At 41.4% G+C, this 488,664-nt stretch overlaps 11 protein-coding genes across 20 annotated transcripts; 7 read left to right on the top strand and 4 right to left on the bottom strand.

The window, feature by feature from the left end:
• Nucleotides 1-5,478: 5,478 nt before the first annotated feature.
• Nucleotides 5,479-122,122, top strand: b4galnt4a (beta-1,4-N-acetyl-galactosaminyl transferase 4a). Its single transcript, XM_028408597.1, has 20 exons — nucleotides 5,479-6,142; nucleotides 43,642-43,754; nucleotides 68,936-69,034; nucleotides 79,506-79,601; nucleotides 80,440-80,530; nucleotides 81,703-81,803; nucleotides 91,378-91,445; nucleotides 102,376-102,454; nucleotides 112,318-112,384; nucleotides 114,457-114,621; nucleotides 114,890-114,999; nucleotides 115,443-115,543; nucleotides 115,765-115,838; nucleotides 115,928-117,470; nucleotides 117,873-118,252; nucleotides 118,347-118,500; nucleotides 118,588-118,660; nucleotides 119,366-119,519; nucleotides 119,668-119,794; nucleotides 120,065-122,122. The coding sequence occupies exons 1-20, from the start codon at nucleotides 6,001-6,003 to the stop codon at nucleotides 120,177-120,179; spliced, it is 3,852 nt and encodes a 1,283-aa protein (XP_028264398.1). The 5' UTR covers nucleotides 5,479-6,000; the 3' UTR covers nucleotides 120,180-122,122.
• A 2,122-nt stretch (nucleotides 122,123-124,244) lies between these two features.
• abtb2b (ankyrin repeat and BTB (POZ) domain containing 2b) lies at nucleotides 124,245-160,700 on the top strand. The gene is made up of 17 exons (XM_028407674.1): nucleotides 124,245-125,622; nucleotides 146,860-147,009; nucleotides 149,419-149,629; nucleotides 154,671-154,823; nucleotides 155,320-155,485; nucleotides 155,666-155,755; nucleotides 155,917-156,018; nucleotides 156,263-156,359; nucleotides 156,898-157,033; nucleotides 157,462-157,739; nucleotides 157,834-158,012; nucleotides 158,095-158,200; nucleotides 158,447-158,549; nucleotides 158,647-158,734; nucleotides 158,836-158,904; nucleotides 159,275-159,388; nucleotides 159,474-160,700. Exons 1-17 carry the CDS (start codon nucleotides 124,731-124,733, stop codon nucleotides 159,705-159,707), a joined length of 3,168 nt encoding a protein of 1,055 aa, XP_028263475.1. The 5' UTR covers nucleotides 124,245-124,730; the 3' UTR covers nucleotides 159,708-160,700.
• Nucleotides 160,701-163,085: 2,385 nt separating this feature from the next.
• On the bottom strand, nucleotides 163,086-304,187 carry brsk2a (BR serine/threonine kinase 2a). The gene is made up of 20 exons (XM_028407675.1): nucleotides 304,128-304,187; nucleotides 303,886-303,986; nucleotides 218,390-218,484; nucleotides 204,845-204,930; nucleotides 201,945-202,085; nucleotides 192,393-192,509; nucleotides 188,879-188,912; nucleotides 188,698-188,766; nucleotides 186,506-186,652; nucleotides 181,958-181,989; nucleotides 180,147-180,311; nucleotides 178,904-179,001; nucleotides 177,804-177,954; nucleotides 172,095-172,155; nucleotides 170,056-170,263; nucleotides 169,903-169,951; nucleotides 168,922-169,045; nucleotides 167,676-167,856; nucleotides 166,678-166,767; nucleotides 163,086-163,108 (listed from the first exon to the last, which is right to left on the bottom strand). Exons 2-20 carry the CDS (start codon nucleotides 303,977-303,979, stop codon nucleotides 163,086-163,088), a joined length of 1,965 nt encoding a protein of 654 aa, XP_028263476.1. The 5' UTR covers nucleotides 303,980-303,986; nucleotides 304,128-304,187.
• Nucleotides 304,188-316,063: 11,876 nt separating this feature from the next.
• ldha (lactate dehydrogenase A4) lies at nucleotides 316,064-321,669 on the top strand. Of its 2 annotated transcripts, none has more exons than XM_028407483.1 (8): nucleotides 316,064-316,199; nucleotides 317,981-318,106; nucleotides 318,241-318,358; nucleotides 318,440-318,613; nucleotides 318,700-318,873; nucleotides 319,008-319,125; nucleotides 320,010-320,133; nucleotides 320,247-321,669. In XM_028407483.1, exons 2-8 carry the CDS (start codon nucleotides 317,981-317,983, stop codon nucleotides 320,409-320,411), a joined length of 999 nt encoding a protein of 332 aa, XP_028263284.1. In that variant the 5' UTR covers nucleotides 316,064-316,199; the 3' UTR covers nucleotides 320,412-321,669. The 2 variants fall into 2 exon arrangements, with proteins under 2 accessions (XP_028263284.1, XP_028263285.1); XM_028407484.1 differs by having other exon boundaries at nucleotides 316,135-316,166.
• A 474-nt stretch (nucleotides 321,670-322,143) lies between these two features.
• On the bottom strand, nucleotides 322,144-328,454 carry tsg101a (tumor susceptibility 101a). The gene is made up of 10 exons (XM_028407482.1): nucleotides 328,076-328,454; nucleotides 327,316-327,403; nucleotides 327,169-327,234; nucleotides 326,925-327,088; nucleotides 326,479-326,605; nucleotides 326,149-326,206; nucleotides 325,813-325,907; nucleotides 323,726-323,928; nucleotides 323,389-323,628; nucleotides 322,144-323,308 (listed from the first exon to the last, which is right to left on the bottom strand). Exons 1-10 carry the CDS (start codon nucleotides 328,115-328,117, stop codon nucleotides 323,219-323,221), a joined length of 1,173 nt encoding a protein of 390 aa, XP_028263283.1. The 5' UTR covers nucleotides 328,118-328,454; the 3' UTR covers nucleotides 322,144-323,218.
• Nucleotides 328,455-329,307: 853 nt separating this feature from the next.
• On the top strand, nucleotides 329,308-336,966 carry LOC114437825 (uncharacterized). Its single transcript, XM_028408756.1, has 7 exons — nucleotides 329,308-329,312; nucleotides 329,478-329,672; nucleotides 329,775-329,916; nucleotides 330,128-330,194; nucleotides 330,382-330,526; nucleotides 333,111-333,203; nucleotides 336,947-336,966. The coding sequence occupies exons 1-7, from the start codon at nucleotides 329,308-329,310 to the stop codon at nucleotides 336,948-336,950; spliced, it is 651 nt and encodes a 216-aa protein (XP_028264557.1). The 3' UTR covers nucleotides 336,951-336,966.
• A 4,581-nt stretch (nucleotides 336,967-341,547) lies between these two features.
• On the top strand, nucleotides 341,548-342,519 carry phlda2 (pleckstrin homology-like domain, family A, member 2). The gene is made up of 2 exons (XM_028408152.1): nucleotides 341,548-342,126; nucleotides 342,251-342,519. The coding sequence occupies exon 1, from the start codon at nucleotides 341,673-341,675 to the stop codon at nucleotides 342,087-342,089; it is 417 nt and encodes a 138-aa protein (XP_028263953.1). The 5' UTR covers nucleotides 341,548-341,672; the 3' UTR covers nucleotides 342,090-342,126; nucleotides 342,251-342,519.
• An 11,511-nt stretch (nucleotides 342,520-354,030) lies between these two features.
• On the bottom strand, nucleotides 354,031-390,394 carry osbpl5 (oxysterol binding protein-like 5). Of its 2 annotated transcripts, XM_028407780.1 has the most exons (23): nucleotides 390,224-390,394; nucleotides 380,960-381,021; nucleotides 366,385-366,540; nucleotides 366,089-366,162; nucleotides 365,143-365,223; nucleotides 364,848-364,949; nucleotides 364,441-364,644; nucleotides 363,834-363,918; nucleotides 363,586-363,748; nucleotides 360,250-360,463; nucleotides 359,871-360,055; nucleotides 359,691-359,772; nucleotides 359,157-359,255; nucleotides 358,836-358,932; nucleotides 358,586-358,684; nucleotides 357,750-357,847; nucleotides 357,563-357,652; nucleotides 357,012-357,148; nucleotides 356,629-356,808; nucleotides 356,420-356,549; nucleotides 356,140-356,254; nucleotides 355,943-356,045; nucleotides 354,031-355,680 (listed from the first exon to the last, which is right to left on the bottom strand). In XM_028407780.1, the coding sequence occupies exons 3-23, from the start codon at nucleotides 366,518-366,520 to the stop codon at nucleotides 355,545-355,547; spliced, it is 2,610 nt and encodes an 869-aa protein (XP_028263581.1). In that variant the 5' UTR covers nucleotides 366,521-366,540; nucleotides 380,960-381,021; nucleotides 390,224-390,394; the 3' UTR covers nucleotides 354,031-355,544. The 2 variants fall into 2 exon arrangements, with proteins under 2 accessions (XP_028263581.1, XP_028263582.1); XM_028407781.1 differs by lacking the exons at nucleotides 380,960-381,021; nucleotides 390,224-390,394 and adding an exon at nucleotides 367,660-367,792.
• A 1,237-nt stretch (nucleotides 390,395-391,631) lies between these two features.
• On the bottom strand, nucleotides 391,632-430,209 carry LOC114437149 (receptor-type tyrosine-protein phosphatase beta). Of its 6 annotated transcripts, XM_028407625.1 has the most exons (53): nucleotides 429,876-430,209; nucleotides 419,623-419,644; nucleotides 419,328-419,498; nucleotides 418,975-419,223; nucleotides 418,426-418,686; nucleotides 417,840-418,100; nucleotides 416,914-417,174; nucleotides 416,332-416,592; nucleotides 415,773-416,033; nucleotides 413,464-413,724; nucleotides 412,903-413,163; nucleotides 410,594-410,854; nucleotides 410,023-410,283; nucleotides 409,462-409,722; nucleotides 408,880-409,140; nucleotides 408,319-408,579; nucleotides 407,737-407,997; nucleotides 406,581-406,841; nucleotides 406,020-406,280; nucleotides 405,449-405,709; nucleotides 404,888-405,148; nucleotides 404,306-404,566; nucleotides 403,821-404,081; nucleotides 403,260-403,520; nucleotides 402,678-402,938; nucleotides 402,017-402,265; nucleotides 401,679-401,924; nucleotides 401,276-401,527; nucleotides 400,881-401,153; nucleotides 400,467-400,736; nucleotides 400,082-400,345; nucleotides 399,515-399,772; nucleotides 399,170-399,421; nucleotides 398,777-399,043; nucleotides 398,409-398,669; nucleotides 397,750-398,007; nucleotides 397,232-397,507; nucleotides 396,867-397,133; nucleotides 396,479-396,742; nucleotides 396,185-396,331; nucleotides 395,746-395,938; nucleotides 395,327-395,445; nucleotides 395,129-395,216; nucleotides 395,009-395,053; nucleotides 394,900-394,908; nucleotides 394,710-394,797; nucleotides 394,449-394,539; nucleotides 394,172-394,248; nucleotides 393,874-394,008; nucleotides 393,685-393,801; nucleotides 393,252-393,412; nucleotides 393,019-393,154; nucleotides 391,632-392,933 (listed from the first exon to the last, which is right to left on the bottom strand). In XM_028407625.1, exons 1-53 carry the CDS (start codon nucleotides 429,939-429,941, stop codon nucleotides 392,778-392,780), a joined length of 11,208 nt encoding a protein of 3,735 aa, XP_028263426.1. In that variant the 5' UTR covers nucleotides 429,942-430,209; the 3' UTR covers nucleotides 391,632-392,777. The 6 variants fall into 6 exon arrangements, with proteins under 6 accessions (XP_028263426.1, XP_028263427.1, XP_028263430.1 ...); XM_028407626.1 differs by lacking the exon at nucleotides 405,449-405,709; XM_028407629.1 differs by lacking the exons at nucleotides 406,020-406,280; nucleotides 406,581-406,841; nucleotides 407,737-407,997.
• A 7,343-nt stretch (nucleotides 430,210-437,552) lies between these two features.
• On the top strand, nucleotides 437,553-449,302 carry ptpn5 (protein tyrosine phosphatase non-receptor type 5). The gene is made up of 14 exons (XM_028407789.1): nucleotides 437,553-437,866; nucleotides 440,899-441,007; nucleotides 441,932-442,208; nucleotides 443,163-443,285; nucleotides 443,404-443,499; nucleotides 443,583-443,839; nucleotides 443,928-444,120; nucleotides 444,540-444,624; nucleotides 444,813-444,892; nucleotides 444,984-445,121; nucleotides 445,195-445,305; nucleotides 446,159-446,319; nucleotides 446,552-446,665; nucleotides 447,370-449,302. The coding sequence occupies exons 3-14, from the start codon at nucleotides 441,939-441,941 to the stop codon at nucleotides 447,461-447,463; spliced, it is 1,722 nt and encodes a 573-aa protein (XP_028263590.1). The 5' UTR covers nucleotides 437,553-437,866; nucleotides 440,899-441,007; nucleotides 441,932-441,938; the 3' UTR covers nucleotides 447,464-449,302.
• A 1,693-nt stretch (nucleotides 449,303-450,995) lies between these two features.
• dusp8a (dual specificity phosphatase 8a) lies at nucleotides 450,996-488,267 on the top strand. 3 transcript variants are annotated; one of them, XM_028407786.1, is made up of 7 exons: nucleotides 450,996-451,355; nucleotides 456,850-457,241; nucleotides 465,177-465,315; nucleotides 483,451-483,617; nucleotides 483,763-483,922; nucleotides 484,181-484,304; nucleotides 484,670-488,267. In XM_028407786.1, exons 2-7 carry the CDS (start codon nucleotides 457,005-457,007, stop codon nucleotides 485,904-485,906), a joined length of 2,064 nt encoding a protein of 687 aa, XP_028263587.1. In that variant the 5' UTR covers nucleotides 450,996-451,355; nucleotides 456,850-457,004; the 3' UTR covers nucleotides 485,907-488,267. The 3 variants fall into 3 exon arrangements, with proteins under 3 accessions (XP_028263587.1, XP_028263588.1, XP_028263589.1); XM_028407787.1 differs by lacking the exon at nucleotides 450,996-451,355 and adding an exon at nucleotides 451,499-451,602; XM_028407788.1 differs by lacking the exons at nucleotides 450,996-451,355; nucleotides 456,850-457,241; nucleotides 465,177-465,315 and adding an exon at nucleotides 477,985-478,702.
• The last annotated feature ends 397 nt before the right edge of the window (nucleotides 488,268-488,664 follow it).

Below are 488,664 nucleotides of genomic sequence, written 5' to 3'. Positions count from 1 at the left end.
AACAGGATTGAAACAAGCTCATCAGTAATGCAAGAGTCTTTTATTACAAGTGTGGACTACTTGTCATGGATATGGTCTTTGAGGTGACAGCAGGGAGCACTTAAGTGTGATTGTTTGGTTAGAGAGGGTGAGGGAGATTGAAAGAAGAGGAGATAGACACAGAGGGCCCTGTTGGCATTACTTCCCTCTAATCCTCTTTGCACCACACCTGGCTGGCATATTAATGGTGGAGAAATGACCTAGATTTCCTTCTAAGCACATTCATACTCGCAGCACAAAACAAAACGGATTTTATTATCTGTGACTGCTCCTGTATTCTGTCACAACTGAATCTGAGAAGGTATAGATGTTTACTATTGATGAAAGACAAACATGAATGTTTCCACTGTTTGAGCCTCTTTAGTGGTTACAAAGTGAACCAAATACCTGCTGTTAGATAGAGATGATGTCTTCAAAAGAAATCATCTCTCACTTCATAACAAAGAGGAAACATGTTTACAGTTAATGTTATGCTGCCAGTAGAGTTATTTTTACTTTTTCTGGTGTTCCTTAACCTAGTCACATGGCAACACAGCTCACTTGGTGATTCACTCTGGGAGAGCATGACAACATCTCTGTAGAAAGAGAGATTTTAGAAGATCTGTGGCAATATGGTGGATTTCTGAGGGTGTTTGGCACTATTTAATGCTTTGTTGTTACAGTTGGAGAAAGTGCTGCTGCTACTGGAGAATATTTTTTTATACTTTATATTTCCCTTTAGCAGATTTCAGAAGGAAATACAACAGTCATTGACGGTTTTGTTTACTTTCACTTTTTAGTTACAACACACTGTTCACTGAGAATGTCATCATCATACTGTGTAAGAATATTGTTTTCTGTATTATAAGAGCAATCAAATATTACAGGTCAGTCATTCAGATCCTAAAATCACTCACAGGCATTAAACCAGCATTCTGGTGTTATTGTTTAAATTATATTGTGCTTATGTACTCTTCCTTAATGCAGGACTTTTACTTGTGATAATATTATCACATGAATACTGAATGCCTCTTCCACCACTGCTTGTTGGTGAACATGGTAACAGCTGTGTATGTGATGCTCCTTATGAGCTGCACATCTCTGGAGATAAGTAATTTTAAAATCTGTCTAAGAGACAGCTGCAGATGAGCGCATATGTCTGTGTTTGGTACGTGTGTGTGTGTGTGTGTGTGTGTGTGTGTGTGTGTGTGTGTGTGTGTGTGTGTGTGTGTGTGTGTGTGTGTGTGTGTGTGTGGGATGCTGGGCAGGAGGTGAAATTAGAAATGATTTCAACTTTTCAGACTATCTTTAACTTTGCATTTGTATGTGTCTGTTTTTGTTGTTGTTGTTGGAATATTCAATATGGAGATGTGATCCCAGATAGTACAGATAAAGTAATATTCTACAATAAGATGTACAAACAAATTACTTATCTTCTATCAGATTATTCTCTTTTCTTCTCACCCCTTTGCTTGACCTCTCCCCATCATCTGTTCCCTCCTTACTCGTCTGTAAACATGGAAGAATGTTTTTCCCCAGATGGAATTTCAATAGGGCACAGTGGAGCAGAAAGAAATGCCACTCTGCACCTGTTTGGAGGAGGAAGAGGGCAGCCACAGCTGATCCAGTGGGATGCAGGAGGCAAAACCTCTTAATCCCTTTGACATTTTAGCTCAGACTTCTCATCAAAGCCTGTGCGCTGCTGTGCTGCCCAGGCAAGAGGAAGCCTGGAGGAGAGTGAGGAGGGGTGCTTCTGAAAGACAGAAGAACAGACAGAGACACAAGCAGATGTTGGACGAGTGCAGAATATTTTTCAAAATCTGTGTATGTGAGGATTGAAACTCTGGCAGCCTCGATAAAGTGGCCAGATTGTCATCTCCCACGTGCCTCTGCTCAAAATGCAAACATCATCACACTGTGAAGATGACACTGCACACTGAGTCCCTGGGCTGTGCTCAGTGATATCATAACTTCAGTGGCACACTGTCTGAGCCAGCTGGGCGTTCACTCCTCCCTGTGGGCATATTCCAGCATACAGGAGCTCTGCTACCGCTATCAGCCCTCCACCTTGAACTCCCCGTCCAACCATATCGTTCCACTGCACACCGTCTCCTCCTGGATTCATCCGACCATAAGACCCGTGGAGAGAGCCAAATGTTTTTGTAGGAATGAAAACACAGTGAAAACAGCATGTTTGATTTAAACCTGGAAAACTGTTTCAGAAAACCCATCTTACATTTATACTTTGCTTCAGCTGCCATGTAGTGTACAGATCTCTTTACAGTCAGCAGGAAGTGCTCCACAGCAGCTATGGCATCATTATCACTGTCAAATTTTGAATTTTGCCACTGTCCCTATGCGTGTATACAGCTTCCTGACTTTCTGTTTGTCTTGTACCTGTAGCTGAAGAATTGTGGGCTTTCTAATAGTGCAACCCTTTTGTAAGAGAACACTCTATTTACAAACCCAGAAAACAGAGTCTATCATCTGACTTGGAAACACTCCATCTCTCAGTATCCACCTCAAAAATGGAAATTTTGTCATGTCCATCTGTCATCTTGAATGTAGTCATTTGGAGTTGGTTGTGGATAACTGCATGGACACATAACCAGCTTTTTGTATGACACTATCTAGTCTGTTCATGATCTTTCCATGTTATGTCATAGATCTTGTTAGTATTCTCCACTGTGGTAATAGTGGCTTGTCTTCCAAGACAGGCTCTCTCTGCCTAGTTTGAATTCAGCAGCCTGCTCATTACTGAACCCTCCACTAGTGTTGGACGATAAACCTTTGAGAAGAAAAATCAATCAAATTTTCTCATGAATAATTTTACCTGAATATTAATACAACAAATGTTATTGACTTCAAACTTTCTGGATAATCACTCAAAGAGTGCATAACTCCACTCGTTCTTCAGTTCAAACATGTATCGATCACTTCTCATATCCACCTGTACTGTTAAAAATGTGCAAGTCCCCCATTGTTCATCAATGGATGAAACAGAATTTACAGAGTTACACAGACAGATTATAAGGCACAGTGACTAAAAAAAGAGACGTGTTTTTGTCTTCACTCTGACCAAAACAAGTCCAATGATCAAATATAAAAAGGAACAGAACTGGGACCTCAAAAGGCCCATGATAATGTCCTGCAGCCAAGCGAGAGAGGGAAAAAGCAGTACATGAAACAACTGGAATACACACTTTGGATGACTTTCAAAGGCAGTCTGTGTGTGTGTGTGATGAAATACCTTCAGTTTTCATTGCAACAGCCCAAGCAAGGTGAAAGTTTTTGTTTCAGCGTAAATGATGTTTGCTGAGGTCGTTCTCTAAGCGCTCATTTCAATGCGGCACAGATGAATACCTAAGCATTTCATTTACTCTCAGTGTTTGCTGTGAAGATTACATTATTAATCCATGGAGACAGAGGATTATGGTTTGTGGTCCAACCGATTCAGAACGCACAGCTGGGACAAACTAAATTGAGGTCATATTCTTATATATATATATATATATATATATATATATATATATATATATATATACACTATAGCAGCAGTTGGACGTATTTAACTAGGGATCATCCACATGTTTGATGTCTTTGTTCAACCACTACAAATGTTTGTGTATATATATTTATATACACAATATATATATATATATATATATATATATATATATATATATATATATATATATATATATATATATATATATATATATATATATATATATATGCTGTTTTGTACTTAATTTTAACCTTTAAAAACAAACAAACAAAAACACTCCCTGCCACAACAGACCATCTCTGAGAAAAGAGGATGTATGATGAGAAAAACTGTAGCTCACGTTTGAATTAATTTAAACACAGGCAACTTTGCTTCACCACTACATGCTATATTTGTGCACTTCCTATTTTTGACCAGAGGGCGGCAGTCAAGCGCGCCTCCTGAGCGGCCTGCTGCGTGTCACAGGCACCACACACGCAGCTCACACGCAAAGGCAGCATATTGCCTGAATAATTTGCATTGAATGTGTGTGGACAGCTGCAATTCATCTTTTAAATGAAATTCATAAAATATCGAGTATAATTTTGTCTCTTTTATCTTTAAATAGGCTGCAGGTGATTTTTTTTCAGGCGGTGTAATTTCCTCCGCCCCTGACACTGTTTGACAACGTGTGGAAAGACGTTTTATGAAAGATGTTTTATTTTGGCAAACGGATTCAATTCATCTGTGATTTCAGGTGACATTCAGTCCAGCTTTATGAATTTAAATCACATTACTAAATACTGTGCAAATTCACCTAGAAATAGGCTATCATTTAAATAAATTAACTATTTGGATTTGCAAAGTTGCTGAGTAATTTAATGTAGTTATTTCATCAGCAGCTAAATAATCAGCGCCCATCTAATTAACATGGGGTCTTGGATTCTGGGGAAAATGGTAGAATAGAAAAGCTGAACAAGTTTCAGTGTGCGTTCAGCTATTGGATGATGGATCACACTAGTGCCAAGCAACGGTGAGGGCAGACGTAATTATCCCGCCTCCCCTGACCCCTTTGCAGGCTTGTAATTGGATCCCACGCTTGCCACTCCTCGTCCACCCAGGTTAGGTTGCTCTGCACCGTTAAGATGCTCAATTGATGGGCGTACTGAGCTGTAGAGAGAAGGGAGATACCCTTACGTGTTTCATTGTAGCAAAACAAAACCATGTTCTCTCCCGGTTATATCACAGCTTCTTGCTGCTTTCTCCGCGGCGCCTCTCCTGGAGCTCAGCTGCTGTTTTTTCTCTCTTTGCGCTCGTTGACTTGCAGGTTTGACGATGCTGTTGCGGCGTTTTAATGTGGGGAAAAAAGCTCATGAGAGAATAACAACAGAAGACAGTGCATGGCTGCTAGCGCCACATATCAGTGTTTATTAGTTTAATCTGGATGAGGGTGTTTGCTTGTGATATTTCTCGCACGCGTGGTGGACTCGAGCAGCGCAGGTACTTTGGGAGAAATGGTTAAAATACACCTGCCGTGAAGACAACGGAGCAACCGGAGCACATGGACATCTGTCCCTTGGACAGTCTACCTGGTAACGCCACCATGGAGCATTCACAGTATTTAATCTTCACCGTTTAGTATTTACTCGTCGCGGGGCTTCGATCCCACCCGGGTATGAGGATGACAGCTGATCGCCCCTCCTCTCCGGGGACTTAAATAAATACGCGCTCCATCTGAATCCACTGCCCTCGATTTGAAGCCAGAGTCTCCGTTTCAGCTGTGTTTAACAATAGATGGAGCGCAGAGGGCTGTGACATTTGGCGTGCAGCCACCCTAACCTCTCCCTGCTAGGGTTACCTCTACAGTTCCGTCTCCGGCGTCACGTTTCACTGGCGGCCCCCCCTTTACTTTCAGATTAGGACAGGATTAAATCATCCATCTGTAGAAATGCTGCGTCCGATCACCTCTCCACATGGAGGCTAGGTTTCTCCACTTGCTCTTTGATACTTTGCGTTAAACCCATGGCCGGGGATGATCCTTGAGTAGCCGATAAAATAATCAGCGTGGCGGTGTCAGCAAGGGCTCGAGCTTCAGGGGATTTGTGTAGATTATCGCTGGACTGCTATTTTGTTCAGTCGGTCACACTCTTAAGAGAACTTAGCGGCTTTTGATCTGCAGCCTTTCCCCAGGCGAGTATGAACTCCAGCAGTGAAGCTTTTTTTTTAAAGGGAAGCATTGAAAAGCAATGACTGCCATAGAAGTGTTTGGACGCAGATCTGAGGACACAACGAGTTTGGCGCTGCTGTCACCCCGTGGATCAGGGGGAACGAGACGCGCTTTCTGGCTGTAGTTAACACTCCCCGTTTACGCGCAGGCTGCCTGGGATGCCGTCGCTGTGACTGGGAGAGGTTTGTCCGCCAGCAGCACAGAAACGCAACGCACAGACAGCTTTTGACTATCTACCGGGCGGCAACCGGAGGATGTTTCAGCAAGGATGCTGCGCTTCCCCGTGAAGAAGATCCGGAAGCAGTTCAAGCTCCTGCTGCTGCTGGTACTGCTCACCTCCGCCGTGTGGTTCACCTACCTGCACATCAACCAGGGCAAGACCATCAAACTGCACTTCAACTACGGAAAAGGTAGAGACGCTGGTCTATTCATTCCATCTATTGCACTTAAATGGACTCTGAATCTTTTCAGACATTTACAATGACATTTCACAGCACTCTTTGTAAATGCCATAAACACTGCTGGAGGAATATAGAGCTATTGAATTGGCGTCCCTGGAGATTATCATGCAATAAAGAATCATAAACCCACCATAAAGTTACCACAGGAGGCATGAAAGCAAATATAAGCCCCACAAGAAAAAAACAACATGGTTGTCAGATACCATAAGTTATGATGAGGTCACACTACAGACCCATAAAGACTTTAAACATTTGAGTAATCCTCACTGACATGGATTTATGACAGATGTTTCCACGAAACAGAATACCACACTGACTTTGACATAGTGTCCTCGCTTGAGTGGTGTGATGGGTAGAAAGGATATAGGCTACCACAGATATACCACAAGAAGAAATAAAATAACACAGGGAGGCAGCATGTCTCATAAATTAACTATAGTTTTCCTCTCTAGGCTGAGTAGCACTGCTGTCTCAGTCCAGGTCGAAAGCCAGGCCACCACCTTCAGCATTAATAATCAAAGGGCTGTTTGTGAAGGTGGCTTCAGAGGGCAGGCATGTCTTGGAAAGACATTATGACAGAGGGCAGATTTCCACCTGCTGCTGGGACACATGGCTGCTGCTGCTTCTGACAAAGCATAAAAAAACGGTAATATAAAGTTGCTTGATCTAATACAACAGCACCAACTACAGATTTAACATTGGATGTAGTCCTGCAGCTGTCTCTGTAAGGTGATACCCACTGATTATGATGTCCTTGAAGAGCGTGCGCCCTGTCCACTCATGCACTCATGGTTGACTGACACATAGTCAGAGATCATTACATTGTCTGTGGTCTCAGCCATGGGGTTTTCCCAGCAACACACTAGATGTAGTAGTTGGGAGTTCAGAATCATATGGAAGGATGAACGCTGCCACTCTGGCTTGGTTCATTTGGCGACTGCAACTGACTAAAAAGTCCAATAGGATGTAAATTGCAAGCCCCATTTACGCTGAATTTATTGCATGGATGTTGTTTTGCATTGTATAATATTAATGTGTTTACTCAGACTGTTGTATCGACTTGGATACATTTAAATGAATGGCCACTCTCAGTCATTTGCTGTCATGATTTCAGCACGACTGTTGCACAAAAGCGTGACAAACAGTCCCCTTTGCTCAGAAATCCCAGGCCCCACTCCACTCGGATGTTTTTTGATTTTTACCTCGTTCTTCTTTTTGTGTAATTCCCCTTATAACCTGGCTTTTTGTGGCTCGTCTGCTGCAGCTGGCTTGTGAGGAAGGAAGCTGTTATGCTGTGCTGGTCTGTGTGCCTAATTGACTGTCTTCCATTTAGCAGGCATCTGAGCAGGTCAACTCACTTAACCTCTTATGAATAACATGTCCCCTCTCGCACTAAGGGTTTCTAAGTGAGATGTAGCCATTACTGAAAATGGGGTTCCATGAAGTGTGTAAATATTCATATCAGGCTGGCAGTGTTTTTCTTCTCTACATAAAAAATCTTTTTATTGATTTGTAGTAGCACTGAGGCAGAGCAGGTAGAAATAATGCAATATTATTTCTGGCCCGTTTCCTCTCTTATTTGAATATGAAATGACTTTGTTGTCAAATTTCCAATTCTGCTTGTCTCTATTTTGGAGGAAATTAGATTTATCTCGGTCACATCCTCTCCTTGACATCAGACAGATTGCTGGTGGTTCTTCATCCACCAGATAATGTCATACTGGCAGCAGACGTATGAGACTTATTTTGGCATAAAGTGGCCAACTGAGGCTGTGTCTGTCTAATTGTGGATAATGATGTGAGAAGTGTGCATCCTAATGGAGACACAAAAAGCAACACATGCTCACACATTATGGGTTGATTGCCAAAAGAAACTTGTGTTTGACTGCAGTAGGAAAAAGACAAAAGGCAAACAGAAGTGGTAGAGGTACTATCCAAACAGGTTGTATCCTGGGTCGGACCTTTGCTCATGTAGTGTCATTTCAGTCGCTGTTTGGTTAGGTGCCCAACTACCTGAATACATTTACAAAAATTATTTCAAAAGACTCTTGCAACAAGTTGTTCACTGTTTGCTTGAATGTGATGAGTTCTGCCAGGTGCTTCAGGTCCATGTTACATGTGATTCTGACCTGGAATTAGCCACAAGTTTTCAGTACTTTATTCTTTTCTGACCCTATGTGCAATCGTCTTTTCTGTGCTGTTAGGCAAAGTAATTATCTAACCTCAGTACCACCTCTGCTGGAAGATATACTTTGCATATCTTCATGTGACCACATGAGGTTGCATACATGCATACATTAAATTTGAATTGAAATGGAAAAATCTGATTCTAATTGATGAATTGCATGAGTAACCTGGGTTTACACTCTACACTGAATAGGCTGATGGATACGTCATTACTCGCAACTCATTGTTCACTCTGCGGTTTGCAGGCAGAGAAATCAATCACACATAAGTGTCATCAGGCCATTTTGGCTCTGAATTATCATTATTCAGAGCTGGGAAGCCAGACACAGCCATGTTAAAATGAGCCCATCATTTTCTGCCATTAAATTATTCAGTACAGGATGGAACTGTGTGATAGACTGGTGATGGACAGTCCACTCACCTTTTTATGATTTTATAGCAAGTAGAGTCAGAGCTTGAAGAGCAGCCTCTAATCCCAGACAGAGGAACAGAGGAACAGTAGAACAGTCAAGTCAAAACTTCAATGTTTGGGCAAAAAAAAACATAGATTTGGACTCAAAGAGTTTAAGTTACTTCCCTCCTGTCACAGTTTATGGTTGCAAAGAAATAAATCTGTAAGGCTTTTCCTCACATACATGAGCGTCTGTATCATTGACATGCCATGCATTTCTCTCTTGTTTATGAATTGGGAGTCGGAGTAATAATAAGCAGAATAACAGAATTTATGTTAATGTGTCACTGTTACTTATGGCATTTACTTATATTTTATTATAAGCAGAGGGAGCACCTTTGATGATAGGAAGCCAAAAATGTGTAATTAAATAGTTTTCTGATTGCTTTCTGGCCAGTCTGGCCTTATTTAATCAGAATTTCAATGAGGAAGTGTCTTGGCAGGCAGTCCTGCGCTGCATATTAGATGAGTGCCACATTTATGTGACCACCCAGTTGTACAGCAGCTCCCTGTTTTCCAGCATCAACAGGTCTACTGAGAAGGAGGAGGAGGAGGAGGAGGAGGAGGCTGGCTGCTGCATACAGGCCTCTATTGATTGGCAGTGATTACACACGTGGACACATACACATGTCCATACACTCAACCATCCCCCACACAAATACACAAATATGATATGGAAAAAAAAACATAATAAACACCCACCGTTCCTATCATCACAACTCAGAAGGGATAAGGAGGAAATGGGAGAGGGGAAGTCTCAGGGGCCTCAACAGATTGGCTGCTTGGTTGCCCATGGAGACAACATATGGGAGAGGAGTGTGTGTTAGAGCTGATTTTATCGAGAACAGGGCAGTCGTAGGTTTTCAGGAAACATGAACACTTTGAATATCCACCGAGAATCTAAATATAAAACAACTTGTGGATGCACAGTCATTGTACTAATGTCTCACGAGAGCAAGGCAAAACCAAGATTCACACACACACACAGTCACACTTGGATATAGTAGCAGTTTGGTATAAAGTTGGACTTGTTGTTGTATCTCGGCAGTAACACCCTCAGGCTTGCTTGCTGTCATAGTAACCATGCCCTTCGATGTCACTTTGCCTAATTTAAGCTCTTGTGGTTCTCACGGTTGGTCAGCTTAACCTCGGCCAGGCCCGCTCTTCTGGCAAAACGGTAACAGACACCGCCTTAGAGTGTGTGTGTGGGTGCACAGCATCTTTTTATGTCATCATTTATTCATGCAGCAATGAATATCATCAATTACCTTTTCAGATTTTGTAAATAATGCAGATACCCAGTGTTCCTACAGCTAGGATAATAGTTAATGGAAGAAGAAAGAACTGAACAAATGGATATAATTTTCATACATGCTTAGCATCCTAGTCTGCTTTAACAAAATTATTTGGGTGCTTAAAAAGTGGGGCCACCCAGCTGGGCAGTAAAATATTGCTTCCACTTAGGAGTCCTGGGTTTTTATATCACTCTGTTAATGAGAATAAAATTGAAAATCACTTTTCAACAAGAGAAATTTAAAAATGGTTGCGTTATGAAACTGTTTTGACTCTGGAGTCATACAGTCATATATATTCCTGGTAGTGGAGGAACCCATAATTCCATTTGGAGATGGAAGTTATTGCTGCAGAGACCTGGATGTTTGTGATCATAAAACTGAAAACATATAATCCGTGCATCACCCACATTAAAAATGAATAACTGTGAAATCTTATTTTATTTAGAATCAGCATTGTGTCATGAGTTGTGCACATGTGGCATGTGGTTTATTGCTATCTTGTGTCTTAGGATCCCTGTTGGGGACTGTCACAGGCTCAGCCATGAATCTGCCCCACAGCTTATCTGACCAACCCAGTAAATCTCTCTCTCTGGGTAATTCTGCAGTGAGGATGAACGATGTCCCTGTTACAACCCGCGCTGCATTCTCAGCGCAGGATGCTGTAGAAAATGCCTGGTGGCGGTGGAGACAACAGGAGGATTAAGTGTGAGGAAATAATACCTCACTCTCTTCTTATGTGTATGTGTTTCATTGTCTGCATTGTCAGATTTGTGCGGATTCTTCTCCTCTTGTCCTTCCTTTGGTAATTTAGCATTTTGTGTTTTCTGTCTAATGTTGAAGAGCAGTGCTGCTGGAGAGAATTTAAAACAGCTTTGGAATATTTCACACCCAGCATGTGTTACATTCACATACCCACGGTGCATTTCATGACTCTTAAGCATTGCATGTAAGAGTAACAGATGTGGGTATAGCACTGCAAAATAGCGAGAGACTGGGTTGGAAGGTCAGTAAAAAACACTGGAAAAACACAAGTCCAGAGTGTGTTAACCTCAGGGTTAATGAAATTTGTGTTGGGCTGCCTAACAAGCCACCATCAAGGTACCAGCTCTCCCCCATGCAGATGAGGGCTCTGGCCCTCTGCCATAGCTTTGCCGCAGGAGATTCGTCTGTGTATGTGTGCGAATGAAACAAGAGAGATTTTGTGCAAATGTGTATGTGTGATGTAGTTTGTTTTTTTTGCAAACGTGTGTTATTGAGAGCGCACACCTCCCTGCTCTCGCTGCCGTCTGCACTTTAGGCCCAGTGTTTAGCCGAGCAGAAGAGGAAGCAGCTGAATGATGGCACTGTCTGCCCGCTGGCACGCTTGCTATGAATGGAGGAGGTGGAGAGAGGGTGGTAGTGGGCGAGCACTCGAGGAGGAGCGACGGGGCAGAAGAAGGACGCCCTTCTCACACAACAGGTGGGACATGCAGCAGGATGCATGAGGAGAAGATGTGGCTGTGACTTGTTATAACCTCAACATTTCAGCAAGCACCCTGCACAGTCAGTGTCATCTGTTTGTACAGTACTGAGATTGTGGTACACATTAACTGCAGAAAGCTGTTGAGGTGTAGCTAGCTTATGCAGCAGGGGTGTCTAATAATGCAGCAATCACATTGTTAAACAGTGCCATTAAGATTTAATTAAGACCTATTTCCTCTGTGGAGACTCATAAAAACCCACACAATTTGGACAATTTACTAGGACACTGCTGGGAGACACACACAGAGGGGAGAGTGAATCAGAAAGTGGAGAAAGAGTTGGTGGTTTTAAGAAGTGAGAAACAGAAAGAGAGAGAGAAAAGAGTGAGAGTCAGAGAGACGGATGTCAGGTGGGAGTATCGACTGTAGACGATCATGATCCCTGTCATGATGGGATTTGTCAGTTTCCCCCGTGCCTGGGCTCGGATCCGCTCTTTACTCCCCACCTCTGCTGCAGGATTTCCTTTCATAGGGGTTTCTATGCTGTGCTGGGCTGTATCAGCTCTGGTGTTGCCTTACTGTAAGTGATCCAGACCTTGCAGGATTTCAATCAATCATCAAAGAGTGTGTGTCTGTGCACTCCCTGCTGCTCAGAATGAGCTTTCTGTAGTGGTGGTTAATGGAAAAGGTCACCTCTCCCCGAGGCTGTGCTGGCTTTGCGACAAAGACAGAGGAAGGATCATAGGAGAGGGATGGATAAACCTCAGAGATGGAGGTTGTTGGTTGCATTGTGACAAGCTGTGTGGAGTTTTTACAGCCCTGCTGAAAAGTTGTGAAAATGAAAACAGTTGGTAAGATAAGAGAGTAAATTGACCGAATCTTGCTTGTCCCTGTGTGTATGTTTCTCAGTAGTTTTCGCTCGTATTCCCCTTCGCCCCTGCTTTCTTTTGAAATCGCATTCTCACTGTTCATTGTACACTTATGAATATTTAGACTTTTGCAGAAGCAGACCTGGAGGTGGGATAGGAATTCATCTGTGAAAGCTTGCCGGGTAAAGTGAGGGGGAGAGTTTGAGGTTTTCTTCTCTTTGACATTTAAGGACTTTTACTAACATGTCTGGCTGCCATTAAGATAAAATGAAATCCTGTGCTTTGTATCTGGCAAAATATCTTAAAAGATATAGAAAACACCAAGAATGTGATGGTGTTGGTGATAAGACTCCCTAGTGCTCCACTGTTGGTCTGACAGAGCTCCCCTGCTGACAGCATCCAAATATGAAACTCTTGCAGTGTTTTTGTGTTGTGCTTAGTTGAGCTGAATGGTGTGTATTTCCTTCTTGGATTCTTTTCTTTTTATGTTGCAGTATTTTTGTTCCATTGTTCCATCATACCTCATCATCCAAGTTGTCTTTGACATCTGACTGTTACCATATTTATCCCATTTTTCTGCATGAAGTGTTGGAGTGTCAGAGGAGGCAGAAGAAGAGAGCGAGAGAGAGAGAGAGAGAGAGAGAGAGAGAAAAGGACAAGGGCTGCACTTTGTCATTCTTTTGTTTTGTATCTCAAAGGCCTGCTCTTCGGCTTGATTACCATGTGAGCTGCTTTGTGGAGGAGTGCGGCGTCGCTCTCTGAGGCCTGTCAAACACTGTTCCCTTTTTTTTTCTGTTGTGGCCAGTCATGAGGAAAGGTATTCAAGAGTAAAGTTTCCAGTTTGCTCTGGAGCTCTGTTTGTGTTTGCATAACTGTGCATACTTGCTTTGAGCATGGTCCAGGCAGCGTGCAGTGAATTTTAACATCTCTTCACTAATTTCATTCACTGTCACCAAATACAGTGTTCAGATACCCAAATTCTTTTTTTATCCGTTTCAGTCACACTAAAACAGTTGATTCAGCTGCATCAGCTGATCAAGCTGGAAATTGGTGTTTTCCTTATGTGAAACTACTCATTGGCTTGTATGTAGTAAGATCATTTTTCAGTTTTTGTGTCTTACAAACTGTCCAACCTGTTAAACTACAGCTTGTTTTTGGTGTCTTTTTAGGACAAGGGGTAGGCTAAATATGCAAGATCACTTATCTTAACTTTCAATGGATGAAAGTTAAGATGAGTCATAAAAATATCTGGTGATATAGCTGCAAGTCTGGGTGTCATGAAATAAATATTTGCCTGCCTCCCTCACCTGCAGGTTGAACCTCTACAAATTACCTGCCTGGGTTTGGGCCAGTCGGTATCATTTCTACCAGACCCTCAATGAGAAAATCACTTATCACTCTTAAATCTCAGCACTCAATCTCTTGGCCTTGTCTCCTGTACAGAATTTATCAGGTGGTTTTCCCTATCTGCCAGGACGATGACTGCGGCCAAGGGCAGTGCTATAAATTCCTTTCTCCTGGACAAAAAGTCAGACCAAGCCGATGCTGAAAGCTAAAGTCTGACTCAAGATCTCTCTATAAACTCTTCTAACAGCATAAACAACAAAAAGAAGTAGCAACATTTAAATAAAACCATGCTGTTAAGAAGCAAATGAACTGAAAATGATTACATTGCAGGACAACGGGTTGAGAAAACGTGTGTAAAACAGGGATGTGCTTGCTACTGTCTGCAGATCTCTGTGGTTGCTCCTTGGCTTCATTTACATGATGGCATGCAGAAGACATTCTTAAAAGCCCGTCTGACAGAGAGAGCATTGTACATCTAATGTTGCCGCACTTTCTTCCACCTCCTCCACCCTCTTCTCTTCCATTTACCTCCTGCTTTCTCTCTGCATTTTCTTCTTGCTCCCTGTGTCACTACTTTAAAATGGCTCCTCTCTCCCACTCTCTGTATTTACAACAACACCTAAGTTGTGGGCTAAATGCTAGCTTTTCATCTGGCTGCATTTGACACAGAGATTCACCTTCCTCTGAGTGATTCAACTCTATTATCTCCGTGTCAAATATGGTGCTGCTGCTGCTACCTGCTGCTGGGGGAAATAAGGTGTTTTTACATCTCTGGGGAGGACAAGAGAACTGTCAATGAGACAATAGGGAAAACACATTAGTTTTGTCATCATGTGATCATGTTCCAGAGGAAGAGAGAGAACAGCTAAGGCCTTGTTTAAATCCAGTGCTGATGGTAAGAGCAAGATATCTAATGTGCTGCATGTGGGTTTAAGCAGTAGATAGACCAATCTCTTTATAATGTACACATGCATATTTGCACGTTCAACACAAGATGGGTTCTTGTCTCTTACATGCAAGGTTGTAGTGACGGTTTTTGTTTGTAGCCATGCTGCTCATTAGGGCTGAACGATCTATCGTTTTAGACCGAAAATTGCGATCTCAGACAACGCGATTTTGAGATCGTCAAAGCCACGGTTTTTTGCACTGCTCCTAACTGAATCAGGTTTTGTTTTGTCAAATGCTATGGCTGAAAACGAAAAGAAAACGGAGGAACTGGTCCCTAAAACGAACTCCACCTTTATGTTCGGTACTGTTTCTGTCGGCAGCAGCAGCGCGTCTTCTAACCCTGTCTGTGTGTGTGCGTGCCACGTGTGTCGCAGTGGAAGGGCCGCGTGTATGCGAATGCGCCCACCTCTCTGAACATTAGCAGCTCGTTATATTCAGGTTCGCTGCTGTTGTGCCGTCAGCAGCTCTTCTACACCTGTGTGTGTGTGCAGTGGGAGGGCCGCGTGTGTACGAAGAGGAAGATGAAGAGGCTCCATATGAGGACTCTAGTAAACGGTGGACAGAGGAGACAGCAGCAGCTCCGTTTTTCCTTAGATATGTTTTCCATTTAAGTTTGATCATTTGTTCTAAGTCACATTGGACTTTAAGACTTCCTTAATTCTCAATACTGTATTTATTGTTTAACCTCAGGAGGCACACTTCAGTCTGTTTAAATGACTGTTGAATAATACTTTACAGAATTACATTAGTCTTCTTTTTATCCTATTTAAAAATAAAACTTTATTTTGTTCTGTAATTATTTAAATTTTTATGTTTATTGAAAACTAATACTGAGTGCACGTTATCAGAGTTTACTTTTAGATCTACTGATGATCTACTGATTTGAGAAGTGACAGAGTAGGCTACCTGAAGTCATTTACACAGAAACATGCAAAATAATGATCGTGATTTTATCATTAAAGAATCGTGATATAAAATTTTTGCCATATCGCCCACCCCTAGGTATGATGTAAGTTTCTGTGATCTTTGCAAATGCTCATGTGCACTAAAACGTGATTTGAAAAAAATCGTGGATGAAATTGAAATCGCAATATTTGCCAGAAAAATCGCAATTCAATTTATTCTTAAAATCGTTCAGCCCTACTGCTCATACTGACCCATATGGGGATGCAGCAGGTTCATGTCTTTGTATCAGGGTGGGTTGTAATCGAGTTGTGATTGCCAAATTGTATTTTAACTTCTTATAAAATCAGTTTTATTCAGCATTCAGTTTTTTTCTGATGACAAAATTACACACATGGGCCTTTATGGATGTAAAAATAACCTGCACACTTAGCTTGGCTGTCAGACCACATATTGACTGCAGCATTCAACATTAGCCATCACAAAAAGTACTATGTAACTCACATATTTTTCATGATTTAAAGTGCCCAGTTAATTAGTAACTACATCAGCTGTTACATTGTCTGCCAAGTAAATGTGCATAATTATATCAACAGAACAGTCAGAAATGGGAAAAAAGAGACTTTATCAGAGTTCTTTCTTTGTCAAAAGTACTGCTGACTGCATGCTGTGGGTTCAAACGGCGCCAACACAGTCAGTATCCATAGCAGCTGCAGTGAAACTTGATTTCCCAGCATGGAGTAGAGATTCTTATCAGGTTTAAAATTTTGCAATTTTGCAGCTTTATGAAGGTTTTTTTTATGCGATTGTGGCTGAAAGTAAGGAAAGGGAACAGATGACTTTATGTTTACATCAGTTTTTCCTACCTATGTACTTAGTTCATATGTGTGATGGAGAATAAGGAGCAGGTTTGACGTCTCTGACCAAAGGCAGCGTAATGCGAAGCAAACCTCGTCCTCAATCTCTATCTCACTCTCATTTTTGTTGAGTATTGAAAGGATGCTGATTGCTTTGCCTCTTCATTCTAATCTGTTTTCAGCTGACACCGTTGTCAGATGAAATGCACGTACACTCACATACACATATAGAATATGGATATTTGGAAGAGTAATTTGTTTCCCTTTGAGTGTCCTTTAGGCTTGTTGGTCCTCTGAATACAGAAAAAAATAAAACTCCTCCAATCAGCACGGCGTCCTTGCTGTTAAGCCCGTGTACAAATGGAGTCGTCACAGGCTGAAGTGGATTTTGCGGGTTACCTTGATCAGATTGCCATGCACTCATTCAGTGTGGCAGTGAAGGACTTTTTTTCAGCTAGTTGTAATTTTGTTGATGAATAGCACGATACTGCCTGACAGTGTCTCACTCCTTTGTTTAGACAATTTTTATTGTTAAAGATGCAATTCAAATAAAATACACTTGAATTGAATGGCTTCCTGTTGATGTTGAATCTCTTTGTGTCATGTAATTTACTTTGAAAGAAGGGAGAGTGGTGTGATGCAGTATAATTGAATGAAATGAGCATAGAATGTAGGATTACATTGATTTCTGGTTAAAGTAAAGACTGGTTGTGATGATGTTTGCAGGCTAGTAGAATTATTTTATAACATTATTTCAAATAATGTGATATAAATGAGGGACATGTGACTTTTGCATAAATGGTATTGATTACTGTGATCATTCTGGTCATCAAGGGTTACCAAAAGATCTATTGCTTGCTAAGAGCCACAATAGTGTGTCATGTCTGTCCAGTCATAAAGGTTCCTTTTAAATAAGGCCTCCTGACCTGTTCTATGTATTTTTATTTTCTAAAGAAAATGTGGAGGGCTTTGTAGACTGTTTGCTAAAAGGGGCTACCAAATGTTAGCCACTTTTTTGGTTCTAGAAGTGGAAAGTTGGAGGAGGGATTGACAAAACCATGTAGTTAAAAAAAGTTGAATCCATCCATCCATTGTCTGAACCTGCTTTGTCCTGTACTGGGGCCTAGAGCTAAGGCGTCTCGGTCAGTCTAACATAGAGTAGGGCCAATTTAGAGTATCTGATTAACCTTATATAAATCTTTAGTATGAGGGAGGAGACTCTCACAGGCATGGGGAGAAAGGACCCCAGCCAGATCCAGTGCTAACCACTCCACCACCGTGCTGCCCCAAGATGGAAAACCAGCATGTTGAAAAGTCAGGCATTGCTGCATACTACTAATGTGAGATAGAATTGTAGATAACTGTTATTTTACTGCAGCTTCTGCTAGTGCTGTTGTGCAAAGTAGCACTCTTGGATTGGTGAGGTTTGTCTGGTAGCATGCTTTACTTTCAGCAGAGTATGCCTCTGTGGTAGGTGCCATCACTTTGTGATGTCAGACTGCATCTCTGAAGCTGAGGTGGAGGTTTTTATTCTACGATTGAGTGATGCCCCGCTGCACTTTTTGGATGCAGTTGGAGGTTGGAAAATGTCGACTTCAGAGCTTTCTGGAACTCAGCATAAGTATCAGTTGCAGCTGTAAAGGTTGCTTGGCGACAGGAGTGGTTCGCTGTGACAGCTGTTGACGCAATTAGGAAGTTCTCTGTGGGCCATACGGTCTCACTGAACAACCCTGGTGTTGTCCTTTGAAAGATGGAGCTCCTGAATTGAGACACAGCTTTTGTCTGGGGGCTCCATTTCGTACACGCTGTCACAGCTCAAGCTCTGGGACATTACGAGTCTTTTTGTTCCTGGAATCTGTATCTAGTCAGTTTAACAGTGAAGTCTGTGTCTCTCTTTCTGTTTACCACAGCGTGTTTTTTCCCACTGTGCTGTTGTGGAATTGGAGTTTGGTTTTTCTGCAGGTGGTGTCCTTCCATCATTACAATGTGCCAAGACAGACAGCTCTCTGTTTGTCACTCTCACCCTTCACCCCTTTACTGTCTGTACTAGAGAGAGAAGGCTGCCTGTGTGTGATGTTTCTGGAGAATGTAGCACCTGTGTCCTGCTGCAGGCTTCTGTCCCTCTGGCTTGGATATTGTCCTTGCTGGTATACACGCACACACACACACAGATGCCCTCTGCTCTATTCATGGACTTTCCACTCATTCGTATGCTACAAAGGATTCCTGTTTTGCTGCCTTGAATCTATTCCTTCCGGGTTTGTGGAAGTCTGCACCTGTGTGGGGAGACACACACACACACACACACACACACACACACACACACACACACACACACACACACTTGTGGGCTGAATTTGCTTCCATGCCTCCTATTTAAGCTGTAGGAAACCTGAGTCTGGAAGCATTCACATTTGCCCTCTCAGTTTCAGCTGCAAGGAAAATAGGTGGGGTAGATGTGGAGGCAACATGACAAAGAGGAAGGAGAATGCAGACTGCAGCTGTAAAATGAGATTTGTTTAAAAAGGGGCTTGATGTGGACTGTGTGTATATTTTAAAAACCAATGGTGACACAGAACACTGAGACTTTGTTGCATTTCAATGCATTTTATTGATGAACATGCAAGAAAATGGGTTGCATGACTGTGCTGAAATCAAGTGTTTTAATGCCATGTGATGAGGTGTGTGTGTGTGTGTGTATAGGCCATTATATAAATGACTGTGAAACTACCTGAAGCCTGTCTCAGCCTTCCACATTTGCCTGTCAGCAGGTTGACTCACACAGTTACATGTGACTCAGCTAACTTTGACACTTTATAGCTATAGAGAAAGACACTAATACACCACACACACACACACACTGCACTCACATCTATGCGCACATAGCTCTAGCATCCTCAGAAGATGAATTAAGTGGACATTAGTTTAGAAAGTCGAGCTAAAAACATATGTTTGTACTGCACTGAGGATCTCTGGGAATCTGGCCTCATAACCTCATCCTGTTAGCTCAGACAAGCTTGCAGCCCTCAGCAAGCTTGATTCAGGTCAGAGCAGAATCCAACCTCTACCCACTGAGATTTAAATATCCTAACCATAATCCTTAATGTTAAACAAGGGATTGCACCATCCCTAAAAATAAATGCTTTCAAAGGATTTAATGGAAATTTGTTGTTAAGTTAAACTGTTTTGTATGAATGTATGCGGTTGTATTGTAAATGATGGCCTGGCAACTACATTTTGCACAAGAAATCACATATGACCAAGTATGTGAAAACAGACACCTCTAAACTGTACTGCAGGAAATTTACAAGCCTGTGTTGTATACTTGTTAATCCTGAAGCTAGAAGAAAACTGAAAGGCCGATACCCCCTGTTGCTTTCTGTTTGAAGATGTCTTGTGATGTCTTGCAGCCCAGGAGCTATAAGACAAAACTAAGCAAGAATACAGAGCAAGAAGGCAATCATTTCTTTTAGTCCAACTTGTGAACTAACTCGTTAAAGGAAGCATGTCAGTTTGTGATGTCCATGGCACTCCGGAAGTCATTCTGTGGAGCTAAATTTTTCCTCACCCTACTTCAAATTTTGTCTCCTCAGGTTGTCATCGCTGTCATTTCCTAAAATTACTCTCGGGAACATAAGTTTTCTGTTCTGTGCCAGCAGCATGTAGTGGAAAATGAGTATGACAGAAAGTGAAAACTGAGGAAGTACTGCAGGTCAGCATTAGGGATAGAACTCCCAAGCAGGAGTAGGACTCTTTCTCCATTCAGAGTGTTTACAGCCATTTAGACTTGGACCTGCCCAACTGATTAACAATGAGAGCCAGAGCCTGTTTAACCTGTCAGTCTCCCTGAATCTTGAACAGCTCTGGGAAAGGCATAGTGTAGTCTCTGCTTGTTGTCCCTCAGCTGACAACAAAGGCTGTGGAGTGACAGTGAGTACTCAGGGTGGATGTACTATTTCACCTCTAGAGAATGTGATGCAATAATCAGGATGTAAACCTGAGCTGTCTGACAAACCATCCCCTATCCAGGAAATATTCCACTGTTCCTTCTGTGCTCCCTTTCCTAAGGGGCTTAAGAGAGACTATCACTGCTCTCCTTTCCATTAGTTTGATGCCATCACAACATGTCAGTTTGATTTGGTTTTCAGTAGTCACAAAGGCAATCTTACGATACTACTATGGTGATATAGTATTTATGTAATGTAGCACATGTCTGGATGATGAGCACTAAAAGTAATGGATATGCAGCATGAGATTACAACCAAGAAGGAAGTACAGGCATCAGTGGACTGCAGAGGACCTGCAGACTTGGCATGGAACCTACAGCTCTGCATCCAGGAGCACAGAGAGTCTGAGGACAGTGTTCACGGAGGCAGGAACGACCCATGCTGATAGCAAAGTAAAGGGATGATGCAGGATTTTTTTTTGTCGCACAAATATATTTGTGGAATATGGCAAACATAGCATCTCTGTCACTGTTTGTATAGGCCTGAATGAACCTCAATGACATAGATCATTGTAGATTTTAAGGGCAGCAATTAAAGTCCATTGCAGGTTTGTTGGTTGTTGCAATTTGTTTCTTTTTTTATTTGATCATTATAATGTTCTGCCTCCTTAAACATTCAAGGAAATAATGACTGTGTATGGTACAATTTAAAGTGACATTTAGAGACTATATTATGCATGTTCTCTGTGCAGTAATTTCTTTCACGAAACAGCACAGCTAATTAATGACAATTAAGTTGTTTTCAGTGGTCGCTGTCCCATTGATTGGTGCTGAAAAGCCTTTTCTATTCATAAATCAACTTAATTAACTACATTATAACGTACCACACACCTTCATTATTTATATGCCCAACTTCGAATCAACATATGCTGCATGCAGAGGCGTCCTTCATCTGAGTCTTTTCAAATAGTCTGATCCAATAAGCCACTGCATGTGGACCTTTCACGTAAGGCTGATGGAATTGATGAAATGACACCAGCCAACTGGAAAATGTTAACATACCGGCCAACACTTCCAACAATTATATATATCCTATAACTGAAAGGAGCTCTGTCAGACCTTTAATATCCTGATGGAAACCGCACCAGCTGTATGTTTTCCACTTGATGAAAGAGAAAAGATCACAAAGTGAAATACTTTGCTCACATTTCACTGTGGACCACAAAGACAGCTGTCTGTGTTGACATTGGTGACATCCTCCCCACTTCACTGATGGATTTTGTCCTCTGTGGTTTTCTTGTCATGCTCCATAGTTTGACCACTGACTTGTGGCAGAAGGAAAAGTAAAGTACAGGTTCAAACTACATAATTGGCTCCTAGGTGACAGATTAATCCTCAGTGGCTGTTATTTGTGACAGTTTATCTAAAAAAACTCAAATGGGTTGACACATTAACTGGAAGAACAAGATAGTGTGACAAGCATGGATGCTGTATGGAAGTCTCACATTAATAAAAAAATCCCCCCCTCAGCTACTGCGCACACACCCTCCTCTCTCTTTCTCCCACTCCCTCTGGCACTTTCCTTTTAAAATGCGCTTCCTCTGCTGTTTCATCTCTTCCAGCATTCCCTGCAGTGTTTCTCCTTAAATGTCTCTGATTTGCTAATTGAGAGTTAGGCTGATTGGGGTGTCAGAGGGCTTCAGGGCCACACAAACACATGCAGCCTACAGTGCTTTGCGGATGCTGTATAAAGGCACACATTCAGTCAAGCAGTTACTAATGCCAGATTTCTCTTAAGGCCATCTGGGAGTTAATACATCAGGACATGTTTATATTGTATCCCACTTTAGAAACCATGTGATTAGACTAATGTGTATGCATGTAAGTATATACATTGTTTCCAGGGTTAAAGTCATTCTATTTAATGACCATGCCATCCTCAAAGATGCAAACAGCATCACCGAAGATGAGAATGTGTGGTTCACATATGACACTGTATGTCCACTCCACAAGCCCTCTGAAGGTGACCTGTGGTGGCAGTCACAAAGATGCTAGCCATAGATGCTTCAGGCCTACGAATGTGACATCTCACACAGGCTTAACAGATTAAGATCTGGGGAAATTGGTGGTAAGCTTTCCAGCAGCTCCTCTGTGGGTCTTTGTTGCACAGGTTTGCTTTAGGGGGACATCACACTTTCTCTGGTACACTGGTTATCTTTCTTTAAACCACTATTTTAAACATTTCATGCTTGAAACATAAACTTGAAACATAAACTTTGTTGCCAGTAGCCATCACGCATCACTCAGATCTGTAGTCTTTTAATTTTTCTTATAGTACTTATAGACCAGACTTGCTGACAGATGCCACTGTAATAAGATAATCAATATGAAGTGAGCGACATTCACAAGCAGATTTCATGTGAACAGCTGGGCAAAGAGGAGCAGAACTGTATGAGCGACACACCCCACACACTTCTTTTTATATAAAAAGCTACTCTTTACTTGCTTTTTCTGGTTTTCATAAACTCTGCTACGCTACTGTTGCTAAGACCTAGTCTTTGCTTCTTTCTTTTTTTTTTTTTTTCTTTTACCACCCCATCCAGCTTCCATTTATTACCAGACTTTTAGAGCACTAGCTGTTCTATTTCATTTTTCCAAAATAATATTTTCTCCCCTCCCAATACTCTCTGGAGCATCTCGCGGACAATATGGGGCTCAATGAATTCCCGGACTCATAATCCAATTTCATAATTCACTATTCCCCTTTCCTACCCGCTTGCCAAGCCGAGAGCAGCAGAAGCACAGAGGGATATGTGCACTGACGTGTGGACTGTCAGTGAGCGTGAGCAGAAGGGTTAGAGGTTTTGTATAGCCAGATGCTCTGAATGTAGAATAAACTGCAGCTTTTTTTTTCCTCAGGTGACATTTAGGCAATTTTTAGATTCCTTATCTGATCCTTGTAAAATTCTGATGTGACTCGTTCAAGGTCCCCACTTTTCTGAATATAAAAGCCACCGTCAACAGCACCGTCCTCTTAATTCCGCATACACCTGCTGCATTGAATGTCATGAGGGTTCTATTTACATTCACACAGATGGTTAATTCTTTGTAAAAGTCAGCCTGATTCCTACTAATTCTCTGCCCTATGGTGTATTTATTTGTGAATGACTTGTAATACCCCTTTTTATTTCTCTTCCTTGTGTTTGTTTGTGAGCATATGTGTTTGTAGGCGCCTCGGCTCTCCCAGCCTGCCTGACCCTCACTGCAGCCGTACGTAGCCGCGGCCTGTTTCTTGGCTCTGAACTCAAATGTCTTGGCATCCATTCATGGGTACACAAGCGTGATATTGAATCACACAAAGAGAGAAAGCTCTGATTTCCCCGCTGGGTTTACCCTCTGTGGCCCCTTGCTTTCACCCCTCCCCCCACGCACATTGGGTGGCACAGAGAAACAGCATGGCCAGAGGAAGGAAACACTGATGATGTAACCATGGACCAAGGGTAGCATGGTTAGACAGTGACGGAACTTTAATAGCTGAAGCCATGCTTTTATTTCATGTTGGAGCCATTATGTTTTTTAACCCAACTGTGATTTGATAAAAGTTGGATGATTCGTAATAAAGTCCTGTTTTAAAATCCTGTTTTAAGCTGCGTTGCTGGCAATGACTGAGCAGTCAATACATCTGCCATGAATACTGTCCCAGTATGTATTTATTAACAGGCTGGCTCATTGACTGGCACACAGTGGGGGAGGTGATTGACCAGCTTGTGTTTAATGCAGAGTCTGATTTAGGTTAATGATTCAGCAGTTACAAAAGCTGTGGTCTGTCATTTGTTTTTTGAAAAGGTAAAACACCCATTGTCTTTTTTTCTTTGTTCTGTACTTTCTATGCTCAGTGAAAAAAACTTGATGCAGCAGGTGGTTTGATACACTTTTCTGAGTAGGTATTCTTGAGAACTGTTAAGGAACACTTTAAAAACCTTTTCTTTGGGTAACCGGATGAAGTAATTTTCCATCCTCTGTCCTCGTGTATCATCAGGACCAACACATATGGCTTCAGGTTTCTTGTTTAGGGTGATGTCAATCTTTAGGACAACCCTGCATTGCAGTCCAACAGCTGTTGGTCACCCTAGAGTACAAGAGGCCTATTTAATAAATGTGCCTAAATATAGGACAACTGTAAGCCTTTGCCACTGTTTACAACCCATATTAATGTCAACCGGTTATTCAGGTTCAGGTTGATGTTATTGAGAGGCATGAAGTTTGAAATACTGGGGAAATACTTATACTGATAGATGATACTGATAGATGATAGATATATCAAACACTTAGTGAAATACTATACATATAATCTTAATATCCTTCGTTTATCTCTGAACTTAGCCTTGTTGCAATTTTTCCCCAAAAGGATATGTTTTGCCAGTGTTATTGTTTGCCTTCTGAGCTGGTTGTATTTTGTTATCTGCTTCTTTCAGGCCCTTTCAAAACATGTATTGTTGTTTAATGAGATGAGCAGCATGGTTGGTACCAGACATTAAAGTGATGGTACCTTTAGTAGTTAGACTTCGCTAACCTGAGGTCACATAGGCTATAATAAGATAGCATGCAAGTAAGCTACCTATCTTAAAAAGGATGTTACTGTAATATATCCACAAAATTTTTTTGCATTCCTTTGGCGATGTGCTGCTTAAACAGTCTCAACAATTAAAGCCTAATTTTCTGATGTTGTGATTAGATAAAGGCTGAGGTAGAGTTTGTCAAATATAAATCCTAGCACTGGAGCAGCAACAGTATTTTGTTCGCAAATGTTGAGAGGAGTGCATCGTGCGATTCTGCTGCTGCTCTGCTGGCTTGTCAAGTTGATTAGTAACCCCCATCATGAGAGGAAGGAGCTAACTGTCCTTGTGTCACACTCTACGTGCCAAGTTTTCTTTCATGCCATCAGGGAATCAATGGAGACTTGTTTCTGCATGTGGCACTTTTTTTCTTTCTTGGTTTTCTGCGGAGGTGGTGTGGAAATCGATGGCTTTTAACTCAGACGAACAGCAATTCAGATGGGAGCCAAGTGTTTAATGAAATTCTGCCCACCAGAGACACACTCAGCCAATTTGTCTGATGCAAAAGAATGTGTGATCTTTAAGACGTAGATCTCCCAGATATATATTTTTGAAGCATACCCACCAATTGCACCAAAGTGCATTTACTTAAAAAATGCTGAGGTGATAAGAATGGTGGTGACATTACAGCATGTTGAACTGCTGCCCATTTACTGTTGCCCCACAGTTCAGTGTAGGTGAGCAGTTGGTGCCAAGACAATTACTTAACCCTGACACTGGGTGGCAGGGAGGCAGAGAGTCAGGAGAGGCTACGGACTTAGTGGCTGTCTGTAATCTTGAAAGAAAAGCAGCGATCCAGCTCTAATGTGGGAATTGGAGACACCCTGGACTCCAAGCAAGACTCCTCTAAACTGCTGGGACCAAAACACACACACACAATGAAACACTGATAATATGATTACAGGAGTGCAGGGTCTTAAGTCTAGACTTGAGGCCTCAGGGGCTTGGATCTGTCTCTGTTTTCCTCTTTTCTTTCAAGCTTTATCACATATGCTGCTTCAAAACTTATTGTCATGAGGGCTGAGAGCAGTTCTTTATACTTTACTGAGAGGAGAGAGAAATGTCCCAGAGCCACCTATTCTTATTCACCTTTTATAAACCTTTTATAAACCTGTTCTCTGAGGCTATGTCTGACCTATTGTGGATAATCTTGAAGTATTCTGTTCACACAAGTCAGGTCACAGTGCACACTGGAGTGGCAAAAGAGAGGGAAATGCTCACTGTTTTCTTCTTCTACAGTTTTTTTAGACTACAGTTTTGAAGTTTTGAAGTTGCAGCATTAGTAGATGTACAGAGAGCACGTCTTCATCAGAAAAACTATGGACGTGGATACATTTTGTGAATGCAATGCATGGGCCCTGTAGTTGTGTGTGCATAGGTATTATTGCAGTTTTATATTTGCTAGGTTTCATTTCTTAGTTTTCTGATGACTAATTGCACCATGGAGCATCATCCAGCACCAGTTAAAGCCTGGCCACACATTAACAGGATGTAATTCACATTTCCTCTTGGGTTGTAAAACTTAACAAAATATCAGCATGTGTAACACTGTGAAAATAATGGAATACAACTTAAGCATGACTGCACACAACAGCAGCATTCTTGCGTACACATGTACACTCACACAGACGCAAATATACAAAGCTGACCCTTGTACACTTCCACATCAGTTTATGGAGATTGCCCGTGCTTTTCATGACTGAACAATAGGTCTGAGTGGCATCTTGAGAGTTGGAGCGGGTTTAGAACTAACCTCTCTGGGCTCTCTCCAAAGCTCCTTTTGTGTGTGTTTATGAATAGAAACATCGTTTTCCAAGATTGTCTGCCTGCCTGCCAGCCAACTGTGTACATGCTATCTGCATCTTTGCTTCCATGAAAGCAAGCATCAATCAGTATGTGTTTTCACTGTTTTTAGCAGATTTACATACATTTCTGTATGTCTTAAGGTATCTGGTTAATTCTCAATTTGTCTGTCTTTCCTTTGTTGTTCATAATTGTTCATAAATGCAACTTTGACCCTGAGCCGCGCTGATGTCACAGTGGAGACCACTAAGAGATGGACAAATGAGCCGCCTTTTTTCTTTGCCTCCTGTAATCAGCTGTTTCAATTGGCCGAGAAGACGCATCTGGCCAGTTGTTGTCTTCCAGCTGGCTGAAAAAATACAGAGGGGAATCAACAAATCATAGCAATCAAGACTTCACTGTAATTGGCTGTCTCAGGCTGCAATCTTGCAATAGGGCTCTCAGATAATAATAGTGCATCCCCTCTCCCTGATTGTCTAAAGACATTTTAGTAAGATGTTATCTTTTTTTTCCTTCTTTCGCAGTTTTATAGTGAAGGAAATGATAAAGAGGGGGTGATAGCCTTGCCAGAGGGTCAGTGGTGCATGAACAAAAAATTATCCAGAGAAATCACTTTTCTTGTGCACCTGATTTCAGATTTAAGAGTTACCTTAGTGCCTTTTATTTGTCTTTGACTTCCTGTGGGTTATATATGAATCCTGTCAGCCCGTTTGCATGCATCTCTGTCAGCTTGCGTGCGTGATCAGCAGTCCTCTTCATCTTCTGAGAGGTTGACCTGGTTTCCGGTGTCAAGCGCTTGCATGGTCAGGGTTGGTGAATGGGTGCTCCATTCATCCCAAGTAGTAAGTGTTTGACAGTATCGGTCCACCATTAGGCCCAGTGATGGATGCCTTGCGGAGCGGGAACAGATGGTTGGGGGCTGCTAAGGATGGAATTCATTCATCCGCAGATTTTCTAACAAAATGTGTTTCACATTTCATTTGTACAGTTATATGGAGTGAACATGATGGGAGAGGAAACAACTTTTGGAATTGCAATAACAATAACAGACTGAATTGGCAACCATATTGTGTCAATTTGATTTTCAATTTGAACGGGATTTTTGTCTGGTGTGTGTGCGCTTGTGTTTGCTTGTTTTTTCTCATTTCTACTGTATCATTGGTACGTGTTTGCATGCCCAGAGCGAGGACCCTGCAGTGTATGCATGTGTGTTTGTTATCCTCCTCAGTTGTTTGCCCCTGTTTGCACGGATGAATACAAATTGGGCAGAGTTCCTTATGGCTGGATATGCTTTAGTGAGTTAGATGTTGCCCCCTCACTCCCTGTTACTATGATCAGAAACACACATTACTCTGCTCCTGGCAGGATTTTGGTGTTACTCATGTTCCCTGACGCAGCCCCCTGTCATTTAATTTTATAAGTTATACTGTGATGCCCCTCTCCAGTGTTTTCTTGTGACCCTCTATACAGGCAGAAGTGTGAGCACTGCTGGCCTGTTGTCCTTTGCAATGACCATCATGTGCTCTGTTGTTCTCACTCCCAATGCCTCATTCCTCCTCTGAACCTCAGTTCAGCCTTTCACTCATTTTTTTTCTAGTTGGTGTTACATCCCTTTCCATTACTATCCTCTAGGTGATCATTGGTTGCCCTTTTGGCAACCCAGAAGCCATGTGCACCATTCTAAAGCCTGTTCCACTGCGCTTATCTCTGCTCCTGAGGAACAAAGGGTAAACCCTTGAGAAGTTTAAGTGAAGATACAAGAGAAAAAATGGCAAAGAATAGACACACATTTTTTATCTTTTGGTGATTAAATGTCAGCATCATGACATCTCTTCAGTTTATATATAGTATATATAAGGAACAACTTTAATTTTGCATTTTTTAATACAAAGCCCTGATCCTATACTTCCTTGTGCACAATTTAAGTACACTAAAGTCAATCTAGTCCATGCCTGACATTTGAATAGCTCTGCACTGTACCAACAAAATAATAAATGCCTGCATCCAAGCTGTCCTTCTACTGCAATCACACAAAATTCAGCAATTCAGTGCCTTCAGGCATGGTTTTAGATGTGTTCATTTGTGCTTCAGAGCGTAACTGTAAACTACAAAACAAAATCAGGAGAAATCTGATGTCTTTCAACTACATTTGAAATGTCATTTTCACAGTCACATACAAGCTTTTATCATTACCTTTTGTTTGAGTGAGAGTTTTGTTGTGATGCATCCTATTTAGCATTTGGATAGGAAGAAACCACAGAGCTCTAAAGTCCAGAAAAACTCATCTTTCTGTGCTGCCGTCACCAGAAATCACTCTTAATTTCTCTAAAATCATGTTTCCTCTCTCATCTTTTCCTGTCTGTGTTTGTTCATGGTAATACTTAAGGAAAAGATGCAAGTGAAGGAACTGGGATGCACCCACCCTGTCTTCTCAGTCTCTTTCTTCATGCAGTTACTTTCTCTCTTGGAATCCTTCTAACTTTCTCTTTGCTATGGACCTCAACACAACACATTTTCATCCTGCTGCTGTAGAGGAAAATAACTTCCTCTGCTCTTTTGCATCCCTCAGCATGTCCTTTTACCTGTGTCTCCAACTCCAACTGCTCTCCCTCTCCTCACACACACTGGTCCGGATTCCTGCTCTCCCCACTCATCCCCCAATCTCAGACTCACACCTTTGCCTCTGTGTGAGGTTGGACTGGGCTTATCTCTGCTCTGGCAAACATTCATTCGCCGTTGCCGTCCTCCTCTCCTTCGTCCAGTCCTTTTACCCCTCATCTGCTGTCCTTCTCACCTCTCGCCTTTCTCCTCTTCTTTCCAATTTCCTCTGCTCAAATGAGATGTTGTGTACCGAGGAGAGTGCGTACATTCCTTATCGCCAGCTCCTGTCTGGGTATTAGTTGGGGGAAATGGGCCTGTAATGAAACAGAGAGTACTGCTGTGCAAACACGTACCCGCCAGGTTTGCAGGTATTTCTGTGTGTGTGTGTAAATGTGTGTGTCTGCGCATGTACATTCTGACGAGTGGCTGATTAAGGTCATCCTCTTTCTCATCTCATTATTTTTGCCTCTGTCCTTCCTCTGTCTCCTACTGTCTCCTGCTATTTATCTTTGTTCCAGTCTCCCACTGTGTGTCCCACTGTCTCCATCTCACTTACTGTTTTTATAAAGAAGTCTACTCATACTGTACATTTGTAGGAATGCGAGTGTGCGTGCATGCATAGTCTTTCTTTCAGTTGCTGTCATTCTTGTCCACCCACACACTGTTGCCCTGCACCGTGGCTTGTGCATTCTTCTCTGCTGTTCCTCATGTTTAGCAACAATAGCAGAGCTACAGTGTGCGTGCACCCTCTTGTTTCCTATGCTTCTGTGACAGTCCTGTCTTCCGTCTTTGCATCCCTTGTTCAAAGAGGCTTTTGGTCATCCGCACAGCTCCCTCTCTCAAAATACACTGATTACTTTTCAGGAGTCTGCTGGAAATGGGCGGATGGTTTAATTGGATAGCAGTGAGCCTTAAAGACGGTGTAATGCTTATTAAAGTGTGTCAGATCAGTGAATGATTGGGAGTCTTGCTTGCAAACAGTCCTGCCCTACAACTTTGTACCATGATGAGAAGTAGCTGCAATTAAAATTGTACTAAAGTTGTCTTTAAATCTCTATTTCTACTATTGAAATGGGTTTTTGTAATGACTTCTAACACACAAAAAAAATTAGGGATCGGAAAAAAATGTGCAACAATAAGAACATCATCGGTGAGAGGTGCTGTCAGGTTAATACAAGGTCACCACTCGGGGGAGGACTTGTTTTGGCTCCACTGTAGGTGTGTACACAGACAGCAGGATGGTATGTTGCTACGGGTAACATTCATATATGCTTCTCAGCCTCCAGCTCATACTCGGGTCAATGCGGCTGCCCAAGGCGATGGTTTTCAACATTAAATCCTCCTACAGGGGGAATGACTGGTTGCCCAGGGAGATGGCTGTAAGGTTCTGTGGTGCACCATAGGGACAGTCGAGGCAGGTTCATATCTCTGGCCAACATTAGCTTCCCTCCTGTTTAGGTTAAACAGAACGAGGGGAAAAGCCACCCTTTGTACAGTGTTGTGTAGTTTCTGTGTTTACCAAGGTTTCGCTCAGGTATGCATCGCTTGGCTCTGCAGGTCTTGATAGTGTGAGGAGTTCAGGTATGGGTCATAACACATTGCACATCAGTAACAGGTGAATTCTCCTCTGCCTGCAAGTAGTATCCTTTTAAAAGGGAATGTTGAATATCTGAATGCATTCAGATACAACATAATCCTTAAATGCTGCATAGAATTTTGCTCCATGCTACATATTTTCCATCAATGATACATTTAATAAAAACATGTCTTAAAAGGTGTGTACTTGAAAGGTCCATCAACTGCAGCCATTCAAGCTCTTGAGTAGCTTCTTTTAAGTAACCCATGAGACCTCTGGAGCTAACGTTAAAAGGATAAAAAGCTCCTCTTGTTGGATGTGTGAGTAGGGTTTTTACTTCTCTCTCTCGCCTCGCCTTAAAGTACTTCATTATATATTAGTCCTGATGTGATTTATACATTTTTTTGTCCATAGTACATTATAAGCTCCTGTTCCATGTCTCCACTGAATAGCTTTCCACCCATTTGTTAAGAAATTAATTTTCTAGGGAGCATATTGTTTGTAGAATTCAAAGGTTTACAGATGCCAAAGTCGTGTGCTAACAAGTTTGTTTTAGACGAGCTGTTTATACTTTTCAGACTTCCTCATTTACACTGAGCATGTATAATGACTTACATATAACATAGCTATGATAAAGTGGTGACACAGCTTTTACAACTTCTCCTGTTCTGTTTCTTTCAGCTTTTCCAGCTCACAATATACTATATTTCTCTGGACATTGTTGATGTATTGTACAGAAGACACTTTGAAGCGGTCAGATTGATGGATAAGAGGCACCTATGGAAATATTATTAGATTTTCAAACAACCTAACAGTGGTGGGCCGTCAGGGGCCAGCAAGGCCTTCTCTGCTGGCCTAAGCATACTCAGAAAAAAACAAAATAAAACAAAACAACAAATGCTTCCTTGGTTGAGCTGCTTCCAATGATGTATGCTATGGCAGAGTTTTTATCCAATCATTTCAGCTAGCTTGTGTTGTCAGGTTCTGTGAAATCTGCCTAAGGCCTTCAGAATCACAGAGCAGGCTCCCGTGCGCTCTAAGTGAACAGACACAGTCAGTTGCAATAGCCAATGAGATCTCGAGTCAGCGACACTAAGTCCAGCTAGATGGTCTTAACGCTAAATTGGACATGAACGAGTCCTGTTGCCTGATAGGCACTTATGTTTGTGTTTTATGTTTCATTGCTGATTTAGATGAAATGTGTTCATGCAGATCTCATGTGAAATAAGCTGACCGCATGCCTCCAAAATCACAGATGACAAGTGTGCTGCGACACAATCACACATTAGTTTTTGATCTCACACCTCTCGTCATCATTAGAATGGTTTGTTCTTCATTATAACTTTATGTGGAAACACACAGGAGCTTGAGATATTCTCACAGCAGACGTGGACACTGTGTGATCTGGCTCTGCAAATCAGTGGAAAAACGCATTGATTGAAGCTCTGTCTGTGCTCAAACACTGAGCGAGCTGGGCATCTGTTCAATTAAATGCGTTAAAATGATTCCGTTTCACACGCTTCTCTCCCTAGTAATGCCATCTCCCTTGATAATACCTTAAAAATGAAAGCAGCATACTCCAAATACCAGCATGTTTTTGATCAAAGTTTGATGTCTGTTGTGTTTATAAATATACTGTAAGGATTTTTTTTTACATAAGGATGCTGTTTGGTACTCTAGATGTATTAGGGCTTTATGTCTGTGGAAAAACAAACAAAATCAATGTTTCTCTAATTCTTACAAGTATTCGTTATTCTTGGTGTGAATCTGCTGGAGACACGTCCAGTCTTTAGTCAGTCATTACAGTCACTTCTTTGGATGACAGACGTGTGATTATTGAGACACTGATAATCCATTTTCTACACTGCAGTGCTGTTATTTGGTCAGGACGGTGATGATGAGGAACAGCAGGTGATCCATAACCTGAAAATTTTTTTTTTAGGTGTTACTACTTTAAAGCTTGATTTTACTTCTGAATCTACAGTATGTCTGCCTGAACTACAACATACCTGAAGATCTTTATCAGCACTCCTCTGCTAGGAATACTGATGAAGACCCTCGGCACATGAAGGTTACAGAAAAACTAGCAAGTGGACAAGGACTCATGATTCTCATGCATGTCTTTTGTCTGAAACTACAAAGTCAGGGCTATGATCGATAAGGCACGTGCTCCTAACAGATGACACACACATCCCATGAATTTAAGGCGAGAATCAGAGAGATTTTAGTTTCCCTCTTCCTGCTGCATGTGCTTCATGCCAAGGCTGAACAGCACTCTGTCTTCTTGTTTTGTTCGTTTGCGGTTAATAGGCAGCATCCCTGAACCTGTTCTCTCACCTTTTCTTTTTTCTTTTTTTATTCTCAAACCATCTTTAGAGATGTCGATCACTGGATTGTGTTTTTGCCTTCATATTTGCAACGTGACCAGCCTCGCTGGAGGATACAAAAAGGAACACCCATGAATAATTTAGGCGAAGCAGGAATATACAAACGGGTAAACAGACGCAAGAAACAAAATGCAAACAATTGCAGCAGCTTGCATTAATTAATTGGCCTCCATTGTGCTTATTGCAGCTCTCTGTACTTGTGGACTTATTTAGGGTCAGCATGTTATGTAGGGAGTTTTGTAGGAGAATGAGTGAGTGAATGGACACAGAGCGAGTTGATGTGGGAGCAGAATTGTATTTTATTGCAGTTTATGTAATTCTTTTTACTTAGATGTGTTTTTCTCTTTCATCCTCTTTACCACAGCATATTAAATTTGCATTTTGCACCTCAAAATGTAATTGGACTGTTCATTAAGAAGACACTGACTAAGCAGTTTTTTTCTTTAGTACCAATAAGTGGATTTCTGTGTAATGAGGTTTATGTGCATTATTTTAAAAAGCCCTGCGAAAGTAAAGACTTCCTTGTAATCCATTGTATAAATTGAACTGTCACATGTAGCTAGTTCACAGCTGAAGTATTGTTCATAATAGTGAGTCATCACCAGTAACCAGAGGATGATGTGCTGAAGTGTCTGTCAGAGTGGAGGGCAGAGTAGGACGTGACAGACTGGCCCCATTTGAGGTTGTCACCGGGTCCCGAGAGTGACAACATCGGGCCCAGCTGGTTCAGCGGCCTGCTCGTATAAGATGCCGGATCATAAATAGCCAGGACTGCAGTGCAGGGTGGAGGTGGTTTGTCATCACGCCTGGCCCCAGCCGGGGCACTGACTCCCTGACGAGAAGGGAATTTATCACTGTACAGTGATAAGACAAGGCTATTATTGTTTCTGTCCTCCTCCCTCTTCTCTCCAGTCTCCCCTTCCTCCTTGTATGTAACACATCACCTCTTGCTTTTCTCCAGAGTTTTCCCCTCTCCCTCTTTCTTGCTTCCTATGTCCTCCTTTCCCGCCTCATGTCATCTTTTATCGTTATAACCACTCACTACTGCAACACAACTGAATGTTTTTTTCTTTTCTCTCTGTTATATCTGTCCTTCCTCCCTTTTCCACCCCTGCTCCTCTATCTCCTTTTCTCTCAGCACAAAGGTGATATAATCAGAAAAGTAATGACTCCTTGGGATGATGATAATTAGATACTCGGTAGAGGATAATGACCACACTGGGGTTCTACACGGAAACCATATTCAAGCATTAATTGCTGCCAACGCATCAGATGGTGGATGGCGGTGATTGAAAGGAAGAAGGGAAAGAAAAGAAAGAAATGAGACAAAGTGTGCAGGAAGAGTAAGTGAAAGTGAGACAGCAAAAAAAAAAAAATGAGGTTGAGTAGACAAAAGGAAAATGAAGACGGGTGAGTGTGGTAGACAAAAAGAGACAGAATAAGGTTATTTAGAGGTCATTCTCATCTTGTAGTTTTTGAGGTTTCTTAAACACAATTTGTCTTTCAGTGATGCGTAGCTCAACTATTTTTCACCTTTTATTTCTGACACCTTTTTCATCTCCTATTCGTGCTGTTCCCCCAAGAATGGTGTCTTTTTAAAAATGTATTTCTGGCTCATATGACTTGGTGCCATGAGACTTGAAGCCTCGGCTCTCAAGTTTATCTAGTGAGTGTTTTTTTTTTTTATTCGTTTTTCTTGGATGCAGACACCCCAGGCTCCTCTCTCATTGTCTCCCAGCGTAGCAGCTCAGCTGTCACAGCGGAGAAGATGGATGAATTATCACAGAAAAGGTCTCCTCCAAAGCTCCCACCTCATTTAGATGCACTGTTTGGCTCTGACTCTTGCTAACAGCATGCCACTGAGTTAGCCTAGCGCCAAGGCCCTTGTCTCCTCAGTTTCTTTGTTTACAAATGTATGCTAATGAGTGAGGGGGCTCAAGGAAGCGTGCGACCCCTCTGTGCTCACTCTAATTCCTTCCCCAGTGATACATCAGCTGTGACAGTTGTGGTTCTGCAGCAGCTCAGAGTTGCCTCCTTATCTCCTCCACTGTGATTTGAGCAGCCGCCTCTGGGTGTCACTGGAAAATGAGGGGGATTACATATTGGTGTGTGTGTACAGTATGTTCATTTGTATACTTATAGGGGCGTAATTAATACCTTGGAGACTGAGAACTTCTGGCACATTCAGCATTTATTTAATAAAAATGCATGCATGCTAATACAACGTACAGACACCTCTTCTGAACTCATGCTGTCTTCATTTGTTGCAGCAGTTGTGTGTGCATGTGTTTGTCTAATGCTAATGCTGTGCAGCTCACTGCAACATCGTCTTTCACTCCGACTCTCTTTGTGTCTCATTTTTGAGATCTTGTCACTAACCGTGATGGAAATGTTTCCTGTCTCTATGGCAACTCTGCATATGTCCTCAAGACAAGTCAGTGGAGTTCACAGAGGCCTTAGGCACTAAGCAGCAGGGGGAGATGGGCGGGGGCAGACAGATATTTAGAAGAAGCAGGAAAAATAGGCTAGCAGGTTGTGGAAGGATCAGGCTGCTTTGCACCACAGCCTGTGGCCAAATAGCAAGTGGATGGAAGACTGACGGTGTTACATCAGTTTACTGTTTGTCCAATATGACCTAAGTTGCAGACTCACCTGTCCCTAAACATCTATTTTAGATTCTGTTAACGATAAAAAAGAAAGATTTATCAGCTGGGATGTCAAACAATATATCTACTGGACACATATTTTATGACTGATTAATGCCATATAGGCCCTGTTCAACTGGCAGAAGTCGGAGGAATGTAGAAACCTGTAGTCAGCTATAGAAGTTTATAAAGCCTAGGTGTTACTACATAATGTTACTCTGCATTTTTTCACATTATACTAAGTAGTTCAATATGCATAGATGAAGATTTTCGTTTTATATTTTTACACATCTGACTGTAGACTGTAATGAAAATGAGCAACTTCTCACACACTGATTTTCTCTGTGAAAGCAACAGACCTCACACTGATCCCCGTTGTTGCAAATTGCCAAACCCTGCTCTGAAATGCAAATGTTTAATTGATTCTATTCATTAGATTTGCTTAACAACAGCACCCTCTAAGTTGCAGTGTATATGTGTGCCACATTTCATCAGTATGTTTTGTCGCCTGACATCACAATAAGGTCATTCCGTTTTCTCTCAAGTTGTCCTTCAATCTTCGAGCATTATATCTCTGATTTTGTGTTTGTCTCCATCCATTTTTTTTGTTATTTGAATTTTCCTAAGTGGCTTTAGCTCGCTATTATTAGAGTGAAAAACATTACAGCGGTTTAGAGGATAGAAGAGGAGATTGTGGGACCTCTTTGCCCCAGCATGCAATCACTGTTTTTTTTCTGCCCTACACACCCACAGGCCTACAATCACACACTTTCCTTCTTCGCTCTATTTTTTTTAATCTCTCATCTCATCAAGTTCTTTCTGTCTCCTTTGTTTTTTTCTTGCTCATTTCTGTCAATTCTTTTGTCTCTGTTTATCTTCAAAGCCTTGTTATGCCTCTTGTCTTAATGCACTCTCAGTATTTCTCAGAAGGCTGTGTTGTTAGAGCTGAACTAAAGGCCGGGGAGTGCAGCACTCAGAGCCAGGCCTATTCATCAGTGTCACAGCAGCCCTCCACTCTGCTTCATTACTGACTGGCTAATGGCACAGATCAGTGCAGTTTATTTGCTATAATTAGCTAGCTCCATTTGGCCAGCACAGCCTCGGTGAAGCCTGGTTCACTTATGCTGCCCCTTGCCAAGCCACCCTGTGTGCGGGTAGGCATGGGTGTTTGGCTGTTGGGCTTAAAAAGTCATTAGGAAACTACAGTCACAACAGTTTGACATCATCCATTGCTTCATGTCAACCACGTCTTTGCCTGACTGCAGAATGAAAAGCCAGGAGCTTTGTAAAAAAGATATCTAGGTAGTGTATGGAAAATGCATTGCTGATAGAAAGAGAGGAATGGAGATGGAGAGGGAATGAGTGACTAAATCAATCAGTAAATGGCTGATTGAATAATGAGTGAACATGTGAGCAAGTGGGAAATGTGAAGCTCTTTCTCTGTGGTTAGACGTCTGTCTTTTTTTCTCTTTTGTAATCTGTCTTTCTGCATCACGCTCAGGTTCCTCTCCCTAGATTTTCAATATAATCTCCGCCCTCTTAAACACTCACATTTCCCACTTTTGCACTCTGTCCCCCTCTCCCTGTCATTCTCCTTCTCTGTGTTCTTAAGAGCTGCAGCCTCTTGTTTCTCTTCCAATGCAGTTTTAATCTTCCTGCCCAAAAAGAGGAAGAGGAGGCAAAGGGGCTGCATTCAGTGTTCCCACAAGGCACTGGTGCAAGCTCAAGAGGAGTGCAGCCTACGTCACCAAGATGGAGTCATGGTGTTCTGCTCACTGAGTAGAGATCAGCCCTTCAATAATTTAGACAGATCATACTGTTGCTTACCCTCTAAAATGTTTGCTCCTATCTGTCCAGTGTTGTTTTGGATAATCCAGCTCACATCCTCATGCTAGAAAATCACAGTGTATACAAAAGGTGTTGAGCATGATTTGGTTTTCCTCTGAAAGAGTGGTTGTAGCACCTGAGGTTGTTGTTTCAGCATCTTAGAAACAGCTGTCCTCCTGGGATTTTGTGAAAGCAGGTAAAACAGCCTCAGCAGCCAGGAAGGTCACAAACATGCCCCTCTACAAGGTGCTAACAGACGCATTTAAATCCAGTTCATTAAACCTTGAGGCTCTAACACTAGAAGGCCACTCTGTGTTACATGAAAGCTGCAGTGGTCACATGGTCCAACATCTGTGATCAAACTGTGAGTATTCCTCAGACTAAGACATTTGTTGTGATATGCTCACAGCAAGGTTAAAATTTGAAGTAAACAGCATGAAGTCATCCATCACTTGCTGCAACCTAGCCATTAGTGTGTGGGAGTATTTTTTTTACACAAATTAGGTCCCTTGATACCAGTTGTTGAGCCTCATTTGAATGCCAGCATCTCGTAAAGCATTGTTGCTGACCAGTAACCCCTTTACACACAAATAATGTCAGTCAGATATTTTTGGGTTGTCAGAATGTTGACAGAAACATGACTGTGACCTCAGTGTGCTCCTGGGCTTGTACAATCTTGAATTAATAAAATGTCTTTGGGATGAATCTGAATAGTGAATTTTGCTGTGGTGTAGCCGCACATGAAAAAAATCTGCTGGCACTGCAAGATGCTATTGAATCAGCCTGACCAAACACTGGTAACAGGCTTTTATTTTAAGCTCACTTGTATTAGAGAAAGGCCTTTATTTATAAACCCCTGCTGTTTTAATAAGTGTAATACATTTTTGTGAGCAGTATTGTTTTGAAACAATGAGGTTATTGCAAGCTCAACACTTGTATCTTCTTTTCAAATTACCTCAAGAGAGCTCTTTAATATTACAATGTCCATGGACCCTTTCTTTACAGGGCTTTTATTGTAAAATATTTGCAGATATATCCAGAGAAAAAAAGTCCAGGCAGTAATTTTTACATGAGTAGTCCTAAACAATGGAGAGGTAAAATATTGTGGTTATACAGCTGAATTTTATGAAATGATGGGGGTACACAGAAATGTACATTATGACTGAATTGCCTTACACAGTGTGTGACAGACAGGCTCAGCCTTTATCTGTTTGTGGCATCTGACCTCTGGCCATTATCACAGGAGTCCTTGTGTTTATTAGGAAACATAATCTATCAGGTGGCTTCCAAACATGACTTTAGTACAAAGTAAAGATAATAAAAGTATTTTTTGATATGAAATACTAAAATGTCAATAACTTTGGTAAAGACATAAGATTTTGACCTCTTTTTGGATATTTTCATGTTGATCTGTGAGCATAATATTGTTAATTTTAGGTTTTTTGACAGTCCAGCACCAGCATTGAGCATTAAACGTGCTTGACTACACCTTTTGATATGAGACCATGTAGGAGCCGTTCTTGAGATTATGATAAATGAGTTATAATAATAAAAAACTATTGGCTGTGAACTGCTGTTTTTGGCTGTGTGCTGTAATTGCCTTTCTGTTTACTAGAGGGACTGTAGCATACAACAGAATAGATCCTGAGGAAGGGTTGTTAGTAGTTAATTTGTTACGCCTAGGCTTTTTTCATGTGTTGAAACTAAACTCATGCTACTGAACCAGCTCAGTTTTATTTATCTCTGCTTTTCTTGCCCTTTTTTCTTCTAATCGCCCTTCCTGTAGCTCCTTCTGCTCTCACATCTCTGATACTGTGATTAGCATTCTGCAGTATCACCATTCTGTCTATCACTTAACATACAGCGGAGCGCTTCCTCACAGTGAAACCCAGTGTTGTTGTCAGTCTTGTTTAAAGATCAAATGAGATACACAGACTATGTTCGCACGCACATGCGTGTATATCTATATATATAGATATAATATACATGCGCAGAAACACACTGAAACACACACACATATCTAAATTGGCACACATACAGCACTGATGATAGCTCTGACAGCTGCAGTTCGCTGAGAGCTATAGAGTTTAGAATATCATTAGTTTTAAAAGGGCAGCCAGGCAAGGTGAACTTGCTCACTTCTCACAAGCAAAACTTGTCTATCTACAGATTAAGCCCACATCAACCTTTGGATAAGACTCATGTTTACTGTGGTGTTAAATATACTCTGCCACACACCTAATGTGCAAAACGTTCTGGGGAGAAAAAAAAAAGACAAAAAAACAAAAAACATTATCACTATCTGTGTCCTCTGGAGGTTGAAGAAGTTGCTTTCCATCACCTTATCTGCAGAGTAAATGGTGCTGTGTTTTAGAACTGGGGGACATGAACTGATTAGGTAGAACATCAGAGAGGCAGCTTCTCGATGATTAGTATTCAGTGTAGTCTCCTGCTGGTGGCAGAACTCGTAGTCAATTGGCTTCCATTAACCTGCCAGTCGGCTGTTCATTACTTCATTACGGCCAGCATGGAGGCTTCAGGAAGTCCAGTCACAGTCCAGGCAGTGACTCATGACCAGGTTAAGAATTGGTATCAGGCAATGATCATATTATGGGAAAATATAAAAAGGTAGTTGTGAAAAACACAGCTTGGTTGTTTTTCACCACACAGCTGCATTTATTTCAGGTTATTTACATGGCTGCTGAGGCCTAGTGGATGTTACACACAGCATCATGGTATACATACACTGTCCTTTAGTGTATCCTGTTCTTTCAGGCCTGTTCAACACATTGTCTTCATCTATGACCAGTCAATGAAAGCAGCTCATGCTGGAGACTGTCATCCCCACTGTAGGATGGTGTGTTTGGCTGATTCACCACTATAGTACCATTTGATTTGTTCATCAAATCTCCACTTCCAGCCAGCAGGAAACATTAGTTATGACTCATTCTCACTGCAAGACTTCTATCTGAAAAACTACACACATACACACGTCCACACATTTATTCTTTTTTTAGGCACACACACAAACAGTTCAGTCATACATAAACTTCTCTTTTAGGGGTGTTAAGCCGTGCTGAGGGACATGTTTGCACCGAATAACCACAACCACACACAACCACTCACAAACTACCAGTGCCTGCAGTTCTCATTATCTACCCCTGTTGGGATTGTTGAAGAATTTATTAGAAGAATATATTAGCAGGGAACATTCAGAATTTCTAACATTTATCTGCATAAAAAGGACTCTGCAAAAGGACCACTAAAGATTTAAATGTAAGTGTAATGTTATAAATAGCAGGAAGTTATTTCAGCATTAAATTGTACTTCTGAGTTCACTGCATAGTTTGTGGAGACGCTTAGTGTGCTTAGAAGTCTCATTTTATCAGGAAAAAGGCTCAGTCAGAAGATGACTCCCTTAAGACTCCATAAGGCTCCAGAGACTTTAACAAGAAGATTTTTTGAAGGTGATTTTTTTTCCTCTTTGTACTGGTTGCCTGCTTTTATGACACCTGACTGATGTTTCCATTAAGAGATTCTGTCAAACTCCAATGCTGCTAATCTTTTGTCTTTTATAATTGGCCTGTGTCAGTGTGGGATTTGTACCGCTGGCTATTTTCAGCATGAAAGTTAGTTGGTTCTTTATTTTGGGGTTTAGAATGAGGTTTTTGTGTTGTGTTTGCTCATTAAAATTTAAGGTGATCACTTGCATAAATGATGCAATGCAAAAAGGAGTCTCACTTCGCTCTCTGGTGCATTTCCCACTCCTAACACACTCAGAATAAATGGTTAAAGAGAGATGTTCTGGCTGTTGACTCATTCAGTGACTCATGCAGTGTTTACTCAGAAGAAGAACAGGAATAAATGGGACAATGAAGCATAATTTGCCATTTATTTTCCATTGGGGTGATTTAACAAGAAGATATTTTTTGTTGCAGTATTGAGCATTTTCTATCATTTTTACTCCACAACACATACTGCTGAGGAAATGTATTTTTAGATTTACATTTTAAGATTGATTACAAAAATCATCCCGCTAGCTTTGACTCAACTCTCATCATCACTTCCAGTAGCTGGTATTATGGTTTATTCTTGTCTCTTTTTTTTGTTTTGTTACAGTAACCTTCTGTGCACAGTCTCAGGAACACAATGTACCCTGAGAAAAGAGTTTAGTGAGTGATTCGTTGTGAACATGGCAATTTTCTTCAGTGTTTCGTTTATCCTACAAAAGGAGATGATTTTTCAGATCAAAGCGTATTTTATTACAGTTGTCTGGAATCAGTGAAATTGCAGAGGGAATAACGTGAGACAGGCAAGATGATATTCAAACAAATGAGGAAAACAAATCATCTGCACAGATTATGTTTACTGCAGACAGTAGAAGAAGAAGAAGAAAAAAAAACTTTTGCATCACTTTAAATTTTGTTGTCGGTCTCTGTTTCTGTACATAATTGAACTGTGAGCATGTACAAGTACACTTCAATGTCTCTCTCCTTGACTGCGTCAATCTCAACACAACTCCTCCACCCCTCAACCACCCACATCCAATTCAGCCCACTCAGACTCATTGTTAAGGGGACATATTGGAAAACTATTAGCTCTCATTATGCTTTATAGCCACCCGCTCTCTCTGTTCTGTCTGTTAATCACATTCCAACCCCCGTGTGTGTGTGTGTGTGTGTGTGTTTAGATGCATGTACATGCACTTCAGCCATCCCGGTCAGGCTGACAGTAATGAACCACTTTCACTGTAATGCTTCAGGAGACCACAAAGCCCCCCTCCTCCCCTCCCTCTTTTTTTTATGGGGCAGTCAATGACACAGGCGCCACCTTTTATGGCAACCCATCCAAGCTGCAGCAATGTTGTGCATTCATGAACCCTGTCAGCCAAATGGGATGGAGTGCAGTGCAGTACAATAAAACGAGATTGGAGTGAATTGGGTATGGATTCACTTTTTTATATGAACTCCACATAGAGGTGAAAACCCATACAGAAACCCTTTTGAGTATCCATTTGGTCCTTGTAACTCCAAATAACTAGGCTGTCATAAAGTGCTGAATATCCTGTAACTGCTCCACATTGAATTGTGCATCAGTTTGTTCATCCATGGCAGTGTGTGTGTGTTGTGGTAATTTTGAACATATGCTCTGTGAGCACACGCTCACACAAATAATGAGTAGATTTAAGTTCCGGTTGTTCTCTCCCCGGCCAAGGCAACTGTCATCACTGTGCAGCAAAACTCCCATAATCCATCTGTGGCATGACAGCATCTTAACTTCGCTGCAAGAAAAGCTATTCTTTCTGTCTCTCCATTTGTCGATCTTTTCCTTTTTTTCAGTTTCCACTCCCCCTCTCTTCACATTTCCCCTCTGGACTGGTTTTTTATTCTTCCCTCTTGTCTCCTTTTCCTTTTTCCAATTACATTTTTTCCCGCTTAATCTCCTTTTCTCTGAAAACATTTATCTGGGTTTGATGGCAGTGGAAAAGGAGAGAAGGAAGAAAAATGAAATGATAGCTCAAAATTATTGTTGACTGTGATGAAAATGAAGATATTCATAATTACAATCATGCTATTGATGGTGATAATAGAGAATCAGGATGACAATGATGCCATTAATGATGATGATTAAAGTGGGGGACGACGACAATGAGGACGGTGATGGCCTGACACAGTGATAATTCGATTGCTGGCTTTATGAGCAGTTTCCATGTTTTTCACCTTGCCCCAGATGGAGAGAGACAGACGGAGGGCACGGACACCAGCCGAAAGAGGGACGCTCGTTCCTCAGCCGGACACCACAAGAGTGAGGACACCAGCGACAGCAGGGAGGACGAGGCAGCAGTGAGTCTTTCATTTATTCTGTCTTGCTCCAGTTCTGGTAAACAGCAACAAGATTGGTGGCTTGAATGTGTGGAGGAGCTCATCAGGCCTCAAACAGATCCTGAGCCTAATTATCAACACTTTGTGCACCTCTCTTCATAGTCCCTTACTGTCAAAATGCAGTTTTTGAGCATGAAACTAAATTATGTGCATAGACAATTATAAGTTTTGTAGAATTGTCTAGATTGAAAGCGGCAGCTTCTGTCATCAGATTTATTGTTTGGAAACTTTTTATTTTTGACACCCATCTTACAGCTTAGCCTCCTGACCCCACCCACTGCAGTGAATTTTAATAATGTTTCCATTTCTGGGAGGGCGCAGCTCAGATTACATTGTGAATACATTACGCAATCTAACCTCCTCTGTGAGCATTTATTTCTCTGATCGTTTTCACGCTGAGAGATGTGAAATTAGACAGTTATATTCAACAGCAGAATATAAGACAGAACTTGGAGAGCAGCCAGAGATCATTATCACTTGGTGCATGCAGCACTGAACCACTACGATGCTCTGACACTTGAACTCCTATGAAGTCTTTGATTTAGCTTTTGTTTATGTTTAAGTTCAGCGATTTTAGATATTTTTTGTTTATGTTAGATAATTGAGAATCCAGGATGATTGCTCCCACTAAGTGCAGAGATGACGAGCTCTTATTGTAGACAACATGAAGGGTATCATCAAGTCTCAGAGTGTGAGCCTAAATGATGATAAACTGCTGCCATTACTTGACACAGCAGTTTTCCAAATCTTTACCAAGCCCAGCAGGTGTATGTTAATGTTCTGCCTTAAATTAGCATTTTGTAATATTTGTTTAAAGAAAGTGTTATACTAAAATACTGAAATAAGTAATTAGAAATAGCCACAACTGATGCAGGTGCTGCCACACTCGGCACAAAACAAGTAAGGCCGAGTGGTGTTGCCAGGAAACCTGCTGCTCAGATGTGTCTGTAATATGTGATGCAAAGATTCAGTTCTCTGAACTCTTGCTGTGTTGTCTTATGAAGTCAAATGTAGGCTGATTTTCTGTCCAGGGAGCAGACAGTGGAGTGCAGGATGGAGTGCACACATCCCCAGCCACTTGCCATGCTTTCCCTTAAAAACCATTTACAACATGTCCCCCCCTCTACAGCACAACTTATGTTTTACAAATTAGATTCAGAATTTCATAGTAAATACAGTGTGAGTGTACACATTTAAGAAAACAGTTGTGAAAAGTACAGTAGTTCCAGTTTTACCCCTCAGTTCTCTGTAAAATTGAACCTTACTGTTGTCTGTCTGTTTTGAGTGAAGTGAAATGAGTATTTTTTCACCATCTGGCCTTAAGGCAGGCAATGCATGATTAATGTCCTCTTCCTCAACCTCGCTTGACCAGGTGTCCACCCCAGCACTTGCCACTCATGTTGACAGCCTGTCTACCTTGAAGTAGTATCTTGCCTGAGGCTCGGCTATCTGTTTAACTTGGGAAGAATGAGGAAAGTGAAGGCAGACAATCTGCAGTAATTAGATGTTCACTCATCTGAATTTATTAAATGTTGTAAGAGGCCTAAATTGCTGTGGACAGGTTCAGCTTAATCACATAGATGTTTTTTGATAGTAAAAAGCTGTTACTTGCTTGTGGGAGAGGATCCTTAAACTGTGAAGCTGCAGTGTGTAGAAAAAAAATCAAAAGAATCAGATGTGTAAGAATTTCAGTTTGAATCAAACATATTTTTTATTCCAACTTGCTTTCACTCCATCAGTAAAAGGCTTCTTGTTGGAGGGTATTTTAAGTCTGATTATAGTGTTTGGACATATTTCACTGTATCATATTTCTGGGTGTTTTGAGTAAAGACATAAAAAATGTCTGTACATAGGACTGACATGAAGAACAGATCACAGAAAACATGTTTCAAAAAAGTGTAGGGACACATCACTTTAACACCAGACATACAACATACAATATGCACACAGGAGCTGTGACTGTTAGAATTTAAGACTCAAACACACTTAAAGTTAAAATTCAAATTGTTACAAATACCGCTGTGCAGCTGTCGACTAGCTGAGGCGACCGACTGAGAGAGGGAGCCGATATATTTTATTCCGTAAAATGCATTCGTTTTCAAAAATCGATTTAAGTGAAGGCTTTAGGAAATGTGCTTGATAGAGATAAGAGTCATGAAGGAAAGCCAGCAGGGGTTTTTCAGTACAGCTCTCCTCTGAACTCTAAACCTGCCTGATGGTCTTAGGGCTTCTCTTCTGTAACAGTCAAATGGAAAGCGGCTCTCAGGATGACTCGGTCTCCAGTGCTGAAGCTCAAATATTCCGCTCTGGTTTAAGCATTTTGCTGAAGTCATTAAAATGTGTCGGGCAGTTTGTGGCATGCTCTTTATGGTATGTAATAGCACAGCTTGTTGTCTAAATGACAGTTTATACATTTGCTTAACTTCACCTAATGATCTTAAATGAATGGTGTTTATACTTCGATTGTAAACACGCTTTAAATCATCACAATTACAATGTAAGAGATAGAATTGGCCTGCTGCCCACTTCTTTGGATTTATGATCTGCACAGTGTAGGACTGAGCTCCATTTATAGTTATCTAAAACATGGCTGCATATGTAGCACTGTTGTACTGTGTGTGTGTGTGTGTGTGTGTGTGTGTGTGTTTGCATGTTTACATGGATCACAAGAGTTTTTTGTTCAGCTCTGTCACCTTACTTCTCTTCATCTATAATTTACCAGCTCTTTGTTCCTGCACTGCTTGACCTCTGAGTGCGTGTGTTTGATTCTCATTTCTGCTCGTTCCACAGCACAATTTCAAGGAAATCTAACACAACATAATTGACACAGTCGATGTGTGGCTGCTCCACTGATAACACTCCCTCACTTAGAAAATGTCAAGGCCAAAGGTCAGGGCTGTAGTCCACGTTTCCAGGCCTGACAGCCAAAGTTCACCACCAGGTGTTGGTGTGTCTTACACAGAGAAAGTGCTGTAATGTGGGTCAGGGGGACAGAATCCTGTCTCTCTCCTCTGTTAAGCTCTTCTAATGTTCTGTGTGGCACTAATGGCTCACTAAAGCTGCAATCTCAGAAATTCCAAACAATGAATCCAAAATGGCTTGAATAAAAACAAGCAGAAAAAAACCCTCAAGGCAGTTCACATTCAGGATTAATGGAGAGCCCAAAAGAAAAGGTGACCTTATTGCAACCAGGCAGAATGACTGTCTTCCTCACACACATGCAGATAAAGACATGAATCCTCTTTTTGAATTGTAAATGTATCTGTTTCTTTGTTATCAAACAGAGAAAATGACAGGCACAAACCTAAGTGGCATCCTTGGTGTGAGTAAAGGTGAGGAACAGACTGCTGGCTTCTAAGAAAAGCTAAGCAAGTGTGTCCTGCACCTGTGGTGTTTGTTGGTAGTAAGAGAAAGTGGTTGCAGCAGAGAGGCAACACACAGAGTGTTAATCTGAACACTTTAGACAGAAGTATATAAAAACTGGAGAGGGTAAAAAAAGGAAGGACATGGGCTGAAACAAGAGAAAATCAGAAGTGAAGAGAGGTGAGATGAGGTGCAGGAGCTTCTGTAGAGGAAGTAATTTTGTTCTTCTCTGCCTCCATGAAAAGCTGCAAGTGAGCAGCAAATGTTTGCCTCTGCAGCTTTCTTTCTTTTCCTGCAAATCACTAAAATTGCAGCTTAAATAGTTGACAGACTGTGTCAGGGTTTTGGCAATTACAGGAACTGGCTTAGGGTGTTTTTTTTTCATTTTTAAAAAATGTGGAGTATCTCTGTGGCCACCTGCCTCCTAAGATGAAACCTGCAATAATATTAAAAATGTATGTGTTTATGTGTGTGTCACCTCAATGGGACACTCCAGGTGGTTAGGACTTTTTTTTGAGACAGGCTGACACAGAGGTTATATAAAGCAAGGTGTGTTTGTCTTGATGTCATGCGGTGTGACTGTTATGTATATTGGTATGTGGGTGTATGCATTTTGCGCGCGCGCATGTTTTAATATGGATGAGATGTTCATTCTGTGCTGTCTATGCTGCTATTCCTGCTGGTGATTACTTTCATGGGACCACCCCTTAATCTCAGAGGAAGCAATGATGAAGTTAAAAGAAGAGAGCTGAAAAAGGGTGGAAAAGAAAAGAGACATGAGAAAGAGGGGCAGATTGGATGAAAACAGGAATCATTAATATTGACTAAAAGATAAATGAAGGAACGGTTGTGTCAGGTACTTTGCCAGTCAGGCACTGATGTTTGATGTGACGCTAAGACACTTAAATATATTGATGGAATAATGAAAGCTGTAAAGGTTCATGTTGTCAAGCCAGTTCTACACCTTTTTTAAAAAGCAGGCTGTGTCACAGTGGAGTCAACTTATTTCCACTTTAGTCATGTTTGTTTTATATGAACAGATCTGCTAAAGCACCACACACACTGCCAAATGGTCTCCAAAAAAGAAATACAGTAATAAAATAGATACAAGTTTTAGGTCAATAAATGAGAGGAAAACACTCTGACTGTTGTCACTTACAATGTCTTGAGGAGCAGTTGGTACCTCTAGCCTTCACCATTTTGCTGTGGCTGACTGCATAACTTCAGGCTGATTAAAAGACAGGCAGGAGGCGAAGTGTGAGTGGAGCAGCAGATTTTAAGTCTAATGAAAATGTATACAAAGGTAAATATGTACAAATATTTCAGAAATGAATGGCAGCATATATTTATTATTCCCAGCACACCGAGTTGCATACTAATTTTGTCTTTATCACCTGCTAGTTTTGGTCCTCCATACATACAAATAAAGTTCTATAACCTTGCCACAGCAGGTCCAGCATGAGGGAGTGTTTTTCTGCAAAATGTATTTATTTTTTTAATGTGAAAGTAGTTCGTTAAAAAACAAGCCTCAGAGAAAAAGCATAGTTCCTCCACAACACAATAAAGTTCAAACACCTGTCAGTTGGAAGTAAAGAAATAAACCAGTTGTACCTTTAGTTAACTGTATGTATAACAACTCCAGGTGACACGTAAGCTGTGGAGTCAAAATCACATTTCATCATCTCAACATAAAGTTACTGTAAGAACATTTTTGTCTAGTCACAAAAGATAAAAACTATCTTTCGGGAATATAAATCGGTCATCCTTCAGTGTCTATACAATCGTGTTACACACATCACACATGTGCACAAAAGCCAGGCCAGCAACTCTTCCCAGACATTAATAAGACCACGGGGCTATAAAAGGCCAGTTAGCCAAGGTAAAGGCTTCCAAATGAGGTCATAGAGAGGAGAGGAGAGGAGAGAGTGAGAGGATGAGTGTGAGGATGTTTTACAGGAGTGTTGAGAGAAAGGGCTGCACCATTGTCTTTCACCTGACGGAGATTTTAATCATAGTGGCAATTTTACAGCAGCCTATAAACTGCAGCCGCCTGGCCTCATTGTTAACCTCCAATTGCTTTCAGGGCTGTAAATATGGCTGCCTTACATTGCCCTGGCCTTGGCGATAGTTTATGGTAGATGGTATAGAGGTGCTGATAGCGGTGGGAGAGTTCCCTGAAAATGAGGAGCAGAGAGCATGGGCTGACTAGTAAATAAACACGTGGTCGCTCAGCAGCATACTCAACTGCACCGCACAGGCTGTTGGCAGTGATGACACAATGCTGTGTGCACACTCTGGGTATTGGTCGTCATGGCTTAATCTGTATATGAACCCTGAGCAGTGAGATATGACTAATCTTTCCAGGTACCTATTACATTTATAGCGTTTTAAATGCTGCTATGTTGAAAAGGATATGTGATGATTGATTGAGGGTGACTCAGTGACATCATCTCTGAGTTCTCTCCTGCCAGTTGATTGGATCTGCAGCCAGCCAAGTGGAAATGGAACTCCCATGAGGCATTTGGAACATCAGCTTGAACGCCCTTCCCCTGAATGTGTGAGCTCATGTTGACTTTGTTTACTTTTTTCCAGGTTGTTGTCTCCCTGTGGCTGGAAGAACTTTATTATAATTATCATTATTATTATAAAGTGAGGGGGAAGAACTGCTACATTATGACAGTCGAAGGATAGAGGAATGACAACAAACTCCTACGTGTTGTCATGCAAGAGAGGAAGAAAGCTGTGAAAGCTGTCGCTTTTAGATAATTGTGGGTCATCTCTTTCTGTCGCAGTATCAACAACTTGAACAAACTCAGAGTTTTGCCGTGTTTCTACGACTGTAACAAACTGCTGTGTAGACCAAACAATCCCACATTATGCTGAAACTCTAAACTGAATCAATTCAAGCATACAAGATGACACAGTTGGCTGTTATTGTACAAGTGGGTTATGCTGAGTTCAGACCAAGCATGAGCCTGACTGTTCACATCACATGTACAGTCTACTGTGCTGTTAAACAAGTGCTGTGCTTTTTGGGTATAATTGTGTAGTAGATCGTGAAATGACAACAGTTTATCTGCACTTCTGGCAGTGTAGCTCCTTTTCTGGAACACTTATTGTAAATCAGTGCTGTCTGAGTCTTTTCTTTGTTCCTTGTGATCAATGTGCTTCATAAGTGCTGGAAGAAGTTTAAAAATGTTGCTGCAAAATAGGCTACATTCTCTAAAATTCTTAGGCGTCCTGATTAACTACATTAAAGAGGTGTTACAACTTGGGGCTTAATTTAAGGTTTTGTCATCTTGCATAATGTTAATTGCATGGATGTTTGAATATATAAAATACAATCTGATGGGAAACTAACAGAAGATGTTTGTTTAGCCCTCAAAAAGTAAAGCATACTAAGAAAAGCTCACATTGCTCCATGTTCCATTCCTTGATCTGGGATCTCTCTAATAACTGATGGTAACAGTTGTCACAGCCAGAATTGGAACTGTGTTCAGGTTTATCCGGAGATCATTGTAATACTTTTTAAGTAGACCTGCTAATGCAGCAGCAGCAGTGCATGTCCTCCTGATAATTAGTGTATTCCCTTGATTCTGTTTTTTTTTATGACTAAATGACTCTGTTCAGCCGTACGCCCCTGCAACCTTACAAACTGTGAATTCATCTCTGTCATTCTTCAAGCTTGCGCGTGTTGACAGCTCCGTTATAGGGGGCTATTTGAGGATTTCGTCCAGAACTGTTTTTCCTCCGGGTGCTTCAGTGCTTTCACTCATTCTCACTATCACCTCTCAGGCATTTGTCAGCCTGGTGTTGGTTCTCAGACGCTGGAGATCCGAGCTGTGGAGACTACAAAAAATTCACAGGCAGGGCTCCAGCAGTGAGGGCCACACTGTCTTTATACTCTGCTACCACAACTAGCTGCCAACAGGCGAAAGCCTGTGTGTGCATGCAGTGCTCTGTACATGTACACAAACAGGCACGCTGTAGAAAAAACTTTCAAGTGAGCAATACCAGCAGCCTCATTACAACAATTTTCCTGTTTTAGGCCTTTTTTTACCATTTAGCTTTATTTCCTATCCCCATGTTGCAGGTTGAAGAATTACACAGCAGGATTCACCTCAGTACTTTCAGGCACTGTGTTGAAGATTCCTGCTTTTTCTACACTTGCTCTGCTTCCTACCAGCTGGCCGTGTTCCAGCAGTGGTCAATGCTAAGCCGTTACAGGCTGGCTGTTTGCTGTTACCACTCAGTTTCCTGCTGGGGCCATGCTGAGTGAAGGTCATTAGGTCAAAAGGGATGACACTGCTGTATATCTCTCTTTCTCTTTCTCAGCTCCACCCCTCTCCCTTTGTAGGGAGGCTTTCTAGGGGGTCATTATCATGTCCAGGTGAAGGGCTGCTGTTCTACTGAAGAAACTAGACCTTTATGCATATTCCAATCAATAGGCTTAACTCAATATATTTCCCTTCCTGCTAAACTTTAAGGGATGGATGGATCACCATCCTGTATGGTAACTATGCTGCAGACTTTTAACTCACAAGGGTGGTGTTCATGCCCCTTTTAGAACTGTGGCTGTCTTTCTGTGCTTTATAAACATAATTTATTTTCCCTTCTGGTGTTTTGCTTTTACTTGCCATCAGGTTTAGGCATTGAAACTACTTGGTTAGATTTAAGCGAAGATTTCTTCATTTGCTGGCTTCTGTTGTGAAGGCTTGAAATACTTAAACACATACTTAAAACAGAAGATTTTTTTGTATATATATATATATATATATATATATATATATATATATATATATATATATATATATATATATATATATATATATATGTACACACACCCACACACACACACACCTTGTTTGTGCACTTATCCCACAGTTTGTATCTGTCTTGAGTCCCAGAAGTCCTATAAAACTTAGCAGTTAGAGAATTAAGGCACCTGCCACAGTTAATAGAGCTGGCCCTGCTCCAGCTGACCTTGGATATGTAATAGTAAATAGTCAGTTGAATGTATGAGCGGGACGAACTATAATAAATAACCTTTTGTTTAAATTAGACTTTGACACAAAGACTGGACCTTGAATTAAGTTTAAAGCTGTTATTCATCATGGTTGGATGTTGCAGCATGTAAAAAAAGGATACCAGGCTATGGGAAGGATAGGAAGACAAATGTCTCCTCTTACTTCATTTTATGTCTGATTAACATGTCCCTTATGGTGAAGAAACAGAATTTTCCCTTTCTTCATACTTAGTGCTATATTGGCTTTTACTAGCACGGTTCTTATCATTCAAATCAAATTTTAAATGTGTTACTAGGCACATGGAAATGTGTGCATCATGCAACACCCAACCAGCATAAGCATTGTTAACACAGGCAGAATGCTTGAGAACAGAAGGAGCAGATGGTCAGAGGCTTTGAATGGGAAATCCATCAACTCCTGCAGGACAAACTTGTTTAAGCGCTTAAGTGCTTTTAGACGGCTGGATCACGGAGAATGGCCTGGCAAGGGAAGTCATCACTGTGTGCACTGGTGTGATGATCCCTGTGTTTCTGCCAGATCAAATAAGCAGGTGGTCCTCCTGTTGCCACTTGATAAAAGGGAAACAAAAACTGTGCACACCTCCATCTTCTTCTCTTTTAGAAAGACTGTCAAAGAAGCGGCTAACAATAGAACCAAGGCAGGGATAAGAGCCACACAGAGACACACTAAACAATAAAAGCAAAGCATTCTCTGTCTCCCTCCATCTTTCTTGCCAAATCTCTTTAGTGCTCTGAATGTACTTGACGAGAAGCAGATAAGAAGACAAGGCAGGGTGGCACCATGGATGGATGGACTGATGTGAGTAATTGAAAAATTCTGTGAGTGTGGGCATGTTGTAATTCTCTGGGTCTGAAGAAGAGGAGTTTCATTTGCATTCTCGTGGGAACATTCCTCGCTTTCATCAGTACTCCCTGTTTGCAAGAGTGAAAGTGAGTTAGAGCCCTATCTCAAAAGGAGTTGGAGGGGATTTCATGTTTTGCTTCACTTTTCAGCTTTTCCCTAAGGAGTTTTCCATAGGTGCCAGCCTCCATGTGTCTACTTTTTTTTGCTCTTATTTGCACTCTTTCATCTGAGACTGGCCTCAAAATGTTAACCACCAGTATGTGAGGAGAGGTGCCTAATTTCTTGATGTACCATGAAGCGCAGAACTACAGAGCATGCTGATGGCACATTTTACAGGTTACGATTCATGCAGGCTGGTCTGTCCTCTCATCTTTCTAACACATATTTTCTTACCCTCTGTAGTATGTGTTTCCAGTCCATAATGTATTGTCTCATGCGGTAAAACCGCCTGTAGACCTTACTCTCCATTGATCTCTGCTGTCCCCATGCTGTCCAGGAAGAAGTCCAGACACTTGGAGCCTTTTGATTGATCTCTTAGGATCTTTGCCTTGTCACACTCCTAGTTCTTTTCTTCTTTATTTGCCTTGTCATCGTTGCTCTGTCACCTCTGCATCCTCCTTTATGTACCAGACTTCACATCTTTCCCGTCATAAAAGAGGTTACATGGTAACATTTACTCCTCTATTTAGTATTTACAGGCAGTAAACACTGCACTATAATGTAGAGATAGGCAGGTTTATTGCTATATTTGTCACCGTTGTTGAATAATTTATAGCACAGCTGCAATCACATTTAATAGTATGTGATTATACACAAACAAATCCTTACAGTGTGTTGTTAAACATTTATCAAATATGTATGCATATGTATAAATGGCTCACAAAGTGTTTACAGTGAAGTCCTCTCCATGTTGACTTTAATTTTTGACCTTAGAATGGTAATTAGATTAGTGAATCCAGTTATAGGCTTTAGCAGGAGTTTTCAGTATTTATCCACTGATAGAGTGCAGTTTGCTCTGGTGTCATATTGTGGGAAGAAATATGTATAGATACATTGGTGCAGATTGTCATTAATGTCCTCAAAGGGTTGTCCTTTGTCGATTGTCCTTGTCTTTCCTGAGAAGTTGCTCTGCATGTGCGCGTGGGATTAATGTGTAGTCTCTGCTATGGACTGTGTGCTTCCGGTTGCACAGCATTTCTCAGCTTGACAGACATCAGAAAATAGATATTGGTTTGTGTGTATAGGTTTCTGATAAACTTCATTGTTCACAGTCTAAAAATGGGAGCTTGTTTTACCTGACATACTCGGATTTCTTACTCTCTGTGGCTCTCTGACAGTAAACTGAGTACATCTCAAGTATCTTACACGGATAGACAAACTTATGTCTGCAACTGCTTTGCATAGTGTAACACACACTTGTTCTCTCTGCTTTCCCTGTTTCATATGAAGGAACTACTTTCCGACTGCATGCAAACGTGACAGAATAATGTAAAGGAGCCTTTAGAATTATGAAGGGTGAGCACCTATTTAGCCTCTACTTCTCACCTTTATATCAGCTCCATTAGTGTCTGCTTACATTCACCATCCTATTTCCTCTGTATCTCATCTCATTCTGTGGGTTTGAGAGAAGCAGTATGTTCTGTGTTTGCATTAAAATGCCACCTTACATTGTTTCATTATAATATAATAATATAATGATGCTAAAACATTAGAGTTCACATGTGTCTGACCTTGCTTAGCTGTAAATGAGTCTTGTGCACTCATTCCACACACATTAGATGATATTGCGTATTAAAATTAAACATTGACCATATAGTGATGAGGGAATGGAAAGACTGTGATTATTCTCTTCATAATGTCCAAAACAGGGCATCCAAGTAGTCTATTAATCCAGCTACAGTAGTGGACAGGGCGAGCTCCTGGAGTGCTTTGTGCAGCTCTGCTGTTATTGTCAGGATATCAATTCCTCTGAACGTCCTCCTGGATTTATTCTGTCATTAAACAAGCCAACGCCTTGATTTTTTTCCCACTTGAGCCCGAAGAAGTTTACAGGTATATCGACACGCAAGTCAATTCTGCTGGCTGGGAGGCATGGATGAACCGTACTGGCCCTTTCAAAGTCTTGTGAGATGGCAGTTGCTGGAAGAAAACCAATTTTTATTGACTTTTTCAATTCACCTGACCAGACAGGAGCAACACTGTGTTAATTGCAACCAGTGAATCGATGGTGGTAGTTTGAGTGAGCGTCTCTTTATGTCTGCTGCACACTTGTTAAAAACTGAAAAACCAGACTAATTTCCCTGTCATGTAGCGAGAGGTAAAGGTTTGCTGGAGTATTGCCCTGTTTCCAAAACACGTTAGGTCATGAAAAAATGCAAATGCTCTGATCTGCAAATCATTTAACCCTTTAGTTAAGTGACAGTTATGTATAGACATATGTGCTCATTTGGTTGTTTACCACTGTGTTGCATCACCTTTTATTTTAACATGCTGCAAGTCTCCAAGGAGACCAGCTGCTGTTGTACTTTTAACATGTTTTCCCTTTGGACTTCTCAACAGTTTGACACCCTCTTATTCCTTGTTTTCAGTGAGTATTAGGATGTGCAGCGGTACAATGGAGCATGTTTAGACCACAGGACAGTCTCAGTTCATCTTAAAAACTCGGCCCAGAAAACATGGGGGCATTTCAGCATCTTATGTTTCTTTGTGTTTTCTTTGCAGAACAGTTTTATGAGGGTTAGACTATAGATGATTTGCACCTCATGCAATTGTTTACATTTTACACAGCTTCACAACAGTGTTTAGTAACAGTGTTGTAAGACAGGAAGTGACAGTTTAAGTTCAGACAGATGCAAATGCTCTATAATGCATCAGATGTACTTGTATTAAAGTATTTTTTAAGCATAAAAGATGTTGCTAGAAGTTTAATTTCTTTTTTCTCACCCTTCACTATGCGTCAACCTTGGATGAGGTCTGAGAGACTAGTAAGCCATCTGTGACAAACTGTGTAGCTTTTACCAAACATGAATTAGCCACCATTACAGACAGAATTCCACTGCTAACACTGGATAACCCAGCTGGCTTCATATTCGAGGAATAGATGACAACAAGCCAGTCAGTTAACAAAACTACACAAAATGAAATTTCCACATTGGTGGCAACTGTTGAATGGTCTCACCCACATCTTTTCAGCCATTATTTTTCTTTGCTGATCTTGACGGCAAAGTTAAGAGGATGCCTTGAACATTTTTGTCTGTTTCTTCCCTTTTCTTTTTAGGGCTTTTAACAAAGTAACGTCTAGATGACAAAATCAGGATGTATTGCTACAGTATATGTTGAAGGTTTTTGATATGTCTCTCCATCTTGATATTAAAAGCTGTTTGAATGCATCAAGTCAAGAGCATTCATCAGAAGAATGTTGCTGTGTTAATGCAACACAAATGCTTGATTCACAGGAGACGTTCATGGGAGGGTTGATGTTATTTGCAGAAAAAGCGGTAGAGAAAGCTCGCAATGAAAACAGTTTTGATAAATAAAAGCTACAGCTTCAAAGGTCAGCAAAGACCCTGCTGTCACAGATTGTGCTTGATTTTCCTCCAAAGCCACTGTGAGGAATCAGTAGCTGCTGCACAACACAAGCACATGAACAAAGAATTGCTGTTTGATTGGATCATTTTATGTGAAGTGCAGGATACAAAAGTTAATGTGTTGGCATTTACATGTGGAAAAAAACAGCAGAAAACTTGACTTAATTTGTTTTACTCCTGCAGAAATAAGTAACAGCAACTGTACAATAAACATGTTAAATGACCTGTTACAAGTTGCCCAGAAGAGCTATGTATAGGCAGTAAGGAAGAAGCAGTAACAGAAGACAAAGTGATGCGCCAGACAAACAGAGTTAGATCCTGATCAACCAATCACAAGTGATCTTCTTCCTCCTCCTCCTCCTCCTTCAGCATACGAACATTTGGCAAACGATCAAGAAGCAGACAGACACACAGCGGCAAAACATCACACTCACAATATATATATGATACACGAAGACACAATTACCTGCTTTGCTTACGAGGTATCATATAGAGTATGTATACGTATCTTTATGCAGTATCACAGGTGGTGGTGGTGGTATATGTTTTTACAGTATGTGTCATCTCTGATCTGACATGATACTTGCAGGCAGATGAAATTACAACCCACGCACCTGCTTGATATTGAAGTGGGCTTCAGAACAATGTGGGTGTGTTGTAAGAAGGAGGCAGGCACAGGAACGAGCTATAAATTACCTGTCCGCCTCCCTCCAGGTGTCCAGAGATTGGACATATGGACAGGTGGATGGATGGATGGACGGATAGAGAACACACTGCCAGCACTGAGGTCTGAACAAAACACACAGAACCTGAAAACAAACCAGCAGCTTGGGACTGTGGGTGTGTAGTTGTGGGAGAGAAATGGTGACAGTCTATGATGAAGATTCATTGTTCTTTTCTTGCTGCTATCTGTCTTCACTAACATGTGCAGACACTACTGAATACCCACGCCACAAGTCAGTGTCGAGTTTGCACTGTAGATACTAAAATAGAGCAAATTACAGAGAGGTTAGAGACGGAGAAAACATTAAAAATAGGGTATTTGTGATGGAAGGACATCAGGACATATTCAGAAAACCAAGTCTTCATGCAGTGGCATCTATCAAATTACACAAAGAAATAGGCCCATTTCCCCACTTTTCACAAACATCAGATGTGTTTGGTTCATTGACATTTTGAGGCCTGGTGGGAAGCTCCGGAACGCTCTGACCGCCGCCATGATGGCAGCGTCTCGTCCACCAAAACTCCAAATATGGACAAAGAGGGGGATCACGAGCGGAGTTTAGGGGGCGGGCTATTGTGGAAGCAGGAAACTCGCGCTGTGATACAGCAACCATCAGTCGCTCAAAGCGGCAACACCCATAATTATGCGGAATTTTAAGTCTCAATATAATTAAAATGAGTGGTAAAAAAAATACTTGCCCCCAATGGTTGCGGCGTTCTACAAGATAAACAGTATTATTTTAATAATGCTGGTCCATGTTTTTATTTGGAAATAAAAACAAAGAAGAATATAATAATATAATGATATCCTTGATTTCAGCTGGTGGAAATGTGGACTGCTTCCCAGAAAACACCAAGGTTCTTCAAATTCTGAATGGACCTAGTTCAAAATTTACCAGCCTATTTTCTTGGCTAACGTGGAGACGAGTCATGCTGAAGGATTTTACATTGACATGATTGTAAAACTGCATAGCTACATAAAAAGTAAAATAAGAAAATCTTAGTGAAACTGACAGCAAATGTTGTTGGATGATTTTTGGCTGCTGTGAAAATACAAAAGTTTACATCAGATGTGACATCGGTTCAGCAGTTTGCAGTGTGCTGTTGGGCCAAACAGAAGCAGCACATTGCTGTGATGTGGCTCCAAGGCTGTAGCACACTGACAGGGACATTAAACACAAAGCAGCAGGGGCAATTTTAATTACTTTTTGTCTGTCTTGTTGTCTTGGTGAAAAACGTAAATGAGGGATGTTTGCGACTGACTTTGCAACAGCAACAGTGAAGACGAAGTGAAAGCAGGTGGATGTGAGTTCTCTAAACAGCTGATAAAGAGTGCTGTGAGGACAGAGTTGAAGAGACATTAGTTTTGACACGGCTTATTAACCGGAGGCCTCCTCCTCAGAGCTGCTCATGTCTGTTCTGTCAGTTTGAGTTGGACCCATAGAGGACAGTGGCTTCAGGAAGTGAGATGGTTCCAGGTGCTAAGCAGATTATTAAAATGCTAGCATCACTCAGGTCACAGATGCCTGTCATCTGAAAGAGGCACACGTGTGCATTCATGGGATCCATAGGTGGATGCACAGATAGGTTCAGCTTTCTTTAAGATGAAAGAGTCTGAGTTTTTCCCCTGTGCCTAGGGGTGATGGCAAAATGTTAAAGGAAGGAGGAGACAGGACAGAGAGAGGATGAAAAGCTAGAAATGAAAGAGGAAAAATAGCAAATGTCATCCCCTGTTGCCAAAGGCTTTGCTGACACATCCCTGTGTTTATTTAGCCGAGGTGAAAATGGGAGTACATTGGGGCAGCACACTGCTCATCTCTCCCTGTCACCCATTTTACAGCAGGACAAATTAAAACTACTAAAACAAAGGTGTCAGTGGGAAGTCTTTAACCTTTAAACTTGTTCTTCATGACAGATTTTGTGGAACACTTCCTGGTGTGCAAAATAATATTTCAATTCCATCTAAATCTCCGGTTTCTTTCTGCACCCAAATGAAAAGCTTCTCTGGTGGATTGTTACTTACTCTGCTACTATTAATCTTACTTGGTTTTTGGCTTATCCAGGTTGTTAAGAAGACTTGAAATTGAGTGCTGGCAAATATAAAGAGCACTTAAAAAGCTTAGTGGCTCCATAGTCAGGAATATGTTTTTTTTGTTTTGTGAAGCTTTCATTTGGCTTTCTCTGGACTTGGAAGAAAAGTTATATCACATTAAAAATTAACAGTAAGAAGAGAGAGCTGAATAAAAAACTGGAATAAGGGTAGAGGGAAGAGAGTTAGAGACTGCTGGTCAGCAGAAATGTCAGTTGCAGAAGTTGGGCAGGCAGTGGGGAGTGTATATTATATATATATATATATGGTACTGTATGTGAAATCAGCCTCAGCACACATTAGGCACTCTGACTGTTTTGTTATCTTTAGATGTACAGTAACTTGTCCTCTGATGTGGACCCAAACATACACATGTAGGTTAAACAAGGGTTGAAACACACTAACAAACACACAGAATGTTTCTATAATAAAAAAATATACATTTATATTAAGCCTAATAAAAAGCACCTACAAGTATTTATTAATACAAAATGTAAAATTAAAAAACAACTTATCTTTGACAGGACTACTTAAAAAATAAAATTAATTTAAATAATTAAGTTAGAAACCATGAGTAGCCAATAAGCAAATAGTGATTTAAAAAGAGAAATGTGTATTTATTGCACTGATATATATTTTTACTTTTAACAAGTTCCGTTCCACATATTCACTCCACAGATAGAAGCACTCTTCAGAGAGAGGTTTTTTTTTTTTCAAATTTTCCCTTTCAAATAATAACCCTGTGTCTGTCTGAAGATTTTGCCGGAAGTAAATTATTTGTTACTTCTTATATTCTTTCTTTCTGGGAATTATGCAGCATACTTCCTCGTGTACTTAAATATTATGTACATATATGTACATAACTTTTGATCTTGACTTAAAGGCATGACTCTGTGAGTATGCCTACGCCCTTGTGACATTTCATCAACTGTATGGCTTGCGACTGTCAGATAACAAAGGGTGTAAGAGGCGAGCTGCTCAGAGAAACCTTGAACACTCTTTCAGACACTTTGTATGTGACTGTTCCTTCTTGCAAGAATAAAAGCACTAGAGTGATTAATAGTTGATTTTCCTAGCAGTGAACAATCAGATTTGTGTATGTATTTAATTGCTTTGGTCTCTGGTCTCTTTCCCAGCAAGAAATATATGGTATGCTTGTTGCCCATTGCAGAGAAGAAGCTGTGAAGGATAGTAGTCAGTTGACAACAGGTGAAGCTGCTCTTCAGTGTTGTGCACTTTTCATTCTGCTTCACACTGAGGGCTCAACCTTACCACTGGCACAGCTAACGCCTAACTAACCTTTAAACCTTTCTCACAGCATTTTACCAGGTCAAATGCAGGAGTAAGTTATGGCTCCATTTTTTAGATGCTGCTGTAGTGGTTACTGCTCACTGAGCTGATGATACTTAAATGCAACAAAGCAATGTTAGTTAGCCTGTTTGGTAGCTTTTGGATATAGCTCTGCATCTGCATTGCTAATGCAAAGTATGCGCTGACTAATAAACTGGTGAATCACTTTGTGTGAACTTGTTTGATGACAAGGACTGACTAACAATGTGTCATCACTTACCGGTGCCCTGTTCAGAGCGGAGTATATACCTGCACACCTCCTACATGAGCTATCACAGTGTTTATTCAATAAAGGCAAGATAAGAGGATGTAACTATTGATTGCAGGCATAGCTATAACCTCTCCACAATCTCCTTAATGGCACTTGGGGGTCCTCTTTCAGTCTTGCCTTAAGATACAATCACAGATAATAAAGATGCAACCACCTCGTAAGGGTCTTTCTGTTAGCTTATTGATCCAACAGAGTCCTCTGAAGCCAGTTTGTATTATAATGAAGGTTGTAGGTGCATGTTGGAAGCGCCATATGGAGCCCGGATTTGCATCTAATCAGTCCCTGACTGTGATGTTTTAAATGTGTGATGAATATAGGAGTGAGCTTTATTCTGCGTGACTGTCTGTTATCGTAATTTATTTCAATGTTAAAAAATGCTATTTAAATTTGTATGACTGTATGACTAATTAAGAAAACAAGCATTAAATCACTCATTTTCTCACATTACTGTAGATCTGTGTGTATAAAAGTGATGTGACTGTGTGTGTCTGCTTAGTTGTGGATTTGTATACATTTTTGATCGTGGTTGAAACACATTTGAATATGTTTTGTTCTAAGTGTGTGATCATAGAGCTGTGCATGTTGCGTGGTTGGACAGTTACCTCAGGTTACATCCTGAGTTTTAGGTCCAGGGAACTGTGGGTCGTAACAGGAGGAGGGGGCATTTTAACATCCTTATCCTTTGATGTTAGCAGATGAAATCTAGGTGCTGTGTGTAATAAATGCACAGTTCAGTGCACACATTTAAAGGCAATGAGGAGACCCTGTCAGTGTGATTGTGGTCACTGCATTTTAGGTGCAAGGCACCTCAGAAAGTTGGCCTGTTTAATCATTGTCAGATCAGTTTTGTACCACACACTGTACTCCCTCAGGTGTAGAACTACTGATGCACAATTGTAAGAAACACAGACAGGATATAAAATGAAACACACACAAACACAGCAGGCACAGAATAGATAATACCTCCTGTAATAAAGCTCATTGCAAAAGGCCTCATCCTTGTATTTACTCCTGGTCTGGATTACTGTAACAGAATTTTAATTGGATTGCTCAATTAAGTCCTGGAAAGAATCCTGGATTTCCAGATTTAAAAAAAAAAAAGAAACTTGGCAGCACCTCATCTACACCTATCCGCAGTACTGACTCCCTGTCAAGTTTCATGTGACATTTAAAGCTCTTCTCCCCTTCTACAAATGTCTTTATAACTTGGTTCCTTTGCTGTGATCTCCACAGATACACTCACCTTGCAGTGTGTGCTGCTCAGGGGGACAGTGGACCCCTCAGCATGCCTCACACCAGGCTACTCTAAAGGTTTTTCCTCCTGAACCTGTTCCTCAACACTTGCTTGATTAAACAGTGACTCATTTATGAAAAAAAATGAGCCTTTCTGCCCTGGCAAGAAAACGTTCAGGTGCTTTCTCTTAAGTGGCTGTAGTGGTGTCTCCTCTGTGGTGAGTAATGACAGGATTAGATGCTGAAACTGTAAGAATGTTTCTTGTTGGTGAATTTGCTACATACACATAAATACAAACACTGTTACTTTTGTTTGTTGTGTGTGTGTGTCCACCTCTTTTTCAGACTGCCTCAGTCTCTCTGAAGCAGCCTCTGTGTTGATTAGGTCAGATTGAGCAGCAAGAGGTCAGGGATGATTGGCAGTTGACTGTTTGCCCATTCTGTTTGCCAGCTGCACCGTGTCAGTAGTTATCAGCCTGAGCAGGAAAGCCAAACCATAAGAAAGTTTTATTCCTCTTCTTCCTCCAAACTAGACTATGATATAAAATGTATAGAGTTTTAAATTTTTTTAACAGACACAGAGCTTGGCATGACTCTTATCTCTCTTTGCCAACTACATCTGCTGCTGTCTGTCCCCTTCCAGCCATTTCTCCTTTTTCACTAATCTGACCCGTATCTTAATCAAGCTCTACTTTCATTGAATTTCAAATGATCAAAGGCACCTTTAACTGTCTTTTAACTTCGTATTTTTCCTGAGGCTACACAGAAGCACAACCCAAGATGGTTTTAATTATGCTGCAAACATTACAAGCTATCTGCGGAAGAGGGCTTAAACTTTCCCTGCTCTGTCTGCACCACTCAACCAAATGACAAATCCTGTTCTCAATCAGTCATTCACAATTTTTATAATTCTGATGCACAGTATCCAAAATGCACAGTATCCAAAAAGGAGCAGGCATGCAGACTTGTTGCCCCCTGCATTCAAAAATATTTGCAGACTAATTCTAAGTCAAGATGGCTAGTTAGAAACAGAATAAGCTCTCCTTTCAAAGGGCTGTAGCACTTTTTATGTATGTAGACCAATGCACACATACATTCCAAGCAGAACCCTACTTTAACCATTTTCAGAATAAAATCAGTACTCTGTAAGTGCCCATGCAGGATAATAATGGCTCTCTCCCTTTTTCTTACTCTCCCATCTGTCCATCTCTCCCTTTGCCTCCCTCTCTCCCTTCCTTCTTCTCCTTTGTGTCTTATTGTCTCCCTGCTGTACTCATCTCTGCACCATTAATCTTCCAACCAATGAATTGGAGCTCCTGACTCTATCACTCCTATTATCGACTGCAGCCGTCCCTTATTTATGTTCTATTTTTCTCCCTCTCTTTCTCACTCAGCCTTCCTACTGTTGTTCCATTTACTGGCATGCAATTTCTAATATGAATAATGCAAACAGGGAGACAAAAATAGCTGCGCCCTTTCATTCTCTTGGTTGGGATTTGTTCTGCAGTAGTTTAACTAAAAGTATTTGGGTTGATTTCTATTCAGCGATGCCAGCTACTTTGTAAAGAGTAATGAGGAATTTGGTTCGAAATGTATCGGAGCTCCCAAAGCAGCATTCTTACTGAAATAGACTAGAACGGCTGATTGTGAGATCTGGGTGCAGATTTATTCAACCTCGCAGCGCTCATGAGCACTGATCCAGGATCATGGAGGTGGTTCCCAGGACAATCCTGTTCATTAACTAACACCCAGAGCAGCTACACCAGCATATGGCAGTCTGCAGGCAAAAATTAAATTTCAGCTTCCAGCGGCGTTGATGTGCCAGTGTTACATGTAATGATATCAATGTGGCCAGTTTTTGCTTGGCAGCTTTCTCAAATTGACAAAACAACATGTAAATGAATCGAATGATCTTAGCTTTGTTGCCTTGTTTGCCTAACATACCTGTGGAGTAAGTACTTTGATTGTAGGCTCCATTTCTGTGATATTGTTCTGGTTTCATAGCAAGTACAGGAATACAATCATTTTACCAGGCTGAAGAACTCACAAAATGTGTTTGTACATCAAAGACCCATACATGACTTCTTCATTATGTCTCACTTCCACTTGCCGAACTGCCGAAAAGAAGAAACACTCACATAAGACCACGTTAAGAATACTATTTCAGGTTTGCCGTGACAAACTTTGTGTTGCCATGGTGAGTGTGTTAGTGGGTAATATGGGTCACACTGGAGGCTTTTTAGATAATCACCTTGAGTTTGTAGTGCTCCTTACCTTGATAGTTGTGCAGGGTTGCATAAACATGCTTTGAATCTCCACAAGGCTCGGTAATTTAGTAATTTTCTGCTATACCTCCCCTTATTAAGTTTGCATAAGCCTTAGTCCTCTATCATGTAAAGAAATCATAGTGAGCCACACAATAAACATCATCTTCCAGAGCATTTTGAAGATCACATTATAAGGGGGGTTATTCATAAGTTCACGACTTAAGGTAGAAAAAAAGCACTATAAATATACAGCATTTGTTGCTGCAGCATTATGCTGAGAGGAGGAGCACTTCCTTTGTCAGCTTCACAGGTTGAATCTTCGGAAGAGATCAGAGGACTGTGAGCCTCTTTCTGATGTGATGATGACCAGCCCTCCAGGATGGGGGTCATGCTGCCACGATTGAATTCAACAACCCTCTTAGAAGGGGAGCTCGGCCTTCTTCTGATAGCACTTCTCCTGGACTTTCTTGGATAATAAAACCTTGAGGCCAAGGTAGCAGCTGAGTGTCCATTTTCTCAAACAGGGCTGGCTTACAATTTTCAATTATCTGAAACAGAAACACTACAAAAAGTCATTGATATTGAGCTGTACTTGCACAGTAGCTGTAAAACATCTCATGTTCCTTATATGTACTAATGCTGTAAACAACAACAACAATTACCAGTATTAAAAAGCTCCCAGATTTTATTTTAGTATTATTACTTTTAAAGGATTAATGTGACGTTAGGACAAGTGTGCACATTACAGTGCGGTCTAAAGCATTTTGTGTGCGTGACAACTTACAGTTGTCCTTGTTATTATGAATTAAGCCTGCACCGGATAAGTGCGGTTTTATTATAATAAAACAGGTTGGTGTTCTTTTTCCCAACTGTATAACTGTGGTGCAGAGAATTTGGTAATAAAAATTCAGCTGCAGTCACATCACATACAGACCCACAGTGCCTGGAAGTGAGTAATACTTCACAGAGCTTTGTGGTACTGCTCTGAAAACAAACAGACAGCGGTCTGTTCAGTAAAGAGAGGTGGGAAAGGGATTCTGGCAGTCCACAGTCGCTTCAGACATGTAATGTGCCAGAGGGATTTCTGAGGACTAGACTGCCACAACACACTATGCACTACTATCAAACTTCACTGTCACACTTTTTCCTCTTTATTGCACCATTGGTCATATTTTTTTCTCTTTTATATCTGTCGCTGTTCATTTGTCTTGTTTTACATTGCTTATTCTCCTATCTGCCACTTCCCATCTCTCTTCCCTTTGTCTCTATTATTCAATGTATATCATTCGCTGCCTTTGCATTGCAACCAGTGGCAGCTTGTCACGCAGACTGGGAATGTTTGGTCAATGTTAGTGGAAGTGATAATGCTGAACAGAATGAATTACAGTGTTAAAACATGTTTTTTTTTTAGTGGCTCCTGGTCACTGATGATTTAGTGAAAAAACGGGGAGAAGTTATTATTTTCATAAAACTAATTATCTCGGCTGCAGTTAAAATGAATGAGAAATGGAGAATACTATAATTATGCCAATCTGTTTATTAACTTTTATATGAAAGTATGATTTATGGACTATGGGAGCCTTCTGATCTGCTCTCATTTGTTGGGGTTATCATGGCGGGTGGGAGTAGAATAAGAGACTTGTGAAATGAGCCCTTTCTGTGTGTGTGTGTGTGTGTGTGTGTGTGTGTGTCTCGCTCTCTCTCTGCCTGACACCCCCTCCTTGCTTTGGTGCTTGTTTTTGTTTAATAAAGCAGATTAATTAAGCTCATTGGTATTCTAGGACACTGCTTCCAGCTGTTTCCCAAAGCTGGGATCAGCGAGGTCATCCATTTGAACTGTTGTTGTGTGAAGGGAGTCTGGAAAGAAAGGGCCGGGAGGCTAACACCCACTGCAGAGATGTATTTGATGGGTGGGATGGATGGATTTCTGTGACAGAACCTCAGCCGATCGGACACTAAATCTATCACCCAGTCCTTCTGAGATTAACAACTCTGCGATGTGTGTTCATACCTGAAACAACTTAGTTTAGCTGTAATTAATTGCTGCTCGCCTTCAGTCTTAGGGTCTCTGATGCATTGCTGTCACAGCAGATGAATGTTCACCGTGTAACAGATCATTTATCATTCTATTTGAGTGTAAGTCAAAAAGGTAAATAGCTTTGTAAACATATGATAAATAGGCAGCCTCATCAGCGTGATAGATATTCCCTGTTTTGTCTTGATGCAATGTTTAATACATAATGCCATCTGACAGTGCCCACTTAGCATCAGCTTTAATTTTCAGTAAAACATGATAACACAGTTCTGGGGCCTGTGCCAGAAACATTGAGATCCGCTTATGAGTTAGAGATTGTAACTCTGAAATAATGAGTCTCGCAAAATGTTGCAAGTATTTGTAGAACACTGCAAGTAATGACAGTGTTGTTGAAGCGTAACGTCGATATACAGTGTAGAGGAAAAATAGATGCAGCAGATGAAGGACGTAGTGCAACCTCGGGTCAGTGAGTTAACTGTACCTTTTAGTATTGCATCGATAAGCAGACTTTAAGCTGAGGCAGCATTCTGGGGAAGTGGTGTCAGTGTGAATTACAGTCCAATCTCAAGTAGTATATAAAAGTTCATTCTTTCAGGGTAACATTTCTTAAACATTGTCTCAGTAAATTACAATCAGTAACCACAGCAAAGCCATTTACCTCCATTGACATTCATTATTCACTGTTCTAATAGATGGAAATTTCTCATCATGAACAAAAAGACAACAAAAGATGCTCACAGTAAGTGCACAATATCACAGAGACGGTGCAAGATCTAAATGTTAAAAGCCATACTGTTTTAATGACAAGAAAAATCCCTCAAACATGAAGAGCAAGATTTGAATGCAGAGGTAAAAAAGATCTCATATTTCAGACTATTTTTTAATTGCCCTGTGAAAAGATGTTTTACATTTAAGAAGACAATTTCTCCGATCTACACCGAGACTTTTTTTGGCTGCTTTGGTTGCTTTGGTTGCTTCGGTAAAGATGGAGCAGTGTAACATAGCTGTTTTCATCATGCCTTATTATTATGGTGTACTAATAACATGTATTCTCCTATAAAAGGAAAAAAAATATTTTTATGCTTTTCACCTAATGTGTCATTTTCCTGCAGGTATTGAGTTCTAGGTTCCCAGTGTTTCATCTGAGTTTTGTTTTTTGCTGACCGGCGAGTCCTGTCTCCTACCTTTTTATTCTTCTGCTGTCCTTTTTTTAGTGTGGAACTTCAGCTGATGCAATATGAATGCTGTGTCCTTCCTAGTGTTTGTGTGTGCGTGACAAAGCTGGTCTGTTTGTGAGTCTTTTGGTACTCACAAACATCAGGCGCTTTACGCTCCTCTGGTGGCAGACAGGAGGGGAGCCTGTTGTCACATTTTTTCATCATTACCTTCCCTGCCCTCCTTCATCTCTCTCCCTTGGAAGTTAAAAAAGTAATCAAAGGCTTGGCATATGACAGCTCTGTCTCTTTGCCTCTTCTACTCTAAAAATTTGTTTTTTTCCCCTCTCCTGAATCTTCTGCAAACACTGGTGCCTTCCCTCATTTCAGGGGTGCTGAAAACCTCTCCAGCTTCTCTCAGGGGAGGTGTGCCTCCTTTGACACCTCTGCTTAGAGGAGGATGCTTAGCCACTCATTTAACAGCTCTGCAACGTTGTTCCTCCTCTGGGAACCCCGCAGCAATGCTTTATCTCCTCATAGCTGGCCGAGAACTTGCTCTCTCTCTCTCTCTCTGCTCTATCCTCCTGCCCGTCACACCGCAGCATTAACATGAACATGCCCCCTAGCAGACCACAGAGAAAGAGCCCTGCAGTGCTCTGGCCAGAGTAGAGCGCTAAATCCCAGATCAGGGAGAGAGTTCAGACTCCCTGGAGAGCAGGTCTTGGCTGGAAGGGTAGATAGTTAGTGTGCTGGACATTAGGGCTTTGGCAAATCAAATGCTGGATTAGGAGTAAATGGCGAAGAGGACATTTCACTGGGTTTTAGAAGCCCTCTGGGGAAATAACCCTGTATTTCCTGCTTGTTGGCATATGCATGGCACTCTCAGCTGTGGCATGCACAGTGATATAAGTGTTGTTGCTTAATGCCTCCTTGAATTAGAAAAGGCTGCGGTTGGTGCTAATGATGTTACTTTCTCATATGTCAATTAAGGTGTCAAATTACTGCATTGATAGATGGATGGATTCATGGCTCTGTACGAAGATGGATGGATAACTTTAGCCTTTATACACTCAGACCTAAAACCACAAAACATCTGTCTTTTCCTTCCATCGATGGTGCTTAGTGGTGATAGATTTATAACAGAGCACTAAGCGTGTGTTTCTGCTGTTTCTTCTTAAGGATGACGAGCCAATTGCTGGAGGGACTGATGACAGGGACCATACCCACATCCGGAAGTTCCTCAGCCAACATCACAAGAAGTTGCCATGGAAGCCAGAGGTAATGAAGATTTTCTGCTCTCCTGTTTGTGCTTATTTTCTCAGGTATTCTTTAATTATTTCCCTTTAAATCCTTTCTTCAATCTTTCAGACAGAAGTATTACTTACTTTGCTATTTGTGCCTTCACAAGGCCACTCACACACAAACCGTCATCATATTTCATCAGTAATTAATCTATTTAATAATGTGGAAAAAAAAACTTCATTAATATCACTCTTGAGAAATAAAATGTGTCTGCAGATGTCTTACTCTCATTTTTCTTCAGCCTCAGTCTTCTTTTTAAAGAGCAAGTCAAAAGAGATCCAGTAATTTCTCTGGCATTATTATCAAAAGAACAAACTGTGTCTAATGGTTGTACCTCATGATAATAAATCAATTTAGTAGAAAGATAATATTACATAGCAGGTTATATTTAATGGCACCTGTGACTAAAGATTACCAGTCAATGTGATTCATCCATATTTGTCAGCTCACTCCCTGATGTGGTTTACACACCCGCTGTAACAAAAGGAGCAGCAGACAGGGCAATTAAGCAGTGGATTAGTGATAAGGAAAGCGGCTGTAGATTTGTAACCTGTTCAGCAGAGTTTAATTAAAGGTTTGCGTATGTATGTGTGTCTGTAAGCCTAATCTGGAAAATGTGATTTATTAGTCTTTCCCTATGTGGGGTAAAGTTTGAATTCTCACTGCTCCACTGCGGTGTGTGGGATGAGGGTACACTGTAGAGAACAGACACAATTTATACACTCACATATGAGGAGGATAATAGTGCAGAATAGTTCCCTGAGTTATTCACAGTTTGACTGCAGGGATGCTGTATTTTGTTTTACAGGATTCTTCTCATATGTCTTGCTGCTTCCACAAAGCATTATGCATGTAAGCTTTTGCACAAGGCAGCATTACAGCAGTGCTGAACACGGTAGGGGCTGTGATAATGTTACAGTACCTGCGGTTTACATTTTAGCAGACGCTCCTGAGTGAGTGGCTCTGGAGTTAGCACATCTCTGTCTTTATGGCTTTTCTCAGCAACACAATACATCAAATGCAAAATTATCCATCATACCGCTGCAGCATGAAAACCACTGACAGGGGGAGTGGATGATATCGATTATCTCATCACAGTGGCACCTGTCAAAATGTGGGACATACTTTGGCAAAAGCCAAAATGTGGTGACTAGATGACAGGACCAGAGCATCTCCTTTACAACAGTCCTTGTTGGGTGATATATTCCACACACATAAACATTGTTGCACTTCATTTTGGTAGTTGTTCTCCCTGATGATGGCAGAGATGCCCCAGATTCTCTAGATCTAATTCCTAGTGGGCATCTTTGGGATATTCTGAGAAAATAAAAAGGATATGCTTCTAATGTCTAAGACTTTAAGTTAACATTAAGTGATGACAGTTACTGTGCTGTACAAGTCAAGCTAGTAGTCACATGTGGATAATATCTGTTTTTAATTTAACATGGCCTAGAAACAGCTGTTGTCTCAATAAGGAGCCTGCATCTAAATGCGGATGATGCTTTTTAACATAATTTAAAAATACAGAGTCACATTGATATAAAACAGCCACCCTCGGACTGCAGCCAAACAAGCTATCTTGTTTGGACCATGTAGACTAATTGCACAAACACAAATTGATTTCAAAGCTGAATTGCAGCATGGCTCTTTATTATGCACATTGCATTCACTCTCTGCTTGGGGTTTCATCATTTTGCATGTGGAAACTGTGAAGACCACAAAACCAGTTTGCACTCAGAAACATGTTCATGACTTCATTGACCAAACATGTTTTCTTATTTATGGTGTGGATTGGAATAGCAAAGCAGCCTCAGAAGGGACATAAATGTTGCAACATCCACACCCACTACATTATACATTAGGCGTGACCGACGTCAGAGCTCACTTCAACAGGGCACCACTTCTTTGACTGATTTCCAGCCTGCGTGTAAAGCAACATGTCGTCTTAATTTCACTGAATATACTGCAGAAATACCCCATACTCTCTTATTTCTGACTTCTGCCATGTCAAGCCTAAGCCAATTTTGTCAGAAACCATGGAGTGCAGCCACTTTTCCTTTGCGTTCCTCACAAGCTATCTGTCCTAATTAACAGCATTAACTTGTTTTCTTGGTGCACAGCCAAAATGGTAGAGGTCTGAGGGGCCACTGAGCTGGCACTGTCAGAGGCGTAGACTCAGACTGGCAGAGGTAGAGCGTTGCCATATGCCAGCTGTCACAGCCTGGCAGAGGTCACACGGACAGTCAGAGTCTACATGCACAAATGCTTGGTTGCTGTGTGCAAGAAAAAAATTAGAGGAGGTTGACTTCATTTCTCCTAAACCTTGTACAGAGGAAAGTTTATTTTTTTAATACTGTGCTGTGAATATGGCCTGTATTGGTTACAACAGGTTGACCTCATTAAATACATGAAATCCCCAGCCAGGAAGCCGATCCAGAGGTGACAGCGGATTAGCAAAGATACATGTGTGCAATATGTACTATGTCTGTCAAGGACACCAGAACATCACTGAGATCAAGATACAGTTTATTAAAAAGTGGTACATATTTTTACAGGATGTGTCACTGTTTCTGTGAAATAGCCCTGAGCTACTGAAGCCTCTGTCATTGTGACATGCTTTGCTATGCTTTGATGTGGCAAGTAACATTTATGTACAAAACTAGCAAATTTATATTGTCACACAAACCACTGATTCACTTCTCCAGTAATCAGAAGATGTAGCTAGAAACTAACACAGTGTTGCAATAAAGACACAAGCCAATAACAAGCCTTACTGCACACAGCTGCGTTTTTGTAGGCTTGAAACAAGGTGAGCCCTTCTGGCAGGGTCACTCCTCTGTGAAAACAAAAGTACAGCAGTCTGTAAACCTGTGTTGTCTGTTGAGGTCATCATAACTGTAGTCCAAATTATTGTCCAGGTAACAGACATTGGAAAGCAAGCCAATGAAAGCTTTGACTTTCTGTTCACCCTGCTACATCTTTCTTATTCTGGCTCCTGGCATGTAGCTCAAAGGCTGGTTCTCCATGTTAAATGTGCATTAGAATAAACTATCTTTCTAATAGCAGCTATATTGATTCATGTAGTGGCACTACACGAAGTTACCATCCTGGTCAGGTTCATCATGCTGACTTAAAAAAACTTGTGTCTTCAGCCCATATTCTTCACATACAGATGGTCCCTTTAGTCATGCAGTAGCCAGACGTGGAGGGATTGACAGTCATTTGCAGCAAAGCTGACATGGATCTAGAGAGAATTTGAGTATATTAAAAATATGTTGTCAGGAGCCGAAAGTGATGGTAAGAGGGATTATAGTGACATTTAAATCATTGTAGACTTTGAAGGAAACTTTTCTACGTGCTACTGGTATATGTTGAAGTCACAGAGAGCACATATTTGACATGAATGGAATCCTAATCCCAGCTGTATTATTACACTGAAGGTGCTAAGCCTGGCTGGTCGTTTGGCACAAGAAGACAGCTGGAGGATGACTGACTGGCTCAAATGTCTAGCATTGTGAGTCTTTCTGGATATGAACGATGTAAGATGTGTGTACTTTTTGGTTAAGCACATTTGGACAGCCTATTATTTACCACTCAAGAGGCAAGTGAGGAAGATACTGTGGCACAACACAGGCACATGACTCATGTGGGAGCAGTCCTCACAGCTGTCTCCTCACACCGAAACACATGCACTGACAAGACTGGAGGAAGAATTAGATCTTTGTCTCGTCTCCGAGCCTCTCCTCATGCCACAGTAATGTGAGGTGAGGATGCAGGGAAAGACGTCTGATGTTCATGTCAGTCTTTCTCCTGTCTGTCCAGCCAAAGGCACAGCAAAAATGAGGCATAAATGTAATTTCTCTTACTGGCGTTTGACTGACAGCTTGTTGCGGTAGATGAAAAATATACTGCTCATCTCTCATCTTCTGTCTCATGTTCCTCAGTTTGACATATCCACTGCAAATGTATCCCTCCCCTTCATGTTACATCTTTGGCATACAGAAGATATGTAATTGTAGGACAGATGGCAGATTATACAAACCCTCATTACTGTAGTTGATGAGGCTGGAATCTAGATCATATGAACCTTGTCTTCCATTTTTTGCTGCTCTCTCTGTGTGAAATGAGTTCTCATTATCTCTGTACATAACGTTTTCTGTACCACTTGAAAAAGCCCTTACTGTACTTATCCCACTTTATTTCCTAATGCACAGAAGAAGATGAGATAGATTGCAACAGTCTAAATGTGCTTTATAAATAATGTTGTGTTGATATTACATTTTTATGATATTCATAAAAGTGCTGTTCACCGTTTCATTGAGCTCCTACATTTCAACACAACAGCTCAGTTAAACCGCAGTACAGTGCTAACATGTATCAACACTGAGCTTTAATGCCATCTCCCCTACAGTATATGCCCTCAGGGAGCAAGCGGAGTGGTATTGCATATACCACAGTATGCCTTTGCCAGGAACATCATGTCTCAGTTTTCTTACCCAACGGGGATTTACAGTGTCAGTTGGTGCGATATCTTGTCAGTGGGTGCACTGAGCAGCCATTTGTCAGTGCCTTGCTGCCAGCAGGATCGCAGGAGGCTGCGCCAGATTTTGAGAAAGGGAGATAGCCTCCTGGAGGAGAAAAAGAGAATCTCTGGTCGATAGTGTGACCAGATGGATGAGAGAGAGAAGATATTGGAGTAAAGTGGGGACACAAATATACTTAGACACAGAAATGTGGAGGGAAAGTGTAAGGAACAGTATTTGTCACTTGTTTTCTTTTCAGGACATCTCCCATTATTTGCCTGTGTAAAAGTGAAGGTAAACAACAACATGTCTTTCCTTAAAATGTGGATGTGGTGTAGCAGTCAAAGCGGTGTTTGCTCTGAAAACGTTCCCTGGACTCACTCCTCTCCCCTTTGATGAAAGGACAACAGAATGTGCAGCTATATGTGTTTGTTTTTTTAACATGAGGTCCTTTTCTCTGTCTAAATAGATTGAATTGATAGCTGAGAATTGTTGATTATACAGCTAGCAGCTAGTTGTATGGTAAAAATATGGCTTTGATCCACTCAGAGAACCACAGTCAGAGAGTAGCGTTCTGCCTATGTTCTGTAACATGTTTGAAATATCTGTGGCAATGTTACAGTGGCAGCCTGCTGGGACTGCTGTCACACATTAAGTCATGTAGAATATATATATTATCGGTGGTCATTGATGGCCATTCAGTACACATAATTAGAGTTTACAGCGGGTACTTCACATATTTAAACAATAGCAAGCTGTCAAGACCCAGAGGCAGCAGTTCACAAAAGCATCTGCAAAGTGGCTTCGGTGATTTATATATAATAGACTCATGAACTGAGAACACTCCAGTGATTCCAGTGACTCATCTTAGCTGGGTGGAGACAAACCACAATATTAAATTAAAAAATCTGAAATACTTGAGTGTTTTACATTGAAACATTAAGATTGGAACACACAGTTTGCTTTGACTAAAAAGACCAGATGTTCTAGTTTTAATGGCAACATTACAGTTAGAATCTCAGAGAGAATATTCAAAGCACATTGATGTTGTAGAAAAGATTTATAGACTTAAACACATTGAAAATAATTTCTACATCCTAGACAGTGTTTTCCACTTCTTTCTTTGTGAGAAGCTGAGAAGCAGATGGAAGAAAGGGAGAGTTTAGTAAATCAACACGTCTGAAGCACAGTGTTTATCCACATCAGCACAAGCTTCACTGTTACAACATGATTTTACAAATCTACAGTGACATAAAAATCTCTGCCTGCAGGTCCCGGCCATTAGCCCAGCAAATAGCCACTTTGGACAAATGACCTCTGCCTCAGCAAACCAAAACTACAAAACAAGTAACTCTTGACAGTATGTTCCCTCAGAGTAGACACAACAGTTGTACTTTAGAGACGGAGATAGTGTAGTCTTTACAAGCAGAGGAAAAGTTCCTTGTGTTTGGACTATACTACAAAGTGCCTCTGTTTTTTGAAATGAAGAGTGTTCTGTCTCTTCTTTAGCCAATTATTGGATGTTAGCTGACAAGCTGTTAAAAGAAAAAGGTTTGAAAAGGCACAAGCTTTGAATACGCAGTTCATGTTCCTAAATGATACACACACACACACACACACACACGCAAAAAAGCTTGCATAGCCTGTATCACTATACAAACTGAGAATGTGTGTGTAACTCCTAAACAAGAAACGGGACAGAGGGAGACAGCATAACGGAGTGACAGCCGACAGCTGAGCTCAGAGAAACTAAAGGAAGAGAGGAGAGAGGCTGACAGCGTTTGGCAGCACACAGGCAGAGACGGAGGGATGGAGAGGCAGAAAAAGAGAGAGGGGTCAGAGGGAAGAACAGATATTAGGGATAGGAGGACTGAAGGTTTGAGACATAGAGAGGACAGAAGCAACAATTATAGAAATTATATAAAATTATAGAAAAGTCAAGTGAAAAAACAGGAGTGAGGCAAGGACAGTTTAGCAGGAAAGGAAGGGGTTAACAGACAAGTGATTTTAAGTTAGAGAGGCTGAAGAAAAAAATAACTTCCTTTTTGCCTGACTCCATATCCAGCATGCTGTTAGGGCTAGAACTCTGGCATTGCTGTCACCCACAAAATAGAGCCAATTACACACAAGTGCCCCCCAGCAGAAAGCCGACTTTGCAGCCTGTGGGATGCACAGGGGTGTGTGTGAGTGAGTGTGTGTCTGAATAATTAGAGACTTTTAAAGCTGCCCGCTTATTGCTGTTTGACAAGAGGAGGGGGCCAGGCCGAAAAAAGGTTTGCTTTTAAAACCCACAGGAAATCTATTAAAAGCTTTACATAAGGCATATTTACACAGAGACTAGTCCCGTTTGCTAAATCCCTCTAACCTCACCCCCTCTCTCTCCTCTGCCACTCCCTTTTTTAGAAATCAGACATTCTCCTTCTTCTTTCCTGCTCTGATTTGAGTCTGTCAATGTCACAAATCACTGTCTTTTTCACTCTTTTAAGCTTGAATCAGTCATTGCTGTGGAAGATATATTTATAAAAAAAAAATGTTACTCTAAAACAGGGACCCGATTGCTTTTGGAATGACATGTTTGCAAAACAAATATGTCTCATGGTTAAATCATGAGCTGTAATTGCTGCACTGCTGTCAGCAAGCAGGGCACTTAGTTGACCGTACAGAGTCAGGAGGGAAATGAGAGGTACCACTTCGGGTCAGGCCATCTGTTAGAATGCCTGTGTGATACTGAGGGAGTACGACACCTCACTCAACACCTTCCTCCTTTTAAATGTGGATGTGGAGAAGCAGTCACAGGGGTTTGCCCTGAAAAAGGTCCCTGTCTCACCCCTGTAATCCCTCGCTGAAACAACAATAGGATGTGCAACTATGTGTTTTTATCATGAGGTCACACTCTCTCTAGATGATGGATTGATTTGACAGCTCTCACTTGTTGACTGTACAGCTAGCAGCTAGTCTACATTTTAACAAGTAAAATGTAGCCACAGTAGTGAAGCCAGATTTTGCTAAAATCCAAAGAAAGAACCTGTATTGTTCATTCAGCCAGCTTTCTGTACAAGTTCTGTGTGATGTCTGAAACATCTGTGGCAGCATCACAGTAGCAGCCTGCTAGGACTGCTGTCACACACTAAAGGATGCATATGTGTGTACAACATGTAGACGTGTGTTCATTTATCAAGTCAAGTCAAGTCAAGTCAGCTTTATTGTCAACTCTGCTATATGTGCTGAACATACAGAGAATTGAAATTGCGTTACTCTTCACTCCGCAACATATAACATGTAACTAAAAACTAAAGATAAATATAAAGTGTAAAAAATGTACCTACAATGAGGCACACACAAAATACAAGGCACATAATGAAGGCACAATGCAGTAAGAGTGCAAAAGATGTATAGTGCAAGTCAGTGCAGTTGGCATAATATAAACAGGAATGGTTTAACTTATAACAGCTTATTGAGACTGGTATGAGAGTGCAAAAGATGCAATGGTGCAAGTCAGTGCAGTTGGCATAATGTAACAGTCCAGGAATAGTTTAAGTTATAGCAGCTTATATGAGACTGGTGTGACATGACAGGGTAAAAAGTGACTGGTGCACAGAGTTCCTTTGGTAAAGTGGCTGGTACAAAGAGTTCCTATCTTGGGTGGTGGTAGGGGTGAGGGGATGGTGGTAGGGGTAGGGGGTGGGGGGTGGTGTCAGGGAAGTGGGAGAAAGTGGGGCACAGCAGGGAGAGAGTTCAGCTTCCTGACAGCCTGGTGGATGAAGCTGTCCCTCAGTGTGCTGGTCCTGGCCCGGAGGCTGCGCAGTCTCTTTCCTGATGGCAGCAGACTGAAGAAGCGGTGTGAAGGGTGGGTGGGGTCTCCTGTGATGCGGAGGGCCTTTCGGGTGAGACGGCTGTCGTAGAGGTCTTGGAGGGAGGGGAGAGGGACGCCGGTGATCCTCTCAGCTGCTCTCACTATGCGATGAAGCGTCTTCCTGCAGGTGGCGGTGCAGGCTCCGTACCACACAGTGATGCAGCTGGACAGGATGCTCTCAACAGCCCCTCTGTAGAAGGTGCACAGGATGGAGGGAGGGGCTCTGGCTCTTTTGAGCTTGCGGAGGAAGTAGAGGCGCTGCTGTGCCTTCTTGGTCAGGGATGCAGTGTTGTTAGTCCAGGAGAGGTCCTCAGTGATGTGCACACCCAGGAACTTGGTGCTGCTCACCTGCTCCACAGCAGCACCGTCGATGGTCAGAGGGGTGTGCTGACTCTGTGCTCTCCTGTAGTCCACAACCATCTCCTTTGTCTTCTCCACATTCAGGGAGAGGCTGTGGTCTCTGCACCACCCGGCCAGAAGGTGCACCTCATTCCTGTAGTATGTTTCATCTCCACCGGAGATGAGACCCACCACAGTTGTGTCGTCCGCAAACTTCACAAAGATGTTGGTGTTGTGTGTTGGCGTGCAGTCATGGGTCAGCAGAGTGAAGAGGAGGGGGCTCAGCACACATCCTTGGGGAGCCCCGGTGTTCATTGTGATGGTGCTGGATGTGTTTCTGCCGACCCGCACTGTCTGAGGTCTCCCGGTGAGGAAGTCCAGCAGCCAGTTGCACAGCAAGGAGTTCAGCCCCAGCTGGTCCAGTTTGTTGATGAGCTGCTGTGGGATGATGGTGTTGAATGCTGAGCTGAAGTCTATGAACAGCATTCGAACGTATGAGTCTTTATTTTCCAGGTGGGTGAGAGCTGTGTGGAGTGCTGTGGAAACAGCATCACTGGTTGACCGGTTGGGCCGATATGCAAACTGGAAGGGGTCCAGAGAGGAAGGAAGGGCCGTCTTGATGTGTTTCATGACTAACCGTTCAAAGCACTTCATGATGATGGGTGTGAGTGCTACTGGACGGTAGTCATTGAAGCAGGCGGGGGTGGACTTCTTCGGCACAGGGATGATCGTGGTGGCTTTGAAGCAGGTGGGGACAACAGCCTGGCTCAGTGAGATGTTGAAGATGTCTGTAAACACCTCAGCGAGCTCCTCAGCACAGTCTCTGAGCACACGGCCAGGTATGTTGTCAGGACCGGGAGCTTTGCGTGCGTTGATCTGGCTGAGAGATGTCTTCACGCTGGCTCGGGACAGGGAAAATACCTGGTCAGTGGGAGAGGATGTGATCTTTTGTGCAGGAGTGCTGTTGAGTGCTTCAAAGCGTCCGAAGAAGTCATTCAGCTGGTTCAGCAGAGAGGTGTCGCTGTCACAGGTCTGTGGTGGGGGCTTGTAGTCTGTGATGGTCTGTATCCCCCGCCACAGGCTCCAGTATATCATCCAGTATAAGAAGTTTGCAGGTCATTAAATGTGTGTGAGCCTCCTAAGGTTTAACTTTAAGCTGTGTATAACCATGCATCTAAATATGTTGTAAGCATGTGCATTTTAAGTGACGCAAAACACACAGTTCATGAGCAGAGAAAGTTTGACGTGAGCCATTTGAGAGCCATCTCTTCCTGGATGAGTGCAGACCTGTGTGTGTGTGTATGTGTGTGTGAAAACTGTACCCCAAGGCAGACTGGTTTCACCATCTGTCCTTGCTGTGTCCTGTGATTTCCCTGTGTAATTCAGACAAATGTCAGACTATGGGCAGGGAATGAGCTTTGACAAACTGCTCCAGACATTCTCAGTTCACACTCTCCCCTGATACTCCTGATGAACACTCTGTTGCCTTCTTCTGTTATTTAGGACAAAAATTCACGCTGCATTCACATGTTTCATCAAGAATTCATCTCTTTCCCTCTCCGTGGTGGTGAGACATCAGAACATTACAGTACAAAAATATCAGTGCAAATTGAACTCTTGTAGGCAGGATGGCAGCTTCAGGAGCTCAGCTACTGAGGCATATCTGCTGTTTAATATCAAAAATGTTGCTGTTGTAACTGTGTGTGCTAACATGTGTCCTCTGTGTCTGCAGTATAAGGGCCAGGCCAACCTTCATGTGTTTGAGGACTGGTGCGGCTCCTCTATAGCTCAACTCAGAAAGAACCTGCACTTCCCTCTCTACCCTCATGTGAGTACTGCGGTGGCTGGATTAAATGTATTGGCACTGAAGGTGTGTCATATTGACTGTTTGTTTACGTCTGTCAGTCTGATCTCATGAGGCACATAATGAGTTTACACCTGAGCCAGTTTACAGAGACAAGTGGCATGTCCTAAGAGCAGGATTAGAAAACAGCTAGACTTCCATTTGGCTGTTGAAGGTGTACATAGATTTTAATCACATGCACTTCAGTCCTGTCCTCCACAGCTCATGTGAGCTTTGGATCAGTCATTAGCTGTGTGGGTAACCAGCCACAGATACACCTCAGATATAACTCATTCTCAGGCTTTCCATTTGTAGCTGTCATTTTGCTGAAATGACACAGCAGCATTTCAGCAGCTGTTGACAGAAGTGTTCTGTACATGTGCAAATGAGAGTCTGTCAACTGCAGTAATTTTCAACCTGTGAACTGTGACTATAGTGAATCATCATTATCAATGAGCAAATCAGTTGCTTTTTCCGGCGGAGCATTCCTCATTGCTGACTGAAATGTCAGCTGTGGATCTCGTATGTTATTTGCTTGTTAAAAGCATATTAAGACAACACTGTGGTGGATAAACACTGCTGACTGTGTGCTGTTTGTGCACAGTTTACTTTTGCAGCAGAGTTCTTTTAAGTGGTACAAAAATAAGAAACAATTCCAATAAGACAACACTGCTCTGTTATTGCAGTGTGTTGTATGAGAAAATGCGTCAGTATTCATTATCTTCATTTACATTTTGACATTGTTGTGTAGCTGCATACTTTTGCTATTTAATTTTCAATAAGTGCTCCATGTGATCAGATTTCTTTCCATTTCTCACTGCAGACCAGAACCACAGTGAAGAAGCTGGCAGTGGCTCCGAAGTGGAAGAACTATGGCCTGAGAATATTTGGCTTCCTCCACCCTTACAGAGACGGTAACTGGCATGTTTTATTAGAGCTGGATCAGACACTGAGAGACTTGGAGCATACATCCTTGATATAAGTAGCCAGTTTCCAAAGCACTCTTAATGCATGTATTTCAGACCCACTAATATAGTGGATATTCACATTTTTATTAGGGCTGAAAACCAGAAATCTCACAGCTAAATCTCATTTCACTCCCCTCATGGGCTTAGCCCCGATGCCAGTTGCTATGGAAACTGATAAGCTTAAATGCCCAAGTGCCCTTACATGAAGTGCAAAATAGGAAGTTATTAATTGCACTACTGGTCATTTCAGCCTCTCGTGTAGATATTGCAGGTGGTATGGTTCTCTCCAGCTGATAGTTTAAAGGTCATGCCACCTTCATTGTGTGCTCTAACAAGGCCCCTCACCTTCATTCTGTCAGATAGAATTCTATAGTCTAAAATTTTGCCAAGTAGTTAAAAAAGTATCTATGTTAAGGAAGAGAAAATATTAAACATATTCTGTAATAGTGCATATTTGTATACAAAATGTATACAAATGTATGTATACAAAATGGATCTACAATATAGATAACACATCCTGATTTCCATAGATCAGAGAGGATTTGGCAAATTGTTCAACTTTGAGGGTGTTCCCAGTGCATTAATGCGTGGTGCGTGAAAACAATGGATACCACGATTCACCATGGTAATAGCTAAATAAAGGACAGAGCTTCCATTTTAATCCACTAAAGGGAGAAATATTAACGTGTGATGAATGAATTTATGAATTTATCTGTAAGGACACAGCAGCAGCAGCCTGTTTGAATGAGGAAAAAAGAGCTATTAAGCCAATAGTATTATATTTTATTCAGCGTCTATGTGTGTTCATGGTCCTCCAGACTTCATTTTCTAAATGGATAATAAAGTGTCAGAAAAAGTTTTGAAATATTTTTGTATGTGCTTGTTTGCTTTTCAGGCTGTGCTTAAAACTGTTAACATTTCCATTCACACAGTTGTTTAATAGGAATTAGAGATTCAGTTGCAGCAACACTTTTCATGTAAGCGTAACCAAATGTGTCATTTTTGACCGCCGCTGGCGGGCGTCTGGCCATCAGATGTTTGGTGCATTTTCTCAATCTAATCATATGAATCTGCTCCCACTAATACACACTTTGATCATGTTTCTTCTTCACCTCTAGGTGACTTCCAGTTCTCTGTATCATCTGATGATAACTCTGAGTTCTGGCTGAGTCCTGATGAGAGTCCTCTCAATGCCAGACTGCTGGTCTATGTAGGACAGGTAAGCAGGAGGCTGTGCTACAGTCTTTTATAATGTCTGGAGTCGCTCCCTTTAAAGTCAAAAGCATCCTTTATGGTTTGTGATGCTCAGCAAATCCATTAAATGTGATTTTCCGAGACTATATGACTTCTGTACCTGGTTCTAACTAACATTGCTTAGCACTAAGCTGCATAGAGAAAGAAAATGAGTCACTTGGGGTCTAAATAGTTTCAAACTTCTCAATGTCACGACGAATAGCAAAAACACCTTGTGTAATATATACCTCTGGGAAAGCTCTTACAGTACGATATATTCTGGGAAGCCAAACCCTTATCATTAGGCTACATGGTGTCTTTATTATCTGATAGGATATTCAGGCGAGGGGTGACTCATAGCTCTAAATGGCATCTCATGGATTCCCTTTCTCTCAAAAAGAGCTATGCAGTAATGACAGATCCGATATGGCAAATATTCTCCAAAATATGTAGCTAATGGGATTGTGAGGATTTTTGCTGCCATTGCTGTGACAGTCATGAGAAAAACAACAGTATTGTTTGAATTTGTAAGGCAACCTACTTAACTTTGCAACCTCCCAGTGTTGTGTGAATAGCTGCAATGTGCATGCAAACTAAGCAGGTATAGTTTGTTGTCTAAACCCAACACCTCCTACTGAAAATGCTTCCACCCCTCCTATGCACCCAAACCCAATGTATGCCATTTTGGGAATCATTTATGTGTGGGAACACATTGTGCTGTGATCTGGCATCAAAGCATCAATGGTTGCCGTTAGTAAGATCATCAGGTCCTGACCAGTCAGCAGCATCAGCCTTGCATTCTGCCAGACATCCCTCATACAGCAGGAGGAGGGACGATGAGCGATTTGACCTTGTTCGTCTTTAGTAATCACCTGCTCACCTCTTGTCACCATCATAACACGCAGGCTATCACTCACCTCCAACACACAGGCGACTTAAATCGTCCTGTAGAACATCCTGTGAAAAATTGTTTTCCTTTTCCATCTATCCTTGAAGTACCCTCTGCCCACAATTGAATAAAAGTCAAGCTGTGCTGCTATACTGCCTTCACTAATAAAGTTTTCTCACCGAAAGCTTTTGAAAAATTTAAGAAGAGAATGATGCATGAGGTTGCACAATGTTTGAACCTCTCCATATAAATGCTCTAAGCAAATGTCTGTAAAGAGCAAAGGTCCAGCTTTTGGTGCCATCTGTATTCCAACAGGATGTGAGGTGTCACCATGGTTCCATGGGAGCTGAGATTAATTAGCTGGCAGTGAATATTGATGTGACATTTAGCAGTGGAGAAATATCATCGAGGTAATGGCAGAGTAGCAGCGCTATGTATGGCCAGGGACCATTCATTCTGCCCACTGGCTGACAGACAGGCCTTGCTGCTTTAGAAGACAGATTATGTTTTACAGATAGAAATCTAAATCTCCACTTTCTCAGTATGCCACCGATCTGTCTGCATCAGTTTAGGGGGGAAAAAAGAGCTTTTTATAAATTCTAATAACTCAAAGCTGTTATTAAAACTGAGATAATTACAGGACAGTTATCTGGATTTTATTAGCAGAAATTAGGGGGCTGGCTGTCTGTCTATTAGAGTATTAAAACACATTTACTGTAGTCTCTTAGGACCTTATCACTAGGAGAATGACAGCAGTGCTTCACCATTTGAGTAACCAGTGTTTATGTAGCAATGCACCCTCCTGTGGTTTTGTGAAACAGGGCAAATAAAAAATGATTGGCAAGATTAGTTAATTTGTAAAAGATGCACAGAAAACATTTGCCACTTTTTGGCGAGGCGTTGCAGAGAAATTTGTCTCAAAAGGCACACCATTGATTAATCCCTACTATTGTTAAGCTCAGATGTTTGAAGTCAAAAAGATAGATCTACATTTTTGTGAGCAGGGTGTCAAATTTCACCCTTTTTGCATAATGTTTGTCAGATAAATTCATATCTTGGTCTTGCTGTAATTCTCGTACTATTCATGAACTGTCTTACTACTCAGAAACACATACAGTATTGTAAAGTGTTGTTACTTTGTCAGCTGGCGCAGCAGTGTCATCCTCAATAGCAGACTGGCTATAAATGGAATGTGCTGCGAGACATCTAACTGTGATATGATGAAAAGTAGGGAGCTGAAGCGTTTTCGTGGTGTTTCCATGGAGACCCCTGTCAGCATTTTATGGTCAGCTTTCAAATGACATACAGAATAGCTCTATGGGATACAGACTGATATATCTTCCGACAGGTCAAGTTAATAAGATCATCTGCGGAGGTGTGCTTTTGTGCCCGGCACGTATAAACAGAAATGTTAAGTTCTACAACTGATTTCTAAGCTGTTCCTTTTAAAGACACATATACGGCTGTTACGGCCCCAGGCCTTTTTAGTTATTTGGTGGGGTTTGTGTGTGTTTTCACCTCCGTTCCTTCTGGGAGGCTGCATTGCAGTATGCAGTTCACCCGTGTGCCTCTCGTTTCTGTACTTGCTGTATTACTATGTGACTTGTTGTACACAATAGTACTCGTCTAAACTAGCGTTGTGCTGAGGCATTAGTTTGGTTCAGGACTGTGAACAGACATGCTTGTTTATGTTAGCATAACACTAGCTGAGGCACACATTTTGTTAATTTCTGTTCATCCTATGCACCCTGTTGTTTTCCTTTATGTTAACTGCTTGCTTTTGTTATTGGGTTATTAATTGTTTTATTTTATTTTATCAATTACATACCTTGCCTAACATCTGGTTTTATGTTACGTCCCCTTCCCTAGCAGAGCTAGGTTGTAACACTGCACTGTCACAGAGCAGTGATGGTGAGGAAGACGTTCTGTTCAGGCTCCTGCATGTACCTGGTCAGTGGGCAAGAAGGATTCTAATAAGAGTGTTCTAATATGAACACTCTCCTTTCTCCTGCTGGGGCATTATCTGTACCCATATGAACTGACTTAATGTGAGTGAGTGTCATTCATTGTCCTGCCTTGGCATTAATCATATTTTTTGCTCCCAGCTAATCTGTAATGAGATTTTCCTTCAATCAGAGTGTCCAGACAGCTCCCGCAGAGCTTCCCACAGAACCAGACCGGGGCTTGTCTGAGATTGAGAAGTAGCAAAATGCACTAGTGTCTTCATGCATCGGTTTGTACAGGAACATGCCTGAAACAGTGTCAGTCTGGTTCCAAAAGTGAACACAAGAAGACAAAGACAGACACACAGGAAAGTGGGTCAGGGAGTGTGCAATCAATATGATAGACTGAAGGGTAGCTGCTCATTCTCAGACAATACTGTCGCTGTTTTACGATTTAACTAACTGCTGAAGCCTCACCTCATCATCAACAGCTTTTGATAATGAGATCAGATTATCAATACTGTTTCCTCAGTATGTAAAGAGCTGTTCCAGAGTGAAAACAAAAAAACCTACTTTGCCATATTGATTAGGAAAATGGATAGAAGAGGTCAGAAGGAGGAGCACTATCAATAATAAAATAAATTATGTTTGAGTTTGAGGCTGTTGTGAATGCAGGCTCACTGTGGCATTATCATGATTTACTGGGAAACTTAACCCGAGCAGAGCGATCATTAATATTGATTGAAGCAACTGTGGATTTCCTTCTACAACAAGTAAAAAAGACAAACCGCAGAGCCTTTACCTGCTTCCAACACCTGTCCAAAAATAATAAATGGCATTTTGGATTGAAAACCACAACAAGCATATAATGAATTTTTATTCCTTATAGAAGTTCCAATTTATACTTTCCCCCCTCCCATCCACTTAGCTGTATTAGACATCGACAAAGAAAGTGGAAGCTCCTAAGATTAAAATTCTAAACCTGCTTGAGATGAGCAATCCATCACAGTGCCTTTACTGTTGTTGTAGTTACAATAGTGTGTGCACAACATGCCATTCAAAGTACCCCTAACCACCCACTATTAATGTAACGTTGACAACAATAAAAACAGACATGTAAATAATTGTGATGGATCACTACACTCAAGCCCATGTGAAGTATCTGCAGGTTGACTGTATGCCAGACTGAAAGGAATGAAAATGGCTGACTGCCTTGAAGGAGGGAGAAACACCATTGCAAACACTGCATGTTGTGCAAATGGTCTCATGAATGCTGTAAGCATTGTGCTTGAATGCACCTGCTTAATGAGACCAGGGCAGCCAGAGGTCGCAATCAAAACAAAGACTGCTGTTGGCGATGGCTCACCATGTGTGCACCTGTTTTATTTTTTCATTAGGCTCATTATTATTGGACCGGTAACACCGCACACAGTTGTCTATACTAAGGTCAAAGATTTGCCCTATGTTATTTGAGTGTCTTGGGTAGACTTGCAGTGTGCTCAGGCCTGTCTGATGAGTTGGTGTTGGCCTTAGTGGGACAATAACAGGTCAGGTTTTCACCTTGCAGTAAATTGTGATCATCAGCTGCTTTATATTATCTTATGATGGTTGTACTTAGGCACATAGAAACTGACTGCAGCACCTGAGCAAACATCCTTATCATCGGGACATTTAATATTCCAATATTTTTGTTTTCTTACTCTTACTAAGTTTTGGGCTTGAACTTGTGAACTTATGCAATGGAGCTGAATGATTTATCAACATTACTCATGGTAAACAGACTTGTTCTTAGCAGGGCTGTTATAGCAGAAAAAAGCTCTAACTGATGAATTTGTTCAAGCTAGGAGCTCAACGAGGAACCAATGACATCAATGATGACTATGCCTCTTTTGAGTATAACAGTAAAAGCTCAAAAACCTTCACACCTAACTGGAATGCAGCCATAATTAATCTTATTAGTTACAACTCTGTTTTTCTGCCATGACATTTGTTGGCATGCCAAGCCATCTGCTATGTGTGTATAACGGACGAGTGATGAGGGATGAGTGCTCAAGCAGAGAGAGTGAGAGGGTCTGATGCATGAGCAAGCACAATATATGAACATACTGTTCATTTTTTTTGCATAACAGTGCATAAAAATCCCTTGTAGCCAGTATTTTGCATTGACAAATGCAAATGTTCTAAATAAATATATGATTCTATATTTTCAGATACTGTGTTTTATGTCTATGTCTGCATATGGTCTAATTTTTCGCCCAAAATCACTTTTACATGCTGAAATCTGACACTAATTCATTTTGAGTTAAGCAAGATGCTAGATCTACCTCCAAGTTTTCCCAAAATCTCAGGCTTTCTCTGAGTTTTCTCTCCGGATAAAAATGTATGAATGAAACCTGAACTTTTATGCAGACCCAACCGATCCTACTTTCCTCATGCTTGCTTGTATGTCCTCATGTAGCCTACTTGCACACATGCTGGATAGCCATGTAAACTGTGTGAGTGAAGGTGTGTTGTGTCTGTATTTTTAGTTGTTCAATTTGAAAAAAAAAGGCCCATTGAAGACTAGAAAAGCTACACTCTAAAGTCATATCACAGGTCAGCTGTTTCTGTATTATTTCTCTCTTATATGGGGAGTAAGAAGGACGTATGGCAGCTATAGAGTTGCTAGAAAGAGGAGTAGCCTAATGTCTCCACAGCTCCACTGCACATTCATATTTGTTTTATCTCCTGACCCTGTTTTGTGTTTCACTTTTCAGTCTTTCAGGGCCAGTGGCCATTTGAAATTAGTTTTCTCTAGGTATCAACATGTGTGGGTGAAGATCACAAAGAGATGCAGTGTCTGTTTGTTTGTGTGTGTGAGACAGGAAAGTTTGTGTGTGTCAGGGTTCTTTGAATGCCTTAAGTCTAATAGACTTGATCGCCAAGTTCACTTTTGTTTTTAAGAGGAGACTTCTGAACAAGAATTAAAATATGACATTATGTCACTGAGGGACTGAGTTTAAATCTGATAATTGTGTGGATTGCCCCTGGCTGCTTGCCTTCTGATTTACCTACCTGTATTTGTGAGTGTGGCTTATGTGTATGCTGCATGTACACCTCGGAATACAAGCTGCCAGTTTCAGAGTTTTTGTCCTTGTAACAGGAGTACCATTGTTCACATAGAGCTGATACTTTGTTTACATCCCTGAAAAGTGAAGCCACCACTTTACCTACAGATCTCACTGACTTTATTTGAAGCTGTGGCCCTTCTGTTCTTTTATCTCTGGACTTAAGTGGTGGACTCAGGTCTTGTTCGTGGTTGGTTAAATTGCTGGATAAAGAAAATTGACACTTTGCTTTCACAGACAGTTGGGTTGCCTGAAATCACTCGATTTGAACAATATGGATGTTATACTACAAACATATCAAACACCAGAGCCAAGGTATACTGTAAAAAACATATGGGGAAATATAACCTCTTGTTTCTGTATAAGCAGGTTATACCTTGTAAATTGTATATATATTTTTGTACATTTGCATTTGAAAATGAAATAATATTATTTGTTTTTCCTTGTACACCGGTGTTGATTTTTTTTTCCCCTTTGGGTCTGCTGTATAAAGCACGACTTGCTGAGGTGAATAGTTTTCTGTGCTGCTTCTGCTGTGTAATTGTTTTATCTGGTAAATAGCAGCTATTTCATTTAAATATATATACATGTAGGGACAGCAGCTAGAGATTTCTTCCAACAGTGTATTTCCAACAGTGGACTATTATTTTGTTTGTAAGTTTTAAATTCATACACTCAACAAAAATATAAACGCAACACTTTTGTTTTTGCTCCCATGTTTCATGAGATGGACTTGAAGATCTAAACTTCATTCCAGATACACAATATTACCATTCCTCTCAAACATTGTTCACAAATCTGTCTAAATGTGTGATAGTGAGCACTTCTGCTTTGCTGAGATAATCCATCCCACCTCACATGTGTGCCACATCAAGATGCTGATCTGACATCATGATTAGTGCACAGGTGTACCTTAAACTGCCCACAATAAAAGGCCACCCTGAAATGTGCATTTTGTTTCTGCTTTATTGGCGGTCTGGGGACTCAGAACCAGTCAGTATCTGGTGTGACCACCATTTGCCTCATGCAGTGCAACACATCTTCTTCGCATAGAGTTTATCAGATTGTCTATTGTGGCCTGTGGAATGTTGGTCCACTCCTCTTCAATGGCTGTGCGAAGTTGCTGGATATTAGTGGGAACTGGTGCACGCTGTCGTATACGCCGGTCAAGCACATCCCAAACATGTTCAATGGGTGACATGTCCGGTGAGTATGCTGGCCATGCAAGAACTGGGACATTTTCAGCTTCCAAGAATTGTGTACAGATCCTTGCAACATGGGGCTGTGCATTATCTTGCTGAAACATGTGATGTTCATGGATGTATGGCACAACAATGGGCCTCAGGATCTCATCACGGTATCTCTGTGCATTCAAAAGGCCATCAATAAAATGCACCTGTGTTCTTCGTCCATAACAGATGCCTGCCCATACCATGACCCCACCACCACCATGGGCCACTCGATCCACAACATTGACATCAGCAAAGCGCTCACCCACACGACGCCACACACGCTGTCTGCCATCTGCCCTGAACAATGTAAACCGAGATTCATCCGTGAAGAGAACACCTCTCCAACGTGCTAGACGCCATCGAATGTGAGCATTTGCCCACTCAAGTCTGTTACGGCGACGAGTCAGGTCAAGACCCCGATGAGGACGACGAGCATGCAGTTGAGCTTCCCTGAGACGGTTTCTGACAGTTTGTGCAGAAATTGTTTGGTTATGCAAACCAATTGTTTCAGCAGCTGTCTGAGTGGCTGGTCTCAGACGATCTCGGAGGTGAACCTGCTGGATGTGGAGGTCCTGGGCTGGTGTGGTTACTCGTGGTCTGCGGTTGTGAGGCCGGTTGGATGTACTGCCATATTCTCTGAAACGCCTTTGGAGACGGCTTATGGTGGAGAAATGAACATTCAATGCACGAGCAACAGATCTGGTTGACATTCCTGCTGTCAGCATGCCAATTGCACGCTCCCTCAATGCTTGTGGCATCTGTGGCATTTTGCTGTGAGACAAAACTGCACATTTCAGGGTGGCCTTTTATTGTGGGCAGTTTGAGGTACACCTGTGCACTAATCATGATGTCAGATCAGCATCTTGATGTGGCACACCTGTGAGGTGGGATGGATTATCTCAGCAAAGCAGAAGTGCTCACTATCACACATTTAGACAGATTTGTGAACAATGTTTGAGAGGAATGGTAATATTGTGTATCTGGAATGAAGTTTAGATCTTCAAGTCCATCTCATGAAACATGGGAGCAAAAACAAAAGTGTTGCGTTTATATTTTTGTTGAGTGTACTTGTGCAGAGCTTTGCAATTTTGTCTCTGCTTTGAAGAAGGTCAGAAGTTTCCGATGTTTCCAAGGTCATGAGTACCATTCCAAGAATAGACCCCAACAATGTGGACACCACCAATGGTCTGAGCCTTTATTGTAAAGCTGTTAAATGTGATGTTTTGGACACATTTCCCTGTGAGTCCTCTATGTACTGTATGTGTTTGAAAGTAGCCAGACATCTCCACCTTTTATTCTGGAAGAGGACCATTTGAGGATACTGTCGGTGGAAATGTACCACAGTCACATCATGCTGTGGGCCTCAGAGTAAAAGCACAGTAGCACACATTGTGTCCTCCTCCTCTCCAGCCAACAGCCTCACAGAGACTCTCAGAGGCTTTAGCACTGCCAGGGGCCTTGTTGGTTTTGGACAGAGATTACTGCTTAGTTTTGAGGTTTTCTTCCCATAGTGGCTTTCTTCTTGTGCCAGAAAACACATTCAGTTGTGCCTTTGAATACATTTGTGTATGTGTGTGTTGTAGGTGTACCTCCCTGTGAATACGTCACGGTACCCAGAATCAGCAGCTATTTGTTAGCTGAATGGCTGTCGTGATCTGCCACCAGCACGCGCCGCAGTGTTTTCTGACCAGCTTCAAACTCAGAAGTGTGGCCAGCACAAACAATTAAAGGCATGCCCACTGTGATCTTAGCTTTATTCTTTCATTATGGATCAGCAGCAGCAGGGGCCCTAATTAGTTGTGTTGGCTTGCTGAGAAAATGAATGGGCACTGACTCGACCATAGGGCCAAAACAGGAGCCTCAGGGGTCCAGATGAGCTGGCTTCTTAGAGTGAGTATTGGCAGGGAATCTGTCTTTCTCATTTTGTGTCTGTTTATAGTCATTAGTTCTCATCTGCTTGCTCACTTTGCCTATCAGAACTTGCCTTTTGATTGACTCTCCCCGTTGCTTCGGGGCATATTATCTTGTTTTCCCAATTACTCTTCATTTGCGTTGCTATCATAACCAGGGAGATGATCTGGATCTGGCAGCGTCCCCTTCAATCTCCCAGTCCGTTTTCTGAATTAAAAATGAGTTGATAAGGTCCACCTGCTAACTGGAACTATAATCCTACTTCTCTGCAGACAATGCAACTTCAAAATAATCTTAGCCAGTGCCTAATAATAAATAAGCTGGCCGTTTTTGGTTGATTTCTTTGATGATATAACAGACTGCGATTCACAATTCTTCATGCTGTTCTTATGCCCTGCTCTCAGACTTGTGCATTTCCTCTTTTTTCTCTTTCTCTCACACTCTCTCTGACCTGTGTCTCCTGTCTTGTGTGTTGCAGCTGGGCACAGAGTGGACCGCTCCAGGCGAGTTCAGCAAGTTCAGGTCCCAGTCCTCCAAGTCTGTGCAGTAAGTACCTGTGACAACCGCACACATTGCTTAACGGCACATTTATTCCACTCTCACACCAGCACAGAGACCAAAAAAAGGGCACAAATGCAGATCTCTGCTGGAACATCTCTTAGGACAGTTTTTGTGGTTGTTTCTGTTAAAGTGCCTCTTCAACTCCTAAGTAGCACTAAGTCTGCACCAGTCTGTGTCCATTCATGTCGTCCTGCAACCTCTGTTATAACAATGAAGCCATTGCAGATGGCTTCTATACAATAACAAGAGGAAATTGATCAAGTGTCCCCTGGACACCTAAATGATGCCTCTTGTTGTGCGTAAGTTTGCATGTATGTATGTATGAGCACCCCGTATGAAGAGTGCACTTGTCAGGTGTGTGAGTTGGGAGAATCATTACTGCTAAAAGGGCTCCCTCTCTAAATGTAAGATGAGAAGGTATTAACCTATTCAGTCCTCTCACATCTCACAACACATCTTTCTCCCTAATTGCTCAGGGCAGATGGCATAAAATGGACCCTTTAATGTGAGTGCGGATGTGCAGCAAGTCTGCCTCTAAAGTCATTGTTAAGTTTACATGATTATGTAAGAGAAGAGATACTAAAAATGGTACATCGGTTCCTTTGGGGTCCCAAATTTACTGATTGAATGAAGCTGTAGAGTGCTGGCTTAAATTATTCACGCACACACACACATACACACACATACACACAGTGGTTTTTGTCGTGAAGCTTCAGAATATTTTAGTTCCTAAATGGTACAAATTGGAAGATGAACAGCAGTGTAATGTAATCATATAAGTATTATACAATTATGCTAACAGTTGATAAATGATAATAATGACCAGTGCGGCTGTTCGGTGTAATCTGTGTCCATACAGTGTGATAACAAGGATTCAAATGCCTGAAGTGACAGGGTGATAAGGACTGTCCTTTAAATGTTCATGTATCAGCTTAGGCTAACAGCACGTAGTAGTGTTGAAGTTGTGTAGAGGACCTCTATGGCGACAGTCGGTGAAGGTGTTCAACTGACGCTTTGAAAAATTAACTACTCTGAGAGGCACTAATGTAAGGGAAGAGAGTGAATTTATAACGCAAGATAAATGTGTGCAGACTTAAGTACCAAGTTTAAAAGCATAGTTTTTGGTACATGTGGGTAATGTGCAGCACACATCCACAAAGCCATCAGAAGCCCAGATTCTTCAAATCCCATATGTCCTGATACACTAAAAAAACATTTTTACACAAACATTAATTCTGTTTTATGGACTGGACACGCTAAGATGATATGAATAAAACAGCAGCAATTAAGGCCCTTGTGTCTGGTTTAAAAGGTTGCACTTACCAAAGATTATATCCAACAGCCTACAAGGCTTCTCAGGTCATTTTGGATTAGAAGTTTCTTCACATGTTCCTAAATGCATTATATTCCTCATGCAGCAGTCTTGCATTTTCTCACCCATACTCTAAAGCCACTGTGTTCATCGGTCCCGGACACACAATATATATTGGGTGTGTGTCCACTCTGGACAGAAGAGACAGACCTCTCTAGGGACTCTACAGTGGAACATCAATAGGGTACAATGTAGCTAAACGCCCTCCTGTGGTTAGATAGGAATGTCACAGTGGTAGAAAAAATGGCAGGAATGCTTGTTGCTTTTGGGGAAACATAAACCTATCCTATACCAAGTACACATTTTGTTAATGTTCATGGCCTATGTGCTATATGCTCTTAATTAAACATTTTGGCAATGGTTGTTGTGTGTAGGTTGTTCCATAATTCATTAACTGAGAGGCTGTAAGGCAAGTTTTTTTTTTTTTTTTTTTTATCTCTTTGGTGCGAAGGATTAACTCTGTCTGGTTGGCAGAGCAGGCACACCAGCCTACAAGGGAGCACAGAGTGGTGACAAAAAACAAAAAACCAAAAGAAAAAAAAAAGTAGAAGAAGAATAGAGGGGGAGGATGCGGTTGAAAGTTTTTCAATTTTCTCCTTCCGTCTGACAAGTATGTTGCGCTCTCCCACAATAACAAGACAACACCGGAGAAACCGAGCGTGGAAGCAGAATATGACAGCAACATAAAAAAGGTTGTGCAGCAGAGAAATTTGGGTGTGACACCGCAAGTTTTGTGACCTGTTATTGTTACTCTGTGTGTGTGTGTGTGTGCTAATGTATTTTGAACATAGCTTGTGCACTCTGGCAATATAAAATGGCCCAAACAACCAGCCGTAGCTGTGTGGTTTCTACCTCACTGAGATCTGATGCAGCAGTACCTAATTTCCTTGCCTTGATGTGGAAGATGATTTTACTGTCACATCATAATTTTGTAGTACTAGAGATAAAACAGTAAAATTTTGAGGTTTTGGCCCAGTAATCTGTTATTTTTATAGATACACACTCTTGCTTTAGGCAAAGTGTGTCAAAGATGTTGTAGCATAAGATAATTAGGCAAAATCAAGTTTGATGTTTCTGTGCGTGGGTGTGCGTAAGAGGTCATATTTACACTTTTGCACTCAAGTGCAATACATTCCTCTGTGCTGTGTTTGCTAAATTTTACTGCGCCATTTGAAATTCCTCTCTGCATCTGATGACTTTATTGAAACACCCCAAAGCAAAGGCGTGGGCATGCCACACACACCTTTACACACTTCATTTGTTTACAGCAAGATATGCTTCCAATTGCATGCAGCAGGATTAATTGCCATGCATTCGTGAAAAGGTATTCTTCTAATTATATGGGATAGAATGGAAATGAGCGAATCAACAGTGCAGAATAGAACAAGATATCTTTTTTTAATGCATCAGAGGACGAGTGTAGCAGTAATAGCCCGTCATTAAAGTTGTAAATCACCTGGTTATTTTCAGAAAGTCGATAAAATCATCAAGTAGTTGAGTAGAATAAAGGGTCTCTAGGTGTGAAGTGTGAAGAAGGAAAACTGCTGTGAACATTATAACAATAATTGCACATGAGGCTATAGCTAGCCAATGTCAGCATGATGCTTTTATTCAGTTTGTTATTGGAGAAACAAGGCCCTAATCTTGTGAAATGAGACAAAGCTTATGTGAAAACAAGCATAAAAGAATGAAGCCTGTTGCAGAGCAGAACACGACCAAACGGAGAGCAGCCTTCAGAAATGTAATTGAACAGAGGAGAAAGTGAAACACAACAGACACTCCGACGTTAGCAAGGTTGTTTCCTTTATTTTCACACTCTGGACTGCGGTTATTTATATGTCTCGGTTCATTGGACCTGTACAGCAGATCGTAGTAGAGTTGAGTGAACAGTGACTAATGGCTGCTGCAGGGCTGAATCATATTGTCAGGGAATAAAACATATTGTTGTTGGGGGGTTCACTTTAAAACCGTACGCTTTCTTGTTGGAAGATATATATGCAATCGAATCAATGTCTTCTGAAACTAGAAAATTAGCATGCACTCACATATACAGCACATGTACACACATATATAAATAAAATCAAAACAGCCTCTGCTCGGCTGTTCCTCTGGGGGTATTCTGCATCTTGGATGGCTGCATCTTGCAGGTGCACCACTTTCCTCTCTGCTACATTTTTTCCCCATCAGCCACCACACATTCTCACCCACTGTTTCTGTGGTTGCTCATTCTGTCTCCCTTCCATCTGGAGTCATAATGGCAATTACACGTTAGGATTTTATTTAAAGGTGTAAAACTTGAAGAAGTAGGAATGCAACATGCTGTTGAAAGAGAGCAGAAATTCTTACTTTTATGGCCTTCCTGTTGTCGGGGGCTGTGAGAGTTTATTTTGTATAGGTGGCAATTTTTAATAGATGGGGTGAGCAAGGAAGTTGGACCAGTACACCTGTTAGAGGGATCTGGTAGTCAGCCTCACCACCTGGTTATCACCACCTGGAGGTAATGACTCACACTTGTAGTGTGTGCATGTGTATTTTGGGGGGAACAGTTTTGCCTGTATAGGAAAGCTGAAGTTTCCTGTTCAGAACTTGAGAATTCGGTGTCTCCACATGTCTTTACCAGCTTCTGTATTTCTGCTCACGCAAAACATTCCCCTCTTCTCTGTGGCTCCATCTCATTAGGACTGATCCATTTGAGGATTTACACAGGCTTTTAATCAAATAAAATACATTTTATATTCCTTTCCTTAATGTATTTTATTCATGCAACAATAGCCAGTACTGCAGCAGTCGTTGAATGCTTTTCAATCATGTCACAATTTTAGTCACTTTAGTCTTGTCTTCTTTTTCTTTTTTTCTTTTATTGAAAATGCAATTTCTTCTTCCTGCAGTAATACAGTTATAAACTTAATTTTCTCAGATAATTGATTTTTACAAAAAAAAAATGGAATTTATATGTAGAGCTTTTTTAACCACAGGTGGTGCCATTCTTTTGTTTTCAATTGGGTTGATTAATAAATAAATGTGTATTTTGAAGGCAACAAATTTAATGTAATAATGGCAAGGTGTAATCAACTTTTTTGTCTAAATTATAAATCATTTCATTCATTGATTCTGAAAATATTAACTTAGCCTGGAGAATGAAAATTTGTGCTTTTTTAGAAGCTTTAAAGCACTGAATCAAAGTAAGAAGCAACAAAAGCACCTTTTTTTAGATACCTCCTCAATCTGTTGTCTTGGCATTTAAAATGACACCTGTGATGGTGTCCTTTTTTTGGTCTGTCTTGCTCTTTGTCTCCACCTCTCCTCATATCTGTGAAGTGATAGTTTGGCAGTGCCTGCTAGGTGCTGTCACAACAGCATGATGAGTGACAGTGAAGTAGTCAGATGAGGAACCCAGATAACCCTGTCAACACTATCTTCTTTCTCTGAACAAGCTAACAGAGCCTCGGGCTGTATAGACAACACCGGGGAGATTGACATTTGCTAAAATTCCATAAACTCAACTGCTCTGAGTTGCATACTGAGCTAGTCCGACTCTGTGCTTGTTCTCAAGTATTTGGAGGCTTTTGAGGAGCTTAGACATGGATGTGATTGACAGTCAGTTGAAGATTAGAAAGAGTAGAAGTTTGAAAAACACTGGAAACTAATTAGCTCTGACTGAAGCTCATCAGCACAGCAGGAGTAAGGTCACTGCTTAAAAAATGCCATTAGATAAAAAGCAAGTCAATCTAACAATGTGTGTGTTTTTTCCCAAACTTAGGGGTGTAATGAATGAAATCTAAAATGGCTGCTGCAGACCTTTGACAGTGGTGTGGTGAGAGTGAAAGGTGGAAGCCAAGGTCATCTGTGATGCTGCATTTGGCATTTTGAAGGAGCAGCTTTCAGTTCACAAACTGCAGGAAATGACATTTACGCCTCAACCTGCAGAGCTTGTTGATGTGTGCTCTTACTTCCACACACACACAGAGGCACACGCTGTGCCTCTTGCAATCTTACTTTTGTACTACTTTTTCCCCTCTTTTTCATCTTCATGCCTTTTTTATTTTGACGCTTCGCACTGCAAATGTGCCCATTTGTCCTCTCTGCACATGACTTAACAAAGACTTTCCTGAGACAATGATAGTAGTTCAAAGCAGAGAGTTAACTGCGCCTTTCCCAGCAACAATAGGAGAAACCTAGTGGAGAATGACCAGTTATTTCACTATGGGATCTCTCAGTATCTATAATTGAATCACTTAAGCACTGCTGGCTATTAGCTGGCGAGGAGACTCAAGCAGTTAGAGAGAGGAAAGTATAGTGCTGTTTGCTCATGACCTCATAGGAATACAAATTTAGCACAGAAACAAGCTGAACGCTGCACCTGCTCTTTGCTGAGCTCTTGTGCTGTCTAATCCTGGTACGTATGGATTCCATTAAACATGTGTGAAAGCACATATCCCTGATTGTATTTGAGTGTGACTACCAGCTTTAATACTAGCCTCTCTTCTCTCTAGGAAATGGTTTGTTTCACAGCAGCTGAATTAAAATGAAACCGTTTGCCAGCTAGTTGCAATGACTTCTCTGTCCTGCTTTCTTCCCTCGGGCCTTCACTCCACCATCTGTTTCTATGAGTGATGGGAGCCTGCTGAGACACAAATCTACGTTTGAGTGTGTGTTCAAGTGTATAGTGGCTTATGTTTAATCAGAATGTCTTTGGGGTGTTGATGCACATTTCTCGAGCCATGAAAAACTGCAGTAGCGGACATCTGATTGGCAGTAATGCATGAAGGAGACCAAAGTGTAATACAGGGCCGGTTCTGGCCAAACGTGATTAGAGACAGTAATGATGACAGAGGGTCAGGTTAGTCTGTGGAAACACAGATATTACATTCTGAGCCGCTGGGAACCAGAATGTGAGTGAGTTATATCCACCACGTATTGGCATGTGAGTAGGGATCGGTAGCTGGGAGCACATACAGACACATCATGGTGTGCAGACAGTGTCAGTGTCCACACACTGTTGCCTGATCTGAGCAGAGAGGACTTATTTTTGGATTTTTATTGTGACTGCTTCCTGTGTACCATATCTTTCCCGTCTTTTCATTATGTAGCCCTGTTTCCCCCTCTCTTTTGGAAGCCTATAAATCCCCCTTGTGTTCCCTGCCTGAAGTCTTTGCTTGTGTTTCTCTCTTGTATATCTTCCTGTGTGTCTTCACTGCATGTTTTGTTTCATATGCTATAGGTAAAGCATGTTTCCTTGGTGTCTGCCTTCTGTGTGCTGCTGTCGGCGCTCCTTATTTATTTAAAACATAACAGTTAGGTGTTACAGCAGAGTCAGATTCAATACACATATTGTGGTGTCTTTGTCCAACAATGCTTGTAACTTTCTGGAAGTAACTGTCCCAATATTTCAATTTGGCCAGGTGTGCGTAGGTGAGACAGAAATCAGCGCTTAACCTCCTCCCACTCTCTTTTTGAGTGTGAAACTAAATGCAACACCAAAAAACCTTCTAGGAACACACACACAAATGAGCCACATGTCAACGTATGACACGCATTAGACTTTAAGTGCACAGTCAGTCAGATTTAGACAGTGTAGGTGGGTGTAAGGACCTTTTTTAGGCATGTGTGAGACTACGAGACTTTCAGACACAGATTTTATGTAACCAACTTGGCATTCCTTAAATAGGAGAAATCATATTGCCTATAAAGTGATGATTGTGATATTGTGATAATGTGATGACGATTATCTTCTCACTTCCTTGATCAATCTTATCCAAACATATCATGATTAATTAAAATAGGTATAAAAAGAGGAATGTGTCTGAAAACAAAATTATTCCAACTTTATGGGCAACAAAATGTGTTAGTGTGTCTGAAATTGAATTACTATTATTCTAAATATGACATTTCAGTTGTGATATGGTCCATATGTCAGATTCATTACAGGTTCTTTGTACTGAATGCAACACATCTACAATATGTATCTCAGTTTAGGTTTTGTGATGCAGATCTTTGATAAATAAAAACAGGATATATACCGGTATAGTATAGTGTTTTTCTGAATAAGAGCAAATGTGTAAATCTCAGGTATAATTTTTAAATAAATACTGCCATGATCAAAAGAGCATGTGTTTCTCTCCATCTCAGCATCACAAATACACACACACACACTCACACACACACTGAGAGTAGGGCATTGTGAGAAACTGCAAATTCTTCTTTTTTTTCATTAAAGCCAGTAGGGAGTATCAAAAAGGAAAAAAAAGTGTGAAGTGAAGAATAAGCACTGAAGATAGCAAAGCTATAACCCTATATTAGATAATTACATATGGGGGAATTGGATGTGGTAGAGGAAGAAGACTGTGTGAAAACCGACGGACATGATACAGAAGACGAGAGGGAGGAAGAGACGGGGAAAGAGCAGGGGATGAAGAGGAGAGGGACCAAGTGAAGGGAGAGGGGATGGAAGAAAGAGGATTTATCGAGGCTGCAGGGAAGAGCAGCATGATAGCTCTCTGATGGATTAGGAGGAATGCATGAGAAATGGAGTGAAGAGGGGAGAGAACACAGAGAGAAAAAAGTGAAGTTTGCAGGCCTCCTTGGGGCATCTCTAAACACTGGTATCATTAATGTACTTGAGAGAAGTGTACTCGCTGTGAACAGTCTTTTATTTAAAAGCCACCTGTGGGGATTAGAGAAGGTGAAATCAGGCAAGAGAGAGGGAAAGCAGAGGGGACAGGGTGACAGTCAGATAGCATGAATGAGAAATTGAGTTGGAAAAAGAGGGAAGATACTGGAAAAGTAGAATCAGGAAATTGCTGTTGCCGGTGGGCAGATAGGAAAGGAGTGTCATGATAGAAGAGAATGGTATTTACCAGAGGCAGGAAGTATACTGTGTTCATTTTACTTTGGCTCTGCTCACTGAAAACATGTCAGTAATACTGAGGAGTGTGTCAATCCATCTGTTGGACTGACAATTTTTTTCGAGTCCAACAGTTTTCCTTTGAGATGCTTATGAAAGGAGTTTATCAGCAGGGAAAAACATCTCTATACATTTCATACCGGATAAATATTTCATGCTTCAAACCGAGCAGACTTCAGGCATCTCTGAATATTGTTTGGCTCTGACAGTCCTTTCTTACGGTATCTAGCCCTTTGTCTGTCTCTATCTGTTCAGCCCAGTGAAGGGAAACTGGAAACAAAGACTCCAATTAGTCGGGCAATTAGACTCCTGTTTTGTGTCCTCTACTCCTCCTCTGAGTCACACACTAATAGCTATTCTTTGCGCTTCCATCTCTCATTTGCCCTTCACTTGCTCTTTCATGTTTTTTTTTCTCTTCTGGCATGAAGTTCTTTATGAAATCACATCTCAGTTATATTCACTGTAATGCATTTTTCCTCCAGGAAGGCATTTATAATTCCCTCTCTGTTTCTGCATTCATTTGCTATTTATCGCTCCTCCTTCATCTTTTTCTCCCGCCCGTCTCTTCATCTTCTTCAACCGAGGCTGCCTCATCATCCATCAAGTTTGGTGTGACCAGTCTGTTCACACACGGACCTACAGTATATAAACCTGTCACTTTGGTTACATAATTCTGCTTTTTTTTATTTTATATATATATATATTTATATATTCTGATTCAAATCGTTCTTCAGTCTTTCATTTTCCTGTACAACATCCATCTTCTTTGCACCAAACCTAAAAGAAAAACATAAAGAATTTGTGCAAAGTTTTCTTGTAAAAAGGAAATATCTATCAACAGAAAGCCGAAGGCAGCAAACAGTGAGTCCCACAGGACCAAACAAATATGTCACCAGTGGAAGGAAAAATGAAATTGCTACTGAATTGGCATACAAAATGACTTCAAATCACAAACACAAAATATGAAGATGTAGAGGAAATAGATAAACAAACAGAACCGTGTGTGGATAGAAGTTTCTGTTCAGCTTTCTTTCTTTGTTTATCCCTGTTTGTGAATGTGTTTCCTCTGTTTGCTGATATATTTGTGGTCTGCAGTGTGTTTGTGTATCTCTGGTCTTTCTTGGCTTCATATGACACAAAGGCAGGTTTCTATTGGCCGAGCTGCAGCTCTGTCACTCTTTCTGGCTTGTTGAGTGTGGTGTGTATACTGTATTTTGTTGTTTCTGTGAGCAACAAGGGGCTACAAGATATCAACAAATGTTGGACAACAGAATATGTTTAGCATGCATTCAGACAATTGTGTACACACATCTGTTCTATTTATTTGCAGTGGGTAGCCCTCTATGTCAGTGGACAGCCTGTGTGGCGGCAGACTGCACGCTCTCATCTCTGACATTAGATTATCAGATTAAGTCTGATTATAGGCTGAAATAGACAATGTAATGAAGGGTCAGGAAATTTACTGATATCCCTAAAACCATTAATCTACAGGGATTGGACCTCGGTAAATTAAATCAGTTTTCCCCAGGATGGTCAGAAAGAAAGTTTACTTTGGTGGAATGGAACACATTTTTCATATTTATCTGATCTTATCTAATGGCAGTTTGACTGTGTTTTGTCTGGGGTGAATGCAAAATACAATATTATTTGCTCTGTTTTTTTTAAACACAGAGTCCGGGGTTAGAAGCGGCATAATGTTTGAATCATTTGGAAAAAAGGGCAAGTGGGGATGCCAGGAGCTGAAAGTGGCACTTAGGTTTGCTGAGTGCCATTTCAGCAGCTGCACAGAGAGATATTCCCTATTCATGAGAGAGTGGCCTTAGCACACTGTCAGTGCTCTCCTGCACCTGCAATGATTTATTGGTTACAGAACGCTGGGCAGCCGGATGATGTGGCGACGTTTATGCACGGGGCAACACGTGACCACCCCCCCATTCAGCCTTTGTCCTTCCCTTTCAACTCGGTCAACCACATGAGGGATGAAAACACACACACAAAAAAAGAAGTGTGTCAACAAAACTTCTACTTTAATGTGTGTATTTAATGATGATTGGAACGTCATTAAATAATAGGGTTATCTAAGATTTTTACAAAAATAAACTATTGTCACATTGTGTGCGTGCAGGCTGGGTGTGTGTGTGGGTGTGTTTCATTGTTATAGGAAATAACATATACAGTAAAACTTTAAATAGTCCTTTACTCAGTCTAAGCAGCAGTTCCAGAGAAATACTGGAGCCTGGATAAGTGTAAAATGTTGATTTATGTGGAGAATCGATTTTCTTCCTCCCAGTCTCTGAAGCAGTGTTTTATTCAGGATCTGAGGCTTATAATATCATGGCTCACTGCAGTCTCTTTTGCCATCTCGCCTGAAGCACGGAGTTACATTAGAGGTTGATTAATCTGTTTATGCTCGGGTCCAATTGACATTTGGTTTATGGGTATTTTGAGTTTTTAAATGAAACAGTTTTCCTTACTGCTCTACAATCCGGTTTAACTGTCATCCTCATAGTTTTCAGTGGCCCATAGTTGCTCACAGTGTTGGTTTAAGTGTGAACACTTGATTAGGGCCCTAAGGTGGAAGGAGCAGAAGTGCCCCTAATTAAATGTCTGACGGTATGTTCTCTTTGTTTCCTCTCCAGTCTGATCTCATCCAGACGATACTACTTCGAGATCCTTCACAAGCAGGATGATAAGGGCTCAGATCACGTGGAGGTTGGGGTAAGCGTACCTGTATGTTGTCTCTCTGTCTACACTGCATCAGACTCACTTAACATCTTGCATCGATGTGTCATGGATGATCTCATCACAAGGTGACAGCTCTAAGTGCATCAGTTCACACCTGCATTACATTTTTATCTCTACATGCGTCCCAAGTGATCACTTGTCATCGGATCTCACTCCCCTTATCCGTATGCAAATAAACACATCATTTCCACGTCAAAGACCAAATGTAGCAAGAATGCTGCAAATTAAAAGGAGAACAATGCTAATTATTTATTGGTGTGTACAGACAAACCTAATCACTCATGATGTTTGGTAGACTATTTCAGAGTGAGACAGTCACCCTTGGCATTATTAAAGATGATCCCACTGGCATACAAATGTGCATACAACTGCTTTTTCGGGAGTAAGTCTGTTGACTTGGGAAACCTTCACGGTGGCTCAGGACATATTTACATGTTCACTACAAAATTTGGTGTCAAGGCATTTAAATCAAGGATAGCCCCCCCCCCCTGTATCTCAGCGCATCTTGTGTGGGTTCACACTCGATGCTTAGAGCTGTGCCAGGTGTGAAAAGGGCCTGAGTGGTGTCTGAAAAGGTGAGAAATGAAGGGTTGTGTTTACAAAGGAAAGCTGTCCTTTCCCTTCTTTACTCTACAGTGCTGCTCAAATGTTTGTGAACCCTTTAGAATGTTCTAATCTATAACAATGATGCAAAACATCGCTTCAATTTTCCATTGATTGACACACCTCTGATTAGCCTTCACATGTAATTTTGGATTGTTTTCCTGACCAAAAAAGTGTCAGCACCTGAAAATGATGTTTTGTGCCATATTTATGAAAAAACGAACAGCACTGTATATTACTCTGCACTCCCCCTGCTTTTCTAGTTTCAGAGCTGTGCCATGCAGTACATTACCTGCTTGCTGTTGCTCTGGCATAGGGAAGCAGCATATAGACTCATTTAAAATCTCCCCTGCTGTCCTCTTCCCATTTCTTTATCTGTCACGGCACACCTTCTTCATCATCACACATTCTCATCAGTTTTTTCTCTCAGTGTTACTTTGTTCTGTACTTCTCCAAGTCTCCTCTGCACCATTTCTCTCTCTCTCTCCCTCTCTCTCTCTCTGGTGGTGTTCTGCTCCTCAGGCAAACAGCAGAAATGAGTGGGGCTTAATTTCGAGATGAAGTTTCAAACGAGAGCCCACATACCTCGTGTGAGCCTTTACTTTGAGTGGGAGGGCAGATGATAAAAAGAGATCACTAGTGTGTGTGTGGAATGGATCTCCTAACAAGCCTGAGGTTATCATCATCCCAGTGACCATCACCATCAGCAGAGCAACTGCTGCTACTGCAGTTGCACAGAACTTTAGTGTCATTTTTACATCCTCAAGGTTATTTTTTTCCTTTCTCTCCTTACCTACAAACTCTGTTTTGTGCCTCAGGCTGCATTCCTCTTCTGCCTCCTGTTTATTCCAGGATATTTATGCACCTGCACTATTGTATTTGTATTTTTATTTACTTTCATCATTTCAGTTCCTTGCAGTTATTACTGCACATTCTAGTTTTGCTGCTCTTTGTAGTACAGGTTTCTCTATATTCAAGTCTCTCCAGGATTCCATCACTACATCATTTCTTAGATTGGCTTTGAGAATATATTACACAGTACTCTGAGAGCTGCAAGAAATGGGACGTATGTGTTGGAAACTTCAGACTAGTTTTAAATTCAGCAGCTATCTACCCATGACAAAACTTTCAAACAGACAGTATGACACGTTAGCTAATTATTGGCAGGTCCCACAAGTACATTAAAGTTGCTGTGGGATGTTGTGGGTCATTAATGTGGGTGTGTTGTGAATATGCTGCTAATGATGTACAAGTGTAACTCATAAATTACAACCTGTGACAGCTACATCCCAGTGGCAATACCTTTCCTTTTGAGAGCATTTTGGTGATATACAAGGCAATAAAACCTGCAAGGACACACTGTTGTCCTTGTGGCTGCACTACTGACTTCTTATCATTGATCGAGGAGCTGTGAGTCAATGCAAAGGGATTCTCTGAAATAATGAAGGACTGTATAGTTGGAACGATTTTACTTTTGGGCAGTACAGTATTAGTGTAAGGCATTATTGGTCAATTATAACCAAGAACTGAGATCACTAAAGTAGGAAGAAGGGAAGCGGTTGAGTCGAACTGTATGTATGCGTGCCATTCTTTAGACATATCGTCCTTGATTGTCAGAGAGCTTGCAGGTTCATTCTGACAACAGTTTTCCAAGCTTTTGAAGCAGGTTTAGCAGTGTGGAGGCTCTACAGTAGTTCAAGATCAGAAAATGATTTCTCAGTAGATTTCTCCAATCCAAGCTGCTGCTATACCTCAAAAATTCTGTATTGTGGGTGCAGACAGCAAATGTTTAGTCATAGGCAAACAGAGGAGGATGCCATTTGACCTAGGCCTTTGTGGAAAGAAGCCAAATCCCTGCCATCACTCTGTGGGTGGAGGAAGGCCTTTGCATCTGGCCTGCACTTCTCAAGCTGTCTTTGTTGGTATAAGTTTTTGGCCCCATGTGAATATCCAGATAAAGTCACACCTTCTGTTGTGCTCAGGGAGAATTAAGTGGATCGTGTTTTCCAGACTCTTCTCTCCGTTGGTATTAGTATTAGCTCCTGTTAGCTTAGCTTTCAGCCTACGTCTGTATTAATGTATTATATATTATTGATGCATTATCAACCAGTAAAGTTGATAGGGTCAGCAGATACTGAACAACACTAGCACTAATTCTCATGTCGTATTTTAAGCCATTTGATGGAAGTAACTATTTTTTGTCTCCACCACCTAGGAAGAGGAAATGCCTCTGTAGTTGCTTATATCCACATTTTTTTAATGTCTCACTGTCAGCTGGTGCCTTTTAACAGCAGAGAATGTAAGCCCCAGCAGTAAGGGTTAGGAGACAATGAAGTGCTGAATATAACATGTGTAGGAACATAATTATATAAAAAAGCTGATTAGAGTATCTTTAAAAGAGATTTATTATTTCAGTGGATCATATTTAATCTGGAAGAGAGGAGGAGGAAATAATTGCAGTGTGTGACAGAAGGTGTATACATGTATACTGTAGTCTGTTATCTGGCAGTCATTCAGACAAATGTTCATGTGATTATATCTAGCAGTGAATCAAGGTCATGTAGAAATCCATCTCCCTTTCTGTTTCTCACTCCCTTTATCTCTTTCTTCCCCTCAGCCAACTACCCACGAGGCCATCAAAGTGGGTTCGTACTAGTAGAAACAATTTAATGAAGCACATAAAAGTCATGCAGCAAATCAAGACTGCGTGTGTATGTGTGGTGTGCTGTCTTAGGAAGATCCCCGTATGTGATTTAACAGAGGAATACATTTCACACCTTGACAAAAATAGCAGATTTACCGTGACCAGCCCACAACAGTGTAAGCCCAGGGCTCACATAAATCCACAGAAAACTAGGCTCTCATTTGTTAAAGAGCAGATAGTGTGGATTCACAGCTTTTCCCTCCTGTGTTCTGTGCAAAGCTGTGATTGTGTGGTCAAAGGTTGGCTCTTCCTCTGGGAAAGCATTCGTTTAGTGTCTACTGAAGAAATGAGAAGGAGTAAATATCAAATAGTACACAAGCACAGTCTAAGAGTTATTGTTTATAAAGAAAGAGAATCCCTGTTTTCTCTGTATTGTGCAGGAATTAGGCAGAATGGTTGCAGGAAGGTGGAACATAAACAGAATTACAGACAGGAAGAGGCAGGTTTGGAATACACCGTGCCTTCCCTGAGGGCACGGAAACAACTGTGTTTGTGTTTAGGAACTGTAGACCAATGAATGAGGAGGTTGCAAAGGATGAGCAGGCGAAAAACCAAACCTACACTCTGACTTAAACTTTCCACTAATTTCTACACTAGCCTCCATGTTTTCCTTCAGTTAACTTCAAATAAACTATTTTAAAGTGATGACTTTTTAAATGGATTGCATGACGTGATAGGTGATTTAGGGAGCAGTAGTTTCATTAACTATCTTAATTACCATCTGAATCTTTGTCAGTAAAACACAGGAGCTTTCCACAAGCCTAATGGAAAACATCTATTGCTAGCAATGTGACAGAATGAAGGAAAGTGTTGGCCATTAAATGGTATGAGTGAGTGAGTGAGAGAAAGAAGAGAAGAAAGTCACGCCTTAATTAGCAGTGGCAACTTTATGGACAGGCTGGTGTATGGGATTTAAATGCAGAAATTTAATGGCCCTGTTTTAACGTTCCTGCCAGGCCAAGTCTCAAACTGCCCACCAATTAATACTCACACTCATGTCTGCACACACACAGGCCTCTCAACATCTGCCTCACGCCTTCCCTCTTTAATAAAAATCAGCAGTGGTCCGAGCGACCTGGAGCCAGCTGTTAAAGTACATTGTGTGTGTCTGAAATAAATTAGCTTTCAGTTTCTTTACCACACTAGCAGTTTCTGAGACCAGTTCAGCAACTCTTAGACATATTGAGTTGTATTTGTCGCTTCATTACACTTTCACTGTCTTTACCTTTTTGCATATAGCTCATTTACTGCGCCCCTTACCATGTCCACATTTGCTTTTCTTATTGCATAAAGTTCTTTTGACATGCATTTACAGATCTTATTTTACCAGAATTACTTTACAGACTTGATTCACCATCAGTGTTTTGCTGGCCTTGTCATCTCTAACTTCTTTCCAAGGTTGAGGGATGATTGACAAGTTAGTGACCTAAGGTGGAGTCAATTTTAGAAAACCTGTAGCATGCATAGTTATCAATACATTTGAGATCCCTCCTGTAGAAGGCGCTGTCTCCGGTTATGCCATAATCAATCAATCAATCAATGTTAAAGTGGTGACCACAGAGCTCCTTCTTCATCCTGAGGAGTAATCTGGGGCCAAGGTGAATAGAGCCATTGTTACACGCAGTCAAAGTCCACTTTCATAGACTAGCATTTCCACTATAGACTTCAGCACTGCCTTGCAATTACCCAGTTCAATTTTTCTGAACTGCACATGTATGTAATGAGAGCTGCTGAAAGCATCCCCTTCTGACCACATACGTCACTGGCTCCTTGAGGTGTGTTCATTACACTGCCATGTTCTTTCATCCTTCAGAGACCACTATTTGTACCATTCAGTGCAACTAAAAGAAATGCAATATATCCTGCAGGGCCTCCTTCTTTATGAGGATAAAAGTGTAGGCATTCTTATTCGGAATCTCTCCTCAATTAATAAAACCATATTGTATTGTTCTCATTGATGAACTTCTCATGCTCAAAGCCCCTGTACAGACACTTACACACAGTTACCCTGTGTGGGATATAAAGATGTAAGCAGAGCTAATATTTCTCTGAGAGAGAGAGAGAGAGAGAGAGAGCTCTTCCTGTCTAATATGCCAACTTTCCTCTCGTCATCATGCAGATTTTATCAGACACATCCCAAAGAGCACCATCCCACACACGACAAACCATTTCAGCATTCAAACAGAAGCTATGTAGAGCCTTGTCACCTACATCCATTGTGAACTTGTCAGTTTAACTTACATTATCTTTGTCCTGTCTAACCCAGTGTCTCGCTGTGCCCCTGAATCTTGCAGAGACACTGCATGTGATCAACAGGACCAACTAAATATGTTTGGAAGTTATGCTAATTATGCTAAAGTATTGAAATACATTCCCATAGCCTTGAAAATATAGATTATGATCAACATGGTTGGAAACATCCCAAATATTGTGCTGTTTTAGCTACTTTGCTCCAGAGTTTTCATGTTTGATTTAATTTTCTTTTGGAGTTTTTAACTTTGAAGTACACTTTAGGCACCCAAGCATTTAGATCATATCAAATTTATTTTATCGTTGCATGTTTTAAATCTGCCTCTGGCTGTGCTATCAGATTCACAGTTGTTACATCTTGTCATCGTGTTTGTACTGTCATGCTGATTTAGTTCTAACCCCTTTTCTTTTTGTCTTAGTTTCATGTCTATGTGCATTGAGGTCAAACAGCTTATTTTCAATATTGTCCAAGTCCCTGCACGTGCTTGTTATAATCTTTATTCATGTGCAGGTAGAAGGACGTTCTGTCATGTAGTTCTGGCTTGATTTGGATCTAGTGAGAGTGTTAGTGTGACTAACTAGTTTCCCCTCAGAGCACACAGGGCATCGCTGTAGATGCAGTGACTACAACGTGCCAGTAATTGCTGTGGATATTGGGCTCATTTGTCTTTCTGAAATGTCTGGTCTGAGAGACTTTGGCTAATGTATAATTCAACATAGAAAATCAAACACCCCGTCTCCGTATCCACCTCCTCATCTCTCTTTGAATATTGTTCCTTCATCATCCCCGAGCAAAACATGAAATGACATAAAAAACAAGCCTCTGTTTTCATGTCACTGACTGGGAATGGAGAGTGCCATTTATCCTCAAGCATGTAAATGTTTAGTTATGTTTAGTTGTCAATTGAAATAAGAGTATAATTATGCAGGAGCTCTGTGACTGTTTTGATTCTGTACTGTTCAGCTTTTCTGCAGTCCCTAGTCTTCGTCTACATTCTTGTCAACTTTCATTGAATAAGGGTTCTAAGGGTATCAGCAAAGCATCAAAACACCAGCAGCCTTTTGTGTCTTCTGTGCTCTGCTGGGGAGGTATTTGTTCAGAGCCTGTCAGAAGTCTAGATTCTTTGCTGCCAGGCACCTGTCAATGGGCAGCACTATACCTCCGCGCTACTACAGACGGCTTTCCACTATACAGCCAGTGTTAATATTCACTCTTTGTTTCTCCTCCTTCCTAAGCTGTCATACCTTTTCTTACATCCTATCAGAAAAGTGAACTTTATCTTGTCATCCCAGAAAAAGTTTTTCCCCACCATTAAAAAACAGATGTGTCATTAACAAAATCTAGAAAGAGCTACTTTAACAGTAGATATACAAGCTATGACTCATACAGTGTGTTACCATGTATGACTCTCTGTAAATGGCAATAGAGTGACACTTCACCCTAAATTCCAGCTGAAGTGTGAATCATCTCATAATTCTTGGCACTGTATCCCATTCTGAATGAAGTCACCATTGCTCTGGCCAAACATATTTCTGGCAACAGAAACACAAAGACTCGTCAATGAGAACACCTGCGCTGTGTTGTTTCATATTCTAACCCATAATGAGTGATCACTGTTCATAATTATATTACCACATGTTTTGGCAAAACAGGACTGTATAAAGTAAAACCCTGTAACTGATACTTCCATTGAGATCAACCACGCTGTGTATCTGAAAAGGATACGCAGCGTGACAGTTCAGCCTGTCCAAATTAAGCCATACAGTATGTGTCAAACTCTGCAAGGGTCTTAACTTGAAGGCTCAAAGCCTTTTCATGATTTAGAGACATTTTTATCTAATGGGCGCATTGGAGACTTTATCAGTGCGGTTTTCTTGATCTCTCCTTTCTTTTTCTCCATCCATTCAGGACTAAATTAGAGCCACGAGTAGTTAACAAAATACTAACTAGCCCTCCAAAAAAGTTATGTATTATTTACCACCTCTCTATGATCTAGACTTGACCCATTTTTTAGTGCCTTCTTTCTCACGCTTATACCACGACAGCTTAGATCAGTTTGTCTTAGTTTATTCATCCATTATAGATCATCCATGTCTTGTTCATTTTTAAGGCTCACATGTACAGTACATTAAATAAATATCAATATTGTAGTTCCAGCCCCCTCTTGCCCTTTCTGCCAGGCAGGTATCGTCAGGCTTAACATCTTACCACCTTAAGCCTAAAAACCAGGAGAGTGAAGTGGACACACAACAGTAGTACAAAAATTGAGATTATGGTAACAAAAATAAATAAATAAATAAATGTTTAATTCAGAACAGGACGGTTGTCACAAGTGATTTTAGTGTACATTTGGAGATGTCAGATGTGTCAAAACAACTTCATATCCACAGCGCCTCAGGCTTTGGAGCAACTGACTGAAGTAAAGGAAACCAACTTCGGCAAGCAGTCGGTTCTCTCAGAAGCAATAAAGTCTTGATCATCAAGGGATTAAAAAAAAATAACCCATGCCTGCTGGAACCAGAGCCAAACTACCTCTCACTGTGTGCAAGTTGGAATGAAAGACCAGCATGTGTGTTAGTCCAGCGGGCACCAAACCAAACTCTACGTGTAGCACCAAGAGCTGCTTTCAGGCAGCTGATTGAAAACAATATCAAACCTTTATATGTCAGTGGGCGGTCCAGTCCTGATGAAACAACACTGCTGGCAACCCATTGTCATTTTGCTCTGAAGTTGTTACTTTTTATTATTTCCCCTTGGATATTGATTTTTTTTTCCTCTCTGTTGAACTTGTAGGGCCAGTGAGCAGGCCTCTGCCTGCTGCTTCCTGTCAATACTATTATACACATCCGCACACACACACCTACACTCACAGCCTCACAAACATACTCTCTGTATGTGCACATATTAGGTTCATACACATACCAGACTGGGAGATTACATCAAATTTATGAGAGCTGACCAGGAACAGCACACATTTCCACACAGTTGTAAAATGGGTGCAAATGTTTCTTTGAGTCTTGTGTTCTCCTAAGTGCTGTGGTAAGGCCTGAAAGTGATGAACCATGTGATGACCCTCTCCCATGCAGTCTGTGCTCTCTCTCTCTCTCTCTCTCTTTGTGCACATTTGCATCTGAAACACACTATTGACAACATAAATGAACAGACAGGTCAGTTTCCACTGATTCCCAACATGACATTCTGGATTTGGTCATTTCGGTGAATCGAAGCTCAGAAGTAAAGGTGGTGATGGTCTGTGTCCTCTGTGGGACTTTCTTGTTCAGTCCACCCAGTGCTGGGAGTTTCACTGTCTCTTTTCGGGGTATTGATGCAACATTGTCATACACACGCTCAGCTGTTGCTGCTGTTGTTGTTGCGTTCATGTAAAAATTATTAATTACATCTGACGTGGACTTTTTTCTTGAGTTGTGTGAAAGCCTCCTGGCTTGACCTTGAAGACAATCACCCTGAAATGTGGCACACTGCTTGAAGCCTTTGGTGACCTGCTGAGCTGCTCCCTGCTGCTGCTGCTCAGCATGATGCTACACCGTGTCCTTGTTTGTTGTTCTCATGTATGTACACTTCTGTGTGCTTCTGTATCATTGTAGTCAGATGTGCTGAGTTTTGTGTCTCAGAAATAGGTGTAAGAATCAGTTCTTTGGCAGGCTTCCACAAAATCTGAAAAATCTGTGTGCGTGTGTTTGCAGTGCATACATATGTAGAGGCATTTGCATGAGCCCGAGGAGAGTGTTTATATTTATATTCTCGAGCCAAGGGTTGGAAAATGACCTGTCTCCTGTGATTATATCCTGGGTAACCAGAAGTGACGAGGTAATTGTGAAATCTATTTAAAAGAATTGTAACGTGTCTCATTCTCTCTGTCTTTATTTCTCTCTCCATGCTCATCTGTTTTCAGGTCATTACTAGATCTTCCTTTTTTACACCTACTTGTCAGTGTCTTATTCATACGAGCGTGTTCTTGCTTTGTTCACGGCCTATTTTCACTGGTGTTTTTTTGTTCTTGTTTGCCTCTTCCTTTACCCCTTACGGCATCACATATCTTGTTCCCTACCTCATCCATTTCCACTGTCTCTCTCCTGGTAGGTGTGTTTATATGAAATCCCAGCATCAGATCGATCCTGTGATGTTGCAAAGATCAATAACACAGGGAGTGTCACAGTTCAGCCAGCAGACAGTGATGGACGTTTTCTGCTCAACTTATAGTTTCCACATGTTGGTGTTTTTTTCTTCTCACTCAATCCTTTTTTCTCTCACCCACAGTGGCGACCATTCCTTCCCGGTCTGAAATATGAAGTGATAGACTCAGCCTACATCTCCCTCTACACAGGTAAGAGCTATTCATCCTGGCTGATACACAGCATGAGAAGCTTTTCTGCCATCTCTTTTCTAATGTTTGTAGGAACTCTGATTGGTTATGTTTGTTGGATTTGTGTTAGAAAGTGATGTGTTATACAGCTGTTACTGCTTGTGCAGTCGAAGCAGCATCCGTGAGCTCTATGGGCCAGGTGATGGCCTATGTTTACTGCAATACAAAACAAGTGCTGCTGTTGGACGTCCCAGAATAGATTCACATTACTACAGAAGCCTACTATGCTGATTAAGAATAGATCAGAATAATAGATCAGGTAGTATTAGAGGTGCTCCTGTTCAGTGCTGAGGAGACTGGTCTCCTGATTTAGCGCCCTCAGAATATTACCTTTCTCAATTTGCTCAGTGATTTCAAGTTTTACAGTGATGATGATGATGTCATTTCTGTTGCTCAAAGACACCAACTTCTGGAGAGAGGGATTACATAAAAATAAAAATAAAAAATACAAAAAATGTTTTAAGCTTCCTTAAGCCACACAAGTGTATTGATCACTGCTCAGAGATAAACATGCACATGAGACACTTTTAATTACAAATGACATCTTTCTGTTTATCTTGCCAGCTGGAAATGAGATGCTATGAAAAAACATTTCATGAACTCAGTCTGGTATTGATCAGTCCTGCCCCTTGAACATTTTATTCTCTGTATCTTGATGACGGCTTAAAGTAGATTTTTTTTTTAACTTACAGGGCCGTTATAAATGTCAAAACTTCTCTGTGTGGGGCCAAAGAGAAGATACAGAGTCTAATAGATGCTCTATTTTTCTCTAAAAGTGTCATTCATAGCAAGGATGACAGCACTAACTCCTGAGTAGATGTCTTACCTCTATAGCTCCAAGAATAGTAATGTGTCACTGGGATTCCGTATTGTTAACAGTTGGAAAATGCCAGCAGCACAGAAAATGACGCGTGGAGTTGTCATCTTGAGCAAAGCTGCAGTGTTTTGTGGATGCATGCCAAAACCTGCCTTCTTGTTTATGACAAGCTGTGACAGAGAAGAATGAGCTCTCATACAGTATATGAGGTCACCAGAATAGCTATCCCCTCATCTGTCTCCTTCCACTCATCCATCCCTTCTCCACCCTTTATGTCACACTCCCTCATTCCCTCACCAGTTTTTCCCATTCTCTCACTCTGGAAAGAATTAATTCATGTTTGAGGGGAACTCAGAGAGACATGTTGTCTTGTCCCATATACATCTTGTATTTATTGTAATTACATAATTTGATTTTAGTGTTAAAACAGATAAAATTGTTACCCAGATGGCAGTTGTTTCTTTGTAAAATTGCATACTCGTAACACATAAATTCTGGCATTAATACAACAACAAAATAAGTAAATAAGCACTAAATAGTATACCCACATAAATTTGGGATTTGGGATTTTAAATGAGGGTCCAGCTCAATATCTGTGCTACAAACAAATGGAGAATGTGTTTCCCTTGTGGTGTTTGTCTCCTTGTTTTAAGGTTCTCAGTAATAGATGATTAGTCTGGGCTGATCTAGTGTGCAGTGATCAAGAGATGTCTTATTGTTGGAAAAAGGACCTTTAAAAAGACTCTGTGTAGAGCACACACACACACACACACACACACACACTGTATCATTCATCCCTCTGGAGGATAAAATGATGCTGACCACCCTGTTAATTATAAAGAATTTCTCCCATCAGGCCTTGCTCCTGACATGCCATTAATCACATGTGCTCTCTCCTCCCTCCCTGTTATCGATTGGTATAATTATGACTCTGCTCTGTGGTGTTTTTGTTTGCTTCCAACTTTTTTTTATTATCCCCACTCTTCAGATTTTGTTCCTGCTCATGTCATCTTCTTCTTCTTCCTTTGTTTCTTCCTCTCTGCCTTCTCTTTGTTTGCTTTTGTTTTTTTCTCCAGCTTGTCATAGATAATAAAGAGTAATAATGATTGTACATTTCATTGTCTTTACAAGAGTAAGCCTCAGATTTTGGTATTGTTAAGGTCATCAAAATAGTGAATCATCTGCCTCTAGCTCTCTTTCTTTCTCTTATTTTCAGATGAGTCAAATCTGAAGATGAACATTGTGGACCACATCCCGCAGACCTCGGCCAGTCACATCCGTCTCCCAGAAGAGCCTCAGCCTCAGGGTCTAGAAGGAGGCAGAATCCTGCAGCACGGAGCCGATATGCTGAAGCCAGATCCCAGGGATACCTTCTTTAGCAGTAAATCTGCCTGTCATCATTTCATGCTGTCCACTTTTTCTGTCGTCATCGTGACTTTTTTAGCTTGCTGTTTGTTATAACTGCCAGCTTCACTGTCATCTTAGCATCATTCGAACTGTCCTTTTAACTGACTGGCTGTGTCCCAGTGATTGCATATGTTGCATTTGTTTAAAACAGAATTTCATTACACATATTTGTAAATCCAATATTTACCTCCCCGCTCTCTCTCTCTCTCTCTCTCTGTCTGTCTGTCTGTCTGTCTGTCCAGCCCCTATGATCGACCCCTCTCATGTGGAAAACGTTCTTCCAGCCTGTCTCTACTCTCCAACCTACGTAGTCAAAGATTTCCCCATCGCCAGATACCAGGGCCTGCAGTTTGTAAGTCATCTTCCCTTGGCATCACACAACCGTGATGATTGTATTAGACTTTGTGTATTATAATAGCCATTTCTTCCTGAAGCTAGACTAGTTAGATCTGCATTTATTCAAGGCCCTTTCAGTCAGTTTGAAGGGACAGCGAGCACATGACTCCCTGCACATTTGGACATAATTGTTGCATGGTGGCAGAGAGAGTTGAGCACTGCTCCCCCCTTTAGGGCAACAAAAGTTACTGCAGCGGCTGCAAAGAGTAGTTGAACTGGAGACAAAAGGAACAGCTAATCCTTTCTGATTTTACAGGGATCACCTACATAAAGTGCAGCTTATTTAATGAAACACTGGGTTTAATCTAAACCTGACAGAATACTGACAAATGGAAGTGAACTACTATAAGTGTTTTCTGGGGTCACTGCATTTTCGATTGACATTCAGCTATTCTTCAGGTCTATTTGTCTTTCGTCTACCCCAATGACTTCACACGTCTCACCCACATGGAGCGAGAGAACAAGTGTTTCTACAGGGAGTCCCCTATCTACTTGGAGAAGTAAGGACATTATTTTGTCTGTTTGAGAGCAAAGGGAATATTTGTCTCTGTCTTGTATATATCTTGAATACAATCTAACACACTGATTATGCAGAATAAGTGTTCAAAACATTTGTGAATTTGCTAGTATTGAGTCATGTGACCTCTCACTAAGTTCATTGACACTGAAACTTCTTTTGTTAATGCATGTGGCTTTGTCTGCTGTCTATTTCGTCTGCCAGGTTTGGTTTCTACAAATATATGAAGATGGATGAGGAGGAGGATGACAGACCGTTCTTTTTCCCCAACCCAGATGGTAAACTAATAATGAGTAAACACATACTGTTCACTCATTCACTCATACACACAGACTTATTCAACTTCGGATGTCCTTCATGTCATCAGATTTCCTGGAGGAAGAGGAGGTGGTAGACACAGAAGATGAAGCAGAAATTGTTGGCACACCGTCACCAAAAAAGCCCTCTCATCCCAGTCAGACCAGCCATACCTCAAACCCCTCCTACCAGAACTCAAAGCCTGGACCTACACCAGCTGGCAGAGAGGTAGAGGAGGAGGAAGAGGAGGAAGACCCAAATGAAGTAGAGGCGAGAGAGGTCAACAGTATACTACACCACAGGGAAAGGAGACACTTTCCTTACAGAGAGAGACAGATGGGCAGGGATTTGAACAGAGACTGGGGAAGAGATCATACCATTGGAAATAAAAGACAGGACACCAGGAAGGGCCTGGAAGAGGCACAATCCAAGGTCCTTCAGCCTGATGTGGACAGTGTGGTCAGGGGTCGCACTCTGTCCTGGATCCACACTGGTCCTGCAGAGCTGGATCCTGCCAGGAAAGGAGGAGGAACAGCTGGTGGTGAACTAAAAGCTGCAGAGACACGGCCCAAACTTAGCAAGTCTTCACTTCTTTTCCCCCAAAAGTCATCCCTCTCTGTCCTTGCCAGCCGAGCCAAGCAGATCCTCAGCAACTCCGCCCATAGCAACAACCTCCACGAAAACAACAGTAAATTAGGTGGAAACAAGAAGGAGAAGAGGGAGGAGAACAAGATCTACATCACCAGGCCCCGGCCTGCAAAGGACAGAGAGAAAGAGAGGGAGAGGGAGCAGCGGCGAGAGAGGAAGGAGGAGAGGGCATCTCGCCACCCAAGAGAGGTTTTCCCAGGGGTTTTTTTGTACCAGACTGGGAAGACCACTAGGCTGGTCAACCTGGGTGCCAAGGGACGTGGTGCAAGAGGTGTAACAGGAGGTCGAAGCCTGATTAGTTCCCCTCAACTCTGGCCAAATTCCCCCACAAAAGAGGGTAAGGCATCTCCTCACAATGGAAGCGTCAACATACAGAATGAAAGTGTACACAAGTCTGCCTACAAAGAAGGCGGGGGACAGCATGAGAAAATCAGGTGGAAAGGGGAGCCCCGAGATTTCAAGACTACTGTTACAGCTGATATACCCAGCAAAGGAGACCTCCTAATCCCACCATTGTATCACAAAGACCCCCCTCCTCCTTTTACGCTGCCAAGGTTAAACTCCACAGAAAACACAATCCAAGGTCAATCACGGGTTACTTCTTACCTCAGAACCTCAGAGATTACAGAGTCCCAGCAACAGCCAGAACCAGGCCCCAACCCAGCAGACACTGACAAAGACACAAACCGCTCTAATCCTGACCCCGACCCTGATCCCGAGCCTGAACCAGAGGAGGGCGAAATGTCAGACTACAGCTATGAGGAGGTAGAGGCTCGGCCAGGCTGGGCAGAGGAGAGTATCAACTGGCAGAGGACCTTCTCAGTCAATCCGATGGACTTTGAGTTGCTGCGGTCTGACTGGAATGACCTTCGCTGCAATGTTTCTGGCAACCTCCAGCTGGCAGAGAGTGAGGTGGTGGATGTGTTGGCACAGTACATGGAGAAACTCAATGAACGTAACGGAGGGTAAGTATAAAGAAGAGGGAGCAAGAATAATATGAAACAAAGAGGGCTTATGTTTCCCTGACTGTTTAAATGTGGCTTTAATGGTAACCATTATGTAAAGACCAAAGTAAATTTACTGAGAACATATTGGTCATGCCCCGTTGCCTTGACGTCTTGTTAGTAGACCAAAGTGTGCTGATTTTCTGCTGCAGTGTTTTCAACCCTTGATGTTATTTGCATAAAGTGGCTTCAGATTTTCCTCCTTCATGCTAGCTTCACAGCACCACAGATAATGATTGCAGTATTCCTGAAATAGTTTGCCTTTGCACAAACTTTAATTAAGCCAATTGTAAGAAACTGTGCTTCAACTGTGCATATATGCTATGCTATTTCAGAGTGTGTAAAACCTGTGATTTTATTCAGAATCTACACACTGCTGCGGATCATCAATGTTGAGAAGAGACGGGACTCTGCTAGAGGGAACCGTTACCTGGTAGAGCTGGAGCTGATGGAGAGGGGACGCAGTGTGGTACGACTCTCAGAATACATTTACCTGCTCCTCCACCGCGGCAGGCAAGGAGATGAAAGCCTAGAGAACACAGACTCTGCCCCAGCCTCTGCACCAGCTTCGGCCCCCTCCGCTGCCACGTCCAGCCTCACCACCCCTCTCCCACCCCCTTCCACCAGACCCCCTGCCCACCAGGCAGCGACACCCTGGAGCACTGCCTATGCTAAGCCTCTGCTCTGCCAGCCAGTCATGCTGCAGTGGAGGAGAGATGTCATGGTGCACTTTGTGGTGCCAGGTCAGTAAGAAGCTCAAAATTCAGCACATGCAGTGAATATACAGTGAATATTATTAAAAGAAAATTTGTTGTTACATGTGTTGCTGTCTTTTAGTGAAAAATCAGGCTCGCTGGGTACAGCAGTTCATCTCTGACATGGAAAATCTACATCGACAAACAAAAGACGACAACTTCAGCATCATCATTGTCGACTTTGAGAGTGAGGATATGGATGTGGAGCAGGCACTCAGAGAGAGCAGCGTACCGAGGTGTGCACATGAAACACAAGCAGCCACGTAACGATACTTAAAATATTTTTAGAATACTTCAAAGGTGTGATGTTTGTGCTTTGACAGGTACGAGTATCTTAGGAGAGAAGGGAACTTTGAGCGCTCAGCAGGACTGCAGATGGGAGTGGACACTATTGAGGTCAGAGCAACAAACACATATGAGGAGAGACAATGTTAGCTGGCAGAAAAAAGCCACTCGCCGAAGGTCAAACCACACTGACCACATGACCTTTACTGGCTGATGGACAGATGGAAAGAACACTCATGCATAATGAATACATCACTGCTAGGCTGGTCTGTCACAGGCTGTGGATCTCGCTCTTATCTACGAGCCTCCTCCTGCTTCCCACAGAGCCCAGCTGTGGATGACAGGGAATTGCTCAGACAGATAGCTGCATTTCCTCTGTCATGTGTATGCCATAGCTGTCACATCTACTCCCTTTCACAGGTTATTTGTGTGCATGTGCCCTTACACCATTTTCTGGCTGTCTCCCTCTCAAACATGCACACATGCATGCATGCACACACCCACCCACAGGGGGCTTAGAGTGGCTGAAAATTTGGACGGACGTTGATCCGTCAGTTGAGTGTCAGTGCTGTCGTGGTGGGATGACAGGGGTGTCACTCATGTCTAAATGACCTACGGGTTCTTGAAGTGAAGACAAGCCACCTCTCCACTCTCTTTAATCCTTAAATCCCATATTAGGTTCATAGGAACATACATATATTAGGTTCATAGGAACATACACTCACACAAACTATGTACTACTGCTATGTCATGCACACATACTTTTTGAAATTATGAGACTATTCAGATGATAAATAGATGTGTTTCCTCCCATAGGATATCCACAGCATCGTTTTCCTGTGTGATCTGCACATCCACTTCCCTCTCAACATCTTGGAAAGCATCAGGAAGCACTGTGTGGAGGGACGCCTTGCCTTCGCTCCCATTGTCATGAGACTTGGCTGTGGCAGTTCACCACTGGAGCCTGATGGTAACACACTATTAAACACACACAGTGCATTTATGCAGGCACATACAGTATCTGGGCTCACACAGGCACAACCCATTGCACAGTAATAATTTACTCAGCTTTATGCGGAGTCCATATTTTCATTTTTTTATGTATTTTTGTGTTTCAGGCTACTGGGAGGTAAACGGCTTTGGCCTGTTTGGAATCTATAAGTCTGATTTTGATAAGATTGGAGGAATGAACACAGAGGAATTCAAAGATCGCTGGGGTGGAGAGGATTGGGAGCTGCTAGACAGGTAACCCAAAAACAATACAACACAAACCCAATTAAAAACATACTTGTTGGAGATGTCTCTGGAAATGGCCTTAAGTTTGTCAATGATGTTTACTTGAACTAATTACACTTAAACTAATTAGATTTTTTTCAATAAATGGCTGTTAACCAGCATCTTGTTAGGATATTTGTAAAAGCTTTAGTAGACAATTAAAAGTTTTGCATATAAAGGACATATAATATGGGACAGAAAACAGCAGTGTGTAACTGTGTGTGTTTCCTCCTCCATTAGGGTGCTGCAAAATGGATTGGAGGTAGAGAGACTACGCTTGAGGAACTTTTTTCACTACTACCACTCCAAAAGAGGCATGTGGAATGCCCAAAACAAGAAAACTCCTAAGGGATAGCACCCACAGTTGCTGGGATGATTCTGAATCTTCCCGGCAGATCCAATGTGTGTGTGCGTGAGAGAGAGACCTGTAGGAGCTCGCTCACTGCCTGAACTCTGCCTTTTCTTTTGTCAAACAGGCTCCTGTCAGGGACACCTCTGTTTTGCCAATCGGGCCATGTTGTACGGTTGTCTGTGTGAGGAGTCTAAATCTGAATTTTAGACTTGTGTTGCTCTTTACACAGACAGACCTGAGTCATCACTTTGCCTCACTGACTGAACTACTGTACAGAGAGAAGAGAGTTATTTTTGTCCTCTCTCTCTGTCCTTTTTGGTGCAATGTTTTCAGACAGACTGGAAAGCAGCTGTTTGTGTGTGTGTCTGTCTGTGTGTGTGTGTGTGTGTGTGAGGGAGAAAGAGAGAGAGTATGGTTGAATGTGTGGATATGTGTATATATACATATATAAATATAAGTGTGTGTGGGTGTGGTGCAGCTTGTGTGTACCTATGACAACAGGAAGCACCTTTTTTCTAACAAGGAGATGTGAAGACAACCTAAGATCTTTTTTCTAACACACTCTCACATGGGAGCCTAATAGATTGTGTGTCAAAGTGTTAATCAGATAAACATGGTGGTGTAGCTCGAGTAGAGGAACTCTGTGTTAAAGCAGTATCTGGTAAAAGCAGTATCTCTAAACACATCAACTTCTACCTGTTGGATATCATTACCCAGAATGACTGAGGTGCTGATCTTCTACTTACAACTGATGTTATGAACCACAGAACATTTTTCTATTTAGAAAAGGCCACTTTTCAACCAGATCCATCATATTTATATCTCTCTCTATCCCTCTCTCTCCTTCTTGTATCACTTTCACCTTATTTTGTTTTCTCTTCTTTATCTGTTCAAATCTGTTGAGTCATTCTTTTGTATCAGTCATGAATTGATTCATTTATTTTATTAACTTAAGTTGGTTCTGTTGACAGGTACTTTTTTGTTTGTTTGTTTTGTTTGTTTTTGGAAAACACTGAATTTAAATTCTATTGACAGCATCCACCACCCTGCAAATCTTTAACCTCATTGTCAACTGAAACCTGAGTCTTTAAAGTTGGAGCAGAGGATGGTGTAAATCTTTCTGATGTCTAATTTTGATGTTATCTAGTCTTTGTTTTTAAGCATTTTCTCAGCTGGATGTTGCATCTCAATTAGTGGATTTGAGGCATTTATTTCTCAAACCACCACAGAGGCAGAGAATGCTTAGTTATTAAACACATTGACACTCTTCCTCTTTTAAGCTTGTGTACAAGCTCTAACAGAAGGGAGACCAGTTCATGCATAGGACACGATACAGCAAGGCATGGCTGTTTCACAAATGTGTGCCTTTATCAGTGTTTGGCTGCAGGCAGTTTTTAAAATACTCTAATGACTGAAGAGGGCAGGGACAGACAGAAATACAACAGTATTCATCAGCAGGCTGTAATGTCACTGTAAATTCAGATACACTGTAAAAACAGGGAAATATGGTTCTCTTTAATGGATTAGAGACACGTCGGTGTGAATTATATTAAAAGAACGAAGGGCAGGCGAGACATTTTGATGATATGAAGTGCTCACTGCGGGGAGAAATGTTAGGAATGACTACTAAGTGGGATCAGAGGGTGTGATGGAGACTCACTGGCAGCTGCAGTCCAGCAGGACCCCACTTGCTACCATTATTTTGGCTGGAGGCAGGGCTCCTAATGCATCTGTTTATGCAACATGGTACTTATATTGACGGGGACTGATTGGAGGGCTCTTAGCTGGACACATATATGGGTGAGAGCTATTAGGTATCTGTTATTGACTATATGATTGTCAAAAAGCCCTCCAAGACCCTTTTTTGCCTCTACAGGAAAAAGGTCTATACTGTACATCATTTAACACTGACATGGGACTATTTAAAAATGAAGGAAACACATTAACTATAAGGCTATATATATATATATAAGAAACATAAAAATGAAAAATAGGAATATACATTCCAAGGTAATTTCTGTGAAATTGTTTTGTAGAGAAAAGGTTATAAGAATGTATTGTACTTTTATTTTGATTTGTTGGTTTTTTGCAAATAAAATTTTTCTGCTTACATCCAGATAATAGTTTTTGAGTTTTTTTTTCTTTTCTACGTTGTTGTCTCTGTTAATTTTTGTCAAAGTATAGCCAAAGCTGTATTTGAGACTTTTGAAACTTTCTTATCTGACCACATGGTGGTGCTCCACCCACATGTGCATGTGAACCTGCAGAGGTAAAGTGGATGGAAACACAGTGAAGAAGGTTAAACAGCAGCAATTTCATTTTTGTCTATGTTATAAATGATTTCATGTGAAAAATATGACACCCCCCCCCCCACACACACACATATACAAACATGTCTCTTATATATTTATATATATATAATCCCTTAATGTTTTTGACCCCATACTGTGGACTGTGGATTAAGAACTCTTCAAACCACTAAGTCTTTTTCAATACATTTTCTCTAATGTGCCTTCGTTTCCAGCTCAGCAAACATGATATTAGGTTGAAACCCCCTGCAGCCCCCCTCTGTATATACTCTTGACATCACTCTCTGTTAACCTTTATGAGTTAAATAAATGTTTTACAACCTGCACCAGGATAAAATTAAACATTATGAAACTAATAGTTACAATTTCCAACAGAGCTGACATGTTTGTGGACCACAAGGAATCACCCTGTGTTTACCACTTTGTTCTGGGTGGGGGTCTGCACACACACAGTGAGACCATGAGGTAAGTGCTGTCTAAACCGCAGCTACAATACATGAGGTCTGGATGAGGCAAGTGCTAACCTTCTGTGATCTCCTCTCCGCCCTGTGTGTCTTGTAGCTATGACTAAATGGGGGGAGGTTAACTGGACTGAAAGTTTGACTCCCCTTCACAGTTTTCCCTGGCTGATGTTCTGTGTGCATCAGAGTCAGTTTTTCCATTTTAAATACATGCAAAGCATGTCTTGTAAATCTGTCTATTTTAAAGAAAACGTTCAGCCACTTTGTGTCTTGTGTTGCAGTCTCACATGTAGGCAGGCAGCGTAATAAGTGTTCTGACTTAAACCTATTATGTAATGGTGTTGGACACCGTCCCAGTAGAGACACGCCCTACCTGACTGTGTGACTGCAGAGTGACGAGAAGCAGGTACTCACAGGCTCCTAAGATGTGTTTGCTTTAATTCACCTCAAGCATGTTACAGCACTTAACCAGGAATCACAAACAGGGGCACACAATAATCCAAACTGTGACGTTTCCTAAGAGGATTTTCTCTGAGTTGCCACTTTGCCACTGCCAACTTTTTTTTTACCCCAGCGTTGCCTCTGCTGAACTGGTAGTGGTGAGGAGAATGTATAATGAGAAACAGTTGTTTAGATGAATGCACACAATAAGAAAACAATGATTTATTTATATCTTTCCTAAGTTGTTACAACACTCCCGTTTTCATTGCAGTCTTAAATAAGCCTTTAAAATGCACTCTGAGTGAAAACATAAGCCTTGTTATATCAAAGTAAACACTGCTCCACCTCTTGCACCATTACCAAGAGCTTTACAGATTCAGTTTCTGTTACACACCACAGGTGAGATTAACAAATGTGCAGGCGGCTTGCCAAACTCCCCTGAGTGAATGTGAGGAGACAACTGAGTCAGGCCGATGTGGATTTTGGTTCCGAGTAACTGATTACAGATGTAACAGTTGTAAACATATAATGGCTGTTATTTAACCCAGATTTATTGTAAATTCCAATTAAATGATCAATTGTGAGTAAAAAATATAATAATGCTAACAAAGATTGTGACATTTTTGCAGTGATGATAGCACAAACAGCTTTATGTAGGTCACACATGTTAGGGGATTGTGTTCATCCTTTGAGGAAAAAGTTTACTTCTCTCCAACTTGGACAGGGTTTGAGGTGCACTTTGATTGGCTGTCGCAGAAGTCGGTCGTCTCCTGATTGGTGTGCGAGCTGCTTCCCTGTTGTCGCTCTGCTGCAGTCCCTCCTCTCACACATCTGTGGCTGAGTAGCTGCGGACAGCCTGTGCGTTCCGAGGCGCCGTGAGAGCGGAGCGATGAGAAGTGAACACGGACTCTTTCTACGGTTATCTAGGAAAAACAACCATTTTCTGTTTTGCGGAGCAGCTACCTGGGACTTGTTTATGTGAGTGAACTTTATTCGAGCTGTACTGAAGAAGATCTTTTGTCGGGCGTTCTAAAGACAGTTTGGAAAGAAAGTTTAAATCCCTGCGCTTGTAGGCGGAAAGGTGAGACTGCTTCTCCTCCCTGTTAGCAAGAGAGTTTTTATTCAAATTAAACTCTAGTGGGATTTTATCTGCCTGTGCAGAAGTATTCCGTTGTCCTGCACAGAACTTTACTTAACAGCATGTCAGACAAGTGTTTCACCGTGTAACCAGTTCATCCAGCTCGGCGGGGAGTTTCGACGGCTGCTGATTGACTTCCAGGTAAACCACTGACGAGGTTTGCCGCTCCCCCACAGTGTCCCTTGTCAAAGGTCGTTGGATAATAATGGCTGGTTTGAGCAATGTCCACATGAAAACCCTGGAGGACCTGACTCTGGACTCGGGATACGGGGCGGGGGATTCCTGCAAATCCCTCAGTCTGTCCTCATCTAAGTCAAACTCCCAGGCTTTCATGACAACCCCTCACCGGGGGAACTGGTGGTACTATTCTGGCTCCATGAACAGCAGGAACAACAGCTGGGACACTGTCAACACTGTCCTTCCCGAAGACCCAGAAGACATCTTCTCCAAGTGTCCCCGCTTACCTGAGCTCGAAGAGTTCCCCTGGACCGAGGAGGAGGTCAACAAGATACTACGTAAAGTGGCCGAGAGTGGGAGCGTGAAATGGGGGCCAACACCTGTGTTCTCCCCGGAGGCCGTCAGGCGGCTGTCCGCTCTCCTGCGCAGGGCTCTCATCCGCATCTCCAGGGAGGCTCAGCGGCTCAGCGTAATGCACTGCCGCTGCACACGCTTCGAAGTGCAGAGCGCCATGAGGCTGGTGCTCAGCTGGGCTCTGGCCGACCACTGCGTTTCTGCCACAGTCAAAGCTATCTCCATGTACAGTATGAGCGCAGGTGAGCTCCTGAGGAAAGGGAAGTCAGCCCGCTGCGGCCTTTCCTTCTCGGTGGGGCGCTTCTTCCGCTGGATGGTAGACACACGCATCTCCGTGCGCATCCACGAGTACGCGGCGATATGCCTGACTGCATGCATGGAGGCTCTGGTGGAAGAGATTGGAGCTAGGGTGCTGATGGCCGAGAAGGGTCATCAAGGGCCCGATGCAGGGTCAGGAGGTGCCCCGGTGAGTGCAGAGGCCATGGAGGGGGTGGTAAACAATGACGCGGAGCTGTGGGGAGTCCTGCAACATTATGAGCACCTGATCTGCGGGAAGAACGCCAATGGTAAATATATTTTAAAGTCTCTTTCCAGTGCACTTAAATCCACAAAACGTCCAGTTATTCTGTGCTGTTGATGACAGCTCTCTGAATGTATTGCTGTGTGGTAAGACATGTCAAAATTCACTCCATTTTTTTCCTTGTCACATATTCGCCTTCTTGAGTACTGGTCACAAGTTTCCAACACTCTCTCATACTCCATGTGTGGAAAAGGTGAACTGTGGCTGCTGCTGAGATACAATAGCAGCTCTTTGTGCAAGAGGGCATGATGGATTTGTTGCTAATTTAACTTGTCAGAATAGGAAAATAACAGTGCCGACACATCTGATATGAACAAAGAAAGTATTCTCTCTCTCTCCAGCCAAGGTCACACAATAAGAATTGGCTGCCAGATTCTCTGCTGTTGTGCCAAATTTGATTTTAACTACTTCTCTCTCATCTGTCAGTTGCATGATTGAGTTGGTGCCCGTCACTCATGTTCTGCTGTGGTGATTTGGGGGGTGCACAGAGCCCTTAGAGTCCAGGCAGGAGGCTTGTCTGTTGACACAGCTCTCTGTTTACACTGACCTCACCTCTCAGCTTCTTGCTGTGTTGGCTACACTCCTTTAAAATCCTCCCTCTCTTCCATTTCCTCATCCTGTGCTCTTCTCCTCCTGTTGGCCATATCCCTCTCACCGACAACCAACCGCACATATCTTACATCTCTCTCCCTGCGCTCTCTTCCAGCTCCAGCTGTGCATCCTGCACCCTGTCCATTTGTTTCCTCCACCCTCGCATCCCTCCTCAATCAACTCTCTTTCTCTGCCCTCTTTGTCAATCCCTAGTAGACTCATAGCGCTCTTTCCATGACTGTTTTGGCAGCCCAGTGTTGAGTTGATTCATGAGCTCGTATTGGGACAATGTTACCAGCCTTTGTTTGTGGCCCACTACCAGCTCCCCAGAGCGGAGCTTTTGCAGCAGCACAATGGCCTTTTGTTGTGTGATGGTGCAGCTTAGCCCAACACAGAGGGAGTGAAAACAAATGCTGGTGAAGCACACACACCATCAACATCATACATAACCAAGAGAGAGCAAATAGCAGGAGATGACCCACTGCAGGGCTGCAATTAGAAGGCTTGCTACTGATCTAAGTTAATACGTTATCATGCAGAAGCACCTTTTTGTGCAAGTATGGCTTGCATGTGAGCTGTGACCATCCCAACTTTCTGCAATCAATCAGTATTTAACAGACAGTACTTGCACATGCATGCATTTTAGGCAGCTTCCACCGGTTTCATCATCACATCCACTTCATCTAAGCCTGCAAGTGCTAAAAACAATGCACTGCACTGGACTTGCCTGTTATCTGGCCATGTGTTTGAGTTGGAGCTATTTCATTGGAAAATAAGTTAAAGAGCAGCTTTTGTCCCAGCATTTAACCAGATGTCTTTTGGTCGGCTTTTGACTGGCCTATTTTGGTGAGTTTAGTCATTGGTTTTGAGAAAGAGCAGTGTGTGTGTGTAATAACAACAGACCATTATTCTGACCACCCTGGCTTTTTATAGGCCCTGGATGGGGTTGTAGAAGCCACATACCCCCTCTACCACCTTACCACCTGACACCCCACACCCTGAAACTGGCTTTCAGCAACCCCCTGCTCCAGATGCCCCCCCACCCCCCACTTCCTAACATATAGCAACGTTCCATTTCCCCCTCTCAAACCTCAGACCAGAATGGAAGTGTATACCTCTGATCATATAGAATGGCACAGTCTGATAAAACTCCTCCCTCTCACTTGATTTCTGCTTGTCTTATTCGACTTTCTCTTTCTCAGAGGCTGACCAACATCTGGAACTCTTTAAGTCAGAAATGACTTCTACGGCTCCAATAACAAAACTGAAAACTCTCCCCCTCCCTCCTCCACTCTTGCCCTCTCATGCTCAGTCTCTCTCTTTTTTTTTGTACTTTGCCATTGCTTTCACGTCCACTTCATCTTTATCTGTTTATTTTTTTCTGGTCTACAGAGAGTGCATTAGAGGAACCCCGTTGTGATGTGCCAGGATCTTATTCATTACTTGTGCATTCACATGCACACAGACCCTGAAACCAATTTAGTCTGTTTTGCATGTGTTCAAATGGCTCCACTGCACTGGTTGCACTCAATACACAATACCACTACACAGAAGAATCCATTTGTCATTCATTTCTCCTCACAAGGAAATAGCATGAGTGAGCCCTCCTGGTGTAATTTGTATTGATAGTACAGTTTGGGCACTTTAAAGTGCAGCATAGTAGTCTCCACTAATGGACAGTGGAAGTGGCTATGAAAGTATTGATTTTTATGATGGGCACACAAATGTCTGATATCTGGTCTGGCAGGACAATTTTGTCCAAGTAGAGCTCTATTCAGTCATTATTGGGACTTTTTAGTAGTTGTTTTTAGGTTGTTGTATCACTAATGTTAAAGTTAAACAAACTTGTGACCGGAGGGGCGATAGTTCTTGAGGTTGGCTTTTAAATCCAGCTCACTTGAACTTTTACAGTGGCCAGCAGTATAAATCTGAAGCACGCACTTGGTGAAAGAGAGCATTCATGCTCAAAGTAATGTACCTGGAGAGATAAATGTAGATTTGGTCCAGTACTAACAACAAGCTGAATTCAGTTTTCAGCTCTGTAAAGGTAGTAAAAAGTCTGCTAGTAATGGGTTTGGGGTGCACTGACAGACCATATGATTTGCTGCTCAGTATTTCCCTAAATATGTATTTAGCCCAGAAAGAGGCGTGGGAACAGTGGGCAGAAAGATGCAGGGAGAGCAGCCCAGCACTGTGGTCACGCAGATGGGGAAACCAGCACTCTGAAAATACACTCCCTGTTCCACAAACCTGGAGCAGGATCAAATACAGCTTTGGAGAACATATGAGGACATTAATATTATGGTGAAACAACCTTGAGTTCATACTTAAGTGTTAAGCATGCTGGAAATGTGGCTGGGCTTTAACAACAAACTTGCATTATCTAAAAAACCATACAGATTAATGTAGATTACCCATGTGGACACTGTCAGCAGGCCAGTGTTTAAATAGTTAAGACAATGAATCAGATAGCTTTAAGGTTAATCTTTTACCTAACACTAGGTTGTGTTTATAGTTTATAGTGTGAGAGTGTTTTTTGTGGGTGCATATGTACCACCCCAGGCTACACACACACACAGAGACACAAAGTTATGGCCCATGTCACTGTTTGCACTGGCTTCTTGTCTAGTCCCAGCTGTAAAAACACTGACCCATTAGACTGCTGGTGTGCACATGTGCTTCAATGGGCTCATCTGTGGGTGCTTACATATTCTTTTGTGGGTACTGGCCATTCTTGGAAAACCATGAGTAATGCTTTCACAGATATAATACCACAAACGATTTGTCTGGTTATTGCTACATGGATTCTGGAAGCCTCCATTGATGTGTCATCTTCTGAAGCAGCTTATTTAGTATGTGATTTTAATGACAATCAAATCAACTAATCATAACAGATTGTGACATCTGCTGTTTGTTACGGTGGGTGTTTACTTGTAATTTTTTTTGAACCTTTACAGTCAGTATTTTGATTACCAGCTATGCTCCTCCTATAATGTTTCAGCAGTATGCTTCTTAACTCTGTTTACAGTGAAGTGCTGATTGTGAGGAAGCATTGAGAGATGGGGATGACAGATATCGAAGGGGAAAAAAGGGCCATGGGACATAAACAGCTACTCAGAAATAGTGACTGCAGACTTAAAAGCATTTATGCGTTTGCATCTTGATTTAGGCTTTCTAATTGCAGTCTTGAAGAGCAGTAGTTCTCCACAGAGAACAGGAGATTCTGATTGATATTGAACTTGTTTACACTGGAAAATGTGTATGTGAGGTGTGTCACATACATTACCACGGACTCATGGCTATGGCTCTCGAGGGAATCTGTTCCGCGTGGCCAGTTGAGGTTGCAGCCCGGGTAGCTAATGAGGGAAGCAGGATGACTGGCTGGAAGATGGTTGGAATCTTAGACTAGACAGTTTCCTGCACTGCCTGAATGGTAGCGGTTTTAAAGGAACCACAGTGCATCACATCGTCCCAGCAAGAAGTGTGGCTCTGTGACAGTACAGCCACACACACCTGTGTCTGGCTCATCATCTTCTTGTAACCATGCATGCAGAAGAAATGGTCTGCTTTTGTAGGATGATTGACATAAAATACTGCACTGTATGCCAATGAATGGTCATATGTCTTTAGATCATGTTGACCTTGGTCACTGTAAGCTAAAAGGGAAAGGTGGTAGAATGGCAAGATAAGAAATGATGAGCTAAACTACAAGAGAAATTGTCACCTGAGAATCAGAGAAAAAAATATATCAAGGACTTTTTTTCCATTTCTGCTGCTTTTTGAGTGCCCTACTGATCTACATGTAGCAGCAGAGAAGGCAGGCATGTCTGACCTTTATGTAATATTGAGTGGAAAAGCCAATATCCTGAAGCAAATATGAATGATTTGTTAGGTGATATTGTCTCTTTTTAATGTTCAGGTCAAAAATAACAGTGTAGTATTTTTTTTATTTTTATGCAGAAAAGACCAAACAGGCTGTTTGATACAGTCTTTTATCCCAGAGACCCCTGATATAAACAGAATGTAATCACTGTAAGAAGAATTATCTTACAACCAAACCACCCTTTCAAATTTAACTCGGACATGGTTTGATTAAGTGCTATGTTTTACAAAATGAGACATAAACAGTGCTCCATTCATTCTCTAATTTGGTTTATTCTGTGGCAGTGCGGATCAGTTCTGCCTTGCTTTTTAACATTGGTTAAATTCACAGATCTCACAAAGTGTAAACTTTGAATATTTCTCTGATTCTGTGTCAAACCACAAACCCCCACAAAATAATCTGAAAAAAATCAATTGCCAACCAATCTAATTGCTAATAGGCAATAGCTGGCATGCATCAGTTCTGTGCACGTGTCCTCAAGCCAGCCACTGTAGTCGATACAGAACCATTTTGTGGGTGATTTGGTTGTAATATTTAATTACACACAAACTGATCAGATGGGTCTGACTGGGAGAGCAGTAGGGAGACAGCAGGGAAGGGGATCAGGGAGTGTACAGTTTTAAGTGGAAACAGATTTGTGTGACATGGGATTGGATATAAAAACCCCTTGCTGTGATCTCTGATGAATTCTGTTTGAGTCCAAAGGATTTGGCCAGGTTAGTTAAAGCCAAATCTCTGCAGCTGAGGAAGAGTTTGTGTGTGCAGGATTGTTCCAGTCTATGCAGGCACGTATGTGTGCCAAAGGAAGGGATGTGAAAAAAAAGGACATTGCTTCTTTTGGATATTCTTCGTCTAAGCTAGGAAAGGGAGTGTTATTTCTTTCCTTTTAAGTCTAAACTGTTGTTTTTGTAAACGAGCTGAAAGAGAGAGCTTTTTGTGATGCTGTCAGTGACCTCTTTGTCCAGCAAAGTCAGAGAAGGCAGTGTGTGGAGGCTGAATGGCACAGCACCGATATATAGCACTGGAAAAGCTAACACACTGTCTTGTAGACTTATGGTTGTACATGCATAGTCTTACCTTATTTTTAGAATAATGACTCTTAGTGTTAGAAAATACCTAAAATATTGACCTGAAGTGGCAAAGCAGGAAAAGAAGACACTTTTTTTGACTAGACGATGTCCGTAGGTGTATAAAGGAATGAATACGCAAACAATTTCAGTTGACAAAGACTTCCTGTTAGGGACTTTCCCCCTGCTTCTACTGTGAAGTTCCTAGGTTTCTCATTATATTAATAGTATGTCATAGAAATAAGCTATACTTTTAATACCTCCTGGTGACAATAAGAGTGACAGGACCAGCCTCACACATCACCTCATATGGGTCGAGCAGTACTTCAAATCTTGCATAATGTTTTGAAGAGTTTTTCACCTCCCTAAACAGCCAGCCGATTTTCCAGAGGGAGATGTGGGATAGAGACATTAGATGAAAGGAGTGAATAAGACATGAAGAAGTTGCAGCTTTTATGCCAGACTTGTTGGTATTGGTGCCAGCTGGGCAAAGTGCCCATTTTGACACATTAACTTATACACACAGCATAAATTAGACCATCACAGAGTTGCTTCTGCATAATTTTGCTTTGATATTGTGCATTTCTGTCTTTCTCCTGTGATCTCTGTCTTTGTCCTTTGACTTGATGGTTTGTACTTTGAAAAGTACTGACAGTTAACACAGAAAGGACACCCTGTTCTGTTTGAAATAAAAGTACAAGGAAGAGTGACTTTTGTATTGTTTTTTAAAGGAACCATTGATTAGTATCAGGAATGGGTGCAGTGTATTTCCATTGAGTAAATAGGGGTGATACCCAATCTCTTTTTTTGTCTTTCTCTTACCACCCACCCCCCTCTCAGCTGTCTGGCCTGGAATGTGTTTGTTTGTGTGTCAAGCCTGCAGCTTCATCAGTAACAACACGTATGTAAACATAGAGGCACAGCAGCTTGTTTGGACCACTTTTTTTGCCCACATCACAGGGCACGGAGCTCGGTCCCATTTTATGCTGATAACCAGACTGCTGTGGGCAGCAGTCATTTTAGAACAATATGTTTGAAACTTTTTCTCCTCTTTGTAAAATTATGCTCTTGAAATTTTGGTGGGTGCATTACCTCTATACCCACATTGATTACAATCTCTGCTTCTAGCCCTCAGCTTTCGAACTTTGTGTGTTCATCTGTCTTCTTTTCTTGTATCTTTTACAAGATCAGAATTTTTGCGTTCCATTTGCAGCCGTGTATCCGTTGCCACCTCCTCAAAAAAAAACAAAAGAAAAAAAAATAACAACTAAACATCACCTGTTGGGTCAAGGTCCTCCACATAGACATGTGGTGATTAAAAGAGCCACAGTGGCATACACACAGCATATTTAGACCAAAAACCATGTACAGTAAGGCTTCCTGGAATTCCCTTGTGGTTAGTGGAGGGAAGGAGCACATTTAGAGGGGCATATGGAGAACACATGTGGGCACAGGAAAACAGACTCTGTCAAGACAGGACACCCTCTGCCGTCGTCTGTAGTCTCTTTCTGTCGATACGATCTGCACAGCACATCCACGCCTTCCTGGAAATGAAAATAAACCGTTTGAGTCCCAAAGGTAACCAGAAAAGATGTGTACTGTTAGAGAGTTGACAGGATGGAGGTGTGACTAGAGCCCTACATACACTGGACTTTCAGAGTTGGGTGTGCACGAGTATAAACATTTTAGTCAATGTATAGGTCAGAATGTAGGTCATCGTGGGGTTAATCTGGCTTGGGTTTCCACAGTTTACTATATACATAGTGATTAGTACACATAATCACTATGTATATGCATTTTATTTGAAAATACCTTTGGATTTTGTTTGGGCTTGTGTCTGTTTTTATACAGCTTGGCTGCCCATGTGTATTGCTGCTGGAGTAAACAAACTCAGGCATACTACTTTTGCACTTGTGCCTGCATGTCTGTAGAGGATACATGTCTTTGGGAATGACCCCACTAATTTGGGACACATCTGTATAACTGTGTGTGCAATGTGTGGGCTCATGTTCATGTAAGTATGTGTTCAACTTTGTGTTTGGATGTGCTCTGTGAACAAGTGGACTGAGTCTGTTCAGCCACATCTGCTGTGTGTCTCTCTCTGTTGGCCTCCCCTCTCTCTGTCTTTCTCTGTGCTGTGTTGGCCATCTGTGTGTCACTGCAGGGTCACAGATAGTGCTGGACATAATACACTCTGGCAATATGAGGCCAAGTTTCCTCTCCAGCATCGATATAATCTGCCTATTGAGCTTTAAATGGGTGGAGGGAGAAGATAGAAGAGGGAGTAGCATGGTATGTGGTGGAATTTCACACGGATGAAAGGATGCCTTGTTCAGCGAAATGGAACTCAAACAGATAAATATTTGTGAAGATGATGCTTCTTTCCAGTAGATGATTGCATATGGTTTTCTTGTTTTGTCTCAAACTTAAAAAAAAATAATTAAAAATTAATTCTGTAGCCTAGTTGTGTACTAATAATATCTTGTGTCTTTGCCTTTGCACATGGAGGCGGCAGAGGAAGTCACTCAGACAGCATGACTTCACCCAGGCACACAGTACCCCTCAATATCTCTCAGTTTCTCTCTTCTTCATCTCTTCAGACATAAAAACAGCCTCCATTAAACAGTCGCAATACCAATGTTACTCAAACTTGACTAACACTAGGTAAACACTATGGGATTACTAAACATTTATAGACACGTGTGACTCTACTGAACAGACCTTCTCATTACTTGCATTAGATCATGTTTGAAGGCAGCCTGACAGTATAGTGTAAGACACAGCCAAGCACTCACTGACAGAGGTCAAAGAGGAGGAAGATGTGGAGCTGGAAAGATTATCACAATTCTCTGCCAGTAAAGCAAAAGGACCAACAATTAAATGCTTTGTCTATAGGACATTGTCTGTCCATTGTGTAAGGACCCTTCCTTCAGTCAGGTGTTAAAACGGGGCATGTGTGTCTACATGATGGAGTTGCATGAGGCAGATGTGTGAGGAGTTTAGTGTGTTCATTGGGGAGGGAGTCAGCCCCAGGGCCAGCAAGTCATAAATAATGCAACGCCTACCCCACCAGTCAGCTGAGTCCCAGCCAGTGTGTTTACTGTGAGGTGGTTACATACAAACATTTCAAAAACTTGTGCTTTTATGCTTAAAGGCTTTGTTTTGACACAAGGTCTACAAACAGGATCCAAAGCACAGGCAGGCTGGTGCCAGAGTAACAATGGAGCATGTGCAGCTGACTGAGAGGCATGTGAAGACAGAGGGAGGCGATGTCCTGATGCTTTTTCTATCTGTGAGTCTGATAACATTGTGACTCTATCCTGCTGGCTGAATAGACAAAGATAACACTCACAGAACATGACTACACACTTACAGAGAAATTAAAAACACTTGAGTAAGAGACAGACTGATAAGTAGCAAGTGTGGAGACAGAGATGGAAAGGAATTCACACTATCAGCATGTGGTGTTTTTTTTTCTTGGTTGGAGGTGTGACAGCTTGTACCTCTTAACCACATTAGAATATCTGTGAGGAAATAAAAACAGATTCTTTACATTCACTATGTCTGTATGGATAGCTCTCATCTCCAGTATCACACAGGGAGAGACTTGAGGTTGAGGCCCCTGTCCTTGTTGTGACCCTGTAGAGCTCCATCTCCCTCTGCTCCCCTGCCCCTCCTCCTCCTCCTTTATTCAGCATCTCTTTTCCTGCTAACTGTGTGCCAGACACAGGTCTTGAAACAACACCCTCCTTCTGAGGGAGCCACAAGACAAGAATATTATATTTAGTATGTCTAATGCAGCAAGCGAATGATAGAGGTTTGTTTGAACTGTACACATCATGGACTTTTACAGGGTTGTAAAAGTTTAACTTCATCGGCAGAGAGGAGTGTTATAAATCTGGTGAACATGTGCAGACCTAGTCTATGATATGTGTCAAAAGTAAAGGTAATGTATCTTATGTTTCTCTGAGAGAATCACACACAGAACACAACAAAGGAATGATAGGACCGAGAGGAAAAACACAGAGCAAGTGATTGGCTCTTGTATACTTCTACTCTGAGAGCCATAATTACCCTCTGACCAACTTGTGCTGGTAGAGTGGTGAGATCAGCAGTTAGCTGACTGGCATGGTGAGGTCAACTGCTATTCGTGCTCTTGCTTGTGCATATTTGCATGCAACTCTCCATCCAACACTCTGAGGCTCTTTTCTTGGGCTGTCTTTGTCATGTGTGAATTCATCCATATCTGCAAGCTGGTTTCTGTCACCACAGTCTGAAAATTGAATCAGGGAAAGACTCACCTCTCCAACGTTTCTGTTCCCATATTTTGCTTTTCTTTTCATTTTTCCTTCCTTCTGTCTCAGCAGTCGTCTCTTTTGCCAGGTCCCCTCTGTTGGTAGGTCAGCCAGAGACTTCCCGCAAACGGCTGCTGTTGCAGTCAGGCTCCTGAGAACCTGCTGCGCAGAGACAATGGCTGGGGAAGGCATCATTATATCCACATGCATCAGGAGGCTCAATTTTAAATGTGCCCAATAATCTCTTGGTATAAAAATTGTTGGGAGGATGGCTGCTGTGTTCACTCTGGTTTTCAGCAGGAGACTAAATGTGTCCTTTTTTCTCCTGTTTCCTTCTTATATCATCACTATTTGATGCCAAATTGCTTCTCTCACAATACCTCACAGGTCATTCCCATTGTTGTTATGCTGTATGCTCATTCTCATGTGGCAAAAGGTGAAATATAGTTAATTATCACTCTGCAGTTTTCAACAGCCCTTCTGGGACTACAGATGCTGAAAGTGGAGATGGGAGTTGTCCAAGAGTTGGGAAACAAAGTGTGTGTATGTATATGTTTGGAGCCCATTGCTTTGGGTAGTCCAAACCCCAGCTCTGAACATTTGGCAAGCAGTTGAATGAAATATCCCATGAGCCTCTCCTTCTGTCTGTCTAGCCATTCGTGGTTATGGGGTTTCCCGAGTGGGCAAAGCAGGGTTTGTTGTTTTTCTTGGAATGAGTCAGGAAGTATAAGAAGTAAAAGTTGGAGGAAGGATTAAAAAAATGGGGCAGAAAACTGAGATTTTTCCGAGTGAAAACCTGTCAGACAAGGTACAAATGTGTTAGTCAGTAACTGATGAAGACTGTCAGGGCTTGCTCACATGCTCAGCTGTCATCATCACACACAGACAGACTCTTCACTCGGAAAAGGAAAATGAAAACAGATTTGTCACTGTTTGCATTAGAGCTGTGTGCAAGAACAGTCCTCTTCCCCCGATTTGTTACACACAAACATTCCTTTGAAACACTCCCACACCCACACACACCTCTCTTTTTTTAAAGAGCCTGCTGGGCAATCAGGTCGCTCTGGGAAGGGTAGAGGGGTTTGTGTGTTTTGTGTGTGTGGTCAGGATGTGGCTAGCACCTCTCACTAGTCATGATTTACTAACAATACCCATGGCGGTTAGAGCCTGACACTCAGCACATATTACAAGTCTGAGTGGGTTTACTGTACAACAATCTGGGAACTTTTCCAGACTCTCTTATTCTCTCATTCTGTTCACATTGTAACCAAATCTCATTCGAGAAGTGCCATTCATGATGATTTATCTTTTGCTTCCTGCCACGATTTATTAATTTAAACACACGGCCAGTCTAAAATTCATATATATGTGTGCCAGGGGGTCAGTTTCTGTGTGCATGTGTGTTGGGACGGGCTAAAAGTCTGTCAGCTATTATTTAGCCATTGTGGCTTTGGGTAGAACTGTGGGAACGTCAGTTAAAGTGAGGTGACCGGGTCTTCCTCTTTACTCAGGAAGAGATGTATTAACTCACACACACTATACACACTTGTGAGGATTGCTTTGCTTCCTAAGCACTTAAAAAGGCAAATTGCTTTTGGTTTCTACATGTCTTGTACTTCTTGTAGTGACTGTTTGTTAAAGTCCTCTGGTTTTGTAGTTAAAGGAAGTGTGGCAGGATAGTCAGGAGCAGAAGTTGATAAATTCCTCAGTCTCTCTCCTAAAGTGATATCTCCCCATGTCTTTTTCCATCTGCTACTTTAAGGAGAGGGCTTCAGTGGGTGGTCCACTGGGACCCCTGGAACTGGAGCCTCTTATGACCAGTATTACACATCAGTACCCACACATACACACACACACTTAAAGAAGAACAGTGTCAGACAGGCATGTTAAAACTCACTACACAGATTAAACGTGTAGGTAGCAGTTAAAATGACTTTATACAGCATTTAAGTGACATACACTGAGTCAAGCTGCCAGTAGCACCTGCAGAAGTAACAGCTGGGAACACACTGTAAACGCTACCCCTTGTACATATGCACACACATGTTCACCTCCCACAACTTTATTTGTGTTACTGCCAAGCTTGTGGCTGAGGAATGTGTGAGCAGGTGCCCCCTGGAGAGAAGAAGCTGCAGACACACCCTTGAGGGGAGTGGTTTGTATTGTAGCAGAATAACTATGTTTGAAGATCACAATAGTTTGGTGCATGAATGTGCAATTAAGGGTGACGTTAATGTGATGATGAGATTCAACAAACACAAAAAATCTTTCAGTTCAACTGATTTGTCCAGTGGGAAGGCCGTAACCTCCAGTCTCACACCATTGTGTTTTGGATGTCTTCTGTGTATATGTGTAGGGATGATACAGACACAATAAGGCTTTGTTTAACTTAAGTGCTGACCACCACATGGGTGCTTGTCAGCCCATGGATGCATAAAATTGTGGCCTGAATGTGTGACTTTGTGTGTGTGACTGTTGCTTTGTGGATGTGAGGAGTCGGAGGTCAAGAGATGACATAAATGCATTAGAGGATGGTCCTTTTAAGTGGGATTCTTTTGAGGTGTGGACACACCCTCTATGTTCTGTGTATGGTTGAGGGGTGTGTGGGGGTCAGAGGTGAGCTGTAAAGCGCTGTGGGTGTCAGATGGGTCATACAGCCACTTGAATGAAGTGACTGGTCTGGTTAAAGGTATTTTACTGCCTACTGCTAAAGAGGTGGACATCTTGACACGCCCTGCAGGTCCCCAACACACCCAGGTCACACAGACACCGACTATTTAGAGCTTCACTCTGTGTTCTGCTGTCATCCCCAAGACGGACACATGGCCACATGATTTGTGCTATTGATGACACCTCAGCACATAACCTTATTTTTTTATATGCTGATATGTGTGTGGCCAGACTGCAGCAGGGACATTTGTCAGAACGTCATCATGTGTCCAAGGTTGGGTGGTCCACTGATTTATTTTCAGTACGTGGCTTTTATACATGTTCCATCAGTGGCATTGATTTCCCAGCTAATAACATAAGGCGCTCTGCCCACACTATCCATCCAGTGTTATGGCCATCCTGCATCCTTTCCTATAGCATCCACCTCTCTCATCTGTCTTCTACAGTGTTCTCAACAATGGCCTGCACAAAGGGACCAGCCCTACTCATTACTACACACAAAGAACTGTTGGCCTTTTGAACAAAGCTCTGCTGTGCACATTCTGTGCTGCTGAGTTGTAATGTCTATAAAATAATGCACACTCATCTTCTCTGTTTATCTTACCCATGACAGGCTATAATGGGATGGAATGAGTCTGTGGCTTGTTCTTTCATAATGCAAGTTTAATTGGCTTGTCAAGAAGGTTAATGCAACATTGCTCTACAAATAGTTTTCAGTCTCTAAAAGACAATATAGTCTCTCATGTTTATTGAGTTGACTGTGCAGGTTTTAATCACTTAAAAAGTCTGTAGACAGACATGGAAAGTTAATAAGTGCCTTGACTCAAGTTGCTTTAGTAGTTGCACTTTTTGTGACTACATTTTCCCCACTCATCATTTTAATAAGAAAATATTTATCTGTTATGATTACTTACTAAGACAGAATCTCAGTAATTAGCACTATGCTGATGCAACTGTACAACACATTTGTTTATATGACTGCCAGACTGCCCAAACAGGGTTGGTCTTTTCTTTTCCTGAGCTGCTTTTCCACTCTCCTGTGAGCCTAAAGGTTTAGTTTAAGAGTGAGCAAGAAAGTAGGCTAAAGGAGGAAAGGAGTGATTGAAAGCCTGAGTGGACCACCAATCCAAATCATAATCCATGCACCACCGCCCTCCTCCCCACGCTGGTTTTTTTCCCCCAAGTTTGACTCACTGTGTTTTGCGTCATGATTTTACTCTCTCTACCCAGCCCAACCCGGAATGTTAATCAGCAGAAAGCTGCTTTAGATTTACTAGGGGGAATTTGGATCCCTTTCTTTGAAACGTCAGACTCCTAAGTCTCTCTATCAAAACCGCTAGTTAGACTGTGAGAACCATGCTGCAGCAGAAGAAGAAAAGTTTCTAGTTGGAAAGGATTTGGTTCTGTGTTTATGTCCTTGAGCTTTTTAAAGTGAAGTACCTTGGTCTGTGTGTGGACACTGCTTGGCAATAATGTGCATTAATGAATGTCTAGGCTAATGTGTGAATGCTCAATTAACAGTGTAAAAAATGATTTCCGGTGCTGAAAATTTCTAATCTAATTTGTGAGTCACAGTGTGCTTTTTATAGTCAGGCAGGGGTTTAAGTGATAATGAAACAGTGCCACATGTGTTTGTGTCGGAGGGGTCATGGTTTATCATGGTTTATTTCAGTGTTTATCTTGATGTTTAGTTTTAGAGGTGTCATAGCATGATAGGTTATCAGTGACCTGACTAATGCTCAGCTCTAAATTATTAGAAGATATGGATGGATGTTAACAGTCAGTCTTTGGGTGTGTTGTTTCTAACATTTGTCACAGCACACATCAGAATTACTTTATTATAGATAAATTGAAAGATGAAATTTACTATTGTATAAAACCCTTTACATAGTAAAGAGCATGACATGAATGTACCAGTATGAATGTACAGTGTCTGAGTGACTGTTACAGTTCAGAGTAGTTCAGTAGTTTGATTGAGACAGGCAGGAATGACTTCCTGTGTCTCTCAGTGGTGCATCGTGGGAGTCGGAGTCTGTTGCTGAATGAGCTCCTGTAGCTGGTCAGCACAGTATGGAGCGGGTGAGAGGGACAGTCCAGTATGGTCTTTATTTTGGACAACATCCTCCTCTGATACACCTCTGTCAGAGAGTCCAGGTCCTCACCTACAACATGGCCGGCCTTCCTGATGATTCTGTTGAGTCTGTTTATGTCTCTCACCCTCACAACAGCATAAATGATGGCACCGGCCACCACAGACTCATAGAACATCCTAAGCATCGTCCTGCAGATGTTGAAGGACCTCAGCTGCCTCAGAAAGTAGAGGCGACTCTGGCCCTTCCTATAAACAGTGTCCACATTTTTCCTCCAGTCCAGTTTGTGGTCCAAGTACATTCCCACGTAAAAATCTGACAGCTGAATCACTAAAAAGTGAGATCTGGTAAAAGTATAAACCTGACTCAGTTCAGTTCAGTGATTTTTTTTTAGTGTGTGTTTGCATGTGCTACAGAGGGTCAGGTTCAGGTTCAGGTTTAGGCCTCTCATCAATAGGCATGTTGTCTACCATCCAAACTGACTGGCTCTCTGTTCTCGCTCTGAAGAGAAAATGAGCTGATCACACAGAGAGGAAAAAAAGCAATTAGGGCAAACACACACACACACACACACACACACACACACACACACACTACTTTGTACCTTGATGTCTAGCTTGCTGCCCATAGTGTGATTTGTTGAGGACTGAATAGAGGCTTGTTCATGTAAGTGGAGGTTAACTATTACTGTTTAAGATGGGCAGATAAAACAACCTGTGATGTGACATTAATGAGAGTTGTTACGTTAAATTGCTGCTGTCATATTTTGCACTCTTTTCCTGTGTTTTTATTTGTCAAGCCCCTCACATCCTGGCAGTGTTTAGGATGGTGACGTAAGTTGAATACTAAACGTGGATTCAATTATGAGAGGGTGGAATTGAGGTTAGATGTTTGTGTGGATGTGTAGTGCCTGTCATCCTGTGTCATTAAAGAACTCTAGCCTCTAGATACATAGAGTGCATTTCCAGCCCCAGCACTGTACTATAAGACAGTGAAACCTATAAAACTATGTCATGCGATAATGGAGCCATATTGCCCCTTTGTTGCACACTGTGTGAAGTGGTGTCACATGTGGAGAACAGGATTGTTGTAATAGACAAGATGGCCACGGGCACTGCAGTTGGCCTGGAATGTAAAATATAAAACATGGTGATTAGAGAGGGTAAAGGAAGGAGAAAGGATAAGGAGAGAAATCTGAAGTCATGTTTAGGATTAGGGTTAGTTCTGTAGAGCTTATGGCAATATTTTTCAGGGCTGTGGGAAACTAGAACCAGCCCTAATGTGTGTGTGTTTTTTTTTTTTTTTTTTTTTTTGGGGGGGGGGGGGGGGGCATGTTATTGCTTACCACATTTACAGCTCACCAGTCATTGTTGCCCTGTTGGAACCACTTATTGTGGCCTGTGTGCATGACTTTGAGCACCTCAGATTTACTGAAGACTCGTTTACGTAGCTCCATCCTGCTTGATTTTCCATACGGTCATAGAAATTGGTGGTAGCTTGTGGTTTTGGTAACCAACTTTATATTTCTTAAAGATTCTATAAGTATTTTATTTTTAGGTTCAGTTTCAGCTAATCAGCTAGCCTCTCCCTGTTGTGGTGGGCCTCGGTGTCATTAAGCCGCATCTCTACCAAGTCTCTTGTCCCACAGACAGACTGCAACTCCACCCTCTTGGACTACAGCTGGTCACGGTAGTCCTTGCTTTCTGAGAGATTTGCTGTGGGCTGGTGGGCAGGTCCAGCTCTGTTTTTGGTCTAATGTCAGGAAGAACAATTCATAGTTTTATGGTTTTGTCCAAGCCTTATATTTACTTTCTAGAAAACATTTTTCAAGCTCAACAGCCAGCACCAGAAACCGTTTATACCGTTATATTTCAGTTTTAACTTGGTTCATATCAATGAGTAATGGTGTGTGTGGGTGTTCTAACTCAGTGACTCAGGAAAGCCCCCTTTTACACAGCTGATAAGGTTACTTCCTCTTTTAGCCCCAGCTGAGCACCAGCTCTGACCCGTGGCCCCTTCCAGCCAGGGGTCACCAGAGGTGTCAGGAGGATGTTGACCAGACCCCAATTCACTTGTCTATGTCACAGATTTACCAGGCTTTGACAGGCACTCTGTGTATGTGTGTAGTTGTGTGAGAAAGAGATCTGTAACTTTTAATGCCCTTTAAATCAGAAACATAATGATTGGAACACAAAGATTCCAGTGAATAGTCACTTCAGTCAAAGCTGGGACTTTAACTGTGAGCTTTGGCTCATGAATGCTTCTCTGTCTCCCGGCTCTACATAGGTAGTTTGTATTTTGAAAGACACACTTGTATGGTTGTCAAATGATTATTTTTAGCCCACATACTACACCACTTTAATTTCTAAATGCCCCTCTGTCCTACTGAAATTCTGTTTAGATGAGGATCGTGAGGAGGGTTCAGCAGAGTAAGCAAACACGTAGATATTTTTAACTCTATAGGCTGAAACCCTGCAGTAAGTGTAGCTGAACAAGCCTAATCCCTCTGGTTCTACAAATACATGCTCATATAACTGTTTTTATACATTGTTCTCTGTCAGCTTTTTGCATATCCTGCTCTGCCTTCCAACAATAGACCTGTGTATGGCACTCAATGTCTAAAACAGTGAGAAGAATGTGTGTGGGTGAGGTTGGATGTGTGGAAAACAGGTGTTGTGGAGCCTTTATGTGTGGAAAACAAGAGGTCAGGCTTGTGAGTGAAGGATCACATCTGGCTTATAGATTCCACTGAAGAGAAATGAAGCACAAGCATGTATATGTGTGTGTCTTCTGTTGTGTGAAAGACATACTCACTGAAAGAGGAGTTCAGGAGATTGTGGGAGGGATACACACCCAATGACAGACCTGTCAAACACTGTACTATTGTGTGACTGCACCCTTCCCAGCCTTCACAAAGGGACAAGCTTATAGCCTACTGGATCCAAATCAGAGCGCCTTCTTGGCCAGGGGAAGTGGCTTTGAAGCCCCCTTTCCCTGACTCCATCCACCCTGTAATGAATGAAGAGGCTGTTAATGGAGGAAAGGCAGGTGTTCACTTGTGTGTTTGTGTGCACATACACACTCTCCTGAGAGTTTTCTGTCAGCTTGATGAGAGCATAGTGCAAAGCTTTTGCATGCAGTTCTGTGTTTCACGCACTCCAGACACTATGGTAGACAAAACAAATTAACACACAGATCAGTTATGGTCTTTAGCTGGTGGGGACAGAAATTTAATTAAAAACTAAAATAGGATATGGCAACACTGAAAGAACATTTCAAGGTCTGTCTCTGAAAACATTTTTTTATTTTCTACTGTGTGTTAAACAGGAAGTGACTTAAGTGAAGTCTGAGCTATGAATAATGAGCTATAAAATGTAAATGATTAAATAGTTTATAACATTGACTCATGGAAGTTTAGTCCTGTAAACCATGCGGTCTGAACAGATTCTGAGGTCTGAGAATTTAGAGCTGTTTTTTTCTGGCCTATTAAACCCAAATGTCCTGAGATAGGAGTAACAGTAATAAAGTCTACATATCTAACATAATAATGCAACAAAGTATGCATGTCTGCTGAAAACATAAGCTTGAAGTCAAGGAGAACAAATTGTGACATTGGGAGATAACACGAGTTCTCACAAGAGCCTGTGAGTCGAGGCATGCGGGGCAGTGGGGGAGGGGTTTATTTTGGCATTTTGTACTGGCAGGTCACAGTTCAAACATTTGATTTCCTAATGAGATTGAAATTTGAGCATTGACGTTTGGTTTGACAGCATCATTATTAATGTAATGACTCATAAAGATATTTAATTGAGAGTGACAGCCCTTTTAGCATAACAAAAAAATTCTGACCTTCTTTCGACAGTATATGTCAAACATCATTGTGAGTGATTGCTTGGCTAAGCTAGGAGGAGCTGTAATGGCTTTGAGAGATAGTTTGGACAGGATGGGAACTGCCACAGGCTTTGTGGTAAATTTCAGCTGTGATTTGCAGCAGAGATTCCCACATGACATTTGCAGGGTCAGCCTCAGAAATGGAACCATAATGGCCACAAAAGAATGAATCCCTTGTGTCACTTGTCTTCCCCTGCCTCACTCTCTTCACAGTCTCAGATATTCCTGTCTTTTCCCCACAGCTCCTCACTTTCTGCATGAGTCACTTGCTTTCCAATAAACCTCTACAACTCCTCAGCCCCTCATCTCTTCTGCTTCTGCTCTTATCCCCTCCTCTGCCTCTCCCAGTGCCAGAGAGAGAAGATGCACATCAAGCTGGAGCTGCTGGTACTCATGATATTAGTGGTGGAGGGGACAGGCCTTGCTTGGCTTGCGGACCTACATCAGGCCCAAATGACGCAGACTGGGGTTCGGCGGTGTGGCGAGCAATGGGGTGGGACTGTGGGAAACACTGAGTGAATATTTGCTCCAGCATTTTGAATAAATATGTTGTAACGATTGAAACTATTTGAAAAGATTTTGTTTTTATCTCTACTACTTGTAGCCTAAAGATTATTCAACAAGAAATCAAAGCATGAGCTAGTACTGTATCTTAGGTTTCCTCAAAATATTTCTTTGCTAGGTTTGAAGGCTTTATGGACTCCATAGTGTCATAAAGTATGGTGGTGAATTCACAGTGAGGCAGCTTATGAGAGTATAGAGCAAGAAATGTTGTGTTTTTGTTGGTACTAGTGAACAGGGATGTGTTAAAGCCTGAGTTATATTTGTGTGACGTGCATGTAGTACTCTGCTGGAGGCAGCCGTTTCCATTGTGTTGGAAATGGGAGTCAGCACATATTATACAAGTCAGACCATGCAGGGAAAGTACGAGAGAGAGTGAGAGAGATGGGGTTACACAGTCTGTATGGGACAAGGTTTCTCTTTGGCAGCCCAACTCTGCTGGAGTGAACATAGTTTTAATTCTATCAATATGTTTTTCATTTATGAAGCACTGTGCTTTAAACTGACTGTCAATCTAAGTTATATTCAGAAATTATTATAATATAAAGCAAAATAAGGTTATTTACATCTATATTAAAAATGCAGGTTCGTGTAAGCTGAGGAAGTTGTAGACAATGCTGTATTCTTAGGAAAGATAACCCCCCGATTCACCCAACAGTCAACTATAACTACCATCAACTCTTGCTGGCATGGAGAACTGAAAGGAAGAGACTTCAGAGTAACATGATGGGATTTTTCATCAGCAGTTTTTCCTTTCAGCACCCCCTCCAATTCCAATGAGAGCACACAACTAGCCGGAAGCACATGGGAATGTCATTTTAGGGATGGTAGCCCATCTTTTCCCATTTGGGACTGTAGGGAGAGTTTGAGATTATAGGGTTTTTTTTTTTCCTCTGAGCTTTGTAAATAAATCACAAACCTGCACTGATCCTCCTTCCTCTTTCCATGTCTCCTTTTCTATCCTCAGACATCCTCCACTCATTTCCCCTGGCTTGGCAGAAGGCTGCACTTCTGAGTGTGATGCCAAAATAAAGGTTAACTCTTGGGCAGATAACTCTGCTTATCCAGATTAATTAGATGCACATTAGCTTTTTAAATCACGTCCTCGTTCTCAAACACATTCTCCAGGCTGACAAGGTGTGAGTAAACTGCCAGCAGATAGAGATACTAAAGTAGCAGAAAACAGAACAGTGTGTCCTCACCTTCACTTGTCACTACTTTTACCCATTTTTTGCTCAGAAACATCTACAGCTACAGCAGTGAAAGAACAGAATGGCATGTTCAGGTTATGTAAGAGTGATCGTATCTCTTAGCCTGCAATTACTCATTTAGAACAAAAGATTAATCCTGGTGATTAATTATTGTAATTAGTCTGGTATCTGATTTCACAACCGAAGGTGAGGCATACTCCTGTGACAGCGTTTTAATTTGATATCCATTTGACTTTAATGTTTCTAATTAACATTACACATCCAGTTGGTCAGAGTGGATTGGGTTGGGCTGACTGGGTCTCCAGAGGGTCCATCAAAGAGGAAATACCACACATGTCCTAGATTGACCCTAGCTGCACACAAAAGACATGACAGTGAATGTCATAATGATGTCTTATAGCCACGAAATCTTACTGTTTGTATAAGAAATAATCTTTTCACAGTGCTGGCTTTCAGTAGTATGATAAAATCTATAACTCAAGTTTCTACATCAGTGGACTTTCAGTGATATACTGACTGTCTGTATCTATCACTTACCTTGCTATCCTCATTGTATTTATTTGTATAAACCTCTGTATAATATCTGCAGGTAAGAGGATTAGGCATCAAGCAGTTACAATAAATCTTAGCTTGATCTCTTTGTACTTCTTTCTGAGAAGCCTCAAACTGTGTCTAATGTTGTGTGTATTTGTATTGTTTGCATTAGCCTGATGCCTCTGTATGCTCTGTTTATTTTTCTGAACGTGTTGAAAGCGAGGCTCGCCTTCCCCTGTGTTTGTTTGCCCCCAACAGTGTGGGTTACATGTTACAAGGATTACAAAAACACTAAGTAAATACTCCTAGCAATTGTGTTAGGACTTCTGTGGGGAGCAGTGTGGAAGGATGTTTGCAGAAGTTATGGAAGTTTGTTTTAAATATCTCAAAATATTTATATACCATTCGCTTTCTGTGTTTGTGTCCGTAGGTGTCCTGTCTCTCCCAGCCCATTTCAGTCCCTACACAGAGAACCAGCAGACGTCTGTGGACAGCAGGGAGGATGCTTATGCCCAGTTGGAGCTGAGGACACTGGAGCAGTCCCTTCTGGCTACCTGTGTGGGCAGCATCTCTGAACTCAGTGAGTACACAAAGAGTGTGTTTGTGTGGTCCTAGATATAGTAGATATAGTATATTATATATGAGCATTTTTTTTATTTTCCCACATTTTTTTTTTATTATTGCAAAGATAATTTCCATTATTTATAAGATAAAGGATAAATAAAAGAATGTTGTGACAGGAAAAAAATTGTATGTTTTTGTTAGTGGGGTTTTGTTTTGGGAAGTGGTGGAATTGTTTTTTTCATGTTCATCATTATTCTGTCTGCTTGCAGCCAAAGTGTGTTATGGGTAGCGTAAATTTGGTACTTGGATTAATGTAATTATAGAAATCAGAGGTCCTATGGGACTTTTTTTCTGTTGAATTATTGGACAGATTTATTGAGATTTTAGACATTATAGACATTGATTCACACAGTGGTTGGTAAACACAGAGGCATGCAGACAGTCAAGCTACTGTACACGTGGTCTGTTTTAACTGGAACCTGTGATGAGGTTGGCAGGGATGAAGAGCAGGAATCGGGAATAGAGGAAGGCTGAGAGTTGAAATTGGAAAGGTAGGGTGTGTGTCAGGGGTTGTCAAGAGAAAATGATGGAAAGGTGGTGAAGATGGAGATTGTTGGGGCAGGGTTAGGTTAGGGGGGACAGAGATCAGTGCTGGTCAGAGCACGGATAGGTTTCCTACTCCAAACGAGCTAACACTCTGCCATTTGTTCCTTCAGCACAAGGCCACGTTTATACATTACTGAAGCATTAAGAAAGTATACACACACACACACTCCCAAACACAGACACACTCTTTCTCTGACTTTTGCTCAGTGCTCTCTTTGTGCTACATCTCTCTGGTGGGGCAAAGTTAGGCTGTTGGGCATCCAGACTCGTTCACGCCTACAAACACACACGCATAAAGGTTTGTCCCCACTGATTCGCATGCACACAACAAAAACAAGGTGGGTTTGGCAGTCTGATCAGAGCACAAGGGAGCAGGCACACACAGGAGCATCTGTACTGAGCTGCTCAGTCCTACTGGATCTCCCAAGTGAGCTTGGCCAGACACACAAACACACAGCATACATAAAGATGATGGATAATGGATGGCAGGATACTGGACATTTCAGCTAAATGTCCAAAACTGTTGGAAATGTGGTGTAACTGGCTTTAAAAGTGTCATAAACTACCTCTTGGGGAAACTATGATTTGACCTTCCAGTTAACTAAGGGAAATATTAAAGAGTAGGACTGGAATAACCCAGTACGTTTGTATTAAATTAAGAGCACTATAGTTTATTTTTTATGACAATTTATCATCTTTCTATGTTGTCTGAAAAGTCATATCACAGTTTATTGCCTTCTCAGCTTCCACAAGGGCTTCAGTATAATCTGTAATTGAAGAAAGAAATATTTCATATCCCCCTGACCCCTGAAGCTCGGTTTAGCCTTGGGGCACAATATAGGCTGCAAAGCCAGGGCGAGGCTTTCCATCTGAGGTAGGAATTCCTAGGAGACCTCCTGGAGGGAACTGCTGGTGGTAGTTAACACAAAGGGGGCCCTTCAGCTATAAGTGGGGTCTATTTGGGGAAGCCCAACAAATCTGAACCCCCCTCTGAGAACCCAAAACTCCTTAATGTTGACACGAACATTTGCACACTCACACTGCTGATGTCTACAGCCTTGGCCATGGCGCAGTGTCCTACACACAATAATCTGGTTAGAAATTAAACCAGGGGTAATTATGTTAAATGAGCGTTACATGATCCCATGTTCAGGGCCTCCTTGCTTCATGCTACTTTTCCTAGCTCCTCCTCCACTTCCCTATCCCTCTGATGACTGATTGTCTCCAACTTGGCTTTAGCTCTGACAGCCTTGGTCACCTACTGTGATCTACAAGTCTACTCTGTGTAGCCCTACCCCTGTTTCTCTGTTCTTTGTGCCTAATGCTAATAAAGATACATATACAGTGAACTGCAGATCCCTAAAAGAAATTGCTTTCATTATGGAACTGACACCCATTGGTCCATGCTGAGTGCCCTGATTGAACTGTATCAGTACATAAACAGTTGAACAGTTCATTAGAGCCTGTGATCAACTGTCTGTTATTCCATTAACTCCTTCAGTGATTAACGATGAATGGCTATTTAGACTGGCTGTCTGGCTTTGCTTACTGATAATGACACTGCTAATGGCAACTACCACTGGAGACATGGAAGGAGAGTAATGAGTAGAGGACGTAGGTAAGTGGTTTAGGAAAATGGGAAATCCGGTTTGACTGAGTAGAGAACAGAGAACTACTCTTATATTTTTTAATGTGCCAACATTTGTTTGATACTGTGTTTCTGAATGGAGCAAATGAAATTAGCAAGCTTTGTGGTTTTATTGAGACAATTATCTACTCCACCCTCTAACTGACTTTCCCCATGTTTCCTCTGTTCCAGGTGACTTGGTATCTCGTGCGATGCACCACATGCAGCGACTAAGCTCAGTGCGCCCAGGGCTTAGCCCTGCCCGACACGCTCGTCCCCAGCAGCCCGTGTCCTGGTCGCCTGACGCCCTCCACACCCTTTACTACTTCCTGCGTTGCCCACAAATGGAGTCCATGGAGAATCCCAACTTGGATCCCCCACGCATGGCACTTAGCAAAGAGAGGTGGGAATCATGCATGGCTGGACACAAGCATTTCAGAGCCTCTCTCTATAGGAGCCAGTAAATAACAGATCTAATCTTAGACATTTTCTTCCCATTCTGGTTTTGTGTCCACATAAAATACATTTTGGAGAGTTCATGCCTTTTTATGTGTTTTATACTGATAACAGCTGTGTTTAAACATGATCCAATTTGGCTCAGGATGTTAAAGGAAAAGTTAATTCATGCCACAAGCATTTTAGCATTTGCTAAAACACAAATGGAAATTAACAAATATGTTCTAAATCAAATGAACAGCTTTTTTTTAAACCAGTTTCCTTATCTTGTTGCCGTCTGGCCATTCAAGTGTTAATTTTTTTGCAGGTAAATTACAAGTAAGCAGGTTCCCAGGTGTTAATGTTAGTCTGATAGAAGGGTGGATTACACCTTAGGGTGTAAATTATGCTTAAGACTGGTGCTTTAAGGGGTTTTAAAAGGTGCAAATGGTCTGTAATTCTGTTAGGGCTTCCTTAAATCTTCCCTGAGTGGCCTTTGTAGAGCAATTATGGTCCCGAAAGAAGCAGTTGAAAACTTTTACGTCTGGACACAACACTGATCAGTCTAAAGTTTTTTCTGCACACCTATATTTCAACATTTCATCCTCATCTTTAAATAGATTGGAACATTCTGCTTCTTTTTGTCTGATGCAACATGTATGTGCTCACAGGGGTGATAATAAGCAGTTTAGAAAAATGTGAGAGATTAAGTGACTTAAGTTAAGATTATTGTTTACATTTACACAGCCTACCCACACATCTGTCACATAGTGAAAGCACTTAGGCTCTTGCATGTGCGTGTGTGCGTGTGTTTCATGGAGTAACTTTATGTTAAAAAAATGTCAGTGCAAAGTGCTCTCAGATGTGTAGAGGTTAATTGCATTTTTAAACTGATGTAGGGACATGTCTAAAGGTAGCACTCAAGCATAAAAATGGGATGCAGTTTCCACTTAAGTGTGTGTTTTAGTGTGCAAGTGAACAAGTCAGTTTTTGTGTTTCGTTTTCCCAATTTATATTTTAAACATTACAAATGTATGTTTGTTGTTGTTACTTCATAAGGATGCTATGATAGCAGTGAGATGCTCTCATAGAGTTTTACAAGTTTTTGTGATGAAATCAGTGTGAAGTCGTCATGTTCTCTCCCCACTAATATGGGTGTGTATGCACACAAAGCCAGCTGGCTCCCATACATTTAATAATGAACAGACACACTGTGAGTGAGCAAAGGTGGGCTCCTCATTAGCATCAAAGAGCACTGAACAGCAGATATACACCCTTCTGGCTGCCTTTTTGTAAGCCCTTAGATGTTTTTATGTTGTATGTATATCAGCCTGCTTTATGTGTGCAGGTGAAACTGATTTTTTTGCATGAAACATCTGCAACATTCCATTTTTTTTATTTCTAGGCATCTGCTTGACTTTCTGTGTTTCAGTGTGTGTAGTGTCTGAGAATGTTGCCGTACAGGGCAGACTCAGGTGGTAAGGCTGGAGCAGTGCAAACCTGGTAGTGATTACAATGCAAGTGCCTGGTAATGATACAGACCTCTCTCCTTCAGTGGGCCTCTCAATCTTTTTGGCTCACCCTCTATTGAAAGCTTTATAAAATCTTTGGTGGAAATCCAAAACCACCAAATCTGTGTGGGCCACATCATCAAACATTTGAGGCAGTCTGGTGCAAAGTAAGAGAGACGCCCTTTTTGTTATGATCCTTTAAAGCTGGTGTTTAGTTGTGAGTAATGATCTTGTATTGGAGAATTAAGCCTACACGAAGTGTTGGAAAGCATTTATTTCTTTTCATTATTGTTCCTTTCTTTATCCTTTCTCTGTTGCCCCTGCCCATTGCTAATTTAGGTTCTTAGTCTGGTTTTCCTCTAATTTCTGTGGCACACGGACGGAGTGTTTATGTTGGATTGAGGTCAGATTACACTCACTACACCCCGTGGTACAAAATACTATAATAGAATAATACAGTCTCTATTTCCTTGGTTAGGATGCTGACTTCAGTAAATATAACAGTCTGACACAATGCAACTGATGTAACTTCCCTGATCTGTTAATGATTGTAGATAATGTTTAAATGTCTTCAAACCAGACAAAGTCCAAAAGCCAACTTCTGTTAAAATCACTAAAACAAGCACATTCAAATACTCAGACCTCCCAAATGCTGTGCTTGCTTCTGTGGATTGAAGGCAGCACTAATGGATAGATGTGTTACTGATAAGAAGCAGCCAGTGGGGCTTAATTCTAACCACAGATACATCAGATACGGTTACATCTGTCCTTATGGAGCCCTCATAAGTGTAATCTGACTCTAGATCAGTGGTTAACCTTGACCCTTTTTTTCCAAACCATGAAGGGGTCTGCTGTAGGATCTATTTGAAGTTTCTAACAATGTGACCCCAATTACACTGGCTTCAGGTTATAGGGTATACAGGACATATGGAGCCAGTGTAATGTGTGATTTTTCTTCTTTGTAGGGAGCAAAAGGGCCTTTGCTTTTCATGTTGGATAGGTTAGAGTTCAAACACACCTGACCACGATTTAAGCCCACTGTCATTTTATGGCCTGCCAGGTGGTGGTGAGCAGGGCACCATGAATCAGAGCTAACGTTTAATGTGTCTCTGAACATGTGTGTATGTAAGACTGTGTGTGTCTACTTCCTGCTGTTCTCAGTGTGTAGCCTTAGCATGTCAGGTCAGTAGGCTAGCTATCTAGTTTCAGTGTTAACAGGCATCATAGCTTTGATGTTGCACTGAAGCTAAAGCTTGTGTTTCAGGTTGAGGGGCATAACCCAGACACAGGGGTCAGATGGGAGGGAGCAGATATTGTGAGAAAGGACTTAGTTCTCAGACAATGGTACAGACATGTTGCATCTGTCTGCACAGACATTACATCAGTTGGTATGTGATGTTGCAAATTTTTGTGTAAATCCTCACACACCCCACACATACAAACTCTTCCAAAATAAAAGGCTAATTGGTCTAAACATGTCTGAAAGCATTTTGAAAATCACTGTAAAAGTCATTAAAAACTCCTTTTCAGGATTTTTTTTAGTAACAGTGGCTGATTGATAAAGGGACAGCTAAGGAAAACTCATGGATCAATGAGAGTTAAGTGCTACAAGCTGCACATTGGAACTGGTTAAACTCTGGATTAGTGCCAGTACTGTGTGTATGCCTGGAAGCAAACATGCCGTAAAGAGCAGGGTGGATGCCTTGTGGCATTCAGGAAGACAAAGACACATGCAGAAAATGCACACATGAATTAACACACACACACACAGACATACACAGTCCAATTTGTGTTGAGTGGAGGCCATTAAGAGAGGAATAAACATTGATTCCCAGGGCCATTGAGCCTCCTCTCTCTCTTGAAAAACATGACGTTCTTATCACTCTTCACCCACAGCACTATCCACAAACTGCCACCCATCCCCCTTCTTCATCTCCACATACCCCACCTGTCTCCTAGCTGTTTCCAAAAACACTTAAACCTTCACTATATGCACCTATCAGGCCCACTTAACCAACCAAACCCCCACCCCCCACAGCTCATCACCCGCTTGCATGCTTGTTAGCTGTCACAGTTGGGTGACAGCAGGACTCCTCCTCCTGACTGATCACCAGCTGATTAAGTATTTAGACAACATCTGACGGAAAAGATAAAAGACAAAAAAAGTTGAAAGACTTGATAGTTGTGTATTTGCAGATAACCAAAATCTATTTTAAGGCCTTAAACATGTCAGACTAGAGTAGTGTACATTTAGTCATTGATTGTTAAATAAAATAAATGTAAAATTTGACATGCACTTTCTTAAAACTCCAAATGAAATGGAGAAGAAACACAATATACGTTATTAACAAAGCACAATGAGGGCAAATGCTCCTAGTAAACACATTATAAACACAGACGAAATGACACTGCAGGGGTCTGGGGCTCATTAACAGCCACTACAAGCCTATGCACTGTAGCACTGTATATGCTTGAATACTGCTCATGCAGGTCATTTCACCACCATCTGTATTCATAATATGCACGGAAGTGTTTGCATCTCCACTGAACAAAGGTACAGTCACCGATAAGTAGGGCATCACAGCAGGAGAAAGGCCGCCTAATAACTTGTGATAACACAAAGGCAGCATTCAAACAATCATTAACTGGAGCTTTATCTCATCAAAAGCAAACGACAATGAAATTCATGCCAATGTGCCATTGTTCACAGGCACATTCTATGCACATATGGTGAGAGAAAGGCAGAGACAAGAAGAGTTACCAGATAACCGTCTAGACAGATAGCCGTATCACCAGTGCTTTAAAGGGCTTTAGAAGAAGAGGTGTGAGAACAGGGGACAATGGCGATGACAAGACAGACAGAGAGACAGCCTTATGTTCTTCTCTTTCTTTACTCTGCATCTTCACATTTCACTTGCTGCTTTAAACTCAGGTCAAACTTGTCTGTCGTGTCTATTTTTATCATTGATTGTATCCCCTTTTTAGGTGGCTGCCTTTCTGTAGGCTGCGGCTCCTCTTGGTATTTAATCTTGCTGCTTTTTATGGATTACAATGAATGATTATTTACAGTGCATTGGGTGTTTTGTTTGTCAAACAACAACTCAAAGACCTCCAAAACCTCATATTCTGTCAAATGCAAGGAAGGCCGGTGTGTATAAATTGGCAACCTGGTGACGTGTATGAAATAGATCAGATTAGCACAGGTGAGGGATGCTGTGCAGTATGTGCGTGTGTGTGTGTGTGGGTGTGGGTGTGTTTATGGTCAGGGTGAGGTAAAGATCCAGACGTGAAATGAGTCATCTTGATGAGAGAGTTGCCTGTCAACGTGACTGAACCCTGCGTGTGAAAGAAATGTTATATTCAGCCCTGGTTTAAAACACCACAGATCTGAATTCACTCCCCTAACACTCAAATAACATGGTCAATATAAAAGGCACATTTTACAAAGAAGATAAACAGCAGTTGACCAAGTTTCACTCTTTTTTCTTTTATTTTCAGACCATTTCTGTTGCTGCCCCCTCTGATGGAGTGGATGAGAGTGGCCATAGTTCATGCTGAGCATCGAAAGAGTCTGTTGGTGGACAGCGATGATGTCAGACAGACTGCCAGGCTTCTCCTTCCAGGATTGGACTGTGAGCCAAGACAGCTGAAGTAAATGAGAACACCCCCCCCCCCCCCCACACACACACACACGTTTACTGGGATTGTCCTACTAGAATTCCAAACATATAATTTGAAACTCCACCCTTACTAATGACATCAGACAGTAAGAATGACTCCACTATCATGTCAGTTCTTTGACTATGACGAGTGGAGTCATTCTGAAAGAGAAAGATGAGTTAATTACTAAGACTGTCTTATGGTTTAAGTTGTGTTTTTCCTTTCACCCATGTAATTTCTCACTAACAAATAATTACACACTGTCTACAATAGATTAATGACTTTAATGTGGCTTATGAATCTCATTGTGAAGAGTACAATTATTTCTTAAAGTCAACCATCACATGCAACTCTTTAAACATAAATGGATAAATTAATCGGTGTCTTTCAACTGACTGATCATATTCAAATAAACAGCTATCAGTCTGATGGCTGTCAGGAATCCAGAGATTATTTACTGTATTCTCTGCCTTTTTATCATTGCCAGGCCTGAGTGTTGCTTCAGCTCCTTTAAGCGTCTGGACTCCAAAGCTGCCACAGATAAGTTCCACCTAGACTTGGGTTTTCGGATGCTCAACTGTGGACGTACGGACCTCATTGGCCAAGCCATTGATCTGCTGGGACCAGATGGAGTCAACAGTATGGACGACCAGGTACAAAACACAGAAATGTTATGACTCCGGTTGCCATTAGGTTTTTCTAGCATGACTTGATGTAAGGTTAGGGAAATTAATAAAGTGATAAAAATATGACTGTGTAATAGTTTTTCGAAGCTTCATGTATGTTTCCCTTCTTTATGTTCTTCATTGTTCTCCTTCCTATTCGTCCTTAAGGGTATGACCCCCCTGATGTATGCCTGCGCAGCTGGGGATGAGGCCCTGGTCCAGATGTTGATCGATGCTGGAGCCAACCTTGATGTGGCGGTAAGTACACTGTAAAAATTGCAACACAGGGACAAAGCTTAATGTTGTATATTATGTATCCTTTTGCACATTTCCCTAACAGAGGTACTTATTTTGAAAAAGGGAGCTGTCAGTGTTTTCTTTGATGTTGGCATGTAATACTGGTTCATGTGTGTTGCCAGGTTCCCCCATGCTCCCCAACGCACCCCTCTGTGCATCCTGATAGTCGACACTGGGCAGCTCTCACCTTTGCTGTGTTGCATGGACACATCTCCGTTGTGCAGGTTGGAAACACACACATATCTGTGTGGTGGTCATAGTTTGATGTGTGCGTGGCTGCACGCTCTTCCTCAGGGGAAAACACCCTGCTGTATATGCACAATAGATGAAAGCTGCTTTACAATCACTCATGAGTAATGTTATGCTCTTAAATGAAGATTGACAAATGTTAGGTCAGAGGTCGAGCTATAAATATGTTACAGGATGTCAGACATTGCTTAATATAACAGATGTTTTATGCTTCTGCAGCTTCTGTTGGATGCTGGAGCCAATGTAGAGGGAGCAGCAGTCCGCAATGGACAGGGGAACACAGCAGACACCCCGTTGCAGCTGGCTTCAGCAGCAGGTGGGTAAACACACACACACACACATTGCAGCACAAGACGCAGCTGATGTTAGTGTTGTGTGACTTCAAGTAGGTCTGTGTTCTGATCTGATTTATGGTTTACTAAATGACTACTTTCCACTAAATTATAGATGCAGCAACTCTGTCAGAGAGTTGAATGAAGGAAAAGATGAATGAATGAAAGCTGCTGTGGCAACTTTCTGCAAAGCAACTAATACAGCATTGTCATAATTTTCCTTAAGACCATCAAGAGTAACAGAAGATTAAGTTGTGAAGTGGCAGGAGGAATGAGAAAATGAGAGAGTAGATGGAGGTGCAGTGACAGCCATGAAGCTGCTGCCTGTGGTTGTTCAGTAGCCTCTAAGCCGCATTCCTCAACGGGATCATCTGAAAGCCACACATAGCTCTTGCAAATGAGACACATGCTCTGCATAGCAACAGGGACAGTGTGTAAATAATTAAATGTGTTGTTTGTTTAGGAATTCAAAATGTCTTTAGGAGCTGTACCTGTGTAAAACTCACTGTCTTTGTTTCACAGGCAACTATGAAATGGTGAGTCTGCTGCTGGCACGAGGCGCTGACCCCTTATCCAAAGCCCATGATGGAAATGCCCTCACATCATCCCTGTATGAAGACATGAACTGCTTCAGCCATGCTGCTGCACATGGACACAGGTATGTGTCACTTTCTACAACCTGAAACCGAACACATAGTGATGCTGAAGTGATGGTGAAAGGCAGAACTGTTACACAAGAAGGGAGCTTACATTTAAACCTAAAGAAAAAATCCACCCTGTATGGAAGACCTTTACAGGGTCAGTATATAGAAGGTTCAGTTCAGTCTCATTCTAAACACCAACTGGCAGAATAAAAGTCTCCACCTGTTCACTGTGTGTATGTGTGAACACAATGTAGACTCAACACTTCACATTCCACAGTCAGGGTGATAGATTATGTAATCAGAGAGGGGGTTTACAGGGTCACAGAAATGAAGTAGGAGCCGCATTCGAGCATTTATTAATTATTCTATGCTTTCCTTCCCTGTTCCTTTCCTTGCATGACCTCTTTCTTCCCCTCCTTCTTCCTCTCATTTATCTTGTCAGGAACGTGCTGAGAAAGCTACTGACTCAGCCCCAGCAAATCAAAGAGGATGTCCTGTCTCTGGAGGAGATCTTAGCAGAGGGGGTGGAGGATGAGGTGGTTGGAATCTGCCCTTTCCTCCCTCTCTCCCCTCTGCCAACCTCTTCCAATGGCCCTGGGGTGTTGCCAGAGGTGGGCATACCGAGGCTCTGCAAGGCCAGGATGAAGGCTCTGCAAGAAGCCAGCTACTACAGCGCAGAGCATGGTTACCTGGACGTCACCATGGAGCTACGTGCAATGGGTATCTATAATATGACAAAAAGAGGATTGAGGATGTGCTTACGTTTGCAGGTTTTCTAGATACATGAATAAGAAAATCCTTTCATTATAAACAGGTGTACCATGGAAACTACACGTGTGGCTGGAGTCTCTCCGTTGTGCCCAGCAGCAATCGAGGACAGGCGTCACTCTCTCCCTGCTCAGAGAATTCACCACAATCAGAGAAGAAGACTACTGTGAGGAGCTGGTCACCACAGGCCTGCCCCTGATGTTTAATATCCTGCGTACCACTAAGGTATCATCAGACACCAAAGTGAATGCCATATTTGCCCAATTTCCTCTTCAAATAGTGACATAACGCTCTCCCTTTCTTCCAGAATGATGCCATCATACAGCAGTTGGCAGCTATATTTAGTCACTGTTTCGGCCCGGCACCCCTTCCAGCTGTCCCCGAGATGAAGGCCTGTCTCTCAGCACAGTTGGGTAAGGAACACAAACAGTAGCTCAGTGTTCCAGACAAGCAGCTATGATAGCTTAATGTTAAAATTTCATCAACTTGTTTTAATGATGATACACACAGAAAGTGACTTTCTGATCACATTAGGACAACAACATAGTTTCTGTTCATCAGTTAATCATATAATCGACTGAACGGCCATATTCTTGGCTCTCATGATCCTAAAGTGCTGAGTTTTACAAACAGCAGCTAAAGTGTATTTTTTTTAACAGACCCTCACTTCCTGAATAACCAGGAAATGTCAGATGTAACATTTATCGTGGAGGGGAAACCTTTCTACGCACACAGAGTTCTTCTGATCACTGCTTCTGAAAGGTAAGTGCAGCCACATTCACACTAAACAGAGCAGGTAAATGAGTTTACCTGGAGACACTTTGATTGTTTTCTAACAAAGACATTTGTTTTCCTTCAGATTTAAGTCTTTGCTTGCCTCCTCTGGATCAGATGCAAGCCCCAGTAAGGAGATTGAGATCAAAGATATCAAATATAACATTTTCCAGGTAATATAACAAACATGAATGTATTTCATCTGATATTCACATTATTTATATAAATTACTGTACTGGCTTATTGCTAAATGAGACCATTGCTCTCTTTGCAGATGATGATGTCATACCTGTACTGTGGTGGAACAGAGGCCCTGAAAACTAATGTTCCTGACTTATTGGAGGTGAGAATACTATTTTATATTGAATTGTTTTAGTTACTCAATCTAACAGCAGAAAACTTGATCATAAGCCACAATATCCATCTATAACACACCCCAGGTAGCATGACAAGGTTCAGTAACTGTTTACATTTACACAATATAATCAGGGCGCTGTAAAACATGATAACAACTAGAACACTAAGGAATGTGTAAACACATCCTCTATCCTCCTCAGATCACATTTCTAATTTGGTGTGCATTTATATAGAACCTTCATTTTAAATGGTTCAAGGAAAATCTTATATTCAGCATTACACTAATTCACTGATAAATGTTTAGATAAATAGTCAGTTAAGTCAAACTCAGCATTTGAGTGCGTTTTCCCCTACAGCTCCTGTCAGCTGCTAGTCTGTTCCAGCTGGGGGCGCTACAAAGACACTGTGAACTCATCTGCTCTCAGCACATCAACCTGGATAATGCAGTCAGCATTTACAAGACAGCCAAGGTAACACACTTAAACAAAAAGAAAATGCCTGTGCAACACTGCACACTGTGTGCCTAAATCACAACCTTGTCCTTTCTCTTCTCAGGCACACATTTCAGTGGAGCTGAGCTCTTTTTGTGAAGGTTACTTCTTGCAGCAAATGTCTGCCCTGCTGGAGAGAGAGGGCTTCAGGAGCCTGCTGTTGGGACCCCCTGGGGCCCGACAAGGGAACAACTCCACTTCTATGCTGGCTCACAGCCGGGGTGACTCACCTCTGGAGGAGCTGGAAGCCACCTTGGCTCAACGACTGCGCTCTCTATACGTGACGTCCAGAGTCTAAGGACAACAGGGCAGACACTGCGGAGAGAAGACAGAAATCAGAGGAAGGATGAGACAGTTGGACATTTCGTCCTATTTCTGACACAGGATCAGATCTTTAGGTGTCTGAATACAAGTGTTGTCTAATATGTTTCTGTGCTAACAAGAAATTTCCATGAAGGCATGGAACACATGGACACGTGGTGCAGTTCTAAAAGTAGTGGCAAAAGTTTATTCAGTAGAAGATTCAGTGTTTGATATTTTATAACAAGGACTCCATCTTTGTATTGTACTGCATAAAAGGAAAAAAAAGACATTCAGATGCTCTCTCTCTAAGGCTCAGGAAGCCTAAATGGAAAATCAACAGATGGATGCAACAAGTGACAACTAAATAATGGAACACTGCTGCCCTCCAGTGGACAAAAATGGCAATACAAAGAATTGCATTGGAGAGGATTGGGATCGGCGCTGCCCTCCTGGTTTACTGAAATGATGGACAATGACAATAGACTGATGCATCTAATAAGGAACCAAGAGATGTGGCCATGCTGGACTTTTGGCTTTGTCCTGTTTAACTAATAATGAAGACTGGGAGGAAGGAGGTCGCCTCAGTGCCTCTTGCATTGACATAAGCTTTAGATTAACAAATGTACTTTTTATGTTTGTTTAATTTTTTTTTTTAGGTATGACATAGATAAACAAAACACTTACTGAAAAGTGGGATGGACATTTCTATTTAATAAGAAAAAAGATGTGAGAGTATTTAATGGGGTGTTCCCTTTTTATTTTGTTTTTAATCCAAGCAAATATTAATATTAATTATATTAATATTATATTAATATTGTTTAAAAAGCTTGCTTCTTCTTGTTTTTCCAGGTACACTTTTAAAAGTTAATTAAGCTCATATATGCTGATGTTTTAAGTGCTTCTACACAGGTACAGCAGCAGATCCACAACCTGGGATTTGAACAACAAAGGTCTGTTTTAATGCTGAATATTAAACCTGGTAAACAAACCCTGGGGTCCTCACTGGAGTTGTAAAAGATCTTTGGTTGTGTGAATTGGTGCAGACTCACCTGAGGTTGGGGACTTGCACACCTATAAGATAATTATATGATAAGTAATTACATAGACAATTCAACGGGTAAATACAACACAAACACAGCTTTTCATATGAAGATGATCATTTTTTGTTTTGTTTTTGCACTTACCTATACATGTAAATAAGAAAAACAAACACACCATAACTGAATGAGTTTATTTGTTTCAGCACTGAAGATGCTCACAGTTATGTTATATGGGGATTACATCAGTCAGTTTTGTTCCTGCTCTGTCAACAGACCCCACTGGGCCTCAGAATCATTGGATGTCCTTAGTGCTGCTAGCTTCCCATTGTAGAAAACAGAAAGGAGGGTGAACATCAGGGTATTGCTTTGTGTTTGTAGTACTGGTAACCCCTCTCTGTGCCTCTTCTACCTAAAGGTAGAGAGAGCCCAGACCTCCGAGCCTTCCAGAGAGAGGTACAGAGTAAAGGAAGCATTGTTCAAAAACTTTGTGCACAAGAAGAGGAGGAGGAAGGAAGGGATCAGCAGGACCAAAGGGACAGTTAAAAAAAGAAGGCCAGAAATAAAAGCAGAGAGGGTGAAAGGTAAGGGACAGAGGGAGAATTTAAAGTTCAAAAGGTAGTTTTGAGAGAATCAATGAAGGCTGAGAGAAGGAGTGAGAGTTTGGCATGGAACATTAACACTAAAGCCATGCAAAGAAAAGCTCATGTTTGACATGCACACAGCAATACAAGCTAAAAGCATAGAGCAGGAATCCCCAGCATGGTTGAGAAAGACAATCAACCCCCACAGTTTGTCTGTCTATTTACAAAGAGAAGAAGCAGATTGGGATCTATGTCCTTCTCCTCCGGCCTGGCCTACACGCACAATAATATGAAACTGACAAATATCAATAGAAGAGCATATTCCCTCTCCAAAAAGAGGCTAAGTCTACATTCTTAAATTACTGGTAAATGATCTTTTTTCAAGAGTTCCCACAATTTCTCTTTCCCTCTTCAGAGACATCAGGGAAGAGAGAATTTGTGAATTTTTAAAGTTCACATAATTCTGATAAAGTCAAAACAAAAGAAAAAAAAAGATTTTTTTTTTCTTCAAATGTCCCATTTACGAACACACAAGAGGGTAATAAATAACATTCAACTGACCTAACAGCTTTGTTCATATAAATACCCAAGTTATAATAAATTAGGAAATCAAACAGAGATGAACAAACATGAATAAATAAGGACAACAATACAAAAATATCCACAGTTGCATTTATCACGGCAATGTTTTTTTTTGTTCCTCTACTCCTACTGCTGGTAAGTGAGACTAAGAGAGAGGTATAAATGGAAAATCAAAGACAAAGTGCTGCAGAGAACAGGAAACAGGAATGTTTGGATCATTATTAGGTCAATCAAACAAAGACATAAATGCTCATGTAACAAAAATACACAGAAGAATTTAAAATAACAGTATGTGGCAGGTGCAGGTTTACCAACCTGCTCCTATGGTATCTAAACATTGTATCACAACTAGACATTTCATTTTTTTTTACATAAGAAATGATATCAGTCTGTACAACAGAATAGATCATTCATTTTAAATACCCACAAACCCACCCGCATCCCTCCCCCCAACCCTGTACTATCAATTTATCTCCCCTCACTGCCCCCCGCCCTGTTCTGCTCACACCCGGCTCCTCTCTGAAATCACAATTCCAGTCCATTTGCAGCAATAGTATTAAGTCTAATAAAGTCAGTATTTCAAACCCAGTTCTCATTAAAAAGCAAATAAATACAATCCAGCAAGCATCCGTGTCAGCTGTTTGGGCTTTCCACAAAACTCCTCTCCCTCCTCTCCTTCTCATGTCTTCATGTTGTTCATCAATACATCCCAGAGTTTGTTGTGCATACTGGACCTGTGCATGTATGCATGTATATGCTGTTTTTCTATGTATGTAGTGTTAACTTTTTTCCAAATGCTTATTTTTCAAATTAACAACTCAAAACAGAGAACAGGGGTCTTCTTGGGAAGGGGAGTGTGTGATTTGAGTGTGTGTGTGTGTGTGGGATGTGCACACGTGTGTGCTTGTGTCTAAGAAGGGGTGGAGGACACTAAAGGATTTTCATCTACTTCTACGGATGGCTGCCAGAGGTGGAGTTTGGCACGGAGGAAGATGAAGGTAGAAGTCTGCACATAAGGGGTCTGTTTCCATGGTAACCACCCCCCCCCCCCGCCCCCGCACCTCAAAAAGCAGTCCTCCGTCAACAAATGTCCGTCTCTCTTGGCGCACTCGAGGGGGTGGAGGGGTGGTCGGGGGAGGGCGAAAGGATCAGAGAGCAGGAGGTGGGACTTTAATAGGTTTTCTGGATAATTCCTGGTATCAGAAAAAAGTCAAGTCATCACACAGGTTAGCAAAACAACAGAGCAAGGGCCAATTAGATGGGTGGTTAATGATGGCAGGGTAATGAGAAGGGAAGGACAGGAGTGTGTGTATATCGTTTGTAAAATATCACTTTGATTCTCTCAATATATTTTCTATGTATATATAAAGTCATTTTATACAAAAGACGTCCATGTACAGCTAGCTAGATAGATACTCTCTGTGCCACTGGCTTAAAGTCATTCTGGGTTGGGTTCAACTATACAGCTTCTCAGTTCTAAGACTCCTCCTGTGTTCCCACAGATGCCACCGACAACTTGGGTCTGTCTCGGCTTGCAGCTGGGAATTTGGTGTCATTATTTTCCGGTTCGTGCCTCCGAACGTGCATGGGTGAGGGGCAGTGCTTGGAGGGGGTGCCAGAGGGGTAGGGCACCTGTCCGTTCTTCTCGTCTGAAAAAAGTTGTTTAATTACGTCAAAGAAGTTACTCAATGGGCTGCCTAGGTACACAGACGGGAAGAAAAAAGGACACAAAAAGGGAGGAAGAGAGAAGAAAGAGAAACAAACAAACTAATGAACAGAGGGGTTCACAGGAAAGAGACGTGGCTACATGTACGACAGAGCAAGCGGAGGCAACGAGGAGGACGTCCGACACACAGCGAGGATGAGAACTGCTGAAGCAGCCATGTTAAGAATGAGTAATGAGTGAGCTCTCACAAATCATGCATATGTCACAGCACAATACAATGACAACACACAAGTATCCATTTACACCCAAACTGCACTGACTCTAAATCTCTTACAGAGCAGGCATGGTGTGTGTGTCTGTGCAGGTCTGGGCAGCCAGAAGCAGGACAGATGAAGGAAGACAATGAGAAAGCCTGGAGCTTCAAGACAAAGCAGGATAAAAAGGATCTCCCCTCTCTTTGCAGAGCCTAGTTTACTCAGATGTCATTACAGCACAGAAGGGCAACCTGGACCTCAGTTGATGGAGGCTGTCTGCCTTGTGGCTGCTGTACAAAGACAGGTGCATATAACACAGTATTTAAATCTGCCTGGAGCAAAGAGTTCTACACCGTATCTATCTGTAAAATGTGGCCACATCAAACACACTAGGAGGCTGCGGCAACATCCTGAGAACTCTATGAAGTAAAAAATGTCACCACAACGATCAAAGTTCATGATACTGTCTACATTTCGTGTTGTGTGCTGAAGAGAATTGGTGGACATGCTGAATAATACAGATGTATTACTTCCTAAAGACTAAAAGCACAGGGCAATGTGTGTGTGTTTGCCTGATAGCAGCCTTCAAAGACTCTTTAGCTTAACACACACACTGCTCCATGGTTGAATTGCAGGTAAATGTTTACTGTAAGAACACCGAACACGAGAAATAAAGTCACTGTTCTTTTTGTTAATGTAGCACACACACACACACATAAATCTCTATCTCAGTCACACACAAGACTGTGTCTGAATACTTAGAAGAACAGCCATTTGCACAAAGTAGTCCTGCGGGTCTGCTGTTTATCACAAATGAACAATGACAACATGAGTAAAGACAGGCTGGCGTGGAGTGTCTGCATATCAGCACTTTATCAAAGTCTGTTATAAAACAAAAAAATCTTTGCTACAAAATGACAATCTCTACACACTGGCAGGGTGAAGCCTGCACAAGTCTGTAGAGATAGAGAGAAATGAAAGAGAGAATTGGTTGTTGTGCTACAGTTGCTACAATTACTACAATTTTACATTTGTCTTTTAATCTCCAAACAACTGCACAAATCTACACACTTTCAATATGAATTTAACTAAATAATCTCTGTTGGTAAATAGTACATTCTTCCACACACTGTGGATAATTGATTCACCCCTCTATTGTCTTTCTAAGCTGAGCTCCCAGGTATGGAGCCATTGCTGGTGATAAGAGGACATAATGACCCCAACACATTGGTATGTAAGGCCATTTCTATCCTTAAATTACAGTCAGGGGGGTTCGTTGTGGTCAGGTAACACTACAGGTATGATTTTGGGCAACAGGCCCAAAGGAGGGAGCAGATGCTGTCAGCTGCTGCTGCACACACACTGGCCCATTATAAGAAACCGATTACCACAGAACTGTAATGACTTCTTTGATTAGAATAATTAGAAACCTATTTTTTAAAAATGCAATGGAAGTAGCATGTTTTTAGGAATACAATCTTATATAATTTAGGCAATGAACAATACATCTAAAACGGCTCCTGAGGTATACTCAGGATTGTGTGAGTATTTCTTATACATACTATGTGTACTCATAAAGGGTGTTCTAACAATGTCATCTCAGCCTCACAGGCAATCCACAGCAGTCATTAAACCATAATCTAATGCAATTTATTATAATTTTACCCTTCCCACACCTCTGTCTGTTAATGAGCGCAACAATATACAAGATCAAAAATAATTGGTAAACTTACTGAGGCAGAGCAACGATAACAGACTGGTAAATATAGTAACAGCTGTCATGACTGCTGTTCATTTCTGAGTGCCAAATATGCATAAAACACAGAGCAAAGACACCACTCACACTGGTAAAAATACAGTGGTGCAGTGGAGTATCTCAACGATACTGTGCTTCTGACATGAAAGTGTAAATGGGTTTAAGAGGACAAAGACACAAACATTCAACCACTAATAGCACAATTTCATTATGTGGTGAAATTGATATTTATGGAAGAAACCCTGAAACTGGCTCATAGTGTTTCCCTGTCTGACCAGCAGATGGAGCTTTTATAAAGAGGATCGCGAGGAGATGCAGACAGAGCAGTGATTTACAAGAGAGAGCATGCTAAGAGCAGAAGTGGAGCAGCGGATCCCAGTGTCTCTCTTTATCATCCAGACTGTGATCCGGACTGTACCCTGTGAACATTATACAAGAACGTAAAAGTAAGAAAAGACTTATACCTGTTCAAGTGCTGAGTGTGAACCTTGCAACTAACCAGAACACAAGAAGAAGAAAGGAGGTTCTAATAATGTCATTCAGTTCAGAGCTGAATGGTTGACGGTCAGAGGTTTTTCTATCATTTAGTGATGCCGAAACAGAGCAGAAGAGGATGCGTACTTTTTATAGTACACACCAAAAGAGAGACAAAACACGTCAGGTGTGTTGTCACTGTGTGGCGCAGTGCATTGTGGGAGTGCGTTAAGGTGCAGTGTTGTTGCCATGGTGACAGGCTCCGGCAATCAGTCTTGGAAGCAGGAGTAACAGAATGTGAATCAGCTTACCCTACCTCTAATCTTCACTGCCAGGGCAACAAGACAACATTTTGACCCGCAGTCGGTGCTTGAGAGCAACTCACAGCTCTTTCATGGCAGCGAGGTGCGGGCATGCAGAAGGAAGCCGTTTTGAGAAGCAGAGTGTGGTTTAGGGATTTCAAGCACAGGAGAGAGAGGGGCAGGACTTGTAGCTTAGCTTCAGCTGTGAGAGTTGTAGTGTATTGGGAAGGTGGGATGGGCGGATGAGGCGGTAGAGGTAAGGGTAAAAAGTTTTAGATTTTTTTTTAAAAAGAAAGGAGTATTCACTCACCAGACAACTGTTGGACCCCGGGCTGGTCGTGTGTGCTTAACAGCTGGCTCTGAATCGTCTCTACTACCCGCTTAAAACGGCGACTAGGTCCTGAACACACACAAACAAATAGAATAAGTACTGGCTTTTAATGTTTAATAGATCATAGAGCATCAACAATGCACTTGCGCTTTTCCTACTTTCTGTGTCAAGTCAAAATTGCTCAGACACACAGCAGCAGCACAGATGTCTGTGTCTGTGCTGCTGTGTGTCCTGATGTATGCTAGCAGAGGAAGAAGAAATATGTAGATAGAACCCTAACTCCTGCTGTCTACCTGTTGTGTACAATATATGATGCATGACATGAGGAACCCGCCTGTATGGCACCCTGGTAGGATCAAGTGTGCCCACACTTGAGTGCGTATATGCATGCATGTGTGTGTCTGAGAGAAAGTGAGTGAAAAGAGAGCATGCCTGCATTTCTGCACAGCTAAGCATTCACACATGATTGCATAGTATGTAATCTTGCATAGGCAGAGCTCATTTTGTTACGCTCAGGGAGGTTTGGGGAAAATCTTATCAAGCATTCATGAGGATTGCAAGAACTTTCAAAAACTTCTCAAGCAGACATTCTTATTTTTCTGGAAACTATAAAAACACCCACCTCTGAAAACAACACTAATTTGTTTGCTGGGTATAAACAAAGTTTAATTGTATTAGTTTGAAGAGTGACAACATCCTGCTTGATGTGTAAGTGGCAGCTTTCCATACTTTTCAAAGGGTGACTTGTGAGCTTGGATTTCCCAAGACCTATATTAAGCCTAATGAGATGGAAAACCAGCTGTTCAAAATTACGTAAGACTGTGTGCAAATCTGTCCTCAGTGATCTCCCTGCTTATAGAAGGAAGATGGTGGGTTTGAATTTGGCCCCTTGTGCATGGGCTTCATCTTCAGAAAAATAAGAAAATTTTATTTAAAAATACAAAGCAGAAATGGAAAAAAAGCAGAAGATTCCTAACCTGAGAGCAGGGTGAAGGTGACCGAGTAGATGCCATTCTCCTTTGTGGCAGCTGTGCTCTCTGTGTAGGTGATATCCACCTGAAACTTGACCGGCTTCTGGAAGACGGTGGGGCCAGCTGTTGACTTGTACTCCGCTCGGAAACTGGTCTGGGAGATCACACTGTGACTCAGGCTGGGAATCTGAAAGCAAACGAAGAGTCAGGAAGGGAAAAGTGGACAAATAGGTAGAGACAGGAATAAAAATAGGCAGTACAAAGGCACACATAATGGGATTATATATAGGTAGCAGCGATGTTAAAAAAATTTCCCACACCATGCAAATGACAAGGTGAATAAACCCTCATTAAAATACCTTCCACATACTATGAGCTGCAGTTGAAACTCTAAGGAGATTACTGCCTCAGGGAGTAACCATGCATGCCAGAGAGACTTAAGCTAATGTAATCTTGAATCATCCAACAACATTGCGCTCTCCCACCTAAAATGAATTTGTATGCCCAGTGAACAGGTGAGCTCTGAAATTGTCACGTTTTGCTATAGTGCTGGAGAGGGTTTGACATTCCATTAATATGAGTGTGCTGAGAGGTATAATTCCACTGATTCAGGTGCCAATCTCCTGTCTGGAATACCAGCAAGCATAACCTAGAGGAGAAAATAGCTACCTCCAGGGATGGGGAAACAGATTTGACACTGACCTGTGCTGGCAAAGTTTGCATTTACTTAGACTTTGTTAAATCTAACTGAGGTGAGGATAGGTTCTGTTCAATTATGTACAATGAATATCAACTACCACTGCTGAATGTTTGTTGATACCACACTCATTGAGAAACCCTGATTTTGACTGGGAGTATCTGCACATTCACACTATTATAAAACACAACACACATAGGTGCAATCTACAATACTTCTCTTCGCTCACTGAACATCTTAATATACAAGCACACACACAGTATTGAAGGCAACGCATCTATATGCTAATGATCAATGCTCTTCTATTGACCTCAAGAGGAACTGCAGTAAAAGAGAAAATAGAAGCACTGAATATAAGCAGGTTACTGAATTGCTAAATAAATCAGAAGCATGTTTGTAAACATTCAGAGAGACTGTCTCGTAACATCACCAATACACAGGTGACGCTGCATGCACAATGTTGCAGCAGAAAGGGCAAGGAGCAGATGGGAGTCAGGTCAGGGATTCAGCAGAAAAGAAAAGACCAAAAAGTAGGCTACAAATCAGAGTGTATACCGAAAGAAAGGCTTGAACGATGTCTGCCTTGATGGAGCTGAGAGGCTTGTCTTTGATGACGATAAAGATCTGCTCCTCTTTTTCCAGGTTGATGAAGTTACCAAACCAGGATTTTTTGGCAAGTCTGTAAGAGAAGTACAGAAATGAACAGTTTAGCAAAGTTGTTTCACCTGTTTGCTTCCTTGTTTTTAAAGTTCCTGTAGATCCCTCTCTTTTCACGGGTCTGAGAGAGTAACTCAATGACACCAAACTCAGCAATGGAGGAAAGTTTTGCGTGCTCTGTACAACTAAGTATGTGTAAATGAATGCATGTGAGCATGTTTAGGAGAGAACGAGTGAGAGAAGGCAAGAGATAATTGAAGCTCTTTGAACAGATATCTAGCCCAGAAGGAGCAGAGGTAGATAAATTCACTACTGGCCTCAGCCCAGGTGTATCTCCACCCACTAATAAGCCATATGGACTCCTGTTTTTGGCATATATATCTATTCTATTAATATAAGCTGTTGTTTTACTGTCTGCAGCAATATTTATTGGATGCACTGTTCTGCAGTAATAAGCTGCTTACATCTGGTGTGTGACTCTTGGTGCCAGTGATGCTGGTCCAACTTAGAGAAGGTCTTTACTCCATCTAGCCTGGACATTCTTCCAGGCCAGGTGGAAAAGACCACGCCAGAGAGCGGCTAGCCAACCAAACAGGCATATCTAGGCCAACCTTGAGTTATCAGGCCCAGGGGAGTTCAGTAACATCACACAGGCTGCCTTCCCTCCCTCATAACCCACACTTACTATCTCCTGCTTACACTGCTGCTTCTTCAGACCATACCTGAGGTCATTACAGAAAACCTGGCACCAAAATGTCATGGTATCAAGAGTGAGCCTGTTTGAGCCAGTGACTGAGTGGCTGACAGGCTGTGCATAGTTATGGTAGTAGGGGTGCCTGCTAAAGGACATATACATACATACATAAACAGCATACTTACTCTGGGGAAGACTCTGGTGTGAGGCTGGACATTTCCTCTTGTGTGGGAACTATGGACATCAGTTCAGAGAAAGTCAACAATTAGATTACAGGATTGTGAGATTATTCTGAGATTACTATGTAAATCTTATTTTATATGCTGTAAAGTCAGTACCTTGGAGTTTCCTGCGGTGGAAGCGTGGTGAGCCAAGGAAGCTGTTCTTGATGGAGTTGAGGCGCGTCTTCCATGGCATGCCTCCGATGGAAGGGCTTGGGGGCGGCGTTGGGGTAGGGGTCCCAGCCGGGCTGTCCTTGGGAGTGTGCACTGGGGTGCCCTTTGGGGTGGGGAGGGGGCTGCCTCGAGGGGAGGGGTGGGGGGTAACCTGTATAAGGGGGATAGATTTGGGTGGGTGGTCAGCAAATGTAGAAGGGAGTGGTGCCACGGGATGGAAATGGTGAAGCCGGATGGGTGACAGGGGCACACCTGGGCTAAAGGGCACAGAGAGCTGGGGGTTGGCAGCGTAATTGGAGCGTCGTACCTGGGGGCTGTTTGGAATTGGACTGCTTGTGATAGATGAGGAAAAGGGTGAGAATTGAGTGGGGGAAGTAGGAGTAGGAGGCACAGAGGCAGAGGGAGGCTGTGGTGGAGGCTGACAGGGACTGGAGGGTTCTGATTTGGCAGCAGATGCTGGATCAGGGGAGGTTTCAGGGAGTGGGTTCGATCGTGTGGCTTGAAGAGGCTTTGGGGCAACTTTGGGCTTGGCAGGGAGTGTCTGTGTCTTGTTGAGTGTTGCGGGCAGGGGCTCGCTGTTTGGAGCAAGTGAGTTGGGGGTGGAGATACGTGGGCCTGTGCGATTAGGAAGAGGCTCAGGGGATGGACATGGACTGGTGTTAGGGGACTGGGACAAGTCTGGGGACTGAGGTGGTACACAGAACTTTCTGACAGGCTGGATTAATGGTGTGAGGACACACAGTAGAATAAAGCCATGAGCAAGTGGAGGAGGGAAGAAAAACAATGCCATAGAAAAAGCCAGGAAATGGGAGTATAAACAACCACAAAGCCAGAGGTAGAAGCAGCAAACACATTTAGAGGCAGGTGAGAAGTGTACACACAGGAAACATGGAGGAGTTGCAAAAAAGAAAAGAAACATGACATTCAGTCAAAAGAAAAGCAAGATGGAAACACAACAACAGCAAGCAATGTACACAATTTCAAAATTAGTCCAAACAAAACACAAAAAATGAAGTTTACATGCAGAAAACATTCCAGGCTCTACTAGCAGACAAAGGCAAGCACAGACAGATGTAAGAGACATAGGGCCAGCTGTGAAGACAATTTGCTCCCTCTAATAACAGGAGGAAGGTAGTAACTGTGCTTTGAAATTTCTGGATAGACTTATTGATCTGTTAGATTTGCAATAGTTGAAACTGCCATCACATAAGTGACTATTTGCCTTGACAACCACCCCTGCCCCCTTCCTTTTTTTTGGAAAGTCTGAGAAAATAACCCCACACAGAGCTTCTTGCTGTGAGCACAATCCAGGCTTTGGTTAGGTCTGAGAAATCAATTTCCCTTTCAGATCAGCCTGAAAGAACCTGTGTGGTGTGAGGAGCTCGTCTTAGGGATCCTAGCTAATCTCAAGCCTTCTCAGGTTAGTCAGCTGGAAAAGTTTACAACAAGCTCCCCAGCACTGAGCAAGGAAAAGGGGATTTTCTGAAGCATTCCCTGAGCTGGATTTCCACAGAGCTCAGGCCACAGAAAACAGTGAGAGGGGATAATAGGCAGAGAGGATAGAGGGGGTGGAGAAAGTTTGCCGTGCTAACATGAGTTAACAGAAACATCCACTATATGAAGACACAGATGTAAAGCCTGATCTAATACAGGATATGAAGAAGGAATCTTAGTGGATCCCTACTGTTTTAAAACTCACAGGTAGATTAGAACTTAGGAAGCTAATAAATATACTACAATGAAGTGGAAGGGTAGAGAGACACATTGATATTGTGTGTATGTTGTGTTTTGTTAAAGGTCAGGAAGCCATGTGATGGAACTTTTTTTTTTTTTTTTTTTTGCAATAAGATGACAGCAATAAGGTGGGATCAGCAGTAGTCGGATGGTTGTTATCCCTGAAGGTGAACAACTAGATACTGCAAAAATGGGTCAAGAGGTGTCTGTGTTATATGTTTGGAAGTGAGCCGGTGCTTGTGACTTACCCGTGGGCTGCTGAGTGGGCTGGTGGAGAGGCCAGAGGAGGCTCCACTAATAGACCGTGACCTGTGGCACAAACATGCACACACAAGGGCAGAAGTAATTCATGTGACCTGTTACATGTTTCAGTAAGCACAGGTTAGAGGTGAGAGCTTGTTGCACATTGTTTGTAAAGAACCACAACACTTTTTCTCCATACTTAGCACACAGGTTGCAATCAAGCCCAGGGCAGACATAAAGCACATTCACACCAAAAAGTTGAGTGCACTATAACACATTGACAGAACTGACGTGAACATCCACTTTACCAGCAGTGACTTTCAGCAATTGGTCTCACACCACTTAAACTCACACTTCATTTTCAAATATATAGATTTGGAAATCCATATGCAACTTTCCACACGCTATCACTCATTCAGATGAGTTGTCCATTGCTCGCCACATGTGTTGACTTTTTAAGTCTTTAGGCCTGAAAAATATTTTGAGAGGAAGGATGAAGAGGGACATTTGGTTGAGTGCCATTTGTCATGTTTGTCTTTTCCCTCACAGATGTCGTCAATAACCCCTATGAGCAGAGTCCTACTCAGAAATGAACAATCACAGCACAATCTGTCTCCATCAAGCGCACAACCATACATGTACACAAGCGCACACACACACACAAACATATGCCTGTCAACACTTGGAAACACCAGCTGCTCCCTGTCACAACACTGTTTCTTTTTGTCATTCAATCTAATAATACCCCTCCTCCACTCCTTCTTTTTCCTCTCTCCGTGTCAGCGTTGATGTATTTGTGAACATGTGGCAGGAGCCTACAGAACCTTTGTCTCTCTTTGGAAAGACAAACAATTATGATGACTGTTCTTTTAACTTGCCTGGCTGAACAAGAAGACCTCATAGAGACAAATGTAAGGATGTAGGAATTCAGGAATAACAGAGGGATGAAAAAGATGTATGGATGAATGAGGAGTGGTGGTGATGCCATCATACCTCTTTCCATACAAGACTAAAAATGTCTGTTGCTAGTATCTGAATATCAGAAGACGAGGCCTATGTAAGGCCATAGTGTCTCAGACATAGGCACTTATTTGGGTTCACTCATCCAAACCCTTCGAGCTTGTAATTTACAACAACCTAAAGAAAGAAGTGGCTGTAGAATAGCATCATACTCCTGAGAATCATACACAAACAGAACAGAAGAAGCAACACTAATAGCCACCATGAGAGTGAGAAAATTTAAAAACACCCACTGTCAAGTTATTTTTGTAAGTCTCTCTGCCCTTTCTCTGAGTGTGTTTATTGCACACATTCACTCAAATGCGTAGGCGATGCTGAGACCACATTGGCTAGGATTTAGTGTTTCAAGGAGCAGTTGACCAGACAGTAGCTATCATTTAGATTTAAGTCCTACAGCCTGGAGAGACATGACCACACTTGCCCACTACGGTGCCTGTCCCTGAGTTGATCTTTGTCTAAATATAGCCAAAACTCTGGCCATTATGATCATATTGTAAAAGGCGCTCTCCATCTGTTAGTGTTGGAGAAGTAGGTCTATAAAGCTAATGTTACAGATGGTTATACTACACAGTAATGGTCTGTCAGAGGCTCACCCTTGCTTCAGTGAGACAATGAATTATTGTTGCTTAGTGCTTTATTTACTGTATAGGGACTCATTAATCATCTGTCATAGCAACCGGGAAGTCGAATATTAAATCAGTACAAGAGGAGATACTAGGGCTACCTATCCAGTCGGTGGTTATATGTGCATGCAAGCTTGTTGGCTATAAGGCAAAGTCCAGGTCACTCAGAACTTTCTGACTGCAGTAATTTTAGCAAACTGGTTATGTGCTGCGCACTCTGTAATGTGTAGCATCCCCAGATCAACTGATACACTGTAGCACTGTCTCTCTGGAAATGTCGCTAATCTACTACAGTACTTTCTAAATTTTACCTAAATATTTCCATTCCATACTTCTATTCCACTACATTTTAGAGTGAGCTAGGTTTTTAATCATGTATTACTAAATCTAATTTAAAAATCATACAGAAAATGCAAAAGTATACTTTTTATACTTTTTTTTTTTACAATAAATATGATGTAGTTTAAATCAGTAGAAAGTCACTATACCTCCATAAGCTATATTGAATGATAAAAACTACATGATTTTTGCAGAACTATATGATGCTACAAGCTGAGACTTTGATACAAAAAAGTTGTCACTTGAGTGTTTTTCCTTCATAATGCATCTGGCAATGGCTGTCACTGGCATAAAAATATATCATATATGAGGACTTACAACAAGTACTTAACAGTCTATTTTAGATGCAGGCATTGTACCTGTTAGAGTTTTTTTACTTGTGAGTACTTGGTGAGCAACACAGGAAACTCTACTCATCTCATAAATGGATATCTCAAACCCTAGAGACATAAAAGCAAACCTGGCTACCTTGCTAGGTACCACAGGAAGAAAATGGCACCCATTACAGTTTTTCTATTATCCATTCGTCCTCAGCTCCCCTTAAGCCTGTTTTGGAACAGGCCTCATATCCTCAGTGTGTGACCACCGGCTGTGTCAGAGACCCATCCAAAGCACCGGTGGGGAGCTAATGTTGGGCAGTGGGGGATGGAACAAGTACAACAGATTCTGGGATGAGGGCATGGACTGAAATAAAACAAAACTGAAGCAAAATGAAATGGATGGTGCCAGAAGTCAAACAGCAAATGAACAACACTGCCAGAGCCAAAACACGACACTACACAGCACTACAGTTTTCAGCTTCTGTGATTTAAAGTAAGCGAAGGAAGGTCAATTTTCCCTTTCTCCCTCCTCCCTATACTGACTACAGACAGGGTACACATTCATATAAATCAACATCCTGTTTAAAATGATTTCCTTCTTTGAGTCCTGACATCTCCCTGAGGACTCAATGCATTAATATTCACTGCTCAGCTCCTCAAATATCTAAATGTGGAAAGTCCCCTGCAGTTTCTGCTGTAGAGATCAATGTTAAAGGTGTTTTATTTGCGCTTATTTCAGCCTCTTAAATAAATTAGTGTCAATAATTAGCCGGAGAGCCAGACTTATTAATACTGCTCTGACTACTCCACATTCAAACTGCATGAAGCAACTGGAGCAGATCTGAAAAAAAAAAATCAATTGATATTCTCTTCTCCACACTGCAGCACTTTTCCATGTTTCATTTACATATCATTAACCTCCCTTCATTTCTCCTGGCATGTTGTTAAGTTTTAAAATTAAATCAGTGGGATTTCTTGTGCTTCTAGTTTAGTTTTAAATGTCTTTTAAATATATGTCTGGGTATATAAAGAATGAAATGGGCATTCACATGAGAATGTCTCCATGCATGTAACTTTGCAACACGGCTACTGCAGCATTAATCGCAAATCTATTGTATTATACTTCACAGGTGCAGTCAAATCACCAATCATGTATAGGCAAGTGAAGCCCGAAGCATGAGGCAAAATGCTGGATAAGGGTAGAGATTCAGATGTCTTGGTTATGTAATTTTAGATAAAACAGCTTCTCCTCTCCTTCACTATTTACGCAGCTGGAAATGTATCCTGTCAAAACATATGTTTCAAAGTCAGTCCTCTCTCTGACGCCCTCTGATCTGAAGTTCCATGAATCTTCTGTGCTGTCGACAAAAGTTTGCTGTTAGAGAAAGATAAGGTTAGGTTCAGAGAAAGTCACTCAAATCTTCTACTACGTCTACTACGTACATATGTGCTTCCTCAACACGATCATCTACACACACAAGCACGAACATGATCAAACAAAGCGCACACAAGGATGTGATAAAAGGCCAAAAATTTTGAAAAAAAAAACACCAAAATTCTTATTCACATAGACTTTGTTAATCACATCTTTTCCCTCCACTGTTAAAACAGAGGGTTATAAATTGCAATGGGGGGAAGAGACGTATTGCGAGAGAGAGATTTGATATGGAGTCAGAGTGGCTGTGGTATATAGGACTCTGATTCCCCACCTCCAATCCACCACAGCCAAGAGGAAGCCAGACAGAGAAAAACTAGCAGCATCTACACATTAGCATAGCAATTCCATAGTAACAATAGGGGGTGTTTGGCATTGAAGGTCAGCCGCACACAAGGGACTACGTGAAAAGAGAGCGGTGATATAAAGGCCCCTGGATGAAATTTGGATGGAGGAGTAAGCGCAAACACACTGATCCAAAGTAGCATAGAAGAAAGATGCAGGGAGGTTTTTTAATGACAGCAGCTAAATGTACATTTAGATGCAAAGCATTGTCATAAGCTGCCATTTTACGAAAATGTACCTTCTTATTAGCAACGGTTAAGGTGCTCTTTAAAATAAATGTTCAGTGCCCTGTGTTTCAGCTGTGTATCATACAAGAACCAGTGTTATTAATGTTCAATAAAGTTACTGGCCTATTTTGGGATTCCAGGCAGGACTGAAACAGATGAGTCAGAGCGAAGGGCAGGAGAAGGCAGCTTCTAAACTAACGCAACCTTTAAATAAAGAAGAGATAAGACTTGGATCGCCTGAAGGGATGAAGAAGCAGTATAGAGGCGATGAAACACAAGAAGATGAATCTTAAAACTGGAATTCAGAGGCACCAGAGGACAGAGAGAATTAGAGAGAAGTGTTTAGAGGTGGGAGTTTTCTAAAAAAGGGATTTAAAACTTCTGAAGTGACTTTCCTCACTAAAATGAAGTGGCAAATAAATTCTTGATGTTCTGTTGTTGACGAAGCATTGCAGTGAGAAGTGAATATTCAACATTTTTTTTGCATGTATAATATATATGCACTCCATACCTCTGCGTTTTTGCCCTGTAACTCCGGAAGATTTTTTTTTCAGCGGTCTTCCAGCCAATCTGACTATTATTAGGGAGATCAGGTTATCACCCTCTCAGATTCAATCTTCCCTACTGTCACAAATGTCACTGCCTGAGCAAAAACATGTGCAGTAATGATATAGTGGTTGTTGAAATAAGATGAGGAAATTTAAAATCAGTCTGCTGTGCCTTGTGGGGGTGTGGTTTGACTTTGCATTTTTAAAACAGAGAAATGGAGAAAGTGGGACAGTGGGAGAAGTGATTATCAATGCATTCAGAATATTAAAAAGAGAAGATAATCGAGCTGGAAAAGTGTGCAGTGGGGTGTGAATTTCAAATGTGCAGTGGACCTCAGTTTTTGAATTAAGTTTATAAAAAGAAAAGCAACACTTTAGGTTGTACTGTGCTTAAGCATTCAATTTGAGATAAACCATCTGAAAACAAAGCACTGTTTCAGGAGAAAGCACCGCTGCATCTTTTTTCCTGCCAAAAACACCTCCTTGCATGGAGGGGGTCAGACACGCAGCGAGGGGGAGGTGAAAGCATGAGGAGTGAGTGGCAAGTGAATACCTTTCTTCTTTGCTGCATTTTGTACTGGCGTCAGGAATATCCAAGCTTTTACTGTACACTGATTTACTACAGTGAGACAGGAGACAAAGCGAGCAGAGTCAGTCTCTGTTTATGTTTGTCCACAACATAGCCTGCTGACAGTGGATCTAAACTCACTGTCAGATCTGCTGAAATACCACTGGGCTGCGGAGAACCTTTTCACACATGCGCACACATGAACACACACAAAGCAAGGTCTGTTTCTATTTGTTCATTCAAAACTGTATTGATTGTCTAACTTTTTTCTCTTCCTCTCTCTGCCTACCTCTGTCCATGCTGTGTCATGTCGATAGCCCTCCTGGCTGGCACAGGTGAACCTCCATCTGTCACACTCAGAACCTCCATGGACTTCCTTTCTGGTCTCCTCTTGCCATGACGATTCAGCATGGGAGAGTCCACCCGCTTCCTCGGGGGATCTATGTGAGGCAGGAAAAGAAATCCATTTTGAATAAAACACCTGACAGGCCTGCATGATTTTAAGTGTATTTCTTCACATTGAGCAGTTGTGTTCATTGTGTGCATATGTGTTTGAATGATGTTTTAGCTCGGATCACATTGACATTTGAACTAATAGTGAATAAGTAATGGTTTCCTCCCAGACCTTGAACTAATGGCTACTGTATTGACTGTGTCACATTCACTGAAGAGGGAGTCTATTCATCAAAATGTCGGTATCTCAATGCAGACGCACATACACATTTACACATAATACTCCTAACACTGCTGCACTCTTGTAAGAAAATAACCCTGGCAGAAGCTGAAGTCGAGTCTCGCTGTGTCAGATTTCTGTGGGTGGAAATATGTGCTTTGCTTTGGTTGTGGCGTATGAATTGTAGAATATGGTTTTTCAGATGAGTTAATATCTGAACCAAAGCTGCTGGAAGTGACAGTTTTCAAAAAGAAAAAAAAATTCTGGCCTATTGACACATTGTGTTTGTGCTACTATATTTCATTGAGAATCTTATTTATTGTCAACAGACAGAAAGTTTTTTTTTTCAATTAGAGATCCAATCCAGAGCTACTGGAGCTGATCCACTTTCTTTTGAAACAGGAAAACACTGCAGGTGGGTTCAGCCACTGAGAGCATTCATGGTTACATCATTCTAATAGTTATTGCACACTGTACATCACAACAGTATGAGGCTGGTAATTGTTATTTGCTGAATGTTTAAGGCTCATCCTGTTTTTTAAAATTGTATTAGAGATTGACCTTTCTTTACCTTTGAAAACAAAGCTTTCAAACAAGATGCAAAATGGTGAGCAGTGCCTGTCCAGAGCCCTGGATCTGACCAATCAGAGCAGACTTTTGAGGAGCATCTTTAGATCATTTTTTCTACTTGTTCTTTAGGAATTCCATTTTCTTACCAATCTCATTGCGAGGTGGGAGGTTCTGGTCCTCCTGGCTGGGGTACCTCTCTTTACGGTCCAGTAACAGGAAGTAGATCATCTTCTCCTGGTTTTCACTGCAGAGAAGGTGGCGATGAAAATATAATTACTTCAATAATTACCACACAGTTATGCACATACTCAGATTAAAAGAGTGTTTACCAAATGAAACAAAATCATACATATCCTATATCATGTTAAGCACCCCACTATGATTAATGTCTTTTTTGCATTTATTGTAAAAATGCTAATGTCTTTCATCATAAAAACAAGTTTAGTTTTTACAGATCATTAAACCATCATATAATGTTATGCAATCATTTCTTATGGTAAGCCCCACCTCTTATTACGCAGAGTCAGCAAAGTTTATGAAAGTAACTAAACATTATAAGCTTGACCTTTTCTTTCTTGGTAAATCTGGGAACTTAATATCTTTAGCCTGTAGGCCAACAGTCTCTATGCAAAACGCCCAGGGACCGGCCCTCTGTAATAAAGACAGATTGGAAAGCAGTAGGAGGCAAAGAGACAAGGACCTGCAACTTCAGCTAAAATGAACCAGGGGGAAGGGAGATAGAGACCACAGATTTTCCACCAGTCCAGCACTATTACAAGAATTCTCCCAGGAGAAAGGAAGCAAATTGAGGAGATGGGCAGAGGGCGTAGTGATAGAGTAATACTTGTTTAGGATTAAATGGTTGAGGCTGGCTAAATGCAAAACAGAAGGAGAAAGAAGAAGCTTAAAACTGCAACATCTGTATTCTCATATTAATAACACATGCATGAAAGACCGCAGGGTGAGTATCACCAGCTTAAATGCATATTTACAGGAACAAAACACAAACATGTGTAACTGAGACACAAATATTAGCAGCAGAACATCACAAATGTGACCCAGGAGCATGTTTGCAGTGCAGTTTGAGGGGAATGTATCCAGTGGCAAACGATGTAAGCGCTGTGTGATAACAGTTAAGTGATCTATGGCTCCTCACATCTAAAGTGACAGCCTCACAGGATTTCATAAGAGCCGGAGAAAACTGAAGCTGAGTGCGCACACTGACACAACACCGCAATCCTTTCAGTGCAGTCCCCTCCTTTTATTTCAACAACCGTTTAGCCACATAGCTTTTATCTCCTCACTCCTTCCCTGAGCCATACTTTTATTCTCTGTTTTTCTCTTTTATTCCACCTCCCATCCCTCCGTGTTATACATCTGTTCACTCACTCATCTGAGAGCAGGTCCTTCAGTAGTTTGTTTTTGTCTCTGAAGCAGCCCAGAGAGTGCATGCTGTCCAGGACATCTGGGTCAATGTCATCTGCAGAGGGCAGGCTGCGGATGGTCACCTTCCTGGGTACAGGCTGCTCTGGCTCTGGTTCATTTTTACCCCCTCTGGAAATGCAAAGAAATTTCAACACAGATAAAGACACAGTTTTCACTATGTTTGAAAATAAACATTTCAAGTTTTCATGAGGGCTTTAGAAGAATTGTAGACCTGTACTTGTAGATGTACAAATTTGACAATAGAAGGACATGCTGTGTGTCAGAATTTGTTTACCTCTTGCTCATGTGGTTTATTATAAACTTTTTTTATACTACAAAACATATTTATCCCTGGTTAAATCATTGTGTATGTTAGTCTCAGAGACTGAATTGGGGTCATCATGCTCACCAAGATGCAGGCAGACAACTTAGTCATGCTTTTAAGTTTTGCACCGTGCCTATTTCCTCCAGGCTTGTTTTCCAAACTTAGTTTCTTTATTATTCTTCCTTTTTTCCCCCAGACACTCTCCTAGTTATGTCACTATTCTCTTTCTTTTGCCTGCCTGCGTCTAAACTGCACTGACACAATTTCGATTGTAGATGAAATAAATTACATGGCTGTTTCATACAACAGACCCATGTTCCACTTATGTGTACACAGACTCCATTGCACAGACAGATGTGAGCTGGTCTCGTACCCATTTTATTTTTTTCACAGCCTGTTCTGTTCTGCTGGGCTGTTGTCCTTTCAACACGACAACTTTATTTTAGATGCTCCTAAACGACTGTTAAGATGCTCACTAAATAACTACTAAATTAAATTACCATATGGGCATCCTCATTTGACTCTATACTAGCATTTTTAATGTGTTTTATTGGTAAAGACGGCTGTCCATTGTGTAGATTTACACCACAGATGAGCTACCACTATGAAGTGGCCAAATTTCTAAGACAAACATAAGTCAGCAAGCCAGACTGCCACACACAGACAGCCAGGCAACTTCCTCACTGACAGACCTCATAGTACATTATTCTTCTTTTCTAGCTCCTGTCTCTTCTTGTTTCTTTTATCAGTCTTCCTGTCTGTTTGCATGATCTTTTGGTACAGGACAGGAACCATAACTCAGTCTCTTCCAGGACTCACATTCTATTCCTGTGATTCATGGCACAGCAAAAAATCTTTCTAAGTCTAATATGAAATGATGATTACTATCAAAGAGAGATAAAAGGATTAATAAAAAGGGATGACTTTTTATTTTCATATTTTAAAAAGCTAACAATAAAATAAAAAGCAAATAAAATCCATTTTGTAGCCATTTCTTAAAATATGTACACCTCTGCAATTATCACACCAAAATGTTCTCTGTAGTGTACATTGTCTATTAATGTATTTATATTCATTGCATTATTTTAAGCAGTATCTGCATTTGTAACCCCACTGTGCCACCACTTATATTCTGATATAAATGTTTAACAATAGGTACATGGAGGTTAGGTGGGTTCAGTCTCTGCTACATGCCTGCTCGTTTCCTCTGCCCTGCTCCCTGTTCACTTGACCATATGCTGCACATCCTCTTTCATGCACTACCAATTTACCCCTACATCCCAGAGAGTGGAGTCATGCCCGCTTAAATGTACTCTCGTGTACAGAGCTACAGCTCAAAGTCATTTCTCATGTGCTAGCTGCCCCCCAGCTCTACAAACCCTGCAGAATAGTCCAAGAAAGCAGTGGAGTGGGGGTGTAAACATAAACAGACAGAGGACAGAGTACTCACATGTACCACGTGTGCTTCTGGATCTGTTCTAACTGTAAAAGACATGAAGAAAAAACACACAAACAGTTAATGTATTTGAATCATTTTTATCATCTTTTTGGTGCAAAAAAATAACAAGAAATTGGTTTCTGCGTTTCAAAATGTTGGTGCAGTAAGGCTTCGGTGAGCCCTGAGCTTACTAGCTTCAAGGAACACAACAAGACAATACAAGCAGCTTCAAGAGAGGAAGTAAATAATGAGGCCTTCAAATATTAAGACTGCCAAAGGGGGAGAAACCATAGAACAGATTCAAGACAGAAAGTGGTGCAGTAAGAGTAAAAGAGAAAGGGGCTGATACAACTAAACTATAAACACATTTTATTATCTCCCTCACACATGCTGCTGACCCTGCCAAGCCCTGTGGTCTAAAGGGAATCTCGTATTTTCATTCGCTCCCCATCACACACACTCACATCCTCGATATCGCTCTTGTCATCCCATTATTAATGTGGCCACTTCGTCACCAACACTGTCAACATGGTCTTTTGCCAAAAAAGCAAAAGCAGAAAGAGACAGAGCAAAAGGGCAACAAAGGAAGATGTCTGCTAGAATCACTACAGTGCCAACACAAGCAAATAGGATCAATGTCACTGCTGGGACTTTTTAATTTGCTCCTGCTGTTGTTGAGGAACCACATGAGATACACACAGCAGCTCTAATTATTGTCACTTATTCACAAGCAAAGCTCCTATGTATGTGTCTCCACCAATGTCTTGATGTTTCCACTGTCCCAGAGGATCTACCTCTGTGCTTCGGCACTGTTAAATACATTCATGTGCTATTAGTGCAATTACAGACAGGCAGACTGTGGTTACTGACTATAGGTGACTCCTGTCTGCATCCACAGAGGTCACAGTATTGACAGAGACACCCTGGTTGTCAGATACAGGCCAGTGGGTGACCTACTCCCTCCGACTTTTATTGAAGGCCTAGAGGCAAGAGAATGGTATCACACACATGCTTGAAAGTGATGTGGTTTGAAATGCAGAATCCCATCAATCAGTCTGTGAATGTGTCACTACCAATTCCAGCAGCTTTCAGACAGAGGGGATGTAGATTACTGGCTGCAAAAGGTGGGTTTCAGGGTACATCCAGATATGTATTCATCTCAGTGCAGCAGGTCTGCGTGTGGATAACCATGTTTGTCAGTTTTATGGCAGTCAACGGCAGGAATGTGTGCATACATGGGGACTTATTCTGTCCAAACAGTATCCAAATATTAAAAGAAAATTAATCACATTCAAACAAAAATGTCAGTGTTTTTGACATTGGTTTAATTTCGTAACAAATATTGTAGGTGGTGGATTTATAGACTTTGAACTTTGATATTTTATCACTAAAACTGATTGAATGATATTTGTGCCAAACGAAACAACATTCTTAGAAAGGATGGACCAGATAAGAAACCACAGTAACCATGACCTTTTACTGTTGTTTGTGCCATATTTTGAAGAAATCCTTTCAAGGTGTTCCTGAAATGTTACATTTGCCCGCTCAAATGCATATAAATCTCAAAAAAAGACAAAAAAAAGTATTAAAAATCCCAACATTAAATTTGTACAACTACTACACAGTTTTACTGCGTGGAACTTTTTCAAACTTCAAACACATTTACTGAGCATTGCTATAGTTATTGCTAATCTTTATAGGCCCTATTTCTGGAAGAGAAGCAAGAAATTAAGGGACAACGCATGCCAAGACTGGTTAACACAGGCCCATAAAAAGGTCATACTGGCGACAAAAGAATGAACCAAGTTGTTTCAGTGCATTTGTCAAACATTAATACAGCATAGTGTCTACTTCTGGATGAGCAAACGCTTATGATGAGATTAAATAAACCACACACACATCTTTTGTCCCCCTCTAGAAACCTTGGTACTTCATCTACACCATCCCCATGAGGGTATTATGTGTCTGTGATGAACTGCTGTTTAATATAATAAGGTAGCCAATCCTCTTCATTAAGCAGGTATCACAAGTAGACAGCTCTTTCTAGGGTGTCTGTGTTCATTTGAATAGTGAAGATAGAGATGATTGTGTTGAGGTGGCTAGTTGACTCCAGGGCCCTGACTACACAGGCAGGAAATTAAGGGAAGGACTGTTATTGGGCTAAGCCCCTTAAGTCTGCGTACGTGCCCTCCCATTCAGACTGAGGGGGTCTTGGCTCTGTGTACACATGTGTGCATTGTGTGCATGTGTGCATTTACCAGCAATGTCTAATTAAGAGAAGGTGACACTAAACATACTGAAACACAGCAAGCAGTTATGGTCTGATTACCCTATTGATTTGATTCAATAGACTATTGGCAACATTATTATGAAAAATAATACGCATGCTCTCTTTTGATGTCATTCCCGCCCCTAAACTACAAGGATGCCCAGTCTAAGAAGGCAATTTGACATTCTGCGAGGTTACAACACATCCCCAGAGCTCTGTTTGGAGTCCTCACGCAAGAGAGGAGAGCCGACAGGTAGCATATTCTCTCTCAGCAGTTCAGTGTGTGTGTAACCCTTTGTCGAGGACATTGCTGGAGGCTGGTGGACATATCTAGGGGATCTCAGGGTGACCTGTCCTTGTCAAACAGGGGAAAGGAAAAATAAAGCATATATTGCGCATACAGCATAATAAAAAGATGTGATCTTTTCAGTTCATGTTCAACATGGCTGCTTATCTGAAGTGTGTTTCCTTAATGTCAGCTCTCCTGCAAATGAGCAACGCTCCTCTCTTTGTAGATTTCCTACTTTTTATATGTGTCTCTCACAGTTTTGTTACTTTGCTCATAGTCATTCTGACAATGTGAAAGATAGGCTAAGGCATGTGGAAATGGAGCAGCAACATTCAATAAGGGTGCTGTCACCACATTAGCTCACAGGCATTTGTATGAAAACGGTTTTGTTTGTAGCACTGATTCACAGAGATACCTACAATGCCTGGAGAACTGCACGCAATACATGTGTGAAAATGTAGTGTTTTACTTTGTGTGTGCAGAATCAACATCTGTGTGCATTGTCTGAATGTAAAATGCTGGACAAGCACAAAGGACAGCACCGTCACTCTGTGAAGTATGTACTCTTTGAGACCTCTTGCCACTTTCATTATTTACATTTCCCTTTGTACACCTCTCTGTCCCTCACATCTTTCTGTTCTCGCTTGTTCTCCTCCAGCCATCTTACCAAGGTGATCAGCTGCTGTGGTGAAAGGACTGGCATTGTGATGAATTCACTAAACAGTGCATAGAGAGGGTACAAAAACAGCAGTGCTCTTCTGAATTCACACAATGCACTCAAACAGAATTGGGGATGAGGCAAACACATGAAAACACAATGAAAGGAACAAAAAATGACTATGAATGATTTGGCTATGCTGAGCTAGCACTGGACATTTTAGTATCTATGCCATCTTGATTTCTACCTCGGAGTGTTAAAAGTTTCTCCTGCTGTGATTTTTTAAAATAATAATCTCATGCTTAACTGACATGTCGGGTCTGAGACATGTGAATTATTTTAAACCAGGATTTTTTTCCAATTACATTATTACTATTACCGTATATTATTTGCTGCTTTTCAGTGAGCACTGCTGGTTGTAGAAGAAATATCCACACATACTGCTAAGAAAGACCTTAAAAATAAAGAGAGGATGCAATAAACAGAAAAAACTCATTAATAATTGATGTGACCTCTTTTTGCTTGTTCAAAGCAGCTAGGAGAACTTTTCACATTTTTTCTGTGCATATCATTATTTGTGGCTCTTCATGCAGTCCCACTGACTCACTGATATTGTATCAGAGCTCTATAGGACCAGAGGGCTACAGTATAAATATGAGCTTGAACAGATGCTTCCATGTTGTATGGCAGATGGGAATCTAGTTTCCTGAGGTACATACACATTTTGTACAGTTGTACAATACAATTCAATTCTAAAATTTTATTGTGTCTACATAACCATGCACAACCAAGTACAGCATATCTACTAACCCCATATGCCCCTGGTTGCTATTTTAGTTAGTAGGCTATATAGAGAACATCAACATAGAGATGACAGCAATAATGTGATTACTTCCACATCCATGGGGTTGGTTGCAACATGCCTTCTAAAACCAGACTAAGTCTGCTTGGAAGTGACCTAGAGGCATTCCTGACATGTAGAGTGGACTAGGGTCCACAACTTCCTGCACCTGGTTGTCTTAATGTTGCTTTAAACAACGCTCCACTTTTAATTGTGTGAGGTCTACACCCTAAATGTTTAGGGCTATTGTTAGGCTGCCATTCAGTGAGTGATTTGTCACAGTGAGTGACAAAAACAAATGGTACTGGATGTAGATGTACGCAGTGTAACAAAAATACTGTCTCTGATGATGACATTAACACCACTGTTACCCTAGCAGATAAATATGTGCTTGCACATACTGTACAAAAAAGTAATATTGGGTTAAGCTTAAACCATGAAAGACAGGCCAAGACAAGACAAAAACATTTGGTGCTATCACACTGTCTGCAAACTACACTCACCGTTAGTCTTTTGGAAGCATCCACTTCAATCATGCCACGGAGAAGGTTCTGACAGTCTGGAGGAATAAAGTGTGGCATGTGAAACACTCCCAACTTCACCTTCTCCAGAAGATTCCTTAGGTTGTCATCATCAAACGGCAGGGCACCCTGCAGAAATACAGAACCGTATCAGAAAAAATGGGAAAAAAACAGAATGATAAGATGGTGGATGGCACATGTAGGAACAAAAATGAAGCAAAGAGGAGACAGCTTGCACTTGATACAGCAGCAGAATTATAACAGAAAAAAATGACTTCACCCATTCAAAAGCAGAAAAAAAGATTAAGAATGACTAACAAGGCACGCCAGAGGAAACAAAACCATATTGTGAGTCTAAATCCTGCACGACTTAAAGATCGGCTTTGCTTTCTCAGCTTGCTCAACTTTCCAATTAGAGCATTCTGCCCTCAAAGGCAATGAAAAATAAATAATAAACAGCAGTGAGCTGAAAACAGGGCTTTTCTAATAATTACCCAGATTTCTCATTTACCTCGTTCATTTAGCATTCTCTCATCAGAGTCATTTATCAGAGAGTGCTGACACCTCACAGATGTGGCTGTTTGATGAATGGCAACCTCCACCAGAAGAGAAGATGGAGGGGGAGAGAAAGGGGAAAATGGTGAGGAAAGAGAGAGAAATGAAGAGGTAGTAAAAAAAAAAAAAAAAAAGGAGGGTAGACTTGTGTAACAGATGATCTGAGCTCAGCCTAACTGCTGGGGAGTATGCATGTCTCCCACAATCAGACAAATGGTTATCTCACAGGCAGACAGCAGGACGAAACAGGGGAAAGACAGTATTCATCTGTAGTCAAAACAGCGGCAGCGTAAAAAAACTTTTGTTTGGAGCGAGAAAACTGTGGTCATGATGGAGATAATGGTAAACAACATCAGGTTTATGTAACAAAACAGTAAAGAAGACTGTCCTTAAAACAAGTGCACACACAGATATGAGACAAATGGAGTGGAGGGAGAGAAAGGCAAAAACAAAGACAAATACACAGGGCCTGTGGCCAAAAGCTGCCCTGTCAGCATTGGTATTTATTTTGGGCTCTCTTCTTTCAGTTTGGCTTTATGAATTATTCATGGTGTAGGAGTGTGTAGGAACTACAGCACAGATGAAACAAAGCTTTCAGGCTGGGGAACCACAGACATAATGTAGCTGGAGAATAGACCTGATTATGGATAGAGTGTTGTGTGGATACACGATAATGAATAAAAAGATGCTTCCACTTTCTGATCTTGTGTTGCACAAGCACATCAGCTCGAGGCCGTCTCTGAAACATTTTTCCCAACATGTACTCATACATAAATGACAGAATAGATCAACTACCAGTGACTCCCACGATGATGTACATAAATGATCATTTGGATGAGGTAGTAAGACAGACGAAGTGTGCAATCACTGGAGCACTGGACCTGGAGGTGTTCATTTCAGGGATCAAAACTAGTTGAAGTGTGTGAAATAGATTTTTCTCATTTGGATTAGAGCAGTATTTGCATGATAATAATAATAATGATAAAATAATGAATGAATTTTACAACTTAAAATACAATGGTCAGAAGTAAGATGATAAATGGATGACAACTGTATAGTGCACTTTTGTCTGTGCACTGTTCTGTTGCATTCTGTTAGGAATGATGATGTTTAATGTTCCTGAAAACATTTCTAGTTTGATTTAGCCACCTTAAGACAGAAAACCTTACAAATTCATTTTCCTTACATGTTTTTATGCAAAATAAAATATGCCAACCCCATACCCTTTTTGTGCATTTAACCAATTCCAGTTTTCTTTGATATTGCAAAAATGGTTTGGGAGTCACTTCCCGCTGTTCTCTATTCACATACCAATCATTTCAATCACCTTAAAAACCTTAACACTACTGCAGTTTTTTCTGGTTCAAAGGCATTTTTTTACCCATAGGTCTGCCTAAATGCTAGAGTTTGACACATTGGTTGAACCTTCAGTCATATTTTAGCGAAGTAATAACCACCTTTTGCTTACGTTAATTTTTCGATCCATTACAGCTATTTTAAAGGTCAGATATAAAGGGAAAATCAACACTTCACAGGTACAAGTGTATCATGCCATATCCTCCAGAAAATAACTGTGTCAATCTATTAACCATCAGTCAAAAAAACAATCTGACACTCACCACCAACAGAGCAAAAAGAATGACCCCACAGCTCCAGACGTCTGCTTTTCTCCCGTCATATTTCTCCCCCTAAAGGCAAAAGAGTTTGTCAGCCATGTTTAGACAGATTGTTAAGACTGGTTAAAATAAGATGGATGATTATTAGAAATAAGCAAGCACAGCAGGATGAAAATGCACTCACCCTGATAACCTCTGGACAAGCATAGTGTGGAGATCTGTTGGGAAAACACAAATGCAAAGAGTTACAGGAGAACCCAACAAAGAAAACAATCAAGATTATTTAAGAACTTTTCTTTTTGAACAGCTGCACCATTGAGTAAATCAGATTCAAACAATCACAACACAGTAAACATTAAACAGACATAAAACACTGTCAAGAAAATATCAAGGGAACTATTTAAACAGACAGTAAAATGTCTCCAGTGAACGTAGATCAAGATGTGCTTCAGGAGTTTAGACATCCTGAGGGTGTTTGGATGTCCTCCTGTTTGCTCAGTCAAGGGCATCCTCTCACAGCAGACAGTGAACAGACCCACTAATCTTTACAGCCTCTGGATGAACTGACAGTAAAGCCAATGACTAGATTGACACATCAATATCATATGAAGATTTATGGAGCTACCTCGCAAATTCTGCTCCATGAGTCACTGGCTCTGGATGAGTGCAGCAGGAGTGCCTTGTTATTCTATACATAAATTGTTCTTGTACGTTTACATTTCCAAATTCGCATGAGCTTCATCTCAATCTATAATTAACAACTTTTATTGCTTCTCAAAGCAAATCACCTCTCAGCCTGGTGAGATGTGTCATACCTGACTCTAATGAGGGACAGTCTGAGTCTGTGTACATGGCACCCATTAACTTGCCTGTTGTCTTGTGTACTCAGGAATACCAGCCCTGATGGCCTGGCTTCCCCGCACTGTCAAACTACTGGCCAATAACAGACAGTGCCACCATGTCAATGGAGTGAAGTTCAAATGCTTAAACATCCTGCCTGATTGCAAGTGTCATAGTGCATTATGCAGATGAGCCAGAGATAAAAAACAAACCAAACAAAAAATAAATAAGCTTGAATTTTATTATGTCTTATTACAGCCTCAATAAACAAGCCACAGCTGGAACCAACATGAATATAAGCTCACCATTTGCAAGCTTTAGGTTGGTCAAGGTAGAGAGTGGAATACTCAGCTTTGTGTTTGAGCTGAATCTCTGTTAATATTACAGCAGTAAATTAAATCACCCAGCCATAGCTCCTACACTAAAGCGTCAGCTTTGTAAATCTCCTTTTTCTTTTACTCTGACATAAATATATTGCTTACTTCTTCTAATGACATAGTAATCTACTTAGAAAACATTATTGAAGTAGCTTTTAATCTTTTCCATACTCTCAGAAATACTTTAATCTCTTATTCATTTGTAGTCAGTCAATACAATAGGGGCTAGAACCGTGTATGTAAGACACCGTCTTATAGTGCTAATAAAAATGTTTCACCCCTTAGATGTTCTATTCCTTTTATTGCTTGTAAAAAATAAATCATACTCAGTATAAAAAAAACCTCTTCAATATCAAAGTGATTTTACAACTCTACAATAAGTAATTGAATGTCCTGCAGGGCCTTTGAGGCTAAACAACTGTACTTTTATAAACAGGTTAAACTATGACTGTCAATTACTGACAAAATACAAAAAAAATAAATAAATAAAACTAAGTGTTCCCAAGTTTACTATAGCATCACCAATTCCCTCACAGTATGCACACAGTATGTGAGGATTTAACCAAACAACATAATTTCCCTCCATCAATCAGTGCAACAGAGCTACTGTAAATAAGCAGCAAGCACTGATAAACTCACAGCAGGGCCTGTACAAACTCAGAGGGAGGTTGTATGTGCATTCCTGGATCCATCAGTGTCATCCATGTCAGTCTATACATGTGTATGTGTACGTGTATTTATATAATGCATATCTGCTCTGAGGCCCTCATCACTGCACCTGAGGCAACTCCCATCTTTACCCAGCTCCATTACCCGTAGTAAATGGAATACATTTGTGTCAGACTGCTGCATGTGGAGAGAGGGGGCAGATAAATGTGTTTAATTAAAAAGTGTCATATCTACACTTAGAGATGGGACAGTCAGAAGAGCATGAATAATCAATAACCACACACACACTATTCGACACATGTATTAGGCCCCCAGTATAGAGACACACAAATGTGGTGCATTTGTATGAGACAGTTATCCAGTAGTAGTAGGAGCAGGATAAGATATGACAGAGCTGAGTGTCTGTGTGTTTGTGGTATGTATGCTGGTGTCTCGGTGGTCCTCCCTTCAATAAATACATTTAGCATTTCAGAAATGTACACAAAGGAACTAAGCAGATGCACTGCACCTGGACCAGACAGCAGAAGTGGCAGCAGACTGCAATCAACTATAGATTCAGCTGGTCAGCTGAATACTGCTGAGTAAGAGCTGTCACATATGGACTTTCTAGGAAACGGAAACACTTCAGTGTGGTCATCATAGCAGCACAATGACTCAGCTGTACACATCTGACTTGCAGATAGCTATGCTCACTGCTCTCAGTTGCCCTCATGTCTACCTATGAGTCATCAGCGCTTAGGGACTGTGCTACTGCTGAAAAAATTATGCAACAGCTTCCACTGCATGCATGTGTCTACATGCACGTGCTAAAACGAGCCTGCCTTTATATTATACGAAGAGAGACAACCGAACAAGTAGAGGACAAAGGGTCTTAGAGGTCAGGGATGAACTAAGCCTCTCCTGTGTTCACTGAATTGCGTGTATGCAAGTGCATGTAATTTTAGTTGCAGCTGATTTGGTGGTTTAATCTGGACAGAATCAATCTGAGCTGTGGGACAGATGTCACACAGCCTCTATATCTCCCAGCCCTGTGCAGTGTCACAAAGCAAATATTCATCCCAAGATATCCACATTACAAGAGTTGACTGAGATGTTTGTGGCCAAAGGAGATGAGTTATGATGCTCTTGTATGTATGCTCCTGTTATTTGCAGGTCAAGTCTTTAATTTAAGTCTTTATGCCATAACAATGCCAGTGTGTACAGATATTAGGGCTGGATGTGGGATGTGTTTTTGCAGTCCATGCTGTCAATACCGTTTATGAACTCGCACCTCAAAGTAAACCATCAACAACAGTGTTGCTTCTTTCGTAGACAAATATGACCCTGCACGCTACACTAAACTACTCTTCTGGGTTAAATAAAGGCACTCCCACAATATGGGGACTTTAGTCCTCTTCTGAGTGCAGTCACCCCACTTCGAAAGTGACTTTTCCCACAGGCGGATTCATTATAGTTGTCGGATTGATGGACCTGGTGTGGTTGTGACTACCAGATCATAAACCCAGTTTGAGATATGAGGAGATTGAGGGCAGTAATATGCAACCATGGCCCTGGCCCTGCTGGCCAGATAGTACACTCTGTAAGAGACACTGAAAGTATATCTTCATGAGCTCAACACAGCACAATAATAGATGCTTTGAAAACAAAGCAGAGCTTTTCTTCACTGTTGCACCTTGTTATTCTTCTCTTGTAAACTGTTAATTCTAATTTCACTTTAACTACAACTTAGAATTAATAATAAAGTCATCTAAACTTTATTAAACAGGATATGATTCAGACACAAACCAGGCAGTATTTTTTTATACCACTTACCCACAGCTGGTTTCCAACAGACTGTCTCCAACCTGAAGGGAGGCCATGCCGAAGTCTGCTATCCTGATGTTGTTCTTTTCATCTAGCAACAGGTTCTCTGGTTTTAGATCCCTGTGGCTGGAAGATAGTGAGATAGAAACATGAAACAATTAATGAAACATGAAAAAGATCATCATAACTTAAAATACAAGAGAACCTGAACCTGCATTGCACTTAGATCCACATCCATGCACACAGCAATGAACTACACAGCATCTTAACCAGTTCCCAATCACCCCCTTCCTCTCTGCAACACCTCTCTCTTTGATCTGTCCATGCTGAAACTATGGGGCTTCCACCTTGGTGCTGGGCTGGTACAAGATGTGACAGCCCCCTGCTGTGTCCTTTTCTCCTTCTGTTTCCCTCGTCTCTTCGTCCCTCATCGCCTTGCTCTCATCTTCCAGACAGCCACCAGCAAACTGGCTGAGCAAAGGGCGTCAAGGGGAGCCAGACACAGAGGTGGTGTTCATTAGCTGCCATTCATTTACACTAAACACAGCAAGGGGGATAATATCCAGCGGACATCATCTCCCTCCTTAAAAGACACCATTGAGAGAAATATCTTTCTCATATCACATAGACTGTTGCTGAGTCAGAGGTTAAAATCTCAATTTTGATGAGTGACTGTTCAAAGAGGTGTTTGCATTTTATAGTGCATTTAACATCTCTTCCAGGGTTGAGGGCTGTATTACTGTCTACCCTCAATTCATGTTACAGTATACTGTATGTACTTGCTTAATCGGACAGGAGTTCTAGAGGCATGGGGCTGTCATGAAGTCATGAACTCCACTTTCATCTCTCTCTCTAGCCTAGTGGTAGAAAGAGAAGATAGAACAATAGCTGGATGCGTCTGCCTTTGAAGAGGGCCTCATCACAATGGACATTTAACCTTAGATGACATCAGTTGCTGTATGACTCGTTTTCCCGTCCTGAGGGATTAGCTGTCAGCTGGTTGTTATCATGCTGGCAGTCTCTGTGATCCCTGCTATAATTGAAATAAAACATAGATAGCATCTAAAACAGTTCTCCCCAGGCTAAAACCTTTATCAACTCATGCAGCCATCATTTGGTAGTGATGTTGGCAGCCTGGGAGATTTAACTAATACTGTCAAAGCACATGAGGAAGGAACAAACATTTACTGAAATGCTCAGGGGCCACCAGTGTGAGACAGTAAGCAAAAGTAAGCATCTTCAAGGTATGTGCATGCACAAGCTTACAGGTTTCGTGACAAAGACCTGTAGAAAAGTGTTGAACATGCCTAATTATATAATGCTTTAAAAATATAATGGTTTCCCAGCAGCAAAATGTTTTTGACAAATCACTTGTGACTGGAGTTTAAACATGACAGAAGGTCAGCTCATAATTTTGGAGGCACAGGAACCAGACAACAGGACCAGAACAACAGGGCCTTAAATAATTTGGTGTGACAACATCAACAAAAGCAACAGCACTGATTTGTTGAGAATAGGTATTTTACACTGGACACCGCTTTATCCTAAAAATGCTTTCAGAAGGTAACAGTGCTAAATGTGACAAATACACATGTAGGAAGGCATCCAGCAAGGAAAAGTGGAAAAAAGTGCATTTGTTTGCAGACTTCAGGAAGAGAATCGCTTCATGGAAACAGGTTTTAATGCAAGTTTTTTTAATTTATTCTTTTGTCCATCAATTCTACTCTACAGAGTTTAAAGAAGTGCTGTTTTTAGGGTGAACGTAATATTCACTGAAAACACATCACATTTTCCCCATTTTTTTATCCACTTTTTTAGAGGAAAAAAAGTGACATAGCCTTGTTACAATCTTTGAAAGCCATCACTTTATGCTCTGTAGCACATGACACACCCCTTTATAAAACATTTCCTCACTTGTTCGTGAGCATGCTCTCTTAAATCTTAGATGCAAAAACACAAAATAAAGCAATATTTAATAGGCTCATAAACATAGTTTTAACATTTTCCAAAAAACAGAAACATTCAAGAGAGACTGCTCTACAGAACATTTAAGCAGCACTGAGGGGACAAATTGCATCTGGATATGTTATTGGTTGTCACGACTCTGGTATCTTTAATAGGACACTAAACGGCCTCTCTGACACATTAGCTGCACTTTGCTACAGTAATCTTGCTCACGCAGCAGGGCGCGCAGCAGGAATATTTTATATGTTATGCAGGAGTGGAATCAAATTCATTAGCTGCAGTGTATGTAACAGTTTTTCTTCACAAAAAATGATGGTTATGTTTTATTAGCTTCCTTTCATGGATTTTCCAAGGACAACTATGAGTGTACAGGTGGATTCTAAAGGGAATGAAACAGTATCATGCTATTATACCTATCCCATAAGCACACCATCATCCCTTATGTTAGAATATATATCGGCTACACACTTGTATAAAGGACCTTGCAGTGCACTGTGCACTAAACTCTCACATGCTATCTTGACGATTGAAAGGTTTAGTGGATTAAAAAATGTAAAAACAATACATGCTGACGTGCGCACAGCTGATCATACCGGCTCACCAAGCAACAACACAGAACACCTGAAAACGTTATGACGTGGTACATCTCTTCAGCTTCTAGAGCATTATGGGTAATGAAGTATAGTACCCTCAAACAATAATACTCTAGTATAGTCTAATACCTATAAATATTATTCTAAACTCTAACTAAACATTTAAACTGACTCTACTGTATACCTTTAACTGGTTATCTATCACTTATATTAATTTTGATTAAATTAATTCATTAACTAGACAACTAGATTTTCCTTATATAAATAAATTCTCAACAAGCACTAAGCTCTTAATGGCTTATGATCATTTAGACATACATGTGTGATATGTTCTTATTTATAGAAGATTGTACTGTGTCTCTTGGGGCTCACATATCTGCAATATCTCATGCTTATGATTATAAGCAGTTATATAATTAATGTCTCTATGTAAAATATACTTTTCCCATGGTGACACTTTTGATGCACGTATTTTAATATTGCTTCTCATTAAGCATGCTATCTCACCAAGATATGTGGCACTAATTAGCTATATCAGAACACCTAACACTAATGGCACAAATGCATTTTTGACACTTTAACTTATTAGATAAATAGCACCTGTTTTTTTTGTATTTTCATAATGCACTAAACCCATCCTGGTGCCATTATAAGCTCAAGTGGGGTTTTTAACCATCATTCTGAGTTGAAATGCATTTAGCCTCAAGCGCACCTCTGTATCATTCTCCTCTTTCTATCTTTCCTTTTTCCTCTCAAACTTTTTTAGGCTTCTGTTGACCCAATTACAGATGGACCAAGCCCATTTGCTAAAAAAGCTGTGGGCTAATATTCCATCACATTAGCAAAAGAGAACAATATTCTCACTGCTGACACAAGTGTTCTAGACACAATCATTCATCCAACTTAGGGTCAATCACTATATAAGGTCAGACATTTCTTAGTAAGTGTACATGCATATGTCTCTCTGTTCTTTACCCAGAGGGCTGGGGAGCCATGTGGGATTATAATAATAGGTTAAGGATGCAAGTGTAAAAGAAGACTACACTTCTCAGATTAGATATGGTAACATTACAAAGGCCTTCCTTGTGTCATCTTGGACATGATCTATTCCTGTGGGGTTCTTGAGATTCAGTTGGCATTAATGTATTGTTGCATGTAATGCAGTGACTTAAAAGGTGAGGACTACAATGACAGCTAGATCTGCAATAAACAAAATATTTGCTCTGTTGTGCCAAATCTATGCGTGCAACCCGGCGTTTGCTCTTAATCCAGAGGAGTTTGACTGGGGATGATAGGATGAGCAACGGACCTTCAAGGCAGAATAAACAGACAAGCTGCCAGAAAAGCACTGGAGTGAAGGAGTGGCAGAGATATTAAAAGACTTGCGCAAAATCAGCCATTTCGTTGTACCATAGTGGTGCCAAAGACCTCTAAAAATAGTCACCAGAGCTTTATGCAAAATTAGAAGGATCAGTACTCTTTACTGTCATCTCATCTTTGGTCATATTATGTTTATGTGCCTTCTTAACAGCCTGTCATCTTATGTTATGTTATGTTGTGTTTTCTGCTCCGTATCTTCACACACCCCAATTTATTTTACTTCCTACATTTTTCACGATAACAACCCCTTTACAGCCACCAGCTCTATTTCTCCTAAATCGACCAACATAAAACACCTTACTACCACTTTCATTTTCCATTTTCCAAACCTATTTTATCCACCTTATTTCCATTTTTTCCCAATTCTACCATCAACTTCCATCCTTTCCTATGTTACACCTCAACACCATAGAGGAAAAAAATATAAAGAAAGGAGGGACAAAAAAATTCTACAGTATGTTGTTAACATCCATAAGCTGTAATGATGATAGGCTTTAAATGCAGGCTTTCTACAGGCAGGCAGGCAGACCCTTCATCGGAGGGAAAGTCTCCAAAGAATATCAACTGACAAAGCCATAAACAGCCACAACAGCAGGGGCTGCTATTGACAGAAATGGACTCACTTACTCACTAGAGTAATAAATAAGTTAATGTGAAAAATGTTTCTCACAGAAAGTAAAAAGATAACGCAAAAGAAGGACCATTAGATACAACACTAAATGATACCATATTTGCAGAAGGTTGGGGGATAAGAAAGCCATTTCAATTTTAAGAGTTCCACTCTGGTGGTATCAATCTATTGCAAGATGTAGATGCAAAAACATAATGTAATAAAAAGAAGAAGTCAATCAGGTTTCTAACACACTTAAATGTGCCACTGTTTTCTCTTCAGCAGAGCTTGAGTGACACTCCACCGATGCAAGCCACTAGTGAGTGTGGGAGAGCCAAAATGAGCCAGAAAGGTGGATATGGATGATGTGCGTGACTATGACAATGTGTGGGTTTATAGTGACTTCTGGACCAGGTGTTTGTGCATGTGTAGGTGGCAGCAATAACAGCATCAGAAACAGCAGGATGTGTGTGTAAGCATGTTACATGAAGCTATTTTTTTTAAATCTCCGTTTGAGTCATTTTATGTGACCTATGTAGAGAAAATTTAAGCAAGGCATCTGGACTTGTAGAGTTTTCTTGAAGACGTTCCGCTGCTCATCCAAGCAGCTTTATCAGTTCTAACTGTTTGGTGGGGAAACATGGTTTATATGTGGTTGCAGACCTCAGTGGGTGGGTCTGGGTAAACAAAGTGCTACAAACAATAGCACTAAATGTTTCCATACTTACCTGTGATGTTCTGGCTGACTGGGCCAGGTGTGTCTAACGACTGGCTAACAGCCATGAGACTGCTGGAGGGGGACTGGTTGACAGTCCTTTGTTCTTGCTGTGAGTATGTGCAAACTTCCTGGGAATGGATGGAAGCACTGAATTGTATGTGGTAGAAAGATGATGTCTGAGGCCACCACCTCTGTCAAGGGAAGGTTTATCCAGCTTAACATAGATGGCTTCCTCTCTGTCTAGGATGTGGAAATTGTTGTCCTCAAAGGAGTGTCCTTTTTTCTTTGAGGTGGAGATGAACAGCTGAGTCTTGTCCTGAGGAAGTGGTACTGTACTGTCACTGTACTGGACTGCATATATCACATGTGATATATCAGTCAGCCCAGTCAGTCAGATCATCACAGGTATTTATGGAAACATTTAATGCTATTGTTTGTAAGTTTTTACCCAGACCCACCCACTGAGGTCTGTAACCACATATAAACCATGTTTCCCCACCAAACAGTTAGAACTGATGAAGCTGCTTGGATGAGCAGCGAAACGTCTTCAAAAAACACTCTACAAGTCCAGACGCCTTGCTTCAATCTTCTCTACGTATTATGACCTGGATGACAGAATCTTCATCAACATTTATGTGACCTACACACACAGTCACTTTATATTAAACACACATTGTGGGCTGTTACACACCAAAATCATTAATAAACAATGAAAACAGGGGTGAGAGAGAGGGCAGTGTGTTGTGGTCAGGCTGATTCTGAAAGAAAAGGTCTCTGTGTATGATTTGTTAAAGGATTGTGTCCATCAAAAAGCAGGTGAAGCAAATGTCTACATGTACAGCATATGAACGCAGTGTGATGTGAGTGGGTGTGGAAAATTACCAGTTATGTTGCAAATGAATGACAATACGTGGGATTAGGCTCCGATAAGGTCTATTTCTCATCTGTCTGCACCTCACATTGATTCTACAGTTTAAATTCCTCCACCATTTTCACTTAGAAAAAGAGAGGTTAAACCTGATATAAAGGCAGACTTGCACCCAGCTTTGTAAGTGACATTCATTTGAAGAAGTTGTTATGGCCTACTTTCCAAAATGCATGGGTTAAATGCATAAAAGTGTTTGAAGTCAACCATATAGTATGACATCGTCAAGTCTAACCTAAAAATACAATCACTAAAAACTCACATGAACTTAGAGGTTAAGTGCTTTATATGGTTACGATAGTTAAAGTAGCAAAAAAGGCAACTGTGGAGATTGATTTCACATACTTCATGTTGTTCAGTTTGCTGTAAAAAGGAAAACACACTCTGGTTGCAGTTATGGACGACTGCCACATCAACTCCTCAGGAGAGTGTTTAAAATGTTTCAATGTTTGTCAAGAGTGACAAGATGCTATTATTTGGAGTCCTTAGGTAAATGTAGAAATGAGTTGTCTGTATGTTATGTCTATATTGTGTGAGCCTCCATATAAAGTCTGCAGCTGACAGTGGCCTCCAACACTCCTACTGGAAGACTGGTTAAGAATGTTTTAATAAATCTTAAATATGTTATATCTTTATAGGTGGTTTGTGCTCTTACTCTGTTCTAACCAGTTAGATAATCTGTGTGAGCCTTTGATTAATAATCCAAGCACAAGTACTGTCCTGGTGAGAAGGAAAGAGACACCGTATGTATATTAACATAAAATGATGATTTTCTTTCACTGACTCAGAATTCATTTTACCATTCTTTTAATGAATATTCCTTTCCCATGTCTGCTTGTAGCCTTTGTCACCTTTCTCTCCCCCTCTATGTAAAAAAGAAAACCCTGTATGAATCAGAAAGCGGTTTGAATCCAGCAGAGGAAACACTGACTCATCAACAGCTCTTTTCTCTCTACGTTCTTTCATTCATATCCAGACTTACATCCATCTGGCTCAAGAGAGATATTTAGGGATACGACGTGGGTGGAGGACGGAAGCGTGAAGCAATGAGAAGTGAAGATGGGAGGTGTGCAGGGAAGGAGGGCTGAGGAGCATGTGTTTGCTGCCCCCTCCCTCCCCATCCTGCACGGTGAGTCACAGAGAAAAAGGCTCACTTCTAATGGCCTGTGTAGGTCCCCTGTGCAGACAAGTAGAAATGGAAGAAATGATTGCAGAAACGCTTTTTTATTGAGGGGATGCTGGGATCTCATTAGTGCGAATGGAAGGGAGGTGAGAAGGGCTGAGTCTGTCTGTCTGTTTGCCCCTAATTGAGGTTGGGAGGAGGGCGAGTGGGTGCAGAAACACTCCCAAATAATCCTTCTCATGATAAATTTACAAGACATCATTTTCTTGGAGCGTTAGAGGGGGGATTTGAGGAGCCAAGACAGAGAGAAAGCAACAGAGTAAAACCGAAAAAAAGAAACAAAACTGCTTTGTGGCTCTAGTTAAGATAATCTATATATGTGTAAGCAGCACTTAATGTCAGTCCCATGTGCCTTCTCCTAATTGGCCTAATCTGTTCTTCACATTATCAGTTGTTATTTACACAGACTGTTAAAAGACATTGTATTTTTATTCATTTAGGTATGAGGTATCTTTTTACTTTTTTTTTACTTTGCATGAAATTCCAGCATCAGCTGCTTGTTGCTTCAAACTAGAAAATGCATTACAGTTCTTTCTATGCATATACTAAACAGAAAGAAAGGTTGAACACAGTCGCCATATGCAGAGTACTGATGGGATCTATGATGTAATTATGTCAAGCAGTAATCTTGTCTGAGGTGGCCCCACAAGAGATTTCTCAAACAACTCCTGAATGAATGAGACTTGGGTCTACTACTTACGGTAGATGAAAAAACAACTGAAACACTTACAACACCCATCTGTTTAAAAACCTGAGCAACATTATGTGTTAAGTATTTAGCAACATGTTACAGACAATATTTACTACATAGATTCTCCTCCTGCATTAAAAGGCATTCAGCAAACTTTGAGTACAGTTTACAGAATAATTTTAAAAAAGTATTGCTCTCTCTCATACAGGCACACAGCCTTGGCACAAAGGTTATGATGGGATTACACACATTATCATCTTTGACTTGTTGGCATGCAATTATGGGGCCAATGACAAAAGTCAATAGTCATGGCCTGGTCATGGCCATGCTGGGATTTTATGATGTCAGTGAATATTACAGCAGTGTGACCAAGGTAACTCAATCATAATGTGCTGGATAATGACCATATTTTAATTCTTTGTGACCTCAGAATGAAACGAGCACTCTTAATCTGGTCAAGATTTTCACTTGTTTCTGCTTATTAATCAGATCCTTATTTAACTGCCATGTTGATTTTAGCATAGCAATTTAGCATAATTCATACAAAAACACATAGGAAATAAGAAAATGTAACTATTGTCTGCTTTGTTTTTGTGACTATGGATGCAGGTAAATATTTTGTTCCTGTATCTTATCTTTCAATTTATTTTCCCTTCAGCAACGTTATTTGAGATTTACAGTGTTTACTTGCGGCCAATGAAAACCCACTCCATTCTACCTTCCTTTTGCTTTGCGGTGGAAGAACAGGAGGATAAAATGCAGGGACACATATTCTGCTTTGGGATAATAAATTTACAGTTTAAGTACAGCGCAAACAAACACACATACACGAGTGCTGTAACTCAGTCCCAGCTGACCTGTTTGACTTAAGAAGTGATTGCATGAAGTATATGAGCTAATAAACAGAAATTAATCCCTGAAGCCAAAACTATAAACCATATCACAACAAAGCATAAGATGGTGGGTGCCATGTTTGTCTACATAGATAATATAAATAAAATGAAGTCTTTTGAGAGTAAGACATGCTTGACAATATATCAAAAGTGTTTTACTTCTACAATATCATTTTGAATGACTAGTTTGAAAACAGCACTCAACAGTTTTAAAGTAAGTGAATGGAATTTAGATTGTAGATTCACTTGAGGAAGAATCTGTATCTGTTCAGAATTCATTACTGGGAAACTCATTATTTGTTTAATGTTGTATAACAGCCAAATTGACTTTGTTGCGCCTCCTGGGTGTGATTGTTTATGTACTGCTTGTTTTATCCTTTTAAATGTAAGTGATGTTTTTATGGATTGCAGATAATGAATGTGGCTTTTATGGTTTTAACCCCAAGTACAAGAATATTATATGAAGTTACTGTGACTCAAAAGGGCAAATTTCTTACATTATGTATGGATTATTCAGTGTTTTACAAAGCACACTTTCATCAGCCCAATCCACCCACACCACATCCACAGCAGCAGCAGCAGCAAGAGGATTATGTCACTTACCATATGGAATGACTGTGGCAAAAATCCAGGGCAGACATGATCTGTCTGAAGAATTTTCTGGCCTCTTTAGGTGTTAACCTGCCTTTCTTCACCAAGTAATCAAACAGTTCACCACCAGACACGTGTTCTAGCACCAAGTACCTGACAAGCAGAAAGGAAAGCAGGAACAATGGTCACAGTAGTCAGAATAACATAAGCTGCAGAATATGAGGAAAAAAACATTATGAAGACAGCATTTCACTTGTAGATGGAGGAACAAATACCTTCCTATAGAATCATTTGAAATGGAGACCTGAAGAAGAGGAAACCCTCAGAAAAAAGGTCTGTCAGAACTAGTGCTATGTGGGATTGATGGTTCTTTTAAAGCAATTTCACACTGACAAAACACCTAGAATCAATGATTTGATTCAAAAGCCAAAGTATGTTGATTGTTTATCGTTTCATCTGTAAGCTGTTCCCACAGTCATAGTGTGAAGAACGCCGACAGCGTAACATAAATGTGAACATTTCTGATACTCAGAATATATATCTATAGGAGAGGTGATACAGTAGCATTAACTCTGAAAATATACAGAATACTTGTGACACCCAATTAATATTATGGTTAAAATTTGTGCATACACATCACCCTTACACTCACTTTCAGTACAACCACATGTCAGGTGGATGTTGAAGCTGTGTAGCTGAGCAGTCTGTCATTTCACTGTACGGTCATGCTCAGGGGCTCCAAGGGGACAGTGAGGAGATGAATCTCCACTGACCCAGGCCCTAAAGCTGGGCTGAAAGCAGGCAGTACTCTGCCCCTGCTCCATCTAAACTGCTCATATATCCTGTACTGAAACTCTCTCCATCTTAACTAAGACAAATTGAAATCCAGGCAGGCAGTAAAATACCTCTCTCTCTCTCTCTCTCTCTCTCTCTCTCTCCTCTCATGGACATGAAGGTCTATGTACATGTAGGCAGTTTCATTGATTAACATATGGTGATACAAACTGTAATTGGCCACAAAGCGTGCTCACTCCATAACCTTAACTCAAAAAAAAAGCTGGCTAACCCTAGCAACTTTGGCAGATATAAGAACCAGACCAGACACCAATAACTAAAAACACATTGCTAAAACATGGGCGTGACTCGCATGCATAATTAAGTGCAATGTAAATGCAATTCCTCAAAGTATAAGAGTTTGTTCTTCCTTTTAGTAGCCTTTAATCTGGGGCACTGATTTTTATCCTGATCAATCAGTTTATTTGTTACTAAAAAAAAACTCCTCCAATTAAAACTGTTAATAGAATATAATCTCTTATGTGCCTTATGTAGAAAAAAGCTGCAAAAAAGCTGCAAAAATAACCCTCACCATGTAACCAGGATTATCTTTGTCATTGGAATGTCTGCATTACAAAAAAGCGGGCATTTCGTAGGAATTCAGAAGACGTGGACATTTTCAAGGTCTGACAGAGAAATGCAATTAAAGTTGCTATTTGGGAATTGGGCACTACTAGAGCCTGGGATCAGTTTCTCACTGTCTGCTGTAATAGCTATCTGCTTGTATCTCCACTACATGAAGGTGAATAAACAGCCGGTGCATTCTTTGTAATGTTTTCTAATGATTCACTTTTAAGATTTTACAGTTGTCAATACATTTTCAACAACAGGAATGTATAGACTTTGAAGGAAACTTCACCTCCATTAAAATACCTTGTCTGCTGCCATTAATCATTGTGGCACCCTCAACAAAGCAAAGTATGTAATAAAACAGTGTACTCATATGCATTATGGTCTAAGACTATTAAGAGAGACTGTTTTCAGTAACCATCTTTCATTCGTTAAGGTATCATTCATATCATATATATATAACATATTGATGTGATCATTCATTCATGCTTAGCAATGAAATATCCATAAATAATATATTAGTCGACTATGTATCAAACTCCTTTCACTTTAATCTAGTTTTTTTACACACACACACCCCACCAGTTAAAACAGCTCGTGGTTCAGTGCCAACAGAATAATAAATCTTTAAAACTGCGGGACTGCCCACTCCAAACATGCTGCATGTCTATCAATTATTGGCTTTCAAGTGGAGATATCTGAGTGAGAATCTAGACCACATTAAGAGCAAAATTACATCACTGATGTGCAGCACAGTGTGTATTCAAGTCACTTGTGATGCAAATGTAAAGTAATTTGTCTTCTATGACGTTACTAGTGTCCGTCTGTCAGAAGTGATAAAGCAATGGGTACAAAATGTGATTTTAATAATCCAATTACAGGATGAATCATAACATTCTGCTATTCCTATCATCTTAGAGGATGACATGTACAGCACTGCATGCCCAATCCCATTTGGCCAGCAAGCTCAAGATGAGAACTAATTGCATTTAGTTGACAAACAGTCCTTTGTAGATCAAGAAGTCTTCTATGAATGACTGATGGGATTGTCACTCACCACTGTTAAAGTTAGCTAAGAGATTTATGTGTGTGAGTGTGTCTGTGTGTGTGTGCAAGCACAGTTGCTGCCGTACACTCTCCATGGCTAATATTTCCTAATGCAATGGCTTTGCCTCTGATAAGCATGTCATGGTGTTTACATTACAGAGACTTCCTCTCCCTATTAGCAGTCCCCTAGCGATCGCAACCAAATTAAATGCTTCATGCCAATACTAATGGAGCAGCCACTCCTCCAAGGCTATCATTGTTGCCCTGCATCATAATACACCAATCACAACTGTTCTGGAGGCCAGGAAAAATGATCTGTGGCATTACAAAGACTGTGCTGGCATCCAAAATAGCACTCAATAGTAATGATATCTGTGAGCCACAAAAGTGTTTTCACTCAAACATGATACTGTATTATGTACATGAATCAAACTAAAACATTATCACCTGCTGATACTTACAAGTATTTTTTATTTTCGTAGACATCATGTAGCTTTAAAACATGCGGGTGTTCTATGAGCTTCAGAATAGCTATTTCCCGCTCCACCTGTGAGAGAGACAAAGATAGAGACAGGAGGAAAAAGGAGAAACATATTACTGTAACATCAACACAGTTCCAATTCCTAAAAAATACCATTACAATGTAAGTCAATCCATTTTACAATTACGCATGTTTTATTACTGCTGACAGACCAAAGCACAGGCTTCATGTTATCCCATTTACTTGCCAGACCAGCCCTGGCAGCTTAGGCTGTCTAAAGTCAACACAGGAAAACTGAAAATTGTTCAACAATCTATTTACAAATAATAAAATAAACTGATTTACACATAGAATATTTATGTATAGCATAAATATTCTATGTGTATAAAATGCATTCTTTCACTCACTTCCAAGACATAGACTAAACTACAGTGAAGCCATTAACAGTCTGTGATGAGGCCTGACCAATTGTTTTTCTGAGGTTACCTGCAAACATGACCTTTTAGAGAGGCACCAGTCTGACATAAAATTTCATGCAACCAACCAAGAGCTTAAGAGGAATAAGTAAAGGATTGTCACTTTCTACTGGCAGAAAGGACACAAGATAAGCTGACCACACTGTGGTTGGCTTCCAGGACAGTAAGTACTGCTATCTCAGGAGAAAAATGTGGCTTGCTTCAAAAACCGAGGGAAAGCAGGTTGTGTTTGTCTTATCTTACACACTCTCTCACACAACAAGCTTTGCTGAATACTTTGCAATCACATTTCATAATCCACAGGTTTTCTTCAGTTCAACATAAATCAGCTTGTTAAGATAAAAATATGAAGGAGAATAACCTGTCAGAGTCAGACATTGCATATTTCTGTCCACTCACAGTACAGGCTATGAAGGAATAAGGGTCAAAATGTCCACTCAGTAACATCAACATTTTCCATGGGAGGCTATTTTTTCAGCTGTCTGTCTGAGATATTTACTCTACATATAAAAACAGAACTGTCTGCAACAAGCAGATGGCTGAGTCTACACAAGATCATCTATCTTTTTTTGCTTACAGAGCTGCTAAGAGAAACATACTGTGAACTAGAAACTGGTGAGAGCTAAACTTCACCCAAATCGAGCTGATCAGTTTGAATTTGTGTCAGCATCTCCAGAGATTGTTGTCAGCATGTACAGCTGCCACTGAAAATCAGCAGGGAACCCACTCCAACAGAAGCCACCGCTGATCTCCAGCCCCCTGTGTTTCTGCTCTCCTTGGGGTTATCTGCTCATCCTTCTGATTCCACATTTCCTGTCCATCTTTCTCCTCCACCCTCACAATCTAACTTTGACAGACATAGAGGGAAGGAACAGTGTGAGTTAAAGGTTCCTCTGCCTCATCTCTAAGTCATCAAAGTCAATTTCACTATGTCACTTGCCTATGACAGCCTTCATGTTGCTTTAATGTCACACTATGCATGGCTGAGCTTTGTGAACACTCGTAGAATTAAGTTTAAACTCTGATCAGCCAGCTAACTGCGTTTTTTGTTAAACTCCCACAAAACAGTTTGCTTGACTGCATATAAAATCACTTCAATCAGGTTCTTCAGCTGTTTTCCTTTCAGAACAGCTTGTATTAGTGGTCTCTGTCAGCTCAGGTATTACTGTGGGTCTACTGTGACATACTGTTCATAATTATTTTCTTGACAAAAACAATTCCATCCCCACTCCTAATTAAAAGCAACATGACGAAAAACATAAAAACCTGCTGAAGTAGCAGTACAGCGTTTTTTGAAGGGCCAAGAAAACAAGCAACTGCAGAATATAAAGTGAACATGAAAATGAAACAAAGAGCGGAACTTGTGGGTAAAATAGTAAATGTATAATTAGCACAAGTATCAGTGGGGAAAAGGCTAGGCTAATCAGGGCTAATCCAGACACTAATGAGTGCAGTGAGCAGCATTACACCATGCCACTTTCTCACCTGAGGCTAAGGTGTGTAGTTAAGAATGAGCCCATGGGGTCTATACAGCTTTCTAGCTGGCAGCAAGGCTCCCTGCGAAGAGACTTAACACTAACCAGGACTCAGGGAGAGATGAGCTGCTGAAATGCTACAGAGACAGCAGCTGGATCCCTAAGCTTCCTCTAAGCACCTCCTTTTAGTTAATTGAAATAAGAGAAATGAAGCTTAATGTGAAGACTTAACTATACAATAAGCATGCTTATTGCAAGATTAGCTGGTGATTAACACACTAATGTAAATCTGTGAATCTATCCTTGCTCTGTATAGTAATATATAACCTTTCAATGAACCGCAATTCCAATATAATACATTTGTGCCTCCCTTTACCTGCAAAAGATGTCAATATGTGTAGGTGAATGGATTATAGTGTACATTCATTTGTTTGTGCACAAAGTTACTAACCACTAGCTCCTTTCTTATCAAACACACGTATCCAACTCCTCCATAACTCTGTGCTGGCATACATGCCAGGTGGCCATTCTCCGTATTGGCCTGGCTCCTGTTTATGGCACACTCTCTCATTAAGTGCCACATCTGTGAATGTGGACAGTTGTCTCCAGTTGCCATATCTCTGTAGCATTTCATTAAGCCTTTATTAGCAGGCACATGGACGCTGTTCACCGAGACGCACACATGCATGTGAACAGATGGACAGGTGGTCAGATGAACACATACCTTCTTATATTTTTTAATCTTTTTTCAAGACTTTGTGGCTGTCTTGTGCTTAGCAGTTTAAATCATGGCCAATTTGGCCAATTTCTCACTGAGATTTGCAAGAAAAGAAAAGAAAAAAACACTTTGGAGATTGAGTAGAAAAAAAACAGAGGTTATTGTTGTGGAGTGGACATCATTAGCAGGAAAACATGGGACAGGAGCTTGTTAGTGAAGAAGCTGATTGGCTACGCTTTGACCCACAGTGTCATTTCCTGGCAGACTAAATGGATCAATATGTTGTTGGTGATTCTTGTTGAAGTGTTAACTACAACTACAACTGAATCCAACCCCCACCCCTCCAACCCCAAAAAACACCAAAACATAAAGCTGTGAGATGGGAAGAACCCATTTATTTTCATTTCCTTGATTATTTGGAAACATGTTCAGTATGATTTGTTGCAACTGCCGCATCTCCAAATTTAGTTTAGCATAGTTCCATCAGCTTCTTATTGATTCTTTAAATTACAGCTCTGGATCTGAATGACCGAATGGACATTCAAACAAACGACTGGCGACATCAATAGTTTAATCACCGTGGCGAATAGTAAAGTGAGAGAGGACAGAGGATTAGAGGCTGCCAGACAACAACAAAGACACATACAGATTAGATTCATGTCACACATGTCACTGAACGACCAAACAGAGGAACCAGCCAAACATCTCGAAGGGAAAAAATATTGGATCACAGGCTCTGTCATCTCTCACTCTCCACTTACTGCACATCCAAACTATTTCTCCTGCCTTTCTCTCTCATGCACAGAGAAGGAAAACACAGACATTCCTGTCACCTCCCCCAGGGCAAGCCAGTGAACGGTCCCTTGATACTGAGATCTGAGGATCAAAGTCAACCGGGCAGACATGTGTGTCAGATAAAAAAAAATGGGGGTGACTATGCTAACATGGAGGCCACAGTGCATGCAGAAGCTGCTGAAAGGATACAAAACAGAGACTGAGAGGATGAGTGAGGGAAGTGGGGGGAGGAGGGAGGATGGGCAAATGGCAGTGCCAGCTTTATCACCCACACCCCCACCCCGAGGGTCTCACAGCCTCTTCTGTTGTTAATTAACACAACATGGGTAAAGGACAACCCTTTCAGCAGTGCCAAGCCAAACAAAAGTGAGTGATAACAGGTAAGGCGATGAGGCAGCAATGTGAGAGTGTGATGACAAAGGACGCCAGACTCCAATCCACCTACATGGCTTGTTTCATATACAGTGAACAAACAATCACAATAAATGTTTTTTTATCCCTGGGCTGGGTCTTACAAAGGTAAATCGCAGCATCACTGAGTAAAATCACAGAGATAATGGTTTATTACTCAATGTGTTTATAAAGAATTATCTTTATTTCCACCTATTATGTACTATTTGCTAGTACATAAGGTTATAATAACGGCTCTAAGTCACAAGCTGTGACATCTGAACAGTTTACCCAACACCTCATTATGACATAACATAAATGTTGATACCTAGTGACAGACAATGACATGACTTTTAGGGGAAGCTGGTTAAAATCTACATACAGAGAAGAAGGGGTGGATGTTCCATATTAGACATATTTCTTCACATTGTTGATTTTGGTCACTGTGAGTCAGTTTCAAGCATCAAAACTACTTAATTTCATTTGTATGCAAAAATATAAATGCAAAAGTGAAATTGCAGGGAGAGAAGAGTAGAAGTATAGTATAATATGATAAATACATACAGAGACATATAGGGGGTAATAACTGGAGAAAAAAAAGAAAAATTGGTCAACTGTAAGTGAGCAGAAGGGGAGGAGACTGCACAGCTTGACTATTGGCTCACAGACAAAACCAGTCAGCTTGTCATCCATTCATACTTCTGACATGTGGATGCTGTACACACACACACACACCACTGATCACGGCAAGCCGTGAACCACCTCCATCCATCCATATGTCGGTCAGTGAGCCAGTAGGGCAGAATCAGTGTTTTCTGCCAGTGACAGGAGGTAGCCAAGCTGGTGTGTATGCTTGCATGCGTATGTGCTTACACATGCATGTTAATGGTAAGGAGTTTAATGGCTGTACACTTCTGTATGTTAGCCTGAGGAGGAAAGGACATCGGTTTCAAGGACAAACACACACACACACACACACAAAATCTACTCATTACAGCCTTGTAGAAAGACATTGGTCACCTCTACTTGTTACGAGTTGGCATTTTTATGAATTCCTAGATGATGTTAGTATGTGTTTATGAGAGAACCTGCTCATCGAATATTAGTTTGAAAAATGTGCAGGCTCAAGGATTGAGTTTAACATGGTGAGGTGAGGAGCACAGCTGATCAAGTCCCACTGACAACAAAAGAAATACAAAATCACATTTGTTTGATTCCACCCGAGTTAAATTTGTTGAACTAAAAAAAACATTCATTTTACTCTCATCTGTTTTCTCTCCCTCTAAAGAAAAAAAAACAGAAGTACACAAATATATTTGCACACACAAACATACTGCAGCAGCAGATTTTTCTGACAATCGCTTTATCAGTCATCCTTTGTTGAGAGGAGGTAAATTCCCCACACAAGGGAGTTTGATCAATGCCAGAGACATGTAAATCGATCTGGACATGGTCTCCGCTAGCTGGTGAGTCCTTATCCTTTATCTATCTTCCCACCCTTTGAAAAGATACTCATTACTACTTCCCACCCAACACCAATTCTGGTGTTCCTCCTCCTATTTATCTTCATTTTTACCTTCTTTTACCTCTCATTTATTCTCTCTTTCACTCATTCCATCTTTCTAATCATGTCTGTGATGTGTTCCTGCACTGCTGACAAATCCATCAGCCTGACACTTAAAGCAGTCGCAGGTCACATCATTTCACACTAACAGGCATGTCCCTGGATCACCTTGGTCCTAATAGAGTCTAACGGCAGAGGTCCTCCACACCTTCAGTACAATAGGCACATACATGAACCTCTTCAAACCAATCACAAGGGATTATGGGTGACGTAGAAGGGGGCATGATGAAGAGTTGGTAAACTCTGAGTGACTGTGTGAGAGCATGTGAATGGCCGTGCATGGTTTTGTGCAAAAAATCTACAGGGTGAGGGATTTATCAGGGACAGACAGGCAGTGGACTCCTTTGGCAGGCATGTTTTTGTGTCTGAAGTCTTTTTGTCAACTTGTCCATTCCATCACTCGCTCCCTAATTTCATAGAGGACGACTTGTAAGGTGACCTTGGATTGTAAGGAAATGTGAAATGTGGATTCATGAATTGGTTTTCACAGAGTGGTAAGAGAGTGAGACAGAGCACAGAGCAGAATGTAATGATTACATTGAAGGTCATCTACATCATCAGTTACAAAGGTGTAAATCTAATAACCTGCAGGAGTCTACATTTGCATGTGAAGCTGCTGGAATTGATTCTAACGTGCTGCACATGGACATAAAATTAGATTATCTCATAAAATCTGTATTAAATTAAACGTGAAAGGTTTTTGCTTGTCTGCCTTAAAAACATAAAATTATGTGATGTGAGGATAAAACAACAAACCAATGGACATGCCACCATTTATCTAGGATGTCAGGTCTAAAGTTAGAAGTTATAACCACTATGATACATGCACCACCTTGTACTTTGTTGGTGTTTATATACCTTTTTGGGTTTTACTGTTAATTGACCTGTTTTCTTGTGTATGTGTGTGAATACACAGACCAGAGTGAACTTAGGCAAGAAGAATACAAGTAATGAATAACTAATAAGGATTATTAGTGAAGTAATTCAGGCAGGAAGTCATGCTCTAACAGCTGTTCACTTACCAACTAATTAACTTCACATATGAATACATGGCTTATTCATTGACACATAAGCTGACAGGCAGGGGAGTCAATACAACTGGTCAATAGGTAAGCCTGGTCAACTGAAACAACTCAAATTAGTTTAAAACTTTGTAAATAAGTTCAGAATAGCTTGTGTAACATAATGAGGGAGTTCTTTTAGCTTCCTCACTTCTTAATTAGGTCTTACACCGAGTTTTGACACATACAAAGGGCACTCCTATTTCTCTGTTAGTGCAGAATGCTACTTTACCAAAGGCAAAACACATACCAGTGATATACACAGTTTGACTGTGTTTATGTTTTAGTCGACTATGCTGGGTGGCTGAGAAAAGTATGGTGAGAAAGAACGTCCTTGTGAGCATGTTAGCACAGCAGAGTTATTAGCAAACAATCCCCACAGGGATGCAGATGAGCTGATGAAGTTCAAAGTGTCTTGTGTTGGAAGTTTCAACACACTGACCGCAAAAATCCATACACACATCAGAATGAGTCCTAAACTCATTAACACAACCAAGTCAGAAGCGATTTCCTCCTTCTTTTGCAACAGCTAAAAGTGGTAGATTTATGCCTGTGCTTATGGCTGAAGCTGAAGTCATAGTATAGTTTTCTGTCGGTGCTTCACAACCCAGGGCTGAGGAATCTCACATTAAACAACACAGAATAAATAATATCACTGAGACTCAGGGCATTGGAAGGTTGTGTCTTTGAATAGAACAAACAAAAAAAAGAAGTATAACAGATAAAAATGATGGTTAGTGTATGTTCTGCTCTCAGTGGAACATGATGTACCTGTTCAATTATCAGTCTTTTATCAAACAAGACACATAAGGGCTTATCACAATATTCAGAGGTTGAAAAGAACCACAAACACACTTTGCACACAGAACACACTCCAGTGGGTCCACAGGTAATATAAAGAGGTAAGAATAAAAATCCCAGTGCAAAACAAGGAAAAACAGACATAAACGGGCATAAAAAGCAAACTGAACTTGGAAAGGGAACTTAGTTGATCTCCCTGTGAAAGCATCACTGCACTCAGGAGGAGAAGAATTGGATAAAATACGCCCTTCACTCACAAAACAAAAACAGAAAAAGAAAGCAACAACAAATAAAAAAAGCAAATAAAGCTTTCTCATCTATCTGACAACACAGCGACTGTTGCCTTTGAAGAGGAGAAACAAATGCCATCGATTTAGACGTCTGTCTGTCTCCTGTCGAGCTCAATGGGGGATCCCGCTGTATCTTCTGTTGTGCTATCCTGCATTTCATTATTTTGTCTACACTCCATCTCTGTTTTATCTCGATAAGACATATGAAAGGTGAAAATAAAATCAGTCAAACACTGCATGTGTTTGATGAGCTTTGTCACCACAGTGAGCAGTAGCAAAGCAGCAGGCTAAAGAAGCACAGTGCTACACAGTCCCCACAATGTGTAGCTAACATTTACATCTCTGTAAAATCTAGTCTTTGTCAGCCCAAAGCATGTGAAGGTCCATGGAAGTCTTCTTCTGATCTCTGGACTTCACAACTTTTCTATTTCAATAAAATAACCAGGATGCTCACTGAGACATAAAGCAGAGCTGTCAGGTTACTGGGAAGGAATCCATGTCTGAAGGGGAATACACAGTGATACAAGAAGGGCCAAAATATTTTTTTTTTCTTTCACAAAACTGCCCTGCAGCTGGATTCTGTTCACTATTCACACATCAGAGTCTTGTGAGGTAAAATTGATTTGGAGGTGATGATTGGAAACCAAATTAGGATGTAGAATGCTGAGAGGCCCTCATATTGACTGATAACAGACACAGGGCTTTATAGGGCCTTACAGGTTCAGAGAAATCAATATTTTTATTTAGGTTCCAACAGAATGCTATGGGGCTGTGGGGACGGATAAAGACTGTGACAAATATGAACAAGAGAGATTTGCAATTTTGCAAATTTTGGTCCAACACATGCAACATAAACATAGAATTGGTTGATTGCCACTTATTCAGTGAGAAAGAGAAATTGTTTAAGTTGTTGTCGGCTTAGGTTGAGTCTCACAGATAGATAGATAGATAGATAGATAGATAGATAGATAGATAGATAGATAGATAGATAGATAGATAGATAGATAGATAGATAGATAGATAGATAGATAGATAGAAGAAGAACATGTACATACACACACATAAAGCAGATCAAAGAAGATAAGAAGCATAAAAACACATTTAATGTAACTGAGCAGTTTGAAATGTACCTGTGATGATGCTTTAGTCATAGTTTGTGAGCACACCTCTGACAGTCACAGAGGAGTTATTCATTCTGATGGCAGACGGCAGTAATGACTTCCTGTACCAACACATCCTGGTCCTGTCCCAACACATGGCTGCTGTGTGGTTTTATTCTGTGATATTGGCCATGATTTAAATCCAGTCAGTTTACTATTTAATTGAACCCACAAAGGAAAACCACCTTACTTGGAATTCACTCAATATGAATGTGAGCATACATATCTCAAAAGACAGAAATGAGTGAAAGAAGCAGTTACAGTACAGTGGAAAAAAAGAGTTGGTAATTCTGCAGTCTTTCTGTGCAGTCAACCTGCTCAGCTCAAACTCTGTGTTAAGCCCTAGCTTCTAGCTCAGCACCATACAAAGCTGATGGATCAACGCGCAGGAGCACAACATATGAAAGCCATTTATTTTAAAGGATGTCTGAGCACACTCTGAGGCACAGACGCGCACACAAACACATAAAGTCAAAGAGGATGTGCGCATGTTGGAGGCATTTCTATATCCAACCCACTCGAGGCAATACAGAGATGGGAGAGAATGACCAATCTATAATCATTAGGAAGGGTTAGAAGAGATGGTGGGGAAAGAAAGCTGCAGTGCTGTCACTGAGGTGTCGGGATAACAAGATTAGAAGTTGTGTGATTCATTTGTGGCCATGGCATTCTACTCCTCACCCGCCCACAATATCTGTCAGTTGCTGTGCTCAACCTTTATTTCTTGCCTTTCTCTGCCTCTTTTTGTTTTTATCAAAAAAACAATGTTGTGTATTTAAAGAAATGTAATCAGTTGTAAATCACATTACAAAACAGCACAGATCTGGTTAATTAACATTTCATATTGATCCTTATTCTTTCATTTCAGGTAACCACTGCCTTGTCAGCACTTCAATTATTTGCTTCAGGGGACATTATATAGTAGATTTCTCTAAACTCCTTTTCACTCTTTGACACACACATTTCGCATTTGAAATGTTATGACATCAAGGACCATCAAGGACAGAGTCAGCAAACCACTAGTATCCTCACTGCACTAAAAAAACATCAAAAACAGTATGGCTATGTCAAGATATCCACTTCACAAGACATCCATCCAGAGTGTCCCACCATCCTTCCCCACACACACACACACACAGACACACACTTTTCCCTCTCCTCAATCTCCCTTCAATCCTCCACTTCATCCCTCCTCTATCTCTCTCTCTCTCTTTCTCTCTGGGCCCAGGGACAGTAGAGTGACTTTGAAGTTGTGCTGCTTCAGGAGGAGAGAGAGTCACTCTGTCTAATTAGTTGTCCTTATCCAAACAGCAGCAGCAGCCACCACCAGCTCACTGGCTCAGAGGGAGAAACAGAGCAGGCATCAACGGCAACTACCAACTGCTGCATGCTAAAGATACACTTTTCCCTCTGCTACTTGTTAGTGCTGGCGGCTAGTAACAATTTAACTCACCCCTTGACTAAACTGCAGATTAAAGAAGTTGCTCCTTTAAGTATAATGATAGGTAATGTTGTATGAAATACAGTACAGCAAATCTTCTGCTCTCAGAGAAAGCCTATCAGACTATAGTCTGCTGAAGTGTTGAGATTCTGTTTGAGTTTTGTCTGTTTTCCACCTCTTGTGCACAATGTTTAAAATGAAAAACCTGGGTGATTTCTGTTATCCTCATCCCCATTGATGAAAACAATGGGTCTTATGTCAAAAGGATAATCTCACTGTTTTTGATACTTGTGAATTGTTATATTCTATTGATATCTTCTTATCACAATTAAACAGGGATATGTAAAAAAAAAGAGAGAAAACATCTTCAGGCTTTTGTGTGAGAGATGTACCAAAAGGGGTTATTATGATGACAAAAAGCCGTTTAATCATGTGTGTTTAAATATAGGCAACTTGGTCATTTCACATGTGTGAATGTCACACTAGTAGATCAAGCAGAAAACACGCTCACATCTGTCGGAAAAAATGTGAGAGGAGATGTGGTGTCCCTACTATGGTATCTGTGTTATCTTGTCTCAGCAAGGTTTCTCACAGCACGGCCATCTCTCTCTCCTGAGCCTTGCTTGTCTTCAGCCTACCTCCCTCGCTCCATCTCAACTTCACAGCCCCATGGCACAGAAACATGGCAGTGAGAGCTGGCAGAGTAACAGAAACATTAACTACTCCCTGGAGACATACACACACTCAAACACACACACACGTTACTGGTTCTCTGCATCACTTTGTATCAGATCGCCGTACTCCATTCAGTTCGGCCTTAGTCCCAAAGACTGCTGACATACTGTCATGTGTGTATGTATTGTGTCGATTCTTTGTCTGTCTGCTTCTATCTCATCATTCGAAACATGACAGGCGGCCACTACCCACTGACGGAGACTCTTATTATTATTCAAGTAACTCCATTGTTAGGTTTTCTGCTTAGAAGTTATAAAAAACACTTGCTCTTTGAAGTAGTCAAGGCTCATTCCTTGCTTAAAAACTGACATAAAGTTCATAAATGAATTATCCAACACAATTCATGTCTCTTTGCTCCGTAGTGTCACAGCCTTTAGGGCTATGGAGTTAAACATTAGTTATACAAAGTTCAACACACAGGGAGGGAAGGAAAGAGCTCAGATACACTGAGACAATTAATTCAAGTCTTCTCCTCATCTCCATGGACCCCTGACTCCTTAAGGCCAGTCAAGAGTAGGACAGACGGAGAGAGGACATGGGTCATGGAAGATGCCTTCGTGCACATACATTGCACGTCTCTATGGCACATGTGTTTGTGTGTATTATCTACTGTGTGTATGTTCTGTATGTGCACACACATACACACACACCTGTCCAGCAGAGTCAGATTCTCCTCTAATGGCACCATGGGGACCCTGAACATTAGCATATTAAAAGGTGACATTTCACAGGCTGAGCCTTGCAGGAGAGCACAGCCTGATCACTCTGACAGTCTGACAGCCAAACAGGCAGACCAGAGAACAGACACATGGAGTGGAAAAGTGGTGGCTGGATTTGAGTCCTAAAAAAAAAACACCTGTCCAGCTACAGTTAGAACCACAGTATGGGAGAGTGGACCTGTAATCTGATTTGTGAGACAGATGTTAGTGTGCACCAAAACTAGAAGAAACTATACGTCTCCAGCAGTGGGGTTCCTGTATGACTCATGCCTCATTATAAATAATAAAATGTAGGTGTGAATCACATTTACACAAAGGCTTTGAATTATAATTGAGGCCTCAAACTGAGGTCAATGAACAAATCAATACACTCACTAAACATAATCACACAGAAACAGGCTAATTCTGCATGTTTGCTCGGTATTGATGGGATTTTCAAATACTGCGGAGAGCAAAAGCACAATCACATTTTGTAGCCAACAGATACAGGCACACAAACATTCATACAGATTTTTTTTATATGCATTGATTCAATGATAAAATCACTAACGTTACTATCTGTGGTTGGTTTTCTATCCACATGTTAAACCACTGTGACTGATTTTTGGCAGACACACATTAAAATAATCTATTTTACAAGAATTCTGTTGCCCTTGGCTCCCATATAATTCAGTCCCTTCTGGCACATCCTTGAACACACCTGCTGTGGCACACACACACATACACACCAAGGGCCAGCAGTTGGAGAAGAGTGACAATAGCTGAGTTCAGTAATTGGCTCTGAACTGCAGCTTCAGCAAAAGCCTTGGTCCTGTCGGAAACCTGTCAGTACTTGGCATCTGTTACTCTCATTTTCCTCTGCAGGGCAGCAAGATGTTACCCACCTTACTGCTGTCACATGTTACAACGGTTCCTCCAACCACTTCTGCTACCTCTAATAATACTTCTGTCAGAGCGGAGGCAACAGAAATGACCTGTCTTTCCGGCATGAAAATAGCAGACTGCATACCGAGTGGAATAAGAGACATAGAGAGAGAGAAAGAGACTTCCAAAGCAAACAGCAGTGAGGGAGACACTGACACAGCAAGAAGCTGATTAATACTGACTGTTTATCAAACAGCAATATCCGAGCACAGAGAGCTTTTTCATCTAAAGTCTAATGATGCTGCTGCATGAAGCGATGCAAAAATGAGGGCTTTTCCATTTTCAGATAACCTGCACTGAGAGCAAACCCAATCTTCCTGCTTTCCAGCTCATGAGCTAACAATTACAGCAGGCACTCTTCTCTGCATGTGTCCTGTAAAAGACAATTTTCAGGTTGTAGCATCTTGTAGAGCTGTCCTGCTCTCTTCGGTTTGCTTTACAACTGTTCCATCAATGAAAAGACCAATTTTAAAGATTGCCAATTTAAAGACTGTGCTGAAAAGAGCAGCGTAGCAGGAAGCCTGGGACGTATTACTAAATAAACTTCCCCACTGTACCATTTGAAAGGCAACTATGTGAGCAAAATTATAAATAGCAGGGTTTAGAGTTAGGTCAATTTAGTTGCAGAAACAGGCTTTGTAGTTATGTTGGTCTGTATATGTTCGAGGCTTGGACTCCTAATGGGGCAGACATGCTTTAGATGCTCCCTGACTTAACTCCTTTACTCAGCAGGTGACTTGACGCTGCAATATCAGCCAATGATTTTGTCTTGATTCTGCTCATGCAGAAAGTCACTGCTCTAAAATAGTAGCTGGGCTTAGACTAACTTGGCTTAGACTTTCATTTAGGATGAGCAGAGTAAATTGTGTATCATCAGTATTAGCTTTAACACTACAAGACAAACATGTAAACATACCTTCATTAGTACTGACTCACTGAGTTTCTCACGGTTGACAATCTTTATGGCGACTTTCTGGCATGTTACACAGTGGATTCCAAGCTTCACCAACCCTGAAAGACAGGAAAAAAGCTTCATTAGATTAAACTGGTCATTTGACAGTACAGTATTTACTAAAATGTATTTAACCACTAGGACGTAAAAAAAACCTGCTATGTAAGGGAAATTAAGTTTAGACCAAATACAGTCATAACGTGTTGACCAGAATGATGGAAAATGGTCTGTGACCTGTTGTTCGGAATGCTTATAATGACTTCTGAAGTGTGTACAGTTCCTTAAATAAACTGCCCTCTTGGGTTTATTTAAGCCATAAAGGTAGTAAGTGAGTGGGTCATTTGTGTTATTGATTCTTATAATGTACTAAACCACTATAATGCACTTGTGTTAAGTTAGCTGAAATGGCAACAAAGTCATTACAAGGCCAAAAGGCAGACCAGTTATTGACCAGCACACAAAAATGACAGTCAAATACAGCAAACACAGCATACAACTATGTTACAAATGCATTAGAACGGCATGTATAAGCAACCTAGTAGAAAACATTTCTCTGTGCATTCCAACAAATGCACATTAATGCATGTAGAGATCTTAGTAATCCACCATGCCAGTCAGTTCAGTTGGGAAATTCCACACAAACACTCTGTCAAAACTCAAATAAATCTTGTGATTTGTTACACATCCACAAAAGCATCTTCCCTGCTTTGCCTTAATGTCCCCAGGTATACTTAGATAAATGATAAGTCTAAAACAATGTGGTAAACAGGCAGGGAAAGACGTTACAGTGGAACAAACCTGTGTGTGTATTTGTAAGAGGGGACCCATGACAACAGCGCCAATCCATTTTCAGCCAGGGACCACAGAGCAACACACATATTAGAAAGATGTGTGCATCAGATACAGTAAATTACTTTCAAAGTGAAACAAACACACACTGATATAAAACAAATGTCGCCTCTCTATCATTGATTTCCCCTATGGCCTGGTGGTGCTGCAGGGATTTTTGAGATGACAGAAGATGATTTTGACTTTGTAAACTATATCATTTGAACTCTCTAATGGCTGGCACACACAATTTACAGAAACACTGAAGCAGAATAATGTGGATGCTTTAACTTCTTGCCACTTGCACTGCCGGAGATGAAGATGTTGGAATTAAAGTTAATAAGTGTTACGATACTGTGCTAAAAACAGTAAGAGGTACTTTGAGGGAGAGAATTAATGTCCTGCAGAAAGTTGTCTGGCTCACATGATCCAGGACTTTGTGTGGGTTTCACGGTTGCTCACCTCTTTCTCTCTTTCTGTTTCTATATGAACCAGCTAAAGTGGAGAGTCAGTAAGTTTGAGGAGGCAGTGAAATGTAGGAAAGCAGAGAGAAGGGAAGTAAACCAAAGACACCAAAGAAAGATAAAGGTGGAGGAGGGAAAGAAAGTGGAATAGAAAGAGGAGTAGAGAGAGATATAACAAACTTGTAAAAGATGGAGGGGACAAGTAGAGACGATTAAGAGTAAGGAAGAGCATATTATTCAAATGACAGGCCACAGATAATAAGGCGATAATGGAGAGCATTGTGTGGGAGTATGGGCTTAGCTTGGGAAGTTGAGGGGCCGTGAGGGCTAAGAGTCAAGACACAGGGAGGAGAGCTTGACAGCGAGAAAATGACAGAGAGAGTAAGCAAAAGCCAAAATGAGGAAGATAAAAGATGTAGAAAGAAAAAATATGGAAGAGGGGATGAGGCAGTTGAGCAGAGGGGGGAAACAGTCAAACCCATTAGCCCTGCGATGATAATCATATGTTAATGGCTGCTATAGAGAAGCTCATAAGTCATGATAAACACATTAAAGAGAAAATATCTGCCTGCAAACACATGAAAAGTTAAGTGGATTATTTGGCTTACTATCCATCTTTCTCCAGTGCCTGTGTTTTCCTGAGCAAAGGACACATTAGCAAGAAGAAACACATTATGATTTTACTAACACTTTGAACTGAAATAAACTGTTACAAGGAAGTTCATCACATAACACACAAGGACAGAAGATCTTAGGCATCAAACATCTGCTTGTCTATGTTTCATTGTACGACCAGCCAGAGAGTAGGGCTGATCGATCTATCGTTTTAGACTGAAAATTGCGATCCCAGACAACGCGATTTTGAGATCGTCAAAGCCATGGTTTTTTGCACTGCTCCTAACTGAATCAGGTTTTGTTTTGTCAAATGCTACAGCTGAAAACGAAAAGAAAACGGAGGAACTGGTCCCTAAAACGAACTCCACCTTTATGTTCGGTACTGTTTCTGCCGGCAGCAGCGGCGCGTCTTTTAAGTCTGTGTCGGTGTGTGTGTGCGTGCGACGTGTGTCGCAGTGGAAGGGCCGTGTGTATACGAATGTATTATAATGCTACGAGCACGTACGCGCCCACCTCTCTCAACATTACCAGCTCGTTATATTCAGGTTCGCTGCTGTTGTGCCGTCAGCAGCTCTTCTAAAACTAATACTGAGTGCACGTTATCAGAGTTTACTTTTAGATCTACTGATAGTTTTTGAGAAGTGACAGAGTAGGCTACCTGACGTCATTTACACAGAAACATGCAAATTAGTGTCAATGTGAAAACAAATCGTGATTGTGATTTTATCATTAAAGAATCCTGAATTTTTGCCATATCGCCCACCCCTAGGTATGATGTAAGTTTCTGTGATCTTTGCAAATGCTCATGTGCACTAAAACGTGATTTGAAAAAAATCGTGGATGAAATCGAAATTGCAATATTTGCCAGAAAAATCACAATTCAATTTATTCCTAAAATCGTTCAGCCCTACCAGAGAGCATACAAGTTAAACTGTCAGATTCAGATTAAATATGTGAAGACAGACATTTACAGTGCTAATACACAATGTAAGAAAACTGATTTATTAAGAATAAGTCTAGACCTGAGTAGACTCAGAACAAAAAAATAAAAAATAAAAATAAATCAGTTGTATATAAAAATATGCAGTCTGTCTTTGGGCTTTACAACATTTGTTTGAAGCTCAAGACAAGATACAGGTGCATGTTGCATGCACAGTTGCCCAGAAACACTCTCTACATTGCTGCACAATTTTCTATGTATCGTTACAAAAGCATGTGTGTAGCCCTAACATCACCACAGAATTTTAATCAGTTTCAAACCAGTGCCTCTACAATAAACTGCTGTCTGTGTCCAACCCAAATGTTGTTATCCAAAAGGAGACATTAGACATAAGATATTCTCACAGTAATTGTTGTGAGTGGTTCACTGCACCCAAGGCCTTCATCTGTCTGCAAACATCCCCTGTGTTTGGGATGAACATCCTCAGCTGTACCTGGAGGGGAATGGCCAGGCAGAAGTGGTGTTTAGGAGGTGCATAGGAACACACCAGGGTTTCATCTGGATTTGGCTTAGCTGAGTAGGTAGGTTGTCTACGAACACAGTTTCAAATGTAAGGCTTTGACAGGAAGCACAAAGGATCAGAGCCTCATGGACGGACTACAGAGAAGATTATAGCTTCCGTTGTCAGCATGTGCGATTGTGAGTGCACACATAGCTTGTACCTTTGTGTATCAAGCTTACAAGTGTAAATCAGAATTGCTTGGATTCACTGTTCTGATAGAAAAACAGCACTGTGTTGTAATTAAATGTCACATCTGGACAAGGGACACACACATGCAGCCTGTAACAGTCACATTCATTGTATAGGGCAGGCTGTGCAGCAAAGTTTGCCATGCCACTAAATCAGCAAGTGTACTGATGCATCCTATTCCCGTCCCTCCTCCAAAATCAATAGCATCAAAAGCTCTTGCCTTCACAACAGGGTCAGAGTAACGGTCTCAGCCTGGCTGAAGAGGCCAACATTGACTGACCCCCAGCCTCGATTCAGGCCCTGTACTCTACTTTCCATGCACCCCTGTGATTAACAATCTAATGTGGAGGTGCTGCAGGACTTAAATGCAGAATGAGAACTTTTGTCCATGGCTCAGTAAGCATCGGAGCTGAGCATGTTTTACTCCTCTGTGCTGGATGCTGCAGCATTGCTATGTCAAGGTTTCAATCATCAGTATGAGAATTGATCATAATGTTTTACAGGTAAAGCAGGGCTGATTGCCTCTGCAGGACCTGGGGGAACTGAGGGCCAGTGAGAAAGAGTCAAGAAGCAACATTCCTCTGAGAACTGCACTTATTTATCATCAGTGGAAGAACTGTCAACAAAATGTGCAAAGAGTCATGTAAATATTACAAATTAACTACTTTTCAAAAACTACAGCATATTCTGGCAGTGCATCTCCTGCTCTCCATCACTGAGCGATGTGCCAGTACTAATTTGTTAATGAGCTTCTCGTCTGACTTCACTGTCTCTTCATAAGTGACTGTGTTTCATGATATCACTGCTGAGCTTGCTGTCCTGAAAAATATCTCTAATGGGTGCCAGGGTATATTCAATATGACAGCATGCAATTTGCAACTTTCTGTAAAAGATTTAACTGACAGGGACTTTTTGGCCTTTGGATATTCCAACAGTCTGATATGTAGCCCATGTGCTAAACACACGAACAAAATACTTTCAGAGTAGCCTGATCAGCAGTATCTGATTCATCATTGGTATGTATGTAGGGAAACAGCAGGTGAGAAACGAGTAGGACTCCAACTGTGAGTCTGATTTTCAATGCCATCAATCAGAGACACAAAGAGGAACAAACAGAGAGAGGACACCCTGCTTGAGTTTGAGCCTTGGAGAAGCTCTTTATGATCTCCACCTGCTTAACCACACACATCTCTACAAGAGCCACACAAGCAGTCAGTGTTTTCAGTCTTATCTCCTCACAGCTGGCATCCATGCGGTTAAAGATCATTACTGGATTAATTTCCATCTGGAAGCAACTACAAGCAGAAAAGAGTAAAGGATGAAAAAGAAATGCTCCCACTTGTGCACCTCTCTCACTTTTAAACTTGATCTCTCAGAAGCGCTTTAACCAATGCCGGCAGATGGTAGTAGCTTATGCAGGCTTAGCTTTCTCTCCCTGAGGCGCTGGCTCCGAGAAGCTCGTTGCCCTTAGGCACATATCTGTGAGCTGCTTTCCACTGCTGCTCTCTAACCCTGAATGCTCCACATCAGGGCTACCACTCTACCCCAGGATCAGTGAAAGGAAGCACAATGTGGTACCAGGGCTTACTCCTACAGCTTTTTCTGGCCATATGGAAAGCCCTTGCAGTAGAGCGTGGGAATCCCCTACATCAGGACAGAGGGCAGAAGGTACTCTCTTCAGCCAGCATACATCTTTCTACACAAGACAGATTTAATACACAGGAAAGTCAAATAATCAAAAGAAATAATGTCCTTAATTATACTGCCTTCAGCTTTGCTAGCTTAATAAACATTATTGCAGTGAATTTCTGCAATTTCAATCTGTGGGCAGTGACAATAATAGACACATTTTCCTTGTACATGGTACAGATACAGAGTGTATTCTTCATGACAGTGTGTAAAACAAATTTATATTATGTGAGCCCATATTAAGGAAATGTAGTGATTCTCTCCCACATTGCTTTCTGTATTTATCTCTCTTTAAACAGCATGTATGCATATGCCTGTGCCAGTTATTGGCCATTAAATGCCATTTATAATTAGGGCCTTCTTGTTGCTGCTATGGGCCAGAAATTGCTATACAGTATTACATCAGCGACCTGTTGCACATGTGTGGTATCCCCAAACATCAAAGAAAGGTTTGGCCTGAGGGTTCTAGAGAGTAAATTCAAATCCTGATCTTTTCCTTACCCTCACAAAGTACTTTCTTTTCATTTCTTAAATTAAGCTAAGTGAAAGGTAGTGAACAGAGCAGTGAAGACAGACGTCAAAGCCTGGTGTCCTAGATGACAATCTTGGGCTGTTATTGTTCTGCTAGCTTAAAAAAAGCAGGCAAATCTGTGTAATTTTTAGGTTTCCCAGAAATTACACTTTCCCCATATAAAACAAAACAAGAGGATAATATGCGGACTCCAATAGGAACGGGAGGTACAGCAGGTATGAGCTGTCCTTCCCTTGTTTCTCAGTGTCTTGAAAACTTTTTCTCATTCCTTCTTTAAACATCAGTGTTGTCTGACTCATTTATCCCTACATCTCTATATTCATCCATTTTCTGAGAGAAAGACAGGGAATGCACCAGCAGACAGCTGTTGAGTCATTATGTGCAGGAGGGAGACGGCATGTCAAAGATCAAACAATATTCATTCGCAACACAGTGAATGCCACCTTTGTCTCTCACTCGCTTCTCTCCTCATTCACTAAATCTCCTCCACCTCCTCTTTTTTTGGCATTGTCAGTGAGCCGTGACGTTAGTCTACTCAGCCTGAATTCCCCTGTACCCTCTAAACCCTACCAGCAACAGTAACTACATCAGTAACACCAGCAGCAGCCCAAACCAACACAACAGCTTCAAACGCAGGAAGAGCAGTTTAGCCCTGGAGTGCTGGAGCGAGAAGGGAGGCACAGTGACGCATGCATACAGAAACTGTTTATTTGGCCTGCATCAAATAAGACATTTTTCAACAGCTCCCAGTGCAAAACAGAGATATTTTGTTAAATACAATAACCATCTCCTGACAACAAAAAGAAAGTTTTTTTCCCTTCAAGAGCAACTTTAATTTAATAGGGATTAAGTGTCTTGCTAAAAAAGTATGTTAAAGCAACACTATGGAGGATTTGGAGGAATTGCTTGTGCGTTCCCACTACAGTCTGATGAACGCTATGGTCTGCTACAACCGTTAGCAGCCAAGAACACCGGAAAACTCATTGAAGCTGGAGCTGTGTGCTCAAATGTGTCATCAAACTATCGGTAATTATCTAGCATGTTAGCCTCGAGCTAGCAATAAACTTTACTTACTCGTCCAACAGTAATAACGCCAGGTCACCCTCAGTCGGGCATTCCTCCGTGTCTTTCAGCTCTGGCCGGGCCGATATATATATATATACTAGTTCAAGCTTTTTTGCTTTATCGCGTTTCCTTTTTTCATTTCTTCGTCCCCTCAGACATCACCTTAACTTTCTAGACTCCGAGACCGTACCTATTGGTTGTACGCATGCTCAGTAGTCTGTCGTTCTGATGCGTATGTCTCCCGCGGTAGCAGGTTCAATGCTTTGCTCCCTTACGGCGTGTTCAGTATTATGTATTAAGTGACGCTGGAAATACAGTTTGGAAGCTGAAAAACTCTATAGTGTTGCCTTAACCTGCAGCTGAATTATTGTTACTGAATAACATACATTTACACTTTTATCCCATTCAGGCACGATCCATTTTTTATCAGAAAGATAAATCTACACATATTGTTGCTGAGAGCCATTTTCTTAAGCATGAATCAGTGGACAGGTGTACAGGTCTTGACTTTCATACAAGTAGTCAATGTAGGATCTTAACATCCAATGTGTTCTGACAAAAATAGTCACTTTTGAAATAAAATAGCATATCAAGCTATAATCTGTGCTGAGGTACTGCTTCCACAGTGGCTCCCTTTCCCCACAGCATGGTTATTTATATGTGGATGTAGTGCATTACAGTGAGCAAGCATGTTTGTTTCTGTTTGGGTTACACAAGGTTATGGGAATCCAGTTCTAAATACACATTTGCAATTTACATAACACAGCCTGTACAAACTCTGAGTGAAATGTGCAGGAGGTGAGAAAGTTCTGCATGGCTTTAGGGCACAATCTCTTTTTCACATTCTAAAAAACAAGCCTAAGAACAGCTGAGAGCGTCCCCCCAAAGGCACCAATAGCTGAGTGATCCACTTAGCTGACATCAATCTCAGTGATTGGCAGATCTTACGAAATCCCCACCCTCTTTCTGCATCAGACTCATCAGAATGTGAATATGTGCAGGGATACATCCTCAAAAGCTCATCACCTGCATGGTGGAAGATGCAAACTTCACACAGTTGTTTCTGCCAGTAAGGCAAACAAGTTTCATTGACAGAGGTAACGAACACATGATTGCACAGCAGGAAATAGTTCAGAAAGTTCAGGCTGTCATATATTCGTCTCCACAGAAAGTTCCTGGATGTAAATGAGTTTGTGATATAAAATGTCTAATTTATCTGTACTGGAACCTTCTCACATTTAAGCACAAATCTCATGAGGGCAAATTTTGCAGATCAAATTATTACAAAACAAAGTCAGGCAGAACTTTTTGGGTAGATTTTGCCTTTTGTTAAGGAGAGTGTCTTCCCATTAAGTTGATCAGAGCCAGTGATATCTCTCTGTGGAGATGTCATGGCAGATTCCAAATATTCAAGTCTAAATTCTGGCCTGATGTGACTGAGGGTCAGGCCGGCAGAGCCAAGTGAGAGTGACACTGTCAGAGGAATGTTCCGCCTGAATCCCAAACAGGAACATCAGAGCAAGCGTGAATGAAGACACGGCGGAGGAAGATGAGTGGAGAGACGGAAAGAGCAAACCCAAAAAAAAGGCTTCAACAATGAGGCCAGTGACAGGGAGATGGAGAAATACTGAGAAGGACAGATAAATAGAGAGATGCAGGGAAAGACATAGTCAAAACACAGAGAGAAAGTGGGGCTAGGAGGGCGGCGCACAGAGACTCAGATCTATTTTTAATGTCTCTGACTGGGGATCAGCAAAAGGAATGTATAATTACAGCCTCATGAATAATGCAAGCAGGATTCTTTTAATTAGCCACACCAGGCCCAATGCAGCAACCGCAGCAGACGGGACAATCACGTGCACATACACATGTAGCTACAAACACACACCCATCAAGTATAAATACATGCCTGTACATGCTAATGTAGAAGGATGACAGGTTAAAAAAAGATTTTACCAGTGGTGTCACTTTTGGAACTCTGTGTTTGCTAAACATGCACTCACACACTCCTCCAAGGAGACAGGAGTCAAATGAAAAGGCAAAATGATGAGCTAAGGACCTGTGCTTTGGTGATGACTCTCTGATAGGCTTTACAGTGAGAGGAGCCCCTAGACACCACTCAAAGAGCTGCACGCTGTCTGCCTGTCATGTGTTAGATAACCCCCAATATAAAAGTATGAATTATTAAACATCTGACTGGGTAATATTACAAAACCTCCCTGTAACCATAGAAAGACACCAATGCGCTTGTTTTGTATTTTTTCCACACATTTACAACATGGATGCACAGAAACAAAAAAAATAAACAATTTCTGGCACACAAACCATCTGACAGGCCAATTGTGTGGGCTTGACAAGAGAGAGAGAAGAAGGAAATCTGACTCTAAGAAGCAATTAATCAAACCTTCCTCATCTATAATTCAGCCTGAGTTATTTCATTAATTGTGTTTGGGTTGTCTATGCAACATCTTCATTATCAAACACGGATCAAATCAGAAGAGACTTCAGTGAGAGGAGTTCTCATCAACCTGTCTTAATAACCACCTTTCTTCCAAATGAAAACTGAAATGGATGGTTGAATCTCAACCAGGAAAAGCTCAACTAAATTCTCTCCACACATCAAGAGGAGGCAGGAAGTGGAATCCAAGTTGGAACAGCACATCAAGACACCGGCAGGATGTTATTCGGTTGTTATCTGGCAACTCAAATTCTCCCATCTTCAGAGCCTTAATTTGTAAGCTAATTTACGGTTGGCAAAGACAGGCTTGAGTATGGAAGAGGATATTGGATGTAATTCGATGTCTCGCTACATCTTCGTTTACTGATTGGAGTTTAATTGGGAATGAGGATGCTGCGTACCCACTTTGGGGCAGGCGAGGACAGACTGCGGAATCTGCTTCACAACAAAACTGGTCAACAGACAACTGAGACATCTTATTTAAAAGTAACCTCTCATTGGCTTTAAACAACTTTTTTGTCATGTGAACTTTTTTAGAAATAAGTAAGGGCAAGAAGGAAACAACATCAGGGGAGATCCAAGGTGAGCACAAACCCTTCAATTATGGTGAATATGTTGTTTTTATATAGCATCTCTGGAAGCAGCATGTGTGTATGTAGGAGAGAACCCTCTATAAGAGTGTACATGTTTGATGCTGGGGGCTGCCTCCTGGTGTGTGACATTGATACACACACACACACACACACACACACTTTTACTGATAAAAAGTCAACAGGTTTAGAAATACTGGCAAGTGTGAAATCCTCTGTGGGCTTTCCTTCCTCCTTCCTATATCTTTGTAGAGCCTTCATCCTGCTCTGCAAGCGCAGAACAAACGGTGCACAGGAGAAAGGTCAAAGTGTCAAAGCAGCCATTAGTGTAGGGGCCAGTGCCATGAAGACAAGAATGTGTGTGTCTGTGTGTGAGAGAGGGAGAGAGAGAACTACCATGCACAAGAAAAATTTACAACATAGCCTGATGTGTGAAGTGAAAACATACTGCCACATGCAGATTGTAAAACACAAGCAGCCCTCATGCTTTACACTACATACATTACATCCAGCCTTACTAAATCTCATATCTCAAACCTTTATTTTTACCACCAGTACACTTTGATGTGATGAGTAACCATGAATCATCTGATTTGGAACGTTTCCTTATTTGGTCTATTTTTAACATCTATGCATGATCAATGTTAAATGCAGATTCTGCTGAACACAATCACACATAGTCACACAGGCTCATTTACATATTATTTGAAAGGGACATTGCCTATTTCTTTCCCCACGCTTTTACAGCTTCTGCTCTTGCTATTTCCCAACAGACACAAATGCCTTTATACTGTAAAAACTACATGTTTTCTTTTTATATGCTGTTCTGTGATCTACAGTACTGCCATCCATTATTCTGTGGTTCTTGCTTGTTCATAACATGTACAACCTAGTATATAGTACCATTGCGTGTCTCTGGGAGAGGGACTGCAGGCGATAGAAAAGGGGCGGAGAGACAATGCATTGTGTAGAAGAATGGAATTCACAACACATTGTGGAAGGTGTGCTGGTGGGAGGATGCACTGCTAATCACCCCAGCAGCCACTGCTGAAGCTGTTGACATCTCTGTCAAGCAGTGGGATAAATTGAGCGACTCTTCTGGCTAATCAATGCGTCAGCGGCAGCTAGCTCATTGTCCAAGCCACCTCTGCATCTCAACGGGGCAACAGGGGAATTTCTAATCGCCACTAAAAGCAGGATCGCTCTCTCTCACTCTTACTATTTAACCCCTCTAGCTCGAGTGTCTCATGTCCATATTCCCACTGTGCAGTCCATCAGTCACTCTTCCTCCCCTCTCTCCCTCTGTTTTTGTTGTTGCAAGACATGCTTCTTCCCTTTCTGTAAACCCCCACCCTCATTTTTCCCAGGAGACATAAGGAGGGATGGCTCTGCTGTTGCATCATAAGTTCCAACCACAACACTGGTTGTGTGTGTGTGTGTGAGAGAGAGAGTATGTGACAGCTTGAAAGAAAATATCCAAATCCAAAAGAAAAGAGATAAAAAGATAAAGTCTTACTAAGGCAAAAATAGCTGAGCACTGACTCTTTAGTTTGTAATTATGACTGATTCTTTGTGTGTTTATATGCATGTGTCTGCATGTGTGGGTGTGCGGGTGCACAAGTAGTGCACACATGTGTTTCAGTGTGTAACATCCCACCACTGAATGGAAATGAAAGAGGTTCTGGAGAAAATCCAAGGCCCAGATTGCCTGCTTTCTCAGAGACAGGGCTCACGTCACAGAGCTTGGAACATTGCCTTGTACAAAAAGGGTAGATACACATGCACACACAGACACGGCGAAGAAGGAAATGAAAGTACACAAAACAGAACAGCACAGGCACTTCACCAAGAGTCCATTTCACCTGGCCTTTTAACAGAACAAAGAGTGATCCGAGAGAGAGATGTCTAACAAAGCCAGGGGAAAACTCTGCCTGAATGACAAAAAGTAAAAAGAGATAAAAAGAAGGAAGAAGTCCGAAAAGAGTGTTGACTGAAGGAGAATAGTGAATTTTAATAGAAGACTAAATTGAAAAGAGAGGAAGAAGGACAAAGAAGAGAGAAAGAAGGAGAGAGGTAGAGTGCCACCAGGGAAACTGACTGAGGGAGCAGAGAGAGACATCTGTTCAACACAACTTCAGGGGGCTTTTACTCTGATGTCAGCTTGTCATCACATACAGGACTGCGGGAGGAGATGCATGCAGAGAGCCCGAAGTACACATACCGTGCACACACACAAACTATAGCATGCACAGTCTCTTCACTTTTCCTCTTTGTAACTCCATCCCTCATCTCCATCATGGTGGTTCTTAATCTTTTCAACCTCCCACTCAATAGTAGTAGCTTTTCAAATCTATTTGTAATAATGAGGGATAAATGCTTTATGCTGTGCAACTTTAGTCTGTTAAATGATCAAATAACACTAAGCTATAGTTCCATCACTTTCCATATTAATTAGTGGTGTTAAAACAGAGCTTCTGCTAACTGAATATTTGTTATATAGAGAGAGTAAAGAGAAGAATAATTGTCTTGGCTTTATTGGCAATACAAACAGAATGATATTTTCCTTTGTGAAAAGATGTCACCTTTACTCTGTATATAACTGAAACGTTAATCAAATATTAGTGTTTCTTTAGCAGCAGACTACCACACAAAAGAATAACATGTATTAACATATACTAGATATTCCCCACTGAGCCTGTTCAGTCAAAATTTACTTAAACCAAATTTTGCATTATGATTTTTTGTAGTTTAGCCTTTTAGCACTGCAAGCATTATAAGATGTTAAAGTACTATGGTACTGACATTGAGTAATGGAAATACATTACAAATATTCTGTAATCAGCAGGGAAATACATTTTGAAAGTGATCATCCATTACGGTGGTCATGACATTAGGCTTATATTATAGGGCAGCACCGCTAATATCAACCCTTAACTTACATACAGTACACATCAATATCATTTTCTCAAAGAAAGATTACATTTAAGAAGCCCCAGAAGACCCTACAAACAAAATAAAAAAATGAGCCTTTTGTTGAACTATAACATAATCAATAAAGTCTGTATTGTCTTCATTAGTGGGGTTTTCAAAATGTCACCAACCATTATGTGACACCTGACTGCAGCCCCTGGCCGTTTACAGCGCCAGTGAACTTTTAGAGACCTCTGGCGTTGTCTTGTTCATCTTGAAGGCCATCAGCGGGAAAAATACTGCAGTCATTAAAATGATAATGATACAGCCAGAGAGACTGACGACATATTGATTAGGCACAACGCCTCCCCCATCTGTGGTGCCTCATGATGATACACAGCAATCTGATGAGGACCACTGCATGCACGTTTGCCTGTGCTTGCACATACGGTACAATGCATGTTTGTGTGTGCTGTAAACATAAGACCTCTTTACTGCTACATAAATAAATAATCACACATAAAAAGTGCAATAAATTTGCACCATTGTGATCAAACTACCTGTGCAGAGACAGTATTAATAACCAACTCAGACTGTACTCAAAGTCATTTTCACAGTACGGATGATAGTTTTTATACATCAGGTTAATGCTCATGTTCACACAAGCCTTCCTGACGTGGGAGATATCCCCAACATTGAATGTTGTACATCACTGTGCATCCTTTCATAACAGCTATGAATGAGTGTGTCAGACAGGCATGATTCATGTTTCACTTATGTGACGGATGTGAAACAGCCTGGACATGCACTTAACAATCAAAGACAGACACATGGATTTGACTGAAGGCCCCACAAACACCTTTTCACCTTATCTTTTATTAACAATAGATGCCCCTCATCAAGCTTCCAGTCATGGTTGGAAAAACTCCAACTCAAGTAAACCAATTTCTGCATTCTTGAGCTCGTCCTTCACAGGCCCATCTCATTTTGAATTGACGCACTCTATATGCATGTCTGAGCAGCAACTGCCAATCAAGTTGTCAGAGCGTCTGATGGACAATCCTCTCAGCCACTGATGGCAAATGGAGAGGTGTGAGATGGGTGAGTTCATGTCAAGGGCTTGGCTACTGGCAGGCTGGGTCAGTCGGGGGTTGCTATGGCGTTGCCATGGAGACAAGACGTTGAGAGAAGTGGTTTATGATGGACACTGATGGGAGGTCCACACACCAGAGATTAAAGCGAAATGTGTTTGTGTATGTGTGTTTATTTGGGTGCGCTCTGCCTAATTTGCATATATGCAAGAAGGACACATCAGCTCATCAGTGTGTGCATTTCTGACCCCGCAGTAATGGGAAGCAAACAGCAGTCAGAGCTTAACATTCAAGAGCTGTATGTGAGGAGTTCAGGTCATACACACACACACGCAACACACTCTGCCGGGAACTGATGACGCAAATAGCCTTATAACTCTCTGGCTTGGTGCAGCACAGATAGGGAGGGACAGGATGGAAGAGGGAAACGGGATGAAGAACACAGAAGGAGAGAAAGACAGGAGGAAAGTGAAGAGATTACTGTCTGAGGAGTTGTAGCTATTCCTTTAAGTGGAATACAAACTGCCCGTCAAGCATAAACACATAGTGGCTGTGACCATCAGGGAAAGTGAGATTACTTCTAATCTATATCAGCATATCATCTGTGACTCTATAAAGTGATTACTCCCGTAGACTGACAGAGATAGGCCAGTCTGAGTAACAAAAAATGAGAGCGAGAGCGAGGAAGACAGAAAGCATGGGGTGAGACACGGTGTTACCAGCTCCTGCCAGGTGGGGGCTCCCTTTCACCTACACTTTTACCCATCTCCCATCCCTCAGTTTTATTTACACTGTCCTCATATCTCTGCTGGAAGGATCCATTTGCTTTGTAACTTTGTTTGCATCTTATGCCTTTCAACTAGTCTTTGTCTTAATTTCTCTGCCTGCCCTTCTTTCCTATTGCGCTCAATTTCACCCTCATTCTGTCTCTTTCTTTATGACGGTCTCTTTTTGCAGGCACTGCAATCCTGTCCAGCCACCGTGATTTTACTGCAGAGATACACAGAAAATAGAATAGCCGCCAGAGCTAGACAGTCAAGAAGCAGATCATTAAAAATAAGCAAAAAGAGAATAGGATAAAAATAAGAGATAGAAAACATGTTTTTTGTTTTTGTCTTGGATATACTGGATAAACTGGAACAAAACAAATACACCTACTTCAGAAACCAACTGAACCACAGAGGCACAGAGATGCTGACACTTTGGAGAAGACAGCACTGTTGTTGCCGGGAGAGGAATAAGGTGGGAGGAGGGGAAGTAGAGGGAGAAAGAGAGGATGGAGATGGGAGGGAAATGATGGAGGGTTGATGGAGAGACTGTTGGACAGGGAGAGCAAGGGAGATGGAGGTGAGGAGGGATGTAGTACATGGATGGTGCCCCTGTCGACTGAAGGACAGCCGTGAAGTGGGAATGCCGAAATCCCGACCCCCCCCTTCTGTAATGTCAGTGATTTCACATACCATCACCTCACTGCAGAGCTCTGCTCCAGTCCATCACACACACACACACACATGCACACACACATACTAAAGCAGTTACAGCCTTAGTCAACGAAGAGGAACAATGGAAGAGAAGAACGACACACAAGAGGAGAGCAGGCAAACGGAGAAAGATGGCAACAATGAGAAAGAGAAAAAGCAGCTAATGAAGAGTGAAATAATGCAATTTTAAGGAAGAATGTGAGAAAAGCATGAATTGCGGGGTGACTGATACATTTGTGGCCTACTATGAACCTAGCACTATTTTTAAAGACAGTCCTCTGCTACTGGACTACCAGGAAAATACTTAGAAGCAATCTACTTGGCTGCAGACTTCACAGCCACAAAAATATTTCCACTGTTTCTTCAGTGGTTCAAAGCAGTGAAGAGCCAGGTCTCACCAGTGATTACAAATGGCTGGTGAAATCTCAAGGGATCCACCTACAAAATATCCCTTGGGATGATGTGATGAAGCTGTTTCCCATCAGGCTAAATGAGACTACAGAGCCGACACCTCAGAGACACCTTGTTACTTATTAATCTATGCAGTTCATGTCATGAAGCCTGTCAATGGTCGAATGTGTGGTACTGGTGACCATCAGCAGCAATACCAATACACCAATACAGCAGCACCCGTCTTCACCATTCTGCAACAAAGGACAAAGGCAGTGGGTGATTGCACAAAGCCTGATGTTGTCCATTTTGACAGTGGTGACTTACAATTTTCAATTACCTGAGAAAGAATCACTGCACTGTAGCTGAAGCTGTCTAGCTTATCTCCTACACTGGAAGCTACTAACTTATCAGTCACCACAAATACATCATCCCAGCACAGAGAAGAAGTCATATAGTCTTGATACTTTTTAATATTTCACATCTGTCCATAAATACGCCATCTAAGCACCACTGTGAGAACATTGGATACCTTGCTGGAAGCCTACGACCATTTGATGAACAGCAACTCATCACCACAGAAGCCTAGTTAACACATGAAAGACCTATTCAGCAGTCAGTTCAAGAGATTTTACTGCACCCAATTTCCCTTTTAAAAAGTGTTAAGAGTGAAAAATGTACTGGAAGTTTTCAGAATTCATTATTAATGCAACGTGTTACGCTTTCACACCAATTCTGTGATCTGGAGTAGACAGCTTCTCCTCAGGTAATCTATTCATTCATTAAAAAATTTATTTTTCTTGTTTAATATTGCTTCTAAAGTAGTGATATGTATAAAGGAATGAACCAGAAGCAATAAAAATGATCTCTGGTGTGAGCCTTGACATCCTTTCAAATTTAAAACCATCTGATCATTGTCCCTTTCTTTTGTCAAAAAGGGTTCTGCTTGTGTAAGCACGTTGGCATGGGCATGCCTGCTACAACATGTTCTACAAAACTCTATAATTCAAAATAGGGGGCTATATTGTATTGCTATTGAATTGCCAAACTATCCCCTCAACACAGAGGTTTAAACATTAAAAGTGAGTACATGTCAATGTTTGTTTCATCATCTTTTTCAAAGCAATTCCATAATGTTAAAATAAGTGGCTGCATCTTACCTAGTAGGTTGACATAAAAGGAGCACATAGGGATTAATTTTTGTTCCATTCATCCAGGAGAGGCAGAAAGGAAGAAAAGAAAGAAAGGAGAGCCATGTTAGTGACAAGACTGAAGATAAACAGGGAAAAGCTGTTTCAAGTCACACATTTCTTTATCCTCAGATTGACCAAGCAGATCCTGCAGAATCACAGATGACATTAGTCATTAAGAAAGCATTCAATGCCTGCTTAGGCTGGATTTGCACTGTATTACAACCATGCCAATCACTGGACTTTGCTCTCAGCAGCTGAAGCCCTCATCCCCTCTCAGTGTGTTCCCCTCCCTCTCTCCCAGATCCCAACTCTGACAGTCCCTCATCCCCTACAAAGCACTCCTCTTCCAAACACACACAAACATACAAGCACGAACACACACACACTGACTTCCAAAATAAAACCCGGCTGTTTACCAAGCCAGAGAATTCCGAACGGAATCACATTTTGCCTTTCAAAGAGTGTTTGAAGTTCCCGCACAGATGTTGCTGTCTTCTTTTTTTATTTTTATTTCATGTAAGAGATTTTTCCCTTGCTCTTTCCACCAGCTTGCTCAGCACAGTGTGACACTCTTTCAGTCTCCCTCAACCTTACCCCATCCCTCAATCTCTGTCCCCATGATCATACGGAGAAAGTTTTATCCAGCTGAGAAGTGTTTTTTGAAAAGTTACCAGGGTAGTCTAAGCAGCAGGAGGAGGATAGGGAATCAGATGTTAAACCTGAAAGGCAGATGTTTAGTTAGCATGCTAACCTCTGAATGTATGCAAGTATCCACACGTACACAACCCGAATATGTTTACTGTTGCTACACAATCAAACCAAGTCCCTCACAGTATTACGACAGGTGAGAGATAAATTAATCTCCTTCTGAGACAAGTATGACTTTGCACAAAACACAACTGCACTTGTTTATGTTCCATTTCTGAGGTAACTCATCCATACAAAGTAAAGCGGTCTCTTTCCTGCTGTTTGCCAGGAAGACAGAATCTGATCCCAACAGTAAATTCTCTCCTCTGTTTTAGTCTTGGGGAGGATAGAGTGCACTTTGAGTGAACTCTGTTACTCTGTTATCTTCATTTAGAAACAAAATGGGGAAGAGAAATGTCAATGAAACCCAGAAACAGGCTCTCTTTATTAACTGGATGATAGTTTATAGAAGAGCTTCATTTTGAACCCCTGTGTGGATGACCTATGAGGCCAAGCCACAGTGCATGATGTCAACCACTCACACGGTGTCAAGCATAAATGAGAACAATTGTACACATTTAAACAGCAGCAACATTGGGAAAAAAAAATACCCGAAGGAATCATCACTAGTAACATCACTGGTGTCAACATCAGTCCATTTGAAGAAGTAGTTCTACAGTTCTGTTGTGATATGAAATATTTTTTTTCCAACCGAATTATTTACAGAAAATGCAATGTTAATGTGAGGAAGCAGTCGTGAAAATAAGGATTTTAAATTTAATCCTAAATTTGACAGGAAGACAACCTTACTGAGACAGCCTTGGAGCAATAAAGAAACTCTGTAAGACTCACTGAGGTCAGTAATAGTGCAGCAGAACTGAAACGTATTTGCAATCACACAACAACTTCTCAAATAAACTGCAGCCAATGTCCATCTTCAGCAGCATTTAAATTATATGCGCTTCCCTTTCTTATAAACTTTTATGAGAGCAGCTGTGGCCAGACTACAGGGCAGTGAGAGCGCTTGTGTCATAAGGTTTACGACCTAAACAACCATCAGCCTCTCGAGCTGTCATGCCTTGGAATGTAGTATAACGTTGGGGCCCCTCGTAGGTTAACAGTGTAGTGTCACACCGTTAAATTCAATTGGTTTTTTACGACCTTTTCTATCTGTCCCCAAGGGCAGGCTAGAGGAAGGCTCTGAGAGATCTATAAGAAACAGGAGGGAGATGAGCGTGAGATGCAGTGTGGAGAGGAGGGGAACGTGGAGGATGATCACTGAAGGGATGAGTGGAAGAAGCAAAGGAGAAGAGGAGAAAATAAAAAAAAACTTCCCAGCAGAGAGAAAAGAGAATCATTCATTCACCCTGACACAAGCAATGTGTGTTATGATTCTGACGGAGTAAAATGAGGCCAGCTTTGATTATGCCTCTCTGCACTATTAAGATGGAGCTCTGCATCACACACATAATATTCTATGGAGCCATGCAGGAACTTCGGCTGCTGTACAGCACAGAGAAGAACAAAGGCTATGGATGAAAGCTTCCTTCAGGAGCTAATTGCAATATTAGTGGTTCTGGCCAGAGGAAGAAGAGAACAACACCATCACTAATTAAAAGAAGAGCGGCATTCTTGGAATTAACTGCAGGAGAAAAAGATGGAATACATGTGAAGAAAACAAAAGAGGCCGACACACCGAGGATGGACTGAAAAGACACACAGATACAGTGGAGCAGCGAGGGGAATGATAACTGTGGGTCTAATGTGAGTTTGTGTGTGCGTGTGTTAGAGTATAATCTAAATGAGTCCGGTATATTTAGAGATTAATCTAACCCAGGCTTCAGACGTCACACTCTAATCCATCAGGGTAAAACAAGCAGCACTCTGCAGCTGGTTACTGCTGCAACCAACAACTTGACTTCACCTCTAATGATACTGTATACACAATAAATGTTCTCCAGTCTGATTTGTTCTTGTAAAAAGCTAAATATGAGTGACGAATGATGAGCCTAAAGTAAAAACAGACAGCTTTCCTTATATGCCTTATATGCATGTGGATTTCAAAGTTAAATTTGTAAGGTGTGAGGAGAGATAATGGCATCAAGATTCAACTATGGAAGCTGACATGAGTTGTGCTGACCCACTATAGCGATGGCTGCCATTCAGGATTATAGACATTAACCTACAACTCACAACATATTATCCGATTATTGTTATCTAATTTAATGGACTTCTTTCTGCTTTTGCTTTCTTTTTTATCCACAGTGGGTTACTATTGTTTAGTTATTAATGTGGAAAAAAACATATGAGTGTGACCAGCTGTGTGTTGTCTCAGACAAAAAAGAAAGACTCCCCTCAGCTGGGGTTATCGGTCTTAAGTATAACAGCAGCATACTGAGTAGTTGTCTGCACTGTATATGTGGAATCATAACAGAAATTAATGAAACCACAAGAGTGGAAAACAACTTTAATTCCCCATTTCCTCTCTCTGCTCTGCTTTTCTCTTCATCTTCCTCTCTCCAGTGAACCCACATCCATGCACCCATGAGACCACAACGAAGCTTCTTCACTCGGCTTTAAGCATGGCTGCCTCGTTTTCATTCAGCTTTTCCTTTTCTTTCCTCTTTCCTATGTCTGCCTTTTACCTGTATACTCTTGTCCTCACTTCCTCTCTCCTCCAATTACCTTCAATCACATTACCCCCCCGTCCCTCCTCAGACCATCTGATCGTCCTGCTGCCTGTGAACCGTGTTGTGTGCAGCATGGTTTGTTGTCATGAGGGAAGGTCAGCGGTTGGCACTTGTCCAGTCTATAGAGTCAGACATGCTGTTCGCACTGACCTGACCTGACCACCTCACATGTACTTAACACAAAAACACACATGGTGTAGGAGTACAGGTGGATGCACTGGAACACTGTGGACGAATGGATCTGAACTCCTTTACAGCTCTACGTTGCCGTTCAGATTCCCGTCAACAATCTTTATTGCTACATAAATGTTACCACGACAATCAACAATATGGTGACATTTTTTACTATACTACATATATATATACTATACTGCAGTGCAAACTGCTTATGCACTGACTACACAGGTGTTTCCAGATGTGTGTGGGTACATGAAGACCAATAACAGGAATGGTGTGTTTGCGTGTGTGCAAATGGATGTGTCCAACTCGACTGCTGCGACACCTGAGGTGAGGCACCTGATCTGAATCACAAGCATCTGATTGGTTTGAGAGTGGGGCTCAGGTGCATCCCACTGAACTGAGAAGAATACCGCAGGGATCCGGGATTCCCTGCTTTGCCAAACACACACACACAGACACACACAAGCACGCAAGTGAATAAAGTGAGAAGCAGAAGCATTCGAGGGCCATGTATAAATCCATTGAAATATACACCTGCGCAAACAGAAGTAATGCACACCACTCAGCTGGTGTCCCTCTTCTCCCACTGTACCACCAGGTAGTATGCACGGGCACACCAACTAAACACTGCAGAGACACTATTCCTACCTCTCCTTTGTCTCTTATTGTGAAAAATAGCACAAGTGCTCTGTTGATTCATCTACTGTATAGGTGCATTCATTAAAAATTGAACTATATCTATCATTTATTCATTCATCAAACAAAAAATCTAAATCAAAAAGTACCTTCTCAAATGTGAGGATTAATCTAATCTCTTTCTCCTGTTTTATCTGATGAAGAATTGATTCCTGGAACACTGGCTACACACAACCAGCAACTAGACACACCAACCCAAACATATGCATTGTCAAATCTGTGTCAAACCCCTTTAGCTAATAACATTTATATTACCTTATACATATCTCATCAATCTTCATCAGTGTCCCTTCTAATTTAAACTCATTTTCCTCGAGCTCCAGAATGTTGACCTTGTCCACCTTATCTGTCTTTTTCTTCTTGACTACCCTCTTTATCTCAGTTTCAAAAGGCAAAATCCTCCTCCTGCTATCTTTGTCTACCTCTCATTTAAGTTTTCTTTCATGACAGACAGAAGGACGAAACTGTGCACGATCATATTTCATGGATAACCTGATAACCCAAAATTTGTAAACACACTAGATTCGTCAAATTCAGGCACTGCAAAAATGCTCCCTGCTAAGATTCTGGGTTAATGCTTGATGGCCCTAACGCTGAATTGATTTGTACAGGCAGCATTATCTCCACTGTTTATTCTGTGACTTCACGCTTAACGCTTTCTTCCACAAGATGAGTTTTTCTTGTTTTCTGTGAGCTGAAATGAGTTTTTCTCAAACATGATTAGAGGAAGTGACACCCAGATAACCTCGCAGAGACAAATCTTTGAAAATAAATCTTGCTTTTGACACGAGTAGAAAATGCCAGTCTTTATTCAGCATCAGCTATGACAATGGCATTTTAGTGATTCAGTATGAAGTGACTTGATCAGACATGCTTACATCCCACAGCAAGTGACGATTAAATATCTTATCCTTTTTCTTTATCTTGGGATGAAGCAGTTCGAAGGTGCACAAGTTCAAGGCATGAGTTCAAACCTCGATTCCTGGATGGTCGACATCAACACAGTGGACTTGTGGTGGTGTTTCTTGACATGATGTGCTAAATTTACTTCTCTTCAGGTCTAGTGACACGTCTATTTGACACCCTTCAAAACTTGGATCTTAATGTACCACTAGGCTCTTGTGACCAGCTTTCCCAATATTGGTTTCCATTTTTTTCAGACATTGCTGCATTGTATTTTGTATACTCCTAACAGAAATAACATTCTGGCTATTAACTTCAAGCTTTCTGCATAAACAGTCAGAAGTTGCAAACAAGAGCTGTCTAACTATCCTAGGCCATGAACTCATCAATCACCCCCACACACTGCTAGTGATAAAGGACAAACTATTTTATGAACGCCAAAATAACTGATGAACAGAATACAACAGACAAAAACATCGATACTATAATCACAGCGACACAATGCCTGTGTTTGAGTCACAGCTTTCCAGCTCTCAAGCTAAAATTAGGCTGCTATTTTTCGAGTAATACACTAGTGGTGTGTGAATCTAAAGTGAGTGTATGTATGTGTATGTGTGACAAGGTTCATTAGGACTCTGAGAGCTAGGCTAATTGTCAGTAATGGGTTCTTGAACTGGGGGTGGCTGTTGAAGGGGGTTATGGGCCTTGTGTTTGGCAGCTTCTCCAAAGACCACTCTACTAAAAGGCTTCATTAACACTACTTTCACTGTCCCAGAGAGAGAAGGGTATGTGTTCATGCATACATCTGATAGCATGCAGCTGCTGCATATTACCTGTTTTCATGCATGGCTGAAAAAGAATTTGTTTGTGCATGTCACAACATTCCGCTTCTTAAGAGAGATTGGCGAATGATGATGAAGAGGGGGGAAGAAAGACACACACAAGGGTTCATTGCACCTTTTAACACGCCCATTTGCACACATAAACACATTGCCAACCACATTGTCAATCTCCCTAATTGAGGAGGGCATTCATTAGTTTTTCGGGAGAAGTATCCAGCATTTTAGGCAAATGAGCAAGTAAGCGAGAAATGGAATTTTAATTTTTTTATAATGAATAATGGAAAGCTATCATATCTTATTGGTACACAAAGCTGGTTAACTGTATGCACTGAAGCAAGACAGAATGACAAAGAGAGGTGTGAATCATACTGTATGTTGAAGCATTGTTTCTAAATGAATAAAGTTTATATTTAATGTAGTACATCTCTGGGGCTTCTTTGTGATGTGGGCTTGTGTGTTCTAAAGGGCCACAGAACCAGTGACTCGTACTAATGTAAATTACACCTACCAGCCCCGCACCACGGCTCCATTCCATCCACACACATAGCAGATAACTCATGCTTTGTCAAGCTGGAAATTTCCCATTAATTCCACACAAACACACACAATTCACCACGGCTTTTCCCAACAGTAAGCATTATATTCATTACATTTAGTTTGGGAGCAGTAACCCCCCAATCGATTGAATTGTGGATACGATGAACAGTGCTCTCTAATTTGACTTGAGTAAGTGGGTGACAAATAGACCAGCTAGAAATCAATGACGGAGAATATGTATACACAGAGGGAGGAGTGGGGCGGGATGAGTGCTCCAATGCAAATACACTGACGAGTCACGAAAGCATACACACCCTAAGCCATGCAAACACAATGCAAACCAAATCAGTATTTCAATAAATCCGCAATTTAATCATGTGTACTCTGCAGCAATACAATCTAATAACACAGACAATACAATCATAGTCCTATATGCATTATTGATGTAATGTGTAGTGTTGTGCTATCACCCTGCTTCACATGTTGCACAAGACTAACAAAGTAAAAGTGAAAAGATTGTCTACAAGTGTCATTTTTTATCTCAGTTCAACTGTGTAAAGCCTGTGGATCAAGGTATGAGTGCAAGCAATTCCACCCTGTAAAAGTAAACTCAGTAGAGTCGTGATGCAGGTAAAGGAAACTTTTTCCTTTATCTATTCAACAAGCTGTATCCTGTATATGGTCATTTGGGTAATGAAGCCCATTCCAACTTTAATCCAAATGATCTTAGCTTTTTATAGTGTTCATGATTTTACAGATTTTGGTTACAGCACTTTTTCAACTGAGGTCTGAATTTTCAGTTTCGAGAATCTTAACATCACTAGTGTACAGTCACCATGAATGCCATCCAGCATTCCAATAAGTAAAATCATCTCCACTCACTGGATATGTACAGTTAAATCAAACCAGTGGACCAGCTCTAAATACCGTGCACAATATATTAACTATATCAACAGATGGAAGATTCCAATGTGACTGCTTTTCTGCAGTGAATGGCAAAAATGTGATGTCTGTTCATATGCAAAAATCTAGATAATGGCACGTCTGTTTAATCTTAAATTAATTAATTAGATTTTTTTCATCACTCCGTTAATGCCATTCCAATGTAGTTTTTTTCTTGGGACCTGATTCATATGTCTGTTTTCTAACAAAAATTATAAAGCAAGAAATTCAGCCTAAATTGAGCCATCTTATTGACTCCCTCCATATCTGCAAGGATGTGGTCAGCCAGGGCTTAAATTTGGCACAGGGCAGCTCCCAGCCTGATGGGCTGATGGGGTTGTTATGGCTGCTTTCCAGGGGAGAAAGTCGCAGTAAAGTGAGAATCAGAGGGCTGTAGTCCAACACTGCTCTGTGCACAGCAAAAACAACCTGCAGGAATTCATTAGAGCCGGCCACTTGTGGGACTGTCAAACACACATTCTTGCACACCGACTCACACAGATTCAGGAATTCCTCAAAATGTTTTTGGTACAACCATAAATGGACACAGGTGCAACACACCCTCAGAGGATGGAGAGAGAGCAAGAAGGAGAAGGAGAGGGTGTGTGTCATTAACCAGTGTGATTTCAACTATCTCCACAGGGAGGACTAATCAGCTCATCATTCTTAGATTCCCACTAACAACCTTACCGCACATACACTTACCAGCATCTACACACATTTTAGCAAACACACAGGATAACTTGTCTCCAAAGAAAACCCTACCCCTTGCTAATAGGGATATAGACCTCTCTTTGCAGGCATTAACACTCAGCTTGGAGGATTGCTCTGAGAGTAAACACTGACATACACACACTACTCACAGACACTTTGAGGGAAAAGCAGGACTCATGTAGGGAGGAAAGCAAAGGGAGAGGATGGAAGAGGATAAAAAAGGCTTCTATGTGAATAACTTGTCCCCCCATGCTGAAAATAGCTCCATCATGATACTGTATGATGAACAGTAAATCTAAAATTGACACTGAATAAATGGCCATCAGAGATGGGCTGAATGATCTGAGCTTTCACACTGTACCTAAATTGACTTTGTTTTAATTACGATTATGACCACATTCTCATATATGGCTTAAGATATTTCTTCAACACATTTTGAAATATTAGAGCCGATTAGTGATATGTTATCCCTGTAGACCTGTGTTGATGTCAAGCAAACAAATCCTTTTTTCAGTGAGATCCTCCGCTACAATGCTGGTGACAAATTGCAGATTAATTACTTGTGTTTTTGCTTGCTCTGTTGCATCAAAACTAACGATTCAAACAGCAGTTTTAACAGGATACATTAATAGTGGTGTAATCAGTGGTGTGTGTGCCAGTGCGTGTCGTATGTGTGTGTTTTTTGTCCTTGGGGAAGTCTGTAAACTGTCAGCGTGAATAACTGCAGAATCTTCCTTTTCTGTCAAAAACCTGTGCTTCGACAATCTTGTTTGTTTGTCATTACCATCATCTCCACTGCTTTTTCAACCACCAGCACTCAGTGAACCATGCTCACTGTGCCCAGCTTTAAACAGCTGCCTCTGAGCTTCACCCTCCCAGGGGGGCAGAGAAGTATTCCCTGCTTCCAAGGCAGCAACACAAAGGGCCAGTCAGAACAAGACAGCTAGCTGGTTCACAGCTTGCTAAGAGCCACACTTCCAGCAGCACTGGTCTAAAGGCCTCAGTAATGAGCACCATTCAACTCCCATAGCCAGAGGATGTGAGCGGAGCGGCTGGAAGGGTCAGAACATTATAGGAGGAGAGAGATAGAGAGTAGAATGTGGAGAGAGGGGACATAATGAGAATAAGAGAGTATGAAAGAGCTCTGTTGGGTTCATAGCCCAATTCACTTTAGAAAATTATGGTTTATTTCCCTGTTCAGCTGTTGAACACACTTCAAAAAGCCTTTTGGGAGCCCTGACCACAGTCCGGACCTCTGCTGAGTCCTCATGCTTGGGCTTGAAACATTCGAGCCAGCTGCTGTAGCCTGCGTCCCATGGAGGCTGAGGCTCTGAGTCAAATAGAAAGGCAACAGGCCAAAGAAACCGTGTTGGGAAACAGAACTGTCACACATGAGGAGGAAGACATGCGTGACAGGACACACAAATCTGATGCTGTACTAAAGTGAAGCTAGGTCAAGCAACCGACCAGAGCTCTGCAGCAAACTCTTAGCTCAGTAAATGCATCTTCAGTGTAAGAGCAAAAGCCAGGTCAGCCAGTGAGAGGACCAGCTCTTCAAGTAGGATACAGACAGTGGAGGCTGGGGTCAATGGGTTTACCAAGCAGGAGGTTAGAGAGGAAGAGGAAGAGGAAGATGAGGGGGAGAGAGAGAGGAGAGGAGAAGAGAAATATTTACGCCAAAAGCAGACTTGAGCACAGCATGTCAGTGCATCTAAAACAACACATCCTTCAAAGAGAATGGGAAAATGTGGAGACTGGAGGATATTTAGAGGCTGATTTAACTCGGTGTACATACGCTGCATGTGGACGCTTGCACGTATGCTATGGGCCTAAGTGGTGTAAGAAAAGAGGAAGCAAAAAAGCTTAACTAATGGGGTACCCAGAGACTCTGAAAGAGAGTGAGAGAATGAAGGAAAGAAAGAGCATGTAAGTGGATGGGAGAAAATTTCCCTCCATCAATTATTAAATCGCATCTAATGAGTAATGGCGATAAAATCCTAGACCACAGTGGGCTTAATTAATTACACAAATCTTGTTGTTTTGTGCTTTCGTTTGTTTAATGTTGGTGCTATGATATAATCCAAATAAAACTGTCTTCACAGCCCGAAGAAAAAAACATAAACAGCAGAAGAACAGCACAGACAAATGTGACAAAACATACTTAAAGTATCTCAGGCGCTGCTGTGACAGAAAACATTACACCCAGGACATTATCACCAAGCTTTAGGTCACATGTTTCTTTTGCTGTTTCCCATTATTTCCCCTAACAAAATTAGAAGCAAACACAATTATATGCACACTACTGAAATGCATAATCTGATCTTGCAGCTGTAGCACCTCAGCTCCAACTGCAGAGATAGAAAAGAAAAGAGGGGGCGGAAGCTGATTTGGGAGTGAACTGTGTAGTGCTCGTAAAAAAGTCGAATAAAATCACACCTACAAATGAGATCTCCACTCCAAAAGATGGTTTTCGACAACCTTTAAAGCCTGAACCCTCTGCTAAAAATATAACTCACATTTCTGCACAGGCAGATAAATAACTAACCCGTCAAACTCTTCTCCTGCTTCACCCCATGGGGTGCTACAAGTCAAGTGGGGAAACCAGGTCGAGCATCTACCTTACAGAACAATTTCTCTGTAACATTTTAGGGAGAGAGAGCGAGAGAGAGAAAGGTTGGGAGAGCAACACATCAATCATGAGATAAACTGGAATCTGAAAGCTGCAATAATTGGCATCTTTTTTAACACACAGCCAACAATGAAAAACTTGAGCTGACCTGTAGTCTTTGTGGATAAATTATTGCAAGTGGTGAAGCGGATCTCAGCCCTCAGGGTAGGTGAAGGTAGAGGATTCACCTCACAGTCAGTGAGGTCAAGCAGTAGTTGGGAGAAACTGTGGATGTGTCTCTGTTCACACAGTCACCGTGACGTTGGAGGTGCCAGAGACAAACAAGTTTTCACACTGTAATCAGTCCCCATCTGGATGCGCAAATGACTACACCTGTACACACATCATCATGCGTGCAGCATGCAGCTAAAGGTAATTTGCTGCACCAGAGAATAAAAGCACATTCGCTGACTCTCATTTATCTCTCCATGTGTGTAGGAGAAAGCACAAAGCAACAGAGGGTAGATGACAATGTCCCTCGTCAGACCCTTTGCGGTGTTACAAGGGCTGCTTAATGCAGTCACTGGCAGTCGTTGTGGAAGAGCACTCCATCTCTCCTCATCCCTTTCTCTACCCCCTCGTTCCTGCCATCATTATCGCTGCCGCCAGATAGCAATGATGCAGGGGAAAACTGTGGAGTGGTCCCAACGTCCCACATCCAGAGAGAGGGATACAGACAGTGAAGGAGGACACTGAGGAGAGAAAATCAACATACAGAAAGGAGGGGGGGGCTGGCTGTTAGTGCTGAGAGTGAGGGAGCAGCATGGACCGGAGCAGAGAAGGAGAAATGGAAAGGAGAAGGATAGTGAAAGAAGCAGGAGAGGTTGCTGTCGTTATGGAACTGATGTGTAATAAACTGCATGAAGGAGCCTTCGGGGAAACATTATTTTCTAGCTCAACACACACACACACCATCTCCAAGAAGAACCGACACACACATCAGACACAAAGACACACAAACACACATACAACAATGAACTCTATGTGACTCATAACCTTATTCATATTTATGACTATTCGAACACCATGACTGCACTGATAAACAGAAGTCCTCCATCACGTCAGTCTTGTTGATTAAAAGTGTCTGTATTGCAAAATGTTGCAGTATATGGCACTAACAGGTGACATGCAGCAATGCATTCTGGGCTTTTTGTGTGTTGTCTGTTAGTCAGTAAAGGAAGTAGTCTAAGCTGAAATTCTGCCTCACATTGGTGCCATCATGTCATCTGTCAATCTGTCTTTATGGATGGCCAACTACAAAGAGAGTTACAGTGCTTTTGTTACACTTGCATATTTATTTGCTAGTATTTTTGCAAAGCGACTAACATTTAGGTTTTCATTCCAATGTCTGTGCTCCTCTTTTTTTAATATTTAATTCCTTTAAAAAAAGTCCTCCACATTGGTGCCATTTAACGAAAAGTTTTAACTTCATGTGTATAGCATTTGGCAATATGTAATAGGCTGTGCTACACTGACCTGTTGTTATCAGCTTCTTCAGATCAGAGTGACAGAAAATTTACATTTAATAATCTACTTTTCTCTAGGCGAATGTAGAACCAAGATACAGACAGAAGATTTATTTAATTATTTATAAACTTTTATTTGTGAGGACTGAATGTGGATATTTAATAAATAAAATACAATTCTTGCACATGAAATACACAAGAATTTACTCATTCAACTTTTAGCCAAGAATTAGGAAAAACCAATACTATTTTTTTTCTTATTGTTTTGTTTAATAATATATAATTATAATATAATTAATATTAATAAATAATAATATTATAATTATTGGTTCCTATTTACAGTTGTATATTGTGTTTTTATTTTGAGGTGTCTGTGTTTGTGTTGCAAGTTCAGCTGTTTCAAAGAAGAAGTCTGCACCCACTGGTTGAATAAACATAGGCACTTCCGTTAAGTTCAGTTATGGTTGTCAAGTTAATCTTTGAATTCATTCTGTTGGTTACTACAGAGCTTACATCATACCTTTGCAGGCCACTACATAAATATCATCCATTGACATTTACAGCAAGACATGCCCTCTGAAATATCAGCCATACTCAGTCATTTGGAAGGACAAGACACACACACACACACACACATGTAGTATAAAGTAAAAGGGTTCAGGGTTAGCTCAGTAGATCAAGCATTAGACTGAAACCCATTAGTCTGCCGTCTGACAGCAAAACAAGTAGAAGAAAAGCCATGCTAAGACGTGCACTATTCTGGGCCACCTCCACGGTGCTTTATGAATGAATTTAAAGATGAGTGAACAACACTCTTCACTCTCAGCTGATTTCATCACACCAGGACTTGCAATTCTATCTGCGTGCCTCAGGTGTTTTTCCTCTATTGTAGAGTTGAACTGTCTGCTTCGGTCTCACCAAGTCTTTCTGTGTCTTAATCCAAACATCATCTCATCTTAGCTGCCATGCATCTGCGTATTTCCTCTTTACTTGATCTTCCTCTCATTGCCTCCCTCTTCCTTATTCTCTCTCCCCATGGACCATCCATTAAATATCAGCAGGGCTTTTGAGAAGTAAGAAAATCAATGGCTCCGGCGTTCCCTTAAACAGCAGTGATTTTTAGATCCACTTTAAGCACACAAGTTTTGAGAGGATTTCATTGATGACATGGGCACAGTGTGAATCAACTCCTGAATAAAAGCCAGGGAAGGGCAGTGGCTGATGGGAGAGTTCTTTGGTTGCAGCTGGACATACATGCTGTATCAAAATAGATGGAGGCAGATACTGTAATTAGAAGAAAAACACATAAGAAGAGATTCAGTTTCGGAAGTGGGTTTCTCAAATCTTCCAATTTCCTCACTCTTCTCCTCCTTCCAGCCTATTTTTTGGAGATTACAGCACAATGTATCTGCCAGTGGAGACAGCAGCAACACGTTGCTATGACCCAAATACAGCAGTGTGGTGTGATGATTGGCTAAGAGAAGAGAGCAGGGGTGGGGGGATGTACTGTGTGCCACATCAGCTGCAGCACCACCTTTGAAATTCAAACATTTATATAAGCAAAAAATGAACCAGTTCCTACTTTCAGTTATCGCTCCTTTCGTTACACTTTTTCTCGTCACTCACCTGTTACTCCATCAGCCTACTTTCACCCTTTCCATATTTTCCAATCCCTGCTCCCATCTTCCCTGCATCGAGCTCCCTCAGAATACAGGACGGAGTGATGGGACAGAAGCTGAGCAGTGCAAAGCACAGTCATCCATTCTTAATCAAAGCACTGGCATGAAATTGTGTGGTACCACATGTTAAACTAAGAAAAGCCAACAGTCTTGCGCTCCCCCAAATTGGCTGCAACTAGGAATATTGGAATATAAGCCGGCTTCCATCATTAAGACAGTGAGCTAAATATCTGTATCCACTTTGCTGTGGTATTATTGAGACTGCGACCACATTAATGTGAAGCCTTTCAAGAAGGGAACTGCATCCATATCCTCTACACCTGCTCTACATAGGTTTAAAATGTAAACATGTGTTAAGTAGTCTCTGTGTGTAGCTCACTTTTTCGGTTTTCTCATGTGTAAGCCTGAATTTAAGCAAGACGATGCAATAAATATCGACAAAGGGCTTGTTCTGCTTCACCAGGATTATCTTTAACTTTTGTGCCCTTGTGTATAATTCTCTATGAGTGATTGCTCCCAGATGGTATTACTATTCTGTTCTTGATCTTCATGGCTATGGGTTAGGACACAGGAACATAATTTTACACTAGAGTCTAGTATACTGAGAGTCTCAAAGTCACAGCCCTATTAATAAAGTGACAAGCAACATGATCTGTTAATACAAGCTAGCAATGTGATTAATAGATATTGCAGCAGAGGTTGCAATTTCCTGGTTTGTGTTATTTATCATAAGAGCAGAAAATATATATACTGCAGCTCAACATCATCTTTTATTCTTCTGACTACAAATCAACCACACAACCCTGCTGACATCATCAGGGTATATTTTCACCAGGGTATTTTCCACTCCTTCAGAATCTATGTGAAAAATAATATTATGACTGATCAGTATGAAACATGACAAGTAATTACTAATTTCATTCAGTAATAATTTCATTCCTTTAAAAAAATGATAAGAAGCAAATAGTGACATGAAAGGTCTTGTCCAGAATAAATTTAAGAAATGGTCAAACAAGTAAATCCACCTAATACACTATAATTTAATATATGACAGTTCTAAAAGTTTTGAAAAAATCATATAACATATAAATGCCTATGTACATTTAAGAACAATATAATTCCTCCCCTCATGTGGCCTTTGGTGTTTCCCAGTTATGTGTGAGTGTCATGTTAGTATGCAGCCTCCATGACAGCCAACGTGCTGGTTTCTTTAGGGATACAGTGACAAGCCCACACTACACCCCCACAGGAGGGGAGCAGCCATCACCACAAGAGAGGCAGACAAGTGGCACAACGTGCACCCCCACGCAGGACAAAAATACATTTTGAGTAGCACACATTTTTATACTGTGTATTCCATGGTGTTTTTGTGACTGTGTGGCTGAAAACACGAGAGCAATTTTCTCATTTTTTTTGTTCCTATATTTGTACATGTAATCTCTTATTTTTCAGATCCATGTGGGTAAAAAGGGAAAACACACACACACACAAACCCCCACCACAGGTATGAGCTGCAGCCTGGGGTGACGCCACAGGTTAAATCCCCTCTGCATAATCTGAGGTCTACAGTCAACACAGCAAACAGAGAGGCTGTGGGGACCACACACTTACACACTATTCATAAAGCACCGTTTCTCTGCCTTCCTCCTTCTCTGTCCTTCATTTTCTTCTCTGATCTAAAAGCTTTCTTACCTCTGAACAATCAAATGACAAATACTTTCAAAGTACTGCAATGTGATCACAAGGACACCTTGTGTTTTCTGTTTCTCCGCCTCTTCGCTCTCTCCGCACTTTTCCTTCTCTCAGGGGAAGCAAATGAGGCCAAATTTTCTCTCCTCTCTTATGCAACATAATCAGAGCTGTGACGCTGGTAGCTGCTTATAGAGTAGGGGAATTTCTCAACAACAAGATGCACAGGACCTCCTGAACAAAGCATCCACCTGCCAATTTCCAGACAATTTACTGTTCTCATGTTGGAGAAAGAGTTCAAATATGCATGTAGATATTATTTGGTGCAGTGTTATCTCATCATGATCCAGATCAGAACAACAAACACTCCCCAGCAGATGGGTTTATTCTGGAAGTTGTTGAGGCCATCCTTTCAGTCCTGTATAGATTGAGCTTTATTGATCTGTTTATCCATGCATTAATCCCCGATGCCGTCAGACATTTAGCATAGGTGGTCAAACAGTATCTCAGCAACATGAAAGAATAGCCACTGGGCTCAAACTTACATCAGTAGCTGGGAGGAGTGCCCAAGGCACACAATACAAAACTATTTTACATTCAATTAAACTGCCCAGTCACTATGTACCCGTGTTTCTGTCTGTTCTCATCACATGTGCATACACATGCAGACATATGCATCCCACTGAGGATCTGTTTGTGTGTGGCTGGTGTTGGGCACTACCTGGTGCCTGACATATAAAACAGGTCAGTAGAGCACTGGGAGAGAAAAGGAAAAGAAACAAATAACAAAGAAACGACATAAATCAAAAGTCGGACAAAAGAGAAAGAGAGGAGGAAAAACAGGGACAAGTAGACAGAAAAAAAGGGGAAACAGACACAAATTGGATGTGAAAGGCCCTCTAAAACACAGCCAATCTCTTCCTCTTTGGTCTGTATTTTGGAGAAAATAAAGCTCACTTTTTTTCCCCATGAGCACAGCAAGACCCAATCAATAGCGCTCCAGGTACACACCTATTATTTTTCAAAGGCTCCTGCAAGGAGGAGAAAAGGGAGTAAAAGGAGCATGGAGGAGGGTGTGTGAGGATGTACATATCTTCAACAGCTAAGAGATAAGACACATAACCAATCGGGAAAATGACTTTTGCAGACAGGAATGGGGGTCTCAGAAAAAAATCTGCCTTCACAAAGTAGATCAAACAACCAGAAAATCACAACACTTAGGATAAAATCAGGCTTGTCTGTAAATCCAGTCAAACTCTGACCTTAAGTAGGCAAAGCACAGATGCAGCGTTCATCTAAAGACACCAGCTGATACCAGTCATATTCAGTCAGAGCTGTATTGACGACTTGGTTGTCTAATATTTTAGTATGTTTGAAGTAGTTCTCCCCTCCTATGAGGAATATCCTATAGAGCTGCTTTGAAGCAGCTGTGTTTGATGTGACCGCCGGCCTTTTATGTTCTGAGAGGCTCTAACTGTATTACCCTTATAATGCACACCTGATGCACACACATAATGACATATTGTGGGATATGGTGATACTGATGGACATACATGAAAACAATCCTGGTTATTCTTTTGCTTTCCTTTACACTCTGTGGGTGGATCACATCCATCAACCTGTTGGCAACCAAAACCTATGAATCATCCCCCACCTTAACAACTGTCCCCTTCATATCTGAGGCAGAGCAGAGAAAATCATGTGAAGCTCTGGAAATCCAAAGAATAAATGATGTTTTCTTTCACCTTCTCTCCCTCTCTTTGTGAACTTACTCTCTCCAGGCCACTACATCGAATATATATTTATCTAACAGTAAGAATAAAGAGGACTGTGTTCCAATGAATTGGAAGTTCATACATTCACTCAGCAAATCCTTTTGAGGACTCCGAACTCCATTTAAAAAAAATCTGCTTGGTATGTATTTGCACGTCTTTTTTCCCCTCTCCTTTTTATCTGCTGTCCTTTCCCAGCAACACGCTGACGTTCTAGCAGGAGATGTGAGGAAATAAGATGAGATGATGAACTCTATGAAAAGTTTTCAGCTCCAACTAAAGTGTTTATATCTCACAATCCAAGTCAGCATTGAGATGAGAAGGGGGCGGTTATGTAATATACCAGCCAAAGAGGAGCTCCACCAATGAACATTCTGATAGGAGACTTCTGCTTAGTAACACCATACTGAACACAGAGGGGAGAGGAGAGGCATAGAAGTGAAAAAGAGCTAGTGACTCTAACAAGTAGGAGAGGGTGCTGTAACAATAATGAACTTAATGACTGAGACTAGGGAGGCAATGCTGACAAAGAGGACTGACATTCCATCCACAAATCCACACTGTTTAAGTGGACAAATCCTTTCTTTCATGTCGGTATGTGATCTTCAGGCCTTGAGCTCCAACGGGAGGCGGGAAGGCAACAACACCCACCTGCAGCTACATGACACTGGTCTCCTGGGAAACAGCAATGAGATGTCCTGGTGATACCCACCATTGCTGATTCACAAGTGAGTCTGTGTATCTATGCAAATTTAGGCAGTGTTTATACAGTTTGTGCTCCTAAATGTTTGTTTAATATGAAGTTGTAAATACAGCCGAGAGAAAGGAGTCTCCAGAATACAGATATTGTTTGAAAAGAGAGCATCACATAAAAGGATCTGACCATTCATTCAAAAGAGGAAGTCAGTGTAACCACTACCGCATGGAAGACCAACAACTGAATGATCAAAGACTTATTTTTCAGCAATGTAAAACACTAAAGGTAGGTGCAAACCTAGTTTCCTGGCTGTTATCACCTGCTGGGATGGACAGTTGGGGTCTTAAGGCATAGCTTTGCTAAGAGGACAGCTAGCCTGATTGTGAAGAAAAAGAGAGAGAGACAGAGAGACCTCAGCACAGCATACTTTGTTTCATCCTTGAAAAAAAAAGTGAAATGTAAAATGACTGTAAAGACAGAAAGCTACAGTTTGACAGTCTGTGATGTGACAGACTGTTTCTCGGTCAGAATGGGTGATGCATCAATTGCCACGCAACCAGAAGACATCTCAGGAATCATTTGTCTCCTGCAATTTGCAGTGTTTTGTTCAATTCAATTTTCCTCTGCATAAGAAATGAATACAAAATGTGAACATTGTTATAAATTCTGTGTATGTATAGCAAGAGATGCATTTTGTTATACAGCAGAACTGCATTAATAATGTCATTTTGCTCACCATCTACCCACATAACCTTAATAGCTACATGCCCAAGTAATGGACAGCAGACTATTAAGGCTACTTGATTTATGCATCAAAGATGTAAAGAGGTTTTCACAGAAACAAAATAAAGAGGCTACACTTCAGTAAACTTTATGGGCTCCTGGATAATGTGTATGTGTTGAAGGCAAGCAATACTGGGGGGATCACACCATTAGCAAGTACAAAAACATTAAAAGACATAATTCCAAAGCTCTATGTTCACTCAGTGTGTCATTTCAAGCTAATATTTCTATAAGAACCTTACAAGGATTTAAAAAGCATTTGTCAGGGTTTAGCAATTTTACAGTCAGGTGATCATATTTAAACTTCTTTTGTCTATTTTCTAATGCCACCCTAACCATTTCAGTGTATTCATTTAGATTCTGTACTTAATTTATCATATTGTATTATATACTGATTTTTTTTTTTCAACTGCATATTGCATCACAAGATTTTTTTTCCTGTTCAGAGTCAACTCAACTTGTATATTGCTAATGCATCCACATAATGGCACCAAAAGAATGTATTGAAATTTACTATAACTGCTGTTACTATGGATGTACAGATGGATGGATGGATGGCTGCATGGCTAGATGGATGAATTCCACTCCATCACTGGACAGCTCAATCACAGCAACATTCTTGTCAAAGCAAACTTGAAGAAGCTGTCGTGTTACTGGGCAACAGCATGGCTTATTTCACACTATAAGGTGCAAGGCCAGGTGACACAGTGCGGCTCAACACTTACATCAGTAACACACCACAGTTCAGTAAATCCAGATTATATTCAGTAAATTCGGACATTTTCAAGTGGGCTATAGGGAAAAAAGAGATCCAAAAATTCAGTGTGAGCTTATATAGTAGTAAATGAGACATCCTCCGATCCTCGCTGCATTTAAATGATGGTGTTTTCATGCTGCATTGCCATTTGCATTGCTTTGAAATGGCAAGTTGCACAATACAGAAACAGAACATTTAAACTAAATGTGTTTTTGCTGAACTTTTCTGTCCTCCATAATACACTGTGACTCCTGACATTTTCCTCATGCACTGATCCCTTCACCCACTGCTCCATTTGAGGACAAGTAGTAAAATGCCTTTTGCTGCCCTTTCTTCACCCCTCTATTTTCCATGCCCTCCTCTCTCTCTCTGTCCTTTCCTTTTTCCCCTTATCACATCGCCTCTCATCTATGACAGGACACAGGAGAACTGCTTCCAGGTCCTGATCTGTATCTCCTTGACACTCTCCCTCCCTCGCCGTGCTCCCTCTTTTCCTCCCCTCATGGTCGCCCCCCCTCCCTATCTGTGCTCTGGTCTGTGCTCTGCAGCACTTCGTCCATGTCAGAACAGAAACACATCCCGATTTCTATCTCTCCGCTCTCAGAAGAATACACAACGTGAGACGCCCAGCAAATTATATTCCCTCCTTTCTGTCCTCTCTACATCCCTGTGATCTGAGTGAAAGTGTGTATATGTATTCCATGTGACTTCAGTCTCTTATCCCTACAGGGAAGAGAGCATATATAAACCCCACATTATCAGTACAGAGGAGGTGCACTGAGAAGCGGGGGACAGATAAGACATACTAATAATCACACTCATATTCAAACACTTATTTGTATGCCGTTGAGAAACACCGGTTAATACACATTTTACAGACAATATGATATGAGCTGATATGCAACAAAGTGCAGGTTTGGATGACTTCCTTTAAAAAAAAAGTCTATTGAAATTTGTCTTGTTTTCACACCTCCTTATGTCACAGAGTCCACAGGAATTTTAATAGATATGGAAATTTCTTAAGGTCAAAATATTGTGTTGCTCGTGCTTCAGGCTGTGTATGTGTCTGCTTCACCTTCACTATTCTTTTTCATATTGACTCACACTCAAGTACTGACACACACACACACGCACACAGGTGCCCTGGATTTTGCGATCTTGTGCTTTGCATCGCTGACTAGTTGCCAGGGTGACACTGCAACAACGGGGTGGGAAACAAACAGCCCATAATTTAATTGGAAACTGTGCAACATGACAACACTGCGTGACCTGTCCTGTTACCCTTAAGACCTTCATCTATCCCATCACACTCAGCTGCACACACCTCCTCTAGCAGCTGCTATTAGTAACAACACTGTAAAGTTCAAATTAAAAAGGCACACCTGATGATTTCACTAAAATTATTATTATTTTTAAAAATAAAAAAGGCAACACTTGCTGATAAAAAAAAACAAATACTGTAATTGAAAATGTTGCAATTCCTGTCAGATTTATCACAAGAAATACTGATGTTCTGTGAAAGTTAGAAAATCCACATAAAAAAAAGGTTCTCTCTCCTGGTGACTGTGTCCTAGATTAATGCCAAAGTATGACAGCAAGAGTGTGGAGTGACTGTGTATGTGTGTGTGTGAGTGACTGTGTGTGTGTAGGCCTATTTGGTATATGGTGAAACTTTAAGGCACTGTAGCCTTAGCTAGTTCACACTTCAGAATTTAATCTCCACGCCTAATAAGGATCAATGTAAATGCAGAGTGATACTGTTCTTTCCAATGACAAGACCCGCCGCTGAGCTGAGAGGATCACCCGACACTCCTCCCACTCACACCAACATACAGACCTCTCTGAAAGCTACACAGCAGAAACAGCTATGCGTGTGTGTGTGTGTGTGTGTGTGTGTGTGTGTGAAGTCAGCCAATACAGATGAAGTGTAAGATTACTTATGCAACAGCAAACACATTAAGATTCGCAACATCCCTCATATCAGATTTTCTTTATCAGTGTCATGTTTTTCATACACCTACACAAGAAGCAGGAGGAAAGCCGACATTGCATGCTAATGCAGGCCAGAAAACAATGCTATTAATACCAGATTAGATCTCTGCTGTGAAAGGTAGGCAGATATCTGCAGCAATATTAAGACCACACACTATAATCGGCAGACAGATTGTATCGGGACGTAAATATGACAGATTCTTAATACAGCCTTGTGTAAAGAGTTCCTCCAGACAAAATGCATGTTATGCTGTGAGCTCACACATACAAAAAATGATGTGGGTGTTGTTAGAATATGAATAGGTTTCATGCAGAGTTGACACAAGTGTGCTTTGATTCAGGCTCAGTTAAGTGCTGGCTATCAAACACCAGTACTTCTAAAGTGTAAGTCAAAGAGCACTTTATCCCAGTTCATTTTTGAATTTTTTGTTTAACTTTCAGAAATTAAATTAAATGTTATATAACTGCATTTTATGTCTGTGAAGATTCTCAGTCATTCATGTCATGGTGCACCCAAGTGCTCAAAACAAAAAGCAGAAGGATGTGTTGAGTTCCTTGAAAGGGTTTCACCATTCCTCCAAGCTCCATGAATTTGTGTGTGTGCTTTTTTATTTTAGATATCACAATAATACAGTGTAGTCTTTTGAGCACAAAAAGTAGTGAAAGTCTTGTCAAGGACAGGAAACCATAAGAATGAACCAACAGAGGTAAAATTATCTACAGAGCTACCAAGAAGAACTGAACTGCAGTGTCTGTGTTCTGAAAAACTGTTTAATCTATGAACACAGTGTCACTTGATCAATTTGGATTGTAATAATATTGATTATACAGCTTTATTCTGTACATCATACACAATGACTCCTTATTGTTGGCTTAGGCTTATCTTGCCATACATGCAATACTTTTGTGTAGTATTGTAAGTAATTTCATAGTCTCTGCTGACAAACAGGTGCTAACTTTACACCGGGCATTTGGTAAATGTGTTCTCGGCCTGACTGTGTCCTGATCCATTAAGCCAAGCGCCACTTTAGCTTAACTGCCCTCAGAAGGACCTGGCCTCAATAATGTATGGGGCCATACACGCCTCTATTACTCAAAATTAATAATACATGGACAGCCTGCCTGGCTATCCCCATCTCACTATTCTTTCCTTCTCCTTCCTATCTCTGCCTGTTAACATTGATGGGATGAACCATCTGGCGCTGAAAGAGGCTGGAGGCTGGAGCTAAAGCACAAAGGAGTGGTTGAAGTTCAACCAAAGTGTTTAGCTGGCTCCCACAGTAATATGCACAACTTTGTTTGAAAAGAGACCAAAATGTCTGGGAAACTATTGTAAGACAAGTCACTGCAGTGACCTTTATGTGATATCAATAGCAGAACATGTTCATTTCTTGTTACAAATGAGCGCATCTGAGAAATTAAATTTGGGCTTGTAGCAATTCAATGTCTGTGGGTGTATTAACTGTTTGAAGATGAATGTGTATCTAGACTGCACTAACTGTTGAGAAGGTCAGCCATCACTGTTTATCAGCTTTTACTTGCACCGCTGCCCATTGCTGTGAGAGTCACTGTGCTATAATGATATTAACAATTCTTTCCTTTAAAGACTGTATGTATACCTCCCTCTGTATCTGTCCCTCTCTTTTACAGGGTCATATGATGTATGAGCAGATCATTTACAGAACTGTCAAGTAGTATTGCAATACTATTTAAAAGTAATTTCGAAACTTTTAGAAAGAAAGAAATTTTTATTTTCCATTTCTTTGTTTACATTCTAAAAACTAGCATCTTATGATGTGAGTTAAAAACAAAGGCAGCAACTGTAGTCCATGATCCATCATCAGTCTGTGAGGTTCCTGGGGACAAAAATAAGCCGCAGAGGAATGGAGACCTAGTGAAGAAACAGACAAAGAGCGTCCTGACGTGTTGGATGGAGCAGGGAGAGAGTACAGTAAAGGCCTGAACATTGGGCTTCTGTCAGAGATGGATTGTGATTAACTGTAGCTGAAAAAAAGCTGTCCGCTCAGAGCCCTGACATCACTCACTCTACATCTAACACACACACACACACACAAACTGAAGCAGTCACTCAAGCAGCACTCTGGGAAATGAAGCAGCCGATTCTCAGAACAGGGTGACCTTACCCCACCATGCACTACTCTCCACAGTGAGAATCCAGCTTTGATGACAACCACGTCAGAGTTGTTGTTCTTATGTTGACTCTTTAAAAAAGAAAATGTAAATGTGCTCACTTTAGTAATTGATCTGATATTTCTTTGCCTCACAGAACACTGCATATCTTTATGGAACATTCGCACTGGAGATAAAAATCAGACAGAGCTCCAAGTGTGAGCAGGCAACTTATCTCCATTAAACAGATATTTCCTCTGAAATACTAAATCATACTCCACCATGTGCATGTGTGCTGATGTGGGGAAGCAACAAAAAAAAAGAAAAGAAAAAAGAATGTGAGGCAGAGGCTAACTGGATGGTCAGAAATGCCAGTACGCTCTACAGCATAACCCTGATGACTAAAAAAGTCAGTGGACATCTAATAATGCAAATGCCAAGGGTTCACTGACCTTTGCAGCCTTGGGCCATGCTGTCTGTTACCACTCACGTGTTTACACAGAGGGGTAACACAGAATAAAAAAAAGAAAAGCAAAAATGACTGAAGCTGCTGTGCACAGACATCCTATTGATATCTTGGTTTTGTGCCACGTGTTTCTAAGCCGCTGACAGCAAACAATATCTCTTTACAACTTCCTCACTCTCATTGGCCATTTCCTGCTTCATCCGTTTTCTCCATCCACCTGCCCAAATGGATAACAGAAGACAAATTACAGCCCTGAGGCCACCACATGTGTGTGTATGTCTAGCACCAGGGTTGTGCATGTGTTCATGGTTGTGTGAGCATGAAGAAAAATGTATGAAGTGTAAGTGTGAGAGGAGGCATTAGTGTGTGAGTGCCAGATGAACATGTGGAAGTTGAGGTGACGATCTGACCAAAGTCCTTCTGGGCTCTATATGTGTGTGTTTGTGTGCTTACACACAGACACAGCATGAAATCACAGACAGCTGCAGTTCATGTGACACTGGGTGGTGAAGGAAGCTGTTATTTCCCTACAGCATGCTGCAGTACACCCTGCATGCTCTTCAAGAGCTTTCTTGTTTGTATCTTCCATCTTTGTCATATTTTATTTACTTCATTCATTTTATTATCAAACATTTATCAATGTTTTGAATGAAATCTAATGAAAAGCATGCTATTATTTACTTGAAACAATGCCAGGGCTGTGCTTAATGTCTATTTTATAGACAAAATGATTAATGAAACGATTAATCAATAGGATTACAATTCACATGGCATGTGTTAACAATAAAGACAATAAAGATGAATACTTCAGTCATTTATGATGATGTCATTTATTCATCTAATCGTATCAATTATTAGTATTAAGAAAATCATTGATGTGGAAATCATTGATGGCTGCCATCATTTTAAAATTGTTTTCACTTCCTAGTCACCGTTTCACAGGCACTACGATCACAGATGGTTCTGTCCTTGGCTACTTCTATTAGCATCTCTGGAAAAACAATATGTAGTTCAGCTCTAAGGCATGACAAATATGCACAAAGACATCACCAACTCATCACTAACTATTAAATTCAGTGGAAAAAATATGTTTTTAATTTCAATTATTCATTGCACTCCTAAACAATATCTGCTTGCTCTAAACATGATATTGCAATGATGGAATATTTGAAAGAGGTTGAAACAATCACTGTTTGTGTGCCTACTGTGCATGTAGAGATATTCATTCATAAGAATATGGACAATTGCATAGTGATCTTATAGCAGCAATCCGTGATATATTCCAGTCTGGACCAAATGCTGGTAACTTTCAAGATATGAGTGCTAAAAGACCTCAAGGTCATCCATCAGCTCAGCATACAGACGTGAAGGGAAAACAAGAAAACAAAGACAAAGACCAAAAACCCTGTGTGTTGTTTATCTGTGTGTGTGTCTGCTTTATATGTTTGTGAAGGGGGTGTCCTGTGGAGAACTCCAGACACAACAGGCTTTTCCCTGCAGGACTCAGTCTTAGTGTGACAGCCTGATTAACATCACACCCACACCATCTCACAACAAACACACATACACAAATACACAAGTCACCATACATCAGGAGCCACATCTCAGGGGAACATTGTCACAGGTGGGCACGCACACACGCACACACGTATGCACACAGCCACAAAGCAAATCATTCAAGCTTATCTCCCCACCTGTTTTTCAGATATGCGCCTGCATGCATGCAACATCATATCAGTATCAACCAGCACAAAGGGAAACCATTTATTTCCAAATGTGTGAGTTCAAAGAGATATGCAGAATGAATGCACACACGCATCGTCACTGCTGGCCCTTTGACAATTAGCCATATCTATGTCTGACTGTGATGAGGCCACAATAACAGTAAAAAATGTAAAAATATTTCCCTTCGCCTATCAATGCCACCATCAAAGACTTGCTGGCATTTAGGCAAATCTCTCATATAAGCCCCAGAGAAGGGGGTCATGGCCCCAAGGAAGAGTGCCCCCTCCCCGGACACTCCCTTTCTCTGTCTACAGAGCTCCTGAACATGGGACAGAGATAGAGCTTGACATTTCCCTACAAATGGGAAGAAGAGGAAAAAATTGTGGGATTAAGCAGCATTGGGCATAGAGAGTTAGAGATCCGAGGAGAGAGAAAAAAAATGGATCAATACACGAGGTCTAATAAAGGGAGGATTTATTGGCACCTTGCAATAATGTGAAGTGATGTCAATACAGCTCAGGAATCTTAAAGCAGGGAAGAAGTGTGAGTGGGACCAAAGCAGGCAAAGCTTCTTTCAGCACCACGGAGAGCTCCCAGTGTCCTTGTCTGCAGACAGCAGTGGGACAGCTCCTCTAAGTCTCCAGGTGACCTTTCACCTACTTTCACAGTCTCTCATGCCACAGTCGACCTCTCACCTAACAATCTGTTGAATTCGCACTGAAACAATTTTAAACCACCACCACAACGACAGCAGTTAGTCTTTGATGAGCAGGAGCTGTACCTTTGACGGAGGAAAGAACACATTTAACCCACCCAGCCTAGCAGAAACAGGCACACAAACAGACATTAAGGGAGAAAACAGCCCAAATGGAGTGTCTTTCTCATAAGACTTTATTCAATACTATATATGTATATGGCTTCAAGAAAAATCTATGAAGGGATAACTGTAGCCATAAAATCCCTTACAGAATAGAAGAAAGCACACACATACACAAACATGGAAAGCAAAAAACAAAAAACACACTTAGATGATAAGCTGCTGTCAGCAAAAGTCCTGGAGCTACTGTCAGCATGAGAGGAATCAGCAGGGTTTGTCTGAGAGTGTCTACACACACACTCACTGGAGAATAGCAAACATTTAAATGGTTCAATACCTGCCTGAGGATTGTGTGAACACAGGCTTTCTACACTTTTTGTTTTGACCTAATGAAAAGTCACAATCTCACACACATGCATGTGTGCGCACTCACACACACACAGACATACACAGAGTTGAGGAGGACACTTCAGCAGGCATTACATTGACTTTTCGCACATGCACTGCAGCTCTGTGAACTTCTCTAGACATCACCCAGAGGAGCAGAATGTGAGAACAGAAATGTCCGAATCATCCCGGCTGGACATTAAACGGACTTTAACCTGACAGCTCCCTGGTACAAAGTCTGTGTAATGTCTGATTGAGCCCATGTGTGAACAGAGCAGGTAATTGTCCGGAGAATTCACAGCAAGCGAATGTGTTCTACTAACACACCATCCCTCGCTGAGTATTTTCACTAAGAATGAGTCTGACGGACAATCCCTTGCTCTCTTTTATGTGTGTAAAAGTGGACCAACCTTAACTGTTCTGGCCATGCGTATAAACACTCATGTATCCTCAAGCATTAACAACACTTAATCTTAAACTTTTTCTTACCACTAAAGTCCAGACTTATGTTATGTAGATTCACTTTTAAATTAAATAAAAATAAAATAAAACAAAGACAGTTCCCCACAATGGGACTGTTTTTGCAGATTTATGTCCTCTTTCCACAATTATTTAGCCTCCTCCTCCCTTTCTCTCTCATCCTCTCTGCTCCCTGGTTCTCTGTGCCCCAGCTCTCATAGCTCCTCTGCTCCCTCTGTCAGCTCATTAAGCTTGACTTATCTCACACAGCAAAACGGAAATTAAATCCTGAGCCCTGAACCCCCTGCCTTCCCTCTGCCCCTCATTTTCTTGTTTCTTAGCCCCCTTCTGTACCCATGTAACCAAGTTAATGGAGTTAAATTTTGTGCGTGCATTATTGTTGCTGTTCTTGAATGGGCATCACAAGGCCTGGTTGCTCTCGCAAGTTGATGTAGTTTTGAATTAAAGTGCTAATCATAGGTTCATTTGTGTTTATCACTGTGGAAAAACAGCCACAGTCAATTAACTATCACTTTAATGATAATTTTGGAAGAGGCCTTCTTTGTTTGCCTTTTTTTGTACTACAGCCCACATTTCCTGAACGTCCCTGTGGGTCTGTCCAGCTCTCCAAAACCACTGCATTTAACCCAGAAGGGAGCAGAAGTTAATGTATGTGATAGAAGAGTAATCAGGGTATTCTTAAGCATTAAGACTATGCTGCACAGGGAATCACGGCAGATTAAGGAACTGTATTTGGCAGCATTAACATGAAATTGTTCTATAAGCTCTGCTAATTCAACTTCTCTGGAAGAGAGGAGAGATTCACCCCTCAAACAACACCCGTACAGTCTCTAACTTAGAGCAGAATCACACACTCTTGTAAGAGCCTCACAGACATTCCTGCACGCTAACAAAAAGCCACTAATCTAGGCCCAGCTCGATTCTGTGTCCTCCAGCTCATTCATATCTGACAAGCTTAAGGTGTAGTTAAGCATTTAGCCTCGCCTCATTCTGGCACTCTGCTCGGCAGTGACGCATACTGCAGAATGTTGGTGATTCGTCAGCAGCCAATGGGATTAGCAACGCAGAGTGTTGCATTGTGGGTATTCTCACGCCTGGGAGGTATGGCTCTCTCAGTGAGGCAGTGGTGTTTATTGGTTTTATTCAGCAGCTATGAATGGATAACCAACAAGAACGCGATCAAAAATGACAGGAACAAAGAGTGTGACCTGAATCTGTAATCCATTCATTGGTAGTCACTGCAATAAAAGGAAAACATTTGGAGTGGGACAGATACATGACGCCAGTGCCCACTATATGTGTCTAATCTTTTGTATGACTCCAGAATGAATCCAACTTTGAATCCAAAGGGGATAAACGGAGAGCCAAAATCACTGCAGTGGCCTGAAAAGCAGAATACACAGTATCTGTGTTTTACAGTGGGGATCTGAAAATAGTCACAACCTGAATGTCACTGACAGGACAGATGCAGGTAATCTACGATTTAAGACATTTTTATGGGTACTGTAAGTGAATTAAACCTGACCTGATGTGTGTTTAACTGTCCGCACCATGTTAAGACAAACATGCTCCCAGCCTGTCCTCAGATCAAACTCCTACAGAGCTCTAGGACGAAGAAGCGGCAACAAGAGACACCTGGTCTGCACTGCACAAGGAACACCCACTGTGGACCAAACAGCAGCTGGCAGACACACTGTGACACACACGTATGTACAAATTCTTACAAGATAAACTGTGATACAATGTTTACTCTAAATCTGACAAAATACAGGTACTGTATTCAGATGGATGTACATACCAGCAAAACACACACAGACACATGACCATCTTTACTAGTTACACAAACAAACAAAGACAAACAAATAAACAAACAGCAGATTCACATAATGGCTGCCACAAAAACACCAGACCATACAGTAGCTCTCTCGCTCTCTCTGTCTCTCTCTGGGGAAAGTAGAAATAGACAGAGTGAGGGATTTGGAGAGATGGAGTGAAAGAGAGTGTGTGGGTGAGTGCCGACACTCAACAGAAAGCAAAAAAGAAAAGAGAAAAACATCAGAACATGTCTGAGTGGATTATAACTATACCACGTCACAGGGGAATGGAGCGGGAGGAAGGAAGGAAGGAGCAGGGGGAGAGACGGAAGGTAGAAAGAATGGATGGATGAGAGTGGCGGGGACTGTGCTGTCATACCTTTCAAACATTTATCATCTCAAATAAATACCTGCACATGGGAACATGCAGTACACAAACATACACTGATAAAGACTCAAACTATTCATTCTGTCACTCTGTGTCTGACAACAGCCACTCCCTATACACACACACACACACACACACATACACACACACACACTGCAGCAATACTAATCTCCCTTTCTGAGTTATATCCTACCCCCTCTCCACCCCAGCTCCCCTCTCTATTTCATCCAATGGCCCCCATTTTAAAAATCTGCCTCTGTAGAGGGTGCCTTCAAAGCCCAGTAATCTGTCTAGGGAAGCAGCAATGAGTGAGGAGAAGAGCTCTGGATTAGATCCCCTCTCTTTTCTCCCAGAATAAACCCACCCTTCTCATTCTCTAGCTTTGCCTCAGCTTCAGCCCAAAATTTACTCCAGCATGTGATGTGCAGCCAGCTAACTTCTAAAAAGTAGGAGTTATATGTTTGTATTTACAGCCACCGTCAACAAATAATGACAAAAAACAATGATTCCACAGTTAATAAACTCAGTGCACGCATAATAAGATTTTCTTTACCACTTTAAAGTGAAATTCATTCTCATTATAGCCAGTAATTATGGCAAGGAATCTGAGATATAAGGCCTTTGTATTGATACATTCTAGGCGATTTCCTACTATGATGTATGTTTCCAATGTGATTATTTTTACTATGTAAGTTTTATATGTTATGTGATTTAGCCATTTATCATAAAAGCTGCTTATTTTATAGAAACTGATTTCTATTGTTATATATTTAAGACTTTGCGCCTGACATTAAATTACAACATTCATGTAAAGCCTTCTACTGTAGACCCCCAGTGACTGAAAGAAGCCTAAGCCCATAAAAACAAGATCATAGAGTGATTATGAAATGTCTAAGTCCCCGAAACAAGCGCCTTAAAAAGCCCCTCACAGGCAGTCACAGAAGAGGCATTATGGAGTAGAGGTGTAGCTTAAAAGATTACACTTGGAAGCCCTTTGAATTAGTTTTCTTATTGTGATCATGGGACTAAAGGCGGTGCAGGAACATAGAATTAGAGCCCAAAAAAAGTTCACCCCCAGGGGGAATTGCAAAAGTGCTGCAAATATTCCAGACCAATGACTGCTCTGAAACTGTTATAGAAAAAAAAGTGGGGGTGGGGGAGCATAAATGAGATTAAAGCATGATGTGTGGTCAGGAGAGATATCTTTCTCAAGAACTCAACAGGCAGAAAAGAGGATAGGATGAAGAGGGGTGAGTTTTGGGGGATGGAGCAGCAGGAGAGGAAAGCAGGACTAAGGAGGAATGCCGGCTTCACTCAGGATTCATTTTCCAGGCAATTTTGCAACAAATAATTTACTGTCTAATACCATGCATGAATATTGTAGGAGCACACCAAATGTTAAACATGTTGTTATTAAACTAAACCGGGGTATTGCAGTATTGACCAATATTAACTTTCCGTCTGTCCAAATGTGTAGAGAAATACAGGAATGCAGGGTTGGAAGTATAACATGGAGTGTCCATGTAGTTCATGCTTACTATCAGCCTGATAGTAAGCAAAAGGGTAGGAACAGAACACCCTTATTCCCTCTCCTTATTTTCACCCAGAGACCTCATCTCATCAAAAAAATATCCTCTCCATCTTGCTGGGTCCTATTTGATGATGCGGTATTACTGTACAAATATAAAAAGAGGTGTTTTTGTCCTGATAACTGCTCAATGTCCACTGGCACAAATGCCTACATTACTGCACTTTAGTAATGCAGCCATGCTGTAACAGAGCGTCTGATGATAATTTGCACAGCATGTAATCCACTCTCTACTTCTGAAGTCTTTTTCCTCCTTGTCCTCTTCCATGCTCTTTGCTCTTTCTTCCTACACCTTTATTCTTGTCCTCTCTGCCCTCTTTGCTTTCTCCTCATTCTCCACTTCCTCTAGGTAACCCACTGTGGATTAAAGTGCTGTAATATCCAGTCCTGGAGTGCTGGATGGTGTCATTTTTAAAACAAATACTTGGAAAAATCATGCCATAGTCGTAGAGCAATGAGGGGCCTTAATTTGTGACACAGTCCACACTCATAAAGATGCTCACCAGACAAATGGCTGGATGCAAAGGAATGAGAAGAAACAAATGGCCCAATGGAAGATAAGTGGAGAGGTTGTTATGAAATGTCTGTCATGACTAGCACAGGCAACAAAACTCGTCTTTGTTTCTTTGTTTTCATTCTCAAATACTTGACATCAGTGGCAATTGCTGCTATCATGGAGGACCTATTATGAAAATCCTGGGATAAAGGCATACAATCTGAAAAACTGAAAATGACAGCCAGACAAAGAACAGAGGAAGATACCTGAGACAGAAAAATGTATGTTATTAGAGAGGTGAATACTGTGTAACAATACGGCAAAACACTAAATTTTCACTCCAGACTTTGTCCAATTAATTTGTGGAGCCTAAGAGGAGAGGAGACGAGAGGACAGGAGAGGAGAGGAGAAGAGAAGCAAGGAGAGGAGAGGAGAGGAGAAGAGAAGCAAGGAGAGGAGAGAGGAGGAGAGGGGATGAGAGGACAGGAGAGGAAAGGAGAGGAGAAGAGAGGACCGGAGAGGAGAGAGGAGGAGAGGTGAGGAGAGGACAGGAGAGGAGAGGAGAGGAGAGGAGAGGAGAGGAGAGGAGAGGTTTGGTTTTCAAAGTCCTTTTAATGACCACTTACCAAAACTAACAAAATTTCAACATGTGAGTAAAGAACAAATACAAAAATTTTCAGGGTACACAATCAATCCTGACCATCACAAATGAAACAACTCTCAAATCATAACTTAAAGGTTAACTCCCCGTTTTCTGCCACAGCACACAGCACCCCTCCCACAGTCCATACATGTACGAAGTCCTGCAGCTTGTCTAGTGTTTTGTGAAAGGTGTACTCCACCCGAAGGCGAGATTTTAGCAGTCCTTCAAAAACTGGCACTACATCCACACACCCAGAATCCTGGGTTTTGTTCCTGCGTGTCAGCCAGATAGCCAACTTTGCACACCCAGATACAAAATTCACCAATTTACACACAGATTTCAACAATGCCTGATATTTTGGGCCAAAAATAAATAAATCAAAAGAAAACCTCATCTCAAACCCCCGAAACAGCCTTTTCACCAACTCAAAGAGTGGTCCTAGCCTGGGACACTCTACAAACAAATGTGCGAGAGTTTCAGTTTGCATGCAAAAGACACACTCTAATCCCACCCCAGGGTCCATGTGCGCTCTGTATCTGTTCGTAGCTATTGCACCATGTATAACCCTCCATTGGAGATCTGCTGTTCGCTTCTCAATGGGCGGCTTATACAGGGACCGCCAGCTGCCCTTCGGGGAAGCATCTGGGCCAAAGAACTCAGTCCACCTCGACTCCCTGACTTCCGAGAGGGACTGGAGATGGAGAACTTTCACACAGGTTGTGTACAGATCCTTTTTCCCTGCATCCTTGAACTTGTCCAGGTGTGGTGTTTTAAAAGACAGCAACCGACCCCCCTCCTCCTGCCACTCCCCCACTGCAGGAGAAACAGACAGAGCAGGGAAGCCGTACTCACTGCCTTCGCTCCATTGCTCACACAGGGTAGAGTCTCTTACAAAAAGTCTTAAAGGGGGTGGAAGAGCCTCACAGACCTCCACCACCACCCTGTTGAACAAACGAACAGAGGTGAGTTTACTCCTCTCTCTCAGAACGTCCACCGGTAAAGCAGTCAGCTTCATTAAATGACCTACTTTAGTGCAACCGGCACTTCTGAGGTTAGCCCGCAGGCTAGCAGATTCCAGGGATAAAGTCTTTAAAAAAGCACTGCAAAACAGTGGCTCTTCAAAAACCCACATGCCCGGAGTCTCACTTCTTGCACGTTGAAATTTAAAAATCCTCCAGGACTGCAGTACAGAGCTGTAGAATGGTGTAAGTCCAGATAAGTCAAGAACCTCGCTCTGTATAAGGAAAAGTTGTTTATCGTAATCCAGCCGGCCAGCTCTTCTCATGAGGAGCCGAGCTGTGTCTAACCAGCTTGGACCACTGTTGTAGAGGATCTGTTGCGCTGTCTGTAGTCTGAAGGCAGCAATTTTAGACTGAATGTCAATTAGACCTTGCCCACCCTCGGCTACAGGTAGGTATAAAACTGCTGCCCGAATCCAGTGCTTTCCAGACCAGAAAAAGTCCAGGATTATCCTCTGGATGTCCTCTATGAAGCCCCTCGGCGGTGTCAGAGGGATGAGTTTGTGCCAGAGAGTCGAGGCAACCAAGTTATTAACAACCAGAACTCTCCCCCTATAAGACAGCTGAGGTAGCAACCATTTCCATTTAGACAACCGAGCGCACACTTTATCCCTAATTCCCTCCCAATTCTTAGCTTTAAAGCCCTCAGTGCCTAAAAACACTCCCAACACCTTCAACCCCTCCCTCTTCCAATTGAGACCTCCTGGTAGAAAGGGCACTGCCTGATCCCTCCACTGGCCTAACAGGAGAGCCTCACTTTTACCCCAGTTCACCCGTGCAGAGGATGCCTTCTCATAAAGGAGCAGGGCATCTTGCAGACGACGAACATCCTCCTGACTAGACACAAAGACGTTCACATCATCTGCGTAAGCAGACAATACTAATGCACGCTCAAGCCTGCAGGACCCAGGTAAAGAAAAACCCCTGAGCCGATCCCTCAACCTGCACAGCAGAGGTTCAATTGCCAGACTAAAGAGCTGGCCGGAGATGGGACAACCCTGCCTTATGCCCCGCTGTACAGAGATCGGCCTGCTCAGCCCAGCACCCATTTTTATCAAACACTGTGCATTGCAATAAAGTGTTTTTAACCACCTTACAAACCCTTCACCAAAGCCAAAAGACCTAAGCGTGAAAATCAAATACGAGTGATCCACCCTGTCAAACGCCTTCTCTTGGTCCAAAGAGACAACACCAACATTTACATTAAAACAATCACACACATCTATTACATCTCTAATTAGAAAAATATTGTCCATAATATACCGGTCAGGAACACAATAGCTCTGATCTGTGTGAATAATAATGCCTAGAGTTTCTTTTAGTCTATTAGAGAGTGCTCTAGACAGTATTTTGTAGTCTGAGCAAAGTAAGGCAACTGGTCTCCAGTTCTTTAAAAGTGCCAAGTCCCCCTTTTTTGGCAGCAGGGAGAGGATTGCCCTCTGACAGGACACCGGAAGAGATCCAGATTTAAAACACTCCAAGAAAACTCCGAGAAGATCATGACCAATGATATTCCAAAAAGTTTTAAAAAAGTCCATGGGCAGGCCGTCGATCCCTGGTGCTCGTCCAGACTCCATCTGATTGACGGCAGATGTCAGTTCCTCCAGGGTCAGATCTTTGTCCAGATCAGCCTTTTCCTCTATGCTGAGCTGGGGAAGATCTTTCAGGAGCTCTTCCCGACACTCCAGAACACAAGGTTCCGATCCAAACAGGCCTGCATAGAAGTCCATAGCATGCTTCCTCATCTCAACTGGGTCAGTGGTAGTACTTCCCCCCGGCAGCCTTAGGCATGTCATTAGCTTTCTCTCCGCCACCGATCTCTCAAGATTGAAGAAGAAAGAGCTCGGGGCATCCATGTCCTTTAGCTGGAGAAAACGTGATCGGATAAGGGCTCCCTTAACCCTCTCCTGCAGGAGTGAACTCAGCTCCGACCTTTTCTCCTTCAGCAAAGGGGCAGTGATGTCATCTGCACTCCTATTTAGGCCTTTTTCTATGTTCTTAATATCCAACTCTAGCTCATTAATTGCAGCTTTAATCCTGGCAGAAGAGTAGGAGGTGTACTGCTGACAAAAAGCACGTATTTGTGCTTTACCAACCTCCCACCACAACTTAAGGGAACAAAAATTAACCTTTTGAGTTCTCCAATGATCCCAAAAGCGTCCAAAATCCTGACAAAAATTTTTGTCCAGCAGTAATTTATTATTGAAATGCCAATAAGACTTGGGTCGTGCACCTAAAGAAATCACTATTCTCACCGCTACTAAATGATGATCAGTAAAACCAACTGGATGAATACTGGAGGAGAGCAACCTTGGGTTGAGAGACTTAGAAATGTAGATTCTGTCTAATCTAGCTGCACAAACTTGATTATTGCAGACCCTGACCCAGGTGTACTGCTGAGATTGTGGATGTTTGACTCTAAAAGAATCAAGCAGGTCTAGATGTAAAATGACGTTGCTCAGGGACTGAGATGACTGCGGGTGAGGTTCTTCACCAATTCTGTCAATAGTGAAATCTAAGGTGCAGTTAAAATCGCCACCAATAATAATATGCTCCTGTTGATGCATTATCAGCTCATTTTTTAACTGGGTGTAAAAAATAACTCTCTCCGCTCCACTATTTGGGGCATAGATGTTAACAAAGCAGTAGACTACGTCCTCAATGGCTACTCTAACAATGAGCAGACGGCCTTTCACTACTTCAGTGCAAGATAAAAAAGATGTAGCGACAGCTTCTCTAAAAAGAATAGCTACCCCTGCACTAAAATTTGTTCCATGACTTAGTCTAAAAAGACCCTTCCACCATAAACCCCACTCTGTCTCATCGTGTGTGACTGTGTGTGTCTCTTGTAAAAACAACACATCAATCCTGTTTTGATTGGAGACCTCAGAGATTAATGCCCTTTTCTGTCTGTCCCTCCCGCCATTTATGTTAAGAGAACCAATGTTAAGGCTCCTCATAGATAGGTCAAAGAAAGAACAGAGACAGATAAAAACAGTTAAAAAATGGAGGAGTGAAAATAACACCCAGTGCTGCATCATCATTTACATTTTTTTACTCTTCTGGCTTTGCCACCGATTTTCCTCAGAGTAGTGACGTGTTTCTTAAGCCGGAAACGCTTCTTTTCATCTAGTTGGTCGAAACCAACTTGTCTTTTAAGGATGTTAACTGTTCTGATGAATTTATCAGTGTCCCTGAAATAATCCTCCACTCTGACAGACTTTTTGAACGTTTCATCCAGAAACAGATTTATCTCTTCTAACGAGTAAAGGTCTGTGCTCAAGCTGGAAGAGCCAGAGATGGATGTGTTATCTGACTCATAGTCTTCTTCCATCTCTTCTCTGGTACATGAAGCCTGGCTGGCAGACAGCAGGCCCTCTTCACTGAAGACTGCTTCCTGATCAGTGTGAGGCTTTGCAGGAACTTCCATGTTCCCAACCAGCTCTGCTGCAACGTTATTGTCTGCAGCCTGAGAGGAGCTCATGACACCACCTGCAGGCTGACTTTCACTCCTGCTCAACCCGGTACTGATGAGATCATTGGACCTCTCTGACTCTGTAACAATCACCACGTTATTTACATCAGTCACCGGAGCAAGAACTTTAGCAGAGGCGGCGGCTTCCGCCGCGCCGGGGACAGACCCGCCAGCCGCGGTGTCGGGCGGATCCGCCGCCCCGGCGCGAGCGGGGCCGCCCGCACCCGCTCCCTGCTGTTTATGAGGACATGCAAACCTCTTGTGTCCCACATCACCACACTCAAAGCACTTCATCTGTCCTGAGCTCGCGTACACCATGTAGGAAGCGTCACCCTGCTTCACACGGAAAGACACCTCCAGAGTCTGTGTCGGCGAGTCCAGGAACATGAACACCTGTCTCCTCAGAGACTGGACATGCTTCAGTTTGGGGTCCTTACACCCCAGGCTCACCGTTTTAAACCCACTGGCAAATTTTCCAAAGCGGCGGAGCTCCTTCTCTAACAGCTCATTAGGTATGAACGGCGGAACGCCGGATACGGTGATCCGCGTTGAGGGAGCTGTGAGCGGGGACACCTGCACAAACAGGTCCCCGAGGAACACGCCGCTCTCAATTAATTGGTGGACCTGAGGTTCCGTTTTTAGGAACACGACAACCGCCTTGTTCATACGAGAGGCGAACAAGATGTTGTCGTGTCCTACCTGTTCACCTGCCGCCAACAGAACCTCCTCCACGGAGACCGAGCCGTCTGGAGGGACTATCCGCGCACCTTGCCGGATAGTTGGAGGCGGCGTCACAGACGCCATACCTCCCGAAAGCAACCAGACCCCACAGAAAAGTAAAGAAAACCGTCTTACCTGATGATGCAGAAAGTAACAGTAGAAACACCAGTTGAAAAACCGACCAGAAAACCAGTTTGAACTCCGCGCCACTCACACACCGCCACCACCACTCACGCTCACACTCACCGGAAACGGAAACGAGAGGAGAGGAGAGGAGAGGAGAGGAGAGGAGAGGAGAGAGGAGGAGAGGTGAGGAGAGGACAGGAGAGGAGAGGGGAGAAGAGAACAGGGGAGGAGAGGAGGGGGAGGAGAGGAGAGGCTGAGGTCTAATAAAGTCTATCCACTATGTGCTGATCTTGGGGGGCTGAGCATTTGAGTGTAACGTTCAAGTGAAGCCCCTTGCTGCGTGTTTTGCATATACAAGCAGGCGGTCCCCTGCACACGTCAATATATCGCGTCTAATTGAATTGAATAAGATAAAAAAATGCAACTGCCTGCCATTCATCTCCCATCTCCTCTAACCTTCCAAATAACAAACACACACACACACAATGCACGTGCACACATTTGTATGCACATATAAACACATGCAAGCACAAACCTAGAACCATTCACAACTCTACACCATTTATTGTACACCAAAATGTGTCTACACACACACACACACACACACACACACCATGCCCTCCAGACCTGTCATTCTGAGGTAATTACCTGGCCTCACTAACTGACAAGGTTACAGCCACTATAGACCTGAGGCAGTGGGAGTCGTTAACCCTGTATTTGCCCAGCATGCGTACGCACTCAATCACATGGAGCAAGACTGTTTCAGGCTCTACCCCCATCTATTTTATATTTATTTATTTTTCCTGCCATGCATCCTAATGTAAGCACCCTAACACAGGTGCGCACAGCTAATAAAAGGCAAGGGTGGGGAGGAAAACACAAGTACTCCAAGCACTACTGTTGACCTACACTTGCCTGTTTTTACTGTACGATAGTTGTTTTTTTCCTCACATGAGGAATGTCTAAAAAAACTGACATTTTAACTATCAGAGGGTTATGATCCTACATTTAATTCAACATTAATATATTTAATGTCTAGTATAAGTGGACAACAATTCCTACACACATGCTAACGCTTGCATGTAGCCATGTAGGTTTTTCACAAAAAGCCTGTATGGGGTAGTGCATACAGGAGTGATGTCCTAAACCAGTCAGCACTTCCCATTCAACATGGGATGAATGGGGACAAACAGAGAGGAGGATGGGAGGACCATGACCTTGAGAATGGCTGTAACAGCAATGTGTGTACAAGTGTGTACAAGTGTGTGTGTGTGTGTGTGTGTGTGTGTGTATATGTGCATGTACAATGTGATAACTACATCTATGCTATAGGACCACAATGGCCTACTTTGTGCCAGTGAATAAAAAAGAAAGGGATTTAGAGGCAAACCAAAAACAGCATTATGTAATAATGCATTATTATTTCTGTTTAAAAATATTTTTAGAACAGATTACATGGTCATGGAGGGTGAGGGTCAGACAGCAAATGGGCCATTACACACTCTTTTTATTCAGGTGAGACTTTTATGTTGGAGGGACAAGTTATTTTTTGCATTGTCCTCTTTTCTTGTTAAACTGTCTGTCATTTATGTGTCAACCATTTTTGGACCAACTTCAGTATGACTGATTTAAATGTAATCTTTGCTCTATATATAAATATACACACACTTCAACAAGCAATTGTCATCTGAATGAGTCCCAATCAAAACACACCTGGGCTGTCATTTTGGCAGCAAATGTGGTGGAACCCCCATGATCCATCATTTAAAGTCCTACATTTTACTGAGCAAAGCAAATTTAAATACTTAATTGGCTACATTTCATCTCTGTCAATGAGCATTTTCCTGACTGGAGTTACATGAACACGCTTCAGAAAACATTTAGCTATCAGACAGAAAAGACAGGCTACAAGGAAAGAGATCACCCAAGGCTCTGTGTTCTCCTTCTCATTTCCCCCCTGTGCCCATTATAGTGTAAATTACTGGGGTAATGGCTAACTTATCAACAAGCTGACAAAGAGAGTCAGAGAGGGGGTGCAAGAGCTTGCGTGTCTGTTGTGTGGTGTCATGGTGGTGTAATGGGCCAAAATGAATGAACATAGTTGAAGGTTTGTAAATAGGGAATGCTCAGCTGTGGATGAAATGGGAAACATATCTAGACTAATTAATGTTCCACAGCAGTACTTTAATATGTACACAACAACACACACACAGAGGCCCTGTGCAGCGTTTTAAAAGCATATTAACCATGTAGACTGCACTCTTTGTTACATCAGTAAAAATGAGTGTCTAGCCCTGAATATTTTTTGCTGATGCCCCTTATATTAAGGCTGTGTGATGTGTTCCTGTTAGTGTAGCTTTGAATCAAACACCAAGTCTGACCAGAGCTAGTATTTGCAGTGGTAAAATTACAATGAACTACCTTAGCCACTTGCATCAAAGCAACTGTCCTGCTGCATGATCATTACAAATAAAAAAGCACACTTTATATGTGCAGCGTGTTATTGTCTTGTGTATGTGTGTTTTGTAAACACACATTCATGCATAATTTTTCTCCTTCCAGGCCGCCATCACCTCCTTATGCGTGAACACACATGCAAAATATTAAGCAGGGAGTAGTGGAGTAACGGGAGAGCTCTTATCAAATCTCATGCTCGCATTAAGCTGTGCAGCAATCTGGCTGAGGTGCACAACATCTACACTCCAGTTTACAGAAAATTAGCTAGTCAGTCATCTAGCATGCACTACATCGCCGTGTGAGAATTTGGTGTGTTTAATTTTAGTATTTCCTCCAATTTGTACATACACAGGAAAATGACATTGTTTATTCAATTTGTAGTTCTAAATGCATTTAGGCCAATTTGGACTAAATGCATTCATTCCTCCTGAAAATAAGCAAGTATGTAATGTCTGCAAAAAAACAACTCTTTTGTAATGATAAGCTGCCATTTCCTGTCTTGATGTGGAGATAGGTTTTGCCTTGCAGCCTGGGACAAGGTAATTGTATCATTCATGTGGCCCTGTTCGAAATTGCATGAGGTCCATCTGCACACAGAAGAATAAGACCTCTTCTCTGTGCCACCTGTGCACCGCCTTCGCACACCCACCTACCACGGCATGAGTTCATATGAGTCCAATCTATATTCATGACAGAAATGACATGAGGGAATGAACCAACCAAACACTGTTATTTTGACTATAAAGCAGATTTTGCTTTGCTGGACGGATGGAGGTCAGTCATGATCTTGTCTTCTCTATGTCTCCCTCTTAGTGTATTCATGACCTAAGTCATGACTGACACCGAGGTCGTCTTCACATAAGGAAGATCCTTTTCGTATTTCCTTGAGGATGTTGCTCCAGGAGGTTCCACGCTTTGCCACAACCTGACAAGCTAAATGCCAATCAATGCCCATGGCTCTGCTCAGAGACTTTCCACTGGTGTCAGATCATCACCGCTTGCAGATGACATCTGACTGACCCTGTCAGAAACAGGCATTCTTTAAAGGGTTAAGAGCCAAGCACACGCCTGTCAGGGTGATGGCTTTTGTGGGATTTCTCATCTGTGGAATCAATGGTTTCTGACAGCTTTTCACTACGTTGATAAATCAAAACATGTTGAGTTAGCAAACAGGTTAACACAAGGAGACATTAGAGGCAATGGATGGACAGTGCAGAAATGCACAGGTATGGTGGAATATGCACATCACATTTAGTTAAAGACACAAAGCTAATATCTATCAAATACTCTTACCTTTAAGTTCAAAAGTAATTCTCAGAGTAAGTCAGATAGCTGAGGCTGACAGTTTAGGTGAACCTCTCTAGCAGCTCAACAAGTTTTACCCTGGTATTTCCCACCTATTCCTCCCCTCATTTCAATAACTTCAAAGTTCCCATGCAGGCTTTTCTTCTGCCACCTCCCTGACTGCGCTCTAGCCTCCGGTCCCAGGTAAGACGGGTAGAAATTAAAACGAAGAGAAGGTCTTTTTGCCTCTTAAGTAATGATCAAAGAAATGCTTCATCCTCACAAGCACTGGCTGTGCTGTTTCTGGAACCTCTGTTGAAGCCAGTCATTTCTCACTTGAAGGCCTGTTTAGTCAAACACTGAACAGAACCCCTGCTCTTTTTTCCACATAATTGTGCCTGTAATGTATATGCTGCCAGGGGTGTAACATGTCCCAGTGGATTTTTGTATTTCTGTCAATTCTCTTAGAGAGCCATTTGAAATCCACTTTGCAGGGAACAAACATAAAAGATAGCTACAAGGAAGGCAGAAACTGAGGAGCAGTTGAAGAGAAAGAATGTCAAAACCACTAGAGTATAGACTCCACTGAACATCCACCATTTGTCTGTGACAAATTGTCCTTCACCATCCCTCCTTCTGAACTGTCAGTGACTACACGGTTCAGACCTGATGCATCATGGTCCACAAACATGTGTATGTGTGACTTTGACAGTTGCCGCACCAGCAGTTGGGGGAGATCATCACACCTTCAATTTCTGAGTACCACTGACATGTTTATGACCACACACACACACATATCCTGCACATATAAAAACGAGGAGGCTGCATAAAATACACAAGCTGTTGCACCCACACACTCACACAGACCATGCACACATCCTTTATACCACTCCACACTCATAGGCCCAGCTGGGAGAGGTAGATAAGACTGGCTTTGGGGACAGAGGGTTAGGGAGCGACTCAGGGACACAGGTTAGCTTTTTCAGGAATATTTCTATTGATTTTTAAGCATAGCTGCAGCAGGAATAGCTATGTCTTACTTTAAAAACGTTTCTGTTGCTACACTGTGATAGATTTTTTTTCAGAGTAAGAGAGTAAATGCATGGCAAGAGAGACTAAAACCCATAAAGCTAAAAGACTCCAAGTAAGCTACCCTCCTGTCAAAGTTGAATTAAACCGAAGGCTTTTCCTTTCCTGCTAATGTTCATACTGTCTGCCCAACAAAGCCACAGCCAGTTCAGACCAAGAACAGTGCCTCAAGAGAGCTGTTGAGAACACATATACAATTAGTGGCCATCAAGGTTCCTTTACCAGACAATGCACAAGCCGCAGCCCATTTTACATTCCCTTTATTACTTTGGTTTATGCCTCTATTAAGGCGTAAATAAAAAAAGATGTTCCCCTCTCCACGTGAACAGCTAATGACGTGAAGGAGTTGTTAAGGTATGCAAGGTAGAGATGATAACAGCAAAAATAACAAGAAGGCATCACCAGAGGAAGCAGGGAAGGAAGGAGGGAAGCAAGAAGACAGCACTAGAGACTGACATCAAACAGATTGGACAATAATCCACAAATGGATGTAGTGAAAGATTTTTATATCTCTGCTCAAGCAGAAAACACAACTTGTAGTGACACCCATGAAATGATTTGCTATCAAAATGGAATCATGGGAACATCTTGCGCTTGCAAGAAAAAAGTATAAGAAATTCACTCCAGCATGCAGAAAATATTAGAAAATGATAGAATCACACCATTAGACATGGGTGCTGAAGGTACAACAATGCATGTGGTCTGTGTAGCGGCTCATGTCAAAAATATGTTTTAGCACCAAATCACTTTAATAATGGGATTCATGTCAACTAGAAATAACAAGGAACATGAAACAGAGACCCTCGGGTTGACTAAAATCAAGGCTAAATAGTCCACACTCTACTACATGTGAATAGTAATCTATGCACTGATGGTGAAAGAGGATGAATCTGAGAAATTATTTCACAGCATTTCATAAGTATTGACCTGCAGCTAAAATGCAGAGAGGCCTGAAGGAAGTGTGAGTGCATGTACGTGTGTGTGTCTTTGTGAGTACTCATGTGTGTGTGTGTGTGTGTAAAGGGGAGCGAGACAGTGACACATGGAATGAGAGAAGTGTTCCTCAGGCCTCAGGCTCGTTCAGTACCTCTCCGAGGCATGGAAAGACACAGGAAAAGCAAAAAGAGTCAAGTAAAGCCCAAATAATGATGAAACAACCGCATAAAAGAATACATCTCTGCTGCCTAATCCCAGAGTGTGGGAGGTCACACAGTAAATAAAATATGTGAATCCTGTAGGTGCCGATTAGAATTACAATTTTTTGTTTGTGTTTTGTATTCTGGAAAGATAACAGCTTAGATTTAGAGTAAATGCATCAAACCACTGAAGTGAATACATGCTTTACACCTTCTCTCCATGAGGCTACTGACATTTCCACACTAATTTCATGACTGTATAATACCATATACAGTACCAGATTCAATCAAGCACAGGCATTGGTGTGTGCATTGAGGATGCGCAGCTCATGGTGACTTTCGTTTAGCAGAGTGTGTAAATCTATCTGTAAATTCCAGGTGTGAACTGACGTACTTTAAACTGTCTACTTGTGATGGGATCACTCAAGATACATGTTAACACTGGCTGTAAAAAAAATGACCACATCTGATCACACATCAGTCTCCATCTGCCTCTTTATCCCTTCATGTGTAAGAGAGAAAAGCAATGAGGATAAACTTCTGGTACGTGTGCTACTCTGATTTATGTTGTCCTGTATAAATGTCAACCACCGTAGTGGCCCTCTTTTACCATCGTCCTTAATCTCACACCCTCCCCATCGATTGCTAAACTGGAAAAAAATGTGGAAAACTGTTGGAAAAAGGTTTAAAAAGACTTGCTGGAGGTAGGTGGTGTGTGTGTGGTTTGCGTGTGTGTGGATGAGTGTGTTCCAGCTGCAGCAATAAGCCTGTTCAAGGGCACAGTGTCTTTTACACACACACACCATAGAGTCTGCCGTCTAAGATCTGCCTCCCAGGGAGATTAATAACTGTTGCAAATAATATAAGTTAAATACATTTCAAAATACCCAAAGGACGAAATGAGAATATTAGAGAAGGAGTAATTTATGATTGATCAAACAGAAGAGCTCTGAGTCTCTGATCAATATAACCTTTATCAGGGTTTATCACACCAGACATTTATAATCTACTTCACAAAAACGGTGTAGAAATGAGTACTAATTTCCACACATGCTGATCACATGAGTCAAACAAAGCAAACAGAATGACAACAGGAGCGTTTCAGTGTGATAAGAGCCAGACATATGTGGCATGCAACACGCAGGTCGCAGGTCACCCAGACAGACGTCCAGAGCGATAAATCACATCAAAAGCAGTCCATGAATGTATCACAGTGATTCCACCTGGATGTGAATTGAAATGATGGCTTCATTTATTGTCAGTGACGCGTAGTGTTTAGGGATCTTAGATTACATTCAGCCATGTCAGTGGCAACATCAGGCTATTGTTTGTCATGTGTTGAGTCTGCGTGATGTGACAACACAAGGAGAGCCTTTTGTAAGCATGGGTGTGCATGTGAGTGTGGGGTATACAGCATAAACAATTGGTCGGTGTAACCTGGATTAATGCATCATTTGGACATGGGTTGCACAGCCGGAGAGAAGGCCAGATTAACCAGGACAATAAACGAGGGGGTGGGGGGGTGACAGAAAAAGAGAGAGATAAAAGGGGGGGGGGGGGAAAGAGTTAGAACAAGGGGGATGGATGGAGCAAGAGTAGGAGAGGTGGTAGTGGCAGGCACTGAGGGGAAAAAGGAGGGGGAAAAAGGTAGTGTACAGATAAATAATAATGAAAGGCAGAGAGCTGTCTAGTAGCCAAAAGCACACAGAAAACCACACTCAGTGAAACAGATGGATGAAAGAAGGAGATAAAGAGACAAGAGGAAATGAAATAGAAAGAGTGAAAGGCCAAATGAGGGAAAGAGATGAGAAGAAGAGGGTACTTGTACCAAAGAAATTGGCAGATTTCCAGAAAGACCGGCAGTGAGGGTGGTTAAGAGAAAGAAATAACACTTTGACCTTGGACTTTAGGACTGTGTGACTTCACACACACACATACACACCAGAGCATCAGCACAAACACACACGCGGACACAGTCAAAAGCACTATTTCCAAACGCCTGCTAATATGTTTGGATAGATGTTTCGTTAATGTTATTGGGGCTGTCGTGCTGCCAGCTGGTTGACTGTGTGCTTTGTCTGCTCCAATAAAAGCGGAGTGAGTGTGTGTGTGTGTGTGTGCAGTTTGTGAACCCTTCTTAAGCTTGCACACAATCAAAAACAGGAAAACACATCTCACCAAAATACACACACGTCCACAGCTGACAATTAGAACTCCCATCGCCTCATTCAGTCCATTTCAACTGGTCAAGAGGACAAAGCAGGTTAGCAATGAAAAGCTCCCCCCTCACACACACACAAACCATGCATTCATTGGCTGCCCCCACTCCAGCACAGTCAAACTGCACACCCGCAAATGCAGCAATTCTCAGGGTCAATGGATCCATTATCATTTAAATCTTGCAATAGCAGCCTAATTTAAAAAAAAAAAACACATTTTCACATACATAAATGTGTACACAAACATCTGCATGCTCAGCTCTTTGTCACACAAAACTGTTCCTTTGTCCCTGTGGACTACTGATGTTCCCAAGGTTTAAACTCCCTCAAGGCCAACTAACATAAGTCAGGCCCCCCCACCCACAACACCCACCCACCGCGTCACAGCTGCCCCTCTGAAGTGACACATCCAACCAACCCCCACCTCTCTTCTGCTTTAATGGGACTTCAAGAGCACAGAGGCACAAAAGCTTCACATACACACACGTTTCCTTGAAATCTCAAAGCCGCACGCCAGCAGGTTGTCCAGCCACAGAGCTCGAGCTCACATCACACACGCTTATTCCGCCACCCTGCTTGTGTTGCCAGTCACTGCCCACCATGTCTATCACACCTTACAACACTACATCCCCTGATCCAACCACTGTCTCACCTTCTTATGGTCCAGTATTATCCTGCCTCTCCCATCATTCACGTGTTCCCTTCAGACTTTCATCACTTCCCTCTGGCGTCAGGTCAGCTCTGCTTAGTTGTGAACTGGATTCAGTGTACATCTATCTACTTGTGTACGGTATATTGTAGTATTTTGTATATTGTAAATGGGGCCACAAAATCCCACAGTTCCAAGTGGAGGTTCCAAGGCTTTCCCAGAAAAGTAAGGAATTATGATTGTATATTGAATATGATTGTGTGAGCTGCATGTGCCACACAGGTTGGCATTCACTGTGGGGTAATCAGAAAGAGTTTTTTTAGCTTTTGCTGAAGGACAAAGTTTATTCTGTTTTATTTTCAATCAGTGTCTCAGCGTTCCTCTTATAGTTTCATGTTTGATAAGCTGAGTGTTTAAATAAAAAATACAGTCACCATAACCTTCACCACTGTCTGTTTTATTGTCATAGATACTAAGCGGTAGTTGAACTGGGCTGGTGAAAGTTACGGCAGCTTTGAGAGATAACAATAAAAACATGTTCTCAGTCAGGACCCGTTTGACCTGTATTTAAGATGACATATGGGAGTATACAGTATGTTTCTTCTCCTGTCTGCTGTTATTGTTTTCCTGAGAGCTATTCAATGACCCTGTTTTCCACACTCTACCCTGCTCAAACTAACTAAACTTTCAATCAAACTTTTTTTCTTACTCTCTATTTTGATGCCATCAGCTAGCTTTCTGATCCAGCTTGAACTCTTTCAATTGCTAACATTACTTACCATAATTCTGCCAATTCTACACATGCACACAGAAACACACACATCTCCACATCTCCCTGACTGACACTTCCACTCAGCCCATACCAGCGGGAAATCCTCGAGCAGCGTTTAAACGCTTGGTCAAGCCCTGTCTGAGTTTGGTGCTCTGGGCTTGACAGGAATCAACTTCACTGGGGCTCTACTGTGCTGCAGCAAGCACACACACACCAACCAACTTCCCCCCCCTCCCCAGCACTTGGTGCCCTCAAATTGGCCAGACAAACAAATCTGCAACCAGAGGATTCGTCTCAATATATGGTTGCATTATAGGGATGATGTGCCTATCAGTATTAATGAGTCACAATAACAGAGGAAGAGTCACCATTCATGAAAGAAATGTAAAACTGTGCTGTATGGTGTGCAGGGGCTTAGCTGACATAAGTGCAGATCAGTGATCCAGTTTCAGTGTACAGTATTTGGAGCCATGACCTGGAATGGTGCTCCGTAGTACTAAGTTGTATTCACCCTGTCTTCACCCTTATCTCAGCCTTCCTAAGCACCCCACTGATCCCTACAGCCTGAGGCCATACTGTGCATGTCTGTCTCCTGTCTGTTGGTTTGTGTATGTGTGTGTGTGTGCAAATTTGTCTCTGCATTACAGATGTGTGCATGCAAATATATGTGTATTGCATGTGCATGCATATGTCAGTCCGTAGGTGTGCTTGTTTAACTGCTTGAGTGTGTGTCTGTGCATGAGTGTTATGTCAGTTTGAGGAGCGCCCAGGGACCACTCTGGAATAAATGCCTGGGGCACACACACACACACACACACACACACACACACACACACACACACACACACACACACACTTGGCAGCCTAAAGCAGTGCAAGGCTCAGGTTGCACAGTGCCCCCATGCTGAGCAGCATCCATCCTCAAAAATCCCCAGTTAACACACACACACAGGTCAGGCGCATGGCGCAATCAGAACCCTGATCAAAGCACTTAACTCTAGCTGAACCTGGCTCAGGCAGAGTAATGTTTTAAACATAAATCTGTCTTCCTTAGGGAGGGGGCAGAAGGAGGATCTAAATGTGCCTTTTTTTCTTTGTTTTAACATTTATTTCACTTTCTTATAGTCTCACCAAAAAAAGGAATTTTAAATCGGGTCTTTCATTAATGCTGGAGTAACCAGTTAGCTTGGCCAAACAGAAAGACTGGGATAGTGGAATCGGGTAGCTAGAAATAGCCTTATATTTACCGTTCGGAATTCTCTCAACTCTTCAGCCAAATAAATAAGACCTTTTCAAAATGGAATAGATTATGTCATCTTCTTAGACACACACACAAGATGTTGGCTCTAGCAATTCCACAGCAGGATTATTACAAATAAATAAATAACACTGAGACGTGAGCTCAACCCATTTCTGACCTTTATCTGTTCTCTAGCATGCACACAGCAATGAATCTGCTCATATGAGAGACCATGGTTGGCCTTTAGCTTGCTCCATTCCCTGTGCTTCACCCGATTACATACGTAGATCATGACAGACCCCCTGTAAGAGAGACCTAGGAAGACAGACACACACACACACACAGGTCTGTGACATATTAATGAGTTATCACAGCTGACAGAAAGTGAGGAGGAAGATGGAAAGAACAGAAAGATGGGGGGAAACACAGGAAGGAAAGGGTGCGGCAGCTCTACCTCTTTATAAAGGCAAATGGGTCTCAGCCCCCATTGTCTCCCCGCTGACAGTCAGCCATGGGGGGCCAATCAAGAGGGGAGGGGGGGTTCTGTCATGTCAGGGATTCACCAGTATCAGGGGAGGTGGAGGAGAAATAGAAATAAAGGCAGAGGCAGAGGTTGAAAGGGCAGGTAAGATCCATACTGAGTGAGTGTGTGTGTGTGCATGCTCTGACAGTAAGTGATTCAGTGAGGAACAGTGATGACAGTAATGACTGTTCTCACAAAAAAATGAATGGATGCTAGACTATTATTATCACTGTCTGCAAGAGTTTCAACGTGTCTGTGTGTGCATCCATACACATACGTATATGCGTGGATATGTGTCGCCCATATTTCAGGATGACCTCTCTCAAACTTTGTGCTTGAGGTTGTGCACTACACACTGCTCCGACCAGCTCGCTCTCTAAATGGAGCCCTAGTCACAGCCTGAATGTGCATCTGTGCGCAGATGTGTTCGTATAAATAAAAGATGAGATAAAAACCAGAAACTAATAGCAGAGAGGACTCAGACAGACTGTGAGAAACCGTAAAGGAGAAAGCTGCTGAATACTCGCTTTGAGACGGGATTGTGGGCTAACCTTAGAGTAACCTCTGCCGCATCACACAGGAGTCAGTTCTATCCAAAAACAAAGACAAATACTGCAACACACATTCCTAGTCCAACATACAGTTGTTAAAAACAAATGCTGGTCAATAAACTGTAAAAATACAATATGTAAAAGTTTTACTCTCCACATAAACACTCCATCCCCCATTGAGCCATTATAGGCGCTCCAGTACAGCACTGAAAATCAATAGCAACTTCTCAGTCACTTTCAAACACCACTCCTGCTTTCTTTTGACAGTAATACTGTCTAAGCCTTCTTTATCCACACATATCTTGCTTTTTTTCCTGGGATCCTTTACTGAATCTGCATGATTGAATTTCCTACAACTAATGCAAATGCACTTGTACATGCAAGAACATATTACTTATTATTTATTTGATTATTTTTCAGTACACTTCAAATGTGGCAGAACGGCGGCCTGTATCTTTAGGATGGCAGCAAGTGACTGCTTTGTGTGAAATGACTGAAAATAGGCAATGACACAGAATGTGACGCACATCTGAGCGCATAGATGCTTGATCTCTGTATTAGTGTGAATATTTAAATCAGCATGGTGTCACCCAGCCCCAGTGGGCCTGGTTAGATCACCCTGTTGTCTGTCTGTTTCTATAATCTGTAACAGAAACCCATGAATCAGTATTTGGGGTAATTAGTTTCCTGTGTTGTGCAGAGAGACAGGACTGAGCAGAGAGGAGGAGTTTTTGAGCCCCTTGCCACCAATATATTTCCTAATAATGATGTGACAAGGGTGACATCAGAAGACAGCGCTGTCCATGAATGAATCACAGACAGGCTGAAACAGGTATATGTGGTATACAGAAATGGACCACAGAGGCTGATGAGACCTCTTGAGAGAAAAGTCTCCCATCACAGCTTCAGAACTGGCTTCACAAGTGACATCACAGAGGAAGTTTCACCCACACTGGCCCTATAACAGGAGATTCAATTCTTTTTATGTTCTACTCTCTCACGTATCACACTTTCTTTGTCTTATTAGCAAGCTCTTGGATTCATTAGTGAGGTGAATCAAATGAACTCTTGTAAGTTAATTGATTTATGTTGCTTGAGGTGGCCTGCAGCCTTTTTTTTCAAAAGATGAGTGGTCCTACAGTTTATTTGAGGTAACTTCTACACTAAGAGATACTTAAAAAAACCAGGCAAGTCTCAGGGCGTGGGAGGGCTTTCTACCAGTCATTTTTACTCAGACAAAAAATATCCCACACAAGAAATAGCTAGTATGCATTTTAAAATTACTTTCAAAATATGAATATAATGGTCCACAATGGACTCCACATATACTTCTTAATTTACTAATCTCTTCGCCCCAAAAAAACGATTATATGTCCCAGTAGCACTGTTTCAGAGCAGCCACAGTTAATGGGTTTCTTGCCCTACAACTGCCCCATATTGTACCATACAGACTTTCTCAATGTCAGCTTGTCAGTGAATACTCTGAGGGCCTTACTCCATCCAACACACACAGATCCTGCCACCATGCACACACAAACACACACAAGCCCATGGCCCCTCACCTCATTCCCTCTCTTTCAGCGGCCTGTGACATAGATTTCCACGGTGACAGCAGTCAGCAACGTTGGCATGGTGACCCTCCCATCACCTAGCCAGGTCACCTTGGCTCACCCTAGCACCCTACTGGGAGGTTTTTGTGTTTAATGTGTATGTGTGTGTGAGCAGGCTGGCATGTCTCCAACCCTCCTGGCCTGGTGCCACTGCCCTCCCTCTGTGAGATAGTCCGTCTGTCTTCTACATTCAGTCGTCCCTCACATTTTTTTCTTTGGAAGTGGATGCAGAAGGTACACTGCAAAATATTTTAATAGTGTAAGCACACATATGAGTTTTAATGTGTTTCGGTGCCAGGAAAATGCTTTGGGTTTGCATGTGGAGAGCTTCTCAGTAAGGTTACATAACAATACAAAGGGCAGCCATCTGCTTCACCTTGGCCCTTGGGTTAGCAACGAGGCCTAATCCATTGCATTGTTTGTGTATTTGTGTGCATGGTATGCGTGCACGTATGTGTGTGTGTTTAATCTGCCTGTGTTTTCATAGCACTCTAGTGGGCAAGTTGGTAATCTGGCAGGGCTGGGCCAGAGTGAGATTTAATCCTTGCAGCCAGCCTCCATCTCTTTTTCTCTCACATGTTATCTGTGCATCAATCTTGCCTTTCTTCCTCATTTTTGTGTATAATTCCAGTAACTTTTTTCTGCGGTATAAAATGCACATAACATCTTCTTTTCATACCGCATTGATCAAGATCCAAAAGTATAGACAGGTTGGTCTATATTCTTCATTCATTAAACAGTCCTCACTATGGATTCTGACAATTAGTCCATGAGTAAAGAATGAAAAGCCATAGATTTTGATAAGTGATGAATCTTTAGTCATTTACCCAAACCCCAAAAGAACATTTAAAACAAACACTTTAACATCAAGTATGAGAATCTCTCTCTTCATTTAACTCTGTGAGACAAACAAACATTAGTGTGTTAAGGCATTGAATAAGAAAAACTATAAAGGCAAAACAGACACAAGTAAAACCTGGAGCCTCCTTTGGAAACTAATATAGACCAAAGAATTGTGGGATTACAGGTGGACAATGAAGAATTTGTGTACTTATAGGCTATAAACATCCCCTTTGTGTGCACTGCTGTGGTGTTCTATATATATTTTTTTAGACTTATTTTCTTAGTTTTCTTAGTCTATTTTTATAGACATAACGATTATCTCAAACTCCTCTCTGTCCATCCATGCCCCTCTTTGTGACTACAGCTGCTGGAAAAATGATGGAGCCATTATTGGAATTAGATGACAGAAGAAACCTTAAAAGAGATCAAAGAAAGGGCAGAGAGACTGTTCTGAATGGAAGGATAGTTAGCAAGCTTCAATGCTAATACCACTGAAGTCATCTGCCCATACTGATATTCAGTATGTTAGTTACCATGGTGACCATATGGGACTATATTAGTGACCAGCAACAAGGGCAACCAGGTACTGAAGAAAACAGGAGCAGTTATGTGCACACACACAGACATGCATGGTATATAAATAACTGAAACTCCCACTCTCACAGCGGTCTGCACTCCATCACAAAGCATCTTTTTGTCCTCAAGAGTGGCGTGAATATACTCATGTGTGCTGAAAGCATGTGTGTAGATGGGTGGGTGTGGTTAACATGAGGGTGACTGGATTCCAGTAGAGGGGGGTCTGACTTCAGCATCACTGTCTTGATTGGAACCGCTCGCTGTGAGATGCTGACATGCTGTCTGAACTCACCGGGTGTGCCTGCACACACTGTGTGCTTGGTTCAGTGTGTATGTGTGTGTGTGTGTCCAACAGCAGTAAAAGTAGCTTTGTGACAAATCATTCTTTATCCACAAATGTTTTCCTTTTTGGCTTACCCATGAGCCAAGCTACAGGCAGAATCTGTATCATACTGACGACACACACACGCACACATATACATTGTGACAGCATCACACACATGCACAGCTCACCAACAAAGCCATCTGTGTGGGCAACACCATGTATGGCATTTCTGACAGGTATGGAGGTTTGAGATGAGAGCACTGACGTGTGCACACACACACCAACACACACACAGAGACCTTCACTCCCTCTCTACCTTCCACTATATACAAAAAAGGCTCAGGGTCACTGATAAAAGCCTAATATTACACGTGAGAGAAAAGAAAACATTACAGAAGGCCAGGAGAGTAGGCAGGCAGGCAGTGGTGTTTGAGCTTTCTGAGCACAATGTGATGTGCATCCTGGCCTTCTCCTTTCAATATTAGGTAAAGCTGCAGAGTACAGACATTTTTAAAAGGATTTTGGGAGATAACAATGCTGATGAAAAGGAAGAGATGCATTTACAATCGTATTGATTGTGTGCACAGAATAGGATTAGGAGTGAAAGGCTGGAGAAAGAAAGGTGGAAAAAAAATGCATTGTACGGTTTGCAGAGTGCAGGCAAGAGGCGAACAAGCAGCACATTTACTGTAGGTTTTCTTTGCAGTGGTTTCTGGTTGAACTTTCTGGGGCATGTTGATTGTATTTAGGTTTTAGAAGCATACAGTACAGTGCATCACACTGCTTCCTATGTTATCTCTGTGTGTTGTATACAAGCAAATAAGGCAAGAGTCTGCATGACCGTGTTAGAGATGCATCTTCAAAATAGTGTTATTTCTAGTCAGAGTATGAACACTTCTACCTCCAGGAGCTGGTTAAAGGCATGGGGGAGGAAGTCTGGTCAAAGAAGACTGACGAGTGGAAAAAGCAAAAAGCACATGCAGCTCATATGTATGCACGGTTACATATAAACAAGAAATGTTCCACTTCAATACCCATTAAAAAGCATATAAGGAATTTTGTTTTTAGGAGAATAAAATGCAAAAAGCTATGCAAATAAAGTCAATATTTCAAAAAAGAGGTTGCTGGGATGAAGATAGCATAGGTAAGAATGTGTGGGGGAGGGGTGATAGAGCCAAGGGGGTCATTCTTGTACTCCATTTCATTAACTTCACAGCGATAAGTGAGGATATAGTAGAGACCAAAGCTAGAGAGGGAGGCATGTTCACCGTTGATCCCATTAGGCTGAAAAAGGGTAATACAGAGAGATGGAGGAGAAGAGAAATAGCAGGGTGATGCTGAAAGCCAAAGGGAGAATGGTGAGTGAGGCTGAGGACAGGAAGGAGGAATTGGAAAGGCAGAAAAAAAGGAGAAGAGGATGAAAATGAGGGGAGAGTTGAGGGGGTGAGGAAGAAGCTGATGGAAGGAGCAAAGCGAGCAGAGATGGAAAAAGCACCTTTGAAAATGGCTAATAAAAACCCATTAAAAAGAGTTCAGCTCTTAGTTTAGTCTCACCACTGTGCTGGACTGAGGATATAGATTTAACTCATATTACTGCAAGCTTGGGGAAACCCCTATTAAAGCAAAGCTCACAGTGATTTTAATATGATGGGGATCGTTTGCAGAGTTTGATTGGAAACATGTGAGCAGCCAGGCATTTTTAAGCTATTACACGTCCAAATAAAATAATCATAAGCTAATGTGGCTTGGCCTAATTAGCTTGTTTTTACTAACCGGCTGAACCAATATAAATGCAGACCATTATGTGTACTATTATAATTGAGCTAATCACTCATCCAAATTATTAATATTCAAAGAACTTTAGAAGTTAAATATTGCTTTTGTCAAATAAGCCAAACACAATCTACTTTCCTGTAGCAGACAAACTGTTGTGCCACTAGAGACTATTATTAGAATATGTCCTGATGATGGCTTATATTATGGTAGAATGTCTAAAAACAAACAAGGTTGTTTCAAATTACAGCCAATAAAAGCTTTAGGGCACATTTAAACAAGTCCTACAATACACTGCACAGATCAATGAGGTGATATATCACTAATAGTGACAGTTTAAATTCTAGGATTTCCAAAATTATATAATAGGAATAAGATGTACAGATGTATTCTACTGTTTTCTAACAAGTGTGTGTCAAGGCTACTGTCCAAAGCAGAAGAGAGGAGAGGTGCATGTTGGTTCTTGGATGCATTTATAACAGCATCAAATGGAGTATTTTAACTGGTTCTGCTCGGTGATAAGGTTACTGATGTCCTATAGAGGACAGCATGTTGAGGAGAAGAACCTGATGAAGGTTAAGCCCTACCAACCCCTATCTTAATCACTGTCATTAGCTCCACAGGAACCTCCACTCTGACCCCATCACCTAAGGCCCTCAGAGATTAATCACACTCACAAGCCATCTCTGTTGCATATGCTCACTCGCAGAGGAAGTGTGTAGCATGTGCATATTCATCTTCGACTGCACTCAGTGTAGTCACATGAGAGGTGTGAGTGCACTGGACTCATCTAAAGGGTGATAAAACTGCATTGCATCCAAAGCAGTTTATCTGTGTTCCACTGAATAATCAGCCCTTAATGAACCCCCAGAGGAAGCCTCTGCATACATGTGTAAATATGTGCATGAGAATACCCTGCGCTGAATGGCAATTTTCAAAGGGCTGCAAGAAGGCTGGGGATGTAAAATTAGCTGCCCAAAGGTTTTCTGAAGACCAGTTTTGCTTTGTCAATGCCTGACTTTGCCTAACTCTGAGCTAATCCAAATATGGGCAAAGAGGATGAGCCCAAGAGAAGATGAAGTAGGAAGAAAATATAGCTAGAGATCTGTGTCTGTGTGAAGCAAATGCACACATACAGTGTCAACTACATGCAAATCCACATTTATTAATGGCTAAAATACATTTTAAAACACATTGAAACAAAATTCAAAACAAATACTGCAAAGAAGCTGTTTTTCAAAATGAGTATTCCTTTGCTTTAGCAATTTAACAACCCCCAAAGGAAGCCCAGTAATCACTTTGTGCAGGCTTGCTTATATATAGCCGCTAGATAGAGGAGCCTTCTCTCTCTCTCTCTCTCTTTCTCTGTCTCTCTCTCTCTCCACCAACCTCCCTTACCCTCACCATAGGACATCAGAGATGCCACATGTGTGAGGTGCATGTAAAGGCAAGGGCCATGTCAGGCAGAGAGCCTCTCTGTAAACCAGAATAGGCCTGATGTGAGTCCTGGGACTTGCTTAATGAATTGCTCCGTAGTCTGGACACATATTCCCGGGCCCCAGGAGAGGGCCTGTGTGAGCTCTCTGTGCTCATCGCTCACCTCCATGCCCTCATACATGGGACTTCTCATACGTGACATAGAAACGGCTACAGTGTAATTCACAGTGAACAAGAGCACTTCATTAAAAGAGATCTTCAAAGAGGGCAAGGGCAGCAGAGAGGGTCTACTCCTAAAGTCAAACAAGACGAGGGGGGTATATTAACTACCTCTTCTGGACAAGTGGGAGAATTAAGGACACAAGGAATATGTGCTTTTCTCAAAGTTCAACCCTCTTTCCTTTGCATTGGTTTGATATACAGCCTGCAATCTACTGTATCTATAAATATATATGTTTTGAAGAGGCATGCCGTGAGGAGTTTTGTGTGGCTCCGCGTGTTTATAGTGCGTACAGTGCACAGAGAATGTGTATTTTAATTAAAAGGTCTGGTTGATTTAGTGTTCAGGGAGAGACAGCCAAAGAAAGAGAGAGGGTGAGAGCAGCGTGATATAAGAAGAGAGGAGAGTCACAATAACACACCCTGCCAACAAGCACATCTCTCTCAGGCTTAATGAAGCTGATCTAGCCTGCACCCCTTCATCAGCTGGTACGATAAATTCTGGAATAACAAATCATTAGAGCAACTCAAATTATGTCCGTCTGCAGGTGCATGGAAATGTATTCCTGTGCCTGTCTGCTGTCTTGTCTTGGCGTTATCTGTCAGTGCCTAGAGAGTGATCAGGAAGTGCTGATATATACAGGTAGGTTTAAATATGAGACACACACACACACACACACACACACACACACACACACACACACAGACAAACACACACACACACACACACACACACACACACACGGAGGTCCTCCAGGTAAAGGCTTGAATATTTCATAAAGTCTCATTAAGCAGTGAATATAAGGGGTTGAAGTATGACACAGACAAAGACAGTGTAATAAATTCAGGTCCCATGCAAGCCTAATCAGCCCAAGTTGTACAGACAGTCACAAGCCTGAGGGCGTCACAAACATGAGCGAACAACACTGAATGTTCTCAATATACAACTCAGGAGATGTAACATCTTCTAAGTCTGCATACTGAATGTTTCAAGAAGGTTTTTATTAGTCCTCAAAGCTTCCCATTAGAAAGAATGGAGCAGTGCTCTGCACTTATGATCAGTTTACAAGTAAAAAAGGTAAGAAATATGAAAACAAATAAAGGTTCTTTGCATAATCTGTGTCAATAAAAGATTTAAACCCCTTCCTAACACCATGAAGGCATGTACATGGTCTACAACAAGGTTTAGGTTTACACAGATGGAACATGTCAAAGTAACACCCACTTAAATGACAGAAGCCGTCGTTTCACATTACATTACACTGCTTCAGTGGATCGTCCTCTTCCCTTTATATCCTATTCTATCTCTTCCCATGCTTTTATAGTCACCCGCTGCCCACGTGGAGTCAGATTAATCAGAGCAGACCAGCTTCTTCTCTCTATTCTTAAATGGAATACTTCATCGCTACGTTAATGTATACTGAAGAACACAATAAATGACTAACACTATAAAAATGTTTGCACACACAATGCTGTGTGATTTAAAAAAATAAATAAAAAATGTAATGACAGATGATAAAATGTGAGAGGCCCATTAAAATTACACACACACACACACACTTCTGTCTTCTATCATTGTCCAATTACTGCGACCATCTTCCCTTGTGGTTTGTTACATGAAGTACGAGGATACATTCTGTTCAAATCTGTCTTTACAAGCAATTACCAGCATTTGCCCATAAAGTCAGCACACAGGCTATGCTTCTTCCATTACACGCACTATGATAGCTTCCATTCAGATGAAATGAGCCTATTTGAACACAAAAACAACAAATAATATGTCTGTGACTTAGGCTATTTAAAATGTGCTTTCACATCGCAGCACACTGTGACGTATGGTGAAAGAAGTGAGGGGGAGGGAGCAATCTCATCACAGTTCATGCACTCGGTAAGGCAAATCATTATAAAGCCACAGCCTCTGTAATATGTGCAAATTGATGTCTACTGTATGCGAGTGTGTATTTTTTTTTGCATTCAAGCTTGTGTATTCTGTGCATCTGTGCAAGGAGTGTGTTAACGTGTACGTGTGCGTAATGCACATCTGCAGATTGGCAGATATACACTGCAAGGGGAGTATATGTAAAGATTTAATTGAATTCCTTCTGCGACTACGCAGGCCCACAGCACTCTGGCTTATCCAGCCCTGAATTGCTGCCAGTGAGATCTAATCATGCTGCATGAAATGAGCCCTACCTGAGCAGAATGGCAGTACGGGGTCTGGAGGCTGCAGGGGAATACCTCCATTAGGTGCAAAATGAGGAAACAAGGGAGCAGGAGAAGGAAGGGTCAAGAAGGAAGGCAGTGGCAAGATATATAGGGGAGGGAGTGTAATAGAACCAGAAATAGAAAAGAGATCACATGCAGCCTATAAAATGGAATCATTTGGTTTATTTTGCCACACAAAATGCAAGATGCCAGTGCAGGTTGACTTTTTTATGGCACAATGAAAACAGCTGTGCACAATTTCCCTATTAAAATGTTCTATAATAATAGTTTTTAATTTAAAAGACAGCGCTCAACATGTCCAACTCTGGAAAACAACACCCCATCAGGAAAAACATGCAACACAAAATATCTGCAGTTTGCTGAATTATTACATTTCTCTATTAAATTACTAGTGTTAGCCACCAAAGTGTCTTTGAATAGCTTTATAAATTTTAACTCACTTCACAATAATATTAGCCACATGATGTCAAAATTCTTCATCTTAACTCCCAGAAATCGCTTAAAGTTGACATTTTTAACTTCATAGTGACAAAAGGTTTTCTGCACATGCAGCAGTCTACTGAGTTTTCCATTTCTTCCTGCAAATGACTCACATCACATTTTTTTGTCCATGAATATTCAACTTTATGGTTCACCAACTTGTAAAAACTTAAACAATAGCCATTGGGCATTTTTTTTTGCTAAAAGTCAGAAATAACATCCATGCTATATAAAGTCAATGGAGAGTATTGAATTGTTTTTCCCTCCAGTATGGGTGGGATTTAATTGCGCTCTGCCCCTATAAGCCTACAACAATGTCAATATTGTGGGCTTGATACAGTAAGAATAGGCTTACTTACTTTCTACTAAGATGCAGATGAGAAGAAAATACAAAAGTAGCAGGTAAAGAAAGATAGCATTACACAAAGACAAAAGTACTGGCCATAATGATGATGGTATAATGATGATAATGATAATACACTGTGTCATGTGGTGTCACACACAGACCTGCATATGTCATCAGCTCTTGCAGATGGACATGAACGCTGTTGGCTCACATTCATGCTCTCATTATAAAAACCATAATGCATGAGGGCAGAACTGATGACAGACAACACAGCTGACCAACCAAAATGACAACTTACCCAGGCATGGCCACAACCATGGCCTCAGCATGTGAAGTAGCACAGTAAAAATGTGCGTTGCCATGACTACTGATTTTTCACATAAAAGCCCAGAGAATACATGCTTACATATATACTGACTGTGCAAGTGCAACAACACCTATAAGAAGCACCTGCACTGACAGGTAAAAACTCTTGTGAGGTTAAATGGAGGACAGGTTTGAAGAGAAAAGAAACAAGCTTCCTAAATGTCCTTAAGGCATGGAGTGTTAGTGCTTCCTGAGGCTAAGACCAATCCTTCCTGCTGAGGCTGTATTTCTACCAGTCATGATGTAGAAGCTCTGCAGTCACTCTTGTAGCAACCAAAAATCATCCTGCTGTACAGAGAACATTACTGTTTGTGTGTATGCTTGAGTTTGTGCATCATGTGCAACTGTTGTGTATGCTGGATATGAATGATAATAGAGACGTTGACCCTGAGAGACGCTTTACTGCTGTGACTCCGGTTTTTCAGAAAGACTCTCCTACGGTGAGCTTGTCCCCTCCTCCTCTTTGTCTCTCTTATGTTCGCCCCTTGTCCCATGAGTTACAGCACTCAGACGCTGTTATGTCGGCAGAGAGCCCGTAAAACAGATAACACGCAGTACACACAAAGCCCTCACACAAGTGTGCACATTCTCACCGACAGCTGCACCACACACAACAGCAGCAGTACCTCAGAAATAAGCAGCTCTAAGAGATACATTTAAAAAAAAAAGTCATCCGTTTGGGATAAAGGGATGATATCCTGCCCTACTTCATAATTTTCTCTTAATCACTCCATCAACTGTTCCATTAGTTGAAAAAAATAAGAGCAGGACACTAACAACTGGACAGAAAAAAAGGAGAGTAATACCAAGAAAGGAGGAAAGTAAGACGGAAACTGACACTTGAAAAACACATCATTCTTAGCCATAATACTGTGTTCCCACTAGGCTGTAAAAGGTCAAAAGGTCATTTGACTAATGGATTATTCCTTCTGTACTTAGGCATTCATTACTGCTCCTGACCTCACAGCAGTATGAAATTGGATTTACTGACTTTTAGTCAGTTAACGAAAAAAAAGTATTAATTTTCCATTACAAAATAAATAAGACTTTTAGAGTGTTTGACCTCTTTTTAAACTTTCTAATGATACATTCTTGTCACACAAGAACAGAAGACAGACAAGTGAGATCACTTTGGAGAAGTATGTCACATTGTAAAAATGTAGCACCTGATTTTTAGTCTGAATCACAAACACAGAGAGAAAACTTAGGTCCAAAAGGGAGAATGTGCTGGCTGTCTTAAAAGATTTATGCTGAAATACTTACACAAGGAAAGACATTTTGAGCAAAACAGCACAGGCAAAACCTGCAATTCAAACCAGAAGCGGGGAAACAACTCAAAGCCTTGTCCTGGACTCACTAACACTAGTATCTCATCTCCCTGTGATCACTTTTCATCCAAATACATGGCAGAGGATTCGACCTGGCAGCATGCTTAAATCGCTGACATCCTCTGATCGAGTGGCAACACAGAAAAAACGGTTTGTTTTGGCCGGACCACTGCAGTAACACCTGTGATCAAGGTGATCACGATCATCATCAGGTAAACAAACCAAACCTGCACTCCTTGCTCCCTCCACGAATACATGACTCCTTGATGATCCAAGCTGAGATAAAATGAGTTGAGCTCGCATGGTGATGATTCTCTTTGGTCTGGCCAAGTGTTAGAAGTCAGTGTCACAAAGACCAGCAGCCAGTGCAGGATGCTGGTTTGTGACCAGTCACGCTTATCAAACCTAATTTTATTGAGGCCTGTCTGCTTCACTTCACATGTCAGGCCACATCTTAGGTGTTTCAGGTGACATGGGCGACATTGTGCTTCATAGCTTAGAGAGCTGATGCGAGGGTGCAGCAGTGAAAACTCTGCATCACAATTTCCCAGCCCCAACCATCTGGAATGTGCTACACTCAGTAAAATGAGTGCACATTTTCATTCATGTACTTTATTTAGAATACAGTCTAAAGGGAGTTTCCAGCAGGTCTGTGGAAACACAGGCAGCGGTTTATTCAATATAAAAGTCATTCATTTAGTCTACCCATACTAAAAATGCAAAAATACTTTAATTCTATAGTTTGTATAGTACTTTGTATAGAAAACATTCTATGCAAACTGTGGCCTGTGGGATGTGAATGTAAATTTATGTGCTATACTACAATCAAAAATCAAAAGTAAAAACATTCATACCTTCATTATCTCTACAGTTTACATTGCAGAAAAGTGAATGTGATTAACAAGCGTCTTTGATAGGTTGGAGTCAAAATTTATATGATGTCAAAGAAGTTGCTATACTGCTAATAACCAGGTTGGAGTCCAAGTGAATGTGATGCAGCAGTAAACTGTACCAAAGTCAAGGTCACTGGCCCACTCCTCTATAAGGTAAAGCAGGACAGACAGCGTTGGCGGCGGGAGTGGTGGTGGGGGGGGAGCACAGAGCTTTCCCCCTGATCTGAGGACAGCCTGCCAAGCCTAGCTGAGCTGACAGCAACTAAAGCCGAGGCTCCCCACATGTGCTAATCTCCTAGATTTAAATGGGAACACAGCACAGAGCACAGAGCACAGTGCAGGGCAAGCCGGTCTGATCCATGACCGTATGTCTGAGCACACGGCCTGCACAAGCATGCACATACACATGCAGCGTACATGTGAAGAAGTCCTCACAGAGTCCTTTATACAGACATGAAAACAGAAGTCGAGGCCACATGCACAGGAAGAAACAGAGGATTCTGCCTTATCTGTTTTGATCCTAACTTCAGATTGCACTAAAACAGAGAGAGAAATGAGAGCAACAGATAGAGAGGCAGTAAGTAGGGTAGAGAGAGAGAGAGAGAGAGAGAGCATTCACTTTCTTTCTTTCTGAGGGAAGACTGGGAACCAGCAAGAAGCCGGGAAACCATGACAACCAGACAACCAACCTTGGTAACCAATCCAGTGTTCTCACAGTCAGAGCCAGACAGGCGGCTCAGCAAGGGTTAATCTGAACTGGGTGAGAGAGGATAGAGAGAGAGAGAGGAAGAGAGAGAGCGGGTGGGATGATTAAGCCTACTGTTGTGCACACAGACATTTAATACACTATACTGTATTCTACAGTACTCTATGCCCCAAGTTGATGAAGAACAAAAGACCTGTAAGACAAGTTGATGCGCTGACTGACAGCATAAAATGTGCACAGAGACCAGGGCTGGTACAGAGATGTCTAAGAGCAAAACTCCACACCAATTTTACTGACGCAACAGAGCGAAGTCACATATAAATGTAACAATTTGGAGCACCGTGAAAAGAGAAATTGTGTGTTTCTGCTTGCATTGTCTCTGCTGCACTGAGACTAGCAGCGTAAAATTCTAAATAGCATGAGACGATAACACATTACATGAAACACAGAAGTAGAGACAGAGGCAGAGATGGACAGAATGAAGGAAAGGGATTGTGTGTGTGTGTGGTTTGTTTCAGTATAACTGAGGGAAAATGGACCGTAGCACCATGTCATCCTAACCTGATTCTCCATGCTATATAATGTGGCAGAGAAAAAGTGACAGTCAATGCACCAAGTTAGGATGTGAACCAAATCGGATGTGATGGGGCCTGTCCAAAAAAAAAAAAAAAAATGCACACATAAATAAAACACATTCATTCATGGTCACCCACAGAGACTATTCCAGCACTCCTACACTTATTCATTGACCACTCATCTAAAGATTTGGCCCCTTCTCTCCTCTAGAGGACAGCAATAGAGAGATGAAAATCAGGGGGGAGGGGAGAATAATGAAGAGGATGATCAATACTTTGCCTTAATTAATAACCTCCACTGCGGTCAGAACGTTCAAGACCACTTCACACTCTCTCTTTTTTTTCCTTTTCTTCTACTCCACCTCCTTCTCCTTGCCTTTATCCTTCTCGCTCCTCCCCCCAGTTCTCCACCTCTTTCCTCATCATTAATCTCTGAAAATCGTTGGCTACATACATTCCTCCCAATCGATGCAATTCCACCGAGGTCTTGTCTGATTTACCACATGGCTGAATCTCTGTATGAATCTTGACTGGCCAGGGAAAGAAGGGACAGAGAGGGAAAGGGAGATGGAGCAAGGCGGACGAGAGGAGAGGTGCATTAAATGACAGAGACTATCATCATTATATAACCTGAGTCAAAGTCACAGACAGTAAAAAGAGTGCAAGCAAGGTCCTGGTTTGATTAACTCAGGGCAAAGTTTGTGTGTGTGTGTGCAGAGAAGTGGAACTAACATTAACACAACACAGGCAATAAAAAAGTAAATGCTCACAAATAGACACCATATGCATCAGCTAAGACACAGTCACCAGCTTCTCGCCATTTAGGATACATTTCAGGGCTGAGGGAGCAGAGCTTTGGCTTTAGCCAGACAGTCAAACAGCTGAGACCAGCTGAGACTTGGCTTCCTGCTCCACAGCTCTGATCCAGCCTGCTAACACATGGTGCTACCCAGCCGGGAGCAACACAGCACAGCCATTGGGTCAGGGATTCTCTAGAATAGGCCCACTGAAACATGGGCCTATCATCCCAGCGTTTCATTTACTTCCCTACACTCAACAATTTTAGGTCAGAGCTGGCAACTTTTTCTGGGTAATCTTGTGAACGCAGGGGAGACAGACACCTGTGTTTGAGCTCAACATGAGTTTTAAGATTATTTTAATGGCACAGAGGCTACAGGTCACAGCGAGTTTGAGCACCTGCTCTGCTCACAAGTAACACACACAAATGCATTTAGTTTCTGTGGATTTGCCAAGTGGCTTTTCATTGACAGCACTGAGTCAATATGCCCTCCTCACTTGTCATCATCAGGAATATCATGTGCTGCGAAACAGTATGGATCTCTTCCACCTGACAGGAAATCTTTGAGAGCGGTCATTGATTTGAATCAACCATGTCCGACTCACCAGCTATCAATCATTGTCGAATTCAGCGTTTGCATTGTACCAGGCCCCGGAACAACCTATTTAAGGTATGCAAGTGAGTGCACATACGAAGATGCACAAACACACTCCAACACCGCAAACAGTGAAATCCAAGAGCTACAAACTGACTGCCCCTTTACTGACACAAGAACAACTGGATGCCGGCTTAAATGCCACGTAAGCCCAGTGAAGCCAGAATAGGAACTCTTCAGCAGATAGACAAAAAAGGGAGGGCAAGACACATCATCACAGGCAGCTTTTTTGTCAGATGAACAGTCAATATGAAAGTCCCTGAAGCACAAATGATTTCACTCTCTAAACGTCAACCTAAGAATCAAGGAGCCTGCACATCAACCTCCAGCTCTTACTCTGTCAATATCCAAGTCTAGCGAAAAAACACAGACTTACACTGGATTAACATGCAGAGTTTTCCAGACAACAAGCCTCTATCCCACTAATCAACAGCCTTCAGGAACAAAGTAAATGCAAAGCAAGGCAGTGTTTTCCTACGCATTAGGGAACAGAGCGGTGATTCAGTCTGACTTAAGTCAGTGCACTGGCAAAAACGCAAATCCACCATATTCGGATTTGTCAAACAAAGCTTCAAGATTCAGAAATACGAGAAAAAAATCCTGCTGCAAAGCCTTCTACGATGGAGACACCTAAGTTACTGTACTATTGTGACATACAATCGGGTTAGGATCAGGAAAAGATCACATGGCTCATTTTTCCCACTACAACAACTTTCTTCTCCATTTTTTTGGTTGCCATAGTAACACATATAGATATTACATGCATATAGCTACATGACAGTGCAAGGCTGTGTAAACACTTCACCACTCAGAGACCTATGTAAACACTGGTTGTTTCTATTGCTTTGCAGACTGGCATCTACTGTTGTTGTTGTTGTTGTTTGATGCAGTACAGGACATACAAAATGCCCCAGTCCGGTTCCACCACTCAAGCACAGTAATGCAGTTTTTGACTTGGAAACGGCCTCTATACGTCTGTGGCTTCAGCCCTAATCCAATGCCAGACACCCCACATCTATGGACACTTTTAGTCCCCCATGCACACCTGACAAAAAAGAGACTACAGACATTTAAGGAAAATAAATAAAATTGAAGGCAAACTATGTACACACTAGCAAACATATACCTGCCCTATGCAGCTGAGGTGTCACAGTAAAGTGGAGGTGCCAAGTTTCTAAGCTAGAATGGGACGGACAATGCTACCTTTCGGCCACGTGAGTGTGTGAGTGAGAGAGACTTTGGCTGTGTGGAGGATTAGATCAGGAAGCCAGACCAGAACCACTGTGGTGGCCATGTGCGTGTGTGTCAGGACAAGGCCTAATCACTTAATGAACACGGAACAGCGCAACTCCTCTGAGCAGGACAGCCAGATCAACCACAGGCCTTCCGCTTTCTCCCCCTCTAATAATAACCAGCCAACTGCAGCCTGGGAAAACTGACAGGGGATTTAGCTCACTGGACAAACTCAGCTGTCACTCACTATCCGGCATTGCCCATTGGGTGCTTGCAGTTGCCAGGCCAGCCCATTCCGTGGGAGCCTGGGAAAAAGATCTGACAGATTAGTGAATGGTTAATGGGCGAATGGGATATTATGCACTGTCATTAATCTGAATAGGTTTGGCAGAGACCAGCTACGCAGACGCCAGTAACCAAATGATTTTTCTAACACAGAAAAGACATGCACACGCATAAAGCTGGGCCTTATTTCAGTGAAACTGAAACACAAAAGTGTATTTGAAAAACAATGCTTTCGTTTGGAAGTTGTGACTGCTACAGAAGTTTGACAGCAGTTATACCTGTAGCTCACACTACATCATCTAAAGGCAAGCAAGAGAAATGCATCTACAACTTCACCACGCGCCTAAATAAAAACTGAGCCGCAGATGATCTCAGTATATCATTAAACGTCTGTACGAAGCAGACCGCAGCACCAGCTCTATACCAACATAAACACCCATTAGGGACTCTGAGAGAAAGCTGAGCGAGCTGGCATTGACTGACAGATCCTCCTGTAAACACAAATGATTAAATGTCTGTAGCAGGGAGACCAGCCAAGGTGATTTTAATACTGCATTTGCTATTAAAAAAAACAACTGGAGCGCAGCCCACAACATTAATTCTCAATGCTCTATCATGTTATAATCATAGCTAGTAGATTATTCAAGTATGGATGCAACATGTTTCATGAGTAATTTCTAGTGGGGAAACATCCCAGGAAGAGACGCAGCTCCATCCCATCAATGAACAGCGAGGAGTGGCCAGGTGAATGAAGTGAATATCACAAGAAAGCATACTGTCTGAGAGTGCACACAAACATTTCACACACAAACGGCTGCTCAGCATGACCAGCTGGACCGGGTTGGGGAAGTAACGTCGATTGTAACCATTTTAGACAACAGATGGGAAGAAAATCTCCTAGCAGATAGGAGCAGAGAGGGAAAAGTCTCTCTTTTTGAGGACTGGGGAGCTTACTGAGCATGCTGCATCATTCCTGCTATTTCTGCCTACACAGGGCTGTGCCTGCTTCTCCTCTTCACATGGCACAGCAGACGATTCTCACTGTCCAGTCACCAACGCTGGTCACAGAGCAGAACTACACTGTATGAGCATCACCTCTACCAGCATGATGGAATAAAGTCCTCTTCGGGCAATAATTGGGCACAACATGTGGAATGCAACTTTAGAAACTGCAGTGTCATTGCTGAGATAAAGCATGTGCTCCTTATTCAGGAAGCCCATAGTTACATCCCCCTGGGATGTATGCATATAGATTAGTGTAGCTACTATTTCCCAGCTATGTGAGCAGCTCCTGGTGTAATCTGTCAAGGTGGGACATTCTACTCCATGTCGGAGGAAACCCACGTATTGCAGGCAGAGCCTATAAGAGAAACGCCTGCCTCCCTCCTTGCGTGCCTGCGGACTAAGAATAGATCAATGTATCAGGCAAATCGGGATTAACAGCGTTGTGCCTCTCCAATCACTGAACACACAAACACACACACGCTCTCACACACACACACACACACACACAGGAGAGCAGGAGCACAAAAAGTTCATTTCCATTGCCCATAACACTGTCATCATTTCTGGTGTTGGACGGTTTCCACGCTGCTCTGCTCCACGATGCACACACACACACAATCCAACGCCAACGCACATCCAGCAAACCAATGCAAAGCAACACATTCTAAATCCCTCCTCGTCCCACTGTGTGAACAATGATTATGTCAGATCACCGGTGAAATAACAACCCCACCAAATTCCCCCACAAGGTTGGGCAGGTGTTTGTAACTAAGCGGTTAGTTATTTATCACCTGCAGACACCCAGCCGGCCAAATTTCAACTCGCTGCGGAGCGCTCCGAAAATAAATTGTGCAATTAAAGAGGGGGATGCGGTGAGCAAGCTGTCCCAACTAACCTGTCTGTCCTTTCCCGAGTGTCTTCTCCAAACGGTAAGGTCCCACGTAATTGGCGTGTGGGGCACCGCTGTTGTCTTTACCGGACGATGACATGTCGGATCTGTGTGAAAATTAAACACTTTATAATAAAGCGCAGACAATTAAACACTCCTAGCTGGAGGTCCAAGCCGCCGTTGTCTCTCCTTTAACTCCACAGCCTCTTCTCTCCCTCACGCTCTCTGTCGCTCTTTTTTCTCCCTACCTCACTCGCTGTTTGAGGAGGTGAGGCTCTTTTTCTCTCCTCTTTTTCTCCTATCGCTGCAGACGAGCCGCAAGTGCCTTGAATATCATTGTCGGTGAGGGTTGCGCTGCCGCTGTGCGTCTGTGGGAGGTGCTGCCGAGCCCTCAGGGGATGATTGACAGCGGTTCCATCCAATCATAGAGCCATACTGGCCCTCGGCTCCCACCCTGTTTCTTGTTGCTGGAGCATTTGTGCTTTTTTTTTTCCAGAAGAGTTTGTGATAATGAGAGTTTTTAAATCCCACGCGAACTCTGTTCGTTCCGTTCAAAACATGCAGAAAACCTTAGTCATCAGAAGAATAAGAAGAAGCATCAATGTGAAACATTATTAAAGAAAATTTACATATTACACCTTTCCTTACTGAAACTCCAGGCATGTTTGTTATAAAGGTTTCAGTCTTACACATCACAAGTATAAGTGCAGCTTCCAGCTTCAGCAGGACTGGTGGTTAATGTTGCATTTTACTGCTTCGTGTGAGCAGCCCAGGCCAACCAGTAGGCTACTCCTGGAATAATTAGATTTTATCTGAAGGTCCTTTAGGCCCTATGTTTATTTATGAAATACCATGCCAGCATGAATTCTAAACCCCAAATTTTCTATTAAAAAGTATGACATTTATATGTATGCTGACTGTATTTTACTGCTGTTAATGCAACTAAGAACCACATACATGTCACCCCGTCCACACTCAGTGCTCTCCTTTTATACCTCGATCTCTTTCACATGCCCGCAAACACAACTGCACAGCGACTGTGAGAATGTGTGCAGCAGGGAGTGAGTGTGTTGGCCCTCTGATTCATTTCACACCCCACTGGTCTGAGACCTGTGACTGTGGCTCTGCCCTCTGTCTGTTCCTTACACCCTGAGAGAGTGCAGGTGTCAGGGGACACATACAGAAGGAACACACACACACACACACACACTATGTGACCTGTAAATATTCTTTAACAAAACAGGGCTGAGGGGGGCTGCAAAAATATTAAGCAGAAAGAATTGCATCAACACCATCATGCAGGCCACATGTGGACAGTTATGTTCTCCTTCTATTTATCTTCTCTTTGATACAACATTTCTTATGCAGTATGTACAGGGAGCCATATATAAACCAATACACAAGCCTAATTAAAAAACACAGTTCTCTATAAATTTGTATGTGTGTAATGTTCGAACATTCACATAATTTCTCCTCACTTTTCATTTATAAACTTTACAATCTGCACATGCCCCAGTTTAGTGCCTTTGAGGTCTATGTGTGCTGTATCCCCTGATGCCCTTCACCGCACTGGGAGCCAGGTTTATGCGAGGAGGTGTGACCCACAGTGTCACCCACGTGACCGCGTATAGGTGCCAGGTGGACAGGGTGTGTGATGGCAGCGCCAGGTGCCAGGTGGGCACCATCTCAATAATGCATCATGCCCAGCGTTGGCACTGGCAGGCACACCACTTTGAAGTGTTCCAGAAACATCTGTACCCTGAGTTTTTAATCACCATGCCTGTACCTCCCTGCTTCCTATCAATCCGTCTTCACTCCTTCACAGCCTGCATCCCTCCCTCTCTCTCCCTCTGTCTCGCTCTTCCCTACAAACAAATTAATGAGAAGTCTTCTTAGCTTGGTGTTTGAGCTTGTGTGCTATAGTGCTCATGTGCGTGCATGTGTTTATGTGAGTGTGTTAAAACACCAGAGCCACCAAGCTGTAAAATTCAATCAGCAGGATAAACAAAATTCTAAACAGCTCCCTGTCTTTTGGATGTTTGCAAAATATTTGGCAAGGCAAGAATTATTTGAGTTTTGTTAAATAACACAAATGCACCATTGGCCCAAACAGCAAGTGGCTTCACAATATGTTTCTACTAAGAAAAACAGCCCATCAACCAAAACGATTCAGTATTAAAGATGAAAATACTAATAATAACAAAAGGTAAAACTTTTTAACAAGAATTGTGAGGTTCGTTTTAGTGAGAGAAAAATGAAAGATGAGGTGTGTGAGAGAGGGAAAAAACAGAGAGAGAGAGAGAGAGAGAGGTTTACCAAAAAGTGGAACATATTTGATGTGCGGCAAGAGTCCAATAACCTCTGGACATGAGAGGGAGCCCAGACTCCATAATTACTTCACCATACTACCATGTAATGAATAGTTTCATCGCACAGTCTGACCAATTCAACAGGAGGCCATAAACACATTAACTTACACTCAATGTGCACGCACACACACACACACACACACACTTTCACACAGTGTTTTCTACCAGGAGCAAATGCTGCACACACAAACATACACATGAACTCGCAGCCCTTCAGGGTTGTACAAACTGGTTATTGCCAGCGAGCTGCATGGTGGAAGCTGTTGGCTGTTACTGGATTGGCCAGCAGAGTGTGCTTGATTAATTAGCGTGTCATCCATATACAGAGGAGACTATTAGTGTTCATCTGCAAACATTTAAAACTGGGGAGGGAGAAAAATGAATGAAAGGGCAATGCAGGTGTATTTCATGATGAACTGATTTCTGCCGCCTGGCAGAAATAAGAGTCACCCGCTGGCTTTTTGAGCTCAGCACACTGATGAAAGCAAAGGGGTGAGGACAAAGACATCAAGACCAAACAAAAAAAAACGACCACAGAGGATAGACAGTGATTCTGTTCATACTTGGATCATATGGTGCTGATCTTATGATACAGATAACCTTACATTCAAACAATTCAGGCCATAAAAGCTAAGCAAACAATTGTGGTGGTTCAACTCTCCAGTATCTTTATAACTCTTATTTACAACCTGCAGTTTTGTGTGTTCAAACACATTGAATGCAATGATATCCTGCATTCACATGTAAAATAGAACAGTGTAACCTAGCCCATATGCTCATCAAAGGCAGCTATTTAATACAAGATAGACAGCAGGAATGTGTTGTGTAGTCAAATGTACATGGGGGGATAAAGTCTCATAATTATACAGACACTGGAGGACACTTGCGCACATCTCAGAGGCTGTAAGAGGACTTTGGATTGAGATACACTTGAGCCCTCGCCACTTCTGTATGCAAATGAGTGGGATCACACATATGGAAGTACACACACACAAACACACACAGACATATGTTCCACCATCCAGTATGTTCATGTACCATGATCAGTCGTGTGCATTTCAAATGTCCCTACAGCATGTCAGCTATACACTGACATGCCCGTGAGTGAGGCTATGGGGGGAAATACTCCTCAGGGAATATGTATGCACAGTAACATACAGCATTCACACTGCTGCAGCTCCACTGCCCCCTGCTGGTTAAAAAAAAAAACTTTCTTTCACTCTACACAGGCATCTACATAAATCTCTAATAACAGGATATTGAAGCCCTGAGTGTTCCCCTTCAGTTACAAAAATGCACCCTTCCATACCAATCTAGTTAGAAAAGATGTGGGAAGAGCAACAGAGAGCCTGTCTTGGATTTTCTCACACCTCACACCGTCTCATCTCTCTCCACTGACATCATGAAATCACAACCACAGTCATCTGACCCAGTTTGCTTCTGTTTCTCCTGTGTGGTGCTGCAACCTTCAAGCAGCTCTGTTCAAAGCAAAATATGCTCGAGAACAAAGGTGGATTTCTCTCTCCTAATATGACTCTTAAGATGCACAATTGGATCCCTGTGTTGCACCGCAGAGAACCACTTGAATGATCCCTGAAATGATGTTTATTATTAAAGAATTATATCTTGAATTAACACAAAACAGAGGCATTGCGGTTAGTGTAAAGAGACTTCTGCAAAATGCACCTATAGAGCAAACAAACACAAACACACACACACAAAGGGAGCATTTCCTCCTTAATCATAGCATTTTGCCATTACGAAGAACGTAATTGCAGTATAAGAAGCAAACTGTTGGTAATCATGCAGAGGGTTTGGCTCTGGTGTTGGATAATTAGGTTGGCTGTGTGCGCCTCACTAATCACAGGGACATTTAATGGAAGCGTTGGGTGAAGGACTAAAACAACTACATTTAGCAGTAATAAATTCACTGATCATTCATTCAGCACTCTCTGTTGCCTCTCTCTTACTCATTATCCGTTTATGTTGTTATACAATGTCTTCCCCCTGTGATTATTCATCATCAAAATAGAACTTTAAATACCAGATCAATGTGAAGCACAAACAATGCCTTCAAAATATTTATCGCTTGTCTTTTTACTTCAGGGAATCCCCTAACTGACCCCTAATGCTTCCAACATCAGACTCTTTAATATATACTGTGCAGATTCCTGACACGATAAGGGACAGCCATCTTAAAAGACCATCGGCTGTTACTCATTTAGCCACGATTAAGAGCAGTTGCTTGTGGGGCTGGCTACATAGATGACCTCTCTCTGTTGTACAGTGTACCCTTGAAAATGACTCACACACACATACAAAAGCTTTCCTCTCTAGCCAATTTGAAATTGCTCCTGGCAATGTCATTCGCTCTACCTTTAGCACCTAATAACAGGGCCAGCTACATGATCTAACAGGCTTACTTAAAAGAAAAACATATGGTACAGCATGTATTATATTCATTCTAAAACATGTAGTCATGTAATGTGGCTGCAACCATTAACCTTTTCAGTCAACACTTTTCTGTCCTATTTTCAAAGAATAAATTGAATGGTGCTATACACTTTTCACGTCTCAAGGTATCCATTGAGATATGAAAAGCCTCCACTGCACATATCCAAAAAAAGAAAAAGAAATGCCCCATGGTCACATGTCTTATAACTATTAAAAGTATAATAGGAGTAAATTTGGAATAGAAGAACCTTGAACCTATCCCATATTAGAAGGTTTAAATTATCCAGCATTACAAGTACTTGGGTATCTGCTTAAGTAACAGACTGGACTGGAGGATCAAGACTGATGCTGATTACAAGCAGATGAATGAGCAGAAACTCTGTTCTGATAATACTGAGATGTCAATATACTGGAGGTCTTCTTTTTGGTGGTGCCACCTAATGGGCTGTGATCTGCAGAGGGAGCAGTCGGAGCCAGAGATGACAGCAGGATCAATAAACTCATTAGCATAGCAACTGTCATTGCAAAAATCCTGGACATCCTATCTTCCCATCTTTCTTCCCATCTTCTCGTCTGTTGGTGTAAAGACTGCAGTGTGGTTACAATTTGATCCCTAGGATCATCCCATGTTGATAATGTTGGAACAACTAAAAACTCATAGACATAGAAATTTGCACAATCTATTCACAGTATGCATGTGTCAGCACAGGCTGTAGATAGGTTCAAATCTAAACAGCAGTTAGCATCCAATTTAAATAGGTGCCATCATAATTACTGCTAGTAAATATGAGTAAAATACAAAGGAAGTAAAAGCATAAACCAAATGTGTGCTATGTGGACATGGGGCAGAGTAGCAGGTAAGTGTCTGCAGGCATACTGAAGTGGAAGTATGCTTGCATGTTATTAATGTCCCATCAAACAACACCTTAATGGACAAGGTCACATCACCTCTTTGCAGCCACGGCAGTAAAAGTGATTAGAAGACTGAAGATTCACATTCCTCAAATAAATATTTCTCTGGTTCTTGAGGTTTTAATTGCCTGAAGGTCAGACAGCAGAGTTCAAGCAGCCTTTAAACCCCATTAATCATCAGATAAACAGGGGCACCATTTTATCAAATAACTGATGGCTTCTGGGTGTATGTGATTTTGCAGCTTAACTGAGCAGAACGAGAACTGCTACCATTTTACCAGTTTCAAAAATTATGCTATTAGCCCTTGACTGTTAATGCAAACACAAATCACAGTTAAAGTGTGCAGCTCATATTACTTTGCCTTCTACTATATTATGGTCATTGCAAGAGCAGAACAATAATGGCTACACAATCTCTAGAAAATGATGTTTCTCTTTCTTTCAAATCTATTTTTTATAGCGCAGCATTTAAAGCATCTGTTGATGTATAGCAGTTCAGACTGTTTAGACAGCAACACAGCTTCAAAGTTGTTCTGTAGTAACTTGCTGCTGCCTTTGTCTTTGTCTCAGCAGGAGGGAAGGGGGGGGGGGGCTGAGAGGATGAAGGTGAGGTGCAGAGAGGGAGAGAGATGGATGGAGACCAGGAAGGAGGCGACAGACGTGGACAATGCAGGGGTGGCTCAGGCTGTTGAGAGCTGGAAACAGTGGCAGATGCATTAGCAGCGACATCTCCATCCCTGCTGATGGCTGACTCCCTCTGTCACACACAGACACACACAGACACACACGCAGTGACACATGTGTCTAAGTTGATTGAAGCCAGCGGTTTGGCTTCACACCAGGCACAGGGGGTAATGACTGTCACCCCTTTTTTCCCCATCAGCCCCCTGCCTTAATCAGCACACACACACACTTTATCATACTTGTACACACACATACATATACACATATATACATCTCCTATTCTCACCCCTGCTCCCGACTGCGCTGTCCTGCTCTCTAAAATGTCAGGCTGGCAGGGGGTTGTGTGGGGTTCCTCTGGAGAGCAATAAAAGCTGATTGGAGTTAAAACAGTTGGTCAGGCCTCCCCGCCCCAGCATCTGTTGGATTACAGTCAGCCAACCTGTCATCTGTGAAATGAAGGCTAGTGCAGGAGAAGAGGCGAAAGACCACATGAGGGGACAGACAGACAGAACAAGAGATAGAATGGGATGTGTGAGACAGGACCAAAAATGGAGGGGATGGTAGGAAAATGTGTAAATGAATATGACATGTATAGAAAAAATGTGCACATGTAAGGGAAGAAAAGGAAAAATGAACAGAAAGACAAAAGCAGGGATGGTGAGGGGTCAGACAGAGGGACAGACAGACACAAGTGACCTTTAGATGAATCATCTTATCTCTCTGTCCTCATGTATCACTGCCTCTTAGTGCTATGGGGGGTAAAAGCAATCCCTTTGACCTCCCCCACTCCTGCCCCCTATACCTTCTTTACTGCTCCATCCCACCTCCCCACTCTCCTGGCCTCTCTCTGTCACCCACTGCTGAATCCACCCAATGTCTCCACCTGCTACGTCCCCCCTGAGGGAATCATTTTCACTCTAACAACTTCAATTAACCTTACACCTTCGCACACACACCACCTATACCATGTCAGCACACATCTCCCCTCCCATATCAATCACTGATGTTAAGGTCACTGGATCAGGAGACAGAAACTTCACATAGCTTCTCCAGTGACATGTAAAAGAACGTGAGGCTACCTGCCGCAGTCCACAATGCCTGTGCAGATGGTATCCTTAAACAAATAACAGCGTCACTGTCATAAATCCTATGAAATAATTAGAGCTTGGACAGCCAAAGGAAATGTATTTAATTTCATGCTTGAAGTACATTTTATTTTGTGCTCTACAAAAACTTTTGGAGGTCATGATGCTTCAATGAGACAAGCAGAGTACATGTTTTAGAGCAAAAATAATAACGTTATATTCACACACTTCCAGAATCCAGAATTGCTTGACATTGAAACTGAAAAAAAGAAAATCTGAGGCCCTGTTTTTTAATCTTAAAAGTGCCAAATGAAATAAGGAAGTATAATGAGAAGTACACTTTGATAAAATGATCACCTGATCTCTCTCTTTCTCTCTCTCACACACACACACCCACACCACACCCGCAGTGAACAGCTTCCAAGGTCTTTGGTCTGCCATTTAAAAGAAGCTTGTGCGTTTCTATACATATGGCAAGCACATAGCCTATGTTTGTGCACAGTTATGTGCATGTGGATGTGCTTTGCAGAATTACAGACTGGTAAGCGTGAGGTTAAATCCATACAGATGTTCAGACTTGGCTGGTGCATGAATGCCTGCAGGCGTGAAAGTCATATCTGTGCTTCCACTCGTTTTCATCATCATTTAGCAGCTCTATAACAATGCCAGGCTGCTGTTTAGGCTGCGTTGTCCAAAAACTAACAAGTGCCAACATTGTAAGTGAAGTGCTTTAATGTGCTGTAATGATGAGAGCAGGGATGTCTTCAATATTCATAGTACACTAAGAGAATAATGATACACCATATTGATTCCAAACCTCTGTTTATCCAGCTGGTTTCTAGCACTACTGTTTATACTTTCATTAATAAATTTGAGACTGCACACATGAGAATTAAGCCTGCTTGATCATGGCTTCAATTAGCACCTGATAAGGACCTGGGGATAAGAACTGATTTCACATCTGATCATAATAATTTGCTCTATGAAGAAATTAAACAAAGCACACTCAATTCAATATACTCATAAAACACATGTAAATGTATGCACGCACACACAACCTTTAATCCTGTACAAAAACACATCCAATCACTCTACAACTGCCACATCCTTTTCCACAGCCAGCAGAGCTCTCCCTGGGCTTATCAGTGCATAATTGGTGTTGATTGGTGTATTATTGCTCTGGTTAATCTGCCTGTGGGTGGCTAATAAAGGAACTCCATCAGGGATGTTATCAGTCTTAGGCAGAAGGTGTGCGTGTAGTGAAAGTGGAAGCCAGGAAAATAAAGAAGAGAGGGAGGGAATGGGGGGGAAATATGTGAAGGAGAGAAAGGTGAGAAGTGATTGTTTGGGAGGTGGATAAAGAATGTTTGATTGAAGGAAAGAGACTGCAAATTAGCAAAGGAGAAATCAGAAATCAGACACAATTGTTGGCTAAAATTAGGTTCAAGTTGTGTCTGTCTGAGGTGAAATAAGGTAACATCAATGAGCTGGATGCTGTAGAGTTGTGAATGTAATGTCACTCCCTGGAGAATCCTTTTATGATTGATGTGGCCTTGTTCCTCTGCCTCAGTTCTATTTCTAAACACAGGCTGGAGGAGGAAGAGGAAGCTGCAGCGATGTGATTAGATTCCTCTCTATTACAGCAGCAGGCTGAGACAGGTATCACCCACAGCAGACAGCCCTCAGTCCCAATGCCCTGTGCAATAACAGTATGTTGGCAACTGACCCTGTGGTGCAAGAAAGGTGAACCCAACATAAGAAACTAGTGTTTCTGTGCCCCACTGGGAGGGCTAGCTGTGATTGAGTTGGTACATGCTCCAGAGACTACTGAAAGTGGCGATGGAGGCAAGGAGACCAGCAATTCAGCAGGAAGGACAGGAATAAGTTAGTTATGGAGTCTAAGAAAGTTTGGAGTGCATCGCCGCAGACTAACTGAGGACATTAAACACAAGGAGATGAAGTATGATGTTGCACACATGAAATGAAACTTCATCTGTCTCCAGCAGTGTCTAACACTGTCGCACACAGCAGCACCTAAATGCATTTCAGTTCATTACTTTTCAAGCCAAAGACCATGTGATGGATGCTTTTTAAAGTGAACAACTGGGACTGCAATGCAAGGAGAACTGGCCCGGGGGCCAATTATGAGGGGGTAATTCTGTTACCTTTGATTCAGTACAGCATTGTACATTGTCAGGATGGGATGGTCTTCCTAACAACTGTGAGATACTAGATGTCTTCTTCAGCTTTGGTGGACTAAGATCACAAAAACCATGTCTGTATATTTATACTAGTACTTTTCTTAAGCTAATACTTATTTCTACTTCACTACATTTATTTGACAACTTAACTCACCTGCATGCTGAATAATAAAACAACATAACAGGCGCATTAATGTGCATTGTTGTTCTTCTACTTAATACCATGTTTGATGTAAGATGTTGTTGGACAACTTCAGAATGCACTATAAGATCCACTCTGCACAATACTGACAGTCTTCACATTACCACTCTTTTATAGTGAACATGCTCGAAGTGTAGATTAAGTTCAAGAGGAGACGTAAAAACACAGAGAAGAGCTTGGAGCTTGTTTTACTGCCTTTATGATAGCACTTCCTGCTGGTGAGCTGCTGGTACTGAGCCAGTGATGGAAACTAAAAAAATACAATACATGATACAATGTGAATGGGAGAAACAGTAAAATTATAATAATAAAAAAATAATACCCATGTTAGTTTATATATACCTAGTTTTCTTTGTGTATGATCATGAGTACTGGTGTGCACATATACCATATACATATTTTCCTCTGAAGTATCCTATAATTCTGGTATTCATCTGACTGAAAACCAACTGCCTGGCACAGTTCACTCCATCAAATCCTGTAAATGCACACACCATGTACTAAACAGTTTAGCTGGTGCAGCCAGTGTCTTGCTCATGCCTAATAAAATCTAGTACAGCAGGAAGTGAGGAATGACTGCTAACTTTCCACCCATAGTGATTTACAGCTAAACAATCTAAACCACCTTCAGAGCCCATCAGAGGAGAGGGTTGTAATAATGTTTAAGTTGCTCAGGTTGACTGTCTAAACTGACTCAGAACGTTTCTTCAAATTGGCTGAAAATATGGAGTATAATAGCTGGAGAAGGCCAGTTATTTTTAAATGCCCTATGCAAATACCCTATCCACCTGCCGAAGTTCTCTGATGTCACTGTGGTGGTGGGGTGTATTAGAGGTGGACAAGAGTTGGAGTACAGGTGCCTGGTGGAGAACTTTGTGGAGTGGTCCAGCAGGAATCATCTGCTCCTAAATGTCAGAAAGACCAAAGAGATGGCCGTTGACTTTAGAAAGACCAGAACTGCAATCAGACCTATTAAGGGGGAGTGGAGGTAGAGACAGCCAAAAACTATAAGTAGGCCTACTTTGGTGTCCACTTAACTGTAGCCCACCAAGTTGCTTTTCCCTCTGAGCTAATCAGACTCAATAAGATAAGATAAAACTTTATTAATCCCGAACGAAATTCTTGTGCCAGAGGTATCAAGTTACATTAAATGCAGTTAAGTACAGAGTATAAGAGTATAAGTGTCACTATAATCCAAATCAGAGTACAGTACGCAGTATGAGCACAATATATGTTACATGGATACAAATCTGGAGCTATAAGGTGCTAAGTAAACATAAATATAGACCAGTGGAGGGAATGACAGTGATGCCTGACATGATTATCTAGCTCAAATACAGCAGGACTTTAACTTCTCATGGAGGATCTTGAGAGTTGAATGTTCATATGATTTGACCTTCATTTGCGTGTTAAGAATGTATGATGAACTAACAGTACTTGAATATTGCTCAAAGCTGGAGAGTCCAGGGCAGAAGTATTTGTCGTTGGTGCCTCGGTGATGATTCAGGACAATAAAAAGTGAGCAGGCTTTTGTACGCCTTTGTGCTACAGCTGAATGAGTTTTATCTGACAACAAAATTCCACTGATAACTTATTCAAATGGTTCGTCGCATGGCTGAAGGTTGGGGTTGCCCAGCGTGTAGTAACCTAGACGAGGCAGTAGGTGGCGCAAAATGCTGCTGAACTGATCGGACCATTCATTCAAGCCCCCATCACTGCAGTCACCATTGAGTAATTCAGATAAAACACAATGTAAGACTGAAATGCTGCTATTCCACTGAGGGTTACACAACTTTAAACTCCGAGCCATGTTGTCTATGTTACGAAATCTCCATGATACACGTGGATTTTTACGCACGCCGTGCCCATCCAGCAGCCCCATTCATGAAATGACTTCCCTAACTCATCCGATGCGTTTTGTATTGTATAAATGTAGACGATCGATGAGAGGAAGTGACAGGCTACTCCGTTGCTCATCCTCTCCGTCAGCCCTGAACTGCACCTCTGCTGTCTGTCAGTTGTCTCCTGCTGATTACGCGGTGCGCAGATGGCCAGACTCTCTGAACAAAATCCACGGTTTGGAAAACGGTCACGCTCTCTCTGTCTGGAAATATATATAAAAGAGAAGTTGGCCTAGTCACAGGCGGTGCGCGCTTGCAGCAGGCCCCGGTACCGCATCCTGTCGCTTACGTGACTCTTACCACGCTCAGTTACCACATTACCGTGCAGCCTCATTAGTATGTGCGCACGTAACGTGCACGGAGGAGGCTGTCTTTAAATAGCGGGGGACCGCCCTCTGAGCAGCAGCACTTCTTCTGCGGAAGAGCGGCGGAGCAGACACATTCCAGCTCGTGTTCACGTTTTAACTGAGACCTTCGAGGTAAGAAAGCCTCCACAGCACTGATCATTCACGGTAAGCCTATACCTGTTCTTTGAATGAAAGTAAAGGGAACCGGTCAGTCACATTTTAGAATGGCACCGAGGGGCGTGTCGGTGTTCAATAATAGCCTACTGGTGATTGGTTGCTCTGCCTTATGCGGTATTTTTTGTAAGAAAGATGTCTTTTTATTTGTGGGCACAGCAACAGGCTGTTTGTCTGTAAGTTTCTGGTTTCTACTTGTTGCGTAATGCTCACCAGGATATGGAGAAATGTTGGCAACTTTCAATATGGATTACTGTTATATTTACGCGTTTAAAAAGCAGCAAGAAAGAAAAACAACTATTATATGTTACAGCTATAATTACAGCGTCTGTCCTTGTGACTGCAGCGGATGTGTTGATGTAATAATACGCAGCGTTTACGCAGGCCCTGTGGAGACGCTTCATCCAGACAGCAGTCTTGGCCATAAATGATACCCGTACAGAAAATGCTGAGCAGTGCCAGCCTATATAATTAGCAGATCTAAGTGATCTAAGTCTTTTTTTAAATAAATAAAATATGAATCTTTTATAGCCCTTTTAGTAGATGAATCAAGACTCTTGGCACAGAGTTGTGGATAAATATTTGCCAGTTGCAGAGAATACACAGGATGACTACTTGCTATGTATGTAGTCTGGATAGGTTTCCCTGGGGTTAGGTTCCTAAAGTAGAATTTAGGATTAAATAATTTTTGAAGACGCAGATAAACGTTTAGTCTAGCTGTAGTCTGAAACTAAGTGGTGCAAGAATGTGAAATATGAGACCCTGAACCACAGCTGTGATACTTGACACCCATCAGCCTCTGTAACTCTTTCATGGTGATTGAATTAATCATCATAATATACAAATAACGTTTCAAGAACACAAAGTAGATTTAGTTGCTCAGTTTTGTGTAGCAGCTACTAAATTCTCATAAACTAAAGCCTGACACAAAACATCTAGCTGCCTCTCTCTTTCCGTCTCCAACTATGTTGCATTAAGTTCTTTCAGCTGCTAATAATCTCACATGTAATCCTCATTCAGTCATGCTGCTAAGGAAATAATGCAATGAATATTTCAGCAGTAAAGAACTCTGACCTGTGCAGAAAACATGCAGTAATCCTGAATTATAAGCTAACAAAGGGCCCTGTAGTAGGGAGCATGTTTGCAGTAAGCCTTCAGCCTATCTCTGAAGGAGAGATGATTGGATAATGGGATTTTAGATATAACTGTCTCACTTGACATATCCTACTGTTGTGTGCAAACTCCCCTTGTGGAGGTCTTAAGTTTCCTCTTTTGGAGGTGTTAAAGTGTATTAATTCAGTCAAGTTCTCCACTACGTGCTTGTCTGCACATCACAGGGGTGAACCAGCCTAGTCATGCTGCTGATGTAAACGTGACTACTCAGCCATGCCAGCCCAGTTAGGAAACACAAGCAGCAGCATGTGACGTCAGCTGGGGATGGTCCCTGCTGCAGTACTTTCCCTGGCAGTGGTTGCCATGGAGATTAGAAGAGGAGATGTGAAACTCCGTCTGTAAATTACGACAGGACAGGGATAGCCTTGTAATAATGAAACACAGCAGGGTAATGAAACTTTCCCTTTTCCTCTTAAGTATGAAATAAAATGACTCAATCATTGTGGGGTTGTGAAAGCAGCCACGTGTGTGTGGACCACATTTCTCACTCAACTTTTACCCGCTTCTACCTCTTATTTTTTGTAACCCTTCCCTCTCTTTCTCTCTGGTGTTTGGCCTCTGTGTAATTTGTTTCTGTATCCTTCACTTTCTTTTCGCAGATGTCCACCAAGGAGAAGCTCATCGGCCACGTGATGAAGGAGGAGCCTGTTGGCAGCAGGTGCAAGGTGACGGTGGTCGGTGTGGGCATGGTGGGCATGGCCTCCGCCATCAGTGTACTGCTCAAGGTAAGAGGAAGGAACTATAGATAAAACCTTAAAGTATTTAGCCTAACACATGTGAATCACTACATGAATATAATAAGGTGCTGAGAAGAGAGAACTTTGGTTTGATTATGACTCGTGTAAATGTGTATAATTAGGACTTGTGTGATGAGCTGGCCCTGGTTGATGTGATGGAGGACAAGCTGAAGGGCGAGGCCATGGACCTGCAGCACGGATCACTTTTCCTCAAGACGCACAAGATTGTGGCTGACAAAGGTGAGGGCGCACAAAATAAGTGTGTCCTGTGCCCCTCACTGAATAACCCTCACTGAAACCTTCCTTGTGTCCATTTGTCAGACTACAGTGTGACAGCCAACTCCAAGGTGGTAGTTGTGACTGCTGGTGCCCGTCAGCAGGAGGGCGAGAGCCGTCTGAACCTGGTGCAGCGCAACGTGAACATCTTTAAGTTTATCATCCCCAACATCGTCAAGTACAGCCCCAACTGCATCCTGTTGGTGGTTTCTAACCCAGGTTAGAGAAGGGGGTGTAAGTAGGGGGAAGTGATGAAAGAACGTGGGAAGTTGTGCAACTCATTGATTCATTCTGCACCCTCCCAGTGGACATCCTGACTTACGTGGCCTGGAAGCTGAGTGGCTTCCCTCGTCACCGTGTGATTGGCTCAGGCACTAACCTGGACTCTGCCCGTTTCCGCCACATCATGGGCGAAAAGCTCCACCTCCACCCTTCCAGCTGCCACGGCTGGATCATCGGAGAGCATGGAGACTCCAGTGGTATGCAGCTTTGACTAAAAATAAAATCTCTGCTAGCCCTCTACTGTAACTGTCTGCTGGCCTTCGACCAATCTTGTTGCCCGGTTTATGTAACCATGGATGCAACCTAAGATTTGTGTATCTGTTTCTCACAGTGCCTGTTTGGAGTGGTGTGAATGTTGCTGGAGTTTCTCTTCAGGGCCTCAACCCACAGATGGGAGCTGAGGGCGACAGTGAGAACTGGAAGGCGGTGCATAAGATGGTGGTTGATGGGTGAGTATAATTTATCCACCAATGAGTTTGAATAGCCCTCTTATGTACCCAGCATGCAACGCTTTCTCTCTCATTTAATCTGCGAACCAATTAGCCATTTGAACACAGACCATCTGTCCAGCAGGATCCATAAACATGATGTTTCATTAAAGCACGTCTGTAGGGTTTAATGGGGTATAGCTGGAGTTACCTAGTAGCATAGGGATTTGAAAAAAAAAAAGCAGGCACTACTAAATCCAATGGAGCTTTTGAAGAATATGAGCCTGAAGACAAGCAGCTTGCCTCTCTGCCCCTGTGTTATGGTTTCACTAGACATGAAAACATAAAAATTCCACATTTTTACTGTAGCTATGGTATGGTGTGTTGCGAAAGCTGGGTCTTTAGAGGTCAGACGTGTACAAGACAATAGCCGGTTTATCAAGCTTTGTAAAGGTAGTGACAATGTCTCTGTGTGCCCTTCTGTAAGACGAGGTATCAAACAGATAATATAAAATAGAAAGCTGTTACATCTATGATGTGTCCTAACCTGGGTGACAACATGATTAGATTAACTTTTAGGACAGACTGTTGCACCCTGTGAAGGAGGGTAAGATGGCTACTTCAGAGCTGCCCAATGTTTCTGTATAAGACCTCCAAGCCTTGCCTTTGTCTTAAGCTTGTAAACATCAAGCCCAACACATCTGAAATAACAGAATACAGACTAAACAGTTCCCTGTAAGCACAGCATCCAGTTAGTTTAAGCTTCTGCCATTCTGACAAACAGCTGGATTCTTTACATAAAGAAGATGAAAGTATTAGAGGAAAACGGCAAGCATGACGTCTGACGTATTGTTTTCTCTTCAAATGCATGGCATCTTCTATAATTTCATATGTCTCCACTGCAGAGCCTATGAGGTTATCAAGCTGAAGGGCTACACTTCCTGGGCCATTGGTATGTCTGTGGCTGACCTAGTGGAAAGCATCATGAAGAACCTACACAAAGTGCACCCTGTGTCCACACTCGTCCAGGTGAGGAGACTGTAGGACATACATTTTAGTGTTGTTTTTTTAAAAAGTGTATTGTTGGATATATTATGCTTATTGTTCCCTTCCCTTCCTCTTCCTTCCCTTTTGTCATACAGGGCATGCATGGTGTGAAGGATGAGGTATTCCTGAGCATCCCATGTGTTCTGGGCAACAGCGGCCTGACAGATGTTATTCACATGACACTGAAGCCTGATGAGGAGAAGCAGCTGGTGAATAGTGCTGAGACCCTGTGGGGCGTACAGAAGGAGCTCACCCTGTAAAAAGCACTCCTCTGAATCCTCCAATCCCCTCCAATCACCACCAAACACTGTGTGGTCAAATCCCTCCTGCCTACCATACCTCCTCACGGCAACAGGCGAATGAGACCTCTGAATATCACAAAAAGGCCAACTGCTTGTAGCTTACAGCTCATTTTCCTTTTCCACCACTTTTTCCTGTCCCTTCATGACTGACTTCTCTGACCTTTAGCATCTGCAGTCAGCCTGTGCTGTACAGAGGGCATGTCCTTCTGCTGTCGTCTCTGTGCTAGAAGTATAAGGCCTGAGCATATTGTGCGTATATACTCTGTGTACTGTATGTTACTGTGTATTGTCGCTGCTTGTCCTGTACACTCCTTGGTCATAGTTTGTATTTATTCTGTGGTTGTTATCCGTTTCCACTTGGTAATCTGTTTATTTTTATTTTTGAAGTATAATAGAGACATTCCATTGTCTATAAGGAGAGCTTCCTATCCACATACTGTATGTTTAGAGACAACACTGCCAATTATGAATATCACTAGGCCACGTGTTCCTCTGATACCAAAGTACCTTATTGTTTCACTAAGGCAACATCACATGTACTGCTCTGCACTGAAGCCTTTAAAAACAAACCTTACCACAAGTGCACTGATATAAAATTTCAAATTTCAAAAAGGAAACATTTTTTGCAGTAATAAGAAGTAGCAAAATTAACATGTGATAAAGAGTAGCAGTGGCCTTGCCATAATGAAAAGTCAAAGGGAGCCAGTGGGAAAGAGCTAATGACCCGACAGTCCTGAGGGTGTCGTTCGGCTGCACACCATAAATACAAGGTTTTTGTATCGTACTCCACCTGACACTGGAAAAAGACATCTGAAATCAGTGATATTTATTATTGGTAATAATCTATTAACTAACTACATCAGATAAAATAGGATGTTGCTAATAAACTGTGTAGCCCATAAGACTTCAAAGAGAGCAATAACAGAGAGCCAGTGGGAAACTTGGATCATGACCTAGGATGAGGTTATTATAGATTTTAACAAAATGTTATTAGACTGTGCACCCCAAATGCCCTCAGAAGGCCTCATATTTATTTGTAATCCACCAGACTCTGGGGGGAAAAGTAAAACAAAAGAAATTTATTCTGTGACTTTTTAACTGTTAAGACCTATTTGTGTATCAGCGTTACTGACTTGCTAAGAAACTACCCGTCATGGCAGCTGGATATTGATTTTTATTTGCTGTAACGTCAAATAAATCTGCCAGGATAATGATACAAGTCTGTCCTTTGTTTTTTTTCCCTGTTTGTCATCCAACCTACCAAAAAGGCAGTTTGTATGTTTGCAGACTTGCTGACTCAGCTGCTCTCACTGCACAGCTGTGGGTCAGCCCGAGGTTAGATTAGGTTTTTCTGCAGGGCCTCAAAACGTAGCTTCTGTGTAACGCTGCTGTCACGAATATCGGTTCATAACAACATAAATGCAGGTATTATAGGGACAGTGACTAATGATCACAGGGATGGCCTATTTAATCAGATTGCTTTTATTTGTACTGAACTTTACATAAATCTACAGATATAAAAGAACAGGTTGTCTGTGGCTGAATTGAAAACAAGAAAACAAACAGATAATCTATCATACAATTCAAAGTGCATTTAGTAAAAAGCTAATTTAAGAGACCAAACCTTACATAAGTTAACTTTTTGATTAGTACAATAGTCATTTATTTTTTTTGTACCCTCTAATGCGCCTCTTTATTCACAAGCTTTGACTGAAAACCTAACCTTCTCAGGAGGACTGAGAATAAGTGGACAGTACAAGGAAAGCAAAAAGAAAACAGAAATTTCTTAATACCTTAGAAATTAATTATGACGAGACGCTGTACGGAGCGAATCATCTATACTGTATATAACGATTTACTAGTTAATGCAGTGAGTATATAATGAAGGGCAGACCTGAGCAGCTGACACAGTCAAAGAACCTCACTCACACATCATGAGACCTAATGTGGAAAAACATGTAGTAGTGTAGACAAGTGGCACAAGAGGTAAAATTTTAGCTCAATGGCCAACCATAAACAAGCCAGTTTAGGTCCACCGATTGCCACCGATTCTGCTGTATAAAAAGATACCCCTGTGACTCCAAGGCTAGTAAACATGAACCAAAACTCATACACATCAAATCCTGAGGCTGAACCCCTGTCCTTGCTGAAAAGTTGGCCCAGGTATTTTTATCAGAGCCATTCTTTTCATTATAAAGGGCATATGGGGCTCTACAAAGCCCCTCTCTCCTAGCCCCTATCATTTGTGCTTACTAGCCAAATGACTTTGTCTGGCAATGGGTGCCTAACAGAACCTGTGGGCTACTATGCAGCACAGCATGCTGTATGCATGTTAGTAGCCAAACTCATCTGTATGCCAATTCAGTTAACGAACAAACTGAGCAATTTGCATATGCTATACTCACAACTGATTTTTTTTTTTTTTTTTTTAACCAATATGGCCGGTGAGTTGAGCAGGTTTTCATGTCAACCATAGTACCTTATTCACATTGGAGACAATGTTTTTAAATATATTATGCCTGCGTCATGGTACTTGATCTCAAGGAGTGTTTGTATTTTTATGAAAATTCATATGAATGTGGCCACAATTTGACTTTACACAATTCTTCATAAATGTCTGCTGTGCTGTTCAGATTCTTTTAGAGTTTAAAAAAGGAACAGCTGGTTGAAATACAAGAAGACATTAAAAGAGAATAAAGAGCAGGGAAAAGAGGAGAATAAGAGAATGTAAAGAGATATGAATATTTCCAGGTAGTCAGTGTGGGTCAGTAGAGGTCACTAAGTCCAGCAGTCTTACGGGCTTTCTGCATGAGAGCGCGGAGCTGGAACTGCTTTCTAGACAGAAGTCGTACATGCTGTAACAGAAGAGAATCAGTCAAAAAAAGCTAAAATATCCATAATCCATAGTGTGTATTTATGTGTGCGGTGTGCCCACCTTGAGGAAAACTTCCAAGTCTATGACGCCCCTGCGGAGGGCTTCTCCCAAGTAGAAGATTGTGTCCTCAATTGCATTCTCTTCAGCATACAGGTTCAGGATCTGTTTGTACAGTGGAGCTGTGGGCACAATGACGTCATCAATATCATTGTTTTCTGACTGGTTCTCCATTTTCTCCAAGGCTTCACTCAGCTCCTCATCCTTTCTCTTCAGCAGCTCGATGTTTCTGTCAACCTCAGCCTGGTGAAACCACGAACATAAAAAAATGTAAACTGAAATATTGTTCCTTTATGTGGCAAGCTCACACATTTAAGCCTTTAAACTGAGGGCATCTCACCACTTCCTGGTCCAGTCTGGAAACCATCTCCTCCAGTTTTTGATGTCCCTTCTTCAGGTCCTCCTCTGTTCTTTTCAAAGCATCCAACTCTGCCTGAGCTCTGTCCATCTCCTCCTTCATCCTCCAGCGAAGCTTGTCACTGACAGCAGAAATCAGAGATGCACGGATGGTGTCCTCACCAATTGTGGCATCTCTGCCTGGGCCTTTAGAGGAAAAGATAAAGAAGTTGTGAGAGGCACTAAAATCATAACCTGAACAAGGATTTTTTTTTGTGCCAAGTTATACTGCATATCCATCCTTTGTCACAGAATTTAGAATAGACTTCTTGTCTCACGCACTATACTGAACAAGGAAACTTTTGCCATCACAGGTTTGCAGAGTCTACAACAAGCACCACAAATCTAAGGTAGGAGTGCCCACCACTTTATTATTTTACATTTTAAAGATTGTTGATACTGGGTGAAATTAAAGCGCTTCTGGTTTTTCAAATATCTTTATGTGCAAAACCGTTTACAGACTGCCAGCTCCTGGCAGTGTGAAATGACTGACAAGCGTCTTCAGAGTCAGGAAAGTCATGAGTCAGCATCACAAATGTCAGAGTTGACTCAGCCTGCAGGCACATTTGTTTCTTCTCCTTTACTAAATATAGGATTCTGCTAGCATGCTCTATCAGCATGCTAGTCACTGACCAGCATTTCACTGTTGGGTTGTAGACCTGTCTTTGTGAGGAGTTACTGTTTCCATCCTATATATAGCATTGTGCACTTCTGAAGTGTGGGTTGCATGGGGCAAGGAGGGACTGTTCCCTTTCTGTCCTGGTCCATCCTAGCCCTTGACCTTTAATTCACCCCACTCTAGTTACACTGATGACCTTTCATGAGTGCCTTGACATGCCACTGAAGTCACTCATAAGTTGAGAGAGTTTGAGTCAAAAGGTCAAGTGTATTCTTTCTGGGTTAACTAAAGACCATGGACTAGAGGCACATGATGTAAGGTGGATCTGGAGAGCCACAGGTCCTGATAGAATTCCTACATGAGTGCCTAAGGGCTGAACTGCTCAACTGAAGGAAGTTTTCACCTCAACCTAAAGTGTGTGGTTCATGAATACCTAAGACTGCCACCAGTGTTACCCATCTTCATACAGCCATTCACAACCACCATACACACACACCTTCCTACCATCTTTTCATTCTCCTGCTCTGTTGATGGCACTAACATTCAGGAATTATAACCATTTTCATACAAACCATGAGTTTTAGTGGCTCATATATAATGAAAAATAATTAGAAAAATAATGATTGCCTTTGAAAAGCCTTTGCAGTCAATGACTGACTGAAGCCTGGAATCTATGGATATGACCAAATGCTGAGTTTCCTCCCTTGAAATGCTTGTTTGTGGATCTTGCTGCCTCAGTCTTGTCTTCAATAAGTGAACAGGATGCTCTAAAGGGTTAAGAGTGACTGGCCAACAAAGAATGAATGAAACTCTTGGGTAGCTGTCATTATTCATTTGCAATATAAAGCAGCATCCTATAAGTTGTAGGCTGTTCCTTTCTGTCTCCATGACCTGGATAGTAAAGTCAGTTTTGTTGGATTTGATTTGATTTGTTGGACTGATGAAACAAGGATGAACCTGTACCAGGACGATCGCAAGAGATAAGTCAGATAAACTCAACCCAAGAGAGCTAGCTCCTAATTACTGAAGACAAGACAGCAGAAGGCAGGCCTTTACTGCAGCTGAACACAGCAGCATCTCAAGAGAGCATTTGGTCAGTTCCATGGGTTCTAGCCTTCAATCAGTCGTTGACTGCTTAGGATTTTAATCCAATTATTAAAGGCAATTACTTGTTTTCTAATCATTTTGCATTCTATTTGAGCCACCATGAGTATTGAGTTTTGACCCTTTGTCAAAACCCTTGAATTACACTGTACACTGTTCTAATATTTGTGAACATGACTGTCCATACAGGTATGAGAAATAATTCTCAGTTTTACATTTTAAAATCTTTGGAGACTGATCAAATATTTTTTTTTAAAGTTCACCTGCAAAGAAAAATAGTGTACCTAGTTACCAACAGTAATACATACCCACTGTGGAGACAGGAGTCTGGGTGGGGTAGTGTGTGGGCCCAGCAGTGGCTGGGTAAGAGTTTCCCCCTGGGTACTGGTAACCTGGGTAGCCTCTGAGAAAATACATAGTCATCAAGTAAATAAGTAAATACTTAACACCTAATTTTCTATTTTTACAAAATGTAAATACCTAACTTTAACTTGCAGCATTAAACAAGCTATATTCATTGAACCATTTGTACAGTGTTTCAAAAAATATTTTAATGTTAGATAAACCACAGAAGAAACAAAAAATACATTAAATGCATGTTAGTTGTGGAAGTGGGTTTAGATCTACCAGGAAAAACATCTTACCCAGAGTTAGGATTTGGACCATAGGGTGAGACTGCTGGCATGCCAGGCATGTAGGAAGCTGAGGCAGAAAAAAGAGAATACTGTCAGTTTAACCAGTGTGCTGCAGTTATCTCAGAGCACCACCTGGTGCTGAAATAAATGCATCACCACTGCACATATAAGAGTAATAATAAAATCTTTCCACTGCACTAATGTCTGTAAAATGATTTCTGAGATTCTAATGTGAAACTAACTAACTTACTGCTATTGTATGCAAAGGCTCTGTTCACCATGCTTTTACTAGCCTACTTACTATGCTGTTCCCAAAACAAAGTTAAACATCTTACTCACAATTTGGGGGTCCAGCAGCTTGAAAAGCTTGATAGGGGGCTTGTGTAGTGGGGCGAGAAAAGACAGGGGGCTCTTCTCCAAATACCACAATCATCACTTGAATCAGACCATACAGGTCTGACTGGGGCTGAAAGACATGCAATAAACACAATGTTAACTGACCAAGGCCACAAATTCATAATATGATCATACAAGTCATAGAGAATACAGTGGAGTTAAAGTTGCACTTCCCTTGTCCTTACAGGCATTTTGTGCTAGCTAACTTCTACGCACAACAACTTTAATCAGCTGAGAAGAGTGTCTGCACATGTTACAAATGTTATCCTTTTGCTTGTCCAATCATTTATAACCAGTTTGTTAGAGCAGTGGTCATTTGCTCTCCTGCATCACATTTGTCTGACACATTAGATTAACTGTAAATACACACAGGTTAGTATCAAACTTACATGCTTCCACTCATGTAGATAAGGAAGGTAGATCTTGCCATTGGCATCGATGTGCTTGCCAGTTTTAATCATCATGGCACTTGTTGGTTTGACAAAACATATGGGAGGGTTGTAGGGATAGGTGTCCAGCAGCCATAGACAGACTGGGATGTTGTAGACATTGCCTATGGGAAACACACACAAAATGTTGTATGGCTATTTTAAGTTAAAAAATACTCTTTTTTTCTTTCATTTTTTAACTAACCTCTGTAGCTCACAGGGACAGTCCCTGTCAGGCTCATCAGGTCTCTCGTGGAGCCATCATTAAACACTGAAAAACAATGAATATACCATCATATGAGCATGAAGCTTACAACTCATCACCTTGTCAATTCAGTATCATTTAATTTACCATAAGCATCCATAACTGGCTTCAAGTCCTTGTACTGGGAGATGACGTTAATTATCTCACGTACAGTCAGATCTCTGTATTTATATTGCTGAAAAACATAAATAAAAAGAGGAGACAATGTCAGCATCAGTAAACCCATCTCAACAGTTGACATCTTGGCTGAGTAAATAAACACAGTTATTTCAATGTATTTGTTCTGTGGTGGTCTGCTTAGATATTGAATGCTCCTTAAAAACACAATTTGTAGTTTCACTCATCACCCCAAAAAAATCAAAACACGGGCTGGCTTAGTATTAAATCCCTCAAGACGAATTTACAAAAATAGGACTAAATCAAGCAACTTAACTTCGGTTATTACTATTAATATTATTATTATTTTCCTGGTCCAACCATGATTTATCAGGACATTAACAACAAATTGGTATTCCCTTCATTGAAATATTATCCATCGAAAAGTACACAGGTCATTTCTAATATCATCAATCAATTTCCGTGTGAGCAACTAAAAACACAAACGGGCCCGAAACTGGTGATGTAATTCATGCCATTACAGAAGTCATGTTAACCAGTTAGCTAAGCTTGTAGGAACAGCACAACACAATGATTTGTATAACAGTAAAATGCATGCTAATAGCGAGCCTCAATAATTAAATCATGTTATGTTTTTTGACCGTTTTGAACTACACAACCCATTTCAGGAAATGTCAACCAACATTAGCTTACGTGCTACTGTTGAGACAGAAAGTGCCCATAGGCTTACCTTCAGCATTTTCTTTAGGCCACTTTCGTTGACGACTGCCATATTGCTTAACTGTTTCCTCTAATCGTCCTTATTAATGATATACTGAGAGAACAGCTGACTTTTAAGCCAGCTAAAGTGACAGCTAACGACAGCTAACGAGACTCCTGTAAAGGCTAGGCTAACGCTAGCCCAGCCCCGACCGACAACAGTTTAGACAACGGTTTTTATATGAAGAAACCTTCGATCTGGTATGACAAAAGTTTGAACAGCACCGCAATTGGGTAAAAAGACAGCGGATAAAATAGGCAGAGATAGCTGAATTAAGTTCAAAACCCCAAAAAGCAAATATCCGACGATCAACAACAGGAATTTCCGGCAGTCCTCCTGACTGCTTCCGTCTTGCGTACGACGTAATATACGCGTAGGCAAAGCGGTGAGTGTAATGTAGATGGCAGCAAGGGTTTGTTTGCTTATTGTTAATTTGTAAGAGGTCAGGTAATAGGCCTCCAACACAACAAACTAAAATTAAATTAGTAGATAAATCCTAAGATCTTGACTTTACGCATGCGCGTGTTATTCTTGTCATGTGATGCCATTGTTCTAGAGTTTAAGCAGGTAGTAGTACTAGTAATACTGAGCATAGTTCAGATGAATGGGTCTGGTGCTATTCTTATTGCAGCCACTAGGTGGTAGCAGTCAATCTGAATTGGCTACTAAAATTAAGACAGAATTATAGTTTGGAGTTGGTGACAATGTCATCCTGCTGTTCCTTATATCTTTATCATTGCCTTGACTCACAGTCATACAACATACAGTATACAATTTGTTGTTCATACTGCTGCTGCTCACAAAAAAGACTATCACAGACAATGATAAAAACTAGCTAAGAAACCATCTTTGGGTGTTAAGTTCATGTTTTGACCAGCAGACAGAAAGAGAAAATGTCTGAATCTACAGCTACAGCTGTTATGTGTCAGGATTTTAGCCTCACTCAGAGCTGCTGTTTCTTCTCATCATGTTTATTGGAAGAGTTACAGCAATGTGTTAATGATTCTTTTTGGAACTATTAGATAGAAAAACAACATTGACAGAGCCCATTGTGGTGTCTGATTATAGTTTACATTTAGCTGATAATACTTTTACTTGAATACTGTATATTCAAAGGTATTTACTCTATTATTATTTTAACTGTAGTAAACAATTTTCATCCCTTCATCTTTACATGTTAGCAATAGTTATGAGTCACTCTCATGCCGTGAACTCTCACTCTGATTTGTCATTACTATTCTGACATTTTTTTTTTTTACAGAGGTTTTGGACATTGTCTTCGGGCTTCCCAAAGAGGACGACCTTTAGGAAGAGGAGGACCACCTGATTTTGAGGAAGAGGTTGATGCTGTCAATTTTTCTTCTTCTTTCAGTGACCTGGAGTTCCAGGAAGAGGACGACTGGTGGGACGACCTGGATAGTGAGGACACCATCCTGTTCATCCCTTCTGATAAAGAGGACGAGCCTGAAATGGAGGAGGACTGGTGGGATGACTCCAGGGGCGCATATTCAGAGGTTGATAATGTGGATTTTTCTTCATCTTTTAGTGACCTGGAGTTCGTTGACCTGTAGAGGGCGCCAGCTGCTTGTAGGACATGTTAAGAAGAGAGCAGAATAAAAAGGTTATCTTGGAAGTACAGTTGGTGACTCACGCATGGTTTTGTTAAGAGGACAGGACAGGAGCCAGCCGCCAAGCGACCGAGGTTGGATCTTCCTGAGGACTCCTCGCCCTCTACACCCTCCACGCTGTCCTCGCCCTCAGACCTGGATGATGACACCACCGCGACTGTTTGCTGTGGTCTTTCATTCAAGGTAAGGTAAGGCAGAGGTAAGTTAATGGTGAATGACAGTAGTTAGAAACGCCTCCGTGAAGACTCACTGAGTCTAACTGAATAGTTCACTTTGTTCTCTTTTGCTGAGTAAAGGTGAGTGATGCAACATACACATTTCACCATACTCACTATGTTTAAGTTTTAATATCTCTCTCTCTCTCTCTCTCTCTTTCTCTTTCTTTCTGTTTCAGTTGTCTGGTTCAACATGGAGGATGAACAACCCTGATCCTGAGCAGCCCTACTTTACACTCAGCTGCTGTAAGTATGACAGACTCACTTCTTCTTTTAGACTGTTTAGACTTCAGAACAATAAAGATGTTTTTTTTAAAGTTTTGGTGGCTGGAACAGCAAGACCTCAAGACACCAGCGGTCCATGAGGCCACATGTGGTGGGTTATCAGACTCTTCATGCTCCTCACCTTTTTACTTCCTGTGTTTGTGTGCAGGCTCCATTGACAGATGCTGTTCAGTGAAAGACGTGTGTTCCTCGGACAAAGTCAGCAGAAGATGCAGAAACAGGAGCACATCTGGACAGCATCAAACTTGTGCTGGCATGGTGGTGCAGTGGTTAGCACTGTGCGTCACAGGAAGGTCAGTAAAATCGGCTGTTAGCTGGTCTCTTCCTGTGTGGAGTTTACATGGGTTCCATGTGCCAGGTGGGTTTTCCCCCGGGTACTACGGTTTTCTCCCACAGATCCAAACATATGGTTAATTGATAGAAAATCTAAAATCTGAGTAAATGAAACATCTAACTGCTATTCCATCTGTCATCATTTATTGTTATCAAGGTTATCAGTTTTAATGATCTAATTGATTTGATTAGTTCACCATATTACACATCAATTAATTGATGATCATCACCTGGAAGAAACTGGAAGGGATTCACTAATGTGTGGCAGAGACAAAAACAAAGTGTGACACCATGTGTCACACTTCAGTGAAATCTGTGTCCACAGGGCTCTGTGACAGTTAGGACTGATAATAACAAGACATCATAAATAAAAAGATGAATCCCTCTTTCAAAACTAGAACTTCTGATCAGCCAATCAGAAAGTCAGTGAATTTATTTGAGTCAGTTCTCTGTTAATGTATTGGTCAGTGTGACATGAAGCAGTTCATGTTCATCAAGTCAGTAAAGGTGGGAGGCTGCTCTCAGTTCAGGTTTCTGATCAGACAGAGTAGAGAAGTTTAGTAGTGAAGCTGATTTCATCTTTTTCTTCAGCCACATGTCATTCTTACACTTGCTGTGAACACAAGACTTAAACCTGTTTTAATGAGTGGTTAGGCATTACTTAATTTACACTAAAACGTCATCTGTAGACTGCATGAATAAGAAATATAAGTGAAGAAAGTATAAACTCTTGCTGTAGATGGATAAAAGAAGAAGCTTGTGACAGGGTGGCAAGGCCACAGTTAACATTAAGATAAAGGAAAACCTTTATTTGTCCCACAATGAGGAAATTGTGTTATTGCAACAGCACAGATACAGAGTGCAAAAAATAAGATAAAAAACTATATACATTATAAAACTACCAATAAAATATACACTAGAGTTAGATAAGAGTCGGATAGGTTTGCATATTAACAGGTATTGCACAGATGAGTGGAGGTATGTGGTTTGTAAAACTGTACATCAAAAGAAACAATCAGGAGTGTTCATTATACAGTCTGACAGCAGCAGGAAGACCTTCTGAATCTCTCTTTCACACACCGAGGGTGAAGCAGTCTCCCACTGAAGCTGCTGTGCAGTGCTGACAGGGTGTCCTGCAGGGGGTGGGACTCATTGTCCAGCATGGATGTCAGTTTTGCCAGGACCCTCCTGTCACCCACCTCCCGCACTGAGTCCAGAGAACAGCCCAGCCCAGAGCAGAGCAGAGCATCATGTCAAATATAACAGAAAACACACAATACAAGCAAACAATTCACATTTTATAGCCTTTACAAACAAGTCTTTAGCTCTGTATTCTGCACAGCCTACTGCATGGTATGAAATGAGCTCTGCAACATGATAAATATGAACACCTTGTTCCAGGCACACACATCAATTTTTCTGATGCATTACAATCCATGTATGCAAACTGTCAATTGTTAGCAAAGCAGGGTGCTATTAATATTGAGATTTAAGATGCCATCTTAAATTAAAGCATTTACTAAGCACATTTTTTTTCATCTGTTCATGAAAACAGGGACAGCCATGAGTGTCCTCCCTCCCTGTTTGTTTTAGGGTGTACCCATGGCTCAGGCCATTGTGTTACACCTTAGGTATCTTATATATATATATATATATATATATATATATATATATATATATATATAAGATACCTAAGGTGTAACACAATGGCCTGAGCCATGGGTACACCCTAAAACAAACAGGGAGGGAGGACACTCATGGCTGTCCCTGTTTTCATGAACAGATGAAAAAAAATGTGCTATATATATATATATATATGTTAGAGTTCCTGCTGTGCAACATTGACAATATCTTCTGTGACTCATTAAGATAAGCCATTAAAATTCTAAAGATTTTTGTTCAGATGTAATTGTAGAAATGTTTTGAAGTGTTGGCTGAGCTGAGACTACCAAACATCGTATAGTTTCTAAGCAACGACTTGACAATGTAGTATTTCTCCTCTTGTTTCAATTCACAGACAGTTAAGAGTTATTGTTAAGGGGTTTTGACGTGCTTTATCTGAGTAACAGTAAGCCGTAGCCTACGTTTCTCTTCTCAATCAATGTGTGTGTTTTATGTTTATCTTATATGTTCTGACAGTTGAAAATGTTCTACAAATGTTCTATAAAATAATGTTTTTTAAATGCAGCATACGTCAAAAATATATCACAGCTCCTCGGATTATTTAATCAGCACAGAATGAGTTATTGAAACCTGAAGTTTCCCTGCACTGTAAAAATATTAACAAATAATTCATAATGTTGAAGCTGCAGGCTCACTCTTCAAAGCATTTTGGTGTTGCTCAGCTCACTTTATATAAACAATGTCAATATCAAAGCCACCATGCTGGATAAAAGTACATAAAACATTAGTGAATCTCCCAGATTAAATATAAGTGGGTCATTAAATGCATAAATAACAGCAGTTATTTAACATGACAGTCTTGTCTTTAATGTATGTCTCCCTTCTTGCCAGAAGGTGGTGATCATGTGTCTCTGTTTTCAGCCTTCAGCAGAACAGTCTAGTGACTTCCTGCTGTGTCTCACTGGGGCTTCTTCCATGTGTGGCTCTGGGAGCTGTGAAGTGCCACTATATGGAGTAAATATACACTTAATTGGATTGAACTGACATGTTTTTGTTTTTACATTTGTTTACATTAGGTGTAAAAATCTGTATATGACACATCAGCTGCTGCAGGACTGAATGATGATGACAATTTAAAACATACAGACAGCATACATGGGGGAAAAAAATCAACACTAGAAACACAAAAGATTAGAAATAATCTTTTTTACCCTGGTGTGAGAAAGACACCATGCGCCACCGCACATGCTGTTGACAGCACAATGTCATACTGAATATCCACACACACTGACTTAACTATTAGACATCAGGTGACAGTTGGCAAATGATTGGCCTTTGTGCAATGCATGCACTCTCAACATGCTGACCAGAGAGCATGGACTGAGTCTTCTCTGCATCACCATGGTGCCATTGTAAAATCAGGGTTGGAAAAAATCTGCTCATGGTCCTGCCCAATCTCAAGAAAGGCAACCAGGACGTCTGGAATTCTGTCTTGCTGATAGAGAAAGTATGCACTCTTCTCTAAGAGACCCTTGTTAGACATTCTGGGAGATAATGGCTGAGTGCTAAGTTTTGGGAGGAGGGTGGCGACACTGTGTCCTAGCAACCTAGGTTTTACTGCTGAGTGCTGACAGACAGGTGCTTTCTTATCCTGTCACCTCATCCAGCAACACTTTTCAGTTATGTGTGTTTATGCTCTGGTCTTCATGGGAACACAGGTGACAACAGAGGACAGTGAGAAAACAGAAGTCTGGATCAGATCATGAGAAGGGCAAACTATTTCTTTTCATGACCATAAAACAGCCAATAAAATGGATGATGGGTGTGTCACATTATGAAGGGACCAAACTCTGCTTTCTACCAGAGCAGACAAGCCACAGACTGAAATCACTCTCTGCAGTCTCATGCTATAATTTTGGGGATTTTGCTCTAAAGATGTGTAAACAAGACGCTATTCACGCTGAGACTGCTGTGTGTGGGGGTTTGAGGATGGCTTCTCTCTAACAAGGAGTCCAATTGTGTGTGCATTTCTGGGCCAGAGAAATGGAACTGCAGAGTGGGGTTATCATGCTGCTCGATTAATACTATGCGCTGCAAATTAATGTCAGAATGCCAAATTTGCTCTGTTTACTTTTAGGAAAGTGATTTGGTTGTGTTTGGTTGAAGGGATTCTTTCTGAAGTTTTGAACATTATATCAGATTGCACTTCACTAAGAGCTGGATCCAAATGATTGCAGACAATCTGTATTTATGAAGATACAGCTGTCGCCCAATGCTTACATTTTTAGAATTACAACCAAAGCCAGGTGTAGCATCCAACCAGTTTATGATGTTGGTTGTCTGGTGTTGAGTTTATGATGAAACACTGTTGAAAGAACCACAGTGAGGATTATCTCCTGAGTTCGAACATCCTCCGCGCTGCTTCTCAGCTGTTTGGTGTTGTACCAGGTGTTCATGGATGGGTGGACATATCAACAACAAAGACAGAAGACATCTCTCTATTGTGCACATGTCCACAGCAGAGCAGCAAAGGAGAGGGCTGGAACAAAGAGGAGTATTCAGACTGTTGGGATTATTTCTAAATAACACTAACTGCCATCGTCTCATCCTCATCCAGCAGAGAGTGTAAAGGGTGCAGTCTTCCTTCAACCTTCCTCCACTCTGCAGCTGCACCCACCAACCCACTCGTGGCCTTAAGGTGCTTTTTGGCAGCACTTCTATGTGAGCGTACATAAGTGTGTGTGTGTGTTTATGTGTGAATAAGGCTGTCTGTGTGGGGTCTTCTGTGTTGTCTCCTCCCGGTCGGAAGTGATGTGAGCCAGACTGACAGACGGGAATAGAGAGGTGCTTTATGCCGCTGAGGCCGAGTTGGTGTTAGGAACTGAATGAGCTGGACTGGCTGCCTGATAAAGAACCCATTACCTCTTAGATCAGATAATGCTGCTGGGCGCAACACACTCACTTTATCTTATTAGGGGAATTTTGATCTCTGATTCAGTGTACTAGCCTTGAGGCATGCTAGATGAGTGGCTCTGTGGATGGCCCTGCAGTCCAATTAGTCCACCAGTCATGTACTTCTGTCTGTTGTTTTGTGCACACCAACATGTATCCTCCAGTTCTTTTGTAAAATTGTCTTTTTTTTCTCTTGCCAACATTCATGAAAAATGAGAAAGTCTGCTAATTATGACATTTTTGTCACATTATATGAATGTGATTGAGCAAATGGAAATGTGCAATTCTGTCTCCAACAATCATCTATATATTGATGAAGAAACCAAGGCCAGCCAGTGCCTGAGTTCCAAGGCAGTGATGTGGATGGGCCCAGCATCCACAAGCTCCAGAGGAAGTGCATGTGGCTGGGTAGGAAAAGACCTTTTAGATTGGTAATGAAAACTAGCTTCCACATGGCTATTATAAGATAATCTGTGCAGGCATTAAGTCCATTTTCATTGAAATGCAATACAAGGAAGACAAACCTGAAAGGCTACATGTGCCAGCTGACTGCACACTAAACATGCAAAGGGCAAGTCCTGCTGCTGTTACCACGACCTGCACCTGAAACACACTGCACTATTGGGAAACTTTGTTCAGGCAGGCTGGCGTCCTTGAAGGAGAGAGGGGTAAAACCTCTGCCAGGAGCAAGACCAAACATGGCCGTGACACAATACAGCTTTGTGTTTATGAGCCGTATGTGGGTGTCAGAGATAGAAACACGCAAGCATTTTGACAGCTATTGGCCAAAACACAGAGCTATGTTTTTCTCCTCATACTAAGCTGAAGTCTTTCCCAGCATGCATTGGGCATGTCCACTGTATCCACTGTGTGTGACTGGCATGTCCTCCTGACTGTGGGAGGAACGGCAGAATGGCAGTGGAGAGAGAAACGCCACAAATACTTAAAGCTGACCACTGAGTTAGTTTGCTGCCACGTTGCTGTGGGAAAGGCAGAAAAAACGTCTTTAAGGAATCAAAATGTACTCCCCGTTCTCTTCCTTGAAAAAGACCATGTAGATTATAAACAATGGGTGTTACAACCAAGCTAATCTTATTTGCTTTACTGCATTATCACTGATAACCTTTCTGCCTGGCATGCCTGGGAAAGAAAACCTCACAACCTATCACAGAGCAGCAACACAGCAGCCCAGCAGCACACCTCCGGCTGGTTTTATGAATGAACAGGGAACTAGGTGTGGCAGTTTTAAACTGAATCATGCTCCTTTACTTCCTTCCCCAGACCTGCCACCATATACAGGTATCAGGCTACACAATGAGGAATGCAGAACAAAACAGAGAAAACACTGGTTTGAATAGATGGAAATTTATGCTGCACTCCACTCAGCGTTGTTCCATAGTATGTCATTACATTTAAGTTAAAGTATATGTAATACATTTGGAATGTACTGCATAACAAACTTTGACCCTTTGATCCCTTCTGTTGCAGTCATGCATCAAATTTGAAATGGATCAACAAATTGCTTGAGGGTTGAGTTAGCATCTGTTACATATGTACTAAAAGCAAAAATTAGACGCAAGTGATTTGGATTGAATCATCTTGGAAATATAGCAACAAAATGCCATCTGCAGAGTTCACCACACATGCATGCTGCCCTGACAGATCAGCAAACTTTCTGTCTGTAATGTTTTTTTTGGTCATTCTGTGGATAACCATAACAAGAAAAGCATGCTGGCGTAAGACCAACAACCTCTTTTTCTTTCTTTCTTTCTTTCTTTCTTTCTTTCTTTCTTTCTTTCTTTTAGTTGACTGATCTCAATATATTCGGATGGAATGTCAAAACGCTTGTGAGATGGTGTTGTCATTCAAGGTAATAGATGTTTGAATCTAACTTGATTATGATGATTATGATTGATAACTTGTCCAAATACTGCAGTGGAGCATGCATTCAAGAGAATTTCTTTCTTTCTCCTGCCTTCATGCAGATTTTCTGAACATGACACCTTATCTCAGCATTCCAGCACAAGTCCCATTGTTTCAGCCATAAACAACAAGTCACTGTCCATAGCTGGACAGCAGAAATCCAGAAACTGCCAAGTCTAAAACACCACCTCAGATTAGTTTGAGGTCTATGGAAAGACTCCAGGTTTCTCATGTAAGCCGTGACGAAGCTATGCAGACAGCACAATGAATGCTGCATTCCTGGCAGGGAGAAGCATTACAGACCTACATACCTGCCATTCTCCGCAAAGTCAAATTGGCAAGAGTGAGGTGTAGGACTCTGAGAGATATGTTAGATGGCATCCCATCACTCTTACCAAAGTCATGTGGTTTTTAAAGGAAATGTGCTTATCTTTGAATGGTTTACATTTGAATGGAAGTATGTGTGAGAAGTCTGCTATGGCATTTATGGAGTTGTTTGCTCTAGTTGAGCCGCATTCTGTCGGTACACATCAGGGTAATTTCACTTTTATCTGTCATCAAAAGACAATAACACATGCAGTATGAGAGGGAAGAAACCCTAGTGGAAGTCAAGACGAATGTGATGTAGATTTCTTCATCTCTCTATCATCACACACTAACTTTCCAACTCCACATGAGACAGCAATGACTGCAGAACAGCCGTCAGTCGTGTGTGTTTTCATTGTTCTTCAATGGTTCCTCCTGCAACATTGTGTTTGACTGCACGCTGCCCTCATCAGCCATTTGTTCTTTTTCCCACGCTGCTGAATGCCAGCGTGGCTGCATACACACACACACACGCAGGGCTTATCAGAACAATGCCTCAAATAGCTCCAGAGTCTCATCACAAGGGCATGTCACCAAAGAGCAGCAGAGGATATGTGTGTGTGTGTGTGTGTGTGTGTGTGTGTGTGTGTGGCCAAAGTTGTCAACTTTGCAGCTGTTACCTGCAGGCTCTGCTGTATTTGTCCGCGGCCCGTCACAACTAGCTCATCCGTAGTGCTGCCCATTGTTAGGCTGACTATGTATAGTTTACCGTCTGAGGGAGGGTTTTCAGCAGCCAACACAATGAACGCACTCCATACATGATAATACATTCACCTGTAATAAACAGAAATTTTCTGTTTTCTGATATTACGTTTTCCTTTTTTTTAATCCTGCAAGCCTGAGCGCCTGCATTCTGCTCTTCTCTACAAGATAACAAAGGTTTTCTCTCTAGTGCAAAATGGTTCATCTGCTGAGTGAGATTGCATCACTGAAATCACCCCTTTATATTTATTTAAATATTTAAGCTTAGAATGTTACAGTCCCTTAATATGTGTGTGTGTTCTTATACTGCTGGGTGTGAATTTATTGCTGCTGACCAGACCAGATATGTGTTTCATTTGAGTGCACTTTAAGGGTAGTGTAAAAAGTGTTGTTAAAAGATAAAAATATGGAAGTATAAGATCCATTGTGTAGTCAGATAACAACTGAAGTTAGCATGTTTGGCAGTTAGCTTGGCCAGCCTGTACTATTGATGCCACTTGGTACCAGAAGAAGGGACACTGACTGTAGTGTATGTAGCATAGGATTGGTCACTTCACCATCAGTAAAAGGGGAAGATTTTGTATTTTATACAGTCTGTAGTTCTAACTGCTTGTCAATCAGCCATGAAACAATAAATATAACAATGATTAAAACTGCAATTGGTGCACAGAAATAACAGGAAAGTTGATTAGTTGATTGCTGCTGTACCAATATTGTCCAATATTTGTCAATGCTATGATGTTGCTGTGCAAACCAAAGAACATAAATAACAACATGTGTACAAATGAAAGCAATAAAAAGTTCACCTTTATCTAAGTTAGTCACCATTAATGTGTATTTCTAACATATATGGATTTATTGTTGACTCAAAATAATTCCAGTGTGTCGTGACTCACAGTAAACACTTCATGTCCAGACATGACTACCAAACTCTGGGCCTTTCTGGTCCTTCCACCTGACATCTGGTCACACCCATGTGCTGCAAGGCTTCATCACACTGTAGTAAACAGGGTATCATTTAAAAAGAACAATAAATATGCAGTTCCGTTAACATTCACACTCAGTTTTATCAGTTCATTCTGTGATCAACACAGCTCCTTTAGTTGACAAATCTTCTGACTTCCTGTGGGTTTTGTTGTGTCTATGCAGAGACGGTGAGAACCGGAGTGCACTGATTTGAACCCGGAGGCTGTCACAACACATCTCCAGAAATGTACCACACAGCCAGACTCCCTCAAGAAACAGCTGTACTTTCTCACAAGGAAAACAGTGACACATTCAGGTTTTACTGCTGCTGCAGTCACACAATGTGGTTTGGGAAGTTTTGAGCTCATTCATTACTGATGTGTGGAGAGTTTATTACAGGGACCCACTGACAGAGTGTAATGCCTGCTGACGGTTACATTGAATTAAATGGCTGCATATGTATTCATAGCTACTTATACATAGCTGTTATTTTTTATTTCCTGCCCCGCTTTCTTTTAGAAATCCATGTAAAAACACAAACATTACATTGAAACAAACAGTGATGTGGATTGACACAACATTCACTCATCACACAAACCCCTACACCTCCTTTAACAAGCAAACTCCTCCGGACTAAGGTGCTCCTCCACATTGAGTCACTGCCTGGGCACGTCTGTGAGGCTCTAACACAATACTAAAACCAATGTACACACACACACACACACTTCACAAACATACTGCCAGTGCTCTTGAAACAAAGGGAGGAAGGAGGTGAACCTTTTCACTCAACAGAAGCCGGCAACATGTGGTTTTCTTTGAGGCCCAAGGCTTACTGAGCTATTTGAAATGATTCACCATGCTTATGCCTTTAGTGCTATCTGTAAATGATTCTGACTGTGTTGATGTGTGAAGACTTACAGGTGGGCACACAGAGAGGCTAAAGTGGTCATCCAGCTATTTGTATAATTACTGCATAATGGTGGACCACTGGTGTGTGAGGTGATGAAAGAGGCTGGTGATCCGCCAGTGACATTTCACTTCCTGAGGGAAGAGACTAGGGGGGCAGACAGGAGAGCATGAAGAGGGTACTTAAAGCACCCTGACCACTGTCTACACACACTGATGTGATTATCTGAACTGAACACTGAGGTCAGGGCTTTGTATGTGTGGCTGAAACCCCAGTGGGACAGAACAGGCTGTAAGGGGGAAGATTCAATGACATCTGGCTTCTTACCACCTCCTCCTGCTGATTCACACACAGGCTCCATTGGCTCAGTGACACACAACCAGTGTCTGCTTCTGTCGACCCGACAGGAACAACCAGGGCTGAGTCAGTCAGGTGACTGACAGAGTGACAGTGTGGTCAGTTAGTCGGTGAAGGAGCTCAGCATGGGAGTGGCAGAAATCAGGATGATAACAGGGCAGAAACACCTACTGTAAACTGAAATGTATGATTACAGGGTAGTGATAGCGTGACTGTAAATATTAATGACTACCTTCTTGAGCCTTAACGTTCATCCTGCAAGTCTTCTCAAGAACATGGGTGATAATTTCTGAGACGAAATGTAGCTAGTGAGTGAAGTTTTATCACTTTGAGTCAACAAGTCAAGTGCCACACAATAATATTATACTGGATAGAAAGCAGAAATATCTGAAATTCTGCAAATCACAAAACAACAACAACACAGTTGAACTACAGGCCACAGTAACAAGCTGTTTTATTAATTATTCACTTAAAGCATGATACACTGATTGGAGCTGAGCCTGTACTTGATACAGTTAGTGACACACGTATAATCAGTTTTGATTATACTCCTGTTTTGTGATGAACTCATTCACACATTTTCCTAACATTCTGTTTAAACTCTGAGACTGCAGCTAATGCTTTTTCCAGCAGCCCCATGAACCCTCTGCTCTGAGAGGAAACTGTTCCTGTGGACAGTTTGGGTGCTACAAACATCCACAGATAGGAATAGCTCAGTTTATGTGAAATACCACTGAGCTGCAAAATGTTTAGTCTTAAGACAGCAGGGTGGAGCAGCTGAAAGTTTGAAGTCAATGAATTACAAGGCTGTCACTGGAAAAAAAATATCTAGAAACTTAGACACTGTGTCAAATCTCTATGAAATTAGGAGCCAGGCTGACTTTTACGCACGTCCCCAGCCCTCTGTGGACACATCTGGTAATTAGCTGTAATTAATCTGAATCATTGTAGACTGGGCAAATATTTGGACTAATATCCACAGTAGGTATGGATTACTGATTAACATGTTGACAGTGTAATTAGGTCCACGTTAGGACTTCCTTTGCCCTCTGTTCCCCCCGCCTCCGCCGCCGCAGCTTCCGCCCACACTCACAGCCTTGAATTACTCCACTGGCAACTGTTGATGCATTCCCAAACCATCTGACGTCAAGAGGGAAGGGCTCGAAGCAGAACTATAAAAGTCTCTGGTACCTTGTTTCATTCACAAACACTCTGGATTACTACAGCCTATGCAGAGAAGCTCCGTCATCGGGCTCCTCGGACGACACAGCAGGGAAGCAGGAGGTTCACAAACCTGCCCGGCATAAACAATGAAAATGTCAGCGGAGGAGATCAGCCAGGTTCTCAAGGAGGGAGAGCTGGAGAAGAGGAGTGACAACCTGCTCCAGTTCTGGAAGAGGAAGACGTGCGTCCTGACCACGGACAGCCTCAACATTTACGCCGACACGCAGAAGCGCTCCAAGGGCAAAGAGCTCAAGCTGCAGTCCATCAAGAAGGTGGACTGTGTGGAGCGCACCGGCAAGTTCGTCTATTTCACCATTGTAACCACGGACAATAAAGAGATCGATTTCCGGTGCTCTGGGGAAGAGAACTGCTGGAACGCAGTGATCACCATGGCCCTGATTGATTACCAGAACAGAAAGGCCATTCAGGACTTTAAAACGCGGCAGGACAATGAGAGCACGTCACCCGGACAGCAGGAGAGACGCATGGCGAGGGCGCCCTGAGCCGCTCGGGACTCTGCCGTTCACTACTCCTAATAAGGTGAGGGGCACACCACGAAACATGGCTGACATGATATAGGCTATGAATACAGATATGAGTAATGTAAACTAAAATAAGAATCACTGGAAGTGTTTCTGAAACGTTTGTATTATCTTTCCTTCAGTGCGTCAATGTGGACCATACAGACAAATACGGACCAAAAGGAAGACGAGGTCATCCGGTCCAGAGATGAAGGCTTGAAGGCGGGACTGAGTTCTCGGAGCTACGGGACAAACCGACAGACGGAGACTTTCAGGACTGAACTGTTATAAAAAGATTTCAGAGTTTGTTCCCACAGGAGCAATGACTCCTAAACAATGATGTTAATTTATTTGTTTCCAGGATATGGAGTAAACTGGCAAACAGCTTGTGTTGTTTAAATTATTTACTGTCTCAATGTGTGTTGTGTATTTATTTTAATAAATATCCATGTTTTTCACAAACCTTGTGCTCTCCTCAGTTTTAATGTTTTTTTAGCTGGAAGTATTTCTGTCAAGTATCTAATGACAACACTATGGAGCCTGTAACAGTATATATTTGACACCCGGAAGCCTTTCTTACATACCACACATGCAACCATTAAAGAGGGAGTGGAGGACAGGAAAGTCCCTTTCCTCTGCTGTCAGGTGGAATGTGGCTCCTTATTGTCAATGAACGGGCTTGAGTCATGACTGATAAGAGTTCATTCAGCAGCACGGAACACTTAAAAGACTCAGAGGTGCTTCTGAACACACCTGCTTCTGAGCAGGTGTGTTCAGAAGCCTGCTGTATATGAAAAATGACTATATCTGAAGACTGATAATATTGTTTGCAGTTTTTCTAATCGCTGACAGTACACAAGATGGAATTGGTTTGAGTTTGTGGCTTTTAAAAACAAAAATTGGATGACATATTCTTCTGCCTGCTCGTTATCCATATCTCCAAGCCTCTACCGCCCTGTTATCATCACAAAATAAAGACTATTTTTATGGATAGTGACACCACACCTGTTTATCACTGTCATAAACAGCTATAAACATGTTCTAGAAACCTTCCAATATCATCAAATGCAGGTTATAAGTTATGAAAGAATACTTTGAAGTTTCTTTGAGGTTGGTTATACTTATGTATGGTAGGATAGAGAACACATTACATTCAGAGTCATGTTATATTTATTACTAAATGTTACAATAACTTTAAAAATATACAGCTGAGGAGGGTGTTCATTTGTTCATTCATGTTCATATATGTTTAAAAAACGAAAAAAGAAGAGAAACTGTAATCTGGTATACACTGAGTCTTACTACCTTTTGTTCCATAAATAAAGTTTATAAAAGCTAATATATATATATATATATATATATATATATATATATATATATATATATATATATATATATATATATATATATATATATATATATATATACAGCTGAGAAAAAAAGCCACTTGCCTGGAACACCTTTTTAAAATAAGCTCACAACTAAAAAAAAAATCTACAAAAGGAAAACAAAGCAGCTCTTGATTCAGACACTTGTGGAGTGGCCCCCTGGGGTCAGAGGTTACAGAAAGCCAGGAATAATGAAGTGTACCGTACAGTCACACCCCCTGCCCTGTCCCATCCATGTGTGCAGTCTTTGAAGTCGGATCACGCTACCATGGATGCATCAAAGGGTTGATCTGCCGAGTATTACGGGAGCCTCCTTTCTAAAAATACTGCTTCACAAATTGGCACCATGTTAATCTCACACACACACACACAACTTTGCCCCCCTCCAGCCAAGGGCCACTTTGGGTTTTGTTACTAATGCTACCAGTGACCCACTACGACACAATAATGCCAGCCAAACCTATCATCTTTTACCAAACAGCCAGATGCAAAAACACTCCACGTGACTCGTTTTCAGACGCTGACAGCAGACGTCATGATCTACTCCACATCTGGCCCCAGAACGTAAAATTGTCTTGCTTACTTCTTCACACACCAGCAGCCAGAGGTACTCACACAGTCTTTTCTAATCTCAGCATGTATAAACATCCTCTGACGTACCACTGGCACACACTCCAACCATACTTGTAGCCTGGGCGCCATCGATTCAGAGTCCGTCTGTGAGACACTCAGTCTGTTCTTGAGGAAAACAAAATAGAGGCAAAGAAGCAGTTCACAGTTGTTGTAGTGTAAATACAACATGGGTGTTGTCAGGTGAAGGTCTGCTGGGCAGATTAAACATTTCTTGCACATTTCATCATCCAGATAACAGCACTCCCACACAAAACTCCCTCACAGCAACAACTTGCTAATCTTTATTGACATGTATGTTATACACCTCTCTTAAAAGTAGGGGTTTGTCTCAACATGAGGCTACAGGGCTACAGTCCAGAAAATAGTGAAAGATGGAAAATGTGACATGTTCTTTTACAGGAGCACGCAGGTTACACAAAGCATGACGACTAGTCTTAACTTTTGAAGTATTGATTTACTCCGCATGTATCTCACTCAGGCTGTGTGCTGAAGATACTGTGAGTTTCATTTAGCACATCTATAAAATGACACTTTGTCAAACAGGAAGATTTCTCCATCAATATGTAACCGGTGGAATTCCCCAGAGTCTCCTAAGAAAGCCAAAAAAGTGAGGTCTTAGAGTGTTTTCTGGGATACAGAAGGCAAAAGGTTACATCGTCATAGCAACGTATTATACTGATCTCTTGAGAGAGCTACAGGAGAAAACAATGCAGCCTGAGTGATCGTCATTATGGCAGTGACGCTCAACATGAGAGCGTTGACCTCTCTGCCCTCAGGCCTTAGCATTTACAGAACATGGTAAATGAACTGTGTTTTGTTAAATAACAGTTTTCTTCAGTGCCCTGGCAGCAGGATAAACTAGGAATTATATTTGAAATAAATCTATGTATACCTCATCTCCCTTCTGGCTACCTATTATGTAACAAATTATATATCAAAGGGATGGAAGAAGCATCAAATCATCTGTCTCTAGACTGGAAAAGGATGATGACACTAAATATAGATAAGCTGTGATTCAGGGTGCAATGATCACTCTACTTTTACCTTGAGTCTGTCCCTGTGTGGCCTTAAAGCTCATCAAGGGCTTGATGAGACACGTTAACACAGATTCAGGTGTGCATCCTGGTGACTCAGTTCAGCATGAGGGTGTTTCTGTTTACTGTAAGTCAATGCAGCAACCTTAATCATCTAGCTGCTGTGTCACTTCCTCGCTTAACTTTTCCCGTCAGAGTCTAATCTGACGCCAGCAGGACACAACACTACTGCTTCATGTAAATAAAAACCTCCCAAACCCAAACAGCGGAGGATGTTAGGCAAGGCTTAGGAACATAACATCCACCATCCGTGCTCATAGTGTCTGTTACGTTGCAGTGACCTAACACTTATTGTTCTGTGTTGTGTTTTTGCGCAGAAATATAAGAAGGCCCGCAGTGGAATGGGATTATCTCAGAGAAATGCTATTCATAGGCTTGTTTTACTGGAAATAACCTGTGCAGGTATTTCTCTTTATGATACATGACTCAGGTGAGCACATTCCTGAGCACATACTTTAGCAAACACAAAGGCAGACACACCCAAAAACACATACGTATAGTTACAAATCAGAACTTTCTATGGGTATATTTCTGGCCTTTCAGTGGACTGAAAGGCCAGAAATATTAGTCATAGTGCCTGGACCAAAATCCAGCTCTTCATGGTTAGTGGTCATTTCCACATTCCCTTATCCAGACAAAGGTCAGCTGATTCCCAGATCTGGTGCTATGGATGAAATGGACAGATTTTATCCACAAAAGCATCATTCTCCTAATCGTTTGCAGCCATGACAACCGTGTTTGTTTCCTATCAGACATCCATTTCTGCCTGCTGAGTCATGAGAACAGAACTCCCCTCTGCTTCTTCAGCTCTGTGCACCGCAAACTCCACAAATCAAAGCAACGCCATTGACCTTGGTGGATAGAACAAAACAGTAAATGCAGATAAAAAACAAGGAGATTCACAGGAACTGTTTCACTGGGACAGAGAGATTTAAACCTCATCTTTGTTTGTGAGACATTCCCTTAGATCCTGACGACATCCGACACTGTAAAGAAAAAAAAAATTCAATTACTGGTGATATTTCCACACATGCTCTCTTTGTTGGACTGTTTTTCAATGTGAATCTGATGAATGTAACACCTTTCATATCTAAGACATGCGTATGTATTGGATATACACCATCACACACACATGCTGCATATATACATATATATATGTTGGCAGAAGCTGCACTGCTGAGTGGGGATCATATTGCTTAAGACCCAGCTGTCCAGAGAGAAGCTTCAGACAGAGAGAGGAGACGCTGTCAGGAATGTCTACAAGGCAGCGAGGGGGCGGAAGGCCGAGGGCAAGAGGGCTCCACATGCTTTCTGTGGCGCGAGGAAGGAGCCGACACAAAGATCAGTATCAGACTTTAAACTTTAGACTTAGACTCAAAAAAAATAAAAAAGTAAAGATGGCTTCTGCTTTGACTTGGACTGCACATAACAACAGACCTTTATTTTTGAATGACCATGAAACTACCTGCTAACAACATGGCTTTATGACACAATGAGAAGCACAGGTGCTACGGTACTTCAATAACTGGGAAACTGAATCATTTCTTAATTTCTACTTTTGGCCCTTGGAACATCATTGACATTTCTAATTATCCAAAACTTCTGCATGAGAAGACGAATGATAGATCAAATATATTGTATAATACCAAGATTTACTGATTCACTTTGTCCTGTACATTGCTTGGGTGTACAGTAGGGAAAGCGAAAGCTTCTGTTGGTAACACAATTTTATCAATGCTGAGGTTTTTCTACCATCAGCTGAATAACTCAAGCCAGCTAACAGTGTTACAGTATGGGTACTCAGGGCAGTCAAAAAGGACAAAGCAATTTAATATATAATTATTTTTGATAAAACATGTAGAACATGTTGAACAATATGTGAAGCCAAACTGGCAATTATTTTTGAGGGGTGAATAGAAACCTTCGATGGATTACTGTTTCTGTTGATGTTGACTATCATTATGATAAGTTTCATGACTTACTACGGTACAGATCTGGAGAAAATAGAAGAGGATGATTCAACTCAAATGCCATTTTTGCATATTTGATATTCTGTCAGAGCAAGTTCACTTCATGCTCCCTTCAGTATTTCTAAAATCCCCACTACAGTCATGTTCAGAAGTAATTGATGATGAGGAAATCATTCGGAAGTCCCAAACACTGTCAGAAAAACACCTGCTGAACTGATGCTGGCCCCTCAGGGGGATCATCAAAAAAAGAAGGATTCAGTTTCTGAGGGCCATATTAATGTTTGATATTTTCTGAACTCTGCCCTTCTAGAAGTATGTGGCTGAATTTAAATGAAGTAGTCCTTTCACATGTTAGTAACAGAGAAGTGAGGACGATAAGAGCAGAGCAGCAGAGCAGCTGGGGTTCAGGTCAGAGTCTGATCACAGTCTAACTGGGCTCCTGAGGGGAGGTTCAGTTACCCGCACCTGTCTGAGTGGGTGTGTGAAGAGAAGACCAAGAACGGATTACAATAACATTACATCTCCCAGGCGGGGCTAACAGAAGACATAAGTATTATGTCTGGAGAAAAGCTGAGTTCAAATCACAGGATGGAGTTTTTTTTTCTCGGCCTCTTCTCCTCATCTTTTATGTTCATCAATATATATAACCATATAATAACCGAGCTGACAGGAAGGGCAAAGTGCTGCTGACACGATCATGTGATTTCTTCAGCTGGTCACATCTGACTTACTCTGTTACATCAGAGTGCTGGTGCAGTAAATGAGCTAGCAACATCATTCAATTTACCTCGCATGAAACTGAAGGTGAAATGAATGGCTGCAATAACCTGTAATGATGACCCCGGGTCCAGAGTCGTTATCAGGGTGAGAGGAAATTAGATCACTGCAGATATTACACAAGAGAGGAGCGGGTGAAAGAGAAAGAAAGATAAATGAACGTATTAAGAGAGGGAGGGGAAACATTCCAGCACAGAGAATATTACAAGCAGCAGAAGAAGACTTACTGAGAAGGAGAAAAATGGATGTTGGAATTCCCCCTGTGTCACACCAAAGCCAATAACACACAGGAAACAACTGACTGCACCCTTCACAAACTATCAGCATAATGATTTTCAATCCGTCTTTCACCTTATCTTTGCCTTTGCCATTCACAATGAATGATGATAAATTACACTAAAAGCAGTATTTACTGCTAACGTGAGACCAAATTGCATGATGTATGTGGCACATTGTGTAGCGTGTACTAATCGTTGTAGAGCTGTAGTAAAATGGTTTGAAAGAGACGACATGCATCAATCTACATATTCATGTTTCAATATTGTATTATTACAGGAAACTAATATTTACATTTTATATGATATGCAACTGTGAAACTGGAAAATTAAAGCTATTTGTCTGCAGATGTCTTTGTCAGGGTGATGAGAACACAAGGAGCAGGCAGGGGAAGGCGGAAAATCCCATTATGAGAGTACAGGTTCACACACACACACACACAATGCACACAATGCATTCCTGCAGTCCCAGATCTTCTGTATTGTTTTGCCGCACGGCTCAAGCTCCCTGATCACTTTAACAGTGTGGTATTGACCCAGCAACAAATGTCTCCATCAATCAAAGCAGGGCGCAACAGAGGTGTACAAAGAGGGTGTTTTAATCACTGATGATCAGGGAGTAGGCTTGTGTTTCTGAGCCTGTACACTTTTGCTGTGTTGATGCAATGTCTGGTGGGTTGATGAATAGATGAACGAGAGACAGGAAGCTCGAGCCGGTGGGTTTACACTGATAGCATTTGCCTGCTTTTAGCTTTTAATTTTTGGTCTCTACAAAATAGAAGACAGTGAGACCACAACAAATAGTCAAAAAACTGCTGAAACATAAATAAATTAAAATAAAATCAATCGCAAATCACCTAGCAGTGATGGGTAATTGTTTGCACAGCAAAAGGCGGCACAGTGTTCATCTGACTGACAGCATCACACAACTGATACTGATGTTAACATTGCCAACTTAATAGGTTTGTAATATAAATAATAATAATAAACAGGACTAACTACTAATATTTCAGTCCAAGAACAAGAGCTGTTTCTCACAGATGACGTTGAAGTATATCAATATAGAAATGTGCACAATTTAGACAGCATGTTTTGTGTAAACTGTGTATCAACTGCAATTCATTCTGTCATTAATAACACCTGTGTGTCCCATGCTAGGACAAATGATATGTTTGAAACCCTAAAGTGCTGATGGGATTTCTGATAAAACCTGAAACTCAATCCTAAGACACAGTGATAATGTGGCCTCATGAAACTGAATCCTAAGTGCTGAATTTATGTGGCATAACAGAGCTGTGAGTGGCTGCTCAATAAATCCCCTATAGAAGGAGGAAATGGGAACAGTGAAGCCTGAAATAAGAGGAAGTCCTGTTTTTCATGGCTCAAGGGTCTTTCCCAAGAAGCAGCGGAGCTCACAATGGTCTTCTCTGTCAGCATGCCGCCCTAGGACTGAGCACAGGGGCAACCTATTGCCAAAAAGGCTACGGTTGTATTGGAGGTCAGCATTAATCAAATTAGACAGAGCACTTAAAATGCAGCGCAAGCACACTTCAGCAATGTAAACACAGAGGACGCCTGAGTCAACCTGAGGCAAGACCGTATTTATGATTTTTTTAAACATTTTTGCATCACTTAGTCATATAAATTGGGTATTAGAATAACAGTTGCATTTAGTATTTACTTTGGGGATGAAATCTTGCACAAGAGCAACAAAATGTGCTATTTCCACATTTTCTATGCCAGCAGCCACACTGACTCCACTCTTACTCCACCCTGCTTCACATTTCACATTAAATTAGTCACAAACTGTGAGCTTTGTGTGCTCCCATTATTCTGCACCACATATGAGTGCATTACAGACATTTTCCCATGAATGCAAAGAAGAATTACTCCAGTGGCTCATGAGCCAGTGTGTGTTTGAAAATGTAATTTTGCCCCTCATGCTCCAGACAGGAAGTCCTATGATGTCATCTCCTTCAGATGTCATCTTTAATGAACAGGCTGCACACACAGTCACACAGCAGAATGTTAAAAACATATACATCTCTTCGACCAATTGTTAAAACATGGTTGCAGATGTCTGGATTTGTACCCAGGAGGTCCACTGATACGGGTTCTCACCAGTTAGAGTTTTTGGGGGTCTGACATGTGTGAGCTGTGGGAACTTGGTGTGAGGTGTAGGTTTACACAACCCCAGAGGAAACTGAATGAAAAAAGAATGATTCCAGCAGGAGAGATGGGGCCTGAGATTTGGATTTCAGGTTGAAACATTTCATTTAAAAGTTGAGATGATAGAATATTAAAAGCAGGACAAAAACACACATGGATACACACACACACAGGAGTCTTTCACGATGGTTCGGTCCACACAATCCCCAAACAGAATCTCTTTTCTTTTATCAACAATCTACAAGCATGTGTGTGTGATAGAGGGGAACTGTGTGTCCGCTCTCTGGGCCAGAGGACGGAGGGGGCAGGGGCTGAGGCTAGGATGGAGATGTTTGGAGGGTGGAGAGGACATAAAGGGTGGGTGGATTGTTGGGTAATGAGTCACTGGAGCCTCCTTCAAAGTCTGCTCTCCAACCTCAACACCCCCTCCAACACCCAAGCAGGGAGGTCCACTGGAATCTGGGCTTATGGATGGAAGAGCTGAGTGGGCAGGCAGCATACAGTGTGCGCACACATGGATGATAGCAGCACACACACACACACTTGTCTCACACATACACACACTTCTTCTCCCTCGAAATCGGGTCAGGATCTCGCCGCAGAGGCTATGGCCCCTGCAACAAAGGCCTCTACTGTAGAAACTCTGAAGGGTGTATGTACAGTGTGCGGTTGTCTGTGCTCTGTGTATGCACAGTGCACTTTAGTATGTTTCGATTCACTTTTGAAACTATCCTCATATATTTGTGTGTGTGTGATCAAACATCGATTTTTTTTTAAAGAGTTGTTTAACAGAAGTGTTGGTCTGGCTCTTTAATGTGCCGATTTAATCCACAGACAAGGAGTGTGTTTGTTAAAAAAACACACACACACACACAAACAACAACTTGCTTTCTTGTGTTACATCTCTGTGTTAATGCCGACAGTCCTGTATAGGATTTCTCACACACAAACACACACAAGCGCAGCAGCTGTGACCTCATGTCACAGCTTTCACTCTCCTGTTTGTTAGATCATGAGCAACTGTGTGAGTGACAGAAGAGAAGAGAAGAGAAGAGAAACTTACACACATACTTTTATCATATGTATGTAAACAGGAGGCGCAGGATCAATCGCACACCTAATCTTGGCACCACATATATGACTGGTTCTTCTGTAATTAGACACTCTACATCCTCCTGCGGCCGCAGAATTTGCATGCATGTTACTGAGGTCAAAGGTCAATCCTCTGGTGACACTCAATTTATAAGGTTAAGGTGTAATAAAAATAATATGGTTCTCTTTTATTTCTCTGTCTATTTTAGGTGTGTAAGTTAAACTGCGAGGTGCTAATAGGTGTGTACTCTTGACTCCTCTCTGTTTGTCTCATTAACCGTGGACAAGACTCAACAAGAGCAGCAGCTCTACATGGAAATCCCACAGGCAGTGCCACCATCACAACAAGTCAAATGTGACGCTGTGTAACTAGTTTTAATCGTGGGTTATGTAACGGCTGGTTGGATTATTTGTGTTATAACTTTGTGAATCTTTTTGTTGTCACCTTGCAAAGATTTCTCCCTTGTAGGTAAAGGTGAATAAGATCCTCCTCTGTCTCTGTTTGAACGGGTCATATCGACCTGTCTGCACAAGAGACCACTTCGCATCCTTTTCCACATAATTACATCACGTGATGTGGGTGGTTGGCACGGCAACAGACAGGCAGGGCATGGTTACATCCACACTAACAAATCCATACTCGCCTCAAAGAGTTTTCCTTTTACAGCAAGACTTTTTAAGTGTGAGTCATGCTTTGAATCATCAAAGTCTGCCTTTGATGATTCCAATAAATGGAAACAAAAAGTTTGCTTTTTGCTTTCCTTCAAGAAAATTGAGGTGATTGAGTTCAAAACTTTCTACAGAAATATATTAAGCTGGTCACCAAGGCCGGTTATTGGAGACTTAACCAGGAACTTCAACAAAATTATCTAGCAGAATTTGAAACATCTATGTTTTAATTGCAACTATGATGCTGGTCATGTGTTTTAGTCCAGACAGAACATCACAAGAGTGGTTTACATTCTTAAAAGTTACTTAAATCAATCACATAGACATTCAAGTTTTAAAAGTAAGAACAAGAATTTCCCCAACATTGCACTGCAGTGATTTACCAAATTTCTCCGAGGAGTTAACCTGACATCATCTAATTTCATGATTTTATGCAGAATCCCATTACACATGCCGCCTCAGGGTGCTTCCGACTGCCAGACTACAACCCTCTCTACATCCTCTCTTTCTGTTCTCTGCAGGGCAAGACAGGACAAGTCCAGGCAAGTCCTCTGTCTCTGGCTCCCTCCTGGCTGTCAGTCTATTCCAGACGGGTCTGAGCTGCAACAGAGTAGCAACCCACAGAGCAAACACCCAACCTGACTCCTGCTGCCCTGCAGCCAAAACAAACAGGGCACGCCTCGGAGCAGCTGGCCTCTCGCTCACTCACCTGAGAGGAAATAAAGAGGAGGAGAGGGTGGGGAACACATGGATCACAGGCAGAAAATGAAAGGATTATGTTTGTCCGCATTTTGGCTCAGTGAAGTTAAAAGGTGTGAGGACAAAGACTAAAAATAAACATCACAGTCACTAAAAATAACTGCAAACCAAAAGGCTGCAATAAAAGTTATGGATTACAACAAAATAGTTTGTTAGTGTAATGCAGCTTTTGTCCGAGAACATGAACTTCTTTCCTCAGCCTCTGACACTGTTAGTACCCAGCTACCTAGGTCACATTTAAGATTGTTGTCTATTTTTTCTTTTCTTTGTTTCTTTTTTTTTATTATAGTTGGACCACAAATACGTTTGTTGGCATCAAAGTGTATAAAAGAAACATGTTTGACTTCTATACACCATACCACCCAAGAGCTGATGTTGCTCCACAATCTGAGAGGGTGGGATGTATTGATTTGGTATTTCATATTGTTGTTACAATGCAGTGGTTTTGCCTTTAATTATCTGCCAAATAATTAGACGCTATCAAACCTGAAGTACATTGGGGTGATAACTACAACCCAATCTTTATAAGTGCAAAGTGCAGCATGCTAATGTTATGACAAAATCTTTTTATTGATATAATCGAGTATTTTTAATTATCAACAAACAGGACATTGGCTATTGTATATGAGAAAAGGTGCTGACATTTGAGTCCCTCTCAGACCTCATGTATTGCTGCAAGACTCCTGAACACAATGCAGCTCCCCTCACTGCAGCTTATATCAGCGTGTGTGGTAGAGATGTTGATCTATGTGGTGTCTAGCCAGAGATTTTCACCAGCTCTGGTTCAGCACTCAGGCATGTGCTCAGTAATCAGCACAGATATGTTCTCAGACCTATGACAGACTTCATAATCTGTGACACAATCTTTTAGTCTGCAGGAATAAAGTTGATTTATTTTATCTTTAGCTTGATTTACATTGTTTATGTAAGAGGAAATAAAAACAAATCTAATGAACGCAAGTCCGAGCTGAAATTTGTCACATCAATAGCTCCCTCTAGTGGAGGACTACAGGGAGCGTCATCTATGAAGTTAAATAGTCCTTGTTTTGTACAGCTGATACCATTATCCATTTAAGACATTAAAGGACACGGCAGTGTCAGGGTTAAAACATTTTTACTGTATAGTGCTACAGTATGCAACAGGTATGAATGAAAACATAGGGCATCATCACATTCTCTTTGTTCCATGTGACAAATATATCTGGCATGTAGGTTCCCCACATTTATGGCAGCAGAAGTAAAAAACAGGATAAAGAAAAGAATAAACAAATTAAGGAGTCTACCTCCTTCTTGTGCTCTCCTATTCTCTCCTATTGGGTAGACCAGTGGTGGCAATGAGACTGAAATTAAAAGGCTAAACACCAAGATCACAGACCTGGCTGAGTTTAGCAGGACTATAATGGCTTACTCGCATGTTCTCTATCACACAGATACACATATAGAACATGACGAACCCCACATAACCCCTGGGAGGGCAATCGTCACCCCTGCGTTGTCCTCCGAGCTGATTTAGATCAGGGTAATCACTTAATAAATACATTCTGTAATCTCTTTTTGAAACAGACAGCCAAATATATACAGATCGATTAAAAGAAAACAACTTGTTACTAAGTGTTGAAATCTAAAACAGTCACATATATAGACCAAGATGCACACGCAATCCCCTTCTATTAGGCCATTTTTCTTGTTTTTACATCCCTTCCTCCATATGATTCTCCATGTAACTGATTGTACACACTAGTGTCATGGTCTAGACCAAAGCAGTGCTATTCTATTATCCCTTCAGTTATGGCACTACAGGCACACAAAAACAAAGACACTCTGTTTGGCTCTCTGCCCTGCCTCATTGTCCCTCCTTCCCATGTGTTACTACAAACACACACAGTGCTCACTGTAAACAAGTACTCTTTGTCCTTTCGGATTATAAATACTGTTTTGGTAAAATCATCATTAAAAGACGCAACAGAATATTTAAGTGAACATCAATACAAAACACACAATTGCACTGTTAGAAGATTTTCCTTCTCTATTTGTGTATCTGATGTTTTTATTCTTCTTCTTTTTGGCTTCAGCATTAAGGCCCAGAATCTGGAAAGGAGAAGGATAAGGAGAAGTCCAAGCGGTGATCTGCCTGTGCCCATTGGGCCTACTGTAGATACGAACAACACACATACAGGCACACTCACAGATAAACAGTATTGCAGGGCAATATAAAAAAAGACACTAAGGAATGGTGAAACATCCTTTCTGTCAATTTGTTTTGCAAAATCATTCTTCATTACACATTTCTTCTTTTGTTTATAATCTTCATAGCTGTCCCATCTTTCCTCTTGTGTCCAAAGTGCATGGGTGCCGGTGCTGTTTCAGTCTGGCTACACTAGGGGGTGCTGTTCCTCTTTGCAGATGACTGACAGGCGGTGGCTGTGTTTATTGCTGTGTTTATTAAATAATGTCTGTGCTCCTCCCCTCCACGAGAAAACAAAGGGACAAAGTTGCCCTCCTAACACCAATCTGTAGTCTCTGCCCCCCTCTGCTGATTGGAGTCTGTGCTTTTTGGAGGGTTCTAATGCTAGATTAGTGCCAGAGGGAAACTCCTCCCTGAGGAGCTGGCTCAGGTGAAGACATAGTTGAGTAAGAGTTGGGAGATTAGCAGAATGCAGAGGATGAGGCAGTGACGCCCTGTTAACGACACGCTATCGTCTGTCACTCTCTGATGGGCCAACTGACGACTCAGAGCCACCAGGTTCCTACAGGGAGAAATGAGGGTCAGTGTTTGAAACACAGAAATCCATAAAACATCTACATTTTTTTTTCACATTAAACGTAAATATTTTTATGTATATAATGTACTTCTTTAAACATTTTTGCCAGACAATACTAAAACAACTCTGGTCACCTTATGAGTAACTTCACTGCCACACCTTCCATTTTATCCACTAAATGTGTATATCACTACTTTTGTATAGGTTAACTCACTCCCTCACTGAAGCGTAATCATGTTATTTTTACCTCTGGATGTCCTGCTGGGACTTCTGTATAGACGTGATAGAAGCCTCTATCAGGGTGAGGTCCTTCACCTCTTTGCTGCACCGGGCGCACTGGTTTGAAAAGCCTGGCAATGATAACACAAAAGAGCAGCAGACTTAAGTGAAGAAATGAAAAGTTTTGTTTGTTTTGTGTGTTGTGTTTGTGTATGTGGGGCTCACCTTCATTGTCTGAGGATTCATGCGTGGGTTCTGGCGTGGTGCTGCTGCTCTCGGTATTCTGGCTGCAGCTGGATGGCTGACTGCTGGCCTTCCTGTGCTTCCCATTCACCTCCGCCTAAAGGAGGCAGCAGAGTTGTTCAAACTACACTTCAGGAAAATTAACAGCAAACTGATGGACGATGCAAATATGCTTAAAGTTGAATAATCAGCCATTGTGAAATCAGGTGCAGCAGCTCAGCTTTCATTATTCTTTAAATGTCAGAAATAACTGTAGTTTAACCTTCTGTTGGCTGGCCCAGCTGTGGCTGTAGGAGAGCCCGTTGTGTTGTCTCTGGCTTCTCTCGTGTGTCTGAACCACACCATCCTTCTCAAACTGAAGGTGGCAGTGCTCAGGATCCCACGGCCGTGTGCTGCAACAAGGATGCGATAATATTTAAAACATTGTACTCTTTCCTGTGTTTTTAAATTATTTTGCCAGTGTGTTCATACTCCATATGCTTGTAGGTCCACTCAGATGTGATGGGGTCCTGGTAGAAAAGTCGTGGGACCCAAGGCTTGTCTCCCCTCTCCCTGGCCTCCTTCCGCTGAGCTTCCTCCAGCACAAACTTCTCCTGAGTGGCCCTCACTTGGTCCCGATCCATGATGGCACTGGTCACATGCTGCCAGAGTCTGTTGAGAGCAAATAAAAATCAGATGCTAACATATTGGACACTGAGGTTTCTCCAAGTCTGAAATAATTCTGTAATTGGCTGTTTTGGTGAAAATTATATTGACATGTACTTTGATTTGATTTATAGTTAGCTGGTACTGGACCTGTTAGTCTCTTTTAAGATGCAAGACTTGACACACCAGTAACATACTTTATGGTTTACCTTTCAGACTCAAACTCTCCCTGTTGGTCTAACTGGACCACTTGTCTCTTGAGGCGGCTGCTGCGGATGTCTGGACTTGGGTTCCACAGTGTCTCCTGCTGGCCTGAGCGTTTCTCGTGAATGAACACCTCACTGTCCTGATTTTAACAAAAGCAATTATATTATTAGTCCTGTCAACTGAATAAAGATGAAGGCCAATAGATAGTTTTGATCCCCATGATGGTCATCTCTCTATACACCACATCAATGTTAATTAACTATACAGAAATGACAGTGGTAGAATTACCCTTTACAAGAAAGTTCTCTCTTCTCTGACTCACTTGCTTCAACCTTGTGAATGAAAATGACCTGCATGAGAACATTTCTTTACTCTACACTGACTGCCCTCTGAATGTACTGTTGGGTCTCCCTGCTGCTCCTCAACCTAAAATTACCAATTCTGCCTCTAATTACTACAGATAATTGCTGGATACTAAATAACAGCAAGTAGCAGGGAGGGATGCTGAAACATTAACCAAGCCAGGCAGGAAGAGAGAAATTACAGTGTTTACCCAGTGTCCATCAACAGTGGCCAGCAGCTCCTCTCCTACAAAGATCTTCCCACTGATTTGATTCACAGAGCAGGAGCCACCCAGGAACGGCTAGGTAAATAGGATCAAAGGGGCGCGTGGTTACAAAAACAACTGCTGACTGGTTGAATGACTATTGCAGTGAAAGACAACATTTTAAACATCAAACCTTCAGCTTGAACTCGAGCTCTGAGAAACATTTTGTTTTCTCACACTCAATGGTAACTTTTCCTCCCAGCTCTAGTGTCATAGTGCCATAAAAGATACCTACAGAAGACAGTATTACAGCATCAGATCAACTTCAAGACTATAAACATTTAAGCCTTTACACACAATTAAATCACACCATTCCATGTGGTACTGTATTGTTATTATTCATTTATCTAACCAGGCAAAGGGAGTGCATTTCTCTAGTGAACTGGGAGACGTGATAATTTACAACATCCCAAAGTTCACTCAAGAGAATAACCAGAAACTTGACCTAGCTTAGATTACACCCATCATTAATCTCTAATTCTGGCTGTCTGCCAGGTCACAGTTTATGTTCAGAGCTGAGAAAGGCATTGTTTGACTTCCAGTGGCTGAGACATGTGGACTATGACAGGTGGCACTGAGGAGTCAGTTGGGAAAACAGATTACAGCAACATTCCAAGGAGGGCCAAACCACTTTGTTTTTAAATAGTAACCAGACAATTTCATGTCAGATTCAACACCTGTGTCCTTTTACTAACTTAAAATCTAAATATTCAACAATATTTAACAGCATACTGTGACTGTCTAATTAGTGGGCAAAATTTTAACACATTAAGTTGACAGTACCAACCATCAGACTGTGTCAAAACACACATACATGACTAGAACTTCACCATGTTAGTTTTGGCCATAAAATGATGGCGCTGACACAAATTATGGAATAATGTGTAATGCCAATGACAATGTTAAATTCAAGCGCTTAGGCAGATTATTAGCAGAGCTGTTCATCAATACTGACTGTAAATCTATTACCTTTGCAGTGAGCGTAGGGCATGGTGATGACATACTCCTCATCCCTGCTTAGGAACAGCAATCTGGCTTTGCCTTCTAAAATGGCTGACAGAGAGTTTCCTAGACAAATTGAGAGGACAGTGACACACATTATCAATTTTTGATTTTACACTGATAAACAAAGGTGGGAATTCATCTCAACATTGTATACAAATGGTAATCAAACCTTTGACCGCATTGATCACTAGGACAAATATGAAGTAGTATGTACCATAGAACTTGGACTTGGCCAGGATGCTTCCACTGATAGAAAAACCATCCTTCCTGTTGCAGACATGAAAGGCAGAGACTGGAGGATGGTGGGACACCTGGTAGAGAAGAAGGAGAGACAGAGAGAGAGAGGAAGAGTGACATTTGAGCAGCAGAGTGAGAAAAAAAGGTGTCAGGTATCCTCTGGCACATATTCATTTTACACATGCTGCATTTCACAGGTGTGCTCTCTATGCGTTCGGCAAATTGTGTGATATTTCACACAAGGGATGAATCATGTTCTTTGCCTATATGCTTTTTAGTAATAAAATCTAAGTCTAACCTGCTCAGCTATATAGAAAGTGCAGCTGTCGGTCTGAGGATGGAGCCAGCAGCAGCGAAACGTCTCCCCCAGGATTGGATTGTAAGGCTTTTTCAGACCCTGAGAAAGCAATCACATTAAGTTAGTTATAATGTAAGCATGTTCTGACACAAATAGCTATACCTAAATCAATGTTTTGCATTATCTATTAAAAGTGAAGGAGAATAAGGCAACATAAGGCAACTGGTTAACTTTAAGTGTAAGATAATACTATTGTTGAATACCACAAGTGCCTACCTATCAACCCATGGTGAGTCTCCTAAAGTGCCTAAACTCCTAAACTAATGAGTGAAAAAATGGTCTTCTGACAGTTTGACTGCAGAAATAATATGCTTAAAAAGCAGTCAGTCACAGAGGCTTGACTGAGGAATGCTAAAAAACAGAGCTGGTACCATCCTGATTCAGAAACAGGTGTTGCACAAGGGGTTGCATTTTGTAATCAGCCATACAGCTAATGTGGTAATGGTGAGCGATATAGAAGTGAAGAAATCTTACCTTAGGCTTTTTGTAGAAACCAGACAAGTACCATCTCAACACCTGCTTGATGCGGCCATATGCACTCTCTTCCACTGCAGCTCTATAAATAAGGAGCAAAGAAGTCAGACATGTGATTAACCAGCTATAATATTGAAGAAAATTGCAATGTAAACACTCAGTGGAGTATGATTTACTGACTGTGAGAGTAGATCAGCATGGTAGTAGTAGTCGGACAACTTGTCCAGGAAGGAACGTGGCTCCAGGATAAATGTTGGCAGCACCACCTTAGACAAATCCATGCCTGGACGCAACTGTTTGAGCAGGCTCCAGATCAGACCTTTGTTTTCCTCTGATACAGTCTCCACTTGGGATGCCTCCCCAGCCTTAAGTAAGAGATGGGGAGCAGAAGGGGCTTACAGTCACTCACCTCTTAAAGGTAATGATTTGTTTTAAACCAAAACTGGGGATGATAATAGTTAACTGTGCTTTACTATTTCACGAATCTGGATACTAAGAAGGAAGATGAGAACTTTGACACACACAAACCCTCTATATAAGTAAACTCATCCCCCTTTACCTCAGCCATCTCTTCTGTGTTCTGCTCTACATAGGCTGTGGCTTGTGGCCCAGGGGATGGTTCATCTGATTGGTCCATGTCGCTCTCCTCTGTCAGCCTTCCACCATTCTCATTTGCTGCAGTGTCCCAGTCTTCATGAGCCTCTCGCTCCGACTTGTCTGAAAAGCCATCTTGCTCCATGTGGTGATTGCCCAGCAGCACTGTGTCATTCAATCTAATTAAAATAGATATTAACACCAAGGTTAAAACTGAAAGCCACACAATCAACCATTTTCTTCCAGATGTCTCAGGGACATGCGTCGATGACTTCCTCAACTATAAGGTAATTTACAGACAAAAACACATGAGCTGCCGCAAACTAACATTGTACCCTAACTTCACTACACTACTTTATGCACTACCCACTACAAAATCCATTATAAAACCTTACTGAACTGGGGGTCTGAATGTATTGATTAAATACAAACCAGTTCAAACCACCCTTATTTCGTAGAAAAAAAAAATCACCAGTTTTAAAAGTACCTGGTTACAGACAGGGCACATAAACAGAATGACTGCAAAAAAGTGAGTGCCATGCATGCAAATGTGCATATCAAACTTCTTCTCTTTGCTGAATTATCATCACTAGACTGTGGAATTTCCCAGTCAAGATAAATCAAACCCAGAACTCAGGTCAGCACACTCAACTAGAACAGGGTGAAAAAGGAGAACCATGATGAGGAAAGTGACACATCAGCTTGTTAATGAGAAAAAAATGAGGAACAACAAATGATAGAGATTTTTTGGGGGGTGCAGGGGGGTTAGCTAAAGAGGAACATCCCACAGCCATTTTATAGCCAATTCAGACAGTGGACATTTGAGCAATCCAGTGGTACATACATCACAATTCACTCACAGAAAGATACAGGGATTGCATGTCTCCTAACAAGTACAGAAAAACATAAGAATACAGCTCATTTGCGCAAACAACAGTGTGGGAATGACAATATTTCACAATGCCTGAGGTCTTTGAAAGACCTGAAGAATTACATTCCAGTACACTCAATGAATAAGTAACTAACCTGCTTTGTTATTTATTAAACAAAACACACCCTGGAAGAGAGGTCCTTACCTCAAACAGACACAGCACGTAGACAAACTCTTTTTTAAGAACCAAAACAGCAGCAATGATAGTACCACCAAATCCCAAAAAAAAGGATGCCGTCTGTCCTTATCTCCTCTCCTTTCCTGTGTGTGTGTAAATGTTTTCAATCTACCGACTAAAAGGTGCAGTTTTCTTTCTTCGACTCCGGCACACCTGCTTCCTGATTTTGTATGCGTGTATATTTCTGTCAGTGTGCCAGAGTGTGTGTGTGTGCAAGCTTGCAATGGCTGCGCTGTTACCGTCTCTTTCTGGGTGGTGTATGGCTCACATTGTACTCCATCTTCCTGCTCCTCTATTAGTCATGTGATGTGATGGGCTGCTGTGATTGGCTTTGAAAGGAGCAAGAGAGGATAGATTACTGGAATAGATGTCCAGGGGGAGGGCACAGGCATAGGGGGAGGTGTGAGGAGGAAAGGCCTCTCAAATGTAAGATAAAAACAGTACACAAACAGGTACGCATGTAAATTGTAAAAGCTAATGCAAAGGCATGTGCAAAAACATTACGGTCATTTTCAAGCCAACAGGACATAACCAAGCCAGTGCACTTTACAATACATAAAACCCTGCTAACGCAGATACATTTTAACGATGATTTTTGAAATAGTACAGTCAGCAGGTTATTAGTGCCATATAACATTTAAAAGGCTTTAAAAAGCTACCAGTTCATTTGACAACATACCGTCTGCACACTCCGCAAAGTGTTAAAAAGTGTATGTGTTACACACATATGAAGTACTTTACCGGACTGAAGGAAATTGTCAGACTACTCACAAGCTGACATATTTTAAAAAGAAGTAATAGGTCTGAAAAGAACAAGTGAAGACAGCTTGTGAGTAGTCTTACAATTTACTTCAGTCCGGTAAACCAATTTAAGAAAACAACACACACACACGCACGCACGCACGCACGCACGCACGCTAATGTAAAATGATAGATTAAATCTAAAGAAAACATTCTTATAGTATTTTGTCATCTATTTATAAAAACCATTACACTACATTAAACTACAGGTGTGATTCATCCACTCTTGTTTATGTGTGACGTATCAGCTGTTAATCAGCCGTTCAGTCTGGCTCAGGTATGTTATAGTCGTTATGAGAAAGATCGAGATAGTACAGATACAGTACAGATACAAAATCACACGTAATACATACAACACTATCATTGAGTTGTTAATATGCACGGGTAAAAGTCCCAACACTACGCTACGCCTCCCTCATACTCGTACTGAGTGACGGATTAATATGGGAAGCTAGCCACAACATTAGCAACGTATGCGCAACAATAAAAACACTCGCTACATAAACTGTGTCCCAATTCAGGGTCTGCATCCTCCGGAGGACACAGCTATAGTCTCATAACGAGTTGCACAGCGGTGACAGTGTAACTAAGGATCTCGGACAGACATGCGCTGTATCAGGGTTTACGTGACATTCACTCACCTGAAAAGAATGATCGGTCCAGTAAACCAACTAGAGAATTCAGCGCAAACCCACAAATTAAATACCCACTAATGGTATTAAAAGGTATGACTCTTTATGTCTTCATGTTAAATCATTATGACCTGTGTGCCACATATGTCATTACATGATATACACATAGGTTAACACCGATCTATGTTCAAACATATGGGTCATATAGCTTTCCAATAAATCTTGTGACAACAGATGTTTAACCCAAGCAATGAAAGCATGGATGTATTAATGGCTGCATGCTTTTAGCTGTTCTACCTGTCAGGGTTTACTATGACACTTAATGTCTATTCTGTGTATTGTCTGTGTATTGTCTATTCTACTTGTGCTTTTCCTATTATATTATATCCTTTATAGACCACTTGAGTACCACAAAAAAAACCACACACACACACTCTTTAAATCCCCCTCACACATTTTCTAGCAAGCCCAATTAATCACTAAACAAACAAATGAAACATTTACTAGCATAATGCACACTGTGTGGCAAACACAGCAAAAACTCTGCAACCTTGTGGCTTCGAAAGCAAATGTTTTCTATTTATCAAAAACATATTGTCCAGGGAGTGCATGCTTCCTCAGCTGTTATTCTGAGCCGACCACCAGAAAGGACACACAGTTTATTTCAGCCATCTGGGAATTGACTGACTTAAACTTAAATATTTCTGCTAGAAATGCCACAGGTCTTTCTGCCTGAAGGTGTGTGAGTGCAGTTCTTACTGTAACAACTCTGTGTCCGTGAGTGCCGTAGACTGCAGCAGCTGGAGAATATGGGAAGATTCTGATGATGTGCTGATATCACCCTCTTTTCCAGCTTTGGCTGTCAGCTTGTAGAGACTGGAGCAGCTAAGAGCCAACTCTAGGGCGTCCATCCAACACCGTCCTGGAGAACAGACAGATTTAAGAGACAGTGTAAAAATATTTTAAAAAGTAGACATTAAAATTCAACAATTATACATAAGTCTCACCATCAGATTCCGACGCGGCTCTAAAGATTAGGTAGTTGCTGGGTAGAGGCTGCGTGATGGAGCCAACGTTCTCTCCCTTGGGACCCTAAGCATATGGATCAAACTGTAACTCGTGCTCTATTCTATCTATTCTTGTAGTACCAACAGACACAAATGCCACTCTCAAGGGCCATAAGAATAACAAGCTACTGAGCAGGAGGATTATCACTTAAAATTAAAAACATCAGAAAAAACAAGCTCTATAAAACAAACTATAACGAAACATGATCAGAAATACATTTTTTTCCTTTCCCCAGGAAATATACAGTAAAATGTCAAAAAGTGTATAATGTATGTTACATTAATATATTTATATAGTTAATTTCTCATGTGCTAGTGTGCATTAAAATCAGCCAGTGTCTTTTTAATGCTACCACTAGAGGTCACTTGTCCAATCTTACATCAGCATTTGCATAAGCAAAACTATGCTCGAAATCACATTCAAACAGTGAATTTCTGGTGTTGGGTCATACTTTAATTATCTTAGATTTTAGTTTGACCCGATTCTTTTTATTATACTGTATATAATCACAGAGTTTATGAAAAGTAAGAGAAGAACATGTCTGACCTTAACAGCCCAGATTGATTTGTCCAGTGGGTGGTAGAGTTTGAAGCAGAAGCCATCCTTCTTGGAGGGTCTCTCAATCAGCTTGCATGCACTGAGCAAAATGGTGCCCACCCAGTGGTCTGTTTTGGGGGTCTTGTAGATCAAAAGCACTCCAGGCTTCAGGGCACACCACAGCTTAGTCCAACTCTTTAACGAGCCACGGATCTTTATAAGAGATGGGAAGCCATTTTAGTGTCAGGAAATACACAAATGCAAAGAGTGAGAATTCACAACTGCTACTTGCAGTACAATAGGCTCCAGATACAATATGAAGACACAAAAAGATAAGTTCTTGCAATTACATGCACCATATCAGGATGATCAACAAAGTGTGCATTTCACAGTGTGTTACTATTTCTCTAGCATACCTTTAGCCAGTTAGACATGATGACAACACTAGGGTCTTTGAGTGCACTGAACAGTTCTCGAGTTGCCCGTTTCTTCTCTTGTCTGTAATTTTGCTTTTGGACCTGTTAAAAAAACACATGCATACATAAATATATTTTACCCTTACTAGTCAGAAGCCTGACCTGAAAGTACGAACACTAGATGGAAGCAGAGTCAAAAAAACATTCTGCATGGGTACAGATTAGACGATGTACATTTAACACATTATTTTCAAAATGTCACATGTGTTTCATAAGCAGAAGAAATTAAATGTACCTTGAGTGACTCCTTCCGGGCCAGCTTCTCTGTGGGGGAGGGGCAGTCCTTCTCAACACCATTAAACATCCTGGACTCAGACTGGGAATGAATGGGAATGAGGAGAATCATTGTATATGGCAGAGGCAGGGAATCATGTTTGTGTGATGTGTGATAGTCCCATACTAGCAGGTTGTTCTGTGATGTTAACCACTTACACTGTACCATTATTATCCCAGTATACACATTGAAACATATTACATGTGTGTAAAAAAAGACATCCTTAAAGCATAATACACAACTTCAACCGAGTAAACAAGACAACATGCAAAGGTAAGTCTGTTCTCAGTCTCCAATTGTCCCATAAGGACTTTGGCATGGAAAAGGGAAAGAGGGCAGAGATGCAACTGTGCATGTGAATTATTCCACATAGAAAAAGGCAATATTGCAAGGTGAGGCAATGTGACATGAGGGGAGGAGACAAGACAAGATGATTACCCGGTTGTCACTAAAAACATGTATTCCTATGAGTATTACTTAGGAATGAAGACATATTGTTAGGACTAATAGAACATAAAGAGCACCAGGACCACATGGGTCCAGGTTGTCATAAATATGGCTTGTAGTCCTAACGACACAGTTCCCACCATGGCCCTGACATAAAATCCCACAGTCTTTATTTTTTGGTGCAAAATCAAAACTTACAAATGTTTTTTTTATTCTTGGTTTGCTAGTGCCTAAAATGAACACATCTGATGTTCATTTATTAATCCTGTATATTTTATAATTGCCTTCTAAAATGCATGACGATTAGTTGACAATCAAGATTTATCAGTATCTTGTAGATGATTCTGGCTGTTATACTGTGAGCAAAGAGAAGCAAAGAAATCACAGAACAGTGTGTGCTCACCTAATGAGTCACTTATAGTGAGCTGTTGAGCTGCCCAATCAGAAACTGTGTTCTTACCTTGCTGCCTGGTGATTGGGCAGGACTAAGTTCATTACTCAGCATGGAGAGACCGTTCCTGTCTGTCTCACTGCCTGGTGGGAACCCACAACACACAGTCACATACAAATGAACTGAATAAACCTGCTGACAGACAATTAAAGCATGGCAGCCACCAAAGCAGCTCATAAGCAGCAGTGTTGTTGATTTGTATGAAATACATCACGACACTGGAACCCACTAGCACACGTCACTATCACTATCACTATCAATCATTTGGTCATTTTACTTTCTATTTGACAGCATTGACCTCTTACCTGGACTGAGGTTGTAAAGGTCGTTGTCTCCTCCATAAGACAGATTTCGAGTGAGGCAGCGGGGGTCAATTTTAGGTGGGGAGGTGGCACTGGGGCACAGAGAAAACCTCCGATGGAACAAATTCTCCTCCTTCATTCTGACAACCTACTCGTCCTCTGAAGGGAGAAAAAATAAGAACAAAAGTTCTGATGAGAACAAAATGTCATGCCTGCATGCAAAAATCACAATTCCCAAACAGCTACTCATCCTGTCATCAAGTCTCGCCTGCTTTAGAATTGAATCTGTGTTGTTCATACTTAATCTCTCTCTGTATATTTATCTGTCTGAAACCCCGCCCATGCACTATTCTTTTACACTAACAAAGATCTACTGTACAAGGACTTGGTCAGCCTGTCCACATAATGTCACTGTGCATGGCAGTGACAAGCAGCTCAGACTGTACATTGTCAGAGGATATGACAAATGGAGGCCCAAACAAGCTGAATTAGTCTCTACCATTACCCCCAATTCTATCAGAAAACAAACAAACAAAACTCCACAGCTCTTAACTCGTACAGTTCAGATTCATGCTACCCAACATCCTGTTGCTATTGTGTTGTTAATTTAGAACACTTAGAGGATGACTCATACTTTTTTTGGCCACAGTGGCCACATAAAAGAGACATAAACAACCACAAGAAACCATAAGGGTGTGCACACCCTTGCCTGTTTTCATCTCTACTGAGCTGTGCAACTATTGACAGGTCACAAACTATTCATAGCATATTATTAACAACTGCAGGGTCACGACTCTTTCCAGACAGATCATTACCCTTGTTCAAACGGATGTCTAGCTGATCGTGGCAAATCAGAACTGATGGTAAAATGCTGAGCTTAATGGAGCGTAGCTGTTACCACCTGGGTCTGTCTGGACATACACATTGTGCTATCTTTAGATCAATGTAATCCCATTCATTTTCACTCAGTGCATATACAGCAGACAAGACCCTCTCCTCTCAGCCTACAGAGCAGTCTCGCCTACAAGTCCTCAATTACCACATCCATGAACAGTGTGTTACATAAAATTCATTCTTAGACTGTATCCACAGGCTGATTCATTGTTTGCTTCTCCCACATTATTCCATTGAGAAAACTATGTCAAAGTCTACATACTGGCAATAGTGACACAGTTTACTAAAACCTGTAAACCATACAGAGTGCTGTCTGTTAACAACGAGCAACATCCTTCAACAAGTACATTCATGTACAAATTACAAATACAACGGCACACTCACATCTGTGTACTTGTCACACCACTCCCTGCCTCCCTCCATGGTTTAGCCTGGCTCTGTGACTAATGCTGAACCTCTCCTTTCTTATTTCTGATCTTGCAATCAGATATTTTTTTGTTCTGCTCTTTGCCTGCCTGTCCTTTCATAGAGGCTAGACATGAGGGAGAAAAGTAAATTTAACAGGAGGCTTATTTGTCCTTGTGGGGCAGGTCTATAAATAGCATTCTACTGCTGCAGTGCATGGGTGCTTGTGTAGTACAGTGCTAAACCTTGAATGGGGTGCAGAATGCATGGAAATGAGCCTGAAATATGGGTGTGACATCCTTGCATGCTTAAAGTGCTGCATTTTGTTTGGGATTGTTGGTTGTGCATATATGGAGGACATGCCAGTATTGTTGTGCTAAGTAAGTGCTAGTGTAAAAAGTGTGTGGCTATGGCTAGTGTGTATGTGTGTGTGAGTGCCTACGTTACTGTTGCTGAAGGGAGGATTACGCATTCACATGATGTAGCGCCAGAGAACAGATAAAATCCTCCTTTCCAACTAGCCATTCCCAGCAGAACTAATAGTGAAGCGCTAGTCACCAACACAGAATCACAAAACAAACACTTGACTCACTCATTGAATCAGAAGTAGGGGGAAAAACTATTGAGGAGTACATTATATCAAACCAACTATTTTTAAAGGTAAATAAAAAACATTTATTTACCTTTTTATCTTATTAAAGGTAGGGTAGAAGATTTCAATCTGATGCACTTTTTGGTAAATTAGTTTAACTTCTCTTTGCAATCTGATAGCAAGCAATTAGTTTGTCAGTTTCACATTAAAACCAAGAATATTAATCATCTGTGGAAGCCATAAAATGCTAAAACCATCAGCCAATCCTCCGGGTGGACCCTGCACGGAGTATTGGCTGGTTGTCACTCTCTTCCTGCTCTGCGCGCACCAGAGAGCGTGCATGATGGCCAAAGTCAAAGGCCACAGTTAGTCTACAGGTAATGCGTCTCCATGTGATTGGGAGGCATGGCTTCAGGGTGAGCTCAGAGAGAAAGGGGCGTGTGTTTACTTTCGAAATCTGGCTGACTCTCACCCTACCTTTAATACTCAGATGAAAGTCCTTATGTTTATACACTGAAAGTATCTACTATTGACAGCATAAGGAACAGTCGCCGCACAGTGTGGGAGGAGTCTAACACAATAGTGTAAGAGTGAGGATGAAAAGTAAAAGCTAATAATAATGTGGGAATTAGGGTTGGGTGATAGTGGCAAAAACATTCAGGTTGCCATGGATACAGGCAGGCAGGGCTGTTACCATGGTGACAGGCTGACACACAAGAAGCATACAAAGCAGCCATATTTGTAGTCTTTATCAGACTTTAAGCATTATATCCGTCATATTCATCATCCTTCAGCTGTATACTACTTTTCCACACTTAAATCACACAGCCTGTGCTTCTTATAGTCTTATGGTATTATTCCAGCCTCAGACCTTTCTTATGGTATATTCACAGGCTATTCTTTAAGGTCATGACTTCATACTGTTCTTGTCTTCAGCTGTTTCTTTTTCATATCTTCATAAAATTAAAACATTTTCTACTTTTCCAAATAAGAGCTTCATCTATCTAAATTCTTAACTGTGTTTCAGCAAATTAAATTCAGATTGCAGATTCTCCAGCAATTCAGAGCAATCCTTCACATCAGCATTCAAAGCAATGCTTAAGCTGCAGCAATCAAACTTGCATTTTCTTCAGGAAATGCTTTTCTAGTTACGATTTATTGTGGCATTTAGCCAATAACTAGGCCTGTTGCGATAAGCATAATCGATTATCAATAATTGCACAATAACTTTAAATGGGCTTGATTTGTTTTTTGCCCCTGATAAATTCACGCTCGTTTGTTTTCCTCTCTTTTTTCTCTCTCCCCCTGCCAAAGAGACTGGATGACAAAAGGCGTCACTCCGGTGGGTCGTAGCGTATAAAGTGTGCAAAGTCCGGTCTGTCTTAAAATGTGTCAGTCACGGGTAGTTCTTATTTTTTAACTCATTGTGTAACTTTTATGTGATGTTCTGAGCAGACCACGGTCAGCTTGCGTCGCCACACTGCATCACAGGGTTGCAGGGCTTAGACGCTGGAGCTCCGAAGCTGCACAATTCCGGTTCAGCACCTCAACACAATTCACCACGAGACTAAACATGCTTATGTATACAACGTGCTATTATCAGAGAGAGTCCGTGTTGTACGAGTGAAGTTCTCTGCCTTCTGACTTGCGGCACTCGCGGCAGCGCCACCCATCAGTACAGTATCTCTGCTATCAGTTTCTTTTATGTGGTTTCTGTCTACATTGTGGCGTTTTTAAAATACACTGCAGCTGTCTGCAGCGGCCCGATGCACGTACACAAACACACATGCAGACACATGTGCGCATAAACAGGTGAGCCCACTCCCACCAGCAGGTAGAGTGCGTGTTGTTTTGCTCTCTGTTGCTCATGACGTGCTAGTTGGATTGACTTAACTCCATTGACTATGCTCAGATAAGCTATGGTAATAGGCCACAATAATAATAATAATAATAATAATATCAACATTAGTATTATTAATATTAATATTAATAGTGTTGATGATTGGGGGCCTTTCCAGTGTTAAATGTTCTTTAGAAATTAGAGTTTATCGATCTTTGAAAGGGTGTACTTGCATTATATGTTGTTATCATTATATTAGTTGAACATGGTCTCAAAACGACAATATTATCGCTTATCACAACAGTTTCTCCTGGCAATTAATCGCAAAATCTGTTATCGTGACAGGCCTACTGATAATGATTAATTTGACGATTAATTGATGACAATTGCACTTACACGTTTTTGACTCTAAATTGCCACATTATTCTAAAATGATACTGACAAATCATCAGTCAAGTTAACTACTTCATTCTAAAGCTGGTAAGTAGCGATTAGGCACAAACCAGCCATGTTTGAAATATAAATATATAAATATATATATATATATATTGATATATATATTGATAACAGATGCACTGCACAAACTGCTTCAAAATAATAATGAAGCAAACATTTAAAATACCTTTGTCCTTTGTCCTTGCATGTTTTCACTCATACTATAGAACAGCAGCAGAAAAAAACATTACAAACAAACCGGACAATTCCACATTTAAATGTATGTTGGCTGAATGGAATTCTTTCCAATATCTGCTGGAGGAGACTTCGCTGTTGTAATGTTTTCCTATCTTGCTGTGGATTCCTTAAATAAAGTTAGGGAGGCAGCTTCTCCAGTCGGAGTTCATTCTTTTAATACGAGCAAACACAGTTACTATGGCAACAACTAACGCTCCACGCTTCACACCTAATGCATGTTGCGTAGGGGTGTGCGATTTGACGATAAATGATCGTGAAAGATTTGATAGTGTCGGCGATCTGCCAGAACGGACAGATCGTTTTACCGTAGAGCACCTTCTATTAATTGCAGTTCTATGTTCGCGCAGACGCATACGTTTTTTTTCACTCGGCCAACTCTCAGTGCGCTTAATGTGAACATGCCCAACCAATGACAGCCTCCCTGTCCCTGAAAAGAAAACGGTGGAACTGGTCCCTAAAACGAACTCCTTTACACACCTTTATGTTCGGTGGTGTTTCTGCCGGCAGCAGCGGCGCGTCTTCTAAGCCTGTGTGTGTGTGTGCCCAACGTGTGTCGCAGTGGAAGGGCCGCATGTATGCGTATGTATTATAATGCTACGAGCACGTACGCGCCCACCTCTCTGAACATTATCAGCTCGTTATATTCAGGTTCGCTGCTGTTCTGCCGTCAGCAGCTCTTCTAAACCTGTGTGTGTGTGTGTGAGCAACAGCTAATGACGTTTTACCAAAACAATGATAACGCAGGCATTTAATAAAGATGCTCCATATGAAAACTCAATACTGTATTCATTGTTTAACCTTAGGAGGCACACTTCAGTCTGTTTAAAGGACTGTTGAATAATACTTTACAGAATTACATTAGTCTTTTTTTATTGAAATAAAACTTTATTTTGTTCTGTAATTGTTATTTTCATGTTTATTGAAAACTAATACTGCATACACTTTATCAGAGTTGTTTGCCTTTTAACTACTACTACTGACAGATTTTTGAGAAGTGACAGAGTACGCTACCTTAAGTCATTCACAAGGAAACATGCAAATTAGTGTCAACGTAAAAAAAATCTTGATAAAATCATGATCGTGATTTTACCATTAAAGAATCATGATATAAAATGTTTGCCATATCGCCCACCCCTAATGTTGCGTATGCATGCGTGGCACTATACTACGGCTGTAGCTGGCGTTGCGGCCTCGTTGCGCTTTATTCGGCTTTCTTCGGCTTTCTTTGTACTCCGGCTTATGGTGACAGACGTTGAACCGCATCATTTAACTGAATACCACTGCCTTCTGCCATTATCGTTATTGTGGGCTCACATGTGCGTGCTTGCGGGTGATGGTGAGAGTACGTCGCACACAAAAATGCATTATCATGACAAGGCACTAATCGCCGTAATCGATAAGTGGCAAATATTAATCGGTGACAGTTTTTCCTGGCGATTAATTGCACAAGCCTAGTGGGAATCTGTAAACTTTGTCTGAAGAAGGTAGCAGCATCTGAAGAAAACATAGCTAAGCTTCACACACATTCAGGCACACCACAAGAGAGAGGCTAACAGGCTTCCAAAATGAGCCTTACAGCAAAAGCTCATTAAGGGGAAGATGTAACAATGTAAATTTTAAAATTAAGCCTCCATATTATTGCCATCTCTTTTCTTGTAAAATGTTTTGTGTAATTGGTTACTCTGGTGCTGTTACAAGTTCATTACCAATGTGAAAAATGTTCACACCATTCATAACTAGAGCATATGTATGAGCATATAATCCAATGACAAAAAAAAAAAATCTCAAAATAAAATCTGAACATCTAGCTACATACATGATTTCTGAGGCTGACAACTGTGCACTCATGGCTGATATAAAACAGAAAGTGTCTGAGTATAACAGTGAGGGTGCCACTCTCAGGGTAAACATTAACTTCAAGAGTAGAAGGTTATTTAGACATACAAGTAGGGCCAAACCAAGGTTAGGTCCACTCATTTTTATATCTGTGATAAGGAAAAATGTTAGAAACCCCTAAAAGTTGAAATTCAAGCAGCATTTTTCTTGCTCTGAGCAGTTACTTCTACTCTTACTGACCTCTTATTAATGCTTGAATATCAGCAGATGTGATACAATTCAACTCATATAATTCACTGTGAATACTGTGCATACTTAAGATTTGCCAGGCTCGACCAACATTAACTGCAACCACTGTGCTACATACTGAGGTGCTAGGCTAATATTTACCCAGTGATAAGAACATCTTGTAGAAAAGATAACAGTAAGGTTATAGCTCAAGGTCTATCAATAACACATTCCTGTGTCATACATTAACTCTGAAACTAAACTGTGAGAAGGACAGATAAAAAATACACAATAAAAACAAAAGCGTCTGATCCACAGTTACCTTTTCGAGGTGAAAGCACTTGACTTGCTGTCACATGGGCCCTGTTTGTTTTAAGTAATCATTACACCAGCTGGGAAGGCAGGTGCGGGGTTGGAACATGTTGACATGTTCTAACCTGTATAATTTTAATATGCTTGACAGATCTGACTATACTATACACAAAGTCTGTCTCTCCTCTGGTTGATCCATTGACGATGTTGAGATGTTGCATTAACTTTAATAGCCTCACACTTTTCTACTTGCCTGTATACTGCATTCCACATGCTGATATTACTGATGTGTTCAAATATATGTAGCTATGACATCATTCCAAAAACAATAATTTTGGATGCCTCCAATGACCAAAATCAAAAAACATATTTGCAGTAAGTAAGAATGCAACTTGCACAAACAATGTACTGCTGTGTGCTACATTTGTGAGAGAGTAACCCAGAACAACAACCAGACATGACTCTCTGGACTTTGTCCAGAGTGAACATGGCTACACAAAAATAGACATTGATCAACACTTCTCCGTGTATGGGCAACCAGGAATGACCAATGAATCTAAACAGCATAACTTGGACTGCCACTGACCCAAGAGAATTATTTTCTGTTTAATAACAGGAATGACAGGTGTAACACATCACAATAGTCATTTAACCTGCTGAGACTATAAATAACTAATGGAGTTTGAGGACAGGGGAAGGACTAAGGACTAGCTGTTCCCAGTTAAATTCACATTGAAAAGACATGGCTACTGTTTCCACAAATTCTAGTAATTCTCTCAAATGCTGACAACACCACAGCAAAGATGGAAAATATCATATCAGGTTGAATGCCACAATTTAGAGTTGATATTCATCAGGCAAAAAAGAGATATATAATATTGAAAGTCACATTCAATTCTGCCAAGCAAAAATCCACTTCTGACAAATACAGTAAATAACAGCTAAGCACAAATTTGGCCTTGACTACATGTGAGCACTGCAGCATGTGCTCTGTCTGTGTGAGACTGTGAGAGCCGTGCAGTACTGACAGCCAGCATCAAGCCAGCTGTTCCTAATATGATGGCACAGATTAAGTCCAGACACTCCCTCATCCTTCCATCGCTTTATCTATCCTCCCTTCAGCACCCCCAACCATGTTAACCCCAGTCTCCAGTGGCGACAGGACTAATGGATGGCCATATGACCTAGATTTACACCAATAGGGTGTTGCAAAGTACAGTATGGGAATTAACAATGAATGCTGTAGCATAGCATAGAAGACGGGCCGCTCATTTAAACAAAAAAGGTAAAATGCTGCAGCTGTTCTTCCGTTTGCAGTGTGCAAGTCCAACCCCACACTTTGTCAAACATTAGGTCTTAGGTTTAAGGTAACAATAAGTGTTCTAAATGCAGGTGTTATAATCAACAAAAAATAAGGATGAATAATGCAAAAACGTACATTACATGTAAAAATATAAACATAACCAGCACACTTGTGGCAAACCATTAACATTCTTAAATACAAGTTGACCTCTTAGCATCATGCATAGAAATCTGAAATTAAGTCATGATAATGACACGAAATAGCCTACAGTTTTTATAAACCCAACTAATGGCACTGGTACTTGGTCAATGCGTGTAGTACATCTGCCTTGACCAACCCTGTATGATATATTACAGACTAAGTGATCATCACAGCTCCATCAAATCTGTACTAAAACTGAATATTCAAAGGATTGCCATAGAAACTACGACACACTACTGCATGCACATTTTATATGTTTAAAACCTCTAATAATCTCCAGCAGGACATTAGAAATGTAAACTAGGTCTGCAGTTACTGTTAAAAAAGGAGACACATGGTCTAAATTTGTGACACTCAGTGGGAGGATGTGTGGTTGATTTGTTCTATTCTGAGACTTGTGGAGGTGCAGGCATGATTTAGGGAACTCACATGGAGAAAATGCCTCCCAGCCAGACTACTCATTTGATCCTTCTTAAAATAGGAAACCCCCTTTGTTCCCACGGTGGGGTCTAACCAGGGTCAACCCTTGCAACCACCATATCCACCCTGTACTACTTAGCATGTGCCTCCCAAATGCTGATACAGTAATGACAAGGACTGCACCTAATGGTGTTCTTATATGTGTTATTCCCTTGTTTATACAGATTTTGGCTTGTTTTAAGTTCAGGAAAGTTGTCAAATGTGTTTGGCAATCTGGCATAAGAAGAGGGAAAGAAGACGGGGGTATTTAGCTAAAGAGCCACCACTGTTCCTTGTGCTTCAGGTTTTACTGGCAGGAGACCCAACCTCCCTCAGGACACATTTAGTTTCTTAGAAGAGTGACTTTGGTCAGCGAGAAGGGAAAAGACAAAGAAACCAGAGCCTATAAAGTAGGCCAGGACACAAAGTCACATTAAAACACGCAAATCGTATACATCACAAAGTATCTTGCTTTTTGTGCTCCTCTGCCCTAATCTTACCATCATGCAACTTGAGCTCCTCCCCTACCTGATATAAATAAAACTCACTCAACAAAATGTCTGACTTCCAGTAAAAAAGGCTCTTTATGAAGAACTCATGAACCTTTAAAAACAAACTGAAACCTGTATGCTTCACATGCTTTAAAACCACCTAGAAACCTGCCCTGTGCAGTCCAATTCATTATTATACATGTGCAAATTGTCTGGATGATTTATCCACTTCCGAATAAGAAAGCAGGTCCCAAGACGCACACACTGGAGCCATGTTTGACCTGGTATACAGACCAAGCCAGCTGGCTGCGTATACGACTGGATCCAGGCCAGGGGTGTTGTGTGTGAGAACCAGCTTTAAGCAGGCCCAGCTAGACTAAGCTGATGGAAGAGAGCCCTGCCGTGATGCCAGGCACTGTCTCTTTGTGTACATTAAAATGCAGAGAGGTGCACATGTATGAATACTACTAAAACATTTAAGGCTTTCAACAATGCACTTAAACGGGGTGCATTCATGACTTTGATTTGCTCTGACACATCCTTGCTTTCATTATTGCCAGTGTCCCACCTCTCAAATCAAAGATACTGTATCAAAAATAAACATCCTTTTTATACATTCCACCCACTACCAAAGGACTGATTTGGGTAAAATTATTTAGAATGCTAAGACTAACCAACAAAATCAAGCTGATGATCTAAATATCTTAACTCAATGGGAAGTCTGCCTGTGGAAGGCTCTAGACTTTTTTTTACATGCAAGACTGTACAGGGATACAGAATGGGTCATAAGCATCAGTGCTTATGACCCATTCTGTATCCCTGTACAGTAAAAACTATGGTCAACGCTTCTGTGACGTCACCCTTTGTTTCTGAAGAGCTGTTGTTAAGCCTCCTGAAGCCCCCAACCGTCGCCATGTTGGCACCGCCACAGTATGCCAAAACTCCAAATATGGACAAAGAGGGGGAGTGGAGCTGAGGCGGGCAGATGATTGCTGAAGCAGGAAACTCATGCTGTGATATAGCAACCGCCTGTCACTCAGAGCAGTAACGCCCATAATTATGCATAATTTTAAGTCTGAATAAAACTAGTGAGTAACAGAATAAACCACCTGTGTACAGTTGACACAACAAGGGAACTTATCAGTTCAGACCAGAATTGGTTTTTTGACCAGGCTATAAACATGTTTATTTCTGCTGTGAAGTTGGCCATTTTAACATGGCAGTCTATGGGGATTGACTTGCTTTTGGAGCCAGCCCCCAGTGTTTGCGGTGAGAACTGCAACTTTTCACACTTACACATTGGCTTCAAGTCTGAGCCCCAGAGGCTGCTGCTTGGTCATAAGCCATTTATCTGATGAGGGCATCTATAAGACCACCTAGAGTTTTTTCACCATGTACCCATTTAAAAGTCAAGCAGAATGTCCTTTTACTTGGGAAGTACTAATAGGATTTTATTACCATTGCATAAAATACTCCTGTACAAGCTTGACCATATTATTGAATATCATTGAAATGACTTTACTAAGGTCAAGACATTAAAAAGCCAAGTTTCACATTCCACCACATTTTCAATTAAATATTTAGGCAGTACAACTTAAGAGTCTTTCTTTTGCTCCAAATGGGATTGGTACAACGATTAAAATGATTCTTGCAGTAGGACAAGGACCTTTTATGGTAAAAGGGTAAAAATTATCTTTAGACATTGCTCAGAAAGAAAAATACTGAAGCGGAAAAGGAGCCTGTGTAATTAAACCAGCCCTGTTTTCAGGCTAGGCCAAGTGTTTTCCTCAGGGGAGTGTGCGTGGTGGTGAGGTCAGTAGTACTTCTGTCTGTCAGCTAAAGAGACAGGAGGTGTGAGGGACTGGGAGGAAGATGCCAGCAGAGAGAGAGACTCATGTCATGTCTGGACAAAAGGCAGGAGATAAAAGATGACAAGGTGTTGCATAAATGACTTTAATTAATGATGCTAAAGCAAAGAACAGCCAGATGGGGAAGTTAAGGATAGGACGAACATACAGACTTCTGATTTTTCAGCTGTTAATTAATGACTAAAAAAATGTATACTGCCTTTTTTTCCTCTCAAATTTAAGCAGATTTGTTTCTTTGTCACAAGTCCTGCAATTATTTCTACGTCTGCCACAGGTCTGTGTCACATCAGGTAAGAAACTGGGTATTGGGCCAATACTAACTGAATAAATAAAGTGCTTTTACATTGACTTTACCAGCTACACTGTTAATTAGTAAAGGACATAAATACAGTGCATCTGGAAAGTTTTAAAAGCGCTACACTGACTTTCCCTGTTACAGCCTTATTCCAAAATGGATTAAATTCATTTTTACCTGAAAATTCTACACAAAAACAGCATGAAAAAAACTTTAAACTTCTGCAAAATTATTTAAAAAAAAAATAAACTATAACATGTACATAAGTATTCACAGTGTTTGCAGTGACACTCATAATTGAGCTCAGGTACATCCTGTTTCCATAATCAAGCCTCAGATGGAGTCTACCTGTGGTAAACTCAGTTGATTGGAAAGGATTTGGAAAGGCACACACCTGTCTATATAAAGTCCGATAGTTGACTGTGCATGTCAGAGCAAAAACCAAGTCATGAAGTCCAAGGAGTTGTCCGTAGACCTCCAACTCTGGATTGTTTAACTTTCTTTTTTTTTTTTTTTAAATACATTTACAAAAGTTTAACTATTTTTTTTCACTCTGGTATGTGTAGAAGTTTGAGGTAAAAAATTAATTTAATCCGTATTGGAAAAAGGCTGCAACACAAGAAAATGTGAAAAACGTGTAGCGTTATGAATACTTTCCAGATGCACTGTAGCATGACACTTAGAAGTTTAAACCAGCAGGTCAAATAAGTTCTGTCACTACATTAGCTGGAACCATCTTAAGAAAACAGAATCTAATCTTAGCATGGGGCTCCTCTAACTCTTCTTTCCACTCAGGAATAGTGATGGAGTAAACAAACATGGTTCACACGCTACTTTCATTAAGTCTCTCATTTGGGGAAAGAAAGACACTCACAAAAGACATGAAAAGGAAGTTGGCCAGCTATACAATGTTAGATTGCTGGGTGCTCTCAAAACCAAGTGGAATGCATAATGTCACACATGATTTGGAAAAAAATAAATAAATAATGAGAACTAATTGGGTCAACCTGCTAAGAGAAGTGGTGCCTTTAGTTAAGCACTCACTTGATAGTCATGTCACAATTCAAGCACTAATTTAAGTATTTTTTTCTATAGAACTAATAACTAAACAGTTACAGACTGTGCTCATGCATATTATATAAATATAAGTAGCAGATTAACTCTTATTTTAAATGGTAAATCACGATTTTGTACTGTCCTTTGGTAGTTTTTAGCTGTGAAGACAGCTTCTTCCTAGATAATACAACACAGATCGACATTTACATAGTGGTATTTTTACTCTCTTCTCAACAACAGCCCTATTTGTTTCCATGTGGCACTAATACATTTCTACCACAACACACAATAATGGTTGCAGCCATTTCTGAACGATAAAACACAATAAATAAACATTAACTCTTACTCTGTGTCTTTCAGTGGTGAGCTCATTAAATAACACCTGGCTTTGTTCATCAAAAGGGCCTGATGAGTACTACATTCTGTGCATGTTCTACAATGCCTACAAGTGATGCTATTTAGCATTAATTGCCTTAATTTATTCTGCCTGATAACCAATTGGGATTTACTTTTTCTTTAATTGTTGTAAGGTCGGGCTGGTCTTTAATGAACTGTCTCCAGGCAAACAATGTGCAACATCTTGACCTATGGAAAAATAGAATATGACCTATATATCTCATTGTCCTATTAAGACCTCTCGCTATACCTTAAATCAACCATGTTAAACGACACCACAATAAGACATTTATTGATCAAACTAACTAACTTCTTGAGTAAACCGAAATGATTACAGAAGAAATGTTAAATGTTTGGTGTGTAGAGTGACTGAAATAAACACATTAAAGGTGATTTACTGCCGCTGACAGACTAGACATGTTGAGAAGAATTATACAATGTTCTCCATCTGCTGACATACAGTACATGTACAGTGAATGAGTATGAAAATGCGTACATAATTCTAAACCCAAGTTATGTAATGCAGGAGAGATAAGTGAACAATGTAAAACAGACATTTCTGTTTATATCCATTATAACATTACATTAAATCCCATAGTCTAAAACAGAACAGTTAGGTGTGAGCTGGAGAGTACAGACTGAGACGTTTTTTTCTGGTTAGTGTATAATTTGCAGTTAAGTCTCATATGTCTTTGACACACACATGCCAAGATAAACAGCTTGGGAATGGCCGAATCCAAAACACTTCCTGAGTGAATCAAGCAGTGTTGTGTTTTTCACAGTACTGTCTGACACCATGTTTGAGCTGTGTGAAATAATGTGAAACTTTTAACTGACATGATCGCAACACAATTTTAAGATACCAAAACAATGAGGTATCTGCACTGTTATTAATTCCACCATACAAACGACTAAATGCTCCTAGTGCAGCATTTTACAACATGCATAGAGACTGGTACACTTATCCATTCAGGACAACCAAAACACACAGTGTCTCATGGGAAGCTGAAAAAAGCAGCAGTAACTAGTTATTATATTTTGCCTGCCACTGTATGAAAGATCAACGTGGACTCCAGGCAAACTGCCTGTTTTCAGGCTTTGCGTATCTCTCTGAAGTACCATTCAGTAGCCAACTGTCCTTGTGCAACCCCAAATATTTACTCTTTTCTAACCCAAGTGAATCTGACACACCCTCTAACGCGCAGATCTCAGCTCTGTCAGACTGTTTCTCTTTTTCAAAAGCTGCACTGTGCACCAGTTTTACAACTCTGACACACCATTGCTGCCATTTAAATGCAGAGGTCACAACAATAACATTGATGCAAACTTTACTTAAGTAACAGTAGGATCACATCCTGTTGAGAAGATAGTAGGATAAAATGCAATAAAAGTGTCAAAAATAAAGTCAACTTTACACCTTAAGAGACATGCCCTACTTCTCTATGCTGCTCAGAACGCAAGTTATCCCTCCTGGCAACACTTGGTAAAAATGTGCTTGCATTTGTGTCAAATTTTGAAAGTAGACTGATTCCTGGGAGATAATAAGTTCACAAATTAAACAGGTCTACAGTTTTCAGACACTCATACCTTTGGCTTTATTCATAAATTAACTGAATTAACTGCAGGTAAAACAGATAGCTTGCTAATTTAACAGAGTGTATGTATTAAGATATTTAAAGCATGGGTCACCATGTGAGAGCTCAGCTTACCTTTCACTTGAGCCGCAGGAGACACAGCATCCACAGGTCTTTGTTGGAGCAGCCTGTCTCACCTGCAGAGACACAAAAGTTAGAATAAGGTTTCACTTTAACTCACACAGTGCAAACAGAAAAAAACTGCCTCTCCTCCAGCGCTTCTCCTTCCCATGCCCCTCCTGGTCACACCACTGTGCTAAGGCCCCACCCTGTTCAATCCCAGTCCTACGGGACCTGCTAAGATCCCTCTCGTTCATCCACCTGCATACACTGCTAATTAGTTGCCACAAGAGTTGCCTCAGTGACATGCTACTCATTACGAATTATCTTCCAAAATGTCAAACAAAATTAAATTAAAATTAAAATTAAAATTAAAACAACAATATAAAATGCTTTATGAACAGAGGCAATATTATCTCCAGCCATCATTAAGTCAACAGAAGCTACAGAAGAACTAACCAATCATTTTTTTATTATTCTTGGAGCTCTACTACTCTTACACTAAACAAATACACACCCTACTAGGATGTGAATCCAGGAAAACTGGAATTAAATTGAATTAAACAGGTTGTATTTGGCTTATTGTTTTATTTATCATTCTCATCCACCATTGTTACTTTTTCTTTTCCCTCAAAATGTCTCTTGATTGTGCTTGTGCAAAGAACAATGTAGTCTCAAACAGCTGGTATGTGTGATAAGCCACAAATCCAAAAACCACACAGATATAAATTCACACAGGGGCATGCTCACACACCCATAATATATACTTTAAAACAATTTCTAACAGATCTAAATTCTGAAATGTCAACACTGCAAAAGCCTTGCTACAGGGAAACATAAGCATCCTATAAAGTCAGACTGAAGAACTATGTGCACCACTTGACTACAGTTCAAGGGCCCATTTCATTAAGGAGGTTTAACAAACTCTTTAAGTTTAGTTTAAATGATATCTAATTTACACTGACAGGGAAAACTGAGTTTCTAGTTTCAGAACAGCTGATTTGAATCAGTTCAATAAACTCTTACGCAGGTTGAATGTGGGTCAAACAGTTCCACCATGACTACAAAAAAGCAAACCTGAATTAAGCCCTGATACTACAATTCACCATGCCAACAGATGCTAAAAAGGCTTTTTAATTTTGGACATATTTCTTTTAGAAAAAACAAAACAAAAAAAAACAGCTGCAGAGCTGAGGCAAGAAAGTTGTAAGTGGGTAGTGTATGGTTATGGTTGTGGTTGTATCAATTAATGTAACAATATGAAAAGCAAAAAAAAAAACGACTTGTAGGATGTAAAGAATTATTAACTAAAAATGTCTGTGCTAGAATGTACCTGACTGGGGGAATGAAATGTAACAGCTTCTTGGCTTTGTAAAAGTAAAGTAAAACTTGGGAATTCTTTAGGAAAACCTGCTCCCGTCCAGGTTTCTCACTTTCTGAAATTGGTTTGACTAACCTCCCTTATTCAAATGGTGAATCTGAAGTTTCCCTAATTTCAGGCCTCACATACACAGTTTTCACTAAACCTGCTTTATAAAACAGGCCCCTGGACAAACATTTGCAGTTCAAAGTATTTCTCTAGGAAATTTGAACATTTTTTTCTCCTCCAGGATCATATTGGGTAATATTTAGATATTAATAATATTTAAATTATTTTGTCTAGGAAATATGCAAGACATGACAAAGCATAGAAGCACTGGCAATACGTAAACACCACAAAGTGCTGCCATTTTGTGCTGCCCAGCTGCTCTGAGTGTTTTCCTTTGAAATATTTACAGTATATAAAGAGAACCAGCCTTGACAAGGGTGCTCCTCCTCTGTTTTGTTAGGGTTAGGGTTAAGAAAAATATGTTTACAAGTCTTAAATATAAATAGTTGATATATTTTAATGGCCATAAGATATCATGGGATATTTGCTAAATTATTATTTCACAGACAGGAAAACATTCCACTTTACTGGATATGGAATGGATTTCCCCCTAGTCATTAATCTAATACCAAACCAACAAGTGGGCTAAGCAGCAGTGGTGGAATATGTGACTTTAAACCCTACTGCTAAGCAAAAGAGTATAACAGTCAAATATGTTGTCTAACCTAAATAAGATGTGAATTGAAAGAGAATCCCTGGGATGACAGTGCTTGGGGACAAAAGCAGAGCAGAGAGGCAGCGCGAAGACAGTCCTGACACAGACAGGAAGAAAAAGAAAACAGAAAGAAATGGAGAAGATGGAAGTGGTTTTAGAATCCGTCCAGATGCCAATAGCACACTACAAACAACACCACTTTATTAGTCCTGTATAAAACCAATAGTGTTTTGCAGAAATGGTGCAAACTACAAGTGAAGGACGACACTGTGACCCAAAATGTGGCATACTTTAGATGAAAGGACTCCAGCGCTGCACACTTCTAGCTGCCCCACATTTTCTCAGATCAGATTAGACCAGATGTCAAGTATCTGCTCTCAGGACCAATTGACTGTCCAATGAAAGTAACCACATGCCACAAGGAAAATAAAAGGCAAGATTGCAAATAGACTTAAGACCACTAAAAGGATTTCCAAACCCTCTGTAATATTTTTGAGAACTGTTTTAAAGTTTTTTATTTCTTTGCAGCATCCTAATCATTAGCATCCGACAAATCTAAATGTGGGCAAAAGGGGTAAAACACGAGGGATGAACGTGGGTGGCCTTTAGACAGACAGTTAACCTGTAACAGCACCAGACTGCCACTCAAAAGCCCCTCACAACTAATCACACAGAACTTGACCATGTACAGTCATATCAATCAAATTGTCTACTGGGATTACATGCTTTTGCCACTTACTAAAGGCCCGGTGAACATGGAGCTAAATCGAGATATCTAATGTAAAGCATGCCGTCCTAAAGACTATCATGGTTTACAAAGAGCTTTCCCTTTCTACTTTATTTATATTCACAGAACTGCACCAAATGAAATTCAGCAAGGGAACAATCAGCTGGACTAGCCCCACATATGGTGATGGATGGCCTAAAAACTGCTAAATGCATATTGTAACATCAGTACCCTGCATTATTCTCTCCCAGCATACAAGTAAGTAACATTTACATAAGAGCATTGTCAGTTCGCCAACTTTCACAGCAAGAGAGAGCCAAGACTGACTCATAGGAAGGGTCTAGGCCAGATCCTGCCCACTGATTTATAGTTGTGTCTCTGGCTCAGTTAAATGAAACAATAGGAAGGGTGTGAATAATAACTTGAGGCTAGAAGTAGGTGTTGCAACAGAGAATATAGTAGTGGTAAAAAACTGGCAAAACTGCCACATAAACCCTCTAGCATTTTTATCTGATAACTTTCAATTGTATATCCCCAAATAAATTCAACCTTTTGTTATATTTAATGGCTTTCCAACTTACTTTATTGCATATAGAACATGTGGTATTTATATTCTGGTGAGAAATGATCAGGGTAAAAATAGTGAAAAATGCACAAACACTGTTTGGGCTTCAGATAGTTAATGTAATCTTAAGGCTGCTGCAAGTCAAACATGGCTCAGCCAGTCATCATCAGCAGAATTTATCATTAGTCAGAGTCCTTCGTTTGGTCTGTACCTGACATACTAATCTAACATGATGGGACTGGTATTCAGAAATGTTGTTAAGAACTGTTTGTCTTATTATGCCAAACAACTAAGAAAAAACAGACCATAAACTTCTATTCTCCCAACACAGAAAAATCAGACCGCTGAGACACAGGGACACAAAGTGAGCACTCACTGTTTGTAATGTCAGTAGGGGTAAGGGCACTTAACATTAAGTGCAGTCAAAAGCCTTACAGACTAATTATTGCTCATCATGTGCCCTCCTACCCTGGGACTTGTTGTTTGTGCCATTAGGTTTAACTCTAGGTTGGCACAACAAAACTGGTAAGCACTATCAGAAGGTCACTATCAGTGCCTACATCTTAATAGCAATATCTCAAAGATGCACCTCTTATGTGGAGAGATTAATAATAATATTAATCAAGTTGCAAAATGAAGACAGAAAAGCAAGGAAGACACTGTATGGAAAAGAAAGCAAACTCAGATGTAGACATGTTTGCCCTGAGCAGCTTTAAGGATTCCAGTTTTCAACTGGAGTTTTTTTTTGTTTTTGTAAAATAAAGTTATAGTTACAATACAAACAAATCTATTTATAATTTATCTGACTTCTCTACATATGAAAGTATTGAGATCGTCCTGTTCATGCTTCAGCCTGTTCCCACTACTGTACTTCCATATTCCTGACCAGCCTGTTTAACAGCAGTGGCTTGTCAAAGAGAGTGTTAAAAGCATTCGATTGTCACAAGATGGTTCCATGGGGTAAATGAGGTATTCAGTTTCCACTGAACTTTCACACTGTATGGGAAACATAGCAGTATTCCATGCAAACCATGTAGTTTGTCTTTTACACGTTGGTGCGGGTCTATCTTAAGATGTCTGCTTCAAAGTAGCACATATTTGTCAAACATGAAGAAGAGATGTGATCACTAATCATGTCCCTAGTTTACACTATGTTCACTGAAGCAGAAACTATATCAGCTGTGCTGTTCACAGTAGCTATGTTGCCTGTGGAAAATATTGGCACATATGGAAAGGGACATTGCTCAATCAAAAAAACCAAAGCCTAAGTAGTAGAAAAATCTTCTCAACATATATTTAAATACTGAAAAACACACTTGATTTCATACCACATGTTAGACAAGAAGATTGATATCAACATTCCCTCTGTGTCTTTAGTACAAAGATCATAGCAAGATGTGTTTACCAAATGCAAAAAAATAGAAGTAGGGGGAATGTTAGAGACAATGGGACACTAACACTGGATGGACAAAGGTTTTGCAGAAGTAATTTCAAAATCATCTAAACAGTTTTCACACCTGGAAACCACAGATTCAATGGCATCTATGGCTGCAAACTGGTAAAAATTAAATGTATAATCTTTCTATCATATAGACAGGTGTTATAAATCCAAAAGACAAAAAAAGTGGAGTATCCCTATAAGGCTGCATTTAGATAATGCCCCATGTCATGGAACCTATCCTTGTCTTGAAACCGAAGATCCTGTCGAAAGGTTAAGGCAACGCTTTGATCCTTGTAGCTGATTGGCAAGGACAGCTACCAGTTTCTGTTTATTTTAACCTAACAGTGGCACTTTCTACTCACCTGACCAATTCATTAGTAAACACTCTTCAAGATACGATGCTGTCGATTTTTATTTCCTAATGCAGCAAAGCTGTAATATTAAACTAATGCAGGCAACAACTGTGTAGCAAATGAAATGCTGTACTATAAAGGCATAGGCAGGCAAACGGCAAAAGATAGAGTCAGTCTGTTTCAGTCTAGAGGCCAAAGCGGGCTTTAACACATAGATGACGTAATTGAGCGTCACCACAACACCTCTTTCATAATAAAATACAGTGTACAAAGTAAAACCTACAACAACCCCCACTGTAAACTCAACACAGATGTCGCAGCTTATCCCTTAAAAATGCAGCTTATCAGCATTTGACATGGGGTGTGAACTGTGCCAGTAATTTTCCGGGATTGGACCAAATCTTTGTGCAAGTACTGCCCCACAGAAAAGTGCAACTGATTCATACTTTAGAGACGGATACTTAGAGACAGATTTTACAGATAATTAGATGAATGTTAATCATGGCAATGGAGTCTATCAACAATCAACACATATTGCAAATCTGCATAATTCAGGAAGTACAGACCCCACCCTTCCACTTCATCGGCAAGCAAACATGTTTATTTAATAACTCTAATGTCCGTATTCCCTATATGCAGACATAAAAGAATCCATCATTCAAACTGACAACTCTTAAAAAAATCTCTACTTTCGTTTTTCCACCAGGCTCTAATTATGTTGAAGTGCGACACTGGTTCTGAATAAAAGGCTTGCAAAAGTTCCACAGGATAGGCTAAAGGCATGTGAGAGGGGAATATTGATTGCAGAGGTGTTAGCTGCCTTGAGCTTATGGGAAGAAGAGTGGTAGATGTATGGTGTCAAACATGCTCTATAAATACAGACACCCGCAACTTTAAGCCAAGGTCCTGGGGTCAGGAGGTATGCTGAAAATCCTAAATGTGTTTTTGGTTCTGCAGTAAGTAAATAGTAAAATACTGTGTATCATATACATACCGTTAAGGTTACAGAAGTTATTTGTTTTTTAATTAAAAAGGAAAGCAGCTTCCCCAGATTAATTTGGTAACAGCACAAAAGAATACTGTTTACAGACATTAAATGATATTGTAATCCTGGTGTCAACACTAAGAACAGCAAAAAAGATTAACACAGGTAAAATAAATGGGCTGTGGGCGATCTGCATCGAATAGAGAGTTATAACACATTCCAAATTATATAAATACAGCTTCTACAGAATATCTATACAAAGACTCCAGTTTAATCACAAGGCCACAATGTGCATCCTATTATTCTTTGTTCAGATATGAGTTTTCTCCTAGGGAAAAAATGACATTCTGTGACAAAGGGACCTGCTTTTAGACATAAAGGCCAGCTTAAAGTGGCATAATATTATTTGAAAAGAAAATCTGCAAGACAAGGGACAGAAATCTTGGCACTATAAAGGCTGCTAAAAGTGCGTTTGCTCTCTGGGGGCAGAAAGACAGATTCAATATAGAGCGGTATTAGCCTAGATTCCCCCACTAGATCTCGGGGAAAGCATTTAGATCTCTGGGGAACTGGAACAGTGCTGAGCCACTTATCAACTCTGGAGTAGGACACTTCCATTGTGAGGAGTGGTCAGATTCAAAGAAATAGTTTATACAAGGGCAGAAAGAATATGAATTTAACTGTTTTACCACATTCTTAGTGGCTATAAGTGATTAGACACACACAAGAATGAAGTGAGAAACAAGGAACGACAATCAACAAAGGTCCATGGCTTCCTGGGGAGCACATCTACACCATGCAGTTGGACTGGGTATTTTTAATGTATCCCTCACAGCACAGCATGGAAGTCGGGACATCTGTTGCTGTGTCTTCCTGCTAGAAAAAGCAGTGACAAATAAAAAGCACTAAACACCCACAGAAAGTGACTCAAAATGCTTTTTACATTCCCACTATTTTTTCCTCTTTCTTTTATTCACTTCACCATTCTCTCTCCATTTGTCATTCACAGCAGAGCAAAGCCACAGTTCCAGCTGATAGGCTTAAGGCCCAACACCATTAAATGTCCCCACCTGATTAGGCTAAGGTAGACTGTCACATGTCATGACCAGACAGATCAGCACAGAAACCCTCTCAGCATTATTAAAGCCAAGTTAAAAAAAATTAAAACACAGAATAAGTGTTTGTTTGCTCTATTTAACCTAAAGATGATGATGATGATGATGATGATAATAATAATAATAATGGATGTGATAAAGAGAATGAGATATATCCTACTTAGGACAAAATAGATCTAAACAAAATCAGGGTTAAAGGAGTAAACAACAGTGGTGTTTGTCATTAATGATTCCATGACCTAATTCTGATGGTCACACTATATTAATGACCTCCAAACGCTTCCCATGTTACCCTCACTGCTATTGACACTACTTCCAGGCTGACATTTTGCTGGACATTCAATATCGCATCAATTTTTTCCCCATGTGAGACAGAGACAGGATATTAGTGCAATGAGTTAAAGTGCAGATAGATCCCAAAAGGATTATAGTGCCACAGCAAATTAAAACCTGCAAAGCTTTGAGACAAAGTGCAAAACAATACTCTTCTAAAATTTTCCAGATCTCACCTAACATTCCACCTCTAATGCTAATCATTTCCTCCTGTGCCTTGAGACCCCCCCCCTGTATTTTAAGTGACACATTCCAGTAACCCTTTAAACTATTAACTAAAGTGCACTCCACTGTTATTCTCATCATCAGCACAGTCCAACACTACATAATACCACATGATTAAAGATGATGATGAGGTGCACTGTAATGGAAATAACTAAAGAAGGATGAGGCAAAGTGGCACTAAAAAATCTCCATCATCTACAGTTAGTCATTATCTCAAGTTCTAATACCACAAGCATGGTCTGACGACCATTCAAAACCGACACCGTTCTAACCATTTAAACAGTCTGATCATAATATAATGAGTGATCGTCCCGTTTTGTTTTTACTTTAGCCTCACACACACACACACACACACACAAATGCATGTCTCTATAGCCTCTGTGTTGGTAAATTCGCATATTACCAGTTTGAAGAAAATAAACTTCTGGTACACAAGATATGTAATAAACACTGTTTTTATAACACTTCAACCATACTTGTTCGCATGATATCAATATATATGCCCAATGCCCTTTTTGATTGATGTACAGTAGCTGTGTAGTACTTATCATAATAAATTAAATCATCACATTATAAAGGCTTTTTGATAGCAGCAGTTCTCTGCATAGAAGACTGGGGGTATTTACTATATGCCTGAAATGTGCCCATGTCAGAGCTTAGAGGTTTGGCATTGCGCAACAGAAGAGCTACATCATGCAGAAGATACCTTGGCCTGCACTACACACATATGACATTTAAATGTCTACTAGCTCTGCAGTCCTTGTCTGCATTTTATAATGCATGCAACACGTCGCATCTAGCAAGCCATCCCAATGGTATACAGGGAATTGTGAATCCCCTGACTAATGGAGGTTGTTTTGGAAGCAAATTAACCACAATTCCTTTGAGTGGTATGTCACCATGCACTACACAGGGCTGCGTTATCGCTTCTTCGTCGCTCCAGTTTCATTACAGTGGAAGCAGGGGACAACAGGGAGGTAACATGAATAAACATGAGAACCAGAATAGGTCCGTACCCTTGCCTGTAACAGCCACCTCTCGGCATCGGCTAGGTTCATGGTTGCTATGCAAACGAGTGACAGCAAGGCTGCAGCCGCATGGGGCATGGTCCTGAGAGCACCGTGGAGAACAGGGTTCACTTTGGTTAGCAAGCTAGTAACGTTAGCCACTACTCAGCCAGACAGCCAACCAGACACACACTCAGATAACGTTACTATCATCACTGACTAAATTTCTCCAAATACAACGACGCGAGGACGCCTAAAAATAAAGTCAGATCCTCCTCATTATGTCAGTCAATGGTATTGCAGCACCGCTAGCTAGCATAAGTTAGCACATAAAACATACGATAGTTGAAGGGACACAAGTACTGTTCGCTAAAAATAGCAAGTTATCCCTCAGGTTGTGTTGGTGTGTTGAAGTAAAATAGCAGTTCCATAAAAACAACTCACTGTTTGTCGACTAGGGCAGCGCTCAGACAGTTGTTCCTCAGCTTCCTTCCCAGTCCAGCGTCATAGCACAGGGCTGTATGAGACAGACAGCTGGGTTGTGGGGGACGGTCGGAGGAGAAGTTGCTCCGTTTTAACCAACATGGAGAGTGCGAAGTGGAGGACTGGATCCTGCTGCAGTTCATCTGGCTGCTGCCACACATGGAGCTCTCTGGCGACACCTGTGGTCGCACAGCGCACTACACCTGCTGTGACCTACAAGCAAAGTTAACATTTTATCTACAATAATATGACCTTATTTTCATGGTTTAGATAAATTGTTTAGTTTAGTAAATAATGTAAAAACATTATTATTATTATTATTGTTGTTGTTGTTGTTATAAAACAAATTAGTATTATGATTAGGAATAAAGGATCATTTTTTGCTTTATCTAAATCAAACGCAATTAGTTTTTGAATCCTAGTATTAAAATGTGTTTAGTATCTGAGCAGTAAGACTACATTACCCACAAGTCTATGCACAATATTTATCACAATAAAAACCCCAAAGTTCTATTGTTCACCAAGATTTTTTTTTTGCTTTGAATTGCTAAACCCCTATGTTGTTTCTTGCTTCAAATTGAATGTATCTCATTGCTTTACTGACCTAGACCTGCTTTTATATGCTGTTCAAGTATATACATATGCATTTTAATAACAGTTGTCTTGTATCGTATTTTTGCATTTTTAGATTGGATTGCTGATATAATAGCTCTATGTCTTCATATGCTTATTATTGCAAGTCACAGCACAAGAAAAGTATACAGAGACATTCAAATGCCAAAGCTATTTTTAAATCCAACTTGTGGATTTAAGGGATAAAACAAGAGTGACGCAGAGGAATCTGGGTTTGAGGTGAAGAAATAGGGAAAAAAGGGGAAAACTGTTTACTGAAGGTGATACGCCAGCAGAATATTTTATTACCCCCACACCAGGAGGATCCTCTACTGCGTAAAAAATGATTGCCATCCAAATTGTACAAAACCTCCCAATGTTGAATCTGATGTACGCTGTGAAACTGTTTGAAGTCTCCTAGCAAAAAGCTTTTTCCTTGTGAGTTAGAAACAGAAATGGATATTATTTATTCATCTGACAAGGGTGCACTTATCTGCAAGTTGAATAATGCAGGGTTGTGCCAGTTCAGTCCTCCTCTTGCAGCATGCAGCATTGTAATGTGTTGGGGCTTTTGAATCTTCTCATTTGGTTCAGACCACACAGGAGCTACTTACAAAATGAATTTATCAGTTATGAAGCATCTGGTGTTGTCATATTATTTCTGTTATTATCTTATAGAATGTTGTCTGTCTCTCTGAGACTCTTATCCATCCAAGTCATGGTATACCCAAGAGTTTAAAATTAAGGCAACTACACCATGAGTCCAGTTGTTTTAATTTTAAATCTTGAGTACTTATACATTGTTACAAATCATACATATTCTAAGCAACATTAAAAGTCAAAGTTGTGCAGAAATAACATTATATTCAGAGCAACTTTAATCACAATTCCATTAAATAGACTATAGACGATGGCCTCTTTAGTCCCATTTATTCTGACAAAATGGGACAAATGTGCTTCTTTTACATATCTGCATTGTACCAGCAAGCATCTTATACAGCATTTGCAATTCTTATTTTCCTATTAAAAACATGAGTGCTCACAACGTTTTAAAGTATAATAAAATAATAAAATACAAAGACAGCCTTAAAATATCTACAGTCTAACCACATACATCACTAATCTTTTTTTTTAAGTAAACGTACCTGCCTCATGAAAAATTCATGTTGAGCATAAAGCTTATTACAAAAATGTCCATATATAGAAGGGACTAGATTACATTACAATTTCTGTGAGGAATGTACAGTGTCAGATATACAGAAGATCATAACAATGGATGTCACACATGCCAGTAAAATGTTGAGCTTTCATTATTTTCCTGAGCTACTGTTTAATGTGACCCACTTATTTCAGAGTGAAAATGAAAAATGTAACAATCAAGTGTGGGGTATAAAGCAAAATAACAATTTAAGAAACACTGGCCAAAACATAATCAACAATATTGATAAACACAGCTTTATAGTCAACAGTGTAGAAGATAAATGCATCCAGTGCATTATTTACAATACAGTCCATACAAATACAAAAAGACTCCTTCATCAAAACACATTGCACAGTTCACATGTGAAAATAATCCCTCTAGTCCCTATCCGTCTCAAAAAGAAGAATGCCCCCTAGTGGTATTACAGCATACGTGTTAACAAAAGGCACAAAGGAAGTTTTTTCCAGAAAAATCAACAGTGTCTGTTATAATACAGCATCCAACATACTACCTGAGCAAAAAAATGTAATCATCATATACAGTAGAATGCAAGAAAACAAAAATATGCAATTATAAGAAATTTCCATATCTATAAAAGCATGCCAAGGTATAAAAATAAATACAGCACAATCTGCAGCATTACAAATATTTGCTCATTTTCTAAAAGAAAAATGAAGAGATGGAAGATGTCCTGGTCCATTTTTAATCACGGTATCCAGTTTTGGAATAGCCTTTTTTTGGTTCTACATTCTCATAAATCGAGAGTGCAGCAGTGTTTTGGTAGATCAGATCCACATTGTTCCCAGTTCTTGAGTGAATGATGTCCAAGGCACATTGGTTTAAGAACACATACTGATCCTGCAACCATAATGAACAGAAGCGTTCACCGAGCTGCATTTATTTCATTATAAAACAAACTCAAAGTAATGTGAGTGTTTCCTACCTCTGTCTGCACCATAAGAGGCCGGTGCATGCGCAGATCGTGAACGATGCCATACACGTCCACAATGTTTTCCCTTTCAATCTGGAAGAGCAGACGGTCGATGGCTATGAAGGTACCTGTGCGCCCCACGCCAGCGCTGAGTGTAGATGAAACAGGCAAAAAGGGTGAACTCAGACAAAATACTTTCATGATAAATTAAGAAGAAAAAAATGTGTGTGTGTGTTGTGTCAGACCTGCAGTGGACCACAGACGGAGAGTGTCTGGAGTACTGGTTCATGTGCTCTCTAACCAAATGTCTGAAGCTGATGAGGAGCTCTGTGGTTTCTGGTACACCGTGATCTGGCCAGGCGGTGAAGTGGAAGTGACGAACTGATCGAGTCTCTGCGGTTTTCACCTAGAGGACAAACAGCACACAGACTCAACTAGTAACTGGACTACAAAGCTCTTTTTAAACAATCATTGGGGACACTGCAACATTAGATCACAGGCCAAAGTATGTGTTAATGCTGCTAATTTATTACTCTTGGCATGTCTAATGGTCTAACATTTCATGCAAAATGCTTAGCTACGTTTCACCACTTGAGTGGCTCCTTCTGTTCTACTGCAGCATTGTAGCATTAGTGTTCGAACCTACTGAAAAGTGACATGCTACATCTTGATGCTTACATTTTTAATGTCAAAGTCCCTAATGGTCCAGTCTTCAAGTGGTATTTCAGAGGTTGTTGTCACAGTGATGTTTTCAAAGTGCTTGGTGCCAGGACTCCAGTATTGCTCACATTTTACCTGGAAAGGAAAAACAATGGTTCATGTATGTGCATGCAGCTGTGGAGTTGTGTTGTTATTGCTTTCACTTACTCGTCCCTGCTCGTTACAGCGTGTAAGCATGACCAGAGTCTGCACATTCTTCTCCCAGATCATCCTCCAGAACTCGTTGACCGTGGCGGGCAAAGGACCCTGAGCTGCAATGAACTCCTTCCTGGAGTTGTACCCCTGCCAAATAAAAGATAAGTTCAGTTTTCTAGAAGACACTCGAATGTTGATGAAGGGGCAGCAGTTTGAATGGCATGCCACTAAGCAGCAGTTTTGTTGTTCAGAAGCATGTTTTACTGAAGCAATGAGACAGAGCGCTGCTTCACAGATTGTCAGTACGCACCGGCATGTAGTTAGCATTGATGTAGTCATCATATGGGTTTCCATGGACAATAGAGAGTTTCACCCTAGAAAAGTCATCTAGTAGCCAAACAAGAAGAAATGGCATGGCTGCAGTTATACTCAATAATTAAAAATAATTGAGTCATAGCAGAGGATTTTATACATTGTTATGAACTGAAAAGATGTATGATGCACAGGCATGTTTAATTTAGGTTAAAGAGAGAGGGGGTGTTATTGTTGACAGCAGCTGAGGTGGGATTGGTAGAGGGGTGACTCACAGGGAAGCACGTTGTTGTAGCGGTTCTTTGGTTTGTTCTCTGGAGACAAAGCGTGTATTTTTGCCTGCCCAGTGCCAACAATCTTCAGGTCCTATAAAATAAGTTAGAAAAAGGATGATTAGACAGATGACTTGATTTTACTTCCAGCTATCATTGTTTTTTAATTTTACTGCACAAGTTTGAGGATTGATAGGCTCATGGCATCATGTTGAAGGAGACAGTTCAGAGTTCTACTCATGCAACATATGGATTATGTTTTACCTCAAATTCTTCTGCAAAGCCACAGTTGGAGTCTGCTTTCTGTTTATTGTAGAAGGCTTCATAGTCCTCCGCTCTCACAGCCATGCTTCTGCTCAAAAGGAGAGATCAGAGTAACAATTTGGTTCTGAAAATCAATGTTACAATTTGAATCATACTGATGGATGTAAAGAAGTATAGAGTATACACTCACACTTTGGCTCTGGAAAAAAAAACAAAGAAGGAAAAAACAATTTCAGAACATTTTTGTGATGTCTTGTAGTGTTCAGTATGAAATAGCACAGTCAGCATGAAAACCTTACCTCATGGAGTGAATCTGGATGTCTGATGGTGCTTTATTGGCTAACCTACGGTACAATAAATAAACAGTGAGTCCACAATTTGTTTCTACACATTCTGACTTAATATCAGTGGTGACAAACCTTTTCCAGTAGATAATGAAGCCGATGAGGACGAAGAAAAGAAAGGAAAATATTCCTGCTACTGTTCCAACAGCAATGGCGATGACAGCTGGACAGTTCACAACAAACATCACAACAAAAAGACAAAGACACAAAGTAAGCATTTTAGCACATTACATACAGACTTTATAGCAAAGGAAACCCCCCTTCAGTCCTGACCTTGGTCGTTTGGGAGAACAATCTCTACAGAGAGGTTTGTTATCGAATACAGTGACTCTGTACTATTCACATGACCACGACCATCCAATACCAGGAGGGGTAGGAGCACAGTGGCATATCTGCACAAAAAACAAAGAACAAGAGATGTAAAGTAAACAATATGGTACATTTGGGTCGAATTTTAGAAGTACAAATACTGCGTCATTCTGATGTGTTATAAACACTTTTTATGTACTACTCCTAAGGAGCAGTATGCAGAAAATTTCCCATGAATGCCTTTTGTAGTATCTTTATTTCAGGAAGTTGAGGATTACAGATCAGTCAGTCAGTGTGCAGTCTCTACAGTCTCATGAGCTCTTCACCCATTTAGTATTATGATGCTGACTCATAATAAGAAAAAATTTAGTTTGCATTCCTACCTGTATTTATTACCGGGATTCAGTGCACCATTACTGTAGCCTTCCCATGTGGAGTCATCTCCTATGATAATGACCATGTCACTGCTTCGTGTGAAGGTGGTTCTTCTGACTGTTGCCAGATAAACTGGAGCCTTCTGTTTTGTCCAGTCACCATAGGTGTTCCCCAAATACATCCCCAAATTAGAAGAATTAGCTGGAAGGACAGGAATTAAAATTAACAGAAAGCCATTTTCTTTTCATGAGTGATCTGTACTTGTGCACAATACTATCGGGAACTGAAATTTACAAGCAGGATGGCTTTTAGCTTTCTCTGTCAGCACAGCAGGCACAGAGGAGTTTATTACTTTGGCTGATTGTTATGATTAATTACTGACTGGCCAGGACTGGACAACCACAAAAAAGTGACAATGTTCTGTTACGACAAGAGCAACAAACCCACCAAAGTCGCCGTTTGCCACCAGCACCCCGACATATTGGATTGGCCCTTTAGAGTTGTCGAACTGCATCAGGTCAATCTGAATAGAGAATGTGTTTTGCGTCTTTTCTTTCAAGCTCTGAAAGGTTGCGAAGGGTGGAATGACAGGATCTTTGAAGGGAAAAAAGGGAAACATTTAGATTTTGTAGAGTTTCAATATCCCAAAGTAACTTTTTTTAAATCATGGTGGTAACTTTTGTAGCTTAAATACTTTTAAAAAAAGGTTGAACATAATTGGTATTATAAAGCATGTCTTACTTGTGATGCCTGTCCGACAGTTGACAGGCACAGGTGTGCTGGGTCTTCCACAGCTTTGTGTCTCCATTGTTAGGTTATATTGAGTATAATGTGTGAGGTTTGTCTTGACAGTATAAGTACAGCATTTACTTATGTTGGTCACTCCATTGCTTGAATTGATCTGGAAGCTTGAGTACTGTCCACTGGGCTTAGTCCAATTTATGATGAGTTGTGCCACTTCACTGTTTGGACCATAACATTCTAACTTTGGCACAGGGCTTGCATCTGCAGCATCAAACAGAAATACACGTCAGAAAGTACATCCATGAATAAAGCTTGCTTGAACCTACAGTAATCTGAGCATAGATGAAATTAAAGGGATTATTAATTGCATGTATTATGACCATACTTGTGCAGCTGGAACTCCATATTGGTGCACCCTGTGTTCCATCAGAGGTCTCTGTAGTAACGCTGAAGTTATACTGGCTACCAGGATTCAGGTCATTGATCTTATACTGTATGCCATTCACTATGGTACTGTCACAGCTGCCACCTTCTGCTGGTTGCCAGGTGAAATTGTAACGATAGGTCTGCTTATAATCAACAGGTTTCTCCCAACTGACATCGATGTTCGTCTCATTTGTAGAAGCCGTGAGGGACTGCACGCTCTCTGGTCCTAATTGTTTGAAATGCATTTAAGAGACATTAATATCAAACCAGACAATCAGTGTGAAAGAGGGCAGTGGAGAGCGGGTGGAAATAGAAAGCCCTTACTTGTGGTTACCATGTAGAAGTAAACCTTGGCACTCTCAAAATCCAGAGCTCCCACAGTTGTCACAGAGATGTTGTAAGAAGTTCCCGAAAGCAGGGAGGGAAAAACATGACTTGTGTTGGTGGTAGTTGCAGTTGTGGATTGGTTTCCCTGGGATTGTGTGTAAGCCAGTTTGTAGAAGAAAGATGCACCGGTCATAAAAGGAGCTTCTACCCATTTAAATTCAACTGACCTCGTTGTCTTCATCAGGATCTCAATCAGGCCAGGAGGGTTTGGGACTGTATGGATAGGATGCAGCACATCAGCTTAAACAAAACCTGTCCTGAAACATTCATTTTTTGTGGCCAACCCATAACATCAAACTTGGAAAAGCTACTTGATTATATTATTGCAGATAATGCTTGCACACACACTGAGAAAATATTTTTTGCTTTTACGAATTTTAACTAAAATCATTTTAAAACATTATTTTAAACAAATAAAAAACGAAATCTTAAAAAAAAGTGTTTTTTATACTCACATGTTGCATTAGTTATAGATTCAGATGATGCATTGAAGGGACCACTAAATGTGGTTACTCTGACGTTGTATGGCCTTCCAGCAGACAGGTTCTCAAACTTGTAGGAGGTATTGGTAAGTTTTACCTCCAATTGCTGGCCTGTTGCGTTTATGTAAACTGTGTAATAGTCCACATTTCCAGAAGGTTTTTCCCACATCACTAAGATAGAACTATTGCTGCCCTGACTGGAGACACTGATGAGCCGAACAATCTCGGGCTCTGTTAATGTGCAGAAGAAGAAATATTACACCATGTGCACAGTTAGTATTTGGACCACATTTATGCATATTTTACCTAACTCCAAACTTGAAAGATGAGGTATAATGAGGAAAGTTAGAAAAGTTTATCTATACATTTTAAAAGTAATTTGTTTTATCTGTAGTTGCATATTAAATCTGCACAGTAATAGTTTTTTTTTTATTCTCTTACCTAAATTTTAAATATCTTAAACATTCAGGTTTACTGTTTATCAATATATTTGGATTGACTGAGAGCACTGTAGTTGTTCAATGATAAGAAATTAATCCTCAAAAATACAACTTCCCTAATGATTGTGCACACTGTGTAAATACATGACAACTTGAAAAAGGAGTAACAGACATGACAGTGAAGAGACTTACTGGTGTACTGGAAGGTCATTTTTTCTTCTCCTTTGATGCCATTTGCTGCTATGACAGAGACATAGAAGGTGCAATTGGTCCCAGCAGTGAGTTGTGAGATCTCGATGGATTCTTCCACCACAGTTTTGTTTTGGGAGCCACAGCCTGAAGTCTTAACAAAATACTGATAGCCTGCCTTGTACTCAAAGGGTTTGGACCAGTGCAGACGTATTGTACTTGTGTTCAAGGTTTCTGCCTCCAAACCTGTTACACTATATGGCCCTGCAAACGCAACAGACAGTATTACTTGCCACCATATAATTTTAAAAGCTTAACAACAGCTATGTGTTTTACTTTAGTTTAAGACAGTGTTTCTGAATTATACATACGTGTGGAGTAGTTAACTGTCCTCTGCTCAGCTGGGGTGCCATCTGCTGCCAGCGTAGTGACAGTGAAGTTGTATCCACTCCCAGAGGAAAGGTCAGTGATGGTTCTGTTTTTTGAAGACTCTGTTGTGTTGTATACAGCAGAGGAGGAGCCATTGGTGACTCGCACCTCATAAGTGTAGTCTGGTTTGCTGTCCGGCTGCGTCCACATCAAGGTCACTGCACTTGTGGTGATTTCTGTCTGAGTCAGATTGGTTACAGCATACGGTCCTGAGAAAGTATTTTAGAAAAAACAATATTGTAACTTAGCCATCACACAGACTGTATCAGACTGTAATGAAAACATATACTGCAGCTGACAACCCTGGTGTGATTGGGTGTTGTCCAGCTACTCACTAGTATATTTCGTTGCTGTCACTGCTGTGCTCTCATAAAGTACACCATCGGTAACAACAGAGATAGTGTAGGGGCTTCCGGACTCCAGATTTTCCAGCAAGATCCAATTGGTATCACGGTGAATGATGCTGTTATTGGTGGAAACACTGAAGTTGTACTGATTATAATCCATATTCTTTGGCAGAGGCCAGGTAAAGTTGATGGAATTGACTGTCTGAGACCCCACACTGATAGGGCCAGGAGGGTTGGGAACTGGACAAAAAAAAAGAAGATCAGTAATCAGTCTAAATACTACAGGTCCACTGTAAATGTTTTAATCAAAGGTACTAAGTTGACGTAACTCACAGGTTGCATTTAAAACACTTCTGTTATTTTGTTCGGGCCCACTTTTGGTGACAACAACCACAAGGTAAAGCACCCCTGGTTTCAAGTCCTCAACTGATTGGCTTAAAGTTGTGTTGCTCAGATTCGTATAGTTTTTCACCAGCTGCATGTCTCTGTACAGCAGCACGGAATACGAGGACACTTTGCCCTGTGCTTGTGTCCAGCTCACAAACATACTGGTTGTAGTTCCAATGGCCATTAGCGAAACTGTGTCAGGACCTAGAAAAACAGCAGTACACAAAACCTTGATTAAATAAACAAGATAGAATAAAGGTGAGTTCCTTTTTAAAAAAAATCTAGTAGACCAATCTGCCTTTCTATTTCTGTGTGTGGCCAGAACAGAGGAGAGTGTAAATTGATCTATTACTAATCTATTACTTCAGCCTCTTCAGACTCCAACCTGACATGTAAACACTGATTTAGAGTAATCATATGACATGACTGTGTTTTGGAAGTATTTCCAAAGAGGTAGTTAATTGCAAAATTGATCACGTTTAGAAACCCATTACAGGTATTTGTAGAACATACTTGTGTACTTCCATATGCTTTCCTCTTTGGACATCACATTTGCCACAACTGTGACAACCTTGAACATGTACTGTTGTCCAGGGACCAGCTGGTTGAAGGTGAAAGTCTCATTGTTTGTTGAGTTACTCCTAACCACAAAGCCCTCAGCGACTGCGTCCACCTTGTAGGAGTAGGAAGGCTTATAATCACTTTGTCTGAGCCAAGTCAGCTGGATGACTGTTGTGTTGGTATATTCCACTGTGAGGTTAGTCACTGCTTTGGGATCTGTAGCCGAAACAGTGAATGTTATGCAACAAGAAAGTAACACCACATCAAAAAAATGGTATTTGGTATTATTGTTTAGTGTGGGATTTTTGATTTGCATAGTATACTTGGAAGTCCTTACTTGTGTAACTGGACGTTTTTTCCACAGAGGATTGGCTTTCTGGTGCAGCTATCGTTGTGACATTGAAACTGTATCCTGAACCAGGCTCCAGATTTTGTACTTCAGTGTTGTTACTGCTGACCGTTATTGAGTTAACACGTACGTTTGTGGCATTGTAGGTTTCAACCAAGTATGTGTAAGTCCCCTGGCTTCCCACTGGGTCTGACCATTCCACTTTCACTGAAGTGGTAGAGTAAGGACGGGCTACAAGTTTCACCACTGGGTTTGGCACTACAAAGACATAACATAAAAGTATGAAGTGTAATTAAAATGTATTAAATAACAGTTGTTTTCTGCCATATACTATATGTAATGTAATTTGCAGTTTTCCCAGCTTTTACCTGGAAAAATAACACTACATCATGTTGTACTTACAAGTGTAAGTGGAACTGTAGACAGCTGTGCTATTTAGATTTTGGGGTCCAACAGTTTGAACTGTTATGTTGTAGCAGGTGCCAGACTGGAACTGAGACAGCTCTGTGCTATTTTCTGTTGAGACTTTACTTTGTATTACAGCACCACTGGACTGGTAGGTGATAGAGTATGTGATGTTTGGAGCATCCTTCATCCTGGTGGGAGTTTCCCATGCAAGTTGGAGAGAAGAGTTGGTCCTTTGAGTGATGATGATGGGACCAGGAGGTGTGGGATCTGAGAGGTAGGCACACACACACACACACTTAGCACTTGACAATTTACTCTAAGGATTGTTGGCATTTTGGCATGTTGGACAAACAATAATGAATATGAATAATGTAGGATGTAAAACTTACAGGTGGCAAAGGAAGACTGCAGAGACGAGTTCATGAGGTTTCCAGCTACAGCAGTCACTGTGATGACAAAGAGTCTTCCAGGATATAGACTGCTGAAGTAGGCTGTGTTCTGTTTTGTAATAATGGAATTGATAAAATCCAAATTTGTGATGTTCACCACATAGTGATCAACATTTCCCACTGGTAAAGCCCAACTGATGTTCATGCTGTCAGTTTCTGCTTTTGCTGTAATGTTGATGGGCATTTCAGGCTCTAAACAATGAAAAAATTAACACTGGTTTATATACATGATTATATACATAATAAATAGAAATAAAGTAAATGTAAAGGGAAATAACATTTCTAGTGAAGAAGGTAGTGGCATGTAAGGTATGAATAACACTTTTCTTCATGTCACACATACTTGTAAAGGTTGTTATGTAGCTTTTTTCCCCCTCATTTGACAGTGCTACAGCGGCAGCAGCCACTGTAATGTTGTACTGTGATCCAGGGATTAATTTTGTAATAGTAAAGGATGTTTCATTTGTGCTGACATTTGTTGTATTCCACTGGATTTTGTACCAGTCAGCATTACCATCTGGTTTAGTCCAGTTTAAAAACACAGATGTTGTTGTGACAAAAGTCTTTAGATTGCGGATCATGGCTGGTTCTGCAAATACAAGGAAAACAAATTCAACATGACATTTACAGCTTTAAGTACAGTGTAAATTTAATGAGAAAAGATATTGATCGAAAGCTTACTTGTGATGGCGGAGATTTTCAAAGTTTCCCCTTCTGTTTTATTGTCTCCAGCCAAAGCAGTGATGTTTACTGTATAGCTAGTGCCAGGTACAAGGTCTGATAGATTAGCACTGGTACTTGTGGTGTAATAAGGAAGTGAGCTATACAGCTCTACCTTGTACTGAAAAACTTGACCTAGAGGCTGGGTCCAGTTGAGTGCGATGGAGGTGGTGGTTGTGGACATGGTATAATTTATAACTTTAGCTGGTCCTAAGGATGGAAAAAAGAGGGGGGAAATCAACAATAACAACAACATGAGAATAAGAATAAGAATAAGAATAAGAATAAGAATAAGAATAAGAATAAGAATAAGAATAAGAATAAGAATAAGAATAAGAATAAGAATTCACAATGGTGAATCAAAAGGCACCCCAAACTTCAGAGGAGAGGACATGTCAGTAAATTTTTAAGAATCTGAGTATTTCTGCCTTTCAATTTGTAGGATTATCAAGAGTTGTCACCATTTCAACATGACATCACTATGAAGCCAGTGTTATTTGGTACATTTAGGGCTTCGGCACAAACATGGCCCAGCAACATGAAACATGATCAGCTCCCTACGTATACATGCAGTCCTCATACTGACCTGGCAAAGCCACACACCATGAACTTGTTTACTTACTGGTGTACTGGTAGACAGTGTTAGTCTGTCCTTCAGTGTAACCATCCTGTGCCACTGCACTGACTGTTATTGTATACTGGACACCAGCAGTCAGGTTAGTAATGGACCTAAATGTCTCAGACACATTTACAGAGCCTTTTGTTTCTCCTCCAATCCACTGTACTCTATAGAAAGAGCTGTTTCCCAGTGGTTCAGTCCAGCTCACAGACACAGAGGATGTTGTAACATTAGTGACAGTGAGATGTCTGACTACCTCAGGCTCTGTGGGTGGAAGATAAATTAAAAATGGTGAATTAAAGAAAGAATGAAAAGGCACCCCAAACTTCAGACTGTTACTAAGTAGAGGAGAGGACATGTCGGGAAATTGGAAGAATTTAAGTATTTCTGCCTTTCAATTTGTAGGATTATCAAGAGTTGTCACCATTTCAACATGACATCACTATGAAGCCAGTGTTATTTGGTACATTCAGGGCTTCGGCACAAACATGACCCAGCAACATGAAACATGATCAGCTCCCTACGTATACATGCAGTCCTCATACTGACCTGGCAAAGCCACACACCATGAACTTGTTTACTTACTGGTGTACTGGTAGACAGTGTTAGTCTGTCCTTCAGTGTAACCATCCTGTGCCACTGCACTGACTGTTATTGTATACTGGACACCAGCAGTCAGGTTAGTAATGGACTTAAATGTCTCAGACACATTTACAGAGCCTTTTGTTTCTCCTCCAATCCACTGTACTCTATAGAAAGAGCTGTTTCCCAGTGGTTCAGTCCAGCTCACAGACACAGAGGATGTTGTAACATCAGTGACAGTGAGATGTCTGACTACCTCAGGTTCTGTCGGAGGAAGAGAAGCTCATGAGAATGAATAAAAAATTGAGAAATGTAGAGGCACCAATGAAAGCTTCTGACTGTGACAACAGAGGAGAGGACATGTCAGTAAATTGGAAGACTGTGTAAGTCTCTCTTTTCAAGGATGAAGGAGAACAAATACTAGTAACCATTGCAACATAGCATGACATGGTGGATTGCAACTTAAGAGATCCTGTACAACATGGTGGGTAATTATTGAGGACAATCAGATCCCTACAGATAGTATATGGAGAGCTCAGTCTGAGCTGACAAAGCCACACTTACTGGTGTACTGGTAGACAGTGTTTCTCTGTCCTTCAGTGTAACCATCCTGTGCCACTGCACTGACTGTTATTGTATACTGGACACCAGCAGTCAGGTTAGTAATAGACCTAAATGTCTCAGTCACATTTACAGAGCCTTTTGTTTCTCCACCAATCCACTGTACTCTATAGAAAGAGCTGTTTCCCAGTGGTTCAGTCCAGCCCGCAGAAACAGAGGATGTTGTAACGTCAGTGACAGTGAGATGTCTGACTACCTCAGGCTCTGTGGGTGGAAGATACATTCACAATGGCGAATTAAAGAAAGAATGAAAAGGCACCCCAAACTCCAGACTGTTACAGAGTAGAGGAGAGGACATGTCAGTGAAATGGAAGAATCTGAGTATTTCTGCCTTTCAATTTGTAGGATTATCAAGAGTTGTCACCATTTCAACATGCAGTCCTCATACTGACCTGGCAAAGCCACACACCATGAACTTGTTTACTTACTGGTGTACTGGTAGACAGTGTTAGTCTGTCCTTCAGTGTAACCATCCTGTGCCACTGCACTGACTGTTATTGTATACTGGACACCAGCAGTCAGGTTAGTAATGGACCTAAATGTCTCAGACACATTTACAGAGCCTTTTGTTTCTCCTCCAATCCACTGTACTCTATAGAAAGAGCTGTTTCCCAGTGGTTCAGTCCAGCTCACAGACACAGAGGATGTTGTAACATTAGTGACAGTGAGATGTCTGACTACCTCAGGCTCTGTGGGTGGAAGATAAATTAAAAATGGTGAATTAAAGAAAGAATGAAAAGGCACCCCAAACTTCAGACTGTTACTAAGTAGAGGAGAGGACATGTCGGGAAATTGGAAGAATTTAAGTATTTCTGCCTTTCAATTTGTAGGATTATCAAGAGTTGTCACCATTTCAACATGACATCACTATGAAGCAAGTGTTATTTGGTACATTCAGGGCTTCGGCACAAACATGACCCAGCAACATGAAACATGATCAGCTCCCTACGTATACATGCAGTCCTCATACTGACCTGGCAAAGCCACACACCATGAACTTGTTTACTTACTGGTGTACTGGTAGACAGTGTTACTCTGTCCTTCAGTGTAACCATCCTGTGCCACTGCACTGACTGTTATTGTATACTGGACACCAGCAGTCAGGTTAGTAATGGACTTAAATGTCTCAGACACATTTACAGAGCCTTTTGTTTCTCCTCCAATCCACTGTACTCTATAGAAAGAGCTGTTTCCCAGTGGTTCAGTCCAGCTCACAGACACAGAGGATGTTGTAACGTTAGTGACAGTGAGATGTCTGACTACCTTAGGTTCTGTTGGAGGAAGAGAAGCTCATGAGGATGAATAAAAAACTGAGAAATGCAGAGGCACCTATGAAAGCTTGTGACTGTGACAACAGAGGAGAGGACATGTCAGTAAATTCGAAGACTGAGTAAGCATCTCTTTTCAAGGATGAAGGAGAACAAATACTGGTCACCATTGCAACATAGCATAACATGGTGGATTGCAACTTAAGAGATCCTGTACAACATGGTGGGTAATTATTGAGGACAATCAGATCCCTACAGATAGTATATGGAGAGCTCAGTCTGAGCTGACAAAGCCACACTTACTGGTGTACTGGTAGACAGTGTTAGTCTGTCCTTCAGTGTAACCATCCTGTGCCACTGCACTGACTGTTATTGTATACTGGACACCAGCAGTCAGGTTAGTAATGGACCTAAAAGTCTCAGTCACATTTACAGAGCCTTTTGTTTCTCCACCAATCCACTGTACTCTATAGAAAGAGCTGTTTCCCAGTGGTTCAGTCCAGTTCACAGACACAGAGGATGTTGTTACGTCAGTGACAGTGAGATGTCTGACTACCTCAGGCTCTGTCGGAAGAAGAAAAGCTCATGAGGATGAATAAACATTGAGAAATGCAGAGGCACCAATGAAAGCTTGTGACTGTGACAACAGAGCAGAGGTCATGTCAGTAAATTGGAAGACTGAGTAAGTCTCTATTTTCAAGGATGAAGAAGAACAAATACTGGTCACCATTGCAACATAGCATAACATGGTGGAGCTAGTGGTTGGATTGCAATTTAAGAGATCCTGTACAACATGGTGGGTATATATAGGACAATCAGCTCCCTACAGATAGTATATGGAGAGCTCAGTCTGAGCTGACAAAGCCACACTTACTGGTGTACTGGTAGACAGTGTTTCTCTGTCCTTCAGTGTAACCATCCTGTGCCACTGCACTGACTGTTATTGTATACTGGACACCAGCAGTCAGGTTAGTAATGGACTTAAATGTCTCAGACACATTTACAGAGCCTTTTGTTTCTCCACCAATCCAGTGTACTCTATAGAAAGAGCTGTTTCCCAGTGGTTCAGTCCAGCTCACAGACACAGAGGATGTTGTAACATCAGTGACAGTGAGATGTCTGACTACTTCAGGTTCTGTCGGAGGAAGAGAAGCTCATGAGAATCAATAAAAAATTGAGAAATGTAGAGGCACCAATGAAAGCTTCTGACTGTCACAACAGAGGAGAGGACATGTCAGTAAATTGGAAGACTGTGTAAGTCTCTCTTTTCAAGGATGAAGGAGAACAAATACTGATCACCATTGCAACATAGCATAACATGGTGGATTGCAACTTAAGAGATCCTGTACAACATGGTGGGTAATTATTGAGGACAATCAGATCCCTACAGGTAGTATATGGAGAGCTCAGTCTGAGCTGACAAAGCCACACTTACTGGTGTACTGGTAGACAGTGTTTCTCTGTCCTTCAGTGTAACCATCCTGTGCCACTGCACTGACTGTTATTGTATACTGGACACCAGCAGTCAGGTTAGTAATGGACCTAAATGTCTCAGTCACATTTACAGAGCCTTTTGTTTCTCCACCAATCCACTGTACTCTATAGAAAGAGCTGTTTCCCAGTGGTTCAGTCCAGCTCGCAGACACAGAGGATGTTGTAACGTCAGTGACAGTAAGATGTCTGACTACCTCAGGCTCTGTGGGTGGAAGATAAATTCACAATGGTGAATTAAAGAAAGAATGAAAAGGCACCCCAAACTTCAGACTGTTACAGAGTAGAGGAGAGGACATGTCAGTGAAATGGAAGAATCTGAGTATTTCTGCCTTTCAATTTGTAGGATTATCAAGAGTTGTCACCATTTCAACATGACATCGCTATGAAGCCAGTGTTATTTGGTACATTCAGGGCTTCGGCACAAACATGACCCAGCAACATGAAACATGATCAGCTCCCTACGTATACATGCAGTCCTCATACTGACCTGGCAAAGCCACACACCATGAACTTGTTTACTTACTGGTGTACTGGTAGACAGTGTTACTCTGTCCTTCAGTGTAACCATCCTGTGCCACTGCACTGACTGTTATTGTATACTGGACACCAGCAGTCAGGTTAGTAATGGACTTAAATGTCTCAGACACATTTACCAAGCCTTTTGTTTCTCCTCCAATCCACTGTACTCTATAGAAAGAGCTGTTTCCCAGTGGTTCAGTCCAGCTCACAGAAACAGAGGATGTTGTAACGTTAGTGACAGTGAGATGTCTGACTACCTCAGGTTCTGTTGGAGGAAGAGAAGCTCATGAGGATGAATAAAAAACTGAGAAATGCAGAGGCACCAATGAAAGCTTGTGACTGTGACAACAGAGGAGAGGACATGTCAGTAAATTGGAAGACTGAGTAAGCATCTCTTTTCAAGGATGAAGGAGAACAAATACTGGTCACCATTGCAACATAGCATAACATGGTGGAGCCAGTGGTTGGATTGCAACTTAAGAGATCCTGTACAACATGGTGGGTAATTATTGAGGACAATCAGCTCCCTACAGATAGTATATGGAGAGCCCAGTCTGAGCTGACAAAGCCACACTTACCGGTGTACTGGTAGACAGTGTTTCTCTGTCCTTCAGTGTAACCATCCTGTGCCACTGCACTGACTGTTATTGTATACTGGACACCAGCAGTCAGGTTAGTAATGGACCTAAATGTCTCAGACACATTTACAGAGCCTTTTGTTTCTCCACCAATCCACTGTACTCTATAGAAAGAGCTGTTTCCCAGTGGTTCAATCCAGCTCACAGACACAGAGGATGTTGTAACGTCAGTGACAGTGAGATGTCTGACTACCTCAGGCTCTGTGGGTGGAAGATAAATTAAAAATGGTGAATTAAAGAAAGAACGAAAAGGCACCCCAAACTTCAGACTGTTACTAAGTAGAGGAGAGGACATGTCAGTAAATTGGAAGAATTTAAGTATTTCTGCCTTTCAAATTGTAGGATTATCAAGAGTTGTCACCATTTCAACATGACATCACTATGAAGCCAGTGTTATTTGGTACATTCAGGGCTTCGGCACAAACATGACCCAGCAACATGAAACATGATCAGCTCCCTACGTATACATGCAGTCCTCATACTGACCTGGCAAAGCCACACACCATGAACTTGTTTACTTACTGGTGTACTGGTAGACAGTGTTAGTCTGTCCTTCAGTGTAACCATCCTGTGCCACTGCACTGACTGTTATTGTATACTGGACACCAGCAGTCAGGTTAGTAATGGACTTAAATGTCTCAGACACATTTACAGAGCCTTTTGTTTCTCCACCAATCCACTGTACTCTATAGAAAGAGCTGTTTCCCAGTGGTTCAATCCAGCTCACAGACACAGAGGATGTTGTAACATTAGTGACAGTGAGATGTCTGACTACCTCAGGCTCTGTCGGAGGAAGAGAAGCTCATGAGAATGAATAAAAAATTGAGAAATGTAGAGGCACCAATGAAAGCTTCTGACTGTCACAACAGAGGAGAGGACATGTCAGTAAATTGGAAGACTGTGTAAGTCTCTCTTTTCAAGGATGAAGAAGAACAAATACTAGTCACCATTGCAACATAGCATAACATGGTGGATTGCAACTTAAGAGATCCTGTACAACATGGTGGGTAATTATTGAGGACAATCAGATCCCTACAGATAGTATATGGAGAGCTCAGTCTGAGCTGACAAAGCCACACTTACTGGTGTACTGGTAGACAGTGTTAGTCTGTCCTTCAGTGTAACCATCCTGTGCCACTGCACTGACTGTTATTGTATACTGGACACCAGCAGTCAGGTTAGTAATGGACCTAAATGTCTCAGTCACATTTACAGAGCCTTTTGTTTCTCCACCAATCCACTGTACTCTATAGAAAGAGCTGTTTCCCAGTGGTTCAGTCCAGCTCGCAGACACAGAGGATGTTGTAACGTCAGTGACAGTAAGATGTCTGACTACCTCAGGCTCTGTGGGTGGAAGATACATTCACAATGGTGAATTAAAGAAAGAATGAAAAGGCACCCCAAACTCCAGACTGTTACAGAGTAGAGGAGAGGACATGTCAGTGAAATGGAAGAATCTGAGTATTTCTGCCTTTCAATTTGTAGGATTATCAAGAGTTGTCACCATTTCAACATGACATCACTATGAAGCCAGTGTTATTTGGTACATTCAGGGCTTCGGCACAAACATGACCCAGCAACATGAAACATGATCAGCTCCCTACGTATACATGCAGTCCTCATACTGACCAGACAAAGCCACACACCATGAACTTGTTTACTTACTGGTGTACTGGTAGACAGTGTTAGTCTGTCCTTCAGTGTAACCATCCTGTGCCACTGCACTGACTGTTATTGTATACTGGACACCAGCAGTCAGGTTAGTAATGGACTTAAATGTCTCAGACACATTTACAGAGCCTTTTGTTTCTCCACCAATCCACTGTACTCTATAGAAAGAGCTGTTTCCCAGTGGTTCAGTCCAGCTCACAGACACAGAGGATGTTGTAACGTTAGTGACAGTGAGATGTCTGACTACCTTAGGTTCTGTTGGAGGAAGAGAAGCTCATGAGGATGAATAAAAAACTGAGAAATGCAGAGGCACCAATGAAAGCTTGTGACTGTGACAACAGAGGAGAGGACATGTCAGTAAATTGGAAGACTGAGTAAGCATCTCTTTTCAAGGATGAAGGAGAACAAATACTGGTCACCATTGCAACATAACATAACATGGTGGATTGCAACTTAAGAGATCCTGTACAACATGGTGGGTAATTATTGAGGACAATCAGATCCCTACAGATAGTATATGGAGAGCCCAGCCTGAGCTGACAAAGCCACACTTACTGGTGTACTGGTAGACAGTGTTAGTCTGTCCTTCAGTGTAACCATCCTGTGCCACTGCACTGACTGTTATTGTATACTGGACACCAGCAGTCAGGTTAGTAATGGACCTAAATGTCTCAGTCACATTTACAGAGCCTTTTGTTTCTCCACCAATCCACTGTACTCTATAGAAAGAGCTGTTTCCCAGTGGTTCAGTCCAGTTCACAGACACAGAGGATGTTGTTACGTCAGTGACAGTGAGATGTCTGACTACCTCAGGCTCTGTCGGAAGAAGAAAAGCTCATGAGGATGAATAAAAATTGAGAAATGCAGAGGCACCAATGAAAGCTTCTGACTGTGACAACAGAGGAGAGGACATGTCAGTAAATTGGAAGACTGAGTAAGTCTCTATTTTCAAGGATGAAGAAGAACAAATACTGGTCACCATTGCAACATAGCATAACATGGTGGAGCTAGTGGTTGGATTGCAATTTAAGAGATCCTGTACAACATGGTGGGTATATATAGGACAATCAGCTCCCTACAGATAGTATATGGAGAGCTCAGTCTGAGCTGACAAAGCCACACTTACTGGTGTACTGGTAGACAGTGTTAGTCTGTCCTTCAGTGTAACCATCCTGTGCCACTGCACTGACTGTTATTGTATACTGGACACCAGCAGTCAGGTTAGTAATGGACCTAAATGTCTCAGTCACATTTACAGAGCCTTTTGTTTCTCCACCAATCCACTGTACTCTATAGAAAGAGCTGTTCCCCAGTGGTTCAGTCCAGTTCACAGACACAGAGGATGTTGTTACGTCAGTGACAGTGAGATGTCTGACTACCTCAGGCTCTGTCGGAAGAAGAAAAGCTCATGAGGATGAATAAAAATTGAGAAATGCAGAGGCACCAATGAAAGCTTCTGACTGTGACAACAGAGGAGAGGACATGTCAGTAAATTGGAAGACTGAGTAAGTCTCTATTTTCAAGGATGAAGAAGAACAAATACTGATCACCATTGCAACATAGCATAACATGGTGGAGCTAGTGGTTGGATTGCAATTTAAGAGATCCTGTACAACATGGTGGGTATATATAGGACAATCAGCTCCCTACAGATAGTATATGGAGAGCTCAGTCTGAGCTGACAAAGCCACACTTACTGGTGTACTGGTAGACAGTGTTACTCTGTCCTTCAGTGTAACCATCCTGTGCCACTGCACTGACTGTTATTGTATACTGGACACCAGCAGTCAGGTTAGTAATGGACCTAATTGACTCAGACACATTTACAGAGCCTTTTGTTTCTCCACCAATCCACTGTACTCTATAGAAAGAGCTGTTTCCCAGTGGTTCAATCCAGCTAACAGACACAGAGGATGTTGTAACATCAGTCACAGTGAGATGTCTGACTACCTCAGGCTCTGTGGGTGGAAGATACATTCACAATGGTGAATTAAAGAAAGAATGAAAAGGCACCCCAAACTCCAGACTGTTACAGAGTAGAGGAGAGGACATGTCAGTGAAATGGAAGAATCTGAGTATTTCTGCCTTTCAATTTGTAGGATTATCAAGAGTTGTCACCATTTCAACATGACATCACTATGAAGCCAGTGTTATTTGGTACATTCAGGGCTTCGGCACAAACATGACCCAGCAACATGAAACATGATCAGCTCCCTACGTATACATGCAGTCCTCATACTGACCTGACAAATCCACACACCATGAACTTGTTTACTTACTGGTGTACTGGTAGACAGTGTTACTCTGTCCTTCAGTGTAACCATCCTGTGCCACTGCACTGACTGTTATTGTATACTGGACACCAGCAGTCAGGTTAGTAATGGACTTAAATGTCTCAGACACATTTACAGAGCCTTTTGTTTCTCCACCAATCCACTGTACTCTATAGAAAGAGCTGTTTCCCAGTGGTTCAGTCCAGCTCACAGACACAGAGGATGTTGTAACGTTAGTGACAGTGAGATGTCTGACTACCTCAGGTTCTGTTGGAGGAAGAGAAGCTCATGAGGATGAATAAAAAACTGAGAAATGCAGAGGCACCAATCAAAGCTTGTGACTGTGACAACAGAGGAGAGGACATGTCAGTAAATTGGAAGACTGAGTAAGCATCTCTTTTCAAGGATGAAGGAGAACAAATACTGGTCACCATTGCAACATAGCATAACATGGTGGAGCCAGTGGTTGGATTGCAACTTAAGAGATCCTGTACAACATGGTGGGTAAATATAGAGGACAATCAGCTCCCTACAGATAGTATATGGAGAGCCCAGTCTGAGCTGACAAAGCCACACTTACCGGTGTACTGGTAGACAGTGCTTCTCTGTCCTTCAGTGTAACCATCCTGTGCCACTGCACTGACTGTTATTGTATACTGGACACCAGCAGTCAGGTTAGTAATGGACCTAAATGTCTCAGACACATTTACAGAGCCATTTGTTTCTCCACCAATCCACTGTACTCTATAGAAAGAGCTGTTTCCCAGTGGTTCAATCCAGCTAACAGACACAGAGGATGTTGTAACGTCAGTGACAGTGAGATGTCTGACTACCTCAGGCTCTGTGGGTGGAAGATACATTCACAATGGTGAATTAAAGAAAGAATGAAAAGGCACCCCAAACTTCAGACTGTTACTGAGTAGAGGAGAGGACATGTCAGTAAATTGGAAGAATTTAAGTATTTCTGCCTTTCAATTTGTAGGATTATCAAGAGTTGTCACCATTTCAACATGACATCACTATGAAGCCAGTGTTATTTGGTACATTCAGGGCTTCGGCACAAACATGGCCCAGCAACATGAAACATGATCAGCTCCCTACGTATACATGCAGTCCTCATACTGACCTGACAAATCCACACACCATGAACTTGTTTACTTACTGGTGTACTGGTAGACAGTGTTAGTCTGTCCTTCAGTGTAACCATCCTGTGCCACTGCACTGACTGTTATTGTATACTGGACACCAGCAGTCAGGTTAGTAATGGACCTAAATGTCTCAGACACATTTACAGAGCCTTTTGTTTCTCCTCCAATCCACTGTACTCTATAGAAAGAGCTGTTTCCCAGTGGTTCAGTCCAGCTCACAGAAACAGAGGATGTTGTAACGTTAGTGACAGTGAGATGTCTGACTACTTCAGGTTCTGTTGGAGGAAGAGAAGCTCATGAGGATGAATAAAAAACTGAGAAATGCAGAGGCACCAATGAAAGCTTGTGACTGTGACAACAGAGGAGAGGACATGTCAGTAAATTGGAAGACTGAGTAAGCATCTCTTTTCAAGGATGAAGGAGAACAAATACTGGTCACCATTGCAACATAGCATAACATGGTGGATTGCAACTTAAGAGATCCTGTACAACATGGTGGGTAATTATTGAGGACAATCAGATCCCTACAGGTAGTATATGGAGAGCTCAGTCTGAGCTGACAAAGCCACACTTACTGGTGTACTGGTAGACAGTGTTAGTCTGTCCTTCAGTGTAACCATCCTGTGCCACTGCACTGACTGTTATTGTATACTGGACACCAGCAGTCAGGTTAGTAATGGACCTAAATGTCTCAGTCACATTTACAGAGCCTTTTGTTTCTCCACCAATCCACTGTACTCTATAGAAAGAGCTGTTCCCCAGTGGTTCAGTCCAGTTCACAGACACAGAGGATGTTGTTACGTCAGTGACAGTGAGATGTCTGACTACCTCAGGCTCTGTCGGAAGAAGAAAAGCTCATGAGGATGAATAAAAATTGAGAAATGCAGAGGCACCAATGAAAGCTTCTGACTGTGACAACAGAGGAGAGGACATGTCAGTAAATTGGAAGACTGAGTAAGTCTCTATTTTCAAGGATGAAGAAGAACAAATACTGATCACCATTGCAACATAGCATAACATGGTGGAGCTAGTGGTTGGATTGCAATTTAAGAGATCCTGTACAACATGGTGGGTATATATAGGACAATCAGCTCCCTACAGATAGTATATGGAGAGCTCAGTCTGAGCTGACAAAGCCACACTTACTGGTGTACTGGTAGACAGTGTTACTCTGTCCTTCAGTGTAACCATCCTGTGCCACTGCACTGACTGTTATTGTATACTGGACACCAGCAGTCAGGTTAGTAATGGACCTAATTGACTCAGACACATTTACAGAGCCTTTTGTTTCTCCACCAATCCACTGTACTCTATAGAAAGAGCTGTTTCCCAGTGGTTCAATCCAGCTAACAGACACAGAGGATGTTGTAACATCAGTCACAGTGAGATGTCTGACTACCTCAGGCTCTGTGGGTGGAAGATACATTCACAATGGTGAATTAAAGAAAGAATGAAAAGGCACCCCAAACTCCAGACTGTTACAGAGTAGAGGAGAGGACATGTCAGTGAAATGGAAGAATCTGAGTATTTCTGCCTTTCAATTTGTAGGATTATCAAGAGTTGTCACCATTTCAACATGACATCACTATGAAGCCAGTGTTATTTGGTACATTCAGGGCTTCGGCACAAACATGACCCAGCAACATGAAACATGATCAGCTCCCTACGTATACATGCAGTCCTCATACTGACCTGACAAATCCACACACCATGAACTTGTTTACTTACTGGTGTACTGGTAGACAGTGTTACTCTGTCCTTCAGTGTAACCATCCTGTGCCACTGCACTGACTGTTATTGTATACTGGACACCAGCAGTCAGGTTAGTAATGGACTTAAATGTCTCAGACACATTTACAGAGCCTTTTGTTTCTCCACCAATCCACTGTACTCTATAGAAAGAGCTGTTTCCCAGTGGTTCAGTCCAGCTCACAGACACAGAGGATGTTGTAACGTTAGTGACAGTGAGATGTCTGACTACCTCAGGTTCTGTTGGAGGAAGAGAAGCTCATGAGGATGAATAAAAAATTGAGAAATGCAGAGGCACCAATCAAAGCTTGTGACTGTGACAACAGAGGAGAGGACATGTCAGTAAATTGGAAGACTGAGTAAGCATCTCTTTTCAAGGATGAAGGAGAACAAATACTGGTCACCATTGCAACATAGCATAACATGGTGGAGCCAGTGGTTGGATTGCAACTTAAGAGATCCTGTACAACATGGTGGGTAAATATAGAGGACAATCAGCTCCCTACAGATAGTATATGGAGAGCCCAGTCTGAGCTGACAAAGCCACACTTACCGGTGTACTGGTAGACAGTGCTTCTCTGTCCTTCAGTGTAACCATCCTGTGCCACTGCACTGACTGTTATTGTATACTGGACACCAGCAGTCAGGTTAGTAATGGACCTAAATGTCTCAGACACATTTACAGAGCCATTTGTTTCTCCACCAATCCACTGTACTCTATAGAAAGAGCTGTTTCCCAGTGGTTCAATCCAGCTAACAGACACAGAGGATGTTGTAACGTCAGTGACAGTGAGATGTCTGACTACCTCAGGCTCTGTGGGTGGAAGATAAATTCACAATGGTGAATTAAAGAAAGAATGAAAAGGCACCCCAAACTCCAGACTGTTACAGAGTAGAGGAGAGGACATGTCAGTAAATTGGAAGAATTTAAGTATTTCTGCCTTTCAATTTGTAGGATTATCAAGAGTTGTCACCATTTCAACATGACATCACTATGAAGCCAGTGTTATTTGGTACATTCAGGGCTTCGGCACAAACATGGCCCAGCAACATGAAACATGATCAGCTCCCTACGTATACATGCAGTCCTCATACTGACCTGACAAATCCACACACCATGAACTTGTTTACTTACTGGTGTACTGGTAGACAGTGTTAGTCTGTCCTTCAGTGTAACCATCCTGTGCCACTGCACTGACTGTTATTGTATACTGGACACCAGCAGTCAGGTTAGTAATGGACCTAAATGTCTCAGTCACATTTACAGAGCCTTTTGTTTCTCCACCAATCCACTGTACTCTATAGAAAGAGCTGTTTCCCAGTGGTTCAGTCCAGCTCACAGACACAGAGGATGTTGTAACATCAGTGACAGTGAGATGTCTGACTACTTCAGGTTCTGTCAGAGGAAGAGAAGCTCATGAGAATGAATAAAAAATTGAGAAATGCAGAGGCACCAATGAAAGCTTCTGACTGTCACAACAGAGGAGAGGACATGTCAGTAAATTGGAAGACTGTGTAAGTCTCTTTTCAAGGATGAAGGAGAACAAATACTAGTCACCATTGCAACATAGCATAACATGGTGGATTGCAACTTAAGAGATCCTGTACAACATGGTGGGTAATTATTGAGGACAATCAGATCCCTACAGATAGTATATGGAGAGCTCAGTCTGAGCTGACAAAGCCACACTTACTGGTGTACTGGTAGACAGTGTTTCTCTGTCCTTCAGTGTAACCATCCTGTGCCACTGCACTGACTGTTATTGTATACTGGACACCAGCAGTCAGGTTAGTAACAGACCTAAATGTCTCAGTCACATTTACAGAGCCTTTTGTTTCTCCACCAATCCACTGTACTCTATAGAAAGAGCTGTTTCCCAGTGGTTCAATCCAGCTCGCAGACACAGAGGATGTTGTAACGTCAGTGACAGTAAGATGTCTGACTACCTCAGGCTCTGTGGGTGGAAGATAAATTCACAATGCTGAATTAAAGAAAGAATGAAAAGGCACCCCAAACTCCAGACTGTTACAGAGTAGAGGAGAGGACATGTCAGTGAAATGGAAGAATCTGAGTATTTCTGCCTTTCAATTTGTAGGATTATCAAGAGTTGTCACCATTTCAACATGACATCACTATGAAGCCAGTGTTATTTGGTACATTCAGGGCTTCGGCACAAACATGACCCAGCAACATGAAACATGATCAGCTCCCTACGTATACATGCAGTCCTCATACTGACCTGACAAATCCACACACCATCAACTTGTTTACTTACTGGTGTACTGGTAGACAGTGTTACTCTGTCCTTCAGTGTAACCATCCTGTGCCACTGCACTGACTGTTATTGTATACTGGACACCAGCAGTCAGGTTAGTAATGGACCTAAATGTCTCAGACACATTTACAGAGCCTTTTGTTTCTCCTCCAATCCACTGTACTCTATACAAAGAGCTGTTTCCCAGTGGTTCAGTCCAGCTCACAGACACAGAGGATGTTGTAACATCAGTGACACTGAGATTTCTGACTACCTCAGGCTCTGTGGGTGTAAAAAAACAGATGAGGATACATAGGAAAAAAACTGACCATTTTCAGACTCAAAGAGAAGACAAGTTAGGAAGATCTGTCACACTAAAGGGACCAGTGTGCTAAATTTAGAGTTGCAGATAGCAACCATGAATAAGACAAAAATTACCAGATAAGACCTCAGTCTATGTGAGTAAAAGAGAGCTTGATGAAAAAAATCACAATAATCAAGAAAAATCATGACAGCAACGTGTCATTTACAAGAGGCACATAATAAGAAGACAGTGTACACACTGCAAGTTTTTCTTGTATTCAGTGAAACAGTTGCCTCCTCTCCATTGGTGGACTGATCTTCAGCTACAGCAGTGACACTAAAGTTGTACTTCACTCCAGCAGTTACACCAGGGATGATTACATTTGTGTAATCTACTTTGAGATATTCATTTAGATTTCCACCATTCAACTGAACTATGTAGAATGGAATTTATTTGTCTAGTTCAGCCCAGTCCAAAGACACAGATGATGATGAGAAATTAGCAACACTGAGATTTCTGAGTACTTAAGGCTCTGTCAGTGATCGGGAAATGAATCAATATACAATAAAATACAGTAATAACACAATACAGGAATCCAACACTATCTTTGTGAATCAAGTCAAACTGAAGGATGTGTACTTACGTGTGTAAAGAGACTGTGTGGCACTATTTCCTTCAGTGACACGATCATCTGCCACAGCAGTAACACTGATGTTATACTGGACACCAGCAGTCAGGTTAGTAATGGACCTAAATGTCTCAGACACATTTACCAAGCCTTTTGTTTCTCCACCAATCCACTGTACTCTATAGAAAGAGCTGTTTCCCAGTGGTTCAGTCCAGCTCACAGACACAGAGGATGTTGTAACATTAGTGACACTGAGATTTCTGACTATCTCAGGCTCTGTGGGTGGGAGAGAAGCTCATGAGGATGAATAAAAAAGTGAGAAATGCAGAGGCACCAAAGAAAGCTTCTGACTGTGACAACAAAGTAGAGGACATGTCAGTAAATTGGAAGAATTTGAGTATTTCTGCCTTTCAATTTGTAGGATTATCAAGAGTTGTCACCATTTCAACATGACATCACTATGAAGCCAGTGTTATTTGGTACATTCAGGGCTTTGGTACAAACATGGCCCAGCAACATGAAACATGATCAGCTCCCTACGTATACATGCAGTCCTCATACTGACCTGACAAAGCCACACACCATGAACTTGTTTACTTACTGGTGTACTGGTAGACAGTGTTAGTCTGTCCTTCAGTGTAACCATCCTGTGCCACTGCACTGACTGTTATTGTATACTGGACACCAGCAGTCAGGTTAGTAATGGACCTAATTGACTCAGACACATTTACAGAGTCTGTTATTTCTCCACCAATCCACTGTACTCTATAGAAAGAGCTGTTTCCCAGTGGTTCAGTCCAGCTCACAGAAACAGAGGATGTTGTAACATCAGTGACAGTGAGATTTCTGACTACCTCAGGCTCTGTGGGTGTAACAAAAACAGATGAGGACGAATAGGAAAAAAATGACCACATCAGACTCGAAGACAGGACAAGTTAGTAAGATCTGTCACACTAAAGGGACCAGTGTGCTAAATTTAGAGTTGCAGATAGCAACCATAAATAAGACAAAAATTACCACATAAGACCTCAGTTTATGTGAGGAAAACAGAGCGTGATCAAAAAAAATCACGCTAATTAAGAAAAATCATGACAGCAGGAATCCAACACTGTCTTTGTGAATCAAGTCAAACTGAAGGATGTGTACTTACGTGTGTAAAGAGACTTTGTGGCACTATTTCCTTGAGTGACACGATCATCTGCCACAGCAGTAACACTGATGTTATACTGGACACCAGCAGTCAGGTTAGTAATGTTTATCATCGGATCTGTTGTATTCATGCTTCCATCTGTCCACTGTACTCTATAGAAAGAGCTGTTTCCCTGTGGTTTGAGCCAGGTCAGATATAATGATGATGTTGTAATCTCACTGGCTGTGATATTTGTGACTATTTCAGGTTCTGTGAATTAGAGAGAAAGTAAAATTTAATAATTTATATACATCACTCGTCATGGTCCTTTAAGCATTGCTGGAAATGTGCTTCACCAACATAAACAGACGTACTCGTTGTGATCTCTTTGCAGCAGTTGAAACAACCAAAGAAGATTTGATAGACAGCTCCAGGAGTCAGGCCAGTTACATTTGTTTCAAAGGAGTTATTTCCAATGAATAAGGTGCAGTTTTGATCAGATTCAATACTGACAGTTGTTATTTTTGTATTTTGTGTACAATTTTCTAAAAGATGAACAAGAAAAACAAAACCAATTAGAAATGCGTATACATATAGGTTTAGACATCATGTATTGACAAAACAAAAAACTAAGAATGTGCCGAGAGAAACTGAACAATCAATACTTACGGACACATGTTGCTTGGGTGCTCTGCAGGGATAAAGAGAAGAGGGAAAAAAGAAAATCATTTTACACCAGCAGAGGTCAGCATTAAGTTTTACCTGAATCAAAGCATCAGCTACACAGCAAAGCATACTGAACTAACTGAGGAAATTAAAAGCTGAATAGGTGTTTTCACAGTTTTATTAGTCACAGGGCAACACTTGCTGTGAAGTTTAACAAACTGGACTTTGACCTGATATGTCAAATTAAGTAGATTACAAAAGCAACATTAAATTGAAATATAAATAAATTCTTACATTTAGAAAAGATATAGACACTTCCTTTTTAAAGGTTAAAGTTTTTAAGGTTAAAGAGCAGAAAAAGTGACTGTACAGAACGGATGAACACACCATGCTTGCGTGCCAGTTAGCACAAACAAGGAAGTACCTAACCTGGCCACCTGTGATCCTTCTTTCATGTGGGATTACATCTGGATATATCATGTTTCTTAAAGTTTCAAAATAACAAACAAATTCTGGTTACGGCAAACCCACGTATGAATGCAAGCTGGCGGCCTCACGTATATCCTGGTTTCACAGCCAAGCACACAGATTTTGTGTCTTACATTACTTATTAGCCAAAATTTAAACAGCCTTCAGTCTTTTGTTGTCTTTCAGAGTGTTTGCCTGTCAGCTAAACATTAAACATATGGCATCATCACTCCAGCCTGCAGCAATCATGCCTAACACGCAAGAGGAGAAAATCATTAACTTCTAAAAATCCACACGGAACTAATAATAATGTCCTGCTTTTATTGGAAATGACTGAAAGCTGTGCTGCTGAATTCGATTCTTTTTTATAAGTTAATAAATAAAAAATAAGTACCCTATGATACAGATCAGTGTCCTCCCCCTAACTTTTCCTTTTCTGTTCAAAGCAGTGACCCTTCCCTTCCCTTCCTGCAATCCCCTGCGACACTTCTTTCTTTCTGAGGTTTCACAGAATGCTGCCTGAGGAGTTTATAGTGTTCAGTACTCTCTGAGGATTGCTTGATATTCACAAATATTTATACGTATAAATATGTATTGTTTACTCTCGACCTAAGCATTACCAACCAACCTTTAGCTTGAACTGTCAGGTAGTATTAAAAAAACGTTGGGTGTTTTTTTTTACACTTTAACAGGATGGAACAGCTTGTAGGAGGACGTGTTGCTGACCATACTTCTGCTGTTTCTGTGGGGTGTCTGACCAAATTAACACCCTGTGAGCATATCTGTAAATGAGTGTTTGAGAATTTCTGACTTACTTTCCATCATAGAGCGTTTTAAGATAAAAAAGCACATGTGACATTGGAAGCAATGCTGACAGTGTGCCCATCCTCACCAGGAAAATGTCAAATGTGGACGATATTTCTGTCCTTAAAGCACATCTGCATGTTAATGGGGTCAATGACTGGTCCCAATGGTGGACAATAATGGTGACCGTGGAAGATAACTGTTATTATGTTTTATGTGTTTCAAAATCTTTACCTAACCACTTAATGTGTGTTTTTTATTGCCTAACCTTAACCTGTAGTTTTTAAAGCTAAACATGAATTCACTGCAGGTGAAAACACAATAATCTGTAGTGTCTAGGGGCTAAAACCACAGACTCTTAGAAGAAGGTCCAAGAGCCTGTACCCCAACCATCTTCAACCCATACCTACCCCCTAAAATGGACTTCTGTGGGTGCCCATGATTGGCTGATGTTGGGCAGTGCAATGTCCTATTAGTATAAACGTAACAATGTGTTATATCTTTCGGTAATATTGTGAGGATGTGTTGCTTAAGGACTGGACCCTTAAAAGTATGTTTAGCTAAAAAGCCATGCTAACTCTGACCCTATAGCACGGAAGTTGCCATGATAAGAACAACAACACCTCAGTTCATGTATAAAGAACATTGACAACTGCCAATCATTTGTTTTTTGAATGTATTTAATGACTCCACAGTAAATTATCAGCATTTTTAGCTTTTCAAACTGTAATACATTTGCAATAGTTCTAATGTTATTAGCTTAGAAATATTTGGAGAGATGACTCCAAGTATATACTAGATGATTTAAAAAAATAATGTCTTAGCCGGAAATAAAGCAGCCATCTTTTGAGCTGCAACTTTCTGACCCTATAAATAACTGTGCGCTGTGTTATCAGGGCTGTGGAAATTATTACTGTATAATGTTTACACATTATGACGCCATGACATGCATTATGATATCCACGTCTGCTGGTTTTTGACTCACTAAGTTGCCTGTATTTATTCATATTTTAAATGTAACCACTGGGAGTCACCAAAGTTAAACATTTTCAGATTTGAACAAATCTAATATACAGTAATTTGTATTCCCTACTTCACAGAGACCTTCATCAACCCTGTAGCACTAGTGTTATTTGAAGTCAAAGTTATGGTCCTGTCGAGAACGTTATATGCTGCATCTAACTGCAGCTTTGTCTGTTAATATTATTTTTATGTTTTAGCTGTTCATGCAAACTGAAAGAGCCTTAAATTGCTCTGATGTTTTACAGCTTTTAGGGTTTTCCTGTCTCTATTTTTAAAGTCATTTTCTTGTGTTAGTGTTTCAGTAAATTAACACAAAATAAACACTGCTTTCCGTCTGAACAGAATACACTCCCTGCTTCACACGGTAAAAGTTCACATAGCAGCGTGAAAAAGCTGCATCTTAACACCATGACGATCTCAATGTTTTCATACAAATATTCATGTTAAAGTGACCTCTGGGGATGTGACTTCTGTAAGCTTTGACTCCCACAACATTTATTTCCCTTGGCCCTCTTCCTAAGAATCACTTATTTTCCCCCTGACTAAATAAACAAAACAACGTCTCAAGTCATTATGCCTTGGCACTGACTCAGAGAGCAGAAATAACCAAAGCTCAAAGTCCCTATTGGGAAATGACTGCCCCAGAAATACTGAAGCTTAAATAATGGGCCTCCATTTTTCCTATGAATCCAGTCCCAGGCCTAAGTTGGACATTATGGAATCACAATGGTGATTCCTTTGGTTCTTTTATACTTTGTTAGGATAAATAAGCAGCTTTTTATTCGACTGTTATGTCTTCAACATGAGGGAACGCAGCCAATGACCCCTTTGCCCTGTATACTATCTGTACCCTTTGACTGGGCCTGTCTGCAGAACGAGGAGGAGGAGGAGGAAATGGCTGTACTGACCACTATATACACATTACATCACCCCTAAAAGCTGCCTGCCACTTTCTGATTCCTTCTGATTCCTCCCCACTCTGATAACACCACAGTTCCTTCCTGCATAATAACTCTCATACCTTAAAGAACAATCAAGAAATCACCTCAAAAGCCTGTTTGTTCAGGGATCGGCTATGTAACATTAGGTCCTAATAATCTGATAAGGTGGAACAAAAACATGAAGGAGAAAAGAAACTGCACAATACTTTGAATTGCCTCCTTGAATTACGCAAAGTCATAAAAAATAGCGGAGGTTTTGTTGGTGACCTTGTTGACTTGCTGAGTGGGGAAAGTGGATTCCTCTCCAGCTGTAAATTCTGCAAAATCATGTCATCTAATCAAACCAAAAAAAAAGAGTGTGTGAGTTGATGATTAACACACAGACACACACTCTTCTAAGTAAAGCAGAAAAAAATCCCTGGTGGATTTGTCTTTTCCTTAACCTTTTCTTAGAATAGTTTTCTGCAAGCCAGTGAACTGTTTATTTTTTTATGGGCTGTGATGAAGTACCAGTATGAGTGAGTGAGTGTTGATTAGTGCTACAGATAATTGGCAGCCTTGGTTATGTTACCAAACTGACTGTTTGGCAGGCGTGCAGTAAAAAGAGAAAACAGTGCACATCTACAGTGTAGAAAGAAGCACAGTGAGAGATAGAAGGATTAAAAGCAGAAAAACTAAATGTGTATCAGTGCTGCTGATTCTGCATAATATATTGATATATATTTATATATCAAAGATGCATGTTACTACTTTAGGTCTCATCATCCTTGAGTCCACAAGAGCATATTTAAAGAAGGTTTGTAGCGTGGATACGTGGACATGTGGCTCTTGAAGGAATTTGGTGGCACAAGATTAGTAGTATTATTATATATGTATAACATATATTTAATTAACCATGTTCAATAGTAAGTTAAGTGTTCAAATATTTCATAAAATATTGTTTTCTCTACCCACCTGAAAATACTGTGTGTATCTTTATGTGTTTACAAAAAAGATGGAAGCTTATTCCTCCCTGCTAATTTCCATTTTTTTAAATACTGATTTTTTTCTTCTTTTACACAAACATCACAGAGCGTGATGATATTTATCAAAGTCTCCATTCTTCTCCTTTCTCTATCAAAGTGGCAGATTGTTTTCTATTTAGAGTTCATTGCCTCAGTCTTTTCTCATGAGTGACCTACTCATTGTTTCTGTTCTAACATAACTTCCTGGCACTTCCTGTGCCCAACCCAAGACCCCCGATAACACGTTTGGACCACATTAAGGACGTTTGTGCATCAGGCCGTACTTCATAGCTCCAGCTCATTAAGGTCAAACATAGGACATCGAGAAGCATGACAAAGACTAATAAATCAACACCTTAGCTTCTCACTTAAAGCCATTTTAAAATCACTTTACACACTGTCAATCGGCAGCCTTACCTTCATGCATTTCCACTACAAAGAATTATCTTCAGCCATCCTGGTCTGGGGGTATCCTTCACTTCAAACCACTTTGATTTGATTTGATTTAGTGATATTAAACACTGAAGCTCAGACTATAACATTCTATTTCACCAAACATTACAAAACACAATAAATGAAGGCCCATACACGATTACTGAGAAGTTGCTCCCATAGTCTGTACTGGACCAGTGCTGTCAGCAGTATACTTGGCAGGTGATTGGACGAACCATCTGTCAGTCACCGCCTAACCTTCAAACAATCAGATTACTCAATCAATCACCAAGGTAACGTTACTTTAGGAGTAAAATATTATCGTATAAAGCCCCTCCTTTAACATCAAATAATAAAATAACTCCTCAGTTTCATCACCATGGCCTGTCTGTACACACAAACACACCCAGTCTCAATTGGTCCAAAACATCTGTGGTTCATACACAAGTACATATAAGTTAGCATGTAAGCAGCTGCAGACCTTTAATAATACTGCCATGTGGGACAGTGACACAAACTAAATAGTTAAATTATGATCAAAATAATATTTTCATCCTGATTTGTGCCACTTCTGTGGTCTTCTATTATTTTGCATTTGATTTAGCGTTTGAGCACAAGAACACAAATGGGTCAATACCACAGGAGATATTCAGTGAAAGCCTCCTTATGTGGAGTACTATAGGAACATGAATCACACAACAATGTCGATAGCGGTGTCTACATATATCCACACTGCCTTCAAAAAAATTCCCTTTACCAGATAGGTCAGCTATGAGTGTGTGTTATTCTCAGGTATCAGCATCCCACTCCACAGCTCTGCCGCTGCTATCAGCCACATCAGAGGCTATGGAAATGAGTGACGTAGTATTTACTGTCCTGCACTGTACCGTGCTCCATGCAGAGCTCAGCTGCTGGCTGCAGATACACATCTGAGTACAACGCATTTACTTTTAGAGCTTCCTTCTAATGCTGCTGGCCTGAAACAGGAAGAACTAACGCGTGAATGCATAACATACCTACACCCATGGATTCTGGACAGGCCATTATGCTGATCATAGAAGTGTGATCAGTGTGAAGTTTGAAATGTGTGAATGTGCAGCGTGGGGTGTGATGTGTGATCGAGAAGAGAAAGCATACTCGACGTTTAGTGTTATTAGAAAATGGTTTCTCTCTGCTGTTTTTAACAGTGTAATTACTGCCTTTAAATACTGAAAGGAGCTATGACTGTGAATGACTATTTAAAACTGGACTGAAGCCTTTTTGATTCTCAAGCAAAAGTTTAAATTGCAACAGAAGCATTTTATTATTCACATGCGGAAATGGAAATTACTGCAATAATACACTAACCTTGTTGACAGGAGCAGATATAGGCTCTGTCTGCAAGTGTCAATACCACTTGTGATGGCACTTACAAAAACACTATCGTCGAACAGTTGAAAAGTTGACAAGTGACAGCCCTTTACCAAACATTACTAAGTCTGATTAACCTGCTAGATGTACAAATAAATGTAAAAATAAATGTACATGATGCCAACATAATATTTATATGACATCATTAATTAAACAATTAAACTAAAATTTGGCTTCATACTAGATTATCACTGTCACCAGACTGTCACTCAAATCTATCTATCTATCTATCTATCTATCTATCTATCTATCTATCTATCTATCTATCTATCTATCTATCTATCTATCTATCTGTGTGTGTGTGTTACATTTTGCCAGGGACCCTAAACCCCCATGATGATGATTTCATTGCACCTGAGTCATGATTTGAGAATATTTATTTCCTGATTTCTGGAATTTCTGAACAGCCCTGTTAAACCACCACAGCTCTGAATAATGGACATTTTCACAGAAAAGGGATTAAGAAATCCAATCCACATCTCCATCTGTTAAGACAATGTGACAGAATAATAGAAAAAAAACAAGAGGAAACTAATAATTGTTTTTGTCCTCTCTCTCTCTCTTGCAGCAGTGGCTGTCCATAACTCGTTCACAGGACACTGATAAAAAGATAGCTATCTGCTGACAATAAGGCCTTTCAGGCTGGGACATGAGTCTGTGTCTCATTTACATGAACTGGGGAACTGTGAGTCTTTGTAATTCATCTAGTACATGCCGACCTTCCAGTCAACAGGCAGCACGTTTTTGTCCATGTTAATTTGAAACCGGTCAGTCTTGATGCAGCTGAGTGTGGGTGGGGGTTGGGGGGGGGGGGGGGGGGGTGCAGCATTCCACAAAGGAGGACTTGAATTGTGCTTCTGCACCAATAACACTAGAAGGCTTGTGTGATTAAATAAGAACAACGCATTTTTAGTAATGAGAAATCAGACGTCATCAAGTCTTCACACGTCATGTGCATTGTGCAAGATGTCCAAGACATCAGACCAACAGACAGACAGTGCTCCTCACACACAGTTCTTTTAAGTGTTAACGTCACAGTTCCCTGTTCCAAGATGCTTCCCACTGATAGAAATGTCCCTGCTCTCTCAATTCTATAAGTTATAAGGAGCCCAAGAACGAGAGAGAGAGGAGGTGACGCAGTGGGCAGGAACAGAGAAACGCTCCATACAATGATAAACTCATGCAAAGTGTGGCACTGTTCCTGGATCATTAATGGGTGAAGCTGTGACTTTGCACGCAGTTTTGACCTTACTTGTTGCTAATTTCCAGTGTTTAGGAGAAGACCAGATAAATACAAAGAAAACATGAATAGAAAGGGTTACTTAGAGTTGTGTGTTTTAGGCTGGGGGAGCAGCAGAAACAAAGGACTGATTACCCAGGTCAGAATGGCACAGCCTGGTATGTCATAACATGTTAGTGCACCACTTCTGTTATATATTGATTTAATAAGAAACAGGTAAATATTAGACTGTAATGGTCTCAAACTGATTGAGCTTTTGTCTCCGAGTCTTTTTTCCTCATTGTCGATTACTTCTGCAGTCTTTCCACTAAAAATCTAATTTTATTTTTATCAGGAGCATCAGAAACTTTTTTCCAAATCTTTTTGCGGCTCCACCGTACTACTCAGCTGCAAAATAAAAAGAGATTTACATGTGTGCTTAATTATCATTGTGTGGGCTCCATTGGCAAGGGCTTGTAACTGGACAGCTTGCAACTTTATCAAAGCTTAAAACAATAATAGACAATATCAATAATATTTGCATTGTCTTAGTTTCACAAAAGAAATCTCACTAATGACAATTTTGTGATTCTGTGAAAATCGGATTTTGTGAAAGTCTGCCTCAGCATGATCGTAGTGGCTCGTTATCATTCTTATCATCGTCTTCATCACACAAAAGGTCAACATGTCTTTGACCTCTTTTGACTGGGGACTGCATGATGACATCGGACACCTCAGAATATACTTTATACTTGTGTACGTTATTACTGTCAGAGGATTGTGGTTTCCGAAGGTGGAAATACTGCAGTTACATGTATGGAAAATGCCAGTACGCACAAACAAATTTACTTCAGGGAAGCAAAATATTTCCCCTTTTTCTACTTTACCATCCATTGTGCTTTTAGACAGAATATTTCCATGTAACATCTACTCAACGTCCAAATATAGTAATACTGTTGAGAACATTGTCACGTTATGATCAGATCCAGTCCAACTATCAGTGGACTCGGATTGAAGACTAACGGACATGACGCAGAACAGAGACAGATCAGAGGGAACTATTGGTCAAAGAAAAAAGAAGAACAAATAACGATATGAACCTTTGTGTTCTCCATACACCTTTCGCATCCAGCTGGTCTGTATTGTGTGTGGGTACTTTAACTCCTAAAGCAAAGAGCATCATCATCATCATCATCAAAAGATAAGACGTTCAAAAAGCTGCATTTTTCCAACAAGAATCTTTTTTTCTGCAGAAAATACCCCAAAACAGCACTACATTCTCTTACTTAGCAAGTGTGTAGATCTGTAAAATTCTCTTTAATACTGAATCTTTGAGCATGTCTTTTATTTTTTACAGCATTTGAGTTCATGTTTGCATGATTACTGTGGCCTCTGCTGTGTGCTCTTTATAGAGGCTGACTAAACGAACAGGCCCTTGCACCCAAGTCTCCACCAAACACCCGTTAACTGTGAAGCTACAGGTGCTGTCCACAGAATTATGCCATGTCACCCACAGATTTTCCAAAGAGCAGGTGCCTGAGTCCACCTAACTCCCAGTTAATCCAAATATAAGCAAAGCAGCGGAGCATGAGCAGAGATGAGGTGGGAGGACAGCTAAGCCATTAGACTACTCAGGATCTGAGACACACTCAAAGTGGTCATGCCCTGTATTATGCAAAACTTGAACCCTTGTGATTTAAATGGCGTTACATAAAGGTTTAGCCTATGTACAGTGGTCATGAATGCTGAGATAAAAGCAAAGTTATCACTCCATACACATAGAGAAAGATTTTCAGGTCTACAAAATTAATATAAATATATAATAAAACACAAAATAAACTAACTTAATGTATGTTTGCCTGATTTTTTCACTCCTTGAATATGTGTGCTGATGAATTATTTTGGTTTACATCATAAAAGTGTAGTGTAATAGCTCTCATTAACAAAGATATACTTCCAGGTTACCGTGGTGTTATTCAAACAACTTCCACAGTACAGCCTGATAGAGCTGCTTTCTGTGGTATCAGCACTTTAAAACATTAACCACTTCCTCACAGTTTTAACTACTTTTAAAACAGCCTAAAACGCTTCACTTCTTGTAAAGGTGTGGCAAATATTGCAGTTAAAAAAATGTGGTGTCAAAGTCACACATTTTACACATACAAGCTATATACAACCAAACTTCCACACATAGAGGCCTGGTGTTACAAACTCATCACATCACTTGCATGAGTTAAAACAGAAAGGATGAACAGGTTGTTCTCTAATTGTACAATGTGTTGCAAAAGACAGCATCAGATTAACATCCATAAGGGCTTACATGTTATTAAAGAGCTGTCCAACTTTAACACAAACTGAGTGCATTAGTCACCGTGTGAGTCCCTAGATTCTTCAACACTGAGCTGTACCTCATTCCATTCTTGACCCCTTTGCGTTGGCCTCTCTCTAACCAGATAGACCAGTTGGGTGAGGACAGGTGGGTCTGTGGCTGCTGCTGGATGCCACAATTACGTAAACTTTGCCCAGAGGGGATATTTCTTACTTTACAGATCAAGTCAATGCTGTAATCCTGGATACACAATGAACAGAACCCAAATAAAAGGGGTTCAGCTGTCTCACGTGGGTGCACTCTGAGAATTCTTATGACCACGCACATGTCAAACTTTGTTACTTTATATTCTCTCACCATCTAATAAAAGTGTCACGACTGTTAAAGGTCACAGTTTAAATTATTTGCTGACATGAATTTCACTGCAATTAAATCTCTCAAAGCGCCATTGTTCATCTTATCATGCCTGTTTTCTGCGCTGCACCAAATTCAGAGTGCACTGATGTGTGCTACCTGCGCGACAGGTGCAGTCAACCTGCTCATAAAAAACACTAAAGAGAGTAACACACCATAAAGTTTACTTCTGTGCAAAGAGGTGAACAACATGTAAGAAGAAGTTTTCTAACCTTGAGCTGAGCGCAGAAGACCACCAGAGTCCACAGAGCGCCGCTGAAGTGCAGCCACGGCTTCATGATGCCGCTCGCTCGGAGAAAAGATTCAGCTGTCCTGGTCTTCTACCCTGTCAGTGCTCTCATGTCTTCTTGTCGCTTGAAAAAAAAAAGTATTTCTCACTTCTAATGAACTCTGTCAAACCGTCACCACATCAGCTCAATTAAAAGTGAGAAGGCGAAACTTTTTTCCTCTCTTTGCTGGTAACGGGGAGGAGGAAGAGGAGGAGGAGGAGGAGGAGCGCGCGTCACTCGGGTTAACTTTGGAGATGTGTGCCACTCCTCTGGTCATCAGCTCTCCACCGAGGTGACACAGCCTCCAACCGGCCAGGGCTGCCTTCCTCCCTGATCCTCCACGGGTCATCCCACATTCTTGCCACGCAGAGTGAAGGAATGTGTTTATTAACCCCACACAAAGGCCGCTGCCAAAGTAAATGTTTCCCAGAATAGATGACGGAGTTTCTGTCATTGAACGTCTTTTAATAATAATGCGAATAATTTGAAGAAAGTCCTTCACTGTGTTGAGAAGTTAAGTCATGCCCTTTGACCGAGTGTGAATAGAAATAAGTTCATTTTAGAGTCCCAAAAGAACATTTGAACCACTTTTGATTCGAATAGAACAAGAAATAGGACCTGGATCCAGCTCTGGCTGCAATTAAAAAACTACAACTTGTACTTTTTTTCATCCATGGGCAAAAAGAGTCTTACGATATTTTATGACAAGCTTCTCCATTTTCATAGTGGTGACATGTCCCACTCCAACAGTAAGATTATCACACTCCTGCTGTCACTATGGAATCAATAATGTAAGAAGAACCACAACACTTCTATACTGTAATGAACAGCTGATCAGATCATTTGTCCCAAACTGAAACAGAATTTTGTCCATTCAGCAGATTTATATCATTCCAGTCTGCATCTGCCTGACCTGTCCAACCTGTTTTCAACAGTTGCATGATTTACTGATTTTGTGTTGAAGGATTTGTGTATTTTTGACAATTCAAATAAGAGACTGAGAATTTGCAATGACGATGTACCGCATTTTATTTGAGACCTCTGCTTTGTATACACAACAAACCAAAATACAAAGTAAACAACAAGCGAGTATGAAACTGATGCCTGTAGTTCTGCTGAAACGCTCTCATTAAAAAGGAAGTTTTGTGCTCGTTGTTGTTACATTTCTGCACTTCTGCTCATAAAATGAGGAATAAAAAGGTGCAAAAAAGTGTAGGAAGTTGCTCTAGAAGGGATCACTGCTTCTTTTTCAGTGCTTTTGTGTAGACCAGTTTTTGTTCTTTCGTTCTTCGTCTGCTCATGAACATTGGAATGTCTCCCATTGACAGACAGCTCCACAGTAAAGAAATCTAACCAGCAAACCAACTTGCAAGCTGTGCATTCTCTTGCTGCAGGGTCCAAGCCTCCAGCCCTTAGCTAGGGTCCATGCTAAGCTAACTAAACAAAGCATAGCTATTCAGTCATCCCATTCTAAGCACCAAAATACCACTGTAAGACTATTATCTACTACACCCTTTTTTATCATGGGTAGAGGTGAGGGTGGCTGCAGCAGCTTCTTGTTTGTCTCTTCTGAGGTGGTAGCATCATCTCTTTATAATGCAACAGTGTAGGACAGATGTAGCGCCTGAGTCAGGCATGTGGCTATAGAGACTAATCAAGACTCATTTACCAAAGAATATTATTTTAAGTAAAACCAAATTGGAAAATCATTACCACCATTTCTTCACAGTAGCAGGACAGTTTATGTCGCTGTGAATGTGTCGATGCAAAATTAACACCTCTTAATACTTGTGTTGCTAAAGAGTTTCTGTGTTGAGGGAGTGATTTCCCAACCTTTAAATAGCAGTGTGGATGCCGGAGCTGCTGCTGCTGCTTTGTGACAGACAGTTTCATAAAGGCCCGCTGCTGATGACGGCTAATGGAGACAGAGATGATATGAACCGGTCACTATGACCCATCATTCCCAAGGAAGTGTTATGTAATCCTGTGGGGACTGTCGTATCTTGCTGTCAAGCATCTTTGCTGCTTAAAGCAGTATCGAGTATATTGTCCTTTTTCTGTCTAAAGTTTACCTCCTGCGGCTGTCAGAAGATCAAGTATATAATTATGTCTGAGATGTTGCTGATAGTATGCGGGCAGAGGGACAGAGGAGGAATGTTATCTGCACATACTCAAAAACATTTACACATCCACTCAACTTAGACCTAAACATCCCAGTCTAAGAGGGCTGAAGCTACACCGTCATGTACATATAGCTGCACTGCTACAACGCTGCTGTAAGAACAGTGCAGTTCAAGAGCATATTTAACCAGTGTCACATTTTACATGAAAAGGTTCTATAGAGTCAGGTTGCTCTGCACAGAACTAATGTTAACCTAATCTTTGCTCATTAGCGCTAACTATAACATGCTTCTCATCTCATCCTACTTTTGTCTAGAAACGTATTAACTACCCCAGAGATGAAAAGATTGATGCTGGTAGCTCAGCTTAGAAGAATACAGTACAACCAACCTGACTCCCTCTGAGCTGACACTTTCCAAAATAAATAAATAAGATGTCCATTCTTTTTTTACAGTTCTTTATGTGGATGGAAATGTTAATTAGAGTTCTCTTTGCATTTAACATACCCAGGAATCCACAGCGTAAACATGATGTGCCAACAGACACACAACAGAGATGCTCATAATGCAAACTTAATGCAAAACAATGCTGTTGTTGTTCCGCCTTGTTATTACCATGACTCCGTTTCAATGCTTATCCATAAACATTGTCATATTTTCACTGATAAGAGCGTGATGTTTGTTTTTAGGATTTCCAACTGACTAAAGGTCAAGAGTAAAAATAATAAGAACCTTGACTAAAAGTCAAGAGTAAAAATAATAAGAACCTATTTGCATTATGTAGTGTCTACATATTCACTAAATGTGTATTTGTGTTTGTGTAGCTGGAAAGAGCTTCAAAGAAACACCACAAGAACGCACGAGGCGACTCGGCTCAAACATCAGTCTGAAAAGGGGATCCTTTAAATCTTTGCTCTACTTGCAAGATGTTACATGCAGGAAAGAACCAAAATATTTCCAGTTCCAGACCAAACAATGAAGACAATAGAGGAATTTCCTAATTAGGCCAAAATGCTTGTTTACAATGGCTGCAAGCCCAAACCCAAGGTGTGTATCGGAGATGAAAAGGAGAGTGTTAGTATAAGAGAACATGTACACAAAGGAATATCCCACCTTTTTTACTCACCGTTCAGTATGGATTGGAGGAGGTTTGTAAACAAATCCACCCAGAGTAGATATAATCTGTGTGATAAATAATGACAGGAATAATCACTTAAAATTTGAAATTTGCAAAGAAAAACAAAACTTTTTTGAAGTTGGCTCACTATCTGTGGTCAGCAGAGATCATGTTTTCTTTGGTTCCACTGAAAAGAACCAAGAAAGCATCAGCTTTAGCAGCATAAAACATGTCATATTATATTCTAATTCTAACACAGCTGAACATGAATGGTTAAAAACTGTAAATAAATAAAATAAAATGTAAGTTCAAGTAATCAAATAGTGCTTATATACAACAGTAGAAGATGAGGATGATATTAGAGGATCCTTAAAAAACACACATTAATCTGCTCAGGCCTCTGCCACATGTCTCTTTACTTTCCTAAAGCTAAGGCAGCAGCATGACGTTTCTTATGTTCCTCATATATGGAGCAAACTCTCAGAGAGTCTGTTCCGCAGAGAGCACAGAACTTCATTCTAATGTAATTTAATTTTGGGAATGTGTTTTGTATTGAAGCAGGATTTATCTGATGGGACTGTAGAGAACATAAGCCAATGAAGGCCTAATACAGTCCCGCCATCAGCGCAGCAACCTCTGATGTATGTGATTTATAAATCTACTCTAAGTTCCCCTGCTTACTCATAATGTAAGAAAAACTCTCTCTCTTTCTCACACAGAACTACAAAGTCTTTATGTGTGACAGAGGCACAGATCAGACATGTAACTGCTCTCCATCTCTTCATCTGGTGACTCTCATTTGTTTGTTTATGTTGAGGAAATGGTTGTAATTGCTGCTGTGGCCCACTGTGAACTTGTACGTTTACATCTTTACTGTCAGGGTTTGTTTAGATATGGACACTGAAGTAAACAGGGACTGGTAATCTAGCATTTGAAACTGTCCAATCTGAAGTCTTGACCATGTTAAAAGGTTTGGGCTGTAGCAGTGATGTTGAAGTGAGGCTGCTGTGATGGAGCCCCGCAGCGAGGGCGGAGATTATGTCTGCACACACCATTAAAATCTCAATTAAAGACACTTGATTTGTCTGAATTTCAGATTAGTGTCTTCTCTCTCTGTCACAAACACATGCATGCACTAAATATATAAATAAATCTACACACTCACAGATCATTCTAAACCACATTAACAAAGTCAAAACAGAGATCCTTTGTGGATGTTGTTCTCTAGAACTGCACTCTAAAAAATAACAACTTACGTACTGTTCAGTTGGTAATTAGCAGTCATGTTCGCATCTCTGTCAACGGTCTGTGTTAATGTGTCAAAGTATGGGAGGAGGTGTTTCTAGCTTTTTACTGTCACCTCAGTTCAAAAACAGAACTCCAGAGAATCCTGATAATAAGTTTGTTTACTTTCAATAGTGACATTTTAACAGAAAAGCTGTAGTGGTAAAAATGACTCATGATTAAATAAAAAAAAAACATTAACTTATAACTAGGTGTCTGAAAAGTTACTGAGCAACTGAATGAAAGCAGAGATGAGAGATGATTATTAACAAGCAGATGTCCTACTAAACAGTGAGATAATACTTGGGTTAGGGTTAAATTTATTGTAACATATCTGAAAGTGGAGGGTGTGGCATTCTTAAAAACTGTAGTATTACTCAGGAAAATTGATACTCTGAGTATTAAAAAAAGCCTATATTAAAAATATTATAATGCAAAAAAAAGAAAAGAGAGAAAGAAAATGGAGTTGGGCTTGTAACATGTTTATAATGCTGGGACAGTGTCATCCATGCTCTTTTCCCTGAACAAACAGAAACTTGACACACTTCCACCAACTCTGAGTCATCACATATGTCATGTTTGGATTTACTGACTATTTTGTTGCATTCCCAGACTGTTTAACGTATGCTTTCAAGTTAACATGTGTAGTCTTTGAGAGCTCCTCCTGATAAACTGGACAACTAGTTCAGTTCTTCTTCATATGAATGTACAAATGTTCCTCTGAAATGGGCTCATAATTTGCATTGTTTTTTTAAGTTGCAAATTATAAGCTATTTGTAAAGCTTCCTGTGACTGACTACACCTCACTATTTTCCTTTAGCATTGCAGCATCTCTGTGTGCCTACAGGAAACAAGCTAACTGCGGCAGCCTGCGGTCATCAGGCAGACACTTTACAGCTCCCCGATTCCCTCCAATGCAAATGTGCAGCGAGATTAGCCTGTCTGTCTGTATTAGACTGTGCTTTACAGGGCTCTGGATAGACAGGCTGGAAGCTGTCGCCTTCATCTGGACGTGACACGATGAGTCACAGTCAAATCTGAGATTGGCATCAGTTAGGTAACAGACAGGAAGGCTTTAAGCCCAATTAGCTTGCTAAAACTCACCACACAAAATATCACTTGGCTAAATGTTCCAGAGGCATGTATTAATGAGGAAGGCTCAGCTGGGCACTAGTTTTTCATGAGAATACCAGCAGTGAGTCACTAGGACCACTAGATGCCTCCATTTGTTACCACAGGAATGCTGCTCTGTTGTCTTTGTGACACACACAGATCAGTCTGTGCAATTTCTACATTTAGTTTTTAAAACTTTTAGCTTATGTTTCTATATATTTCTATATTTTTTCCAACAGCCTCTGTCAAACTTACAAACTCAAACACCCCATTTGTGTTAAATGGCTTCAGAACAATTGTGCTGTCTGTTGCTGTGAGAAAAAAATGAGGAAGAGATGTTTCAGTGTGGCAGCAAGAGAACCAGACATCTCAAGGCCAGTGGATATCAGCCTCTTTTTTCTCTATCATTAATTAGGTTAGATGATTCATCAGCATTCATGCTTACTGAAAAAAGGAATGAGGATAGGAAGATAAGAAAGGACAGAGGAGTTCATTTAGCTGATTGGAGTGGGGGACAGCAGAGGATGTGTGGGAGAGATATATGGATGGAGAGGAGAGGTCTCAGAAGTGGGTCATAAATAAGGACGGGAGAGAGAGAGACAGAGAGAGAGAGACAGTTTTGGTAAAAAAAATAGCAGGTTAAATGTTCAGAAGGGACATTGGCATAAGACACATTACAACATTGTATTTAAAGATTGTTGGAGGTTTTTCGCTGAAAAATCAAAACCTCACCACTGGAGGCCACTAAATCCCACACACTGGTCATTTAAATGCTGTATGCCTTTGTATAGTGTTTGCTGTATAATCTAATCTATTCAGTGGTCAGTGGTTGTTTTTTTTCACTACACATTCTGTATTGGCAATGCTGTGAGGTTGTACCAACACCACCATTATAAATGTGCATAGCATTTATGTTTCCTAGGATTTGAGTGATCATATAGTGACTGTTCTGCTGAGGACTTCAGAGAGCTGATAGGGGAAGGCTACCATATGGCAAGACAGGAAGGAGGGAGAGAGAGAGAGAGAGAGAGAGAGAGAGCATGACACACTAAAGGGAGCGGAGACAAGAAATGACAGGAGGGTTAAGAAGAGATGGAGAAAAGACCAACGGGTGTGCAGCAAGAGCAGGAAAAGGTACAGAGCGAGAGAGAGAGAGAGAGAGAGAGAGAAGGGATAAGGGGGGACAATGATGGAGACCAGAGAAGTAAAATAGACCTGGGTGATGTGTGTGTGTGTGTGGGGGGGGGGGGTGAGAGAGGTGGGTGGCAGAGCGTACAGCTTGGAAGCAGAGGAGGTGACAGTGGGGGGTGTTCACTGCTCAGTGATGTGTTATGATCCGACTTCCCCCACTATACACACACACAAACATGTTTTTATCACTTAGACAGACACTGATTAATTTATTTGTGGATACTTTCTGCAAAAGATGGGGATGGAAACTATTTCTCTTTGTAAGAAAACCTATTTGTTGTGTTACTTAAGATGTAAAAAAATGTCACAAATGTTTCTTCTGAGTATTACATTTCGTCTGGGTCTATTTTCACTAATATGTTCATGGATCTATTGTGATTCCGCTCCTGTTCATTCATGTTTTTTTCTGCAGCAATCAAGATCTATGCTGTGTTAAATGAAAAGAGTTGTTATTGTTTTAGGCATCTGTGGACAATAATTGAATGTATATCCCTTAAATTTAATGGTTTACCTTGTGGGAACTGATCATTAGATGTGAGTCCTGATAATGTGTCTGTATGAAGAGATTTATGTCCCCACAATATGATTAATAAAAACACGGGCATATATAGCTACGTACACAGTCTCTCTCTCTCTCTCTGTCTCTCTCTCTCTCTCTCTCTCTCCCTCTCCCTCTCTCTGTCACTCTCCAGCTCTCTTGCTCACTCTCCCTCATTCTGGCTCTGTTGCCAAGGCTACCGTACAGCCTCTTGCTGCATATACCTAGACGAAGCTGCCGCCTGTGGATCTCTCTCTCTCCTCCAGGATACAAACAAAAGAAAACCTATCAGACTTTTATTCCTCTATCTCTTTCCCTATCTCACACACACACACGCACCTACATTTGTGGATTCTGCCTTTCCTAACCTCACACACGCCTCCCCTGCCTCTCTCTCTTTCTCTCTCTGTCCTCTTACTGTCGGTGTGTCTCCCTCTTACATGCAAACACACTCCTTCTCCCAGACAGTGGAGCAGTAAAGGGATTGGCGTGATTCTTGGTGTTTGGCTCCTGGTCGTTGGCTCTGAGAGAGCAGAGAGGCAGATGGCGATGTGAAGACGGGCTCAGCCAGGTAAGAGGACTTATCCTAACCACAGACTTTAGGCTGTGGGTGAGTGACTGTTCCAGCCCTCCTCTTCTCTCCTTCCCCCTTGTCTCTTCCTCTTTCCCCCTCCGTGGCTGTGCGACATGAGGTGAATACCAATTCCTCAGCAAAGCCCCCACGGTTTCTATGGCCGCTGTGCTTTCCTGGCTGTGAAAAGGTAGGGGTGTGTGATGTAGCTTGTGTACGTGTGTATGTGTGTGTGTGTGTGTGTGTAGCTTCTTAGATCATCAAAACTCATCATTTCGCCAACAGGTTGGTGTTTTGATGCTGCTATCAACCTTATATTTTTCATTGTTACATGATTTCCTCTGTGTATCATGTCTATGTGACAATGTGGGAGTTACCAGAGAGAGAGAGAGAGATGCAACAGTCCACCTCCCTGGGTGATTCATTACTAATCCATCCAGCTCTGCACTGTGTGGTCGCTCTAGCTCACCGTAGCCATGTACGTGATATGAATGGTGTTTTGTCTTAGTATGAATGACTGCCAGAGAATGCGATTCCTGCACTGGTGTTTTGATGCAGTGCAATCATGTAACACAATCCTTTGTCACTGCGAATCCAGATTTATCTCTGGCAGTCTGTAAATCAATTCGCTATGCAGCACATTTCAATTATTCATACCGTATAGCTTAGGCTGAATTGTAAGTTTATATGTGTGCTAATGAGATTTCTCTTTGAGTTGCTTGCAAGAGATTGTAGTAGTCTATGTAAACAATAGAGCTGATTGATTATCTGTCTCTGTGATGTACAGGAAGAAGCTGCAGGTTTGCTGGGTGTTTAATTTTAAGGTCATTGTGAGCTTATGTGTGTATTAATATCAAGGTTTTTGTCTGTGTGCATGGGAGAGAAAGGTTGATGAGACAGGTCTTGGCCCTTGTGACTTTATCTCACATTACCATCTCATCATCGCTTTCAGTAAGAGCTTCCTCTTACCTCATCTCTTTTTCACTTGAGCACCTCAACAAAACGCTCAATACACTATTTTTGTTTCACTTTGATTCAACTAAAAAACAGGAAATGCTGCCACTGTGTGTTGTTTTTGTCTGTAATGGTGGGAGCACTTATGAAAAAACAAATCAAAAGCTGGACCTCTTTTAAAAAAATAAAGTAGAAAAGCAGATTTGGACACATTATTTACCAAACAGTCAATGGGAGCATCAGGAATATCCATTAAAGCACAAGCCAGCTGTCACCACATTAATTCCACTTGTTCCTGATTGCAGGATAGAGCTTTACACAACTGGTAGTTCTTAGTCCTACAATAAGCCACTGGCTGCTTTAAGCCACTGGCTTACTGTATATATGGCTCATTTTAGACTCGGCTGGATGGTGGGCTCTTGAATGGACACATATACATGGAAACGCTATGGTTATACTCTGGGTGAAGACTGAAGTGGCAGTATTTGTAAGGACCCAAGGACAGTAGACCTTCAGGAAGTGAGGAATGAGGCTGAATCAGCTGCCAGGTTGGACTTATTGATCAAAGATTTTTATTTAAACTAATTCCCCTGTGTATGACATTCAGCTCATGGCTAGTACTTCTCATAGTCTAGCTTTGAATAACACCTTTAATATTCACAGTGATCTTCTTGGGTATCAACAGTAACAGTGTGTATGGGCTAAATCAGGCAGCTTTCTGTCACTGTTTAAATATTAGTAGGAATTAATCAGGAAATAGCTAAATTATGAAGCTTTCATTGAGTGCAGTCATTTTGCTTGTTGTTACTACATGTTTTATGGTATCGGTCAGACATTTTACCCCATGTATTGTCAAGGGAGGAATGCTTTCTGCATTCAGCATGCTATTTCATGATGGCACAGAAAGTATTATGACTCAAGTGTTTTCCACATTTTATTGTAAAAAGCTTGCTATTTTAAGCCTTTATTTAAGTATTTCTTTTAATATCATTCTATTAGTACTTGTTTGGTGTATATTGTCTGGTACATTTAACCAGACAATTTACCAAACAGCGCTGAGCAACTAAAGCAAGTCGCTGAGAAACTGAGATATTTACCTCAAAGAGTGAAATCAAAGAAAGTTTTTTTTTTAGACAAACGTGAATATTGTCACTGCTCTCCCAGTGCAGATTTTTGTTTGTATTTTTCATTTTTCATAGTGTATTTGTGTGTGCACACTACAGTATGTTGGTTGCCACAGTTACCAAAACGCCAACCTCACTGCGTCATTGCTTCAGACAACCTTCACACCAAAAAGAGTTGCTTTATCTCCCATTCATCCCTCCTTCCACTCATCTACCTGTTCACCTTTTTTGTTTAAAAATGGAACTTTCTCTTACACAACACAGTCTATGCCTGTGTGTGCGTTTGTGTGTATATGTTTGTACGTTGTATGTATGCACATTGCCATGGCTACGAGCTGGGCTAACTGGCGTCATCACTTCAAAACCACCTTCACAGCGAGCAAAGAGAAGAAGAAAAGAACTTAAAGCAGCACCCCTCTGTTCAGCACCTGCACACACATACAGATATACACACACACACACACATCTCCTACTGGTGTGGTCTCATATTCCGCTGAGCTCACCCCATTCGTTCAACAGGGTCCAGTGGCACAGAAGGAGAGGAGGGGAGATGGTGGAGAGGAGAGGAGAGCTTGACTTCATGCATACTGATTCGACTAGAGCAATCTGAATGTATTTCTGAGGGTGTCTGCTTAGTCTGGCTTGAATCATCCCTGCCTCTTACGGAAGGAGAGAGAAAGTGAGAGAGAGGCAAAAAGAGAGGGGAAGAAATATTGACAGTTTACTGTGTCACCTTACATCACCAGCCTCCACTCATGAAAGCACAGCTGGGAGCTGACAAGGGTGCTACTCTGATCCATCTTTAGAGGGAACTGGATTACTAACCCTGTCTCAGTGTGACCAGTTGAATTTGCCACGAGTGTCTCTACTGTATATATTTTGGGTGTTTGTGTGACCTGTGACTTTCAATCACTCCTATCATGTCCATATTGCCTTCTGTCTTCTGTCCTTCAGAACTGACGCTGCCTCACAATGGCTGTCCATCACCAGATCCCCCAGGACATGAGATTTAACTTGATCATGTGATCTGACTCCTTCATCACTTCCCTTCCATCTCTCATAGGTGAGTCATGTGACCAGCTGTATGTTGTAGCTCCTTGATGTTCCAGTAAACCATTTGTGGGAATCATGCTCCCATGCATTGATGGTTCCCAGTCATTGATGAAAAACTTCCTTCAAAGTCACTCATGACAAATTTAGCCATCAGCAACACATTCAGACAAAAGTGAGATATGCGCAAACAGTACACCACCGCCGCTGCCACTCTCACAAGCCCCCGCATTCACACATCCACAACAACCACGTGGTGGTAATCATCCAAATGTACAAAACACCTTTATTAATGGTTGAAGGACAAAAGTGCAGGGCGGAAAAGGGCTTTGAATACACTGCTGACTGATACAGAGAGGTGTGTGTGTTGTCGGTGGATGATAATGCTCAGGATGGATGAGAGGGATGAGAGCCACTCTGTTGCCAAGGTGACGGACAGGGCTGTAAACACGCTACCCCTGACTCATCTCTCCACAATAGAGCCTCACTCTCACTCTCTCGCTGTCTCTCTCTCTCTCTCTCTTAAATATACACACACACACACACAAACACATTCACACAATAGAGTCCAATCTGAGGGAGACAAGAGGATCTGGAGATGAGAGCCACTCCAAGCTGCTTAGCTATACCTCTGAATAGGCCCATGGAATATACACAGCCCTTTCTGTCATATACACGCTCATTAGATTCACACACACACACACAACCTGACAAACACAGCTAACACATAATTAAATATTGAATAGAAAATCTAGTACTGGGACAACCTTAAATGAAGAATTAAGCTTTGCTCACAATCCCTTTAAAAACTCAGAAAACCATAAAACACCAGCAATATTGACTTTTATTTAAGGGTTAAACCTACAGAATCCAATAATCCAGCTGCAAAAAACTTGTGAAAGACAGACCTTCAACTCATAGACATGTCCTTTATAAGGGGCATCATGACCCGCCGGCTGAGTAGCTCCACTCGTTCCCACACTGAGGACTCTATCTTCCTGAGGCCTGATGAGGACCCGGTCTGGCTAGATGAGCCCACAAAGACTGAAAAAATAGGAGATGGAGCCCCCAAGAAAGTTGGACTCACTGAATGTAAAGATGGTCCCTCAGATGGCCAGAACTCACCTGGAGAGGAAGTGTTTCTACACAAGGTCTATGCGCTTGTTATTGAGATCCAATGCTGGGCTGCAGTGTTCATCATCTCCCAAGTTATGGTATGTAATTAATTTTTTTTTCAAGTGGATTTTTTCAGATGTCTGCTCTTAGATAGTTCTGTGCAAGCTTTGATTTTCAGCTCTGCAGATGATGTAAAAAAAATCCACAGTAACTGCAGTATTAGCAATGCAAATGACTTCATGAGCTCAAGGTATTCTCTCAACTCGATCTTTATGTCTCAACAAAGATCTTCTTTTCTTGAGCAGTATTAGCAATGTTGGCTGGGCTGCTTTTAAGTATATTTCACACCAGATTACAAAATACATACCTTTAAATATAAATGTAACATGAGTTGACATCATTTGGACCATACTTAAGATTACTGCAATATTTCTTGCATCCACTAGATAGACTGTGTTCAGCTAAACCACTTTTATATTTTATATATAAAAGTAGTTTAGCTGAACACAGTCTATCAAGTCTATATTATATATTATTATTATATATCATAATAATATATAATATAGACATGAACAATAAGGTTATACCAACACAAACAAGTTAGCATTGTTCTCACTGGAAGCATGGTAGAATAATGTCTGAAATACATAATGTCATAACAAGTATTCATAACTGATCACAATGTTTTTTTTATAGTCACCTAAAAACCATTATGAGCTTTATTCTTGAAAAAGACATTTTTTGTTGGGCTAAAATTGGACTCCTCTTTAATATTCCTTCCCATCACTGTCTTTGTTGACTTCATGTTTGATTCATTCACAAAAAAATGGACAGGTGCAGCATTACCATAAATAAAAAAAGACCCTTGTAAAAGCAGCCATGATTATGACACCAGACTGCATGTGGTCAATTTACATATTTTTTATGCCTGTGTAATAGGCCATCTTCTTTTCTTCCCCACTCGCTTTTCACCTGAGAGCAGCCGCCTGATTACCAGTGCATGAATGACTGGAGCTGTGACAATCTGGCTTCTCTTTCTCTCTGTCTCTTAGGGGTACTGGGTGTTTTTTGTGGTGGAAGGAAACGGACCACTTTCTTCTATCTACAAAGCCCTGCAGGTCATTGACTTCTACCTTGGCTTCATCTTACCCTGCCACCCAATTTTTGGAATGGACGTAAGTGTCTGTGAATGTATATGACGTATGGCACAGCTGTTTATCCAGGATGGAGAAAGAAGTTGTGAAGCTTTCTGTATCCAACTAACACTGTGTGCTTGTCTCGTTTTCTACACAGTCCATGGTATTGATGAAGGAGGTGGTAAACACCAAACAGCACAACTGGATCGTTCACAGCACAGCTGGGATCGGTGTGGCCATCTGCGTCATCATGGTAAATGTTTTTATATCAAAAACTGTAGAGACTGTGGTGAATGCTGACTCATTTAGAGTCTGGCTGGTTGCTGCATGTTGCAGGTCATCCACATGGTGTGCAAGTGGCGTTACGGCGCTGGCTTGTGGGCATCAGGAACAGTGTCAAGGGATATTGGTGACCGCCGTCAGTCCGTGAGCCGCCAACCCTCATTTACTTTGTCAGAGTGGACAGATGCCCAAGAGGACCTGCTGGACCTGGATCCTGTGCCCCAGACACCAGTCTTTGACATGGGCACAGACACAAGGACAGAGGGAGACGCTGCCACTCTCACTGTCACACCTGTGGGGCTTCAGGAGAGGTTAGAAAAATGTTTCTGTAACTATTAATTTTTCAGTTCATATTTTCATTTACCAAATGAGCACATTGTATTTGTATGAATCACACAGGAGAGGCTCCAATGTTTCTCTGACCTTGGACATGTGCACACCAGGCTGCACAGAGCCCTACGGTTACGGAGCACAGCTTTCTCCAAGGGACCAGTCGGCCCAGGAGTACCTCCGTCAGGGAACACACATTCTGACCCCTGCCATGCTACACACACGGGCTATGGATGACCAGAACCTGCAGGCTGAATTTTATGTGAGTGCAGCAACAACAGCTCTCCCACCCACACTCTCTCGATTAGACTCACTGGAAAAAGACATACACACGCACACAGACACGGGCTCAAACGCACACACCCACACTCGTGCAAACACCCATCAGAGCTCAGCACACACCCGTAAGCCTTTCTACTGCCTTGTTAGTGGGCGAAGGGTGGAGGGATACAAGCAATTTTGCATATAAAAACCCTCAGAGGAGTCCAGTGTCTGCTAGGCAGAGAGACGTGTGTTAAAGATCCACACGTAGACTGCAACAGACGAAGGCAATAGATGACTTAATGTCTTTGTATTTTATTTTCTCCCTGATTTGTTATTTTGTAGAGGACCAGGTTTGGACTTCCCCACTTCTTAAAGGACTGATTTTTGTTCCACTCATTGTTCTGTGTCCACTGGCAGGAAACTCCCATGAACTTTGTGGACCCTAAGGAGTACAATTATCCAGGGCTGGTGAGAAAGAACCGTTACAAAACTATTTTACCCAGTGAGTACAGCAGTCACAAAGAAAAAAAAACACATTGTGTAGGTTTTACATTTTTTAAACAAACTTTTAATATTGCTTTATTGTAAAAAAAAATATTAAAAAAATATTACATCATCATCTATATTGATGAAATGTATTATGCTGTTTTTGTCTTTTACTCATGATAATCTCACACTGTCCACCTGCAGATACACACAGCAGAGTCATCTTAAAATCACAGGATGAAGATGACTTTCTCACCACTTATATCAATGCTAATTATCTAAAAGTAAGTGAATATATGAATATTAGTGAATATGTTATTTTATGGTAATAAAACACTGATACACTAGAAACATGGTTGTGTGGTTTTTGTGTAGGGTTATGGCGATGAGGAGCGTGCATACATTGCCACCCAGGGTCCCACTGTGAACACAGTGGGTGATTTTTGGAGGATGGTGTGGCAGGAGAGAAGCCCAATCATTGTGATGATCACCAACCTGGAGGAGAAGAATGAGGTCTTGCATGATAACAATGGTGTGAATATAGTGGATAAGTGGTCATAAAAATATGATCTTTTGTGTCCTATAGAAATGTGCAGAGTACTGGCCCGAGGACACTGTGACCCATGAGGGCATCGAGATCACCCTTGTCACAGTAACACAGGAGGACGATTACAGTCTGAGGGTGTTTACTCTAAAGGTAACCCAAAGAAAGTCTGTTAATGTGTCACAAATGGATGAATACAGTCCAGTTTGTTTGATTTCATTTCATTTCTGGTGCTCACTGAATTAAATAATTACAACAAAACAGCCATTGCTAGGTACTTATTGAGGTTGTTGGGGCATAGACACAAAAAGGCGATGGTCCGTCATCATTTAGCATCTGTTTCCTCAATGTTTCCAGTGTGTGTCCTTGTTCCAGTTGGACCCTGGCTGCACAGTTAAGAGTGTGTACACAGCCAACAACACAGCCAGTTTAATGTTGGTGTAGTTTGACCTTTAGATACGAATGAGTTTTAAATTAGATCCTCCCACCTATGCGTCCAAGGTAATTTGGAATTTAAGCTGTTCTTTCCTGTGTCCGTTGAAAGCTAAATATTATGTTTATGTGTACCATATAAGATTACGTTCTTGAACATACTGAGATGTAAGTTTATAGTTTATACATTTTATTTTTTTCTGAGCTGAATGTTCTGATATGTACTTTTCAGTGTTCATGATGGGTACATTATATTTAATTTGGGGTCACAGTAACGTTGGCACTTAGCAATCCAAACATGATACTTAAGTAAATGTAGCCTTCATCTGATTACAAAGCACCAGGGGATCATTATTTAACTGTGCTCTGTGTAAAAAGCTTGTTGTTTATTCATCTTTTATATTTTTATTCATTTTTTTTCATCTATAGGTTTAATAGACACTATTTGATTCGGTAGTGCACAGTACTGGCAAGGGAGGACAATTAACACCAAGTAACAATTTGGATGTACATGCAGAGTAACAGGCTGATCAAACGTATGTGTATGTGTATGTATCTGTGTGTTGTGTGCCAGTGTGGGGAAGAAGAGCGCAGTCTGCGGCAGTACTGGTACACCTCCTGGCCTGATCAGAAGACTCCTGACAAGGCTCCGCCATTGCTGGAGCTGGTACAGGAAGTAGAAAGGGCACGAGAGGAAGCCCCACCCTCAAGTGGTCCTATAATTGTCCACTGCAGGTAAGGTGCTGACGCAAAGCAGTAAGAAAGGTTATACTATTCCAATGTAGGTGGATATGGAAGAAATCCCTTTTTGCCTGCCACTTAGCACACTCTACCATTAAACCTCCAATTACCTGCTACCTGATTTCCCAGGGGAGATTTGCTTTTAATCAAATTGGTAGGATCAGTTCTAATCAATACACTGATCCATCTAATTTCTTCCTCCCCAATCCAATTTTTTCCTTCACAGTGCTGGAATTGGTCGAACTGGCTGCTTCATTGCCACCTCCATTCTGTGCAAGCAGCTGAGGACTGAGGGTGTGGTTGACATTCTGAGAACCACCTGCCAGCTCCGTCTGGACAGGTGAGACGGTCTTTATCCACGGTCACGGCTGCCTTTAGATCTGGCATAAAAACCCAGCTGAAGTAGTTCGATCTGATTTGGTTCCAAATCACGAGCTAATCCGCTGTGGGTTTAAACATAAAATGAGTCATCACTCTTTCTTCAAAATTATGAAAATCCATTACTCCACAAAACACATAATTTATTCAAATTCATGCAACATCAAATGTATTTTGGGCCATCAGTGTGTATGACAGGGGCTACAAAACAATTAAGATGTCAAAAGGCACACACACATCTAATTAATAACTAATTACGACTGGGTTCTATGTAATTGTATCACACACACACACGATATTAGTGGTATTTTGACAGTAAATTGTGTTGCAAAGGCGTTATTATTCATTAATATAAAAATAAATGAATAATGCAGAATGAAATAAATGTAGAAAGTGTAATTTTTAGTCACAGTATGTGTCAGTCCTAGTTTCAAAAAGAAGAGTCATCATGTTATCAGATTTACTATTTATATGCAATGACAGCCTCATCTTGCTTTTTATATAGCACCACCATCAGGTCAAAATCTTAATTGGTCCAGTATACAGCTTTGGTCTTTAAGAATTATTTTGAACTTCATTGTCACAGAAAAGTTTATATTTTATATAATAAATCATATATAATTATATTTCAGTGAATTATTCCTTTCATATTTTCATCTTTTTCAGGGGTGGAATGATCCAGACGTGTGAGCAGTACCAGTTTGTGCATCACGTCCTCAGCCTGTACGAGAAGCAGCTGTCTCACACAGCTGAAGAGTAAAGTGAGGGTTATAGCCACACCCAGACCGAGACACACCACTGTACACTGCACCGCCTCCGGTGGTGCACACCACTGTACCTAGCATCATCTCAATCTCACCCTTTAACAAGTTCAAACCATGTGAATCTCTCCATAAATGACAGGCTCGCGCAGACAGGACTGAAGAGTTGATGTGAATCTGTGCTTACTGTGTGTCTTTGAGCAGAACAAAGGAAGAGGGAGATGGATATGAGATTGGCTGCCCCCACCACTCCCACAAAAAAATCCCACACTTTAGTGTCATTGATCCTCACATTCCTGGACAGCTGCAGCAGTCAGGCCCAAAATAATCCAAGCCTGCACACCTGGCATCATTTCATTTGCATTGCTGAGGTTTGAGGTTTCAATCGCACTACTACTGCACACGAGTCTCTGTTGTACCGCTCCCTCACATACTGATCGTACAGTCATCGAAAGGTTAACCTGATATCTGCTGGAAGGTGACTGAAGATCAGTCTAACAGAGTTAGTGTTGATAATAAGGGCCCTTTACAGTAAGTGCCAGCGTGATTTAAATCCACAGAGATAATCAAATGCCAGCCTAATATTTAACATTATATTGATATAAAAGTTCATGTGAAATATAAATTAGCCAACATCTAGCCTTTTCTCTTTGACTCTAACTTTTAGTGTAAAAAGTCTTTACAAGAGGCCTGTCTCAACTTTTGATGCATTCAGGTGTCACCTCATCTTCAGGTTGCATGGTGCTAAGTGTTCATTAAAGGCATGTGCAATGTATGGAACATAGGAATGTATAACAATTAGGTTATTAATTAACTAATTAGGATTTCTGTGCAATCTACAGTATTACAGTTTATCCATGCTGCCTGTGCAGTCCTCATGGCCCATGATGTTTACAGTAAACAACTTCTGCATTAAGGCCACATAGACGTTCACTCATAGAGGTGTCCCACAGCCAGAAATTCTGTGGGGGAAGGGGGGGTGTACACAAACAACACACACAGCAGGAGGGAAAACAAAAAGTTGCATCAACAAATAAAGGATGTTGTGATATTGATCAATAGTATTGTAGATAAATCCACCCTTTCCTTCAACTTACTGCATTACCATGGTTACAAGACCAACTGAACCCACCAGCATGCAATTTATTCAGACAACCACAAGAGATTTCCAACTTAATCTGGCTTACTTTCTCCTTTAGATGTGCACCTATTGAATAGTATGATAAGAACAACATGTTGTACCTCAGAGTTTCTTGCTTGGTGACACCTCTGCTCTCTACAGTAGCTTGAACACATCTGTGAAGTAAGAAGCCCATGATTGTTGTATAGACAGGCCAGGCCTAATCTGTATGAAGCACAATAGACCAACTAAGGTTGTCTCTGATGTTCAGCTGTAAAAGTTCTTTTTTTCCGTATTGTGTTTTTGATTGTGTTGAGTTTAATGGATTGCATGTGCTGTATGGGACTCCATAGGTCCACAATCAAAGCGACGTGATTGGTTGTCCTGCTTTTTGTTGTGTAAAAGGGTTTAAGCCTATTATATTGCTTGCTCTCGGCCAATGCTTTTGATACAGTTTGCTTTTGTGAAACCAACCAGAGATATTTTTAGAACATTTTGATACAATCCTTTCGAGTAGATGCCTTGTGTATATTTTCGTTTACACCATGATGGAATGTAGCTCATACTGTGGACCATTGGTTTATATTGCAAGATTTAATGGAACAAAATGTGACAACTACCTAAGTTACCTTACAGTACAGATAATAAATAGATTATGTTCAGTCTTCAGTATTATTCCTTTAGGCCTTTAGGCTTTGCTTTAATATGCTTTGCTTTCTGTGTATGTTTTTATTGTTTCCTTGGAGAATTTTACCTCAGACTGAGTTTTTACGCAGTCCCCACTCTGTTCCATCTGTGACTCTAGGCCACTCTCAGTTGACAACACAAGAAATACTTGCTATGTGTAAGGCAGCTAAAACAGTGAAGACAGTTTTCTATGTAACAAAACCTCTCTCAACTTAGTGCATTAGATCAATAGGCATGAACATTATCAGAGGACGGATTCAACTGTGTGGGCTCGGACCAATTTATAAACATCAAATCAACTGCATAAGGTCAAATTAAACTGCCAAAAATAACTTTCACTGGACGGAGATTGACCAGAAAAGCTACAATGTCCTTCTGACACAGTCCTCTGATAATGTCCTGTGCACTTGACTGAAGAGCTTTTCTTTTGAGTGCTTGTTGTCAGTGCTTTCCTGGTCATCTTCTGATGATCAAACTGGGGATGATGAAATAGCCAAACATTCAGACATACAACCAACCAGCAATCAGTATTCCTCTCCTCCGCTACAGTATCGCTTTAAGTTGTGAATTTTTGCATCCAAATAAAGGTAGATTTTCATGAATTTTTCTTTCTGACTCTCAGTTACACACACACGGTATTGTTTTGGACTTAATGAAGTGTAAAAAGTGGACCACAGGCTGCAGTCAAATGTTGGCACCACTGGGTGGCAGTATATGCAACCTAACCTACACACACAGACAATGGCTCACTGGAATACATTCAACTCACTGACACATTGATGGCACAACAACAGAACAAAGGCTTCCAATCTAACAATAGAGGATTGATGACATGGATTGAAACTCCCAGCACCCACTTATTACAACAGTTTCATGCACTGGTTACAAAGAATGTAACACTCTAGATGAATCTGTTTATGTTACATTGAAACTCTTTGTTTCAAATGCCCCTGATAGGCCTTTTCTTATTATTTTGTTCGTGTTCTTATTATTTGTTATTATATTTAAGGGCTTTTAACCTTTTAGAATGCTTATCAGGTCATATTCTGTTTCTTCAACATTTTTCATTTGATAAAGAATTAATATGTGTGAATAAAAAAATAAATACATAAAGTTCCTGTGTTTGCAGGCAAAGTTAGTTACACTAAATCCTGACATAAATCAATTTTGAATTATCTGTGAAATCTATGTAGAAAGCAAATACACAAAGGAAGCTATTTCCAGAGCCTTTTAACTTTTTTAAAAAGTATTAAAACTAAATCAATACAAATGGCAGTTTGCTGATTATAATACACAATATTATTATTGTTATTGTTATTATTATTGGTAGTAGTAGTAGTGGTGGTGGTAGTATTATGTAGTAGCTGTGGTCTCAACAAAAGCTACAAATTATAGTGAAAAGGAATGGAGTAGTATATGTAACTCTGGTGGATTTGTACATCCGCATTATGGAACATCTACATATTATATCTACACTAGATTAGATGATTATTTTCTCTTATTGATGTGTTTGTTTGTTTTGTGTGTTTGTTTTTTTTCCCTGCAGGTTTTACACACTCACCCTGATGTGCGCGTCTCATTTAAAAAGTTCGTACTGTCCCTTTAATCCGCAGATCAGGACGCTGGCGTCACCCTGCCCCTAAGCCGCCTTCGTTGATTGGCTGGAGGTGACGTCAACCTGCCATTTTTTTCTTTTTTCCCCTCTCTTGCTCCGTACTGAACCATGACCTCATCGCTTTAGTTCATGAAAGTGCTAAAGTGCACCTTCTGTACCCCCCCTCCTTCCTCCTTAACACACATACACACTAACAGGTTTAGCCTCTACCTAGCCTAGCAAAGCTAATATATTCCTCTACGAGCCGACACTCGGCTACGCGGCTGAAGGAGCCCTTCGTAGCCTATCACCGCGCTTTCATGCCTCGTCTGTTCCTGGCGCTGTCACCCTCTGTCAGCTGTGGGCGACCGTTCCCCCCTCCCGCTACACAGCCAGGTAAACACCAGCTAGTCCCGATGAAGACACCGCGGCTTTCCACTGACACATGGAGGCCAGCTGAATAACACAGAGCAGCCGCGTGGAGCCCGAGGTGAGTGTGTTTATCAATTAGTAGATTAGCTTTTGTTCAGTGCGCTGCTACACACGGAGCTAGCTAACAGCGGCTGCTCGTTATCTGCGCTCGTGCCCCCCTGCTGCTGCAGTGAGTCTGTCAGCGCGCACTCCCCCCCTTTAAGTGCGCGCCCGTTTTATAATTGGAATTAAGCCCGTGCAGGCTGACCGTATCGATCGCTTTATTCAGATTAAGATTTGGAAATTTGCCGTCCGAACATTTTAAGGTAGGTGGAATGTATCTATTTTTACAAATGTGTGTGTGTTTAATTTGCGCGCTGCTGTTTATTGTCATCACAGCCTGTGTGATCAATAAAAAGGTTTCTTTTTCGCATGCGGACATATCCACGCGTCATCACAACACAGGGCAGGTTTCCCACTCAAAACACAACGCTCGCTGATCGTTCGTCAACATTATATGAATTATATTCAACATTGTGAAGGAAATAGCCGCTGTCCGCATCGTGCTTATTTCTAATGTAGGTCGGTTTATTATAGTGCGCTGAGACCGCTCACCCTCCATCACTGTTATTAACGCAAACTGTGATGTCTCATGTATGTCTTTGTTCAATCCACCTATCTGTGTGTCTAGAGATAAACACATTTTCAACATTTATGATCATAAAAACGCAATATTCTGACACAATATATTCATACATCATTTGTATTATTAATCATGTCGTAATTGTTGTTATGGTGGAGTCGGGGTAATCCCACTGTTACATGACCCTGCAATTTGCAGCAGCCTCAGTCCTGCACCAATAGGATATTGATTAGGGCAGCTAAACGCTTTATATCTGCATATGTTGTTTACAGTGTGGTTCTGCCACTGATCTGCTCCACCAGGACCAAACGGCAATTGATTTTTCAAAACTAAATGATTACCACTTTACATCCCTTATTTTATACTGACTATTTCCAAGGATAAGCACACCCATGTTTGCTATACTGTTAATCCCAGATATCAATATTTGCATCTAACTATCTAGATGTCTGGGTTTCAGTGTCAAACAAAATAATTTTAATGCATTTGAGAAAATATAAAGTATACACTATATATCCATTTAAAATGATGAAGTTATTAACCTTAACTTAAAAGAGTTACGATCATGGCAGAACAGTGAAGTATTATTGTTGTATGTTTAGGCCTGTAGCAGAGGAATTCACATGGCCTAATTGATGGCTGTGTGAAAGGGCGAGGTGGCACAGAGGAATACGGCACACAAGACACCAGCACAACTTAACACCTCTGATTTGGAACACTGGCATCCTCTTTGAAAGTGTGGCAGCACTGTGAAAGAGCAAGGCTAAGTTAAAGGGTGTCTAAAACAGTATTATGATGGGCTCTGTGAGAAACGGTGGCCATTTTTGTTTTACCTCTCTTACCTTTTCTGTACTTACTTTCCTGTTCTTTTTTATTGGAATAGCCAATAACCATTAATGAAATGTCTTTTTTTCTTTTTAAATTATTTGTGTGTCAAATTTTGTAATTTATTTGATAAACAGCACACACTTTGCTCAATTTTGATTTAAATTCATTATCCTTCGCTTGGTGACCCACTAATCCTCTGGTGGCCCAGTGTGGATGGCCTGACTACCTGCACAACGCTTTGTTGTGGTCGCTTTTCAAAGTGTAAATGATACACACATTCAGGAAAGTCAGACAGCCTGCAAACAAACGTTTACGTTCATGAGAAAGCCTGTGGCACAGAATAAAGGGCAGGAAGATGGTCTGATGATGTCATTGTTTGTGGTCTAAACAAACAAGTCATGTCTGTTATTGTATGAAGCAGCTTTATATCAGCATACTCAAGGTTGTGGCCACAGGTGACGTTATGCAGGGAGTTAATGAATAACCTGGATGGTATTACATCACTGCTGGTTGTCCTCCAGTTGCTCTTTGTGTTTGCCTCTCTCCCAGATGTCTGATAGGGCATTATTGAGCTGGACCATAACACTTAGCTCATAGAAGGCCTGTGAATATCTCTGCTGTGTGCATAGAGGTTATTTCCTCAACTGCAGTTTATTATGTATCACGCAGATGCCTTTTTGTTATCAGTCTTTTATTGTATGTAAAGAGAGAGACAGTAAAGTCTGTTGATGATTTATGTGACTGTATTTCAGTAGGGAAATATAGCTGTGGGATTTCCTCTTTGTGCTCCACTTAGAAAACTACAACTGGTTCAAAATGCATTTATTCATTACTGACAGACAGCAGAAAGTCCCCAAACTTTGGAGGATGTGTAGGTGAATTACATATTCAAATTTCCCAATTCCTCAAAATGAACCAGTTGATCTGGTTCTGTCAGTCATCTAATACAACAACATTGTTTTGACTTTCACTGCAGCTTCGTCTGTTTGTGATTTTATTAACCTTTGATGTTGTGTGCAGACTACTTGACAAGGCAATGAAAAATATGTTTTTTAACTGCTTAGAACAAAACCTGACCCAGGCATAAGACTACTACTACTAGCATAAAACTATGTTAATCAACTCGCAGAGTAAACAACAAACAAACAATAATTAGTTCAGTAAATACAATAACTTTGCATTCAGGTAAATTTCATAGCATCTTCTTTGAGTGATAGCTCTGCTGTCAGTTTTATCTGTATCCAACATCAGCACCAGTAGCATCCCATCACTGTCACCCTCCCAGTGCCCCCTGATCACCCCATGGGCTGTTTCTATGGCAACAACAGAATCTGCTCTGGGCCTGTACTCACTCTGTCTCTGTGTGTTTCTCTCTATTCTTTGCTTGTTGTTCTCTGTTCAGCCAGAGCCACACATCATGCTCCTGACTGCTGCCTATTTTAGTGTAAGGAGCTTATTTGTTTTTTCCCCCTTTATTTTTCTTGCCTGGATGCTAGATGGAGGGGGATACATGCTTTTGCATTAGAGGATGGGTTGTAGTTGCTGAGTAAGCGTGGTTGTTTTGTGCTCCCTCTCCACATCATCACCATTTAATTATTCTCCCTTTCTGTATTCAGATATGCTTTTACTCTTTACTATGCTTGTCCACTTAAAGAGGTTCCACTGACAACAAATTTAAATAGTATGATTGTCTGAGCAGTGCGATGCAGAGAACCAGTCGTTTACTATTGCACATGTAAACCTGCATACTCCTCTCCCCTCCCCATCTCCGTTCACTGCACAACAGCAAGAAAGAGAGTGATAGAGAAGGAAGGAGGGATTCAGAGAGCGAAAAGTGTCAGACTCTGGGTGGGTGGCAAAGCAGTCGCCATTAGACGTATGCAGCGTCAGATGCTGTGCTCAGCATCAGTGACACAGAAAAAGAGGGAAACGGTTCACACTGGAGGACCACTTGCCATATAAGGTATGCTATAACAGGTGATGGGGCAGGTCGCAATGTGGCGGGGGCTGTTTCTGGCAGGCAGATTGCTGGCATTGCAGCAGAGCTAAATATTTCTGCAGAATGGATGTCTGGGTGCAGAATATGGAAAAAGTGGTGGCATTATATGTTACTATGTTAGTATGCTATGCATGTGTGGCTGCAAGTCATTCAAGTGTGCTTTTTAAAGTATTATTGCAGAGTCATACAGGCAGATTAGCTGAGATTAAATTGATTACATTTATTTGTTTGTTTTGCATTTCTAACATGCAGTAGCTATACTGCGTTGGTGTACTGACCTAGTGTTTACCTTTAACCTTCATTGACTGTCTTTGTTTTCTATAAGCAGTCAGGCTGTGCTTACATTGCAGACAGTTGCTTCTGTCTATCTAAATTTCCTTCCATGTTCCTATGCTGCTGCTCTTGCTTCAGTCAGGTTGCCAGGTAGCAGCAACTTCTGTACATCTATGTTCAGTCTTGGCCAGCTGCCTATAGGCAGCCATAGGCCGGAGTATATGTTTATGTCACAAAAAGATTATTTTGTGCATGATTAGGAATGATGATGAATGTAAGGCCTGTCCCGCTCAGAGAAGCAAATTTTGTGGGACTGTTTTTGTTTCAGTTTTTCACTACTCATTTTTCTATGTTAAACTTCCATGTGTTTGACTTAGCCAGTCGATTGTTTTTTCATCTCTTTCCTCCCTGCTCCATCCCCACAATTGGCTCCTCCCTTACCTTGAGCTGGCTGGGTTGCTAGGCTGGAGAGGTTAAATATCCTTCCCGCTGCCTCTGTGCTCTCCCCTCTCTCTCTCCTGCCATGGTGATGGTGTCACACAGATGAAAAGTTGCTGAGCTGCCTGGATATCTTTTAAAGATTCCATGTCAAGTGTTTCAGTTAGACAAGTTATTTTGGTTTGTTACTTCCCCTTCATTTGTTGTGAAGACCTATTGATAATTTCAATAGGTCTGCTGTTTAATTATGGTGAGGCTTTTTATCTCCCTCCTCTATCTGTTTCTACACCTCTGTCTCTCATACTCTTCCGTTTTAATTGAGGTTTAAACCTCCATTTAGGCTATGGGGTAAATGAGAGGGGGCACATTCATTTTTGATGACACCACGTGCCTGCAGATGAATAAAACAACATGGCAGCATTCACATTCTGACCTTCTCACTTGTCGCATGACACCTAGTTGACCAAGGAAAGGGTCCTCAACTACCTACATAGGTTTTGTTGCCAAAATCTTAAATTATGAGCCTTATGGTATTGTAATGGGAAGCCTTGCATGTGCACACTGTTGTTCGCATACATGCACTCAGTAGTCTTTCAACCTTGATAAATGTTTGCGTGTGTACCTCATGTTAAATGTACAAGTGCTGTGGTGAATGTGAGAAGCAGTGAACAGTGAAGATTAGAGTGATTACGGGTGATAGATGGAAAAGAGGCAGTTAATGGACAATTCTGTGTGACACACATATATATATATACACACACACACAGGATGTCACACAGGCCCTTTGCCTGTGTCCAGACCTGCTCTCTGAATTCCCCCAGCTTAATTTATCTCACGCCCTCAGTTTCCTGTTTCATGAGCTGCTGCACAAGAGACCCTCAATCAACAACAACCAACCTTCACACACTCAGACATGCACACACACGCTTGTGTTTTATTGTTGTGCATGTCTAATTTAAGTCTCTGGCTTTGTATTTGGAAGTGTGATATTCCTTTAGATCTCAGGGCTGATAATTCCTGTGGGCGATCCAATTGGCTTTTAAAGTCCTTAAATAGCTTTTATATTCATGTTTAGCTATGTGGTTATTTTAATATGCAGGTCTGCTAATAATAGATAATACAAAAGCACAATATACATCAAATACTACACTCAGGTTTGGAAAATTATGTGCAATGGATCTGCCATCCTCACTCTGCAGCAGTTAGGTAAAATAATTTTTTTCCCCCACTGCTATGAAAGTGACAGCGCTCTTTCTGCTCTTCAGCTGTCTGGTCATCACCATCTTAAAAAAATCTGAAAGCAGGCATTAATAGGATTAATAGTGTCCACCTTACTTAATAACAGCAGTGTCATTAATTTCTAACTGTTAAATTTTCTTCTTCTTTGTGCAGGCACCATGGATCTCTTAGTGCCTGGTTCCCTGGTCACCCCCCTCTACTGACGTCCTCCTCCCATCTCTTCCTCCACCTTTCCCTCTCTCATCGACCCCTCCTTCTCCACACCCCATCCTTTACCACCACCCAGGGTCACCACTCAGCCCTTCATCATGGCAGGGGAGAAAGGCCCCAACAAACGAAGCGTCATGGACATCAAGCGCCTGGCGAGCCTCATCCAGAGAGGGACCGGCCGCTTGCTAGTGATCGACAGCAGGACGTTCTCTGAGTACAATGCCTCACACGTGCAAGGCGCAATTAATGTCTGCTGCTCAAAGTTGGTGAAGCGGCGACTGCAGCAAGACAAGGTGTCTGTCACTGAGCTTCTGCAACCCAATGGCAAGATGAAGGTGAGTTACAGCTACCTGGAGGTTGATGCGTTTTGGGTGGAAGGATGGATGTGATACCAGTGCTTAAAGAGCCTCTCCTCTAAATGCCAGACTGGGTGTGTGGCAAGCTTTCACTTTTATGATAAGGGCAAGACACCTGATTCATCTCAATCTGAAACATAACACCAGTTGCACATCTCACAAAAACAAATGAGATATCACATGTTAGGAAATTAGGTGTACAAGTTTACCTTTGGGCAGAGCCAGATTAGCATTTTCCTCCCGTTTCTAGTCTCTGTATTATGCTAAGCTAACTGGCTGCTGGTAGCCTTTACAAGTAAAATACTATAACAAACAGAACTCAATCAGAAAGCTGTTGATTTGACTTTGAAAAAGATGTTTAAGATTAAAATGGTGCATTTATAGTTCAGTGCTTTGGGGCCAGTTTGCATAATCTTGCCTGTTTCAGCAGAAACAGCAAAATCAGCAGGGGAATGCAAAACATGAATAAAGTAGGGAGAGCTGTGAAAAAACGAGGAAATAGAGCTGCACAATGTTCCTGCCATTTTTGAGCCATGTGTTATACAGTAGGTGCACTGTATTGGACAGTGTGGTTGTTTTGAAGTGGCGTTAATCATAACATGTGATCCATGTACCACCTCTGGTTCTAGTCTGGCCTGCTCTGTGCTAGCCCAAGCCTGCACCCCATCCCTGGGTGCTATATTTGGTGGGCAGACAGGCATACTGTAGGTTTGTTGATTATCAGTGGCCCTGAAATCGGATCCTCCCGTTTTCCATGACTTCTCCTCTGAATATGACAGCCTTTTTTCCATGGCCTGTCCACCCGTGGCATGCTGACTTCTGTATTTTTAGTATCTGCGTGAAACTGAAGGAACTCTAAGAGGGGAAACCTAAGCATGGAAGTGTGTGTTTGTGTGTGTTTTGTGCCCTCATACACTGCAGTTTGTATTCACATACATCACAGTATACCAGTGGTATTGCATGCTTGAATGAAAACAACAAGAAAGCGGAGGCGCTCCTCTTCCTCATGCCCAAATGTTTTTATTTCACTTTTAACCATGTTGCACCCAACTCAGTAACACAGTGATTCTCATCGGCTAACAACACTTAACAGGTGATTGGAATTTTTTTCTTAGGTGTGACACAGAATGGTAGATCATAAAATGTTTTTGTTGTTTTTGTTGTTTTACTTCCTGGTTGCCAGGAGCAGCTCTGAGCGTCAGACCTGTCACCCATGTTATTCTGTAAGACCTATTTATGCAAGTGATTTACAACCTGCTTCTAGTTTATGTCCTGTAGATACTGTCTTCTGGTGTTGTAGCTGACAACAGACTCTGTACTTCCATCTGGTACGTGGCAAGAAAAGTGGAGTGACAAATAATTATTGCCATACTCTACTGTATTGCTCTGCCGCTCTTACACGAACTATGGATAGTTGTTAGTTTCTCAAATAAAATAAATCTTTTAGATGATAGAATCTGGTACATTTGTGTTACACTCTACTAAAAGGCTTTATTTCATAGGCAGTCACATGCTTTTCATCACCCAAAAATTACCATTATTTACAGTGCAAAGATCTATTTGTGCAGGGTTTCAGCCTTTGTTAGCATTTGCCTGTAGCCTGAAGACCATGTGAGAGATCCTGCATCTTACACTTTTTGACTCATCTTGTCTCCATCAGATAATGGTGTTATTTTGGTTGTTGATGATACATGACCTACTTTAGCAGACTATAGATTTAGTCAGGAACATCACAAACTGCAAGACAAACTGAGAATGTTGGGAAATGCTGCCGTGTTTTTGATTTTTTTTTGTTAGTACAGCAACCCTGCCTGTGTTATGCTGGGTTCATCTCTATGTGGGGTCCTGTACTTGGCACGTCTCACACATTGGCACCCCACAGAGTCATGCTTCCTCTTGCTTTCTCTCGCTTTCAGTCTCATGACAGCTCTTGTCTGTCTCCTGCAACCACAGGCTTCAGCATCCCAGCACCACCCTGCATCGTTTGTTCAATTTTTCTGTCCCTTGTCTAGTGTTGCCCAATGGCTGGTATGTTATTATCCATTCCCCACCACCAGTAAAGAGGATAAGGCTTGCGATTAATGCTTGGCTGGATAAAGCTGGAACTAGCCGGGTGAAAGAGGAGGGCCTGACGGACCCAGACTCTTTTGTTATTGGCTAAGGATGACATCATCCCTTTTGTGTGGCCACTGGCAGGCCGCGGGCTGGGCACGTGCAGACTGGCTGTGTGGTGTTAAAGCCAGCTCCCAGCTAACCACCCCCCCCCACCACATGCAGACACACACACACCATCCTCTCTACCCCCACATGCTCCAAGCATCGCCAGGAGCCACCTCAGCCAGCCAAGACAGCAAAGGACACCATTGTGGCTCTTTGTTGAGGAAGTGAATGCAGGAAGCGGGAGAGCAGCATTGAGGGTATTTATGGATGGGCTGCTGCCTCTGCCTCCTCTCTGGCTGCCTCTACCCTCCAATCCCATTGAGAACTAATAGCCTGCATCCCCCAAGGCACTGCACTCACCATCTTTCATAGAAGCTCTCCCAATGCTTCAGTTGTGCTTCACTGTGCTTAATAAGCATCCCTGACCAGCACAACAGCAATCAAAATGGTGCCCTGTTTTTTCTGGCTTTCACATCTCATCCCTTCATAACCTCTTTATTAATGCACACTATTATGTAGGTTAGAGAGAACTGTATATAGTAGGTCATGTGGAGGGGGACCTCTTCTGGGATAGGGACGGCCAGGCTTAGTGAGGAATAGGGCTTCCTCGTGCCTTTTCTGACAGGCTGGAGGGCAGGCGGCTGGTTTCTTGGCTTAAGCCCGGCTAATCCCTGTTGCTGTGATGGGGGCAGCCGGCCAGGCAGGCCTAACAGATGGACCAGAGGTTTTCTCTACCAGCAACCAGCCCAGGGAAGCACCCTATCCTCCTGTACTATATAATGAAGGCTATACCTCTGATGAATGAATCAAGAGTAGTAGAGAGACCACAGCAGCCTAGAGATATGTTACTCTACAAGCTATCACATGCCTGAATGTGGTGGAACCTAGAAATTTTGTAGCATGTAGTTTTATGTGGCAAAATGCCATCAAATATTCAGCTATTATTCAGCATTTTTGCTATGTACTCAAAAATCCTGTGTACCAGCCCTACTGACCTAGTTAAGTGGATCAGGTATCATCCTCCTGTGACCAGTTCACCTTTTTGGTTTTGTGTCCATGTAAAATGTGTTGTTTTCTAAGAGGGTTTTTAATGAAAGAGGAAAAAAAACTATTCTATCAGAATTCCACTCACCTTACGCCTTTCATATTTTGGAATAATCCAGAGTTAAGTAAATTCAGGCACAGCCAAGATGGCGACTCATCAAGTGACGTCACACAGTGTTTGTCCATCTTTTTTTACAATCTGTGCTTTAAAAAGGTTTCTCAGTAAAACTGCGCTTGGCATTATAACATTATTTCTGTGTCTGTATAAAGTACAAGATCAATCAAATTGAAAGATAAATAAAATAATCGTTAGATACCACACTGGTTTGTCAGGCCTTTATGGCAACATTCTTCATTTTGTCCTATAATTATACTCTTGTATGTCTTCAAGTGTTGTGATACCAGCATATTAGACATGATAATGAACAGTTGCCCAATTATTGTTGTTTGGTATAATGGCTACGTAGCAATAAAGCAGACCAGGCAGTGGCTCTGTGATCTTGTCTGTGATCTTAATTGGTAGGATTGGCTGAGTGCCCTGCTGTACAGGGAGAGACAACACGTGACCAGCTAATGCATTTATGCAATGAAGAAGATCTCCATCAATTTACTGACGGTGCACCATATGTTTTGTTTATCCTCCTCTCGAAGGGGTATAAGGGGGGGTTAGCTGAAATGACACATGATGGGAAATCCAAGGATAATTTGGAGAATCAAGGGCAAAATTGTACCTACCTAATTTTTGTTATTTAAGCCTCGAGAGGAAGAAGGATGGTATTATTCTGGAAGTTTCCAGTGACTAACAGTACAGTATTTCAAAATGAAGGACAACACACACACATTTTGATGTGTCATCAGCCTTCACAGCAGCGACAAAACTTAGCTGATGACTCACAGTGTGGATTGTTTCTCAGATGGCCTGCAGGGCAAACTTAGGGAATTTTCTGTATGTTTCATTCACAGTTTTCCAAACAAAGATATTATAGCTGGTGGTGTTTTTTTTCCTGACAGTGCCAGATATGTCATGTGTTTGCTTGGGGAGGTCATGGCATGAATCATGCTTTTCTTCTAAAAATCCCACTGTGTGACATAGAGACATTATGCATGCATGTGGTTTTAAACATAATGCAAACCAAAGTAGTATTTATGTTTTAGTGCACACAAGGATAGAGGGTTAATTTGAAGGATATGAAAGGTACTTTCCATTATATAAAAAGTCAGAAGGGTGACATAGTGTCACTGGATCTATAGCATGCATATCTTTATACTGTATATATAATGTATGTAAAAATATACAGGCATTACCTCCATCTTAATGTGTAGCATGTGGGTGTGAAAGTTGGCCGGACATTCTACAGTGCCAAGGTGTAACTAGATCAGATGGTAGCACATACGTGGGTATATGGGACTCTCAGCATCCTGCAACATCTTCACAAGCCTGTCATATAGTATGTGCACACTTATCCAACAGTTTACTTTTAATGACGTTTGATGAATGATATCTACTATTTTTTCTTGACTCTTAAACCAGGTTTAACTGTCAGTTACATCCTCATTTTACTTCTTATGGGGGCCTCAGGTCCTCGTAAGGATACAAGTAAACCAACTCTGTGGAACACACATAATGCTTACTGAGGCATACATGGAAAGTGGCACCTGCCATTGCCAGTCAATGACGTCATCTGGCTCCAGGGTGGTAGCTTTACAGTGGTGAGAGAGGTGTAAGTTGTACCCTGTGTGTTTTGCCTAAGCCCTGCCTCTGCATACAGCATGTCCTCTGACAGTATGTAATGTACTGTATATATTTGTCAAGTGTCATGTGTTTTGGGAGTAAGGCCGGTCTGGGGCTAGATTGACATAATGAGAATGTTAGAAATAAGCCAAACCAAAAGAATACGTAAGTGGCAGAAAAAGTAGTATTTCATTCATTCAGTTCACATACGAACAGTTCCAGGCGTGCTCAGCACTGACCATGTCACTGCTCAGTAATACCTCTGAGGTCTACTATCTTGCACAAGCTTTCACTGTACGCGTAATTCCAGATATTTTGTTGCCAAGCTACCAGTGTGTGCTTGTGTGCGTGTGTGCCGAGTGCCCCTACAAAGAAGCATTGACAGTAAACTATGCCCTGACTCAAAGCCTTGCCTCAGATCTTGTTTTTCTTCCTGTCCTTACATATTTCATAACTTCTGATGCTGCCTGCCAGCAACTTTGAATTCTTTATTTTAGAGCCATTTTTTTCTAAATTCACATATCAGATACACAAAGTTGCTTGAATTGATTTATTTGTCTGTTTCTTTCCACCTTCCTCTGCAGAGGACAGAAGAAAAATAACTTCTCTCCCGGTACCACTCCTTTTTTTATATCCTGCTTTGACACCACCCTACAGATCCTTGGGTGCAGCAGCAGCGTTTAAGCATTTGGTCTGCCAGTGCCACCTTCTGTCCCTATATCTGATTCTCTTCCTCCCTCTCCTTGCTTACTTTTCCCTTCTTTCTTCACTCTCTGTGGCATTCCTTGTTCACCTGCAGTGTGCATGCATCAAAGCGCCTGGGCCAGCTATGTAATAGTAGTGATGCTGTAGCACTGCAGAGGAATTGTACGAGATCTTTACTAGTGCTGCTGCAGTTGGACAGCAAAGCTCAAGGTCTTTGACCTCTAACACTGCAGCAAACTTGCATGCACATATATAGCAGGATGTGTAATCAGTAAAGTAAAATCTAGCTGATATTCTATTATCTGAACTCATAGTCATTCATCAATCAGTCATTCATGCACTCTGTTAGGGGCTATATCCTTTCAGCTCTGGGAACACTTCCAAAGAGGGTTAGGTAAGATTCCAACCTCAGCTGAAAATCCCAATGAATCTCATGTTTACTATGAACTTTATTACAGGTGAAAAACGTAGCATAACAGAAATATAGTGTATTACATTCAGTGCAAGACATGTAACGGACACATTGTTACATAAAATGTGAATAGATCATGCACTGTTATCCATCGAGCATGTTTTACTTCTGTGCCTATTTTGTGTTTACACCATGTAAATGAAAGGTTTGCACAGTGTTACTGATAAACAAAACTGCAGAATATGTCGGGCTGTTATGTGTCTGTGTACAGTTAAAGGCCGGTAATCCTCCAGCATTGAGATCAGACTCCCAAATTAGATCTGATCTCATTAGGATTATTAGCCAAAATTACCCAGGGTTAGTAACGATGGAGCGATTTAAAACAAGGAAGAAGACATGGAGCTTATGATGACCAATTGTGCTTTTTCACTTGATTGCATCTCTTGATACATCTGTGATGACAATATATCAAGCTGGTTGGCATCACAGGGTAGAATATTTTATGGAGAGATATGACAATCTTTGACCCATCATAGGTATGTGGTCAATATGATGATGATAAGAAAACAGGTTGCTTCACATGATCCATGTGACAGATTAGATTTAGTGTTAAGTTGGATCTATGCAGGCAGAGAGAAGTCGGGTTTTACTTGGCTGGAGTAAGCTGTGACCAGACTTCACACGCTGACCTTGTCCTGTCTAAATCACCTGCCTGGCTGTTTTCCAGGCCACTCCGATACAGCTGCTCTGTAAGCAGAAATATAATCGGGCACACTCTAGAGCTGTGTATACCATGAGCTATCACCAGTGTTAGCTAGCAGCTAATCAGTGGCACATTGTGGGTGAGAATGGTGTTCTTTTGTTTGTCGTCCTCGCCCTTTCTGTCTGCTCTTCCCCCTCCTCAGTTGTCTCATCCTTCTCTTCCTTCTTTTCATATACATCAATCTTGTATCCATTGCTGCCTGCCCCACTACTCGCCTACCCCATCGTCTCCATCCCTTCCACCCTTAAGCTAGCTCTCCTTTCCCCTCCCTCCCTTTCCCTTCTCATGTCCAGTGGCGGTTCAGTGATGCAGTGATTCATAGCTGCAGTAGGCGCTGCCTGATGGTCATGTGACCAAAGCCTGCCTGACAACATGGGGAACAACACAGCCTGGCAACTGTGTGTGTGTGTGTTTGTGTGCGCGTGCAGCTACATGCACACACTCCTCATGCAATCACACACATAAACACACACAGGCGCAAAAAACACTTTGTCACTTTAGCGCATGCTCACATCCTCTTATCTTTCTTACAATCTGACAAAAACAACGTCACTTGGATGCACTAGATGCCCACACCCTTCGCTATGTGGCCTGCTTTTATGATTTTACTGATATAACCTGCCATCACAGCAATCTTCTCAGCAAAAATATTAGAGATGCACAGTGCAATACTCATCGTGCATTATTTATAATCCTATGCTTTATCTCCATAACTTGAACTTGTCGTTTATCCTGCTGACTTTTGCAGTCAGAGCCAATGTTGATTCCCTCACTCCCCATGCAGTGCTGTCTGCCTTCCATTTTTTTATTCCTTATTTCCACTTCCTGGTGAATATGAGGTAAGAAATTTGGTGAAGTGTTTGAGGAAACCATCACAGGTTCAGTCCCAGATTACAAGCCTTACAGATGTAATGCACATAATAGTTAATGCAGGTGTACCAATACAATCATGCAAATATGCCAATTGTCAAGATGTTAAGCATTCCAGGTATACACTGAATGAGCTAATTATCTTCCTTGTCGACTGTGGGATCCTTGTCATATTCTCCCCTGAATAATAAACATTCCTTTCTTTCTTGTTGTTTATCCTTTGTGCAGGTGGAGCTGGGCAGGAAGCAGGAAGTGGTGGTTTATGACCAGAGTTCCAAAGAGGCAGGGCATCTGTCCAAAGATGGCTTTGTGCACATCCTCATGGGAAAATTGGAGGGCACCTTCCACAAAGTCTCCTTGCTCACCGGTATGCTGTGTGTGAGTGTGTGTTTGAGTGTGTGCGCGCATATGCATGCACCTGCACCTGTGATGATGGAGGTGGTGTTTTCTCTTGGATACACGTCCACACAGCAAGCAGGTGGACTGTTGTCGTTGCACTATTTGGTCAGCAGATGTCACTGACAAGCACAGTGTAATTTCAGCATGTCTCCATGCTGAACTACTACTCACAGGTGTATGTGAAGATAGGAGGAGGTTTAAAGGAATGCAGCCTTGATTCTAAGCCTCTCTGATGACTCTTTGATGTTTAAGCTTCTCTGAAGTCATCAGCATTGCCACGTGATAATGAAGCTTAATTTCCAATCCTCTGACCATATTTACTGCTGTTATTATCCTGTCATAGTGTCCACTAAGCACAGTAAGACTTATAATTATACCCGAGCAAGACTGTTAATAGCCTTGTTGAGTTAATAACATCTTCACCACAGCTTTTTAAGGGACAGCGTTACATACGCATCCACCCTCAGAGGCTTATGAATCCGTCCCAAATGTGTCAGCACAGAGAGGAAAAAGTAATCTGCCTCAGTCAGGATTGGAAATGAGATGGCAGAGGCATGCTCAAGGAAAATCTCTGCTCTCTTCCTCTGCATCCCTATTCTTCTGCTTCACTCCGTTCTCTCCCTCTGCTGCGAGATTAGTGCTTTTTCATGAGTCATTCACAGATGCTTAGAATTGCCTCAAAACACCCAAGATCCACAATTAGTCACAGAGATGTACTAAGCACATGCTTCAGATTGATACAGCCATGAAAACAGTACTTTATGCATACACAACAATGTTTGATGCCACACATGCATTCTCTAATTGTCTGTGGAAGCCAGGATTTTGCTCCTCAGCTTTTCCGATCAGACATTTCATTGTTAATAATGAAAGACCTCCTTTGTCAGCAGTTTCAATGTCTTCTCCTCCTTTATGAGTCTCCACTGCTCACTCTCACTGCATTTCATCAGGAGGAAAAAAAGCAGAATCACACCTCTTCCATTTCTGTCCCCTCTTTTCTGCTGTTTCCACGACAACAGTGGCAGAGAATATTCCCCAGAAGGATTCAGCCAATGGCGTTGGCTGATGTTTGGGTGGGTGTACTATTGGGGTCAGTGGAACTAGCAGCCAGTGCTTGTGCATACATGATGTTTATGTGTTAATGCATGCATGTGGGTGGGGAAATGGAGATTATTGCATGCATGCATTATGACATCATGTGAATGGGTCTGCTTGTGTGTCAAAGGAAGCCTCAGGGAAACAGCTTGAGAGATGTGAATAGGAAATGAGTGCCAATGCTTGAGAGAAGTTTTTCTTAGATTCCTAAATTCACAGTATGGGAGAAGCTCTGTCTTTGGGTTCAAGGTGCAAAGAATTGATGCACCAAGCATGCCTTGCACCTTTACTGCTTATAAATGCAACATATTGAAAAGCCCAGTGTTAACATAGCTGTATGCCCTCCTGTGGTCGAGTGATTAAGTGCATATAAGAGCTGTTGGTTTAGGAATTGCTTATCACTATCGTAGCAAGAATGTAAGCGTAGTTTGTTGCTGATCGGAGAAAAAAAATAGTGAATAAATAAAACACTGCATGTTGAGAACTTTTTCCTTTTTCTCTGTATGTGTTATTTGTCCTCTTCTTTATTTCTTTATTTTAATTCCCCTCCACTCTCACATGCTTAACTGTAATTTTATGATTTAAAAAATGGAAGCAGTACTCTTCTTCTCCCTCTGTAGTCCTCCATTCACCCCCACCTCCTTCTTTTCCACCTCCCCTCCACTGAACCTCTGATTTATGATGCTAATAATTCCTGCGATGACTTCATATCTGACTGATGGCTTATTTTCAGCCTCACATATGCAGACCACACACACACATGCTCGCACAGACACACACAATATAAGATTGCTGCAAATCAAGCAAGGGATCATGTGTATAGGATGTGAAAGAAGAGAAAATCAGAGATGATGAAAAGAAAAAATGAGATAGACAAGGTAAATAAAAGAATCATTGCTAAGCTAGCTGTTTGATGGGAAGACGATTTTCTGCCTAGGCTGTTATTTATGTAGCTTTTCAACGGGAGATTAGGTCACAGTTTTTGTAGAAAGACATGCTTGTCATATTTTAAAACATATGTATATGTTTTAAAATGTATACAGTTATTGACTTAAACTTCCCTCAAACTAAAGGAAATTATTGGAGGAAGTCACCACAAAAGCTGTTTGAATGACGTGTTACATGACCAAAGGGCCCGGACTGGGAGCATATTGATCCAAAAAACAATCTATGACTCCTCTTAGGTTTCTGTCCATTCACTAAATAATCAATAACTCAGTTTCAGGAAGCACATCACTTCCTACATGTGGATGATGTCACAATGTCCCAGTAGGGCAGTTGTTTTTGTGAATGAGAGAAATAATCTGGGTTGCGACAGACTTACACCCTGTATTTAGTTCAAAATATGTTTTCACAAAGGATGTGGTAGTTGTGGCAAAATGGCTGCATCACACATGCTTATAAATCCAGGGTTAGGCACATGCTCATTCATCGATTGTGTAGAAGTGTTTGTGAGAAACATGTCTCTCTCAGGACAGACATATTTTTACCACAGCGGTGATCTCACCCAGTTGGAGCTCAGGCTTACGCTTCTTGCCTTTTTCAGAATTCTGATTATGTGTGTGTGTGTGTGTGTGTGTGTGTAAAAGAGAAAACTTGTCTTGGTTGGAGCCAGCTGCCTTCCCAGTGGGTCTAAAGTTTGCATGTTTCCCACCAATCTGCAAGTGCACAGCCAAACCAATGATAACACTGAGCACTGCCTGCTGGTGTGTAGCTAGGTGGTATGTCAGCCGAAGCCAGCTGCATAGCTGTGTCATGCGTCACAGGAGCTCTGATGTAGGCCTGCCAGGGTGAAACGTTTTGCTGTTGGCACCCGAACCCCATGCTCCAGTTTTAGCAGAAGATGTTGAGACAGAATAGTTAAGAGAATTATCAAAAAGGGAAAGAGTGACAAAAAAACACTGCTGCTGTGCTGATGAAAAGAAAGTTTGAGAGTGGTTTCAAGAGGCAGAGAGCTGGAGATAAAAATAACAGCACATTTTATTCTTAGAACACATGTTTTTTTTTTTTTGGAAGTACGGAAAAAAGTAGAAATATGGCATGAAATAAATGCTAGAAAAAAAATATATGAAGGAGTCTCACAAGCTTGGTCATGAAAGAGGAAATAAAGGTGTAGGCACATGCAGATGTGCAAGATTGCTCTTAATCTTTTCGTGGACCATCTGCCAGTGTTTTTCGCATGCCTACTTAAACGGGACACCACTGGGTCAAAGAGAGAAAAGGGACAGAATCAGATGAAGAGCGTAAGCTGTGTGTGAAAATGCAGAAGCACAAAAAAAGGTCCCTTTAGGCTAAAAACAAGCCATAGTCCGTCAACTCTCCTATTAATCATGCTCTCCATTGCAATTGCATTTATGCACTTGCTGGTTAGCTTGCAAGCTTCAATAGATATCTCCATGACACATTGCTTCTTTGACAGTCTTTACATGATCATTTAAAACATTCACTGTGTCAAAGCTTTGTTGCACACAACTGGAATTCTATGTTTAAAAGGAGTCTTGATACAGAAGACAATATACATAATAAAATAATATATTTTGCACACTGCGTATTTCTGTCATATGTACTCTATGTGGGCCACAGTTTGGGTTTTACAGGTTAGCACACTGACTCCCACGCTGTCAGTCTGCCAGCTCAGTGCAGAAGTACACAAGATGAGACACGGTTGATGACATACTGATGAGAGGTATTAGAAGATGAAAGGGTGCCTCTCTCTCATTTTTCTCTCTCTCACACACACTAAAAACATGCACACACACTGCTGTGCACCCCAGGGCTTTGATGAGATCAGGTTAGGGTGTGACTGCACAGTCTGAGGTACAAAGGTCAATTCAGTTATGTGTCGTTCTGCTGTGCTGTTATACAACAGGGCGGTGGCCCCTGTGTGTGTGTGTGTCTGTGTGTGTGTGCAGACAGGCTTTAGAGAGAAGCTGGAGAGGTGAGGTAATCATGGGAGGCTAAAACTCACAATACAGCCGTTCACAGAGACATTCCAATGAGCTACATAAGGAGGTCTGTTTCTGTCGGTGTGTGTCGTTTTATGTGCTTGTGTGCATGAATATGTGCAATTGTCTCACAATATGTGTGTGAGACAAGATTTGATAGGGCGCATGTGGGAAAAATACAAAAACAAATCAGCCTAGCAGGAAGTCTCTCTGTCCTCTAAGGTCCTATTTAGGCAGAGAAACCCCGCAAGAATGTCAATCATGACAAACCTGCAGAAAGTAAAGATTTGCTGCAGAATCACTTTTGAGTGGAATCAGATTGGCATGATCAATTAAGCTGCGTACACAACGGTTGATTGACATTTGCTTACCACTCTGGACCTCCAGGTGTGTTGTTGTTGGCCATGGTGTGGGTCAGAGGGTGCAAATTAATTATAGCTATGCCTGAAGTCAATTTTCTTCTTTCCTCTTACTTCGTCTTTCTAACTTCCCCCTCACCCCCTTCCCCTTAACCTCTTAACTTGCCCTTTCTGTACCTCCTTGCCCCTTTTTTCCCACTCTGCCTCCTCCTCCTCCATTCCCATTACACCATAGAGAGCTCCAGCAGATCAATGATTTCATTGAGAAAGAGCCAGTTGTGCCATTAGGAGGTGAGCTCACTGTCCCCAGGGAGATCTGAGACAGGCTTCTCAATGACCTCGACTTCTTATCCATCTCTCCTTCAGCCCCCCTTTACCTTCCCCCTTTTTCTTCCTTTCCTTGTCCCTGCTCCTTCTCCTCCTCCTCTTCCTCCTTCCTCTCCTCTGTTTCATGGTGCTGAGAACACAACTCTATTTTTAGGCTTAGACTCCTGCGGTCTTCACATCTGGCGCCAGTGGCCTCGGTGCTCTCACCCTGGCCTCCATAGACACACATACACGCACACACTGACCCCACCCCACCAGGCACCAAGGGAGCACAAAGGTCAAAAAATATGGGCTACGAAATATCAATGACATCACCTCCCTGTTGTGAAAAGTGTTTTAGATTTTGAGAAGCCTTTGAGCTGCACATTGACATACTGCTCTGTTTTCTGCAAGCCATCACTCTGCATGTATGTAACAGGGTCCTTTTTATAAGGTTCACACCTTTATGAGGTATAGTGCATACTTTTATCTTTTAACTGACACACTTGAGCATGCCTGCAGATGCATGCACATATGGAATCACACACACACACAGTATGGTAACAGGGCCCAGAGGAGGTCTGTGCCTAGTTTGAGTTTTATGTAACAATGTTCTGTTTCTGCCAGCGTTCTCACCCCCCCTCCCTCATCTGTCTCATTGGTCTCACATGATGAGCTTGATGTCATTTTCCCCTTCTTTCCCTCAAAACTGAAGAACAAAAACAGGCCATCGTGTGTGTGTGTGTGTGTGTGTTTATGCGTCTGTGTGTGTTTATGTGAGCTGCTGCCAAATGTTTCCACCATGACGTGATCTTACTGCTCTGCTTGCCTCCTGCTCTTCTTCTCTTCCTTCTTCATCAGCCAGAGTGCATTACTAGGTCTACTGGACCACACATGCATGGACACACACTTGTGAAACAGTCATATACTTTAGCATGCAAAGAGAGAGTGACATTTTCTCCCAAATAGACGCACAAGAGCATAAAGTCCAAGTAACACAGATAAGGATTAGTGAGATGACGACACTCACCCAAGACCCACATGTAATTTTTATAGCTGAGAGGGACACTCACCCTAAAATCAAGTAAACTTAATCTCAGTGTGAGGGCCTGGGTGCTTAATAAGAGCAATTCTATATTCTGTTTTTTTACCCAAACAGGTCTGACAACTGAATCACTACACAGAGGTCAACATGCATCGACATACCCAATACTGAAAGTAGACATTAATGGTGACCCTCACAGTTGAAGCCCTGTTCTGCACACTGATGTGTTTGGAGTTCAGTTCAAATAGTTCCTATATAAATTGCTCCAAAATAGGTCTTGTGAATTTCTTGAGTACCTGAGTAATGACTTACGGAGACATAACTGTTGATTTTTGCACTTCATTTATTTGGGGCCTTGATAATTGGTATGATATATAAATGTTTGACACCCTTTATTTTCTTACTGTGATAAGTCTTGAGGTGAAGTTCAGACTTTAGGAGATCAATGTTAGACGTTAGATCAAAACATTGCTGTTAAATAGAAATTATGATTTAAGAAAAAAGCACAATAGTTTTTCACACATGTAGTGTTCATGCTCCATAATAAGTTAAGCCTGTGGAGTAACCTCTAACACTGTTTGTACGATACCACCCTAAATCCACAGTTGTTTAAAGCTGTTTTGTGTATACAAGTAACAGCACATACCTTCTGGCCTCTGCTGCATTTGAAATCTATCTGGAGGTCTTTTGAACATCACAATCCGCCTCTACCATGCACTCCACCAGCATAGGATAAAAATAGTTTGTTGAAACTGTTACCTAGGCACTGTCAACACATCAGGTCAACAGGAGCTGAAGCTGAACAGCGAGCTAACCCAGGCCCGGTTCACTCCCATCAGCACCTCATAAATCAGACCTCACAGTGAATTTGGGCCAAGTGCAGTTGATGCACCATCAGGTTACCGCTGCATGATTGTGACACACATACGTTTGTGGAGTGGAAATTTCCAAAGACATAAGAAAAGGGGATAAGAGTAGCTAACAATTATGCTACTTTATCCTACCCGGGCTTGGCCTGCATCCACTGAATTCCATTCATGCTCGGACTGCCCACTGCCGCTCCTGTCATAGCGTCATTCCCTGGAACAATGGTGAATTCCTGTTTATCACCATTCCATCTTTGATGCTCTTTATCTCAAGCATACCACAGTTCTGCTTCCTTATTTACCTATTTAGTTGCCATATTGTTCCTTTTTTTTAATCAGATCTAAACTGAATCTTTGTCACATGGATCAGATTTTAATTCATGGCTGCCTTCTTTATGTGCTACAGAATGAGAATATTTGCATGTGCAGTTTGTCAGTTATTTTCCAGGGAAAAAAAGAGGAAGGATTTTCTTCTCCAGGCTCACTGACAGTGGCGTTCCTTAGCAGAACTGCTAGTTAAAATCCATAGTAATTTAATGATTTTCCTGTTATGTATACAACTGGTATTTCTACCACAAATACATGCTGACCACAAAAATTTTGGGTTGAACCTCTGGGGCTGCTGCTGCTGTTTCCTGATAAAGGCGGGTGAATTTTCCATTACCACGGCAACAGGCTAATTTTGGATTTCCAGGCAAGCCCAAGTCTTAGGATTGAGGAATGCAGCAGTTTGTGATCATTCCCCAGCTCTCCTGATATCACCATCTCTGCGCACACACTGTACAATTCCTCATACACACATGCATAGATGAAGGCAGGTCCATGCAGAGCAGCCGATTCCCCTACTGTTGTGTAACCATTTCCTGTTTCTGATAAAGTGACATCAGGGCTCCCCAGGGTAAAAAAGGGATACGCCTAGATCAGCATGCATGTATACAAATTGTATCTTTATCATTTATTATTTCTTTGCTTGTGCATTCTTTCATTTAGACTCTGGTAAAAGGTGGAAGGCGGAAGTTCCATCATCAGCTTTAAAAATCATTTAACAGCATGATGTAGGCGTTGGCAGGACGCACACAGAAACAGCCTGTTTAGTTCCTCTCACTGCATCACGTCATTCCTTCTCTATTGTTCTTCTGTAGCTGACAGAGTGATGTCATTGCCTCGCTTTGGATGTGACACCTTCAATGACACACAAACACACCCAGCACACACACACATGCACACAGTCTCTCTGGCAATAAAGCTGTCCTTGGCCACAGGTGCTGCTACTGCCTCTGTCACCATGTCCTCTACGCCCAAATACAGTCTCCGGGGTCTAACTCCTGCTTCCCATGCTAACAGATAATATTGGCGTAGCTGTTCATACCTCTCCATGACAGTCACAGACAGACAGCTAATTGTAAGACAGGTAGACAAGAACACTGAATTAAGAGATGGCCAGATGGTGTGGCTTTTCTGCACCCCTGTGAGGACAGTGTGTCTGTCAGCCTGCCTACTGCGCTGAGCTAATTATGGCTGAACTGATCTGAGACCTGCCTGTCAGTCTGCATCCAGAAGTACAACCTCATTAAAACAAACTGAAACTCCTGTCAGCTTCTCTCTGCCAGAGCTGTGCAGTTATTACATTGCTACCATGTGTGTCAGACTATCCCACAGACAGCCAGAGAGGTGAGGTCTGCTTTCACAGAGCTGTTGCCTCTAAGTGCCCCCAAGGAAACCCTGTGCATCCTAGCCCAGGTCATTAGCATTTAGAATGAAATATCCCTCTGTTCTTCTCAAATGAACCTGTGTAGACAAAGTCACCTCTAGGGAAATCAGCTTAGTGAGAAGTACACACACATTACTGCACATAGATGTGCATGATTTCTGTGCATATTTAACCTTTGTCACACACACACATACATCGCTCCCCAAATACAAACTCAAGAGAACAGCTGTTAGCTGTCTCACCTTCACTAAAATTAAGATACACTTTATATGCACACAAACTTACTGGTAAGCCTGTGCCTGTTTTATATTGATGCTTAACAGCCCCCCTTCACACATGCACACTCCAATACCGATGAACACCTCCAACTGGGATTTTTAAGTAGTTCATCTTGTTTATGAAGACCCGTCTGGTCCTGAAAGCCCCCCTTGGAGTGTTTGATAGCTCTTCTTTTCTTTGTGTGTGTTTCTATGTAAATGTGCCTCAGTGGATGTGAGTGTGTAAACTAATTTCTTGCCAGTGAGACAGATTTACTGGTGCAGTAGCTGCGGGTGCGGAGCTCCTCCAGGGGGTTAAGTTGTTTGGAGGGCAGGGGGTCTGCTGTATGACTGATGCGAGCAAACCTCCCCCCAAGCTGCACAGATAGAGATGAAACTACCTCATGCATGAGCACACACACAATCATATACTGCATCTTCCAGCTAATCCCATGCACACACTTGATCTAAGAAGTACCTCCTGCATTTTTTTTCCTTTTTCAGCTTCTCAACCTTTTGTCTTGACGTCGTGAGAGCTCCCATTACATGTCTAGAAAAAAGGGTTTCTGTTAAAGATAGACTGGAAGATTAGGAGAGGACTGACCACATGCTAAAGTTGATTTACTGTATTTAACAAGCTTTATTTTTGGACACATATATTAATGTTTGATACAATAACACAATAACACTCACACATTACCCACAGCGTTATGCGATATGACCACATTATTTCTCTCTCTTGACTTAAACACCCCCCTCTCCTCTACAGCCCCTCCCCCCACCCTCAATTGCTCCATCACTCCATCCATCCTCCCCTCTCTCTCTCTCCCTGGTGACGACCTCACCCCCCAGGCATGGCAGCTGTGTTCTCCTGTAGGCATTACATCACTGCAAGAGCAGCCTTGTTACTGATCCCCTGACAACCAACACTATCAACACACACACACACACACACAGCAATACCCATGTACATCGAGGGAGACACTCACACATATGTTTGTATTTATGCACACTGAAGCAAATAACCGTGTACCCCATCTCAAACCCCTGCAGCAATGTCTCTTTGTCTCCCCCTCACCTTTACACCTCCTCACACGTGGTTACACACACACACACACACACTAAGTCACAGTCCTCATCAGTCTAACCTGCACTATCCAGAGGATGACTTCTTTCTTTCCTGTGATATCTTGACAGAAGATCCACGGTGTCGTATGACGCTCCTGTCACTGCCTGTATCAGTGGCGAGGGAAGGGGAAATGAACTCTTACGAAATATGTTAAACAGAAGAAAAAAACGTAGATGTAGCATGCAAGCATAAATGTCACAGGAGTTTGTCTGATGTGACTGGGAAACAAAAAAAAAAAAGAAAAAGTCTGTTCTTAAATAAAATAATTAATAATAATAAAATAAATGTGCTAATAGTACCTATTTTTAATTTAGATTTAAAAAATAGTATATCAAATGTGTTAATAGCTGTAGTGTGATTACATTTCTGTTATTGTCATTGTAGCACTATATGTGATTATTGTCAGTGTTTTAAAATTCTTCATTTAAATCCTTTTCTTTTTAAAACCCTACTATATAATATATAGCATTAATTATATGCATGGGTAAAATAAAGAGGGGGTTTTGTTTCAAACAGAACATGCAGTATAGAAAGCAAACAATTAAAAAAAATATATAACACATTTTAATTATTTTAGGGCAATTGAAGGCTTCCAGATCTCACCTACATTTGTGCTACTTAAAACATGAATGTCCAACCCAGAACAAGATACTCTTATGTCCTACTACTTTTAATATGTCCTAAATCCATGACTCTTGTTGCTCCAAGGAGGTTGCTTTAGCCAGTTTTATTCTCCAGGGCCACCCTTGGCTTTTACTCGCCTTCTATCTTTCTACCTTACACCAGTATCTCATGCTCATCTCCAACTCTCTCTCCATCTGTTTTGTCCGTCTGTGTGTGTGTAAACTATGCGTTGTCGCAGTAACAGCCCCTGTGCCATAAAAGCACGCTCTAAATCTAATAGAGAATGTCAGTTAAAGGGGGGGCTGGGGTGCCCGGAGTGACCGTTCCACCTATTTCTGTCACAGCAGGGCGCACATGTGCAGTCAATAAAAAAGGCCTGGCTGTCATTTATAGCATCTTGGCTGTAATTCTCTAATTAACACACCTACTATTCTGAGCCTTGTTACCCTGCTGAGGAGTGGAGGAGGAGGAGGAGAGGGGTATAAAGCACATGAGGGCACCGTGTTTGCTTTAGGAGCGCAAAAGAGTCTGACCATTAAAACATCAGCCAGCAGCTACTTTGTTTTGTTGTCGTTGGCTGCCATTGCTGCAGATGTTAGGAAGTGTTTCAAAGCAGGTTTATGGCTTTAAGCCACACAGATAGACCAACCAGGCCTGAGGTGTGAATTCAAACTGGGGCTGAGAATCTGTACATTTGAAGCGCAGTGACCCCAGCTGACCACTGTGGAGTGCCACACCTGCTTCAACCAAATTGTGTATGTTATTGATGATCACTGTGGGAGACCGCCCAACCCAAAGCCAGTGTCTGCATTTTTCACAAAGCTCATCATAAGCAAAGTGACCTATTTCCTCCCCAGACAGTTGAGCAACGGGTGACGTAAGGCTGTTCTCACCCGTGTGTAATCATTCAGGGGTCTGCAGTGATGAGATGAGGTCAGTCAGCATGCAGCTGGCCCCCTAATAGGACATCTTGTCTAAGCATATTTGCCTTTTTTTTAGAGCTGAAAAGTGACTTCATGCATATGACCTGGTTTAAATATAATCAATGTATTTTGATATCTCAACATGAGGTTGAGGAGACAATCAGATATATTTTTTATATTTCTTGCATTAAGCTGATTGACACAATTTAAGGCCTTACTTTGCTTACAAAACTAAAACCATCAAAGCTGTACATGCATCATAATTTTATCACAGTTTACCACAAATTACACACACATTTACATTTGTGATGTGGCCTGCTAGATTGGTTTAAAGTGAGCTGTTGATTTTTCCGGGGATTACAGTCACAGAAATTTCTGTTTTTTGTTTTTTTTTTCAATATAATGGAACCAAATTGCATGTGTGGGCAACAGAACAGAAGGCATCATTGTTAAATACACACTGCCTTCTAAACTTCTACACAATGATGTAGCATCAAGGTGTGCTCTGGCAGAAAACAGTGTATAACAGCAGTAGCAAAACTGCAATTTTTCTTTAACATACATTCTCTTCTAGTTCTTGTTTCCATAGCTGGACTTGTGGCCTACATGTTTGTCATTCCATAGTAAAGTACCCAGAGTCTGTGGCCTGTCAAAATGGATGACGGCTGTCGACCATGAGCTTGTTTGGTCTTCTCATCACCTTCAGCCTTCCTCTTCTGTCTGCTTTCATTTCTTCTGCTCAGTTTTACACTCTCTCCCCTCCTCCTTTTACTTACATCCTCAAAGACAAGAACACAGTGTCTAAACACAGGCGCATTCGACACGAACCAGTGCAGGAAATGTGGTACACATACACATCGCTCACCTTTGGAGACAAATCAGCTGTCAACACACTGGCACAGTCTTAATCCTCCTGCAGTGAGTGTAATGTGCTTAGAAGCTACAGTACATTTCAGGCAATCAACCTAATGTAGGTGTTTGTGTCCTGCTTACATATACACAATACTGTATGAAAGGTAGAGAGTCTATTGATATCAGTCAAGTTTTCTATAAGACATTCAAGCACCATTTCGTATTTTATTGCACATCAACAGAAGTCTTTTTATAAGATTTTTTCTCCTCTGACACTAGTTAGCTAACAGTTTAATAGCTGTGTCTGAGCCTTCTTTCTCCCCTGATAGAGGCCTTCTTCGTAGTTAGGCCCCTGAGGTGGCTGCATATTTGTTGGGTGAGTAAGGAATGTGGTTACATGCCTTAGACATTAGCTATGACGGAGTGCTGGCTCCACAAGAGAGGGAGGTAGCTAAGGAGGAGAAGGGAGGGAGGTTGGGTAGAGCCTGAGCTCACGGCAAGTGAGCTCATTCACCCTCAGAGCGCAGGGAGAGAGTGCAGCTCCGTCATCCTCTTTGCAGGGAGAGAGAAGAGGGAGGGAGAGGGAGGAGTGTAAGCCAGTTACTGAGCGAATGAGAGACGGGGAGAGTGTAGCAGCACAACAATAGTGGGCTGCTCTTCTGGCTCTGCACTCACAGAGAGAGAGAGTGCTCAGAGAAACACATAGACGCTCTGTGGACCAGCTGCAGGCAGAATACAGCTGGCGTTTACATACAGATATTAACAGGCTACTCACTTTTGTTTTTCCTCGTGCTCTCTCTGTGGCGACCATTTTTCAGCAAACCACAGAATTACCAAATACTGACGCAGGAGCATTTTAAAAATTTTTGTGGTCATTGCATTGGGATTTTGTCCATATGTTGACTTGAGGAGTGTGTCTGCAGATATTTTGGACTACATTTTGTTAGTCCATTCGCTGAGGGTCAGCACCTGGATACCCGAGTGGAGTTCTGTGGATATTTACTCTCAGACACATCTCATTTACCTCCTCAGAGGAGAACTCTTCCAATTGTGGCAAGGACTTGCTCCATCTCTGAAGGAAGGAGCACCAGAACTCTGTACGTTAGACAGAGTGTGTTCTGGGGAATGCCTCTGGATGTTGTGATTGCCCCAGCGGAGGACTGCTTTTGGCCGGACCTACAGGAGACAGACATGAGGCTGAAGATCAGGGTCCGTCGGATGAAGGAGGGGAGAGAGCTTCGAGGTGTGTATCCACCTGGAGGAGAAGGGATATATATATATATGTGTGCATTTGTAGGTTCACAGGAATAGAACATCCCTCTGTGGCAAGCGACATGATGAGGATGACGGCCTGTGTGTATAGTATGGCTTACACACAGTACATGCATTGAATTATGATGTATTTTAGTGGGCTTCTGTAAAATAGAGCGCCTGTGTATGAAGGGAATCCTGACAGTGGTTTGTGCACTGCAGATGAGTACAAAGGCAGAGCAGACCCTCAGGTATTCCAGTACAGGCTTGCTGCAAATGAAAGATAGATTGAATGAATTTTAAGGGTCTGTACTGGATCAATAGTGAGATTTACTGCTTGCAGGGAACCAAGCCAGACCTGCTAATTGTTTTCACACCTTTTTGTGTGTGAGGGTAATTTGTTTAGAGAGACAGAGAATAGGAAGAAGGGGGATTAGGAGGATGACATCATAAAGACAAGAAGCAATGAAGAGGAAAGAGAGGATAGAAAAAGAGCTCAGGGGACGAAGAATGAGTGCCGTGACCCACAGTATGACATAGTGCTCATGCTCTCTCAGCCTGTGGTCATTGAGATGTAAAACTATCACAAAGGCTCTTTCTCTTTCTTCTCTGCTCTTTGCTGTTCTCTCTCACTCATGCTGTCCCACTCTCTCTGCAGAATGGTGTCTTGTAGAGATTATGTTATCAATATGTGTGCAGGGTGCACTGCAGGTGTTTAACATAACACCTTTTCACAGGGAGCGATGAGGCAATGCAGAGCAAAGGCTCTGTGGAAAAATCCTTTTTATACAACAACATAGTCATACAGTCAGTTATACAACAATTATAGCATTGTTATTAGATTATTTGGGACATATCTGCGTGAGACTTTGCATGTAAATGTAAATGCACACGGATGCTCTCTCCTGCCACTCTTCACACCGTTAATGCACATGCACAGTTCATCTGTACACAGCAAGATTTTGCTGTTTGAGGTGTTAAATGCATTACCTCAGAGAAAGCAAGCAAAACTATATCACACATTTACCATCAGTGGATGGAAATAGATAAGTATGTGTCAAAGGTACAAATTTGCTTTAACACATCTCTGCGAAAAATAGACTTATGAATGCATGTTGTTACATTATGGAAGGGTTTATAGTTCTATATTGCAGTAACACTCTGCTGAAAGGGCAGCTGATCAAAGTGACATATTCCCGCTATCTGTCCAGTAAGATAGAAGAACAATAAACAGTTTAACCATCAGCCAAGATGACACATTAATCATATAGTCATTCCGGTCTGTCATAAAGCTGACACCATGCATGAAAAGCAATGACCTCATCCTACTAGCTCATCCATGTTCTGTCACATTTCTGACTGAGACTCACTAAACACACACACACATTCTCTCTCAGTGTTTCTTCACAGCCTTTGTGGGGCAGAGTGGGACATGTGTGCAATGATGTCATGTTGGGAGGGTGCGGGATGTGGGGGGTCACATTGAGATGCTAATGTCCCCTCATAGTGAAGGGGACAGCTGGAGGGGCACAGAGGATGGCGTCATGTCTCCCCTGATATGAACTACAGAGGAGAGTGATGAAGGGGGTGTGGGGTAGTCATTCAGGCAGATCAATGCCCCCGGGCTGTAGAAGACTGTGTGTGTGTGTGTGTGTGTGTGTGTGTATGCATGTGCGTGTGTGTTTGTTCCCTCTCCATTAACAGACGAGTTAAAGAGGGCAACTGAAAGCAACACAGAAGGAAAAAGGAGGGGTGAGGGGGTGGTGAGCTTGTATTGACAAGGCAGTCAATTGTACCCAATTGTACCAACAGCAGTGATGTAACAGCAGAGCTCCCATTAACTGTAACTGCCAGGCAGGTGTTTTGTGCATCTCCGCTCAATAAATCCAGGATTCCACCTCTATTCATCATTTAGCTTTCTGTAGAGGTACCCCTCCAAAACCTAGCCAGGCTTTTCCTATCCAACAGCCTGCACATTCAAACAGAAATGTGGATGAAGGAAATGACTGACTACCAATGAACAAAGAAGCCCCAAGTGCTTAGCTCTGACAGTCCAAGAGAGGAAAATAAGCAGTTGCATAAATGATGAAGTGGGCAGAGAAAACGGAAAAAGGAAGTCACTGCTGGCTAGCATTGCCGATGGCGACACAGTGCCCTTCTTTCCCGGATATGTGTTTTCCTTTTGCTTGAACTTAATCTTTTTTTTTTTCAGCGTGTGCTCAGAACTGGGTTAGTCACATCCTGTCCGAGTACATTTTATGATCTCAGTGTATAACTGAAAATGACGTTTTACTCTAACAGACAACAATTATGTCCACTGTAGATTTGTTCTGTTGCCGCCCTTAAAGTTGCTGCACTCAAGGTGAACTCATCTCCCATTTGACTTCCTGATGTCATCTTCATGGACAGCTGGGCTGGTGTGTGTGTGTGTGTTTGTGTGTGTGTGTGTGTGTGTCATAGGGTATTTTCGGTGACCTCAGTGTGAGTGTACTTTGTGTGTTTATGTGTGTGTATTGTGTGCTCAAAATGGAATGAACGAATGTGTCATCATTTTCATGTGGAGAATGTGAGGCCATGTCTCTTTTGGTGCTAGCTGATGATCAGAGCCAACTGTCATTAACATCGCAGCCTCTTGTCAGGTGACAAGGTGACAATAACACACTGTCTCACTCTCCTCTGTGACTAACGTCCATTAGTGGCGACCGTGTAAAGCTTCAACCACGAGGAAGGTGCTTGTAATTGCATTGACGTAATGTCACTGCAGACAGGCACACTTAGTTCTGGTCTCTTATCTCTGTCTTCAGTCTCCTGTCATGCCAGTAACCCCTTACTCACCCTCCCACTATATGTCTGCTCTTTAGTGTTTGTTTAACACCAAATGAGCTCAGCTCTACAGTAGTCATGGCTGTAATTAATAATCCACAAGATCAAAGTGTGAATATTTTTAGAAGAGTGTTTTCATTCATGTGTTAACTTCCCCCTTTGTATGCACACACACTTTCACCTCACACACACATTCTCTGTCTCTACTGTGGAACATCCTGTCATCTGTCCTTCTAACAACTCTCTAACAATGTACGCACATAGAAAGGGAAATGGCTGCTGTATGACGTGAGACTTTTCCTGTTGATTTAACTGTCTCCAGGAACTTCCTCACACAGATACAGTATATAAGATATGTAGTTACCATTTGTTTGTGAGTGTGCTTGTATTCTCCAACACCAGCAGCCTGGGAACAGAGAAACTAGAAAGAAACCCTTGAAAGAACCCTTCCTCCGCCTGTTTTATCAATCAGTGACGCCATCGCCCTGCCCATAGGATCACTAGAGAGGGGCTCTGGTGGAAACTGTACAGTGCCAGCACAGTTAAAAGCCAAGTGTGAACTACAGATGTCTGTTTAGTCTGTGCTTATAGAGGCCGCAAAGGTTAGATCACTGTGTTGTGCTTGAATGAAAGCACTTCCTTTGCATTAAGCTTTTCCTCCTGTATCTTGTAGGTTATCTGATCACTCTTTCATCCATCTATCCCTCTCCCCACTCAGCACTGAAGTCATCACTCCGCCGGCTGCCATTAATAGCTAGAAACACACAGGCCTTCTTCACTTTGCTCTTAAAGGGACAGTGCTCCAAGAATAGCACTGGGTCATGGGCATGCACCCAGGCAATAGTGAAATGGCTGTTATCCTCAACCTCTTTTGCAACTTTTTTAACTGTTTAACCTAGATCTCATATCTGTTGAGTACACAGTAGATGCTGCTGACACTGTGTGTGTCTGTGTGTGTGTTGGCCAGTCTTTGCTACATGAGTAGTGTAGCTGGGTGTGTGTTACAGCGGAAGGCAATGTCCTGCCTGCACCGTGCTGTGTGTGCTACTTTAGAACAGTGATGTCATGTCTCACTCACTCTCACTCTGTGACAGTGCATGTGTTGTGTATGTGTGTTTATGTGTGCGCGCACTACGTCCCAGAGTGGGTCAGGCACGGCTGAACCTAGATTAGGTTCTAATCTCCTTTCTGGGGCTCAGGGCTTCCTTGAAGCACTCCCTTCTTTCTCCATACACTCCTTAGTGAGGTCATTACCCACTTTTCAACACACACACACTTCAACCCCACCTTCTCTCATTGTCCTCCCACCCTATGGTTATACAACCCTGATACTGCAGAGTAATGATGAGGTGGGTATTTGCATTGGAGACAGTGCGGGTGAATTTTAAGCATATGATTACTGCAAGATTATCTGATTAGCTTGTTAATATATATGTAAGTGTGTGTGTATGTATGCGTGCATATGCCGATTCACCTAAGTGTGTGTGCAGTGCAGTTGTCGGAGGGATGTTACTGGGCCTCTGTCCTGGCCCTGCACCTGTGGCCTCTCTCATTCCCCCAGCCTGACGCAATGCACTGCTACAGGACATGAGCTCATGCAGGAAACAGAGCCACACACACACGCACACACACATATGCCAAAAGTGGAGCCGCCTGCCTCTTAAAGGGCCAGACACACATTCCTAGCCGCCCAACAGTTAACCTCACTCATACCCAAAAGCACAGAGAGCCTCTTTTTTGCTTGTAAGTGGGACCCAGACATTGTAGGCCACATTCACCTCTTACATTCTGTCTGCGCTGCTAATGGTGCTGTAATGTTCTTGATGAGTTTATGGGACTCCGCAGAGCTGTGTCATTGTGTTGAAAACCATTTGAGTTCCTAACCGGTTCTCTCTTTCTGTTCTTCTTTCCCTGCAGGAGGTTTTGCAGCTTTTTCCTCCTGTTTCCCTGGCCTGTGTGAAGGGAAGCCTGCCACTGCTCTGCCAATGAGCTTGTCCCAGCCCTGCTTGCCTGTGGCTAACGTAGGGCCTACTCGCATCCTGCCACACCTCTATCTGGGATCACAGAAAGATGTCCTCAACAAGGTATCATTTCTTTTTGTATCTTTTCACTGATTTTATCACCATCTCATCCTCTTACTTAGCAACAAATGGCTCAATACAGAACTTGACCAAATGTCTGTATGACAAGTTCTGAGTAAGACAACAACATTATTTCTTGTGTCCGCAGGATCTGATGGCTCAGAATGGGATCACCTATGTGTTGAACGCCAGCAACACCTGCCCCAAACCAGATTTTATCAGTGAGAGCCATTTCATGCGCATCCCAGTAAACGACAACTACTGTGAGAAACTGCTTCCCTGGCTGGACAAAACAAATGAATTCATAGGTAAGAGACAAGCTATGTTAGCCACTGATAAGGAAGAGAATTCATCTCAAGTTATGTGGTAAAGAATGCTATGATATTCAATACAACACATCCGCACATTGTCACAGTTAATAAGCATTCACGTGCAGCCAAGGTAACAATAGCATCAGGTGTAACACATCTCTGATTGTCTCCAGAGACTAAAGGGGATCTGTCAGAGATCAGCAGTGTTTATGTGTAATTGTATGTATTCATACTTGTTCATTTCCTTCCCAACAGACAAAGCTAAGGTGTCAAACTGCAGAGTCATTGTGCACTGCTTGGCTGGAATCTCACGTTCAGCAACCATCGCCATTGCATACATCATGAAGACAATGGGCTTGTCATCAGATGATGCCTACAGGTACGCTTGCTCCTCCCATCCGCCACCAGCTGAGCTAAAGTGTCAGTCCCAGTAAAAAAGGCAACTCACTGCTAAGAGAAATGCTAGACGACCCCCTCCTCCCTCAACTCGTGTGAAATGAAATTGTTAGATGGCTGCCAGGGAACACAGTTTGGACAAAAGGCTTTGCTTTGCCTTGTCAAGACAACACTGTGCATCAGTAAAACTGTTCACACCCTACACCTACAGTAGGTCATTTACGGTCATTCTGATCTTAAACAGTCTCTTAGTGTGCCTAATGAATACTTTACAGTAAAAGCATGACAATATTTACTTTAAAATGGTTATCCTGTGGCTAATTTTGTCAAACATTTTCCTCCTGACAGGTTTGTAAAGGACAGAAGACCGTCCATTTCCCCTAACTTTAACTTCCTGGGTCAGCTGCTGGAGTTTGAGAAGGGCCTAAGATTACTCCAAGCTTTAACATCTGATGAAAAGATCTCAGAAAACAACACAAAGCAAAGCTCTGAGGTTAATGGGCTCAGCACAGGTTTCGAGATGAATGGCCACCATAGCAGCTATGACTCCTCTGTGGCAGAGCCACAAATCCCGCCAGAACCCAAGCTGCCATCACCTACATCCCTCCAGCAGGGCTTCAACGGCCTGCACCTCTCTGCAGAGAGGATAATGGACACTAACCGGCTCAAACGCTCCTTTTCTTTGGACATTAAGTCTGTCTACTCCCCTAACAGTCCCCACTGTCCCAGCCTGGCCCCTACACACTCTGAAGACGTCCCTAAGCTGTGCAAGCTTGACAGCCCAGGAACAGGCACCTCTAATGGTGTCTGCTCTCAGTCTCCCGTCCTAGACAGCCCCAGCTCCTCTGAGTCACCGTTCCCCTCTCCAGGCAGTGGGGGCAGCATAGGAGGTTTGGGGCTCGGTGGAATTGAAGGTGTCCATCGGTCTGGTTCTTCCTCATCCAGACACAGGAGAAAAACCAAACACGGCAATTCTCCGGTCCACTGTCAACCAAACCAACCTCCACAATCCCTCAGCTTGTCACTGGACCACAAGAGCCCAAGCCTGGATGAAAACCTAAAGGGCTCCCTGCTCCTCTCGCTACCCTCCCTACCCACTGTGGGATCTGGGGCCATGTGGACCAAACACAGAGACACTGTACAAGCTACCACGCCCGTCACTCCAGTCACACCAACCACAGATGCTCCCTGGCACTTTGGGGCAGAGGAAGGTAGTGAGGGAGGGATGGAGCTGGGAGGAGGAGGTGGAGGGGGAGACGAATCATCGGTGAGGTTTGGGAGCAGTTCGGCAGATGTGGCATTTGGGTGCAGTGAAGGTGTGCGATTACGAGACAAATCCCAGAGTAAGAAAGCATCACCACCCCAGACACAGAGAGATCACCGGGACCCCATGTCATCATCAACACTGACCACATCTACCAGCGCAAACAACAGTGGACCTGTGTCAGAGAAGCAGTTCAAGAGGCGCAGCTGTCAGATGGAGTTCGAGGAGGGCATCTCCGAGACGAGGTCCAGAGAAGAACTGGGAAAAATCGGGAAGCAGTCAAGCTTCTCTGGGAGCATGGAGATCATCGAGGTATCCTGACAGCTAATGGACGTGATCCAAGGTGGCCCTTGGGGGCAGAAATAGACCTTGTTAGAAGAAGACAAAGGCGAATGAGGTGGAGCTGATGCTCCCCTCACAGACAGTGTTAAAAGACTATGAGGGATGGACAGATACAACTACAAAAGTTAATGTGAAAAGGTTAGCAAGCGAAACAGCATTCACAGCTGGACAGACAGAGCCTCCAATGTGGTGCTTGGTAGACCATACCTACCCTGAACTCTAAAACACATTTAAAGAGAAATCTGGTGGAAGGGGAGGCAAATGGGGCAACTGTAGGTACTGAAACTCCTTTATGATCATAAGCTCTGTCCCAGATGAAAAGAAATATTCCAGGGCAAATGTCATGTTGCATCCTTAAAATGTAGAATCCCCTTATTTTGACAGTTCAGACACAAACTGCTTGCCTGTGGTCAAATGTAGTGTGCTTCAGTGGGTGTATAGCTTGTGATTTGAACTATGCCCTATGTTTTTTTCCTAAAAGCTTAACCCAACGTCAGAAAGCCTCAGAACCTCGCACGGCTAAGCCTGCCCCCCCTCTCCTTCTACAGACAGTAAAGGACTCCTTAATAGCACCATCACCTCCTATTACCACAGCACAACACAGAGATCCAATGGACTTAATATAAAGGCGGTACTGCATCCAAACAATGAAGGATCCTCAGCATTTTGTTGATGAAAGACTTACAATGGGCCGTGTTTCCCCCTTTAAGCACAGTGTGACTTTAGCTCCCTTGTTTTCAGTGTTAACAGCCTGATGGGACTGAAGTTTCAGGATGCTGCCCTGCCCACTTCTCCCAGTCAGCACCTACGGTCACCACCAAGCATGCACCCAAAAGGCTGACTTCAGACAGACAAATACTATATATACAATATGAATATATATAGCAATTTAATGGACTTCTGTTTAGTTATAGTTTTAATTTATTGTATTGGTTCATTCTGGTAATGAGAAATAATATAATGTTTTGTGGATTTATTTCATTTTTCTTTTCATTGAATTGTTATTATTATTTGCTGTATGGTATTTATGAACACACACTCATACAAATACACACATTCACAAATTTAAGCAAGCAATATGTGCTGTTCCTTCTTTGGGGAGAGTGATGTATGACTTTGAAATGCACTTTTTTGCTTTCTGGTAACAAAGTCCAATAACCATTCACACCTTAGCAACATAAAACCCTGAAAGCCAAGCTTTGCCTCTGTTTTGTATTTTAGAGGGTGTCGTGGACATCCCACTGACATGAGATCTTTAAAAACAGGATCTCTGTTCAACTGCAGTGTGAATTCATGGATACACAATTCGAGGGCTCATGCATTTACTAAAAAGACTGTTTTGTTTGACTGTGTGCAGAGGAAGACAGAGTAGCTACACACATTCAATAATTACTTGTAGACGGTCAAACATTTTCTGCCAGTTTTCACGAGGGCTTGCATAACTGTACTATATGCAGACACACACTCCCAAGATTTAAAGACTCGCACTGAGCATCCTCTCCGAGCCAATTCATCAGTCATCATTATAGTGGATCCCACCAAAGCTGAAATCACACAGACACACACATACCCTATACTGTATGCACTTACACTTATATTCACAAAAACATCATAGGCCCTACACACGCCCTTTTGTTCATTCTCAGGGGATCTTTCAGTGAGCCAAGCCCCCCACAGGGTACACAGCTGCTGGTACATCAGCACAATGCATGTCCATAAAGCTCCCTCACTTTCTGTCTCTGTTTTTTCTTTTTCTCTTTTTTCTTGTTTTCCAAAGCTTTGAAAAAAAACAGCATAATAAATCAGAAGAAAACGAGGATCTTCATATCCTGAACTGAAAGAAATGAAACCTTTGCTCTCCTGGTGCGAGATGGTTATTTATTTATGATGTAAACTGTGTTTATTTTTCCTTTGACCCTTGATCAGCTTTATTCTCTGGCGATATCTGACCTTTGACCTTATGCTGCTGCAGCTACATTAAGTTCAGATTCCTATGTTCCCCCCCGAGGCTCAAGCAACCTCTACTGTCCTCACCCTCACTCCCTATATTTTTAAGAAATGTTGTTGGAATTATTTATGATATGTAAGAAGGATGATGCAGGCTGTCCTATTTGCTCAAATTGTTGTTATTAAACTATTATTATTATTATTATTATTATTATTATGTTGTGTAAATAGCATCTAAAAACACTGATGAAGTTAGATGAGTTTTTAAAAGAAAATCCTGATACCTTAGGCTGCTTGATGCAAAAATACCTCAGGTTCTATTGAAAGGCTTTTCCTTCCCCTGTTCATGTTTTGTGAAAATGAGACAAAAATACAGACATGACAAAATACAAACTTCTTTGTGGTTCTTCTTCTTCTTTTTCATCTGGTGTGCTTCTGTTTATATGTGTGTATGTGTGTGTGGGGGGGGGGGTCTGGGTGGTCCGCTCAGCGGGGCCTGGAAGGGAATTCCACCGAGCAGACCAACAACACATTACGACATTCAGAGTCCTGGAGTCTCGCTATTGATTTTGTGTTTAACAAATTCCACTCTGACCACACAACAACACGGCTTCATTGATTTTTTTTTTTCTCTCACTCACTCTTCAAGCAGTGCCAATGATGCCACTTACTGTGCTGGTGTGGTGGTTAATTATTTATTAGAGAACATGCATTAAAATGAACATAAAGTTTTAATCAGTTACAGGTAAAACATTCACAATAACTGCCGCAAAAGTAGCACTAGCTAAGC

The sequence above is a fragment of the Parambassis ranga genome, chromosome 6 (genome assembly GCF_900634625.1).
Source record: "Parambassis ranga chromosome 6, fParRan2.1, whole genome shotgun sequence".
Taxonomy (NCBI): Eukaryota; Metazoa; Chordata; class Actinopteri; family Ambassidae; genus Parambassis; species Parambassis ranga.
The sequence above is the reverse complement of the archived record's forward strand: the minus strand, read 5'-3'. Positions and strand labels throughout refer to the sequence as shown.

Coding starts and splice junctions, on each gene's coding strand:
- b4galnt4a (XM_028408597.1), top strand. CDS start 6,001: ATGCTGCGCTTCCCCGTGAAGAAGATCCGGAAGCAGTTCAAGCTCCTG. Junction 115,000..115,442: donor GATACCAGGGCCTGCAGTTT/GTAAGTCATCTT, acceptor GCTATTCTTCAG/GTCTATTTGTCTTTCGTCTA. Junction 118,501..118,587: donor AGAGAGAGCAGCGTACCGAG/GTGTGCACATGA, acceptor GTGCTTTGACAG/GTACGAGTATCTTAGGAGAG.
- abtb2b (XM_028407674.1), top strand. CDS start 124,731: ATGGCTGGTTTGAGCAATGTCCACATGAAAACCCTGGAGGACCTGACT. Junction 149,630..154,670: donor ATGGCACTTAGCAAAGAGAG/GTGGGAATCATG, acceptor TTTTATTTTCAG/ACCATTTCTGTTGCTGCCCC. Junction 157,034..157,461: donor GCTGCTGCACATGGACACAG/GTATGTGTCACT, acceptor TTATCTTGTCAG/GAACGTGCTGAGAAAGCTAC.
- brsk2a (XM_028407675.1), bottom strand. CDS start 303,979: ATGTCATCGTCCGGTAAAGACAACAGCGGTGCCCCACACGCCAATTAC. Junction 180,312..181,957: donor CAGAAGCACACGTGGTACAT/GTGAGTACTCTG, acceptor TTGCATTTCCAG/AGGGGGTAAAAATGAACCAG. Junction 166,768..167,675: donor CACCTTCACCCTGCTCTCAG/GTTAGGAATCTT, acceptor GTGTGTGTTCAG/GACCTAGTCGCCGTTTTAAG.
- ldha (XM_028407483.1), top strand. CDS start 317,981: ATGTCCACCAAGGAGAAGCTCATCGGCCACGTGATGAAGGAGGAGCCT. Junction 319,126..320,009: donor CATAAGATGGTGGTTGATGG/GTGAGTATAATT, acceptor TCTCCACTGCAG/AGCCTATGAGGTTATCAAGC. Junction 320,134..320,246: donor CTGTGTCCACACTCGTCCAG/GTGAGGAGACTG, acceptor TTTGTCATACAG/GGCATGCATGGTGTGAAGGA.
- tsg101a (XM_028407482.1), bottom strand. CDS start 328,117: ATGGCAGTCGTCAACGAAAGTGGCCTAAAGAAAATGCTGAAG. Junction 327,404..328,075: donor GCCTAAAGAAAATGCTGAAG/GTAAGCCTATGG, acceptor TATGTTTTTCAG/CAATATAAATACAGAGATCT. Junction 323,929..325,812: donor GACTCCTGTCTCCACAGTGG/GTATGTATTACT, acceptor TTTCCTCTAAAG/GCCCAGGCAGAGATGCCACA.
- LOC114437825 (XM_028408756.1), top strand. Junction 329,673..329,774: donor GACCTGGAGTTCGTTGACCT/GTAGAGGGCGCC, acceptor TTTTGTTAAGAG/GACAGGACAGGAGCCAGCCG. Junction 329,917..330,127: donor GCTGTGGTCTTTCATTCAAG/GTAAGGTAAGGC, acceptor TTTCTGTTTCAG/TTGTCTGGTTCAACATGGAG.
- phlda2 (XM_028408152.1), top strand. CDS start 341,673: ATGAAAATGTCAGCGGAGGAGATCAGCCAGGTTCTCAAGGAGGGAGAG.
- osbpl5 (XM_028407780.1), bottom strand. CDS start 366,520: ATGAAGGAGGAGAATTTGTTCCATCGGAGGTTTTCTCTGTGCCCCAGT. Junction 358,933..359,156: donor CTTTCTATATAGCTGAGCAG/GTTAGACTTAGA, acceptor CTTCTCTACCAG/GTGTCCCACCATCCTCCAGT. Junction 356,255..356,419: donor GCTGGGCCAGCCAACAGAAG/GTTAAACTACAG, acceptor TGCCTCCTTTAG/GCGGAGGTGAATGGGAAGCA.
- LOC114437149 (XM_028407625.1), bottom strand. CDS start 429,941: ATGAAGCCGTGGCTGCACTTCAGCGGCGCTCTGTGGACTCTGGTGGTC. Junction 409,723..410,022: donor CACTGTCTACCAGTACACCA/GTAAGTGTGGCT, acceptor TTCCTCCAACAG/AACCTAAGGTAGTCAGACAT. Junction 404,082..404,305: donor CACTGTCTACCAGTACACCA/GTAAGTAAACAA, acceptor TTCCACCCACAG/AGCCTGAGGTAGTCAGACAT.
- ptpn5 (XM_028407789.1), top strand. CDS start 441,939: ATGACCCGCCGGCTGAGTAGCTCCACTCGTTCCCACACTGAGGACTCT. Junction 442,209..443,162: donor TCATCATCTCCCAAGTTATG/GTATGTAATTAA, acceptor TCTGTCTCTTAG/GGGTACTGGGTGTTTTTTGT. Junction 443,840..443,927: donor CCTGTGGGGCTTCAGGAGAG/GTTAGAAAAATG, acceptor TGAATCACACAG/GAGAGGCTCCAATGTTTCTC.
- dusp8a (XM_028407786.1), top strand. CDS start 457,005: ATGGCAGGGGAGAAAGGCCCCAACAAACGAAGCGTCATGGACATCAAG. Junction 483,923..484,180: donor CAAAACAAATGAATTCATAG/GTAAGAGACAAG, acceptor CCTTCCCAACAG/ACAAAGCTAAGGTGTCAAAC. Junction 484,305..484,669: donor TCATCAGATGATGCCTACAG/GTACGCTTGCTC, acceptor TCCTCCTGACAG/GTTTGTAAAGGACAGAAGAC.